Source organism: Macaca fascicularis, chromosome 20, assembly GCF_037993035.2.
Source record: "Macaca fascicularis isolate 582-1 chromosome 20, T2T-MFA8v1.1".
NCBI lineage: Eukaryota > Metazoa > Chordata > Mammalia > Primates > Cercopithecidae > Macaca > Macaca fascicularis.
Window position 1 is genome coordinate 84,965,234 of NC_088394.1, and position 532,380 is coordinate 85,497,613.

Here is a 532,380-nt window from a genome sequence, read left to right on the forward strand (position 1 = left end):
GGAGCGTGACCCTTGTGTATAGAAGAAAAGTGGCCGTTCTGGGAGAGGAGCAGTGAGATCCCAGGCTTCGTGGAAGGTTAGACCCCAGAGCACATTTTGGGGGCCTGGTGGGGTGATGGCAGCTGAGATGGGACAAGGCCGCTGGACTCCACAGGCGGTGGCCTCGGTTCTGGAGGAGGCCGTCCTGGTGGCCACCACACCTGGCCGGGCAGGGCCGTCAGCTGGGACCTAGGGGTGGTCACTGACGACTCTGGGCAGGCACCTCCAGGAGGGGAGAGGAGCCCCAGCACCTGCTCGCTTCGCTTCCTGGAACCACGTCCTGCCCGAGGGCTGGCGCTGCTGGGGGCCGGGGCTGGCATGCTTTGTCCCTCCGCGGGGATGTACGGCCTCGCTGATTCTCCGCGCGCAGCGGCTCGTTCTGGCGCAGCTGCTACGCCGCCCTCCAGGCGCTGGGTAACTCAGGGCTGCAGTGCTGCTGCAAATTAACACCATTTGTTCTATGGAACGTGCTTTATTTCTACACCACACGCAGAGCTTATTACCCTGCCAGCAGCTCAAGGAGCAAGTCGGCTGGGACCCGGGGAGGCGGAGGGAGGATGTGGCCCAAGCCCCCTCCCCCTGTGCATCCCAGCCCACTGTCTGCGTGGGGGAGGGGCCCTGGCCGGATCCCTGGTCAGTGAGCTCAGGAGGGCTGGGGCGACCCGGTCAGGGAGCTGGTTCCCAGGAGGGTCCTGGCTGCTTGTGCTGGCCCTGGTGACGACGCCGGGGCTCCAGGACAGGCGCTGGCCCTGGTGACGACGCCGGGGCTCCAGGACAAGCGCTGGCCCTGGTGACGACGCCAGGGCTCCAGGACGGGCGCGCCCAGGCAGCTTCTTTTTTGGCTCTGTGGCCTCAGGGAAGCAACATGGCCTCTCTGCGCTTCTGTCTCCCGAAATGTGGGTGCTGAGACTGTCTCTGTAGTATAACCATTTCCCTGTCGCTGTAGGTCACGGTTAAGGTCGAGATGAACACTAAAGACAAAGGCTTGACCCAGAGGCCAGGAGCAAGGGGACGCGGGATTCACAGAGTCCGGGGCAGCCCGGGGCAGCCCCTGCACAGCCAGAGCAGAGCCCAGGGCGAGCCGCGCAGGTGTGTGGAGAGGGCACTACATGTGGGGCAGAATGCGGCCCAGAGGGGCCTCGCTGTGGCCACCACCTACGGACCAGAGCCCAGGGCCAGGGTCTCATGGACCCCCTGACTGAGGAGAGCCAGACAGGGCCTGTGGACCAAGCAGAGGCTGGTGTGGACTCGGCCAGGGCCTGCTCCCTTTTCCTTTGACCTGGGGCACAAAGGTCCCGCCTGTGTGGGACTCACCAACTGGCTGATTTCTATTCCTCCCACAGCTCCCAGGCCCTGAAACTTTCCGTCCACCTCGTCCTTCTCGGCCTCACCAGCCCTGCCCCAAAGTCCTCCGCCCACATGGCCTGGTGGGGGCTGGTGTGAACACCTGGAGCGCAAGGCTGGGCTGGTTTTACTCAACATCATGAAGTCTGATCTCCGCACAGAACCTGGCATGGTGCCGACACCATGTGTGTGAGCACACGGTCAGAGGCGTGGACGGATGACAGCAGGTGACCGAAAGGCCAGGCTGGCCACCACACAGCTAGGGGCAAGGTGGGCTCCAGGAGCCCGGTCTTATTGGCATGGGGTAAGGAGCTCTCGGGCACCAAGGTACCAAAGGAAGAGGCAGGGACCCCTCTTCCCTGGGCCTGTGAGGGTTGGTCCTGGACACACAGGCGCTGGCTCCCTCCTGGGCGGGGTGGTGGCTGCCGTCCCTCCAGAGCCCAGTCACGGGGCCGATGTGCCTGCATAGCTGACACTGGGCTCTCGGGAGGCAGAGGCGGCAGGGAGGCCTCTGGGGTGGGCGAGGGTGCAGGCAGCTGGACTCCTGACCCTTAGCAGAGCGAAGGGGAGGCGGAGGCCCCGTCACTGTCGCAGGAGGCACAGTGGGCAGCCAGGGTTGGCACGGGGGAGGGGCTGGCCGGGCGCCCACTCCTTCCTGGGGCTCGGTGGGAGGCTGGCTCCCTTTCCATGGTGTGCGGAGCTGCGGAAGGCTTTATGTCAAGAGGCAGAAAGGCCCATGAATATTTCATTAGGGAAGCGATGTGGGGCCGCCGGGAACATCTGGCAGGAGTCTCTAGGGAGCTCCGAGCCGGCGCGGGAAGCAGGGACTGTGAAATTCGGAGGTGGAGGGAGGAGGGTTGCCGCAGGCAGGAGGGTCCCTGTTGCTGCTGTGGCCTGGCAAGCCTGCTCCCCTGGCAAAGGCCAGCCCTGTGTGGGGGCAGCTGTGGGTGAAACAGTGGGGGTGACGGCAGGGCCAACTTCCTCAATTCCCAGACACAGACAGTGCCCTGCCCACCCTTCCTACTCAGGCCCATGGCCAGGTCAGAGCAGTGGAGGGTGAGAAGGGGCCTGAGAGAGGGTCTCGATCTGGGGTCAGGCAGGGCTGGAACGGGGTGCCACAGGGGCGGCACACACCCGGGACGTGGGATGGGGCTGTGGCTGGGGCCAGGGCACCTGTTGCTGGAAGCCCAGTGGGCAGCCAGGACCCCCAAAGACCGTCAGTGGGTGAGCTGCCTGCTGGGTTTTCGGGCCTGCGGGTGAGGGGGTGGGGGGTGGGAGGTGAAGGGCTGGACCTTGCCCAGCAGAGTGGTAGAAGCCTGGTCCCCAATCCAGGCACTCTCTGTCGTGGGGGCCGCAGCTTCCAGCTTGTCCCACCATGGGGACCATTTTCCAGGTCCCCTGGAGCCCTCGAGGGAGGGGCACCCACTCACACCACTCTCCTCACAACGGAGGTCTGGGACCTACAGGTCCTGATATCCCACCCAGCACAGACCCAGGCCACGGGGTTCCACCCAGCACCTCGCCCACCCAAGTCCCCTCTGGGAATCCTAGAATGTGTTGCACCCCGCCCCCCACCCCGGGCCTGAGGGACCAGGGCCTCTGCTGTGCCCCGAGTCCCCGGAACCTCCCTGCCTGGGTGTTTATCCCACTGACACCCACGCTGCGGCCCGCCCCGCCCGCCCCCCACGCCCGCCCCCCACACCCGTGCCGTCTGAGGGCAGTGACCTCAGGGTCAGGTCCAGGCGCCTGCTGGGGAAGGCCACCTGCACCAAGGCACACCTGGGATCACCCCCAACACCAGCACTTCGAAGGGGAAGAAAGGGAAGCCCCCAAAATGAAGTGTTGGCCAGAGTTGGGCTGAAGCAGCGCCTCCTGGGGCTGCAGGCTTAAGGGGAAAAGGAGGCTGAGGACGGCCAGTCCCTGGGAGCCCCGCCCCATCCCCGCCTCTGGGACATCTCAGGCTGGGCCTCTGCAGGGCTCTGAGCCTTGCCCTGAAGGTCAAGGTGGTCTGGACCAGAAGGCCACTGCCCTCCCCCGCCCCCCAGCCCTCCCTGCCCCTCAGCCCAGTCCGGGCTCCTGACCTTGGCCTCAGAGGCTCCTCTTGGCCCCTTCAAGGTGGAGGCTCCCGTGGGCCAGCCTGGCTCTAGGCTCAGAATTTTAAGGTCCATAGGCCCAACTTCCTTCTGGGCTTCGAGGAGCTGGGGGCCCAGCCATCTTTACCCCAGCCCCTGCCCATGTGCTCTAATCGCCCCTCCAGTGGAACCTTCTTTCTGGGACTGGACTGGCTGCTCAGAGCATTGACTGGGACAGCGGCCAGCCCGGAGCCCCTGGCATAGCCAGGGCCTCTCTGTGCCGCACCCCTGCCAGGGCGTGGGTCTGGTGCCAGCCTCTGCCAGCTGATGCTGTGTCTGGCCACCTCTGCCATCCTGCTCGCCATGGATCACATCGAGGGGCCACAGCCAGACACCGGGACTAACACCCCCAGCCCTGCCGGCTCCACGCTGGCCCACCTGGGTGTCACCCACCTTTCTGCAGGTGAAAATCCCCTCTCCCATGCCCCCATCTCTTTCTGCCCAGCCTGTAATTGCTGGGAAGGGCAGCAGGACTTTGCCTTGGAGCTGCTGGGGAGTCCCTCATCTCGGGCTCCTTCCCACCCTCAGCAGCTGGGCTCGCTGGCACCGTCACCCGCACTCCTGCTACCACACATTTGGCGTCTGTCCCACTGTTCTGCACAGGCTCCGAGGCACCAAGCCAGGCTGGGAGCAAGAGGTGGGGCAGGGACTCTGGGAAGACAGGAGGGAGGGCAGACGCACTTCCCTCGGAGCCCTGGACCCCAAGGTGCAGCCCTGCAGCCTACGCCTGGGGAGAGCGAGCAACATCGGGGGACCGTCTGGGGGACTACACGGAACCAGGCAGAGGGGACCTGGCCCTGGGGGCCCACAGGGCATCAGGCGGAGGTGATACGGCCGTGAGACCCCAGAGGGAGGCCAGAGTGCTGCAGCCCCCGTAGGCACCCCATGCTGGCCCCACCCAGCCCACCCAGCCAAGCTGCCTGGAGGACCAAGGGTCAAGTCTACCTGGAAACAGGCCCCAGGATGACACTGGGGGAGCCGGGAGGAGCCGTCCTCTACCAGGCTGGCCCAGACCCCTGGGGGATTCAGCCCTCCCTGACCCTGCCACGCCCTGTAACCCAGAGCCAGGCCGAGATCCAGCCCCGGCCTCTGGCACCCGACGCAGATGCCAGGTGCCCACGCCCCACGAGCCCGCACGCTTTACCTGCACTGCCGCTGCCGGGATCCACCTGCCCCAGCCGGCCCTCCCCAGCACCTCTGCCAACTGCTGCCGCCTCCCGCCACGGCTGCCAGAGATCGCGGTGGGTTTTGTGGGTGGGCGTTTGGCCCCATGCAGCCGCTGGCATGCGTCGGTGGCACGTGTCCATCCTCACCGCACGCTGCCCGCACCTTCCTCCTCCCCGCGCCTCCGGAGTCCCCAGCGCCAGCTCGGAGGGGAGTTGGCACGGATGGAGCCTGGCCAGCGTCTCGCGGCTGAGTATAGGCACGCTTCTTTTTTTTTGTATTTTAAACGCACAGACATACTCTCACACGCACACACGCCAAGCCCCCACCCCTGGCAACACGCATCCCTTCTGTCAGGAGGAGACACAGCCAAGAAAGCCCGGAGCAGGCGGGGGCAGAGAGAAGGAGCTTCAACGAGTGGAGGAACCTCAGCCCGCAGCTCCGTCCCTGCCTGTCCCCATTGCTCTCCCTCTTACGTAAACCCCCAGGAAGAAGAAGAGGAAACACGGATCCACGTCACGTCACGGAGCCTCCTGATTGGGCGAACCTTCCCCGGCGGTCCCCTGGGGCACGCGCCAGCCCCGGGCCACCCTGTCCCCTGTCCAGCCCCCCGCCTCCCCCACCAACCTGCCACGGTGACCACACTCAGCTCCCTGCGTCCAGCCCCCAGCCTCCCCCACCGACCTGCCACGGTGACCACACTCAGCTCCCTGCGTCCAGCCCCCGGCCTCCCCCACCAGCCTGCCACGGTGACCACACTCAGCTCCCTGCGTCCAGGCCCCCGCCTCCCCCACCGGCCTGCCACGGTGACCACACTCAGCTCCCTGCATTCCTTCTCTTGAAAGGCATTTCTTCATCGAGTGCCAACCCTGGCTCCTGTGCGGACACGGCGGCCGGCGAGACTGGCCGAGAGTCTGGCGGGACGACCCTGGGGGTTGTTGCCTGCCGTGGGCACAGCTCCAGAGTCCTGACCTACGTCTGAGGGGCAGACGACATCCCAATTGGACGTGAAAGTTCAGCCTCAGGCGGAGGACAGGGGTGGAGCTAACACCCTCCAGGGCTGACCCCGAGACTCAGCCCTGAGATGCTCTCAACACCCTGGATACCCCAGAGCCACAGATTGCATGGCTGGGGCTCCTGGGGCCACCCTGCTCCCCAGAAGAACCTGGTCGTCTTCCCCGTGCCCTGCAGCAGGAACACACGGCCAGTGCCAACCCCCAGGGCATGGCTGGGAGCTGCAGGAGTGAACAGGGGAGCTCCTGCCTGTGGCATCTGCCCTGTGGCTGTCACTCCCCTCGCCTGATCCCAGCCCGTGTCTGACAGGTCCCCACCCTGTGCCCTGCACCATCCCACCCTCGAGGCCACACCCCCTCTGTGCCACCCAGGCTGCTCCTGGTCACAGCTTGCATTTAGGCTGCAACCTCTGACCTCAGGCCTCCGGGTCTTCCTCTACGTTGGGCGTTCCCAGGCCCCAGGCCGGAGGAGGTTCTGGAAGGTATGGCCTAGCCCCAGGAGTGGGGAGGTAAGGGGCCTGGGCTGCTCAGCTGACCTTGCGGCCTCGCCCACCTGGAACCCGGCCGCTGCTGCCTCCCTGGGTTCACTCTGTTCCACCACACGGGCCTTCTTGCTGCCCCTGGAATGTTCCGGGAGCTCCTCCACTGAGGCCCCAGCTGTTCCCTCAGCCTGGAGGCTCCTCCTGCAGGTCCTGGAGGTGGCTCTGTGGCCCGCTGTGGCTACCCAGCAGGACCTAAGGTCTGAGGCCCACTGTGACCGCTGCAGGTGACATGTGATGTGAGGTGCAGGAGCCGGGAGAAGGGCAAGCAAAGCCCGCCTCCCTCTGAACCCTCCTCCCTGTTCTCAGCTCGTCTAGAAGAGGAGGGAAGGCTCAGCGCGCAGCCGCCCGGCGGGAATCAGCACAGACCTGCCAAGCACCCGCAAAGCACTGACCTTTCCTTTAACCTCCCGCGTGCCTGGGCGCGTCCTGCTGAAACGAAACGATGTGCAGCAGACCAGTGGGGAAGGGCAGATGTGAACCCGGGACAGTGAACCACCAGCGTGTCCAGCTGTGGGGCCGGGACCACTTCAGGACGTGATCAGATCAAGGGCAGGCAGGAGGGCCGGCCCCGCAGCCACAGTCTGACCACAGAGCGACACCGTGAGCTGGAGTGACCACTGGGGAGGGACGGAACCTGGAACCATCAGGGCGCGCCTGGCTTCCCCCAACCCTGTGTGGGCAGCTGCTGGTGTTCTGCCAGCCCCCACCCGGGCTCCCCCGGGCTCTACCCATCACCCCGACAGACGGACTGAGTCAGGGGACTCCCAGCGAGTCAGCACCCTGCTGCCGGCAGGTCGCACACCTCATCCATCACAGGGGACCGCTGGCAGGGTCTCAGGAACCCCGACACCTTCTGAGGCCTCTCGCGGTCAGCACCTCCCCAGCCAGGGCCTCCAGTTCCCCGAGCAGGTGTCACCAGGCTGCTCCCCCTGGAAGAGAGGCATCTCCTGATGGCTGCAGAAGGGGCCCCTCTCCTGGGCTCACGGCTCTGTGAGCCTCCCTACCCAGGCTCCTGCAGGGCACCTGGCCTCCTGGAGCTGGGGGCAGAGGCTGAGCCTGTCCTGCAGCTCTTGCTGGCCCTGCACATGCAGAGATGTGCAGACAACAGGCTCAGCTTCGCACGTCCATACCTAAGCTTCCTGAGCAGGATGTGAGGGCTCAGTGAACCCCCAGATTAAAACATCAGAGCCGGCCGGGCGCGGTGGCTCAAGCCTGTAATCCCAGCACTTTGGGAGGCCGAGACGGGTGGATCACGAGGTCAGGAGATCGAGACCATCCTGGCTAACACGGTGAAACCCCGTCTCTACTAAGATATACAAAAAAAACTAGCCGGGCGAGGTGGCGGGCGCCTGTAGTCCCAGCTACTTGGGAGGCTGAGGCCGGAGAATGGCGTGAACCCGGGAGGCGGAGCTTGCAGTGAGCTGAGATCCGGCCACTGCACTCCAGCCTGGGCTACAGAGTGAGACTCCGTCTCAAAAAAAAAAAAAAAAATCAGAGCCAGTGCCAGAGCCAAAGCCCCATCCCCAGAGCAGGTTAAATGTCATGGTACAGCCATGTGCGGTGGCCAGGTCTGGGTGCCGGGCTGTGACGTTGTGTGCCTGCCTGGGTGTGTGCATGAGCACAGGTGGACTTCCAGTGTGTGCGGAGTCACATGCGGTGTGCATCTGCCTGTGAGTACGTGGGAGAGCATGCCACCCGTGTGTGTGGGCCATCCACCAGGTGCATACACACCACGAGCCAGTGTGAGCGTGCAGGGCTGCGTGTGTTCCCAGGAGCCTCTGTGAATGTGCAGGAATGCAAGTGTGTCTAGGCGTGTGTGTCCGCATGCACCTGTTTATGTGACTGTGCTGCACTAGGTGCTGGTGGGCGGGAACCCAAAACCTGCAACAGCCCTGCCTGGCAATGTTCGCCCATTTCTGTGGTGTAAACTCTCCCATCAACTTCAAGCTACGACGTGATGTCACTTAATTATGGTGTGATGTCACTGAATGATGATGTAATGTCACTCAATCATGGTGTGATGTCACTGAATTACGATGTGATGTCACTCAATCATGGTGTGATGTCACTGAATTACGATGTGATGTCACTCAATCATGGTGTGATGTCACTGAATTATGATGTAATGTCACTCAATCATGGCGTGATGTCACTCAATCATGGTGTGGTGTCACTGAATTATGATGTAATGTCACTTAATCATGGTGTGATGTCACTCAATCATGGTGTGATGTCACTGAATTGCGATGTGATGTCACTCAATCATGGTGTGATGTCACTGAATTATGATGCAATGTCACTCAATCATGGTGTGATGGCACTCAATCATGGTGTGATGTCACTGAATTATGATGCAATGTCACTCAATCATGGTGTGATGTCACTGAATTACGATGTGATGTCACTTAAGATGTGATGTCACCCAATTATGATATAATGTCACTCACTTTGGAGTGGGGAAGAGGGGAGCCCTGTTGGCTACACATCTGGTTTAGGCGGATCCAGCACCACTGGCCATGTGCACCTGCCTGCACGTGTGTGTGACAGCATGAGTGTGATTATCTTTTTTTTTTTTTTTTGAGACAGAGTCTCGCTCTGTCGCCCAGGCTGGAGTGCAGTGGCCGGATCTCAGCTCACTGCAAGCTCCGCCTCCCGGGTTTACACCATTCTCCTGCCTCAGCCTCCCAAGTAGCTGGGACTACAGGCGCCCACCACCTCGCCTGGCTAGTTTTTTTGTTTGTTTGTTTGTTGTTTTTTGGTTTTTTTTTTTTTAGACGCAGTCTCACTCTGTCGCCCAGGCTGGAGTGCAGTGGCCGGATCTCGGCACACTGCAAGCTCTGCCTCCCAGGTTCATGCCATTCTCCTGCCTTAGCCTCCCAAGTAGCTGGGACTACAGGCGCCTGCCACCTCCCCCGGCTAGTTTTTTTGTATTTTTAGTAGAGACAGGGTTTCACCATGTTAGCCAGGATGGTCTCAATCTCCTGACCTCGTGATCCGCCCGTCTCGGCCTCCCAAAGTGCTGGGATTACAGGCGTGAGCCACCGTGCCTGGCCAAGTGTGATTGTCTTGCCTTGACTCCCTGCATGGCTCTGCGTGTCACTGTGGGCCTGGTGTGTGCGTCTCTGTGTGTGCCACACTCAGAGCTGGTCCCCCTCAGCTCCGTTGAGCCTCAGTGTCAGCCCCCAGGTGAGCCCTGGGGACCAGCAAATGGGTTCCTCCTGCTGGGAACTACCTGGTCGCCCCGCCCTGCTTCTCTGCACAGCCATGGAGCCAGCATCACTGCAGAGCCAGGGTCCCACGGCCCGCCCTGCAGACCCTCCCGGTGGCTGACAGTTAAGATCAGAGGGAGGCAGGGAGGGCAGGCAGGTGGGTGAGGCAGGGCACCCAGGTCAGCCCCGATAGCCGGCCTCATTGGCAGGCACCTTCCTATCTTCCGCCGGAAGCGGGCCAGGCTCAGCAAGAGAATTCTCGGGCAATCGTGGGGGCCTGGCTGCCTCAGCCCTTGGCTACACTGACAGCACTTTCCCAGCCATGCCCAATGATGCTGGGGGCAGCCCTCTAGAGCCTCGGGTTTGCAGTGGCACCCCCGAACACCTTGGATTCTACCCCATGAGGACAGCCTGTGCCTCAGAGCGGCCACCATTCCTGCCTTAATTTGCTCAGGACCTGGGACCAACAGCAAGGTCAGGACGTCCTCACGGGCCTGTGGGGCCAGCCCGCCCTGGGTTGTCTGCTCTCGCTACCTCCCTGCAGGACTGGGATTGGCTGTCCCACCTCATGCAGGCCCAGGGGGCAGAAGTCCCTTGTCCAAGGTTGTGCACCAAGGCCTGGATTCTCATCTCGGGTTCCCTCCACCAACCCCGGCTGTCCTCGAGGTCACCAGCCCCAGCGCCCAAAGAGCACTCAGCAGTGCCAGCCCGAGAGAGAGTGGGCAAAGCCAGGTGGACGCTGGAGTCCCTGTCCTCCTTCCTGTCCTCCTCCTCCTCCCAAGTGAACGCGGGAGCCCCTGCCCTCCTCCCTGTCCTCCTTCTCCTAGGTGGACACGGGATCCCCTGTCCTCCTTCCTGTCGTCCTCCTCCCAGGTGGACATGGGAGCCCCTGTCCTCCTTCCTACCCTCCTCCCAGGTGGACATGTGAGCCCCTGTCCTCCTTCCTACCCTCCTCCCAGGTGGACATGTGAGCCCCTGCCCTCCTCCCTGTCCTCCTCCTCCCAAGTGGACATGGGAGCCCCTGTCCTCCTTCCTACCCTCCTCCCAGGTGGACATGTGAGCCCCTGCCCTCCTCCCTGTCCTCCTCCTCCCAAGTGGACACGGGAGCCCCTGTCCTTCCTGTCCTGCTCTCCTCTCCTTGAGACATCTGCAGGACAGGTGCAGGGTGGAGGGAGGGTGCCCGCCAGGCCACTTGCTCAGCCTTGAGCTGGGGTATGAGGAGGGCATTAATGACAGGCAGAGAGGCGTGTGCCCAGCAGGGCCCTGCTGAGTCAGGATGGGAGAAGAGGGGAGGGGCCGAGCTCCTTCCATCCTGGGACACCTCCCACCACCTCCTCCTGGACAGCTGCAGGACCTGGGCCTCTGGGAGCTTCCTTAGCGGGAGCCCAGGCCAGTCTGAGATGGTGCAGTCTGCGCTGGGCTCTCCTGCCCCACCAGCCCTTCCTGTCTGTCTCCTTCACCAGGGCCTGGAGCCTCAAGCTTGGGCTCAGTGGCCATTGGCAACCCAAGCTGCCACCAAGCCCGAGCTGCTTCCAGTTCCACACACAGCAGAGGTGGCTCACGCCACAATTTCCCTGAACAGTGCAGACGCTGCTGTAAGGAAACACTGAGGGATCGAGAGGCGCTGGTTTCCTCCGCAGTTAACCAGCGAACCACTCGGTACAGGCAGCAGGAGGGTCCCCACTGCCAGGCGGGGGTGCCAGGAGAGCCCAGTTAGCTTTAACCCTGGCTAACCACTGCCAGAGAGGTGCCAGGGCTGGGCTGGCCTGACTTGGGGGGTAGGGAGACTGTTGTGTCCAGCGTCACCCCAGAGATGACCTGGACTGTCAAGGCTGTACACCGATGGGGGTAGCCCCTCCCTGCCCCTGGGACCCAGGCCTTTGGCAAAGGTGGCCAAACCTTGCCTCCAGCCTCAGCCTCCCTGGGCAGCTCGGCCTCCACAGCAGGAAGACCATGGGAGAGTGGCTGAGGGGGTGCTGTTAGGGTGGTGGCAGGATGGTGGATACAGGTCCCACCCTTGACCTTCTGCCCTTCGGTGGATGGATGAAGAAAGCTTGGCACACCCACGATGGAGTACTATGCAGCCCTCAAAAAGGAGCAACACCATGGGCGAGCCTGGAGGACGTCACGCAAGTAAAATCAGCTGGGTGTGGAGACACACACTACCCATCTTACAAATGTGTGGAATCTAAAAATGCCAATCCCCCGTAGAAGCTAAGAGTAAAGTGGTTGTTGCCTGGGGCTTGGGGTTAACCATTAGGATTGAGGAGATAAAAGAAAATAAATAAAATAAAATTTGTAAGGAAAGGCAAACGACCTAGAATACTTAAAACAATCACTGGGTGTGGTGGCTCACGCCTGTAATCCCAGCACTTTGGGAGGCTGAGGCAGGTAGATCACGAGGTCAGGAGATTGAGACCAGCCTGGCCAACATAGTGAAACCCCATCTCTACTAAAAATACAAAAATTAGCCAAGCGTGGTGGTTGTGCCTGTAATCCCAGCTACTCGGGAGACTGAGGCAGGAGAATCACTTGAACCTGGGAGGCAGAGATTGTAGCGAGCCAAGATCGTGCCACCGCACTCCAGCCTGGGTGACAGAGCGGGACTCCACCTCAAACGAACGAACGAAACCAAATCCTGAAACGAGGGAGAAAAAAGTGGAGGCGTCACTCTAGCTGGCGTGGGTATTAAAGCCTCATCCATCGTGACAGTGTTGAGAAAGTGACGTGTGTGCAGCAGGGTAGACTCCCGAACCAACAGAACAGAACAGAAAACCCAGAAAGTCACCACCACAAACATGCCCACCTGATTTTTGACAAAGGCATACAAACAATTCAGTGGAGGAAGAGCAGCTTTTCAACAAATGGTGCTGGAAGAATCAGACATCTATCGGCCAAAAAAAAAAAAAAAGGAACTTTGACCTAAGTCTCATAACTTAAACAAAAATTAACTCAGAACGTACCCAGAGTAGGCAAACCCATAGGGACAGAAAGCAGATCTGAGGCTGCCGGGGGGAAATCCGTGTACGTTTTTTGCTCTTGCCGGTGACACGTGTGCTCCCGTCATCTTAGGGCGACGATTGTTTGGTGTTGCTCTGTGTGTGCTGTTTTCTAACCCTTGGTAGGTGTGGCACATGTCACGCCATTTTTCACTAGTAGCTAGAGAGAGATTCATCCTGTTTTAATTTTCTAGTACTTGCCTTATTTTTCTCTGACCACATGTGTGAGGAACCATGTCCCTGTGTGTGAGGACTTACGAGGAGCCTCTGCCTCCCCGTCACTGCCCTCCCAGGGATACTTATTTTTGTTGGCATGTGGAGAAAATGAAGACTCGTCACTGGGTGCAGTGGTGCACGGCTGTGGGACGGCAAGGCAGGAGGATTGCTTGAGCCCAGGAGTTTGAGACCAGCCTGGGCAATATGGTGAGACCCCATCTCTACTAAAAATACAAAAAAAATAGCCAGGCATGGTGGTGCACGTCAGTAGTCCCAGCAATGCGGGAGACTGAGGCGTGAGAATCACTGGAGCCCAGGAGGTAGAGGCTGCAGTGAGCCGAGATTGCACCACCGCATTCCAGCCTGGGCGACAGAGCGAGACCCTGTCTCAAAAAAAGAAAATGAAGACTCAGCTGATGGATTGATTTTGGTTTGCATATGAAGTTTTCTTTTGGAATTCTTGGTGGGATTTGCACCCTGTTCCTTAGCCATGTCACAGTGATTACTGGGATTTGGGATCTTAGCCCGGCCGTCACGCGGATTCTTTCCTGCTCCCTCCTGTGATTTAAGGAAAGGCTCAGGCGCCTTCCCATGGCCTTTTAGAACTCTGTATGCGTGCATTCAAGCAACCCCAGCCGAGCCTCAGGCAGACACAGGCCTGGTCCGTGCAGGTTAAATCTACAGGATGAAATCCAAGCTCCACATCCATCCGCACACGTCCCCCTGTCCTGCACCTCAGCCCAGCAGGGCGGCCCCGCCACGGGCCTTGGGGTCTTTCCTTCTTCCTGGGGCTCTCCCCTCCTCCTGCAAATCCCCCTCCTCCTTCAGAAGCAGCCCCCAGGTGTGGACACAGCACGATGCCGAGGATGCCTCTGAGCGCCCACCTTCTTCCGAGACGGACGGGGCACGCAGTGGACACTGGAAGCATCTGAACTGGTGTGCAGCCCTGATTTCCCGTGGGCTCCCAGCTTTCCCGTGGGCTCCACGCTTTCCCGTGGGCTCCGCCCTTTCCCGTGGGCTCCGCCCTTTCCCGTAGGCTCGGAGCTTTCCCGCTGGGCTCCTTGCTTTCCTGTAGGCTCCACGCTTTCCCATGGGCTCCTCTCTTTCCCGGTGGGGTCCACGCTTTCCTGGTGGGCTCTGCCCTTTCCCGTAGGCTCCGAGCTTTCCCGCTGACTCCGTGCTTGCTCCCAGGACCAGTAGTCACCGTCCCTCCATGTGCTCACCTCCACCGGGCACTGGCTCCTGCCTGATTTATGATCTTCCCCGCCCTGGTCTCAGCTGCCCCAGGGGCGCTGGCCCCATCTTCACTTCACACCCCCAAACGAAGTACAGGAGCCACCTGTGGAGAAGTTTTAAGAGGAGAAAAAATACCTTGACGTAAAATTATGAAGAAGTAAAATAGCAGCTGGGAGCAGCTCCCCTAACCAATCCCCGGCTTCCTCGGACCAGTGGCCAAGACCTGGCCACACGGGCCAGCAGCCTCTTGCCAGGGCCCTGGGCTAACAGCAGAGGCCACCTGCACCCAGGAAGTTTCACAGAGATTTTCAAGGTCTGGCTACCGAAAGGGCGAAGGGATGCTGGGCTCTGGGGGAAACGCTGACCTCCAGCCTCTGTGAAGCTCCAGGGTGGGTGGGGAGATTCCTTGCAAAGGTGGCCCCGTCCCTGCACCCCTCACCCGTGCCCACACAGGGGCCCTGCTGCTCCCCCACAAGGAGTGGGAACCTTGCAGTTTTGTGGGAGAGATTGCGCACCAACTCCAGCTTAGGCCTTTAGGGGCTCGCCGGGGCTCTCCAAAGCTTCGATCGCCACGGAGATAGCCAGATCGGCAGAGCAGGGGGAGCCCGTGAGGGCACGGCTGGAGCGAGGCAGGGCAGGAGGTGGGGGGTGAAGCCCGGGGCCCAGGCTCGGCGGGGTGATGGGAATGAGGCAACCCGGCCCAAGGACCCCAAGCTGGTGGAGACCCACGGACAAGGGGAGGTTGAGGAGCTGCGGGGTCTCCTAGTGGGGGTGGAGGTCTGGGACCACCCAGCCTCAAAGAGGCCGTGAGAATCATAGGAGTGTGTGAGACACCCCACAGTTAAGGGGCATGAAGGGGACCAGGCACGGTCTCAGAGCCCAGAGCACAGAGGGTGGGAAGGACGGGGTGTGGACAAGGATGGGGTCTGACAAGAGGAGGGTGACAAAGCAGGGCAGCCATGGTGGCAGGAAGGCTGCAGTGGGAGGGGAGGGAGTGAGGTCGGTGGGAGCTGGGGAGAGGGAGGGGCGGGAGGGCTTGGGGGGGCTCCTGAAGGTACTCATGGAGGCCTACAGAGAAGCCAAACAATGCTGGGTTTTGGGTGCCCCCACAGAAACACAGGCTCAAAAGGAAACGGGGAGCCCTGCTCTACCTGGGCCCCACCCTCAAGGGTGGCTGGATGAGTGTGTCTGGAGCTTAGGGTGGCGGTCACGCTCCAGGCCCATCCTGGGCGGGGGATGCTGGGCCCGGGAAAGCTGCTAGAGCCTGTGGTCACCTTTGACCCCTGCGGCCTGGCCGCTCCTGACAGCATGAGTTGATCTAAGGACAAAACCAGGACCCCTGGCTTGGAGGGACAGTCCCACATACCCTTGGCCCCAGGCTGGTGCACATGCCACCGGGGCCACCCCCACCTGCCCCCCACCACCGGCACCCTGCTCTCTACCCTCCCAGGCCAGTGCACGTGCCTCCTAGGCCAGCGCCCCCTTCCTCCCCTGGCACTTTACTTTCTACCCTCGCTCTTCTTCCCATGTCTCCTGCTCTGGTCCTGGAGCCGGAAGTCAGGGCTCTGTGCAGATGAGCTCGGGGCAACCCAGGCCCTGCAAACCCTGCCAGGCTTCTGAGCAGCTGCTGACCTGCCCTGCTCCCCTGGCGCCTCACGCCTGCCTGGGGGGCAAGAAGCCTAAGTCCAGCCCCCTTCCACAGGGTCCCTTTAGCCTCTGGGGACACATGGGGGTGGGGTCCAGGTCCCCCGGCCCAAGGGCTGGAGATGCCAGGGGCTCTTCGATTGCAGGAAGGGAGCCCCAGCCAAGTAAGGGAAGGCCAAAGGGGCATGAGGAGGCTCAAGGGTGTCTGCCTGGTGTGGGGTCCCCACCCTGCTCCTCAGGCCGGGCTGTGCGCCCCCCTCTTCTGGACTCTGCCCACTGGGCTGCCCAAGGGCCTGGTGCACTCCACCTTATCCAGCCTGCCAAGGACCAAGACCCAACCCTGGTTGTGGGGCTGGAGCGTCCTTTGTACGGTGGCTCCGCCTCCCCTCTGCACCGTGAGTCAGGGCTGACGTCTCCGAGGGCTTCCGCACTGGGGCCCTCTTTGCAGGGGAGTCTACTGGCCCTGACTTGTCTTGGGGTGCTGGAGTGTCCCGGGAGGCCCAAGCAAGAACAGGCTGAGAAAAGGGGGCACAGGTGGCCACGGTCCCAGGTGTGGTTCAGCCACGCCAGGCCAGAGAAGGAGAAAGGGAGACTGGGCGGGGAGGGCCCGGCCCCTGGGAGTTTCCCAGCCACTGGGGGCCCCGGAAACGTGGGCTGGCCTTCTGCTGAGCGTGTGACCATCCCCACCCTGGCCATCCGCTGGGCTGGCTGGGCCACATAACCCAGGAGCACTCATGGCTTCCAGGAAAAGAGGTTGTCCAAGAACCCCGACTCTGACCCAGGGGCATGGTTGGCTCAGGGAGTGACCTGTGGGGAGGGGCACAGAGGAGCCTCGCCGGGCCTCAGCCTGGGTCTTGCCTCTGGGCTGCCGGAGGTGGGGAGCCTCGGCCGTGTTCTTGGCTCCACACAGTCCCTGCCCCACCAGATCAGCCCTGGCTTGGTTCTCCATGCCGCGTCCTGCAGGGGAGGGGTGGGGAATGGCCAACGGCTGGTGTTCAGGGTGCCCCGTGGGATGGCACGTCCCCTCGGCTATCAGGGAGTCCCGTTAGACTAGGCTTTTAACCAGGACCTGGGCAGGGGAGCATCACAGTGCTGAGGCCCAAGACTGCTGCCCACCGGCTGCCTGGGTTCCTCTCTGAATCTCGGTCTGCTCGTCAGCCAGGCGTGAACAGCTGCTGGCTCCTGTTCCTTCCCTGTCAGGTGTGTGAGACGTGTCTCCTTTCTCTCCGCCAAGAGTGAACGCCCTTTGACCAGGCCTTGCGGTGGTTCGGGGAGAGACGTCCATGAGGCAAGTGCATCCTGCGAGCCTGGCCCATCACCCGACCTCTAGGCTTCACAAACTTCAGATCTGAGCAACACGCAGTTTTGACCCTGTGGCTCCCTCTCCAAGTGACTTCTCCGGGTCCCGCAGAGCAGGCCCAGCAGATCCCAGGCCAACCTGCGAGGACCCCGGCCTCCCACCCACAGGAGGGTTTTCCTGTGGTCCTAAGCGGCCTCCTTCCAGCACGGCAGGGAGACCTGGGCCTGCAGGGACTTGCCGGGAGAGCCCGGGGCCACCAGGGCCGTCCTGCGATGGACATAGCCTCAGGCCTGGCTCCAGCTTCTAGCAGAGTTCTGCCTCTCACCACCCACCATGGCCTGGAAGGCACATTCTGAGGCGTCGCTTGCTCTGCACATCATAACCCTGCTCTGTCTGGTGGCCCGAGGAGGGTGTCACAGACCAGGGACTGGTTTAGAGCTCCCGGGGGCCCAGTCCACCACCCACGGCGTGTGGCGAGGAGGCTCAGAGGGCTGCGCAGTGTCCTCCATTCTGGGGGTCTGTCCTTGGGGCTCAGCGGCACCCCAGGCCGTGAGAGCAGAGGCGCTGTCCCCAGCCATCCCCCGATGCCGGAAGCTGGGCCCTCGCCAGGCTCCTTGGACTCTGAGGGGCTCAGGCTCCCAGAGGCCGCCCTGCCCAGCTGCCCCGAACGGAAGTGTGCAGTGTGTGGGCGTTGGAACATTCCACCCACCATGCCTGCTGCCACCCACCCCGGGGACTGGGAAGTGAAATTGCTTGGTCTGTGCCGGGCGTGGCAGGTGAGGGCCGTGTGGGCACACCAGGCAAATTTCTCAAGGGTGGCATGGGAACCCGTCTTCTTCCAGGCGGTGGTGTCCAAGGTGGTGGTGGTGTCCAGGCACCTGGGGTGGGTGCTGACTGTCCACAGCAGAGGAGAGATGGGCTAGACCCCAGGCGGTGAGGGAGACCACCACCCTGTCCACAGGCTGCCTGCCCACAGGGAGGAAGCGACTCTGCGCCAATCAGAGGGAACGTTGATTCTGCGGCCAATCAGAGGGAGCGTTGGGCCGGCCCAAGGGATGGGTTTCCACGTGGGCTTCTGCGTCTTTCCTCCCCCGAGGCCTCTCGGGGACGTGGCTGCTCTAGGTGGGGTCTGGTGACCAGGGCCCCTGTTCTCAGCCCTCAGCGAGTCTTCCCTCAGCACCCTGTGAGGCAGCTGTCCTTTTTACTAACCCCTCCCCTTTTCAGGAGAGGAAACTGAGGCCCAGAGGCAGGGCCAGCTGTGTCATCTGTAGGGCCCATAGAAAATGAAAATGTGGCCGGGCGCGGTGGCTCAAGCCTGTAATCCCAGCACTTTGGGAGGCCGAGACGGGCGGATCACGAGGTCGGGAGATCGAGACAATCCTGGCTAACACGGTGAAACCCCGTCTCTACTAAAAAAATACAAAAATCTAGCCGGGCGAGGTGGCGGCGCCTGTAGTCCCAGCTACTCGGGAGGCTGAGGCAGGAGAATGGCGTAAGCCCGGGAGGCGGAGCTTGCAGTGAGCTGAGATCCGGCCACTGCACTCCAGCCTGGGCGACAGAGCGAGACTCCGTCTCAAAAAAAAAAAAAAAAAAAAAAAAAAGAAAGAAAATGAAAATGTGCGGGCACGTGGTGGAGCGTCTGTCATCCCAGCACCTCAGGAGGCCGAGGCGGGAGGATCACGAGGTCAGAAGTTCAAGACCAGTCTGGGCAACATAGTGAAACCCCATCTCTAATAAAAATACAAAAAAAATAAAAATAAAAATAGCCAGGCGTGGTGGAGCCTCTGTAATCCCAGCTACTCGGGAGGCGGAGGTGGGAGAATCGCTTGAGCCTGGGGGTCGGAGGTTGCAGTGAGCCAAGATCATGCCATTGCACTCCAGCCTGAGTGACACAGTGAGATCCTATCTCAAACAAACAAAAAAAAGAAGACAATGAGAATGTGTGCCCTTCTTTAAGAAGTATTAAGCATTTCAGGATGGTGGCAGCAGAGCATTGGCTCAGCAGGGGCCCCGCACGCAGTTTCAGGAGGGTAGTGAGCACGCGTGGCTTGCAGGGAGAGGGAGAGCTGGGTCCAGAGGGGCCACAGTGGAGGCAAGAAGGGGATGGAGTGAGGGGGGCCCTGGATCCAAGAGCTTGGTGGCCTCCACTGCCTCGGTCTGTGGTCTGCACAAAGGGCTCAAGTCAGACGCGCCCAGGAATCTGGGTCAAACACAGTGACGGGTTTCCGTCCACTGGACTCGTCCAAACACATGACAGACCCCCAAGGGGATGGGAGGGGAGGTTACAGCGTTCGGTGTTCCCCAAACCGCCCGACATGGAACGCTGTTTTTCTTGGGACTTCTCCCAGGGCTGGCGGTCTGTGAAACGCACGTTGGGAAGGAGAGTTAAGGCCTCGGCCCCAGTGCAGCTGAGGGACTAAGCGCCATGGTGTCCTGACTGAGCAGCCGGGCAGGCCCTCCGGACACCGGTGCAAAGCAGCAGCCTCCGCCCTGTTCTCTCCGAGTGCTCCGGTCAGCCGCATTCAGCGTTGGGTGGTCCCTCCTGGTCCCTCTGATCCTGGCTGGACGGGCTGTGAGCCGTGTCCCTCCTGGTCCCTCTGATCCTGGCTGGAGGCTGTGAGCCACATCCCTCCTGGTCCCTCTGATCCTGGCTGGACGGGCCATGAGCCGTGTCCCTCCTGGTCCCCCGACCCTGGCTGGACGGGCCGAGAGCCAGTTTCCCCATCAGCTGGAAGTTCCTCCGGAATTGCCTCTCCAGGCCTGCCTTTCGGGGAGCCACTTGCATCTGGCTTCTGCCTCTGCAGGCGACTGTGGATTGCTGTCCCCGCCCACCTAAGCCCCTGTGTCGTTTTCTCTCGAGGTACTTGTCACTCAGGTGAGCAGGAAATGTTTGTGGAACTCACCATGAATCCAGGAGGGGAGGTGGTGGGGAGGCCAGGAGCGGGTGCAGCCTGGCCTGGCCCCAAGACCTGTGGCCCTTCTCCCACTACATGCAGTGTGGACACAGACCTGCTGCCTCATCACCACCTTCCAGAAACATTTGCAGAGCCATGTTATGTAGCTGCCCGAGTTCTGGACGGACACACCAGGAGCAGAAGCTGGCCCTTTCCCGATGAGTGCTTGCTGTGTGGCCCTGGGCAAGCTGCTAGACCTCTCTGAGCCTCAGTGTCCCCTTCTGTAGAGTGGAGGTAACACAGCCAGTGAGGACACGGAGAAATAGTGGCCCAGGGAGGCTCATTTACTGAGAATTGTTTCTAGTTTTTTGCAGTGGGGTCACCTGGTGAGTGTTGTGGCTAAAACAAGATGTCGGGAAGGGAAGAGCCACTTTTCCCAGGGGCTGGCTGGGCCAGACCTGTGACACCACAGCAGTGCCACACCCTGCAACCTCGCTGCCCAGTGGTACCCATCCCCGTGTGCGTCACGTCTGTGCACCAACTCACATGTCCTGTTCCCAGACTCTTGCTTGCAAAATGTATTGCCCAGAGCAGTCGGGCCCGGTGCCAGCAGCCCTGCCCCTAATCTACCTGCCTGGGGGGCCTGAGGGAGCCACCTCCTCCCCAGGGCTGGAGGCTGGACTTCAGCAGGGTGCACTGCAGCCCTTACCCCCTTTTCCCTGCTGTGCTGTCAGGACCCCTTCCCACAGGAGCCACTGGCCCAGGCTTTGGCTAGTCATGACAGTTCCCCAGTGCCAGGCACCACAGGAGGCCCTGAGAAGGGTCAGTGGCCCCTGTCTCAACTCAGCTCACTCAGGGGCCCTGGGAAGCTGGGGGAGGTTCTGGAGCCAAGCTCCAGCCAGACCCATCCCAACAGCACGCATGCGGCTCCCCAGGGGCTCTGCCTCATGCGTGGAAGTGAAAATTGCTGATGGGGGGGCGCAAGTGGGTCCCACAAGAAGAGAGTCAGGAAGAGACACGGAGTCTGGCCACAGGTGGTTCTGGGCATTCTCCAAGCTCCTCCACTGACTGCTGTGAGGCCTTGGCAGAATCCTGCATTACCCAAGCCTGTTTCCCCGTCTGTAAAATAGGGATAAGAATACTTCCACCCACCAGGTCCTTGAGGAGACAAAATGAGGTGACACTCTGTGCATGTTCCTGGCACAAAGAAGTGACTACCCACGTGCACTGTCATATCAGGGGCACAGGTTAGCCACGTTCATCCTCAAAGGTATCTGGGAGTGGAAGCATTGTTACCTCCACTCACAGAGGAGGCGAGGTACTGAAAGGTTCACTAGCCCACCTGAAGCCATGCAGCTAGTAGAGAAGGAGCTGGAAGTTCAACCGCAATGGTGATGGTGATGATGGTGGTGGTGAAGATGATGGTGATGGCGATGATGGTGATGGTGATGGTGACAGTGATTATGATGATGGCAATGATTATGGTGGTGATGGTGATAATGGTGATGATGATGGTGATAATGGTGATGATGATGGTGATGATGGTGATGAGGTGATGATGGTGATAATGATGGTGATGGTGATGGTGATGATGATGGTGATGATGATGATGGTGGTGGTGATGATGGTGGTAATGGTGATGATGATGATGGTGCTGATGATGATGGGGATGGTGATAGTGATTATGATGATGGCAATGATTATGGTGGTGATGGTGATGATGGTGATGATGATGGTGATGGTGATGATGATGGTGATGATGATGATGATGGTGATAATGGTGATGATGATGGTGATGATGATGATGATGGTGATAATGGTGATGATGATGGTGGGGATGGTGATAGTGATTATGATGATGGCAATAATTATGGTGGTGATGGTGATGATGGTGGTGATGATGGTGATGATGATGATGGTGGTGGTGATGGTGATGATGGTGGTGATGATGATGATGATGGTGGTGGTGATGATGATGATGGTGGTGATGGTGGTGATGGTGGTGATGGTGATGATGGTGGTGATGGGGATGATGGGGATGATGGGGATGATGGTGGAGATGGTGATGATGGTGGTGATGGTGATGATGGTGGTGATGATGATGATGGTGGTGGTGATGATGGTGATGATGGTGATGATGGTGGTGATGATGATGATGATGGTGGTGGTGATGATGGTGATGATGGTGATGATGGTGGTGATGGTGGTGATGGTGATGATGGTGGTGATGATGGTGATGATGATGGTGGTGGTGATAGTGATGATGGTGGTGATGATGATGATGATGGTGGTGGTGATGATGCTGATGATGGTGGTGATGGTGGTGATGGTGGTGATGGTGATGATGGTGGTGATGGGGATGATGGGGATGATGGGGATGATGGGGATGATGGTGGGGATGGTGATGATGGTGGTGATGGTGATGATGGTGGTGATGATGATGATGGTGGTGATGATGGTGGTGATGATGATGATGATGGTGGTGGTGATGATGGTGATGATGGTGGTGATGGTGGTGATGGTGATGATGGTGGTGATGGGGATGATGGGGATGATGGGGATGATGGGGATGATGGTGATGATGGTGGTGATGGTGATGATGGTGGTAATGGTGATGATGATGATGGTGATGATGATGATGATGGTGATAATGGTGGTGATGATGGTGAGGATGGTGATAGTGATTATGATGATGGCAATAATTATGGTGGTGATGGTGATGGTGGTGGTGGTGATAATGATGGCAATGATATGGTGATGATGGTGGTGATAGTGATGGTGATGATTGTGGTGGCATTGTTCTTGGCAGTTTATACATATGAACTCATTTAATTCTCACAATAAGCCAATGACCATGTCTATTTTGCGTGTGAGGACAGTGAAGCAGAGAGAGTAACTCGCTTAAGACCCCACAGCCAGTAAGTGGCAGAGCAGGGACTTGGGGCTACACATTCTGGTTGGAGCCCGTGTCCAGAGCCCATGTCCAGAGCCCATGTCCACAGCCCATGTCCAGAGCCCATGTCCACAGCCCATGTCCAGAGCTGCTTCACTGTCCTGTCCCATGAAGCCATGCTGCTTCACAAAGTATCTCATGAAATTGGGGGAAGAGGCTGAGTTCAGAGCACAGGGTGTGACCCCACTGGGAGGAGCTGGAATTGTGCAGGAGGTGCAGTGGACTGAATGTTTCTGTCCTCCCCAAATTCATATATTGAAATCTTTATCCTGGCTGGGTGCAGTGGCTCATGCCTGTAATCCCAGCACTTTGGGAGGCCGAGACGGGCGGATCACGAGGTCAAGAGATAGAGACCATCCTGGCTAACACGGTGAAACCCCGTCTCTAGTAAAAATACAAAAAATTAGCCAGGCATGGTGGTGGGTGCCTGTAGTCCCAGCTACTCGGGAGACTGAGGCAGGAGAATGGCGTGAACCCAGAAGGCGGAGCTTCCAGTGAGCCGAGATCGCACCACTGTACTCCAGCCTGGGTGACAGAGCAAGACTGTGCCTCAAAAAAAAAAAAAAAAAGAAAGAAAGAAAGAGCCGGGCGTGGTGGCTCAAGCCTGTAATCCCAGCACTTTGGGAGGCCGAGACGGGCGGATCACGAGGTCAGGAGATCGAGACCATCCTGGCTGACACGGTGAAACCCCGTCTCTACTTTAAAAATACAAAAAAATAGCCGGGCGAGGTGGCGGGCGCCTGTAGTCCCAGCTACTCGGGAGGCTGAGGCAGGAGAATGGCGTGAACCCGGGAGGCGGAGCTTGCAGTGAGCTGAGATCCGGCCACTGCACTCCAGCCTGGGCAGCAGAGCGAGACTCCGTCTCAAAAAAAAAAAAAAAAAAAAAAAAAGAAAGAAAGAAAAAAAGAAATCGTTATTCCTAGAGTGATGGTATTAGGTGGGGCCTTTGGTGATTAAGTCATGAGGGTGGACCCTCATGAATCAGACTGCTCCCCTCATGAATGGGAACCCAGAGAGCTACCAGCCCTCTTTTTGTCATGTGAGGACACAGTGAGAAGCCGGCCATCTGCAGCTTGGAAATGGGTCCTCACCAGAATCCAACCACGCCAGCACCTTGATCTTGGACTCCAGCCTCCAGAACTGTGAGAGAGAAAGGTCTGTTGTGTATAAGCCCTCAAGCCCGTGGTCCTTTCTTATAGCAGCCCGAGCTGTCTGATGCAGGAGGTGAGATTTAAGCTGTACCTTGAAGGACATCTATAAGTGGGCCAGGGTGGGAGGGTCTGCCCGGGAATGGAGCAAGGTCTCAGGGGGTGACTCTCACCAACTGGAATCTGGCTCTGGGGAGTGTGAACTCCAGCTGCAGTGGGTCCTGCCTGTAGCCTATGTCTGCCAGCCACACATCCCACCCACCAGCCACACATCCCACCCACCAGCCACACATCCCACCCACCAGATAGGCTGTCTCCCCATGAGGGCAGTTTGGGGGTGTCTTTGCCCGGACCCCTCCCTGTCTATCATGAGTTTGTCCCCCAGGCCGAGCAGAGCCACATGTGGCCCCGATGGGCCAAAGTCTACAGGATTCAAGCAGGGACAGCCGGGCACCCTAGGGGTTCTGCTGGCTGGTGAGAGGGAAGCCCTCCAAGGTATGCCAGGGCCCCTTGGTGCAGCAAGGGGCACGGCCCTCACCCCCACCCCTGACCGCCCCCCCAACTGCCACCCTTACCCCCCGCTGCCACCCTCACCCCTGCTGCCCTCACCCCCTGCCACTGCCCTCACTCCTCATTGCTCTCACTCACCGCCGCCCTCACCCCCTACTGCCATCACTCCCCACTGCCACCCTCACCCCCCACCGCCACCCTCACTCCCCGCTGCCACCCTTACCCCTCAACGCCACCCTCACCCCCCCCACTGCCCTCACCCCCTGCTGCCCTCGCCCCCCACCAGCACCCTTGCCTCGCCTGCTCCCTCTGCCTCAAAGCAGAAAAATTCTGGCCTTGGGGTAAAAGCCTGGATTGGAGCTGTGTTGCCCACCGCTCTGCCTCAGTTTGCTTTTCTGGATAACGTGCTGCCTGCCTGCTGTGGCACCAGTGGCTGCCCACCTAACATCACATCTCTTCTCCTCCACCACCGGAGTCCAGTCTGCCCTGCTGGGGTACCAGCCCAGCTCAGAGGCAAACCTACCTGGTCTCGGGGGCTGTGACTGAGGGGTATGGCCGAGGCTTCGGGTGTCCACTGGGAGCTTCCGCAGGGGAACTGGCCTGGTAGGAATGGCTGCTCTGGGGAAGGCAGAACCATCGGGAACCAGCCTCGGGGCTGCAGGCTTCCAGGCCAGCGCTCACTCTGGGCAGAGCCACCACCACATTGCTTAGTTGTCCCCACAAATGGGCAAATGGGACAGGAATCAGGTCACCTGTTGTCCTCTAGGAAATGCTCCTGGAAGTCAGGTGAGCCGGGCGAGCACTGGGTCTCCGGGAAATGCTCCTGGAGGTCAGGTGAGCCGGGCGAGCACTGGGTCCTCCGGGAAATGCTCCTGGAGGTCAGGTGAGCCGGGCGAGCACTGGGTCCTCCGGGAAATGCTCCTGGAGGTCAGGTGAGCCGGGCGAGCACTGGGTCCTCCGGGAAATGCTCCTGGAGGTCAGGTGAGCCGGGCGAGCACTGGGTCCTCCGGGAAATGCTCCTGGAGGTCAGGTGAGCCGGGCGAGCACTGGGTCCTCCGGGAAATGCTCCTGGAGGTCAGGTGAGCCGGGTGAGCACTGGGTCCAGCTGCTCTCCCCAGCTTCTCTTCTCCTGTTGGCGAACGCAGCATCCGAGAGAAACAGAGGAAAGACAGACACGGCGTTGGCCACGTAGGGCTTGCATCTCCCGACCTTCTCATTTGATCCTCCCACCCTATTCGGTTGGTGCCAGCATTCATCCCATCTTACAGATGAGTAAACTCAGCTTCAGGGAGGCCAGGGGCCTTCCTGGAGATCACAGAGCAGGTGGTGGAACCCAGGCCTCAATACCTGTCTCCCCTCCACACCTCTGCCACTCCCTCCCGGTTCCTTTCCCAACTCTGGACCCCACCGGTGTCCTGGGCTCTGCTGCATGGTTCCTGGCTCCGCTCCCTTCCCGCCTCCGAGGCCAGCGGGGGAAAGTGCTCCCAGCTGGGGTCCCCAAACCCTGACCTGCCCATTCCACTTTCCTCAGCTGTAAAGCAGGGAAGTCAGGGTCCCTCTTTATGGGCTTGTGGAGTTGAATGGGATTATGTTGTGTAAATCCCTAAGCCCAGCGCTGGCTCAGAATAAGACCTCAGTTCCGGGTTTTTTTTTTTTTTTTTTTGAAACGGAGTCTCGCTCTGTTGCCCAGGCTGGAGTGCAATGGCGTAATCTCAGCTCACTGCAAACTCCGCCTCCCGGGTTCACGCCATTCTCCTGCCTCAGCCTCCCGAGTAGCTGGGACTATAGGCACCGCCACCACGCCCGGCTAATTTTTTTTTTTGTATGTTTAGTAGAGACAGGGTTTCACCATGTTAGCCAGGATGGTCTCGATCTCCTGACCTCGTGATCCACCTGCCTTGGCCTCCCAAAGTGCTGGGATTACAGGCGTGAGCCCCCGCGCCCGGCCTGAAATAGTTTTTAAAGGAGGAAGAGGAAAGGAAACACTGCAGGTGACCACGTGAGCTTGGCTCCTCTCAGCTGGACTCTTGTCCCTGTTCCCTAAACAAACCAAGAGGAAGTCGCCTTCCAGCAGATGCTTGTCATGGAGAAGAACAAGATGACTCTCCATGGGCCAAGCCTAATCATCGTGCCACCAGCTGCTACTGTCTAATACCAGGCACAGGGCACCCCCACGGCCTCTCCTGGCCTCCTGCCTTTCAGGAGACTCGCTGGCAGGAGTGTCTGTGCAGGTGGGAATGTGCCTTCAGGCATGTTCCCAGCACCAGGGTACAGGTGGGAGGAGAAACATGTGCCATGTGGTGATAAGCACGAGAGTGCTGCAGAGCGCACGGCCAGGACTTCAGACACGAGCGCTTCTTCCCTCGTACTCTGTGGTCTGCAAAGGCGGGAGGTGCTGGGGGCTGGCTGGCTCCTCGGGGACATTGGGGAGCCGTGTAGGAAGGGACACCGAGGCACCGAGGGCCCAGCAGTACCTGGGGAGGGGACACAAGGACGGCCGTGCTGCACACAGACTGGCGGGCTCCACGCCCACTCTGGAATGGCCGGGGCGAGACGCCCAGCTGTCGTTTTGATTGAATCCAGATGCCCCTCGTACTCGAGACAAATATGCTCTAGGGAGCATTTAAATAAAAACACAAGGATCAGAGGTGTTCCCAGGGCCTGGTTTCATGGGGAGCCAGGGAGACGGAGGAGCGGCCCCTGTCCCCGCACCAATGGCAGGTGGCCCAGTCCTGGGCCAGGCCCAGCTCCCCTCCACCCACCAGCCACCTGGCCATCTGCTGGGGCCCCCCACGAGGCCATGAATCTCCCTGAATCTGTTTCCCCACCATGTCACTGGGCACCCAGGAGAGCTGCACCTGCAAGTGACCAGGTGCTTGGCCCAGGGGTGGGTGCTGGTGGGTAAGAGTGGTCCCCGTCACTATCATAGATGATAATTGACGTCTGTCACGCCGGGAGCCTGGGCCGGGCGACCTGGCACCAGATCTTCATTTCCTCTCCTGGAAGTGGAGGCCCTGAGGCTTCTGAGCTCACAGGACTGCTGGGAGGACGAGTAAGAAAAGCAGGTGAAGCACAGAGCCCAAGGCTCTGTGTGGCGCCCCCAGTCAGCTGAAGTTGTGGCCCTCACCGCAGCCTCCACCCCACACCAGGTCTGCCCATGGTGGCTTTCGACAGGTGTCCTTCCGGCCTCAGGGGTTCCTGCAGCAGGAGGTGAGGTGCAGGACAATGCTGGCACAGGCTGGCTCAGAGGCACAGCAGAGCCGGGTCCTGCAGGGCCAGGGGCATCGGGAGTGGCCTCCCCTGGCTGTCAAGATGTCAGGCAGCTGCCTTTGTGCAGGACACTTTTTTTTTTTTTTTTTTTTTTTTTGAGACGGAGTCTCGCTCTGTTGCCCGGGCTGGAGTGCAGTGGCGGGATCTCGGCTCACTGCAAGCTCCGCCTCCCAGGTTCACGCCATTCTCCTGCCTCAGCCTCCCGAGTAGCTGGGACTACAGGCGCCCGCCACCACGCCCGGCTAGTTTTTTTGTATTTTTAGTAGAGACGGGGTTTCACCGTGTTAGCCAGGATGGTCTCGATCTCCTGACCTTGTGATCCGCCCGCCTCAGCCTCCCAAAGTGCTGGGAATACAGGCGTGAGCCACCGCGCCCGGCCTGTGCAGGACACTTATCTGAAGTGCTGTGGCCCGGAGGAATCTCTTGCATAGTTCCATTTTCTTTTTTGAGACAGTCTCACTCTGTTGCCCTGGCTTCGGTGCAGTGGCACAATCTCAGCTCACTACAGCCTCTGTCTCCTGGGCTTAAGCAATCCTCCCACCTCAGCCTTCTGAGTAGCTGGTACTACAGGTGGGCACCACCACGCCCAGCTAATTTTTAAATTTTTTTATAGGGACGGGGTCTTGACCGGGACCAACCCAGGCTGGTCTCGAACTCCTGGGCTCAAGCAATCCTCTTGCCTCAGCCTCCCGAAGTGCCGGGATAACAGGCGTGAGCCGCTGTACCCAGCCTCTCGCGTGGTTCTTCTCACGGGCACACCCCGCGCGTGCGGGCCCCTCCTTCATGGCCTCCAGCTCCTGTTTAGTGAGGGTGTGACACACTGAGAACTTTCACATGGGTGGTGACGGGACTGAATCGAGTTGCAGGATGCCAGCGGGTGTGAGAGTTGCTGCTGTGGAGAAGAACGGCGGCACCATTTCCACGCCCACGTGTGGCGCTTGGTCATGGCGCATGCGGGAAACAACTACACCCGCCAATTTCCCTCCCAGAAAACCTACATTTTTCTTCCCAAGACAGACCCTGTATGCTCACAGCACCCTGTTGCTGCCTTTCCTGAGTGGTGTGTGTGCAGGAATCCGCACTGCAGCCACGTCGCAGGGAGCAGGGGCCACAGCCTTGGAAGTCAGCACAGTCAGCGAAATTCTGCCGGGAGCTGGAACTGACACGGCCCAGTCATGTCATGGATGTGCCATGTAATGAACAACTCAAGCATGCACCAGTCATGTGTGGACCTGTCACGTGAACCTGTCACATGTGAACCTGTCACATGTGGACCTGTCACTTGTGGGCCTGTCATGTGTGGACCTGTCATGCATGCCCCAGTCAAGTGTGGACCTGTCACATGTGAACCTGTCATGTGTGGACCTGTCATGTGTGGACCAGGCTGAAGGCAGGATGCCTCAGCCAATCCCATGCCCGGGCAGGGCGGGGGATGCCTCTGCATTTTCTGAGCCCCAGGTACCTGCAGTGCTGCTGAGTGGCCCTCACAGACCCAGGCCAGCCCCTCCTCCCAGGCTGGCAGCTGGAGCTGCAGAGGAGGGTGTCACGGCCAGCGCAAGAGGCCTCATCCCTGCTACTGGGCACCTGCCCTCGCTGTGTCCAGCCCAGGTCACTGAGTGCGTAAACGCACCTCACGTCTGCGTCGAGAAGGCGTGACCTGCTGAACAAAGAAGGTCTGGCCCAGTGTGGCTGCAGCCGGGAGACCAAGGAGACCAGTGAGAGCACTGCCCTTGCACTGACGCTCTTGCTAGGCTCATTGTTGTGCTGGGCCCAGATGAGCAAAAGACAGGCCTCCAACCTGGGCACCTTGCAACAACTCTGCACCCTTGATCGAAATGCAATGTCTGCGGCTGACGGCCACGTGACTGCAGCTGTCCTCCCGGCTGCCGATTAATTTTACCTTTTGTGCTGCCAGCTGCACGGGCTCACAGTGAGAGCTGAGTTCATGCACGCGAGTGCGAGGGTGTGTGTTCATGTGTGCACATGTGTGACTGTGTGAGGGTGTATATGTGTGTGTGCATACCTTGTGTATGTGCATGCATGTGAGTGTGTGCACTGTGAGCACATCTGTGAATGTATGTTGGTGTGTCTACATGAGCGTGTGTATACATGTGTGTACATGTGGCATGTGTGACTGTCAGCAGATGCGTGAGTGCATGTGAGTGTCTGCATGTGTTAGTGTGTGGCTTTGCCCATTGTGAGCATGTGTACTCATGTGTACACAGGTGTGTGAACACAGGCATACAAGTGTATATGGTGTGTGTTCACTGTGCCTGCGAATGTGTGTGTGTGTATACGTGTGTGTGGGCATGTGGCTGTGCGCACACGTGTCTGTCCACTGTGTCTGTGTGTGCTCATGCATGTCTGTGTGTGGGCATGTGGTGTCATATGTGGATGTGTGAGTGTGTGCACGTGTGGAATATGGGTGTCTGGCTATATCCGTGTGTGAGTGTTTGCATGCGTCTGTGTGTGAGCCTTTGATTGTGTGGACATGTGCACACTCACACAAGCACAGGTGTGGACCGTGGCCCCGGGGCCTCTGCTTGTGCTACCTGTGAGCAGGGGAGACATCCTGAGGAGCCTGCACTCCCAGCCCAGCCCCTGGAGGGACACCCACAGCCCAGGTCTCCAAGGTCCCGACAAGCTGTCGGCCAACTCAGTCCCCAAAGCAAAGCTCCAGTTGGCAATTGAGGAGCCCAGAGTGACTTGTCTGGGGTCTGGCGGCCGGGAGAGGAAGGCCCAGGAAACCCGGGAGACCCCACGGGGAGCCCAGCCTCCTGTCGGCCAAGGAACAGCAGAAACAGGATGGAGCCCACAGGGGCTCCCACCTACTATCCCCAAGTCACTTGTCACCAATAATAACGTCCATGCTTGCCAATAAACTACGTTTAAAAATTACAAAATTCAACATTGCCCTTGTGTGGCATCACTTGGCTTCCCTGGGGTTCTCCAGGAGGAGAGAGGCCCCAGGACTCGGTGACGTTGAGATGGGCGCCCCCAGTGTGTCTGCACATCCCGCAGGACGTCCTGGAGCCTCCATCAGCACCACTCATTCACGGAGTCAGGCCCCGGACCCCAGGCAAGGCAGCCAGAAATGACTCTGTAGGTGGCCCCCGTGCAGCCAACCCAGCTCCTGCCTTGAGGACGCATCGCAGGGCTGGGCCCAGGTGGTTGCTGGGCTGCAATCCCAGGCCCCACCTTCATCACTGTGACCACAGCACCTCTTGGATCCTCATCTGGAAATTGAAAGAGGGTGCAGCCATTGGCAAGACCACTGTGGGGGTGGGAGCTCTATAAGCTACACTCATTGTCAGGGGGCCTCTATAAGCTACACCCAGCAAACTCCATTGTCGGGGGGCCTCCATAAACTGCCCCCGGCAAACTCCAGGGCTCGCCTCAGGTCGGATCGAGCCCCCTCTGGGCCTTCACTGAAATCTCCAGCATTTTCAGAGATCCCAGGAGCCCTGGATGAAAAGAAGACTGGCACGCTTGGTAGGAAGGACCCTCCCCTGATTCTGGAACAGAAAAGGCACAACCCCTCCTGAAGGCTGGCACCTGCCTCTGGGGCTCTTCTGGCTACCCCGCAGCAGGGTGAGCCCAGAAGGTGAGCCTTCAGCAGGGTGAGCTCAGAAGGTGAGCGCTGAGGCCAAGGTTGTCAGGAAGGGAGGGGCAACTTGGTCAACACTGCCAGGAAGCTCCAACGGGATCTCCAAGGGCATGAAGGTCTGAAAAACAAACAGGAAAATGCAGACATCCCTGCTTAGCCAGGGTTTCCTTTTCTCTTTCTTTTTTTTTTTTGAGATGGAGTCTTGCTCTGTTGCCCAGGTTGGAGTGTAATGGTGCAGTCTCGGCCTCCTGGGTTCAAGTCATTCTCCTGCCTCAGCCTCCCGAGCAGCTGGGATCACAGGCGTACACCACCATGCCCAGCTAATTTTTTTTTTACTTTTAGTAGAGATGGCATTTCTCCACGTTGGCCAGGCTGGTTTTGAACTCCTGACCTCAGGTGATCCACCTGTCTTGGCCTCCCACAGTGCTGGGATGATAGGCGTGAGCCACTGTGCCCGGCCCAGGGTTTCCCTTTTCCTGCAGTTTCAGTTATCCATGGTCAACAGAGCTCCAAAATTATTAAATGGAAAATTCTAAAACTAAACAATTCGTAAGTTTTAAATTGTACACGGCTTGACGAACTCTGACGTCCCCGCCCTGTCCACCGGGGACGGGATCCTCCGTTTGTCCAGTAGATTCACACAGTGGACGCTCTGCACCCGTGAGTCCCCCAGGAGCTGCCTCTGCTGTCAGATCAAAAACACATAGGACCTGTGGGGTTTAGGCATCCCCAGGGGTCTGGGAACGTGACCCCCTTGTATAAGATATGGCTGTGTGGTTTTTCTCCTCCCTAGTGTCATTTTTATGTTATTTTTATGTTATGTTTATTTTTTATGTTATTTTGTGTTATTTTATTTATTTATTTATTTATTTTTTGAGACAGAGTCTCGCTCTGTCGCCCAGGCTGGAGTGCAGTGGCCGGATCTCAGCTCACTGCAAGCTCCGCCTCCTGGGTTTAGCCATTCTCCTGCCTCAGCCTCCCGAGTAGCTGGGACTACAGGCGCCCGCCACTTCGCCCGGCTAGTTTTTTGTATTTTTTAGTAGAGACGGGGTTTCACCGTGTTAGCCAGGATGGTCTCGATCTCCTGACCTCGTGATTCACCCGTCTCGGCCTCCCAAAGTGCTGGGATTACAGGCTTGAGCCACCGCGCCCGGCCTATTTTGTGTTATTTTTAAAAAGCCACCTGGTTTTATTTCCAGGGCTTCACGTCACTCCACCAAATGGATTCTGTCCCCCTCAGTGGCTCAGTCCTGTCGTCTGGGCTCCCAGCCCCGGGAACCTAGGACCTGTGGAAACCCAGCCTCCCCTGGGGGTGGCTCCTCCTGGACCTGTGGCCGGGGCACCCCGAGAATGTTCTGTGGTGAGATGGTTTCAAGGCCTGCCCGCTTGTGGGCCCACCCCACCCCCCATTTTCACCCTGTTTTCATCTTCATCCTCACCACCTTGCTCCCCCAAAACCCTAAATCTGTCCCATCCGGGCCCTGGACTCTGGCTCCTAAAATGCCACCACTGCAGCCAGATAGGCCAGGTGCTCCCCGGCGCCCCTCCTCCACCCTTCCACGGAGCCCGGCAATGCCCGCGTGGGAGATTCAGGCAATGACCGTGCGGGAGATCTGTGCCAGCTACAGGACGTCTGGGAGGTGGTGCAAAAACCCAACAGGGCCAAGCGCAGAGGGATGTGCGTGTGACTTCCTCAGGCCAGCGGGCCCGTCTGCTGGAATATAGCGCGACTTCGCAGGAACTCCATTAGCTGGGGGCGTCTGTGTTTTCTGCTGTTCAAGGCCAGGCGTTCCCTGGCTCACGTGGGGCCTCACCATGTCCCAGGGTTCTCTCCCGTGGGAGCTGTTGCAGCTCGGACACGGGCGTCCAGCCTCTGGGTTTCTCAGAATCTGTGGGTCCCTCCTGCTGGTGGCACCAGCTGGCTCACTCTCTGGGGTAAAAACAGAGGCTTGGAGACCCGCAAACTATGCAGCCAACAGGACCTCGGCCCACACACCCACAGACAACGCTGGGTCTGCCCTGATTTGGCACAAACTGTGGGGACAGGCCACTGCTCTGATGGTGCAGGTGGTGCCTCGGGCCTGGCGCTGAGTGATGAGAGGACCCTGCGGGGCTCAGGGCTGCTGGAGAAGGCAGAGGGAGGAGGGAGGCCTGAGGAGGAGGAGTGTGGCAGGAGGAGGGAGGATCTGGAAAGGTTTCCAGGCTCCAGGAAAAGTGTCCCCGCCACAGGTCCCAGAAGGCGGCAGCCAGGCCTCCCCTCGCAGCCGCTGTGCAGAGCTGGCAGCTGTGCCCACCGCTCCACATGTAGAAGCCAGACCCTGGGAGCCGGGCCTGTGCCAAGCCAGGGTCAGCTGCCGGCACACGTGTTTGGCACTTGGACAGCTTCGCCCGGTGAGGCCTGTGTGTCTCTTCCTTGTGGGGAAAGCGTGTCATGTCCAGGGCTGAGGTCACTACGTGCCCGTGCCTGGCGTTCCTTCCACCTGGGCCTGCCCCCATCGTGCCCATGTCCAACGCGTGGCCCCAGCAGTCAGCTTTGGTGACATCACCTTCTGGGAGGGAGGTCGGCCTCAGGGCCAATGGCCCAGGGCTTGTGTGTATGACTCTGGGTGTGTGTGCAATGGACTCAGCATCTAAGCTATGTTTAGGTCCTCTGGAGGCTCCTGCAAACTTTAAGGGCCTGCCCAGAACTCTTTCCAAGCCCAGGTGGGGCAAATGCTTCCAGGTCAAATGCCAAAATTCCCATCCCCGTGACATGGGCCTTAGGCAGTAAAGGAAGAAGCAGGGGTGGAAGGGAGTGCAAAGATGCACACGAACATCATGACCTGCACAAATACACGCCATGCTCACGGACATGCACACACGTGTCAGGGAGCATGACTGGGGCAAGGCAAGCGTTCTGGGTGGTTTGGGGGCTTGACTGTTTATGTTTATCTGGGGTTTTCCATCTGTCTTCTTTACGGTGAGTATATTACTTGTAATAATTTAAAGTTTTAAAAATGCAATTGTCCAAAATGAGGACTGTGGAGGAGCAGGTGGGAGGGCAGCCTCCTGCCCATGGAGCACTGGCTGGGATCCAGCCTCCTAGGGACGAGGGAAAATGAAGCCACAAGGAACTTCTCTGGGCTTTGGGGGATCAGCAGCTGTTTTCTGGCCCCATGGGGCACAGATGTGGTCAGAGGAGCACACGGGCGAGGCACAGATGTGGTCAGAGGGGCCACATGGTGAGGTGTGGACATGGCCAGTGGATGGGGGCCTTGGCGTGAGCTCCTGGAGTTAGGGGGCTTCAGTTGGACCCCACTTACTTTCACAGCAAGCCCCTGGGCACTGGAAGGTGTGCTCCCTACCCATGACTTTGAGTGGCCCGATGTGCAGAGCCTGGTCTCCTCCAGAGGGTGCCCTCTGCCCTCCTGCCGGCCCTTCGCTATCTCTGCCACTGACCCTTCTTTTTTTTTTTTTTTTTTGAGACGGAGTCTCGCTCTGTCACCCAGGCTGGAGTGCAGTGGCCGGATCTCAGCTCACTGCAAGCTCCGCCTCCCGGGTTCACGCCATTCTCCTGCCTCAGCCTCCCGAGTAGCTGGGACTACAGGCGCCTGCCACCTCACCCGGCTAAGTTTTTGTATTTTTTTTTAGTAGAGACGGGGTTTCACTGTGTCAGCCAGGATGGTCTCGATCTCCTGACCTCGTGATCCGCCCGTCTCGGCCTCCCAAAGTGCTGGGATTACAGGCTTGAGCCACTGCGCCCGGCCTTCTTTTCTTTTTTGAGATGGAGTCTTGCTCTGTCGCCCAGGCTGGAGTACAGTGGCGCTATCTCGGCTCACTACAAGCTCTGCCTCCCGGGTTCATGCCATTCTCCTGGCTCAGCCTCCCATATAGCTGGGACTACAGGCACCTGCCACCTCACCCGGCTAATTTTTGGTACTTTCAGTAGAGACGGGGTTTCACTGTGTTAGCCAGGATGGTCTCGATCTCCTGACCTCGTGATCCGCCCGTCTTGGCCTCCCAAAGTGCTGGGACTACAGGCTTGAGCCACCGTGCCTCCGGTGGAACGTTCTTTCTCAGGGTATCTCGCCCCCCGCCCCCCTTTATGTTACTGGAATGTTCTTTTTCGGGACATCTTGCCCCCCCGGTCCCCCCTTTATGTTACCGGAACGCTCTTTTTTGGGGCATCTCGCTCTGGACTCACGGGGGCTGTCGCTTCTCTTGTTTCTCTGAGGGTATTAACAGGGGGTGGTTTGGGGATCTCTTCACTCTGCACAGCCTGGCTGCCTGCAGTTGTTCTGCGGGTTTTCAGCCCCATCTCTCTGGCTAGAAGCTGTCCTCCAATGTCTGCTAATTCCTGACTGCTCCTGCTTCCCACCTGCCACTATGATGCTGACCAGAGCCGAGGCACGGCTGGGACCCCGCTCATAGGATGACTGGGCCATTTCTCGGAGACTGCACCCTCCCCCACTGCCACCCTCACAGAGCCACGGCCAAGGACCACGGGAGGTGTCACCCTGACCCAAGTCCTGTCCCCAGGTGGGCGACCCGGCCTGAGCTCTGCAACTTCCCAGGGACAGAAATTTGCGCACACACAGCCTGGGGCTGAATCCCGATGTTAGACGCCCTCCTAACTCTTCCTACTGCCCTCGTTGGAAACACCATTCAGCCTGCTGAGTCCTGGAAGCAGACAGAATTCTGACACCAGATCAAGTCCGTCCCAGTGGCAGAGGATTGGACTTGCTTTTTCTGTATGATACCTAGCAGGGTAGCAACCAGAGGCACTAGAAGTTTGGGTTTGTTCTCCCACACTCTGTATTACAAACTTCCCCCAGATCCAGCTCCTTCCTCCCAGGAAAACCACCCTCGGGCTTCTGAAATGCCCTTTCCTGAGCTTTCCAAGGACACAGCTGCTGCCCCAACAATCATCACCAGAGAGGAAGATGGACAGAGAAAATAATATACTTACAGAAAAACAGTGTGCAAGGTTCTGCAGATAATTTTTTATTTTTATTTTTATTTATTTTTTGAGACAGTCTCACTCTGTTGCCCAGGCTGGAGTGCAGTGGTGTAATCTCAGCTTACTGCAATCTCCACCTCCTCCCAGGCTCAAGAGATTCTCCTGCCTCGGCCTTCCAAGTAACTGGGATTCCAGGCGCCCATCACCAAGCCCAGCTAATTTCTGTAGTTTTAGGAGAGACAGGGTTTCACCATGTTGGTCAGGCTGGTCTTGAACTCCTGACCTCGTGATCTGCCCACCTCAGCCTCCCAAAGTGCTGGGATTACAGGCGTGAGCCACCACACCCGGACGGTTCTGCAGATAATTTGTACTACTGTTTGCCAGTACATGTCTTTGTGTTATTTGTATTTATTTTAGGGGAAAAAAAAACCCTCACATTTCAGCCAACTGGACTTTGTGTCTGGCTTTAAATGTTTCCCGCCACTGCCCTCCAACAGTCTAGCTTCATATCCGTGTCCTGATTCCCAAGTCCCTTCGAGGAGAGATTCTCAAATGCGGTCCGTTTAAAATCACCCAAGAAATGCAAAAATTAGGCAGGCATGATGGCGGGCGCCTGTAGTCCCAGCGACTCGGGAGGCTGAGGCAGGAGAATCACTTGAACCTGGGAGGCGGAGGTTGCGGTGAGCCGAGATCGCACCACTGCACTCCAGCCTTGGGTGACAGAGCGAGACTCCATCTCAAAATAATAATAATAATAATAATAATAATAATAATAATAATAATAATAAAAAATAAGGCAGGAGCTCGGCGCGCAGACCCCCAGCCCCAGAGCCCAGGGACCCCCTTTTGGGAGGACGGGGCGAGGCCCAGCAATCCGCGTTCGGAGCGGTCCCGCGCGGCGTTCTGATCGGGGCAGCCTGAGGCTGGCGGAGACCACGGCGCCTGCCTCGGCCACGGTTCACGAAAAGCCCGCGGCCCCGACCCGGCCACAACGGGACAGGCGGGAGGGGGAACGCGCGCGCCCGGAACCCGCCGCCACGGGGACGCGCCGGGGGGACGCGCCTGGGCGACGGACGCGCCGCGCCGGGGACGCTGTTGGGCGCCGGAAGCGGTTCCGGCCCGACTCACGACCGGGGAGGACCCGGCCCGACTCCGGCGCGCGCGCGGCGGAGGACGAGGAAGAGCTGGGGCGAGGCAGATCTTGCCCCGCGACCGCGGCCGTCTTGTAGGTGCGGGCGGCGGGGCCCACGGGACCGAGGCGGGGTCGGCCGGGCGCAGAGCTCTCGGGGGCGCGGGTTCCGGCGCCCGCACCTGGGCCGCAGCTGGGCTTGAGCCGTGGCCCGTGGCGCGGCCGCTTCCCCGCGAGCCGCCTGGGGCCGGGCGTCGGCCTTCCCGGGCCGCCGAGCCTCTAGTGTCCGGTGGGGAGCGGGGCCCCCCGCGCGGGGTCGGGGGAGAGAAGCCGTGCTGACGCCGGTCCCGGTGAGACGGTCGAGCCGGCGGGGTCCGTGTGCAGCATCCTCAGAGTACCGTGTTCGGTTGTGTCTGGAATACGTTCACTTCCATTTCTCATTGGGCCTCAGAAGTCACCCTTGAAGTACTCCCCGTTTGAGTTGTTTGCTGCGTGCACCTTGCTGGGCGCGTGGGGCACAGCTTCATAGCCGGCCTGGCTCCTGAGGGCAGGTAGATCCGTGAGCAAACGATGGCGACGTGCGGCCGTGAAGTATTTGGAAGGCCCTGCAGGGGAGCCCATTCCCTGGAGAGAGGGAAGGTTTACAGGGCTGAGGCCGGTGCGGTCAGGAGTTGATGTTGCCGTCCTAAGTCTAAATTCCAGCAGGCAGGCCAGGTGCAGTGGCTTCTGGCTGCAATCCCAGCCCTCTGGGCAGCAAAGTCAGGAGGATCACTTCTGGCCGGGGGTTCAAGACCAGCCTGGGCAACATGGTGAGAACCCTGTCTCTACAAAAAATGTAAAAATTAGCCGGGTGTGGTGGTGTACACCTGCAGTTCCAGCTACTCAGGAGGCTGAGGCAGGAGGATCACTTGAGCCCAGGAATCGGAGGCTGCAGTGACCCACGACAGTACCATTGCACTCCAGCGTGGGTGGTAGAGCAAGACACGGTCTCAATAAATAATAAAACTAAAAAAGACGAGGTGATATTTGAACTGGGCTTGGAAGAATGTTTAGGAATTTGCCAGAAAGGGAACGCGTTTAGAGATGGGAACACGAATTGTTGTTGCTTTCCCAGCCTGCGAGGACAGACATTCGTGATAGGGCCCAGGGCTGAGACCTTGTTGAGGAGGGGGTTCACATGGTGGGCCCAGGAGCACAGGTGTTCAGGTGTTACTACCGCTGGACCCTGGGAGCTTCGTGGCGTGAAGCCTGGCTCAGGCCAGTGTTCTTTCCGCAGGTGTTTGGGGACATAAGATGAGGCTTCCCTTGCTCTCACTCCTTTGGCTCTGAACCGTCCTCTCAAGGCAGACACAAATGGTGGATTAAACTGTGGGCTTGGGATTGTTGCGTCACCTTTCCAGATGGCATTTTTTAAATAATATTTTTCTTCCTAAAATCGATATGAGTTTCAAGTGTATTTTTCCCTTTTGGTTTTTTTGATTTGAATGTCCTGTTCATGAATGCAATGTGAATGTCTGCTACTTAAAAATGTAATTTTGAAAACAACCCCCCAAACCACAGGCGTGATGCTGAAATGCATCCTGCCCTGCAGGCCAAGCACAGCCCTCCCCTGCCCCACACCCTCCCCTGCCCCACACCCTCCCCTGCCCCACACCCTCCCCTGCCCCACACCGTCATCGGGGCAGCCACAGGAGGAAGTGCTGGCATCCACTTCAAACACAAGGTCTGGGGTGGGGGGCCAGGTGTGGTGGTGAACAGGTCAGGTGCCACTTTATTCATGTTGAAACCAGCCCCTTCATTTGAATGCCAGTGTCGTTCTGATCTAGTAATTTTTGTTGTGAGGCTCCATGGGGAGCACCCTGCTGAGCATGGCGCTGCCACTTGTCTTCTGCCTGGCCTGTGCCGGACCATTCGTACATTCTCACGTGGAGCCTGTGAGGCAGATCTTGTTACTGTCCCATCTTAGTGGTGGGAAGTGAAGGGCTAGGCCAGTGAGGAAATGAGGACAAAGAGAACGGCCATTCAAGTCGAAGCGTGTGGCAACTCTAAACTCTGCTGTTAACCAGCACTCTGGTGAAGACGGAAACGATGCCTCCCGCTGGCGCTGCATGTGTGTTCCCGAAAAGCCCCAGTGCCTGAGTGGTCTGATCTTAGAACCTGATGGCTAGAATACCGAGAGGGCCTGCCTCCCTCCGCGAGGGCTGGAGAGCAGCTGTGTTCAGTGGCTCAGTGGTTCCAGCACGCCTTCACCAAGGAGGCTGTCCTGGCTCATGCACCTTTCTCAGCTTCTGACTAGAGTCCTCTCCCAGCCACGTGGTGACGCCGCTGACCTTGGGTTATCAGGGTGCCACGTAGCAGGGGTGTGAAGCTGGCTGATGAGGGTGGAGACCCCTGGCTGAGCTCCCTTCGTTTGGTGGGCAGTGTCCCTCCAACACTTCGGTCCTGGTGGTGATGGGGAGCCCCACGGTAGAAGGGGTCCCGGTGGTTGAAAGGTGGGGTTCTCTCTGAGGGAGCTGCGGTGCCTCTGGACCGGGAGGTGTGCAGGAACACCGCTCATGGCCATCTGCCCTGAGTAGACTCTGTCTGCTTGTTCAAGGCAGGACTCTGATCCGATGACTGAGGATTTGACCTCTGTGCTGAAAAGAATTGATGATTGAGTGCTTGTTGGTGTCAAGCCTGAGGGACTTAAACGCTGGTTTGATGGGGCTGGTTCCGTTTTCCACATGCTTGGTGGGAGAAGAAATCAGCACCTCGTTGGAGGGGACTTTGTCAGTATTTCTCAAAATTAAAGATGACCCAGCAATGTCACTTCCTGGCATCTGTGCCCTAGACACCCCGAGTGAACGCGGCCGTAGGTGCCAGGACTCTCCCCTTCCCCCGGCAGACGCTGGCTGGGCCGGGCCCTTCTCAGCCTCCGTAAGAAGCTTCCCCACCAGGCCCTCCTCTGTCCCTCCTGCCCGTGGCCTCTCCTCATAGCACATGGGCTCTGTGGGAGCTGGGACCATCTCACATGGGGCCAGTCACGTCTGTCACCTCACAGGGGTTGGTGGCAGGAGTGCCCAGCCACAGGCAGGGCTCTGGATTCCGCCCAGGAGAACAGCAGTTTCTTCTCAGCCAGCACTTTGAGTTTGCCCAGCCCAGCTGTGCACATCTGCATCGCCAGCTCTGCTGACCTCTGGGTTTTGTGGGGAATCCACTCTGACTCTTGCATGGCTTCACGCTGCAGGGTGACCCAGGAATTTGTAAAAATGCCAAAGTGGGGGCTGTGCTCTGGTGGTGTGTGCTCAGCATGTGGTTAGCGTGCTCTGGTGGTGTGTGCTGTGTGTGCCCAGCGTGTGGTTAGCGTGCTCTGGTGGTGTGTGCTGTGTGTGCCCAGCGTGTGGTTAGCGTGCTCTGGTGGTGTGTGCTGTGTGTGCCCAGCGTGTGGTTAGCGTGCTCTGGTGGTGTGTGCTGTGTGTGCCCAGCGTGTGGTTAGCGTGCTCTGGTGGTGTGTGCTGTGTGTGCCCAGCGTGTGGTTAGCGTGCTCTGGTGGTGTGTGCTGTGTGTGCCCAGCGTGTGGTTAGCGTGCTCTGGTGGTGTGTGCTGTGTGTGCCCAGCGTGTGGTTAGCGTGCTCTGGTGGTGTGTGCTGTGTGTGCCCAGCGTGTGGTTAGCGTGCTCTGGTGGTGTGTGCTGTGTGTGCCCAGCGTGTGGTTAGCGTGCTCTGGTGGTGTGTGCTGTGTGTGCCCAGCGTGTGGTTAGCGTGCTCTGGTGGTGTGTGCTGTGTGTGCCCAGCGTGTGGTTAGCGTGCTCTGGTGGTGTGTGCTGTGTGTGCTCAGCGTGTGGTTAGCGTGCTCTGGTGGTGTGTGCTGTGTGTGCTCAGCGTGTGGTTAGCGTGCTCTGGTGGTGTGTGCTGTGTGTGCTCAGCGTGTGGTTAGCGTGTGCACAGCACAAGCATGAACTCTCTTTGTCGGAACTCGGTTCTTTGTGGTCTGCAGAAACCTTTTCTGAGCAGCAGCTTTAGTTAGAGGAAAGCTGTCATCCCCCTTTCACGTGCTTCTGTCATATTGAGAAACAGCTACAGACAATGACAGGCACCTTCTATATCCACTCGTGAGTATCGCCGGCCGCCCTAGTGCTCCACTCCTTGGCACCCCAGAAAGCACCGTCCCCTGCACCACGCACCCCAGACACTCCCTGTGGCTCTCGGCAGCGGAATTCTGGCCTCGGGGCTGTGACCCAGAACACCCAGTGCCTGGTTGGTTTTCTGTGTGTGGATTCTCCTTGTTTCCGTGCCCTCACACCTGTAAAGCAGTGCAGGATTGGTTGGAAGTGAGGAAGGAAGCATGGTGAGGCCGCCCTGGTTTGCTGCTTTCTGAAGCTGGCACAGCCCACGTGCTGATCTTGTGTCTTGTGTCTGGTCAAGCCCAGTTGTTTCCTTGACATTCTCTGGGTTTCTCTATGGTAGCAGAGTGTGGGTGTGTGGGCGGACCAGCCATGGCCCTGCCTCTGAACAGATGTGGAGGGCAGAACATGGGTGCCTCACGTCAGGAGATGATGTGGCCTACAGGGCTGACCGTTTGGTAGAATTCAGAGAAGACTCACACAGGACGTCCAGGCAGCCCAAGGAGCCGTGCTGCCCTGCATGGCTCGTTTTCCTCTGGCCTGGGCCAGAGGCAGGAGATCCCTCTGCTGGCTGGGACAGGGGCTTCATTAAGAGCCCCAGGCTAGCAGAGGAGGCAGACACCCAAATCAAACAAGCAGAAACCAAGGGCAGTAGTTGAGGGTCTCAAGCACAAAACATACTTTGGTTCTGACAGTTTTCACTGTCATGAGATTTGTTTTGTTAGGTGACGATGAAGTGTTGTATACGGTTTCAGACTAAGAGCAGAGAATAAAACTGTTTAGTACAAACCGCAGGCAGTGACACGGTAGCTTTCCCCTCGCTAGTTAACGAAAGAGCTGTGCTGGAGAGAGCGAGCCTGCGGAACGTGGGCGCAGATCCCGCAGAGGGGATGTGGTGTGCGGGAGGAGACGCGACAGGGTCGTGGGGTCACTGCTGCCCCTTGGTTTTATTTTATAATGTTGTCTTTAGCTTGGAAATGAACATGCTTCCCTTCCCCCATTGAGTGTTGAGTGTTGTGCCTGTGAGAAGCGTTAGACACACAGCCTGGGTCCTCAGCACAGATGCCCGTTGGCAGGTGTCCTCGCCGGCCTTCCGGGTTACAGCGCCAGTCCTGGTGCCCGCCCCAGGAGGATGAGCATGGGCAGGCCTCGTGCCCCTCCACCTGCTGAAGCAGCTGTGCCCGCTGCTCTTGTGAACTGCGAGCTTTCCCTTACCTCTGTCTGGCTCGGGAGCTGGGTGACTTTGAACTTGGCCTCCTTTGCTTTTCTGTGTGTGAACAAGTGGTTGCCTTGTTTGTTTACTGAACAGAGTGTGGTTGAGGCAAAATGCTGAGATGAAACCTAATCTAATATGTGTGTGTTAGATGGTAGCATCGTTGTCAAAATAATACTCATTCAGAGTCCCTGAGAACCACATGGACAACTTGACTACGCGTGGGCCACAGGCCTGGGACGCTGTCAGAGGCCCCTGAGTGCCCAGTGGGTGCTTCCCCCAGGAAGGGAGGCAGACCAGCCTATTCTTACTTCAGAGGCTGAGGTAGGGACAGCGCAGTACCTGAAGGAGCTGTGAAGCTGGGGGCTTGAAACCAGAGTGAGTGACTGTTGTTCACCCCAGCAGGCCGCATCAGCGCAGGGAAGGAAACATAGTCAGTTCTGCTGGTCATAAAGAGTCTGAGAAAGCAGATTGTCCCATGCCCTCGTGAGTTGAGCAAAGCTTCGATTATAAAAGGCCAGGGATGCAGGAGCCTTGTGGAAAGTGCCACCCCTTCTCCTCGCTCTGGAATGCGGGGGCTCTGCCCTGGCCTGTGTCCGCGTCCTGGGGCGGTGTCCCATGGGCAGTGTCCTCTGGCTGCACAATGCATGTTGCAGAGTTGGACCAGCCCTCACGCGTCAGGAGCGTTGTGCCCTGGCTTGTTCTCGGTCTCCTTTCTCTGAATGAAGAATTCCAGCGGACAGCGGGCCCGCACAGCTCCTCCCAGCGAGCCCTTGCTTCCTGCTGATTTATTAGTCATTTAGTAAAGTTTTTTGGGGGAAAGGGGAGAATTATAGTTCAACCTAAAACACATTCTCTAGCCCTGTGAATTGCCTGGTTTAAAGCTTGGCTGGGCTGGGCGCAGTGGCTCATGCCTGTAATTTCAACACTTTGGGAGGCCGAGGTGAGTGGATCACCGGAGGTTGGGAGTTGGAGACCAGTCTGGTCAACACGGTGAACCCCTCATTTCTACTAACAATACAAAAATTAACCAGGCATGGTGGCACGCACCTATAATCCCAGCTATTCAGGAGGCTGAGGCAGGAGAATCACTTGAACCCAGGAGACAGAGGTTGCAGTGAGCCCAGATCATGCCATTGCACTCCAGCCTGGGTGACAGACCAAGACTGCATCATAGATAGATAGGTAGGTAGGTAGGTAGGTAGGTGAGCCCAGATCATGCCATTGCACTCCAGCCTGGGTGACAGACCAAGACTGCATCATAGATAGATAGGTAGGTAGGTAGGTAGGTAGGTAGGTAGGTAGGTAGGTAGAGTGAGACTCCATCTCAGATAGATAGGAAAGAGAGAAAGAAAACATAGTGAGAGAGAGAAAGAAAAGAAAATAAGGAAAAAAGCATGGTTTACACCTACCATAACCCCAGGACTTTGGACCAGGCTGGGCAACACAGTGAGACCTTGTCTCTACCAAAAAAAAAAAAAAAAAAAAAAAAAGCTGGGTGTGGTATCACATGCCTGTGGGCCCAGCTACTCGAGAGGCTGAGGGTGGAGGATGGCTTGAGCCCAGGAAGTCGAGACTACAGTGAGCCATGATTGCATCACTACACCAGCCTGGGCAACACAGCAAGACCCTGTCTCAAAAAAAAAATAAATAAATAACCTTGGCACCTCACCACATTTCCACTGTGCACCTGTGTGGGAAGGGTCTGAGAGAGGCAGCACTGTGTCTGCCCCGGGGGCGGGGTCTCCAGGCCATGCCTGTTGTGAGCGGGGGGCCGTGTCTGCCTCAAGGGCGGGGTCTCCAGGCCATGCCTGTTGTGAGCGGGAACAGTGTCTGCCCCAGGGGCAAGGTCTCCAGGCCATGCCTGTTGTGAGCGGGAACAGTGTTTGCCCCGGGGGCGAGGTCTCCAGGCCATGCCTGTTGTGAGTAGGAACAGTGTCTGCCCCGGGGGCGAGGTCTCCAGGCCATGCCTGTTGTGAGTGGGAACAGTGTCTGCCCCGGGGGCGAGGTCTCCAGGCCATGCCTGTTGTGAGCAGAGGCTGTGTCTGCCCCAGGGGCGAGGTCTCCAGGCCATGCCTGTTGTGAGCGGGGGGCCGTGTCTGCCTCAAGGGCGGGGTCTCCAGGCCATGCCTGTTGTGAGCAGAGGCCATGTCTGCCCCAGGGGCGAGGTCTCCAGGCCATGCCTGTTGTGAGCAGGGACAGTGTCTGCCCCGGGGGCGAGGTCTCCAGGCCATGCCTGTTGTGAGCAGGGACAGTGTCTGTCCCGGGGGCGAGGTCTCCAGGCCATGCCTGTTGTGAGCGGGGGCCGTGTCTGCCCCGGGGGTGGGGTCTCCAGGCCATGCCTGTTGTGAGCAGAGGCTGTGTCTGCCCCAGGGGCGAGGTCTCCAGGCCATGCCTGTTGTGAGCGGGGGCCGTGTCTGCCCCAGGGGTGGGGTCTCCAGGCCATGCCTGTTGTGAGCAGGGACAGTGTCTGCCCCGGAGGCGAGGTCTCCAGGCCATGCCTGTTGTGAGCAGGGGCCGTACTGAGCTCTTCTCCACACTTCCTCCTCTCATGGGTGGTTTTCCAGGCTCAAGATTCTAAAACCCATTATTCAGATGTACCTTAAGTGTATTGAATTTTATATGCTTCTCCTTGAAATAAACTTACCTAGTTTATTTCATTGTTCAGAATCTTGTGTGATTTGGGAATCCTTAAACTAGTGAAGTGAAATAGAAAGCTGAGATGCTGGGCGCGTACGGAATGTTCCAGTGGCGTGGGCGAGGAAGGCTGGATGCGACCTGTCTGATGTGCTGCCTCCTGACTGAAGGTGCAGCAGGCGTACCTGGCTGGGTACTGGGAGGTGTTTTAGATCCTGTCGTGGCTACGTTCGGATGGGACGGTTGGGCACTCACGTGCTGTGCCTTGCCTTTCTCCAGGTTGGCCCCAGGAGGCTCCCGGGAATGCCTGTCCGTGCGATGCTGCCCCATGTGATGCTCACCTTCTGGCGCCTGGGCTGTGCCTCGGCCTCCTGCCGGCTGGCTCCAGTGAGACACAGAGGAAGTGGCCTTCTCCACACAGCCCCAGTGGCCCGCTCGGACCGGAGCGCCCCTGTGTTCACCCGCGCCCTGGCCTTTGGGGACAGAACCGCCCTGGTTGACCAGCATGGCCACCACACGTACAGGGAGCTTTATTCCCGCAGCCTTCGCCTGTCCCAGGAGATCTGCAGACTCCGCGGGTGTGTCGGCGGGGACCTCCGGGGGGAGAGGGTCTCCTTCCTGTGCGCTAACGACGCCTCCTACGTGGTGGCCCAGTGGGCCTCGTGGATGAGCGGCGGTGTGGCAGTCCCCCTCTACAGGAAGCACCCCGCCGCCCAGCTGGAGTATGTCATCTGCGACTCCCAGAGCTCTGTGGTCCTTGCCGGCCAGGAGTACCTGGAGCTCCTGAGCCCGGTGGTCAGGAAGCTGGGGGTCCCGCTGCTGCCGCTCATGCCAGCCGTCTACACTGGAGCAGTAGAGGAACCAGCAGAGGTCCCCGTCCCAGAGCAGGGGTGGAGGGACCAGGGCGCCATGATCATCTACACCAGTGGGACCACAGGGAGGCCCAAGGGCGTGCTGAGCACGCACCGAAACATCAGGGCTGTGGTGAGTGCCGCCCCTCGCCGCGATGGCACCGGTCACGGCACGGCACTCCGGGTGGGCTCCGGGCCCCTCGCCGCGATGGCACCGGTCACGGCGCGGCACTCCGGGTGGACTCCGGGCCCCTCGCTGTGATGGGATCGGTCATGGCGCGGCACTCTGGGTGGGCTCCGGGCCAGAAGCACATCTGTTCATTTGCTTCTCTGTGGAGTCGTTCACGGTTGTCACCGTCCTGCAAACCCGTGTGAGATACACGGACGCAGGCCTGCAGGGTGTAGCCACTAGCCACGCAGGACGGCTCAGGCAGGGGCGAAGCCTTCAGGTGTAGAGGGATTGAGGGGCCGCCGAGTGACCCCGCCAGGACCACGTGGCATGAGGTCAGAAGGGGCCACTCACTGCCTGTGATGCTGAGGGGCTTTTCCGAGGCCAGCCACATGTTAAGATGCCTGGTCGGGACCCCACGTACACCTGCGTCTTACTCGTTATTTTTGTGTCCTGTGACCTCAGTCATATCTTCACAGAACTCTCCACTTACTTGTCATTTGTATAGTGTCATAAAGTCTCCTATGCGGTTGAAGCAATAAAGTAAAAATGAAAGCCGAAAGCCACGAAGGGGAAGGCAGGAAGTGGACCCCACGGAGTCGTGGGTTGATGGAGGCACCATGAACACGCTGCAGGCTAGGCCCTGCGTGGCCTGCGCCATCACTCCTGGAAGCAGCGCGCCTGTCGGGAGGGACGGGCTCCTCTGTCCTTGCTGAGGGGAGTGGCACTCACACGTGCTTGTCCCTGGAGCCTGTGCAGGCAGCAGGCAGTGTCCTCCGTGAGACTGGACGGTGGATTCAGTGGGCCGTGCCTCACGCTGCTTCTCAGTAAGAGCTGAGGATGCGCTCAGGAGCCTGGCCCTGGGTTCTGTCCTGGCTGAGCAGGTAACAATAATTCACAAATCGGCAGAGCTCTGCAAGGGCAGTGCTGTCAGCTGAGCCAGTGGTTGGGCTAGGAGTCAATTCCAGCCTGAATGGCGCTGGATCCCTGAGTCCAGGCTTGGGCAGGGGCGGAGCTGGGGATGGCGATGCTGAGTCACAGCTCTGTCTGCCTGGTGTCTGCAGAGCCACTCCCCCACTGTCTAAATTCCGTAAAGCCCCTGGCTGTGTGTGGTGCTGTCCTCTGTCCCCAGGGTAAGTGAGTGACCCAGCAGATCTGCTGTGGTTTCGTCATCATCTTGAGAGGCTGCTAGAGGGGAGCAACAAAGAGCCAGCCTTCTTCCCCTGCCTCAGCTGAGAGGCCCACAGCTCCTGTCCCTGAGCCCCAGGTCTGTGTATGCTGCTGCGGACCACAGTCTCGCTCCTGCTCTCAGCTGCGCTCTTGTCCCCTGCAGGTGACCGGGCTGGTCCGCAAGTGGGCATGGACCAAAGACGACGTGATCCTCCACGTGCTTCCACTGCACCACGTCCACGGTGTGGTCAATGCGCTGCTCTGTCCTCTCTGGGTGGGAGCCACCTGTGTGATGATGCCTGAATTCAGCGCCCAGCAGGTGAGTCAGGGTCAGGGCTCCTGGCCGCACCCTCAGACCAGCTGCCTTTCCCTGGTTGGGGTCAGGGCTTCTGGCCACACCCTCAGACCAGGTGCCTTTCCCTGGTGTGCAGTCGCCCCATCTACAGGGGACACGCCAATGCCGAGACCCTGGGTAGCATGGAACCCTGTACTTACAATGCTTTTTGCTATACATACGCACCTATGATAATGCTGAATCAGTAAGTCAGGCACAGTAAGAGATTAACAGCAACAGAACAGTTATAACCACATACTGTGATAAAGTTATGGGAAAGTGCTCTCCTCTCTCCAGAATACGTTCCGGCACCGTGCTCGTCTGTTGCGGGACTGCAGTGGGCCGCACGTCACTGAAACCGTGAATAGTGAGACTGTGGATGGGCTCCTGGGGCTGCAGCAGACGCTCACACACTTGGTTTAAAATACTGCGAGTTTGTTCTGACATGCTTGGAGGCCAGGATTCTGAGACGAGTCTTGCGGAGCTGACGCTGGGTATGGTGGGGCTGCTCCGACAGGAGGCTCCAGGACAAAGTCCGTTCCTGCGTCTTCCAGCTTCTAGAGGCCGCTTGTGCCCTTGGCTCCAGCTGCTTCATGTCCGGCTCTGCTTCTATAGGCACACGGCCTCCTTCTCTCCATAGTCAGGGCTCCTTCGGCTTCTCTATGTACAGCCTATGCGGATATTCCAAGATAATCTCCCATCCTGAGGTCCTTCGCTTCACCCACCTGCAGTTCCCACCACTGCGTGAGGTGACACATTCGGGGTACAGGGTGCAGGGCGTGGCCCCTTGAGCTACGATGTGGCCACTGTGGCAGCTCTTGGTTACTCCAGAGTACTGGCCCGGCTGGAGAGCTGCTGGCTGGGAGGGTTACTTTGGAGTATTGGCCCAGCTGGAGGGCTGCTGCAGAGTCTCTGTTTCCCCACTCTGCGTCGCTTCCTCTGTATTGTCTCCCTTGGAGCAGGCAGGGAGGGGAGGACGTGGCACTGGCCACACACAGCCCTGGGGTGGAAGTAGTCGTCGCCAAGCTGCCACGCGCAGCCTTGCCTGTGCAGAGCTGTCTCCAGGGCAGATGAGGATGCTGCTTTAGAGGGAAAGGACCTGGGCTCGAGGTGGGACCCTGTGTGCAGCATCAGGCCTCTCCTGTCAGTTGGGGATGGTGGTGGCTTTTAGGAGTTGCTGTGGCCCTGTGTGCATTCCAGCTGACTGCAGGTGAGAGCCACTCACCAGGCTGCAGAGGGCATGAGGGGCAGGCCTTGAGCCCACAGGAAGGACGAGGTGTGCGTATGTCACAGGTGTAGTGAAGCGGAGCCCTCCGGTGAGGCCACGGATGTTTTCCAACCTCTGCCCATGTAATGAATACGCCTTTTATTCACAGGAAAAAAAGTTTAAAAAGTGAATGTAGGGAAAAGCCCTTAGGATTTGGGTCGTATCATGATCGTTCTCAGCACAGAAGAGCCCATCTCTGAGGCCAGATGCCTGGGGTTGGGCTCCTGGTCTGTGCAGGGCTGTCCTGCAGGGCAGACGTCCCGGCCAGCAGAGGCACAGTCCTAAAGCCCAGAGCACAGCAGCCACTAGTGGCTGGTCCCACACTCACTGCTCTTGCTAGGACTCTTCCTGTCTGAAGTCTTTCCGGCCCCCTTGAAAGCTGTGTGGAACTCTGAGGCCTCTGACCCGGAGCTCAGGACTCAAACCCTAGTCCGGTGTAAATTTCTCCAGGAAGGGGGCCCTGTGAGCGGTCGGCCCCGCCCACCTCGCTTCTGCTTCTGCTGCAGCTGAGAGGCCCCGCCCACCTCCCCTCTGCTGCAGCTGAGAGGCCCCGCCCACCTCCCCTCTGCAGCTGAGGCCCCGCCCACCTCCCCTCTGCTGCAGCTGAGAGGCCCCGCCCACCCCCCCGCTGCAGCTGAGAGGCCCCGCCCACCTCCCCTCTGCTGCAACTGAGAGGCCCCGCCCACCTCCCCCCTGCTGCTTCTGCTGCAGCTGAGAGGCCCCGCCCACCTCCCCATTGCTTCTGAGGCAGCTGGGAGGCCCCGCCCACCTCCTTGCTGCTGCCGCTGAGGCCCGTCCTTTTCACTGTGGGGCCCCCGACCCCACACAGTGGCTGGAGGTGGAGAGAAGGCCTCTCATCTGGCCCTCCACCTCTCTGACCTTTAGTCTCATCCCCGGAAAATAAGGGGTCCTGGCCACATAAGCCCGAGGGGCGTGTAGGAGGGTCTGGCCTGGTCTGTAGCCTGGCTCACAGTGGGCACAAACTTCAAAAAGAGAAGGGGGCTCTTCTCCAGCCTCCACTGGAGGGAAGGTCTCGAAAGAGAAGCCAGTATGTAGAACAGCTTTCTAAGAGCAAGTGAGCCAGTTTCTTCACAGATGATAACACTGGGCTTTAGAGAACGACCTCTTTAAAATCTAGCAGTTACTGCCGTGCCAACGAGAGGTGGCTGCCAACACACTTGCGTCATTAGCCGTGAGCTCCCTCCACTGCTTGCCAGGGCGCCTGTAGCCACAGAGCCTCCCGAGGGCCCCGTCACCAGGGTCACCTCCTGAAGAGCCTCCCCAGGACCCCGTCTCCCTGACACACTCCACATTCTTGTTGGCTTCAGCCCTTATTTTTCATGGACATCTCAGCACTGACCACAGCTGCGACACAGCACTCTGGTTAAGATGGCAGACACTGAGGTTGCCTCATCTGTGTGGTCCATCCTGGAGACATCTGCCTGGCGCTCTGCTCCAGACCTGTCCTGGCTCCCCCGGTAGGGATCTGGCTTAGTGGCCCGACCCTCCCTATGGCTGTCTCTGGGGTGCGCCCTAAATGGACACAGCTGTCCTTGGTGAACACAAAGGTGGTTTTGTTGCAGTGAGTTCCCTGTGTGTGTGCTGTGTGGGTGGTGCAGCGCCTGGTGTGTAGGGACCTTCGGTGCCTTTGCTGTGTCTCTGGGGGCTCCTCTGGGGCTGTTCCCTCCTCTCCACCTTGAGCCCCCTCCTTTCCTTTGGCTGTCAGCTCTGTCGAGGGTGTCGGTTTCTGTGCCTGTGACTGGGCCTCCTCAACCTGCCCCACCTCAGCCCCTGCTCCTTGGCAGCCTGGCCCTGAACCTCTGTTGGGGGCTGCCCGGGCACTGACGGTGGCTGGTCTGCCATGGTCACTTGGGCAGAGGCAGCAACGGCCTTTGTCGTGGACCGTGCCAGGGTGAGATGCAGCTGCAGGGGCAGAGGCAGAGCATCTCCCAGGGAGCCAAGGGCAGGTTGGTTCCGTCCTCCCCAGTAAAGAGTGTGTTACTCTCAGGGTGAGAGGCAGGTGGGTGCAGGTGCTGGCACAGACCAGCTGTCAAGGATCTGGACTTTCTCAGCTTGCTTCTTCTCCAGCACTGTGTGAATGACACCACCTGGCTCTTTCTGGTGCCCACACACAGCTTGGGAGCTGCTGCTGTGGCGTCTCTGCCCGGGGCATCAGCCATGGGGGTCCCTGCCCTGGGGTCTGTGTCACAAGGGCGTCTGCCCAGGGGTCTCTGCTCTGAGAGTGTCTGCCCTGGGGTCTCTGCCTGGGCATCTGCTGTCATATTCCGGACACTGCAGACTGGCTCGTTAATGGACACGGGAAAGCCTCAGACCTTCAGTGGACACAGGAAAACCTCAGACCTTTAATGGACACGGGAAAGCCTCAGACCTGCACTGTTTTTGACGCTTACTTCAGATTTTTCTCTAAACTATGCTGTGAAAACTTAATTTTTTTTTTTTTTTTTTTTTTTGAGATGGAGTCTCGCACTGTCAGCCAGGCTGGAGTGCAGTGGCGCGATCTTGGCTCACTGCAACCTCTGCCTCCTGGGTTCAAGCGATTCTCCTGCCTCAGCCTCTTGAGTAGCTGGGACTACAGGTGCCCGCCACCACAGCCAGCTAATTTTTTGTATTTTTAGTAGAGACAGGTTTTCACTATGTTGGCCAGGCTGGTCTAGAACTCCTGACCTCGTGATCCGCCTGTCTCAGCCTCCCAAAGTGCTGGGATTACAGGCGTGAGCCACTATGCCCAGCCAAAAATTTAATATTTAAACAAATTCGATGCTGTGGCTACAAAAGATTGCAGCTCTTTTCCATCAATTCCCAAGTTTCAGGGTTTCTGACTTTAGAAATTTCTATGTGTAAAATCCAGCTGTCAGCGTTATTGAATATTGGGGTTCTGTCTAAGATTGTATTGAAGAATGTGTAGGATACAAGTGTGGGGTGACCAGACACCTGCGGTGGTATCGGACAATCTTAGACGCGGTGTCTTCAAGTCATCCTGCATAGAGGGCTGTGGGTGTCAGTGCCTGCAGGTGACGGATGGGGTTGGGGGACAGGAGGAGGATGCCGGAAGATGGATGTGCAGCCACAGCCTCTAGAGATCAAAGTCGCCAGAGGCTCAGATCAGTCACTTGCCTCCGACAGCGCTGCCCTGGCCGACATCCTCAGGATCGCAGCATGGACTCAGGAGGGCAGGGCAGCAAATCAGGGCGGCTGGGGGTGACTCCTCGGAGCAGCCTGCGTGGGAACTGCCATCTGGCGGGGTCTGTGCTGTGGCAGCTTGGGTTAGAGCAACAGGCCTGCTCCTGCCGCCTCAGAAGCACTTGCTAGTTAGTCAAACGTTAAGGCGCCCTTCAGGGGCCTCCAGGTCCTACAGGTCTTGGAAGTGTGGCAACACATTGGGATGTGCTGGAGGAAGGAGGTCGCGCTCAGCTCTCAGTGCCCTTCTTTAGGGTGGCAGCTGCCGTCTGAAGATTTGGATGACTTCCAAGAAATGCCATCCTTTGTGTCTTTCACCTCTGTGCCTGCTCCCCGCCCCTCAGCCTTGTCCCGCTGTGTGTGTGCTCTCCCCTCCTCAGCACCATCCTATTACACGCGTGCTCTCCCCGCCTCAGCGCTGTCCCTCTACACGTGTGCTCCGTTTTCCGTGCCTCAGTGTCACGTTTGTGTTCTGGTTCACTGTACTGTTTGACAGTTGATCTGTGTGTTGCATCAAATGCAGTTTGTTCTTTTTGCATTGCCGTGTTGTATTTCATAGTGTGCAGAAGCCACAGTATGCTTATCCATTCTGCTCTTGAAAGATTTGGGATTGTTTTCAGTTTGTGGCTATTAGAAGTCACGGTTGCTATGAACATTCTCACACAGATGTCCCTGTGGACATTTCTCTTGGATCTGCACCTCCTGGTGCCGGCTCACAGGCTAGACATATGTTTCATTTGAGTGGAAACTGCGGAAGAGTTCTCAAACGTGGCTGCATGTTTCATCCACCCCCAGCCCCATTCTTCTGGTACCAATTTACTATATTAGTCCATGTGCACGCTGCTGCTAAAGACATACCCAAGACTGGGAAGAAAAAGAGGTTTAATTGGACTCACAGTTCCACATGGCTGGGGAGGCCTCAGAATCATGGCGGAAGGCAAAAGGCACTTCTTACATGGCGGCAGCAAGACAAAATGAGGAAGAAACAAAAGCAGAAACCTTGATAAACCCATCAGATCTTGTGAGACTTATTCACTATCATGAGAATAGCACAGGAAAGACCAGCCCCCATAATTCAATTACCTCCCGCTGGGTGCCTCCCACGACATGTGGGAATTCTGGGAGAAACAGTTCAAGCTGAGATTTGGGTGGGGACACAGTCAAACCATATCAGGAGTCCTTAAATTTGTTAAATTACCCACACGTCTCCTCTTCTGGTACCTTCATTTGTCCCTGCAGAGGTTCTCCAGGAAGGACCATGCTTCCCCGTAACTCATTTCCCTTCAGCCTGGAGAACTTCTTTTCAGTAGTTCTTGTAGTGCAGCTTTGCTGACATATCCCTCAATTTTGTTTCACTGAAAATGTTTTTATTTTCAAAAACAGTTCTATCGAGATACAATTCACACACCGTAAAATTCACTATTGTGAATTATGAATTATGTAGCCATTCCCTCAAACCAGTGTCCATTTCCCCCCAATTCCCAGCCCCTGGCAACCGCGAATCTGCTTTCTGCCTCTAGACTTTCCTTGTTTTAGATGGCAGTGCGTGCAAATGGGTTGTGTCACACTCAGTCTTTTATTCCAGCTTCTTTCACTTGCAGGATGGTTCTGAGTTTCGTCCATATTCTATTGTGTGCATTAGTAGCTTGTTCCTGAGTAGTACTTCATCGTGTGGACTCATCCATTCACCATCTGATGGGCATTTGGAATGTTTCAGTTTGGGGCTATGATGAATAATGCTGCTGTGAACATTTACATATAAATCTCTGTAGACACGCTTTCACTGATCTTACATAGACACAGAGGGATAGAATTGATGGGTTGTATGGTGACTTTCTGTTTAATGTTTTTTTGTTTTTTTGTTTTTTTTTTTTTTTGAGACGAAGTCTCGCTCTGTCACCCAGGCTGGAGTGCAGTGGCCGGATCTCAGCTCACTGCAAGCTCCGCCTCCCGGGTTCCCGCCATTCTCCTGCCTCAGCCTCCCGAGTAGCTGGGACTACAGGCGCCCACCACCTCGCCCAGCTAGTTTTTTTATTTTTTAGTAGAGACGGGGTTTCACCATGTTAGCCAGGGTGGTCTCAGTCTCCTGACCTCGTGATCCTCCTGTCTCAGCCTCCCAAAGTGCTGGGATTACAGGCTTGAGCCACCGTGCCCGGCCTCTGTTTAATGTTTTAAGAAACTGGCAAACTGGCTGGGCATGGTGGCTCACACCTGAAATCCCAGCCCTTTGGGAGGCTGAGGCAGGTGGATCCCTTGAGGTCAGGAGTTCGAGACCAGCCTGACCAACACGGTGAAACTGTCTGTACTAAAAATACAAAATTAGCCGGGCACAGTGGTTCACACCTGTAATCCCAGCTAGTCAGGAGGCTGAGGTAGGAGAATCGCTCGAACCCAGGGGGCGGCAATTGCAGTGAGCCAAGATTGCACCACTGCACTCCAGCCTGGGTAACAGCAAGACTCTGTCTCAAAAAAAAAAAAAAGAAAGACAGACAAGAAACTGGCGAACTGTTTTCCAAACGGCTGTGTTGCTGTATGTTCTCACCAGCAGCGTATGAGAGTTTTCATTTCTTTACGTCCTGCCAGCACTTGTCACTGGCTTCAGTTTGTGTTTCCCTAATGACTACTGATGTTGAGCTTTTTTTTTTTCTTTTTTTTTTGAGACTGAGTCTCGCTCTGTCTCTCAGGCTGGAGTGCAGTGACTCAGTCTCGGCTCACTGCAATCTCCACCTCCTGGGTTCAAGCACTTCTCCTGCCTCAGCCATCTCAGCAACTGGGATTACAGGTTCACAGCTCCAGGCCCAGCTAATTTTTTGTATTTTTGTAGAGATGGGGTGTCACCATGTTGGCCAGGCTGGTCTTGAACTCCTGACCTCAACTAATCTGCCTGCCTCAGCCTCCCAAAGTGCTGTGATTATAGGTGTGAGCCACCACACCCTGCCAGATGTTGAACATTTTTTATGTTTATTTTTACTTTTTTCCTTTTGAATTATTTTTGTAGAGACAGAGCCTCCCTATGTTGCCCAGGCTGGTCTCACACTCCTGAGCTCAAGGGATCCTCCCACCTCAGCCTCCCAAAGTGCCGGGATTACAGGCGTGAGCGCCGCGCCCAGTGCTGTTTTTTATGTTCTTGTTTGCATCCATATGTAATCTTTGGTGAACTGTCTAATGAAATCTTTTGACCATTTTTAAATTGGGCTATTTGTCTTCTTATTGAGTTGTAAGAGTTCTCTGTGTATTCTGGATACAAGTCTCTTTTCAGATGTATGGTTTGCAAATATTCCCTTTAACTGCAGCTTGTCTTTTTATTTTCTTAATGTGTCTTTTGAAGCACACATTAATTTTGATGAAATTCATTTTATAAAAAATTTTTAAAAATAAATTCATTTTATCAATATTTAAACTTTATAGATTGTGCTGTATCTCATCAGAGAAGTCTTTGCCTGTGGTTACAGGTCATGTCATGAAGATATTCCCTTTCGTTTTTTCTTAGAAGTTTTCTAATTTTAGCTCATACATGGAGGTTTCTGACCCACTTTGGGTTAAGTTTGCATATGGTGTGAGGTAGGGTCTAGGATTCACCTTCTTCGTGGAGATATTCAGTGTGTCGTTGCCATTTGTGAGAAAGATTTGTCCTTTTGTCCTTTCCCCCGTTGGGGACTTGGCTTCTTTGCCAAGAATCACGTGACCAGATATCTGTGCGTTGATTTGTTTCTGGACTCTCAAGTGTGTTCTGTGGGTCTCTTGTCTGATCTTACACAGCATCACACTGTGTTCATTACTTCTGGTTTATGTCAGTTTTGGAGTTGGGAACCGTGTGTTCTCACCTTTAATCTGCCTTTTGAAATTTATTTTGGATCTTCTGGGTCCTTTGCCTTTTCATGTAAAACGTAGGATAAGTGTATCAATTTCTGCAAAATGAAGCTTACTGGAATTTTGGGAAGATTGCTTTGAAGCTGGAGCTCAGTTTGGGAAGAACTGCCGTCTTCACAATGTGGAGTGTTCCCGTCCACGAGCGTGTCCTCTCTCTGCCTGCTTGTCTGTTCCCCCACCCTCCCTCGATGGCAGTGTTGTGGGCGCTGCTCCGCGGGTGCTGCCGTCTCCCGCACTCTGGTCGCCTGTCTCTTTGCTTTGCCGTCTGCACATCAGCGTAGATCACGCCCGTTGACTGTGTCTGACTTTTTTCCTCTTTTCTGCTGTGTCTTGTTTGTTATTTGGTCTATTGAATGAATTCATTTCACATCTCATGTTTTTCAGTTTTACAATTTTTTGCAGTTCCACTTCTCTTTGCAATTCTCCATTTTCCCCACGTTGTTCATCTTTTCTTCTAAATTCCTTAATCTGCTTGTTGCAGTTATTTGAAGGGCTTTGTCTGGTGGTCCTGATATTTGGATTTCCTGAGACTTCTTCAATTTGGGGTCACATCTTTGTTTCCTTACATGCTTTGTAACTTTGAAGAGTCCAATCTTTGTCTTTGAAAGAATTATACTATTTCTTCTCTGGAGATTCCTGCCTTTCTCTGCCAGGCAGCTGTGGTGAGGTACTCATCACTGCCAGAGTCCAGTGAGGAGATGAGATGGACTAGGGCTGGACTGTGGCATCAGCATCCGTCGACCCCAGTTTCAATGCCCTGTGGGCAAGATCTGTCCTGTATGTCATGAGCCTCCCTTAGGTGCTGACCCCACAGCACGAAGAGTGCCCTCCGCCACACCGTTCGGGGCTCCGTGTGGAACACTGGGGGTAGAGAGGGCCGTGGAACGAGCGTGGCTCACCAGGTCTTCCTGAAGCTTTATGGGCAACGCGAGAAACCACTAACAATTGAGGAACTTAAAACGTACTTATATGTAAGCAAGAAATGTTTATTATGGAGTAAAATATAAAATTCACATGACTCTTTTAAATAAAAGACTTCACCGTTTACTAGTCACTGCATGCCTTTGCATACTGGGAAGTGTGCTGACTTCGGGTCTGCGGGCGGGCGGCCGCCGGGGCCTCCTGTCAGCTTCCCCAAGGTGCACATCCGCCCTCCTCTGTGTACCTGGAAGAGCCTGGCCACTCACGTCTGTCCAGGCTGCAGATCCCGAAGGCCTTTCCCAGCTCTACTCGTGATTGCTCTTCCCCCCACAGGCCAAATGCAGTTGTCCCGCGCAACATGGCTTCTGTGGAAAGGGGTCAGAGTCTGAGGCACCCCTTTTAGACGGGAGGCACTGCAGACTCTTGAATGTAAACCATGAGAACGTGAGAACTCTGTGCCCGGAGCCAGGAGCCTCTGCCACAGCCTCAGTGCCTGCTCATCTTCCTACCGAGCGCTTCCTTTCCTCCGCCGCAGGTCTCCGCCTGCTCATCTTCCTACCGAGCGCTTCCTTTCCTCCGCCGCAGGTCTCCGCCTGCTCATCTTCCTACCGAGCGCTTCCTTTCCTCCGCCGCAGGTCTCCGCCTGCTCATCTTCCTACCGAGCGCTTCCTTTCCTCCGCCGCAGGTCTCCGCCTGCTCATCTTCCTACCGAGCGCTTCCTTTCCTCCGCCGCAGGTCTCCGCCTGCTCATCTTCCTACCGAGCGTTTCCTTTCCTCCGTAGGTTTGGGAAAAGTTCTTAAGTTCTGAAACGCCGCGGATCAGTGTCTTCATGGCAGTGCCTACAATATACACCAAGCTGCTGGAGTACTATGACAGGCATTTTACCCAGCCGCACGCCCAGGATTTCTTGCGTGCAGTTTGTGAAGAAAAAATTAGGTAAGTGAAGAGTCCACTTTCCCGCTCAGAAAGTCTTAAAGATCAACAGATGCCACTTATTTCTAATAAATCACTTCTACTGAGTCCTGGGAAGCACGGCTTTCCGTTTCCTTTCGATGTGCCCTCGCTCTCTCCCCATCCCTCTCTCCCTGTCTCTTTCTCTCCCCATCTCTCTCTCTCTGCCCGTCTGTGTGTATATCTATAATCTCATCCACGTCGATAGCTGCTTGGATTCTGTATCGCTCTCTCTGTCATTCTCTGTCTCTCTATCTCTCTCTGTCTCTCCTTGTCTGTCTCTATCTCTCCATCTATCTCTCTGTCTTCTGTCTCTCCGTCTGTCTCTCTGTCTTCTCTCTATATATCTCCTGTGTCTCCATCTCTCTCTGTCCATCTCTCTTTGTCTCCCTCTATCTGTCTTCTCTCTTTCCGGTCCGTCTCTCTCTGTCATGGAGTCTGAAGGACAAGGGTGAGGACGCTAAGCTGACTCGCTCACGCATGCCTCGTCTGCCCACATGTCCCACGGCTCCTGCCTCTACTATGCAATGCCTTCGTGGGCAGCCCTGTGACGCCTCCTGCCTGGGGCATGTTCTGCTGCTCTTCCTCTCAGCCCTGCTCCTCCCCTCCCAGCTCCCTGGATAAACCCCTCCCTCCCAGGGCGAGCTGGTCTTTTGGGCCACTCGGGCGTGTTTGCTTTGCACTCCTGCATGAACCTGCAGGCGTGGGAACGTTTCTTTTCCCTCGTGGCTGTTGGAGTGCGGTTCACTAACTGGAAATGCACACGCGTGGCTCAGTGAGTCTTCACACGCATCCCAGGCCCTCCTCCAGCAGAGTCGTGGGTGGGGTACTTTTTCTTTTTGTGAGAGGGAGGGGTGGTGTGGCGGGCGCACTGCAGGAACTGAAGGCTTGACTGTCATCCAGTTTCCAGTGGGTTGTGTGCGTGTCTGTGGCTGCCGCGCACTCCTCCCAGTCCCCAGGAAGTGCACAGGGAAGCGGCACCTTCGTTCCTGGAGAGAATTCCGGGTTGTGCAAGGCACATGTCTGATCCCACTTTGCTCTCTTTGCCGTTCCTTTGCCCCTTTTTTGTGAGGCCACCGGAGCCCATGGTTTTGCTGCTGCTACTGCTGAGATGCCTTGGGGCTGGGAAGACCCCGAGCTGAGCAAGATGAGCAGCATGTTTTACCAAATCTAAGGAACGGAGGGCAAGAACGAGGTCAGTGAAGGAGAGGATCAGGTGATTTCCGGGATGACGGAGACAATGAGACCTCAGCCATCTGGATCTCCCAGCGAGGGTCCTGTCAGTGGTGCCTCCTCATAAAGCAGGGGCAGCAGCAGGGACCACTCTGCTCAAACCGCAAACAAAAGCACCTTCCCTACTGCCCGTGAGGCTGCAGGAAATGCTGTGTGAGCAGCGCGGGCACTCAGGGTTCTCAGGACCCGTGTTCTCCTGCCAAGCCTGAGCCAAGCGTGTGAGCCAAGACGGCTCCAACTCTGTGGGCGGTTCTGAGCCCCTTGGGTGTGCCCGGCCCCGCCCCTTGGGTGCTGCAGCCATTCATCCATGTCCACGTTCTCCTGTGGAGCCCTCCAAGCTGAGCTGGCTCTAGTCCCCAGATGTGCCTGGCTGCGGCCCACAGCACCGTGGCTGTTCATCTGTGATCAGCTGTGTGGTGAGCAGCTGCACGGTCACTGTTGTTCTTGAGCGTGGTTGTGAACAGCGCAGGAACTTTGCAGGGGACACCACGGACCCTAAGCACATTGTTTACCCTCATTAGCTGTTGGACCTGCTTCCTTCTAAAATAAAACCAACAAATCATTTTCAAAAAACAAAGTAACGCCCTAGTGCAGACTGCAGCATCGGTCCCAGGTGTCGCACGGTGGTGCCAGACCCACGCCTGGGGCTCCTGCTCTCGTGAAGGAGCTGCCGCCTTTGCACGCGACAGCCGCGTCCCGAGGGGCTAAACCTGCCACCTTTGCATGCAAGGGCCACGTCCCCAGGGGCTAAACCTGCCACCTTTGCACACGAGGGCCGCGTCCCGAGGGGCTAAACCTGCCTTTGATTGTGCCGCGTAGGCTCATGGTCTCAGGCTCAGCTGCCCTGCCCATCCCGGTGCTGGAGAAGTGGAAGAACATCACGGGCCACACCCTGTTGGAGCGGTATGGCATGACTGAGATCGGCATGGCTCTGTCCGGGCCCCTGACCGCCACAGGACGCCTGCCAGGTACGAGCATTTCCCACAGCTGTGTTCCTCTCCCACTTTGCCCTGAGCCCCCCAAGGTGGGCCAGTCTCGAACCACCCACATTTGGAATGAAAGGCGGCGTGAAGGATGCTGCCCTGTGGGACAGGCCACCAGGCCAGGAGAGCACTCAGGCTGCACGGTGACCTGTCCCCTCTGGGCCAATCAGCCTTCTCCCAAGTCTCAGTCAGGGGTGGGTGGGGGGTGTCTGTGCTGGCCCCTGGCTGGATGACTGGGGAGACAATGGGAAGAGCAGCAACACCTGGAACACAGGCATCGGTGCACGTCTCAGAGGAAGGCCGGGGGCCATGCTGCTGGCTCCAGACCACATCTGTGGTGGGAGCCTCCATCTGTCTGGAGTCCGGGTGCCACACAGTGCCAGCAGCAGTGCCAGGGCAGGTGGGTGTGGTGGGCAGGGTGGGATGAGTCAGGCACCTGTCTTCCTTCTCTAGACGTGGGCTCCTGGTACTGGGCCCCTCTTGTCCAGCCCTCCCTAACACATCCCATTCTGACTTTCATCTGACCCAAGCCTTCGAGCCCCAGGTCCTCCACAGGGACTTCTGGGAGCGGAGCCCACTGCTGGGGGGCCGCCCTGCTTGTTTCTGTGTGGCCCGTTCAGTCTGTCCAGAGCGGAAGAGAGAGCTCAGTGCAGACGTAAAAGTGAGACCATCCCGCACGTCTGTCTGTGCAGCTGCTTACCTGCAACACAGTAAAATTCACCCCTCTGGTGTGCAGCTCTGAGAGTCTTAAAAAACATCATCACAGTCAAGATAGAGGTAGAGAAGGGTTCCTCACCTCAGAAACTTCCTTCCTAGTGCTTAGCACCCCCTCCACCCCCGAGTCCCAGCCCCTCATTCCTGTTTCTCTTCCTGTGGTGTTGCTTCTTCTGGGAGGTCACGTGGCTGAATCCTGCAGGACGTGGCCTCTGAGCCTGTCTGCTTCCGCCCACAGTCGCCTGTGCTGTGTGCATCAGAGTCTGCGCCTTTCACTGCTAAGTGGCATCCGTGGTGCTTCCGCCCGCAGTCGCCTGTGCTGTGTGCATCAGGGTTTGCGCCTTTCACTGCTGAGTGGCATCGTCGCGTGGATGTGCCACCACTTGTGACCCTGTTTTAAGCAATGACACGTAAGATGTTATAAACATTTGTGTGCAGATTTCTGTGTGAACGTGGGTTTTTATTTCACTTGGGCAGATACCTAGGAGAGAGATTGCTGTGTTGTCTGAAGCTGCCGAGCTGTTCCCCAGGGCGGCTGCGCCCTCCCCTTCCCCCTGCGATGGGCGGGAGGTCAGGAGCACCCGTGCTCCAGTGGGCGGTGGGGGTGTCTTGTTGCGTTCATGATTCTCTCATGACGGTGGCGTTGAGCACCTCTTCCTGTTCTTGTCATTCCATTTTCAATTGGGGCATTTGTTTTCTTGAGTTTTGAGAGCTTTTTAAAATTCTGGACGCAAGTGTCAGCCGTGTGATTTTAAATATCGTCTTCCAGCTTGTGGTTGGTCTTCCCATTCACCTAACAGCATCTTTAAAATCAGGAGTTTTAGATTTTGGCCCAGTTTATCAATTTGTTTTACGAATTGTCTATATGAGGTCCTATCTAATAAATCCTTGCCTAGCCCAAAGTCACAGAGAATAGTTTCAGCTCTTACATTTAGGACGGTAATCCACTTTGAGTTCATTTTTATACTCAGTGCAAGATACGGGCCACAGATACTCAGTGCAAGATACGGGCCACAGTTCCTCTTTGGTGTGGACGTCTAGCTTTTGAGCACTGTTTGTTGAAAAGACTCCTTTCTCCATGGAACGGGTGATCTTTGTTGAAAGTCCGTTGACTCCTCAGGGGCCGGCTCCTGGACTCTGCTCTGTCCCGTTGCTCTTCCCGCGTGCCCTTTGGCTCATTCCATGCCTGCCTGATTCCTGGGCTCTAGGGGAAGCCTGGACATGGGGGTCCAGGCCCAGGCGGGGACCAGCTGGTGCCAGGCAGCGATATGGTGCTGGGGCCTGCAGGGTGAGTGTGAGGGCTGCTGGCTGCTGGCTGGGAGGAGGAGAGGCTGTAGGCTTAGGGCCCTTTGCTGGGCCTGGGGAGCCGTGGGGGCTGCTGGGAGCCGTGGGGGCTGCTGGGAGCTGTGGGGGCTGCTGGGTGTGTTCTGAGTGTAAAGGGAGGTTTCTGTTTGCCTGGGTCATTGTGAGCAGAATGACAGGGCCATGACAGTGAGATCCTCGGCTGCTGTGCAGAGCTGCCAGCGGGGTGGCCACATGGAGTGCAGAGCCTGCTGCGACAGGGCCCAGGTAGTGGGCAGGTGGGGGCGTGTTGTGAAAAGAAGTCAATGCGAGTGGTGAGAAATAGATCCTAGTCTCAGACCCCAGGAAACCACCATCAGTGCCGGTGGCCCCTGCCATGGGCCAGCTCGTGCTTTAGTCTCAGACCCCAGGAAACCACCATCAGTGGCGGTGGCCCCTGCCGTGGGCCGGCTCGTGCTTTAGTCTCAGACCCCAGGAAACCATCAGTTTGGTGCTGGTGGCCCCTGCCCTGGGCTGACTCACACATCCCCACAGTGGCTATGGCACCAACTCTTTCTTTGGTGGCTAGAGCTCCCTGGTGGAAATAAGATGGGGACCTTGAAATCAAATGTGAGCAGTCCCTCGAGTCTCTGTCCTCATCGTCGTCCTTAGTAGGATGTGCTGGTTTTGTCCAGTGCCACCGGCCACAGTCACCACATAATATGGACAGAATGAACAGAGCTCAGCTCGCTGAGGGCTGCAGGCTGCAGGCAAGTGAGAACTGAAAGGGTAACGGGCTCCAGGCTTTGTCCTCTCTTTGTTCCAGACGTGTGAGCAGGACAGGTTCTGTGTATTCAGAATCTGTCTACACAGAGAGTTTGCAGTTGACGATGGCTGTTTACATAGAATTGCTTTGTGGGCGTCCTCATTTGATCTTCTCAAAACAGCCCCTGCTGTGGGGTCATTTTTTCCATTCACACACAAGAACCCATGGAGCCTGCCAGGGGTCATGCGGCTAGTGAGTGACGCAGACGCACACACACACACACTTCCCAGGCAGTCACGCTGCCAGGAGCACGGTGGCCTCTTCAATGGTTTCAGGAGCAGCCCAGGGACCGCTGTCCACACCGAGGGTGCCAGGAGCAGCCCAGGGACCGCTGTCCACACTGAGGGTGCCAGGAGCAGCCCAGGGACCGCTGTCCACACCGAGGGTGTCAATAGCAGCCCAGGGACCGCTGTCCACACCGAGGGTGCCAGGAGCAGCCCAGGGACCGCTGTCCACACCGAGGGTGTCAATAGCAGCCCAGGGACCGCTGTCCACACCGAGGGTGCCAGGAGCAGCCCAGGGACCGCTGTCCACACCGAGGGTGTCAATAGCAGCCCAGGGACCGCTGTCCACACCGAGGGTGCCAGGAGCAGCCCAGGGACCGCTGTCCACACCGAGGGTGTCAATAGCAGCCCAGGGACCGCTGTCCACACCGAGGGCGTCAGGAGCAGCCCAGGGACCACTGTCCATCACCGAGGGCATCAGGAGCAGACAGGAACCCAGAGGCCTGGGGGAGGCTCACCCTCCCCGCACTGGAATCAGAACTCCCAGGCGAACAGGAAGGAGCCCCAGACAGATGGTACAGGGAGAGGGGTCCCCGGTTGAGAAAGGGGATCCAGAGACCCTGAAGCTTCAGGGTCATTGGGCAAGAAATGCGAGAGCACCAGTCCCCGAGTCTTCAGCTACCGACTGCAGGTTTCCTCAGGTGCCAAAGACAAAGCCTGGGCGCTGGGGACATTCCCTCTTCTCTAAAACAGAATGAAGTATCTGATTTTGTCCTTGCCTCTAAATCACCAGCAGTGTCAGTTCTTTGGTTTGGAAAAAAAGTAAAGTCGCCTCAGCATTAAATCCAACAGGCCCCACAGAAACTCCAAAATGCAGCCTCCTGAGCCGTGTTTCCGGAGGACACAGTGGAGAAGAGTATTCCTCACTCTCAGGCTCTAACCCCCACCCCGGTGGCCGTGGCTTTGGCACTCGGGTCGGCTCCAGCGGCAGGCTCTGGGCTCGCTTGGCCTCACTGCGCAGTGCCCCTCCGTGCTTGGGGGAGAGAGAGAAGCCGGGTGGAGGGTGAGCTCTGTCGCAGTTACGGTTACGGCGGGCATGCCCTGTGCGGTTCCTGTGGAGGGAGATGAATAATTCATGGCCGACGACTGCTGGGCCTAATCACACTCTAATTGGAGGTTGAGTTCAGAGGCGCTCACAGCTCCTGGGCCGCTCTGTGGTGTTGACAGGGGCCTCCAGGACCTCACTGGTGGTTTCCCTTCCCTGGGTCCCAGGCACGCAGAGCACCAGGGCGTCCCAGACACCAGGACAGGGGCCGCAGGCCAGTCAGAGTTATCAGGGAGGGGCTGGCTGACAGAGATTTTAGAGGTGGGCCGTGGCAGGAAGGCAGTGCCCCCCACCTGCCTGCGGCCGCGCCCATCCACATTGGCCCTTGCAGGGCCGGCCTTTGTTCACTCCCTTGAGCTCTCACATCTACACCGTCACATGCCCGGGGCACAGCGAACGGCACCTGGAGGGCGGGGGCCCCTCCCTCAATATCTCATGAATGGCACCTGGAGTGTGGGGGCCCCCCTCAGTCTCTCATGGGCAGTGCCACTGCTCATCTTCTGCAGAATCCCGACACCATCCCGGAGCCTCTTCAGCCTCTGCAGACGGTGTGGGCACGGCCTCCCCACCTGCGGCCCCGCCCCAACCCCAACTGTGCCATGTCCTGGCGCTGCATCCCCACCCCAGTGGAGGCGTCCCCACCCCAGTAGAGGCATCACCAGGAAGAGGCGAGAGGCCGCCTGTGTTATTCCTGTTCCTGTGAAACGCCCAGAACAGAAAACCCACGGACGCGGACAGCTGACGTGGGGCCAGGTCTGGGGAGGGAGGGTGTGGCGGTCGTGGGCCATGCGGGAGTTCTGACTGGTGCGAGCAGGGGGCTGTGCAGTGTGCGCGGAACACCGCCATGCCGCGCACTGTGAAATGGCAAGTCGTGTTACGCGGGTTTCACCTCCATTTTAAAATCTTCAGAAGCAAAACATAAAGGAGGAGAAAGAATGGGAGAAAGGGGGCTGAAGCCAGCCCTGCCACACCCCCCCATGGTGGTGACACGGTTTTCTGACCAGAGTGGAGATTCGGGACGTCTGCACACCTGGAACCACAGACAACTCCCTAGGTGACGCTCTGTGCACCACGCTAGCCCGGCTTTGCCTGCGGGACCAGCAAGAGCGAGCCAGGCACCAACAGCCCTTCACCAAGCGTCTGGAGGCCGGGACGGCCCGTGGATTACAGAGTTCGCTGCACTGACCCTCGATGTTGACCTTGAAGTGTCTCAGATCTCAGCGTGGACTCTCACACGTGATAAGCGTTCAGGCACTTCCCTGACGCAGGCCAGCGCAAAGGCTTCACACCCCGGGGTAGACGGGAAGTCCCACCTCTGCTCTGCCCCCAGGTCGTGCCCATGCTGATGCCACATCGCCAGGGCCGCGCTCCATGAGCAGCCTCTGCTGTCCCACCAGCACCCTAAACCACAGGCAGAGCGAGGCTGTGGCAGCCTGTGTGGGCCAGTGGGACACGTCTCGCCACCTGGGCTCTGCCCCCACCTTGGCCAGTGTAAGGTCTGATTTTAGCCACGTTGGAACTGTGCAGGGGGGGTGGATACACTGAGCAAATCATGGGTGTCTAATAAATGAGCTACTACAAAGTGTGGTCCCCCTGCCATGCAGAGTTCAGGACAGCCCTTCCTGGAGACATAGGGCAGGTCCTGCCTTAGCCTGCCCGTGTCCCAGGCACGCACAGGTCCCCTCATCATGGACAGCCCCAGGGCCGTCAGGGCGAGGCGCCAGTGCTCCCTGGCCAGCAAGTATATAAAAGTGGAAATGACACCAGAGTCCGTGGGCAGCTGTGAGGCTTCGGGAGATAACTGGGAAAGTGATATCTGAAGGGCCTGGGGCAGGGCAGGCGCAGTGTGCCACGTGAGCGTCTGCTGTGCTGCGTGGCCATCGCTGTGGCATCGACTGGGCCTGAGCACACCGTGCTCGCCAGCCACATATTGTGTGGTTCTTCACCCGCTGGTTCCTAGGCCATGTTCTCTCGGGGCCACAGGGCACTTCTTTCCCTCCACACAGACTCCTGCACGTGGCACACAGGAGCCCAGTGGAATCCGAGCGCAGGGCGCACTTCTCTCCTCCAGGCTCCTCACTCCAGCCTCCCTTTCAGTGTTTCTCCTCTCTTGTAGGTTCTGTGGGGACCCCGCTGCCCGGAGTACAGGTGCGCATTATCTCAGAAAAGCCACAAAAGGAAGGCTGCTCCTACACCGTGCACGCAGAGGGAGACGAGAGGGGGACCAAGGTAAGCCACTCTGCTCTCGGCAGGCTGGTGGCCGTGTGTCCAGACTGGGCTCCCCCCAGGGTGGTTACACTGGTGTGTCTTTCCGCTGGAGGCAGCCTCCCCTCCATGCAGGGGACTGGCCTCCTGGACATTGCAGGTGCCGGCTGGTGTCCTGGGCCCTGCCTGCTGCGGGTTCGTCTGTGCGCTCACAGAGCAGTGGGCAGAGGGAGCCCAGGGCAGAACACCAAAGGGACTCATACCCAGACACACAGCTCCTCCCAGGGGCCCCGTCCATGGGGACAGGCTGATGTGGACCACGATGGCCTTGGCTGAGGGGAAGAGAGAAAGCAGCAGAGGCCATTGTCGTTGATGGGAGTCTGGTTAGAAATATGAACTGGCCTGACCCTGGCACCCATCCTGAGGGGACGCTGACCCCAGGCCCCCAGAGTAGGTGTGGGGAGATTCACAGAGCCCTGCACGCTGAGGTGGGCGCCCATGCAGTACTCTGTGGTGGCCTCCTCATCTAGTACATTATTCTAAAACTGACAAGGGTGAACGAGAAGAAAGGACATTGTCTCATTTCTGTGAGGATTTTAACGTGAGAATCTGCTCGTCACAAGTGAATTCACGTCACAGAGAAAGTTCTAGGGATTATGGGGAAGTGGAATCTTGATTTAAAAGGAAATTTTTTTCTCTAAAGCCAGTATCCACACCTGATACCACACATGATTGACTGTTGCCCTGAGGTTTTCAAAGATTGAGGGATCCTGAGTCTCATCTCAGCACATTTCCTTCTCTGTGGCGCCGTCTCAGCCCTCACGGGGCATGACTGAGCTCCCCACACAGAGGCTGAGGGGCTGTGCGTCCTGTTCTCATGAGGGAACAGCCACACGCCCTCCCTGGACCTTGCTTTCCACACCTGACCACATGAGGGTTGGAGCGATGGTCGTGGTTGGACGTTTTAGCTCCAGCAAACAAGTAGGACGTGGGTGGCTTTCAGTGTCATTAAATGACACTGAAAGGTGCAGTGGCCGCACCTTGTGTGGAGGGCCGCACGGTGTGTCCTGCCTGGTCTGGGCCACCAGCAGTGGGCTGTTATCCCCTGTGGCCCCCACTGTGGCCCCCACAGAGCCGTGGGGCACCTTCCTGAAACCCACCTGGGTGGCTGCCCCTTGCTGGATACCCGCCTCCCCTGCCCTCTGTAGGGCAGCCTCAGGCCCCAGCCCGTGCTGTTGTCCTGACACCCCTCTCCTAGGATTCATGCCTCTGCCCTGCTAGTACTAGGCTGCTGGCCACACCCCGCATATCGGGTTCCTGAATACACCTGCCCTTCCTGGCTCTCAACTCTGTGCCCTGTGGTACCGCTGCCCCCACCTCAAAGACCCCCCAGCTCAGCCAGTCCAGCCCTGTCTGCAGGGACGGGGCTCAGTCTGTGCCTGGGTTGGGGACACCATCTAGTCAGGAATGTCCCAGCAGAGAGCAGAGCATGAGTGGCGTGTGGAGGAGTGCGACGCCCCGTGGCTGTGCAGCCCTCTCCAGGTGTCAGTCAGCTGACGCTTCTGCCTCTCAGCACCTGCTCTGCCAGAAATGGCAGAGATGTTGCCACGGAAAGGGGCGGAGCGGGGGTGGGGAGCGTTTCTGTCTTAAATTAAAACAAAACTTAACAGCTTCACACCTGCATTGGCTGCGGCGTCACCTGACTGCTCCTGCCCGAGTTTCTTTAATTGTTTCTGTCTGCAGCTTTCTTCCCTGAAACAGGCTTGAAATAGAAGCAGCAGACTCAGCTACCTGGGCACCCTGACAGAGATGCCGCGCAGTGGCCTCTGCGACAGGCGTGCAGGGAGACCCTGCAAGGTGAAGCCGCACAGATGCTCTGGGGCTGCTTAAATCTTAGCGTACGGGGGGTTTGCATCTGCTGGCAGCAGGCCCTGGAACATTTCCTGTTCAGCCAAGGAGTCCGTGCAGCAGGCGGGGTACAGCTGCCCTGCAGGGCCTGGCTCCACCAGGGGCCGAGACCCTTACTGGGGAGGAGCACAGCCTGAGGGCCTCAGGGTTTGTGCCCTCTGATACCTGAGATTCAGGGTTCCCGGAGGGATGGGTGGGCGCCCCAGGACGACCAGGTGACAGCATGGGCGCTGTGAACTCTGAAAAGCCCCAGCATCAGGATCCTGCTGCTCTCTCCTGGGGGCTCATGCCAAGCAACTCCCCACCCCATGCTCACACTTACTATTTTCATCTGAGCCCCACACAGTGGCCCTTCTCTCCACAGCATCCCAAAGCCCAAGGGTGCCCCCAGTGCTGCGGTCCCAGATCCACATGGCTCAGGTGAGGCTGTGGCGGTCAGCTGGGCTGTCCAATCCACTCTTATCTGGGCCAAGGTGTGGGTCCCAGCTGGCATCGCTCCCCAGAAGGGCTCCCTCAGGACCAGTTTGTCTCTAGTCATGAGAACAGCTGTCCTTAGGCCTCTGGGATGACTCATGACTCTGGGCAGATGATCAACCAGGCCTTCGGACCTGAATTATGAGGCTTGGTGTCATATTTGTTAGGAAACAAAGTACCCGCAGGAAGGAATGTGCCGTGTGGGGATGGGAGAACACCTTTCCAGGATCATCCCCGGGTCCAGAGTATCTGGACCCTCCCCAGCTGGCAGCTGGCCTGCCAGACCCAGGGCTCAGCCCCCTCCATCACCTTGTCGAGTGGCTGGCTCGTAGCACTCCCTCATGTCCTGTGATGTATCACAGGTATCACACATGCAGTGAACACATGGGTATCACACATACACGCAGTATGCACACAGGTACCACACACATGCAGTGTACACACAGGTATCACACACATGCAGTGCATACACGGGTATCACACGCAGTATGCACATGGGTATCACACATGCAGCACGCACACGGGTATCACTGCGCGCACAGGTATCACACATACACAGTGTGTGCACAGCTATTCCACACGTAGATACACACAGAAAAAACCTGAAGGAAACACCAAAAGTCAAAATGGCTAAGCTCCAGGCTGAACTGTCTGACAGTGTCATAGGACGTGAGGCGCGTGTGCACACTGTGTGTATTGGTGTATGATACCCGTGTGCACACTGCATGTGTGTGTGATACCCGTGTGCACACTGCGTATGCGTGTGATACCTGTGCGTGCACTGTGTGATATCCATGCGCACACTGCATGTATGTGTGATACCTGTGTGTGCACCGCATGTGTGTGATACCCATGTGCACACTGCGCATATGTGTGTGATGCCTGTGCATGCAGTGTGTGTGTGTGATACCTGTGTACGCACTGAGCATATGTGTTATCTGTGCACACTGCATGTATGTGTTACTTGTGTGCGCACTGTGTCTATATATGTGAGATACTCATGCGCACACTGCATGTGTGAGATACCCATGCATGCACTGCGTGTTACCCATGCGCGCACTGTGTGTATGTGTGTGATACCCGTGCATGCACTGCGTGTTACCCATGCACGCACTGTGTGTGTGTGATACCCGTGCATGCACTGCGTGTGTATGTGATACCCATGCGCGCACTGCATGTGTGTGTGACATTTGTTGAAAGCCTACTCTTTCTGCATTACATTGCCATTGCCCCTTTGCTAAAAAATAATTGGACATATTTGAGACGGTGTACATATAGGTTATCTGTTCTGTTCCCTTGACCTATGTCTATGTTTCCATTCTTTTGCCAACACCACATTGTCTTGACTATTGTGGTTTTATAGTAGGTCTTAACAATTGTTATGTGATTTCACCAGCTTAATTCTTCTTTTTCAGAGTTGTTTCAGTGCACATATTAATTTTAGAATTAGCTTGTCTAGCCAGGTGTGGTGGTTTACTCCTGTAATCCCAACACTTTGATAGGCCAAGGTGGGCAGATCACCTGAGGTCAGGAGTTCGAGACCAGCCTGACTAATATGAAACCCCATCTCTACTAAAAATACAAGAATTAGCCAGGCATGGTTGTGGGTGCTTGTAATCCCAGCTACTCGGGAGGCTGAGGCAAGAGAATCACTTGAAACTGGAAAGTGGAGTTTGCAGTTAGCCAAGATCACACCACTGCACTCCAGCCTGGACAATAAGATCAAAACTCCATCTCAAAAAAAAAATAAATAAAGGATTAGCTCATCTATATCTACAAAAAGTCCTTTTGAGATCTTGATTGGAAAGCCAGGTGTGGTAGCTCATGCCTGTAATCCCAGCATTTTGGGAGGCCAAGGCAGGCAAATCAACGTGAGACCAGGAGCTAAGACCAGCCCAGCCAATGTGGTGAAACCCTGTCTCTTCTGAAAATACGAAAAATTAGCCAGGTGTGGTGGCACATGCCTGTAATCCCAGCTACTCAGGAGGCTGAGGCACAAGAATTGTTTGAGCCTGGGAGGTTTAAGTGAGCCAGGATTCTGCCACTGCACTCCAGCCTGGACAACAGAGCGAGACTGTCTAAAAAAAAAAGAGAGAGAGATGTTGATTGGAATTTAGCCATTCTGATAGGGGAGATCACTTTGGGGAGAATTAACAATTACTATGCTGTCTTCCAATCCATGAACATGGTATGTCTCTCCACTTAGATACATGAACATGGTATGTCTCTCCACTTAGATCCGTGAACATGGTATGTCTCTCCACTTACTTAGATCCATGAACATGGTATGTCTCTCCACTTACTTAGATCCGTGAACATGGTATGTCTCTCCACTTACTTAGATCCGTGAACATGGTATGTCTCTCCACTTACTTAGATCCGTGAACATGGTATGTCTCTCCATTTACTTAGATCTACTTTGGTTTCTTTTTTTTTTTTTTTTTTTTTTGAGACGGAGTCTAGCTCTGTCGCCCAGGCTGGAGTGCAGTGGCCGGATCTCAGCTCACTGCAAGCTCCACCTCCCGGGTTTACGCCATTCTCCTGCCTCAGCCTTCAGCGCATCTGGGACTACAGGCGCCCGCCACCTCACCCGGCTAGTTTTTTGTATTTTTTAGTAGAGACGGGGTTTCACTGTGTTAGCCAGGATGGTCTCGATCTCCTGCCCTCGTGATCCGCCTGTCTCGGCCTCCCAAAGTGCTGGGATTACAGGCTTGAGCCACCGCGCCCGGCCTACTTTGGTTTCTTTTGTGTTGTATTCAGCATATAGATGCTGTACTTGTGTTAGATTTATACGTAAACGTTTCTTCTTTTCTTTACTCCTCTTTCTATTCCTTCTCCTCCTTTTCCTCTCCTTTTTAAACTATTGTAAGTATGGCAGGTGGGTGGCCGGGAGAGGGTTGTTTGTTTTTTGAGACAGAGTCTTGCCCTGTCGCCCAGGCCGGAGTGTAGTGGTGGAATCTCAACTCACTGCAACCTCTACTTCCTGGGTCCAAGTGATTCTCATGCCTCAGCCTCCCAGGTAGCTGGGTTTACAGATGTGTACCACATCTGGCTAATTTTTGTATTTTTAATAGAGGCAGGGTTTCACCATGTTGGCCAGGCTGATCTCAAACTCCTGGCCTCAAGTGATCTACCTGCCTCGACCTCCCAAGGTGCTGAGATTACAGGTGTGAGCCACTGTGCACGGTCAGGTTTTTGTTGCTGTTGTTAGTTTGCAATTGTTCATTGCTAGTAGGTAGAAATAGAATTGATTTTTTTGTGTTAGCCTCAAATACTTTAGTTGTTACCTTGCTGAATTAACTTACTAGTTTTAGGAGATTTTTGTAGACCTCTTGGGAATTTCTACAAATACGATCATGTTCTCTGCAAATACGAACAGTTTTATTTCTTTCTTTCCAATCTGTATGACCAAAGCCCTGACTAGGACTTCCATGTGATATTGAACAGCAGCAGGCAGAGTGGACCTTCTTATTTCTGATCTTAGGGAAAGGATCCAGTCTTTCAGCAAGTGTGTTAGTTACTGGCTTTTGCAGATTCCATTCTATCTACAATATGCTGAGAGTTTTTATCACTATATGTATGTTGAATGTTTTCAAAAACTTTTTCTGTATTGATTGATTTTTCTTTATTAGGCTGTTAATATGGTAGATTACGTCGAACCAAGCTTTCCTTCCCAGGACAAACCCCACTTGGTCCTGGTGGGTCATTTTTTTTATGTGTAGTACTGGATTTGATTTGCTAGCGTATTGCTGAGTATTTTTGCGTCTCTATTCGTGATAAATTTTGGTCTGTAGTTTCCCATTTTTATACTTGGGTTGTGTTTGAGGGTGATGCTGGCCTCATTAAATGAGTTGAGAAGTGTTCCCTCCTTCTCTATTTTTTTCTGGAAGAGATTGCGTAGAATTGGTATTATTTCTTCTTTCAATGTTGGTGGAATTCACCAATGAAATCATCTGGGCCTAGAGGTTTTCTTTTCTATTATTACTTTGTGTGTGGGGGACAAGGTCTCGTTCTGTCATGCAGGCTGGAGTGCAGTGGTACAATCATAGCTCACTGGAGCCTTGAACTCCTGGGCTCAAGTGATCCTCCTGCCTCAGCCTCCCAAGTAGCTGGGACCACAGGCATGTGCCACCATGCCCAGCTAATTTTTTTTTTTTAATTTTTGTAGAGTTGGGGTCTCGCTGTATTGCCCAGGCTGATCTTGAACTCCTGGCCTCAAGTGACTCTCCCTCCTCGCCTCCCAAAGTGCAGGGATTACAGGTGTGAGCCACTGTGCCCTACCAATATTTCTTTTTTGAAAGAAAAAGAACTATGAATTCAATTTCTTTAGTGCTTATAGGACTGTTCAGGTTATCTGTTGCATCTTGGGTGACTTTTGGTACATAGAATGTTTGAGGAATTGGTTCATTTAATCTGTTAAATTTCTTTGTGTAGAGTTTCCCTTCAGGCCATGAAACCATTAAAAGGTTAATAAGGGAATTCCCATCTTAACCTTTTCGTGGTTTCAGGGCCTGGGTTATAAATGGCCCCGTTCCTCATGTTGGTCATTGGTGTCTTCTGTTTCTTTTTTCTTTGTTATCCTTGTTGGAGGTTTATCTGTTTTATGGCTCTTTTTTCAAAGAAGTCACTTTTGGATACATTGATTTTTCTTTATTTTTCTGTTTTTAATTTCACCAATTTTGTTCTTGTTTTCTTCTACTTGCCTCTGGCTTTTCTCTTTTTCTAGTTGCTTAAGGTAAGGCTTTAGATTATTGATTTGAGACCTTTCCTCTTTATAAGGTGTACATTTAATGATATACGTTGCCCTTAAGCATTGCTTTAGCTGCATCCCCAAGTTTTTATATGTGTGTATATATATATATATATGTAGTTGTTGTTTTGAGACAGAGTTTCACTCTTGTTGCCCAGGCTGGAGTGCAATGGCACGATCTTGGCTCACTGCAACCTCCACCTCCCAGGTTCAACCAATTCTCCTGCCTCAGCCTCCCGAGTAGCTGGGAGTACAGGTATGCACCACCATGCCCAGCTAATTTTTTGTTTTTAGTAGAGACGGGGTTTCACCATGTTGGTCAGGTTGATCTCGAACTCCTGACCTCAAGTGTTCTGCCCGCCTCGGCTTCCCAAAGTGCTGGGATTACAGGCGTGAGCCACCACACCCAGCCTAAATTTTGATATATTTTTATTTTCATTTAGTTCAGGATATTTTTAATGTTCCTTAAGACTTCCTCTTTGGCTTGCAGATTATTTAGAAGTACAGCACATATTTTTGAAATATTTGGATATTTTTCCATTATCTTTCTATTATTGACTTCTAGTTTAAGTCCATTGCAGTCAAAAGACATGCTTGGTATATTTCAATTCTTTTAAATTTGTTAAGTTGTGTTTTATGGCCCACAATGTGGTTTCTTTTCAAGAATGTTCTGGTGTACTTGAAAAGAGTATATATTCTGCCCAGGCGCCATGGCTCATACCTGTAACCCCAACACTTTGGGAGGCCAAGGCAGGAGAATCACTGCCCAGGAGTTTGAGCCCAGCCTGAGCAACATAGTGAGACCCCATCTCTACAAAAAGTTTAAAAAAAAAAATTAGCTGGGCATGGTGTTACATGCCTTTTGTCCCAGCTACTCAGGAGGCCGAGGTGGGAGGATCACCTGAACCTGGGAGTTTGAGGCTGCAGTGAGCTCTGGATTGTGCCACTGCACTCCAGCCTGGGTGACCGAGCGAGAGTGTGTGTCCTGCTTGTTTTAGTAAATGTCTGTTCTGTAAATTAGGTGAAGATGTTTGATCTTGGTGTTCAGTTCTTCTATATCCTTGCTGGTTTTCTCACCACTTCTTCTGTTACTAAAGAAGGGGTTGAATTTTCCATCTATAACTGCCTGTTTCCACTTTCAGTTTTTGCTTCATATATTTTGAAAGTCTGTTGTTTAGTACATTCACATTTATAATGATTGTGTCTTATTGGTGAATTGACTCTTATTAACATTTAATGCTCTGGTGATACTCTTTGCTCTTAAGTTTAGTTTGATATTAATATAGCTATTTTAATTTCTTTTGATTGGCGTTTGCATGTATAATTGTATTTGAGGGAAGTTTCTTATGGACAGCATGCAGTTGGATTATGTGTGTTTACTCCAGCCTGACAAGCTTTGTAATTGGTATGTTTAGACCATTTACATTTAATGTAATTATTGATATGCTTGAATTTAAGTCTACCATTTTACTATTTGTTTACTCTTGTTCCCTGAGGGTTTTATTGCTTAACTTTACTGCCTTCTTTGAGGTTATTTTTTCGTATTCCATTTTAATTTGTCTCAAGTTTTTTAGTGTAAATGTCTTTGCATAGTTTTTTCAGTAATAGTTCCAGAGACTACAATGTACATACTTCGTTTTTACAGTCTCCTTAGAGTCAACATTTCAACACTTCCAGAAGAATGTAGAGCCACATCCCTGCCTCCTTGTCGGTTCCTTACCCTCTGCCGTTAGGGCGTGGTTAGCGTAATACCTGTATTTGTTGTCAACTCCATTAGACAAAATGGTAATTTTTGCTTTCAACAGTCAAAATTGTTCCTTTCAACAGAAAGGAACTCAACTTCATTCATCCAACTGTTGGCCGCTTCTGTTCCTTTTCCTGTATTCCCAGTGTACCAAGTCTCCTTCTGATACCAGTTTCTTTCTGTCTGAAGGACATTCTACAGGAATTATTTTAGATCAGATCTGATTGCAACAAATTATCTTATTTTTCTTCATCTAAGAATGTCTTTATTTTATTTTCCTTCCTGAAGGATATTTTCATTGGATTAGGAATTCTGGGTTGACAATTATTTTCTTTTAGCACTTTAAAAATATGATTCTTGCCTGGATGTGGTGGCTCATGCCTGGAATCCCAGCACTTTGGGAGGCCAAGAGGGTTGGATCATCTGAGGTCAAGAATTTGAGCTGGGCACGGTGGCTCATGCCTGTAATCTCCGCACTTTGGGAGGCCAAGGCGGGCGGATCATGAGGTCAGGAGATCGAGACCATGGTGAAACCCCGTCTCTACTGAAAAAAAAATACAAAAAATTAGCCGGACCTGGTGGTGGGCACCTGTAGTCCCAGCTACTGGGGAGGCTGAGGCAGGAGAATGGCATGAACCTGGGAGGCGGAGCTTGCAGTGAGCCAAGATTGCACTGCTGCACTCCAGCCTGGGCGACAGAGCAAGACTCTGTCTCAAAAAAAAAAAACAAATAGAATTTGAGACCAGCCTGTCCCATATAGGGAAATCCCATCTCTACTAATACAAAAATTAGCCAGGCGTGGTGGTGCACAACTGTGATCCCAGCTACTTGGGAGGCTGAGGCAGGAGAATTGTTTTAACCTGGGAGGTGGAGCTTGCAGTGAGCCGAGGTCATGCCATTGCACTCCAGCCTGGATGACAGAGTGTGACTCTGTCTTAAAAATAATAATAATAATAATAATAATAATAATACAACTCCACTTCTTTCTGGCCTCCATTGTTTCCGTGGAGAAATCAGTGGTCGTAGGAACCCTTGTTCCTCTCTGTGTGTCAGTGATTGGATTATGATATGTCTGGGCTTGGACATCTTTTGGTTTGTCTTGTCTGTGATTCTCTCAGCTTCTTTAATTTATAGGCTTATGTTTTCACCAAATTTTGAGTTTTTAGCCAAATTTTATCAAACGTCTTTCTGCACCTAAGTCTTGTCTTCTGTCACTGCAGTAACATGAACGTTGTTAGCCCTTTGTGTGTTTTGTGTTTACTTTTCCTGGCTATTTTTCTTTCTGTTCAGATTTTGGGTCATTTCTGTTGCTCTTTCTTCAAGTTGTCAGATTCATTTCTTCATCGTCCTTCTGCTCTTGAGCCAATCCGTGACATTTTTTATTTCTGTATTTTTCACTTTTAAAATTTTCGTTTGATTCTGCTTTATATCTGTTATTTCTTTGTTGAGACTTTCTATTTTTCCATTTATTTCCAAGTGTTTGCCCTTTCTTTTTTATTTGTTCTTTTTTTAATTTTTTATTATTTATTCATTTATTTTTGAGACAGGGTCTCACTCTGTCAGCCAGGCTGGAGTGCAGTGCTGCAGTCTCAGCTCACTGCAACCTCCACTTCAAGTGATCCTCCCACCTCCGCCTCCCAAGTAGCTGGGACTACAGGCACGCACCACCACACCTTGCTAATTTTTGTCTTTTTTGTAGAGACAGGGTTTTGCCATGTTGCCCAGGCTGTTCTCAAACACCTGAGCTCAAGCAGTCTGCCCGCCTCAGCCTTCCAAGCTCGAGCAGTCTGCCCGCCTCAGCCTTCCAAAGTGTGCCCTTACGTTTTGGAGCATTTTTATAATAGTGCTTTAAAGTCTTTTTCAGATAATTCCAATAACTATGTCGTCTCAGTGCTGTCGTATTCTTTTTCTATATGAGTTGCTATTTTTCTCGTTTTTTCCTGTGTTGAGTAACTTTGTATTGTACCCTGGACATTTTTTTTTTTTTTTTTTGAGATGGAGTCTCGCGCTGTGTCACCCAGGCTGGAGTGCAGTGGCGCGATCTCGGCTCACTGCAAGCTCCGCCTCCCAGGTTCACGCCATTCTCCTGCCTCAGCCTCCGAGTAGCTGGGACTACAGGCGCCCGCCACCACGCCCGGCTAGTTTTTTATATTTTTAGTAGAGACGGGGTTTCACCATGTTAGCCAGGATGGTCTCGATCTCCTGACCTCGTGATCCACCTGCCTCGGCCTCCCAAAGTGCTGGGATTACAGGCTTGAGCCACCGCGCCCAGCCTAACCCTGGACATTTTTAATGTTAGGGATGAGATTCTTGGTCTTGTTGACATTCTATAAAGATGTTGAAGTGTTTGTTTTACTGTAACCTAGTTGGCTTAACTCTGCAAAGTCTGACCTTCTTTCCCTGGGATTGGTCTCAATGTCATTTTATTTTTAGGGCCTTTGCCTTGCTGTCTGTACATGTCCCACAAGCATACTGACCAGTGGCCAGTCTGACCATGGCAGTGGAGCAGATAAAGGACAGCAGTGAAAACATTCACCGAATCAGACAAAGTCCGTGGTTTCATTTGAAAAAACAAACGCAAGGCTCTGAGCAGCAGCAGTTAGGCCGGGCACTGTGCGGACAGCCCTGTCACCATGGGGGGCAGATGTTCCACCCCTGTGGGTGGCGTCAGCCCCTCCTGGAGGAGCCCAGGCTGGCAGGTTGGCAGCAGGACGACGCACTGGGCGGAGTCTGCCGTGGGGCAGTGTTGGCCCCAGGACGTGTCAGCGTCCTTTCTCCACGTCAGATAAATAGGTTCTCCTCTTTCGCTGTCTACTTCCCTGGCCCCTGGTTTTTTGAAGTCCATTCCAGATGGCAGGTGATGAGCCTCGGTGAGACTCTGTACACATCCCTTGACCTCCTGGGTCACAGCCAGACGCTTTCACAGCCCTGCAGAGGGCACTGCCCACTTTCACAGTTGAGAAGGGTGAGGGTCGTGGAGCTGGCAGCTGCTCACCTGAAGCCCCTGCTCCTTCTCTGCCCTCCCCAGACCCTCCTGACCTATGAGCCGAGGGCTCGGCCGGTGTCTTCACAGACCCGCCATGTCCGGGGCCTCCCACGTGCTCACGCCATCTGCTCCTGGTGCTGCTGGGACCCCCAGCCCAGGCTCACATAACCCAGCCTCCCTCCCGCCCTCTCCACGGTCACAGTAGAAGAACGGTGAGGCTGTGCTTCCTGGGGCCACGGCAGTGCCCGCGTGCGTAACGGGCCTCCAGGAACCCCCCACCCTCGGGCCCCACCTTCCCTTCCCACGGAGTCTTCCCTCTTGTGATTGGTCACTCAGCCCTGCGGAGGGCACGGCCGGCTCCGAGCTGCCACAGCCCCTGCAGGCGAGGTGTGGACAGATGCCCGCTGCTGTGTTCCCTGGTTTGAGAAACACCCCGAAGGTGGGATTTGGGCACAGGTTTTAGACGTGGACAGGCTGCCTGGATCCAGCTCAGGCCCTGAGTGCTGAGGCCTGGGCCGGTTATGCTTGAGTCTAGAGGATGGGGTAGGAGCACCTGCTTCTGTGGCTGTTCTGAGAGGAATGAAAGGACACCCAGCTCCTGGCCAGGGCACCAGGGCCCACAAAGGACAGCGAGGACACCCAGCTCCCGGCCAGGGCACCAGGGCCCACAGAGGACAGCGGGGACACCCAGCTCCCGGCCGGGGCACCAGGGCCCGCAGAGGACAGTGGGAACGCTTAGCTCAGCATGGTTGGCTTCCACCTGCCGAAACCTGCCTTTTCCAAACATTCCAACAAAGTGCTCAGTTTCAGAAAGCACGCGGCCCTGGGTGGGCTGGAAGCGGCCCACAAAGTGAAAGGGCCAATCCCAAGAGGGTGTGCCCGGCTCTGACCTCCATCTTCTTCATCCTCCACAGGTGACCCCAGGGCTTGAAGAGAAGGAGGGGGAGCTGCTGGTGAGGGGACCGTCTGTGTTTCGAGAGTACTGGAATAAACCAGAAGAAACTAAAAGTGCATTCACCCTGGATGGCTGGTTTAAGACAGGTAGGACCCAGCCCCGTGGGAGTGGAGAAGACCCCGAGGGGAACAGGCAAGAACTCAACTCGCTGCCCAGGTTGAGTGACACCGAGGCTGGGAATTCCCAGAATTTTCAGCCAAAGGCGGAAGATGGGGTGGGGCTGGGGGCTGCTGTTACGGTGCTGCCTCCTGAGCACCCAGCCTCCCCACCGGCCTCTAGAGCAGGCTCCTTGGCCCTGTCCCTGAGTGCCAGGGGCCCCGGTGCCCCGTGACAAGGCTTCCACGCTGTCCTCAGCACGACAGCCGCTCTGGCACGCACGTACCCTGACCACAGACACTGGGCCCCACGCAGCCTGTCCTGGTGGCCCCTGCTGCCCCTCGTGGGCTGGGGCACCCTCCACCTCTGAGGTGCACCCCTGCACCCTGCACCCTGCACCCAGAGACCTCACCACGCCCATGCTCAGCCACACTTGTGCCCTCCACATCCTTCTCCCCCCCGGGGTCAGAAGTCAGTGGCCACAGTGTGGTTGGTTTGCAGTGTGGCTGTTCGTTTACTGTTCCACAAATCAGCACATTCTCTCTGCCTGCCAGAACAGGCCTGTGGGTGAGCGGGAACCTGCCTGCCTGACTGAGGTGGCCCAGGAAGCCTGTGGCGGTCAGGAGAGACGGCAGCACCCCTGGAGCCTACTGGCAGCTACCACTGCCACCCTCCTGCTCTCCCTGAGCCTGCCCTGAGCCTGCTGCCAGGCCCCTCCTTTGTGAGAAGCTGGCTTGGTCCCAGGATCCCGCATCCCGCCCCATGGGGCATATTTGGACGGTGGATATTTGGACATTTGGATAGTGGGCATATGTTGATGGACATCTGGATAGTGGACATATGTGGATGGACATTTGGATAGTGGACGTATGTGGATGTGTTACTAAGGGGTCCTTGCTCCCAGAGCTCCCAAGATGGTGGCGGGCCGCTTCCAAGATGGTGGCAAGCCTCGTGTTCTCTGACCTGGGGTTCTTGGCCTCACGGATTCCAAGGAATGGAATCTTGGGCCATGCGGTGAGTGTCATAGCTCTATTAGAAGCTGTGGGTCATGGAAGAGAACCGTGGAACCCAGTGACTAGTGTTCAGCTCGATTAGGACGAACCTGGGCACTTAGCCGTGCAGGAACAGTGGCGAGCCTTTAGCCCGATCAGGAGCGGCAATGGGCGCCTCGCTGGATCAGGAGCACAGCGGACACCCTGCCGGATCCGGAGGGATAGAAGTCAGCGGCGGGTCTGTGACGGCGGCCGGCAGCCGTGGTGGATGGCGAGCGAAAGCTCAGCTCGAGCCATAATAAACACGGACCAGAAGAGAGCGCAGTTGCAAGATTTAATGGAGTGAAAACAGAGCTCCCATACCAAGGGAGGGGACCCAAAGAGGGTAGCCGTTCCGGGCTCCAATGCCTGGGTTTATATCCCGACCATTGTCCCTCCCACTGCGCTCTCAGGCGATAGATGATTGGCTATTTCTTTACCTCCTGTTTTAGCCTAATTAGCATTTTAGTGAGCTCTCTTTACTACCTGACTGGTCGGTGTGAGCAAGCCCCATGCTTAAAGGCGGACGCGGTCACCTTCCCAGCTTGGCTTAGGCATTCTTAGTTGGCCCAGGAAATCCAGCTGGTCCTCTCAGATGGACATTTGGATGGTGGACGTATGTGGATGGATATTTGGATAGTGGACGCGCGTGGGTGGACGTTCGGAGAGCGGACCGCGTGGGTGGGCGTTTGGAGAGTGGGACCCCGGTGGGTGTGGCTGCAGGTACTCACTGTGGTGTGTTTATCCTGAAGATGTGCGCGCTGCTCCTTACCCCTAGGCAGTGAGATTGTGGTGGTTTTTCTTTTCTTTTCTTTTTTTTTTTTTTTGGCCTGTCTATATTTTATGCTGAACATCATTATTTTATAATAACCTTTAAGTAATATTTTCCAAAAAGAAAGGCCCATTATCACGCATCAGAATCTGTTGACCCGAAATCAGAAACACGTCTGCCCCGTGCCTTTCCACAGGGAGCAGAGCTGGGGGATGCAGCGTGCAGGCGGGACGGGCTCCTTGAGGGGTGCTGGAAGGGGCCATGTTGGCCCGCAGCCTCGCCGCCTCATGGCCTGATCCTGTGGGTCCCAGAGGCCCTGGAGCATGTGCTGCTGTGAGGCGGGTGTGCTAGGTGTGTGGTCATTCCGCACGTTTGCAAAGCGAAGGTTCCATGAGCTCCTAGAGCAGAGGCCAGTGCCCCACGCAGCGTCTCACAGGCTTCCCAAGGCATCCTGGGAGGCACCTCCATGGGCCGGACATCAGCAGAGGACCCAGGGCTGGGGCCCTAGAAGCCTCTCTGCGACAGGACATGGTCAGCACATCAAACACTCCCAGTTTATCTTTTCTATACATCCCCATTAGTGCACACTGAGCTGGGGGAACAAGCCTGTCCATGACTTCCCTTCAAGTGCAGAATTACAGGAACCTGACTAGAGCGGGTCCTGCTTGGAGCCTCCCTCCAGCGCCCTCTGAATGCCCCGACCCCAGCCTGACTCATGCTGCGGTTCTTTTAGTTCCTTATTTGTGTACGTATTTATTTATTTATTTTTAGATGGAGTCTTGCTCTGTCGCCCAGGCTGGAGCGCAGTGGTGCGATCTCGGCTCACTGCAACCTCCGCCTCCCGGGTTTAAGTGATTCTCCTGCCTCAGCCTCCCAAGTAGCTGGGATTACAGGCACCCGCCACCAAGCCAGCTAATTTTTGTATTTTTAGTACAGACGGGGTTTCACCATGTTGGCCAGGCTGGTCTCAAACTCCTGACCTCAGGTGATCCACCCGCCTCAGCCTCCCAAAGTGCTGGGATTACAGGTGTGAGCTACCGCTCCTGGTCAGTTCTTTTATTTTTAAATTCAGATAAAAAGCTGAAGGTGTTTTTTTCTTTGAAAGCACAGGAACCACAGCCCTGTGGATTTTGCGAGTCGCGGGGCTCCCTGAGCCGTGGGAGGGCAGCCGTGTGAGATGTGGGGCTGTGAGTGCGGAAACACTCGTAGTCACCAGTGCCGATGCGTATTTCAGCCGGGGCGGAATTGCATGCATTAATTATTGTAAAGAGATGTCTTTAGGAGAAAATGATTTTGAAATTCAGTTTAATTTCATTGTAACGTGCTGCAAACAGGAAGGGAGTATGTGTGTTTAATTGGCTCTCGGGGGTAAGGCCTGGAAGCCGCATGCCTTTGTCACAGGCCATTAGCGATGCCGCCTGCATAATGAGAGCCTGCAATCAGCTCACAGCTGCCGCCCCTGCCGGGAGAGCATGATATTAAATAGAAATCAGGAGAAATTAAACTTAACCCTTTCCCTGGCCAGCCCCTCCTGCCACACAGATTCTGGCATAAGCTGGCGGGCACAGGGGATGGCCGGGGATGGCTGGACACAGCTGAGGATGGCCAGGATGGCCGAGGCCGGCCTACAGCTCCTCAGCAGTCTCCTCCAGGTCAGGATGAGAGGAGAGGTTGCCAGCTTTGATGCCGGCCGCTCCTGCCCCCTGACCTGCCTCCGTGCCTACAGCCTGCTTGTGCCTCAAGATCACACAGGGGGTTTGCGAGGCCAGGGGTCTCTGCCGCTGCTCCAGGAGATGTCAAAGGTCTGTCTCAAGTAACCGCTCTGACAACCAAAATGATCTCTCCAGATGCTCTGACTCCACGTGCCCTCGCTCAAAGACACATAGGCACATTTGCCGCCTGGGCGAGTAGAAGGTGACACGGAGGTGGGCAGCTCTGCTGGGCAGGTGCGGGAGCAGCAGCAGCCCCTCCTGGGGGTATCTGGGGATCAGGAGAGGGGCGGTGGGGCAGGCCGGAGTCCCTGCAGGGGTGAATGCGGTCTTAGGCTCCAGCCGGGAGAGGAAACCTGTTGAAGGAGCTCCTTAGAGAAGAGCCAGGGATCTCGGGGAGGACCACCAGGGGCTTGCGGGGAAGAATTGAGGGGAAGAGCCCCAGGTCCCGGGAGGACCACCAGGAGCTCACAGGGAAGGATGGGGAGAGGCAAGTGGCTGGAGAACCCCCAGACTGAGAAGTCCTGCTTAGGGAGGGAGAAGAGAGCTGGGCCCGAGTGGCCCCATCCCCCAAGGTTGAGCATCAGCCCAGTCACCTGGGCCCTCCACGTGGTCACAGGCACCACCGCTGGGCACTAGCCTAGTTGTCACCCTGTCTGAAGCATGTTAGGGGCAGCAGCAAGGGCCCACTGCTTCCAGGGCCCGGCTGGGGCTCCATGCGTCCCTGGGCATCCCCAGAACCTTCTGTGTCTCAGCCGTTGGGTGCTTACATCTGGGCCAGTGGCAAAGGGTTAAAGAGACCTTGTGATTTAGTTGGGACTCATTGGCCTCAAGAAGCAGAAAATCAGAGGGACAGCAGCCCCAGCCACCACGGTTTCCCCTGTGGAGCCAGAGCTCCCCAGCAGGCACTGTGGAGGCCAGGTGGGGACTGGCAGTGCCATGGTCCTGGCCCACGGCCTAGCAGCCTCCCACAGCCTCCCACTGTGGGCACGAGGTGGACGCTGAGCCCCCAGGCCTGATGGCACATTTGAAGTCAGATGGGGACACCTGGGCTGTTCCTGCAGCTGTCCCCTCGTCCAGAGGAGGGACCTTCTCAGAAGCCCTAGGGCCTTTGTCTCATGGACTAAAACTCTCTCCTGGCCATCCTGCCTTCACAGGACACTGGGCACCTCTGTGGGGCAAGGGAAGGAACACAGGCATCCTGGTGGGGCCCCAAGACCCAACCAAGGCTCGTCTGGCTGGTGCCAGCCCCTGCACCAAGGGTGCCGACCAAGGTCAGAGCCGATTGTGGGGATGACAGGTGCCGAAATGGCCATGCCTGCCCCAGCCCCTTCCATCCAGCAGAGGGACCTCGCTGGGCCTCCCGCACTCGGCCGGCTGTGCTGTGAAGCCCCCTCTTCCCTTCTCAGAGCCATCCGTCCACGCGACAGCTCCTGAGAGGGACCCTGTTTTGCTGCCTGCAGGTGCCAAGCTGACTGACGGGCCATGCTGAGGAGGGGTGGCCCCAGCCCTCCTGCAAGATGCCCTTCAGTGCAGCCTACAGGGCCACCAGGCCCACGAGACGGGCATGGCCTTCAGATGTATCTTAGCCTGGGTTCCCTAGAAACACACGCGGACTCTGGGCAGAGGGTGAGTGTTTTGACGTTTTTTTTTAAAGCCAAAGTTACACACCCGTGGCTTAAAGACCCAAATGGTTTTAGCAGTTTGAGAAGAACCACAGCCGTGCCCCTTCCCCAGACTCACCAGCTGCTGCTTCTGTGCAGTCTCTGCATCCTGAGGGCTGCCAGCACCGCCACCTCTGGACTCCTTTTTACTGCTGTGACTTGACTCCCGCAGAGGAGGCCCCTCCTCGGGCGTGGCCCGGCTCAGGCCCTACAGCATCTGCACTGTTGAGACCACGGAGTCGCCGATGAGAACTGAGCCCAGGAGACACTGAGATTTTTCCTCTTTGTTTGTTTTCCAGAGTCAGGAAAGTCTTGGTTTTCTTGGTCTTCTGGTGCCAATTCCTGGTGGGCTGGGCTGGTCTCCCCACGGCGCCTCCTTCCCTCCCGGCGAGTGAGGACTTCCGCTCCCAGCCCACAGCATCCTCCTCTTCTCACTTCCGCCCCCAGCTTTGGGGACTGCTTTCCCCGGGGCTTCGTGAGGCAGGGTGTGTAGGGTCAATACTTGGAGACTCGCGTGTCTCTCCGTGTCTTCGTTCTGCCCTCAGCCGTGCTTGCTGGTTTGGCTGGGTATAGGTTCTGGGTTAGAAGTCAGTTCTGTGTCATTTTCTGGCCTTCAGATTTGCTGGTGCCCCAGCCGTGCTGAATCCTGGCACTTGGTGACTCCCTCTTTTCTTTTTTTTGAGACAGAGTCTCGCTCTGTTGCCAGGCTGGAGTGCGGTGGCGCCATCTCGGCTCACTGCAACCTCTGCCTCCCAGGTTCAAGCAATTCTCCTGCTTCAGCCTCCCAAGAGTAGTTTGGATTACAGGCACCCGCCACCATGCCTGGCTAATTTTTGTCCTCCCTGCAGCCACCTCCCCTAGCCAGGTGCCCAGGGGCAACCAACTGGTGGTACCTTTCATGTAACTTGGTTTCCAGCTGCCTCTGCACACACACGAGCACCTGTTCCAGCTGCCTCTCTCTACACACACGAGCACCTGTTCCAGCTGCCTCTCTCTCTACACACACGAGCACCTGTTCCAGCTGCCTCTGCACACACACGGAGCACCTGTTCCAGCTGCCTCTCTCTCTGCACACACGAGCACCTGTTCCAGCTGCCTCTCTCTGTACACACACGAGCACCTGTTCCAGCTGCCTCTCTCTGTACACACACGAGCACCTGTTCCAGCTGCCTCTCTCTCTACACACACGAGCACCTGTTCCAGCTGCCTCTCTCTGTACACACACACGAGCACCTGTTCCAGCTGCCTCTCTCTCTACACACACGGGGGCACCTGTTCCAGCTGCCTCTCTCTGTACACACACGGGGGCACCTGTTCCAGCTGCCTCTCTCTCTACACACACGAGCACCTGTTCCAGCTGCCTCTCTCTCTACACACACGAGCACCTGTTCCAGCTGCCTCTCTCTCTACACACACGAGCACCTGTTCCAGCTGCCTCTCTCTGTACACACACGAGCACCTGTTCCAGCTGCCTCTCTCTACACACACGAGCACCTGTTCCAGCTGCCTCTCTCTCTACACACACGAGCACCTGTTCCAGCTGCCTCTCTCTACACACACGAGCACCTGTTCCAGCTGCCTCTCTCTCTACACACACGAGCACCTGTTCCAGCTGCCTCTCTCTCTACACACACGAGCACCTGTTCCAGCTGCCTCTCTCTCTACACACACGAGCACCTGTTCCAGCTGCCTCTCTCTCTACACACACGAGCACCTGTTCCAGCTGCCTCTCTCTCTACACACACGAGCACCTGTTCCAGCTGCCTCTCTCTGTACACACACGAGCACCTGTTCCAGCTGCCTCTCTCTCTACACACACGAGCACCTGTTCCAGCTGCCTCTCTCTCTACACACACGAGCACCTGTTCCAGCTGCCTCTCTCTACACACACGAGCACCTGTTCCAGCTGCCTCTCTCTCTACACACACAAGCACCTGTTCCAGCTGCCTCTCTCTGTACACACACGAGCACCTGTTCCAGCTGCCTCTCTCTCTACACACACGGGGGCACCTGTTCCAGCTGCCTCTCTCTCTACACACACGAGCACCTGTTCCAGCTGCCTCTCTCTCTACACACACGGGGGCACCTGTTCCAGCTGCCTCTCTCTGTACACACACGGGGGCACCTGTTCCAGCTGCCTCTCTCTCTACACACACGAGCACCTGTTCCAGCTGCCTCTCTCTCTACACACACGGGGGCACCTGTTCCAGCTGCCTCTCTCTCTGTACACACACGAGCACCTGTTCCAGCTGCCTCTCTCTGTACACACACGAGCACCTGTTCCAGCTGCCTCTCTCTGTACACACACGAGCACCTGTTCCAGCTGCCTCTCTCTCTACACACACGAGCACCTGTTCCAGCTGCCTCTCTCTACACACACGGGGCACCTGTTCCAGCTGCCTCTCTCTGTACACACACGAGCACCTGTTCCAGCTGCCTCTCTCTCTACACACACGGGGGCACCTGTTCCAGCTGCCTCTCTCTCTACACACACGGGGCACCTGTTCCAGCTGCCTCTCTCTACACACACGGGGGCACCTGTTCCAGCTGCCTCTCTCTCTGCACACACAAGCACCTGTTCCAGCTGCCTCTCTCTACACACACGGGGGCACCTGTTCCAGCTGCCTCTCTCTACACACACGGGGCACCTGTTCCAGCTGCCTCTCTCTCTGCACACACAAGCACCTGTTCCAGCTGCCTCTCTCTCTACACACACGAGCACCTGTTCCAGCTGCCTCTCTCTCTACACACACGAGCACCTGTTCCAGCTGCCTCTCTCTCTACACACACGAGCACCTGTTCCAGCTGCCTCTCTCTACACACACGGGGCACCTGTTCCAGCTGCCTCTCTCTGTACACACGGGGGCACCTGTTCCAGGCTTGGAGGCCAGGGACTCGGGGGCAGAGGTCTCAGGGCAGGGGCTTGGGCTTCCCTCGGCGCTTTCCTCAATGACCAGGGGCCAAGCTTCACATTCTGTTGCTGGCATCAGTGCCATTTGGGAGCAAAAGTCCGACAGACTAGTTCTGGGCCTCTCTTCACCCTGTTTCCTGGGATCGGGCTTTGGGGGCTGGTGTCACTCCAGATCCAGGCTCAGGAACCGGATCTGCACAGCAGAACAGGCGTTGTTCTTATCTTGCGTGCTGGTCAGGCCACCCCCCCGGCCGGGAGTGCTTCCTCCAAGGCCCACAGACAAGGTCTCGCTGGGGGACTGGGGACTGCAGCACCTCTCTCCACCCACACTTCCAGAGAATTCAAATCTGAGTATTGGGAGATTTATTTTCAATTACAGTGGAAGGCAGAGACATGAAATAGCACCGAATTCAAAGCAGCTCATAAATCCAGGTAATAGGAGTTTATTGATTGCTACATTGTATCTGTCAGAACAAAACTCCTTTAATGCACACATCAGGCCGAGGAGATACACAGCCCATTGGCAGCCAACTCCAATTCCAGAATCAATGCATTTTGATAAATAGGTTGTTATAAAAAGTAAAGGTTATTTAACTTGTTTGACGTGCATTTCACAATGATTGCGAGTTGCCCTGGAGCCTCTGAACCTTCTGAGTCGCCCTTGCTGCCGCAGGACCTCCTCCCGCGGTGTCCGACCCACTCTTGCTTGGCTGAGACTTTGTTTAAACCCTGGCTCCGATGCCCCTGAGCCCTTGATAGCAGCGTCCCAGACTGGAAGAACAAAACCAGCCACTCTTCCCCTTGGCAAAGGCACAGCAAGGCGGGTGAGGCGGGCGCTGGACAGTCTGGGAATGGGCAGGGAGGTGTGACCCTCGGAGCTGAGGTTGCTCCGCACTGGGAGAAACTCGAACAAAGCCTGACACGTTCCAAAGGGCAAGCTCAGGGCTAAGAGGGAAGCAGCGGGGCAGCCCCTTTGGGTGGCGGTGCCCAGGCCTTGCGGACAAGACACTGGCCAGGGGAGGTGGACCAGGGGCACCAGGGCAGAGGGGCCCTGTGTGTGCAGCAGGAGGGACCCTGAAGGGCCCCGGCCTAGAGGGGGCCTTTGCAAGGAGGATTGCCAGGAACGTCCAGGCCAAGGCATCCGGGCAAAGGCGGCCGGGCCCAGGAGACGCACGTGTGACTTGGGCTTTCTTCTGTGGGCGGTGGGAAGTCTCCCTACACCCAGAAGGAGCTCCAGGCAGCAGTGAGGATGGGGATTCCGGGCTGGAGGGTGGAGCTGGGGGTGCTGGCTGGGCTGACAGCAGCACCACCCTCTGATGCCCGGGGTGGGACGGACACACGATTGCCACCATCCACTGAGGGTCCCCGCACACCAAGCACGCGCTCTGAGCACTGAGGGTCCCCGTATGCCACACATGCATTCTGAGCACAAAAGCACCTTTCGGAATCCTCCCCGAGACAGGTATCTGTCACAGAGAGACAGGTCTCAGTCCTGCACTGATTGGCTCCGCCCAGTGCTGCTGGGGGAGTCTCAGACACAGCCTTTTTCCGACAGGTGTAGCTGCCACTTTCTCCAGCACAGAAGCCTGGGGCCCTGAGAATGGCACCGTGCTGCATGCTGACCCTTGGGGTTCTTCCCTCCGCATGGCTCAGTGGAAACCCTGCATGTAGCACAGCGGGCAGGCTGGGGCCTGTGACGACCCTGGGATTGGAGGCCAGGCAGGGCTTCACTGAGAAGCGGGGATCTGGGGCCTGGCGCCCAGGGAATGGACGACTCCACAAGCTGCCCCCACCAGTCCTTCCTGAGCACTGGCTTCAGGAGAAGCATCTCAGGGCAGAGGCAGCCAGGCCCAGGCAGGGAGTGACCCCTGAACAAGGCCTGCAGCAGGGTCTCGGGGCCTGACTGTGCCAGAAACAGCCCCGAGCCAGAAAGGATGGGCAGATGCTGACTGCCACCACTCCTGGGATATCTCAGCACCAGGGCTTCGACCCCTGGGGATACACACCCACGCCTGCAAACACACCCACACCTGCAGACACGCCCACGCCTGCAGAGACACCCACGTCTGCAGACACGCCCACGCCTGCAGACACACCCACGCCTGCAGACACCCCCGCGCCTGCAGAGACACCCCCGCGCCTGCACACACACCCACGCCTGCACACACACCCACGCCTGCACACACACCCGCCCCTGCAGAGACACACCCACGCCTGCAGACACCCCCGCGCCTGCAGAGACACACCCACGCCTGCACACACACCCACGCCTGCACACACACCCACGCCTGCACACACACCCACGCCTGCAGAGACACCCCCGCGCCTGCAGAGACACCCACGCCTGCACACACACCGACACCTGCGCACACACCCACGCCTGCAGACACACCCACGCCTGCACACACACCGACACCTGCGCACACACCCACGCCTGCAGACACACCCACACCTGCAGACACCCACGCCTGCACACACACCCGCGCCTGCAGACACACCCACGCCTGCAGACACACCCACGCCTGCACACACCCACGCCTGCACACACACCCACGCCTGCGCACACACCCACGCCTGCAGACACACCCACGCCTGCAGAGACACCCCCACGCCTGCAGAGACACCCACGCCTGCACACACACCGACACCTGCGCACACACCCACGCCTGCAGACACACCCACGCCTGCACACACACCCACGCCTGCAGACACCCCCGCGCCTGCAGAGACACACCCACGCCTGCACACACACCCGCGCCTACACACACACCCACGCCTGCAGAGACACCCACGTCTGCACACACACCCACGCCTGCACACACACCCGCGCCTGCACACATGCCCACGCCTGCAGAGACACCCACGCCTGCAAACACACCCACACCTGCAGAGACACCCACGCCTGCACACACACCCACGCCTGCACACACACCCACGCCTGCACACACACCCGCGCCTGCAGACACACCCGCGCCTGCACACACACCCACGCCTGCACACACACCCACGCCTGCACACACACCCACGCCTGCAGACACGCCCACGCCTGCAGAGACACCCACGCCTGCAGACACGCCCGTGCCTGCAGACACACCCGCGCCTGCACACACACCCGCGCCTGCACACACACCCGCGCCTGCACACACACCCACGCCTGCAGACACCCCCGCGCCTGCAGAGACACCCACGCCTGCAGAGACACCCACGCCTGCAGAGACACCCACGCCTGCACACACACCCGCGCCTGCAGACACACCCACGCCTGCACACACACCCACGCCTGCGCACACACCCACGCCTGCAGACACCCCCGCGCCTGCAGAGACACCCACGCCTGCACACACACCCACGCCTGCACACACACCCACGCCTGCACACACACCCACGTCTGCACACACACCCGCGCCTGCAGAGACACCCACGCCTGCAGACACGCCCGCGCCTGCACACACACCCACGCCTGCACACACACCCACGCCTGCACACACACCCACGCCTGCAGAGACACCCACGCCTGCAGACACGCCCGCGCCTGCACACACACCCACGCCTGCAGAGACACCCACGTCTGCACACACACCCACGCCTGCACACACACCCACGCCTGCAGAGACACCCACGCCTGCAGACACGCCCGCGCCTGCAGACACACCCGCGCCTGCACACACACCCGCGCCTGCAGAGACACCCACGCCTGCAGACACGCCCGCGCCTGCAGACACACCCGCGCCTGCACACACACCCGCGCCTGCAGAGACACCCACGCCTGCAGACACGCCCGCGCCTGCAGACACACCCGCGCCTGCACACACACCCGCGCCTGCAGACACACCCACGCCTGCAGAGACACCCACGCCTGCAGAGACACCCACGCCTGCACACACACCCGCGCCTGCAGACACACCCACGCCTGCACACACACCCACGCCTGCACACACACCCACGCCTGCGCACACACCCACGCCTGCAGACACCCCCGCGCCTGCAGAGACACCCACGCCTGCACACACACCCACGCCTGCAGACACCCCCGCGCCTGCAGAGACACCCACGTCTGCACACACACCCACGTCTGCACACACACCCGCGCCTGCACACACACCCGCGCCTGCACACACACCCACGCCTGCACACACACCCACGCCTGCACACACACCCACGCCTGCAGAGACACCCGCGCCTGCAGAGACACCCCCACGCCTGCACACACACCCACGCCTGCAGACACCCCCACGCCTGCAGAGACACCCGCGCCTGCAGAGACACCCCCATGCCTGCACACACACCCACGCCTGCACACACACCCACGCCTGCACACACACCCACGCCTGCGCACACACCCACGCCTGCAGACACCCCCGCGCCTGCAGAGACACCCCCACGCCTGCACACACACCCACGCCTGCACACACCCACGCCTGCACACACACCCACGCCTGCACACACACCCACACCTGCAGAGACACCCCCACGCCTGCACACACACCCACGCCTGCACACACACCCGCCCCTGCAGAGACACCCCCGCGCCTGCACACACCCACGCCTGCACACACACCCGCCCCTGCAGAGACACCCACGCCTGCAGAGACACCCACGTCTGCACACACACCCACGCCTGCACACACACCCACGCCTGCACACACACCCACACCTGCAGAGACACCCACGCCTGCACACACACCCACGCCTGCACACACACCCACGCCTGCACACACACCCACGCCTGCACACACACTCGCGGGCATGCGCACCATGGGCCCATTGGTCATGAGACATCTTCGGGCTGGGAGTGCAGGTTCTGAGGCTGCAGCCTGCTCTCCTGGACTTCTCACCCTCAGTGGCTGGTGGTGTCTGTGTTGAGCTACTCGAGAAAGAAAGAAATGGGGGAAGCTCAGTGCCCACAGGAGGGCTCCAGGAAGGAAAGTGTGGGGCAGCCCCGGCCATTGTTCTAGGACCAGCATGGTCAGGTGCGGAGGGCAAAAGACGGGCACCAGCAGGAGGTTCCAGGCACCCAGGAAAGGCCCTGTCCTCAGCCACCAGTGGCACCTCTCCCATCCAGAGGGGCTAGACAGTCACTGCTGGACCCCACCGTGGTGGATGTTGTAAGGTGTCTGGTTCACTTGTTTTATGAATATTTGGTCTGGATTCTCTTGTGGGCCTGAGAGACGGCAGGACAGGGCCTGGTGGGTCTTGGCGCCTCCCCGAGAGCCTACCTGCGTGAGGGGCGCTGCAGTCCCAGGGGTGCCGTCTGGGGGCCTTTGCAGCGGCAGCAGCACAGCCAGGAGGCCCAGCACACCCTGGCATCCATCCTGAGGGAGGGTCAAAGCATCAGACCCTGTGCTTGTTGCTTAGAAAAGGCCATGTGTCCCACCATGACCAGTGGTTATCAATCACTGTGACAGAAACAGGTCCTGAGCCGGCTTACTAATGCAGGGTGTCTGCAGACCATGGGCCCAGCAGGGCTCCTGGCACCTCTGGGTCCTTGCAGGCTCTGGGCCCACTGCTGACCTGACCTGGAAGAACTGCATACAGCTGAGCGTGGGGATGGGACCCCACCTCATGGGCACAGTCCCACCTTGGGATGCGCGTCACGACCACCAGGGATGTGGGCTTACCTGGCATAGCTGCTTCCGCATTGGAGTTGCCACAGGGTAGTAACCAGAGCCCCCTTTCCTCAGAAGACACCGTGGTGTTTAAGGACGTCCAGTTAACCAGAGCCCCCTTTCCTCAGGGGACACCGTGGTGTTTAAGGACGGCCAGTACTGGATACGAGGCCGGACCTCAGTGGACATCATCAAGACTGGAGGCTACAAGGTCAGCGCCCTGGAGGTGGAGTGGCACCTGCTGGCCCACCCCAGCATCACAGGTGTGTGGCTGGACTTGCGCCAGGGAAGCCAGGCGAGACGGGTGCTGCCTTCCATGTTTGAGTTTTAGACGATCACGGATGAGGCGACGCTGTCCCAGCTGCCTGCAGGAGTCCCTGTGACACTCACCTCTGCTCCCTGCCCTGGCCAGGGCACATGGGGCTAGTGGGGGTGCAGCCTGCTCAGTGTTGGAGCCACTGACCCCATGCCCACTGGAGCTCCCAGGCCTGACTGGGCGCAGCTCCCATCTGCATGATGCCTGTGCAGGGAGAGTGCAGAGAGCCAAGGGGTGGGAAGGCAGAGCCCCTGTGGGTGCCCAGCCACCAGATCCACCATGGGGAGCCCATCCTTACTCCCTCCCCACAGGACCAGCCAGCACCAGGATGGGTGATCGGAGTGGGGCCTCCCCAAGGACAGGCTCCAGGGCTGGGCCAGACTGCGCGCTTCTTGTGCGTCCAGGCACTCTCCGGCCTGTGAGAGTCACTGAGGCATTCCCATGTCCTCAAACTGTTCTTCTGTCCACAGATGTGGCGGTGATTGGAGTTCCGGATATGACATGGGGCCAGCGGGTCACTGCTGTGGTGACCCTCCGAGAAGGACATTCACTGTCCCACAGGGAGCTCAAAGAGTGGGCCAGGTAGGGCTGGGCGGGGTGGGCAGGGGGCACTCATGGGGTCTTGGGGCCCGGGGGTGAGGGCCACCCTAGGTCTTGGCATCGTCCATCGTAGAGGTGGAGGTGAGGGATCAAGAAAGACCAGCAGTGAGGGTCCTTAGAGACCTGAAGGCCACACACAGGGGGCAGAGATGAGGGCAGGGGGCAGGAGCCGTGCTCAGATTTGACTTGGTGGCAACATTCCGAGGGGGCAGAAACTCACATTCCTGGGACAGGGCCCTGTGAGGCCTGTGGTGGGTTCCGTCCTAGTCCCAGGAGAGATCCCGAATGAGCCAGGCCAGGCCCATGCAGGAGGTGCATGGAGCTGAGATCCAGGGTTGACACCACCTGACCGCACACACTGGGCCCTTCCCCACCAGGCCACGGGCAGCCTGTCCACTCGCTGCCCCAAAGCCAGTGCTGGGCCCCAGCAGAACCGCAAGGCCCACCCATTCTCCGCTGGCACCTGCACAGCCTCTCCCTCTCCTGCCCTGGGGGTTGGTCTTCAAGGTGCCTCACACACCTCCAGTCAGTTCCATGGAGACCCCAGCACCATCCCCTCACTCATTTCACTTTCCCCTCACACCCAGGGCAGGGCCTGTTCCTCAACAGCGGCCACCACCCAGTCTGTAAACTCACCTGCGTTTTTTGTTCTGCCTTTACCTTACCCAGAACCTTTCCCCAAGGGCTTTCTCTCACCTGTCTCACACCTGGTGGTTTCTGATGCATGGGACCCACAGACCCTTCCCCTTTGCCAGCAGCGCTGGTGGTCACACCCGGGGCTGAACCTAAGCTGTGGCCTCGTCAAAGGCCGTCAGGACAGAACCAGGCTGAGCTCAGAAAGGAAGGTTTTAGTTTCACCTACAGCAAATTCTTTTTTTTTTTTTTTAATTTATAAAGAAAGGTGGTATAATTGGCTCATGGTTCCACAGGCTGTACGGGAAGCATGGCTGGGGAGCCTCAGGAAACTTACAGTCATGGCGGAAGGCAAAGGGGAAGCAGGCACATCCTACATGGCTGGAGCAGGAGAGAACAAGCGAGGGAGAAGGGAGGGTCCACAGAGTGAGCAAAGGAGGAGGGAGGGGCCACAGGGCAAGCGAGTAGGGAGTGAGGAGCCACAGAACGAGGGGGGAAGGAGGGGCCACAGAGCGAGGGGGGAGGGAGGGGCCGCAGAGTGAGGGGGGGAGGGAGGGGCCACAGACCGGGGGGAGGGGCCACAGGGCAAGCGAGTGGGGAGGGAGGGGCCACAGAGCGAGGGGGGGAGGGAGGGGCCACAGAGTGAGGGGGGAGGGAGGGGCCACGGGGGGGGAGGGAGGGGCCACAGAACGAGGGGGGGGGAGGGAGGGGCCACAGAGCGAGGGGGGGAGGGAGGGGCCACAGACCGAGCGAGGGGGGAGTGAGGGCCCCCAGAGCAGGGTGGGGAGGTAGGGGTCACAGAGCGAGGGGGGGAGGGAGGGGCCACAGAGCGAGGGGGGAGGGAGGGGCCACAGAGCGAGGGGGGAGGGGGGAGGGAGGGGCCACAGAGCGAGGGGGGGAGGGAGGGGCCACAGAGCGAGGGGGGGAGGGAGGGGCCACAGAGCGAGGGGGGAGGGGGGAGGGAGGGGCCACAGAGCGAGGGGGGGAGGGAGGGGCCACAGAGCGAGGGGGGGAGGGAGGGGCCACAGAGCGAGGGGGGAGGGGGGAGGGAGGGGCCACAGACCGAGCGAGGGGGGAGTGAGGGCCCCCAGAGCAGGGTGGGGAGGTAGGGGCCACAGAGCGAGGGGAGAGGGAGGGGTCACAGAGTGAGGGAGAGGGGAGGGGCCACGCACTCCCAAATACCCAGTTCTTGTGAGAACTCACTCACTATCACGAGAACAGCAAGGGGAAAATCCACCCCTGTGATCTAGTCACCTCCCACCAGGTCCCTCTTCCAACAGTGGGGATCACAATTCAACAGGAGATTTGGGTGGGGACGCAAATCCAAATCCTCCCTGGCCCCTCCCAAATCTTATGTCCTTTTTACATTGCAAAATACAATCCTACCTTCCCAACAGTCCCCCAAGTCTTAACTCATTGCAGCATTAATTTAGAAGTCCACAGTCCAAAGTCTCGTCTGAGACAAGGCAAGTTCTTTTCACCTATGAGCCTGTAAAACCAAAGACAAGTTGCTTCCCAGATACAGTGGGAGTGCAGGCATTGGGTAAATACACCAGTGCCAAAAGAGAGACGTCAGCCAAAACAAAGGAACTGTGAGCCCCAGGCAGGTCCAAAACCTAGCAAGGCAGTCACCGAATCGTTTTTTGTTTTTTTCTTTTTTGGTTTTTTTTTTTTTTTTTTTTTTTGAGACGGGGTCTTGCTCTGATGCCCAGGCTGGAGTCCAGTGGCGTGATATCAGCTTACTATAGCCTCTGCCTGCAAGCAATTCTCCTACCTCAGCCTCCCCAAGTAGCTGGAACTATAGGCATGCACCACCACACCCAGATAATTTTTGTATTTTTTAGTAGAGAGAGGATTTTGCCATGTTGTCAAGGGTGCTCTCGAACTCCTGACCTTAAGTGATCCACCTGCCTCAGATTCCCAAAATGCTGGAATTACAGGCGTGAGCAACCCCATCCGGCCCAGTAAATCTTAAAGCCCCAAAATCTCCTTAGACCCATGTCTCACATGCAGGCTACACCGATGCAAGGAGGCGGCTCCCAAGGCCATGGGTATCCACCCCTGTGCCTGTGCAGGGCACAGCCACCATGCTGCTTTCATGGGCTGCTGTTGTGTGCCTGCAACTTTTCTAGGTGCCCCACATGGTGCAAGCTGTCGGTGGGTCATTCTGGGGTCTGGAGGACAGTGGCCCTCTTCTCACAGCTGCAGTAGCCAGGGCCCCGGTGGGGACTCTGTGTGGGGGCTCCAGCCCCATCTTTCTCTTCTTCACTGCCCTGGAGCAGTGGCCTGAGCTGTATCTGGAGCCCTTTTAGCCCCAGAGCAACAGGGATGCAGGGGCCAGTGTCCCTCAGAGCAGTGGCCCACAGAACCATTCTTCCCTCCAAGGCCTCTAGGCCTGTGATGGGAGGGGCTTCCATGAAGGTCTCTGACATGCCTGGAGATATTTTCTTCATTGTCTTGGCAGTTAACATTCGGCTCCTCTTTACTTACTCACATTTCTGCAGCCGCCTTGAATTCCTCCCCAGAAAATTGGGGGTTTTTTTTTCTACCACATGGTCAGGCTGCAAATTTTTTGAACTTTTATGCTCTGCTTCCCTTTTAAATCTAAGTTCCAGTTTTAGGTCATCTCTTTGCTCATGCTTAACAAAAGCGATCTTTGCTCCAGTTCCCAATAAGTTCCTCATCTCCATCTGAGTCTACCTCAGCCTGGACTTCATTGTCCGTATCACTATTAGCATTTTGGTCACAACAATTTAACAAGTTTCTAGGAAGTTCCAAACTTTCCCTCATCTTCCTGTCTTCTTCTGAGCTCTCCAAATCATTCCAACCTCTGCCTGTTACCCAGTTCCAAAGCTGCTTCCACATTTTCAGCTGTCTTAACAGCAATTCCTCACTTCCCAGTACCAATTTTCTGTATTAGTCCAGTTTCACATTGCTATAAATGATGCTGGATATTTCTCAGCCACTTTGCCAGCAGGGGACCTCCATGGCCAGTAATGCCCCCAACCCGGGCCTGCCACAGAGGCACCCACCCACTCAACCAACTGGGCGATGCTTGGCTTATGCACTGGCTCAGCCCACCTGTGTTATAGCTTATACCTGCATTCATTGGTTCCCAAGTTCGTGTCCCATGTCCAAGAAGAATGAGGTTACACTGACAATTCAAAGCATGAGGAGAGTGGAGAAGAATTTTATTGAGCAATGAAATAGCTCTCAGTGGAGAGGGGATGCAAGGGTGCTCAACCACCTAGAGTTGGGTGTGGCTGGGTCCAGGGCTTTTTTGGGCACAGAATGGGGAGGGGCAAGCTGTAGGTAGCGCTGGAAAAGGTAACCTTTGGTTGGCTAAAAAGCATTATTCAGAAAGAACCAGTCAGAAAGAGTGGGCAAACAGGAATAGAAATTCTCACTCCGGGCCGCCGGTTTCAGGCTGTGTTTTGGCTTGAAGGTGGGGTTTCACCGGGGACCCACCCCTGTCTATCTGGGCATTTGACTGCTTCCTGTTGCTATCATAAGGAACTACCTGAGAAGGTAATTTATAAAGAAAAGAGGTTTAGGCCGGGCGCGGTGGCTCAAGCCTGTAATCCCAGCACTTTGGGAGGCCGAGACGGGCGGATCACGAGGTCAGGAGATCGAGTCGAGACCATCCTGGCTAACACGGTGAAACCCCGTCTCTACTAAAATACAAAAAAAAAAATTAGCCGGGCGAGGTGGCGGGCGCCTGTACTCCCAGCTACTCGGGAGGCTGAGGCAGGAGAATGGCATGAACCCGGGGGGCGGGGCTTGCAGTGAGCTGAGATCCGGCCACTGCACTCCAGCCTGGGCGACAGAGCCAGACTCCGTCTCAAAAAAAAAAAAAAAAAAAAGAAAAGAGGTTTAATTGGCTCGCAGTTCCACAGGCTGTAAGGAAGCATGGCTGGGGAGGCCTCAGGAAACTTACAGTCATGGCAGAAGGGGAAGGGGAGGCAGCATGTCCCACGTGGTGGAGGAGGAGGAAGAGCTCACCTACCGCAAATTATTTAAGACCAAGCATTTGTCTCTGTTCTGTTCCTTCTCTGGACGCACCCTCCCTGCCTCCACCCTGACTTGCCTTCTCCTGAGCACTGAAGGTATTTTTGGCTCGTCCGTTGTGATTCCACAGACAACAGGAACGCTTGCTTCATCAGGGCAGCATCAGGGCACCACACATGCCTGGGTTTGCACAACACAGCTGGAGCACTGCCGCTCAGCAGCGGCTGCTGCTTTCATTAAACAGTTATCTTGAGAAGAAAAGATAGGTGTCGGGTGCTGAGAGAGTGCTAGAGAGTTTCAGGGTCCGAGTTTGCAGGAACCGAAGTCCCGACGCTCCTCAGCCCTTGGCTTTCCTCAGACGGGGCTGCCCTCTGCTCAGGGACACCAGGCCGCTCGCTCCTGCTCTGTGCATCTCTCTGAAGGCAGGCTCCTCATCCAGCATCGTTTGGGCTATGACAGTGGCTGTGAGAAGACCCTGAGACAGGAAGCTGTGTGCAGGGCACTTGAGGGCCCGCTGGTGAGAAGCCGCCTGTGAGGGGCAGGACCGGGCAGGGAAGGCCACCAGCCGTGCAGTCACAGCCCAGGACTCCGTCAGTCCTGCGGGAGCCCTGGAGCCAGGCCCTTGCTCTCCAGGCCACTTGCTGTACTTGGCCCACAGCTACCTCCCCTGCAGCCCTGAGTCGTCCTTGCTGTGCCTGGCTTAGGCTGACACTGCAGTGCTTGTCCATTCACCATGAAAGAAAAAAGAACAGGAAGGGAGGCAGGAGGAAGTAAATTAGAGGATTAATTCAGACATTCCAACTGTCTTTTTTTTTTTTTTTTTTTTTGAGACGGAGTCTCGCTCTGTCACCCAGGCTGGAGTGCAGTGGCCGGATCTCAGCTCACTGCAAGCTCCGCCTCCCGGGTTCCCGCCATTCTCCTGCCTCAGCCTCCCGGGTAGCTGGGACTACAGGCGCACGCCACCTCGCCTGGCTAGTTTTTTTTTTTTTTTTTTTTGTCTTTTTTGGTAGAGACGGGGTTTCACCGTGTTAGCCAGGCTGGTCTTGATCTCCTGACCTCGTGATCCGCCCGTCTTGGCCTCCCAAAGTGCTGGGATTACAGGCTTGAGCCACCGCACCCGGCCCAAACATTCCAACTGTCTAATGGGAGTTCCAAAAAGAAGATATTCAGGGAAGAAATTAACAGTCAAATTTCCCCAAACCAAAGGTCATGAGTTTTCAGATTGAAAGAAGACCCCAGGAAAGAAGAGAGAAAACAGCATTGTAAATATCAGGAAGGAAGCGAAACCTCAGCTCAGGCCTGCGGTCTCTGCTGGGCAGTGTGGCGGCATGGAAGGCTGCAGGCTGCTTAATCCAGTGAAGCCAGCAGGTCAGACGAAACGGATAACTTCCTTAAAAGACACAAATTTCCAAGACTGACGCAAACACCAAAGCAGACTGAACAGTTCTGAGTTCTCAATTTAAAACTGCAAAGCAAATACCAGGCCCAAAAAGTTTCACTGGTAAATTATCTCAAACGTTGAAGGCAAAAAATAAAACCAGACGCAACAAAATAAGTCTCTGATGAAACAGCAGAGAGGAACAATTCCTAACTCCCTTTATGGGACCAGCACTACCCTGAAATCCAAACCGTGCAAGAAAACGAGAGAACAGTGTTCCCGATGGGCAGACACACAAAATCCTTAACAAACCATTAGCCAGTTAAATCCAATTAATGCACAAAAAGACAACACGTCATGATCAAGCAGCATTTAAGCCAGGAATAGAGGGTTACTTTCATTTTCAAAAATCAGTCCATGTAATTCACCTTTATTTTAAGACGGACTCTCGCTCTGTCACCCAGGCTGGAGTGCAGTGGCGCAATCTCCACTCACTGCAGACTTTGCCTCCGGGGTTCAAGCGATTCTCCCGCCTCAGCCTCCTGAGCAGCTGGGATTACAGGTGTGCGCCACCATGCACAGCCAATTTTTGTATTTTTAGTAGAGATGGGGTTTCGCCATGTTGGCCAGGCTGGTCTCAAACTCCCGACCTCAAGTGATTCACCCGCCTCAGCCTCCCAAAGTCCTGGGATTACAAGTGTGAGCCACTGGTAATTCACCATATTTACAGAATGAAGAAAAATCATATTATTTCAATAGATACAGAAAAAGCATTTGCAAATGCCAAAGCCCTTTTATAACAAAAACTCTTCACAAACTAGGAGAAGAAGGAAAATACCTGAACCTGATGAGGGAGCCTCTGAAAAGCCACCAGGTGACATCCTGCTCAATGGCGAGCTGCTGGGCGTTTTCCTCCTGTGACCAGGAAGGGGCGTCCGCCCTCGCCACTGCCAGCCAGTCTCATTCAACACAGAGTTTGTCCGCTCTTAGAAGTCAAGACATTGGTTACACGTGGAGGCTGGGAGTGGCTCAGACAGGCAGAGGGGCTTCTGGGAACCCGGCCATGTTCCCTTTCAGTCTGGGCGCTACTTAGATGGGGGCAGTTGCTTCAGTAAAACTTTAGAAATTCCTACACAGGCCAGGCGCGGTGCTCACACCTGTAATCCCAGCACTTTGGGATGCCGAGGCGGGCAGATCACCTGAGGTCAGGAGTTGGAGACCATCCTGCCCAACATGTTGAAACCCTGTCTCTATTAAAAATATTAAAAAGACAAAAATTAGCCAGGCGTGGTGGCGGGCGCCTGTAATCCCAGCTACTCGGGAGGCTGAGGCAGGAGAATCACTTGAACCCAGGAAGCGGAGGTGCAGTGAGCCGAGATTGCATCACTGCAGTCCAGCCTGGGGGACAAGAGCAAGACTCTGTCTCAAAACAAAAAAAATTCTACACATCCCTCACCACACTGTACACAGGACAGCTGGGTGTAAATTACATCTCCATTTAAATACCTATAATAGTTTTATATAACTATAAAATATGTACGTGCCAAAATAAATTTGATAGGAAAATTGGAGCCGGGCGTGGTGACACATGTCTGTAGCACTTTGGGAGGATCCTCTGAGCCCAGGAAGTCCAGGCTTTGGTGAGCTGTGACTGCACCACTGCACTCCGGCCCAGGCAACAGTGAGATCCTGTCCCAGAGAGAAAAGAGAAAAAAAGAAAAAAGCAATTTGGAAATGTGGAGGTCGAAGTTGACAGCGACACCAACGTCAAACCACTTGCCCCTGGGGAGGGAGGGACTGGGCTGGGCCGACTCGCACCTCCGCCCCGAGAGGCCTACGGGCAGGGGCAGGTGGGCAGGGGTCTGTGCTGGGTCTCTGGCCACGTCTGGATGGCAGGCGACGCTTTCTCCACAAAAAGCGTCAAGAAACCACGACACTTGGTTTCTGGACTTTTCCGCTGGACAGTAACCTGAACAATCGCCGTCAAGTTCGTTTCTGACACGTCTCAGTGTCAGCCTGGACACCCTGAACCAACCCTTCCTGCAACTGGAGTGTGGCCGCTGCCTTCAGGGTATTGCTGGGTGGGCGGAGGCCACACAGCTGTCCCCCCTTTTGGGGGTTAATCTCATTCCTTCCTTCCTTTCCTTCTTTCTTTAATGGTGAATGGAGGAGCACCGAGCACCACCGCAGTCTCAGCTTCCGATCCCAGCGCCTTGTCCCTGCCCACTGCCCTCGGCCGCTCATCTGCATTGGCACCGCCCTGGCCCCACCCACCTGCATCAGCCCCGCCCACTGCCCTGGCACCACCCACCGAGTTCTGGCCATGGGCACAGGGGACCCTGAGTGGAGGTGTCAAGCCTTAGGGGCTGTCCCTGCTGTGTGGGGGTCTGTGAGGCCTCTTGCCACGCGGGCTTGTGTCTGCAGGACTGTGGGGCATTTGTTCCCATCTCAAATACCCCATGCAGGGCAGGCTGCCCCTGCCCCACCTGCCCACCCACTCCCCAGCCCCTTCCACATGCCTCCTCTGGAAGGGGAACCGGCCACAGAATGACATGGGGCGTTCCAGCTCCAGTGCGGGGTCTTGGAATGCCTGGCCCAGTGTGGGGGTCCCTCTGCCCTACAGGCCACTCTGTGCAGGCCTGTCCTCGGGTGCCCTCGCCCAAGGCCTGCATGCACCATGACTTCTGTGGTACCAGTGATAATTGCATGCTGGGCACCTCCTGCAGTCACCACCCTGGGCTGCTAGGGCAGAGACCGCTGCGGTTGCCCAGGACGCATGCCAGGCCTCAGGATGGCCAAGGCGCCTGGCCAGGCTGCAGCGTCCAAGGGGCACCTGTCCACACTGCTGGGCACCTGAGCTACCGCTGGGCAGTGTTGGGACAACGCATCTCAGGCTGTGCTTGTCTCTGCAGAGATGTCCTGGCCCCGTACGCCGTGCCCTCGGAGCTCGTGGTGGTGGAGGAGATCCCGCGGAACCAGATGGGCAAGATTGACAAGAAGGCACTCATCAGACGCTTCCACCCCTCGTGACCCGCGCACCAGGGGCTGGGCACTTGGACTGCGGGTCTGGCTGGGAGCAGCAGACGTCTCCCTCACACCGAGCACCGCGGGGGCCTGTCTGAGACCTGGCCTCCCTTAAGCCTGAATGCCCCAAATCAGGTCATGTAGAACAAAAACTGTTTGGGATGAAATCACCACGTGAGGTCCCCAGCCTTGGGCCAGTTGTTGCAGCTCAAGGAGACCGTCCCTGATGTCACCTCTGCCTGGTCACCGCCGACCTCGCAGCCCGCCCCACGTGCCCATGGCTGCCTGGTCACCACCGACCTCACGGCCGGCCCCACGTGCCCACGTCTGCCTGGTCACCACCGACCTCGCGGCCGGCCCCACGTGCCCACGTCTGCCTGGTCACCACCGACGTCGCGGCCGGCCCCACGTGCCCACGTCTGCCTGGTCACCACCGACCTCGCGGCCGGCCCCACAGTGCCCTGCAGTTACCAGGCTCTCCAGGGTGGGTCCCGGAGGTGTCCCCCAAAAAAGAAATAAAGACTCCACTGGAGGAACGAGGGCCGTCCCACACTGTGCCCAGGCCTGTGACTGCGGCAGACTCATCCGCCCATGCCTGTGCCTCACCCGTGAGCCAGTGTCTCCCAGTCCACATAGGTCTCGGCAGCCGCCCGGAGGGCCTCCTGGGAGGAGCTGAGGGTTCACAAACCTCCCAGAACCGGCCGGGCGCGGTGGCTCACGCCTGTAATCCCAGCACTTTGGGAGGCCGAGGCGGGCGGATCACAAGGTCAGGAGATCGAGACCACGGTGAAACCCCGTCTCTACTAAAAATACAAAAAACTAGCCGGGTGCGGTGGCGGCGCCTGTAGTCCCAGCTACTCGGGAGGCTGAGGCAGGAGAATGGCGTGAACCCGGGAGGCGGAGCTTGCAGTGAGCTGAGATCCGGCCACTGCACTCCAGCCTGGGCGACAGAGCGAGACTCCGTCTCAAAAAAAAAAAAAACCTCCCAGAACCAGCCCTGTCCCATGGGTCCTGGGCATCTCCTGGTGCCACTCTCGGAGGAGGGCAGCTCCCGCTGTGGGGACACTTGCCACCCTGCTCACTACTGTGTGTCCGTCAGCGTGTGTCACAGAAAGTGTATGGACGGACGGCCGTGGAGTGGCTCTGCTGTGACCCTGCCTCACCCCCCATCGCACAGACCTTCCAGGTCATCTCCACACCGGCCCCTCAGCCAGTGAACCCTCCCTCCCATCACCGTCTCTACCCAGACCCCCACCTGCCCCATGGCCCCCGTCTCATGTCTGTGGCTCGCCAGCTTTTCCCCAGACCCAGGTCCAGAGCCCACAGGCGTGGCCGATGCAGAAACCTCAGGAACGTGTGCTGTCAGTGTTGGGCGCACCCACGTTGCATTTACTTAGCGGGGTCAATTCAGATGCACGGGGGCCACATGCAGAATCCAGAAGTTTCTGGACAATTTTCAGAAGAACAGGCTGCCTCTTCCCCACAGCCTCTGGGAAGTAACAGCCCAGCAATGTCTGGCCTCAACTTACCCAGAACATTCTGCCCCTGGAATGCATGTCTGAAAGGGTGGCCAGAAGCGAGTGTGCCAGGCAGGAGACCAGCCCCATCTCAGGCTCACGTGCCCAGGCAGGAGGCCAGCCCCATCTCAGGCTCACGTGCCCGGGCAGGAGGCCAGCGCCATCTCGGGCTCACGTGCCTCCGGGACAGGTGGACGTGGCCTGGGGCCCTTGCCCACTTAAGCATGTTGCCCACCAAGCTTGTCTGAGGCATCCCAGACAGCGGCATTCCAGCCCTGTTTTCCAGGACGGGTGGGCACCCCAGTCCACAGCCCTGTCCCACCCGAACTCCTGCCTCACCGTGTGGCCTTGTGCATCCCCTTGGCCTGACCCTGGGAACAGTCAAAGCAAGGGGCCCTGCCCTCCCGCCGGAGGCCTGGACTCAAGGGAACAGCACTCAGAGACCACAGGTCAGACGTTTGTGTCTAGGCCTTGCTAGTAGCTAAGGAAATGCCTTCTGTTGGGGAAAGGGTCAAATTTAACATAGCAAGATTTTTACTTAATTCCACTAATTTTACATTTGCATCTCTCTCCTTTAATCCTGAAACTTGATTCCATAATCATTTGCTTTATCCAATAGTATAGATCATATGCTTTCAAAATAATGAGGATGACTTTCTCCTGACAATACCACAAGCTACAGAAAGCCTGGAGCTCGCTGACCAGCTTGTTGACCAGAATATGGTGCTCCAAGGATGTGCGGTTGAATGCCGTGTTCTAAAGTCACGAGTGACTCTCCAGCCGGTTCCTGTGCCAGGTCGGTCGGCCTTCGTGCACACAGTCTGCCAGCACCCATCCAGGCCGTTTCCCCTCCGCTCCACCAGCCGAGAACAAGCTCATCCTTCGTGCACACAGTCCGCCAGCATCCAGCCAGCCCCCGTTTCCCCTCCGCTCCACCAGCCGAGAACAAGCTCATCCTGGAGGGAACTCATCCGCTCCTCCCTCCCCATTAAAGCCCAGTTTATTCCCCGTCTTGGTCTCTGGTGCTGACCTGGCCTCTGGAGACACAGGCAGGAGGCCCTGTTTGCCAAGTCACCGTGACTGAGCCCCACAAGGATACCTAAGTTGCACATGGCTGGCAGCACCTGCCCCGCACACCCTGCCCCTTGCTGGGCGGCCCACGCCACACAAGTTAGACCCAGGAGCAGGTGCCCTGGGAGCAGGGCTGCCACCCGCCAGGTCCAAAGCCGCCTCTGCGTGCCTGCTGCCTTTGACCTCCTGGGGAGGCTGGCTTGAATCTGAAAAGTCAGCCAGCTCTGACCCCAGCCAAACACGGAGGTGCTGCCAGGAGCTGCTCCCAGGCGAGTGGCCCAGCTTCTCTCAGGCACCAGGGGATGGCGGGACTCCTGGTGACCAGCTGGTCCCCAAAGCTGTGGCACCGTGCCTGCTGCTGCCAGCAAAGTCCCACATGCAGCCTGTGGTAGCTGCCACCCTGTCCTTCCTGCCCCTCCCTCATCAGGGGCCAGGGTGAAACCCCTGCCACCCTCTGCCTTCCCTCCACCTGCGGTTTCCCGGGCAGGGAGACCATGGGCCCAGCTCCTGCTTCCTCCATTCATTCCACAGATAGGGCCCGGGCCAGCAGCCCAGGCATTAGGCTGGTGGGTCCACTGAGGCGTAGACGCCCCCCGGGACAGGACAGGCCTGAGGCAGCTGAGCAGTGCCAAGCCGGGCCCATATTCCCGCCCAGCAGCGGCCCTTGAGGCTGCCTTCCTCCCAGGTGTCCAGGCCCAACACAGAAGGCCTGAGCCTGCTCTGCCTCAGTTTCCCTACTCTGTAAACTGAGGCTGCTGCTCTCTCTGGGCCCTTCTGGCCCTGACCAAGGAGTGGGGCTTTGTTCCCTCAGGAGTCCTGTCCATGGGGACTGGCTACACACATGCCCCACACCGCCCTTCCACCTGGACTCTGGCCCGGTGGCACCAGGGTTGGGAGCAGGAGCCTTAGGACACATGCAGCGCCAGGCACAGCATGGAGCGAGACAGTGGGCGGCGTGGTAAGTGCTGTGGGCACCACTGACCTGGAGGAGCCATGACTCCCAGACCCTCGTGTCAAAGCTTCTGGCCTCGTTTGCTGGGAGGCTGGGAGGAGGCCCTCGTGCAGAACAGCAGCTTGTTGCCGGCCTTGGTGAGAAGGTGGTGAGTGCGCCGGCCACTGAGTTAACCGTCAGTAACGGGATGTGTGCACACGGGCGTGGACCACAGGTATGTATGTCTCACACACACGCCTGCATGTATCATATGTACGTGTGTCTCACACATGCACCTGCATACCCCACAGGTATGTCTGTCTCACACACACGCCTGCACATATCACATGTATGTATCTCACACGTCTGCATACACCACATGTATGTCTCACATGCCTGCATATATCACATGTATGTGTCTCACACACGCCTGCATGTCACATGTATGTGTCTCTCACACACACGCCTGCATACATACATGCACATGGACACCTATGTGCACACCAGTCCCTCCCTCCCTCCCCCGTCCTCATCTTCAGGCTCAGCCGGGCCTGTGATCACTGTCGCCCGAGGCAGCTGCACTGGGGCCCCGGCTCCCCTCACACTGTGTCTGATCAGGTTGGGACTCACTCGGCTGCTCTCACCGCGAGGTCCTTGGTGCGGCTGCTCTTGGTGGCCCTTCTAGAGCCTTCCTGAGTGAGAGGACGCCCACTCCCCCCAGGCCCACAGAGCCTGCCTCCACGGGCCCTGGGGGCGGATTCTGTCCCCTCCTCCCTGGCCACAGAGCAGTCAGTGCAGCCGCTCTCCTGCCTGGAAGCGTAAAGTGGACCCTGTGTGAAAACATGGACGACGTGGAGAATGAGCAGCTCACCAAATGGATCAGTACGAACGATCACACCCCACGTGCATCTCCTCCGCAGCCACAGGAGAGACCAGGTCACTGGAAGATAAACATCTGTGACTGCACCTCCTGATCCATCACCCACGACGGCCACGGCATCCCCTGCCAGCCGCCGGCGCAGCCACGAGCACAGCCATGGGCACGGCTTGGGAGCATGTGGTTGTCACAGGATGGACGACCATGGATCTGCCTCTCTCTGAGCAGAAAGCAGGTCCCCACAGGCGGGTGCGGGGAAGGGGCGGGTCCCGGGTCCGACAGGCACCCCCTGAGCACCAGCCCCTCTGAGGGTGGCCGGAGGGCGCTGCCGCAGGTCCCCACACACCCAGCGCACACTGTCCCACACACTGGAGGCACCTGCCAGGTTCTGACACCCTTCAAGTGCCTTCCCAGGGTTCTCGCACCCGCTGAAGTCAGCGCGCTCAGCCTGCTTTGCACATGAGCAGCTGAGGCAGGTGAGTTGAGGGCAGGGGTGTGACTCACAGGCTTGGGGCCAAAGCCCAAGGTCGTCTCCTCTGGCCTGCAAGCTCAGGCTCACACGGGGAGCAGCCAGGCTGGACTGGGTGCAGCTTACAGACATAGCACGTGCTGTGGGCGTCGGCCACGGCTCCTCCATGCAACGCTGACACTGCTGTCTGCAGATCGCACCCGGTCAGGAGGGAATGGCCCAGGCAGGTGGGCAAGGCCATGGCTCGGCCAGGTAAGGCTGGGAGGGCCCAGGATGGACGTGCATTGAGCCAGGCAGGAGATCTGGAGAGGCGGAGGGATGGGGAGGGAGCGCCATGCAGAGGCCGCTCGGTCCTCAGGAGCTAAGCCTCACCCTGGGAGTCTCAAGGAGGGTGTCCCCTGGCCTTAGCCAGCAGCCAGGGCCAGCATGTGATCTGTGGCAGCCGGTCTCGGGGTGGCCTCATTCGCAGTCTTGCTGGATGGAGACCCCCAGCTCCTAGGGCAAGCGCAGGCGGGGCAGAGCCGTCCCGGTCAGCTGACAGGAACTGAGCTGAGAAGGCTGCAAGCCGCCGAGTCGCCCTAACAGCAGGGTGGTCCTGCGGGCAGTACTGAGCCCGCCCTGCTGGGCACCCCACAGCCCCTGCAGCTCCCCAGCTGCCACTGAGGCCCGATGCCCTGTGAGGAGGCTCCCACCTGTGAGCGGCAGAATGACAGCCCCGAAGACCCCCGCCTCCTCACCCTGGGACCTGTGAGTTCACACAGCAGTGGGGACCTGCAGCTGTGGACGGTCCATCAGCTCCCTCAACAGGGAGGCTGCCCTGGGTGACCCGCGAGGGCACAGGGTACCCCCATCCTGCTAAGTGGAAGAGGGAAGCTGTGGCAGAGGTGAGCGTGAGGGGACTGGCCGGCCACTGCTGGCTTTGTGAGGGGCCCCCAGCCAAGGAAACGCCTCCGGAAGCCCAAAGAGGCGGAAAATGGATTTTCCCAGGAGCCTGCGAAGGAACCTTGGTGTTGGTGGAATCGGATGTGAGAGGACACGCGGGCGACCTGTCTTGGGTCACGCTGGTTCCCAGTCCCCACACCAGCCTGCCTGGGCGGGAACCCTAAGAGTAAGGGAGGGGCCAGCGCCGGGCTCTCCTGGAAACCGGCCCGGGTGCCTCGGTCCCTGCGTCAGTGTGGGGTGTTGGTGGCCGCCCTGCTGGCTCTAGGCACTCCCTCCGCCTTCCTGCCGCGTGGCTGGTCCTCCCTGGGCTGGGCTGAGGCACCCTCCATGCCCACCCGTCACACCGGGCAAGAGCTGGGGACGTGAAGCCAGGCCCACGAGGACTTGGAGGCGGAGGGGTCTCCAGGGCAGGACAGGGCAGGGCCAGTTCCCTGGGGCCATCTGCTGTGTCCAGGAGCCCGGTGCTGCCACTGGCCTTGCCCCAAGGTCCAGCTCTGCCTTTCATCCCCTCATCCCCTCAGCACCTCCCCCTACCTTCCCTCCATGTGTCCCAAGCTATGGCAAGTCCTCAAGCTGGGACGGCTGGCACCAGCTCTGCCCCCAACAGGTCACTCGGCGGCTCAGAGCCCATGTCCTCATTGGTGACACAGGAACAAGGTGCAGTCATGCAAGGGCATGAGAGGGTCCCGTGGAAGGCATGTTCCAGAAGGTTCCTAGCCCAGTTCCAGGGATGGGGAGGGAGCGCCACGCAGAGGCCGCTCAGCATGAGAGGCCCCCTCAGTCCCTGACCAGTGGGCTCCCCAGGGCCCTGTCCAGGCTGGGACGGGTGGAGCTTGGTGCCTGCAGGCCAGTGAGCGCATCCTCAGAACCCAGGGTGCTCCCAGGCTGGCCCAGGGCCTTAGGAGCACAGGGTGGGCACAGGACCCCAAGCTGTGCCAGCCAGGCCCTGACCATCCTGGGCCGGCCGCTGCCTCCGTTCTGTGTCCACCCCTGTGCGATTCGGCCTCTCTGGTGGCGCCCATCCCAGCTTCGTTCCCCTGTGGGCCCTGCCCCCGTCTCCCTGGGACACAGGGGTGCGTGTGAGTCCACATCAGCAAGCGTGTGTGCAGCCGTCACATACACATAGATACACATGGGTGCACCTGCACACCCTGGCATCGCAGAGGAGGGAGACGCCACACCCTCAGTCCTCTCTGTGCCCACCCAGGCAGCCCATAGTCATTGGCTCGCAGGGCATGCCCCCCATTGACAGTCTGACCAGACACAACCATTCAGTTACTGTAACCACGGAGTCATCAGTCTCCTTCATTACCACCTGCCAGCCCTGCCCTGCCGCGCAGCGAAGCCCATTAAGACAGCGGCAACGCCAGCAGCACGTGGTGCCTTTAATGCATCAGCCGCGTGCCCATATTCCCATCCCGATGGGGAAGAGCCGCGTCTTAGCTAGAAAAAAGACGACACCCCACACCAGCTGAATGGGCTGCCCGCTGGGCACACACACACACGCTGACGGGTGTGCACATATGCTCACAGCACACACAAACAACACAGATCTGGCCTCAGAGCCACACTCCAGGTGCGGCCGCCCTGGGCCCAGCATCCGTGACAGCCACAGCAGGATCAGAGCAGCCTCAAGGGCCGGTCGGGAGCCGGCAGAGCTGGTCCCAGGCTGAGCTTGGGGAGGTGGGCCCAGGCCCGGGACCCACGCTTTCTAATCGGCAGGCGGAGTCCACGCAGCTCCTCCCCGTCTTCACGGAAACCCACGGGTCCCCCTCCCTCTTCTGCTGTCCCCAGGATAGTGAAATCTACTAATGTGGATTAAGAACTTTTTTTTTTTTTTTTTTTTTTTTTTTTCTGAGACGGAGTCTCGCTCTGTCGCCCAGGCTGGAGTGCAGTGGCCAGATCTCAGCTCACTGCAAGCTCCGCCTCCCGGGTTCCCGCCATTCTCCTGCCTCAGCCTCCCGAGTAGCTGGGACCACAGGCGCCGCCACCTCGCCCGGCTAATTTTTTGTGTTTTTAGTAGAGACGGGGTTTCGCCGTGTTAGCCAGAATGGTCTCGATCTCCTGACCTTGTGATCCGCCCGTCTCGGCCTCCCAAAGTGCTGGGATTACAGGCTTGAGCCACCGCGCCCGGCCAAGAACATTTTTTAAATAAAAAAACATTTTAAATATTGAGGACAGAAGACAGAAGATTACGGCCAACCAACTCCATGCACTTCCTGGCCCAGGTTCATGGAGTCTGAGCCCTCTGGCCTCCTAAGCCTCTGGGCTCTGTTACCAGGTGGACGACTTCCCCAGCCCCGATGCCTGAGTGATGTCGTGGGTTTAGGTTTCAGTACTGGCATGTGTGGCCCACAGAGCGCAGGGTCCTCCGTGAGGACGTTTTTGGCTCATGTAGGGCTTTGCTGTCCCCTGTGTTGACTGCCTTGCTCTGGTTGTCCTCAGGTCACTCTGTGGGGTGTGCACTGACCCCAGCCATTGGACCCTCCCCTCCAAGAGCAAAGCTGCAAGTGCAGCCTCTTTTGCAGGGTGGAAGAATTTCTCCAGGAGATATTCCTGCGAGCAGAATCACTGGATCGTAGGCCCAGATGTCTCCCACTTCCTCGATTTTGCCTGATGCCTTCCAAGGAGGCTGTGCACCGCGGGTGTGAGACACCCCATCTCACCAACGGGCCAACATCCCAATGGGAGACATTGAGTTTTCACCACGGTGCTGAGTGTGATGTGGAATCTTCTTATTGTAATTTGCATTTCCCTGATTACGAGTTAGGTGGAACATCTCGAATATGTTTCTGGGCCATTTGATTTTCCTGCAAGTCGCCTGTTTCAGTTCTTTGCCCATTTCCTGTTGGGCTGCTGGGTATTTTTCGTGATTATACATTGGTTACGTGAGTGGCCTTTGGCTTCATTTGTTAAAGCATGTGCAGAATTGTTAAATTTTAATGTATTCAAATGCATTAATCTCTTCTTTCTTATAGTTTGAGTTTTTTGGGGTCTTGTCCTTAAAAACCCTTTCTTACTCAAAGCTCTTCAATATGTTTTCACATATGCTCTTCTAAAAGTTACAAAGCTTTGCTTTTCTCACTGAAGCCATTAATTCATTGGAAATGCATTTGTGTGTGGTGGGAAGTACAGCCCTGATTTTTCCCATGTGGAATTACTGATTTTCCCAGCACCGCTCACGGAGCCACCCACCTCTCCCCACCACAGGTGGGACTACAGGTATGAGTGCCACTGCCCCTGTGGCCCCGGCGCTCCCTGCTCCAGACTCTGCCTGGCCCAAGACCCTGTCTCCAGGCTGCACTGGGCTCCATCCCACCTCCCGTAGCTTCCCCCGAGGCCTGGATGTTCGGCAGGAGGGGGCACCCACTCCTGCCTCCTCCACAGCACGGTCTGAGCTGTTCCCGGCCATTTACTCTCTCTTTTTTTGTTTTTGTTTGTTTGTTTGTTTGTTTTGAGACTGAGTCTTGCTGTCGCCCAGGCCAGAGTGCGGTGACACCATCTCGGCTCACTGCAACCTCCACCTCCCCAGTTCAGGCAATCCTCCTGCCTCAGCTTCCTGAGTAGCCACCATGCCTGGCTAATTTTCTTTTCTTTTTCTTTTTTTTTTCTTTTTCTTTTTCTTTTCTTTTTTTTTTTTTTTTGAGACGGAGTCTCGCTCTGCGGCCCAGGCTGGAGTGCAGTGGCACCATCTCAACTCACTGCAACCTCCATCTCCCAAGTTCACGCCATTCTCCTGCCTCAGCCTCCCGAGTAGCTGGGACTACAGGCGCCCGCCACCACGCCCGGCTAGCTTTTTTTTGTATTTTTAGTAGAGACGGGGTTTCACCGTGTTAGCCAGGATGGTCTCGATCTCCCGACCTCGTGATCCGCCCGCCTCAGCCTCCCAAAGTGCTGGGATTACAGGCGTGAGCCACTGCACCCGGCCCCCAACTAATTTTCTTTTCTTTTTTTTTTTTTTTTTTTTTTGAGACGGAGTCTCTCTCTGTCCCCCTTGCTGGAGTGCAGTGGCCGGATCTCAGCTCACTGCAAGCTCCGCCTCCCGGGTTCAGGCCATTCTCCTGCCTCAGCCTCCCGAGTAGCTGGGACTACAGGCGCCCGCCACCTCGCCCGGCTAGTTTTTTTGTATTTTTTAGTAGAGACGGGGTTTCACTGTGTTAGCCAGGATGGTCTCGATCTCCTGACCTCGTGATCCACCCGTCTCGGCCTCCCAAAGTGCTGGGATTACAGGCTTGAGCCACCGCGCCCGGCCTAATTTTCTTTAAAAAATGTTGTAGCAATGTAGCCCGGGCTCAAGCCATCCTCCCACCTCAGCCTGCCACACAGCTGGGACCACAGACACGTGCCACCGCCGCACCCAGCTGGCCTTTAATGTTTTTAAATGCTATAAGATCTGCAGGGGTTTTTTCCAACCAAGTTTATAGCTTTTCACCCCATGGATCCCCCAAGGCCATGACAGGCAGTGACCTCCTCCGGGCACCCGCAGAGTCCTCCCCGCCATCTTGGGAGGGGAGGCTTTCCGATTTCAGTTTTGTTTGTTTACTAGGCTTTGTTTTATAGTCATTAGTTAAATTTACTAACATTTTTCAACTTCTTGTCTCAAGGGACTTCATTTTAATAAACAGTGCCTCAGTATCTTTTTTCTTTTCTTTCTTTCTTTCTTTTGGTTTTTTTTTTTTTTTTTTTTTTTTTTTTTTTTTTTTTTTTGACGGAGTTTCACTCTTGTTGCCCAGGCTGGAGTGCAATGGTGTGATCTCGGCTCACCACAGTCTCTGCCTCCTGGGTTCAAGCGATTCTCCTGCCTCAGCCCGCCGAGTAGCTGGGACTACAGGCGCCCGCCACCACACCCGGCTAATTTTTTGTATTTTTTTAGTAGAGATGGGGTTTCTCCATGTTGGTCAAGATGGTCTTGAACTCCCGACGTCAGGTGATCCGCCTGCCTCGGCCTCCCACAGTGTTAGGAATACAGGCGTGAGCCACCACGCCCGGCCAACAGTATCTTTTAGTTGTTGCCTTAGTCAGTGCCTGTGTGTGTGATGAGCTCTCACAGCGTTTGTGTTATGAAAAGTCTGTACTTGGCCGAGGCGGGCAGATCACCTGAGGTCAGGAGTTCGAGACCATCCTGGCCAACATGGCAAAACCGCCGTCTCTACTAAAAATTCGAAAAAAAAATTAGCTGGGCGTGGTGGTGGGCACCTGTAATCCCAGCTACTCGGGAGGCTGCAGCAGGAGAATCCGGGAGGCAGAGGTTGTGGTGAGCTGAGATCACACACTGCACTCCAGCCTGGGCAACGAAGAGTGACTTCGTCTCAAACAAAAGAAAAAAAAAGAGAGAGAGAGAGAGGCGCCGGCCCCAGGACAGGTGTGCATCTGGCCCAACATTCAGAGAGATCCAGGTTGAGGCTGGAAGAGTGAGGGCCTCTGCAGGGAGTGAGAAGGCCAGAAGCTGCTGTCAGGGAGCCTGGCTCTATGTTCAGGCCCAGCCTCTCGGACAGCCCTGTGTCCAGCCAGGTCTCCTGCCTGATGCCAACGCCCTGGACGTTATCCAGCTGCTCCTGGACTTGTGGCCGCTACCCAGACTTGAGTCCCGCCTGGGGCATGGCTGCTCAGCCTGGAATCCTGGCCCTGGGGGAGGCTTCGGATCTGTCCGATGGTTTTTGAGCCGTCCTGGGTGCAGGCCTCTTTCTGGGCCTCCCCTGGTCCACGTCCACTCTGGGGAAAAAGGATAACAGGAATGGCTGGGTCCTGGAGCCCTGATCCCCGTAGCTTCCCCAAGATGGCCCAGCCTTTCTTCCCAGCGTGATGGCCGCAGAGCCCTGTGGGCCAGGCCTGGAGGGTCACCGGAGGGCTTGCTGGACAGCCCCTTTCCCATCAGCAGCTGGAGACGGAGATTAAACGTGGGGAGACCCGCGGCATCAGCTAAATTGATTCTATTACAGCGACTGATTTAATCTGAATGGTCATGACTGTGATTTATGTGGCTGCTTGGGATTCTTTGCTCCCAAATTTATCTCCCGTCCACTTGATATTGATTGAAAGACGATGGAGGAGGTGGGGAGGGGTGGGGCTGCCTGGGCTGACTCAGTGACCCCTAACCCCTCCCTCTCTGCCCTGATTGCAGGGGTGCCAAGCACAGCTGTGCTGGGAAGAGCAGGGAGGCAGTGGAGAGGACTCGGTGCCCTCAGTGTCCAGCACACGCCCCCTGACCTCTGCCCTCCCTCCCACCCAGCTCTGGCCCAGAAGCGCCTGCTGCCAGGCGGCCCATCCTTCCAGAAGCTTCTGGATGTTGGGACCATCCTCTCCTGGCTGGTGCCCCCAAAGGGCAGGGTGTGGAATGACCCAGGGCAATGCTGGGCTCTTCCGATGATGAGACTGGAAGCTCAAAGGGCCTCTCTGAGAACTGGGGGCCTTATCCCAAGTTTCTTCATGTCCGGGAATCAGAACTGAGAGTTGCTAACTCCTGAGGCAGCCCTGCCCTCCACGCAGGAGATGGGATGGTAGGAACAGTAAGATGGTGGTCAGGAGCCACCCACCCGGCCTCCTCCAGTCTGGGCACCACCCAGCTCCAAAAGCCAGGCTAGGTGGCCAGGGGCTGCCACTGCCCCATGGCACAGGCCACCTTCGGGGACATTGGGGATGAGACAGAGACCTGGAGTGCAGGCCAGGCAGCAGCCCCCTGGGCTACAGATGCAGCCAGAGTCCCTCTAACTCCCATCCCTACCCCGTACCCTTCTCCCTACCCAGGAGCTCCTGTCCTTGCAAAGGGCAGCACCCCTGCCCACCCTCCCTGGGCAGCCCACAGCTCTTACTGCCCTGTCCTGGGTGGTCAGTGCCTGTGGCTGAGTGGGGAGGACAGGTTTTGGGGGGCCTGCTCCATGTTGCCCATGCCCACCCCTACCACGGGCCCAGTGTGCTCAAGAGGACCCCATCACACGACCTTCCTTCCAGGGCCCCAGAGCACACAGGGCCCCTCCTCCCCTCTGCGGCCCCTTCCTGCTCCCTCTTCCCCCCTCCTCCACCCTCCCTCCTGTCACAGTGTTGGGTTATGGGGATGAAGGACAGAGACAGAGGCCTGGGGCACTGAGGAAGGGACAGAGGCACCCACGCAGCGGGGGAGAGGTCAGACGTCCGGAACTGGGTAGAGATGAGTCTGCCTTGGGTGGATTTGCTGGGGCGGGGGCTTTTGCATGGTGTGGGGGGCTGGACAGCCACTCTCTCCGGGACCACAGCTTTCTGGGCTGGGGCAGGACAAGGCCACTCATGCCCCACTTGCCCTTCTGGGGTTCAGCCAAATGAGGCCCCCACCCCCATGACTCGCAAGGCGGCTGGGAGCTCTGGCACTGCCCATGGGGATAGTCAGGCTTCACCACACCCAGCTGCTGTGGACTCTAGGGGCCTTGGGGGGTGTGGGTTGCTCCGCCATCAGCTCCAGCCCCAGCCCCGGCCGCAGCCTGTCTTTGGAGGGTGCTGACTGGGGGCCGTTACAGCTTATGGATCCCTGTGAAAGCCTGAGCATCGGGAGGAGCCTGGTGACGTCCGCTGTCTGGCGGTGCTGTCCCAGGTCCCCATCTCTGTGGCCAGCCCTGCCCACTCAGCCTCAGCCTTGCTGGGGCCTGGGCTGACCTCAGGAGCCCCTGCTGGCCCTGCCGCCCTTGAACCTTTGCCTCAGTCATCGGGGAGGCTGGGGTGGCCTCGGGGCCGATGCCAGGTGAGACCTCAGGTGAGCTGCACCCCCCTTCCCAGTGCTCGGAGCCAGGGGAAGGGAGGTGGGCGTGGACCATGCTCTGCAGCCCTCCCCTGGGGCATGCCTGGCCGCTGGCCTTCCTGATCCCTGCCCGGGTTGGGGCTCCAGCGTGGAAGTCAAGGCGTCCACGCTGGGTGACGGTGCTGGGCTGGCCTGGAGCGGGCAGGCCTGTCCAGCTTGGACACAGAAGCAGGGAAGGTCCCATCGTTCCCTCCCTGCTCTGCCCTGAAGACCCTCCGGCAATCGGAGGAGCCAGCTGCCCCTCCCCCACCCGCCTCCGCTGGCGTCCCTGGAGCCACACTGCCCCCTGCTGGGGCTGGCGGGTGTGACGGGCCACCGAGTCACCCGCCCACCCTGAGCCCGCCAGCCCTGAGTCCGGCCGAGCTGCACCTTGAGCCACTGTCTGGTCGGCTCCTCTGTCACTGCGGGGGATGGGACGCAAGATCAGTGTCAGGGTGGCAGGGCAGGACAGGACCCCACCTCCTCAGCTCAGGGACGGGCCTGAGGGATGCCTGGCCAGGCCTGCCACCCCCTGACCCCTTCGTGCCCAACTCCCTGTAGGGCCAGGACTGACCATCAGGCTCCAGGGACCTGCCGTCCCCAGGTCCTCAGGAGGGCCAGCACCACCCCGCCGACCAGCAGCCCCTCCTGTCCAGCATGTCCGTCTGTCTATCCGTGTGTGATTTTTTGGTTTTTTTTGTTTTTTCAGATGCAGTCTCGCTCTGTCACCCAGGCTGGAGTGCAGTGGCACTATCTTGCCTCACTGCAAGCTCCGCCTCCCGGGTTCACGCCATTCTCCTGCCTCACCCTCCTAAGTAGCTGGGACTACAGGCGCCGCCACCACGCCCGGCTAATTTTTTTTTTGTATTTTTAGTAGAGACAGGGTTTCACCATGTTAGCCAGGATGGTCTCGATCTCCTGACCTCATGATCCGCCTGTCTTGGCCTCCCAAAGTGCTGGGATTACAGGCGTGAGCCACCGCGCCCAGCCGGTTATCTGTGTGTTTTGAATGCCCAAGATGTTTTAAACACACTTGTCGAATATTCTTTTCATGTGTGTTGCAGGGGGGGTCAGGGGCTTCTGAACAAAAACAGCACGCCCATACCTGATGGGGGCTCCTCTGAGCCCACCTGGACTGACCGTCTGTGGCCGCCAGGGACAGGTGGTGGCCTGAACGTGCGGGCAGCGTCACCCGTGAGCCCAGACAGCCCTAGCACAGCGGAGTCCAGGATCGCCCCAGCTACAGACACTGCCTGGCTTCCTCCACTCCCCAAGATCCAGCCACGTCTCCCCTGTCCCAGGGGAAGCTTACAGGAAACTTATGGGCAGAAGCCCCTCTGTAGGGCCCACTACCCAGAGCCAGCCACAGGTACTCAGGCCAGGGCTCAGGGCCCGTGGGGGCTCAGGGGCCGTGGGGTTCAGGGCCCGTGGGGTTCAGGGGCCGTGGGGTTCAGGGCCCGTGGGGTTCAGGGGCCGTGGGGGCTCAGGGGCCGTGGGGGCTCAGGTTCCATGGGGGCTGGTGGCCCTAGCCCTTCCAGATCCACTCCCCACCCCTCACTCACTCTGTGGGGACCTTCATCTGCCTAGATGGGTTGGTCTGTGCTCTTGACAGTCCCAGGACTGGGTGTCGGCCTCACCCCAGCACCCTGGCAGCCTCCAGGCCAGAGTAGAATGTTGGAAGGGCATGGCCCATGGCCAATACCAGGCTCCCGGCCAGGCGCCACCTGTGTCTGCCTCCTCACCCCAGCCTCCTCCAGCCTCAGGCCCTGCCTGTCAGACGGGGGCACCTGTCCAGGGGGTCCTCAGGGAGCACTTGCTGCCTGCAGAGCGAGCCCCCAGAGCCCCTCCCCGTCACTCCAGAATGGACACAGCTGCCAGACCAAGACCAGGGCCTCCTCACACCCGGGTCCCCTCCCTTGGTGTCCGGTGCCACCCAGATTCCCTGGACGTCTCCCCTCTGCCCTCCACACCCCGCACCATGGGTAGGACCCACCTTCACACCAGCTAACCCCTGCCCTCCAGCCCCCACTGCCTCTCTGGTAACGGAGCTGCACCTGGCCTAAGCCTGGGGCCTCCATAGGGCCCCTGTCAGGCACACCTTGCTCAACCCCAGCGTCCTGCATCACGCCTGCCCCTTAGTGGCTGGGGTGTGCGTGTATATTTATATTTATACACTGTAATTACATAAATACAATTTAATAATCGAGGGCCAAGCACCGTTATTGCACTGTGCGATTACAGAATCACTCCAGAGCAGACACCAAGGCGTCTCAGCTGAAAACTGGCAGCTGCCTGCATCTGTCGTGAGAAAGTTGGAAATTCCTCAGCCCACTCTGGATCACTGCCTGTGGTGTCGGGAGGGGTGGCCCAGGGCTGGGGGGTGGGGGCACCTCTGGGACATCCAAGGCAGCAGGGCTCCTGGGGAGTCCGGGGCCCTGTTTGTTGTCCCCCAGTTCCTCATACTGGGGAAAGGAAATAGGGAACTGAGGCTGTGGACCAGGGAGCCCCCTCTACACCTCGGCTGGCCCTGCCCCCACCCCATGCCCATGAGGCATGTCCCCCGAGCTGGAGAGTTGAGGTGGGCAAGGCAGAGGGCAGGAGTGATGGGGGTGAGTCCTGAAGGCCCAGGACTGCAGACTCTGGAAAAAGGAGGGGAATGCCCAGAGTCGGGTCCCCGCTGGAGGCTTGGGGTGCAGAGGGAGGGTTGGGCATCTCCGGGTCCACTAGGAAAGAGGAGGGCTCTTCTAGGGCTGATGGTCCTGCAGCCGAAAATGGAGCCCTGCCCCTCACTGTACAGGACTTCCAGACTCAGGGTACCCAGCCCTTCCCTGCCACCTTCCTCTGACACAAGGGGAAACTGAGGCCCGGGGGGAGAACCTCCAGCCCAAGGCTTCGAGGTGGGACTGGACCCAGGCTCCTGTTTCCTGGCCTTCCTGCTGCCCTGGGAGCACGTGGAGCGGGGTCCCTCGCTGGGGCACCTGCCCCTGGAGGATGACCAGCCAACCAGGGAGCACACCCTCCCACAGTGGCCAAGCCTGCTGCCTCCCTGGCCCTGCCCTGCATTTGGGGCTCACCCAGGACTTGGCCCAGCTTAGCCTTTCGCTTAGAAACCCCCACATCCCATGGAAGAGGTGTTTGGCCTCCATTTCTTCCCGAGGTGGGTGGGAGGCAGGTGGTTGAAGCAGGGTGGGTGCAGGGTGGAAGAGAGCAGCTGGGGGTGGCAGACGGCAGCCTCCCCAGGCCTCTTTCTGGGGGGAGGGCGAACACTTCTACCTCACCCCTGCACTAGTCCCGTGAGGCTGAACACCAAAAGCATTCAGAGGGCTTCTCCACCCCTAGTTTGAAGTCCCTGACCACCGAGGTGGGACAGTGGTCCCTAACAGGCTACACCCTAGCCCCGGAGGCCTCCCAGTCTGGAGATGGACTCCCTGCCCTCTCTCATCTTGGAACAGTGAGCGCCAGGGACAGTCCTGGCCTGAGCGTCCTGGGCAGCCTGGCCTCCTTCCAAGCAGGCCAAGTGCACAGATGGTGCCTGCACCTGCACAGCCACCCACAGTCGAGAGGAGAGCAGAGGCACCGGGCCTGCTCCAACCACAGAGAGGAACGGGCTTCCCAGCCTGGCTCTGGGCTGGTCAGCAACCCCCACTCCTCACCCTGCCTACTCAAAAGAAAGGGTCCTTCTCCTTCCAGCCCCCTCCACCCTCCCTCCAGGACCTCCCTGACCATGCACGAGGCCTGTGCAGGTGTTGAGCCACACCCACGCCCTCCCAGGGGGCGGGGCCTCGAAGGGGAGAGCAGGTGCCACAGTCAACAGGAGGGCGGGCTTCTGGCCAGGTGGCAAGGAGGCGCCAGGAGGGGGCGGCGTTGATCTTGGGCGTTGAGGGATGAGAAGGAGTTCGGTAGGAAGGAAGGTGCTCCAGGCAGGGGGCCTCGGGGAACAAGGGGCTGCTGTAGGAGGCGCGTGGACGGGAGGAATTGGGGGTGTCCTACGAGCTGCGCTGGTATCAGAGGCGTGTGAACCAGAGCCGCTCCATATTGAATAGAAGCTGGGTAAAATGAGGCTGCGAAGAGGTGCGTGGAGGGTGGGCCTAGTGTTCACTGGAATGCGGGGAGGCGCAGGAGACGCAGCCAGAGCGGCGAGGGGCCCAAGGAAGTGCTCAGGAGGCGTCCCCCGCAGAGACTGCAGTGCAGACGCCCCGGAGCAGGGGCGAGCCGGGGCCCAAGGAGCAGGAAATGAAGAAGCAAGGAATCCCAGCTGGTGCCTGACCCGGCCCCACCCACCCTGCCTTCCCCACCCACCCTGCCTTCCCCACAGCCCGACGCAGCAAGCCGGGGCATCTCCGACCCAGCCCCGGCCCTGGTCCTGCCCGCCAGAGCCCGGCACGCGGGGTCACTCAGCCCTCGGCCCCGCCCCGGCTCCGCCCCGCACGCTCACAAGGTGTCACTCAGCCCTCGGCCCCGCCCCACACGCCCCATCCTCCTCTGGCTCCGCCCCACCAGCCGCGTGCGGTCACCGCCCCGCAGGCGCACCTGCGCTGTCACTCAGCCCTCGGCCCCGGCCCCGCCCCTTCTGCCCCACTCGCACACGCGCTGTCATTCAGCCTTCGGCCCCGCCCTGGCCCACCAGAGGCTCCGCCCCACCCGCCTGCCCACATGCTGTCACTCAGCCTTAGCCTTGCCCAGGCCGGCCCTCGGCCCGTCAGAGGCCTCCTTCGTGCTGTCACTCAGCCCTCGCCCCGCCCCTCCCCGCCCCGCTCACACGTGCTGTCTCTGGCCCTGGCCCACCCCGAGCACTTGCGCTGTCACTCAGCCGGGACTCGCTCCTTCGGGTCGCGGGTGCACTCCGGCCCCGCTCCCGCCTCGGCCCGGATGGACGCCGCTCTCCTCCTCGTCCTCGGGCTGCTGGCCCAGGTAAGGCATCCGCACCTGCGCGGGTCCCCGCTGCCTCCCCAGGCCCTGCGGGACAGTGTCTTCAACTGCAGCCGCACAGGTCTCCCCCAGAACCACTGGCCCTGGCCGCCTTTGGGGACCTGTGAGCTGAGTGGCCCCGGGTGGGTCCCTGGGCTGGGGGCGCACTCCCGGGGTTGTGGGGAGTGAGTGCAACCAAACCCTCCACCTGGTGGATTCACCCCCAGGACTGCAGAGTCCTGCTGGGGTCAGGCAGGGACCATCCAGCAGGCCGTGCCTTGTCTTTGGAGGGACCCCTGCCGGGGTGGGGGGATTGCCAGTCTTGAGTGGAGCAGAGAGAGGCGGGAGGAGCACAGGAGCGCCCCTGTCTGGGGGCCCTGGCGGCCAGGTTTCCATAGGGACTCCCTGCGGCGGGCACATGATCCCTGGCTAGTCTTGGGTGGTGTCCAAACCCCCCACCCCAAGTTCCCGTCTAGCAGGGGTGGCTGCAGGCCCTGCCCCCAGGAACTCACACTCAGGGCTATTTCTCGATTGGAAGGGCCCAGCCTGAGCCAGGTCCCCACACACAGGACCTTGCCGAGTGGTGTGTGGCAGCCCTGGGTTCCTGGGCTTCACCTGGGCCCCTGCAGCAGCTGCCTGGGGTGATCAGGCCTGGGGGCCCGGCCCCCAGAGGTTGCTGGACTCTGCCTCTAAAAATCTTCTCTGGACTACTGGCACTGTGTTCTCTCCAACATGGGAGAAAGCCAGCGTGGAAGGAAGCCCAGGCCTCGGCCCCCCACACCCGCCATGGGTCCTGCCTAGCTGGAGCCACGTCTCCTCACCCCCTAGGGGGGCCTGGACATGGAGGATGTGGCCTCAGTGGCTTCAGCCCCCAGGGACTGGGCTGGGGCACAGCTGGCTGTGGTTGGGACGTCACTGGGTATAAGAGGGCAGCCTCTTGCCAGTTTAAGAGAATGCACATAAAGGGCTTAGCGGCACTCACAGCACACGTTGCTCTTGTGGTCCCAGGGTGGTGAGGGAGTGCTGGACACAGTGAGTGAGGGAAGCCACTCGTTTCCCAGCCCCCACTGAAGGGGCTTCCTGAGTCCCCTCATTCCCACAGGCCTCCTGGCTCCAGCTGGCTCCAATTTCAGCCCCTGGCAGCTGACCAGGCGCCTGGCCAGCCAGACCCTCCAGCAGCTGTCCCTGAGGGGCACCACGGCTCCTGCCACCCCCCCACTCCCCCAACTGGAGACAGTGGCGGGGGGAGAGAGTGGTTCAGCATGCGTGCTCACCGCCAGGCTCACCACCCCTCAGCCCTCTGCCGGGGAGCACAGCCTGGGGGGCTCCATGCCTCCAGGGCCCTTCTCCACCTGCCCTGGGGACAGCGTTTCTTCCCTGGCACCCCAACCCGGGGCATGGTGGTGGGGAGGCTGGCGCCTGTGAAAACATTCCTTGAGACCTCTTCCTTTGGATTTGGGAGTGTTTGCCTTTCAACAGGCCCTGGGGGGCTCTGTGGCAGGTGGGGAGGCAGGCAGGACCTCTCCCTCCCCAGAAGCCTCCCCTCTCACTATCCCTTCTTCTCTCCCCCAGGGCTGGGGGACGATAGCCCCCTCCGCCGACAGCTGGAGGCTGGAGGAGTTGGTGGAGGTGGGGGCCAGCTGGCAAGGGGTCTATAGCCAAAGCTCAAATTCACTCCACTATGAGGCAAAATATGTCCGTGTCAGGACCCTGCCTGCGCCTCCCCCACCAGCTCAGCTTTCAGGACTGTGTGCTCTCCTGGGCAGCCTAGGGGTCCCAGGCCGCCTCCTGGTGAGCCCCCAGGCAGGCAGCGTGGTCCCATCAGGGCCTTCTCCAAGTGAGGAGTTGCTCCCCTGCTCGGGCCACCTCTGATTTTTGAGCTCACTCAGCCCTACCTGGAGGGAGGTAGGGGGCAGACTGTGTCCAGACCTGGCCCGTCAAGCCTGCTGCACCCACACCATCCCTAGTTGCTGGTTCTACACCTGGGACCTCACGCCAGCTGGGAGGCAGCTGAGGTCTGGGGCAGCACTGCGGACTCACAGAGAGCCCCAGCCTGCTGGGAAGGGCCCCACTTCTGCATCTGGGTTTTGGGAGCCCCTTGGTCTCTGGGAGAGAGTCAGCAGCACCCTGCGGGCCAGGCGGAGGCTGTTAGCTCAGGTGACTGTGACCAAGGCCAAGAAGGGGAGTGGCTCCCAGGCCACTGTTCTTCCCACAGCGGCAGGACAGCCCCAGACACTGTGCTTTGGAGGGGACAGCTGCCTCCACGCCTCTTCTTCCACATCCCTTCTCTGAAGCCTGCAGCAGCTAGAGAGGGTGGGGCCCAGAGAAGATGCTCCAGCTGCTCTGGGCCAGGCCGACAGCTGGGGCCATTCCTGGCATGCCTGGCCATCCAGGAACGGGGTGGCCCCAGATTCCAGCCTGGGGGAGGGGTTGAAGCCTGAGAAACTTGAGGGGCCTTCACACTCCCTTCCCAGGCAAACCCACCCACGTGCCCACCAAGGGTGTTCCTAGAATCTCACAGCGCCCTTCCTTGGAAAATCGGGTGAGCAGGAGTGTGAGGTCGGCCCCAGAACTTCTCCCCAGTCCCACCTCGCAGTGGTGTCCGTAAACCCCGTTCCCACCCGGCAGTGGTGTCCGTAAACCCCGTTCCCACCCGGCAGTGGTGTCCGTAAACCCCGTTCCCACCCGGCAGTGGTGTCCGTAAACCCCGTTCCCGCCCGGCAGTGGTGTCCGTAAACCCCGTTCCCGCCCGGCAGTGGTGTTTGTAAACCCCGTTCCCGCCCGGCAGTGGTGTCCGTAAACCCCGTTCCCACCTCACAGTGGTGTCCGTAAACCCCGTTCCCACCTCGCAGTGGTGTCCGTAAACCCCGTTCCCGCCCGGCAGTGGTGTCCGTAAACCCCGTTCCCGCCCGGCAGTGGTGTTTGTAAACCCCGTTCCCGCCCGGCAGTGGTGTTTGTAAACCCCGTTCCCGCCTCGCAGTGGTGTTTGTAAACCCCGTTCCCACCTCGCAGTGGTGTTTGTAAACCCCGTTCCCGCCCGGCAGTGGTGTCCGTAAACCCCGTTCCCGCCTCGCAGTGGTGTCCGTAAACCCCGTTCCCGCCCGGCAGTGGTGTCCGTAAACCCCGTTCCCGCCCGGCAGTGGTGTCCGTAAACCCCGTTCCCGCCCGGCAGTGGTGTCCGTAAACCCCGTTCCCGCCTCGCAGTGGTGTTTGTAAACCCCGTTCCCGCCTCGCAGTGGTGTTTGTAAACCCCGTTCCCGCCTCGCAGTGGTGTTTGTAAACCCCGTTCCCGCCTCGCAGTGGTGTTTGTAAACCCCGTTCCCGCCCAGCAGTGGTGTCCGTAAACCCCGTTCCCACCTCGCAGTGGTGTTTGTAAACCCCGTTCCCACCTCGCAGTGGTGTTTGTAAACCCCGTTCCCACCTCGCAGTGGTGTTTGTAAACCCCGTTCCCGCCCGGCAGTGGTGTTTGTAAACCCCGTTCCCACCTCACAGTGGTGTCCGTAAACCCCGTTCCCACCTCGCAGTGGTGTCCGTAAACCCCGTTCCCACCTCGCAGTGGTGTTTGTAAACCCCGTTCCCGCCCGGCAGTGGTGTTTGTAAACCCCGTTCCCACCTCGCAGTGGTGTTTGTAAACCCCGTTCCCACCTCGCAGTGGTGTTTGTAACTCTAGCGAGCGCTCAGTGCATGCGGAGGCCTTTCTCACGCAGCAGCCCCTTGGGGTTGAGTGTCGGGCGAGCAGCAGACCCCGAGAGAGGCGTGAAGTCCCAGGCGCTCGGCTCCAGCGCGGTGGCCCCAGACGTCTCAAGGGCTTCAAGATGTTTCCCTCCAGGTTCTTGGCTAAGGGCCCAGTCAAGGATGAGCTTGGGGGTGTCACTGGGGAACCACTGTGGGGAAGCAAGTCACTAATGTCCATTGGTCTTGCTTGGCTTGGGTGGGAGACAGAGAGAAGTGGACAGGTGTCCACAATTCCACCTCCCAGGGTGCTCGCGTCCCCTAGCCCAGGTGCAGGGTTGTGGGCTGGCCGTGTTGATGTGGCTTTGTCCTGGGCACCGGATGTCCCGATCTCCCCAAGACAGCTCCCAGGCCCTCCCTCCCCTGGCCACGTCTTCTGGGACAGGGGTGGGGTGGGAAGACAAAGAGCCAGCTTTGAGAACTGGAGAGCCGGAAGTGGGCCGCGGCCTGCCTGCCCACCCACACCCACACCGGCTGTGATCTGGGCAAGTGGGCCCTGCCAAGGCACTGCGGCCGCTGTGACCTGGTGAACTCAGGCTGTGGACAGGCCTGGGCCCAGGAGTCCCGGCCTCTGCCTTGACCGCACCCGGCCCAGTGTGACTGGAAGGTCTCCAATGGAGGCAGCTGGAGGGTGGGGGAACAGGGCCCGCCCAGGTTTGGTGGCAGCTGGGCAGGGAGCAGATGGAAACTTCTGCCCTGGTGGGGGTGGCCCCTTCCCCTCAGCCATGTGGGGTTCTTATAGCCTGGGGTCTCCCTGCCTCATGCCCAGGCCTAGCCCAAGGCAGGCGTGGCTCTGTGGCTGGGTTTCCTTCAGAGCATGTGGTTCAGAGCCTGGCTTGGGTCTCAGACCCCATGTGGCTCCTGGCTCTGTGTGGCTTCGGGCAAACGCCTCAGGCTCTGCCCAGAGCTGGGAGATGAGGGGACCACCACAGGCTCCCGGGGGTTGGGAGGACCAAGGGAAAGGGGGAAAGGCAAGGCCCAGCGCAAAGCTGCACAGCCAGGGCCGGAAACAGACCCTGTGCCCACCGAGGCTGATGAAGGCCCCATGCTGGGCAGGCAGGTTTCCACTTGGCAGGACCTGCCCTGCCCTGGAAGTGGCTTGTGCTCTGTGGGCGCTGGCAGGCTCTGAGGCCAGGGCCGCCATCTGTCAGCTGGCAGAGAGCTTCCCCGGCAGGGTCCCCCGCCTGGGAGCCTGAGGAGCCCCCACCCGTCCTCTCCCTGCTTCCTGCCCAAGTGTGTGCTACTCTCTGGACTCCCAGGAGACCATGGAGGGGCCCAGGTCCTGCTGGCCGAGGGCCAGGAACCCCGTGGACGTTGGCCTTGGTTTGGACGCTGCTGCCACTGCCTGTGGGGACCTCTGTGTACTGGGCCAGCCTTGGGGACAGGACACAGTCAGAGTGAGAGGCCCCAATGCCTCATCTCAGGGTGGGCAGATGGGCAGCCTGGGCCTTGCTCGTCCACACGGGGTAAGCTGCCAGTGGTGGAGGACAGAGGCCAAGCCTAATGGAGGTTCAGCCTAACAGGCTTCTTGGCCATGCCAACATCTCCTTCCCGGCCCCTGCCCACTCAGACGTACCAGCCCCTAGCCGCTGCCTCCTCTCAAGGCCACCTGCCCCCACGTCCCAGCCCCTGCCTAGACTGAAGTCTCGGCAAAGCCAGCAGGAGCGGGCAGCACTGGAGGGTGAGGCATCGGCGCGGGGCTGAGGAGAGCGGGCAGCCTCAGAGCCAGCAGTGGCATGGTGGCCAGAGTAGCCGTGGAGGTCTGTGGTTCTGCGGGGGAGGGGTGGCCTGGCTTGCCCAGCTCTGACACCCCCAGTTCTCAGTGCTCCATTTCCAGGGGGGAGCTGGGTGAGGCCTCCCGTGCAGGGTCCCACTTACCAGAGCTGACTCAGCGCTCCCTCCACTTGCACAATGTGGGGAGCTGTTCTAGGTGTTGGCGTGGCGTGACCAGCACACCCCTGTGGTAGGCACAGGACCTGGTGCCAGCTGGGGAGTCCCATGAGCCTCCCTAGACCCCAGCCCACCTGCTGTCCAGAGGAAGGAGCTCAGGAGCAGGCCGTGAAGATGGTGGTGTTGAGATGGGGGCCCTGTCTGAAAGGGGAGCTGAGGAGTTTGTGTGTGGTGGGTGGTGTTTGGGGCCTGCTCTGCCCCCAGACTCCCCATCGCCTGCCCAGGACCCCCCGCACCTCCCAGCCATCCCCCTGCCCCCATGGCAACCCAGCAGCCTGAGGGCTTGTCCTGGATAGGGGTGCCCCAGAGAGCACAGCATGGGGCAGGGGGTCTCTGTCCCCCTCCCCAGCCGGGTGGTGCAGGAGGCTGCCCTGTCTCTGCATTAGGGTCTGTGCCTTGGGGAGCTGCTGCCACCCCCACCACAACCCTGGCCACAGGGTCCTGGAAGCTTCCCACCCTGCCCACCCCAACTCAGCACCTTCCTCTGTAGCCTCCATTTCTGGGACGATGCAGATGCCACGCCCTCGTTACACGCGGTGAGCGGGGGTCTCAGGTCTCTCACCCACACAGCCCTGCAGTGGGGGGCTGGGAAGGTCGGGAGACCCTCGCCAAGGCTGATTGAGGCTGTGAGCACTGGGCGTGTGGGGCTGGGTGCTGGCCACACATGGGCCTTAGCCGCAGCGAGACAAAAGGGGACGCAGCTCCTCGCTTTTGCACATTTCAAGGGCTCAGCAGTCCCCTGTGGCCTGTGGGTCTTGGATGATGCAGATCTAGAACATTCTGGCAGCTAGGAGAGCACTGTTGGGTGGGAGGGGGCCTCCGGGGAGGAGGGTCACCCAAGAGAAGGGCCGGGAGCCTGGAGACCCCCAGGACTGGGGGGTGCACAGACAGCTCCTAGCCAGGCCCAGGGCACAGGGGATGGGGAGGGGGCAGCCCTGTTTCCTCCTCCCTCACGTCCCTCTCCCCTGCCTCTCCCCCAGCCCCGGCCCCTCCTGCCCTCACCGAGTCCAGGCGGACTCTGTGCCCCCACGAGCTGCACCAGGCATCAGCCTGACCCGGGAGCTCAGGGGTGACCCCCATGTCTGTGCCGAGCCAAGTGGGGTCAGCCCAGAGCCACGTCCTGTCAGTTGTGGCAGCTTCTGCCAGGCTGTGCTTTAGGGTTGGGGTCTTTCAGGAAGAAGCCATGCAGCCCATCCAGCAACACTAACTCCCCAGGCTCAGGGGGTCCCAAGCACAGGTGTCCTGGGGGTCCCAGCACAGGCAGAACCCACCGTCTCTAAGCTTCCCTTTGACCAAGGTGGGGCCAGGCACCCTGGGAGGCCAGGGCTCAGGCCCAAGGCCCAAGGCCCAGGCTAGGAGCTGGGTATGGTGACCGCATTTTTAAAACAGGAAAATTCAGGATGTGCTTTTGGGGTCACTACGAGTGCCCCTCCCCACCCGGCTCTTTGACTTGGGTCCCTTCTTAGGCCTCAGTTTCCCCATCTGAGGGGTGGGTGTGGGGCCATCTGTGGTCACAAAAGTTGCTGACCGTCAGGACCTCGGGAGAATTTGGGGGCAGCTGCCTCCACTTTGGGGTCTTGACTGGCCCAAGGGTCGTCCCAGCCCTGGAGTAGGGTGGGGTGCACGGCGTCTCCCTCTGCAGCCCCACGCTCTGCCCAGGCCTCATCCCCGAGCACTGGGGCTTCCTGTGTGCATTACAAACAGTGCACCCCAGCCCCTGATGTGGGAGAGGAGGAGATGGGCACACCAGGGTCCCAGCAGCTGAAGTATTGGGGTGAAGAGGTGAAGACTGCACCGAGGTACCCCATTCTGGGAGAAAGCAGCAAGGCTGGGGGTGGGGCTGCCCCCTGTCCCCAGCCATGTCCCTCTTAGCTGTGCAGCCACAACAAGCCCCACCGAGGCAGCCCTGGCCCCGGCCCAGCCGGTCTCAGGAACCCACACCACCAGCGTTGACTGCCCAGCCCTGACCTGGTGGGTCCTGACAGACCAGCGCGGTCCAGATGGGGGCCACTGTACAAACTGGGGATACATTTCTAGCTGCTCTGGATGGACTGGAGCTGAACTCTCGCATCCTGGGAGTCCGTTCCTACAAAGTGCCTGAAGAGGTGGAGGGCGATGGGCACTTTCCCGCAGGCACCTCCCCTGCCACTCCCCGGGACCCTCCACAGCCAGCCCACCGTGCCCACGGGCACCGCCACTGGTTTCTTAGGGTCATTCGGAGTCAGGACCCCCACGCTCTCCCCAGCCCTGGCTGGCCCAGGGGCTTGCTGTGTGCACGGCTACCCTGGCACCTGGGGTGAGGCTGTGCTCCCGCTGGGTGAATCTCAGGTGTCCCTCTCAGCCAGACGCCTGGAACCCTAGCACTGCCTCCCAGCGGCCACATGCACTCGCCAGGGGCTGCAGAGAGCCTGGCTGCTGCGTGGGCCCCGTGGGAAACTCGGGGGCAGCTGGATCGGGGCTTTGAGGGCCAGTACTTGGGGTGTGGCCACCAAGGCCCCAGCTCAGCCTGATGGGGGTGGGGCCCACGTGCCTTTGCCGTCGTGTGACGCAGCCCTGTGTGTGGAAGCCGCAGTGCGCCAATGTGCACTGACTCGCCGGCCGAGGGAAGCTGTGCCCTGTGGCCTCCTCACCAGCCACAGCTCCCAGCTGCACACTGCTGCCCAGGGCTCCGGGAGACAGTGCTGTGGGACGCATCTGTCTTTGTTGCAGAGCCTCTGCCTGTCTTTGGGGGTTCCTGGACAGAGGAGGCCCACCACCCTGTACCCCTGGCGCCGGGCGCCTGCCCCGAGCCGCGTGCGGAGGGCCTGGGTCATCCCACCAATCAGTGTATCCGAGAACCACAAGCGTCTCCCCTACCCCCTGGTTCAGGTGAGTGGGTGGAGGGGGCGGGAGGGGAGGAAGGGGTGGGCTGGTCCCCAGTGGGCCTCCCTCATTCCCTAAAGGTCTCCTGGGAGCCAGCGGGGCCCCATTTCAGGGCAGAGCTGGGGCAGGACTCACCCACCTTGCCAGGGCTCTGGGCTTCCAACCTGGGTCTACAGCAGGGCTCAAACCTTTCCCTTTGCCCCAGGTCTCAGGGGAGTCCAGAGCTGCTCCCACCCCACGTGCACCTCTGGTGGACACATTCCACGTTAGGCTGCACGCTCGGGCGTGATTTTTGTCTGCGTGTTTGCCGACACTGAGCAGATGGAGGTGAAGGTGAACTGCCTTGCGGGGTGTCAGCTTCACACACCCAAAATCGCCCCAGAGACCAGGGCCCTGAGGACACCAGGGGCTGAGCCTGAAATGAGGCTGCAGGACGGGGCACCCTTGGGGCCACAAGCTGAGCTGTCCCCAGCCCAGCACAGCTCCTCACTGGGTACCAGGCTCCGTCCTCCAGTCCTAGGAGGGTTCGACCTGCCCTGCTGTCAGCCAGGGAGGGGCCTGAGGGGCTGCAGAGAGGGCAGAGGCCCCCGCCCGCAGCAGCTCTCCCCAGCCCCATTTCCTGCCCCACAGATCAAGTCAGACAAGCAGCAACTGGGCAGCGTCATCTACAGCATCCAGGGGCCCGGCGTGGATGAGGAGCCCCGGGGCGTCTTCTCTATCGACAAGTTCACGGGGAAGGTGTTCCTCAACGCCATGCTGGACCGTGAGAAGACCGACCGCTTCAGGGTACGGATCTGTGCGGTCCGGCCTGTGCCCGTCAAGCAGGCCTGGTGGGAATCCAGTACTCCTCCTCCCCATCAGACTTCTCCTCCAGCTCGGTGGGCTTCAGGCCAGATCCAGGCACCCTTAAGTGAGGGGCCAGGTACAGGGGTCTGGGACCAAGGCCCTGCAGCCTGAGGAGGCAGCTGTTTAGGGTGATGTTCCCGTTTAACTGGAGGGCAGACAGAGGTCCCGTGGAGGAGCGGCGTGGTTCTGCCCGGGAGGAGCGCGCTGCAGCCGCTGTAGCTTTGTGGCTCCACCACAGCCAGCTCCGCACTGGTCCTGGGAGCTCAGGAACGTCGTGAAGAATCTCTAAATAGTGTTTTTTGGGGTTTTTTTGTGAGTTGGAGCTTCACTCTGTTGCCCAGGCTGGAGTGCAGTGGCACAATCTCAACAGACTGCAATCTCTACCTCCCGGGTTTAAGCGATTGTCCTGCCTCAGCCTCCTGAGTATCTGGGATTACAGGCGCCCACCACCATGCCTAGTTAATTTTTGTATTTTTAGTAGAGACGGGGTTTCACCATGTTGGCCTCCCAAAGTGCTGGGATTACAGGCATGAGTCACCGTGCCCGGCCTCCCAGAGTGCTGGGATCACAGGCGGGAGCCACCACGCCTGGCCCCAAAATAATGTTGATCCCAGTGGCCGCCACTGTTCTCGGGAGTGGGATTAGTCAGGGAAGAAACCACTGATGCCCCTGGGATTATGAGGTCTGAGAGAAGGGGCAGTGAGTGCTGGGCGCAGTGGTTCATACGTGGAATCCCAGCACTTCGGGAGGCCGAGGCAGGAGGATTGCTTGAAGCCAATAGTTTGAGACCAGGCTGGGCATCAAAGTGAGGCCTTATCTCTACAAAAATTTTAAAAAACGGTAAAATTGCCAGCAGTGTTGCTGCATGCCTGTGGTCCCAGCTACTTGGAAGGCTGAGGTGCCAGGATCCCCCCGGAGATTGATGCTGCGTAAGTTGTGATTGCGCCGCTGTGCTCAGCCTAGGTGACAGAGGAAGACCCTCTCTCAAAAAACAAAAGAGGAAGAAGAAGAAGAAGAGGCCGGGCACGGTGGCTCACGCCTGTAATCCCAGCACTTTGGGAGGCTGAGGCGGGTGGATCATGAGGTCAGGAGATCAAGACCCTCCTGGCTAACACGGTGAAACCCCATCTGTACTAAAAATACAAAAAATTAGCCGGGCGTGGTGGCGGCGCCTGTAGTCCCAGCTACTCGGGAGGCTGAGGCAGGAGAATGGCGTGAGCCCGGTTGGCAGAGTTTGCAGTGAGCCGAGATCGCGCCACTGCACTCCAGCCTGGGTGACAGAGCGAGACTCCGTTTCAAAAAAAAAAGAAAGAAAAAGAAAAGAGGATCGGGCGCGGTGGCTCATGCCCATAATCCCAGCAGTTTGGGAGGCTGAGGCAGGCAGATCTCAAGGTCAATAGATCAAGACCATCTTGGCTAACATGGTGAAACCCTGTCTCTACTAAAAAGTACAAAAGTTAGCTGGGCATTCTGGCACGCACCTGTAGTCCCAGCTACTCAGGAGGCTGAGACAGGAGAGTCACTTGAACGCAGGAGGCAGAGGTTGAAGTTAGCAGAGATTTTGCCACTGCACTCCAGCCTGGTGGCAGAGAGAGACTCTGTCTCAAAAAAAAAAAAAAAAGAAGAAGAAGAAGACAGGGCAGTGGGAGCAAGAGGAGGGAGCCCTGGAGCCCAGAACCCCATCTATACTCCCTGCAGGCACCTGCCCAGCCCCAGCCTGCCCTCCCCCAGCCTGCCCTCCCCCAGCCTGCCCTCCCCCAGCCTGCCCAGCCCCAGCCTGCCCACCCCCAGCCTGCCCTCCCCCAGCCTGCCCAGCCCCAGCCTGCCCAGCCCCAGCCTGCCCAGCCCCAGCCTGCCCTCCCCCAGCCTGCCCACCCCCAGCCTGCCCACCCCCAGCCTGCCCTCCCCCAGCCTGCCCAGCCCCAGCCTGCCCTCCCCCAGCCTGCCCTCCCCCAGCCTGCCCTCCCCCAGCCTGCCCTCTCCCAGCCTGCCCACACCCAGCCTGCCCTCCCCCAGCCTGCCCTCCCCCAGCCTGCCCTCTCCCAGCCTGCCCACACCCAGCCTGCCCTCCCCCAGCCTGCCCTCCCCCAGTCTGCCCACCCCCAGTCTGCCCTCTCCAAAATGTCATTTTGGGCTGGGCGCAGTGTCTCATGCTTGTAATCCTGGCATTTTGGGAGGCTGAGGCGGGGGGATCACCTGAGGTCCGGAGTTCAAGACCAGCCTGGCCAACATGGCAAAACTCTGTCTTTACTAAAAATACAAAAAATTAGTCAGGTGTGGCACGCACCTGTAATCCCAACTACTGGGGAGGCTGAGGCAGGAGAATCACTTGAACCCAGGAAGTGGAGGTTGCAGTGAGCCGAGATCACACCACTGCACTCCAGCCTGGGCAACAGAGCGAGACGCCATCTCAAAAAGAAAAAAAAAAAGTCCAGGCATGGTGGTGGCTCACACCTGTAATCCCAGCACTCTGGGAGGCTGAGGCGGGCAGATCACGAGATCAGGAGATCGAGACCATCCTGGCTAACACGGTGAAACCCCGTCTCTACTAAAAAATACAAAAAATTAACCGGGCGTGGTGGCAGCGCCTGTAGTCCCAGCTACTCGGGAGGCTGAGGCAGGAGAATGACATGAACCCAGGAGGTGGAGCTTGCAGTGAGCCGAGATTGCGCCACCGCACTCCAGCCTGGGTGACAGAGCGAGACTCTGTCTTAAAAAAAAAAAAAAGAAAAAGTAATTTCGTACCTGATGTGGGGAAAGGATGCTTCCTGCCTTTGCCTTTGCAGGAAGCAAAATTTCCTTTTATTTGCCCCGAATCTTCCTTTAGACTTCGAGAACCAGTCCTTTGATCCCTTACATCAAATGTTATTAGAGAGTATTTTTCACTTGGAAACTGTAATTGTGCCCATTCTCCAAAAGGATGGGAGGCCTTTAAAATGTCATGTGCACAGGGGAATTAAACTTTAGGAGGAGGCTGGGCGTGGTGGCTCACGCCTGTAATCCCAGCACTTTGGGAGACCGAGGTGTATCACCTGAGGTCAGGAGTTCGAGACCAGCCTGGCTAACATGATGAAACCTCATTTCTACTAAAAATACAAACAATTAGCTGGGCATAGTGGAGTGTGCCTGTAATCCCAGCTACTCGGGAGGCTGAGGCAGGAGAATCGCTTGAACCCGGCAGGCGGAGGTTGCAGTGAGCTGAGATCACGCCATTGCACTCCAGCCTGGGCAATAAGAGCGAAACTCCATCTAAAAATAAAACAACAACAACAACAACAACAACAACAACAACAAAAAACTTCAGGAGGAACCAAGACCATAGAGAGAAAGGGAGAGAGATTAGGAACCCTGCCGGGCGCGGTGGCTCAAGCCTGTAATCCCAGCACTTTGGGAGGCTGAGACAGGCGGATCACAAGGTCAGGAGATCGAGACCATCCTGGCTAACACGGTGAAACCCTGTCTCTACTAAAAAATACAAAAAACTAGCCGGGCGAGGTGGCAGGCGCCTGTAGTCCCAGCTACTTGGGAGGCTGAGGTAGGAGAATGGCGTAAACCCAGGAGGCGGAGCTTGCAGTGAGCTGAGATCCAGCCACTGCACTCCAGCCTGGGCGACAGAGCAAGACTCCATCTCAAAAAAAAAAAAAAAAAAAAAAAGGAACCCTTTGAGAGCCTTACTTTAGTCACACATGAAGCATCTGTGAGCTTCCTGGCAGCCAAGGCAAGCAGGGAAAATGGCACCTGCTCTGTCTGCTAAGGGAAGGTGGCTCCCGTTCAGGGACATTGTCAGCCACTGTGACAGATACCCCACCCTGTGCTGTTTCTCTCCTGTTTAAGCTGGTGTTTCCAGCTGGAGACAAAGTCTGAACATGCTGTCTCTTTCACATGGCCCTAATGGGAGCCACAGAAATTTGGGGCCCACAGAGCCAGCCCTTGCTCTGTGTTTGAACAGCTAAGAGCGTTTGCCCTGGACCTGGGAGGATCCACCCTGGAGGACCCCACGGACCTGGAGATTGTAGTTGTGGATCAGAACGACAACCGGCCAGCGTTCCTGCAGGAGGCGTTCACCGGCCACGTGCTGGAGGGCGCAGCCCCAGGTGAGACAGGACGGCGGCCCCGGGCCAGGAGGGGCTGCAGGGAAGGGCTCTGCGAAGCCAGAAATCCAGGATGTCCCTCGAGCAAGAATTTCAGAGGCCCCTCGGAGAGTCTAAAAATAAGTAAGCAGGTCTCTGAGGAAGGTCCGTTTCCACAGGTCGACTCAAGCCACTTCCCATTTCAATATAAATTTCAGACCCAAAAATCTGCGCCTGGGAGTGGAGGGTTTTCAGGGGTCCTGTTCTCCCCAAAAGCAAATGACTTCTCCCTCCTGCTGAGGGGGCATCTGGAGCCAAGCACACCCCATGCTCACCCTGCACTCAGGCAGGGTCCGAAGCACCCACAGGCATCCCTTGGTTGTGATTCACCCCAAACCCGGGTTGGCCTGCAAGCCCCAGTCACGGGCTCGTTCCCACCTCCCTGGGGGCCCGTGGTAAAGACCTGGCGGAAGGACACAGGCCCCCTCGTGTCTGGGGCTACCAGGGACTGTGGCCAGGCCTGGCCCAGGCTCCGGCTTGGAGGCTCATAGCCTGCCTCAGTTTCCTTCCTGTGTCTGTGGCACGGCCTCCGCGCCTCGTTCTGTCCCAGGTGACAGACAGCACGTCCTGGTTCCAGCTGTCCCGGGGGGGGGTCACAGCCGGCCAGGAGCTGCTCCCCAGTGTGGTCCGAAGTCTGTGCTTCCCACCCACCTCGGTGGCTCAGTCCCCCTGAGCTGCCAGAGGAGTCAGATCTAAATCTCAGGAGAGGGAAATGGGGGGGAGGTGAAGCATAGCCCTACCACATGTGGCCTCCTCTAGCAGCACCTTCCCGGGTGCTGCTTCCCACAGCAGGTGGGGCTGGGGCTCTGGCCTACACAGACGCGGCGTGCGTCCTCCGCTCAACTGCCGTGTGTCCTCTTGTTTTATCCTGCCCGTGCATCCTCTGTTCAGCCTGCCCATGAGTCCTCTGTCACCCTGGATGCCAGCAGCTCCTGGAGGCCCCCTGCTAGCTAGCCCAGTCTGACCCAGTGCCCTCAGCCCCTGCACCGGCCAGGCACAGGAGCCAGCACCTGTCCCAGGAGCATCCTATGTTCCTGTGCTGCGACCCCATAAACAGTACAAGCCGGGCAAAAGGCTTCCACCACATCGGTGGCCTGGACACGGCGTGGTGAACTTCAGGGGCAGCGGGAAGCATCTGGACTTGGGGGTTGCCGCGTGTAGGCCGCCTTGGTGATGCGAACAGCAGCATGGACTGACTGCCCCATCTGGGGTCAAGCCGTGCTGGAACCAGGGAGCCTGTGCACACGAGGTGCCCCCGTGCCCCTCACGATGCCCCCAGCCCATCGGCCCTGTGGACGTTGACCCTCATGCCTCCCTGTGCTTCCCAGGCACCTATGTGACCAGGGCAGAGGCCACAGATGCCGACGACCCCGAGACAGACAACGCAGCACTGCGGTTCTCCATCCTACAGCAGGGCGGCCCCGAGCTCTTCAGCATCGACGAGCTCACAGGCGAGATCCGCACCGTGCAAGTGGGGCTGGACCGTGAGGTGAGGTGGCACCCCGGCAGCTCCACCCCGCACAGCCAGAGCAGCCCATCTCCTGTGGGTCCCTCTGCCCCCAGCCTGCCCACCCCAGACACTCCTGTCCCTACCGTCACTGCAGAGCTGGCAGTGGCCCTGGCTCCCGAGGAGATGGCGTGGGGTGAACCCACTGATGCACAGACAGGAGCCGCACTGGCCCAGGTGGGAGGGATCTGGTCGACGTAGAGCGTGAGGGGCCCGGCACAGGGCAGGGCTCCCCAAGCAGCCCCTTCCCTCTCAGCCTCATGGCAACGGCTCCCCACTAGTAAGTAACTAGCTCCTTCTGTCAGGGCCCCCGCTGCCCCTTGCTTTCGGACTTCTGTGCTCCCCAAAGACCCCCCTTGAGTCAGCCCCGCTGGGAAGCCCTCCTGGTTACACTGTATTATGTGGTCTTTGTCCATTTCTGTCCCTGCCACTAACCACGGCTCCCCAGGGCAGGGTCCCAAGCTCACTGGTATGCTAGGCACTGAACACACAGTAGGTGCTCTGTAAACGCTTACCCAGCGCACAGTAGGTGCTCTGTAAACGCTTACCCAGCGCACAGTAGGTGCTCTGTAAATGCTTATCCAGCGCCATAGGCTGGGGCAGCACCACAGCTGCATGCACTTAGGATCAGGGCAGGATTCTCAGGGCCATTTGGGGTCTTCAACACCCACTGGGCGCTCCCGTAGGAACTGAGCTGGCCAGGTGGCCTGGCTCCCGCCCCTGACCAGTCCCCATGTGGCCCACCTGGGCCCTCATCTTCTGACCCTGTACCCCACATCCCCAGGTGGTCGCGGTGTACAATCTGACCCTGCAGGTGGCAGACATGTCCGGAGATGGCCTCACAGCCACTGCCTCAGCCATCATCACCCTTGATGACATCAATGACAATGCCCCCGAGTTCACCAGGGATGAGGTGCTGCTGCTGTCCCTCCCTCAAAAGTAGCCCCTGCTTAGAGCTGCCTTCCCTTCTTGGGCTCCTGCAGAAGGCAGGGGGCTTCATGATGGGCCCGGGGGTGGTGCGTGGCAGCATGTGAATGGAGTCAGAGCTGGGAGAGAGGCCCTTGGGGAGAAGCAGCCCGTAGGGCCCTCTGGGACCATCTAGCATCGGGGAGCAAGTCTCCCTCCGGCCCTTGCTGTATGGGAAGGGAGCATGAAGCTGAGCCCACAGAGGAGGACCATGGAGGCCCCTGGGGGGCAGTGACTCACACAGACAGACCTGAGCACACCCAGTGGGTGGGGAGCAGCTTTGGCAGGAGCAAGGGAGGGCGTTCCTGCTGGGAGGCAGCAGGGAGGGTGGGAGGGGTGGGTGAGCTGAGGGCCCTGAGGGCCCCACCCATGCTTTCCCCCCAGCCCTGCTGGTAACTGGGGCTGGGATCCCCCCCACCACCAGTTCTTCTTGGAGGCCACAGAGGCCATCAGCAGAGTGGACGTGGGACGCCTGGAGGTGGAGGACAGGGACCTGCCAGGCTCCGCCAACTGGGTGGCCAGGTTTACCATCCTGGAAGGCGACCCCGACGGGCAGTTCACCATCCGCACGGACCCCAAGACCAATGAGGGTGTTCTGTCCATTGTGAAGGTGAGCGGCCCCCAGCTGGCACACACAGATGCTCCCACTGGGGTCCGAGCCCCTTCCCGGCAGGGTCACATTCCCTGGGCAGCTGGGGCCTTGTGTTCGTCCTTGGGTGAGAGAGAGTGGGGGAGGGCAGCCGGGTGCGGTGGCTTAGGCCTGTAATCCCAGCACTTTGGGAGGCCAAGGCGGGTGGATCACGAGGTCAGGAGATCAAGACCATCCTGGCTAACATGGTGAAACCCCGTCTGTACTAAAAATACAAAAATTAGCCGGGCGTGGTGGCGGGCACCTGTAGTTCCAGCTACTCAGGAGGCTGAGGCAGGAGAATGGTGTGAACCCAGGAGGTGGAGCTTGCAGAGAGCTGAGATAGCACCATTGCACTCCAGCCTGGGTGACAGAGCGGGACTCTGTCTCAAAAAAAAAAAAAAAAAAAAAAAAGAGTGTGGAAGGGCATGGGGCCCCCCAGCCTGAGGACTGGGTCCCATGCCATGCTACCCATGGGGCTTGAGGGCCAGAGGCAGGGGACGCCCTACATCGGTCTGTTCTGTCCGGCCTTCCTCCCTTTCCTATGAAATCCATGTACAAAAACATAGCTGCACACCTGTGTCAGTCTTGGTTCTACCAGAGAAACAGAGGCCATAGGAGACACATGCACAGATATGTATGCACGTGTAGATGTGGATGTATTTAGATACTGACACAGCAAGAGATGGACTGCAAGAAACGGGCTCATGAGATGCTGAGGTCTGGCTGGGCAGGTCTAAGGTGCAGACCACAGGCCGGAGCTGACGCAGCAGTTTCCAGGCAGAGAAAATGCAGTTTTGCTCTCAAAGCCTTCACCTGAGTGGATAAAGCCAAACCATGTCACCCAGGATGATCTCCTTTATTTATGTAGTTTTTTTTTTTTTTTTTTTGAAACGGAGTCTCACTCTGTCGCCCAGGCTGGAGTGCAGTGGCCGGATCTCGGCTCGCTGCAAGCTCCGCCTCCCAGGTTCACGCCATTCTCCTGCCTCAGCCTCCCGAGTAGCTGGGACTACAGGCGCCCGCCACCTCGCCCGGCTAGTTTTTTGTATTTTTAGTAGAGACAGGGTTTCACCGTGGTCTCGATCTCCTGACCTTGTGATCCGCCCGCCTCGGCCTCCCAAAGTGCTGGGATTACAGGTGTGAGCCACCGCGCCCAGCCTAATCTCCTTTATTTAAAATCAAGTGACTGCAGGGGCTGGCGACATCCCCCCCACGACCCTCGCTGAAACCCCTGCAGAGCGTGTGCTTGGACCTTGGGCTTCTCCCCAACCACCACCACACACAACCAGCATTTTAATAATATTATTTGTGCTTTCTCGTCCTGCATAATTTGTTTTTTCAAGGTTAAAAAGGGGCAGAAGGAAAGTACAGGCGCTCTGGACAGACCCAAGGAGTGGCTCCCCCATGGCACCCACCCTCGGGTGCCCACACTTGCATTGGGTGAGTGACGGGCTGTGCTTCCTTCCCTCAGGCCTTGGACTATGAGAGCTGTGAACACTACGAGCTCAAAGTGTTGGTGCAGAATGAGGCCCCGCTGCAGGCAGCTGCCCCCAGGGCCGAGCGGAGCCAGGCCAAGGTCCGCGTGCATGTGCAGGACACCAACGAGCCCCCCGTGTTCCAGGAGAACCCACTTCGGACCAGTCTAGCAGAGGGGGCACCCCCAGGCACTCTGGTGGCCATCTTCTCTGCCTGGGACCCTGACACAGAGCAGCTGCAGAGGCTCAGGTGGGGATCCTGAGGCACCGGTGGAGGCAGAGGAGGCTAACGGCCCCATTCCTGCTTCGGGTGCCCCTGACCCCTGGGCTCTGAGGGTCAGAGGGTGTAGCGGCCATTTGCTGGTGTGGGTTCCTGAAGGTCTGGAGGGTCTCGAGTCCCAAGCATCCCCCTGTGTGCATGTTGGGGTAACCTCACCCCCTAGGGCAGGCCCGGCTCCAGCCTGTGCATGCCACAGTCTGTCCCTGCCAGCCGTGTCCATCCCCGGAGGCCCCTGCTCCCAAGAGACTGGCCGTTCACATCTCATTTCACCCCAAGCCTGGCCCTGTGAATCCCTGTCTGTGTCCGTGGTGCCCAGGAAGGGCGAGCACCGACTGGGGCTTAACTAGGTTGCCACACTCTGTCTCAGGGCCCTGGACAGCTTGCCTGCCCTCCCTGAGCCTCAGTTTCCTCACCTCACAGGTGCCAGTGACTGCAGCTCCCATCATATGCACATGGGTTGTGTGTACATGTGTGTGTGCATACGTGTGTGCACATGTGTGGTACATACGTGTGGTGTATAGGTGTGGGGGGAGGGTTGTGCAAGGTGTGAGAGTGTCTATGGGTATATATGTGCATGTGTGTGCTGTGCATACGCATGTATGTGTATGTGGTATATACATGTGTGTGCATGTGTGTGCATGGAAGGGTGTGTGTGTACACGTGTAGTGTGTGCATATGCGCATGCATGTGGTAGGTGTGTGTGTGCCTGTGTGTGTGTGCAGTGCATGTCATGCACCCATACCTGACCACACCTGTGGGGCCCTGGGATAAACTCAGATCCCACTCTTCCCCTCCCCTGTGTCAGCTACTCCAAGGACTACGACCCGGAAGACTGGTTGCAAGTGGATGCAGCCACTGGCCGGATCCAGACCCAGCGGGTGCTAAGCCCGGCGTCCCCCTTCCTCAAGGGCGGCTGGTACAGAGCCATTGTCCTGGCCCAGGATGACGGTGAGCGGTGCGGCTGGCTTGGGGCTCCCTGACCCGGCCTTGTCCCGGCTGAGCACCCCTGCCGGTGTCCAAGGGCTCTGCCCATTGCTGCCCTGGGGTTCAGAGCTGCGCACCCCTCTGAGCCGACTGGTGGGGCGGGCTGGGGTGTTGGGGTGGGGTCACCGAGCCACAGCCCTCTCGCCTGCAGCCCCCCAGCCCCGCACCGCCACCGGCACCCTGTCCATTGAGATCCTGGAGGTGAACGACCACGCACCCGTACTGGCCCTGCCGCCACCAGGCAGCCTGTGCAGCGAACCGCACCAGGGTCCCGGCCTCCTCCTGGGCGCCACGGATGAGGACCTGCCCCCCCACGGGGCCCCCTTCCACTTCCAGCTGAGCCCCAGGCTCCCAGAGCTCGGCCGGAACTGGAGCCTCAGCCAGGTCAACGGTGCGCTCTCCCCCACCGCCGCGCTCCCCCCACCGTCGCGCTCCCCGGATCCCACACTCCGGCCTGGTACCAGGGGCAGGAGGCCGAGGGGCGTGCAACCCCGTGGTCCTGCAATAGGGTCCCCCCCCCCGCCACCCGCTGCATCCTCGTGCGGGGCGGGGTTACTTATCGCGCCCAGAGGACAGAGGAGGGTGGGGGGAACCCAGGCCCAGGATCTCGGGATTCCCCACCCTGTCTCGGCGCGAGGAGGACAGGCGAGGTAGGGGCGGCCTCGGGGGGCCCTCGCTCACCACGGGCGCCCTCCGCAGTGAGCCATGCGCGCCTGCGGCCGCGAAACCAGGTCCCCGAAGGCCTGCACCGCCTCAGCCTGCTGCTCCGGGACTCGGGGCAGCCGCCCCAGCAGCGCGAGCAGCCGCTGAACGTGACCGTGTGCCGCTGCGGCCAGGACGGCGTCTGCCTGCCGGGGGCCTCCGCGCTGCTGGCGGGTGGCACAGGCCTCAGCCTGGGCGCACTGGTCATCGTGCTGGCCAGCGCCCTCCTGCTGCTGGGTGAGTGAGCGCCCACCTCCACCTGGACCCTCAGACCCTCGGACCCTCCTCCCCAGGCCGCCCGCTGCTAACCAGCCACGCCCCTTCCTCCCCAGTTCGGGCTCCTTCTCCCTAACCCCGCCCTCCTCACTACAAGACACGCCCCTTCCTCCCCGGCCCCGCCTCCTCCCCGACCCCACCCTCATTACCAGCCACGCCCCTTCCACTCAACCCCGCCCAGTCTTTGCCAGCCACGCCCCCTCCTCCTCAACCCGGCTCCTCCATGCCAGACACGCCCTTTCCCAAGCTCCGCCCCCTCAACACCTTCCCTGGTCACCAGCCGTGCCCCCTTTTGCCCCGCCCCGCCCCCTCTTCCCACCTCCCTCGCAGCCCGGCCCCTGAAGTCGCGTCCTGTTCCTGGCCCCAGCCTGCGTCCCCTCATTCCCCAGTGCTAGTCCTGCTCGTGGCACTCCGGGCACGGTTCCGGCAGCAGTCGCGGGGCAAGGGGCTGCTGCACGGCCCCCAGGACGACCTTCGAGACAATGTCCTCAACTACGATGAGCAGGGAGGCGGGGAGGAGGACCAGGTGAGGGGGCAGGCGTGGGTGGGGAGGGGTCCCCAAGGAAACCAGGTCGCGGGCCTTCATACAACAAGCTGGCCAGGAGCCTCTACCTGAGACCTCCACCAGGGCCACCCGAGGGATGCCTGGCTCTGTTCCACGTCCTCGCCCACAGGACGCCTACGACATCAGCCAGCTGCGTCACCCGACAGCGCTGAGCCTGCCTCTGGGGCCGCCGCCACTTCGCAGAGATGCCCCACAGAGCCGCCTGCACCCCCAGCCACCCCGAGCGCTGCCCACCAGCCCCCTGGACATCGCCGACTTCATCAGTGATGTAGGTGCTCCTGGGGACACCCCAGTCACACTGGCACGCACAGGTGCACACACATATGCACATTTACACACCTGCACATGCACACACTTATGCGACACCCAAGGACACCGCAGGGCAAGATGATGTGCGGGCGGGAGTGTGGAAGCCCCACTACCACCATCCGAACTGGGCCTCAGCTTCCACCCACCATGCAGGTCTTTGCATGGATGGAGTGGCGGTGGCCACAGACCCATCCACTGCCCTGTGTCCACCGTGGAGCGGGTGGGGGAGCCCCGGGAGCACCCCTTGGGCTTTAGTGGCTCTCAGCGGAATCAAGGCCTCCCTAGGAGCCCCTCTGGACGCAGTGTTAATGATTCCCTGAGGTCCACAGGGTGAACATGAACATGGGAAATCTGGGGTGGGGGGTGTGCACAGGGAACCCTCCTCTGCACCTGTAGCACCTGACTCGGAGAAAGCCCTCAGCGAAGGTGTACACCCCCAGTTAGGAGTGTGCGTGTCCCCATGAGCTGAGAGGACAGACGTGCAGACAGAGCCTCCAAAAGGCAGGCGGGCCGTCCTGCGGATGGAGGTGTCCGGGAGGTTCAGGTTCTGCCTTGAGTGGACAGGGGCCGCTGGGATGAGGAGACCAGGGTGATGGGGAGCAACCCCTTCCCACCTTGCTGGGGCAGGGCAGAGCCCTGGGGGACGGGCTGGCTGCTGGCCTAATCCTGAGGAAGGGGCAGTCCACGGCCCCCTCTTCACGATCCTGCGGCTGTGCCCTCAGGACGCTTTGCCCTCAGGTCTGCTGTGCCCCTCAGACCTCGCCCCGGACATAGGCAGCTTCCCCTTCCTGAGCCTCTGCCTTGAGCTGACTTTGCCCTGGGCTGTGGCCATGGCGGTGGGGCACCTGCTGGCCCCTCCGTGCATCCTGACCTCTCCGGGCCTCTTTGCAGGGTTTGGAGGCTGCAGATAGTGACCCCAGTGTGCCGCCTTACGACACAGCCCTCATCTATGACTACGAGGGTGATGGCTCAGTGGCGGGGACCCTGAGCTCCATCTTGTCCAGCCAGGGCGATGAGGACCAAGACTACGACTACCTCAGGGACTGGGGGCCCCGCTTCGCCCGGCTGGCAGACATGTACGGGCACCCATGAGGGTCGGAGCGAGGGGCCAGATGGGACCACTGGGCCAGGGAGGGTCTTTCTCCCAGGGCACCTCTACCCAGACACAGAGGCCGGACAGCCCGACCCTGGGGCGCAACTGGACATGCCACTCCCCAGCCGCGTGGCAGCATTGGCCCCTGCAGAGGCAGCCTGAGGTCACCGGGCCTGACCCCCACGGGCCTGGGGCAGCCTCCTTCCTGCAGGCGAAGGCCCAAGTCTGGGGGCAGAACCTGAGTGTGGATGGGGCAGCCAGGAAGAGGACCCTTCCTACCGGGGTGGGAAGAGTTTCTCTCCTTCGGCCCCATGGGGGTCACCCCCCTAGTCCCACCTTTGCCTCCTACCAGTGGATCTCATCTTTGTACGAAAGACAGAAACCTCCTGGGTAAATCTGAATGAAAACCATGCTAGTCTCTCTCATGTGGGGCGGGCGCCCAGTGCCACACTGACCATGAAGGGGATGGGGCCAGTGAGGCCTGGCCTGGCAGGGACCTGAGAGCTGGGCCCCCATCCCACCCTGCTTGGCTGGGGCAGGGGGCGACCGGGGGCTGCCACTACCTGGACAGGGGCTATGGAGCAGCTGCTGACACCCTGGCTCCTCACTAGTGAGCCCAGAGGTGGGGAGCAGGCACAGGTGAGGCCCCTCCAGGCCCCAGGTGTGGCCGGAGGGAAAAACCAGGGAACCAGTTCCATGGAAGCCTTTATCCTCCACACCTGCTGGGTGTGGCCAGGGAGGAGACCTAGGGCCTCCCAGTGCCTGGGGCCTGGCTGAGGACACCTTCATGCTGTCCCCATGGCTCCACCTGCACTGAGACACGGGCTTCTGAGGCGAATGTGTCTCCCCTGGACCAGATGTCTGGGGTACTCAGTCATGCTCCAGGCCTTAACCTCGGTCCCATTCTGGCTCTCAGGGCCACCAGGCAGGACTAGCGCTGCTGGGGGGTGTGGCCGGCCCAGCAGGAGTCGGAGGGCGACAGCAGGGGCAGGTGGTCCTGGCGGGGGCAGCCCCGCAGGAGTGGGGAGCGACGCAGGCGGTCGGCGTCCTGCAGGGACTGCGGCAGCCCTCGGCCTCGGCTCTCAGGCAGCAGCAGGACACACAGCAGGGCGAGGACAGCAAGGGAGGCGAAGACGACGTGTTGCAGAAAGAAGCCGCGTCGGCCGTGCAGGGCATCCAGGGGGTCAGCTGCCTGGCCCAGGAACCCGGCCCCCAGCACCAGGCCCAGCCCAGCCCCCCTGTGGGAGAGAGTGCGTTGGGGGCAGCTGGTGGGGCAACAGATCTGGGGACATGCACATGACTCCAGAGTGAGCGGCAGGAAGGCCTGGCCTCCGCAGAGCCTAAGGTTTGCTGGCTGAGGATAATTTGAAAAATTGTTTTGGGAAAGCCTCTTTCCCGTCCTGGAGCACTTTTTCCTCTGTTCATTATAAGAATGGAAAGTGGCCGGGCGCGGTGGCTCACGCCTGTAATCCTAGCACTTTGGGAGGCCGAGGTGGGTGGATCACGAGATCAGGAGATCAAGACCATCCTGGCTATCATGGTGAAACCCTGTCTCTACTAAAAATACAAAAATTAGCTGCACATGGTGGCGCGTGCCTGTAATCCCAGCTACTCGGGAGGCTGAGGCAGGAGAATCGCTTGGACCAGAGTTGGAGGTTGCAGCGAGCTGACATCGTACAACTGCACTCCAGCCTGGCGACAGAGCAAGACTCCATCTCAAAAAAAAAAAAAAAAAAAGATTGGAAAGTGATGGTTTCCCCTGGAATTCTGCCATTGCTGGAGGCTTCCTCATCTCACGCCCAGGCTGCACACCCCGCTTCAGGCCTGCATGGCCTTCCCTCCCCTTCCCAGTTCCTGAGTCATCTGCCCAGAGCCTTCTGCGGGCAGTGGCCCCCGCCATCCAGGAGCAGGGGGCTCCAGCGCTTCACCCCGAGTCCTTACTGGATGGAGGAATCACAGACAGGAACCTGAGTGGGGTGTGGGGACAGGGCCTCCTGTCCACCTGGGCCCTCCTCCCCAGGGGGAGCCCTGGACCCTGCTGTGTGGCCGGGCAGCCCTGAAGCTCACCTGATCACCGTGGGGAAGACCTCAGCTGCAAAGAGGCTGCTGAGTGCAGACACAGCCCTGGAAGCCAGGAGCCCCAGGACAGAGAGGGACAGCATGGTCCAGCCTGGCAGATCTGAGGACAAAGGATAGGGGTTCCCAGCCTTTCCCCCAAGGCCTTCCACCCTGGCCACTCAAGGCCCCTCCCCAGAAAACCACACTGCTTGCCTGGCGACCCACTTCCCAGGCCTCCTTCTCCAGCCCCTCTGAGAAACCTGGCAGGGGAAACTGTCCTCTGCAGCCTGATTCCAGCCTGGCTTGGATTCTAAGGATATTAGAATCCTGACCTCAAGTCACAGCCACACCGACCACCTCCACCCAAGCCTGCGCCCAGCTACTGCTGTGCTGTCCACTGTCTTCGCAATTTCGAGAACCATCCTAAAATCTTGAATACTTTGGAAGCAAGGCCTGCATTTCATTTTGCACCCAGCTCCACACACCATGTGGCCGGCCCTGAGTATATGGGCCCTCCCACGCCAGCCCATGGCCGGCCTCGGCCACCTGGAACTCTGGGAAGAGCTTTACCCAGCCTGGTCTCCCGACCTCTCATGCCTGTGCTGCATTCTGTAGCTGGGGCAGGTGTTTTAGGCTCAGACAGGCTCCTTCCTTTAGGCCAGTCACAAAAGATCCTTTTGGACCTTCCAAAAGGATCAGAGGAAAACAAACAGCAGCTGGCCTTGGGCCGCCGTGCCCCCCGGTGGGGCAGACCCTCAGCCCAAACACAATGGCCCCTGTATGGCCTGCGGGGCCCCAAGCTCACACTGGGCCCCGGCGAGGAGCAGCAGGGATGCCAGGCCTGTGGCCATGGTGCCCAGCAGCAGGACGGGGCGGCGTCCACAGCGATCTGCGGTCAGGAGCAGGAAGACCAAGGCTGCCGCCTCCAGGCCGGCCTCCAGGAAGTAGGGCAGGTAGAAGGTCGGCACCTGAGGTGCCAGGCTGCGGCGGAAGCTGGCTCTGATGCCTTCACCAACCAGCCTGGGAGAGAGGGCAAAGCTATGGGCCCAGCCAGAGCTGGGGACTCTGGGGACCACACACCCACCCCCAGGGGAATGTGCAGGACCCCAGCCCTTCCTCAACTCACGAGCTGAAGCCCAAGATAAGTCCATTTCTCCAGGTGACTTGGGTGCGCAGGAACCCCAGTGGGGATTGGTACTGGGGCTGGGGGCTCCCCGCAGACAGCATGGCCAGCTCTGTAGTCACAGAGACGTGAGGGGAGGGGGGTGAGGAGCAGTGCCTCTCCAAAGCCCTCCTCCAGTACCCGAATCTCCCTCCTCCCTGGTAGGCGCCTGACCTGTAACCAGGGAGCTCTCCTCCAAGGACCTGTCCTCGGGGTCCACGCCGCTGGCTTCTGCAAAGTGCCATAGGATCTTTCTGGCTCGAGCTACCTGATCTGTGGCCAGCAGCCAGCAGGGAGACTCAGGGAACAGGGCCGGGAACCTGCAGGGTTGGTGAGGATGCCCACGGCTCCCTCCACCTCCTCCTGGAAGGAGAGGCAGAGGCCAGGGCCCCCACCCTACCCCTAGGCTTGGGGCAGGACATCACTGTGGTTCTCTGTGACCCTGTGACCCAGCCACTTACCTGGTGTGGGAGGGAAATTACACACTCAGCCCCCATGGGGGCTGCTGTCCCAGCTCCCACCACACTTACCCCCAAAAGAGCAGCAAGAGTCCACTCATCAGGGCGCCCAGCCCCTGCAGAAGACGCCAGTCCTGCACAAGCGCAGCCAGGCCGGGCAGCAGCAGGGTGCCTGCCACCGAGAAAAGGCCAGCCCCCATGGAGAAGGCCAGGCGGTGCGGAGGGTCACACAACTCCAGGCCTGGGCAGACACAGACAGGCCGAGGTGGAGGCCTTGGGGAGGAATGGAACAGTTCCATGGGGAACTGCGGTGACCCTATCGGTGACCTGCCCAGGAGCGGGATGCCCAAAGGGGACTCACTGCTCACTGTCCCTGCAGCTCAGGGCGCTCGGCAAGGGAGCCTCAGAGGCCTGCGGGCCACCCACTGCCCCTCCCCCAGTAACAGCAGCCCCCATGGTACTCACGAGCCAGGTACAGGGCGAGGAGGGCCCCTGCCAATGTGCCCCCGTGGAGTAGGCGCAGGACCAGCAGGGTAGGGAAGCTGGCAGCCAGGGCCTCACTGGCCCCCAGGCCTGTGGCCAGCATCAGGGAGGCCACAAAAACTGTCCGGCGGCCAAACCTGGTGGGCAGTGGGGGACATGCTTGGACAGTGTCAGGATAATCCAGGGTCCAACCTTCATCCTGGCAGCACCAGGTCTAGCTGAACACTGAGAGCAGGTGGAGGGGAGGGCTACTGGGCAGCAGGAAAAGAGAAGGGGCCTCACCGGTCACAGCCTGCTCCCAGGACGACACAGCCCAGCAGCCAGCCCAGGAGGTGGCTCACCTGCTCCAGCGGGACCTTCCAGCCCTCTCCACACACGAGGTTCCACTGTGGGGAACAGCAGCCACGTGGAGGCCAGCTCAGGACCCTCCCCTGTCTCCTCGCCAGGAACAGGTGCAAGGAGTCCCAGAATGGCTATGGGAAGGGGCCCTCCATGTCCTGCTCAATCCGTCCGTGGAGAGAAGGGGAAACTGAGGCATGAGAGGACAAGGGGCTGGGTCCAAGTCACACAGCAGCCTCTCTGGACTCTGGCACTCCCTGCAAAGGGGTCTGGGGGATCTGCCCACCCTAAGTTTTCTGCCTGTCCCTAGATAGGGCCTCCCCACTTCTCCACACCACTGCTCTCCCCCCAACGTGGGGCTGAATCTTGTCCGACCTGTTTCCACCTCCTATTCCGAGGGACCCAAGGGACGGCCACGGTGGCGTCAGAGACACAGCCCCCATTCCACTCGGCTAAGGGTCATAGCCATGACGCAGGCCTAAGAAATGAGCCCCAGCACCTGCGCTGGTGCCCACACCCTCCCTGCCCTGCCCATTTCAAGAGGGACTCGGGCAGCCGCTGGAGAGCTGTGCTCAGCTGCATTTCCCGGTGAGGCCCTTGACCCTTGACCTCAGCTCTGCGCCTCCCCCCACCCCTTCCAGTTCCTGGGTCTTCTTGCCAAGCTTAATCTACTGCTGGGGGCAGTGCTATGCCCGAGATTTTACTTTCAAACCTGACGTTTTGTGAAAGCTGATGGGGCATTCCTGGATCCAGGAGCCAAACAGGAGGGCAGGTGGGAGGTGGGAGAGAGCGGGTTGGAGAGAAGCCCGGCGGGTTCCAGGGCCCCAGGCAGCCCTTGCGGAGATGTGGCAACCCCGTCCCAGTTTCCACAATGGGGCCAGTCCTCCCAGGTGGGGGGTGGGGGCCGCGGGGTAAAGGCTGCCGCAGCGGTGGGCAGGTCTCAGCCCCAGCGTGGAAAGGGATGAAAGGGGCCTGGGGGTCCCTGCCCCCCGCCTCCCCATCTCTTCTCACGCAGACCGTCAACGTTTCCCTTCAGGCAATGCTGCCTCCAGCCGAGCCTCCGCGCTCCTCGCCGATGGGAAGCCCACCTTTCCTAGTCTGTGCTGACCACCTCAGTCCCTCCGAGCAGACTCTGCCTTGGCAAGCCAGCCCAAAGCCACGGTCTGCTCCAGACGCTGGTGGTCGTGAGGCAGATTCCAGGCCCTGCTCCCCCACCGGTGCGGGCCGCCCTCGCCGTCAGCTCCAGTCCTCCTGAGCCCCAGGCCGCCCCGCGCCTGGCAGCCCCCAGGCCCAGATTCAGCCCCCTCCCGGCCCCTGGGAGCAGCCTCTCCGCGGGCCTGGCCCGTGCGCGCGCGTCTGCGGCACCGTCGGGCCGCCCCGGAGCGGGGAGCCCAGGAGGACGGCCGGGGGACCGGGGTCAGAGGCGCCAGGGAGGATGGAGAAAGGACACCCAGGGCCTCGGCGGTCTGGGGGCTGGGAGGGCCGCGGGGCAGCAGGGACGGGGGCGCACCTGGGTGACCGGGCTTTGTAGGAGGCCGGCGGCGGGCAGCGCGTAGAGCCAGCCGCGTGTGCAGGGCCGGGTGCCATTGGGCGCGGGCACGGGGCGCGGGCCAGGGCAGGTGCGGGGCGCGGGATCGGGGTAGCGCAGGAGCAGGCAGGGGCTCGGGGTGCGCGTGGGCCCCAGGCGCGGGATGGCGGCGTCCAGCAGCGCGGGTCCGCGCAGAGCGCGCAGCGCGGGGGGCAACAGCGCAGGGTCCGGCCGGCAGTGGTGCCCGGGCTGAGCGGTGAGCAGCGCCTCGGAGCTCAGCGCCAGCCCCAGCACTATGCAGGGTACCCACGAGGCGGCGGCCAGCAGGCGCCGGGCCCGGCCGAAGCCGCCCGCAGCTCTCAGCACCCGCGCCTCCTGCTCCATCGGCCGCGGGCTGCGCTCGGGGCGGGACGGGGCCTGGACCCGGGCGGGCTGCTGGGGCGGGGCTTTGAGGCGAGGCCTTAAGGGGCGGGGCTCGAGTCCTGCGGAGGCGGGGCGTGGGCGGGGTCTGTGAGGGCGGGGCCTAAGGCGTGAATGGGCGGGGGCTGGTAGGGGCGGGGCCCGATCTGGGGCGTAGGCGGGGAGGTTGAGGGGGCGGGGAGGTTGAGGGGCGGGGTTTGCGGCCGAACAGTGAGGGGGCGGGGCCCAGTGAGGGAGGCACGTGGGAACCGGGGGGCGTGGCCGGGGCGTGGCCGGGAGCGCTCAGGTGCGCGCGGGGCGCAGGTGCACGCAGGTTGCTCGCGGGCGCGCGGGGTCCGGCGGGCGTCCCGGGGTGGTCCCCGCGTGGGGCCGGGGGCGTCCGCGCGGGCGGGGCGAGGTCCGGGAGGGAAGCCGCCCGCCCTCCTCGGCGCTGGGAGCTTTTGGCTGGTTCTGCGGGAGGAGCTCCCAGGTGACCCGCGGGTCTGAAACCGCCGCTCGGGAGCTCGGGGCCTGCGCGGCGTCTACGGGGCGAGCGAGGGAGAACTGACGCCTTTCGCCCGGATCCTTCGCCCCTTCCGAGAGCCAGGTGGGTCGCGTTTGTTTTCAAGTCCGATGGTTTTCGCGGAAATTGGCCAGAAGCATCACGGTGGATCCTGTGGGTCGCTCCTGAGCTTTCTGACTCCGGTTTTGCTGTCAGTGGGCTCTGCGCGCGCGTGAACAGTTCGAACGGGCACGTTCCTGCGGTTCAGGGCGCCGTTCGCGTCCTCACACTCTGATCCAGGTGGAACCCACGCCACAGACACCGCGTCGCAGGGCTCAGCTCGGCGCCGCCCCCGCAGCGCTGCGGGACCTGCACCTTCCCGGGCTCCGGAACAGCCTCTGCCCCTCTCCGCGCCCTCCCGGCCCCGCAGCCCCCGCTCCGCGGCCCCGCCCGTGCTGACCTCCGCTCGGTGCGGCCCTGCGTGCTGTGGCTGTTGTGTTCCGGCGTCTTTCGCTTAGAATCGCGTCTTCAAGGTCCGTCCGCGGCGGAGCGGGGGTCAGGCCCGCGGTGCTTTTCAGGAGGGAGTAATATTCCGTGGACGGAGCCCGCACGTTTCTGTCTTCCTCTGTTGATGGACGGTGGGTTGTGTCTACTTTTTGCCTTTTGTGTCCAGTGACACGATGAACATCTTCGTGCAAGTATTTGGGTGCCCGTTTCCATTTATCTTTGGTGTATGTCCAGGCGTGGAATAGCCGGGCCATAGGCGGTGAACTGTTGGTGAAACCGCAGAACGGTTTTCCGCAGCGGTGGTTCGATTTCACCACCAGCAATACAGGCGGGTCCCCGTTCCCCGCCATCCTTGCCAATAACCATCTTTCCTTTTGTTGCAGTTATTTTATTGTGGTAAAACACAACAAAACGTATCATCTTAACCATTTTAAGTGTGCAATTCAGTGGTATCAAATACATTCACAGTATGCTGCAGCCATCACCCCCATCCAGCTCCTTAACTCTGTTCACCTGTAAAACAGAAACTCGATGCCCCTTAAATAGTAACTCCCCATAGCTCCTCCCCCCGGCCCCGGGGAACCAGCATTCTATGTTCTGTCTGGGATTTTGACTACGCTAAGTCTCTCTTATAATACGGTATTTTTCTTTTGTGAATGGTTTATTTCACTAGGCATAATGTCCTCAAGATTCATTCATATCCTTCCATATGTCAGAATTTCCTTCCTTTTAAAGGCAGAATAATACTCCATTGTATGGGTATGTCACATTCGGCTTACCCATTCATCGTTTCTGTAAACCAGGTTGCTTCCACCTTTGACAGTTGTGAATAATGCTGTTATGAACATGAAATATAAATATCTCCTTGAGACGCTGCTTTGAATTATTTTCAATGTATATACCTAGAAATGGAATTGCTGAATCATAGGGTAGTTCTGTTTTTAACTGTTTCGGGAATCACCATACTGCCTTTTTTTTTTCTTTTTTTTTTCTTTTTTTTTTTTTTTGAGACGGAGTCTCGCTCTGTCGCCCAGGCTGGAGTGCAGTGGCCGGATCTCGGCTCACTGCAAGCTCCGCCTCCCGGGTTCATGCCATTCTCCTGCCTCAGCCTCCGGAGCAGCTGGGACTACAGGCGCCGCCACCTCGCCCGGCTAGTTTTTTGTATTTTTTAGTAGAGACGGGGTTTCACCGTGCTAACCAGGATGGTCTCGATCTCCTGACCTCGTGATCCGCCCGTCTCGGCCTCCCAAAGTGCTGGGATGACAGGCGTGAGCCACCGCGCCCGGCCTACCATACTTCTTCTACAGTGGCTGCACTATTGTGCATTTCTAGCAGCAGGATACCGATTTCTCCCCATCCTCACCCACACTGTTATTTTCTGGTTTTTTGATAGTAGTCATCCCAATAATAGATGTGGGATGGCATTTCATTGTAGTTTTCGTTTGCTTTTTCCTAATGATTAGCGATGTTGAACATCTTCTCATGTTCTTATTGGTCATTTGCATATCTTCTTTGGAGAAATATCTGTCCAAGTCCTTTGCCCATTTTTGAATTGGGCTGTTCCTTGTTGTTGTCATTATTGAGCATTAGCAGTTCTCTCTTTGTTCTATATATTACTCCGTTATTATATATATGATTTCCAAACATTTTCTCCCATTCTGTGAGTAGCCCTTTTACTGTGTTGCTATTGTCTTTTGATGCACAATTTGTTTTCAGTTTCATGAAGGTCAATCTGTTTTTCCTTTTCTTTTTTTTTTTTTTTTTTTTTTTGAGACGAAGTCTCACTCTGTAGCCCGGGCTGGAGTACAGTGGCCGGATCTCGGCTCAGTGCAAGCTCCGCCTCCGGGGTTTATGCCATTCTCCTGCCTCAGCCTCCCGAGTAGCTGGGACTACAGGCGCCCGCCACCACGCCCGGCTATGTTTTTCCTTTTCTTACATGTGCCTTGGGTGTCATATCCAGGAAATCATTGCCAGGTCTCATGTCATGAAGCTTTTGCCCTATGCTTGCTTCTAAGAGTGTAATAAGTTAAGGTCTTACATTAAGGTATTTGATCCATTTTTAGGTAATTTTTGTATCTGGTGTTAGGTAAGAGTACAGCTGCATTCTTTTGCATGAAGATATTTAGCTTCCCCAGCACCATTTGTTGAAAAACCATTTTCCTTTCTTCATTGACTGGTCTTGGCACCCTTGTCAAAAATCATCCAACCATATTTAGGAGTGTTCATTTCTAGGCTCTCCATTCTATTCCATTGGTCTAGACAGCTGTCTTCATGCCAGTACTACACTGTTTTGATTACTGAAGATTTTCGTTTTGGTTTTTCCTCGTTGTTGTTTCCTTGTTTGTTTTCGAGCCGGAGTTTCGCTCTTGTTGCCCAGGCTGGAGTGCAATGGCGCGATCTCGGCTCGCTGCAACATCTGCCTCCCAGGTTCAAGCAATTCTCCTGCCTCAGCCTCCCAAGTAGCTGGGATTACAGGCATGAACCACCACGCCTGGCTAAATTTTGTATTTTTTTTTTTTTTTTTGAGACGGAGTCTTGCTGTGTCGTCCAGGCTGGAGTGCAGTGGCCGGATCTCAGCTCACTGCAAGCTCCGCCTCCCGGGTTTATGCCATTCTCCTGCCTCAGCCTCCCGAGTAGCTGGGACTACAGGCGCCCGCCACCTCGCCCGGCTAGTTTTTTGTATTTTTTAGTAGAGACGGGGTTTCACCGTGTTAGCCAGGATGGTCTCGATCTCCTGACCTCGTGATCCACCCGTCTCGGTCTCCCAAAGTGCTGGGATTACAGGCTTGAGCCACCGCGCCCGGCCTAAATTTTGTATTTTTAATAGAGACCGGGTTTCTCCATGTTGGTCAGGCTGGTCTCGAACTCCCCACCTCAGGTAATCCACCTGCCTCGGCCTTCCAAAGTGCTGGGATTACAGGTGTGAGCCACCGCACCCAAACCAATTACTGAAGATTTTAAGTGAGATTTTTCTTTTCTTTTTTCTTTTTTTTTCTTGGAGACAGAGTCTCACTCTGTCCTTCAGGCTGGAGTATAGCAGTGCGATCCTGGCTCACTGCAACCTCCGCCTGCCGGGTTCAAGCGATTCTCCTGCCTCAGCCTCCCGAGTATCCGGGACTACAAGCACGTGCCGCCAAGCCCGGCTAATTTTTTGTATTTTAGTAGAGACGAGGTTTCACTGTGTTGCCCAAGCTGGTCTCAAACTCCTGAGCTCAGACAATCCACCCGCCTCAGCCTCCCAAAGTGCTAGGATTACAGGTGTGAACCACTTTGCCCAGCCTGAAGTAAGTTTTGAAATCAGAAATTGTGAGTCCTCCAGCTTTGTTCTTTTTAAAAAATATTTTGACTATTTGGGGTTCCTCGAGGTTCCATATGAATTTTTAAATGACTTTTTCTGTAAAAACAATGTCACTGGGACTTTGATACGAATTCCCTATCAAAATCTTTTGATAGAAGAATTAATACTGTTTTGAATTAATCAAAACTGATTGCATCGAATCTGTAGATTTATATGGGCAGTGTTGACATTTTTAACAATATTAATTCTTCTAATCCATGAACATGGGATGTGTTTTCATTTGTTTATGCTTTCTTTAATTTTTTTCACCAGCATTTTGTAGATTTTTATTGCACAATTCTTTTTTTTTTTTTTTTTTTTGAGACGGAGTCTCGCTCTGTAGCCCAGGCTAGAGTGCAGTGGCCAGATCTCAGCTCACTGCAAGCTCCGCCTCCCAGGTTCACGCCATTCTCCTGCCTCAGCCTCCCGAGTAGATGGGACTACAGGTGCCCGCCACCTCGCCCGGCTAGTTTTTTGTATTTCTTAGTAGAGACGGGGTTTCACCGTGTTAGCCAGGATGGTCTCGATCTCCTGACCTCGTGATCCGCCCGTCTCGGCCTCCCAAAGTGCTGGGATTACAGGCTTGAGCCACCGCGCCCGGCCTATTGCACAATTCTTTTACCTCCCTGGTTAAGTTAGTTACTAAGTATTTTTTCTTTTTTTCTTTTTTTTTTTGAGACGGAGTCTCGCTCTGTCACCCAGGCTGGAGTGCAGTGGCGTGATCTTGGCTCGCGGCAACCTCTGCCTTCCGGGTTCAAGCAATTCTCCTGCCTTAGCCTCCCGAGTAGCTGGGAGTATAGGTACGTGCCACCACACCCAGCTAATTTTTTGTATTTTTACTAGAGATAAGATTTCACTGTGTCAGCCGGAATGGTCTCGATCTCCTGACCTCATGATCCATCCACCAAGGCAGTATTTTATTCTTTTATTTTTTGAGATCGAGTCTTGCTCTGTCACCCAAGCTGGAGTGCAGTGGCATGATCTTGGCTCACTGCCTCCGCCCCCCGGGTTCAAGCAATTCTCCTGCCTCAGCTTCCCAAGTAGCTGAGATTACAGGTGCCTGCCACCATGCCTGGCTACTTTTTCTGTATTCTTAGTAGACATGGGGTTTCACTATGTTGGCCAGGTTTTGAAATCCTGACCTCAGGTGACCCGCCCACCTCGGCCTTCCAAAGTGCTGGGATTACAGGCGTGAGCCATCACACCCAGCCAAGATGCTGTTGTAAGTAGAATTATTTTTGTAAATGCTTTTTTAGATTGTTCATTGATAGTATACAGAAATGCACCGGTTTTGCATTTTCACATTGTATCCTGCTACTTTGCTGAATTCATTTATTGGTTCCAACACATTTTGTCTGTGTGTGTAATCTTCAAGGATTTCCTGTATATAAGATCATATCCTCTGCAAACAGATAATTTTACTTCTTGCTTTCCAATTTGGGTGACTTTTATTTTATTTTATTTATTTTTTTGAGATGGAGTCTTGCTCTGTTGCCCAGGCTGGAGTGCAGTGGCACGATCTCAGCTCACTGCAAGCTCCACCTCCCGGGTTCACGCCATTCTCCTGCCTCAGCCTCCCAAGTAGCTGGGACCACAGGCGCCCGCCACCACGCCCGGCTAATTATTTTTTTTGTATTTTTAGTAGAGACGGGGTTTCACTGTGTTAGCCAAGGTGGTCTCTATCTCCTGACCTCATGATCCTTCCTCCTTGGCCTCCCAAAGTGCTGGGATTACAGGCTTGAGCCACCACACACAGCCCAATTTGGGTTATTTTTATTGTATTTTCTTCCCCAATTGCTCTGGCCAGAACTTCCAGTACTATGTTGAATACAAGTGGTGAAAGCCAGCAACCTTGCCTCCTTCCCGATCTTAAAGGAGAAGTTCATTCTTTCACCATTCTGTAAGACGGTTGCTTTGGGTTTTTCATATATGACTTTTATTATATTGTGGTAGTTTCCTTCAAATTCCAAGTTTGTTGGGTGTATTTATTTTAAAAAAGATGTTGAATTTTGCCAAAGTCTTTTTGTGCATCGATCGAGATGATCATTTTTCCCTTCATTTATTGATGCAGTCTGTTACATTCATCAGTTTTTATGTGCAGAACCACCCTTGCATTCAAGGAATAAATCCCATTTGGATTCATGGTATATAATCAGTTCGGTATAATGCTAAATTCAATTTGTGAGTATTTTGTTGGTTTTTTGGTTTTTTTGGGGGGGGATTGGGGGGGTTGAGACAGAGTCTCGCTCATTCTCCCAGGCTGGAGTGCAGTGGCACGATCTCGGCTCACTGCAATCTCAGCCTGCTGGGTTCAAGCGATTCTCCTGCCTCAGCCTCCCAAGTAGTTGGGACTACAGGCATCCACCACCACACCTGGCTAATCTTTTGTATTTTTGGTAGAGACGGGTTTTCATCGTGTTTGTCAGGATGGTCTCGATCTCCTGACCTCATGATCCACCCACCTCGGCCTCCTAAAGTGCTGGGATTACAGGCGTGAGCCACCGCACCCGGCCTATTTTGTTGGTTTTTATGTTAATGTTCATTAGGGATATTAGTCTCTAGTTTTTTTATCATATCTCTGACACGCTTTGGTGTCAGAGTAATGCAAGCTTCATAGAAAGAGTTAAGAAGTATTTCCTCCTCTTAAGTGTTTTGGAAGTGTTTGAGATTTTTTTTTTTTTTGAGACGGAGTCTTGCTCTGTCACCCAGGCTGGAGTGCAGTGGCGCGATCTCGGCTCACTGCAAGCTCTACCTCCCGGGTTCTCGCCATTCTCCTGCCTCAGCCTCCCGAGTAGCTGGGAGTAGCGGTGCCCACCACCACGCCTGGCTAATTTTTTGTATTTTTAGTAGAGACGGGATTTCACCGTGTTAGCCAGGATGGTCTCGATCTCCTGACCTCATGATCCACCTGCTTTGGCCTCCCAAAGTGCTGGGATTACAGGCATGAGCCACCATGCCCAGCTGAGAATTTTTTTTAACATTAAATCATCTTTAATCATGTGGTAGAATTCACTAGTGAAGACATCAGGTCTAGAGCTTTTCTTTTCTTTTTTCTTTTTTTTTTTTTTTTTTTTTGAGATGGAGTCTCACTCTGTCACCCAGGCTGGAGTGCAGTGGCACGATCTTGGCTCACTGTAACTTCTGCCTCCCAGGTTCAAGCAGTTCTCCTGCCTCAGCCTCCTGAGTAGCTGGGACTATAAATGTGTGCCACCATGCCCAGCTAGTTTTTTTTTGTATTTTTCGTACAGATGGGATCACAGGTGTGAGCCACCACACCAGCCAGGGCTTTTCTTTATCAGAATTTTGACTAATGATTCTATTTCCATACTAGTTATAGGCCCACTCAGATTTTTTTTTTTTTTTTTTTTTTTTTTGAGACGGAGTCTTGCTCTGTCGCCCAGGCTGGAGTACAGTGGCCGGATCTCAGCTCACCGCAAGCCCCACCTCCCGGGTTTACGCTATTCTCCTGCCTCAGCCTCCCGAGTAGCTGGGACTACAGGCGCCCGCCACCTCGCCCGGCTAGTTTTTTGTATTTTTTAGTAGAGACGGGGTTTCACCGTGTTAGCCAGGATGGTCTCGATCTCCTGACCTCGTGATCCGCCCGTCTCGGCCTCCCAAAGAGCTGGGATTACAGGCGTGAGCCACCGCGCCCGGCCGGCCCACTCAGATTTCTAACTTCTGCATGGTTTAGTCTTGGTATGTTTAGTGTGTCTGGGAATGTGTTCATTTCATCTGAGTTATACAATTGGTGGCCGATGTTTTCATAATATTCTCTTACAGTTTTTTTATTTCTGTAGACTCAGTAGTAATGTCCCCACTTTGATTTCCGCTATTAGTAACCTGAGTGTTCTCTTTTTTTCGTAGTCTGTCTGGCAAAAACTGTGTCAATTTTGTTGATCTTTTCAAAAAATCAACTTTTGGTTTCGTCCTCTACTTTTCATTTCTGTTATTTTTGTTCTAATCTTTATTATTTTCTTATTTCTACCAGCTTTGGGTTTAGGTTGTTACTTTCTGGTTCTTTCAGTTGATTTCAGATATTTCTGTTTTTGTTTTGTTTTGTTTTGTTTTGTTTTTAGATGGAGTCTCACTCTGTCACCCAGGCTGGAGTGCAGTGCCGCAATCTCAGCTCACTGTAACCTCCGTCTCCTGGGTTCAAGTGATTCTCTTGCCTCAGGCTCCTGAGTAGCTGGGATTACAGGCATGCTCCATCACGCCCAGGTAATTTTTGTTTTTGTTTTTTTTTTTTTTTTTGAGACGGAGTCTCGTTCTGTGGCCCAGCCCAGGCTGGAGTGCAGTGGCGCGATCTCGGCTCACTGCAAGCTCCGCCTCCCGGGTTCACGCCATTCTCCTGCCTCAGCCTCCCGAGTAGCTGGGACTACAGGCGCCCACAACCGCGCCCGGCTAATTTTTTGTATTTTTAGTAGAGACGGGGTTTCACCATGGTCTCGATCTCCTGACCTTGTGATCCGCCCGCCTCGGCCTCCCAAAGTGTTGGGATTACAGGTGTGAGCCACCGCGCCCGGCCAATTTTTGTATTTTTAGTAGAGACAGGGTTTCACCATCTTGGCCAGGCTGGTCTCTAACTCCTGACCTCATGATCTCCCCGCCTTGGCCTCCCAAAGTGCTGGGATTACAGGCGTGAGCCACTGCACCCAGGCAGGCAAATCTCCTGAACCTGGGAGGCGGAGGCTGCAGTGAGCCAAGATCCCACCAGTGCATTCCAGACTGAGCAACAGAGCGAGCTTTGGTCTCAAAAAATAAAAAATAAATAACCTCTTTAATTTGAGTGTAATTAAAAGTGGGTAAATACAGCTGCCAGCAGCCTCCATGTGGCCACTCTGGGTGCACTGCCTGTTGCTTGGACTTGGCTCTGCAGGGAGCCTCACCTGTCCTGCAACATCCATTAGAGCAAACGAAGTTTAGCCAGGGAGAGAGGTCCCAATTTTGTAAATAACTTGGATCCAGCTCTCTCGTTTAGGTTTCTTTGCTTTTTTTTTTTTTTTTTTTTGAGACAGAGTCTCGCTCTGTTGCCCAGGCTGGAGTGCAGTGGCCGGATCTCAGCTCACTGCAAGCTCCGCCTCCTGGGTTCACGCCATTCTCCTGCCTCAGCCTCCCGAGTAGCTGGGACTACAGGCGCCCACCACCTCACCCGGCTAGTTTTTTGTATTTTTTTAGTAGAGAGGGGGTTTCACCGTGTTAGCCAGGATGGTCTCGATCTCCCGACCTCGTGATCCGCCCGCCTCGGCCTCCCAAAGTGCTGGGATTACAGGCTTGAGCCACCGCGCCCAGCCAAGGTTTCTTTGCTTATGTGATGTGTGTTCTGCCTAGCATGCTATCAAATTGGCTGATAAATAAAAGGGTACCCATAAACTAAACAAATGAACGAAATAAACCCAGGCCTGGTGCAGCAGCTCACGCCTGTAATCCCAGCACTTCGGGAGGCTGAGATGGGCAGATCATGAGGTCAGGAGATCGATACCATCCTGGCTAACACGGTGAAACCCCGTCTCTACTAAAAGTACAGAAAATTAGCCGGGCGAGGTGGCAGGCGCCTGTAGTCCCAGCTACTCGGGAGGCTGAGGCAGGAGAATGGCATGAACCCAAGAGGCGGAGCTTGCAGTGAGCCCAGATCACGCCACTGCACTCCAGCCTGGGTGACAGAGTGAGACTCCATCTCAGAAAGAAAAAAAAAATTAGGCGTGGTGGCCCATGCCTTTCATCCCAGATACTCAGGAGGCTGAGGCAGGAGAATCACCTGAACATGGGAGGTGGAGGTTTCAGTGAGCCGAGATGGTGCCACTGCACTCCAGCCTGGGTGACAGAGCGAGACTCCGTCTCAAAAAAAAAAAAAAAAAGAAATAAGACCAAACACCCAAAGAAGACCAATTACCACGGCCACATGCTCATGGACATGACCGAAAGTTACCTTACGTAGTTCTGGAAACTCCAGAAACTCTAGAAAGTTCTAAAAAGTCCCTTAATTTGCATATAGTTAAAAGTGGGTATAAATACAGCTGCCAGCCGGGCGTGGTGGCTCACACCTATAATCCAGGCACTTTGGGAGGCTGAGGCATGTGGGTCACTTGAGGTCAGGAGTTTGAGACCAGCTCGACCAACACAGCAAAACCTCATCTCTACTATAAATGCAAAAATTAGCCAGGCGTGGTGGCAGGCACCTGTAATCCCAGCTACTCAGGAGGCTGACGTAGGAGAATCATTTGAACCAGGAGGTGGAGGTTGCAGTGAGCCAAGATCGTACCAGTGCACTCCAGCCTGGGCGACAGAGCAAGACTGTCTCAAAAAAATAAATAAATACAGCTGCAGGCCGGGCGCGGTGGCTCAAGCCTGTAACCCCAGCACTTTGGGAGGCTGAGACGGGTGGATCACGAGGTCAGGAAATCGAGACCATCCTGGCTAACACGGTGAAACCCCGTCTCTACTAAGAAATACAAAAAACTAGCCGGGCGAGGTGGCGGGCGCCTGTAGTCCCGGCTACTCGGGAGGCTGAGGCAGGAGAATGGCGGGAACCCGGGAGGCGGAGCTTGCAGTAAGCTGAGATCCGGCCACTGCACTCCAGCCTGGGCTACAGAGCGAGACTCTGTCTCAAAAAAAATAAAAATAAAAATAAAAAATAAATAAAATAAATAAATACAGCTGCCAATAGCCCATCTACAGCTACTCTGCATGCACTGCCTGTGGGGTAGCCCTGCTTTGCAAGGAGCAGCCACTCTCCATACATGGCTGCCTCCGTAACCCTGCCTTCTCCTGCCCCAGGCTTACCCGTACGTTCTTTCCTGGGTGAAACCAAGAACCCTCCTGGGCCAAGCCCAAATTTGGGGCACACCTGCCCTGCATCATCTTGGCAGAACTTCAAAATTTGGTATTTTCCCAGTTCTCCTGGCTGCTGTTTACTTCTCAGTCTTCAGTGTCCTTTTCCATGCGTTCTGTCCAGGTTTGGTGGTGTATTCAGCAGCAGAGATGAGCGGAGTACACTCGCTTGCTGTCACCTGGAACACATACTGAGGCCCTTCACTGTGGTCGTGACTCACACACAAGCTGCAGTTTGGGGCCAGGCTGCCACCTGTCACTCTGTTGTACTGAGTGTCAGCAGAGCCTCTGAGGACTCCCTCCACCCTGTCTTGAGAGCCCTTGGCTAAACTAGGTTCCAGTGCCAGGCAGCTGGCAGCCCGGCGCTCATGGGAACCAAAGGGGCTGGACATGACGTTTGCCATGCACCTTTGATGGGACACAGCTTTTACATGGTGGAAGGCCCGAGGCCTGGGCTGGACATGGCGTTTGCCATGCATCTGTGATGGGACACAGCTTTTACATGGTGGAAGGCCCAGTGCCTCATTGTCCAACCTGCGATCTGGGGTCCATCCCATGGGGAATTTGCTCACGCTGACAGACGCCCCGTGGCTCTTGTCTGACCTGTGTCCAGCTTGTGCCTGCCTGACCATGGCTCTGGTGCTGGTAGCCTGCCCTTGTATCCCCCCTGCCGCCCTGGGTCTCCAGAAAAATGCAGCCTGGGCACCCCCTGGTCCTTCTGGTGGAAGGCATAAATTCAACTGCTGCAATAGGAAACACGTTCAAAGATGTATTACCTACAGACCCTGGGCAGGGTGGGGTCCGGGAGTGAAAAGGTTAGTGCTCTGTCCCTAGGTCCCAGGAGGAAAGACTGGTGCAGAGAGAGCGGGACAGGGAGGGGAGCAGGGTGAGGGAGTGGGAGCCAGAGCATGGTAACGACCAAAACACAGTCGAGTCCCCACTTAATGCCGTCCAGGGGGTCTTGGAATTTGGACTTTAAGCAAAACAATATCGAACAGGTCCTTGAATAGTATTATTTTGTTCAGTGTTGCTTTCTTTTTTTTTTTTTTTTTTTTTTTTTGAGACAGAGTCTTGCTCTGTCGCCCAGGCTGGAGTGCAGTGGCCGGATCTCAGCTCACTGCAAGCTTCGCCTCCCGGGTTCACGCCATGCTCCTGCCTCAGCCTCCCGAGTAGCTGGGACTACAGGCGCCTGCCACCTCGCCCCACTAGTTTTTTGTATTTTTTAGTAGAGACGGGGTTTCACTGTGTTAGCCAGGATGGTCTTGATCTCCTGACCTCATGATCCGCCTGTCTCAGCCTCCCAAAGTGCTGGGATTACAGGCTTGAGCCACCGCGCCCGGCCAAGCTGAGTCTTTGCTGTGTTTCTTGTTATACGGTTTTGTTACTCATTCTATACCAAGTTCAGTTTGATTATTTCTGTGCATATTATATTTTGTGTTGTCCCTCTATCCACGTTGGGTTTTGTTGCTTTTTTTTTTTATTTTTATTTTTATTTTTGAGACAGGGTCTCATTCTGTCACCTAGGCTGGAGTGCAGTGGTGCAATCTCAGTTCACTGCAACCTCTGCCTCCCACGTTCAGGGAATTCTCCTATCTCAGCCTCCTGAGTAGCTGGGATCACAGGTGCCCACCACCATGCCCAGCTAATTTTTTTTGTATTGTTAGTAGAGATGGGGTTACGCCATGTTGGCCAGGCTGGTCTTGAACTCCTGGCCCCAAGTGATCCTCATGCCTTGGCCTCCCAAAGTGCTGGGATTACAGGCGTGAGCCCCTGTGCTTGGCCCTATGTTGATTTTTTAAAATTAAGAATATAAAGAAATAACTTGGTTTGGACATCAGAACTGAACAGAATGTTATCTTCAGGGGACATCTTCCCTGTCCTCATCCTTTCCACCTTATTCTCATCCTACTATCCTTTTCAACCTTTGGGTTATTATTTTCTGAATAATCTTATCTGTATTTCCTTGTATTCAACATGAAGAGATAAATATACCTGTATATTTTATTGTCTATTTTCCTTTTATTGTTTTTTTCGAGATGTAGTCTCGTTCTGTCACCCAGTCTGGAGTGCAGTGGTGCGATCTTGGCTCACTGCAACCCCCACCTCCCAGGTTCACACCATTCTCCTGCCTCAGCCTTCCGAGTAGCTGGGACTACAGGCACGCACCACCATGGCTAGCTAATTTTTGCATTTTTTGGTAGAGACGGCGTTTCACCATGTTGGCCAGGCTGGTGTCGAACTCCTGACCTCAAGTGATCTGCCTACCTCAACCTCCCAAAGTGCTGAGATTACAGGTGTGAGCCAGCATGCCCAGTCTATTTTTCTAAAGAAAAGGTTTGCTATTGTAGCTACTGTTTTGCAGTTTACATTTTCACTTAATGGTGTATCTTGGAAATCACTCCATAGGAGCTCATGGAGATCATCTCCGTAGCTGCATAGCACTGCACTGCTGGAGGCACCGTACAACACTCAGCTACCCGACTACTTGACTGCAATTGGTAATCTAAGTCATTTTGGAATTGTTAAGAGATTTGCCTTCAGGGAAAATGTTGACAAGTAGCATTGCTGGATTGCGCCTGTAGTTTTGTTGGATGTTGCCAAATTCTTCTCTGTTCCAGGTGGATGATGTGCCCCAATAATTCCTGCTTCCTGAGATTTATACCTTTGTGTGGTCCTCTCACATCAGAGTAGGGTTGGTCTGTATGACCAGCAGAGTATGACAGAAGTGATGGTGAAGTACTTCCAAAATTAGCTTTAAAATACCACGCACAGGCAGGGCACAGCGGCTCATGCCTATAACCCCAGCTCTTTGGAAGGCCAAGGCAGGCGGATCACTTGAGGTCAGGAGTACAGCCTGGCCAACATGGTGGATCACTTGGGGTCAGGAGATCAGCCTGGCCAACATGGCGAAACCGTCTCTACTAATAATACAAAAATTAGCCAGGCATGGTGTCACACGCCTGTAATCTGAGTTACTTATGTGGATGAGGCAGGAGAATCGCTTGAACCCAGGAGGTGGAGGTTGTAGTGAGCCAAGGTAGCGCCACTGCACTCCAGCCTGGGTAACAGAGTGAAACTCCATCTCAAAAAACATAAATAGGCTGGGCGCAGTGGCTCAAGCCTGTAATCCCAGCACTTTGGGAGGCCGAGATGGGTGGATCACGAGGTCAAGAGATCGAGACCATCCTGGCTAACACGGTGAAACCCCGTCTCTACTAAAAAATACAAAAAAAAAAAACTAGCCGGGCGAGGTGGCGGCGCCTGTAGTCCCAGCTACTCGGGAGGCTGAGGCCGGAGAATGGCGTAAACCTGGGAGGTGGAGCTTGCAGTGAGCTGAGATCCGGCCACTGCACTCCATCCTGGCCAACAGAGCGAGACTCCATCTCAAAAAAAAAAAAAAAAAAAAACATAAATAAAAAAATAAAATAAAATACGCATATGGAATCTCAGTGGAGTTCAATTAGCGAAACCAATCTTGAAAAAGAAGGCCAGGTGTGGAGGTGCATGCCTGTAGTCCCAGCTACTGAGGATCCTGACGCAGGAGGATGATTGAGCCCAGGAGTTCAAGGCTGCAGTGAGCCATGACTGTGCCACTGCACTCTCTCCAGCCTAAGCAACAGAGTGAGACCTTATCTCTAAACAAAACAAAACTGTCTCTCACACACACACACACACACACATTATTTAGCCTTTTTTTTTTTTAAAGAAAGGAAATCCTATGTCACCTCACATGGAATCCAAACAAGCTGAACTCCTAGAAGCAGAGAGTACAATGTTAGGTGCCAGAGGATGGGGTTGGTGGAAGGAATGGGGAGATGTTGGTCAAATGGTACAAACTTTAAGTTAAAGGATGAGTAAGATCTGGGATGTAATGTACAGCATGGAGATTTTAGTTAATAATACTATATTGTATAATGATTGGAATTTGGTAAGATAGTAAATCTTAACTATTTTCACCACACACTCAAAAGAAGGTGCCTAGGTGAGGGGATGGATGTGTAAATCTGTTTGATCATGGTCATTTCACAACACGCGCATATATCAAATCATCATGTTGCACAGCTTAAGTATGATTTTTAAAAGTCTGTCAGTTATACCTCAATAGAGTCTGGGGGAGAAATGGTGCTGGAGAAAACTACATATCTATATGCAGAACAATGGAGCTGGACCCTGACTTTATACCATATGTAAAAATTAATTCAAAATGAATCAAAAACCTAAATGTAAGTGCTAATGTATAAAACTCTTAGAAGAAAACATAGAGGAAAAACTTCATGACATTGGAATTGGAAATGATTTCTTGGTTATGAAATCACCCACAGGCAACTGAAGAAAACTAGATGAATTGGACTACATCAATATTACAAATTTTGGCCGGGCGTGGTGGCTCAAGCCTGTAATCCCAGCACTTTGGGAGGCCGAGACGGGCGGATCATGAGGTCAGGAGATCGAGACCATCCTGGTTAACACGGTGAAACCCCGTCTCTACTAAAATACAAAAAAAATTAGCCGGGCATGGTGGCGGGCGCCTGTAGTCCCAGCTACTTGGGAGGCTGAGGCAGGAGAATGGCGTGAACCTGGGAGGCAGAGTTGCAATGAGCTGAGATCCGGCCACTGCACTCCAGCCTGGGTGACACAGCAAGACTCTGTCTCAAAAAAAAATTTTTACAAATTTTGTACATCAAAGGACAATCATGAGAGTGAAAAGAAAATCCACAGAATGGGAGGAAATATTTGCAAACCGTGTTGGATTAAGGATTAATATTCAGTTTACTAAGAACTCCTATAACTCAAGAATAACAACAAAACCAATTTAATTCATAAAAGGACTTGTAATAAAGACGATAACAGATGGCCAATAAGAACATGAAAAGATGGTCTACATAACTCAATATTAGGAAAATGAAAACAAAAGCCGCAGTGAGATCACGTTACCCCGGCGGTGATGGCTCTTGGCCATCAAATAGGAGGTAAGTGTTGGTTGGATGTGGTAAAGCTGGAACCTTGTGCACCTGCTCATGGGAATGCAAAATGGTGCAGCAGCTCTGGAAAACAGACCGGTGGTTGCTTAAAACATCAGACAGAATTATCATGTGACCCAGCCGTTCCACTTTTGCATATATATCCAAAAGTGCTGAGAATAAGGATCCAGAATATTTTTGCACACGATTGTCATAGCAACATTATTCACAATAGCCTGCTGGTGCTAAACTTAATACATTCAGTTACTTAAAACATACCCGCGCGGTGGCTCACGCCTGTAATCCCAGCAGTTTGGGAGGTCAAGGCAGGAGGATCACGAGGTCAAGAGATCAAGACCATCCTGGCTAACATGGAGAAACCCGACCTGTACTAAAAATACAAAAATTAGCTGGGCTTGGTGGCATGTGCCTGTAATCCCAGCTACTCTGGGGGCTGCGGAAGGAGAATCGCTTGAACCCGGGAGGCAGAGGTTGCAGTGAGCCAAGACTGTGCCCCTGCACTACAGCCTGGACGACAAAGCAAGACTCACATCTCAAAAAAACCAAAACCAAAACCAAACCAAAACAAAAATATATCCCAAGGTCAGGCGCAGTTGCCACGGTGGCTCACGTCTGTAATCCCAGCACTCTGGGAGGCCAAGGCGGGTGGATCACCTGAGGTCAGAAGTTTGAGACAAGCCTGGCCAACATGGTGAAACCCCGTCTCTACTAAAAATTACAAGGTGGGCACCTGTAATCCCAGCTACTTGGGAGACTGAGGCAGGAGAATAGTTGGAACCTGGGAGGCAGAGGTTGCAGTGAGCCAAGAACGCGCCACTGCACTCCAGCCTGGATGACAGAGACTCTGTCTCAACATTAATAAATCAATAATACATAAAACACATCCCAAACACGCATAGTGTTGAACCATGTAGCATGTGCTTGCTTTGTATACTTCGTGAATCTGCTAGCCATAGGTAAGATAAATCCTGGGGTTACAAAGACTGCAAGTCCTTGCTGCCCTTCAGAGCTTTGTGACTCAGACACCTGTCAGGCTGCTGAGAAACGTGATCTAGTCATGTGAGCCCTCCCCCTGTCTGATCCCCTTCTTCTCTGGGAGTTCTCTGTGCCCTCCCACCCCGCCCATTTTCTTCTCTTTTCTGAATAGTGAACCCCAATTCGAAGCCTGTGGATAATCTCACGGTGCGTGACTCCCCACCCCCAACCTGTCAAAGCTTGTGCGCCACTGCCACCTCCTGGGCACATCTTCTTTTTTTTTTGAGACGGAGTCTCGCTCTGCCGCCCAGGCTGGAGTGCAGTGACTGGATCTCGGCTCACTGCAAGCTCCGCCTCCCGGGTTCACGCCATTCTCCTGCCTCAGCCTCCTGAGTAGCTGGGACTACAGGCACCCGCCACCTCGCCCGGCTAGTTTTTTTCGTATTTTTCAGTAGAGACGAGGTTTCACCGTGTTAGCCAGGATGGTCTCGATCTCCTGACCTCGCGATCCGCCCGTCTCGGCCTCCCAAAGTGCTGGGATTACAGGTTTGAGCCACCGCGCCCGGCCCACATCTTGTTTCTTAATCAGCCAGGAAATCACATGAACTCCTCACATGTGGTTTTGTTTTTCACATTTAGATTCCTGATCCGTTTGGAGTTTATCCCTGTGAGGTCCAGAATGAATTTCATCATTTCTCAGACGGCTAACCATTTGTCTTAGCACCTTTCATTATAAACCGCATATTTGTTCCACTGCTCTGAAATTATGTTTATGCACCGAATTTCCATGTTACTGGGTTGATGTCTGGATATTCCATTTGTGTTTCCTGTTCATGTGTCAGTAGCACACAGTTTTAATGACAGAGGCTGTTTTCATATCTGTCGGGCATTGTGCTTTGTCCACGTCATCTTCGTTATGAGACATTTGTTCCTCCATGTCAACTCCAGGATCAATATACCTGGCTCCAAAAAAAAAAACCTTTTCGTATTGTTACTGGAATCATGTGACATTTCTGAATGAACCTTGGAAGAACTCCTGGTATCAGTCTATTTTGCAACGTAGTATAGGTGCTCCTGGCCCCTACGGTACATGAGAAAAACAACAGAAACGCATATTTGAAGGGAAAAATATGAACATATACAGAAAAAAAAATACTGCATTGAAAATGCAATGGAATCAACTGTTAAGAGTTCGGCGTGATGTTCAGACGGATAGAAAGGAACGGGGCCGGTGACTCCCTGCAGAGATCGAGAGGAGACCGCGCACTCTCGGCACCCGAGGGCTTCTCGCTGTGGCCGAATCCCGGCCGCGCTCGCGACGAGCACTTCCTGGCTGTACCCGCCCAACCTCGCCCTCCTGGTCTGTTCCGGCCCCGCAGTCGCGTCCAGAGACCTGATCCTTACGTCCGCCTGGTCCTCCGGGACTATCTCTGCCTCCAGCCCGGTTCCCGAGGGCGCCACGGGGCCCTCCCACACGCTCGCGGAAGGCACTACAACCTCTCCGCGCCATAGACCAACGGTTCGGCCCGGGCGCTGAAGGCGGAAGTGACGCCAGAGACGCGCCGACACCTCTTCCGGCGCCGGCCCCGCCCCCTCCTGTGCGACGGTTCCGCCGCCTCCTGTGCGACGGCTGCGCAAGTTCTTGGGGCAGACCGTCCCGGCGCCGCAGAGTTCCGCACGTGTCCCGGGGCCGTCCGCGGGGGACCTGGCCCGGGAGTGGTCGCCCGCCCGCCCCGCGCCCCCGGCACCGCTTCTAGAAGGGAAAGTCGCCGCCGCTCGCGGTGGACCCGGGCCGCGCCTCCTGTCCGCGGAGCTGGTGAGAGAGGGGCCTTCTGCTTCCTTCACTTTGATGAGGGCGTGTGTCTGTGAAAATCTGGCTTCGACTTTGACGTTTTTTTGTGTTTCTGACACTTTGTGTTGGGACCGAAGCGTAAGGTAGACCCCTGAGCGCCCGGGGCGTGCCGCTCCCGGTGAAGGTTACCCTGTGGGGACCAGCGGGACTTCCAGGCCCGGCCCCCGGGGAGGAGGGATGCGGCCGTCATCCCGCCCGGCCTGGAGTAATCGAATCCGCGGTGAACAGCGTGTTTCGACTATTTTTTCTCACGTTTTGCTTTAAAAAAATCTGAATCTAATAAAAATGTGAACATCTACTACAAGGAATATCCACTGCAGTCGTTTTCCTCCTTTTTAGTACTAAGCCATGTTTTCTCTCTCCCCCAATAAATAAACTATTATTTGAGTATAACTAAGTTGAAAATAAACTGCACACGTGATACTTAACTTTTAAATACTTGGTAAAGCGTCTCAAAGATAAGGACATTGTCCTACTGAAACCACAATACTAGTATTTCACCTAAGAAAGTTAAAAATAGGCCGGGCGCAATGGCTCAAGCCTGTAATCCCAGCACTTTGGGAGGCCGAGGGGGGGCAGATCACGAGGTCAGGAGATCGAGACCATCCTGGCTAACACGGTGAAACCCCGTCTCTACTAAAAATACAAAAAACTAGCCGGACGTGGTGGCGGGCGCCTGTGGTGCCAGCTACACGGGAGGCTGAGGCAGGAGAATGGCGGGAACCCGGGAGGCGGAGCTTGCAGTGAGCCGAGATCATGCCACTCACTCCAGCCTGGGCGGCAAGAGCGAGACTCCGTCTCAAAAAAAAAATAATTAAAAATAATAAGGTCCGCTGGGCGCAATGGCTCAGGCTTGTAATCCCAGCACTCTGGGAGGCGGAGGCGGGTGGATCATCTGTGGTCGGGAGTTCAAGACCAGGCTAACATGGAGAAACCCCGTCTCTACTAAAAGTACAAAATTAGCCCGGCGTGGTGGTGCATGCCTTAATCCCAGCTAGTCTGGAGGCTGAGACAGGAGAATCGCTTGAACCGGGGTGGCAGAGGTTGCGATGAGCTGAGATCGTGCCATTGCACTCCAGCCTGGGCAACAAGAGCGAAACTCCGTCTCAAGAAATAAAATAATAATAGTAACAATAAGGCCATCCACTGTCTACTTTGTGTGACATCTAGAATTGTCAGCCTTGTTCCAGCACTGCACTGTTGGGTATTTTGGGGACTAAGAGCCATTCAAGGTTTTTTTTTTTTTTTTTTTTTTTTTTGAGATGGAATCTCGCTCTGTCGCCCAGGCTGGAGTGCAGTGACCGGATCTCTGCTCACTGCAAGCTCCGCCTCCCGGGTTTACGCCATTCTCCTGCCTCAACTTCCCTGGTAGCTGGGGCTACAGGCGTCCGCCACCTCACCCAGATAGTTTTTTGTATTTTTTAGTAGTGACAGGATTTCACCGTGTTAGCCAGGATGGCCTCGATCTCCTGACCTCGTGATCCGCCCGTCTCAGCCTCCCAAAGTGCTGGGATTACAGGCTTGAGCCACCGCACCCGGCCGCCATTCAAGGTTTATACGTTCCCATCGTTTATGTCTTTTCACCTAGAACAACCCCTATCGTTTCTCTAGTACTTTATGCCTTTGGGTCCACGAGGTCTCAGATGGCCGAGTTCAGCCTTAGTCACCTCATGTCCCATGTTAGCTGTTCCTTCTCTGTGCTGATTCCAAGCCCCAGCCTGTTTCTCAAAAGGTCAAGGGTCAGCTGCATAGATGACTGTTGAGAGGGTGTAGATTTACTCTAAAATCCCAGAGGGCTCTGAGTCTTATCAGTGCTTGCCGGAGGCATCCAGCGGCATCCTGTGTACCGTGGACACCGTGTCATTGGGTCTGCTGGGTCATTTCTGCCAAGTGCCTCAGAAGCTTGTGCTGCACCCTGAATGTGCAAGGATCCACGCTTGGCACTGGCAGCCTTATAGACCAGGTCTACTTTAATGCTCTACTTTAATGTGTAGAGCATTAAAGCTGTTACATATGTTGTTCCTAAAATTAAAAGATCTGCAGAGTGTTGGGCCTCTTTTTTGGTTATAGGTGTTATGAGGTGCGGTGACTTGGAGGTGCATATTGGAGGGGATGTCTTTATGTAATCCAGGCTACTGAACTGACAGAAACTATGGCCCCTGAATCACAAGCCCTCTATAGTGTATATTTTGTATGAAGGTATCTAAAACATGTTTATTTCCTGTTCACTGTGTCCAACCACCCTAATGTCAGCATGGTGTATGAGTGCAGTCTGAGGGTCGGGTCCTCTGGGGATGATGTTAAGGCAGAGAACTGAATATTACATCCCTTTTTGAAGCAGGGAAAAGAACCTGTGCAGGTGACACCGAACTCAACACATTTGTGGGTCTTTTAGCCCAAAGACCCTGCACACCCCCTCTACCCCCCAGTTTCAGACACCTAGTGGTAAGTACAGTTTATACAAGGAGAATGGACATGTTTTCTGACATGTGAAACTTTACTGTTTTGGTCACCTCATCAGTAGAGTAAGAAAGTACAGCTCTAGATCTACCTTTGTCCTGCTGGCAGTGACCACAGACTCAGGAGTACACACTGATGAGACCAGGGTGGGGCGCGGTGGCTCACACCTGTAATCCAAGCACTTTGGGAGGCCGAGGTGGGCGGATCACGAGGTCAGGAGATCAAGAGCATCCTGGCTGACATAGTGAAACCCCACCTCTACTAAAAATACAAAAACTTACCCAGGCGTGGTGGCACATGCCTGTAGTCCTAGCTACTTGGGAGGCTGAGGCAGGAGAACTGCTTGAACCCGGGAGGTGGAGGTTGCAGTGAGCCGAGATCGCACCATTGCACTCCATCTTGAGTGACAGCGAGACTCTGTCTCAAAAAAAAAAAACAAAAAAACTGACAAGGTGGTTGAACCCGTACCTGCTAACTGTCGTGGTTCACCACTTCCTGAGTGGATGATGTGGGACCAGTTCGTTATCTGAATCCAGGCTGTTTTAGGTATAAACACAGGTGAAATCTGTGAATGGCTGTTCTGATAATTAAATAAGGCTTCTGCTGTCTTCTGACCCATATACTGCTCTTCAGTAGGTGACGTGGATATTACTAATCCTCGACAGAGTATACTGGGTATAGTGGCTTTCACATGTGTCATCTGCAGAAACAAGCTAATGCATGAGGTTTGATAACTGGGAAGTAATGCTTCTTCGTTGTGGTTGCTAGGAAATAGGGATCCAGCCATCCCTGGGTCAGGAGGGATAGAGACTGCACCATCCACACAGATTCACAGGCCGTCCTGTAGTGGCCTTGGCTTCAGGAAAGGAGCATTCAGACGCTTCCATCAGCCTCCCAGGATGGCAGCCCCTGACCTAGCCCACGGTAAGTCCTGGTGGGGCTCCTCCTCACAGCCTCTGCTGTAGGTGCTGATACACAGTGTGAGTCCCATGGACGGGGCCTGAGTAGTCCCGCTCCGGGTTCCTATTGGAGCTGCTGGAGTGAGCCAGAGAACGCTGGCCTGTAAGTCAGCCCCAGTGTGTGTGCTTTGGGGAGGGATGATTCGTAAACCCCATGAGTTTTCTCACCAAGGGCAAATGAAGAGTCACGTTTCTCAGGGCTTACAGTTCTGTATCTGCAATAGGAGCCTGTTACCATTTCCTGGTGGGCAGCATAGCTCACAAACCTTTTGTGTCGCCAGGTGAGACAGACTACCCTGGCACTGTATGGCTGTGTGTGTGTGTGTTTTCCTGAGGCATTGTATGGCTCTGTGTGTGTGTGTGTATGTGTGTGTGTGTGTGTTTTCCTGAGGCATTGTATGGCTCTGTGTGTGTGTGTGTATGTGTATGTGTGTGTTTTCCTGAGGCACTGTATATCTGTGTGTGTGTGTGTTTTCCTGAGGCACTGTATATCTGTGTGTGTGTGTGTTTTCCTGAGGCATTGTATGGCTCTGTGTGTGTGTGTGTGTGTGTGTGTTTTCCTGAGGCATTGTATGGCTCTCTGTGTGTGTGTGTGTGTGTGTTTTCCTGAGGCACTGTATATCTGTGTGTGTGTGTGTTTTCCTGAGTGTACAGGAGTATGTGGGAATTCTCTGGCACTGTATGGCTGTGTGTGTGTGTGTGTGTGTGTGTGTGTGTGTGTTTTCCCGAATGTGCAGCAGTACACGGGAATTTCCCGCTAGGATGGAATGACTTCCAGGTCCGTGAGCGTGGCATTAGGGTCAGCTCTGGGTTCTCATGCTTTCTTGCCTTCTTTGTTTTTTAGGAGGTCATGTTTCTAGGGACTCAATCTGCCTTCGTGGAGAACAGACACAGGCAGCAGGGATGGTGGCTGGCTGGCTGATAAATTGTTATCAGGTATGCCAAAACTGTATTTTTCTAAAATTGACATATTGGTATTCAGCAGACAGATAGGTTTCTGTCTGAGCAGATTTATCTCCACAGCCTCACCCTAGGACCGAGTCCCTAGTTGAGCCCCGGGGAGGAGAGCCTGGCCGGTCAGGTGTGACTGAAAATCCTCCCGTAATTCAGTGTTACTTTTTTCTTTTTCTTTTTTTTTTTTTTTTTTGAGATGGAGTCTCGTTTGTTGCCCAGGTATCTCGGCTCACTGCAATCTCCGCCTCCCAGGTTCAAGCAATTCTCCTACCTCAGCCTCCCAAGTAGCTGGGATTACAAGTGCCTGCCACCACGCCCGGCTAATTTTTGTATTTTTAGTAGAGATGGAGTTTTGCCATGTTGGCCAGGCTGGTCTTGAACTCCTGATCTCAGGTGGTCCACCTGCCTTGGCCTCCCAAAGTGCTGGGATTACAGGCTTGTGCCACTGTGCCTAGCCTCAGCATTACTCATTATTTTGACCCTTGTGCCAAATGCATGCTTCTTTTTTTGCTGAGTGCTCTGACACATGGTAAGGAAGGGGAAAGTGTCCTTTCTGGGAACTTATTTCCACATCACGAGTTATCACTTGTTTGTAATGTGCTCAGGAGAGGGACATAAGGCGAGAGGAGCGTGAGTGGGTGAGAGAAGTTCACATATGGGAGGTGCCGTTCCGGCCGTATGACTAGAGGAGATCAACAGTGTGTGTGTGTGGTCAGAGAAGGGTTCCCAGGACCGCTGGGCCATGGGGTAGACAGTAGGAGACCTCACAGTCCCATGTAGGCATAGGGCCCGTTTCCTCATTCTCCAGTGAACACTGATGGACACGTTGAATGGCTTCAACCACCATGTGTGATGATTTAGGACTCAGTGACCTTTGACGACGTGGCTGTGGACTTCACCCAGGAGGAATGGACTTTACTGGACCCGTCTCAGAGGGACCTCTACAGAGATGTGATGCTGGAAAACTACGAGAACCTGGCCTCAGTAGGTGAGGCTGCCACCGTTCTTTGCAACTTCTGTGGAGCTGATACATGATACGTCCTTACTGTGTTCCAGGATTGTTGACGGCAAAGCCGAGTACCGTGGGAAGTAACAGATATAATGGGCTTGATGCTAGCGTGGTCGTTTCCAGAATGTGGTCCTGGGGTCAGTAGCATCACCATCACTCATCTAGAAACGTGCATTCTCAGGCCGCACCTGTGACACGTTGGATCAGAATGTCTGCTGGGGGGGGCCTGTCATCTCTGCTTTAACAAGCCCTCCCTGTGAAGCCGACTCACTCTTAACGCTGAGAACCACTGAGTAGTAGTTTCCCAAGCGAATGAAGATCTCTTTTTGCACTTCTGATATTTCCTGTTTGAATAGAAGTCTTAGTGGTTTTTACATGTATATTTAAGCCTGAATGTGGGCTTCAGGGATCAGAGATAAACCAGTTTCTTTGGGGCACAGAAAGATGGAGTGTACTTGCACTTTGAGCTCCTTCGAAACCATTTCACTGCACTCTTTAGAAATGTAGTTCCTGGCACGCCACTGCACTCCAGCCTGGGTGACAGAGCGAGACTCCATCTCAAAAACATAAAATAAAATAATGTAGTTCCTGGCCGGGCGCGGTGGCTCAAGCCTGTAATCCCAGCACTTTGGGAGGCCGAGACCGGCGGATCACGAGGTCAGGAGATCGAGACCATCCTGGCTAACCCAGTGAGACCCCGTCTCTACTAAAAAATACAAAAAAAAAACTAGCCGGGTGAGGCGGCGGGCGCCTGTAGTCCCAGCTACTCGGGAGGCTGAGGCAGGAGAATGGCGTGAACCCGGGAGGCGGAGCTTGCAGTGAGCTGAGATCCGGCCACTGCACTCCAGCCTGGGCGACAGACCGAGACTCCGTCTCAAAAAAAAAAAAAAAAAAGAAATGTAGTTCCTGGCACGCCACTGCACTCCTGCCTGGGTGACAGAGCGAGACTCCATCTCAAAAACATAAAATAAAATAATGTAGTTCCTGGCCGGGTTCAATGGCTCATGCCTGTAATCCCAGCACTTTGGGGGCCAGGTGTGGTGGCTCACGCGTGTAATCCCAGTACTTTGGGAGGCTGGACACGGTGACTCAAACGCCTGTAATCCCAGTACTTTGGGAGGCTGGACACGGTGACTCAAACGCCTGTAATCCCAGCACTTTGGGAGGCTGGACACGGTGACTCAAACACCTGTAATCCCAGCACTTTGGGAGGCTGGACACGGTGACTCAAACACCTGTAATCCCAGCACTTTGGGAGGCCGGACGCGGTGGCTCAGGGCTGTGATCCCAGCACTCTGGGAGGCTGGGTATGGTGGCTCACACCTAATCCCAGCACTCTGGGAGGCCGGGCATAGTGGCTCAGGGCTGTGATTCCAGCACTCTGGGAGGCCGGGTGCAGTGGCTCATGCCTGTAATCCCAGCACTCTGGGAGGCTGGGCGTGGTGCCTCAGGGCTATCATTCCAGCACTCTGGGAGACTGGTCACGGTGGCTCAGGGCTGTGATCCCAGCACTCTGGCAGGCCGGGGCGGGAGGATCACGAGGTCAGGAGATTGAGACCATCCTGACTAACACGGTGAATCCCCATCTTCTTTACTAAAAATACAAAAAATTAGCCGGGCGTGGTGGTGGCCGCCTGTAGTCCCAGCTACTCGGGAGACTGAGGCAGGAGAATCGCTTGAACCCAGGAGGCGGAGCTTTCTGTGAGCTGAGATTGTGCCACTGCACTCCAGCCTGGGGGACAGAGCGAGACTCCATCTCAAAAAAAAAAAAACCGAAAACCAAAAAACAGGGAAATGTAGTTCCTGTTTCATGGGTAGGTTTGTCATCCCCTGCCCGAGCCTCTTCCATTGATGTCTCCTTCCCTGTGTACAGGACGTGACCTGTTCAAACCCAGCGTGATCTGTTGGCTGGAAGAGGAAGAGGAGTTGAGGGCAGAGCAGAGAGGAGTTCTCCAAGGTGAGCGAGTGTGAAGAGCACCCCTGGTCGATGTCAAGTTTAGCAGCTGCGGGAGGATCCTGAGTGTCGAGTTTGGTGGCTGTGGGAGGATCGTGAGTGTACATTTTAAGATGCATTCTGGCACAGAACATGAGGCCAGTGGACTCAAAGTTCTGGGGAGAGAGAGCAAGACTCTCTCTCTGTCTCGCAAAAAAAAAAAAAAAAGAAAAAGAAAACCCTGCTCTTTTGTTCTTTGAGGTTGTGGTTTTTTTGGTTTGTTTTGTTTTGTTTGAGATGGAGTCTTGCTCTGTTGCCCAGGCTGGAGTGTAGTGGCACAATTTCGGCTCACTGCAAACTCCGCCTCCTGGGTTCATGCAATTCTTCTGCCTCACCTTCCGAGTAGCTGGGATTACAGGCGTGTGCCACCACACCCGGCTAATTTTTTTGCTTGTTTGTTTTGTATTTTTTTTTTTTTTTTTTTTTTTTTGAGACGGAGTCCAGGCTGGAGTGCAGTGGCCAGATCTCAGCTCACTGCAAGCTCTGCCTCCCAGGTTCATGCCATTCTCCTGCCTCAGCCTCCTGAGTAGCTGGGACTACAGGCACCCGCCACCTCGCCTGGCTAGTGTTTTTTTTTTTTTTTTTTTTTTTGAGACGGAGTCTAGCTCTGTCGCCCAGGCTGGAGTGCAGTGGCCGGATCTCAGCTCACTGCAAGCTCCGCCTCCCGGGTTCACGCCATTCTCCTGCCTCAGCCTCCCGAGTAGCTGGGACTACAGGCACGCGCCATCTCGCCCGGCTAGTTTTTTGTATTTTTTTATTTTTTATTTTTTTTAATTTTTATTTATTTATTTTTTTTTTTGAGACTGAGTCTGGCTCTGTCGCCCAGGTTGGAGTGCAGTGGCCGGATCTCAGCTCACTGCAAGCTCCGCCTCCCGGGTTTATGCCATTCTCCTGCCTCAGCCTCCGGAGTAGCTGGGACCACAGGCGCCCGCCACCTCGCCCGGCTAGTTTTTTGTATTTTTTAGTAGAGACGGGGTTTCACCGTGTTAGCCAGGATGGTCTCGATCTCCTGACCTTGTGATCCGCCCGTCTCAGCCTCCCAAAGTGCTGGGATTACAGGCTTGAGCCACTGTGCCCGGCTTTTTTTTTGTATTTTTTTAGTAGAGACGGGGTTTCACTGTGTTAGCCAGGATGGTCTCCATCTCCTGGCCTCGTGATCCGCCCGTCTCGGCCTCCCAAAGTGCTGGGATTACAGGCTTGAGCCACCGCGCCCGGCCGTGTTTTGTATTTTTTAGTAGAGACGGGCTTTCACCATGTTAGCCAGGATGGTCTCAATCTCCTGACCTCATGATCTGCCTGTCTCGGCCTCCCAAAGTGCTGGGATTACAGGCTTGAGCCACTGCGCCCAGCCTGATTTTTGTATTTTTGGTAGTGACAAGGTTTCGCCATGTTGGTCAGGCTGGTCTCGAACTCCTGACCTCGTGATCCACCCACCTTGGCCTCCCAAAGTGTTGGGATTACAGGCGTGAGCCACCACGCCCAGCCGAGTTTGTTTTTTTAATGTATGCTCTTTGTCCAGATCTTTCCTGCTTTCTTTCATTGATAATACTGTTTCTGTTCACCATCACATTTGTTTTTTACGGACCAAATTTACTTTTAAATCTTCTAAATTATGACTCCCAGTTCTTGTGATTCCAAATTTTACACATAGCCAAACTCCTCCAATCTATCTTTGCTTTATTTTTTTTGCCATGTCTTTTTTTTTTTTTTTTTTTTTTTTTTTTTTTTTGAGACGGAGTCTCATGCTGTTGCCCAGGCGGGAGTGCAGTGGCGCGATCTCGGCTCACTGCAAGCTCCGCCTCCTGGGTTCCCGCCATTCTCCTGCCTCAGCCTCCTGAGTAGCTGGGACTACAGGCGCCCGCCACCGCGCCCGGCTAATTTTTTGTATTTTTAGTAGAGACGGGGTTTCACTGTGGTCTCGATCTCCTGACCTTGTGATCCGCCCGCCTCGGCCTCCCAAAGTGCTGGGATTACAGGCTTGAGCCACCGCGCCCGGCCTACCATGTCTTATATGAAAACGAATAACAATGAGTTTGATCATTTTCAGGTCTTTGTTTTTTTTCTTTTCAGAATGGCGACTTAAAACCAAAGGGCCAGCACTTCGGCAGGATAGATCTTGGTTCAGAACATCAAATGAGACACAAACGGTAAAATTAACAAGAGAGATTTTTTTTATTTATCACACTCATAAAACATTGGGAATTCCACTATAGAAAATGAGCAAAATTGAGAGAATGTAGAGAAGCAGGATTCACTCAGGTGGGGACTGTCTGTAGAGAACACTCTGAATGTGTGGAATTTGGGAGGGCCTCATCCTGTCTTGAAACTTGGTGCTTCAGACACACGTCAGCACACGTGACAAGGCATTGAGATTGCAGAGCTGTTTCGTGAGCACACACTTTTCAAAGTTAGAGCAGATGGCACAGGATTCCTTTTTTTTTTTGAGATGAAGTCTCACTCTGTCGCCAGGCTGGAGTGCAACGGCATGATCTCGGCTCACTGCAAGCTCCACCTCCCCGGTTCAAGCGATTCTTCTGACTCAGCCTCCCGAGTAGCTGGAACGGAACTAGAGGCGTGTGCCACCACGCCCAGCTAATTTTTGTATTTTTAGTAGAGATGGGGTTTGACCATTTTGGCCAGGATGGTCTCGATCTCTTGACCTCGTGATCCTCCCACCTCAACCTCCCAAAGTGCTGGGATTACAGGCATGAGCCACTGCTCCCGGCCGATTCTTATTTTTCATTTTTTATTTTTTGAGACGGAGTCTTGCTCTGTCACCCAGGCTGGAGTGCAGTGGCCGGATCTCAGCTCACTGCAAGCTCCGCCTCCCGGGTTTACGCCGTTCTCCTGCCTCAGCCTCCCGAGTAGCTGGGACTACAGGCGCCCGCCACCTCGCCCGGCTAGTTTTTTTGTATTTTTTAGTAGAGACGGGGTTTCACCATGTTAGCCGGGATCGTCTCTCGATTTCCTGGCCTCGTGATCCGCCCGTCTCGGCCTCCCAAAGTGCTGGGATTACAGGCTTGAGCCACCGCGCCCGGCCGATTCTTTCTATTTTGAGATGGAGTTTTGCTCTTGTTGCCCAGGCTGGAGTGCTGTGGCGCGATCTCAGCTTGCTGCAACCTCTGCCTCCCTGGTTCAAGCCTTTCTCCTGCCTAAGCCTCCTGAGTAGCTGGGATTACAGGCATGTGCCACCACGCCCGGTTAATTTTGTATTTTTAATAGAGACAGGGTTTCTCCACGTTGGTCAGGCTGGTCTTGAACTCCTGACCTCAGGTGATCCACCCGCCTCAGCCTCCCAAAGTGCTGGGATTACAGACGTGAGCTACCGCGCCCGTCCTGATGGCACAGGATTCTTGCAGGTGCGCTCCTCATTTGACTTGAAAGACATCTACAGGGCAGGAGCTGCATGCGTGTTATGAAAATGGCAAAAATCGTAATTGTCATCGTCATACTCTGTCTTCAGCTGGGTGAGATCTATGAATAAGCCTCAGCAATCCCCTGACTGCCACTCATTCTCCACCAGCAGGCAAGAAGCCACAATGGAGGGCAGCTCTGTGACCGCACGCAGTGTGGAGAAGCTTTCAGTGAACACTCAGGCCTCAGCACACACGTGAGAACTCAAAATACAGGAGACAGTTGTGTATCTAATCATTATGAAAAAGACTTTTTTATTCCATGCCAGAAAACTTGGTTCAAAATTGGAGAGCAGTGTTCTGTGTTGGATCAGTGTGGAAAAGCCTTTAGCCCTACTCCAAATGTTGTTTACCAACAAACATGCACGCGGGACAAACCTCTTGACTGCAGTGACTGTGGGGAAGCAGTCCTTAATCAGTCATACCTTCAGGCACGTGTGGGAACTCACAGTGGAGAAGGAACATGGAACTGGAAGCAGTGTGGGAAGGCTCTCACTCACTCCACAGGCTGTGCCACGCCTGTTGAAATGCATGCTGTCAGGAACCCCCACGTATGTAGGGAATGTGGGAAGGCCTTTAGACACACTGCTTACCTTACTAGTCACATGCGAGTCCACACTGGGGAGAAGCCCTGTGAGTTGGAAGAATGTGGAAAAGCCTCCCCTGTTGCTTCCGGCCTAACTGCACTTGTAAGAACTGATGCTGCAGAGAAGCCCTGTGAATGTAACGAATGTGGAAAAACCTTCACTGGATGCTCAGGTCTTTCTAAACACGTCCAAACATGCCCTGGAAAGCAGCTCTCTGAATGGAGGGACTGTGGGAAAGCCTGCAGTGGGTTTTATCTACTGAATGAACATGTGAAAACTCGCATGAGGGAGAAGCCCTTTGCATGTATGGTTTGCGGAAAATATTTTAGAAATTCCTCCTGCCTTAATAATCATGTTCGAATTCACACTGGAATAAAACCCTATACATGTAGCTACTGTGGGAAGGCCTTCACCGTGCGCTGTGGCCTTACTAGACATGTACGAACACACACGGGCGAGAAGCCATACACGTGTAAGGACTGTGGGAAAGCCTTCTGTACGTCCTCAGGCCTTACCGAGCACGTAAGGACTCACACTGGAGAGAAACCCTATGAATGTAAAGATTGTGGGAAATCCTTCACTGTTTCTTCAAGCCTGACTGAACATGCGAGAATCCATACTGGAGAGAAACCCTACGAATGTAAGCAATGTGGCAAAGCCTTCACGGGGCGCTCAGGGCTCACTAAACACACGCGGACACACACCGGGGAGAAGCCCTATGAATGTAAGGACTGCGGGAAAGCCTACAATAGGGTTTATCTACTAAATGAACATGTGAAAACTCACACAGAGGAGAAGCCTTTTATATGTATGATATGCGGGAAATCCTTCAGAAATTCCTCATGCCTGAATAAGCACATTCAGATTCACACTGGAATAAAACCTTATGAATGTAAGGACTGTGGGAAAACGTTCACTGTTTCTTCGAGCCTAACTGAGCACATACGAACTCACACTGGAGAGAAGCCTTATGAATGTAGAGTATGCGGAAAGGCCTTCACCACGTCCTCACACCTTGTTGTGCACATAAGAACCCACACTGGAGAGAAACCCTACATATGTAAGGAGTGTGGGAAAGCCTTTGCTTCCTCCTCACACCTTATCGAACACAGACGGACTCACACAGGAGAGAAGCCTTATGTATGTAACGAGTGTGGAAAAGCCTTCCGTGCCTCCTCTCACCTGCGTAAACATGGAAGAATCCACACTGGGCAGAAACCCTATAAATGCAAGGAATGCGGGAAAGCGTACAGTAGGTTTTATCTACTAAAAGAACATTTAAAAACTTACACTGAAGAGCAGCTTTTTGTATGTAAGGACTGTGGAAAATCTTTTAAAAATTCCTCATGCCTTAACCATCACGCTCAAATTCACACTGATGAGAAACCTTACTAATGTGAGGAATGCGGGGAAGCCGTCAGCTACACTAATTCACGTGGAAGACATGAAAGACCTCTCGCTCTCCAGATGCCCATCACTTGAGGAGTGTGGCCATCAGCATCGCATCACAACCCGGCAGGCAGGAACTCAGCCTGGAGCCCTATAGCAGCAGACGCAGAGAAAGCCCTCAATGTGCTCTCGGGTCTTGCTAAATATGGAAGGTATCCAGTGGAGAGAACCTTATTGACATGTGATACGTAGCAGCGTTGTTGCTGTTCTGCTCGGTACTTTGATGATCCCTCATGATCTCACAGTGAAGAAAAACCTTAGGAGGGTGAGAATTGTTGGGAAGTCATTCTTTACATGACATCATTCCTCAATCTTTAGTAAACGAGGGATTGACACTTGAAGTGTTATGAATGTACAGAAGATAGGAATCACTTCCCCGTGTCCTAAAACCTTGTGGGCTAACAGAGACACGTCTTTCTGGGGGTTCTGTAGACGTATTTTGAACCTGTATGATGCTGCACTGATCATTCTTGGAGTGAGGACTGTTCCCTGTAGAAATCCTCCAGTCTGATTGCTATATTGTCCGAGTCGCAGCCTGGCTAAGAGTGGGCCTGGAGGACTCAGATGTGATCCTGTGTGAGCAGCATAGGCTGTGGTTGGTTAGTCTTGAGGACTCAGATGTGATCCTGTGTGAGCAGCGTAGGCTGTGGTTGGTTAGTCTTGAGGACTCAGATGTGATCCTGAGTGAGCAGCATAGGCTCTGGTTGGTTAGTCTTGACTCAGATGTGATCCTGTGTGAGCAGCGTAGGCTGTGGTTGGTTAGTCTTGAGGACTCAGATGTGATCCTGTGTGAGCAGTGTAGGCTCTGGTTGGTTAGTCTTAAGATCCAGATGTGATCCTGTGTGAGCAGCGTAGGCTGTGGTTGGTTAGTCTTGCTCTTAGGCATGACCCACCTGTAGGATCCCACACTGGCCAAGGTGGGGCATAACACAGGTCTGCATTTTATGAAAATGCCCTTGTTCCTCTCCCATACCTGATCCCTTCAGATAAAACCAAAGGGGGCAAGGAGGGGCAGAGTGGAGAGGGGCGAGGTCAGTGCTGTGAGATGCCCCCGTTTCATGGCCGTGGAGGGAGAGCCACCCCCGCACACGTGGGGAGGAGGGAATTCCTGTACCTCAGACAGTGCCGGATGGGTGAGAGCCCTGAGTGTCCCTGTTGACCTCCAGATCCTCTTCATAGCAGAGCAGTCCTGGCGGCTGCTGCAATCCGGCAGTTCTGGGTCAGGAGCCGCTTGTGTGTGCTGCCCCTTTGTGTACCATAAAAACAGACCAGGGACGTGGCTGGTCCTGATGTTCCACGGCGCTTGGCACTGTCACTGGCGCTTCCTGGATGAGGCCCTTAAACACACCCAGCAGCAGAGCAAGGCCTGCGTGTCCGTGGCACGCATGTGTGTCCTCTGGCTGCAGCAATCTTGGGTTAGGTTTTTTGTGGCCATCGGGGCAGCAGCTGCTTGGTGACTGTTTCTGTGGTGTTGAACCTCCACGGTATAAAGGTAATCTGCAGCGAGGTGAACAATAAGTCCTGGACGGACAGACCCGTGCACCTTCATGTTATTACATGTTTGAAATCCTGGACGGACAGACCCGTGCACCTTCATGTTACGTGTTTGAAATCCTGGATGGACAGACCCGTGTACCTTCATGTTACGTGTTTGAAATCCTGGATGGACAGACCCGTGCACCTTCATGTTATTACATGTTTGAAATCCTGAATGGACAGACCCGTGTACCTTCATGTTATTACATGTTTGAAATCCTGGATGGACAGACCCGTGCACCATCATGTTATTACATGTTTGAAATCCTGAATGGACAGACCCGTGTACCTTCATGTTACGTGTTTGAAATCCTGGACGGACAGACCCGTGCACCTTCATGTTATTACGTGTTTGAAATCCTGGATGGACAGACCCGTGCACCTTCATGTTACGTGTTTGAAATCCTGGATGGACAGACCCGTGCACCTTCATGTTATTACGTGTTTGAAATCCTGAATGGACAGACCCGTGCACCTTCACGGTACGTGTTTGAAATCCTGAATGGACAGACCCGTGCACCTTCACGGTACATGTTTGAAATCCTGGATGGACAGACCCGTGCACCATCATGTTATTACGTGTTTGAAATCCTGAATGGACAGACCCGTGCACCTTCATGTTATTATATGTTTGAAATCCTGGATGGACAGACCCGTGCACCTTCACGTTATTACGTGTTTGAAATCCTGGATGGACAGACCCGTGTACCTTCATGTTACGTATTTGAAATCCTGGATGGACAGACCCGTGCACCTTCATGTTATTACATGTTTGAAATCCTGAATGGACAGACCCGTGTACCTTCATGTTATTACATGTTTGAAATCCTGGATGGACAGACCCGTGCACCATCATGTTATTACGTGTTTGAAATCCTGAATGGACAGACCCGTGCACCTTCATGTTATTATATGTTTGAAATCCTGGATGGACAGACCCGTGCACCTTCACGTTATTACGTGTTTGAAATCCTGGATGGACAGACCCGTGTACCTTCATGTTACGTATTTGAAATCCTGGATGGACAGACCCGTGCACCTTCATGTTACGTGTTTGAAATCCTGGATGGATAGACCCGTGCACCTTCATGTTACATGTTTGAAATCCTGGATGGACAGACCCGTGCACCTTCACGGTACATGTTTGAAATCCTGAATGGACAGACTCGTGCACCTTCATGTTACGTGTTTGAAATCCTGGATGGACAGACTCGTGTACCTTCATGTTACGTGTTTGAAATCCTGGATGGACAGACCCGTGCACCTTCATGTTATTACGTGTTTGAAATCCTGGACGGACAGACCCGTGCACCTTCATGTTATTACGTGTTTGAAATCCTGGACGGACAGACCCGTGCACCTTCATGTTATTACGTGTTTGAAATCCTGGATGGACAGACACGTGCACCTTCATGTTATTACGTGTTTGAAATCCTGGACGGACAGACCCGTGCACCTTCATGTTATTACGTGTTTGAAATCCTGGATGGACAGACTTGCGCACCTTCATGTTATTACGTGTTTGAAATCCTGGATGGACAGACCCGTGCACCTTCATGTTATTACGTGTTTGAAATCCTGGATGGACAGACTGGCACACCTTCATGTTATTACATGTTTGAAATCCTGGATGGACAGACCCGTGCACCTTCATGTTGCGTGTTTGAAATCCTGGACGGACAGACCCGTGCACCTTCATGTTATTACGTGTTTGAAATCCTGGACGGATAGACCCGTGCACCTTCATGTTATTACGTGTTTGAAATCCTGGATGGACAGACACGTGCACCTTCATGTTATTACGTGTTTGAAATCCTGGACGGACAGACCCGTGCACCTTCATGTTATTACGTGTTTGAAATCCTGGATGGACAGACTTGCGCACCTTCATGTTATTACGTGTTTGAAATCCTGGATGGACAGACCCGTGCACCTTCATGTTATTACGTGTTTGAAATCCTGGATGGACAGACTGGCACACCTTCATGTTATTACGTGTTTGAAATCCTGGATGGACAGACCCGTGCACCTTCATGTTGCGTGTTTGAAATCCTGGACGGACAGACCTGTGCACCTTCATGTTATTACGTGTTTGAAATCCTGGATGGACAGACCCGTGCACCTTCATGTTATTATGTGTTTGAAATCCTGGATGGACAGACCCGTGCACCTTCATGTTGCGTGTTTGAAATCCTGGATGGACAGACCCGTGCACCTTCATGTTATTACGTGTTTGTTGTGGAGAGGAGTGGGTCATGCAGTGTTTCTCTTGTGGGACTGAGTGTGACTATTTAGCTCATCTCTTGCCACCTTTACTTATTGGCAGTGACACTAAAGGTCGTCAGATTAGTGTGAACCACCCTGTGGGGTTGTAGCGGCTCCTGGACTGGTCTCAGATGCCATCCCGGTTGGCGGAAATAAGTCCTGCAGGTGTCCGCTGGAACTGACTCCCAGTGTCTGAGTCCAGAACGTGCGGGTCACAGGTGATGCCACACCTGCATCACCCTGGTGCTCGGACTCCGAGTGACAGCATCCTGAGCAGGCGGTAGCCCAGACACCACCCTGCCTGATACGCCCCCGGTGGTGGAGACATCACCCCAGCCTAGACCTCGTTAAGATGACTCCCCTGCCTTCACTGGAGGTGACTTTACACACTTCTCCAGAACCGCCTCAGCAGCGATGCCCATGGACCGGTGTTCCTAAGGCGCAAATTCGATATTTGAGATTCTGAGATGAGCTGAGCTTGCTGTCCGCTAACCCGCGATCCTGGTGTAATCTCAGTCAGAACCTACAGCCCTGCACCTCTTGCCTGTAAGAAAATCTGTTAGGAGTTAGTAGTGTCTGTGAAGTCTTGATAATTGATAACAAATTTTTTTGTTTCACCAGGAGGCACCTGCCTCCTATCAGCCTCTGGGGAGGCCACCGTCTGCCCAGTGCCTTCTCCTCCCCTGTAGCTTTCCGTCTCATCGCCTTACTCCCTTGACTTGGCTTCACACAGAGCCTCTTCTTTACACATTCTAACTGTTCACTTCGTACCCTCCTGCAGCAGAACTACAGAGCTGCCACCCTGATCATTGTCAAACTCATCCCTTCATCAGCTTTATAACTCCTCAAGGATTTTATCACTGGACCCCCAACATTTCGAAGTGATTTTCTTGAGTAATACCATATGCTGTGATGTGGATGGGATTGGTTTGTCCTCACCAAGTCTCATGTTGAGCTTTGACTCTCAGTGTGGCAGTGCTGGGAGGGGGCCTGGTGGGGGTTTGGGTCATGGAGGCACCCTCCTGAATGGTTGGATACCATTCGTTCTTGCTCTCTCAAGCCTGGATTGGTTCGTAGGGGAATGCATTAGTTACCAGGAGCATGGTGGTGATAAAGCCACACTGTCCCTCAGGTTTGGCTCACTGCCCCTGACCTTCTCTGCCCTGTTTGACACAGCAGATAGTCCTCACCAGAAGTAGGTTGGATGCTAGTGCCATGCTTGTACAGCCTGCAGAACCATGAGCCAAATAAGCCTCTTTCTAAGTTACCCAGTGTCAGATACACAGCAATGCAGACTAAGACACCACGCATGATGGAAAACTGGGTTATGGGCAGGACTGCAAGTACTGCTTGTGCAGATACCTGTATTTCTCCTCCTGACTCCCAGAACGTGTTCTATGCCACTTAGGGCAACTTACGCTCTCCTGTGTGACAATCTCCACTCCTGATGTCTGAGGATTCCTCAGTGTAAGGTAAAACATTAAAGGACCAATTGTATTAATAGTGTTCTATTTTTTTTTTATTAGGATACATTTTCATCCTGGGGTCTTGCTGTGGGGGCTAGACCGACCCTCCCAGGGCTAGATCATTTCTAAAGATGGTAAACAACTTGCTGGGAACACCAGTGCATATGCAACTCAACTCACTGCATATGCAAATCGACACTGCATATGCAAATTGACACTGCATATACAACTCAAGTCGCACTGCATATGCAACGTAACTGGCACTGCATATGCAAATCAGCTCGCACTGCATATGCAAATCAACTGTTGCAAGTACTTATTTCCAGCCACTTCCTTTTTCTAACTACCACACCAAGCCAATATTTCTCCTCCCTGAAGTCAGCCCAGGATGAGGCACTAGACAGTGGGATGTGCTCTGTGCCCTTGGGCCTGCTGGAAGTGTGCAGACTACCCAGCCTCAGACTTCATCCTGCCCTGTCCTGCCTTTCCTGTGAAAACCCTGTAGCCTCTGCCTCCCCTGGACCTGACTTCTGCCCCCACGCAGCTCTGCAGCTTCCCTGGGGCCCTGTCTGCAGTGTTTTGTCCCTTCTCTTGACACTGTGAGTGATAAACTTCTTTCCATGTCAGTAACTATATGTGTTCACTCACTCACCTTGACGAGTCCACATCCAGGCCCCACCAGTGGTGTGGTTTTCCTCATAGTCTTTCTACCTAAGCACATGTCCATGACAAGGTCTTACCCAGCCCAGGCATTCTTGAACTATCTGTAAGAGCTGCCGTGTTGACTCCTGAGCAGTTTTATTCTTTCTCTCTACTGGTTCAACCTCATTAGGGAGTGACATTTTTTCCAAAGTGGTTGTGAAACAGCATCTCTTTGGGGTGCTGGTTTGCACTTCTCTTGATTATTGATAGTATGAACATGGTTTTACTTACGCTGGCTATTTTCCTTTTTGGATGAAATACCTGGACTTGTTTTTTCCTGATTTGTTTGGTATTTGTTCTTTTTTAGAAATGGGGAGGCTGTTGTGAGGTGAGATGGGGAGGCTGTTGTGAGGTGAGATGGGGAGGCTGTTGTGAGGTGTGATGGGGAGGCTGTTGTGAAGTGAAATGGGGAGGCTGTTGTGAGGTGAGTCACCGCTTGTGACTTAGAAGATTGTAGTGGTTTCCACTTGACCTGTTTTCACTTTTGTGATGGTGCCTTAAGGAAAAAGGAGAAAGATTTCGCTGGGCGCGGTGGCTCATGCCTGTAATCCCATCACTTGGGGAGGCCGAGGCAGGTGAATCACGAGGTCAGGAGATGAAGCCCACCCTGGCCAACATGGTGAAACCCCATCTCTACTGAAAATAGAAAAATTAGCTAGATGTGGTGGTGTGTGCCTGTAATCCCAGCTCTTTGGGAGGTTGAGGCAGGAAAATCACTTGAACCCAGGAGGCACAGATTGCAGTGAGCCGAGATCACACACTGCACTCCAGCCTGGCAACAGAGTGAGACTGTCTCAAAAAAAAAAAAGGAAAAAGATTTCTTAATTTTGGCATACTCAAATGTATACAACCTTTCCTTTATCTTCATCAGAAATTTCTTTTCCTCTAAGGCCTTGAATGCACTGTACTGTTTTGGTTTCCACAGTTTCTGTGTTTTATGCCAGGTTGCTTAATCCATTTGGAGTTGATTTTTGTTGACGGTATGTGTACAGTTTTAATTTCATTTTCGCCGCTATGGACATAAAATTTTTACAAGGTCTCTGTTTTTTTATTTTATTTTATTTTATTTTTAAGATGGAGTCTTGCTCTGTTGCCCAGGCTGGAGTACAGTGGCACGATCTCGGCTCACTGCAAGCTCCGCCTGCTGGGTTCACGCCATTCTCCTGCCTCAGCCTCCCAAGTAGCTGAGACTACAGGTGCCTGCCAACACGCCTGGCTAATTTTTTTGTATTGTTAGTAGAGACGGGGTTTCACCATGTTAGCCAGGATGGTCTCCATCTCCTGACCTCGTGATCAGCCCGCCTCGGCCTTCCAAAGTGCTGGGATTACAGGCGTGAGCCACCGCGCCCGGCCGCCTCTGTTTTTTTAATGAAGAAAAGAGATTTATTTGGTTCACAATTCTGAAGGCCGGAAGGTCCCAAAAGCATGGCACCAGCATCCGCTAGGCTCCAGATGGGGGCCTCATGCCGACTTCTGTTTTCACACAACCAGTGGGAAACAGGTGTCCTAACACTAGTAAGAGAGAAAAATCCCAAAGTTTAGTTTTTCCCGTTCACTTGCCCTGGTCTCCAGGCAGTCCTGCAGCAGCAAACACATCATTGGCCTTAGGAGCTGGCCTGTGAGGTTGACCACTCTGTGGGTGGACAAGCCCCGCCCCTAGAAGAGACACGAGCACCTCTGCATAGGCTTTGAGAATGGAATTGACATTGAAAGCACAACCCACACAATGTTCAATAAAACTTGCCTCCTGAACCTAAGTAGGTCACTCACCTGATTAACCAACATCTCCATCACCCATGGGATTTACAGACCCAGAGTGTCATAATGTGAAATTCCAAAGTGTCTAGACTATAATCTGAAATTATTCAGCATAGGTGCAACAGCCTTGGGGAGCAGTGTTACGATACAAAATGGCTAACATTCATGGCCTCAGAATCCTGGAAGGAAAGGAGGAAGTGTGATGTGGTAAAACCACTTGAAAAAATCATGATGAAAAACTTCTCATATTTGGTGTAAGATAAAAACTCTGAAGAGGTTCCATGAGCGCCAGACAGGATAAACGTACAGAAGACCAAGCCCAGACCTACCACATGGAACTGCTGGAAGCTGCAGAGTGAAAGTCTTGGGAGGAGGCTGAGAAAATGGACACAGTGCTTCCCGAAGAACAATTCAATTGACCGGGTTTCTCAGAAGCCATAGAGGCCAACAGGAAATGTAGGACCATTTTTCAAGTTCTGACATAAAAAGAAATGCCCACCCAGATTGCTGTATCCAGCAAAATATCCTTTAGGAATGAAACAGAAATAACGATGATGCAATACAAAGAGTAATTGCCTGAAGAGCTGGTTTAAATAAATGGTTACAGAAAACTTCAGGAAACCTGGAACAAAGGAAAAGCAGTAGAAATGGTAAATATCTGAGTAAATAGATCAGATTATTCTACTCTTGAGTTCTTTATATATGATTGTGAAAAACAAAAGCTATCACATGGGGTTTCAACTGATGTATATTGAATACATAAGACAACTGCAACATTAAGGTGAGGGGCAATGTGGCTGGACGGCGTTGAAGTTCCGTGCTCCATTTCAGTGGCAAAATACCGTTCCAGAAAGACTGGAAAAGCTAAGTATGTATATTTTAATTACTAAAGAAGTATATAGCTGGGCATGGTGGCTCACACCTGTAATCCCACCACTTTGGGAGGGTGAGGTGGGTGGATCACTTGAGGTCAGGAGTTCGAGACCCGCTTGGTCAACATGGCGAAACCCCATCTCTACTAAGAAATACAAAAATTAGCTGGGTGTGGTTGGGGGCACCTGTAATCCCAGCTACTCAGGAGGCTGAGGCAGGAGAATCACTTGAACCCGAGAGGTGGAAGTTGCAATCAGTCGAGATCGTGCCACTGCACTCCAGCCTGGGGGACAGAGCAACACTCTGTCTTTAAAAAAAAAAAAAAAAAGGCCGGGCGCGGTGGCTCACGCCTGTAATCCCAGCACTTTGGGAGGCCGAGGCGGGCGGATCACAAGGTCAGGAAATCGAGACCACGGTGAAACCCCGTCTCTACTAAAAATACAAAAAATTAGCCGGGCGCGGTTGTGGGCGCCTGTAGTCCCAGCTACTCGGGAGGCTGAGGCAGGAGAATGGCGTGAACCCGGGAGGCGGAGCTTGCAGTGAGCCGAGATCGCGCCACTGCACTCCAGCCTGGGCTGGGCGACAGAGCGAGACTCCATCTCAAAAAAAAAAAAAAAAAAGGATACAATGAGATATACTAAAATAGTCCAACATGTTAATTGAAACATACTACGAAAAGTGTTAAATAGCCTGAAAGAATTGTGATAAAGGGGAAGCTGAATACTGGGAACAAAAGAGAAGAAGCAGGTAATGAAGTGGTGGCCGGGCGCAGTGGCTCAGGCCTGTAATCCCAGCACTGTGGGAGGCCAATCACTTGAGGTCAGGAGTCTGAGACCAGCCTGGCCAACACACTGAAACCCCATCTCTATAAAAATACAAAATTAGCCGGGGGTGATGGTGGGAGCCTGTAATTCGAGCTACGTGGGAGGCTGAGGTAGGAGAATCACTTGAACCGGGGAGATGGAGGTGGCAGTGAGCTGAGATCGCACCACTACACTCCAGTCTGGGTGATAGCAAGACTCTCTCTAAAAAAAAATTAAAAAATAGGCCGGGCGCGGTGGCTCAAGCCTGTAATCCCAGCACTTTGGGAGGCCGAGACGGGCGGATCACGAGGTCAGGAGATCGAGACCATCCTGGCGAACACGGTGAAACCCCGTCTCTACTAAAAAAATACAAAAAACTAGCCGGGCGAGGTGGCGGGCGCCTGTAGTCCCAGCTACAGAGGAGGCTGAGGCAGGAGAATGGCGTAAACCCGGGAGGCGGAGCTTGCAGTGAGCTGAGATCCGGCCACTGCGCTCCAGCCCCGGCGACAGAGCGAGACTCCGTCTCAAAAAAAAAAAAAAAAATTAAAAAATAACTGGTAGAGTCGAATCCTATGTAATCAAACACGTTAAATGCACGTGATCAGCCGGGCGTGGTGGCTCACGCCTGTAATCCCAGCACTTTGGAAGGCTGAGGCAGGTGGATCTCTTGAGGTCAGGAGTTCCAGACCAGCCTGGTCAACACAGTGAAACCCTGTCTCTACTAAAAATACAAAAATTAGCCGGGTTTGGTGGCGCACACCTGTAGTCCCAGCTACTCAGGAACCTGAGGCAGGAGAATCACTTGAACCCAGGAGGCAGAGGTTGCAGTGAGCCGAGGTCACATCACTGTACTCCAGCCTTCGTCTCAAAAAAAAAAAAAAAAAAAAAAAGAAGTGGAGAGGCTGTATTTAACATCAGACAAAATGACTTCAGCACAAAGAAAATTACCACAGGGTGTCAAGTGCAGTGACTGATGCCTGTAATCCCAACACTTTGGGAGGTTGAGGTGGCTGGCTCCCTTAAGGCCAGGAGTTCAAGACCAGCCTGGGCAACATGGTGAAACCCTGTCTGTACTAAAAATACAGAATTAACCGGGCATGGTGGCAGGTGCCCGTAATCCCAGCTACTTGGGAGGCTGAGGCAGGAGAATCGCCTGAACCCAGGAGGCAGAGGTTGCAGTGAGCTGAGATAGTGCCACTGCAGTCCAGCCTGGGCAACAAGAGCAAAACACCGTCTCATAAATAAATAAACAAAAATTAATAAAAGCAAAATGTGATAAAGACTACAAAAATGAAAAGTTAATTATATTGATTCAAATTAGTTATGTTAAATATTAGCAAACAATACAAAACCACATAAAGTAATAAACCATGGCCAAGTGGAATTTACCCTCAGACTGCACCTGGTTCAGTTATTAGAAAGCCTATGAAGTACTACACCATGTGAATCCACCTAAGAAGATAAGGCATGTGATTTTATCCATAGGTGTGGATGAAGCCTCTGGAAAAATTTAGTACCTATTATTGATAGAAGCACTGAAAATGGGAATTGGCGAATACTTTCTTAGGACGCCTGTGTCCATAGCTATCTCTGTGTGTGTGTGTGTGTGTGTGTGTGTGTGTGTGTGTACTGGAAGTGTTACCTAATGCAATTGGGCAAGACAGAATTGCAAAAAAGTGAACTATCTCTTGCATGCATTATATGATACACATGGAAAGCCCCATAGAATCAATCAGTAAAAACATTTAGTAAGTTAGAGGAGGTGAAATTGCTGTCAAAAAATAGGTGGTCTCTTCATCTGCATAACCAACAACCAAACCAGTGAGGTGATAAAATAGTAGAGAAAACGTATTTATAATAGCAATAAAACAATGCTTAGAAATAAACTTACCAAGACATGTATAAAACCTAAATGAGGAGACTTTTTGTTTGTTTGTTTGAGATGTAGTCTCACTCTGTCACCCAGGCTGGAGTGCAGTGGCATGATCTCGGCTCACTGCAACCTCCACTTCCTGGGTTCAAGTGATTCTCCTGCTTCAGCTTCCCAAGTAGCTGGGATTACAGGAACCTGCCACCACACCCGGCTAATTTTTGTATTTTCAGTAGAGACAGGGTTTCACCATGTTGATCAGGCTGGTCTCAAACTCCTGACCTCATGATCTGTCTGCCTCAGCCACCCAAAATGCTGGGCTTACAGGCGTGAGCCACCGTGCCCGGCCATGAGGAAACTTTAAAACACTTTTTTTTTTTTTTTTTGAGACAGGGGCTTGCTCTGTTCCACAGGCTGCAGTGCAGTGGTGTGATCACAGCTCACTGCAGCCTCCACCTCCAGGGCTCAAGCGATCCTTCCTCCTCAGCCTCTCAAGTAGCTGAGACTACAGGTGCACACCACCACACCAGGCTAATTAAAAATAAAAAAATTCTAGAGACAGGGTCTCATTTTGTTGTCCAGGCTGGTCTGGAACTGCTGGGCTCAAGCCATCCTCCCGCCTCGGCCTCCCGAAGTGCTGGGATTACAGACTTGATTGAGCCACTGTACCCAGCCTAAGAATACTCTTCAAAGACACACACGGCCGGGCGCAGTGGCTCACGCCTGTAATCCCAGCACTTTGGGAGCCCGAGGCGGAGGTGGATCACGAGGTCAGGAGATCGAGACCATCCTGGCTAATACGGTGAAACCCTGTCTCTACTAAAAATGCAAAAACTTAACTGGGCATGGTGGTAGGCACCTGTAGTCCCAGTCCTCAGGAGGCTGAGGGAGGAGAACGGCATGAACTCAGGAGGCGGAGCTTGCAGTGAGCCAAAATCGTGCCACTGCACTCCAGCCTGGGCGACAGAGCGAGACTCCATCTCAAAAAAAAAAGACACACATAGACTTGAACAAATGGGCAGATTCCTTGTTCTTTGATGAGATGACTTAACATCATAAAGATCCCATTCTTAATTCAGAAATGAAACATAATCCCAGTTACAACAGCACCAAAAGCTGTTTGTGGAGTTAATGCAGATTGACCCTGAAGTTCATATGGAAGCACAGACGTCTGATGGTGCCCAAGAAAACCTAGGAGACAAAACTGGTGCTTCCCTGTGGACACTGCAGCACCCTCTGAAGCCACTGTAATTAAAGCGTGTGACACATGGCCAGGAAGCAGACAGATGGACAAAAATGGAATATCTGGAAATAGACCTAGCAACATGGAAATTTAGTTCATAAAGGGGGTATTTCAGATCAGTGGGGTAAAAAATGCACTTTGTAATGAAAGATGCTAAGACAATTGGTGAGCTGTCTGAGCAGGATGGTTTCACATGTGTAAGTTAAATCCTTCAGGCCGGGTGCAGTGGCTCACGCCTGTAATCCCAGCACTTTGGGTGGCCAAGGGGTGCAAATCAGTTGAGATCAGGATTTCGAGACCAGCCTGGCCAACATGGTGAAACCCTATCTCAGCCGGGCACAGTGGCTCATGCCTGTAATCCCAGCACTTTGGGAGGCCGAGGCAGGCAGATCACGAGGTCAGGAGATCGAGACCATCCTGGTTAACACAGTGAAACCCCGTCTCTACTAAAAATACAAAAGAATTAGCCAGGCGTGGTGGGAGGCGCCTGTAGTCCCAGCTCGGGAGGCTGAGGCAGGAGAATGGCATGAACCTGGGAGGTGGAGCTTACAGTGAGCCAAGATCGTGCCACTGCACTCCAGCCTGGGCGACAGAGTGAGACTCCGTCTCAAAAAAGAAAAAGAGAAAAGAAAAAAGAAACCCCATCTCTACTAAAAATACGAAAATCAGCCAGGCGTGGTGGTGCACACCTGTAATCCCAGCTACTCAGGGGGCTGAAGCAGGAGAATTGGTTGAGCCCGGGAGGCAGAGGTTGCAGTGAGCCGAGATCGCGCCCCTGCACTCCAGCCTGGGCGACAGAGCGAGACTCCGCCCCCGCCCCCCCGCCCCCGCCAAAAAAATTACTCTGTTCACAAGAATAAGCTCCAAATGGATCAGGGATCTCATGTGGACAGATGAAACGGGGGTTATGCGAATGGTTTCGGGGCGATTGGGAAGAGGGCTGGCCAGCAGGGGCGGTCGCACAGGCAGGCCGGGTTTCGGGGTGGGGGTCGCCACTCAGGAACTCAGGGCCGGGGAGGGGCTTGTGAGCCGGTGACACACTCAGCAGCCGCGCGGGAGCACGGTCCGTACCCTCTGAAGGGCAGCCAGGGCTGGGTCCTGACAGCCCTCAGGTTTCGCTTTTCTGTGGCTAGCAGGTGTTTGGCACCATTTCACAGAGTACACAGAGCAGACGGGACCTAGATGACGACACATCTGCGTGTCTGGGCTCTGTTTAAAACAGACCTCGGCTAGAGTCTTGAAGAGCAGAATCCCGAAGTTGAAGTCACAAAAGATCAAAATCCCTACGGTGTGAAATCCTGAAAGTGGCAAATCCCAAAGGCTAAAGGCCCGAAAATCCTGAAAATGGCAATCCCAAAAGACTAAAAGTCCGAAAATAATGTAATCCTTTAAGTAGTTTTCTTGTTTTTATTTTATTTATTTATTTTTGAGACAGAGTCTCCCTCTGTCACCCAGGCTGAAGTGCAGTGCCGCTATCATAGCTCACTGCAGCCTCAACCTTCTGGGCTCAAATGGTCCTCCCACCAGAGCCTCCCACACCGCTGGGATTACAGGCACAAACCACCTTGCCCAGCTACAGAGTAATTTTTAAACTTCTTTAGAAGACATTTAGACTGATCCCAGCACTTTGGGAGGCCGAGGCGGGCAGATCACAAGGTCAGGAGATCGAGACCATCCTGGCTAACACGGTGAAACCCCGTCTCTACCAAAAATACAAAAATTAGCCAGGCGCGGTGGCGGCGCCTGTAGTCCAGCTACTCAGGAGGCTGAGGGAGGAGAATGGTGCGAACCCGGGAGGCAGAGCTTTCAGTGAGCTGAGATTGCGCCACTGCGCTCCAGCCTGGGCGACAGAGCGAGACTCTGTCTCAAAAAAAAAAAAAAAAAAAAAAAAAAAAGACATTTAGACTGGACATGGTGGCTCATGACAGGAATCCCAGCAATGTGGGAGCTCAAGGTGGGAGGATCGCTAGAGCCCAGGAGTTTGAGGCCAGCCTGGGAAACGGAGACCCTGTCTCTACGAAAAAAAGTTTAAAAAATTAGCCAGGTGTGGTGGCTCACGCCTGTGCTTCCAGGTGCTCTGGAGGCTTAGCCAGGAGGATCACTTGAACTCAGGAGTTTGAGGCTGCAGTGAGCTGTGATAGCGTCACTGCACGCCAGCCTGAGACCCTGTCTCTAAAAAAAAAAAAAAAATATATATATATATATATATATATATATAAAACTATAGGCTGGGTACAGTGGCTCACACCTGTAATCCCAACACTTTGGGAGGCTGAGGCGGGCAGATCACCTGAGGTCTGGTGTTTGAGACCAGCCTGACCAACATGGAGAAACCCCATCTCCACTAAAAATACAAAATTAGCCGGGCGTGGTGGCGCATGCCTGTAATCCCAACTACTCGGGAGGCTGAGGCAGGAGAATGGCGTGAACCCAGGAGGCGGAGCTTGCAGTGAGCCGAGATCGTGCCACTGCACTCCAGCCTGGGCGACAGAGTGAGACCCCGTCTCAAAAAAAAAAAAAAAAATTAGACATTTGAATCTAACAATGTAACTCTGGACGTCAGACTCTCCCCACTCCCCAGGATTTGCTGGGTTTTGGTTTTTGTTGTGGGCTGTCTGTGCTGAGGTGTAAACTGAAGACATTCTCACGTCTTTCCTGATCATCTATCTATAGATCTACATTTATATATATATAACATATATAAACATATAGTATAGTAAATGTGTATGTTATACATATATATTAACCACGCCCGGCTAATTTTTTGTATTTTTAGTAGAGACGGGGTTTCACTGTGTTAGCCAGGATGGTCTCGATCTCCTGACCTCGTGATCTGCGTGCCTCAGCCTCCCACAGTGCTGGGATTACAGGCGTGAGCCACCGCGCCCGGCCTCAGACTTCTAATCTTTAGCAAAAGTTCCAAGCAGGCCAAGGACACAGATGGTGCCTGCACCTGCACAGCCACCCACAGTCGAGAGGAGAGCAGAGGCACCGGGCCTGCTCCCACCACAGAGAGGAACGGGCTTCCCAGCCTGGCTCTGGGCTGGTCAGCAACCCCCACTTCCCACCCTGCCTACTCAAAAGAAAGGGTCCTCCTTCTCCTTCCAGCCCCCTCCACCCTCCCTCCAGGACCTCCCTGACGTGCACGGGGTCTGTGCAGGTGTTAAGCCACACCCACGCCCTCCCAGGGGGCGGGGCCTCGAAAAGGACTGCAGGCGCCACAGTCAACAGGAGGGAGGGCTTCTGGCCGACGTGGCAAGGAGGCTCCAGGAGGGGGCGGGGTTGACCTTGGGCTTTGAGGGATGAGAAGGAGTTCGGTAGGAAGGTGCTACAGGCAGGGGGCCTCGGGGCACAAGGGGATGCTGGAGTGTCACTGGTGATGAATCCGTCCGGGTCTGCAGCAACCTCAGTTCTTGCCTCCTTAGAAGAAAGAATTCAACCGCGGGGCATAAGGCAGAGGGAGAGACTGAGGCACACGTCAGAGCAGAAGTGAAGTTTATTAAAAAGCTTTAAAGCAGGAAGGAAAGTACGCCTGGAAGAAGGCCAGGAGTGCGACTTGAAAGGCAAGTGTGTGGTTTGACCTTCTGACTTGGGGTTTGATACAGTGACACAATGCAGGGTCTTGCGTTACTTCTCCCCACTCACCCAGCTCCCGAGATCTTCTTGGGAAGCTGCTGATTACCAGCTTCAGCTGTTTTCTGTCTAATAGGAGAGTGTCTTGCCCTGGCGCTGGCTGTGACCAATTATTACTTTACAGAGACAGTTAACCACCACCTGACCATCACCTGATGGGGGTCAGCATCCTGTTGCGTGTGTGTGGTGGTGCGGAGCCCTCTTCTGCCCTGCTTATACCCCCTAGCTACCCACACTAACATTTCCTCCCACAGGAGTCTAAGACCCCAATTCTTGAGGGAAAATGGACAAAGGTCAGTCTTCTGTAGCTGCTGCCTGCCAACAGAGGGGCAGAGGTGGTGGTTCTGTGAGTCTCGGCCTCTTGTTGTCAGGGCAGGGTTGGCTCCATGGGTTACTGAAAGCGATGCCCAGCCAGGGAGCGGTATCCAGGGAGATGGGCAGGATTTTGCCTCTGTCCTGTCCCCCTGATGGGCAGTCCAGGGGTCCCCTGTAGAAGGGTGGCTCTTGAATATTGAGAGGACCTATCCCTTGCTGAGGACCACCTGGAGTTTGATGGCCTGAAGGCGAGAGGAGACAAATCGGGTTATTAGATTTAGAAGAATGTTGTCTGGGCATGGTGGCTCACGCCTGTAATTTCAGTGCTTTGAGAGGTTGAGGTGAGCAGATCACCTGAGGACAGGAGTTCAAGACCAGCCTGGGTAACATGGTGAAACTCCGTCTCTACTGAAAATACAGGGAAAAAAAAAAAAAAACTAGCCAGGCGTGATGGCACGTGCCTATAATCCCAGCTACTCTGGAGGCTGAGGCATGAGAATCACTTGAACCTGGGAGGAGGTTGCAGTGAGCCGAGATCAGGCCATTGCACTTCAGCCCGGGCGACAGAGCAAGGCTCCTTTAAACAAACAAACAAGGCCGGGCACGGCAGCTCACTCCTGTAATCCCAGCACTTTGGGAGGCCGAGGCAGGCGAATCACGAGGTCAGGAGTTTGAGACCAGCCTGGCCAACATGGTGAAACCCCGTCTTTACTGAAAATACAAAAATTGGGAGTGGTGGTGCACGCCTGTAATCCAGCTACGTGGGAGGCTGAGGCGGGAGAATTACTTGAACCTGGGAGACAGAGGTTGCAGTGAGCCCCACCATTGCACTCCAGCCTGGGCGAGATTCAGTCTCAAAAAAAAAAAAAAAAAAAGATGGCTTCAGCCGGCTGGCAGACATGCACGGGCACCTGTGAGGGTCGGAGCAAAGAGCCAGATGGGACCACCGCTTGCTTCAGCAAAGTGCCACAGGATCCACCTATTCTGAGGGGCCCCAGGGACACGCACGGCCTCGGTGGCGTCATAGACACAGACCACACACCACCCAGCTAATGGCCATAGCCATGACGCAGGCCTAAGAAATGAACCGCAGCACCAGCGACTGTGCCCTCTCTGTCCTGCCCATTTCAAGAGGGACTTGGGCAGCGGCTGGAGAACTGTGCTCAGCGGCATTTCCCGGCGAGGTACTTGACATTTGACCTCAGCTCTGTGCCTTCCCATCCCCTTTCCAGTTCCTGCGTCTTTTCACCCACTTAATCTGCTGGGGCCGTGCTGTCCCTGAGTTTTTACTTTAAAATCCAACGTTTTGAACATATGTGTGCATGTATCTTTAAAATAAAATGATTTACATTCCTTTGGGTATATACCCAGTAATGGGATTGCTAGTCAAATGGAATTTCTGATTCTAAATCTTTTTTTTTTTTTTTTTTTGAGACGGAGTCTCGCTCTGTAGCCCAGGCTGGAGTGCAGTGGCGGGATCTCAGCTCACTGCAAGCTCCGCCTCCCGGGTTCACGCCATTCTCCGGCCTTAGCCTCCCGAGTAGCTGGGACTACAGGCGCCCGCCACCTCGCCCGGCTAGTTTTTTGTATTTCTTAGTAGAGACGGGGTTTCACCGTGTTATCCAGGATGGTCTCGATCTCCTGACCTCGTGATCCACCCGTCTCGGCCTCCCAAAGTGCTGGGATTACAGGCTTGAGCCACCGCGCCCGGCCTGATTCTAAATCTTTAAGGAATCGCCACACTGTCTGCCACAATGGTTGAACTAAGTTACACTCCCACCAACAGTGTAAAAGTGTTCCTTTTTCTCCACAACCTTGCCAGCATATGTTGTTACTTTTCTTTCTTTCTTTTTTCTGTTGATACAGTCTCGGAGTCTCATTCTGTCGCCCAGGCTGGAGTGCAGTGGATCTCGGAGCACTGCAACTTCCTCCTCTGGGGTTCAAGCAATTCTCCTATCTCAGCCTCCCAAGGAGCTGGGATTATTGGCATGCGCCACCATGCCTGGCTAAATTTTTGTTTTGTTTTGTTTTTGAGATGGAGTCTCACTCTGTCACCCAGACTGGAGTACAGTAGCGCGATCTCAGCTCACTGCAACCTCCGCCTCCCGGGTTCACGCCATTCTCCTGCCTCAGCCTTCTGAGTAGCTGGGACTACAGGCGCCTGCCACTGCGCCTGGCTAGTTTTTTTGTATTTTTAGTAGAGACAGGGTTTCACCATGTTATTAGCAGGATGGTCTGAATCTCCTGACCACGTGATCCACCTGCCTCGGCCTCCCAAAGTGCTGGGATTACAGGCATGAGCCACCGCGCCCGGCCATTTTTTTGTATTTTTAATAGAGACAGGGTTTCACCATGTTGGCGTGGCTGGTCTTGAGCCCCTGACTCAAGTGATCTGCTCTCCTCAGCCTCCCAAAGTGCTGGGATTACAGGCGTGAGCCACCGCACCCGGCCCATCTGTTGTTTCTTGACTTTTTTTTTTTTTTTTTGAGACAGAGTCTTGCTCTGTTGCCCAGGCTGGAGTGCATGATGCCATCTTGGATCACTGCAGCCTCCGCCTCCTGGGTTCAAGCGATTCTCCTGCTTCAGTGGGGTCCCGAGTAGCTGGGATTACAGGTGTGCGCCACCACCCGGCTAATTTTTGTGTTTTCAGTAGAGACGGGGTTTCACCATGTTGGCCAGGCTGGTCTCAAACTCCTGACCTCAGGTGATGCACCCGACTCGGCCTCTCAAAGTGCTGGGGTGACAGGCATGAGCCACTGTGCCCAGCTGACAGTGCTGGGGTGACAGGCGTGAGCCACCATGCCTGGCCTGTTTCTTGGCTTTTTAATAATCGCCATTCTGACTGGCATGAGATGGTATCCCACGGTGGTTTTGATTTGTATTTCTTTAATGATCAGTGATGTTGAACCTTTTTTCATGTTTGTTGGCTGCATGTATATCTTCTTTTGAGAAGTGTCTGTTCATGTCCTTTGCCCACTTTTTAATTTTTTTTTTGTAAATTCGCTCAAGTTCCTTGTAGATTCTGGATATTAGACCTTTGTCAGATGTATAGACTGCAAAAATTTTCTCCCATTCTGTAGGTCTCTGTTAGCTCTGATGATTATTTTGCTTTGCAAAAGTTTAATTAGATCTTTAGTTTAATTAGATCCCATTGGCCATTTTTTGCTTTTGTTGCAATTGCTTTTTGTGATTTGATCATTGCAGCACTATTCACAATAGCAAAGACACGGAATCGACCCCAGTGTCCATCAGTGATAGAGTGGATAAAGAAAATGTGGTGCATACACACCATGGAATACTGTGCAGCCATAAAAAAGAAGCGAGATCATGTCCTTTGCAGGGACATGGGTGGAGTTGGAAGCCTTTATCCTCAACAAACTAACGCGTGAACAGGAAACTAAACAGGGCATGTTCTCACTTATAAGTGGGAGCTGAGCCATGTGAACACATGGTCACAGGGAAGGGAACAAGGCACACTGGGGCGGTTGGGGGAGGGCATTAGGAAAAATAGCTAATGCATGTCCCGCTTCATCCCCACCTGATGGGTTGATAGGTGCAGCAAACCACCATGGCACACGTAACAAGCCTGAGCGTCCTGCACGTGTACCCCAGATATTTAAAAAAAAAAAAAAAAAAAAAAAAAAAATCCGACATTTCCTGAAAGTTGATGGGGCATTAGTGGATCCTAGCACCAAACACGACAGCAGGTGGGGACGGGGGACAGAGGCGGGTGGAGAGAGAAGCCAGCGGGTTCCAGGGCCCCAGGGCAGTCCCTGGAAGAGATGTGGCAGCCCCTCTGCAGTTTCCACGTTGGTGGTCGTGAAGCAAATTCCAGGCCCTGCTCCCCAGCCGGCGCGTGCCGCCCTCGCCTTCAGCTCCAATCCTGCTGCGCCCCAGGCCGCCCGCGCCTGGCAGCCGCCGGGCTCTGACTAAGCCCCCGCTGGGCCCCTGGGACCAGCCTCTCCGCGGGCCTGGTCCGTGCGCGCGCGTCAGCGACACCGTCGGACCAGGGGCCGCCCCGGAGCGGGGAGCCCAGGAGGACGGCCGGGTGCCCGGGGGCAGAGGCGCCAGGGAGGATGGAGAAGGGACACCCGGGGCCTCGGCGGGCTGGGGCGGGGAGGGCTGCGGGGCAGCAAGGAAGGGGGCGCACCTGGGTGACCCGGCTGAGCAGGAGCGGGCAGGAGCTCCGGACGCGCCGGCTCCAGGCGCTGGACTGCGGCGTGGAGCTGCGCTGGGGGCACCGCGCGGGGTTCAGCGAGGATTGCTGGGCGGGGCGCGCGCGGAGCGAAGCTGACCGGGGGCGGGGCCTAGGCCGGGGATGGCCGTGGTGGGCGGGGCCTGAGCCGTGAAGGGGCGGGTCTGGCAGGGACGGGGCCTGATCTGCGCCGTAGGGCGGAGCCTCGAGGGGCGGAGCTGGCGGTTGATCCGCGAAGGGGCGGGGCTTAGAGCCACTAAGAGGCGGGGCCCAGTGAGGGAGGCACGTGGGAGCCGGGGGGCGTGGCCGGGGCGTGGCCGGGAGCGCTCAGGTGCGCGCGGGGCGCAGGTGCACGCAGATTGCTCGCGGGCGCGCGGGGTCCGGCGGGCGTCCCGGGGTGGTCCCCGCGTGGGGCCGGGGGCGTCCGCGCGGGCGGGGCGAGGTCGGAGACGGCAGCCGCCCGCCCTCCTCGGCGCTGGGAGCTTTTGGCTGGTTCTGCGGGAGGAGCTCCCAGGTGACCCGCGGGTCTGAAACCGCCGCTCGGGAGCTCGGGGCCTGCGCGGCGTCTACGGGGCGAGCGAGGGAGAACTGACGCCTTTCGCCCGGATCCTTCGCCCCTTCCGAGAGCCAGGTGGGTCGCGTTTGTTTTCAAGTCCGATGGTTTTCGCGGAAATTGGCGAGAAGCATCACGGTGGATCCTGTGGGTCGCTCCTGAGCTTTCTGACTCCGGTTTTGCTGTCAGTGGGCTCTGCGCGCGCGTGAACAGTTCGAACGGGCACGTTCCTGCGGTTCAGGGCGCCGTTCGCGTCCTCACACTCTGATCCAGGTGGAACCCACGCCACAGACACCGCGTCGCAGGGCTCAGCTCGGCGCCGCCCCCGCAGCGCTGCGGGACCTGCACCTTCCCGGGCTCCGGAACAGCCTCTGCCCCTCTCCGCGCCCTCCCGGCCCCGCAGCCCCCGCTCCGCGGCCCCGCCCGTGCTGACCTCCGCTCGGTACGGCCCTGCGTGCTGTGGCTGTTGTGTTCCGGCGTCTTTCGCTTAGAATCGCGTCTTCAAGGTCCGTCCGCGGCGGAGCGGGGGTCAGGCCCGCGGTGCTTTTCAGGAGGGAGTAATATTCCGTGGACGGAGCCCGCGCTGGGGTAGGGCCTGGGCCACCCCATCTGATTATTCCCCGCTCACTGGCGCCGGCCCCGCGGAGACCTCGCAGGTGCCGAGAGAAACGAGATGAGCAGAGTCTGGACACGTGCGCGGGGCCGGGAGGAGCCTGCGCCGCCTCCTAACGCGGAAATCGGCCCCCAAGGCGGAGCCTGCCGGTGTCTCCGCGCGCGCCGCGCACCTGTCGGCGTCGTTTCTGCTCCGCCCGCGCAGCGACCACCCGCCGCACCTGCGCTGACGCAGGACCCTCCTGGAAACCGAGCAGCACCCGCCTGCGGGAGCCCGGGAGCCTCCTTCCCCGGCGCCAGTCTTAATAAACGGTGTGTGTGTGAGATGGAGCCTCGCTCTTTTGCCCAGGCTGGAGTGCAGAGGTGCGACCTCGGCTCACTGCAACCTCCGCCTCTCGGGTTCAGGCCTCAGCCTCCCTAGTGGCCGGGGCTACAGGTGCCCGCCACCACACCCGGCGAATTATTTTTTATTTTTTACTTTTTATTTTTGGTAGAGACAGGGTTTCGCCATGTTGCCCAGGCTGGTCTCCAACTCCTGACCTCAGGTGATCCGCCCACCTCGGCCTCCCAAAGTGCTGGGATTACAGGCGTGAGCACCGCACCGGCCTTAATAGACCTTATCTGGGAGAAGTGTGTCTGGCCTCGTGTCAGTTTCTGTTGCGTGGCAAGGTGAGAACCCGCGGCGGTGACAGCATGGAGACTGAGTTCGCTTGTCCGTTCCTCTCTGGATGGACGCGTGGGTGGTGTCCACTCTGCCCTCTGTAACGGTGCCACGAGGACATTGGGCTCATGTTTTCAGTTGTTTAGGGTATAAATCTAGGAGTCGAATGGGGAGGTCCTATGGTAATTCTGTGTTTAAACCTTTGTACCCTTTACTTTTTCTTTTAAAGTAGTTTTAAATTTTAATATTTTAAATGATGGCAAAATATGCATAACATAAAACCTACCATTTAACCCATGTTTACTGAACAATTCAGTGGCATGAAACTTATGTAACCATCATGATGGTCTATTTTCAAATTTTTCTTCCCAAAAAGCAAGCATGAGGCCAGGCGTAGTGGCTCATGCCTGTAATCCCAGCACTTTGGGAGGCCCACATGGGCAGATCACGAGGTCAGGAGATTGAGACCATCCTGGCTAATATGGTGAAACCCCGCCTCTACTAAAATACAAAAAACTAGCCGGGCGAGGTGGCGGCGCCTGTAACCCCGGCTATTCGGGAGGCTGAGGCAGGAGAATGGCGTGAACCCGGGAGGCAGAGCTTGCAGTGAGCCGAGATGGAGCCACCGCACTCCAGCCTGGGCAACGGAGCCAGACTCCATCTGAAAAAAAAAAAAAAAAGCATTAAGCAGTAACTCCCCACTCCCCCCACGCACCCACTGCTGGTTAACCTCTCATCTCTCTGTCTCTGAACTTGCCTCCTGTAAGGACTTTGTGTAAGTGGAATATTGCAATATTTGTCCTTTGTCTAGCCTCATGTTCTCAAGGTTCAGTCATCTATGTTGCAGCATCTTTCCATAATCCGTTCCATTTTAGGAATATTGACACTGGCCCAATTGTCCCATAGAACAGATGTTTATGGTTTCTTTTAAAGAAACATAGAAATTGGCCCTCCCTAGGCCGGGCGTGGTGGCTCAAGCCTGTAATCCCAGCACTTTGGGAGGCCGAGAGGGGCAGATCACAAGGTCAGGAGATCGAGACCATCCCGGCTAACACGGTGAAACCCCATCTCTGCTTAAAAAATACAAAAAACTAGCCGGGCGTGGTGGCGGGCGCCTGTAGTCCCAGCTACTTGGGAGGCTGAGGCGGGAGAATGGCATGAACCCGGGAGGCGGAGCTTGTAGTGAGCCGAGATCACGCCACTGCACTCCAGCCTGGGAGACACAGTGAGACTCCGTCTCAAAAAAAAAAAAAAAAAGAAATTGGCCTTCCCAGTCTTAAAACTTGAGAAAGTTACATTTGTCTTATCTGAGTTGCTTTCTCAGGAAACCAGCCATTGGGCCTCCAGATCGCACCAAGAAACTGAAACCCACCAGACCATCTGGACAGTGAGAGGCCAGACCCCTCACCCCCTCATGCTGGCCTAGCTGGCCGCCTGCTCCCATTGACCAGCTCTTCCTTACCCTCCCTAATTCCTGTTTTCCCGCACACAGATGCATTTCTTCCCTGCTATAACCCCCTAATTTTAGGCAGTGGAGGAGACAGATCTGAGGCTGAGTTCCCATCTCCCTGCAGTGGCACTGGAGTTGAGCCTTCTTTCCTGGCAGGACTCGGTCTGTTTGTAGAACAAGCAGCAGGACCCAGCCTGAACCCCGGCGTTTCAGTCACAGATCTGTGTACAAGTATCTGCTCAAGCTCTTGTTTTAATTTCTCTTTGGTGTATACCTGGAAGTGGAGTCGCTGGGTCATGGGGTGACTCTGTAACTGTCAGAGGAACCCCAAATGGGTTTCTGAGGTGGCTGCTCTTCACACTCTGGTGAGCAGTATGGGGACGCAGATTCCCCGTAGCCTTGCCGTCACTTACCTCCCATTTTCAGTGATTATGTGAGAAACACATTCACCCGTCCAAACCTGAAGAACAGACTTGGAGACTCGAGGAACAGGCAGAGCCTGCAGTGAGCCGAGATCGCACCTCTGCACTCCAGCCTGGGTGACAGAGCGAGACTCCGTCTCAAAAAAAAAAAAAAAAAAAAAAAAGAGAAAAGGACCATTTAAAATGTTTTCTCACATTTTATTGTAGCAAAATACATGTAACATAAAACGTACTGTCTAAGCGATTTTAAGTGTGCAGTTCGGTGGTACTAAATACTTATGTCATCTTGTGCAACTATCAGCCCCATCTCCTTTCTTCTTTTTTTGTTTTTTGAGATGGAGTCTCGCTCTGTCGCCCAGGCTGGAGTGCAGCGGTGCGATCTCGGCTCACTGCAACCTCCGCCTCCCGGGTTCAAGCCAGTCTCCTGCCTCAGCCTCCCGAGTAACTGGGATTACAGGTGCACCACCATGCCCAGCTAATGTTTGTATTTTTAGTAGAGATGGGGTTTCACCATGTTGGCCAGGCTGGTCTCGAACTCTTGACCTCAAGTGATCCTATTATGAACATGAGTATAGAAATAGCTTTGAGACCCTGCTTTGAGTTCTTTTAAGTTTGTATATGAAATTGCTGGATCATGTGGTAGTTCCATTTTTAACTCAGAATCACCATGGGGTTTTGGACAGCGGCTGCAACATTTTACATCCCATCTGCGGTGTCCGTTCATCCTCACAAAGGCTGGTGCTCTCTGCGCTCTCCATGCTATTCCGTGGGTCCATGTGTCTCTATATGTCTGTCTCTTTTGTTTTTGAGATGGAGTCTCGCTCTGTCTCCCACGTTGGAGTGCAGTGGCACAATCTCAGCTCACTGCAACCTCCCCCTCCCGGGTTCAAGTGATTCTTCTGCCTCAGCCTCCCGAGTAGCTGGGCTTACAGGTGTGCACCACCACACCCAGCTAATTTTTGTATTTTTAGTAGAGACGGGGTTTCACCATGTTGGCCAAGATGGTCTCGGTCCCTTGACCTTGTGATCTGCCCGCCTTGGCCTCCCAAAGTGCTGGGATTACAGGTGTGAGACACTGTGCCCGGCCACCACCCGATTTTTTTTCTATTGATTTCCTGTTTTCAATTTCATGGATTTCTCTTCTAATTTTTATTTAGTGATTTATCTTTTCTTCTTCCTGCTTTCATTGGGTTAATTTGCTCTTCTTCTTGCTTCCTAAGGTGAAACTTTGGATGACTGATTTTAGATCTCGCCTCTAATATATACATTCAGTGCTATCACTTGGCCACGATACACTGCTTTTGCTGTGTCCCACAAGTTTTGATAAGTTGTGTTTTATTTTCATTTAATATATATATATTTACACACACACACACACACACACACACACTTTTTTTTTTTTTGAGATGGAGTTTTGCTCTTGTTGCCCAGGCTGGAGTGCAGTGGCGCTATCTTGGCTCACCACAACCTCCACTTCCCAGGTTCAAGTGATTCTCCTGCTTCAGCCTCCCAAGTAGCTGGGACTACAGGCGTGCACCACCAAGCCCAGCTAGTTTTTTGTACTTTTAGTAGAGACGGGGTTTCACCATGTTGGTCAGGCTTGTTGCGAACTCCTGACCTTAGGTGATCCACCCGCCTCGGCTGGGATTACAGGCTTGAGCCACCGCCCCTGGCCCATTTAAAATATTTTTAAAGTCCTCTTGAGATTTATTCTTTGACCAATGTGTAATTTAGAGGTGTGTTGTTTAATCTCTAAGTATTTTGGCATTCTCCGGCTTCTTTCTTTTCTTGATTTCTAGTGTAATTCCATTGTGGCCTGAGAATGGACATTGCGCGATTTCTATTCTTTTAAATTTGTTAAGGTTTTTACAGCCCAGAATGTGGCCTGTTTTGGTGACTGTTCCAGGTGGGCTTAAGAACACCACATATTCTGTCGTTGGATGGGGTGGTCTGCAGGTGCCATTATATCCAGCTGATGGATGGTCCTGTTGAGTTCAACATGTTCTTACTGAATTTCTGCCTGTTGGATCCACCCGTTTTTGATAGAGGAGTACAGACGCCAACTGTAATAGTGAATTCATCTGTTTCTCCCTGCAGCTCTCTCTTTCTAAACAAGTTCTTCTAACACGTCATGCAAGACAGGCCTACTGGTAACAAACTTCTTCAGTTTTTGTCTGAGAAAGTCTTTGTTTGTCCTTTAGTTTTGACAGATAATTTTGCAGGGTGTAGATCCCCGGGTCAGTGGTTATCTTTGTCTAAGCACTTTAAGTATTTCCCTCATTTCGGCCAGGCACGGTCTCTGCTTGCAGAGCCCGTGTGTTCCTGCCGACCTCTGTCTACAGTAGAACCGCAGCACATCTATCATCTCCACGGTTTTAAATTCTTGGCCGGGCCAGGCGCGGGGGCTCACGCCTGTAATCCAAGCACTTTGGGAGGATGAGGCAGGCGGATCACGAGGTCAGGAGATCGAGACCATCCTGGCTGACACGGTGAAACCCTGTCTCTACTAAAAATACAAAAAATTAGCCGGGCGTGGTGGCGGCGCCTGTAGTCCCAGCTACTCGGGAGGCTGAGGCAGGAGAATGGCGTGAACCCGGGAGGCAGAGCTTGCAGTGAGCCGAGATCACGCCACTGCACTCCAACCTGGGCGACAGAGCAAGACTCCGTCTCAAAACAAACAAACAAACAAACAAACAAAATATATATATATTTCCTTCATTTCTTTTCTCACTCGTTTCTGAGAACTTGGGTGTAATTCTTACACTTGTTCCTCTATAGGTCTGACGTCTTTTTCTGTAGCTTCTTTTGGGATTTTTCCTTCATTTTTGAATTTCTGTGGCTTGAGAGTGATTTGCTTCCGTGTGGCTTTTCTGGATTTATTCTGCCTGGTGTTCTCTGAGCTTCCCAGATCTGTGACTGCGTATCTGTGACTTGGGGAAATTCTGTCATTATCGCCTCAGCTCTTTCTTCTCCCTCTCACTCTTCCATTCTGGTTTCCGATGAAAGAATCGCCTTCTGAATTTGTCCCACAGTTCTAGGGTGTTCTGTTCTCTTTTCCTCAGTCTTTGCTTTTCAGTTTTGGAGGTTTCTACTGAGGTATCCTCAGGCTCGGGGATTCCTTCCTCAGCCGTGTCCAGAGGTTCCTTCCTCAGCCGCGTCTGGTCTAAAGTCCTCTGAGGCATGTTTTATGTCTTTTTTTTTCTTTCCTTTTTTTTTTTTTTTTTTTTTTTTTTGAGACGGAGTCTCGCTCTGTCACCCAGGCTGGAGTGCAGTGGTGTGATCTCGGCTCACTGCAAGCTCCACCTCCTGGGTTCACGCCATTCTCCTGCCTCAGCCTCCCAAGTAGCTGGGATTGCAGGCGCCCGCCACCAAGCCAGGCTAATTTTTGTATTTTTAGTAGAGACAGGGTTTCTCTAGGTTGGCCAAGCTGGTGTCAAACTCCTGACCTCAGGTGATCCACCTGCCTCTGCCTCCTACAGTGCTGGGATGGCAGGCGTGAGCACTGCCTGGCCGTTTCTGTTACAGTATTTCTGGTCTTTAGAGGTTTTTGTTCTTAGGGTTTCCATCTCTGCTTGCAGAGCCCGTGTGTTCCTGCCGACCTCTGTCTACAGTAGAACCGCAGCACATCTATCATCTCCACGGTTTTAAATTCTTGGCCGGGCCAGGCGCGGGGGCTCACGCCTGTAATCCCAGCACTTTGGGAGGCTGAGACGGGCGGATCACGAGGTCAGGAGTTCGAGACCAGCCTGACCAACATGGTGAAACCCTGTCTTTACTAAAAAATATAAAAATATGGCTGGGCGTGGTGGCTCAAGCCTGTAATCCCAGCACTTTGGGAGGCCGAGACGGCTGGATCACGAGGTCAGGAGATCGAGACCATCCTGGCTAACATGGTGAAACCCCGTCTCTACTAAAAAATACAAAAAAACTAGCCGGGCGAGGTGGCCGGCGCCTGTAGTCCTCGCTACTCGGGAGGCTGAGGCAGGAAAATGGCGTGAACCCAGGAGGCGGAGCTTGCAGTGAGCCGAGATCACGCCACTGCACTCCAGCCTGGGCGACAGAGTGAGACTCCGTCTCAAAAAAAAAAAAAAAAAAAAAAAAAGCTGTTGTAAACAGGCCTTTAATAAGGAGATGGCGAGGCTGGGTGCGGTGGCTCACGCTTGTAATCTCAGCACTTTGGGAGGCCGAGGTGGGAGGATCATTAGAGCCCAGGAGTTTGAGTTTGAGACCAGACTAGGCAACACAGCAAGACCCTGTATCTAGAAAAAATTTAAAAATTGGCTGGACTGGGTGTGATGGCTCACACCTGTAAAATACTAGCAGTTTGGCAGGCTGATTGCTTGAGCCCAGGAGTTCATGACTGGCCCGTCTTGAATGGTGAGACCCTGTCTCTACAAAAAAATAACAAAATTAGCCAGGCGTGGTGGTGTGCACCTCTAGTCCCAGCTGCTCAGGAGGCTGAGGCAGGAGGACTGCTTACGCCTAGGAGTTGGAGGTACAATGAGCCATGATTGCAGCACTGTACTCCAGCCTGGGCAACAGAGCGAGTCCCTGTCTCACATAATGATAAAGTGAGGAGGTCCGGGCAGGAGGAGCTGTTCTGTAGCCCTGTGATCAGGCCTCAGTCTTTGATGAGCCTTTGCCCTGAGATGTGACCATCACACGCTCTCAGCTGTCCCCTGCCACCACCCTTAGAGGCACAGGATGGCTACAATGGACTTGGCTGTATTTCCCTCCTCGAGGTTAGTTAGGCCCTTAAGACCTCAATAGCTTAGACTCTGGTTAAACTGTTTCTCCTGAGGGCAGATGTCTGTTTTCTTTTTTCTTTTTAAGTTCTGGGATACGTGTGCAGAACGTGCAGGTTTGTTACATGTGTATACATGTGCCATGGTGGTTTGCTGCACCCATCAGTCTGTCGTCTAGGTTTTAAGCCGCACATGCATTAGGTATTTGTTCTCATGCTCGCCCTCCCCTTTCCGCACCCGCTGACAGGCCCTGGTGTGTGATGTTCCCCTCCCTGTGTCCACGTGTTCTCATCGTTCGACTCCCACTGATGAGTGAGAAAATGCAGTGCTTGGTTTTCTGCTCCTGTGTTAGTTTGCTGAGAATGACGGTTTCCAGCTTCATCCATGTCCCTACAAAGGACATGAACCCATTCTTTTTCTAAAGAGAGCAGAGGCTCTGGCGTATTTATTCAGTGGCCATGGACCGAGAAGCAGGAGCTTGGCCCACAATTCAGTTCTCAACAGGTGAGCGGTCCGGGGTTAAATGTAGGGTTTCTGTACTGAAGGGGTGGACGTGAACCGCGAGGGGAAGAATGTTCATGTCTTCTGGAAATGGGCGGTGAAATTCCCGCCGTCTTCCTTTCCTTGGCTGCTTTTGTCAGTTGTCGTGGTGCTGGCTGGAGTGTCACTGAGCGTGGGATTGAGATGATCGTGAAGCCGAAGGTCGTTGGTGATCTTTTGGCCAGCTGTCCTGGCTCTAACCAGTCTCAACTGTTCTGGGTAAAAGAGGAACTTGTTATCTCAGGCATCCTGTTTCTTTTTTTTTTTTTTTTTTTTTTTGAGACGAAGTCTCGCTCTGTCACCCAGGCTGGAGCGCAGTGGCCGGATCTCAGCTCACTGCAAGCTCCGCCTCCCGGGTTTACGCCATTCTCCTGCCTCAGCCTCCCGAGTAGCTGGGACTACAGGCGCCCGCCACCTCGCCCGGCTAGTTTTTTGTATTTTTTTAGTAGAGATGGGGTTTCACCATGTTAGCCAGGATGGTCTCGATCTCCTGACCTCGTGATCCGCCCGCCTCGGCCTCCCAAAGTGCTGGGATTACAGGCTTGAGCCACCACGCCCGGCCAAGCATCCTGTTTCTTAAACCGAGTTGGCACAGGGTTGAAGTTCGGCAATGCAGGCATCACACCAGGTCACACACCAGCCCCCAGCACTTCCTCATCTGGTTCAGGTTTTCCAGCCCTGGGTCCTATGGAGGCGCCAGCCCCACTCTGGTGTGTCTGTCTCCTGATTGGGGCAGCGGTTTGCTCTGTGGCCTCTCCTCTGACACAGACCTGAGGACGGTCGATAGTTTCCAGCCTGTTTAGCCTTTTACTTGTTGGGATAGAATGGCAAGTTCCAAACTTCCTACGTGCCGGAGACCTGGGGTCCACATATTTCCTTAACACTATTGTCTTTCTCCTTTCCTGAAATTCCAAAAATAGGAATGTCAGGCCTTTTGTTGCCTTTTGTTGTTCCCCAGCTACCTGAGGGTCTAGTCTTGTCTTTTTTTTTTTTTCATGACACATCATAACACTTTATTTGAAAATATAAAACTGGCAGGACAAGAGAAATAAAATTTAAAAAACAAAACAAGGCCAGGCGCGGTGGCTCATGCCTGTAATCCCAGCACTTTGGGAGGCTGAGGCAGGCGGATCACCTGAGGTCAAGAGTTCAAGACCAGCCTGGCAACATGGTGAAACCCCGTCTCTACCAAAACTACAAAAATTAGCCGGGCGTGGTGGCGGCGCCTGTAATTCCAGACACTCAGGAGGCTGAGGCAGGGGAATCACGTGAACCCAGGAGGCGGAGGTTGCAGTGAGCCGAGACTGCACCACTGCACTCCAGCCTGGGCGACAGAGCGAGTCTCCATCTCAAAAAACTAACTAAACAGAACAACAAAACAAAACCTGGCATCAGTCCTGGTCCCTGCACTCACACCAGCCTCTCCATCCTGGATCCTCTTCCAACTCTGCTTCCTGCTTCAGTGACTAAGATGTCGCCCTTCGCCCCATGCCCAGGAAACTGCAGGTGGCAGTGGGGGAAGGGAGGGAGGCTTGGAGAAGATACTCTGTCACCATCTCCATCCCCCTCTCCAGGACCACGCAGGTCACCTGGGCCCTGACCAAATGGTTCGTTGTCCACCAAGCGAAGCAGAAGGGACAGGTGCGCTCTGTGCAAAACCAAGTCGTGTGCGGGCCCAGGGTGGTGCTTAGGGCCCTTCTTCCGTACGTCACCTCATCCGTGTTGTCACCACTGTCACCTCCAAAAGCCCATTGCATCGTCAAAATACACCACGAGGTCTCGGGTCCCCCCTCGGGTCCCCCCTCACACCCCTCCCCTTCCTCGCCTTCTTTTTGTTGTTGTTGAGATGGGGTCTCGTCGCCCAGGCTGGAGTGAAGTGGTGCAGTCATGACTCACTGCAGCCTCAAACTTCCTCCTCGCTCAGGCTCACGAGTCGCTGGGACAACAGGCATGCAGCGCTGAGACGGGAAAATTCCCTCGTCCCCCTCGCAGGGGGTGTGATGGGGTGTGGCCGCCGCGCAGCCTCCTGGGGGATACGGACGGGCAGGCTGGGGGGCTCCGACCCCACGGCGGTGTCTCGGGGCGAATGCTCACAGCTCCCGAAGCCCCAGTGGGTGTGTGTTCCAGGCTGCGTTTTCAGTTTGCCGTCTGTAGGTGGTTTGTGCTCAGACCCCGCCTCGTCGCGAAGACCCACGCTTTCTGCATCCCGGGTTCTTGCCTTGGTGTACTGGGAGAATCTGATCACACGTGGGCCTGGAGAATGAGCGCAAGGTTTTATTCCGTGGAAGGAGCTCTCAGCAGATGGGGGAGCCAGAAGGGAGGTGGTTCTCCCCTGGAGTTGGGCTGCTTGGCAGCCCAGCTCTCCTCCAACTGCCTGGCCAAACTCCACCAGGTCCCGCGACTGGTGGCCGCTGCTCCCTCGCCGTCCTCCTGCCAACCAGCCGCTGGTGCTTCTTCCACTGACGTGCTCCTCTCCACCTCTGGCTGCCTGTGTCGGCCTGCTAGGGTTCTGGGTTTTTATAGGCCCAGGATGGGGCATGGCGGGCCAGGGTGGTCTTGGAAAATGCAACATTTGGGCAGAAGAGCAGGAGTGCCTGTCCTCGCCTCCGCCAGGGACCTCCTTTCTCTACCCAGCACTTCCCTGCCGCGCTCTCGTGTCACCACCACGCCCTGGCTACTTACTGTATTTTCTGTAGAGACAGGGTTTTGCTGTGCTGCCCAGGCTGGTCCTGAACTCCTGGACTAGAGTGATCCTCCTACCTCGGCCCCGCGGACTGCTGGGATCACAGGGTGCGCCACCGCGCCCGGCCTCGTGATCTCTTTCTTGAGTGATTGGTTATTTAGGAGTGTGGTACTTAATTTTCATGTTTTTGAATTTTCCAAATTCTCTCCTGTTACTGATTTCCAATTTCATTCCACTGTGGTTGGAGAACACGCTTTATATTATTGCCGTCCGTTTCAAGTCCCCAAGGTGTGATCCGTGGCCTAACGAAGGGTCTTTTTGGAGAAGAATCCTGTGCACTTGGGAGGAAAGTCTGTTTTTCCGTCACCAGGTGGAGTGGTCTGCAGGCGTCTCTCAGGCGCAGTTAGTGCTATTCAGGTTTTCTGTTTCCCGGTGCGTTTTCTTCCTGTTGTTCGATCCACTGTGGGAAGTAAAGGTCCTGAGTCTGAAGCCTCCAGCCATTATTGTTGAACTGTTCAGTTATCCCCTTTTATTTATAAAAGGATAAATAGTTATCCTTTTATAATCCATTCTGCCAATCTCTGCCTTTTGATTGGAAGGTGTAATCCGTTTGTGGTTAATTGCTGTTAAGGACTGCTGCCATTTTGCTGTTTTTTTTTGTTGTTGTTGTTTTTATGTTGTATGAGTTTTCTTTCTTGCTTCTTACTGCCTTCTTGTGTTAAATATTTTCTAGTATATTCCATTAAATTCCCTTGTTTCTTTTACTACATTTCTGAGTTTTTTTTTAAAAAAATGGATTGCTGTTGGGATTATAATGAACTAAAATCTAGTTTCAATTGACAGTAGGTGAATTTCTTTCCTTTTTTTTTTTTTTGAGATGGAGTCTTGCTGTGTTGCCCGGGCTGGAGTGCAGTGGTGCAGTCTCGGCTCCCTGCAACCTCCGTCTCCCAGGTTCAAGCAATTCTCCTGCTTCAGCCTCCCAAGTCGCTGGGACTACAGGCGCTGCCACCACAACCAGCTAACTTTTGTATTTTCAGTAGAGACGGGGTTTTACCATGTTGGCCAGGCTGGTCTTGAACTCCTGACCTTGTGATCTGCCCACCTCAGCCTCCCAAAGTGCTGGAATTACAGGTGTGAGCCACCGCGCCGGCCCGATAGTAGGTGAATTTCAACAGGATACAAACCATGAACTCCAACACTGTCTTCTCCTCCTCTGTGCTGCAAAGTGCATGTAAATTACATCCTCATGCATTAAAAACCCATCAACGGTTTTTTTTTTTTTTAATTGAGACAGGGTGGTCTCACTCTGTCGCCCACACTGGAGTGCAGTGGTGCAGTCACAGCTCACTGCAGCCTCGAACTCCTGGTCTCAAATGAACCTCCCGCCTTCCAAATGGCTGGGACTGTAGGTGTGCGCCACCACACCTGGCCGACTGTTTTCGTAGGTGTGCGCCACCACACCTGGCCGACTGTTTTCGTAGGTGTGCGCCACCACACCTGGCCGACTGTTTTCGTAGGTGTGCGCCACCACACCTGGCCGACTGTTTTCGTAGGTGTGCGCCACCACACCTGGCCGACTGTTTTCGTAGGTGTGCGCCACCACACCTGGCCGACTGTTTTCGTAGGTGTGCGCCACCACACCTGGCCGACTGTTTTCGTAGGTGTGCGCCACCACACCTGGCCGACTGTTTTCGTAGGTGTGCGCCACCACACCTGGCCGACTGTTTTCGTAGGTGTGCGCCACCACACCTGGCCGATTGTTTTCGTAGAGGTGGGGTTTGGCCTTGTTGCCCAGGCTGGTCTCAAACCCCTGGGCTCAAGCGATCTGCCCGCCTCAGCCTCGCACAGTTTTGGGATTACAGGCATGAGCTAAGGCGTCTGGTCAAATTTCATTATCTCAATTGACCTATCTTCAAGTTTGCTGATTCTTGCTTCTACCAACTCAGAGTCAATTACTTTACTTTTCAACTAAATTTCCATTTAATTCTTTTTGAATAATTTATCTCTGTATTGTATTCTCTATTTGGTGACACAATGACAGTTTTCATACTACCATTTTAGTTCTTTTTTTTTTTTTGAGATGGAGTCTCGCTCTGTCACCCAGGCTGGAGTGCGGTGGCACGATCTCAGCTCACTGCAAGCTCTGCCTCCCGTGTTTACGCCATTCTCCTGCCTCAGCCTCCTGAGTAGCTGGGACTATAGGCGCCGCCACCTCGCCCGGCTAGTTTTTTGTATTTTTTAGTAGAGACGGGGTTTCACCGTGTTAGCCAGGATGGTCTCGATCTCCTGACCTCGTGATCCGCCCGTCTTGGCCTCCCAAAGTGCTGAGATTACAGGCTTGAGCCACCGCGCCTGGCCCATTTTAGTTCTTTAAACATAATTTCCTTTAGTGTTTTGAACATAAATTAGTAAAAGCCAACTTTAAGTCTTTATTTAAGCTGAGTGTGGTGGATCATTCCTGTAATCCCAGACTTTGGGAGGCCAAGGCGGGCGGATCACGAGGTCAGGAGTTCGAGACTATCCTGGCCGATATGGTGAAACCCCACCTTGACTAAAAATGCAAAAAATAGCCGGGTGTGGTGGCGGGCACCTGAAGTCCCAGCTACTCGGGAGGCTGAGGCAGGAGAATCGTTTGAACCCGGGGGGCAGAGGTTGCAGTGAGCCAAGACTGTGCCATTGCACTCCAGCCTGGGTGACAGAGTGAGACTCCATCTCAAAAAAATAAAAAAAACAAGAAAAAAAGTCTTTAGTAAGTTCAGCCTCTGGGCTTCCCCAAGGATGGTATCTGTTGACTGCTTTGCCCCCCATGTACGGGTGATACTCTGTTTCTCTACATATTTTGTTGAAAAGTAGACGTTTAAAGCAACATAATGAGACAACTTGCTCTTATCCTCCAGGTTTTGTCACTTTGTGGTTTGGTTGCTGCTTTGTGTGTTTAGTGACTTTTCTTAACTAATTCTCTGTTCCCTTTGCTGTGTGACCAGTGAAGGCTGCACTGTACAGGTTTCTTACATGCCTCGATTCAGTACGTCTTTTATCCCTGGCTGGGAGGCTTTTCCGTACTCCCGCAGGTTACAGTTCTGCTGTAACTTTCACTTTCTGTTTGCACAAAGCCTCCGTCAGCCAAGAGAGAGCAGAGAATGTTCTGTCCCTTCCTGGGCACGTGTACAGACCACAAGTGCACAGGGCTTTCCGTGTCCCCAGGAAAGCGTCAGTGCTGCCCGGGTCCTCACAGGGTTCTCGCTCCTCACAGCTTCCTTTCTGGGCAGGTGCCGGTTGCCCCGGTGGGTAGTGCCTCGGACAGCTGTGTGGTTAAACGTGCCACTGATTGTTCCTGACAAGTGCTGTGGGAAGGGGCTTTTCTCACTGAGTGAAATGCAGGGCAGGTCGGGTTTCACAGGCCTGTGAATGCAGCTTTTCCAGGGGGCTGCCAGAGGTCAGATTGAAGCTGTTTCACCAGACTCGTGACAGGGGTGCCTGGTTTACTCAGCCTGCTGCTCTCCACCCCTCACAGGAGGGAGTGCACAGGTGAGTGGGTGCAGGAGCGGAAGCACGTGCTTTTGGGCGCTGGCAGGAGTGAACTCTGTGCAGGCCCCACAGCAGGGTCCAGGGCCGGGGTGCCTGTCACCCCCAAAGCCCCAGAGGGCACGTTACGGGGCTCCTTTAGCTCTGCCGTCCACAGCTGAAGCGTTAACGGCTCAGCGGGCCCTCTGCCTTTCGCGCGAGGCTGCCAGTGAGAGGCAAAGGGCCAGGGTGACCCCCTTTTGTATCCACCTGTGGCTCCCGAGCTCTTGTTTGGCATCCAGGAAAAATGGGGTTGTGCAAACGAACTGAAGGATGGCAAACGTGGGGATTTTACGGCTGACGAAAGTGGCTGTCGACAGTAAGGGGAGCTGAAAAGGGGATGGGACGGGAAGATGATCTCCCCTGGAGTCCGGCCACATCTGTGTCTGTGGCTGGATTCTTCTCTGAAGTTACACCATCAAGTTGTCCCTCAACGTCCAGCTGCTTCTCCTCTCTGCCGGCGGACGCTGGGGTCTTTATAGACACAGGATGGCGGGGACAGGGTTGGATCACAGCTGGTTTAGGAACAGGCAGCATTAGGGCAGGAGAGCAGGGATGGAAGTTCTCACGGTGGGCTGTGGTCTCAGGCTTTTCGGCTTGAGGGTGGGGCTTACCAGGGACCTGCCCGTCTGCCTAGAATTTCTCTGCCTCCTGTCCCCATCAAGATGGCAACGGCTGTCTCTGGGGTTGGACTTCTGTGGGGCTCACACTGAGCCTGCCTCTCCACTAGCTGCTGGGCTGCTAGTTTTCAAAGCACCAGGGAGTCGGAGTAAGGAGAATGAAACATGGCAAGTTAAAATGACACAAAGCTCTCTGTACCAAGATTCAATAAAAAGCTGTTTTTCTTTTTAGTTTTTCTTTCTGGAGACAGAGTCTTGCTCTGTTGCCCAGGCTGGAGTGCAGTGGTGTAATCTTGGCTCACTGCAACCTCCGCCTCCCGGGTTCAAGCAATTCTCCTGCCTCAGCCTCCCAAGTAGTTGGGATTACAGGCACGCGCCACCACGCCCGGATAATTTTTGTATTTGTAGTAGAGACGAGGTTTTACCATGTTGGCCAGGCTGGTCTTGAACTCCTGACCTCGTGATCCACCCACCTCGGCCTCCCAAAGTGCTGGGATTACAGGCGTGAGTCACCATGCCAAGCCTCAGCTGTTTTTCTTTAATAAACATTCATTAAATTATTGCAAGCCTTAGTTAATAATTTCCAGAGTTCTGAAAAAGTTAATGTTGACCATTTTTTTCCCTAGTGTTTTCATTGCTTTTCTGGAGGAGGGATTTTCAGAGGGACTTGCTCTGCTACCCTGGAAGTCCTGTGTCCTTTCTATCACATCAGCTCACCCTCTGCACCCTCTGCTCAGAGGTTCTGACCTGGGACATAGTCTCTACATAGCTAGCTGCTTGACATTTATCATTTATTTCCCCTTTTCTTACTTTTGGGGGTCTTGACTGCAGGGTAAATGGCTCTGGCTGCTGCTGTTTTAACTTGGTATCTTTTCTTTTTTTTGAGATGGAGTTTTGCTCTTCTGGCCCAGCCTGGAGTCCAATGGCATGATCTCGGTTTACCGCAACCTCCCTCCACCTCCCAGGTTCAAGCCATTCTCCCGCCTCTGCCTCCTGAGTAGCTGGGATCACAGGCATGTGCCACCACGCCTGGCTAGTTTTGTATTTTTAGTAGAGATGGGGTTTCTCCATGTTGGCCAGGCTGGTCTCGAACTCCTGACTTCAGGTGATCCACCCGCCTCGGCCTCCCGAAGTGCTGGGATTACAGGCCTGAGCCACTACCCCCGGCCGGTATCTTTTTTTTTTTTTGAAGACAGAGTCTTGCTCTGTCCCCCAGGCTGGAGTGCAGGGCACCATCACAGCTCACTGCAGCCTCAACCTCCCGGGCTCAGGCGATCCTCCTGCCTCAGCCTCCCGAGTAGCTGGGACCACAGACGCCACCACCTGTATTTTGTTGTTGAGACGGGGTCTTATGTTGTCCAGGCTGGACGTGAACTCCTGGGCTCAAGCATCCTCTGGCCTTGGCTTCCCGTTGTGATTGTAGGTGTGAAATACCACACCCAGCCTGATTTTTGGTTTTATTTTTATTTATTTATTTTTTTTGAGACGGAGTCTGGCTCTGTCACCCAGGCTGGAGTGCAGTGGCGTGATCTCGGCTCACTGCAAGCTCCGCCTCCCGGGTTCCCACCATTCTCCTGCCTCAGCCTCCCGAGTAGCTGGGACCACAGGCGCCCGCCACCTCGCCCGGCTAGTTTTTTGTATTTTTTAGTAGAGACGGGGTTTCACCGTGTTAGCCAGGATGGTCTCGATCTCCTGACCTCGGGATCCGCCCGTCTCGGCCTCCCAAAGTGCTGGGATTACAGGCTTGAGCCACCGCGCCCGGCCCGATTTTTGGTTTTAAAGACAGGGTCTTGCTGAGCTGCCCAGGCATGAGGCTCACTCATGGCGCGCTATGGCCTTGAGCTCCTGGACTCACGTGACCCTCCTGGGGCAGCCTCCCGAGCAGCTGGGAGTTTCCAGTTTATCTATCACGGGTAATTTCAGATGTGAGTGACGTTCTGTGCCCAGTAATGGGGCCGTCGGGTTTATACCACCTCACTCCCCCAGCTCTGGCCTGCAGCTCGCACCCCGTCCCTGAGCTCTCGCCGGTACCACGGCTGCCTTCTCACTGCTGTGGGTCCTTCTCTCTCACTTCAGTATTTCATTCTGCTTCCCAGCAGAGGCAAGCTGGGCCCAGTTCTTTCCACTCTCCTGTGGAACTGTCTTTGCTGTCCCCCAACGGGAAGGAGCAAAGCAGCTCCCTGGTGTGGGGGGAGGTGGAGGCTGCGTGCGGCTCGTCTCCTTCTCCTCCTGCCAGGCTCAGGCCCAGCTGCCACTTGGAAATGGAGACCCCCGGAGGGAGACGCTGCACGGTCGCCTGGGCAGAGCAGGCGCACTCTATGCAGGGGGCTGACGGCTCATGGGCTTTCCATGGAAACCTCTCCCCTCCTTCCAGGTTTTACAAAAGCCGCCAACTTCTCTTTTGCAGCGGAAGAAAAAACTGTATTTCTTTCCTTTCTCTGTTGAAGCCTGAGGTCCTACCCCTTGGCAAGGTGTCAGCTTCCCTGAGGGGGCCCCTGTGCCGGGGAGGGCGTCGGCTTCCCTGAGGGGGCCCCTGTGCCGGGGAGGGCGTCGGCTTCCCTGAGGGGGACCCTGTGCCAGGGAGGGCGCCAGCTTCCCTGGAGTGCCCGGGGTCGGACACTCACTTGCTCTGTGCTTTGGTTTTGGTGCTAACGGCGGTCCCGAGGCCTCTGGAAGAGAAGGGATCGGGAAGGCTTGAGTTTCAGGGCATGGACCCTCTCACCAGCAAGGCAGGCAGAGCCAGCCTGCTCCAGAGCCGGGTTCCAGGCAGGAGCTGGGTAGTGCTGGGGTCCACGGATGCAGGTGAGTGGGTGGGGTTAGGCCATCTTCCTCCAGCTCCAGCCAGAGCCTCCCGAGGGTGGTCTGGTGCCCACATGGGTGGCCCCGGGCAGCAGGGTCTCCAGGCTGGCACGCAGGCTCTGGGTACTCTGACGTTTCTGTGTTGATTCACAAATCTTCTCTCTGAGGGACGGCAGGCTGTCTCTGGCCCCTGTGGCAGGAGGCTGTATGGGCACCGCGCGTGGCATCTCCGGCAGGTACGAGTCGATACTCCAGCAGACCAGGTGGGAGCCGGCAGGGAGCTGCTCGTGCCTGACGCCCCTCGTGGGCACCCGAGACGGAGGCACAGCACGGTGGCCGGGACGTCGTCACCACGGTGGGCTGGAACTGCAGCGTGCTCTGTGTGGCACAGACTGACTCAGGTTTTTCTTTTAAAGCTTAAAGGAAGTTTGTGACCAAAGTTCTGTGATGGGGGTGGGTCGGGGGTGGGGGTGGGCGAAGAAAACAAAAAACCTGGCCATGATGGTGAAACCGTCTCTACTAAAAATACAAAAACTAGCCAGGCGTGGTGGCGAGCGCCTGTAATCCCAGCTACGCGGGAGGCTGAGGCAGCAGAACTGCATGAACCCCGGAGGTGGAGGCTGTAGTGAGCCGAGATCGCGCTATGGTACCCCATCCAGCCTGGGGGACAGAGCAAGACTCCATCTCAAAAACAAAACCCCCCCAAAATCCCCACAACAAACCACAGCTAATCCAAACCCAGAAAAATATACTGGAACCTTCTGGCTTCACACCCTCACCCCAAGCCCACACACGAGGTGGACCACCTGCCTTTACCCAGGCTGAGCCCTGCAGGGAACAGGAGGGAACCCACAAGAGCTTTGTGCAGATGGAAGAGAGAGGCACGACCCACGCCCACCCCCAACCCCATGCAGGGGCCCAGCCGGCGAGCGAGCTCACAGGGACCTTGGGGGGAATGAAGGCACAGCCCCCGCCAGCGGCTCTGCCTGGCAGGGTTCAGGGACCCTCCCAGGTCAGGTTCCTCTGCAGGGGACCCAGTGACCAGGACCCCTATTGATTCTGATGCACGGGTGGTCTCTGCTCTCTGTGGGGGTTGCCTCTGCAGCTGCCACTCCTTTCCCAGCCCCCAGGTACAGGGGAGACAGAGCTCAGAAGAAAAAGGGTGAGGCGTCTCCCTCAACTCACCCTCCCGTCACGCCGGGGACCAACAGTCTCCTGGAGCCACACTAGCTGGAGGGCCCTGGCAGGCATCCTCTGTGCCAAGACCCAGCAGAGAGCAGCACCCTCTGAGGGGAGGCCTCGCATCTCCATGCTTGCCCGGGCTGCCTTCCAGCCAGGACGGGGCTCTTGAAGCGGGGACCCTCACCAGCTGCAGCTGCCAGGGAACTGGGGGCAGTGGCACAAGCCAGCCCGCCACAAGCTGAAGCTCAGGGGAATCCGCAGCTGGCACAGGGTCTGTCCACAGCTGCACTGCTCAGATCCGTGAGGAGTGACGCTCCCGTTTCTCTCCAACTTCTCACAGGCCCTGTGGGACAGATGGCCCAGGGCCGGCCCCTTCTACTTTCCTGCACCGCCCTGCAGCAAGATAAAGCTCCCCTGAGCCTGTCCACTCGAGTGCAGGAGAAGCACCTGTACTCAGCGGTGAGGAACGGGGTCCTGTCCCCGAGGAGCTGCCTTCACCTAATTTCCCAGCATTCCCAGGCTGTGTAATGGCAGAGGAGGAGGGGAACATGTAATTTGTTTCAAAATTAAAAGCTAACAATTTGGTAGGAATTTTTTTTTTTTTCCCCCCAGACAGAGCCTGCCTATGGAGTACAGTGGCACGATCTCGGCTCACTGCAGCCTCCACCTCCTGGGTTCAAATGATTCTCCTGCCTCAGCCTCTGGAGTAGCCGGGACTATAGGCGCCTGCCACCACACCCAGCTAATTTTTGTATTTTTTAGTAGAGATGGGATTTTGCCATGTTGGCCAGGCTGGTCTCAGACCCCCGCCTCGGCCTCCCACAATGCTGGGATTACAGGCATGACCCACATCTGTCCTGGGAGTAAGAAGGTCATTGAGAGGGAGGCACTATACAAACAGCATTTTAATTAATTTATTTATTTCTTTACACATAACTGAAAGTGATGTTACAGTACATAAGTTATTTACAACTGTGCAGTAATGTGTTGCAAAATAAATTATCTAGAAGGCAGCAAAAGTACATTGTGAATGTATATAAAACTGTACAGCGTTTACGGATACACTTTTTATATGATTATTGGCTCTGTAGTGTTTCAAGTTATGTTCTCAGAAAGAGAAACAAAATGCCCAAGATTAAAGGAAAGAAGATACAAACCACGTGGATTTGACTCCATTAAAAATACGCCTGGGAGTCCTGGCTCTGTGTCCCTCCGCCTGGCTCCGCACCAGGTCTTATGCCCAGTCTGAGGCCGTCGCAGCTCTGTGGCAACAGGACCATGGCTGGGATGGGGCTCCTGCCCCTCTGACCTGGAGGTCACTGTTTGTGAGAGGTGGACACCTTAATTTTCTTTAGTTGATCAGAATGGAACAAAAAATTTAAAAAATGCACTCCGCTCTCCAACTCCTGAAATGCCTCTGCAGTTGCTGGAGAAAAGGGCCCGAAGGTCACCGTTTTCAGACAGAAGCTGCCGTGTGTGCGCCCGGCATGATCTCCTCGTCCCGCCGGGGCCAGTGAGGCTCTGGGGGCTTTGCCCCCGCCGCGGCAGCTGGTAGAGAAGAGCCGTGTTTCACCTCCCCGACGTCTGGACGGGATGGAGATGCTGTGGCCAAGTGCAGTCTCTCTCGGGGTCTCTCCCCGCCCGGGTGGACGTGGCGCTCCCTCCTCTGCCCCTGGGGCTTAGCAGCAGCCCTGGGCAGCCGTGCGGCCCTCGCCTGCGTCCTGCGGCCGTCCCGCGGTGTCACGCCGGCAACAACACAAAGTCGTCGTTGACGTCGACCATGGGCACGTAGAAGGAGGGCACCTCGTTCACGCACAGGGACTTGTGCCCGGCGGGGTCCAGCTCCTGCACCTTCAGCTGCCACTCCATCCTCTGCACAGCGTTCAGGGCCGCGGCCTCGTGCTGCTGCCGCATGAGGAGGCACGTCTGTGGGACACACAGCGGGGGGGGGAGGAGGAGGAGGAAGAGGAGGAGTGAAGGGAGAGCCCCAGACTCTGCCGACCTCAGCTGCCAGCAGGGCCGAGGGCGTGACAGGGCTGTGAACCTATCCTGGTATGGGCCAGGCCCCCTGGAACCCTCTGCTTGCTGTGGTGCTGCTGGCAGGGGGCACATACTCAGGACCAGCTGTACCCGCCCCTGGTGTCTAGTTATCACACGGGGCGGCAGCGCCAGCTGTGCTGGATGTCTGTTCCCAAGAGTGCTGTCTGTGGCACCCCCATCTCGGCCCGAGGGCCCTGCCCTGCTCTGGGTCGGCCTGGGGCTCACCTCCAGCAGCCACTGCAGCTTATTAGAATCTAACAGCTTTGCTTTCATCATTTTACAATTATTTATGGCCAGTGATAGTCTTACTTGTATTCTAGTAGAAACTATGCCATTTAAAAGTGCACATAATGGGACTGGACTGGGATAGGACATATTTTGGGAACTAATGTAGAAATTTAAACATGGCCCAGGGAGTACTGGTATGTCACAGCAACTGTGTAGAAAATCTTTTTTTAGATAGGGTCTCAAGGCTGGGGAGCAGTGGTGCTCCCCGTCATGACTCACAGCAGCCTTGACCTCCGGATCCTCCCTCCTCAACCTCACGAGTAGTTGGGACTACAAGTGCTACCGTGCCCGGCTAATTTTTGTAGACATGGGGTTTTGCAATGTTGGCCAGCCCCAGCGTGGTAATGTCTGTCTCTAAATTTTTCTCAACATATTTATATATATATGCTAAATTGCTTTTGAAGCTCAGGATGGATTCACAATCCTCAGTGGGCCGTAGAGCTTTTATTCGGCAGCTCAGACATCATTGCCAGTGTAAATCATTACATGGAATCACGTAACCCTTTGGAACATCCAAACTCCAGTGAGTCACTGAATTATTGATGGGCCTCCGAGTTTCCGGTGTATTGGACTGTTCCAGTGAATATTTTTATACATATCCCTAAGGTTTTTTTTTTTTTGAGACGGAGTCTCGCTCTGTCGCCCAGACTGGAGTGCAGTGGCCGGATCTCGGCTCACTGCGAGCTCCGCCTCCCGGGTTCCCGCCCTTCTCCTGCCTCAGCCTCCCGAGTAGCTGGGACTACAGGCGCCCGCCACCTCGCCCGGCTAGTTTTTTGTATTTTTTAGTAGAGACGGGGTTTCACCGTGTTAGCCAGGATGGTCTCGATCTCCTGACCTCATGATCCGCCCGTCTCGGCCTCCCAAACTGCTGGGATTACAGGCTTGAGCCACTGTGCCCGGCCATCCCTAAGGTTTTTAAATAATTTTGTCACCCAGGCTGGAGTGCGGTGGTACAATCTTGGCTCACTGCAACCTCCGTCTCCAGGGTTCAAATGATTCTCATGCCTCAGTCTCCCAGAATTACAGGCACGCACCACCACGCCTGGCTAACTTTTGTATTTTTAGTATTTAGTAGAGACAAAGTTTCACCATGTTGGCCAGGCTGGTCTCAAACTCCTGACCTCAGGTAATCTGCCCACCTCGGCCTCCCACAGTGCTGGGATTACAGGTGTGAGCCACTGTGCCTGGCCGTATCCCTAAGTTTTTTTTTTTTTTTTTTTTTTTTGAGACGGAGTCTCGCTGTGTCGCCCAGGCTGGAGTGCAGTGGCCGGATCTCAGCTCAATGCAAGCTCTGCCTCCCGGGTTTTTACGCCATTCTCCTGCCTCAGCCTCCCGAGTAGCTGGGACTACAGGCGCCCGCCACCTCGCCCGGCTAGTTTTTTGTATTTTTTAGTAGAGACGGGGTTTCACCGTGTTAGCCAGGATGGTCTCGAACTCCTGACCTCGTGATCTGCCCGTCTCGGCCTCCCAAAGTGCTGGGATTACAGGCTTGAGCCACCGCGCCCGGCCCCTAAGTTTTAAATGACTAAAGTGAAATAGCTAGGTGAGGTGGTAAATGCATTTTGAAATTTGATAGATATGGTCAGTTTACTTAATAAAAATCTACTAATTGACGCTTCTCCCAATACTGCAGTGATACCGCCTCCCAACCCTGCAGATGACCTTTAAATGAGATCTTGCTTCATCTGTGGTCCTGATGTTAATGATTATAGTGAGTATCTTTTCATGAAGGTTGGTCATTTTATCTCCTTTGTGGAATGTATCTTTATATAAATTATTTTTCTGTGTACCATTTTCATATTAATTTGTAAGGGTTCTATCTGCACGGATGGTGCTAACCCTATGTGGCATTTTTAATGTATGTACAAAGTCCCAAATTTTTTTTTTTTAAAAGACAGAGTTTCACTCTTGTTGCCCAGGCTGGAGTGCAATGATGTGATCTTGGCTCACAGCAACCTCCACCTCCCTGGTTCAAGCGATTCTCCTGCCTCAGCCTCCCAAGTAGCTGGGACTACAGGCATGTGCCACCACGCCCGGCTAATTTTGTATTTTTAGTGGAGATGGGGTTTCACCATGCTGGCCAGGCTGACCTCAGGTGATCCGTCCGCCTTGGCCTCCCAAAGTGCTGGGATTACAGGTGTGAGCCACCCGCACCCGGCCCAAAGTCCCATTTTAATGCAGTCAAACATTTATCTTCTTACAGGAAAGTCCTCCCTGTGTCTTTATGAAGCCTTCAGTTTTCTTCTCACGGCTTTGGTTAGGAAGGGCCTAGTGGCCTGGGGAGGGTGTGGCGTGAGTGACTTCCTGCACCACCACCTTGGGGCTGGCCAGAAATGCACACTCAGTTACAGCTCAGACCTGAGTTTCTGCCTCAGCACAAGCCCCCAGGGGCCACGTCCCGCAAATACCCGTGGCTCCCACCAGGTAGGGCTGGTGGTTCTCATCTGCGCCCACAAGCTACAGCATGACACATGGGTGCTTGGTTCAGGGACCTGGGTGGTGCTGAGCCTGATACTGCAGGTAGTCAGAGCCGCCTGCTCCCGGGCATGGCTGGCAACTGCACAGGGTGACGCTGACTTTAAAGTTCTGTCACTTGGCAAGTTTCCGCTTTCCGTTGCTTCCTGGTGGATCCTCCAGGGTGTCCGGGTGATCAGCCCTAGCCCTAGCGACTGGGACTGAGGGTGTGCTGCCCTTCCTGGCACCTACCCTGCCTCTGCCCACTGCCCCGGCCAGCACTTCCAGAGCAGTGGAGGGTGAATGCTGGGACCTTAGAGGGGGCTCACGGGGCGGTCCCAGGAGTTCTGACCATCAAGCCTAGGGTCCTGTTCAGCTGGCGACAGGAGCTGCTGCCTGCACCCCGGGACAGAAGGGAGGACTGAGGAGGCCACACACAGCGACAGGACCTCACCGCCCTGAAAGCATCAGCCAGGTTAAGAGAATCTGAAATTGTCAACACCCATCACAGAACTAGGCAGCAGCCTCCCGTGGCCCCAGAGGCAGCTGGAGCGCCCAGGCAGAGCTGGGCGGGAAGCGCAACACCAACCTTCATGCGGTCGTACTTGTCATCCACGTCCTGGAGCCAGGAGATGAACTGGCGGGCGTTGAAACGGTCACGCACTGACTTGTTCTCGTCACCCTGTGGAAACCAAACACGGGGTTTCATCAGGAAACCCAGAGACCGCTATGGGAAGGCGTGTCAGCCTGAGCGATGCTACAGTGAGCTTTCTCAAGGAAAAACCAAAGGGGCAGCCTCACTCCACTGACCACACACTGACTCACGTTCAAGGCATGGCAGGTGCCACCCTGCCCATCTCTCTAAACAGCTTCTCTAAAATGCACGTGGAGGTGGCTGGGCCTTTGTCTCCTGGGCACTGGGTGGCCGCAGGCCCCGCCCGAGCTGGTCCCCAGCCCTGCCCCCATGGGACAGTCAGAGCTCAGCCCGGTGCCAACTCCTGGGAGATACTTTAAGAGACGGAGTTTCGCTCGTTGCCCAGGCTGGAGTGCAGTGGCACGATCTCGGCTCACCGCAACCTCCACCTCCCGGGTTCAAGCGATTCTCCTGCTTCAGCCTCCTCAGTAGCTGGGATTACAGGTGCCCACCACCACGCCCGGCTAATTTTATATTTTTAGTAGAGATGGGGTTTATCCTGGGAGGGACTTTCTAGGCATGTCATCGTCCCTGTGTCCTGGAGGATGGGACACGGATAAAATGTCCAGGCTCCTCCCCTTTTTCATGGGCTCAGGGTGAAGCTGACAATGCCCACAGAAACCCACACACCTGCAGGGAACTCACTTTCCACAAAGGTGCCAAGAACAGAATAACAATCACAGGGAAAGGACAGTCTCCTCCATAAACGGTGCTGGGAAAACTGGCTACGCGTCGCAGAGCAGTGAAACGAGACCCCTAGCTCTCACCACATGCAAACATCAAACCCAAATGGATTAAAGTCTGGAATCCAAGACCTCAAACAATGAAACTACTACAAGAAAACACTGGGGAAAATCTCCAGGACATTGGCCTGGGCAAACATTTCTCAAGTAATACCCCCACGCACAGGCAACCAAAGTAAAAATGGACAAATGGGATCACATCAAGTTAAAAATCTTCTGCACAGCAAAGGACACAGTCACCAAGGTGAAAAGACACCCAACAGAATGGGAGGAAATGCTTGCAAACCGCTCACCCTGACATGGATTCAGAACCAGAACATATAACGCAATTAATATGAAAAAAATCTAATAATCCCATCAAAAAATGGGTAAAAGATCTGAATAGACATTTCTCAAAAGACGACACACAAATGGCAAACAGGCGTCTGAAAAGGCGACATCAATGCTCATAAGAGAAATGCAAATGAAAACTACAATGAGGTATCACCCCAGTTAAAATGGCTTTTATCCAAAAGACAGGCAATCACAGACGCTGGCGAGGACGTGGGGAAAAGGGGACCCTCGTACCCCGTTGGTGGGAATGTAAATTAATACGGCCACTATGGAGAACAGTTTGGCGGTTCCTCAAAAAACTAAAAATAGAGCTACCATAGGATCCAGCAATCCCACTGCTGGGTACAGACCCAAAAGAAAGGAATCGGGGGCCAGGCATGGTGGCTCACGCCTGTAATCCCAGCTACTCAGGAAGCCGAGGCAGGAGAATCAAACCCAGGAGGCGGTGGCTGCAGTGAGCTGAGACTGTGCCACTGCACTCTAGCCTGGGTGACAGAGGAAGACTCAGAATCAAAAAAAGGAAAGGAATCAGTATATTGAAACGGTATCTGCACTTCCGTATTTAATGCAACTCCGTTTACTATAGCTAAGGCTTGTGTCCATCAACAGATGAATGGGTCAAGAAAATGTGGCGCACACACAATGGAGTACTATTCAGCCACAAAGAAGAATGAGATCCTGTCATTTGCAACATGGATGGAATGGGAGGTCATTATGTTAAGTGAAATAAGCATAAAAAGACAAACATCACATGTTCTCACTTACTTGTGGGATCTAAAAATCAGAACAATTAAACTCATGGACACAGAGAATAGAAAGACGGTCACCAGAGGCTGGGAAGGGTTGTGGGGGGCTGGCAGGGAGGTAGAAATGGTTAATGGGTACCAAAAAAAATAAGACCTACTATTTGACAGCACAACAGGGTGACTATGGTCAACAGTTAATTGCACTGTCTATTTTAAAATAAAGAGTGTTAACTGGATTGTTTGTAACTCAAGGGCTAAATGCTTGAGGGGACGGACACCCCATTCGAGAAACAAAGGGGGAAGAAATGTTTCCTGGGAAGTGAGAGGCACAAGCTGGTCCTCCTCGTGTTTGCTCTGTACGGAGCTGTCCCAACTGCCTGTCCTTCACAGACTCTCAAGTGGGGTTCGAGAACGCAAACTTATCAGCATCCAGCCCCCGAAGCATCATTTGGTCCAACTCATGTTTTCTTTAAAGAAAATTCGTCAGCCGGGCGAGATGCCTCACAACTGTAACTCCCGCACTTTGGGAGGCTGAGGCAGGCGGATCATGAGGTCAAGAGATCAAGACCATCCTGGACATGGTGACACCCTGTCTCTACTAAAAACACAAAAACCAGCCGGGCGTGGTAGCGCATGCCTGTAATCCCAGCCACTCGGGAGGCGGAGGCAGGAAAATCGCTCAAACCCGAGACCCAGAGGTTGCCGTGACTGAGATCGTGCCACTGCACTCCAGCCTGGCGACAGAGCGAGACTGCATCTCACGCACACAAAAAGAAAATAAAATTTGTCACTGTGTGCATGAGGGACATTGATAAAACACATCCCCAAAGAAAGGAAGATCTTGAATGCACTAAGACATGTTTTCAACTAAACACCTTGGAGCCTCTGGCCGTCAGTACACAGCAAAGCCGAGTGCACAGCTCAGAGTGCCCGGGCCCGGGTGGCGTCACGGGGGCCACATAGGAGGGGTCTTGGTGCACGGCCTGGACATCGAGGCGGGAATGTGTTCCAGGCACGTCCCACTGCGCAGGATATGGGGCCTGGGGCCCAGGGGGCCCATGACCTGAGCACAGTGGGCTCTGAGGAAGAGGGAGGGGCCGATGCAGGGCAGGCAATGGGAGAACCAGGGGTCCACGTGGCCCACATGGAAGGTCAGTGGTGGCTGGAGGATGATTTCTGAGACAGGAGTCCCCGGCATGTGGGCCGCTTGAAGGCAGACAGGAAGAGCTACCCTGGGGAGAGCTACAAGGCCCTGGCTGCCCACATCCTATGTCCCAGTGGACAGAACAGGTCAAAGGCAGGGGAGCTGCAGGGGCGGGCGGGAGCCCCACAGCAGATGGGCAGGATAGTGACTGCAGTTCTGGGACCCTGAGTCCGGCCCACCCTGGCCCAGATGAGCGGCACACCTGGGTGCGTGTGTCCCCTTAGCCACCCAGTGTCCCTGCTGTCCCTATACAAGAGCCCCTGGGGCCTGTGCTGTGAAAGCCCTCGATGTGGCAGCCCCGGGGTGCCTGAGAGCTGCAGGTCGAGCCCAGCAGTTTAAACAGAAAATAATGTCAGCCCTGACACCCGTGAGAGGTAGGTAGGGGCAGCTGAGGAACTGCATGGACAAGTGTTGCGGAGGGACTGAGCTGCTGAGGCCCAGCCCAGTGGCCCGAGGGCCTTGCCCATGAGGGGAGCTGTCTGCTCCAGCCTTCTCAGCTCCTTTCTCAGGCTCGCCCAAGGCTAGAGGCATACAAAGGACTCTGCAGCCCCTGCAAGACGCTGAGCACCAGGGAAGTTCCTGGTCAAAGTGCAGAAGAATCTATAAAGGGGAGGGGAAAGGGGTGGGAGTGGGGTGGGGGCGCTTGAACTCGTGGGCCTGGCATGCCGAGGGGGCCTACCTGGCTCTCCAGGGGCATGTTGTAGACCTCGGAGTCCAGCAGCATTGTGCAGGCACTGAATGGCACTGCCTGGTTGGCGATGGTCCTGGCCGCCCGGCAGTGAACCCGCAGAATCTCCTGCTCACAGGACACGATCAGCTTCTCCTGGAGGAGGAGAGGAGTGGAGTGAGCTGGGACACAGTCACGCCCCAGGCCCCACTGTCTCAACACAACAGCCCCCGGGGCCTGCATCGTGAGCGCCCTGGCCATGGCGCCCCTGCCTGTGCCAGCCCACTTACCCGCTCGATGCTGTGCTGCAGACGCAGCTTTCCCCGGACTGCCTCCTGCTGCCTGAACAATTCCTTCAGGGGCTCCGCCAGGGAGGGAGGGGGTGCGATCTGCAGGCAAAAGGTGAGTGGGGGGTCGGCTGGGGCCGTGGAACTGCACGAAGAACAGTCTGGAGTTCATCGGGGTCCGGACTCAGCCTCCCCACTCCTAGGAGCCTGCCCTGGAGACCTCCTCCAGTCCCAGCAACACAGATACACCAGGAAGCTTTCTAGAAACCACCTATGTGCTGGACACGGGGGAGCGGACACCTCCACAGCGCCCAGCACAGCACCATGTGGTGAGGAAATAAGAGTGCAGGGAGAGGCGCAGGACAGCATCTGTGGGCCATCGTGTGCCAAGGAAGGCCTAAAACACAGGCATGAGCACCCAACTGTGCAAAGGAGATCGAGAGAGACAGCAGGAGTGGGCTGGGGGTGGGCTGAGCTTCCTGTGTTCACAGGGAGGGCCCATGCATCCCAGATCAGCTTTTCCACCAGGGTGTGACGTGCACGGTGGAATATGAAGGCTGACAACCGAGCCTGTGGTCTTGCAGTGGCTCGGGGGAGGGAAGCGCACTGGCCCAGGTCGCCATGGGGGGCTGCAGGGCTGTGGGCCGGAAGCGCAGGCACTGCACTCCCACCAGTGGAAGGGTTCTCACGGGGTGGCCAGCCGTTCTGAAACGACACGCACACCGGAAGTGAACACGGAAGCAGACAGCAGAGACCCTCAGGACGAGGCCTCCCACTCCTGGAGATACAAGGGCCACACACAAGTGGGGAGCCAGGCTGAGCCCCACGGTGCAGGGGAGACCTCGGGCCCACAGGGAGTCAGGTTTCCAAAGCAGACCCAGAAAGCACGGCCGTGTGCTCGGGTGGCCACAGCAGTTGTGCCAGGGCCACCGCTCCCCACAGGTGGACCCACACGGGAATGGTGGGGCAGAGAGGGGTGGCCAAGACCAGCTGGAACATTGAGGGGCCGGTCAGAAACAGGAGCGCATGGGGCAGATGGGCACGTAGACGCACAAGAGGGAGACAAGGAGGAGCTTCTGACAGCCAAGGCTGGGGCAACACATGGCACGAGACGAATGCTGGCGACGCTGGGCACCTGCAGGCGGAAGGGGCGGCTCCTCCTGACAGCAGAGCTCCAGTTAGCAAACACAGGAAAGGGAGACAGGCCCAGTGCCACAGGAGTGACTGCTGCAGACAAGAGCTGTGGACAGCAATGCGCACAATGTGCTGAGAGAAACGGGTTTACACGGTCTCTACGTCTCTTCCAAGACACACACACACCACAGAGGGAGACACCTCGACTCACGGCGGACGGGCCTCATCAGACCTCCAGGTCACGTCACCTAGGACACCAGGAGCAAAAGGCCCCGCCTCACGCCTGTGGGCTCCTGCCTAAGAACCATCATCACAGGCCAGGCCTGGGGCCGCTGACCACACTGCTGACCGACACCGCCCAGAAGCTCTCAGCCAGGAGACAGGGCACAGGAGGGCCGCCACAGCCCGGACGCACGGCAGCGTCTCGTCACCGCCACGGCTGCTAAGGCACATTCGGAGGAGGCTGCACGTGCGGCAGGTGCGTCAACCTGTCTCTGCTGCTTTTGAACTTTTCTGCCCACAATCTACAATCAGTTCAAAATTAATGATTCAGGCCGAGCGCGGGGCTCACACCTGTACTCCCAGCACTTTGGGAGGCTGAGGCGGGCGGATCACAAGGTCAGGACTTCGAGATCAGCCTGACCAACATGGTGAAACCCCGTCTCTACACAAAAGATAAAAATTAGCCGGAAATGGTGACGGGCACCTGTAATCCCAGCTACTCAGGAGGCTGAGGCAGGAGAATTGCTTGAACCCAGGAGGCGGAGCTTTCAGTGAGCCGAGATCGCGCCACTGCACTCCAGCCTGGGCGACAGAGCAGACTTGTCTTTAAAAAAACAAATTTTGATTAAAACATTGAGCTGAGTCTCTCTAGTCCACAGACCTCACTGTTCAGCACCACATCCACCCTCTGCCTCAACAAGCCCAGCCCCCAGTTCGGGTTCTGCATGTGGGGTTTCTGCTGAGATGGGGCCTGTCGGTGGCAGGGATTCTGTGGGCCACCCGCAAGGTGGGACTGATGCGAGCTCAAACTAACGCACAGCCGGGACCGGGCACCGCCCCTTCCTCTGGCTCAGCCCCAGGGCCGGCAGCTATGGCAGGAGCTGTGCCTTGGGCCTCAGGCTGTACCTGGAGCACCTGGCACCTCTGCCTGCCTGGGTCTAAGTCTAGGGGGTACTCAAAAGACCAGGCGGGAGGTGCACAGAACATTCCCAGGATTACTCTGATTGTCAGGATTCTAGTGGCTTTTTTCCTTGTATTTTCCAAATTTTCTACAGCAGTCAGACTACTGTTATCATCAATTAAAACAAGAGGAAACAACAGCCAAAACAACAAAAAGTACAGAAGGTCAGAAGGTCTTACTGAGGAGAGATCCCGGGGCAGGTTTTTCTGAATGTCATGACCCAGCTGCCGTCTGTCTCCTGTGGACGGGCCTCCCCGGGGATGGCTGGGGCCAGGCTCCAGGAGAAGGGAACGACCGCCGGGGTGACCCAGGGTGCAGAGCCCCTTGTGCTCCCTGGGAACAGAGCTCAGAGCTCGGCAGGGTGGGGCCCGCGGGCGCTCGCTCCTGGGTTCTGCACAGTGTCCCCTGACATGTCGGGCAGTAGCACAGACCCAGCCTCACCCTCAGGGCCAGCTCAGCACACCCCGTCATCCTCATCAGAGGGGTGCCGGGTAGCTGAGTCAGGTCAGGGCCAGCATGGCAAGGGGCTCTCAGGTGGCCTGGGCCCACAGAGCCAACGCGTGCTGAGGGCCCCTGGCTGTACCTCGCGCCACCTGTGAGTTTCAGTGCCCAGGAAGCCCCAGAAGGAAATGGCTGTTGGTGACGGAGAGCCCGTTCTGGACATAACACAACGCACTCAAGTGACACGGCTGCATCAACCACACAGTCCACCAGGCAGCGTGAGCGGAGTCGCGGGGTCTGGGGGGAGACTCCAGGGAAGAGCCAGAATGCCGCACGCGGGGGCTGGACGGACCCCGGGGGGGCCTGAGAACAGGAGGGCAGGGGAGGCCGTGCACGGCTTAGGCCATCACCAAGGGCAGATGGGTGGACTCTGGCTCTACCACGAGGAACCCCTGTGCCTGCTGGGAAAGACCTCGGTGGTAGGAGGAGGTGGGAAGCCAGTCAGGCCCTGCGACCAGGGCAGAGGGTACACAGCGGGGGAAGCCCTCATGGGAATGTGCTCAGAGCGGGGCCCCATTTGGAGGGATCTATTTTGGGCCCAGACGCAGCGCAAGGGACGGGGGGGTGGGGGTGACTCCGAGATGTTGCAGCTGAGCCTGCAGAGGTCGGGATGATGCTTGGGGAACTGGGGTGACAGCGTCGGGTTGAACAAGGTGAGCCTGGGGGCCGAGGACCAACGTGCGCCAAGGGAGCTGCAGCTCTGCTGTCCTAGAAGCTCAAGGGAGGTGGGGGAAGGGATCCATCATGTGGGTATGGGGGCTCAGGGAACCCACATGGGTCCAAGGGAGAAGGGGGCAGGGGCTGGAGACAGAGAGGGTGGCTCTGCTGAGGCCGTCCTGGTGGATGGGGAGTGGAGAAGAGTGAGCGAGCGGCATGAAGGGGGACCCCACACCAGTGGGACTGGGGTGCACCCGGGGTGAGGGGGAGGCCAGGAGACCAAGGCCTGGCACGGACCAGCTGGAGGAAGGACCTTGGGTCTGCAGAACAGCTGGGCAGCTTCTGGCTTTTGCCTTCACAGCAGAAACGGGGCTGTGTCTACTCAGGTGGGAGAAGGTCGAGAGAGGTCAAGGGCCGGGAGCGGGACAAGATGGGCTGCAGGAAGCCGTGACTAGGGGGCCCCGGACGCATCCCAGAGAGAGAACGCAGTGGCTCTCCCGGGCCCCACACTCACCACAGGGATGTGGAGCTTGCTGAGCGGCTTGCCGTCCAGGAGGTAGGAGCCCGTGTAGGTGACGTACTCTGCGTAGCACTGGGGCGCCTGCGGCGTGATGCAGCACAGGATCTTGCGTTTCTCCTCGATCTTCTTCCTGATCTGCAGGTATTCGAAGTAGGGGTTGGCCCTGTCGCTGTGGTAGGGCTCGATGGCATCCAGCTTGATGGCGTCCACAATGGCGGCCAGCGTCTGCTGGATCACCTCCCGCGTCTGCTGCGTGGACGTGTTCAGCTGCTGCTGCAGCTGCTGGGTGGAGCGCTGAAAGCGGCGTTTGCGCGGATGCTGGGCCTGGGCGTCGTCCTCCTCGGAGCCACGGGCCTTGGCCCTGGTGGCTGGGGCAGGGGTGGAGGTGCACTCCTTCTCGGAGGGGGGCGTGCCCTGCTTGCTCTGGTTGGCGAGCATCTGCGCCCGGTTCCTGGTCATGCGCTGAGGGATCTCCTCCACTCTGGGGGCCTTCGGGGCTTCGGCGGTGGGTTTTGGTTCTGGTTCTGTGGCTTCTGGCTGGATGCCGCCGGGAGGGCCTTCGGCTGGGGTGGCAGCACGGGAGGCCTCCGTGTTGTCCTGGGGGCCGGCGCTGTCCACAGCCTGGGCTTGTGCCACAGTGTCCATGGGGGGGCCGTCAGGGGCACAGAGGGACGTGGCGGGGGAGCCATCAGCCTCAGCCCCCTGGTCTCCGCTCCCCAGTGGGCGCTGTTCCGGGGGGACGGGCGTCAGCTCCACGCCAGAGTCCAGATCCCCAGGGGCCCTCTCTTCCGGCACCGCCTCTGCCTCCACTGTAGCTTCCAGAGCCACGTCCAGCTTTGGCTCCTCTGAGGGCTCAGGCTCGAGCTCTGCAGGGAGCTGGGTGGAGGCCTGGTCGGGAGGCAGCGCCGGCGGCTCCTCAGCCACTAAGGCGGAAACATCCCCACCGTTTACGACCACGGGGGCCCCCGGAGGGATCTTTCCTGAAGGAGCAAGACTTTCTTCTACGGGTTCTGTTTCAACGTCTGGGACATCTTTAGTCTGCAAGGGAAGCTCCGGCAGGGAGAAGGGCCCCAGGTCCAGGTCGTCCTCGGGGCCGGCGAAGGCATCTGCCCAGGGCACCGGCTCCACCTGGCTGAGGTTAGACAGGCTGTGGCCGCTGTCCAGGAAGCTATTTTCCAGGGGCCCCAGAGCCTCCACCTGAGCCACAGTGGCTACACAGGCGGGCTCAGGGGCCACGTCCAGCGGAGCTTCCGGAAGTGACTTGCAGTTGCTGAAGAAGGACTCCAGCCCGGAGGGAGGGGCGAAAGGAGCCGCCTCGGAGGTGGCGATGGTGGCGGGGACGGCTTCCACCCCGTCTTTGACGTCCTCCAGTCCTGGCTCAGCGACGGGCAGAGTATATGGGGCAGGAGAGGCGGGAGGGGCAGGGTACGGCGCCTCTGAGGCGCTGAAGGGCCCTGGGGCGGCAGAGTGGAGGGCGTCCGCGGGGCAGAAATGTTTTGGGGACTCGGAGAACCTCTGTGGAGACTTCAGCAGCAGGTCCGAGCCCACAGGCCAGCTGACAGGGTTTTCGGAGGCGCTCCCGATCAGGCTAGAGGCAAGAGCCTGCTCAGTGGGGTGAGCCCACTCGACAGGCTCCTCGGTGATGACGGCGCTGAACGGACCCTCGTCCAGCGTCTCCAGGTAGCTGGGCTCCGGAGGGATGATGGCGGCTGTGGCCTGCTGGTCCTCGGTGGCGTCCAGGTCCGGGGGAAGGGCCCCTTCCAGGGAAGGAACCAGCAGCTCAGCTCTGGGGGAAGGGGAAGGCTTTGCTTGTAAACTTGAGAAGACGCCCTCTGGAGAGGGGGTGACGGTGACAACGGCGGCCGGCGGGCAGTGCAGAGCATCGACTTTGGGCGAGGGGAGGCCATAGTCTGGGGAGTAGTACCCTGGGGACAAGCAGGCAAACTTCTCCGCGGGAACTGGGGGCAGGGGCGCCCTGTCTTCCATCGAGTGTGGCACGGGAGAGTCGTAGCTGGAGGCAGCAGGAACGCTCTGCTGCCTGAAAAGCTTGTCTCCGACGCTGAATTCCTCCTCAGGGGTCCTCCTCATGTCGACAGAGACCGAGCGGTAAAGGTTTGTGGAGAGGGGCCTTGCAGGAGCCTGGCTGGCGTTTTCCGAAAGCCCAGTGGAAGCCACGGAGAACCTGTCGAAAAAGGACGGGGAGCAGGCGCTGGTGGGAGCGGTGGGCACGGGTGTGGAGTGCTGGGAGTCGGTGCAGTCAAACACGAGGTCCGCGTAGTCATCGGCACTGCAGGACGGGGTCCTGGGCGTGTGCATCACCTCCTCGTAGCTGGGGCAGGACAGCACCGACGTAGGGGTGGGCACGCCAGTTGGCCGGCTCTGGTCAGGCCTGGGAGACGCAGGCAGGACCTCCTTTATGTGAGGGCCTGCGAGCCAGTCTTTGGAGTCTGCACCTGATCCTGGGTGTAGCTTATTTTCGGCAGCAGGTGGAATAGGAGTCGACTCTTTGAGCTTTTTGTCTTTAAACGGAGGGTCCAGGCCCGGCGGTTTCTTAGCAGGAATGTCTAGACCCTTCTTCCGCCCGTCGTCTGCCAGCTTCGCCTTCTCCTTGAGCTTGGGGTCTCCGGACCGGTGCCTAAGCTTCTCCATCTGCTTCATCCTCTCCTTGTGCCGCTTGTGGCGCTCCTCGATCTCCAGGTCCTTCTGGGAGAGCATCCTCTCAAAGCTGGTCATCATCAGGTCGCCGTCCCCCAGGAGCTTCTCCCTGGGCCTGGCGTCTTTCTTGCCTGCGTCTCTGGATGGCGTTACCTTATCGTTCCCGTTGCTCATCTTCGCTGGCTCGCCCTTTTCCTTCTCTGCACTGTCCCTGAATTTCTCCTTCAGTTTGGCGTCGCCGAGCCTCGGGCCCTCGTCCCTGGACTTCTCTTTGAGTGCGCGGGGCGGGCTGTCCTTGTCCCTGGTGGCGGGCTTCTGCTCATCCCTGTGGTGCCGCAGGAGGCCGTCCACATGCCTGTCTCGGTGCCTCTCCTTCTCGTCTCTCCATTTCTCCCTGTGTTTCTCTCTCTTCTTCTTCTCTTTGAGGATGTTGATGGCACTAGATCCATAAGGCTTTAGTTCCTTTTCTATTTTCTTGGAAGGTTCTCTCTCGGAATCATTTTTATCTTTTTTTTCGGTAGAAAACAGTTCAATGGTTTTATCTAGCTCATCTTCTATGTCAGCTTTCATGTTGTAGGAAACTCCATAAGCCTCCACCTCCAAGTCCTTTTCGTACTGGCTGGAGTCCTTCCTGCTACCGCTCTCCTTGTAATCTTCGCCCTTCTCTTTCTTCTCGGCCTTCTCTTTCTTGGCTCTCTCTCGGTCGTGGCTCTTCTTGGACGAGGATGAGGAGTGTCTGTGCCTCTCCTTCTCTTTCAGCTTCTCAGGGAGGCAGGCGCTCTCCCTCGGCTTGTCCTCTCCGGGTGGCTCTGTGAAGGAGACCTCCAGGAAGGCAGTCAGCCCCGGCTCCTGCCCTCGGTCCGTGAAGCTGTCAGAGGAGACCTCACTGATTTTATCATTGGAGTCTTCTCTGTACTCATGGAGAGCCTCTTCTTCCAACTTTTCAAGCAGGCTTTTTTCCGTGTCGGCACTTCTCGAGGACTTCCTCTCCTTGGAATGTTCTTTGTCTGACTTCTCTTTGTGTTTGCTTTTGGCCTTGTCTTCAGCAGTGTGCTTCTTTTCAGCCTTCTCAGGGAGCTTCTGTTTACTTTTCTTGTCTTGTGTGGAGTCCACTGAGGCTCTGTCCTTCCTGTCCTTATACTTTTCTGTGGACTCTTTATCCTTCTTCTCCTTGTGCTTGTCGAAGACTTTCTCTTTTTTGTCTCTCCCCCCGTCGGCAGCTCCTCTGTCCTTTCTCTTGTCTTTGGGTTCCTTGTCCTTCTGCCTCTCGGGGTGCTGCTTGTCAGAAGCCTTCCTGTGTCTGTCGGAGGCACAGGCCTCCCGCCCCTCCTCCTTCTCCTGGAGGCCGTCCATCCTCAGTGAGTCGCTGGCCTCTCCCGTCTTGCACCCGCTCCCTATGTAGCTGTCCCTGTCGTCTTCACTCTCGTCTGTGAAGATGTCTGCGATGTACCAGCTTTTCTCTTTGCCTTTCTTGTCATCTTTTTTTTCTGAGAAGTCTTCGGAGATGATCCCAGGGAAAGCCTTCTCCTTCTTCTCTTTCCCTTGGTCCAGAGACGCTTTCCTTTCTTTGTCTTTGCCATGTGTGTCTTTATGTTTTTCCTTGGTATCTTTTTTCTCTTTAAAACATTTATCAAATTCTTTGTCCTTCTGACACTTGTCAAGGATCGATTTCTCACTTTTGTCCTTGTCACTGGACTTCTCTTTGTATTTTTCTGGTTTTGTTTTCTCCTTCCTTTCCTTATCGGGGCCATCCTTCTTCTCCTTCTCTCGTGCTGGGTGGTGCCGTTCCCATGGCTCCAGGCCCTTCCCAAAGTCACAGTCGGGCTTGTCCTTGAAGCCACTCTCACAGCCACACTCCTTCAGCTCCTCCCGGTAAGCCTCCTCCGGCTTGGCCCTGCCATCCCTGCGCTCCTTGCAGCTCTCCAGCGCGTCCTTTCTGTCCCGACCCGCCTCTGCGGACTCTCTCCTCTTCTTGTCCTTTTCCGAAAGGTAGCTGGGGACACTTTTATGCTTTTCAGTCTGGTCTTTCCTCTTCTCAGAGTTTTTATCCAAATAGTCCCTGTCCTTCTTTCGGAAGAAGGGCTCTCTGTAGTCTCGCTTCTCCCGGGCCCGGGTGTCCCGCTTCCTTTCCTTGCTGTCCTCCTTCACCGTCTCCAAGATGAGCTTGGCCACAGAGTCGCTCTTCATGTCCCTGTAGTCTGTCACTGGCGAGTCCCAGCTGTCCTCCCCTTTGAAATCAAAGGATGAATCGGACAAGTCAGAAAACCACCGATCCCGTTGATCGTCAGAAAGGCTAAATTTGGTGTCTTCGTTCTCCAGAAACTGATTTTTGTTACAATATTCGTCAAAAGCAGAATCTTCCCTATAAACCTTTTCTTTTTTGAGTTTTTCTTTATCTTCTTTGAAAGTCTTCTCCTTCTCTTTGGAAATTTTGTCCTCTTTTAAATCATTCTTCTTCTCTAATTTTGAGGGCCGGTCTTTTGACTTCTTCTTCCTCTCCTCTTTGTACAGCCTCGGTTTTTCTTCTTTCGGAGACTTTTCCTTTAGCGATTTCTCCTTTTCTGCCTTACCCGAACGGTCTTTCTCTTCTCGGAAAGCCCTGCTGATGTCTTTGTTCATGTCTTTGATTCTCTTCAGTGATTTTTCATCTTTAAAGAGCCATTCTTTTTCTTCTAATTTCATTTTGCTGAGTTTCTCTTCTTTTTTAAAGTGGTCACGATCATGCTTTAACACTTTCAGCTTGTTTTCAGCGGAAAGATCATTCTCTAGAAGTATAGCCTTATCCGACTTCTGCCTGGAGTCCTCGTACTCGTAAGTGAAACTTTTCAGCTTCAGCTCCTGGCTGAGGGGGCACTGTCCCTTCTCCTTGTTTTTGTGTTTGTGTTTTGTTTTATGTTTTTTGACGACCTTTCCCTCCTTGTCCAGTTTGGGGACGGCGCCCTCCGTGCTGGAGAGGAAGGGGCTCTTCTTCTCCGACAGCGAGGCTCGCTTCCTGTGCTCCTGCCTCTTCCTCACTGGCTTCAGCGATTCCACACTGGAGCCCTCAGAGGAGCAGTCAGACTCGCTTGTCAGTCTCGTCCTTGTGGAGTCTGATAAAGAACTGACCTCTGACCAAGCTGGGGAAGAAATGGTTTTCCAGTTGTCTGTCCGCCAGTGCTTGGTGTGCTGGTCTGTGTGGTTGGGGTTCTGCTTCTGGGCGGCAGAGCTCCCGTGGGACGAGGTGGAGGAGGCGGACAGGGAGCTGAACAGGGAGGGGTCCTTCAGCACCAGCGGGGACCCCTTGAGGCAGCTGGAGCTCCCCAGGGAGTCCCTGTCGTCCTCCCCACTCTCTGAGGACTCACTCTCCGACTCCGAGGAACAGAACTTGTCATTCCGCTTTCCAAAGCGAACCTCTCTGCCTTTTGTTTCTTTCTTTCGCTTCTTTTTAAGTTTATTTTTTTCCTTCTGCTGCTTGGCATTAGAAGGCTCTCGTGTCTTACTACCAGGCAATATCGTATGTGCCGAGAGTCTCAGCTTCTCTCCTGCCCCCACGGTGACACTTGCGTCCTCCTCGTCCGACGTGTCTGACAGGATACGATGGGACGCTTTCTTTGGTGCAATCGTGTTATTTTTAGTGTAACTTTTAACCTCCATTTTGGGTATAGAGATAAAACTATTGGATTTCGTTTCTTTTCTGTAGTCCTTTTTCAACAGGTGCTTGTCGTCCACCGGAGGAACCCTGTCCTGCTCATCGTCCTCGTCAAACTCATACTCATCCTTGACGGGGGCTGTGGCCTTCTGCGGCTCTGGGTTCTTGGCCTTGTGCTTGAGGCCTTTTTCGAACTCGGAGTCCGTGTTGTTGCCATCGACGGAACTGGAAGGTGCGAAGGACGGGGCGTCTTCCTCTTCTGAGCTTTCTGCTGGAGGCAGGAAGGAGAGGTCACAGGCAGGCTCAAAACAGCTCTCCCCAGAATGGCAGAGCGGGCAGGCTCTGCGGAGGTGCCCCGTGGCAAGCTCCCACCCTGCCTCTGCAGAGACTTTGCTTGACTCATGGAAACCAGCCGCAGGCAGGAGGAAACCAGACAGGGCTGGCATCTTAGAAGCAAGACTGCAGGCTTCTCGGCAGTGACACACCCGGGCAGGGTCTCCCGCAGTCCAGAAGCTCCTGTAAAGCCCCCAGCATCCGAGGAGGAGCTCATCAGAGGGGCAACACTGCGCAAACACCACAAGGCACTCCTACCATCCCTGCACAGAGAACAAGCAGCTCGGGTGGCCGTGACTTACCCGTCGAGCTCTCCTCGCTGGAAGTGTAAGTGCCTTTGCCTAACAGGAGGTTCACCATCGTGGGGGAGTTGGCCACTTTCAGCGGCGTCTCGCCTTTCCTGTTGCTCTGCTGCGGGTTCCCTCCGTACCGCAGCAGCAGTTTCACCACCTACAAGACAGGAACACCCGCGTCAAGGGCTGCTGGAGAAGCACAACTCCTCTGCCGTTCCGCGTAACACGGCAGCCCCTTCCAAGAACCCTGGGATTCGACCCGAGAGCGGCCCCTCACAGTCTGAGGGTGTGGGAGCCGAGCGCACAGGGACTGCCTGGCGAGGCTCCAGGTGCGATGGGCGAGGCCGTGGCTCCTCTGTGGGAAGGGCTGCAGCCGCAGGGGCTCCCGCACCCTCCTGTGCTTTCCTTCAGAAGGGCTCTGCCTCCTTTGGATTTTTTTCCACCACTTCTCTGTTGCTGCGAGGAGACGACTTCCCGGGGATGTCCTCACGGAGGCGCTCCCCTCCCGCCAACAGCGAGCTCCTCAGCAGAGTGGTGCGGAGCGGCCGTGGAGGGCTCAGGCAGGAGGTCAGGGAGAAGAGTGTTATGGAGGGACAGGGGGGACAGAATAGAGGAAACAAAGACCAAGTTTCTGCAAGCTGCTTTATTTTTTATTTTCATTTACATTAGAAAATAAAATAATCTCTCCCTTGCTTGATTTTACAAGGGTAAGGGCGGTCACACGGATGACAGAAACAGCCATGGTGACACTTCCACAGCTCCGTCCACAGCTCTGTCCAGCTGCTCATCACCCGCAACCTGAATTTCCTATGCCCAGAACAGCAACGCACTGAACTCACGCACAAATTAAATATAATCCCAACTTTAGTCCAGTCTGAGAGTAGAGCATTCAAAGAATCTGTAATAACGTTTACTATAGACTCTTGTCGCCCACAGAATCAATTTCCAGTTCGTGTATGACATGTTCTATTGTTTAATCAGCACAGAGTTCTTATGTGAGTTTTCTATGGTGACCACACAAAACCTCAGGCTTACAATTCTGGAGGTCAGAGGTCAAGCTGCTGGCAGGGCGGGGTCCTTCCTTTCCTCCATCATGGGGGCTGCTGGCAGAATTCAGTTTCTTGCAGGGCTGGGACGGAGGTCCCCAGTCCCAGCTGCTAGGGGCCGCCACACTCCTCGGCCCTCCTCTAAGGCCAGCAGCACAGGTGCGGCCCTCCTCGGGTTCTAACCTCTCCTGCTTCTGGGATCTCTCAGACTCAGCAGGAAAGGCTCACAGGCTTTAGGGCCCACGGGACTGCCCAGGACCTGCAAGACGGCCTAGGACGATTTCCCCATGTGAGGCACTCACAAGGTCTGGGGTCACAACACGGGCATCTTGGGGGCCATTATCCTGCCTACCTCACCGTAAATCCTTGACATTTTTCATAACAAAAAAATTTAAAAGTGGTAATTACAGAAGTATGAAGCTGCATCGGATGCCCCAGCCCCAACACCGCCCCCAGCGCCATTCCCCTCACACCGGCCCTCCCCCGCAGTACTGAGCGAATCCCAGACACTGCAGAGCCTTTTCCAGTTCATGTCTCTGGAAGGGCCCATAAAAAAGAAACAGGGTAAACCATAACGCCATTCATCATCTTACCCAAGAGTTTAACGGTCACGTTTTAACATCAAATATGGACTCAGTGTTCTAAGTTCCCTGCTCGTCTCAGAGTCTTCACTCTACCCCCCACCCCACCTGAATGAGCTGTTTCTCAAGTCTGCTCTTTAAGGCCAAGGTGCTGTGGGCTCCGGGACCTCCCGCAATGGCCAGGCGGGGCCTGCTGCAGAGGAGCACGACGGGCACGGGCAGATGTGGCCCCGTGTGACCCCCCAGCCTTGCTGTCCTGCCTGCAACCAGGGGCTCTCCACAGAGCTCTGGTGATGACGTCGGTGAGACCCGCCCCATCTCCAGGCAGCACCCCTGCTTTCCTGCAGGACGAGGCTGTCAGGCACAACCACCTCTCTCGGTTCCCACAGAGGCTGAGACCTCTCAGCGCCCACTGCTCCTGGGCCGGCCGCAGTGGCCACTTTCTAAATCTTGAGTCTATGGTTCTGTGCACTGGCCACACCTCTTGGTGTTACCTCATTCCAGACGAGGGTGGGTCTGCCTTGCAGGTCTAAGAGCCCCACAGTGGTGACGGGGACCGGCAGCAACTCCTGCAGGCCTCCTTCCACTTGGTGTAATCCTTCACCTGCTCCAATCCAACCAGACCTACACGGCTGGCGGATACGAGCCTTTTCATAGATGGCAGGTGCTGCGAAACCTGTGAGAGGCCGTCCAGGTGCTGACCCAGGAGGGGAAAGCTGGGGGCAGACAGAGGGCACAGCTCGGCCTTCAGGGTGGGCAAGGCAAAAACTCGCTTTCCGGTGCCCCACACCATGAAACCGGCTAGCTACGGGGACAAAGAGCTACAGAACCACCCAGATGCCAGGACAGGCCGGATGTGTGAAGGACGGGGGATGCCAACCTTGTAGTGCCCGTTGTTGGCAGCGTCGTGCAAAGGCGTGTCGTCATCCAGGCCCTTGGTGTTCACCTCCGCACCTGCGGCCAGCAGCTGCTTCGCAACGTCATAGTAGCCCCGGTTACAGGCCTCGTGCAGCGCCGTCCAGCCTGGAAACAGACACTCAGGACATACGTGATTTAATCCTGGGAACTCCCCTCCTGTCTCTGGAGGCAGCACCCTGAGGATGGGCTAAGGGGCAGGGACAAGCCAGGTGGGGAGCTGCCCTGTTGTGAGGGCTGCAGTTTAGGAAGCAGGTGCCAGCCCAGAGAACCCCTCGCTTCTCTTTACTGTGGCACCCCTAGCACAATCCGTGTCTAGCTTGTTAACCTCACAGACTAACAACCCGCAGGGCTGACCTGCAGCAATCGCCCTAAAGGGGTAGGAGACCAGTGAACACAAGTGCCATAAACAGCAGCCTCGTCCTCACCGATCTGGAGGCGTATGTGCCTTTGCAAAACAAGGAAGGGAAGCCTCCAGTGTCGGAAACAGGGAAACTGAGGCTGAGAGCGCCTCCTGAAGGCTGAAGAGCTGCTGCAGCAGGAGCTCCAGAGGCGCCCAGGCTCGGGCTGCATGACGAAGGCCGCCCCGGCTGGCAGCTTCTGCCTGGGGAGCCTGGAGCCCACCATCGGACGGTGTGGCCGCATGCGGCGGTGGAAACGGAGCTCAGCCCCGTGGGAAGCACACGGCAGTGCTCTGGAGAAGTTTCTTTTAGAAAAATGCTTTAAAAAGAAAGGTGCTAAATTAGGTTTGGGTCAGACAGCTATAAACCAGGGCAGTGGGAGAAATCTAGAAGACTTCTACCCAGACGATTTCGTTCATCTGTTCTCCTTACACTGGGAACAGACAGTTCTGGGACATGTGGACCACCCATGGTTTGATGGGGCATTTATGGAAAGAAGGGACATTAAACTAATCATGGGCCTTTAAGCCCCCAAGCTGTGTCAGGTCTGGGGAGACTCAGTTCTGTCCGGGTCCAAGGCAAGCCCCAGGCCGCAGCCCCTTGAAAGGAGGGAGTCTAGTCCAGGGTGTGGACCCAGCCGCGCTCCCGGCTCGGGGGCACCCTCTGCTGCAGAATGCAGCCACTCGCTAGACACACCAGGGACCGGCCCCTCCAGGGGCCTGGACGTGAGGTTTATGGAACACAGCAGAGCACGATTTAAAATTCCTCAGTTCTCTAAAAATAGGCCAGGCATGGGGGCTCACAGCTGTAATCCCAGCACTTTGGGAAGCCAAGGCGTGAGGATTTCTTGAGGCCATGAGTTCAAAACAGCCTGGGCAACTTAGCAAGACCCTGTCTCTACAAAAAATAAAAAAGTTAGCCAGGCGTGGTGGCGTGCGCCTGCACTTGGAAGGCTGAGTTGGGAACATCGCTTGAGCCCAGGAGTTCAACGTTTCAGTGAGCCGTGATCACGCCACTGCACTCCAACCTGAGCAACAGAGCGAGACCTTGTCTAAAAATAAAAATAACAGTAAAACCCAGCAAACAAGTTTACTTTGAAATACTTTCCAAGAAACACTGATTTCTTCTCAGCAACAGCGAACCCCACTGGAGTGAGTGTGGCTGTGAACACCCCGGGCCCTGCAGAGCAGATGCACAGCCCACGAGGGCACAGCCCATCCGACCCAATGGGAGGCTCAGGGCTCCAGTGGGGCCCTCTGGCCCCTGCCAGGCACAGGGCGCCCACCTGCGAAGTCCTTGACGTTGACGTCCGCCCCCTCGCTGATGAGCTCTTTGATGCGCCGGGCGTCCCCGCGGATGGCCGCTCGGTGCAGGCGGGTCTCTCCACGCTCGTTTCTCTTGTTCACTTTATCTTTGGTTTTTGAGGCAGAGTTGGGCGTTCCCTTCTGACACACTGTAGACTGGGAGGGGTGCTTTGGTGTTGTGTCCACTGCAGGCCAAGGAGGGGACAGGTGGGCGTTACTGTGGGTGGCCCTGCTTTCTCAAATCCTCAAGAGCCCAGGCCACCGTCACGAGGTCCCTTTGCACAGGGCTTATCCTCAGCACAGCCACCAGGCTGCAACCAGGCAGAGCCCCTTCCCTGCACCAGGGACCACCCCCAGGCTGGGCTCACCTGGGCTGTTGGCAGACTCCTCGGCTGTCATCTGCATGAGAAGGGCCACCTGCTGGCGCTCGGAGAGGGGGTAGCCAGCTCGGATTCCAGACAGCCCCATGCCAAAGAGCAGCCCGGCCTTCCGGGTGACAGGCTCCTTCTTAATCCTCTTCCGCTCAGGGCCCTGCTTCTCTGTGAGGCGGGCGAGGGAGAGAGGGAGGAGAGATTTCATGCCACGGCGTCCTCCAAACCCAGGTCCTTACCTAATGTTACGGAGCCCCCTGCGTCCACCTGACAGCTGACACAGCAGAAAGGAAGGTCTGTGAGTGGGGAAAGCACAGCGGTGCTGGGAGCATTGGTGCCACCCACCTCACCTCTCAGCAGTGAGACCATTTAAACACCTCGTTACCAGCCCCTCAAGTCCGCTAAGCCTGGACCTCCACCGAGCATTCACTCACTCCAGGCACCTCTCCTGGGCCTCCCCAGACCTCGTACCACACATGAATGCGGTGGGACAGCTTAGCACCGGTGACCTGGCTCACACAGGACAGGTCTCTGTTAAAACACGTGCCTGTAATTAAACTCCACCTTCCCCGTCCCTCCTCCAAACAGTGCAGATATAAAATGGCAGACACAGTTTAAAACACATCAGTAAATCAAGGCCAACTGGTCAGTACTGTACCTTTCTTCTTGCTTCTAGGAACCTCCATCTCATGCCATGGTGCTTCGAGGAGCGTACCAGCCTTGCAGCACCACAACAGGGACTGGGCTGGAGGCATCTAAAGGCATCAACACAGAGCACTAACAAGACACGGTGTGAGAGCTGGGCTGTTCCACCTCAGCCTCCTCGTAACAAGCACACCCTGCACTCGTCTGACCTGTTAGAGAACTCGGCCAGCGTCTAACACAACTCACGCGCTGTGTCTTCTAAAAGAGGCAGGAGGCAGGGGCGGGGAAGAGAAGACCCCAAGCACTAAGAGTCAGGGGCACAGAAGCTGCCTCCTCCTCTGCCTGACCAGCGCCCTCCTGTGGATGGAAATCAGGGGCCAGACACCTCTGAATCCTCCTCCAGCTGCCCTGTGGGTTCTGGGGTTTTCTAGCTCATGGGGTGCAAACTGCAGAGGTGCAGCACAGAGGCAAGGCTCTGCCAAGGCCTGACTTGGGGAAGAAGTGCCACCAGGGAGATACGGGCCTCTGAAGCTCTCCTCTGAGGCACCTCCTTTCCCTTCCGTTCAGCATATCCAAGCAGCCTCTCTCTTCAGGACTTAACTTCTCCCTCAGCTGGTGTTTGACCCTAGAGAGGTGGGTGACGTCTGTGACAACGGGCTAACTGGGCCCCACACCTGCCCGGTCACTGGAACGCAGAAGGGTTTTAACTGGTCTCTTGGCTCAGCTCCCAGGGCGCAACTCCCTTGCTGTTCACCACCACAGTCCCCATGAATGTGCCCGTCGCTTTCCTCAGAAGACACTGCCCACCCACCCTAGCTCTTTCCAAGGTATCTGAGGCTGACTTCCTAGGAACTAGGTCTGGGGCATGCTGAGAATGCGGATTCGTATGTCCTATGGGACAAGCCTGCAGGAGGGCACACACCTGGCCACATCGACCTGCGTCACATTCACGGGCAAAACCCCAAGTACTGCAGGCTGCCATTGCCACCACCAGCGAGTCTGTAAACAGTCCTCAGTGCACAGATCTGAGACAGCCCTTGAGCTCCGGCACCAGCCCCTCATATAACGCGGCAAACCCAGTGGTGGGGGAGGTGGCCTCGCCACCAGCCAGCGAGCCCCAGCCCACAGCCATCACTGGCGTACCCACACCTCAGCAGCGAGCTTGGCCGTGGGTCTCTATGCGCGCACCCCATGCTTTCCCTGCACCCTGCATGCTGCCCGGGGGTCGGCCCTCCCCAGGCCTGCTTCTCAGAGCCACCTGTACACAACAGAAGCAGACCCACGGCTGCCTCCCTCTAGGAAAGAGGTGGCGAAGCTGCCGGAGAAACCCCAGCTCCCCAACAGATAGCCCTCAAGTCCTCCTCTCTCCGGGAGGGGGCCCACGCTCAGCGAGCGGCTGCTCTGCCCACAGTTGCCTGGAAAAGCAGCTGAGAACCTCTGCAGGGCCTTGAACCCCAAGACCTAGCCATGCACATTCAGAGGCCTGTTCTCTCCGTCACCCAGAGCAGGGGAGTTAATGTTTTGGAGACATGAAGCCCCCTGAGAACACGAGGAAAGCAGAACCCCTGAGATACAGACTTTGCAAAGCAGCACACAGCACAGGAGACTCCTGGGAGCATAAGGCATCTCCTTATTCCACTGGCCATCAGAAGTCAAAAGCGAGTGGGCCCCACTCTGCTGCATGTGGCGGCTAGGGGTGGACACAGGGAGCTGGGGCGGTGTTGGGGCTGCGGAGGGAGGAGCTGGGGCGGTGTTGGGGCTGCGGAGGGAGGAGCTGGGGCGGAGTTGGGGCTGCGGAGGGAGGAGCTGGGGCGGAGTTGGGGCTGCGGAGGGAGGAGCTGGGGCGGAGTTGGGGCTGCGGAGGGAGGAGCTGGGGCGGAGTTGGGGCTGCGGAGGGAGGAGCTGGGGCGGAGTTGGGGCTGCGGAGGGAGGAGCTGGGGCGGAGTTGGGGCTGCGGAGGGAGGAGCTGGGGCGGAGTTGGGGCTGCGGAGGGAGGAGCTGGGGCGGAGTTGGGGCTGCGGAGGGAGGAGCTGGGGCGGAGTTGGGGCTGCGGAGGGAGGAGCTGGGGCGGAGTTGGGGCTGCGGAGGGAGGAGCTGGGGCGGAGTTGGGGCTGCGGAGGGAGGAGCTGGGGCGGAGTTGGGGCTGCGGAGGGAGGAGCTGGGGCGGTGTTGGGGCTGCGGAGGGAGGAGCTGGGGCGGAGTTGGGGCTGCGGAGGGAGGAGCTGGGGCGGAGTTGGGGCTGCGGAGGGAGGAGCTGGGGCGGAGTTGGGGCTGCGGAGGGAGGAGCTGGGGCGGAGTTGGGGCTGCGGAGGGAGGAGCTGGGGCGGAGTTGGGGCTGCGGAGGGAGGAGCTGGGGCGGTGTTGGGGCTGCGGAGGGAGGAGCTGGGGCGGTGTTGGGGCTGCGGAGGGAGGAGCTGGGGCGGAGTTGGGGCTGCGGAGGGAGGAGCTGGGGCGGAGTTGGGGCTGCGGAGGGAGGAGCTGGGGCGGAGTTGGGGCTGCGGAGGGAGGAGCTGGGGCGGAGTTGGGGCTGCGGAGGGAGGAGCTGGGGCGGAGTTGGGGCTGCGGAGGGAGGAGCTGGGGCGGAGTTGGGGCTGCGGAGGGAGGAGCTGGGGCGGAGTTGGGGCTGCGGAGGGAGGAGCTGGGGCGGAGTTGGGGCTGCGGAGGGAGGAGCTGGGGTGGAGTTGGGGCTGTGGAGGGAGGAGCTGGGGTGGAGTTGGGGCTGCGGAGGGAGGAGCTGGGGCGGTGTTGGGGCTGCGGGGAGAGGAGCTGGGGCGGAGTTGGGGGTGTGGAGGGAGGAGCTGGGGCGGTGTTGGGGCTGCGGGGAGAGGAGCTGGGGCGGAGTTGGGGCTGTGGAGGGAGGAGCTGGGGCGGAGTTGAGGGTGGGGAGGGAGGAGCTGGGGCGGTGTTGGGGCTGTGGAGGGAGGAGCTGGGGCGGAGTTGGGGCTGCGGAGCTGGGGCGGAGTTGGGGGTGTGGAGGGAGGAGCTGGGGCGGTGTTGGGGCTGCGGGGAGAGGAGCTGGGGCGGTGTTGGGACTCCGGAGGGAGGAGCTGGGGCGGAGTTGGGGCTGTGGTATGTTCAGATCCCAAAATGCAGATGTTACCATGCTCTTAAGTTATCAAAGGATCCTAGGAGGTGTGTGTCAGGGGAACAGGCAGAGGCAAAGGTGTTCCTTAGAAGTCAGGCTTTAGAGTGGCAGGCCAGGAGACCACGCTGCACCCCCTCTGAGGGGCAGTGAAGAGCTGCTTTCTATGGCAAACAGAACGTGTCCCGCTCCTGCAGGGCAGCCATCTCAGGTGCAGCCCACACCCTGTGTGTGCAGACTGGGCAGGACTCAGTGCCCCAGTGACTTCCTGGGGGGGCTCCAGGGCCTGAGCCTAAGGGTCAGGGCCACATCCCTCCCGCTCCTCACCAGGCCCTCCTGCTTCTGCTCTGAGCTTTGGTGAAGAAAGACTGAGTTGGCTTCCCTCACGTGGCCAGGTCAGCTTTACAGGGCTCCCAAAAATTCGCATGGAAGGTGCTGCCAACCTCCTGGTGAATTCTGGTGCCTGGAGCCACCACAGGGACCTCGCTCTGCCCTGACTCAGGAACAGCTTGCTCCCAGGAAGCAGCAGCTTTTCTCCCAGTCCCGAAACAAGACGCTGTACTTGTCCTGACACAACAAAAGTCCAGTATGAAACCAGATCTCCCAGGATGCCAATTTCTCCACTGTGAAACAAGCACCTGCAGCTACGAGCATCCACGAGGCCCACAACACGTACCAGACACCACCCGAGCTCCAGAGCCCAGCAAACCTGCATGTCTGTCAGGTCCAAGACACTGCCCACTCCAGGGGCTTCTGGGATAGAAGGAAAGCCCCACCCACGGAGAGAGACCCCCGTGTGCCACAGCCTGCGGCTCAACAATGCCTGCTCTCCATTCCAGCCCAGCGACACCACGGTCTGAGAGCAGTTGAGCGGGTCCCTGATGTGCACACACGCCGCGGGCACCTGCACTGTCAGGCGCCACAGAAGTGGGTCCTGCAGGGGGTCACGCACTGCCTGCCTGCCCCTCCTACCCCAGGCCTGGGCTGACCTGGAGCTGTGCGCCCCTGAGAAAGGCCCCTCTGAGAGGAGAGGCTGCAAAACCTGCTCCCTGCCCCTCCACACAGTGCAGAGCACGGCGGGTGTGGGGTGTTGTCTGCAGGGAACAAAAGGCTGAGAGCATCTGGAGAACCCCGAGCAAAAACCAGCAAGTTCCTGCAGCATTCTGCAAATTTCCTGTCTCCACTGTCCGAATAGAAGTCAAATACAATTTCTATGAATTCCAAATGGTATTCACCAAGTTGCAAAGTGGAAAACATGCAGGTCTAGGGACTGAGTCCCAGCTACAGGCAGATGTGGCCCCGGGTGGGGGGTGGGAGCAACTCCACAGGACTCAGAAGCCCCCTTCCACTCCTGCTCCGCAGTCGGAAAATGGCCTGCAGGCTCTGAGGGCTTTATGGGCTCAGGCAGCCTGGGGCTGAGGGCAGAGGTCCAGGGAGAGCCATGGAGGGCGCCAGGAAAGGCTGAATCTTCCCAAGTCAAGCGTGTCGGCGGTGGCACCTCTGTCCACTGACCTGAGCCTGGGCGGCCACCCACCTCATCTTTAAGAAACAAGGCCTGTAGGACCTTTCTTCAAACCACATCCACCTTGCCAGCCCTCTGAGGTTGGCAGCACCTCAGTACCCAGCTGGCCAATGGGAGATTCCACAGAACCCTCCCCTCCTCAGCACAGAGCTGAGACCTCCCCCGCCATGAGCCCTTTCCTGCTGCTGGAGCATGGCCTTGGCCTGGGGCAGCAGGGGCTACAGTGGATGACGCTTTTGGGAGCTGGAGCCCACTTCCTGCCCCTGCATCCAGCCAAGGCCTTTCTGAGGCAGCAAAGAGACTGGAGGTGAGCTTCCTGGGCAAATAGCAGCAGCACCTGGCTCTGTGCAGGTGGGATGGGGGGGCTGTGACCTTCCTGGGGGTGCTCTGTGCAGGTGTGATGGGGCGGTTGTGACCTTCCTGGGGGTGCTCCGTGCAGGTGCGATGCGGGGGCTGTGACCTTCCTGGGGGTGCTCTGTGCAGGTGCGATGGGGGAGTTGTGACCTTCCTGGGGGTGCTCTGTGCAGGTGCGATGGGGGGGCTGTGACCTTCCTGGGGGTGCTCTGTGCAGGTGGGATGGGGGGCTGTGACCTTCCTGGGGGTGCTCTGTGCAGGTGCGATGGGGGGCTGTGACTCGCCTGGGAGTGCTCTGTGCAGGTGCGATGTGGGGGCTGTGACCTTTCTGGGGGTGCTCTGTGCAGGTGGGATGGGGGAGCTGTGACCTTCCTGGGGGTGCTCTGTGCAGGTGGGATGGGGGGGCTGTGACCTTTCTGGGGGTGCTCTGTGCAGGTGGGATGTGGGAGCTGTGACTCGCCTGGGGGTGCTCTGCAGGGAGTGTCTTCTCTATCTGGCTGCCTTTTTTTTTTTTTTTTAAACAAGGTCTCACTCTGTAGCCAAGGATGGAGGCAGTGGCGCAATCTCAGCTCACCACAGCCTCCACCTCCCAGGCTCAAGCGGCCCTCCCACTTCAGCCTCCAGAGTAGCTGGGACCATGGCTGCTTTTAACATCCTCCCTTTGCTGTTGTGAAAACTTCATGTCAGAGTCATATTGAAATGTCATATTTAAATGTGTAATTACTGTTCTTTCTCCTGCTTATAATTCATTACACTTCTTGAATTTGAGGCTTGTGTTTTTATGAACCTTGAAAAGCCACCGTCTCCCTGCCCTGCTCTCTCCTCTGCCGAGGTGCCTGTTGAGCTGCATTCTCTCCTCCACAGCTCCCCGCTTCCTGCGGGCTTCCTGTCTCATTTTCATTCTGTGCTCCAGTTTAGGCAATTTCTTTTGTTAGAACTTCCAATTCACCAATACTTTCTTTTTTTTTTTTTTTTTTTTTTGAGACAGAGTCTCGCTGTGTCTCCCAGGCTGGAGTGCAGTGGCGTGATCTTGGCTCACTGCAAGCTCCGCCTCCTGGGTTCACGCCATTCTCCCACCTCAGCCTCCCAAGTGGCTGAGACTACAGGCGCCCGCCACCACGCCCGGCTAGTTTTTTGTATTTTTAGTAGAGACGGGGTTTCACCATGTTAGCCAGGATAGTCTCGATCTCCTGACCTCGTGATTCACCCGCCTCGGCCTCCCAAAGTGCTGGGATTACAGGCTTGAGCCACCGCGCCCGGCCTCACCAATACTTTCTTAGGTTGTGTCTAATAAGCTACATCATCTGCCCACTGGGTTTTTTATTTCAGTGATTCTAGTTTTCATTTCCAGATATTCCATATGCTTTAGAAACATCTGCATGATACTCGATGGTTTTAAATCCTCCGATGGATACTGTGCACTTAACCATCCCAGCATGTGAGGTCCCTGGGGCTGACCCCTGCTGACTCTCTCAGGACAGCTTTCTTCCTCAACGTCTGTAATTCCAACCGGGCTCTTCGTCTGTCTGCACTCGGAGCCGCGAGGCCTGGATGAGGACGGTGTGTCTCTCCAGGGAGGGTTTGCTTTTGTGGTGGTGGGGGCCTCAGGGAGAGCGGGTCATTTCCAGCAACGGCACAAATACAGATGCCAGCCCCACCGGAGGGCAGGACTGGGTCAGAAGTCTTTGTGGTGACCTCTCAAAGCCCCTCATCAGTACCTGTCCCTCTTAGCTGGGGGAACAGTGTCTGCTCAGATAGCCCAAAGTGTCCAGGAAGTGTGGCCTCCTTGAGAGGACAAGCTTTTCGCGGGGTCTGGGCTCAGAGCCCCTTCCTCTATCTCCCTGGGAGGTCTGAGGTTGGGCTCCAATGCAGAGACCCTGAGGTAGGGCCACAGGGATGTGGAGCTGTGTGGCCTCTGCTACTCATCTGAACAAATGCCTTTTGTATCAATCATTTAGCACCTCTAATTTCTAGGCTTTTCTAGCAAGTCTTTTAGGGGACACAGGCCACGATACTGTCAACATAGGAAAATGTGCGACTCCCGCATCCCACCGTAAAACTCAAAGATGTCAAAATACATTCTTGATTCTGCTACACAAGGGGATGTTTCCATGGTGATATTTTCAAACAAGAGAAAGTTCATGGCCAATGGCGGTTACAGCTCATGGAACGGATGGGCACGGCCGGGTGCAGCTTTGTGGCATGGCTGCTGCTCACAGATTCTGTCCACTTCACTAAAACCAAACATCTGGCCTCATCTGGATGTTCATAGCCATGAAATACAGCACTTCTGGCCAAGAAGTCTAATCACAGCCCATCTACACCAGGCGGATGGTCCAGATCACCAAGTTCCCACCCAAGCACTGAGCTCAACTCACACAAACGAGGGCGCAGCAGTCCTGCCACCGACACCCCCTCGGGGCAGCAAGACAGGAGCTCCCCACAGCCTGTCCTGGGCCAACGAGAGAAGCTGGCAGGGCCCCCGCTGAGTCCTGTGAGCCACCGTGTGTGGTGAGAATGGCTTCTCCTTCCAATCTCCAGGTTTCTCTGTTTCTGCCTTCTTTCTGTCAGTTACCATTATTGATCACTTAAAGAAAGACAGGGCCTACCCCGTCTGCTGCGTGACCTCAGCCCTCCTGCCTGCCGATGGAAGCTGGGGTCATCTCTTAGGCCTTTCAGCTTCAGCTTCTTCTGTAGTATATCTGAAGGGGTCATACAGAGATGAGGCTGTGCGTCCAGCCCTTGCCTGCACGACCTCCATGCCTTCCCCATCTCCAGGCCGGGGTGGGGTGGAAGGACCGGTTCCACAGGAAGCTTGCGGAGGCAAACAGGGTAACGTGGCAAGGGTGGGAAGGAGCAGGGTCTAAGCCCCATGGTGGTTTCACCAGCATTCAGCTGTCACCATGGTGAACAGGAAGCCAAGAAGGAAGGAAGCAATGTCGGCAAAAGGGCTCAGATGACAACCGAACAGCTTCCCACCCTGGGCCTCCTTTCCACACACACAGCGTCGTGGGTATTTTAAAATAAACAAGATCAACGTCCAAACCTGCACTGAGGCCTGAGTTGTGTCCGTCACTCCTGCAGGGCACAGGCCTGCCTGGTCGAGTGCGTAGGCGGTGAGAGCACAGGGCTGGGGGGGGGGGCTCCTCTGTCAAGGGGCCACAGCTCCTCACACAGCAGAGCTTTACGGATGAAAGGGCTGAGAGGCACAGAAAGGTTGAGAAATGGGCCCAAAGTCCCACCGCAGGGAGCCACGAGGCAGCAGATGCCCCCGCGCGCCCCCGCCTCAGCTGACGGCTCCCACGGCAGCCACCACCTTTATCCTGAGTCCTGGGGTCCTGTCAAATCGCTGAGCCTGCGGTGGTCTGGTGGACCCCAGCTTGTCTGTGTTGTGTTGACAACATGGGCCTGGCTATCGGCCCAAGTGCACTTCTGAGGGGAGTCAGGGAGGCCTCTGCTGCAGCTTGGGGAGTATGGAATTTTAAACAGGAAGAACCTTCCCTACGTGTGAGAAACTGCTTACATCCAGAGAGGAAAAATGGTTGGGAAGTAGTAGGACCAGAGACCAATCACGCGGAGTTCTTCATCATGTGAAAATATTTTATTTTGATGTGCTTTTTCATGAGTGCCTGAATGTGGTGGCTCTTAGGGTGACCCCAGAATCCTCACCATGGCAACAAGACCTGGCCACCACCCTCACCACGACCACCACGGCCTTTGCTGCAGCCCCACTCTGCCTCCCCGCAGGCTGCTTGCATGCCAGCACCCATGGCCACACACCCTCTGGCAGGACCGAAGTCCTCTGTATTCAGAGGCCGACCTTGCTTTCCTGAGGCTCAGGAGGTAGCAGAGGGTCAGGCTGCGGCAGGGGCCCCCGTGTAGCCAGGAAAGGAGGAAGAGTCTGCTGAGGTTTCTCGGGAAGGAGATGGTGTGGAAGTGACTGTGGCTCTGGTCCTGCCTGGTAGGAGTTCTACAGGGGAGGGGCCTGGCCTTGGGCTGGCCCTGCCCTGCGTGGGATCCGTGACCTGCATGGGGTTCTTGGGGTCTGTGCCCTGCGTGGGGTCTTTGCCCTGCGAGGAGTGTGTGGGATCCGTGCCCTGCGTGGGGTGCTTAGGGTCTGTGCCCTGTGTGGGGTGCGTGGGGTCTGTGCCCTGTGTGGGTGCCTGCCCTGTGTGGGGTGTGTGGGGTCTGTGCCCTGCGTGGGTGCCTGCCCTGTGTAGGGTGCGTGGGGTCTGTGCCCTGTGTGGGGTGCATGGGGTCTGCTACGTGCTCGGTGAGAAACTGCATCAGGGCTGCCCGCCGTGTGTTGCTAACATCCCCACACACGTGAGTGCCTTGGGACCCTCGTCAGGACACTGAGCTGAGGCCACCGGTCCACAGCACACTGCAGTGCACACGCCCTTCTTGGCAAGAGGCTCCCGGGGTGCCATGCTCTCCAGGCACCTGCCCTGCCTGCGAGCACAGCCTGGCCCCTGCTGCACTCTGCTCTCTCTGCCTGCTCGGGTCCACTGCGGCTGAGTGGATGGGAGAAGCCTCTTCCGCTTCACACACGCGTCGCCTCTAGCACTGGGCAAGGTCTGGCATTCAGAGTTCCAAGATCCCACAGACCCCCGTGGCTAAGTCTGTCTTCCCTCCAGGAACGGGGAAGCAGGAGCCGTCAGGGCAGCCATCTCCTATCTGAGGCACCAGGAACAAACATGACGTCAGGAAAAGACTGCAGGTGCCAAGCACCTAACGCTGAAGGAGCCAGCTTGTGCCCGCCAGCACTGCAGAGCACACACGCCAGGCACCAGAGACCAGGGTGTTAGTCACAGGTCAAAACAAAATAAGAAAATCATAATTTTTCCCCTTGTTCCAAAGAAACATCCACGTGCAGAGGGCAGGCAGCATCGGCCCACGGCGCTCCTGACGAGGGCTCCCTCGCAGCTGCCCCAGGACAAGCAGGACCCCGGCGGTCCTAGGCAGGGAGAAGCGAGACTCAGGGTCACAGACGAAGGCGCAGGAGAAACAGCAGGGCAGGAGGCTCCCCAGAACCCCAGGGAGGCCAGGCAATGAGGCACAGCAACCTCAAAAACATGCGCTGATTGACTGATTATTTATTTATCTATTTTATTTTTTACGGACAGGGTCTCACTCTGTCGCCCAGGCTGGAGTGCAGTGGCGCAATCACGGCTCACTGTGGCCTTGACCTCCTGGCCTCGAGGGACCCTCCCGCCAAAGTGCTAGAAGGGTGTGAGCGCCTGCGCCTGGCTACTTTTAGATTTTTTAAGTGTTGGGAAAACTTACACATATGAAAAAGTAGACAAAGTAGTATAATTTGAAGCAAATCCCAGATATCATATAATTCAATATGAATGCTTTCAGTGACAAGGGTTTTTAAACTGAGACCACCATTGAGGTGGTAGAGGACAGACTTCAAAAGCAGATACAAGAGGCCCCAGGCAACCAGGGCAGGCAGAGCAGGGCAGGCAAGATGGGATCAAAGTCCCAGGGCAAGCTGGTCTGAGAGGGCTCGGTGGGCAGAGCTGTCTTGGGGCCAGGACATGGCAGGTGCCTTCCCACTCCTTGCTGCACCCACAGCCCTTACAGAGGTCTGGTCCTGGGACAGGCTCCTGCCTGGCACTCTGAAACGTGCAAAGGTGATTGTGTCACATGCTCACGTCTGCCTGGACAGCCTCCAGGCCGCTGTGTAGGGACCACGCAGATGCACAGCCTTGGGGACTGCTTTAAACTGCGCTGATTCACGACAGACAACCACGTTGTTCTTGGCAGGCCGCCCCTAGCCCTGACTAAGCACTGCAGAGGCTGCATCTCCATGGGACTGGACCACGGGCAGGGCTGACTCCACCCCGCGTGTGGGAGGCGGGAAGCCATCCCCAAGGCAACACGGAAGTCTCTGAGGGAGGTGTGCCAGCCTCTCCCACTTGGACACAGCCAAGGTACCTGGGACGGTGGTGACCCTGCATCCCTCCCACCATGGCAAGGGGCACTGGCTGCGCCTGCTCAGCAGAGGGCGCTGCAGGGGCACTGCAGGAGGAGAGCCTGGCAGGGATGCCTCGGTGCACCCACACCTCTCCAGAGGGGCCTGACTCCTGGGGACCAGAGAAGAGTCTCTCGTCTGTCACATGTCGGTTAACCCTGCACCAATGTTTCTCTTCTCATCCCTGCTGTGGCCACCAGATGGGTACAGCCAAGGTGTGCACCTCTCCCTCCACCCCACTCATTTCTGAGCAAGAACTGCTCCTCTGGGGGCAGGAGGGGGGTGCAGCGTGTGTGAGAGTCACAGCACCCAGCAGCCTGCCTCCTGGCCCAGGGTGGGGCTGAACGCACTGGAGTTGGACTTGCTACTATTTATTTATTTAGAGAGGGAGTCTTGCTCTGTCGCCAGGCTGGAGTGCAATGGTGCAATCGTGGCTCACTGCAACCTCCACCTACTGGGTTCAAGCAATTCTCCTGCCTCATCCTCCTGAGTAGCTGGGATTACAGGCGCGTGCCATCACGCCTGGCTAATTTTTGTATTTTTAGTAGAGACGGGGGTATAGTTTCTTCATGTTGGCCAGGCTGGTCTCGAACTCCTGACCTTGTGATCCACCCACCTCAGCCTCCCAAAGTACTGGGATTACAGGCGTGAGCCACTGCACCTGGCCGTGGACTCGCTACTTTAAGAGGGTCCTGGTTAAAATGCAAGCTTCTAGGATAAGCAATGCTCCACATTCATACATCAGAACAATCTTCCTAGGAAATCTAGTTTTGCGACATTAAACAAGAAGTTATTAAAATTGGCCCCAAAAGGGTGATAAACACAGGAGGACAAATACTATATTTCTTAGGTCTTTCTGTCACAGTCCTTGCCTGGAAAATTCTATTTTCAAAATGTTCTTTACTGTTTTCCCACCTCACAGGGATTCTCACCTACCCTGTCCTCACCTGGGCCTGCCCCTCACAGAGAAAGGACGTGGTGTTCAACACACAGTTCCAGGAGCGCTCAGGGCTGTGGCAGAAAATATCCCAGGGACCCACAGATAGTGAGAACGGCCTCAGTGGGCCAGCAGGGCTGGCACCAGGCAGGCGCTAACCATCAACAGACAGACCCCGGAAGATTCTGACAACACAGCAGGGCCCTGGGGGAGAGCTTCTCTCCACGATGACGAAACGGCCACCACAAAGAGACCTGACCAGCCAGACGGGGTGGGCACCAGGTAGCCCTGGGAACACCATCTTACCAAGCGGGATCGTTCCCCTAGGAAGCAGAAGCAGATGCTTGTCTCATTAACCCTTTCAGCAACACTTCCAGAGACATCACAGAAACACCTCAAAGGTCTGAGGCCAACTCCACATGGCCACTGTACAAAGAGCGAACAACTACGCATCAATGTGACGGCCTTCTACAACCAAAACCAGCGTGGGACCAAAAAGAGCAAGCACAGGGTTTTCAGGACTGGACTGATTTTCTCCAGGCCTAAAGCCCGAGAGGACACGGCACCGCTGGGAGCTCCCGGGAGTCGCCCAGGCCCTCCCTTCTGGGGGCTGAGGTCCCTCGCAGGACCTGTCCACACATTCTGTCCACTCACTTCCCTGTGCCTCCCAATGTTCTTCCTTGGAGCTGTCCACTGCGGGGAAGAGGAGTCCTCCCGGGCCTGTGCTGGTGTCCCTGCAGCCTTCCTGTCCCCAGATGTGCTGGCCCAGAGACAGGAGCCATGTGCCTGGCACTGCACCTGCCCCTCACTTCCCACCTGGGAAAACCAGCCCTCTCCGCTGGCCTTTCACTCGGCAGAGTCTCCACCTGGCTACTGCGAGCACATCCCTGGAGCACCCCACATAGGACAGGAGGGGCCACGGGCCTGCGGCAGCCACACAATCATCAAGGCTGAAGCTTCCTGAGCTGTGCTGACAAAAGCCAGGGCCTGGATCCTCTTTACCGGCTGTGCCTGCTGCTGTTCCTCTTCAACAATCTCCTTAGTATCATGAGCCCCTATCACCTGGACCACTTCCCCGTCTGCTCTCAAACCCGCATCCTGGCACAGCCTCTACACCTTGTGCTATGGCTGCACTCAAGGAGTCTTAGGAGGCCAGGGACAGAGCCCAGGGCCTGACACAGCACATCAGGCCGGTTCACTCCAGGCTTTGTGGCCAGCTTAGTGCTCTACTGCCTCCAACTTTCCCCAGCAGGGCTGTAGAGAAGCTGGATGACCAGGAGGACAAGGAGGCCTCTGGACACAAGAATCACCAAAGAACAAGCACGGCCAGCACAGAGGCCTGGGCTCCCCGCTGAGCAGCTCAAGACAGAATCCACTGGAAGGGGCACTGCAGGAGGCGCTGAACCCGCCAGGAGTGTGTGCACATGAACACACACGGGCTTGCACATGGGCACACACGGGCACACTGGTATGAACACGCACACATGGGCACATACAGGCACACGGACATATGCACATGGGCGCACATATACACAGGCACACACAAGCACACATACATGGGCACACACAGGAACACACACGGGCGCACATATACACAGGCACACACATGGGCACACACAAGCACACATACATAGGCACACACATGGGCATACACAGGCGCACATACAGGCACATACACAGGCACACACGGGTACACACACACATGCACACACACCGGTACACATACAAGCACATGGGCACACACAGGCACATGTACACAGATACATGGGCATGTGCCCATGGGTGCACACACACGGGTACACACACAAGCACATACACGGGTACACACACAAGCACATACATGGGCACATACGGGCACATGTACAGATACACAGGCATGTGCCCATGGGCACACACACAGGCGTGCACACACACAGGCACACACGGGCACACATACACACAGGCACACACTCTGGCATAGGCACATGCACACAGCACACGCATTCCTGCTCTGCAGCCTTAGATCCCACCTGCGCTTGGGAAGACTTCCCTGCCTCCTGCTCACTTTTAGGGCTCCCTTTGGTTTTTACTACAAGCAATGGAGCTTCTTCCTGTGCCTTTGTGGCCCTGAGGGGAACCACTGTCTCCCTCCCGTGTCCAGCTGTCAGAAGACCCACAGGTCAGAAGCCCTATACCTCGCCCAGGGCTGGACACGCACCGGGTGCATCTCCACACGTGTGGGACCCGAGAGTGAAGCTCTCCAATCAGCCCTGGGGGCCTGAGCCTCGGGTGAAGAGGAGGTGGCACGTGGGGGCCTGTGCCCCGCCCCTGCTGCCCCTTGCCTAGACGGCGTGCAGGGTGCTACCGTGGGTCCCAGTGCAAAGCTGGAGGTGCGGGGACTGGGGACACCCTGCCTGGGCTGCTCCGGGCAGCCTGTGGAGGGCTGAGTGCAGGAGGGGCCGCGGGCTGGTACCTGTGTCCGAGTCCTTCTGCTCCCCATTGGCGCCCGCAGTGAAGGGCAGCTTCCGCTTGCTGGCTCGCTCCCTCACCTCCTTCCCGCCATCGCCACGCTCCAGTTTTGGGGTCTTGGTTAGAGAAACTTTATCTTTATCCTAGAAAAGAAAGGGATACATTCAATCGTGATTCCCAAATTACATTCTTAAGCTCTCAAGATTTGGTTTCATGTGCCAGGAGAAGCAGATCTCTTATCTGGGCAGCGAGCCCCCTCCCTGCGCCCCAGGGTGTGGCTGTGTGAGGCGTGGCTGTGTGAGGCGTGGCTGTGTGAGGTGTGGCTGTGTGAGGCGGGTCACTGACCGCAGGACCTTCACCAGAAGCCTGGGGCCGGGCTGTGGCTCAGCCCTGATTCTGGCCCATTTCTCATCCTGCACACCGGAGGGACGCTCAGGAAATCACTGGTGTGTGTGTGGAGAAAGCAGAGGAGACAGACACGTGCTACCTCCCACTCCACTCCTGCCTTTCTGGGAGGTACTGAACAATGAGGAAAAACAAGGGCTTTGCCTTCCCAAAAGAGTGGCGCTGCCACACACAGTCAAGTTCCCATCAGGAGCCTCCTGTGGAGTGAAGGCCAGCAGGGTCTCGGGGGGGGCATGTCTTCAGGTGAGTGGCCGGGTGTGGCTCCCTGTAGCCTGAGTTCTGAGTTCTGTCAGAGCACGTCTTCCTCTGCCTGTTTCACACTGGCTGTGCTGTAGTTTTGCCTTTTCCATTCCCGAACATGGACTTTTCCACTGTTCCAGAGGCCACTGAGCAGCCCCTAGCCCCATCTCTGCCCTCCCTGGAGCTCCAGGAAGGAGTCCCTGTGGGGTAGCAGAGCCCCTCGCAGGCCTAAATGCAGGGCCCACCCACCAGGCAAGAAGCAGGGCAGGGACTGTGAAGCCCCAACTCCATCCAGCCCTGGCCCCAAGGTTGGCCTTGAGCAAGCACTGCCTCAATGGCATAATCCACTGGCTGGAAGACGTGCCCTGGGGATGGGGAAGGGAGCCTGTGTGACGCACACAGCACTCGGGACGTGGGGAGGCAGACGGTGCGACACACACAGCCCCTCTCCCCATCAGTAAGCCTTCTTTCTGGAACTTTCCCTAGGGAAGCTGCCGGCAAATACCGTGTGCAGTGGTCAGCGGTGCCTTCAGCACACTGGAGGCCTCAGCTGCTCCAGGGCTGAGATGCCCAACTGCCCCTGGGAGAAGCCCAAGCATCCCCAGCCACGGTCCTGCCTCCCGGGACCCAGATGCATCTTCTAGCTTGACTGATCAACACTGCATCCACCAAACCTGGCAGTTAACCAGACACATCCCTGAGTGACCATGAGAGCGCTTTCGAGAACATGCTGCAAGCTCACAGGGCAAATGGAGTTAAAGAGAAGCTGCCAAGCAGACCAGAGCCATGGCAATGTGCCCACCTCTCCAGTGAGACACGGGGACAGGAGGAGGGTCCCAGATGGATCTCTGGGGAGACGGGGCCTCAGGAACGCAACACCCACCCCAGCAGTGCAGGTCCTTCCGGCCCTCGGCCTGGGTGCCCAGATGCAGCTCATCTGCTGCCTGGCGGCAGCTCCACTGAGCTTTTCTATGGCCCCCTTGGAGTGCAGTCCCCACCTGGAATGTGAGAGGCATCCTCCTCGGGGCCGGGGAATGACAGGAAAGAATGGCACACACCAGGAAGAAGCCCCAATCTTAAACTCCTTCCTCCGAGAACACCCCTGGCCCAGTGTGTGGGTTCCATCAGACATCTGAAGAGAGGCCACCATAACGCTAATTTCAGAACCTGATGAGGGGTGGGTTCTACTACACATGTGAAGAGGCCACCATAACCTGCATTTCAGAACCTGATGAGGGCATTCTACACTAAGAAAATTATAAACCAACATACTTTATGAACACAGACAGGATATATATAAAAAGATAACACAAATGATAGGAACAAGAACAGATTTGAGAATGCAAGAAATTTAAAAAGCAATGTATTTCACCACACTAAGAAAATAAAGGAAGGAAAACCATGTGCTCATTTCAACAGCTCCAGAAAAGGCCTGTGATGAAATTCCAGTTTTGTGATGTGGGAGGAAAGCCCCAAACTGATCAAGGCCTCCGGGAGCCTGGACAGAAGGAACACTGTCCTCAGGGCCACGGTCAAGGCAAGACTGCCTACAGGCACCTCCGCCAGGCACTTCACTAAAGAAAATACCCAAATAGACAATGGACACCCGAAACGGTGTTTCTCATCAGGAAAATGCAAATGACAGCCACGAGGAGATGCACACCAGCACCTCCACCAGGACAGCTGGGAGAAGACAGGCTCAGCAGACCCCAGCAAACGCGGCGAGGCTTCAAGGGAGAGCTGCGGGTGCGTTTCCCATGACGCGTTCACAAACAAGCACAAGGCTGTTCAAAGGCTGTTTTGTTCGTAATACAAAAAATGACACAACTAAACTGCCCGTCCAAAGGCAAATGAACAATTCTAGAATACAAATGGAATACCGCCGGGGATGTGAGCCGCGAACACGGGGGGTGTGTACCACAAACATGGGGTGTGCACCATGAACACGGTGTACGCACCATGGAAAGGGGGGTGCATAGCATAAACTCCAAGGGTGAGCGCCATGAAAACGTGATGTGCACAGTAAACAACAGGGGTGCGCGCAATAAACACAGGAGGTGTGTGCAGCCTCGCGGAGCAGCCCTATGCATACAGTGGCAGATGCATCTGGCAACCAAGCTGGGAATATCTGTACCCCAAAGAGAAGCCCTCCTCTGGAATCAGACTGGGCTCAATCCCTTTCTTCACACATGGAAGCTTCTAGAAGACAGCACAGGAGAACATGTTCACCACCAGAAGAAAACACACACCACACCACCATGTGACGTCACCACATGCCCGTCCACGTGCCCGTCCACACACCTGTCAGCGTTGCTGACGTCAGGCCCACACACTGAGCGCTGGCAGGGATGCGGGTTCCCTGGTGGTTCTTGGGGCACACTGGCTCATTGACAGAAGGGCCCACAAATGCTGGGCATGACCACAGTCACAAAGGGAGAGAATGCCAAATGCCAACAGTAGCAAAATCCTGCAAGTCAGACACTGTGGAGCAACCAGTGTCTCCCACGGAAATCTCAACAGCCAAAACCTACCAGTGGAGACAGAAGTCAGGGCAGAGGTGACTTTTGGAATGGGGAACGTTACTGAAGGCCCCGAGGACTCTGGAATATTGTGTATTCTCACCTGGGTGGTGATTATCCCAGGTTTTACAGATGAAATTACCAGTTATAATAATGCATATCTATAGTTCACTTTAAAAGCTCACAAGTTTCTTTTTCACCTCCCAGCTCCTTACACCTCAACGAGCTGTGGAGGGAAAAGCACGCACGGGCAAGGCACCTGTGTGACACAAGGCTCGCCTCCAGCTGCCCAGAATGGGGAGCGTGGCACAGCCACCAGGAAGGCGGCTGCCATCAACCTGGGCTCAGAGCCTGCCAGGCAGCTGGGGTGGGACAGGCCCTGTTTCGGCCCCTCTGAGCTTTCCTCACCAGCACAAGAGGACTGTTGGCAGGAACCACCTGCACGTGCTACAGAATGTTCTCATTTTCTAAATGCAAATACCTCAAACATTAAATCCAATCCTTATCAGGCACCTCTTATAAAGCCCCACTATGCCCCAAGCACCACCAGATAGTGACAGCCGTGGCACAAGGCCCTGCCGGGCCCACCAGCCCGCTGGTCACCTGGCGAGGTAGGCTCTGCACACGTCACATGCAGATTCTCCATCACACCATGACTTCCACTCATGGGAAGCACACACACAGCAAAGAGAAAGTTGTAGTGACTGAAAAATGGCCATGTCCAGTTGATACCCTTCCCCAGAGCACAATCTTTCTTATAAGAACGAGAATCGTGTTGTCCACTGACTGCAGCACAGAGATGCCATCCAGCCCCTCCGGTTCCATTCCCGGCTCAGCTGCCTTGGTATCTGAACTGCCTGTGTGGGGGATCTGCCTGTGTGTGGGGTCTGCCTGTGTGGGGGGTCTGCCTGTGTGTGGGGTGTGGGGTGCGGGGTCGGCCTGTGTGCAGGGTGCAGGTTCAGCCTGTGTGTGGGGTCGGCCTGTGTGGGGAATCTGCCTGTGTGGGGTCAGCCTGTATGGGGGGGGGTCTGCCTGTGTGGGGGGTCTGCCTGTGTGTGGGGTGTGGGGTGCGGGGTCGGCCTGTGTGCAGGGTGCAGGTTCAGCCTGTGTGTGGGGCCGGCCTGTGTGGGGGATCTGCCTGTGTGTGGGGGGTCTGCCTGTGTGTGGGGTGTGGGGTGCGGGGTCGGCCTGTGTGCAGGGTGCAGGTTCAGCCTGTGTGTGGGGTCGGCCTGTGTGGGGAATCTGCCTGTGTGGGGTCAGCCTGTATGGGGGGGGGATCTGCCTGTGTGGGGGGTCTGCCTGTGTGTGGGGTGTGGGGTGCGGGGTCGGCCTGTGTGCAGGGTGCAGGTTCAGCCTGTGTGTGGGGCCGGCCTGTGTGGGGGATCTGCCTGTGTGTGGGGGGTCTGCCTGTGTGTGGGGTGTGGGGTGCGGGGTCGGCCTGTGTGCAGGGTGCAGGTTCAGCCTGTGTGTGGGGTCGGCCTGTGTGGGGGATCTGCCTGTGTGTGGGGGGTCTGCCTGTGTGTGGGGTGTGGGGTGCGGGGTCGGCCTGTGTGCAGGGTGCAGGTTCAGCCTGTGTGTGGGGTCGGCCTGTGTGGGGAATCTGCCTGTGTGGGGTCAGCCTGTATGGGGGGGGGTCTGCCTGTGTGGGGGGTCTGCCTGTGTGTGGGGGGTCTGCCTGTGTGGGGGGGGTCTGCCTGTGTGGGGGGTCTGCCTGTGTGTGAGGTCTGCCTGTGTGGGGGGTCGGCCTGTGTGGGGGGTCGGCCTGTGTGGGGGATCTGCCTGTGTGGGGGGTCTGCCTGTGTGGGGGATCTGCCTGTGGGGGGTCAGCCTGTATGGGGGGGTCAGCCTGTGTGGGGGGTCTGCCTGTGTGGGGGGTCTGCCTGTGTGGGGGGTCTGCCTGTGTGGGGGGGGTCGGCCTGTGTGTGGGGGGTTGGCCTGTGTGGGGGATCTGCCTGTGTGTGGGGGGTCTGCCTGTGTGTGGGGTGTGGGGTGCGGGGTCGGCCTGTGTGCAGGGTGCAGGGTCAGCCTGTGTGTGGGGTCGGCCTGTGTGGGGGATCTGCCTGTGGGGGATCTGCCTGTATGGGGGGGGTCTGCCTGTGTGTGGGGGGTCTGCCTGTGTGTGAGGTCTGCCTGTGTGGGGGGTCTGCCTGTGTGGGGGGTCGGCCTGTGTGGGGGATCTGCCTGTGTGGGGGATCTGCCTGTGGGGGGTCAGCCTGTCCCATCTGCCTGTGTGGGGGGTCGGCCTGTGTGTGGGGTCGGCCTGTGTGTGGGGGGTCGGCCTGTGTGGGGGGTCTGCCTGTGTGGGGGGTCTGCCTGTGTGGGGGATCTGCCTGTGTGGGGGGTCAGCCTGTGTGTGGGGGGTCGGCCTGTGTGTGAGGTCGGCCTGTGTGTGGGGGGTCGGCCTGTGTGTGGGGGGTCGGCCTGTGTGTGGGGTCAGCCTGTGTGGGGGGTCTGCCTGTGTGTGGGGTCGGCCTGTGTGGGGGGTCTGCCTGTGTGGGGGATCTGCCTGTGTGGGGGGTCGGCCTGTGTGTGGGGGGTCGGCCTGTGTGTGAGGTCGGCCTGTGTGTGGGGGGTCGGCCTGTGTGTGGGGTCGGCCTGTGTGGGGGGTCGGCCTGTGTGTGGGATCTGCCTCTATGCGGGGTCAGCCTGTGTGGGGGGTCTGCCTGTGTAGGGGGATCTGCCTGTGTGGGGGATCGGCCTGTGTGGGATCGGCCTGTGTGGGGTCTGCCTGTGTGTGGGGTCTGCCTGTGTGGGGTCTGCCTGTGTGTGGGGTCGGCCTGTGTGTGGGGTCGGCCTGTATGGGGGGTCAGCCTGTGTGGGGGGTCAGCCTGTGTGGGGGGTCGGCCTGTGTGGGGGGTCGGCCTGTGTGGGGGGTCTGCCTGTGTGGGGGGTCGGCCTGTGTGGGGGGTCGGCCTGTGTGGGGGGGTCGGCCTGTGTGGGGGGTCTGCCTGTGTGTGTGGGATCGGCCTGTGTGGGGGATCTGCCTGTGTGGGGGGTCGGCCTGTGTGGGGGGTCGGCCTGTATGGGGGGGTCTGCCTGTGTGTGGGGTCGGCCTGTGTGGGGGGTCTGCCTGTGTGGGGGATCTGCCTGTGTGGGGGGTCAGCCTGTGTGTGGGGGGTCGGCCTGTGTGTGAGGTCGGCCTGTATGGGGGGTCTGCCTGTGTGGGGGGTCTGCCTGTGTGGGGGGTCTGCCTGTGTGCGGGGGTCAGCCTATGTGCGGGGTCGGCCTGTGTGGGGGGTCGGCCTGTGTGGGGGGTCGGCCTGTGTGGGGGGGTCGGCCTGTGAGGTCGGCCTGTGTGTGTGGGGTCGGCCTGTGTGTGGGGTCGGCCTGTGTGGGGGGTCTGCCTGTGTGTGGGGTCGGCCTGTGTGGGGGGTCTGCCTGTGTGGGGGATCTGCCTGTGTGGGGGATCTGCCTGTGTGGGGGGGGTCGGCCTGTGTGTGGGGGGTCGGCCTGTGTGTGAGGTCGGCCTGTGTGTGGGGGGTCGGCCTGTGTGTGGGGTCGGCCTGTGTGGGGGGTCGGCCTGTGTGTGGGATCTGCCTCTGTGTGGGGTCAGCCTGTATGGGGGGTCTGCCTGTGTGGGGGGTCTGCCTGTGTAGGGGGATCTGCCTGTGTGGGGGGTCGCCTGTGTGGGGGGTCGGCCTGTGTGGGGTCTGCCTGCGTGTGGGATCTGCCTGTGTGTGGGGGGTCGGCCTGTGTGGGGTCTGCCTGTGTGTGGGGTCTGCCTGTGTGGGGGGTCTGCCTGTGTGCGGGGGGTCGGCCTCTGTGGGGGATCGGCCTGTGTGGGGGGTCGGCCTGTGTGTGGGGTCTGCCTGTATGGGGGGTCTGCCTGTGTGTGGGGTCGGCCTGTGTGTGGGGTCTGCCTGTGTGTGGGGGGTCGGCCTGTGTGTGAGGTCGGCCTGTGTGTGGGGGGTCGGCCTGTGTGTGGGGTCGGCCTGTGTGGGGGGTCGGCCTGTGTGTGGGATCTGCCTCTGTGTGGGGTCAGCCTGTATGAGGGGTCTGCCTGTGTGGGGGATCTGCCTGTGTAGGGGGATCTGCCTGTGTAGGGGGATCTGCCTGTGTAGGGGGATCTGCCTGTGTGGGGGGTCTGCCTGTGTGGGGGGTCGGCCTGTGTGGGGTCGGCCTGTGTCGGGGGTCGGCCTGTGTGGGGTCGGCCTGTGTGGGGGATCTGCCTGTGTGGGGGGTCGGCCTGTGTGGGGGGTCGGCCTGTATGGGGGGGTCTGCCTGTGTGTGGGGTCGGCCTGTGTGGGGGGTCTGCCTGTGTGGGGGGTCGGCCTGTGTGTGGGGGGGTTGGCCTGTGATGTCGGCCTGTGTGTGGGGGGTCGGCCTGTGTGTGGGGTCGGCCTGTGTGGGGGGTCTGCCTGTGTGGGGGGTCTGCCTGTGTGGGGGGTCGGCCTGTGTGTGGGGGGTCGGCCTGTGTGTGAGGTCGGCCTGTGTGTGGGGGGTCGGCCTGTGTGGGGGGTCGGCCTGTGTGGGGGGTCGGCCTGTGTGTGGGATCTGCCTCTGTGTGGGGTCAGCCTGTATGGGGGGTCTGCCTGTGTGGGGGGTCTGCCTGTGTAGGGGGATCTGCCTGTGTGGGGGGTCTGCCTGTGTGGGGGGTCGGCCTGTGTGGGGTCGGCCTGTGTCGGGGGTCGGCCTGTGTGGTGTCGGCCTGTGTGGGGTCTGCCTGTGTGTGGGATCTGCCTGTGTGTGGGGGGTCGGCCTGTGTGGGTTCTGTGTGGGGGGTCTGCCTGTGTGTGGGGGGTCGGCCTGTGTGGAGGATCGGCCTGTGTGTGTGGGGTCTGCCTGTGTGGGGGGTCGGCCTGTGTGTGGGGTCTGCCTGTATGGGGGGTCTGCTGTGTGTGGGGTCGGCCTGTGTGGGGGGTCTGCCTGTGTGTGAGGTCAGCCTGTATGGGGGCTCTGTGTGGGGGGTCTGCCTGTGTGTGGGGTCTGCCTGTGTGGGGGGTCTGCCTGTGTGCGGGGGTCGGCCTATGTGGGGGGTCTGCCTGTGTGGGGGGTCGGCCTGTGTGTGGGGGGTCTGCCTGTGTGGGGGGTCTGCCTGTGGGGGGGGTCGGCCTGTGTCGGGGGTCGGCCTGTGTGTGGGGTCGGCCTGTGTGGGGGGTCTGCCTGTGTGTGGGGTCTGCCTGTGTGTGGGGTCGGCCTGTATGGGGGGGTCTGCCTGTGTGTGGGGTCTGCCTGTGTGTGGGGGGTCGGCCTGTGTGTGAGGTCGGCCTGTATGGGGGGTCTGCCTGTGTGTGGGGTCTGCCTGTGTGTGGGGTCTGCCTGTGTGGGGGGTCTGCCTGTGTGGGGGGTCTGCCTGTGTGCGGGGGTCGGCCTATGTGGGGGGTCTGCCTGTGTGGGGGGTCTGCCTGTGTGTGGGGGGTCTGCCTGTGTGGGGGGTCTGCCTGTGTGGGGGATCTGCCTGTGTGGGGGATCTGCCTGTGTGGGGGGTCGGCCTGTGTGGGGGATCTGCCTGTGTGGGGGGTCTGCCTGTGTGGGGGGTCTGCCTGTGTGGGGGGTCTGCCTGTGTGGGGGGTCGGCCTGTGTGGGAGGGTCGGCCTGTGTGGGGGGTCTGCCTGTGTGTGTGGGATCTGCCTGTGTGGGGGGTCGGCCTGTGTGGGGCGTCGGCCTGTATGGGGGGGTCTGCCTGTGTGTGGGGTCGGCCTGTGTGGGGGGTCTGCCTGTGTGTGGGGTCGGCCTGTGTGTGGGGGGTCTGCCTGTGTGTGAGGTCGGCCTGTGTGTGGGGGGTCGGCCTGTGTGGGGGGTCGGCCTGTGTGTGGGATCTGCCTCTGTGTGGGGTCAGCCTGTATGGGGGGTCTGCCTGTGTGGGGGGTCTGCCTGTGTAGGGGGATCTGCCTGTGTGGGGGTCTGCCTGTGTGGGGGGTCGGCCTGTGTGGGGTCTGCCTGTGTGTGGGATCTGCCTGTGTGTGGGGGGTCGGCCTGTGTGGGGTCTGCCTGTGTGGGGGGTCTGCCTGTGTGGGGGGTCTGCCTGTGTGCGGGGGGTCGGCCTGTGTGGGGGATCGGCCTGTGTGTGTGGGGTCTGCCTGTGTGGGGGGTCGGCCTGTGTGTGGGGTCTGCCTGTATGGGGGGTCTGCCTGTGTGTGGGGTCGGCCTGTGTGGGGGGTCTGCCTGTGTGCGGGGGGTCGGCCTGTGTGCGGGGGGTCGGCCTGTGTGTGAGGTCAGCCTGTATGGGGGGTCTGCCTGTGTGTGGGGTCTGCTTGTGTGGGGGGGTCTGCCTGTGTGGGGGGTCTGCCTGTGTGTGAGGTCAGCCTGTATGGGGGGTCTGCCTGTGTGGGGGGTCTGCCTGTGTGTGAGGTCAGCCTGTGTGTGGGGTCTGCCTGTGTGGGGGGTCTGCCTGTGTGTGGGGTCTGCCTCTGTGGGGGGTCTGCCTGTGTGGGGGGTCTGCCTGTGTGCGGGGGTCGGCCTATGTGGGGGGTCTGCCTGTGTGGGGGGTCGGCCTGTGTGTGGGGGGTCTGCCTGTGTGGGGGGTCGGCCTGTGTGGGGGGTTGGCCTGTGTGTGGGGGTCAGCCTGTGTGGGGGGTCGGCCTGTGTGGGGGGTCTGCCTGTGTGGGGGATCGGCCTGTGTGGGGGGTCGGCCTGTGGGCTCTCTTCTGTTCCACTCGCCCATGGGCCTGTCCCGCTGCCAAGAGGAAGCGATGACACCACATTGCGTCCTCCAATTCTGTTCTTTCTCAAGGCGGCTTTGGTTATTCCACGTCTTTTGAATTTCCCTATTAACTCTGGAATCATCTTATGAATTTCTACCCAAAAAAGCCCATGGGGATTTTGGTTGGCATCACACTGACACTATACATCAATGTGGAGAGAGATCTGAGGGTCTCCTGATAATGAATATTGTATCACTCTCCATTCAGGTGTTGCTTAATTTCTCTCAGGAATACTTTGCAGCTTTCGGGGTACAGGTTTTGCAGCACACCTTTGGTCAAATTTACCCCAAAAGTATCTGTATTTTTGATACTGCTGCAAACATATTTTTACAACTTCAGCCCTCTATTATTTATGAGTATTTAGAAATACACTTCCGCACACTGGAACACCACGCTACGCTCACTGATTCTTGCAGCTTTCGGACAGACGTCTTGGGCTTTCCTCACTAGATGTCTCCGAGTAAAGACAGTGTTCCTCTTTCCTCTTCAGTCTGACTTTCGTGTAGTGGACCGTGCTGCCTGGAGCCTGCAGGACGATGCTGATTGTGGTGGAGAAGGCCAGTGTTTGTTCTCAATTTTAGGTGGAAAGAATTCAGTCTTTGACGTTAAATATGAAGTCAGTTGCAGGTTTTCACAGATGCTCTGTATCAGGCTGAGGAAATTCCCCTCTATTCCTAGTTTGCGGAATTCTTTTTAAAATAATGAGTGTGTTGACTTTTGTCAAATGTTTTTGCTGCATTAGTTGGTATGATCACAGGGTTTTCTTTTTTCCGTCTAATAATAGAACAACTCAAACTGATTGATACTGGAGGTTCAACCTTGAATGCTTGGAATCAACCCTACTTGGTTGGTCATGGTACATGATTCATTTTAGTTTATAAACTGATGAATTCAATTTGCTGAAATTCTTTCTGAAATGTTTATGTCTGTGTTCGTGAGGCCGCTGGTCTGTGGTCTTCTTATCCTGCCGTGTCTTTGTCTGGCCTTGGCATCAGGGTAGTCCTGACACAGCAACTACCCATCCAGATACAAAACAGGAACCTCCATGCTCACCTCACACCACACACACAATATAACTAGAAATGGACCATAGACCTACGTCTAAGAACTAAAACTCTAAAACGTACGGAACACAGGAAAAACTTCTGTGACCTTCATTTGCCAAAGATAGGATTTTAAGAGACAGCATGAGTTCTAGAGGAAAAAATTAAATAGAGTGGACTTCTATCTTGGGAGCTGGGCAAGAGTGAAGACATGGGGGCTGCTCAGAGCACCCTATGCACCACTGTCTAAGGACCCAGAGCCAAGGGGATTTCCTCGGCTTTTTCTTCTAAAGTGGGAAGTGTTTGCTTTATTCTAATAATGAGAATCAGGAACACAGGGAAGGACTTCCACTTCTTTCTTCTTCCCCGAAGCAGACTCTCACTCTGTCAGAGTGAGGCAGCGAGACAGGCTGGAGTGCAGAGACGTGATCTTGGCTCACTGCAGCCGCTGCCTCCCGGGTTCAAGCAGTTCTCCTGCCTCAGCCTCCTGAGTCGCTGGGATTACAGGTGTGCACCACCAAGCCCATATAATTTTGGAATTTTTAGTAGAGATGGGGTTTTGCCATGTTGGCCAGGCTAGTCTCGAACTCCCGACCTTGGGTGATCCTCGTGCCTTGGCCTCCCAAAGTGCTGGGATGACAGGTGTGAGCCACCACACCCGGCCAAGAACTCCCACTTCTTAAAGGTGATGTGAGAACCTGAGGAGCTCGGCGTTCACAGTACCAGGTGAGCCTCAGTGCAGACAGCATGTGGCAGAGCTCAGAACACAGAGAATGCAAATTTGCTGCTTCAGAGCTAAACCTCCGGTGGGAGGAGACGAGGACGGCGTGTTCCACAGAGAGGAGTAACGCAGGGGAGGGTGGGGCGGAGGCAGCGTGCAGGCGTGTGAACCGGGTGGTGGGGGAAGCCCAACTGTCAGGTGAGCAGAAATGGCAGGAGCTGGCCAGCCACAGGCCCTGTGCTCTGAGTCCTAGGACTGGGAAGAGAAGTGGACCCCAGTCCAGCAAGCCTGGCCAGTCCGGCTTTCTCTGTGATGCTGCTCTATGTCCTTTTCTGCCTTAGTGAAACGACGGACAGAAACCACCCTCTCCAGGCGCCCATGCGGGCCCACAGCGGCCTCAGGGCTGTCTGAGCCCAGCTTTACCCTCTTGTGTTCTCGCCGTCAGACACGGCCTCCTGCTGCTCCCAAAGCACGAGGGTGAGTTCTGGGCTCTGCTCTGAGTACAGACCCCAACCCAGACCTGCTCGTGAGGCCACAGCCTGAGGTGGGACGTGCCGAGGCCCGGCCATGCGCTTCCCAGCTTCTCAGCTAAGGTCACTCTGGAATTCTTATCTCGGGGGACAGAGCTCACAGCTCCCCACTTGCAGTGCTGACAAAGCTACCTTTGGAAGGGGCCTCAGACCAGATGTGAGTCTGTAACTGGCATAGACTGGGGGTGTTTCTGCTGAGACTCGCTGGAGGGCCCACATGCTCAGTTCTCAACTGCAGCCTCCATGCCCGTGGGCGCCACCTCCAGCTTCTCGGCCTCAACACAGCTTGCCGGGTCTGAGCGGGGCTGCGAATGTGGGTTCCTAACAAGCTCCAGCCGCTCAGGAGACTGTGAGGCTGTCTGTACTCCGAGTGGCGTGCACAGAGCTCAGTGAGACAGGGTGACTGTGCCACGGGGCTGGGGGTGACACTGTTCTCCGTGGCCCTGGACACCTTTGGATCAGAACACACTCAACGATGCAGACACCTGATGGTTCTTCCTGAGGCAGCTTGGTGGTTCTGAGAGTCCATGGTAGGCAGTGGTGAGAAACCGCCTCCAGGAGGGGCCCTTTCTCTGACACACCTGCCACTGCGCTCACTGGTGCAGCCCAAGGGACACGCACAAGCTGTCAGGTCAGCACGGCATCAGGATGTACTGCAGAGTCATGGGCTCCGTTTCCATCTTCCATGTGTATGTCACTGAGATCACGATTCTTTTGGAAAAATCTAAAAATACATTGTTTTTGATAACATAAAACTGTATCTGGAGAAAAGGGAAGTTCTGGGAGAAAACTGAGCAGAAACCGTTCCAGCCTGTACCAGGAGAAGGCAGGTCAGACGTGTGCACCTGAGTTCTGGCCCTCTGAGGTCACTTCCTCCCTAAGGAATACAGCCTCTTCTAATAGCAGCTGCAACCAGGAGTGCGTCTTCCCAGGCGCTCTATTTCAAGCTACTGTTCAAGCTAAGAAAGCTCCACTAGGCCTGAGAGCTCCCTACTGCCTGTAATGCATTTAAAATTTGTCTGCCTGCAGGAGGAAAATGCCTGGCTTTACTGTGAGTAGCTGGAAACAAACCAACAAACGCAACAGGACAGGCTGGTAGCTCCTGCCTGTGATGCCGAAGCTGAAGGATCACTTGAGCTCAGAAGTTTGAGACCAGCCTAGGCAACATGGTGAGACCTCATCTCTACAAAAAATACAAAAATTAGCAGGGTGTGCTGGTATGCTCCTGTGGTCCCAGCTACAAGGGAGGCTGAAGTAGGAGGATTGCTTGAGCCTGGGGCGGTGGGGCAGGGTGGAGGGGTGTGGAGGGATGCAGAAGTTGCAGTGAGCTGAGACTGTACCACTGACCCTGTCAACCACCCCTCCCAACACACACACACACACACACACACACACACACACACACTGTACCACTGACCCTGTCAACCACCCCTCCCAACACACACACACACACACACACACACACTGTACCACTGACCCTGTCAACCACCCCTCCCAACACACACACACACACACACACACACACACACACACACATTGTACCACTGACCCTGTCAACCACCCCTCCCAACACACACACACACACACACACACACACACACACACACACACACACACACACACACACCCGAACCCAGAACACAGCTACCTTACTGGAAAAGCCCAGAGTGAAATCCACGCATCCCTCACAGCACATGTGTGAACAGAGCTCCCAGCGACAACATGAGGACCAGTTTATCAAGTCTCTCTTCTCCTTAAGCAAGAGAACAACTCGAAGCAGCTGAGAGCAGGCGTCAGGGCTGAGGCTGTCTGCAAATCACGATACCCTGCCTCGTGCGCCAACACGACCTGCTCTCTGTGGCTCTCCGGGCCTTTCTCGTCTCACGCTACCCTGCCTGGACGGCCTTCCCTGCAAGTCCACTGACGGAGGGCTCCACCACGCCCAGCCTGCTGGTGTGTCAAGCGGCTCAGAGAACCACCTCCTCAATCAGCATTTCTGAGACCTGAGCCAGGAGAGTTCCCTCCTCCCTCCACTGCTTGTTCATCTTCATCAGCCCAGGTACAGAGAAGAACAGGAGTGACAGTCGCCACCTCACCATCAACACCAGTGCCAGGCTCTCCTTTGCTCACACGCCTTCTGCATCCTACCCAGGCCACCACCACCGCCCTGACCCTAAAGCCTGCGGGCACGGAGCTGGGGTCCTCTAGGAAGCGCGGGCCCGGTTCACTCAGCGGTCCGTTCGCACAGCCACTCCAAACTCCAGCATCAGACTCTCGAGGGCACAACCCAAACATCTCTGTTCGCAGAGCACAACCCAGGTGCAGAGGCCAAGAAATCCTTTCACAGACATTCTGAGGTCCCGGGAACCCCACCCGCATCACCCATGTGCCCGCATCACCCATGTGCCCGCATCACCCATGTGAACATGACGGGGTTCTGATCCAAATACACAGTTCACGCCTCCACACTCTCGGGGTGAAACCACACCATCCACCACCTCTTTGGGAGACAGTGCTCACTGGAGGCATGGAGCACGCCGAAACCGAAGCTTGGTGGTAGTGGCAGGAGCTCGAGAGGACGGCAGCGAGGCCTGGGCCGTGTGCACAGTATTCTGCACCCTTGCAGAGCTGGGCTGCTCCCTGTGAATGCTGAGTCCCAGGACCCAACCCCACAAGATGAGGAAGATGAGGCCAGGGCGGCAACATAAAGCTGTCCCAGCGCTCTGAGCACTTAGCCACAGAAGAGCAGGAACCACCAGGAAGCGTGACCTGCCCTTGCGCCTTTCTGTCTCACCGCTGAAGGTGCACATCGGCACCCTGACACCCACCTCCTCAGGAGCTCAGCAGGACACGCCCACCTCAACTGCCAAACCCAGACTCTCCACAGGCTTCACAGACAGGTGCGTCCCCGCGTGTGAGCTCGGCAGTGTGGTGCTGGCCAAGCACTGGCTTCAGCTCATCCTTCACTGGTGGCCGCAAGCCATGGTACCCACCCGGCCCTGCACACGGCACCAGAGCTCGGGACTGAGCAAGTGGGAGCAGACGCCTGGACACTGCCCGGACATCAAGCGTCTCGGAGCTGCTGTCGTTCAGCACCCGCACATGTCCGGGTTCACAACATGCTTCACAATTCACCAAAAAGAAGTGACCTGAATCGCCACCATGTAGTTGCTGAGAGGAAGGCAGTTTTGCTGGTTATGTTCCCATGTGGAATCCCTGCCGAGCTCACACCAAACCCACAACGTGAGCAGAGAGGCCGCAGCGCAGCAGCACAGGCAGCAGCGAGAGGCCTCACAGGTAGTGACCTGGGGACCAGAAGGTGGCCCAGAGCAACTGGCAACCAGGAACACGGTGAGGGGACCCTGCCCACCAGGGACCACTGAGGGTCAGACAGGTTACAGATGAACAGCCTGCCACACAGGCCAGTCAGGAGGAGCAAGGAGGCACGAGGATCAAAGGACGACGGCGGCAGGATGGCAGGAGTTGACACGCATCCTGCACAGCACGGCCCTGCCTCACCATTCACTCCACCAGACACTCCTGTGCCTGCTGCAGAGACAGGAAGCTGACTCAGGAGACTCCTGACTTGTTGACGGTCACAAAGATAACACATGGCAAAGCCTGAACTTGACCCCGGATCTGTCCAAGTTCACATTCGCTGGGCACACCCTAGAACTCGGCGTCTTCCCCCACACTGCAGGACAGGAAGTACTTCCTAACACCTCAGAACCCAGCAGCACCTGCCAACACTGCAGGACAGGAAGCTTGTACCCCAGGAAACTGCATCACCCCCCACACTGGAAGGCAGGAAGTCTGCACCCCAGGAATCAGCATTAACCGCACACAAATAAAACGCAGGGGTTTAGATTTACATCCCACTTTCCTGTTCACATTTGGAATAAACCACAGTTGGAAGTAACATGCCCCAGCAGTGCTTGCAGTCAGGATACCCGAATACCTGACAGGCCTTACGGACGCCAGGACAGAAATCCTGGATTTCTGGGGGTAGAACGTGCAGCCACACTGAGGTGCTGCCTGCAGACAGAGGCGCAAAGAAAGGGCCGGAGGGCGGAGAACAGGCCACGTGCGGGCAGCACCCCGTTCCCACCTCATCCCCATGTGGGTGGGTGAGCACACAGGGGTGGGGGGCACAGGGGTGGGGGGGGGCACAGGGGTGACGGGCAGCATTACCTTTTTCCCAGTCTGCTTCTCCACCATGTCGCTGCTGAGGGGAAGCTCTTCCTGCTGTGGTGCTTTAGGGCACCCGCCCTTGGGCATCGTCCTGCTCCTCACCCGATCTTCATTTACACGGCCGGCCCTTCATCATCAACCGTCTGCTTCAAAAGAGAAAACGCACAAGTCACTGAACGCAGAGGCAGCACCAACTCATCCACTCTCACACAGACTCAGCGACTGGTCAAGGCAGGCAGCTGTTCTGATCAGGGCTGGGGCCAGGCCCAGGCCCAGGAAGGGACTCCTCAGGATGCGCATCCCATGAAGGGGTCGCCAGCAACAGGAATGGCAGCTTTGAGCAGGAAGGAGACAGAGAAGGGTCAAGCACTTCGTGGTGGCAGAAAGGGACACATGGTCTAGGGTGTGGCTGTGCTCTGGGTGGCAGCCAGCAGCACCTGGATCCTGGGTCCCGCCTGGTACAGAATGCACCCAGAACGGTCAGGCGCCACAAGGCAGTCCCTTCCCCGCAGCACAGGCAAGGTCACGACACGCAGTGCAGTACCCAGCCCTCAGGTCTGGCAGGTCACGTCCACAGCCTCAGCCTCACAGTCCACTCACCACCTGGGAAGGAGCTCCTGTCCCCACCAGGCCTATGCTTTCTGCACACCCAGTTCCTAACTTGGTGGGCCAGGGGTGTCTCTGAGGGAGTCCCGGCAGCTCCGAGGTCCCAACTCCTCGCCCATGGAAGCAGACGCCCCCCTGGGCCTCAGGCTCCAGCTCCTGGGTTTCCCAGGAAATCTGAGGACACATACTGTATAAATCATGTTTTATTTGTATTTATTAATCATGTTTTATTTTAGGAAATTTTGGCATCTTAAGAAGTTTCTGGCCAGGGAGAGACTGCCCCTCTCAGGGCTGGCAAATTCGTAGACAGTCAAGGGCTCCCATGCAACCCAATCACATTCTTACCCAACTCCACACCCAGGCCAGGCCCAGCCTGAAACCCTGAAACCAGTGCAAAGCCAGGTAAAGGAAACTAGAAAGCACGCCTACAGCACAAAGCCTGCAAGAACTTTCCAAAGTAGCCACTCCCAAACTACTCGCTCTGCCCCGTCACACTCTTCCTGCAGAAAACCCAACAGGCAGTTGGGGGAGGCCTTCCCCGAGCCCCTGCTTCCGACTCCCGGCCCCCGTGGTTGAGGCGGCCCCTCTAGGACACGCAGTGCCAGCGCACTTCCTCCTTCCCAGCCTCATCCTGGTCTCTTCTGTGGCGGCACCAACTTCACCACGCCACACCTGGCACGGACACTTTTAGAGCACGGGCCTCCTCCCTGCCTGCAGGCCTTCCAGGTTTGTTCACCATCACAGTCAGGCCTCCCAGGTGCACTCACAAGAGGAATGGGGGACACACCTACGCCCCCATGCCCAAAGCCACTGTCCTCCCGTCACGTCCTCACCACATCGTCAGTTAGAAAACATCTCATACAAGGCCGGGCGCGGTGGCTCAAGCCTGTAATCCCAGCACTTTGGGAGGCCGAGGCGGGCGGATCACAAGGTCAGGAGATCGAGACCACGGTGAAACCCCGTCTCTACTAAAAATACAAAAAATTAGCCGGGCGCGGTGGCGGGCGCCTGTAGTTCCAGCTACTCAGGAGGCTGAGGCAGGAGAATGGCGTGAACCCGGGAGGCGGAGCTTGCAGTGAGCCGAGATCGCGCCACTGCACTCCAGCCTGGGCAACAGCGTGAGACTCCGTCTCAAAAAAAAAAAAAAAAAAAAAAGAAAAAAGAAAACATCTCATACAAACTGAACTGCGTACGCGTCTCCGCTCTTTTCGCCACATCAGCACCTCCGTGCATGACCGTGCTGGGAGAAGCGGCTTCTGCAACTTGCTCCCCCTGTATTTACCCATCTCACTCATGCAAAGTGTGGCTTTTGAAACACGATGTGCAGACCCATCTGTGAGCCGCAGCTCCACTCCGAGCCTCTGCCACCTCCACCCTGTCAGCTAAAGGTTAGGCCGTGTGCCACCTGCCCCTGGATGCAGGCTTGGGCGAGACCACAAGATGCTTCTCCTCCAACACCATCTCACGGCCTGCTTTGTCTTTCCAAAATAAATGATAAAATCCCACAAAGTGCTGTCTTGGTATTTAACTGGCACAAGAACACATCTAAAGTTATTCTGGAGAGAGGGACAGGTCGGGTCAACGTATTCACTGCCTGTCGCCTCCACCCGCAGTGCAGGTGAGCAGGTGTTTCCATCTATCATCCCTGATGGCTGAGGCCAGAGATTTTTTTCTCCCTCTACCTGAACCTATGAATTTTACATTCTCTTCCAGTTTCCCACCACAAAGCTGGAACGTCTCAGCCTGGAGAACTGGCATCTCAGCACCTGACTCAGGGAAGGCTGTTCAAACGTATGGCTGTCTAGAAGCTCCGTGGTAATGTTTAGAAGTTTAAGGGTTATCACGAAGTAACGTTTTAAAAAATCCAGACTGCCTGTGCTCAGGATGGATAAATGGGGTCTTCACCCTGGTACAGTCCACTGTCCTGATCCCAAATGTGAGTCTGTGGCCCATGGACATGCTCAACAGCTCTGGTGTGGTCAGGAAGGGACGGCGTCTGGGCCCCACACTGTGGGGGCTTATCACTTCACTCCTGAAACACCCGATTCTCTCCATGTCCCCAGCTTGGTGCTATGCCCAGGCACCTTCCCCGACGGACCAGGGATCTGCGAGTCCACTCAGGAGGTAGAGGAAGTGGGCGGCGCCCACCAGGCAGAATACTTTTCACGGCCTGCAACACCGTGAGCACTCCAGGGGCTCGGAGTGTGGTCCCAGGTGGACGCTGTGTTTTCTGGAGGTTTCTCCAGCCACCTGCATGACGACAGCTAAGACCATCCAGGTTGCTGCCCTTCCAGGACCCTCATGCCCGCGTGGCCTTGGCTACATGTTACCGATGGCAACGATGTGCTTGAGGCCCTGAAACCCCAGCCCCCACCCTCCATGAACCACCACCCTCATCACAGTCATCGGCATGGTGACAGCTGAGATGTGCTGCTGAAGCATCTGGGTGGATGTGGATGAAGCTGGTTTGGATGTAGCTGCCATCTAGACCATCCTACACCTCCCAGGACCCGTCTGCAGGCACCAGGCGTGCAGCTCGCGGCCCACTCTAGAGTCTTTTCCAATGAGAGACCAGATGAAGACAGAGGCTCCAGTTGCTTTTGTTCTCTTCCAAAACTGGCCATCCCAGTCCTCCCAGAAGTTACCCTGGTGATGCCTCTGGCACCTCTGGCCCCCACACTGCCCTGTGTTCCCTCCACCGGGCTCAGGGCTGGTCAGCCTCGCCCCTTGCCAAGAAATGGCAGAGCCAGTCGAGGGCCGAGGCACCGTACTCAGCCGTGCCAGTGACTTCTCCCAGGGGCTGCACGGCACTCAGGAGTCAGGACAACAGGCTCTGCTGACTCGTGGGCGTTGTCTGAGGGTGGGGGCTGTGGCGACGCCCCCGGGCCTCCCTGGCAGAGCTGTCACATAAAGCAGTCCGAGAAGCTGAGAGTCCCCTCTTTAGACAGTTCTGCTGCTGCCCGGGCCTGGCCCCTGTGCCTTCTCATCACGATGCCGCACAGCTGACCACACAGCAGGTCTCCCTCCCGGGAGAGATTCTTCCCTGGAAGGTGACTTGGCTGTCCCTGCCTAGACTCATTCTAAGTGCAGCCTAAATCTCCCTCATTTCCAAGTTATCAGGCAAAGTCTATTTTAAACTCATGACCCTTGAGTCAGCAGGAGACTGAAACACGCCTCGGGGCACTAGGGCTGACTCACGCCCTGTGGCCAGCAGCATGGGGGGCCGGGCCCACTCCCTCACAGGAAGGGAAACGCAGAGCCAGCACTCGGCCCTGACCAGCCCCAGTCCACGCATTCCTTGTTACTTCACCTCTTGACAGCAACAGTCCCGGCTTCGTGGACTGCCAGGGTCACCGACAGTCCAGGGTGGCAGGAGTCCCCCACACGAGCCACCGGCACACTCCCTGAGGCAGAAGCCACAGCACCAACGCTGTGGGCTCAGGGAACTTGCCGATTACCTGGCAGCCCCGCGTCTGTGCCAAAATAAAGACACAACTCAGCCCAGCGGAGTGGACGGTGTCTGCGGCCAGCTCTGGGACCCAGCATGCTGGGCACAGCCGTCCTTGCCCTGTCCTCTCCAAGCTGCGGGAGGCCCTGCGGCCCAGAGGGGCTCCACCTCCCCTGCAGTGGGGCTCGAAAGACAATCCTTCCACAGACATGACAGGAACAACGATGCCCTGCTCCTCCCTGAAGGTGGCTTCGAGAGCACTCAGGGGTGAGAGATGCTGTCAAGACCGGCCCAGGGAAAGCACAGGGCAGGTTTCCCAGCACCCACCACGCGCCAGCAAGCACAGAGTCTTCGCCTAAACCATCCAGGCACCGCGCCCTCCCCCTCCGCACCCATAGGAACCCGACTGCCATTCCCTCCACTCCACAGGAGACGCAGCGAGCACCAAAGGGCCTTCCTCCGGGACCAAGCCTGACACAGAAGGGGCTGCACCAGGACCAAGCCTGACACAGAAGGGGTTACACTGACTACTGCAAGGTCAGTTTAGCAAAACCCCAGGAATTTCAGCCTATCTGGTCTCTTCAGCTGACAAGTGAAGAGCAGCCACTTGTGGGGAACGCGGAGCTGCCTCTCCCAGGCTTCTAAGATTGGAGCTGGGCCAGGACGACCCTGAGACACCTGTGCGGCGAGCAGGACTCCTGCAGGGCCGGGGGAGGAGGCTGTGGGGCGGGGTGGGGAGCGGGGAGCTATGGAGCTCCTACCCAGGAGCACTCCTTGCCAGAGGCCTTGGCATCACCAGGGAGTCCGTGGACCATGGAGATTCACAGGTCCTCGCAGGCCTTCTGAACCCAAACCTGCACTTTAATCATGTTCTGTTCTGCACACTAACATCTGAGAAGGACTGCACCAGAAAAAACTTGTAATGACACAATTCATTCTGAAAACTCACAGAAAAAAAAAGACTTCTTTGGGTTTGCACTTCCCCTTCAATAAAGGGATGGAATGTGAGTAGAGCTGCCCTTGCACAACCGGGCTCTGGGTCTGCGCTGCGTGGGTTCACTTACACCAGATTTTCTTCCACCCCTGCCTCTCCTAAGACCGCAAGACCCATCTCTACTTTTCCTCTTCAGCCTCCTCAATGTGAAAACGAGGATGACGAAAGCCATTCACGCGCTGCTGCTGCGCGAGGCTTAAGTCTCTTTTCTCCTCGTGATCTTAGTCTTTTTGCGTCTCTAGCTTGCTTTACCCTAACGGTAAGAGTAGAACACACGTAACATACAAAATGTGCGTGACTGGCTTTATGTGGTCAGGAAGGCTCTGGTCAACAGAAGGCTGTGAGTTGAGTTTGGGGAAAGTTAAAAGTTATACACAAGTTTTCAACTGCACGGGAGGCTGGCGCCCTCAACCCCTGTGTTGTTCAAGGGTTCGCTGTAATTTGTATTAAAACACCAAGCCCCCTTCCACCTGGGTAAGTCTCTCTCCCTGAACAGATGTGACATTACCCTCCAAAGACTCCCAGAGAGAAAGAGAACACTTCAAATTCAGATTTGTCTTCCACAGTATATTGATAGAACAGGGCTTACGTACGTCCTGGGCAAATGCTCCTCTCCTTATGTAAGTGAACAACTCCACCAACCACTAGCTTGTGTAATGAATGACCAAACGTTTACATATCAAATGGTGCCCAAAGCCCCTGAGAAGGGATGTGATTCAGCTCCTCCCCTCACGCAGGCACGTGGCCTCAGAGGCCCAGGAGGAAGAAGACAGGGAAGTCAGCAGCCAGGTGAAAAAGGCGAGGGAAGCCCTTCAAAGGAAGCTCTCCAAGAACCTTCAATCCCAGCTCCAATTCCAAAGACAGGAACACACTCGTGATTGAGAGGATCAAACACCAAAGGCCTGTTTGCCTTGAGGGGGATACTGGGGAGGGTGGGAAAAGGGGAGTGAGGAATAGCTGGAAGCAGCAGTCCTATGTGGCACCAGGGGCTTGCTCCCACCTTGGCCCTGGGCACAACCCCGCATGGTGATCAGGCCTGGCCCGCCTGCAGCACACGGCCATGCTCCAGATACCTTATCTTTATCTGAAGAGTTCTTTTGTATGTTTGTTTGAGACAAGGTCTGGCTGTGTTGCCCAGGCTGGAGTACAACGGTGTGATCACAGCTCACTGCAGCCTCCTCCTCGTGGGCACAAGCTATCCTCCCACTTGAGTCTCCCAAGTAGCTGGGAGTACAGGCCCGTAGCACCATGCCTGGCTAATTTTTGTATTTTCTGTGCAGCTGGCTTTCGCCATGATTCCCAGGCTGGTGTCTGAAGGATGCTTTACAGCAACCCCTGCCTTTTCCAGCCGAGCCCTGCGGGCTGTCATGCACTCTAGGGAAAGGGAGGAGCGCGTTCTCCAGGGGCTGCATCAGGAGCGGTGCCCTGTGCACACCTCAGAGGGAGAGAAGACGCCAACCGACTGAGCAGAGAAAAGAAAATGAGAAAAGGAAAAAGAGCTGCATACCTTGCAGGCCTACTGTGTGCAAAGCCCTTGAGTGACGTACCCCATGACCCACAGCACTGTGGCCACCCCGGGTGTGGAAGAGAAGCACCACTGGCCTCTCACCTCTCACCATCTCAGTGGGCAAGGGGAGAGCAGCCGAGGGCAGGGGCTGAGCCGAGGGCAGGGGTCACAGCCAAGGACAGGGGGGCAGAGCCGAGGGCAGGGGTCACAGCCAAGGACAGGGGGGCAGAGCCGAGGGCAGGGGGCAGAGCCGAGGGCAGGGGGCAGAGCCGAGGGAAGGGGGGCAGAGCCGAGGGCAGAGGGGCAGAGCCCAGGGCAGGGGCAGAACTGTGGGCAGGGGCTGAGCCAAGGGACAGAGGCCCTCCCAGGCACCGCCTGACAGTCTACATGAGCGTCTCTGTGTCTGTCCAGCCTCCACACACCCCTGCACGTTCTGAAGAGCCCTCCCCAAGAGTCCAACTCTCCTTCCTCCTCAGGGCCACACCAACTCCCCTCCTCCTGCTTCTCCTCCTCAGGGCCACACCAACTCCCCTCCTCCTGCTTCTCCTCCTCAGGGCCACACCAACTCTCCTCCTCCTGCTTCTCCTCCTCAGGGCCACACCAACTCCCCTCCTCCTCCTGCTTCTCCTCCTCACACCAACTCCCCTCCTCCTGCTTCTCCTCCTCAGGGCCACACCAACTCCCCTCCTCCTCCTGCTTCTCCTCCTCAGGGCCACATCAACTCCCCTCCTCCTCCTGCTTCTCCTCCTCAGGGCCACACCAACTCCCCTCCTCCTCCTGCTTCTCCTCCTCAGGGCCACATCAACTGTGGGGTTCCAGCTATCACTTTGGGGAAAGGGCTCCTAACATGGGTGTCCTCCCTCTCACCCCATAAGCCACACTGGCCAAGGCCAGGCGGGTACCACAAACCAAGGGGTAGAATCTCTTTGCTATGGTCTGAATGTTTGTGTCAGCCCCCCCCAAACCCCAAAACTCACAGGTTCAAACCAAATCCCCAGTGTGCCCGGCTAATTTTTATATTTTTGGTAGAGATGGGTTTCACCATGTTGGCCAGGATGGTCTCCGTCTCTTGACCTCATGATCTGCCCACCTCGGCCTCCCGAAGTGCTCCCCACCCTCTGTGCTCCAAGGCACACAGGCTTTCTACTGCAGCCCCGTTTTCCACTTACATTTTCTGTTATCACAGGGTGGGCAGAAGCACCAAGAGGGCGTTCAGCATCTCTGGCCTCTGCTTTGGCCCCTCACACACATGCTTGGTCACTAGGCTGTGGAACATAACAGAGGCCCCTTGCTCCAGAAACACGGACCACCCGACAGGAGCGTGGACACAGGAGGTGGGGCGACGTGGTGCCTCACAGAAGAGAGAAAAAGCCAGGAGGGCGGCAAGTGGGCGCAAAGTTCTCAGCTTTGTTAAGTCATCAAGAAAACGCAAACTAAAACCAACGTAAGTGTAAGGGTTACTACTGAGTGTCAACTTGACTGGACTAAAGGATGTGAAGTACTGTTCCTGGGAGCGTCTTGAGGGAGCTGCCAAAGGAGATTCACATTTGAGTCAGTGGACAGGGAGAGGCAGACCCTCCCCTCCATCTGGGTGGGCACCATCTCATCAGCTGCCAGCACGGCTAGAGTAAAGCAGGCAGAGGAACATGGAAGGACCGGATTGGCTGAGTCTTCCAGCCTCCATCTTTCTCCCATGCTGGATACTTCCTGCCCTCAAACATCAGACTCCAGGTGCTTCAGCTTTTGGGCTCTGGGGCCTACACCAGTGGTTTCCCAGGGGCTCTCAGGTCTTCAGCCACAGACTGAAGGCTGTGGCTGTTGCTTCCCTACTTTTGAGGTTTTGGGACTCAGACTAGCTTCCAGGCTCCTCAGCTTGCAGATGGCCTATTGTGGGACTTCACCTCGTGATCGGTGATTCAATACTCCCAATAAACTCCCCTCCATGTATACATCTATCCTATTAGTGCTGTCCCTCTAGAGAACCCTGACTCATACATTCAAGTACTGGTGAAGAGGTGGAGCAAAGCAAACTGGTCCATTCTCATCAGGGCCAACTCACGCATCTGGAAATCTCTACTCACAATGAACACAAGTGTGCCCTATAGCCCAGCAATGCCATTCTGGACACACACGTCCAAAAGAAAGGCAGGCGCACACACACGAGAGACACGTGCAAAATGCTTCACAGCAGTGGGGTTTGCAGCGTGTCACTACGATGCGAGGATGGAACACTACACAGCAGAGGAAGCGAAAACATCACAACGTAAGTCAATCTCACAAATAATGTTGAAGAACCCTGTCTCTACGAAAAATTTAAAAATTAGCTGGGTGCTGTGGTGCACGCTGGCAGTCTCAGCTACCAGGAAGGCTGAGGCAGGAGGATCACTTGAGCCCAGGAGGTCGAGGCTGCTGTGAGCCAAGATCATGCCACTGTACTCTAGCCTGGGCATCGGAGCCAGACCCTCTCCCCTCTCCCCTATCCCTCTCCCCTCTCCCCATCCCTCTCCTCTCTCTCTCTCTCTCTCTCTCTCTCTCTCTCTCTCTCTCTCTCTCACACACACACACACACACACACACACACAAATAATGTTGGGGACAAAATACATGATACATTTACATAAATTTCTGAACATAGCAACTACAGTACTTAGGGATTCATACTTAGTAGACAAGACATCACCGAAGCATGGAAAATGGCTGCTTGGTGGATGGAATTGGAAGTGAGGGTGAAACAGGGGTTCTAAGTGAAGGCTGCAGAGGCATTTGCTTTGTCGTCTGCTGAGCTGTACATTTTTACTGTGCGGACGTTTGGGTGTTGTGCTGCATTTCAGCTGAAGCAGTGTTTCAGAAGGTGACAGACATAAAGGCCACACTATGTCCTTGCAAGGCCTCAGAGTTGTCACTGACCTTTTGCTGCAGGACCTGTTCTCAGGGGTCCTGGCCTCCTAGAGGAAGGAGGGCCCCATCGCCCTGCTAGGCCCTACTGGGACCCTCAGGGGCACGAGCATGATGAGGGGGCAGCTTGAGGCTTCCTGCCACGTCGGGCAGGCCTAGTCATGCCTGACACATGCTGCAGGGCACCCACTGCAGAATGCAACAGGGAGCCTGGAGCCTACCGAGGAGACACACACAGCTCTGTGAAGACGGAGGGGAAGAGGAGCAAGGAAAATGCTCCTTTTACACAGAAGGCACCAAGATACAAACTAAACGTGATGAAAACAAAGAAATGTAGGCGTGTGTGTTAAAGGTACAATTGCACAGCTAAAAAGAATCATGGCCATAAGGCAGGGACGGCAGATGGAGGGTGACTCAGCAGATATCCTCTCAGGCTTGCGAGTGTGGAAATAAACACACGGAAGTGACCAGCAGAGAGAAACACGCAGGGAAGAGGAAGGTTAGAAAGGTCAGGGGTGTCACGCCCCGCTGCTGGGAACACAGAGGAGGACGGCCAGCAGAAGGGGACGCAGCCACCCCACCGCCGACCCTGCAGCACGAGGTGCACCCCACCCAGCAACCAGCTCCCAAATTACACCAAAAGGGCCAGGCACGGTGGCTCATCCCTGCGGTTCCAGCTACTTAGGAGGCCAAGGCAGGGGGTTCATTTGGGCCCACGAGTTTGAGACTCGGGCAATGTAGGGAAACCTCATCTTTACAAAAATATTAAAAAATTAGCCAGTCGAGGTGGCACACACCTGTAATCCCAGCTCCTTGGGAGCCTGAGGCGGGAAGACCCCTTGTGCCCAGGAGGTCGAGGCTGCAGTGAGCTGAGATCGCACCACTGCACTCTAACCTGGGTGACAGAGCGAAACCCTGTGTGAAAAAAACCCAAACCCCAAACCAAAAAAACACAACCAGGGCATGAAAAGGTGCTTGGCCCAGAGCAGTGCCCTGCAGCATCTCCTAAGAAAGGGGCTGAACACAATGCCACTCGCCAGGGGCTGCTGGTGGCATCCGGGCACATCTGCCCGTGGGGTTCACAGGACGAACGAGGTTCCGCAGACACATGGCCAGGTGGAGACGCAGAGAAAAGCGGGTGCAGCAAGAAGTCTACTTGGAAATGCAGAGGAATACCTACGCTTCTGTTAACAGTAAAATACGTAAGGCTAGCTCGACCAGCAATCAGTGTCACCCACCATGCCAGCAAGCTAAAGAAGAAACATCATCACAACTGGTGCAGAAAATCACTTGATAAAATTCAGAACTCATGATAAAAATTCCTAGCAAACAGGAGTGTGGAGAAACATCCAACACGGGCCGGGCGCGGTGGCTCACGCCTGTAATCCCAGCACTTTGGGAGGCCGAGACGGGCGGATCACAAGGTCAGGAGATCGAGACCATCCTGGCTAACACGGTGAAACCCCGTCTCTACTAAAAAATACAAAAAAATTAGCCGGGCGAGGTGGCGGGCGCCTGTAGTCCCAGCTACTCGGGAGGCTGAGGCAGGAGAATGGCGTAAACCCGGGAGGCGGAGCTTGCAGTGAGCTGAGATCCGGCCACTGCACTCCAGCCTGGGCCGCAAAGCGAGACTCCTTCTCAAAAAAAAAAAAAAGAAAAAAAAAAAGAAGAAACATCCAACACGATAAAGGCCATCTACCAAGAGCTCAAGGCGGACATGATCAAGAGTGACGTGCTGAGGGCTGCAGACGGAATAACATACAGGGTGGAAAGGAAGAAATGGAATAGTTTTAAAACTGTCTCTCTCTGAAGACGGCGTAAGTGTCCATGTCGAAAATCACAAGGAATCTATCAAAAATTCCAAGAAACTTTATTTAATAGAGTTCAGCAAGGACACAGAATCAAGATCAACACACAAACACCCATCCTATTTCTGCAATAATCATGAAAACAAGAAATAAAGACACGGTACCATCCTATTTCTGCATGCTAGCAATGATCATATGAAAACAAGAAATAAAGACAGTACCATTCTATTTCTGCATGCTAGCAATAATCATATGAAAACAAGAAATAAAGACACAGCACCATTTACGGGTGCTCCAAATAAAAATAAAATGCTTAGGTTCAAATGGAACAAAACTAGAAAAACCTATACAGATTTTAGGAAAAAACAGGAGAAAATCTTTAGGACCTAGGGCCAAGAGTTGTTAGACATGGCACCAAAAGCACAATCCATAAAAGAAAAGAACTGATAAACTACCTCGACAAAATTAAAAACTTTTGCTCTTCGAAAGATCGAGTTTAAAAAGTGAAAAGACCAACTGCAGACAGGGGAAAATATCTGCAAATCACAAGTCAGATACTAGGCTTGTATGTAGAAGAAATAAATATCAAACAACAAACACGAATTAGAAAATAAGAGAAAAGACACAGACATTCAGAGGAGGACAAGCCACGAAGACGCTCGACATCCTAAGCTGTTAGGGAAATGCACCTTAGAACCGCAGTGAGATATTACTGCACACCTGTCCGAATGGCTAAAATACAAACTACTCAAGGATGCCGGAGAGGATGCAGAAACGCTGGAACCCTCTCGCTTGCTGTGGGAAGGGGAAGTGGCGCTGCTGCTCTGGAGAACAGCAAGTCCGCCTTCCGAACCTAAGTGTGCGCTTGCTACCCCCTCAACAACTGCACCCCAGGACATTTACCTGAGAAAACGGAACCTCATGTGCACACGAAGACCTGTGGACAATGTTCATAGAACTTTTATTGACAACAGCCAACAGGGAAAACCCTTCAACAGTGTCCTCCAAACTGGGTTTCGTTCACACCACGGCGTCCCCTCAGCAGCAGAAGCGAGGGCCATGGATACACCCAGGAGCACAGGCCCCTGCTGACTGAGTACACAAAGCCCATCGCGCAGGTCACTCCCTGTGGACTCCACTCCCACAGCTTCCTCCAGGAACCAGGGGACAACAGGTGATGACTCCATGAGGAGGGCTCATGTCTGCCGTGGCTGTCAAGGAGACTCTAGGACCCGGCATCCAGGACAAGACAGGAGGATCTGGATCAAGTGTGCAGGGCAGTCACCCTGTCTTCCAGGGTCATGTTCCCAGCCGCTGGGGGAAGGTGGGGAAGGGCACAAGGGATGCTGCTATTTTTGCAACTTCCTGTGAGTCTATAACGATTTCACAGAAAAAAGGAAAAAAGGCGGGAAAAAACACAAACAAGGGGTATAAGGAAACTCCCATGGGTGATGGAAATACTCTATACTTTTATGTGGTGGTGTTTCCCCACCAGTATACATTTCCCAAAACCCGCTGAACTGTACATTTAAAATGGGTGAAGTTTACAATTGTAATTCAATAAAGCTGTTAAAAAATTAACTAGTAACAGAAAAGAAATTTAATTCCCATAGAAAGACAGAAGGAATAAAGTAAAAAACAGCGTGAAGCAGGAGGTGAAAGCTCCCTTCAGAAGGAATAAAGTAGAAAACAGCATGAGGCAGGAGGTAAAATCTCCCTTTCATTTCCTTCATGAACCTTGTTTTGTGTATTTGGCTTTGGAATCATGCATTTTACATCATTTTAAACCCTAAAAATAAAATGAGGCTGGGTGCAGTGAATCCCAGCAGTCTGGGAGGCTGAGGCAGGCAGATCACTTGAGGTCAGGAGTTCGAAACCAGCCTGGCCAACACGGTGAAATCCCATCTCTACTAAAAATACAAAAAATTAGCCGGGCTTGGTGCTGCGTGCCTGTAATCCCAGCTACTCAGGAGGCTGAGGCACTGGGAGGCAGAGGCTGCAGTAAACCGAGATCACACCACTGCACTCCAGTCTGGGTGACAGACAAGAGTGAGACCTTGTCTCAAAAATAAAATAATAAAATAAAATAAAATGTAAAAACATAAAAGCTTAAGTATTCACATTAAATATAAACATTTTAATAATGTTTAAAATGATTTAAATATATTTCACTGACATTAAACATTTTAAGGATTTAAAGCATTCAATATAAAAATACAAAAAGCCATCTCTAAAACTTCAAAAACGAAGAGGAAGCAATACACTGAGCCGTGTGTCCGGTCAGGGGCAGGACACAGAAAGCATTTGTCAACAATGACATGTAGCCAACACCACAGCAGACGCATTCCTGACACCACAGCTTCTGGGTGGGCGGAAGGCTGGGGGACCCGGCTCCGGATGGGAGTCAGGTGCTAGTGGAGACGGAGGGGCTGCTTCCCAGGCCGCCGCGCGCACACCACACACCGGGAGGGCTGCTGCTGGCTCTGGCAGAAGGTCCAAAGGCCTTGGTGCACAGACACGGCTGCAGATGCGTGGACATGTCCGTGGGGCTGCGTGAGGGTCCTCGTGACACGGCAGCGGGCTTCCGCAGTGCAGTGACTGATGGGGTGGCACGGAGGAAGCCGCGGCACCTCTCGTATCAGAAGTTCCACGGCTTCACTTCCACCTCATCCTGTTCGTCCTGGGTGAGTTACAATGTCCAGCCCACACTCGAGAGCAGAGAATGGCGCTCCACTTCTGAAGGGAGGAAGACCAAAGATTCTGTGGACATTCTTTAAACTGTTCCACCAGTGGCTTCTGATTAAAACCTGGTAATTTGACTGTACAGTTCTAGTTAGTGCCATATGCCCTAAGGACAAAAATTAAAATTTTGAAAAATATTATAAGCAAAAAAACCTTCCTTTTTTTTTTGAGACGGAGTCTCACTCTGTCGCCCAGATTGGAGTGCAGTGGTGCCACTCACTGCAATGTCTGCCTGCCGGGTTCAAGCGATTCTCCTGTCTCAGCCTCCAGAGTAGCTGGGATTATAGGCGCGTGTCACCACGTCCGGCTAATTTTTGTATTTTTAGTAGAGATGGGGTTTCGCCATGTTGGCCAGGCTGGTCTCGAACTCCTGACCTCAGGTGATCTGCCTGCCTTGGCTTCCCAAAGTGCTAGGATTACAGGCGTGAGCCACTGTGCCCAGCCTGATGAAATACATTCTTAATATTGACTTCATTTGTTTCTTTTTACTCTATAATGAGGCTAATAGAAAATGTAAAATTAGATGCACAATTCACATCACATACCTCATGGACAGAACAACTCTATGGGACAAAGACCCCGATCTCTGACAAACAGCGAAAAATCCCAGAAAAAAGGACAAAGGGAGAATTTACAGATTAAAGACTTAAAAGACATCAAAGAATCTTAGTGTGTAGACCCTGTTTGGAAACCAGTTCTGCAAATGGCACATTTAGGACACAGCCTTTTGGTACCGCTGGGTGTGTGGTGCCGCTGAGGAAGTTCAAGGCACCCACAGATTCAGCGAGACAGAGATTTTATAGGTATATATTTAGATACAGGGTCGCCTCCGTCTCCCAGGCTGCAGCGTAATAAAACAATCAAACTCTGGGTTCAAGGGATCCTCCTGCCTCAGCCTCCCAAAATATTGGGGCTATAGGCGTAAGCCACCACGCCTAGCCTTACTGTAAGATATGGCGATGGTTTTGAATGTTTTCGACGGACGTGATGGTGTGGTCTCGGGTTTGGTTCTGGTAACGGGCTGGGATGGCTCCTGCATGTGGGCCCCACATGCTGGGAACCGTCATCACCACTGTGTTCACCACACTCTCTCTCAAGACGGGCATACAAAACATCCCATAAAAATTTAAAAACTCAGTAGGGTGCGGTGACTCATGCCTGTAATCCCAGAACTCTGGGAGGTTGAGGTGGAAGGGATCATTTGAGCCCAGGAGTTCGAGACCAGACTGGGTAACACGGCAAGATCCCATCTCTAGATACATATAAAAAAAGATAATAATCTTAAAAGACAAAATGCCAGAAGCTGCAGAATGTGTCAAAGAAATGACTTCCTTATGTCTTAAAGAATCCTCATAATAAAGGACCATTTTAGAAGCAGACTATAAACACTGCAACAGACAAAAAACTCAAAACCCAACTCATGAGAAACACCTGGTGAGTGCTCTTCAGTTCCGTGAAGTCCTGGGATGGCCCAAACATCTCCGGCGGGCTGCACCTATTCAGAAGGAAACACCGAGCCCCCCACGTCCCGGAGGGCAGAGATGCCTTTCAGCTCCACACATCCTTCCACACTGGCACCACCTGCACCTGCAGCTGGGGAGGAACGAGCAGCCTGGGGGAGAAATGACACCCGCAGGCCAAGACAAATGCAAGAAAACTGAGCCTCATTCGCTGACTGATTCTCACCAACTTCCTCTACCAAATGAGGAGAACACATTCTCTTAAAGGATTTTGTGGGGATTAAATGAAAAAGTACTTGGTAAACAGTAAAGCACTATCTAAATCCAGGTTATCATCACTGTAATGGCTTCAGAAAAAAGCAGAGGACAAACACAAGGAGAGAGGCGCTGATAGACCAGGCAGGGCTCTCCCTGGAGCCTGGTCTGCACTGCCCTCTTTGAGCAAAGTGCCTCGCTGCCCTGATCTCCCTAGTTTCACCCTCCACACCTCTAAGGAGGTTATCCTGGTACAACTGAGAAAGAAAGCAATTCACTTAGAAACATCCTCTTCTTTCCTTTATGCTCATATTTTTTTATTACTCCTCAGGGCTGCTTTGTTTTTTAATGCAAGGGTCCACAGTTGAGAGCGTAATCACAAACTCAAGAAACAAGAGCTGCAACAGAACAGAGGGGCTGCCCCAGGCTTCTCAGCCACTTACCCATCCCGCGCACACAGGGGATTTGACATGTGGTCCCCCAGAGCGACAGGGAACCCCCAGGGAACAAGGGTCCCCTGTGGGGCATGCAGAGGCACCTGCCCCTGGTCTGAGGTCACTGGATTCAGTGCCCAAGCTCAACAATGCTCTGGGAACTCTAGCACAAGGATGCAACACTGCATCCCAACTTTTGGGTCATGCCTAAGGTCAATTCCAGAATCATTTTAGCATGTTATACAGCCATTGAAAATAAAAAGTATTTTATTTTTTAAAGCAGCTTTAGGTTCACAGTAAAATTGAGCAGAAAGTACAGAGGGTTCCCCTGCACCCCGGGGCTCAGCATCCCCACGAGAGCGGCCGTTTGTTACAGCCGCGACCCCCTGGACACAGCGTCATCACCCACAGGCCACACGACCTCAGGGTCCACCTGGTGCTGTGCAGTCTATGGTTGGATGAACGTATCCTGACGTGGACCCACCGTTGTGGTATCATACAGAGCAGTTTCACTGCCCCAGGTCCCTCGTGCTGCTGCTCCACATCCCTCCGTCCCTCCCTCTCCCCAGCCCCTGGCATTGCTGATCTTTGTGCTGTCTGCACAGTTCTGCCCTTTCCTGGATGTCAGAGTCGGACCTCTACAGCGTGTAGTCCTTAGAGACAGGCTGCTTTCACTCAGGCCTGTCTTCTCAGGCCTGGCAACTCATTTGTTTCTATGGCCTTGTAATATTCCGTTGTCTGGATGGACCTTGGTTGACTGATCCATTCACCCGCTACAGGACATCTTGGCTGCTTCCAAGTTTTGGCAATTATGAATAAAGCCATTTTGTGGAAGGGAAACAACACAGAACAGAAGATATCAGGGGCACTGCACACACCATCGTGGAAAGAGCCAGTAGTATTCTGTGAGCACGTTCTCGTATGTGAGCGTGTGCTGTGAACAGAGAGCTATGTTCCCGTATGTGAGCGTGTGCTGTGAACAGAGAGCTATGTTCCCGTATGTGAGCGTGTGCTGTGAACAGAGAGCTATGTTCCCGTATGTAAGCGTGTGCTGTGAACAGAGAGCTATGTTCCCGTATGTGAGCGTGTGCTGTGAACAGAGAGCTATGTTCCCGTATGTGAGCGTGTGCTGTGAACAGAGAGCTATGTTCCCGTATGTGAGCGTGTGTTGTGAACAGAGAGCTATGTTCCCGTATGTGAGCGTGTGTTGTGAACAGAGAGCTAAACCACTTTTCTCGCCACTAGCAGCAGTCAGGACAATTCAAGTGCTGGCCTAACTCGTTAAGAGCCCTCAACTGGTGGTCAGATATATCTAAGTTTCTCGATCTATAAAATACAGAAATAAGGCCAGGTGCAGTGGCTCACGCCTGTAAAACAAGCACTTTGGGAGGCTGAGGTGGGTGGATCACTTGAGCCCAGGAATTCAAGACCAGCCTGGATGAAACCCTGTCTCTTTAAAAAAAAAAAAAAAAAAAAAAAAAAAGCCAGGCTTGCAGCCTGGGCAACAGAGTGAGACATTGTCTTTAAAAAACAAAAAAACAAAACAAAAAAACAAAAAAAGAAAGAAAAGAAAAGAAGAAAAAGAAAAGAGAAAAGAGAAAAGAAAAAACACCGTTTCCAGGCTGCGGGCGCTGGACAATGTCTGACGCCCGGCCCAGCCTCATCAACGGCCTGCACGATCCCTGCTGACGGGGAGTGTACTCCGCACGCTGCCAACACGGCCAAGTTTCTGAAGCTGGTGACACGTGAGGGAACCCAAGACTGAATGGAAACAACCTCCTCTCAGGTTCTCAGTGGGGCCGCCTCTTTTTTTTTTTTTTTTTTTTTTTGAGACGGAGTCTGGCTCTGTTGCCCAGGCTGGAGTGAGCGGCGCCATCTCGGCTCACTGCAAGCTCTGCCCCCCTGGGTTCATGCCATTCTCCTGCCTCAGCCTCCCAAGTAGCTGGGACTACAGGTGCCGCCACCACGCCCGGCTAATTTTTTTTGTATTTTTAGTAGAGACAGGGTTTCACCATGTTAGCCAGGATGGTCTCGATCTCTTGACCTCGTGATCTGCCCGCCTCAGCCTCCCAAAGTGCTGGGGTGACAGGCGTGAGCCACCGCGCCCCGCCCAGGTCCACCTCTTCTTGCCCCTCCGAGCCTGCCATTCTCTGAGGAGTCCTCTCTTCCTCCACTGCTTTGCTTCCTCTCACAAAGGGGGAATGTCCCACCACTTCCAACCCCAGGCTGGCAAAGTGACGAGAAAACACCCCACCCATGTGGGCAGCCGGCATGCGGCATGCCGTGGGGCCGTGAGAAGCAGCCAGGCGGGTAGGCCAGACCCTGACCCAGAAAAAGCAGAGCCCAGCACAGGCTCAGCCACGCTCCATGAGGGGCCACAGCCCAGGAGCAACATCCCAGGCACGCCCCAGGGACGAGCAGCACAGGCCGCCAACTACGTCATCCCATACTCACTTGTGCAAAACACCCTCGAACTGCACAAAGCCCAAATGTCCAGAGCAGAAGAGCAAATGAGTCCAGGCGGCCCCCGACACACGGGGCCCAGGTGTCCAGACAGCACACTGGATTCAAAGCGCAGACACGAGTGTGTTTGCCGCGGGCTTCTGCATGCATGAGGGCCCCGTGGTGCTAGGGGCCAGGCAGACACTCAAGAAGTGGGGTGGAGGGAGGTCCAGGAGTCCTGTCCTTTCACTGGGAGATCCCACAGGCACACGTGACATGAGCTCTATCATATGTGCACCTAAGATGTGTGCCATTTCCTGCACGGACGTTGTAGCTCAAAGAACAATAAAAAATGACTAAAATTGATTGCTGACCACTTCCCCAGATAACTAACCAGGACACACCCTGATGCCCCGTGTCCGGCCTGTGGGGGCACTGTGGAAAGCACAGGAAGTGAGCTCAGTGCGTGCCTTCCCCGTCGTCCTGGCTCAGAGATGCGGGGCTGGACCTGGGTGACAGCCTTACACCACCCGGAAGAGGCCAGTGCACCCCGAGGCAGGGGATGCCGCACAGAGGGCTCCGGTTCCTTCCAGCACAGGAACAAATCCACACCAGGGCATCCGTGCGTCCCACAGTCCCGGAAGCATGGGAGCAGCTCGAGGCCTCTGCATTCAGGGGTCTCTGCCGTCCTGGGCTCCAGGTGAGCGGGCTCCCCCCAGCACGCAGTGCGCAGTGGGTGAGGACAGGTGCTCTCGCTATGAACGCTGCACCACTCCGATAAAAGCCTGTGCGTGCCGCCTCAGGACCCTGTAGCAGAACAGCAAGTGGTGTCGTGTTGGCAGGGAACCTTTGGTTTGCAAAGCCCCGTCACACACACAAGCTGATGTAAGATGACAAGTCTGTCTCTGCACCTCAGCTGAGCCCCCAGGACATAGCACACGGGCGCCCAGGGCCTGCAAACAGCAAGGACCAACAAGGACCAAGGCATCACTGACCGTGAGAGGCCCCAGTGTGTGACCATGAGAGGCCCCAGTGTGGGTTCTCACAAGCTTGTTTTATGGTTTGACCCAGAGAGTACCTGTGAGTTTCCCCTACAGCCGGTGCTTCTAAAGGGCTAGGAGAAACGCAGGGCAGGATCCCCATAGGCCGGTAGCTGGCTGGCCAGACCCTGCCTGTGCTGAGGCATCTGCCGCAAACACGACCATGCAACATGCTTCAATATGCCCTGTGACTCTCTGAGATAGGTCTTTTATTAGAGTTTCTAAATTAAGAAGTGATGGCCAACATCACAGGAAACCTTAGATACTATTCCTGCCAGTTGGTTTGAAAAAGCTTTAACTGTTAATTTGCTGATCCAGTTTTCAGCCACACAGTTTTCTGCCATGTAATCCACAGAACCCAGGCCTCCGGCCACTTGTCCGGGATACCTCTGGAGCTCAGAGCCACTGTCTTTGTGGGCTACTCAAGACTTGAGGGGTTGATGCAAGAGCCACATCAACAGAGCCAGACCGAGTGCCTGGCTGGGAGCAGGTACTGGGGAGCAGCCACAAAATGCACACACAAACACGACTGCCCACACCTCCAAGATCATCATCAGACCTAGAGGGGGGTGTGCGTCCACAGACAGCACACTGGATTCCAAGACCCAGAAGGAAGGAGTGTGTTTGCTGTGTGCTTCTGTGGTGCTAGGGGCCAGGTAAACTCTGAAGGAGGGGCCAGAGGGGGTCCAGGAGGAGTCCTGTAGCAGGACATTGCCCAGATTTCCCACAATTTCCTCTCAAGTTAAGATCACAACCACCGTTTCTTCTGCACTGGTGGGAACCCAGCACTTTAATGAGACACGAGGTTACAGCGACACTTGGTTAGGAAGGAAAGCCACATGCGGGTGCCACTCCTCCGGGCTGGGTTACAACAGGGAGCACAGGCACTAGGAGATCCGGCCCGTCCTAAAAGCATGGCCTACAAGGAGTCCCCACTCTCTACCTATCTGCTTCTAATGTTCTGACTACATGAAAGATGATAAAAGGATTTCAATACAAGTGTAACATTTTCAATATAAAGGAATGTCTTTCCATTAGAAAACAACTACAGGCCTGCCGCGGTGGCCCACGCCTGTAATCCCAGCACTCTGGGAGGACGGGCACGGTGGCCCAGGGCTGTGATCCCAGCACTCTGGGAGGCTCAGACAGTTGAGCTCAGACAGTTGAGGCTCAGACAGCTTGAGCTCAGGAGTTGGAGGCTAGCCTGGGCAAGATGGTGAAACCCTGTCTCTACAAACAAACAAACAACAACAACAACAAAAATTAGCCAGGTGTGGTGGTGCACACCTGTAGTCCCAGCTATTTGGGAGGCTGAGGTGGGAGGATTGCTTGAATCTGGCAGGCAGAGGCTGCAGAAAGTTGAGATCGCACCATTCTACTCCAGCCTGGGCAACAGAGTGAGACCCTGTCTCAAAAACAAACAAACATAAAAACAAAAAAATAAAAACCAAGTGCAAATTAAATGCTAAACACACAGATTAATGGATGAAGCCCAAATGCTCCCAAGGAAACGTCAGAAAGGAGAGGACTTCAGGAGGCTCAGAGTCCTCAGTGCCACGTGACCAAGCACAGCTGAGCACTGGGTCTTACTGGATTTGTCATCAGACACTCACAGTTTTCATCACTGTTAACCCTACTGCACAATATACAAACATGGTCTAAGCAATTTTATTTTACTTTATTTTATTTTTTGAGACGGAGTCTTGCCCTGTCGCCCCAGGCTGGAGTACAGTGGTGCGATCTCGGCTCACTGCAAACTCTGCCTCCCAGGTTCACGCCATTCTCCTGCCTCAGCCTCCCGAGTAGCTGGGACTACAGGCGCCCGCCAACACACCCGGCTAATTTTTTACCTTTTTAGTAGAGACGGGGCTTCATCGTGTTAGCCAGGATGGTCTCCATCTCCTGACCTCATGATCCGTCTGCCTCGCCTCCCAAAGTGCTGGGATTACAGGCGTGAGCCACCGCGCCCGGCCTGGTCTAGGCAATTCTAACCATGCAGACCATGTGCACATCTTTCCTTGGTGGAAAGCAAGCTTGCCCAAGTCACACGAGCGGGGCTAGTGTCAGCAATGCCTGTTCCTCTCCCTCTGTTCTCTAATGGTGTGGCCTTCACTCTACTATGTGTGGAATCCCCCTCTATTGGGACCACAGCTCCTGGGCTGCAAGCACCTGCTGAGCATGAGGGTCCAGCTTCCAAGCTCACTATCCCATGGGTGACAAGCAACACTGTGACCCGCCTCCCACGTCAGCGGGTGCCAGTATCACGGTGGCTCCCTGTACCCCAGGACCACTGCGTTGCTCTGCCACTTAGGAGCCCCAGGAGCCCCCACTGTGGCCATCCAAGGACACTGCCCGTCAGGCTCCCAGGACGCTGGCCCAAGCACCCAGCTTCGGTGAGTGTGCCGCCCCCAGACCCACCCTCACTGTGCCAGGGGTGGGACCTCTGCAGCCCGTCTGCTGAGTGTCCATGTGCTGCTGTGAGCCACACTGTGTCCTCCAGGATATGGGTCTCTGTTAGTCCCACCCCTACCAAGCCAGGACAGCCACCTATTTACAGGGGTGTTGACAAATACTGACTCCCTGCAAAATTAAAACATGGGTTTGAAAAGGGCCTGAGTGGAAATCCTATACTTAACACATATTGTTTTTTTTTGTTTAAAAAAAAAAAAAAAAAAAAAAGGCTGGGCACAGTGGCTCACGCCTGTAATCCCAGCACATTGGGAGGCCAAGGTGGGAGATCACCTGAGGTCAGGAGTTCAAGACCAGCCTAGCCAACATGGTGAAACTCTGTCTCTACTAAAAATACAAAAATTAGCCGGGCGTGGCGGCGGGCACCTGTAATCCCAGCTACTTGGGAGGCTGAGACAGGAGAATCGCTTGAACCTGGGAGGCGGAGGTTGCAGTGAACCAAGATTGTGCCACTGCACTCTAGCCTGGGCAGCAAAGAGTGAAACTCCGTCTCAAAAAAAAAAAAAAAAAAAAAAAAAAGAGCGAGCTTTTGCAGAAACAGGTTTAAAAGAAAAAATCATCTCTGCTCTTTTCAGCATTTAGAAAATCAGCCAGGCAAAACAATAATTTCCCTTTCTTAACTGAAAGGTTTGCCAAGTGAATACTTGGAGCAAAATAAGCCTAATTAGTAACAACTAAATCACCCAGATATAAACCCATAACGAAAGCACATAATGAAAGCACATGGGGACCTCCTTTTCCTCAAAGTCACCACCCAGGGCCTCAGTGGACTGAGAACCCCGGAAAGAACAATGTGTCCATCGCTCCTGACCTGAGTCTCTGAACCAGGCGCACAGACCTCCTGGGTAACCGCTGATGGGTGAGCGCTGCACCCCCAGGATCCCTGTAATTGCAGGTTCTCAAGAACACCAAGACCAGGACCATATCCCATCTAGAAACTTCTTCCTGTGTGATGCCCGTCAAAAGGTCCACTTTTCAGGCCATTATCACAATGAAGGTGAATTTTTGCTATTTAGGTCAAAATCACGCATTAGGCAATAAAAGGACCTAGAGATTTGTGAATTCCCCGAGTACAACCGAAGGAGTAAGAGGTGAGTAAGAGGGGCCCAGGTTTGCTTGAAGGCCTACACTAGCAAAAAAACAAAAAAAAAAACAAAAAACAAAACCGAGAACTGGGAGACCCGGTCTGCAGCGCCACACCGGTCAGATCTGAAAGCCCCATGGTCCGAGGAGCCCATCCTGCCCTGAGCGCACGCAGCGTCTGTGAAGAGTCAAAGTGGCTCTTTTTCAAACCATTTCAGAAATTTAAATGAACCCTGAATTTATTTAGAATGGGTTATTATATTTTATGATTTCTACATAGAAAATATTTTCTAACCATATCATTTTATAACAAATTAGCAATAGCTAATGTTTCCTTTAAAATTTTTCAAGCACACAGAAAAGCATGAAGGAGAATACACACACATCCACCATCTGTTCATTTTGCCATATTTGCTTTAGAATTTTAACATTTAAAAATTACATAATGGTTGAAGCCCCTTATATAAGCCCCACCCTGCTCTGGTTCCTCCTCAGCTTCGATCTGATTTTGGGGCTCTTCATTCCTCTCGGTGCTTTGACGCTCACATTACACATAAGCCTACACCGAGGCCGGCTGCTGCTTTTGCAGGGAACGCACTGGACGGTTCCTGCCGCACCTTTTCCCTCCAAGTTGTGCTCTGGGGTTTATCTGTGTGGATACAGGCAGTTCTACTGTTCTTATGATAACTGCAGTGTGCTCCTCCTTGTCTGAAAAATCCATCCTCCTGCTGACATTTGTTTTTTCCAACTTTTTGCGAATACAAACAACACTAAAATGAGTATTTGTCTGTTTCTTTACATATCTAAGGTTTATAACTAGAAATGGAATTTCTAGCAAGAAACTGTAAAATGCTTTGTAAAATGTCTGATGAAGTGTCACATTGTACAGTCATTCACAAACATGTCGTCTTTCACTTCTGATTAGGGCAGATGTCTTCTGTTGTAATTTTTGTTGTTGTTGTTTTTGAGACGGAGTCTGGCTCTGTCACCCAGGCTGGAGTGCGGTGGCGCCATCTCAGCTCACTGCAAGCTCCGCCTCCCAGGTTCACGCCATTCTCCTGACTCAGCTTCCCGAGTTGCTGAGATTACAGGCGTGCGGCACCTCGCCCGGCTAGTTTTTGTATTTTTAGTAGAGATGGGGTTTCACAATGTTGTCCAGGCTGGTCCTGAATTCCTGACCTCAGGCAATCCACCCGCCTCCGCCTCACTTTGGGAGGTGACGGGATTACAGGCGTGAGCCACAGCACCCGGCTCTGTTGTAAATTTTTTATCAAGCGATCTTGGTAGGAAAAGGGGAAAGTACTTTGCATGTCATCTTTTTTTCTAACAAGATTACATTCTACAAAAAGAGACGACATAATTAACAAATTTCATTTGAATAAAAACTATAAACTCAAGTGCTAACAGGAGGCTGTTCATTGGCAAAAAAAGAGCTCGGAAGAGGTGCAAGGACCCAGAGAGCTCTGAAACCCCAGAAATCACACAGAAAATGCACAGGTATGTGGACAGTCCTGGGGAGAGGAGCCACAGCTTTTGTCCAACTCTCAGAGTCCAGACCCAAAAAAACACTTAGGAAGGCACCTTTTCAACATCCAAACGTGGGCAGTGATGTGGGAGTGAACATCAGTCAACAGAATCCTGGACTCTACCTTCCAAAGCAGACCAAAGACTCACCAATACACCCAGAAAGAACATTTTAAAAATATAAATGACTTCAGAATCCTTTAACATATGCCCAGAAAAAAATTAGTAAGTCATAACCCAAGTCAAGTGGACTATTTATATGCAATATTAGAAAAGAAATGTCCTAAAGTCCACTGCGAAAAGCCTGAAGCCCGCAGCTCTGTTTCTGAGGTGAATGAGAAGTGAGACCGGTGGAGAAGACTGGAGTTCTGCTGCCATCATGGTAAGGAGAGCCGGTTTGGAAACAATGCTGTGGCTCCATTTCTCTCTGTATTAAATACACCACAGGGTTTTTCGTTTTAAATTATTAGTCAATCAGGCAATCAAACCAAAAGGAAGCAGACAATTTAAGTTGGAACACCGCAATCTGCAGATCCCCACAGGTTGGAGGGACGAGGCCCCAACGTGAACAGACCCCACCAGGCAGCTTCCCTGCCTTCCAGAAGGCCTGTGTGGGCTGCTGGGCTCGTCACCTTAGCAACAGCTCTAAACATATGTGCAGTGACACCAGCTGATTTCTGAAAGCTGTAAATAGAGGATAATGGCATAAAAAAAATTCCAGATTAAAGTAAGGGCCACCCACTGCCTCCTCTCCCACCGCATCCAGCCCTTACATCCCACTGTTAACACTGGGAGCAAGGCCACGTATGCAAACGTGGCTTTAGTTCCCTCACACACCTATTCATCTGCATAATCACATACCTACAAAAGCCAAGTAAGGTCCCTGGGTTAATAACTCTCTGCACAAAAATGTGCACAAACAAAAAGTGGCCAAGAGATGGCAGAGTCTGGCAAAGACGGACCAGCCCACAGCAGCCACGGCCCACTGCGGGAGCGCTGCATCTCCACCGCCCACAGCTCTGCTTCCCACCCTCTGCCTCACACCACCATAAGCACTTGGTCCCTTCTCTCAGGGCCCTTCCAGATCTTCGCATCTGGGCCTCAAAGCGCAATACAGGTAATGACAGGTAGGTCTCCAACAGGAGAGAGAAAAAGATGAGGTCAACTGCCTGGGCGAGGGTTCCAGGTGGAACATCGAGAGTTGCTGGTGAAGGAGAGCGATGACCCAAGTTCAGACCTCAGAATCAGTTTCTATCTTTGAAGAACGCAGTCCATTTCACCTGAGAGTCGGAAAACATGGAATTCCCCAGAGATGTTGAGGCCTTGGGAAGACGGCATTTAGTCCAGGATAAACCAGCAATACTCTGGACCAGGTTTGCACAGAGCTGGCCCAACAGGAACAACGCAAAGGGTGAAGAGGAACAGGCAGGGAGAGGCCAGTGTGAACTCCCTGCAGCCTGCGTGGCTCTCCCAGCATGCCACGTGCCTGCGCAGGATATGCCTTTTCCTTAATTCCCCTCTCTTATCTTTCTGAAGCATTATATGGAAAACTGGGTGAATAAATCCCCAAGTATGAGCTGACATTCTTAATAGAAAAAACAAACTTGATATTTCATGGTGTAAAAATCTATTTATGGGCCCTACAGAATTACTTCTCATTGTAGTCCTCATTAAAATTAAATACTAAATACTTTAAGGAAACACACAATTGCATGTTAAAACATGAAAAACGTTATTACAGAATAACCAAACTTTTGTTCCCTCGGAATGCCTTTCTGTGATAATTTATGCCCAACTGGTAAAAGAGTGGGTAAGGGACGGAGGTGAATGAAAAGGCGGCTCAGATCCCAGAGCTCAAAACAGGCGTCATTTACATGCTTCCTAATTCCGAATTCGGGATGTACAAACCAATAAAAACTAGGCACTCATGTCTGTTTGCAAATATAAGGGCTTTTTAAATTTTTATTTGAGACAGTCTTGCTCTTGTCACCCAGGCTAGAGTGCAGTGCTGCGATCTCAGCTCACTGCAGTCTCAGTCTCCTGAGTAGCTGGGATTACAGGTGTGTGCCACTACGCCTGGCTCATTTTTTTTTTTTTTTTGTATTTTTAGTAGAGATGGGGTTTCACCATGTTGGCCAGGCTGGTCTTGAACTCCTGACCTCAAGAGTGATCCGCCCACCTCGGCCTCCCAAAGTGCTGGATTACAGGTGTAAGCCACCGCGCTGGGTCTGAGTGCATTTTTAAAAAGCAATACCTGTTTCCAAAAAGAGAAAAATTAACATTTAGTTATAAGCTCCAACACTTTAATTGCTTAAACTGAATTTGTGGTAAATTATTCCAAAGTAAAAATCAGCTCAGATTTGTGTTTTTTGTGTAATCTCTTAAAAGCCAGGGTACACAGGTATTCCTAACACATAATGTACGTGTGAGCGAGTGAGCAAATCAGACAGAGCCTGAGGCGGGCTGGAGGGGTGGTGAGGGTGCGCGCAAAACACAGCGCCTCCTGTTGGATTTGCCGGAGAATTAACCTCGTTCAGAATCTCACCCCAGTCGGAAAACACAAGGCAGCAATGGGCCGGAACTTGGTCAGTCACATCCACAAACCACCAATTACCTTCACAGATCACGACTAACAGGTTTATTACAGATGAGTCACAGCTCATGTTTTCTTTTCTTTTTTTTTTTTTTTTTGAGACGGAGTCTCGCTATGTCGCCCAGGGTGGAGTGCAGTGGCCGGATCTCAGCTCACTGCAAGCTCCGCCTCCCGGGTTTTTACGCCATTCTCCTGCCTCAGCCTCCCGAGTAGCCGGGACTACAGGCGCCCACCACCTCGCCCGGCTAGTTTTTTGTATTTTTTAGTAGAGACGGGGTTTCACCGTGTTAGCCAAGATGGTCTCGAACTCCTGACCTCGTGATCCGCCCGTCTCGGCCTCCCAAAGTGCTGGGATTACAGGCTTGAGCCACCGCGCCCGGCCCACAGCTCATGTTTTCAAGGAAGGGCCTCCAACTGAGCAGTCGCCAGTGCAGCCTGCGTCAGGGCGCGCCTCCCTCCACCTGTCCCCCGTCGCCCACGTCTGACAGTTTACGCTTCGCAGGCTCTGAGGTTCCACCCCTCACTCCCATAGACCAACAGAGTAAGGAAAACGAAGGCACCTTGGAAACTACGGATCACGGGCTGCTTTGGGTGTAGGACATCCACCCCCTCACACTCACGGCCAGCTCTGACCATCTGACCCCAGGTGCACACGACAGACACAAACGCCACTCCTCAAGTCCGGCGCCGCACCTCCAGCTCCCAAAGGAGGCTTTCGGTGCAGGACTTCCTGGGCCTCAGTCTCCTCAGCAACAGGCTGGGCACAATCCCTGGAGTCTGTGCTCTGGGAGGAGCACATGCGGGCAACCCTGGCTCAGGACAGCTTCCCAGCCTGTAAGTCATGACTAGGGCTTAACGATCCATTTCAAATTACATCTGCACGGTGCTGTACTTTCATATGTTATTTTATTTGGCGCCTCTAACGAGTCTAAGCTAACAGATGGTATTATTTCCACATTGCAAACAAAGAGGCGGGAGCTGCAACCATCCAAAGACACCCCCTTGCTGTGAATGCCTGGCCAGGCCTCCAGGCAGGACCACCAACTCCAGACCCCGTCAGGGCCAACCCAGGTCACTGCTGTCCGCACACTCCTGGAAAATATCCGTCTGTCTGAACTGAGTGACACAGATTTTACCCTCTTGAAGATACAATAATCCCATCTGCCAAGATGACCCACAAATAAAGGCTCCTCCTTGTCTGAACGCTGCCTCAGCGTCTGGGGGATAAGCCCACAATGCAAGCGTCCGGGAGGACACTCCAGGCCGAGGGGCCCAGGAATAAAGAGGGACAGAAATGAGGGCGCCCTCACGCATGCTGGGAGCTGCCCACACCTTCAGACTGGGAAGAACAAAGAGCTCCCAAGCACAAGGGCCCGGGAGCACAGTGGAGGGCCAGACGTGAGGCCAGAGGCGGCTAGAGCAGCAGCTCCCACCAACGGCAGACGAGGTGTGAGACTCTCAACCACCTTCAAAGTTTTCTCTTCATCTTCAAGAGAATCTCAAACTAAATTTTCCTTAGTTTTATCACCAGGCTCCTTGTAGAAAACACCAGTGAAAAAGAATGGTTGCCAGAACTGAAAACCACAGGAAAAAGCACAAACACACCACACAACAGAAGCACATGAGGCAGGAGGAAAGGCAAGGCCAAGACGTGCTCCAGGGAAGCCCAGCCCAGATGATTTCTCAACCACTTCATGCTTAAAAACTGCTTCACAGCCTAAAAGGGTACTAAAATCTGGGAGCATCCACCAGGAAATGGAAAAGGCAAACTCCCAACATAACCACAAAAGACACTATACAATCTCCAAACTGTAAAGATGAAAAAAAAAAATGGAGCAGAAAAAAACATATATATCAGCTCCCTCCACCCCACCCCTCAGCAAAAGGAGAGAGAGAGAGAAGACAGGACAAATGGAAAGCACTCGACACCACAAAACTCAGTGCCTCCACCCACCCCACCTACCCGCCCCGGCACCGGGTGCCCCGTTCGGGAAGGCTCTGCCCTCGTGGGCGGACGAACGCTGGCTGCTATGAAGGGCCGGGACTGGGAAGCAGTCCTGTCCACTCCTCTGTCCCTGAAGCCACAGAAGGACAGCACCAAGCACGGAGGCAGAGACCAGTGGCCCCAGGCTCTCCGACTTTCAGCTTCCAGAACTGTGAGAAATAAATTTCTGTTCTTTATAAATGAACCAGTCTCAGGCATTCTGTTACAGCAGCATAAACAGGCTAAGGGAAAAAAGTAAATGGACTAAGAAATCCAGTTAAAAGACCAAGTTTGTCAGAATGGAATGGAAAAAGTAATCCAGCTGGCTCAGCACGAGCTGAGTGACGTCTAATCCTTGAACAAACATTTCAGAAAAGACACACCAGGTACCTACTGCACACGCCAGGTACATAACTGCGCACACCAGGTACATACTGCGCACACTAGGTACATAACCGCGCACGCCAGGTACATACTGCGCACACCAGGTACATACTGCGCACACTAGGTACATAACCGCGCACACTAGGTACATACTGCTCACACTAGGTACATAACCGCGCACACCAGGTACATAACCGCGCACACTAGGTACATACTGCGCACACTAGGTACATACTGCGCACACTAGGTACATAACCGCGCACACCAGGTACATACTGCGCACACCAGGTACATACTGCGCACACTAGGTACATACTGCGCACACCAGGTACATACTGCGCACACCAGGTACATACTGTGCGCACCAGGTACATAACCACGCACACTAGGTACATACTGCGCACACCAGGTACATAACCGCGCACACTAGGTACATACTGCTCACACTAGGTACATAACCGTGCACACTAGGTACATACTGCGCACACCAGGTACATAACCGCGCACACTAGGTACATACTGCGCACACCAGGCACATAACCGCGCACGCCAGGTACATACTGCGCACACCAGGCACATAACCGCGCACGCCAGGTACATACTGCGCACGCCAGGTACATAACCGCGCACACCAGGTACATAACCGCGCACACTAGGTACATAACCGCGCACACCAGGTACATAACTGCGCACACTAGGTACATACTGCGCACGCCAGGTACATAACTGCGCACGCACGCTAGGTACATAACCGCGCACACCAGGTACATACTGTGCACACCAGGTACATACTGCGCACGCCAGGTACATAACCGCGCATGCCAGGTACATAACCGCGCACACTAGGTACATACTGCGCACACCAGGTACATAACCGCGCACGCCAGGTACATAACCGCGCACGCCAGGTACATAACCACGCACGCCAGGTACATACTGTGCACACCAGGTACATAACCGCGCGCACCAGGTACATACAGCGCACGCCAGGTACACACAGCGCACGCCAGGTACATAACTGCGCACACCAGGCTGGGCTTCCTCTATCAATGCTGGGTACAGACTTGAGACCAGAATGCATGCCAGGAGATAAGGTGAGCCACTATAATATGGCAAAATGTTTCTTTCACAAGAGAGCTAAGATGGTCCAACATTTATACAAATAAAAGTCTCCGAGTAAAGAACAAGAATCAATAGAACAGGCCAGACACAGGCTCACTCCTATAATCCCAGCACTTTGGGAGGCCAAGGCACGCGGATCACTTGAGGTCAGGAGCTCGAGACCAGCCTGGCCAACATGGTGTGACCCCATCTCTACTAACAATACAAAAAAAAAAAAAAAAAAAAATCAGCCAGGCGTGGTGGTGGGTGCTTGTAATCCCAGCTACTCGGGAGACTGAGGCAGGGAAAGTCCCTTGAACCCAGGAGGCGAGGCTGTAGTGAGCCTAGATCACACCGCGGCCTCCAGCCTGGGCGACAGAGGGAGACCCCGTCTCGGAACACAGAAAATGAGCCTCGACCATGCAGCAGACATTAAAGGGCCTTTCAGTAGAGAACAGACGAGGAGGTAACCCCAACCCGAACTACAAGACAGAAGATCTGAAAGCAAGACCAAGCTGGAGCTAACAAGCACATATAAAATAATCCAATAATTACATATATAACAATCCAATAATCACGCAATCCCCATTTTTCAAGCTCCCAGAGAACAACAGTCATCCAAGCCTAATCACATATACAACTACACTGTAAGCCTAAAAACTGCGACAATGCAATTCAGATGGGAGGACGGTGACTAGAAAACAAGACCTTGAATCCGGGAGTTAAGAAATGCATTTCTAACTACCAGGGAGGAGGAGGACCAGAGTAGGAGTTTAAAATACTCAAAATTGGAAATGACAGAGATGCTATATAGCAAATTGGGAGATCCAGGTAAAGTAGATGTTAGAGGGAATTGTATTTATATTTATGGCTAGAAGGCATCCCAATAAAGAGACTCTAAAAGCTAGAATACAACTAAAAGAGAAGAAAACCATGAGAAATGTAGGAACATAAATGAAACAAAAAGCAAACATGTAACAGAGGTTAAAGTCAAAGGTGAGTTTTATTTTAAATGAACAATAAAACAGAGAACAAGCTAAATGACACAACAGGAAGGCAACAAGACCAAATAGGAAGGTGCGAACTTTCTGCAAAGCAAATGGCCCAATCCCCACAGCTGGTCAGTAGCAGGAAGGGAAGGCTCTGCTGGGCAAAAGGCCAGCTACAAGGGGTGACTGAGCACGTGGGCTGGGCTCAGGCTGGAGTGAGGCACTAGGCCCATGGGGGTGCCTCTCCTTCGTCTGGGCTTCGGAGGAAACAGCAAGCAGCTTGCTGAAATGGAAATGTGAATGAAAAACACTGCCACAGCAGCACCTGGGCAGGGCTTCTTTACATCTCTGGCAGTGTAGCCTCGACAAGCTGACACATAAGCCTGACTGTCGCACACGTGTGTACGTGTGTGTGTGAACATGCACACATAAAAAAAGTGCTCTTCTCCAGGTCATGAAAATGTGATTATTTTACATTCCATTTCTTTATCAGTTTTTCCTAATTTTCTAAAATGTTGAATATTGCTTCAGTAATAAAGGTTACTTTTTTAAAAAGAGAACTCAAAGAGGTGACCGCAAACATCTCCAACATTAGGAAAAACGAATTCAGTTTTTCATCAGTGAGAACGGTGTCAGTCAGCTGTAGGTGTTTCTCAGAATGTCCTCCATCAGGCTGAGGAAACTCCCTTCTGTTCTTACTTTGCAGAGCACTTTCCTTATGAATGGGTATGGAATTTTATCAGTTTTCTTTCTCTCTTTCTTTTCTTTCCTTTTTTTTTTTTTTTTTTTTTTTTGAGACAGCATCTCACTCCGTCACCCAGGCTGCAGTGAAATGGCGTGGTCTCGGCTCACTGCAGCCTCTACCTCCTGGGCTCGATGGATCCTCCCACCTCAGCCTCCTGAGTAGCTGGGACCACCAGCACACCACCATGCCCAGCTCATTTTTGTGTTTTTTTGTAGAGACAGGGTTTCACCATGTTGCCCAAGCTGCCCTGCAACCCCTGGACTCGAGCTGTCCTCCCATCTCAGCCTCCTAAAATGTTGGGGTTACAGGCATGAGCCACCATATCTGGCCTCAAATACCATTTTTAAAAAAATCTTCTCAGATGATCTTATGGCATTTCGTTTTTCTTATGTCAATATGGTACACAACATTGATTTTTAAATGCTAAACGAAATATGAACTTCTGAGAGAAATCCCACTTGTTCTTGAGGTATCATCAGCATTCTTTCTTCTCCTATAACTTAATTTACGTCTGTATTATCATTATTCTTTCCATCTCCCATAACTTAATTTACGTCTGTATTAATGTGGGTGTTTCTCTAATTTTGGCATCAAGGTGTCCCTGACTCATAGAAAGACTGGGAGGTGCACCCTCCTCTGTTGTGGAAGGGCTTCTACGTAACTGACTTTAGTTAGTCTTTTAGCGTATGGTACAAACGACCAAGTAAGTCATCTGGGACTGAAGGTTTCTTTGTGGGAAGGGTGTTAACTAAAATTTCAATTTCTTTAATAGACATAGGGCTATTTAAGCTATCTATTTCTTCTTTAGTAAGCTGAAGTAGTTTGAGTATTTTAAAGAATTTCTCTATTTCATCTAAGTTGTATAATTTATTGGCATAAAGTTAACAAAATTTCCTTATTGTCCTTTGAATGGCTATAGAATCACAGCAATGTCCCTTTTCTCATGTCCACACTAAAAATTTGTTGCTTCTTTTTCTCCTGATCCATTTGGCTAAGGGGCTACCAGTTTTATTGTCTTAAAACAAAACAAAACAAAAAACCCAGCCGGGCGTATCACCTGAAATCAGGAGTTCAAGACTAGCCTGGTCAACATGGTGAAACCCCGTCTCTACTAAAAATACAAAACTAGCCAGGCGTGGTGGCAGGCACCTGTAATCCCAGCTACTCAGGGGGCCGAGGCAGAAGAATCACTTGAACCTGGGAAGCGGAGTTTACAGTGAGTCTAGATGCACTCCAGCCTGGGGGACAGAGTAAAACACCATCTCAAAAAGTAAAAAAAACAAACAAAAAAAAGAATAATAATTATAGTAATCAAGACACTGTGGTATTATTAGCAAAAGAATCGATAAATAGAATGATGGAACAGAAAAGACCAAAAATAGACCCACACAAATATAGTCAACTAATTTCTTAACAAATGTAAAGCAACTGAATGGGAAAATAATCTTTTCAACAAATGATGCTGGAAATAATTGAAGATCCTCATGCAAAAAACAAAAACCTCTAATCTTACCTTATGCCATACACAAAAATGAAGTAAACGAGTGAAAACTATGTATCTCCTTGAAGAACACATGCTCTACGATGCTGGGTTAGGAGATTTCTTAAAGATACAAGCACAAAGTACCCAAGACAAAACTATGAAGTTGGGCTTCATCGAACGAAAAACTTCAGCTGCTCAAAAGACACTATTAAGAAAATAAAAATACATGCCAAATACTCGTTAAAAAAAAAAAATTTCAAACAACAAATAGCTGGTAAAGGACCTGTGTCTAGAATCTATAAAAAACTCTCAAAAGTTAGCAGACAACCCGAGTTTTAGAAATGAGCAACTGGCAGATATGAAGATGAAGACAGATGCTTCACCAAAGCAAATACGTGGATAGTCCCTCCCCCCACCAAACAGCCACATGACAAGACAAGCAACATCATTTGCCATTGGGGCACTGGAAAATAAAACCACAATCCACTAAAATGGCTAAAACGGAAAAGACGGACTGTACCACATAACGGCAAGGACAGCAAACAGAATTCCCATTCACTGCTGGTGGGAACACAAAACTGCATGGTCCCTTTGGAAAAAAGTCTGTCAGGTTCTTAAAAAGTTAAACAATCACAGAACTTATGACCTGGAAACTTATGACCTGGATGTGAAGAAGTACCACATCCAGCCATCTGATGCTTTGCATGCAACTACTCATATTAGCTGGATTCCCAACAGCTAAAACTAGGAAACAATGGACATGTGTGTAACTGCTTATTGGATGAACATGTGACATACTTAACCCCCAAAAAAGCAACTTAGCAACCTACTGACATACACCACAGAACCCAGATCACTCTCAAAAGGAGGATGAAACATACCAGACACAAGACTCCACACTCAAGGTTTCCATTCATATTAAATTCTAGAAAAGCAAAACCTACAGTGACAGAAAGCACATCAGCACCCTGGGTCCAGGAAACAGGAGGATGTGCTGCCGCAAAGGGGAAAAGGGGACCTTTCCTGGGGTCATGGAAATGCTCTGTATCATGACTGTCATGGTGGGAACAAGACGGTTCCAACTGATTTGTTAAAACTCTCACATCTGTAGTCATGAGGGACGTGATGCTTCGGTCAACAGGCCACACTCACGATGGTGGTATGAGGTACCATAAGATGCTATCGGAGCAGAACGGGTCCCATGGCATAAACACCTACCACTGTGTAACGATTTCTTTACACGATTCAGCACGGTGACTCAGCAACAGGCTCTACCATGCAGCTCAGGGGTGTGGGAGGCTCTGCCTTCTAGATCTGTGTACACGCACTCCACGACGCTCACAGGACAAGATCACCTAACGATGCATTTCTCTGGATGCATCCCCCAACCCCTATTAAAATCGGTGCATTCCACAGTATTTAAACTGTACCTCAAAGAAGCTCTAAGAGAGAATGCAGGGCAGTAGACGATGGCAGGCACCGGAGCTCGTCAAGAGCACTGCTGCGAAGGAGAGCAGAGAGGTGGCGGCAGCTGGAGGTGGGCGTGGGTGAGGGGTTCCCCGGCAAAGAATGAAATCAAATACTGATCACCCCACACCCACAGGCCACCAAACACATCTGGAAAAGCAGAACACGTTCCTGGCGGGGATGGCATCCAGGGCCCTAGGGAAGGACGACCAGATCCCGACAGGAGCAGGAAGAGGCTGTCCTTGATCCTGAGCAGGCAGCACTTCCAAGACGGTCTCCAGGGCCTGGGGGATGGAGGTGCGCAGGTGGCTGACTTTACCACACACCCTCCACTACCTCTTCAAATCACTCCAGGCATTCATTACCCACTACACAAAATAACTGATTCTCATTTCATAAATATATGTATTCAAAGAGGATCCTAGCAAACTTTTTCAAGAAAACACTGGATACAGACTCTCCGGCATGTCTGTAAGTTAAGGCACGGAGATGAGGCTTCTCTCTGTGTTTGGCATTGAGGCAATGCTGCTGTGTGCACTGCAGACACAGGTCCCGTGACCTGGGCACAGGTTTCCGTCATGCCACACAGCATGCAATTCCATGGACGCAAAATGACCAGAAAGGCAGACCCAGAGAGAAAGCGGAGGCTGGAAAGGGGGGGGACAGAGAGTGACGATTAAAGGTCCAAGTTTTTCTGAGGTGACAGGAATGTTCTAGAACTGACAGTCCTGGTGGTTGAACAGACCTGTGAATACACTAACAACCTTTGAACTGTATGCTTTAACTGGGTAGGCCGACGGTCTGTCAATCCTCTCACTCAAGCTAATATTATCTCTTTTTTGGAGACAGAGTCTCACTCTGTCACCAGGATGGAGTGCAGTGGTGCCATCGCGGCTCACTGCAATCTCTGCCTCCTGGATTCAAGCGATTCTCATGCCTCAGCCTCCTGAGTAGCTGAAATGACAGGCACAAGCCACCACGTCCAGCTAATTGTTGCAGAGGCAGGGGTTTCAACATGTTGGTCAGACTGGTCTCGAACTCCTGACCTCAAGTGATCCGCCTGCCTCAGCCTCCCAAATGCTGGGATCACAGGTGTGAGCCACTGCACCTGGCCAATTGTCTTCTTTGAAAAACACGAGATACATTTCCCTAGGGATGGAATGCTGGACACGAGACAAGACTTGTCCTAAGGACTGGATCTCACGGTGGCCAGGTATGCATCATGCCACGCGGGAGGTGCGGAGCCCTGGGGAAGGCAAGTCAAGAAGCCAGGGGTCTAGGGCCCGCAATGTCTCAGGGCAGCGCCCCCAAGAAAGCCAAGCAGAAAGCCACAGTGACGCCCTCCTGCTCTCAGGTCAGCGGCAGGAGGGCACTCGATGCTGGGCACAGAGGAATGTCCGGGCAGATCTTCAGGGCTCACACCCACGACTTCACACCAGAACTTCTGGCAAATTCAGCACAGTAAGGGAGCCCTGCCCCCAAGAGTGAGGCCCTGGTCAGGGCCACCTCCTCTCGCTCCGGCCCATCCAGACCTCACACACACTGTGGCTGATCTTTGAAAGGTAAAAGCTCTGTCCGCGCCACTCATCAGCACCAGAGTGTTCTGTGCCTGGCCTTTGTCCAACCAATTCACCAGTTTATTGAAGCCTCGGCTGGGTGGGTCCCACTTGCTTCTGAAAATGTGTGTGCTCGGCCAGGCAGATTCCTGAGTGGGTCTCCTATATGCTGCTGTCCTCCTTCAAGGTGACCACATGGGCCCCCAAGCCGGGCCCACACCTGCTTTATCAGCAACCTGTCCTTTCCCTCTTTTCTCTCACTGCTGCTTCTACTACTTCACGGCATGTTTAAGCAAAGGCAGTCACTACAACAAAATTATTTTAAAACAAACATATTTCAGAAAAGTTTATGGAGAACATTAAACATTGAATATTTATATATTAACTTTATAGGATCCATTTACTTCACCCTAACACTGAGTTAAAATTTTAACAAGAGAAAGTAGGCTGGGCACGGTGACTCACGCCTGTAATCTCAGCACTTTGGGAGGCTGAGGCGGGCGGATCATGAGGTCAGGAGTTCAAGACCAGCCTGGTCAATATGGTGAAACCCCGTCTCTACTAAAAATACAAAAATTAGCCGTGCGTGGTGGCAGACACCTGTAATCCCAGCTACTCAGGAGGTTGAGGCAGGAGAATTGCTTGAACCCAGGAGGCGGAGGTTGCAGTGAGCCAAGATGGTGCCACAGGACTCCAGCCTGGGTGACAGAGCAAGACTCCGACTCCAAAAAAAAAAGAGAGAAAGAGAGAGAGAGAGAGAGAGAGAGAGAGAGAGAAAGTAAACAAAGTTTCTATTTATTTCTCCAGAAGATCTCAAAGGTAGAGCTGGAAATGCCAGCAGTAAGATGAACACCAGGTCCAAGGCAACTAGAAGGAACTGGTCACTTTTTTATTTTTGCGAGACAGAGTGTCGCTGTGTCACCCAGGCTGGAGTGCAATGGTGTGATCTCGGCTCACTGCAACCTCCGCCTCCCGGGTTCAAGCAATTCTCCTGCCTCGGCCTCCCTAGTTCTTGGGATTACAGGCATGTGCCACCAAGCTTGCCTACATTTTTTGTATTTTTAGTAGAGACAGGGTTTCACCATGTTGGCCAGGCTGGTTTTTCAAACTCCTGACCTCAGGTGATCTGCCCACCTAGGCCTCCCAAAGTGCTGGGATTACAGGCATGAACCACTATGCCCAACCTGGTCACATATTTTATGTGACATAATGTTTTTCATGATCAACAGCCACCACGGGAACACAACACACATCAGCCCTGAGACACCTGAAACAAGACACAGCAGGCTCTGCAGCCAGCCTCTCATGCAGGGAGAGTGGGCTATGTCTGCCACAGGGTGACAGGCGGCGGGCACAGCTGGAGACATAAAGGTGGAGCTGGCTTCCAGCCCTGTGAACCAGCCCAGCCGAGTGCCCCAAGTCTGTAAATAATTGATGGGAGCCAGAGTCGCACCCAGCCCTGCAGGGTTCTCGGGAGCTGCCTGCCCAACAGCCCCATGCCTGGCACCCCCTGAGGTGCCGCCCACAAGGTCACTCCACTGCTTCTGAATAATGCACTGCACAGATGGCGGAAAGTATGCCTTTACCCATTCAAATCTTCCAAGGCATTTTCACAAATCTCACATAGAACAAACTAAATTTTGTATTCAACAAAACAAAAAAAAATTCATGTTGAAACACAGTATCTCACCCTAGAATCAGAAAAGCCTCCTTTTCCTTCTCACTGTAAATCTTTTTTGAAGTCTCAAAAATGATTTTACCAATATTAGACAAATCTCCAAATATAAAAAGTGCTTGACACAGTCAACACCGCAGCAGTGAGGTCCACACTACGGCAGGGCAGTGTGCCCAGCACCTGCTCTTGATAGGGAGGCCACTTCTAGGCTGGAACACTCAAGAGATCTGTTTGTGTGTCATCAAAGAATGCTTTAAATACAAAAGCTGGCCGGGCACAGTGGCTCACTCTTGTAATCCCAGCACTTTGGGAGGCTGAGGCAGGTGGATCACCTGAGGTCAGGAGTTCGAGACCAGCCTGGCCAACATGGTGAAACCCCGTATCTACTAAAAATACAGAAATTAGCTGGGCATGGTGGCAGGCACCTGTAATCCCAGCTACTCAGGAGGGAGGCTGAGGCCTCTGCACTCCAGCCCGGGAGACAGAGTGAGACACCGTCTCAAACAAATAAACAAACAAAGGCTGTGAGTGAGTCTGTCAGCTCGTTCTTCTAGTTCCTTCGGCAAAGAAAACGCCCCCAAAGGAGCGGGGGCAACAGACTTCCAAACTCCCAGGAAATGCAGATCGACGCGCTGAAGACTTACCAGATGTAAGAAGGAAACACCAAAACAACACGTTTGCTTTTACCTAAAACCATGAGAAAAAGTCTAAATGTTGCTGACATTTCCTGGGCAGATGCTCTGTGGTCTTCAGTTGCTCCCAACATATTCCCAGTCCAGGCGAACCTATGCTGGTGAGGCTCAGAAGAGGGGCGGAGGGCTCACGCCGTGAGGTGAGGCTCGGGAGGTGGGCGGAGGGCTCACACAGACCCACAAGGACCGAAGAGGAACGTGCACGACTACAACACAAGCGGAAGACGATAGCAAAATACAAGAGCTGACGAAGTTTTTGCTGCTTGTACCATAAACTTTTCACAGGCCAGACTGTTTACCTGAAAGACCTAATCAAGGCTGACAAGAACTCAAAAGTCACTGCAATGTCCTCCTCAGGGGTGAACGTGGCATTGTGTGGGCCACATGCTCCGCTCTGAACGCTCTCTCTTCCAGCAGGGACTGCCCCCGACACCGAGTATCACAACCAACTCAAAAGCAGACTGAAATGTCACAGTATCGCTAGTATCAAAAGAAGGTCTCTTACAAATAAAGCGTTGCTTCCATTAATAAGTAAAACAAGAAAAACCCAAAGACGTCACTTGAACTTCATCTTGTCATGAGCATCCGTCTGACGAGGGCAGGTCTCTTGTTACTGAGAATCGCATCTGCACAAAGGCCCGGCCGTGGCAGTTCACAGCAAGCGTCTGTCTGTGTGCTCTCTTGGGCGCAGAGTGACTGACGAGATAAACACCACAGGAGCACGGTGCTCCTCCCTGCACAGGTGGGGAGACCACGGCTCAGGAACACTAAGCGACTCACCCAAGACCACAAGAAATGTGTTGAGAGGCCAAGGGGGGAGGATCACTTGAGCCTAGGAGTTCAAGACCAGCCTGGACAACAAAGTGAGACCCTGTCTCCAAAAAATAAAAAAACTAGCCAGGTGTGGTTGTGCACACCTGGGGTTCCAGCTTCTTGGGAGGCTGAGGCAGGAGGCTCACATGAGCCCCGCCCTGGAGGCTGAGGCTGCAGTGAGTCGAGATAGCGCCACTGCACTCCAGCCTGGGCATTGGAGTGAGACCTGTCTCAAAACAAGAACAAGAATGAATCTGGAAAACCTTAGTTACTATGAACCAGTGCTTTTCACTAACAAAACACAAGTATTTTTAATTCTCACATTTCTGATCCCTATCTTTAAGTATAACATTTATAGGTTACAAACAATGAACTCTTGTGGGTTTTTAAAACTTGATTACAGAGTCTCAACAAGTCCAAAGGAGACATCCTTGTCAAGGGAGTAAAGTGGAGAGTTCCAGAGACAAGCGCGGTTCTCGGGGGCAAGCCATCCACTGAGGTGAGAAGGACGTGATCCTCAGCCAGCCCTGCTTAGACGACACAGGCCCTGGGAGCCAGACGGAGCAACCGGACACATTCACAACAGTGCTTTCAACCAGACACAGCTGGTTCCAGCGTGAGCTCTAGAAAGAATGTAATGGGGCCGGGCGTGGTGGCTCACGCCTGTAATCCCAGCTCTTTGGGAGGCCGAGGAAGGTGGATCACGAGGTCAGGAAATTGAGATCATCCTGGCTAACGCAGTGAAACCCCTTCTCTACTAAAAATACAAAAAAAAAAAAAAAAGAAAGAAAGAAATTAGCCAGGTGTGGTGCAGGCGCCTGTAGTCCCAGCTACTTGTGAGGCTGAGGCAGGAGAACGGCGTGAACCTGGGAGACCGAGCTTGCAGTGAGCTGAGATCGCGCCACTGCACTCCAGCTTGGGTGACAGAGCAAGACTCCGTCTCAAAAAAAAAAAAAAAAGAATGTAATGGTACAATTTTGGGGACCCCAAAAAGATAATGCACATAATAAACACCAAAAGCCTGAGGCTTCTCCCAGGCCCTGTGGCTGTCGTCTCCTGGAGTCCCAGGCGTCCTGCTGCTGGCAAGGGCCAGCTCCCAGGTGACCTGTGACCATCTTGGAGGGGTTGATGGCTGCCTTGTCTGCAGGGCAGGTCCCTTTGCTAAGCGTTCAACAGCCAGGCTTGATATCTTTTATTCTAAAAATCTGCCACAGAAGAACGAAAGGGCAGTGCTTGGGATGAGGATGAGTCTCCAGGAGAGATGGTGGAAGGAAAGTGGAGCCATCTAGGGGCACTGCTCCGAGGTGGGCGCGGCCAGAGCTACAACAACACCTCCAAAGACCAGTGGGGCCGGGGCGGGGTGAGTCCGCTTCCTTTCAACACACCCAGGGTTTCACCTCTCATCTGTCAAATCTGCTGGTCACACCATGAAGGAAGGGCAGTCAGGGACTGTGCTCACCACGTGTCCCGGGGACAGGACACTTGCTGCCAGTCTCCAGCACCTCACAGGGAACCAGGGGGCAGGTGAGGTTGTGGGGAAACAGGAATCCTTGTGCACTGCTCGTGGGAACGTCTAATGGTGCAACTGCCAGAGAAACAGCGTGATGATTCCTCAACGAACTACAAATGGACTAAGCCCAGGATCCAGCAGTTCCACTTCTGGGCAGACACACAAAAGAACTAAAAGCAGGGCCCCCAAAAGACAGCTGTACATGGACATTCACAGTTCACACAGCAAGGTTCCCAACAGCGAACCCGTGTCCACTGGCGGATGACAGAGCAAGCAGAATGCGTCTACACACAGCATGATGCAACTCAGCCGTAAGCAGCAAGGCCACGTGCTGCAACCTGGCGCAGCCAGCGCTGTGGACTCCACTCACGTGGTCCAGGGACAAACAGCAGCTGCCCAAGAGGAAGGGCCCTGAGGGAGGAACCACCGCTCCTCGGCAAGCCCAACCCAGGGCCACAGGACAATGCTGCTGAAGGTACCGGAAGCCAGGGTGCTGGCTGCCCCTTTCTGGGGACATCTTTCTTTTCCTATTTTTATTGAACACTGGGATGAAAGTAATTAGAAGTATAAATCCTTTCAAAACAATCAGATTTCATTACGATGCTCAATTTCTGAAATCAGTCTTTTCAAATGGCCGGTAAATGTTTCCTTTCCAAAGACTGAACCCTCTCACTGCTTTGAAAAGGCACCAGATGCAACTTTTGACCCAAGGACACAGGTCAAGCTGTGATAGTTAATAATGACCAGGGCTGCTGGAGACGCCGCACCCACCCACGTGGCTTTGCTAGAACGCCACCACGTGCGGGCAGACACAGGCCACAGCCCCCACACCTCACTCTGACATCAGCACTGGTCCTGCACGGAGCTGCGCCGGCTTGCAGGAGACTCAGAGCACACAGGCGTGCTCCTTCCCTACTGTCGGCCACATCATAACCGCACGTTCACAGGAGTGAACATCTACACAACAGGTTCCACGTCTGTAAACACGCACAGCTTAGCGACCACGTTTCAAAGAGCCACGTGGATAAATGCCTCTATCACTGGTACCCAATTTTCAGTTGGGTTAGTAACTGGATTGTTTCTGACACAAAGGGTAACTAGTTGAGAAGACGGACACCCATTTTCCATGGTGTCATCGCTGTGCATTGCACGCCTGTATCAAAACGTCTCACGGACCCATGAACATTCACCCACGTACTCACAAACACTCTAAAATAACAAAATACATAAAATGACTCGGATTTCACCTGTTGACCCAGGGTGCTGCCTGCAGCTAATGTCAGTGTCAACCCAAAAGCTGCCCTGGCTAGCCCTGCGTGCGGAGGACGGCACAGCTGCACCCAGCCCGAGATAACCTTGCATGCAAACCACTTCCCCTGTGCCACTGAAACCCACGTCTCACTTACATTTTAGTTATAGTTTGGTTTTTGCCTGATTAAAAAAAATTTTTTTTTTTTTTTTGAGAATAGGGTCTCCCCCTGCTGCTCAGGCTGGAGTCCAGTGGTGCGATCATGGCTCACTGCAGCCTTGACCTCCTGGGCTCAAGTGATCCTCCCACTGCAGCCTCCAGAGTAGCTGGGACCACAGGCATGTACCACCACACCTGGCTAATTTTCTATTTTTTGTAAAGACAAGGCTATAAATGTCTTACGTGTGTCTAAATCATCAGTATTAAACATTGACAGAGCAAATTATTTCTCTACTTCAAATTTTAATATTCCAAAATACGTAAAACATCATTTTCACTGTCCTCATCTAAAAGACTGATTCTGAAAAAAACAAAAAACAATCTGAAACAAGATCACGGAAGTGCGATCTGTCCCACACACACCATCTTCACCATGAATGGTGCCTCCACAGAACAAATGCTAGATGCAAACTGCTTGAGTATGCTTCTTTATTTTTAGTAAAGACTCCAGAAAATCCCAGAGCAGCCATTTCCCATACAACTCAACCGCACGTACAGCCCTTTAAAAGCAGACTCGCGGGGAACTGCGGGCCAGCTCCCCGGAGCCAGCCTGAGCGGAGGAGCAGGAAGACCTTCCAGCCCGCGCCAAGGAGCAGCACAGGCGTCTGCTGAGGTCCCTCGGCCCCCACTGCTCCGGGACACAGGTGGCAGCACTGTGACCTCACCGTGCCCACCTCCTGGTTCTGGCCCTGCAGTCTTGATTGTTCAGGCTAATCCCACTCTGAGCCTTGGCTGCTGGCCAAAACTGTTATTAATGGCACAGAGCTTCTCATTTCAGCCTCTTTTACCATGAAGGTAGCCGGCTGTCCAGCTCTCTGCCTCTCCACACCAAAGCAGGAACTGGGCAATTGTACAAAAGGCACTTTTAAAGGACTTCATATCCCAGTCTCAACAGCCAGCAGTAGAACATGTTTGCATTTTAGTCTACACTACATTCTATGCGATGCAGAAAGATAATTTTTATTCAATTCTTGTGTAAAAGCTACAAAACCCTAAGAACAAAGAGTGCCATGGATACCAAATGAGCATCACATATTTCACATATTTTTTAACTTTTAGGTTTGGGGGCACACGTAACGGTTTGCTACATAAACAAATACATGTCACGGGAGCGGAGGGGGGTTGTACGTGTTATTTTATCACCCAGGTACTAAGCTCAGTACCCAATAGTTATCTTTTCTGCTCCTCTCCCTCCTCTGCCCTCTCCCCTCAAGTGGACCCCCGCGTCTGCTGTTTCCTTCCCTGTGTTTTCAAGTTCTTATCATTTAGATCCCTCTTGTAAGTCGGAACACATAGTATCTGGTTTTCTGTTCCTGAGTTAGTTTGCTGAGGCTAATAGCCTCCAGCTCCATCCATGTTCCCGCAAAAGACATGATCTCATTCATTTTTATGGCTACATTCTCTTACCTTTTTTTTTTTAGACATGGGGCTTCACTATGATGCCCAGGCTGGCCTCAAACTCCCAGGTTCAGGCCATCCTCTCGAATTGGTCTCCCAAGCAGCTGGGACTACAGGTGAACATCACCATGCCCAACTTACCCATCTTAATCACTCAATAAACATTTATGACGAATGACATTAAATTACACACAGCAAAATTCTGAGAAACTATATACCATAAATCCTACAAAATTTAAAAGACTGAAAAACCATGGATCTATTATTGTTCTGTGCATTAGCCAATGTCAGTGGTTTCAATATTTAATTTCCCCACTAAAAGGGCACCAAAGCATGAAGTCAGGAATGACAGCATTCTAGAAGCAGGTGCACCTAAGATGAAATTAATGGTATGGAACCTAGAACATCTATGGCCAACAGTAAGCAGCTTCACCTGTCATAAGGGGACTCCCTATCAGAACTCCAGGTGTGTGTGTGTCTGTCAAGGGGCTACAGAGAGGAGGAGGAGGAGAAGAAAAGATTTCAATTCACTAAAAACTCCTGTTAAGCCTCCAAGAAAGATCCGAGCAGTAAAATACCTGGTCAGTCACAGCCACTCTGCCTGGGGTTAAGACCTGCAAACCTCAACAGAATCCATGGTCTCCTGCCCTGCACCAGGCCTGTGTCGGGACTTGGCTGCTGCTCACATCGGGTGAGAGGCTCCTCGTGTCTCACATCCAGATGGATCCAATTAACTCCTGCAGTGGATGACTCCAAACCTGGGCAGCCTGGGCTCGAGGATCAGCCCACCCCAGCCCCTGCTGCCATGGCACCTCCTGCTCTCATTGTGGAAACCTGTTAACCCAATCACAGACGAGGCTCCGGCACCCTGGCTAGGCCCCCACTTCTTCCTGTAAGTCTGAAACCCTGCTCAGTTACCCTAAACCACCACCTCTGCGCTCCCCCTAGGAAACCCCAGCAACACCTCCCCTTCTTCCTCCTGCAGAGGGCCTGCCCCAAGCAGCAGGAAACAGGGTGACGCAGGCCTTGGCCTCGGCACACACAGAACCATCCCAGTGCCAGGCGGGGGTGCTGCAGCGAGACACCCCAGCTGCACTTCTCTGGGGGCCAGCACAGACCACTGAGGGTGAGCTGCCTCATTCAGGCCAGGTGACTGTCTTCATCATCATTCCACTTGGAAACTTAGGGTTTGCACCAGCTCACCTGTTTATGTTCCATACTTACATATCTCAAGCCATTAACAAGTGTTTTCTCCTTCTGTTGTGATGCTACAGAATCAGCTGAGAAACATCCGCATCACCAGAAGGCTCTGCCCAGGCAGCACCGAGGCCCACCCTGCTGGGAGAATGCTGCTCTGAGGGCAGCGAGACTGCGGGCAGCGGGACTGAGGGCAGCGGGACAGCCGGCAAAGGACACAGGCCCAGGCAGACCTTCCACTCCTACTGAAGCACCAATCAGTAGAAGATCCCCACCCAGAAATATCACTTTCAAGCTCAAGGATCACAAGTTACGAAGATAAGTGTCTCTAAGGACTCAGGGAGAAGTACAAAGTAAAAAGATTTAAGCTTGGGAAAATTAACTCTAAACATTAAAAACAAAAAACAAAAACAAAAAACCTCACTCTAGATAAGACCTTCAAAACTGCACGCCTCTCAGAGGGACAGTAAAGGTCAGACGGGGCAGCAATGGGGTGTGAGCTGGCGCAGCCTCGCAACACCCTGGATGGGCGGCCAGGGGCTTGTGAGAGTGGCTCCAGGCAGGAGGACCCTGAATTTATGGGAAGGGGCAAGCCAGACTAACCCTCAAGTGCTCCTCAGGTATGTTCCATTAAACGCACTAAAAGTTTTGTAAAAGATGCGAGTTTCAACACGAGATACGATTATTTGGCCAATCTGACATGTGGGTTAACAAATGTGAGCGGATTAGGGAATTTCTGTTTTACTCTTTGGAAATACCAACTCCCTTACTCTTCCCCTTCTGAAACAACCACTGGACAAACGGAACGGCACATACGCTTTTCAGGAGCCCAGTGTAAGCAGCTCCCACTGCTGGGGGTGAAGAGCCTCTTCTGTCTGCCGGAGTGAAACCTAACCACACCCTGCACGGCCAGCAGTCCTTGCTGACTGGAAGCAGAACCAAAATCTGAGCTGGAGAGACTGTTTGAAAGCTCCATTTCGACTCAAACCTACATTGCACAGCTACAGAATGAAGAGAACAGCAATGAAGCCGGAAGGGACGGTACTCAATCCCACGTGACTGGACCCATGTGTCCAGCAACAGAGACACTGGACGGAGCACACATCTCAGCTGTGTAAAAACTACAGGTTCCTCTTCAAAGACTTTCCTCTGCATCTAACTAAAAATAAATAGTAACTTCTCTTAAAAGCAAAATGTATTCAAAGACCTATACTAACATTCTTAAATATCTGCTAGCCATAATAAAGAAATCACTGTACTTTATATTCTTAACTCCCACAATTTAGCCTAAATATTTGCCCTGGCGTGCTTATACTGGTCCAAGGAAACATTAGGCCATAGCCTGTTACTCTTCCTTATTTGAAGGTGTTTTTACCCTTCTCAGCATTCCACAAGTTACTTCCTCCTTCCTTTGTTCTCCTCTGCCTTTGCCTCTTTTAAAAGGTTGTAAGTTGCAGTCAATCCGGACAAATACAGAACATGAGGGCCCGTTCCAGCCAATGGAAACCGGACACAACAGTAGGGTGGACGCCTCAGGTTGTAAATAACCCTCCTTTGTTTGGTGTACTCTCGTGGCAAAGCTGCTGACGAGCGTACCCTTTCTGCAGAAAGTATAAAACTGGCTTTGCTGAGGAAATTAAATTTATGTTCAAGTGCTGTTTCTTTATGGCACTGGGGAACAAGCATTTCACACAGCTGGGAACATGCCTCTCCCTGTTTATAAAAAATACATCATGTTTCCAGATAAAAGAACTCTGGGCCGGCGCGGTGGCTCAAGCCTGTAATCCCAGCACTTTGGGAGGCCGAGATGGGCGGATCACAAGGTCAGGAGATCAAGACCATCCTGGCTAACATGGTGAAACCCCGTCTCTACTAAAAAATACAAAAAAACTAGCCGGGCGAGGTGGCGGGCGCCTGTAGTCCCAGCTACTCGGGAGGCTGAGGCAGGAGAATGGCGTGAACCCGGGAGGCGGAGCTTGCAGTGAGCCGAGATCCGGCCACTGCACTCCAGCCTGGGTGACAGAGCGAGACTCCGTCTCAAAACAAAAAAAAAAAAAGAATTCTGATCAGAAATAGGTTTTCATTTAAAGTTTTTTCTTTCACTCTACCTTCCGAAGTAGTCCCTGAACTCACCTTGTATTTGACAATGCATGCGAATGTGTTATTTATGCTTAAATGCCAGCCAAAGATTAAGATTCAGTCTTGCAAAGTTTTGAAATCTCTGCAGGAAAAAAAAAAAATTAGTTCACAATTCTGAGTCCAGAATCTAGGAAAAACCACCAAAACTTTCTTCGCATTCTGTCAAATTCAAAGGCACTCTGTGTGCCAAGCCTCGCTCACTTTATGTCCACAAGCACCACACACTGCTTTCTGTGTATGTGGCCCAGGCCCCTGTGAAACACACACACTCTCTGTGTGCACTGGAACACCGGCTTGCGGGTCCCAGCCAGGAAGTGGAGTGCCAGCCCTACGCGGTGGCTCATGCCTGTGAGCCCAGCACTTTAGGAGGCTGCGGCAAGGAGGATTGACTGAGGCAAAAAGTTCAAGACCAGCCTGGCCATCATGGCAAAATCCTGTCTCTCCAAAAAAAAAATCAAAACATTACCCAGGTACGATGGCACACGTGCCTGTAGTCCCAGCAACTCAGGAGCCTGAGGCAGGAGGACAGCTTGAGCCCAGGAGCTGGAGGGTGTGGTGAGCTATCATTGTGCCACTGCATTCCCGCCCAGCTGACCAAGTGACACAATGATTTAAAACACACACACACACTCACTCACTCACTCACTGGAAGGCCGCGCAAAAGAAAAGGAAGGAAACAAAGGCCCCTGCCACTTCCACCTGTGCCCTCAGGCAGCGCGGGAGGACCCACACAGACTGAAGTACGACATGGATTCAGCCCCCGCGAGCCTCCTGCAGCCTCATGAGTGATCCAGGCATGACCAGCAGAAAACCATCAAGCAACACAAGAATTACAAGGACGTGCAAATCATGATTTTCTTAAGACACCACGGATCGGGACAGTTGTGTCACGCCGCAGTCGGTAACTGAAACATCCTACTCACAGAAAGAACAACGTGGAATGCGGTAAGTTGTATGAGATGCTGCTTAAACACACGTTTAACTCCAAACAGAGTGGAGCCTTTCCATGTATTTTTCTTAACCTAATCACCCTCAAAACAGCACTGCGCAGTCAGACCCAAACGCAGGGTGTCCAACCTTTTCACCTCCCTGGACCACACTGGAAGAAGAACTGGCTTGGGCCACACACAAAATACACCAATGCTAACAACAGCTGATACGCTTAGAAAAAATCTCGTAACGTTTACAAATTCATGTTGGGCCACATTCAAAGCCGCCGTGGGCCGCGGGCTGGACAAGCTTGCCCTATCGCACACTGTTCCCTGTCAGACCGAAAACACTACTCAGAATCACACAACCTCATCTTGGCTCCAAGTGGAAGCTCGGTCAGCACCACGGCCAACCTGGTCCCACTGCAGCCGTTCCGACAGCCTGGCAAGTAGAAGGCCCAGGGAAAAGCCTCATCGAATGCTGAATACCTGTGAGATCATTTCTTATGAAGCCAAACGAACAACACTACGTTAATTTTCAAATGTTGGCATGGAAATCGCATTCTAAGATGCTTCCCAAGCTTTCTGGAGGGTGCTATGAAATCTGTTTTATAGGTAACAAGTCTGGAAGCCAAAATAATCAAGATTTAATAAAATGGCCTCAAAAGTGACAAGACTCTCCTTCCCTTATGGCAGACCCTGTTTGCTCTCCTTTTTACTAGATGGTTAACTCAGTTCTTTCAACAACCCTGTCCAGCGATGACTATTTTGTTGGCTGGTCAGAGAACTGAATTCTTAAAGTAGCTGAAAAGCCTGGAGAAAGGGGAAGTTCCAGAGCTGGTTTTTGTAGAAAAGATACATATGGAATTTCAGAAACCTCAGACTGTTTGACAAGACACATGCTTTCAATCCCAGGCCATCTTATCATGCAGTCTAAACCCTTGTGTAATCACCTCCTAACGTTTCCATCAGCAGAGGCAGAGCTCTCACGTTAAACAGCACGAGGCCGAATCACCGGCTGCAGAGCACAGAACACAGACATCCTTGCACACAAGAGTGAGAGCTACAGAGCCCAACCAGGGTGCAGGGGAGCTGCCCAGATGAGAGGCCTGCACGTGGTCCCACAGGGCGTAGCCTTACCACGCTACTAAGACACTCTGCACGAGAAATGGCTCCAGATTTTCTGAAACTCACTTTCAAAATATTTCCAAGCTCGTACGTCTTGTGTACGCCCTAGTAATTGAAAAGCAGGTATGTTCACTCAAGAGAGGGAAGAGCAGTAAGCCAAGTAGGGGGCTTTCACCACAATTCTTCCTGGGCAGTGTCCATGGAAATAAGACACAGGTGCAGGCGGTCTCTCCACAGAAACCCACCTTTGTTTTTTTAACTTTGTTTCAGGTTCGGGGTCCAGGTTTATTATATGGTAAACTATGTCACGGGCATTCGTTGAACAGATTATTTCATCATCCAGGGTTAAGCCCAGTGCCCGACAGTTAATTTTTCTGCTCCTCTCCCTCCTCCCACCCCCGCCCTCAAGCAGACCCCAGCGTCTGCTGCTCCCTTTCTGTGTCCGTGTTCTCGGCATTTAGCTCCCACTCAGAAGCGACAACCTGCAGCATGTGGTTTTCTGTCCCTGTGTTAGTCTGTTAAGGATGACGGCCTCCAGGATCTATCCATGTTTCACAAAATACATGATCTCACCCCTTTTTATGGCCGCATAGTATTCCATGGCGTACGTGTACCACATTTTCTTTATCCAATCTGTCACTGACGGACACTCAGGTGGATTCCATGTCTCTCTCTGTGAATGGTGCTGCAATGGACATTCGCCCGCATGTGTCTTTGTGGTAGAATGATTTCTATTCCTCTGGGTATATACCCAGCAACGGGATTGCTGGGGTCAAACGGAAGTTCTGGTTTTAGCTTTTTGAGGAATCACCATACTGCTTTCCACAGGGTTGAACTAATTTACACTCCAGCCCACAGTGTATAAGTGCTCCCTTTAGTCCACAGACTCGCCAGCATCTGTTATTTTTTGACTTTCTAATAACAGCCATGCTGACTGGTGTGAGGTGGAATCTCGCTGCGAGAAACCCGGTTTCCATGAGCGGCTGGTTTCCACTTGCTACCATCAGCAGACTCTTGTTGAAAAGGCTGACCCGTTGCCTTGGCTAACCCGGGCCGCTTCCTGGACCTGTCATGAGGGTCCTGAGACACGTCTAGACAGCGCTGTGGCGCAGTCAACTGGACCGGTCCTAACATCCATGACTCGGCCCCAACAAAGCAGCTCTCTTGAATGTGGGCTATGGGTACACCAAGTCCCACTTGCAGGGGCACCCAGGGCAGAGGTCAGTGAAGGCTTTCTGGAAGGGTCCAGATGACAGACTTTGGGCTTTGCAAGCCACTTACAGCCTCTGTCACATCATCCTGTTGCTGCTGTGAACAACCCTTTAAGAAAGTGAAGACCCTCCTTCGCAATCTGGTTGTACAAATACAGACCACAGGCTGGATTAGGTCCACTGACTGTGGTTTGCCAGCCCCTGGCCTGCAGCTTTGCCAGTGTGCAGGCTGGATGCCCAGCCATGGCTCCTTCTGCTAGGACGCCCTCTCCTCTATGACAGACTCCAAGATGCCGCCCCGAGACCCACCAGATACTCATTGCCTCAACTCTGCACCCCACACCCATCGGTGAGGAGGAGCAGGCACCTCAGTGAAGGGGGACACTCTACATCCCCCTTGGTGTCTCACATCGAAACCCAAGTGTCCGTTCCACATGGGAGTTCAGCTTTCTCTCAGGGGTGGGTGGAGCGCTGCTCCGATTCCTGCCGCAGGGGCCCAGCAGTACCGGGAACCCCTCCTCCTGGGCACAGGGGTGGTGCCCAGAGCAGCAGACCTCACACCACTGCTTCCACTGGTGTGCAACGCAGCCTTAGCCAGCAGCTCAGGGGAGCGACGCTTTCAAACAACCTGGAGTGTGCAGCTGCCATGGTCACCCACACTCCCTCTCAGGCCACAGCACACATCAGTCCCTGCTGCCTGCTCCCCCCTACCCTGTTCCTGACTCATCCCTCCTCACCTGACAAGTCCATATTGCCTGGGGGCCTCTACAAATCCTCCATGGCACAAAACCTCCCTGGACCGACCGACCTGGAAAGCTTCCAAAGGCTCCAAGGAGCAACAGCTGCAGGTTCTTTGCAAATTGGTGAGTACAGCTCCACGCATCCCATCCTGACTACACCCAGTGGATGCATGTCCACCTGCTGCTGCCTCTTGCAAACTACAACTTGTTCAAAGGCAAGTGGGGAGCTTGGGCAACACGGCGAAACCCTCTCTCTACAAAAAACAAAAATCAGCCGGGCGCGGTGGTGTGCCTGTGGTACCGGCTACTCCAGAGGCTGAGGTGGGAGGATCACTTGAGCCCCGGAGGTCAGGTCTGCAGTGAGCCATGATCGCACCACTGCACTCTAGTGTGGGCGACAGAACAAGACTCTCTCTCTCAAAACAAACAAAAAAAAGAAATTGTCCTTACAACCAACTGCTGTGCTCTCCTTATCTGAAAACGCTGTGTTTATCTGGTTTCCAGTTTTGTTCACAGTGCTCACTACACTACTCATTGGTTTAAAAAAATAAGTCCTACATCAGACCAGATACCAACAATTCCAACATACTCTGTCCACACTTAACATGTTTTCGAGCTTTTTTTTGTTTTTCTGGATACGGATTATCGCTCTGTCACCCAGGCTAGAGTGCAGTGGCACGATCTCAGCTCACTGCAACCTCCGCCTCTCAGGTTACAAGCGATTCTCCTGCCTCAGCCTCCTGAGTAGCTAGGATTACAGGTGCCTGCTGCGGTGCCTGGCTAATTTTTGTATTTTTTTTTTTTTTTTTTTAGTAGAGACGGAGTTTCACCATCTTGGCCAAGCTGGTCTTGAACTCTTGACCTCGTGATCCACCTGCCTCGGTCTCGAAAGTGCTGGGATTATAGGCGTGAGCCACCATGCCCGGCCCAGAGCTTCTTTTGTGCAGCATTTTCTCTTGCTCTCAATTTAATTTTTTGCTCTAAGGGAAAAGACGGCAATAAAAACACACAGCTGAAAACAACAACAATAACAAAAGCTGGGTGCCATGGCTCACATCTGTAATCCCAACATTTTGGAAGGCTGAAGGGGTACAATTGCTTCGGCCCAGGAGCTCAAGACCAGCCTAGGTAACACAGTGAGACCCCATTTCTATAAAAAATACACAAATTAGTCAGGTGTGGTAGTACACGCCTGTGGTTTCAGCTACTCTGGAGACAGGCAGGATCGCCTGAGCCCAGGAGGTTGAGGCCGCAGTGAGTCCTGACCAAGCCACTGCACTCGAGCCTGAGGCACAGCAAGACCCTGTTCCCAAAAATTAAAAAAAAGGGCGCACAGAACAAAGAGGCGATGGGACTGTAAGAGCAGGTCTTCACGCTCACCTGGAGGGAACAAGGGTTGCATAGGGACTTGGCAGTCAATCAAGATGTGAGCAGCAGATTGGGGGAACCTCCACTGGCAGCCCTTCCTCCCCAGCAAGCCCACGGCCACTCCCAGAATTACCACATCGCTACCTAGCTCTGGCCTGACAATCTACCCTAGAAAGGACAAACCACACCATAAGCGCCCAACCCCAAGAAGTTTTCCCAAAAGAGAATATGAAACAAGATCTTCAAAGGACTTGTCTCCAAACAAAAGGCAGCACGGCGATCTCCACCTAGGTACGCCCGAGAAATGCCCACAAGTCTCCACAACACTCACATGCCCGTGTTCACAGCAGCACTACCAAGGGCCAAACAGAGGAGACCATTCAGGTGTCCATTAGATGATGGGTGCATGATCCACATGACCCTGCCACAGGGAGGGCTGTGCTCTGACACCTGCCGCAGCTTGGGTACGCCTCGACAGCACCAAGCTCAGCCATATCAGACACAAAGGCCCACGGACTGTCCTTCACATGAATGTCTGGAATAGGCAGATAAATCCACAGACAGAAAACAAGACTAGTGGTTGCCAGGGTGGAAAGAGGATCCTGGGAGGGGAGGGGGTGTGGTCACAGAAGGACAACCAGGGGATCCTTGTGGTGATGCAGGGTTTTAAGGTCCTGACAGTCGGACACAGGAATCTGCATCTGTGATCAACTGCACAGAACTCAATACCCCTTCCAAGTAAGGGTGAAACAGGTGTCTGAATAAGACCAGAGGGTTTCATCAATGCCGACACACACCCTGAGGGTGATACCGTTCAGTGTGCAAAATGCCACCATTGGGGAAGCTCGGCAAAGTGTACAAGGGACTGCTCCCTGTTATTTCTTTCATCTCGTGTGATCTACGATTATCTCAGAAGAAAACAAACAAAAACCGAACACGGGGAGCCCAGCCCACCTGAAACCCCAGCTGCAGGATGGAAGCTCAGAGAGGCTGGGGCCTGGCCTCTTCAGGAAGGGCTGTTAAGGAGGATGCAAACCGTCCAGCTTCGGAGCTCTCACTGTGGAAGAATACCAGGGATGGCAGGAAGAAGACACTGCTGTTTAACTGGAAAAAGACTGGACTCAGTAAAACGCTCTTTTCATTCTTCCCCACACCCCTCCATCCCCTGGAGCTGGGGTGGAGCTTTTTCTTCTCAGGACTCAGGCAGGGGAAGCCCGTGTCCAGGGGTGGCCAGCGTGTACTTTAGTGTGGGCCTGTGTCCAACTATATGGCGACTCTGAGGATGAGGAGATGTTTCTGGAAGGAGATGTGAGCCATAGTGCAGCCCAGAGGGGAGAGAGGTACGCCTGGTACCTGCCCCAGCGTCATGAAGCCCCAGCCACACCCTGGGCCCAGTTAGGATCCTACAGGATCCTGAGCCCTCCTGCCATTATCCAGGACAAAGATAGCAAAAGGCTCCTGCAAGATGACACCCGGGGCCTTGAGGCAAATTCCCCCAACCCAGCAAAGAGAAGGCCAGAGGCCTGGCGCACACTCCACACTCCTGCAAGATGACACCCGGGGCCTGAGGCAAATCCCCCAACCCAGCAAAGAGAAGGCCAGAGGCCTGGCGCACACTCCACACTCCTGCTGGTGGAAACAGCCCAGCAGCGACCACAGGGCCTTCCAGGCAGCTCAGATCTCTGCACACATTTGACAAATGCCGGACTGAAGCCGAGGACCCCCAGGTGAGCGCAGCATCCTCCCCTGACCTGCACCCACCTGGCCTTGCTCCTCCACGGCAGGACCTGAGAGCAGAAGGGAGCTTTCATCACGGTGACTGCTGTGCTGGGAAAGGTTTCCATGATGTTGGTCAGAGGCAGCCAAAGGTGGCAGCAACCTCCCTGCCAACGTCAGCCCCAGACGACCCCCAGGCCGGTACCTGAGTGCTCAGTACAGAAGCCTCTCAAAAGGCCAAGCCTCCCCTCCATTCACTCCACAGCACTCAACACACGCAAGAAAAGAACCCTGCAGGCGCCATGAGACACCCAAGAACCGAGCCCTGCAGACACCACGAGACAACCGCAGGGCTCCGTCCCTTGTTTGAGATCTCCTGGTGGAGAAAAATGTGTTTAGCAATGATGTTATCAGCTGCTCCATCTCACGACCAATGAGACTCATTCAGGTGAGCAATGTCCGACTACGTGCTCGCTTACTGAAAACCGCCGAGGCGGAAGACAGGACGAGAGCCTTGACTTTCAGGGTGCACGTAAGTGGCTGGTCCCACCAAGGAAATGCCACAAAAATATGCAGTGACTCTCACTACCTCCCAACACTCTTTCACAAATACTCACTGAAGAAAAGCCATCTGTACACAGAGGGGCAGGTTCAGCATGACACCACTGGGCGCTTCTCATGGAACAGAGACAAATAAAGAATAAGAAACAGATGACAGACGAGCACTGCCAGTGTCCGTTCTACCATTTGGTGTAGTTTTATGTTGTTTAAATCAAGTCGTTCCCTGCAGAGACAGGTGTCCAGGTGCTCGGCGCATGGAGGCCGGAGCCACAGAAGGGGCCACTGACACCAGCAACTTCTCCCTGGTGTCCAGGCTCTGTGGTCCATAGTCTGTATGCCACCCACAGACGAGTTCTCTCAAGGACCAGGCCAACTCAGATTCCACCACGCTGCAGGAAGGTCCAGGCAGGCGCTGCTCCCCACTTTCAAGGATGCTGTGTACTCCCTGCTCATGTGATGGCACCCGAGGAGGGGTGTGGAGGGTGATGCGGACCCCCTGCACCCCTCAGGATGACTAGACGGAGAGGAGAGGTGGTCTCGGGTGTGGAGGGCGATGGAGAGGTGGTCTGGGGTGTGGAGGGCGATGGAGAGGTGGTCTCGGGTGTGGAGGGCGACGGAGAGGTGGTCTCGGGTGTGGAGGGCGACGGAGAGGTGGTCTGGGGTGTGGAGGGCGATGGAGAGGTGGTCTGGGGTGTGGAGGGCGATGGAGAGGTGGTCTGGGGTGTGGAGGGCGATGGAGAGGTGGTCTCGGGTGTGGAGGGCGATGGAGAGGTGGTCTCGGGTGTGGAGGGCGATGGAGAGGTGGTCTCGGGTGTGGAGGGCGATGGAGAGGTGGTCTCGGGTGTGGAGGGCGATGGAGAGGTGGTCTCGGGTGTGGAGGGCGATGGAGAGGTGGTCTCGGGTGTGGAGGGCGATGGAGAGGTGGTCTCGGGTGTGGAGGGCGATGGAGAGGTGGTCTCGGGTGTGGAGGGCGATGGAGAGGTGGTCTCGGGTGTGGAGGGCGATGGAGAGGTGGTCTCGGGTGTGGAGGGCGATGGAGAGGTGGTCTGGGGTCTGGAGACTGCCCTGTTACAGAACAGGAGGATGCTCCACAGAAATCCGCTGGAAGAAAGAACCCACAGAGGTGCTGAAGATGGGACCAGTTTGTCGCAGGCCAAGAACATGGTGAAGTCAGGACTGAGCACTCACACTGAAACCAGGGGTCCCCAGGTGGACTGAGGAACCACAAGGATCACCATGGCGGACACCCAGCCCTCACATGCACACATGGGCAACTTTACAAACTGGCCTGGGAAGGAGGACCAGAGCCCACCCCCAGGAGGAAAAGCAGTGGCAGCGCACGGCGAGACTGACCGTGATACTCAGAGCTGGGGAAAGAGCCACGCGTCCTCCTGCAGCCTGAGCCTCTCACTGAGATTAAGAGGGGCTTTGGGGCAGGCGTGGGCGGCAGCAGCACCCAGTGGTGGATGCGGCCACCACTGCAGGGCCTGCCACCGGTGTGGAGAGCCCGAGCCACAGAGCTGCCCCTCACGGCACGGACGGGGTCAGAAAGGCTGTGGCAGGCAGAGTCTGAGACAGCGTGGGGCACCAGCTGCCCACTGAGTCACTGTGGAGAGAGCGAAGGCCACGGCTTGTGAGCTGCCCACTGAGTCACTGTGGAGAGAGCGAAGGCCACGGCTTGTGAGCTGCCCACTGAGTCACTGTGGAGAGAGCGAAGGCCACGGCTTGTGAGGGTTTCCAGCTGACAGAGACGCCACTGAAACGTGCTGGTAAAACAAGACGATGTCTGAGATTTACTAAAATACTAACATTAAAATATTAATACTAAAAATTAAAATACTAAAATTAAAAAATGTTTAAAGAAAGAAAAAATATTTTCGAAAACATGAACAAGTGCAAGGAGGAGATGGATCAGCCTAAGCTGGCCAAACGCCAGTCAACGCTGAGCCTGGGGCCCGGGACTCTGTTCTCTCCGATTCTGTGACTCAAAATATTCCCCCACAGAAAGTTAAACACATGGTTAGAGTGAGAAGGTCACCCTGCGGCAGGACTCACTGAAAGCCACTCCTACAGCTCCTGCACCACCCTTCATCAGCGTCCCCGTTCATGGACCCCGGAAGCTCCCAGGTGACCCAGTCCACCTCGGAGAGTCACACACAGAACGCAAGCTGACTGGCGTGCGCTGTGCCTTCCTCGGGGTGTGTACGTAGGTGTGCGCGCTGTGCCTTCCTCGGGGTGTGTGTACCGAGGTGTGTGTGCCTTCTTCGGGGGGTGTGTACGTAGGCAGGCACACACACCTCAGTACACACACCCCGAGGAAGGCACAGCGCGCACACCTACGTACACACACCCCAAGGAAAGCAAGGCACACACACCTACGTACACACACCCCGAAGAAGGCACGACACGCACACCTACGTACACACACCCCGAAGAAGGCACAGTGCACACACCTATGTGCACACACCCCAAGGAAGGCACAGCACACACAGTACATGTGAGAGCGTCATGCCCAGAACACAAGCTGACTGGTGTGTGCCTGCCTAGGTACACACAGCCCGAGGAAGGCACGGCACACACAGTACATGTGTTCACTGCAAGGAAAGAATCTTCAAGTCATTGTTCCTCTGTCCCCATTATCCCTGTCACAAAGAACTCTCCTACCATGCAGATCACCAGGGCTCAAATAAAGCCCTTCTGAGGGGAGGCCCTGTGGGAAAGACAGAAGCAATAGAAAAGGCCTTCACAGATTGTCCAATTCAACTGGAAAGTGAAGACATTTATCCAAGACTGTGAAGCAATTTAATCGTTGAACTAAACAAAAACAGCTATTTCCACAATTATCCCCAAATAAGCGGTAAGGCTGTGGTAAGAGGCAGCGTCCATCACAGCAACAATGGACCCCGTGCAGTGTCACGGATGCGCAGGAAGCTCAGTTCCAAACACACACCTTCAACCGGGGAGCGACCCCGACAGGGAGCCAGGCCACCCTCTCCAGCTACACCAGCACCGCAGTCCACTCCCAGCTGCTCCTTCCAGCCGTGCACTGCCTGAGTCCCAGGAAAAGCCCAGTTCTGCAGAGTGGACGCCTGCAAGGGGAGACTAAATATGGCTCATAGCAGTACCAGACACCAACAATTTGAGAGAAAACACGAGCATGTGACTGAGGCCGACGTCAGAAGTTCACGTTCCCACGAGCTGCTTTACTTTACAAAATCAAAACGTTATGTAACTCTCGCTGATGCAGAGGGACGGCCTGCAGGAACACTGTGCAAACACAACCCCACAACACCCCTCCCATACCGACCCGGGGCCCCCCAGGAACCCAGCCCCTAGGGACACCTGAGAAACGCCCATGTATGGTTATGAAACTGGTAGAACCTTATCCTCACTTTTGATTAAAGCTGCTATTAATTACACTTGACACAGAAGTGGGGCCTGGGTCTTGGCGGGTGGTCCACACGGGACAGGGTCATCAAGAGTGAGGGCCAAGCGGGCTGGGGCCCTGGCCCACTCGACATCTCCAGAAGGGCCTGACGACCACAACACCTGCAGGACAGGAGCTCACACTCCTGCAAAGCCAGAGTGGAGAAAACACTCAAATGTGAGGGCCCGCAGAGAGCGGGTGTTACCAGAGACAAAAATGGCAAATAATTTTACTGGTGATTTTCTTCACCTTCTCCTCTACCTATGACGTCCCTTAAAGAGATCCTTCATTCATGGCAATTCTTTTTAAGAACACTAATATCAGACTTTAAAGATTTATAGTATTTAAAATAAATCAATGAGATTTTATGCTTATTGATCCTAGCAATTCTCTTCACTTAAAAAACAGTTCCTAGAGAGCCAAGGTCAGCGAGTTATGGCTCACCATGTGTTTTTGTAAAAAAAAAAAAAAAAAAGAAACATAAGTACACTCACTTGTTTACATATATGTAACTATATATAGTTATAGGTATATACTATGTACATACATAAAACATATATATACACATATATAAAACATAGTTTACATCTATGACTATTCTCATTCTACATGGACAGAGCTGAATAATACAACAGGAACCGTACATCCAGGAAAGCTAAAATATGACTAATCGGCCCGGTACAGAAGCAGCCTGTCAAGCCCTGCCCTGTGAGAGAACTCAGAACCCTTGGCCTCTGCGGGCCGCTGTGTGTGAGCTACACTCTGTCACTCTGTCCTGTGCTTCCGGGCTGCAGAGAACTCAGAGCCGATGGCCTCTGCGGGCCGCTGTGTGTGAGCTACACTCTGTCACTCTGTCCTCTGCTTCCGGGCTGCAGAGAACTCAGAGCCCTTGGCCTCTGCGGGCCGCTGTGTGTGAGCTACACTCTGTCACTCTGTCCTCTGCTTCCGGGCTGCACCACTGACAAAGCAACCTCCAGACCGCTGTGGGAACAGCTGCTTGGGCCGTCTCCCCTGTGCTACGATCAGAGGAGAAAAGCTCCTCCAGAGAGCATTAGGAAAAGCACTTCAACTCTGTTCAGGTAAGGACCAGAAAAAAACAGGAACTAAAACATGCCAGCTGAAGAACTCCATGATGAACATGGACACACACGTGTGCACAGAGCTGACCCCGAACACCACGGGCTTGGCTGCACACAGCCAATCACCCATCCATTTGTTTTCAACAAATACACTGAAAAACATTAGAGATGTGTGACAATTTGAAAAAAAATTACAGGCAAACCATCCAGCCCAGGAATACCGAAAAAAGTCAGAAAAAGTTAAGTATGTCATGAATGTACAAAATATATGTAGATAATAGTCTATCGTTTACTACCATAAATTATACACAAATTATAAAAAATTAAAAATTTATAAAAACTTACAGAGACTGTACATGGCATCGTTCATTAGAGGGAAATGTAAACAAACATAAAGACGCAAGCTCGAGCGGAACTGTATAAAACGAAGTGCGGTACATACCACACTGCACGCTGTAATGATCTCATAGCCACGGCCTGTGCTGCCGCGGTGAGCTCAAGTGTTCCGGGATCCGCTTAAAACACCGTGTGACACTAATCATCTCCGCGTGAGCAGCTGGTCTCTCCAGAACTTGTGTATCGCAGGAAACAAATTATCTCAAGTCCTAAGCTAGTTGCAGTAGCATCGGCCTGGAGTCCCAGCTACTCAGAAGGTTGAAAAAAATGGATCATCTGAGCTCGGGAGTCCCAGACTGCAGTGCACTATGGTCACGCCTGTGAAGAGCCGCTGCACTCCCGCCCAGGCAACACAGCAAGACTCCATCTCCTTTTTTTTTTGGACACGGAGTTTCGCTCTTGTCGCCCAGGCTGGAGTACAGAGGCACGATCCTGGCTCACTGCAACCTCTGCCTCCCAGGCCCAAGCAATTCTCTTGTCTCAGCCTCCTGCCAGAATAGCTGGGATTACAGATGCCTGCCACCAAGCCCAGTTAATTTTTGAATTTTTAGTAGAGATGGGTTTCACCATGCTGGCTAGGCTGGTCTCAAACTCCCGACCTCAGGTGATCCACCCAGCCTCAGCTTCCCAAAGTGCTGGGATTAGAGGCGTGAGCCACCGCACCCAGCCGACTCCGTCTGTATTAAAAAAACAAAAACAACAAAAAACAAAACAACAACAAAAAAAACCTCTTGCAGTTCTCAAAAATTTTTCATTGTGTTTACTCAATACCATAAACCCTAAATGACACCACAGACCCACACGAAGTGCCACTAGTGATGCTGGCAGTGCTCCCAAGAAGCAGAGCTCCCAAGAGCTGTGACTAGGAAAAAGCTATACTTGTGCGACATGCGCTGGCAGCCTGTGCTCTGCAGCTGTGGATGCTGTCTTCTCGAAATGGATGAATCCAGCAGAAGGGCCATCACAAAAAAGAACAGGAATCTGTGAAGCCACCACCGCAGCCACAGCAACAGGCATGAAAGCTTTTTGTGAAACACCTTTTTATTTCACTGAAAATGCAGCTTTAAAATTAATTCACAAACAGCACGGATATATGAAAATGCAACTTTTATGTGGGTGCAGGATTGCTAGAAGAAAGGCACATACCAATAGACTCTAGTCTGATTCCAGAAAAGTGAAGCCATTATACAACAACTGAAAGTAAAAGGAAGAGGAAGGAACTGGAGAAGTGGATGCCAGCAAAGGATGGTTTGATAGTTTTAGAAAAGGTTTGCCTTTAACAATGTCAAGATTAACAGGAGAAGTGGCTTCTGCCAATCAAGAGGTAGCAGATGAGGTCCCAGACACCATGAGGAATATCATCGAGGAAAAAGACATGAACAGGGTTTTGGTTTTGTTTTTTTGAGTCAGACTCTCACTCTGTCACCCAGGCTGGAGTGCAGTGGCATGATCTCAGCTCACTGCAACTTTCACCTCCCAGGTTCAAACAATTCTCCTGCCTCAGCCTCCCAAGTAGCTGGGACCACAGGCGCCCACCACCATGCCCAGCTAATTTTTGTATTTTTAGCAGACGGGGGTTTCACCATGTTGGCTAGGCTGGTCTCAAACTTCTGGCCTCAAGTGATCCACCCACCTTGGCCTCCCTAAGTGCTGGGATTACAGGCGCGCGCCACCATGCCTGGCCCTGAACAGGTTTTGAATGCAGGTGAAATTGCCCTATTCTGGTGAAAAAAATGCTATAAGAACATTTGTTAGTAAGAAAGAGAAGCAAGCACTGGAATACAAGGCAAGAAGGGTTGCCTTATTTTTTGTGCAAATGCAATAGGGTTTATGATCAGGACTGCCCTTATCTATAAAGCTATAAAGCTGCCTACCCCAGAGCCTTGAAGGGAAAAGATAAACCCCAGCCGCCAGGTATTTGGTTACGCAACAAGAAGGCTGGAAAGAACCCTTTTCCCTGACTGCTTCCACTGATGCCTTGTCCGCGCAGTCAGGAAGTACCTTGCCTTGCCAGTAAGGAATGGCCTTTAACGTTCTTCTGACAATGAACAATGCCCTTGGTCCCCAGAACCCCATCAGTTCAACAGCAGAGGCGTCAACGTGGTCTTCCTGTCCCCAAACACAACGTCCCTAATTCAGCCTCTAGATCTGGGGTCATAAGGACCTGTAAGGCTCATTACACAACAGCACACTATGAAAGGATTGTCAACATGGGACAGACAGCATCAGGAGTGTCTGGAAGATGACACCATGGAAGACGCCATCATTGTTATAGAAAAAGCCATGAACACTCTCAAACCCAAAACAATGAACTCCTGCTGGAGAAAACCGTGTCAGGAGGCTGTGTCTGACTCCACAGGGTTTACAGCAGCCAATCAAGGAGACAGATCATGAAGAGACTGCAGACGTTGGGGGGTGGGGAGAGGGAGGTAGGGATGAAGGGTTTCATTTCAAAACTCAAGAGCTAAGAGATACCACACCAGAGAAATTAGAAGACAACCTGGTGGTGATGAGTGCTTCTGACCCACACCAGGTGACGAGGAGGAGGTAGCAGCAGTGCCAGAAAACAAAGTGACACCAGACACTCCTGCAGAGGGGAGGGGTTCCCATCACTCCCACCTGCTTTTGGCTTCTTGTACAACACGGACCTGTCTGTGACATGGGCGCTGAAACTAAAGCCAACAGTGAGGGAGGACTGTCACCAGACAGGAACATTTCTAGAGAAACGACGAAGCACTTCTGTAAGGGACACCAAATGCACCTGCCCCTCCTGCCTCCCCTTCTACCTCCTCTACCCCCTCCTCTACCCCCCTCCTCTACACCCCTCCTCTATCACCCTCCTCTACACCCTCCTCTACCCCCCTACCCCCCTCCTCTACCCCCCTCCTCTAACCCCTCCTCTACCCCCCTACCCCCCTCCTCTACCCCCTTCTCTACCCCCTCCTCTACCCCCCCTACCCCCCTCCTCTACCCCCCTCCTCTGCCCCCGCACCCGAGACAGCACGACCACCCCTCCTCCTTCTACTCAATGAAATGATGAGGATGAAGACCTTCATGACGACCCACTTCCACTTATGAACAGTAAACATATTTTCTCTTCCTTATGATTTTCTGAATAACATCTTTTCTCTAGCTTACTTTACTGTAAGAATACAGTATACAATACATGTGACATATAAAATATGAGAGGCATGGTGGCTCACACTTATAATCCCAGTGCACTGGGAGGACGAGGCGGAAGGATCACTTGAGCCCAGGAGTTTGAGACCAGCCTGGGCAACATGACAAGCGAGACTCTCTCTCTTTAAGGGGGGCGGGGGAAGTGCTTTGTATATGTCAGTGTTGTGTTAAAATGTGTGTTGACTGTTTATGTGATCAGGAAGGCTCTGGCCAACAGAATCAAATACTCGGGGTATCAAAGGTTGTATGTGGACGTGACTGTAACAGGGGTCAGTGCCACTGATCCCCAAGTTGTTCAAGGGTCAAACGTATATAATGATTTCATCAACATGTATGTCTATCATATTGATTAGGTCAATATTGATTTGTAAATTCTTGATACTAATTTCAAATCATGGCATTGAAGCCCAACCACAAAAACCTCCCTGGAAAATAGCAAAAATGTACAGCTTTAAAGATATTAAGCTAAATGTATGTGCTGTGAGGCTGCAGACACAGCAGGTGGAAACAGTCTGGCTGAGAACACACAACTGGCCAGCATGACTCGCAAGTGCTCAGGTAGCTTCTCTTGTTTGAAGACACTGGTGTACACAAAGATCTCCGCCTCCTGGGTGCAAGCAATTCTCTGTCAGCCTCCCGAGCGGCTGGGATTACAGGTGTGTGCCACCACGCCTGGCTAGTTTTGTGTGCGTGTATTTTTAGTAGAGACGGGTTTTCAGCATGTTGGCCAGGCTGGTCCCAAACTTCAGGCACTGTTGTTTAAAACTCTCGTATGCATGTTTTAAGGGGTTGGTGGGTGGGGGTGAGGTGGGGAAGGGCTTTCCAAGCCTGAAGACTTTTTAGGGTCAAGGTTCTAACGGCACACTGGGGAGCATCAAGATGTCTCCTGCAGTCGCAGACAAGCCCAGCTGAGGCATTCACTGTCACTTAGAACCGAAAACTTAGGGTCATCCATCCCAAAACGTCACCAGTGTGGACGAGCCCCAGGGAGGCCTTTCTCATTGGCTTCTAGAAGGTGGGGCTGGCCCCCCTGCCTGCCCCAGCACACGGCCGTTCTGGGAGCTGCGGGCAGCCGGCGGGCTGTAGAAGGGGTGCGCACCGTCTGTATGTGTGCGCCAGGAAACAACACAGGCTCACGCTTTTTCATTGTGTCTTGAAAACCTAGAGCTTTCTGACAAAGACCTTGTGCCGTTCCTAAGTGGAATAAAAATTTTATAAAATAATTTTAAATGGCTCAAATCAAGTGTTACCAGTGATCGGGGCTTTCACTATACATGGAAAGCTGACCATGGGGAACAGGGGCCTCCTGCTCCACACCCTGTCAGGGCATCCAAAACCAGCTCATGTAACTCTGGTTTCCAGAGTCCAACTTGAGCATTTTTTTAAGAGACAGAGTCTTGTTCTGTCACCCAGATAGAGCTCAATCATGGCTCCCTGCAGCTTCAACCTCCTGGGCTCGGGCGACACTCCCGCCTCGGCCTCCTGGCCTCGGGCGACACTCCCGCCTCGGCCTCCTGGGCCCGGGCGACACTCCCGCCTCGGGCGACACTCCCGCCTCAGCCTCCTGGGCTCGGGCGACACTCCCGCCTCGGCCTCCTGGCCTCGGGCGACACTCCCGCCTCGGCCTCCTGGGCTCGGGCGACACTCCCGCCTCGGCCTCCTGGGCCCGGGCGACACTCCTGCCTCGGCCTCCTGGGCTCGGGAGTGTTCCTGGGCTCGGGCGACACTCCCGCCTCGGCCTCCTGGCCTCGGGCGACACTCCCGCCTCGGCCTCCTGGGCTCGGGCGACACTCCCGCCTCCTGGGCTCGGGCGACACTCCCGCCTCGGCCTCCTGGCCTCGGGCGACACTCCCGCCTCGGCCTCCTGGGCTCGGGCGACACTCCCGCCTCCTGGGCTCGGGCGACACTCCCGCCTCGGCCTCCTGGGCTCGGGCGACACTCCCGCCTCGGGCGACACTCCCGCCTCGGGCGACACTCCCGCCTCGGCCTCCTGGGCTCGGGCGACACTCCCGCCTCGGCCTCCTGGGCTCGGGAGTGTTCCTGGGCTCGGGCGACACTCCCGCCTCGGCCTCCTGGGCTCGGGCGACACTCCCGCCTCGGCCTCCTGGGCTCGGGAGTGTTCCTGGGCTCGGGCGACACTCCCGCCTCGGCCTCCTGGGCTCGGGCGACACCCCTGCCTCAGCCTCCTGGCTCCCGCTGGAGCGTACAGTTTTCTGCTCCACCACTGCTCTCTCCCTCCCGCCCCCAGGTGACTGGATGCGAGCGCCCCAAGCAGCACGGAAGAGCTCAGTGCAGTGCGTGGATTTGCGAAGAACGTGTCGGTTCTTGCGATTCACAAAGAACCTGGATTGAGCACAATGGGCAAAGATGTCAGCTGTCTTTTTAACATTCTGTTCAGCAAGAAGAATGTATATAGTAATTTCCCAAAAAATGTAATACAAAATTTTTGAAAATGCGGAAAAATAAACAATTTAGAAAGAAACACTCTGCTGCAGACACTGGCCTCTTCCGTTTCCCAACCATCGTTTCTCAAAACTCACACTTTCACCTCTATTGACCCAGACACTGTTCTCTGCATCTCCAGACCCCTCAAGCTTCAGTCCAGGTCAGTGTCAATGGTGTATATGAAGCTCCTCTGCCACCAGAAATTCACTATGGAAAAATGTTCTTTCCGGTGCCCCAGTTGCAAAACAATAATGCCTTTTTCTTTTCTTTTTTCTTTTTTTGAGACGAAGTCTCGCTCTGTTGCCCAGGCTGGAGCGCAGTGGCGTGATCTTGGCTCACTGCAAGCTCCGCCTCCCGGGTTCAAGCAATTCTCCTGTCTCTGCCTCCTGAATAGTTGGGATCACAGGCATGTGCCACGACGCCCGGCTAATTTTGTACTTTTAGTAGAGACGCAGTTTCTCCATGTTGGCCAGGCTGGTCTCAAACTCCTGACCTCAGGTGATCCACCCGCCTCAGCCTCCCAAAGTGCTGGGATTAGAGGCGTGAGCCACTGCACCAGCCCAATGATGCCATTTTAACTCCTTTTCTCCTAAGTGCAGTAGAGCTCCCTGAGCCTTCAGACAGCTTCCTTGGGGCTACTCCAGAGAACACCCAGCAGTCTCTACCTGCATAAGAAACAGGACACAGGGCAGGAAGAGCAGCCCCAGGAGCCTGACCACTGCCTTGAGACTTGTGAAAGTACTTTTTGTCTAACGCCAAACATGTCTTTGTTGAAAGACAATAACCAATAAGAGACAGGTTTCTAGATTTGCAGAAACTCTAGAAATAAAGGAAGGAAAGCCTGACGCGTGCCTGCCTGCTTCCAAGAGAAGAGAAGTGAGCAAAGGCAGAGGAGAAGGTGGAGGCCTCGCGGAGTGTCTCCTGCACAGGCAGCAGGCCTGCATAACCACCACTAGCACTGGGGCTTACAGGAGGAAGGAGTGCATGCAGTTCTGGCCCCAAAGGTGACCAGGCCTACACAAGGCACTGCATCTCAGAGGCCGTGGGCACAGGGCAGCCGAGGCAGGTAGATGGAGCATGCTTCCCAGTGTGGGCCCGCTCTGCTGGGCAAGGTTTCTAAGGGGCTCCAAGTGAAGCCCCTGAGCACATGGTAAACAATAGATCCAAAGTGGGGGAGAAGCGCAGCTGGATGCGGTGGCTCACGCCTGTAATCCCAGCACTTTGGGAGGCAGAGGCGGGTGGATCATGAGGTCAGGAGATCGAGACCATCCTGGCTAACATGGTGAAACCCCATCTCTACTAACAATACAAAAAAATTAGCCAGGCGTGTTGGCGGGCGCCTGTAGTCTCAGCTACTTGGGAGGCTGAGGCAGGAGAATGGTGTGAACCCAGGAGGCGGAGCTTGCAGTGAGCCGAGATCACGCCACTGCACTCCAGCCTGGGCAACACAGCGAGACTCTGCCTCAAAAAAAAAAAAAAAAAAAAAGGGTGAGCAAGAGTTCAGACTGTGAGAAGCAAGACACCAAGAAACTCCCCGACATCAGCACCTACCAGTCTAGAGTGACTGTATAAGGAGCAAGAACCTTTCACATTGAAACAGTCCCCACATTAAATCACCAATAAAAAGCCAAATTAGCGTGAGCATTCCAGTTTACAAAACACACGGTATGATTTTCTAATTATCCAAACAAGTAACTTACATGGGATGATACACTTTCCAACAAGAGGAGAGCGATGAAAGGTGTCAACATCCCCCAACACGCCTGTCAGTCAGACAACGCGTGTCACAGAAAACCGCCTTCAGAGCTCTCCTCAGGAAACAGACGCCCTCCGCTACTCACATTCAGACGGGAGAACGCCTGTCGGCAGGTACACCCCTCCTTACTGAATTTACACACTTTGTGAACAAGTGTTCACTGAGCACATTCAGCCCCATACGAATGGGGGGTAGAGGTAGCGGTCAGATGAGACCCATGAGGGCATAACTTACAGCCTCTGCCACAGGCCAGTCACTTGGTGACCACAGTCCAGCAGACTGCACTCTCAGGCTGTGACCTCTTCACGGGGCTCAGACCCTATCTAGTTCTATCTTCAATGTAGTGTGTCTAAAATTGTTTAAGTAAAAGTGCTTTACAAACCGTGCAACCAGCCAGCACGACTGTCCAGGCCCAGGGAAGGTGATGGGAAGGAGCCGGTGAGCGGGGCCCAGGGAGGTGCCACCAGGATAGGTGAGAAGGACGCGGCCTCCCAGCAGCAGGGCGCACCCAGGTGATGGGCGGTCTGCTCCCACCCATCTCCTCTTTCCCCTGGAGCCCTTGAACCCATAAAATGTATTTAAGGATACTGACCAGGGCAGGGGGTGGCCCGAGCAAAGTTAAAAGATATCTAGAAATTCCTTGAGCCTCTAACTGCATCTTAAACTAGACAGCCGGGCACCCAAAGTCTAGAAATAATTTTTTTTTTTTTTAATTTGAGACAGAGTCTCGTTTTGTTGCCCAGGCTGGAGTGCAATGGTGCAATCTCGGCTCACTGCAACCTCCGCCTCCCAGGTTCAAGCAATTCTCCTCCCTCAGCCTTCTGAATAGCTGGGTTCACAGGTGCATGTCACCAGGCCTGGCTAATTTTTTGTATTTTTAATAGAGACAGGGTTTTGCCATGTTGGTCAGGCTGGTCTCGAACTCCTGACCTCGTGATCTGCCCACCTCGGCCGCCCAAAGTGCTGGGATTACAGGTGTGAGCCACTGCGCCCACCCTGAAAAGTATAATTTTTAATAAAGGTAGCTATTCAATTATGCTATGTCATACACCTCTTTCTTGTCCGGATTCAACTTTCACACCACTGTAATGTATGTTTTAAAACAGTGACCTTCAGCTGGGCGTGGCGGCTCCCGCGGACCCACAGCCTGAGGCCAAACGACGCCTGCGCTGCTGAGTAAAGGTGAGGTGTGGACAAGGGTCATCCCAGGAGGAAGAGGGAGGAGCCACAAGAGGAAAGTGTTCAGCTGGGTGACAGCTCAAGGTAACAGAGCTCCCCCAGAAGCACTGCTAGTTAGGATTTCCAGGGAACCCCCTCCTAGCCGTGCCTGCCTGGCCGCTCTGGAGGGACAGCAGCAGCCCCACACCAACACTGACCTCCGCGGAGAACAAGACGAGGAGATCTCGGCCATGGCTGTCCCCACACTCTGGGAGAATGTGAGTTCAGAAAGGCGCTATGTCTACCCTCACTGATGGGCTGATTTCTGTTTGATTCAAAACCTCGGGGCCATGTCCAGTGGACGCTGCCGCTTCCTGTGTCAGCAAGAAGAGCCATGAAGTCCCCATGGAACAAAGCACGGCCAGGAATGGCCAAAGCCCAAGAGCCTCCCATGGCGTCACGTCGAGCCCCTCCCCTCAGACCAGCAATGCAGCAGGTCGAAAGCCAGCAAGGCCCAACGCCAAGAGCCCAATCATGATGGCACCCAGAGGGCAAAGGTGCAGACTCCTCCCTCACCCCCACTTTCCCGAACACCACCTCCAAGCTCAGGTCAGACCTCTGTCTCACGAACACCCGCTAGGGCCCTGTCAAACTCAGCTCCCACTGACATAGGCACTTCACAAAAGCATCCAGCAAGATAAAGAATCTGAAACTGGGAGGCCGAGGCAGGCAGATCACCTGAGCTCAGGAGTTTGAGACCCGCCTGGCCAACATGGCAAAACCCCATCTCTATTAAAAATACAAAAATTAGCCGGGCGTGGTGGCGGGCGCCTGTAATCCCAGCTACTCGGGAGGCTGAGGCAGGGAGAATTGCTTGAACCCAGGAGGTGGAGGTTGCAGTGAACTGAGATGTGCTCCTGCATGCCAGCCTGGGCGACAGGGCAAGACCCCATCTCAAAAACAAACAAACAAACATTTCTCAAGGCCAGGCGCGGTGGCTCACGCCTGTAATCCCAGCACTTTGGGAGGCCAAGGTGGTTGGATCACCTGAGGTCAGGAGTTCGAGACCAGCCTGGCCAACATGGCAAAACCCCATCTCTATTAAAAATATAAAAATTAGCTGGGCGTGGTGGTGCATGCCTGTAATCCCAGCTACTTGGGGCTGAGGTGGGGCAGAACGGGATGGGACGAGATGGGACAGGACGGGATGGGATGGGATGGGATGGGAATGGGACGGGATGGGATGGAATGGGATGGGACGAGATGCGACAGGACGGGATTGGAATGGAATGGCATGGGATGGGATGGGATGGGATGGGATGGGATGGGATGGGATGGGATGGGATGGGATGGGAATGAGACGGGATGGGATGGAATGGGATGGGACGAGATGCGACAGCGACGGGATGGGAATGGAATGGCATGGGATGGGATGGGATGGGATGGGATGGGATGGGATGGGATGGGATGGGAATGAGATGGGATGGGATGGGATGGGATGGGACGAGATGCGACAGGACGGGATGGGAATGGAATGGCATGGGATGGGATGGGATGGGATGGGGCAGGATGGGGCAGGGCAGCTTCTGCAGGAAGGAGCCTCTGCACTGGCAGTGGCACTGACAGCTTCAAAAGAGCTGCGAAGACACAAACTACAGAAAGAATATAACTCAATTCTTCTCTCTTTTTACCTCAATCGGGTGGCCTTCTGGTCTTACTGCATTTTTGGCAACCTATATTTAACACCTACAGAAAAAGCAGGTCCACTAGACAGCCCAACGATAGAACCGCTGGAGACGAGAACACGCATGTGTAAGAACATGTGTGTGTGTGCACACCATGAGAGACAGTTTTTTTTCTTTTTTTCTTTTTTTTGAAACTGTGTTTCTGTCACCCAGGCTGGAGTGTAGTGGAACAATCTCAGCTCACTGTAACCTCTGACTCCTGGGTTCAAGTGATTCTCCTGCCTCAGCCTCCAGAGTAGCTGCAACTACAGGCACACGCCACCAGGCCAGGCTAACTTTTGTATTTTTAGTAGAGACGATGTTTCACCATGTTGGCCAGGCTGGTCTCGAACTCCTGACCTCAGGTGATCCGTCCGCCTTGGCCTCCCAAAGTGCTGGGATTACAGGCGTGAGCCGCCGCGCCCGGCGGAGAGAAATGGTTTTCTATGGCAGAGTATGTAAGAGACAAGGGAGAACTCAAAGGGAGCCTGAAGTGCCACCAGAACCTCGTGCCAGGGCCACCTGCTAATGGAGCACACCTCCGCCCACCCCACCCTGCAGAGCAGACTGAGCCCATCCACAAGCCAGCACCCGACAGAGAGAAGGGCACCAGAGACACTGAGACCCTGTGGGTGTCCCTGCGTCCGAGCCTCAAGCTGCTCCCTGCCAATTCCCCAACTCTACTGAGTGAGCAAGAAGACAGTCACCATATTCCCAACATGACACACTCACAATGCTGCATGTTCACATTTCACTCAAATGCTTTCGAAGACTTCAAAACCACGAATTCGCTTTAGGTAGAATCCATCACGTACAGTCTGTAAAGAAAACCCCATTCAGCACCGCTTTCGTGTTTGACGACAGAAAGCCAATGTGAGCAGTCGTGAGACCGTGCGAGAGCAGGCCTGCCTCACCCCTGCCGTCGCGCAGCCAGAGGTGGGGAGGCCGGGGATCAGGCCAGACACAAGCAGCTCGCCAAGAGCTCCATTTCTGACCATTCCCTCCTTAGGCAACCCGGTGGTCCCCACTCCCAGGAGGTCACATGGATGCCAAACTTAGTGCACAGGGGACAGCAGTCCAGAACTCCCCGGCTCAAGCCAGCCTCCCAGGTAGCTGGGACCACAGTGTGTGCTGCCATGCCCGCAAACTGGGTCAAACTTGTCTGTGAGAGAAGCAAAGGGGATGCCAGGGTTTCTCCTATTCCTCAGATTTTTGTTTTTAAGTCAAGTCATTACAGATTAAGAAAATATAATACTGGCTTCCAATGAACAATTTATCTTTTAATGTAGGTTTACAACAAAATGGAAATCCACACTGCAAGTTTTCCATTAACATAATGACTGAATAAAAAACGACTCCATGTTAAAAATCAGTCACTTTTTTTTTTAAAAAAAGCTTGATTATTAAGACAGACAATGCACTAATCCTACCTTCTGAGGGCAGCACGACCAATTCTCAATGTTATTCGTATCCAGGGATCGTCCACACTGCCCAGCTGCCCCACCCTTTACTCAAGGAGACGCTGGAAACCCAGCCACTCGCTCCCCAGCAAGGGGCCCTCTTTTCTCACCAGGGGCAGAGGAGGAGAGTGAGCCCGGCACACAGCGTGAGGGTGTGGCGGGGGACAAGGGGCTTTTCCTTGGAAGGATGGCAGCGGCCCGCAGTGACCTGGCATCCTGAAAGATGCCCTCGGGGAGAAGTGTTTCCAAAAGCAGCCTACAGGGCACGAGTCAAGACAGAATCACAAATCTGGTCTCATCCAGGAAACTGACTCCCTTACCTTCTGCTAAGTGGAAAAGCAGACAGGTTATAAGCTACTGAAGCTTTTTATTAAAGAAACCCACTGACTGTTAGATTCCATCAATCCCAAAGAGCACTGTAGAATCCCTGGAGACGACACAATGACCGCTAAACAGCACCTCCAGAAAGCAGAAGCCTGAAGACTCAGTCCCATCGGCCAGAACTGCGTGCGAACGGACAGTCCCCGTCAAGTGTGCCAGCAACACACCCTGCCCCAGCTCCCCAACACCTTGACCACTGGGTCAAGGGCATGAAGGGCTTGGCAGTGAGGGCAGGAGGGTGGCCCCACCCTGGGCGCCCTGTGTCCACTGGGTGCCCTGGAGGCCGCCCGTGGTGACAGGCCAGGGCTGCTTTCAGACATCCTGGAAGGTGCCCGAGCCATAGAAGGCCCCAGTAACATGGAGGAGGTGTCTGCCCTGCCAAGGGCAGGGAGGATGGGAAAGGTAGGTCATGCGGCCACCACCAAACAATGGTGAAGACGGCCCACTAAGGACACTGCTCGGCAAGGAAGCACACAGGAAGATCTGGAGTGCCAAGTTTAAAAAATAAATAAATAAAATAAAAATAAAAAGCCTCTCTCAAGTGTGAGGCTCGGATGGTGGGAGTGCCCCTCGAACAGAAAGAAGGGGCTGCGTCTGCGGCGAGGGGAGAGCAGAGGGACAGTCAGGCCTCCCGGTCTGCACCACGGGTCTGTGAAGTTTCTAGTAAGGCTGTGCTTGGCCGGGCGCGGTGGCTCGCGCCTGTAATCCCAGCACTTTGGGAGGCCGAGGCAGGTGAATCATTTGAGGTCAGGGGTTCAAGATCAGCCTGGCCAACACGGTGAAACCCCATCTCTACTAAAAATTCAAAAAAATTAGCCGGACGTGGTGGCGGCGCCTGTGGTCCCAGCTACTCAGGAGGCTGAGGCAGGAGAATGGCGGGAACCCGGGAGGCGGAGCTGGAGGTGAGCTGAGATGGCGCCGCTCACTCCAGCCTGGGCAACTGAGGAAGACTCCGTCTCAAAAAAAAAAAAAAGACTGTGCTCATCTGTTAGGTTCCTTTTTTAAACTTCAGACTTACAAAAAAGTTGCAAAAATAGTTTAGAGTCCCTGCATGGCCTTACCCAGCTTCCCTAATGCTAACATCATACATAACCATGGTAAATTTATCTAATTCCAAAATCAGCACTAACACCAGACTATTCACCACCACAAAGACCTGCCTCCAACGCAGTCACCTGCTCCAGGCCCGCGCGGACGGTGCGGGCTGCTATCTTCTCTCGTTCTCTCCATGAGGTCGATTTTTTTTTTTTTTTTTTTTTTGAGATGGAGTCTTGCTCTGTTGGTCAGGCTGGTCTTGAACTTCTGACCTCGTGATCCGCCCGCCTTGGCCTCCCAAAGTGCTGGGATTACAGGCGTGAGACACGGCGCCCGGCCTCCATAAGGTTGATTTTCAATGTCTTGAAAATCATCGTGGAACAGAATGGAAGCCAGATCTGTGTTTCCCTGTGGTGCTGTTGAACACACACAGGTCACAGAATAGCCCCCGAGATGATGAAAAAGCCTGAATGCTGCATGTGTGTCTCTGACTAGAAAATATCTGCTCCTGAGAAGATGGGGCTGAAGGAGGCTGTACAGAGCAGGGACGCTGCAGTGAGCAGGGGACCCCCTTGGAGGTTTAGCGGACGGGACGTCATCCACACAAAGAAGAGCCGGCGGGTCCCGGGCTCGCACAGGACTGGAATGGTGCCACTCCCCAGCCAGATCCCCGTCCACAGCCCTGGGAAGCAGGTTCTGGAAGGCCCTGCCACAGCCAGGGGAACGATGAAGACAAAACTGAGCCAAGCTTCAGCCTGTCTCATAAATCCTAAAAGCAACAGCTGAAAGGGGCAAAAAGGTTCCAAGGAACTATCTGGATCCCAGAGCAAAGCCCAAGAAGATTTATAGGAATACACAATTATCCAGCACATAATGAGGTGAAATTCAATGTCCAGCATCCAATCAAATATCCTCAGGCTTGGAAGGTAGGACAATTTGAGCAAAAAATAAATAGGACAGCAGCGGATTACAGTGCTGGAGTGCAGTGGTACGACGGCCTCCAGGGCTCCGGTGATCCTCACACCTCAGCCTTCTGAGTGCCTGGGATGACAGACATGCGTCTCTACATCTGGCTAATTTTTTTTTACTTTTAGTAGAGATGAGGTCTCGTTACGTTGCCCAGTCTGGTCTCAAACTCCTGGGCTCAAGCAGTCTTCCCACCTTGCCTTCCCACACTGCTGGGATTACAGGCGTGAGCCACCACACCCGACCTACAACTTTGCTGTAAACCTAAAATTTTTCAAAAATAAAAAGTATATTAAAAAAATTCCTGGGCAAGTAAATAAGAAAATACAATCACATAGGAGAAAAAAAAATCAATCAAAAGCAACCCAGAACTGACATAGAAGGCAAAATTAATAGATGCAGACATGAAATCGTGTAACTCAGTTCCTCCCCACAGTCAAAAATTAAAAACATGGAAGCTAGGAAAACACACCGGAATGAACCTCTAGAGATGAAGACAATGCTGTGTGAGATGAAACCCACACTGGGTGGGATTCACAGAAGAACAGGCACTCAGAAGATCTGTGAACTCAGAGATACGGCATATCAACAACTCAAATATGAGCAACCACCACCGAGTGTGGCGTGGGAGAGGTGCAGGAGCCTAACCTACAGTAAGGGGAGCTCCCAAAGGAGGTGGAGGGCAGAAAATAATACGTGAAGGAATCAAGCCTGAACGTTTCCAAATTTTGATGAAAACTGTAAACTCTAGTGATCCAAGAAGCTCAACAAATCCCAAACACAAAGCATGGAGAACCAGACCAAGGTACATCACAGAGGTGAAAAGAAGATCTTAAAGGCAGTCAAAGGTGAGAAACCAGGTAAAGAATAACAGACAATGGGGGCCACAGGTTCTCGGGGGAACAGTGAGCACACGGCCAGGGGCCAGCACCCGTAAGTCCTGCAGAAAAACACCTGTGAAAATCTTTCAAAAACAATGCTGCTGGTAATGGTTGTCTAACTCCGGGGAGGAGGTTCCTGGAGCTCTGCCCTGCTCCCCACGCGCCCTGCCCTCCGCATCTGACTGTGCATATTCTTTGCAAAATCCTTTCCATGACATCAGTGAACGTGTAAGTGTCACCCTGACTTGTGTGAGCCACTCTCGGAAAATTACTGAACCCAAGGAGGGGTCACAGAAACCCAGATCCATGGCAGGTCGGCGGGAAGCACAGCCACAGTAACCCAGGGCTTGCGGAGGGCACTGGAAGTGCTGGCAGTCTTGTGGCACTCAGCCCTCGCCCTGGGGGATCCTGTGCTGTCTTCAGGTGGACAGTGTCTGGGCTGCACCGGACGGGGGGACACCCAGCTGGTGTCCGCTCCAGAACGGCCGCCTCCCTGCTGCTGGGGAGAAGCCACACAACGGGTCAGGCGTCTTCTGTGTGTTCTGTGGGGACGGCTGCTGTGGCACGAGAGCAGAGGAAAAATTTCCGTTTTCCCCTCAGAACCCCTAACTGAGCTTAGAAATACATGAAGTAAAGCTGCACAGACAGGTACACAAGACCACAAACTTGGCAATGATTTTAACACCCTGTTCTCAGTCACCGAGAGGACAAGTTGACAGGAAATCAGTAAGGACACCTGTAAAAATTAAAGTAGAGGTTCCTCTTCAAAGACTTTTCTCCTCATCTAATTAGGAATAAATAGTAATTTCTTTCAAAAGCAAAATTTATTCAAAGACGTGTGCTTACATTCTTAAATAACTGCCATAATAAGAAATCAATGTACTTTATGTTCTCAGCTCCCACAACTTAGCCTAGATATTTGCCCTGGCACGCTTATACTGGTCCACGCAAACGTTAGGTCACAGCCTGTTCCTCTTCCTTACGTGAAGGTGTTTTTACCCTTCTCAGCATTCCACAAGTGATTTCCTCCTTCCTTTGTTCTCCTCTGCCTTTGCCTCTTTTAAGAAGGTCTAAGTTGCAGCCAATCCGGACAAATACAGAACGTGAGGGCCCGTTCCAGCCGCTGGAAACCGGACACAACAGTAGGGTGGACGCCTCAGGTTATAAAAGACCCTGTCTCCTTTGTTTGTTGTGCTCTTGAGGCAAAACTGCTGGCGAGTGTACCCTTTCTGCAGAAAGTATAAAAATGGCCTTGCTGAGAAAATTAAATTTACGTTCAAGTGCTATTTCTTTACAGCACCAGGGAACAAACATTTCAAACACACTGATGGCCCGTTCCTGAAGCATCAAAAGAAGCTAAAATTCATTACCTGGATAAGGGAGTTTGAGGTAGATTCTCACCCTTTTCATGTTTTCTTACATTGTCTACAATGGGTAAACAATGGAAAAAAGAAAAACAAGGTTTATGTTTTGAAAATGTCTCCATGGGTCTGCCAGTCCATGTTCTCCATGAGCAGCACCATGATGCCACGCTGAGATGCGGCCACGCTGAGATGCGGCCACGCTGAGACGCACTAGGGTCCAGCCAGTTCGAGAACACGGTCCTGATGTGCTGAAGCAGACTTTGTCCCTCAGCCCAGCTACAGAAGTTAATGCTCAGCTCAGCATCTGCAATGCACTTTGGATGTCAGCCTGCAAGAGCACACCCAATCAACGTGGTTGAGCTCACAGAAAACCATGTCGAGGGCGTCTGGCACAGCCGGAACCTGTACGTAATCAAGTTCCTGGACAGGAAGTCCCCCAAGGCTGCTTTTCTCTAAACACTAGGCTAGGAAAAAAGAAAACTGGGAATACATTTAACCAACTCCATCAACTACATAGGAAAACACCTTTGAGAGTGAACTTGTATCTAATCACCACCTTGGGACCTGCCTGCATTTGAAATAAGTGAGTGATCACGGTCACTTTCTGTTTGTTTCCCCAAAAACTCCTTTTCTAAACTCCAGGCCATTTCTTCCCATTCTACTTATTATTCAAAGTCTACGCAAATGCTAACCTTAGTGGAGCCTCTGGCAAGCCCAGCTCCCAGGGAAACACGGTCGGTCTCCCTCCCTCTTCTTCACCCGCACACCTTCTCTCACAGGAGCCTCTGGAAGTCTCCCTCAGGACCTGGCACCTTCTTGCTACATCATAAGTACCTTGAGGGCACGATGCCAGCCTCATTCACCTGTTCTCACAGGTGACATGGCTCACACCCTGGGACCAAAAGAGTCCACCATACACATTAAACTTTAGTTTACTTCTTTTTTTTTTTTAAGACCGAGTCTCACTCTGTCACTAAGGCTAGTGGAGTAGAGTGGCGCGATCCTGGCTCACTGCAACCTCCGCCTCCTGGGTTCAAGCAATTCTCCCACCTCAGTCTCCTGAGTAACTGGGATTACCGGCAAGCGCCACCATACCCAGCTGATTTTTTTTTTTTAATAGAGACGGGGTTTCGCCATGTTGCCCAGGCTGGTCTCGAACTCCCGACCTCAGAGTGATCTGCCCACCTTGGCCTCTCAAAGTGCTGGGATTACAGGAGGGAGCCACCGTGCCCGGCCTAGTTTCCTCTTAGGTGGAGTAATAATGTCCACCTCAGAAGACCTTTAAGGATTAAAGGGGGAAGCAGCCGGCCTGATGCAAACACGCAGGAACTATTCCAGCTGGGCCTACTGCCCTTCACTCTGGAACCTGGCAGAGCTCTGCACGGCATCTCGCATGAGACAGGCTCTCAGTATTTAATGGACAGGAGGAGACACGTCACACAATGGGGATAATCATGCTGATCTGCGTGAGGAAAACGTATCAAAAACGAAAGCCAAACAGTCACAAAGAAAGTACTTGTAATAGAAACTAACTTAATTGTGAGGGCTACGAGTAAGTGAAGCTCAAACGACTATGTGTCAAAAATGAAGTGGGTTCCTAGACCTCAGTGTTTGCTGACTGGAACACACAGCAGCGTCTGCAGCTCACAGGTGCTCCTCCCCACCTCCCTAACCCTCCTGGAGACTCCACCCATCACAGTCCCAGGTTCCAGGCAGGCTTCCCAGGCCGCTCGGCTGCTGTGAGCACAATGTCCTCCTGAGGTCAACGGGCAGGCAGCAGGAGCCTCTGACCTGTTTCTCTCCACGACACCGTCACGTTCTGGGACTGCAGTTCCACAGTGGTCTCCACGTCCCTGGAAAGCAGACGTCCTCCTCTCCTCCACGCCTGCCACACTGTTCTCAGTCATCAGGAAACTTCCCATTCGAAAAACAGCTTGTGGGCCAGGCACAGTGGCTCCCACCCGTAATCCCAGCACTTTAGGAGGCCAATATGGGCAGATCACCTGAGGTCGGGAGCTCAAGACCAGCCTGGCCAACACGGTGAAACCTCGTCTCTATTAAAATACAAAAATTAGCTGTGCATGGTGGCGGATACCTGTAATCCCAGCTACTAGGGAGGCTGAGGCAGGAGAATCACTTGAACCCGAGAGGCGGAGGTTGCAGTGAGCCAGTATCCCACCACTGCACTCCAGCCTGGGCGACAAGAGCGAAACTCCGTCTCAAAAACAAACAAACAAACAAAAAAACAAACAAAAAAACTCTTGTGGAAAAATGAGTGTATTTTCTACTCCTCATCTCAATAAAACCTGAAAAAACTACTTTCATATACAGGAGTCATGTTTTATGATAAAGTGCTTCATTAAGGATGCTGTAAAATTATACATAGTCATTTCCATAATAAATGGCCTGAAGAGTTAAACACAAGAGGTTACTGAGTTATTTTTCAAACGTCCAGAGTCCTCATTTCCAATTACGGCAGGCTGGCTGTAGCACTGTTGGAAAGCCTCAAGGTTTGTTTGCAGCCAATTCAGAGGTGACAATTTATCCAAGGCTACTTACAGCTGAAGAGAGAACTCCCCAGCTGTTAAAAAGATCTCCAAACCAGCAAATACATAACGCTATGTTTTTAAGTCACTGCAATCCAGATCATCTTAAAAGTTCTGCATGACTTGGAAAAACAAAGACAAATTATTAAACCAAGTGACCAGGCTGAACCACAGGACAAGATTAAAGAGGGCCAAGAATAGGCAACATCACCACTCAAATGATCCAAGAGACTCCTGGTCTAAAAAGTGAGATGCTTGGTCAATTTTAAGGCAGCGTCTTAACAGGAAGAATTATGCAAGCAAAGTAAACTGGCTGAGTCCCAGGCAAGGGCTGCGTACTGCCAGAGGAATGGGCTGGACTCTTTCCAGCTCCGTAATCCTGGGAGCAGCGTTGGTGTGGAAAGAACCCTGACAGCAAGCTGTTACATAAGAACCCGGTCCTGCACTGCGGGGATGCGGTCCACCTGCTACTGGCATGCAAAGATCAAAGGAAGGAGACAGCACTGTGATGCCAGCCCACAGCTGGGACACGTGCTGCATCTGTGAGCATGCACCCAGGAACAGACACACAGACCCACCCGAATGGGGGACCAAATCTTCCATGTCCATGAGAATCCCAGGAGGGGCCCCAGGGTCACCACACTGGAACCCTCTGAAACTGCACACACATTTGCAAGCACAGGTATTGGGGGAGGTAACCGATACAGACTCTCCTAAGGGTGTGAAATGTTTGAAAAGTTGTCAATAAGCACACAGGCTGACCTCATTGATTCAACGACATTTTCTCACCCAGCACACAGACTGAACAGCTTGGTGCAGCTGCTTCCCAGGTATAAAACCACCTGCTTAGTAACAACGCCTTCTCGGCTGGGTGACACTGCACCGATGAGCCAGTTCACTGGAGAACTGCTGGGGTGGCAGGGAAGTCTGTCTCAACGCACTACGTCCCGAGCCCACAGCGTTCGTCTTGTGCATATCCTTCACGACAAAACACTGCTGCCGCACACCAGACACAGTGGCCTCTGGACAGGAAGCACCATCTTCAGTCAAGCAATGACCAACCAACATGCAAACTCTGGTTGTTCGGACATGAGTACTGGCAGATCATTTCTGAAAAATGAACGAAAGACGGCTGCAAGTTCAGCTAGAACACCTCAACAACTTGTTGTCATTGTGAAAATTCAAGCTTCCAAAGATAATTTTGGAAAACTCCAAGAGCAGACAGCTTCTGAAGAACTAAAAGTCTCCCTTGATGAGACAGGTGGTACTTCTGATGTAGTAAAATCAAGTGGATCCACACTGGGAGATGCACACAAGTCCAGGGCCCCCAATCGGCCCTCGGGTGCACACTGTGTGCTGACTTTGGTCACCTCCAGATGTGGACACACAGAGGTACACTCCCACACACAGGCGAGGGAGCCGCACCTGCCGCAAGAGGGGCCGAAGGGAAGCCCTGAGACTACCCCGCTGTTGCGAACGCTCACAACACAAACACCTGCTGGGTTTTGGTGTCATATCAATGAAAATCTCCAAAATTACATCAAAAAGCTATTTATTAAAAATACACTTCCATTTTCCCACTAGATTCTTTTTTTGTTTTTGAATACTTCAACCAAAATAACATATTTACAACAGACTGATGCAGAATCAGCTAGGAGAACCCTGCTGTCTTCTATTAAGCCACTCACTAAGGGGGTTTGTAAAATTTTAAGAAAATGCTCCTGTAATTGCTATTTGTTGTTGCTGTTTTTGAGACGGAGTCTCGCCCTGTTGCCCAGGCTGGAGTGCGGTGGCGCAATCTCAGCTCACTACAAGCTCCACGGCATTCTCCTGCCTCAGCCTCCCGAGTAGCTGGGACTACAGGCGCCCGCCACCATGCCCAGCTAATTTTTGTATTTTTAGTAAAGACGGGGTTTCACCACGTTGGTCAGGCTGGTCTCGAACTCCTGACCTCAGGTGATCCAGCTGCCTCGGTCTCCCAGAGTGCTGGTGGGATTATAGGCATGAGCCAGTGGACTTAACCAGATCACTAATTTTTTATCCTGGAAAATACAGGACTTTTTTTTTTTTTTTTAAAGAATGTACTACTTATATGCAATGGGTTTATTATTCCTATTTTTAATTGGAATTGGTATACAGACATTTTACAATCCTTCAGGTTTAACTTGGCAAATGTCAGACAGATACACCCACAGAGCCAGAGCTCTTTAGGCTCCTCCACATCCAAGGGCATTTCACAGTCCTGAGGATGAGGACCTGCGCAAGGGGAGCGCTGGAGACACAGCCATCAAGGCATCCACCTCCAGGACAGACACCAGCCAAGAACCCCCTCACGGCAACGCCTCTCACGAGTCCAACTCCACAGATTCCACCGTAAGTGCCGTCAACTGGATGTCCGCTTACAACATCTGAGTTTTCTCAAAGAAGCTGAAGCTTTCTGTGTCCTCAGAATGATTCTGGACCGCCAGCCGGTACCGCTCCCCGCCAGCCACACAGGGGATCCACGAGAAGCAGGCCTTCCCCGTGGCAGGCCTTGCTGCTCCTTTCTGTGCGGTCGCCCCCCATGGGGAAGGATGGAGCCCAGCAGAGTGGATCCCTGGCTGCAGGACAAAGGTGTGGACGGCAAGCAGCCCACCTGCCTCAGGCTGAGGCATAAACGTTCCCTTTTCACTCAGGAAGAATAAGACACAGTTCCCAGTTTCACAGAGAGTTTTTGTGGATGCTGACCCAGTACTGCTCTTGCAATGTCACAATGAAGAGGATCCAGAAGCCTCTCCTGTAAGCATCTTCTGATCAACAGGCAAGGGACTGGAGTGGAGCCCTCAGCAGCAGGCGGTGGCCAGGGACAAGCGGCCCGTGCCACGTCTCCCAGCTAGCTCAGCACCAGCACACGAGTCTTCGTCCTGGGCATGGGACTCCGCGTCCCTGGTCAGAGCAGCTGCCCCAGTAGCAACACAGGACCCGGAGGCACTGACTGCCTGTTGCTGAATCGGTGCGACTTTCACCCACCAAAAACAACCACAAAGCGTCACCAAGCACTATGTTAATAAAATTAAATTGTGTTTGGTAAGTTGTGTTTGGAGAATCTGGTAACACCGTGAAACAGCTGAAGATTACCTGTAATCTCAGCACTCTGGGAGCTGACATGAGGACTGCTTGAGCCCAGGAGTGAGACAGCAGCCTGGGCAACATAGGGAGACCCCATCTCTAAAACAAAAACAAACAAAAATTTTAACAAAACAAACAATAAAAAAACAAAATTAGCCAGGTATGTTGGCATGTGCCTGTAGTTTCAGATACTCAAGGGGCTGAGGCAGGAGGATGGCTTGAGTCCGGGAGATTGAGGCTACAGTGAGCTATATGACTGTGCCACTGCACTCTGGCCTGAGTGACAGAGACTGTGTGTCCAAAAAAAAAAAAAATCCCAATACACTGTTAGTGTCTCAAGCCCAGGTTAGAAATTACTAGTCTAGTCTCTAACAGAAAAATCAGGTGGGCTAAGCAAAGGTACTTTCTAGCCCAAGAGTGCCAATGCAGTGGCAAACACATGGTTCAGCTGGCTGTGCACCGCCACCCAGGACCCTGGGGCAGTCTCTGGACAAGGCCCCAAAGACCCCAAAGAGACTCCCAACATCCCTCTCTCCCCTCAGCATCATCAGTGCTTAAAAATTGTTAACAAACTCCTTGCTTTGTGAGATGCAGTTTCCAAGGCGTTTTCAGTGTTGACTCAACAGAAGCTGCATCATCCCTGAACACTGTTCTCCTGTCACAGCCCCGGTGGCTCTGAACACGGAGCAGGAGCATGATGACACAGCAAGAATCCAGGCAGGGACACCTCCTCATCACGGCAGGTCAGAGGCAGAACTGAGCTCAGGGGCCAGTGGCTGGCTTTGTTTACTGTTCATTTCTCCGTAAGAGAAGCCCAGAGAGACAACTACAAGTGACCTAAGACACCCTCATAGGTGAGTGGATCAACCACCCAGCGTCCATCCAGACAACAGAATATTACCAGGCCCTGAAAAGACACGAAAGGACCATAAATACATGCTGCTGAGAGAAAGCAGCCTGTCTCCAAGGACTACAGGTTGTAGGGCTCTGACCCTGTGACCTCCAGCAAAGGGCAGAACTGTGCAGACAGCACAAAGATCAGCGATGCCAGGGGCTTGGGGGAGGGACGTGTAGCAGGAACACGGGGGACCTGGGGCAGTGAAACTACTCTGTATGATACCACAACGGTGAGCCCACATCAGGATACATCCGTCCAACCATAGACTGCACAGCATCGGGTGGACCCCGAGGTCGTGTGGCCTGTGGGTGATGACGCTGTGTCCAGGGGGGTCGCGGCCGTAACAAACGGCCGCTCTCGTGGGGATGCTGAGCCAGGGGTGCAGGGGGACCCTCTGTAATTTATGCTCTATGTTGCTGTGAACCTAAAGCTAATACAAAAAATAAAGTCTACTTTTTAAAAGTGACCATCCTGTCAGAAAGACAAAATGTCCCAGAGCACAGGGAAGTCCAGTGCACCAGGACCAAGAAGCAGAGTAAGCCGAGTGACACAAGAGGGGGCAGCCTCTGCTTCCTAGGCTTCCCTGTGCTGGAGGCTGGTCATCTGACAGGAACCTCTGCCAAGCCACCTGGACCAGCTGCACATACCTTTGACGCCTGACGCCCTCCAACCTCTACAGACGCCCTCTCACAGGCTCCGCCCTCCTCAGGTTCACAAACACATCCCCCGTCCACCCCGGTGCTGCCTGGCATGGCACCTAAGACCAAGATGAAAAGGGAGGCACCGTATGCGGGTGGACAAATCCACAACACGCTGGCCCTCAAGTTTTCTCAGTAACATTATTATTATTATTTTTTGAGACAGAATCTGGCTCTGTCACCCAGGCTGGAGTGCGGTGGCGCAATCTCAGCTCACTGCAACCTCTGTCTCCCAGGTTCAGGTCATTCTCCTGCCTCAGCCTCCCGAGTAGCTGGGACTACAGGCGCCCGTCACCACGCCCGTCTAATTTTTTGTATTTTTTAGTAGAAACGGGGTTTCACCACGTTAGCCAGGATGGTCTCGATCTCCTGACCTCGTGATCCACCCGCCTCGGCCTCCCAAAGTGCCGAGATTACAGGCGTTAGCCACCGCGCCCGGCCTCTCAGTAACATTATACATTTCTCTCTTTCCCCCACGCCCTCCCCCTCCCCAGACCAAATCTTGCTCTGTCGCTCAGGCTGGAGTGCAATGGCTCGATCTTGACTCACTGCACCCTCCGCCTCCCGAGTTCAATCAATTCTCCTGCCTCAGCCTCCCAAGACGGCCGCCAGCACACCTGGCTAACATTTGTATTTTCAGTAGAGACGGGGGTTCAGCATGTTAGCCAGGCTGGTCTCGAACTCCTGACCTCATGATTTGCCCTCCTTGGCCTCCCAAAGTGCTGGGATTACAGCACGAGCCGCTGCGTCTGACATTAAACTTGTCTCTTGATTATGCAGCGACTAAATATGATGTTGGGATAATGGGAAATTAATGCCAAGCTTTAAAATGCAGAATATGAAATTTTATATACAGAGTAATCCTTTTTTTGTAAAAAGTATGTAATATATTCAACATTGTAGATTTAGATGTTTTATCTTGGGTGGTAGGATTACACGTGATTTTTACTTTCTTCTCTATACTTTATTTACTGGTGTTATGAGTTGAAACATGTCCCTCAAAAATGATATGTTGAAGTTCTAGCCCCCCAACAACACAGACGATAGCCTTCCTGGGAAACAGGGTCTTTGCCGATGATCAAGGTGAGATCACCAGGGTGGACCCTCACCCCACAGGACTAGTTTCCTTCTAGAAAGGGCGGGTGCGGACACCGGGATGTGCACGCAGGGAGAACGCTGTGTGAAGATGGAGGCAGAGATCGTGGCGATGCGCCCACAAGCCCAGGCACACCAGAGACTGCCCCCATTCCCCAGAACCTGGAGAGGGGCCTGGAGCAGATGCTCCCCACCCCCACCAACAGCACCCCAGAAGGAACCGGCCCTGCAGGCAGCTGGTCTCAGAGAACAAATCCTTGCTGCTGGAGCTGCTGGTCTGTGGGGATCTCTCGCGGCGGCCCCAGGAGACTCCACCGAGTTGTGCCCTCTGTCCACGGACCTCTTGAATGGAAACCTGATTTTCCCATAAGGCAACGAATCCGTGTGACTTTCAGAGAAAAGATGAGGACCTACAGTTCACTGCATCAAAGGACAGCCCTTCCAACAAAGGCAGGCGAAATGTGGAGCCAATTATATCTGGGTGCCTACACTTTACTTACACTAGTTCTTTCTAGAAAGAATGAGACTTGTCTCAGTGATATTAATGTACAGTTAACAGGAACTCCTAACCTTAGCAAGCCACAATAAGGTATCTGGGACTGAGCGCTTATTTAAATTAGCAGGTACATCAATTTAAATTTAGGCAGTGGCTCAGCCTGTACTGAACACATGAGGAAACCAGGGCGGGAAGATCGCTTGACTCCAAGAGTTCAAGAGCATCCTGGGAATGATAGGGAGACCCAGCCTCTAGAAAAACATTTAAAAATTGGCTGGGTATGGTGGTGCACGCCAGTGGAGTCCCAGCTACTCGGGAGGCTGAGGTGGGAGGATTGGTTAAGTCTGGGAGTTCAAGCCTTGAGTGAACTGTGAGGGGGAGCACTGCGGGGTCAGGTAAAGGGGGTGGCTGCGCGGGAGGAGGTGAGGAGATGGCTCTGTGAGGTTAGGAGAGGGGACGGGGAATCTGCCGGGTGAGACAGGGGGTCTCTGTGGGGTGAGGTGAGGTGGGAGCTCTGCGGAATGAGGTGGGGGGGGGGCAGCACCGCGGGATGAGATGGGCGAGGTGGGGCCTGCAGACCCTCCAGGCTCTCCCCGGGGAAGGAGCCCAATTAGGGCCAGCACTGCGCTGCTCCCGACAAAGCAGGGCACCCTAGCCCTTCAGTGGAGACCTCCTTTCCGCCTGGGCTCCAGCTCTAGAGGACGGCCAGTCCCCTCAGCCCCACCATCGAACACCAGGCTCCATGTAGGCACTGCCCCAGGAGGTGCCCAACACCACCAACGTCGCTCAGCTGCGTGGTGGCAGGTGACCTGGAATGCTGCTGCCATCACTGCGCACGGACACGTCATCAACCACTCAGCGTGGCGTGCCCTCGTGCTTTCAGGTAAAACACCACGGAGAGACTTCCTGTCGGCAGGTGGACCCCGCACTCTCTAGGGCCTCATCCCCTCCCTCTCTTCTGCTTGACAGGCACAGACAGGAAGCATCTGATGAGCACTAACTGACACCAGCCACGCCGATGCTGTGAGCAATCCTGTGCGGCCTGCTCCCCTCCTGACCGGCCCCTCCTGACCGGCCCCTCCTGACCGGCACCAGCACCACGTGGAAGATCATGGAGAAGCTCATCCGTCCGGATCTCGTCTGAGGACAGGGAGCAGCAGAGCACACGCAGGTGAGGACAGAGCAGGGAACCCAAGTCCCGAGGAAGCTGATGGTAAGCGAGGCCCCATCCTCTGGGAGTGCACCCCTGGGAAGCCCACAGATAAAGCAACTGGACACATGCTCAACTACGACAGGGCAACAGCAGCGGCTTAAAAAAAAAAAAAGGACACCCCCAAACAGACAGAGACTGGAGCCCTGCTGGCTCCCGGAGAAGGGGTTTCAAAACGCTTCTTGAGGTGAGCACGACAGCACGTGCCTTTAATCACAGCTACTCAAGAGGCTGAGGCAGGAAGACGACTTGAGCCCAAAAGTTGGAGGCCAATCTGGGCAACGGAGCAAGCTCACCTCTAAAAAAATAAAAATAAAAAAATTAGGCAGGTGTGGGGACATGCGTCCGGAGTCCCAGCTACGTGGAAGGCTGAGGAAGGGGCATCGTTTCAGCCCAAGAGTTGAGGCTGCAGTGAGCCATGACTGCACTCCAGCCTGGTCAACAGAGCAAGACTTGTCTCAAAAAAGCAAAACAAAAACACATCTTTATGTTATAGGGCACAAAAAGTAGCAAGATTATAAAACTAAAATAGGGTGAAAGAATGCAAGAGACTCAGAACATGGCAAACTTCCATGTTCCACAACTCCAAACCACAAGCAGCTCTCCGAGCCAACGCCGCACCGCGTGAGCTGCCAACGCCGCACCGCGTGAGCTGCTAGCCAGGCACATGTTGGTGAAGAACCAGGAGTCCTCTCAGCACCAACAGACAGTCATGGGCACAGCCCACAGGTGGCTCGACCCGCCAGCCTCAGGCAGCATGGGGCTGAGAGGGGAAGCCCAGTTTGGGCTACTGTGGAGCCCCATTCTAGTCTCTTACCCACCCTCACCAAGGCACTACATCACCAGCAAAGACTCTGAGAACACCAACATCTGTGTAACTAAGGAAAATGGAAGTGCAGGAAGGAACACATTTTTGGAATCAGAAGGCATGAAAAAAATGGCCTTCACTGAAAACACTGAAAAGGCACAACCCTATTATGCCTCCTGCTAGTAAAAAATGTCCTCTGCTTTTAAAGGATTAATACCACAAAACACTATCTTGTTATTCTAGTGTCCTCCAGAAAATGAGCCATCAGTTGGAAGGGTATGGGGTAAAGGGAAGAGAAGGAAAAGCTGCCTCTGAAAACACTGCTGACTGGCAAAGTTACCAGCACTCTATCAGGCTAACGCCTGGGTCACGAGAAGACAGACGCGGTCACAACTATGGATCCTGAGGGCGAGAAACTCTGGACGTTCAACCTTCCTACGAGTGCACAGAGGTGAAGCCTGGAGAACAGGGAGGGACAGGCACAGGTGACCATGTGCTCTGGCGACCACGTGCTCAGCCATGCCGACCTCGAGAAGACATTCTGGCGACCACGTGCTCAGCCACGCCTGCCTCGAGAAGACATTCTGGCGACCACGTGCTCAGCCACGCCGACCTCGAGAAGACATTCTGGCGACCACGTGCTCAGCCACGCCGACCTCCAGAAGACATTCTGGCGACGACGTGCTCAGCCACGCCGACCTCGAGAAGACATTCTGGCGACCACGTGCTCAGCCACGCCTGCCTCGAGAAGACATTCTGGCGACCACGTGCTCAGCCACGCCTGCCTCGAGAAGACATTCTGGCGACCACGTGCTCAGCCACGCCTGCCTCGAGAAGACATTCTGGCGACCACGTGCTCAGCCACGCCTGCCTCGAGAAGACATTCTGGCGACCACGTGCTCAGCCACGCCTGCCTCGAGAAGACACCTGAGGACGAAGGCATCATGGATCCAAACGCCACTTGGAGGCTGAATGTACCACACAATAAAAGAATCACCGTAAATCACACTGTTGACTTGCGGTTGGCGATCCTTCCTTTACAGTACAGTGAACCCGTGGACAAACATCATGTCCACGGACCACCATAAATGTAGTGTGTAGTTTTAAACAAAACTGAAATCAGACTTCCAAAAAGAAACATCTCACAACTTCTCCTCTCCCATTCCGCCAGGGCCATGGCCCACACCACAGCCCGACACCCTGTCACGCTCTCTCACAGGACAATGGCCCGCACCAGTGAAGCTGGTGTCACGGTGGGGTCAAGGCTGCAGTGAGTGGAGATCACGCCACTGCACTCCAGCCTGGGCGACAGAGCAAGACTGTGTCTCAAAATAAACAAATAAATAAATAATCTTATGGAAGGAGGTACCACGTATGCGGTCTGTTGTGGAACAAAACGCCGTTACGTGGGGCACGACTGTATTCTGTAGGGCATATTTGCAAAACAGCTCCTCCAGTCATACAGGCTTGTTTTCGAGACAAGTTCTGGCTCTGTCACACAGGCAGGAGTGCAGTGGTACGATCTTCGCTCACTGTAGCCTCGACCTCCTGGGCTCAGGCGATCCTCCCACCTCAGCTTCCCCAATTAGCTGTGACTACAGGCACGTGCCACCACACCTGGTTCATTTATTTTTTTTGGTAGAGACAGGGTTCTCACTATGTTGTCCAGGCTGGTCTCGAACTCCTGGGTTGCAGCAATCCTCTCGCCTCAGACTCACAAAGTGCTGGGATTATAGGCCTGAGCCACCGTGCCACCTTCACAGGTAACTTTCCTATCGGCCTTCCTGACTGCTGCAGGTAAGGCATGTTCTCACAGGGACAATTCACAAAATGCACCAAAGTGTCCTCAAGGCCTGTCCATGAAGCTCTTCCTTCCAGCCAGACCCTGGTGCTCGGGGCTCAAATCCCTCACATCTTCCCCCAGCACTCCTCACAAAGGACGCACTGCAGTCAATCCCAACTCACCTCCAGCAAAGCTCCAGCATGAACAATCCCAGCACTTTGGGAGGCCAACGGGGGCAGATCACCTGAGGTCAGGAGTTCGAGAACAGTCTGGCCAACATGGTATTTCCAGCAAAGCTCCAGCAAGAACAATCCCAGCACTTTGGGAGGTCAAAGCGGGCAATCACCTGACGTCAGGAGTTCAAGAACAGTCTGGCCAACACAGTAAAGCCCCGTCCCTACTAAAAATATAAAAACTTACTGGGCATGGTGGCACGTGCCTGCAATCTTGGCTACTCGGGAGGCTGAGGCAGGAGAATTGCTTGAACCCCGAAGGCAGAGGTTGCAGTGAGCCAAGATCACGTAACTGCACTCCAGCCTGGGCGACAGAGTGAGACTCCGTCTCAAAAAAAACAAACAAACAAAAAAAAAAACACACAACTTCAGCCAGAAAAATCACCAAAGTCCTAAGTCTGGTTATGCCCTTTGTTTTCTACTTCTTAATAATAAAAATACAGCAAGGGGTTTGGTACTGTGAGCAAGGGATTCTCAGAGAGCTGGCGCCCACACATGCTGGTCTCCAGGACAGACATGTCTCAGGCCAACAACACTGACAGAAACACAGACCCTCACTGCCAGGTCACAAAGGGCATGGGAAACCCACAGCACGGCCTCGGCCACGCTCCTGAGGGCGACAAAACACCAGCCAGCGCGCTCTGAGAGCTGCAGTCAGTCCTAGAGGAGAAGCAGCAGCTGCTGAGGAGGACACATGGGCAAAGGAGCCACCATGCACCGTGACAAGACATGTTCGCTGGCCATGCCTGGTGTCAGCATGCAGACAGGCTGCAGCGAGGAAGACAGATGTGCTCTCCCAGTGCTTATGGTCTGGGTGGGGACAGAAAAGAGACAAGGAAAGCACAGGGCAGCAGATCAGACACAGGGTTTTAGTTAACGAGGACTCCGATGCCAGTGTCTGCCTGGAGGAAGGAAGGAGGACAGACTTCTGAAGAAGATGGACTTCAGTGCCTCCCTCGCGCTGGTAAGTGATCCCACCACGCATGACCCACAGCACAGGACAAAGCCTTGTGTCCAGGACAGGGTCCCCTCCCGGAGGCAGCAGAAAGGACAGCTGTGGAATACGGAAGAGGAAAAGGAAAAGGGAACAGGAGACAAATCAGCAACATTAAGAACATCAGGCCGGGCCCGGTGGCTCACGCCCATAACCCCAGCACTCTGGGAGGCCAAGGGAGGGGGGCGCAGATCACCTGAGGTCAGGAGTTCGAGACCAGCCTGGCCAACATGGTGAAACCCTGTCTCTACTAAAAACACAAAAAATTAGCCGGGCATGGTGGCAGACGCCTATAATCCCACGGACTCGGAAGGCTGAGGCTGGAGAATCCCTTGAACCCAGGAGGTGGACGATGCAGTGAACTGAAATGTACCACTGCACTCCAGCCTGGGCAACAAGAGTGAAACTCCATCTCAAAAAGAAAAAGAAAAGAACACGCAGACAGAAAAGAACGACCTAAGAAGGCACACAAGGAACATCAGCATCTTAAGGAAACGACTGAAGAGGACTGACAGAAAAAGACTCGTATTTTCATATAAGGAACATGGGGGAAAAAAGAAAAAAAATTAAAAGGCAAAGACTAATAGATGATATGGCCAGAGCTTTAAAGAAAGAGACAATGAGATAAAACCTGGAAGGCTCAGTGACACCGAGCTGCCTTCCCAGGCCCTTCCCAGCGTTTCCTGCCAGCAGGGCCCCTGCCCCGAGCCAAAAAGGAACCACGTCCACCTCATCAGGACTGTTGCACGACAGCCGCACACACCTAAGAAACTAACTCCTTCTGGGCCGGGCAAAGTGGCTCACACCTGCAATCCAAGCACTTTGGGAGGCCAAGGCAGGCGGATTGCTTGAGTCCAAGAGTTCAAGACCAGCCTGAGTCTTGTCTTGAACTCAAGACTGGCGATACGCTGTCTCTATCAAACAGATACACACACACACACACACACCCACACACACAGAATTAACCAGGCGTGGTGGTGTGCTCCTGTAATCCCAGCTACTTGAAAGGCTGAGAGGCTGAAGCAGGAGGATGGCTTGAGCCCAGGAGGTAGAGGCTGCAATGAGCTGTGATCGTGCCACTGCACTCCCACCTGGGTGAAGAGTCAGATCCTGTCTCCCAAAAAAAAAAAAGAAGAAGAAGAAAAATTAACTCCTTTGTCCACATAGTAAAATTCAGTCTTCCATTAACTTCAAAAAGCCAAACTGATTAATTTTTAAGTAAAGAACAAACACACCTATAGCGAAGTGTGGAAAATCACTACGGTCACTCCCCAGCCACAGCTACCATGCAGTGGCACTGCCCCTGCCCTCAAGTTGGTCCCAGACTCAAACAGGAAGCCACTGCACATGTGTGACCACTGGCCAGGGAAAGAGAGGCCAAGACAGCCCGAAGGACTTGCGCATGGCCCCAGAAGGCTACACTGTTTGGCAAGCACTGGATGCACGTAGATACTTGGCCAACAAACTCCAAGAGGGCTCACACCAGCGCTGTTCCCTCCGACGCCTAGTTCTCCACTCTAGAGAAGTGGTAGCCTTGAGCTACCACAGACATGGTGACCAGGACAAAGAGGCATGAAGCTGGCAAAACCACCAGGTTTGATGCACAGAAAGGCCAGCAGCAGCACCCAGTTGCCTGGGCAGAGGAGGAAGAGGATGACAGGTACACAGGCCGTTAGAAATGGCCTCACCTTGACCCCAAGCACGGTGGCAAATGGGGCCCAGATTCCCTCACCCTGCTCGGGCACGCCGCAGGCCCGCTACATCTGGAAGGAGCGTAACAGCCGGTGCCCAGGCTGATGAGCGTGCGCACTGCCCCACATACAGTCAGACCCTCGGTATGAGCATTAAAGACGCCCCAGCCGTGCCCACGGCTACAGTAGCCCCTCCTCGCACCCCCCGCCACCCTCCCTAGAGTCCAGCACCAATACATTCGCCTCTGGCCTCAGCATGGTGGAGCAGGACCCCTGCACTCACTCACTCACTTCACTGATCAGCCGTGGAATCCTGAATTCAAACCCTACTTCCTAAACATCTTTTGAGACCTAGATGCCGCTTGTAATAAAAATAAGGAAAATGCAATTTTCTGGGATTCTGTAGGAAAAGAAGAGGACATAAGTGAAGGTATCTAGCACAGCACGTGCCTCCCACAGACCTTAGGAGTTACCGGGAAATACAAGTGAACAGGCCGCTGTGGAGTGCAATTTCTAAAAGCAGGACGAATACAGGGAAGGCGGCCCCAACCCTGCCTCTGGGAGCAAAACCGAAAGAGCACAGCCACAGCACAGCATTCAGAACAGCCACCTGCACAAAGGCCAGAGCAGCCAAGGGAAGCTGGGGGCCCAGGCCAGCAAGCCCCTTCAAGAGCAGAAAACAGATTTTTTAGGTGAAGCCGACCACTTGAGGAAATGAGACGAGCTCACACCCTGAAGACAGCTTCCCGCAGCAATTCCGCCCGTCTCCACAGGACTCAGTCCAAGTCCTGGTGTTAGAATAAATCACGAGGGCTACAACAAAGCTCAAACACCCCAGGCTCCAGCACCCCCAGCCACCAACACAACTCTATTCAAGATCCACCTATCAACAGGGGTGGGGTGAGAAGGCGTTCCCCTTCTTTAGTCCACTCTTTCTCCGTGGGTTGCAGCCAGGGTTCCCCGTGGGTCGTCTTGTGCACGTCACGGCCCTGCCCACAGCATAAAAACATACAGGGGTGAGGGAGATAAGACAGCCAGCTTCTCAGAAGAGCAGGAAAGGCTGGGCGCCATGGCTCATGCCTGCAATCACACAGCTTTGGGAGGCACTGGAGGGAGGACTGCTTAAGGCCAGGAGTTCTAGGCCAGTGTGAGCAACACAGCAAGATCCCGTCTGTACCAGAAGACACACACACACACACACACACACACACACACACACACACACACACGAATACTGGTGGTTGTGTTACTAAAAGTTTCCATTATAACACTGAAGTTTAGAATACAGTACTACTAGGCCAAAATATCCTGGCATTTTATAGAATTTCTTTAACAAAATCTGATCACATCTAAACTGGCATCTTTCAGCTCACTTCTTAATTTCAATCTAAATTTAAAACACGGTTTGCTGTAGCTACAGGGCAGAATTTAACACGGAACAGATACCTCACAGATGCCAACCCAGTGGGTACAGCCCTTTGAGCGTCACCTAAAGCCTCATAAAATCATCGCCAAGCCCATCCCCAAAAGCTGTAGTTAGTAAGCCACCAGGATTCGATATTTAGAAACTTTGTTCCCACTAACAAAAAACAAGCAATAATAAATTTTAAACAAAGGCTGACTGTACCCAGGAAATGCAGAGAATAAACAGAAAAAGACTCCGACACCGGTGGTGGGAGTGACAGACCAGACTAAGACACCCTTCAGAGCTGAAGCCGTCAGGAACCCCGCAGAGCCACAGAGGGAAACACCTGCCCCGGGCTACAAAGGCTACCCTCTGCCCTCTGCTTACTGCTCTGGTTCTGCCCTCCAGACACATGCAGGTCCCTAAAGCAGCTGCCATCCTGCTGATGTGCTGACACCATCAGATATGAACGAGAATCCCAGTTTTATTTTTCCTAATAAACAAATCATCCATTTAGCAGCAAAATGTCAACAAACACCAAAAGCTATAAAAGTATCCTTGGATTTACAAAGAACCCTCGCTTCTCATTTCCCTCTTTCCCATGCCCAGGCAGAGAGCCCTCTGAGAACACGGGAAGCTTCACGGAAGGGGGTGGGGAGTGGCCAACCATGGCCAGGGCGAGACGGAAACCACATGTGTGTGAGCACGTGTTCTACACAGAGCCTTATGTACTGGGCCACAGAGTAAGCAGAATCGGGCAGCTCCTGCTGCCAAAGTCAACACGTTCAGGCTGCCCGGCCTCCACCCGCACTTGCATGAAAGCTGCCTGCAGACAGAGGGGCGGCCAGGGCAGGAGGCAGGACCCTGAAGCCACCTGCAGAGAGCGGGGCGGCCAGGGCAGGAGGCAGGACCTTCCGCAGCAGCACAGGGGCTTGGGTCCCACGCTGGCTGTCCATACCCAGGGCCACGCCTCCACAACAGTGCCCTCCACCACGTCCCTTCTCGTGCGTGCTGGTGCCACCACGGAGGCCCAGGGACCTTTTGCTCTACTTCTTTTTCCAACTTGCAGCCCCGTGCCAGCAGTCAGCTCTGCCTTCAAAATCCCTGCACACAAGCGGCGGGAAATCTCACTGCACCTGAAGAGGAGCAGGCTGCCCTGGCTGGGCCAGGCACTACACATCTTGCTGTTGAGAGGGTCTACATTTCTTCCTTTTTTCTTTTTCTTCTAATCCTCCTGTTACCTAGAGCTGGAGTGCAGTGGTGTGATCATAGCTCACTACAACCTCTGCCTCCCGAGCTCAAGCGATCCTCCCACCTCAGCCTCCTGAGTAGCTAGGACGACAGGCGTGCACACCATGCCTGGCTAATTTTTGTATTTTTTGGAGAGACAGGGTCTTGCCATGTTGCCCAGGCTGGTCTTGAACTCCCGATCTCAGGTGCTCCTCCCACCTCAGCCTCCCAGAGTGCTGGGATTACAGACACAGTCTCATGGTGCCCAGCCAGTTTACACTTGGAACCCACCACTATCCCCTTGTTGACAGTAAGCATATCCCAAATCATTTTTCCCAATGGACAACACAAATAAATAATTAAGATCCTTATTCTGGAGTGGGGAAAAAGAGACTAGAATTCTCAGCAGAACTTGAGGAATCCAATGGCCAGTAACGAAGATGCCTCCCAGAGTCTCCTTGTCGGGTCCCATGCCTCCCCCTCAGCCAGGCACTGGGGGGCTCAGGCCACACTGGACCCTCCATCTCCTTCCTCCTACCTTCATCTTCTTCCCACCAAAATCTAAGCAGTTGTAAATGGGCCTTCTGGTGACAATGACATGTGTGAAGACACGCAGAGTCCGTACTCCATTTGCTACAGGAACCCAGTTACATTCGGGAAGAAACAAGCGGGACAGGAAAAAGGTACGTTGGTGGTTTTGCATCCATAAAGTTCACTTCAATTTAAACAGAACTTACTGAGTACTCTTATGCTAGATACAAGCAAAATGTTTTTCACCCTCAGATATAAAAACATAGAGGAAAAAACTCCCTTAAGCCAGCTGTAAAAATTGATGGTATTAAAAAATAAAACACTGGCCCCATGAGAATCACCATAGTTAACAAAGAAATAAAATAACCGCAATATTATAACCAACAAACGAAAAGCCATTCTCAATTCCCCAGCAGGACCTCTCCACGCCTCCCAGGTCAGCAGAGGTCAGAGGACAGCAGAGGTCACAGGTCAGCAGAGGTCCCAGCACCCAGAGACACATTCCAGCTAAAAGCACACACGTGGGAAAACAGCGTGCTGACAGCCAGAGCTCCCAACACCCTCTGCATGATGACAGGGGTGGGGGAAGCTCCAACGTTCCAAACCCTCCCCCGGGCCCTGGGACTCTCCGTCCATTAACCAGAGCCTGGCGGGGAGGGAGCGGGGGGGGGGAAGGGGGAGGGAGTGGGGGGAGCACTCAGCCACAAGTGCCCATTTTCACATGAACAAGTCTAACTTAAATGACACTGCATCTTCTGTAAGTTATTGCAGTTTAAAGAAGCCTAGCCACAGATAATTCCTCAGAACTCTAAAATAAAGACTCATTCTACTAAACAATGCAGTTATTTATCTTGGCATAATTATCACGCATATGTCTTTGATAATAATGGAAGTATGGTGTTATCTGTTTCTAAATCCTAGCAAAACCTGAATTGAAAATGGAAATGAACTCACATCCGCACCTACACATCTCTCACAGGTCTGCAAGTCAAGTCCTCTGGCCGTCCGCAGCCCCAAGAACGCCTGGAGCATTCCGCGGCAGGAACAACCCCGAGAGCGCACCAGGAATGGCATCTCACAGCCAACGAGCACCCCAGGGGGTGAGGGTGCCAGGGAGACTCTGCACCCCCACCATGCCCTAGGGTGCAGAGGGGCCTGCTCAGGAAGAGCCTCTCTCTGCTTTCAAGGCCAGATCGGGGGAAGGCAGGAGGGCGACACCAAAGACAGCAGCCCTGCCCCTCCCCACCTCCAACCCGGCCACCCAGACAGGGACCCCAGCACACCAAGAGCAAGCAGAGGGGGCTCGGCTCTGGCTGAGCAGACTTCCAGCCCAGCCACCACCATGGACCTGCACACCCTCAAGGACACGGGCCGTAGACACAGCTGCTCAGACTGCGCACTTGGGGACACTGAGGCACACGATCGTACCTGCCTTACAAGTTCAACATTTCAGCAAGACAGAACTTGATTACTTTTCTATCTTAAATAGATATGTCAATTAAAAATGTAAAACATTAAGTTCAAGCCTCCTTTCATATGAACAACACTGCCTCTGCTATCATTAACAAACCACTTTCAAACCCCCAACGTTTTGGAAACGTAATTCGAAAGTCCCATTTCACCGCAACCATAAATGGAGCATCCACATGTTGTTAGGGTCAGCAGCCTGCTGTCGCTCGAGGCCACACTCACTGGACACCGCATGCTGGGGTCATCGGGGGCCACGCAGCCTCACCGCCTGAGAGGACTAACCATTCTGTTTTGCCAAGAAAGATGTCAGCTTCAATGACTTTTATACTGGAGAAACAATTTACAAACTCAAATGTTTTAAAGCCTCTATTTTCAGGTAGTTTTATTTCTGTAAAGTGTTATTTAATCTCTAAGGAAGTCTTTACAGTAGGTATGACCGTGACCACTGTCCTGGGTAGGAGACTGAGGCTTGGAGAGTGGAAGGGAGGGGCCAGGGCCACAGAGCCAGCACCAGTCAGACCAGCACACACAGGCTGTCCGGGACCCTGTGTCACTGCGGCCACATCTGGCCCCATCTCAGGGCAGGACCAGCCCAGAATCCATCCAAGCTGGGCCCCTAAGTCATGCCCAGACAGGAGAAAAGAGCACAGCACCATATACTGAAGAAGCGACTGTGGATCTCATCTAAACTGCTCACATTCCACCTCAAGTAATCAACGTGAAATACAAGAATGACACAAACACCAATGAAAAATGTTAGAGAACCTGGAAAATTCTTCTTCTTTCTTTATTTGAGACACAGTCTCACCCTGTGGCCCAGGCTGGAGTGCAGTGGTGCGATCATAGCTCACTGCAGCCTCAACCTCCTGGGCTCTAGTGATCCTTCCTCCCCGCTCAGCCTCTCCAAGTAGCTGGGACCACAGGCACATGCCACCATGCCTGGCTAATTTTTGTATTTTTTGTAGAGACGGGGGGTCTCGTCATGTTACTCAGGCTGGTCTTGCACTCCTGAGCTCAAGTGATCTACCCACCCCATCCTCCCAAAGTGCTGGGATTACAGGCGGGAGCCACTGCACCTGGCCAGCTATTCTCTTTTTTAAACCCTGCATTTTAATGCCAGATAAAACAATGGCAAACAGGCATTCAAGACCAGTCTGGCCAACAGTGAAACCCTATCTCTACTAAAAATACAGAAATTAGCTGGTCATGGTGGCAAGCACCTGTAATCCCAGCTACTCAGGAGGCTGAGGCAAGAGAATCTCTTGAATCTGGAAGGTGGAGTTGCAGTGAGCCGAGATGGCACCACTACACTCCAGGCCCTGGGCAACAGACCTAGACTCCGTCTCAAGAAAAAAAACAAAAAAACAAAAAAAACCAAAAAAAAAAACAATGGAGAACAAGTCTCAGCGTGGTCCTCAGGAGGTCCTCCCATGCCCATGTGGGTCACGGCGCCAATGGTCACACTGCGCCCAACCTCTGCTCAGGAGGGCCTCTCTGTAGCAACACTGCAATCTCCCTGGTGGCCAAAACAGACCTCATGCTAAGGGCCTTCATCTTATTCAATCTAATTACCACAGACAAAAAAAGACAAAATTCAATACTGAGTATTTATAGTTCACAAAAGTGACAAATGGCATGAAACACCTTAGATTATTACTGTGGCATGGTCAAAAATGCCAACATTTCCTACGTCACCAAACCTAAGCAGCAGTACATCTATTCTTCTCAATCCACTACAGTGCCACACATTTAGGCCAATTCCAGGTCCTGTCAGCAGAGTTGCTGACAGCTTGTTCCTCTTTAATCAGAGAAGCATGTATTCTGAATCCATCGATAATTTTTTTTTCCCCCCAGAGACAGAGTCTTGCTCTGTCGCCCAGGCTGGAGTGCAGTGCTGTGATCTTGGCTCAATGAAACCTCCACCTCCCAGTTCAAGCAATGCTCCTGCCTCAGCTACCCAACTAGCTGGGATTACAGGCATTCACCACCACATCCGGCTAATATCTACATTTTTAACAGAAATGGGGTTTCACCATATTGGCCAGGCTGGTCTTGAACTCTTGGCCTCAAGTGATTCACCCACCTTCACATCTCAAAGAGCTGGGATTACAGGCGTGAGCCACTGTGCCTGGCCACTAATTGTTTATTAATAATTTTATTTTTCACACTAGTAAGCAGCATTTTGGCCAGGTGTGGTGGCTCATACCTGTAATCCCAGCACTTTGGGAGACTAAGGCAGGAAGACTGCTTGAGGGCAGGGGTTCAAGACAGGCCTGGACAACATAACGAGACTCTGTCTCTACAAAAAAAAAAAAAAAATTAAAAAAAGAAAGAAAATGCAGCATTTTGCTTTTCCTTGTCATCCATTAAGGTCAGCAGTATCCTTTTCATGAGGAAGCACAGCTCAGACCCTGGGGTGTGGGGTGCTCCCTCATCGCTGCCCCCCTTTTCCTGTGTACTTGGCCCCTCCATGGCACCCCTTTGATCACAGCCGGGCTCAGTCCACCTCCAGATCTTCAAAAACATCTCACTGGACCCACAAACACGCCCACTACCCAGGCTGGCTTCCTTCTAACTGCGAACCATCCCGCAGATTAAGAGAAGACAATTCTAGATCTATTTTCAGGGATATCTCAGATGATTCCCTTTCCTTCAAACCTCACCTCCATTTCCAAGGAGAGAATTCAGTCACATGAAAGAAAGCAGTCAGGTGTATCTTCAAGTGGCCTGACTCTAGGTGACGGAGATAAAGGACGGATACACCGAACTGCGAAGCTCTCGAAACAAGCTGCAGGAAAGGTTCTTTCATGTCTGCTAGGAGTGACAACACAGAACAGATCATGTATTTTTGGACTGTTCACTTTAAAACCCTGACTCACACCTGGTCAAAATATGAAAATTTAAATTAGCCAAGTTTTCTCTTCAACTGCTGACAATCCACGTATCAGAGGAAATAGCCTGCCAGGCACCACGCGTCTCCGGAAGGAGGGAGGACTCTGCTCTACAGCACCACGTGCTTGGTCAGAGCCAAGGCCAAAGTCTTTATGGAGACTGCTGCCCCTCCTCTCAAAAAACATGCCTGTCACACCCAGGAGGAGGCAAGGAGTCAGGGCAGGCGAGCCAGGCTCCCACTCCGTACCTCCCACCACACACACTGGTCTCCAGCTCCGAGGAAAAGTCAGAATCGCATCTAGAGGGCTCCGCAGCAACACCATGCCCAGAAGCACAGGACAACCTGGGAGACCACCAGGATCCAACAAGAGCAGAACAGCTCCCAGGACACAGAATCCTCATCCAAGGACAACCCGGGAGACCACCAGGATCCCAGCAAGAGCAGAACAGCTCCCAGGACACAGAATCCTCATCCAAGGACAACCCGGGAGACCACCAGGATCCCAGCAAGAGCAGAACAGCTCCCAGGACACAGAATCCTCATCCAAGGACAACGCAAGAGACCACCAGGATCCCAGCAAGAGCAGAACAGCTCCCAGGACACAGAATCCTCATGCAAACTGTTAGTTAACACGACACGCGCAGAGCACACAACACACAGCACGGGGCGGGGGTGGTCTCAGTCATCTCCAGCCCATCTGAGGATGAAGAAAATTAAAGGAAGACGAGAGGAAATAAACTTTTACAGGCTATTAACAACCTATTTAATTTTTCAGCAGATTTACTCTCACTGTGACACCAAGGATCCCATTCATTAATCCAAAAAAGCTCACCGGTTACCACTCTGAAAACACTCTAAGTGAAATCCAGAACAAAATTCAAAACATTTCGACAAAACTCGATCAAGTCCAAGAAAACCAGCCTGGATACTCATGCATTATTTTGATACTTATTTTTCCAAACCAATGACAATAATATAAACTGATAGAGAGTGCAGTGAATATTTACCGATTCCATAGCTGAAAGTCAGTGCTGATGAGGACTGTCTTTTAAATCCAATGGAGGTGTGCCCCAGAGCAGGGTTGAGTATATTCTGAAACAAGAGAGTGAAATTAGCTCATGTCAATAATTTCAGCCTCAGTTCTTTCATAGCTCTCGTCTCCCTCCATTTGGTTCACACGGTTTATTCCATCTCCCTTCCTCTCCCATAACCCACTGCTCAGCTCCTAGTCAGTGTGCCAAGGCCAAAACTTACCGTCATTCATCAAATACTTGCACATCAAAATGCAGCAATTGCAACAACTTAAAGGTAAATCCAAAGTCCAATACAAAAAAAGAGCAAATGACACTGATACAATCTTGTGAAATCACCATAAAACCAGATTTTAGAGACTCTGGAGCTTTCTATACATAAGAAACCAAATAAACCAAGTGGGTAGTCTTGCCATATAAACAAAACATTACCAATAAGGTAAGTTTTTTAAAAGGCTTTTTCTTTTTTGAGACAGTTTCACTCTTGTCCTCCAGGCTGAAGTGCAGTGGTGCAATCTCAGCTCACTGCAGCCTCCACCTCCCCTCCAGGGTTCAAGCGATTCTCTTGCTTCAGCCTCCCGAGTAGCTGGGATTATAGGCACCCACCGCCACGCCCGGCTGGTCTTGAACTCCTGACCTCAGGTGATCCGCCCACCTCGGCCTCCCAAAGTGTTGGGATTACAGGCGTGAGCCACCGTGCCCTACCTTAAAAGGCTAGTTTTAAGTTTAAGAAGCATATTAAGTTGTAAACTATACAAAAGGTGCAAAAAAAGATAAGGTGGTTTTCATTTCCACTGAGTATTTTAAGAGGAAAGATTATACTGCAGTACCATTTTTTAAAAAGCTGAATAAGGCTGTGGACGGTGGCTCACGCCTGTAATCCCAGCACTTTGGGAGGCTGAGGTGGGTGGATCACTTGAGGTCATGAGTTCAAGACCAGCCTGGCCAACAGGGCAAAACCCCTCTCTACTGAAAATACAAAAATTAGCCAGATGTGGTGGTGTGTGCCTGTAACCCCAACTACTTGGGAAGCTAGGGCAGGTGAATCACTTGAAACCGGGAGGCGAAGGTTGCAGTGAGCCAAGATCGCACCACTGCACTCCAGCCTGGGCGACAGAGCAAGACTCGTCTTTTAAAAAAAAAAAAAAAAAAAAAGGCCGGGCACGGTGGGTCAAGCCCGTAATCCCAGCACTTTGGGAGGCCGAGACGGGTGGATCACGAGGTCAGGAGATCGAGACCATCCTGGCTAACACGGTGAAACCCCGTCTCTACTAAAAAATACAAAAAACTAGCCGGGCGCGGTGGCGGGTGCCTGTAGTCCCAGCTACTCGGGAGGCTGAGGCAGGAGAATGGCGCAAACCCGGGAGGCGGAGCTTCCAGTGAGCTGAGATCCGGCCACTGCACTCCAGCCTGGGTGACAGAGCGAGACTCCATCTCAAAGAAAAAAAAAAAAGGAGCTGAATAAAACTATATAATCTCCCTGAAGAGCTCTGGGGGCTCCAAGAATAAAACAAACCAGTCTAAATGGGGGAACAAAAAAAAAAATCCACACCCATGTTACTTCAGTAACATCCAAGCATCAGGCTCTCCTCCAACTCCACACACTTCCGTGTGCAGAACCAGGGAGGGAAGCACAGACAGGATTGAAGGCAGCTCCCAAGACAGGGCTTGCTGGTGCAGGTTCCCCAGCTCTGCACTTAGCATCCAAGAGAATCGCGTGTTTCCTGAGCAACACTCATGACATGTGTGTTTTGCAAAGATGGAGTGAGGTTTTTCCCTCCTTACTCTCCTGGACAGGATTGTTCAAAGCTACCATTAACCTCAAGGACCATTAAAAATAAATGTGTGCTGGGTGTGCGGACTTACGCCTGTAATCCCAGCACTTCAGGAGGCTGAGGCAGGTGGACTGCTCGAGCCCAGAAGTTGGAGACCAGTCCAGGCAATACAGTGAGTCCCCATCTCTACAAAAAATCCAAAAAATTAGCTGGGCATGGTGGCGTGTTCCTGTGACCAGAGCTACTCACACCACTGCACTCCAGCCTCAATCAATCCATCAATAAAAATAAATGTGAATAAGCAGCCTGGTTTCAGTGAAAGCAGCAAGTGTGCCACAAAGCTGTCCGTAAAACGGCTCAGAGAGGGGAAGAGTATCGGCAGCAGGAAGCCAGCAAGGAACCCCAGCATCGACCCCCCGAGTCCTGAGGGTACTCAAAGCGCCGTGAGTCAAACAATTCGCACGCTCAGTGCCACTGGCATATGGGTTCAGTGCGCAACGGGGTTGAGCAGCGTCGGTCTCCTAGGTGCCAGAAGGGCCACCCAGCAAATCCTGGCAACCAAAAATGTCTCCAGATGATGTCGGCAAAAGGGGAAAACACGCCAGTGAGAACTACTGCTTTAATCCAACTGCTGTTATTCACATATATGAAAAAACTGGGCCCAAATCAGGTAAAGTAAAACAAAACTAAGTTTTTTGTTGTCTTAGGGTCCTGCAGGGTATTAAAAGCAAGTTGGGAAGAGAAAATTCTGGTCTAAAGGTCTTTTCTTTCTGACTAAGAGAAAATCTCAGTAACTGATCCCATTATTTCTGGAAGAAAATACCAATCCAGAGCCTCTAAAATATTTGGAATAAACATCACAGTTTGTTTTTTTTTAAGAGACAGGACTCCCTGTGTTGCCAGGCTGGGATGGAGTGGTACAAACACAGCTCACTGCAGCCTTGACCTCCTGGGCCCAAGGGGTCCTCTCACCTCAGCCTCCCAAGTAAAGAAATGTTCTAAGGTATGAAAAAAACCTTCATTTAGAATACATGTTCACATCAAAACACCACCACAACTATAAACAAGCTATGTTGTCAAACAGAAAAGCACCAGGCGACACTTCTTACTGTCAGCTCATGTCTACAGCAACTCAGAACTCAACAGGTCTGTGGAGGCCGAGTGCAGACAGAGACCATGGAGACAGGAAGAGTCAGTGTGTGGTGATGGGACCACGGAGTCAGGGATGGGGCCATCACCCGTCCATGTCTGGAGGTGGGGGTGAGGGTCGGCACACAGGCACAACCAAAACCATAATCCAGGTGAAACAACGGGAGATGCTTCTACCTAGAGAAATGGCAACAGGACAAGATGACAATCCCAGGTGCTGAGGACGTCTGCTATGCGCATTCTGTGTTAGAAAAACCAGGAGATATTTTTAATACTAATGGCAGTTCTCTCTAAATGGTGGAGCAATGCAAGGCTTTAAATTTCTCTTACTACTCTAGATCCTTACTCTCACCAACTCCTTTAATGGGCTAGCTGCCACATTAGGGATAGGGAAAGAAAATTATTTAATACAATCAATGGGTAAAAAGTTACACTTACATAAGAGGAAAGAGTTCCAGGGCAAACCTATAATCCTAGAACTTTAAGAGGCCGAGGTGGGAGGATCACATCCGCGCAGAAGCCCAAGGCTGCAGTGAGTTAGGGTGGCACCACTGCACTCCACCTGGGCAAGGCACTGAGACCCTAAGAATAAATATCCAAACCACTGTCAAGTAACACCACGACATTCGCGCGGACCCAATCGCACCCCACTTCTTCCAACGTATCAGCTCTCCCCTCGCTTTGCTGCATGACAACTGCTTTATGCAGGCTCTCAACAAACAGTCACGGCCACAAGCACTGTCCGAAACAGAATGACAGCCTCCCTGGGAAGGAAGCTGGGCAGACCTGACGCTTATTTTTGGAAAGGAACGGAAGTTCAAGATTGCTAACTTTTTTTACAGAGTCTCCCTTTTCTCTCCTAAGAAAACCACAAGTTTCAGGAGACTGTGACCTACACAACTCTATGAATGTTTAATTCACTCGCACTTTAATCACTTTTTCTTTTTTTCTTTCTTTATATCAAGGCACATCAATTATCACTTTTTTCAATCAGGAGATCTACAATTGCTAACCATAGTCTTCAGTCCACTAAGATGAGCAATTCTTTTTATCCACACTGACTAATTCCAACTGATAGCAAAGAAAAACCATGAGGCCTGTGGCTGCCCCACACCGCCTGCTCCTTCAGACAACCAAGGGCCACTCTGGTTTCACAGCTGTGAGCTCAGGCCCCTCAGCTCCCTCCCGTGAGCCACTTTCCCAACACCCGCAGAGCCCAGGAGTCCATGTTAGCAAACACTGGTCCCTACACTGGCCTTGGTCTCAAAACGCTGTTAGCCAGAGCACTTTTTCAATCATGACCGTATGCAAACGATGATTTTCACTCGTGTGAGGCTGAGTGGGAGGGTCCACAGGGGAGCCACTGACGATGGGCGTCTGCCCCCGACACTGGCTGACTAACCAGCACCATTAGCCTGGGCTCCAAACGGCAGTCACACCAGCCTGTCTCAGGGTCAGGTCTGTCTTTTCCCTACTTCCCACACAACGGCGGCTGTACATTCCTTTCACGAAACCCAGTGAGTACAGGAGCACACGGATGGGTTTTAAGAGACTAGTGCAGAGCTGCGGCTTTCCTGATACATACCTTTTCAGTAACTTCAAATACATGCACAGAGAAGGTATGAGATGTGTGGTCAGAGTGAACCTGAAAGGACAAGATGGTGCCTGCTGCTTTCAGGCAGAAACACCTAACGTGCAGCAGCAGGCACTCAGCACCTGACCTAACTCGACTCAGCCATGTGAGCCCACCATTACCACAGGTCAAAAATGGTCCCATAACCCCCACTCAGTTGTTCATAGCTGTTTTATTCATAAGCACCAGAAACTGGAATCAGCCCAGATGTGCTTCGATGGTGTAAGAAAACATTTTAAATGGTCCATTTTCCAGGCGTGATCTATCTGCGCACTGGCGGCCAGCCTGCGGAGGGAACAAACCACACGGCTCACGCACCGGGAAGGCCACAATAATGAACAAAATGCAGAGGAGGGTCAACCCACAAATGGCAAGAAAGTTTCGGTACTGGGAAATAAAAACGTACGCAGGTAAGGGGACGGGGTACAACCTTATAAGGGGGATAATGAAACTCAGGCGACCTCCGGGAAGATTGCAACTCCACAGTACTCAACCAAAGAGGAACTGGGGGAGTGACTTGCGTGCTGGGAGATAAGCTACTTGCTGTGACTGCTGTGGGTGTGCCTGCCTACCAGGCACCCGATCTTGCAAGACTGCCATTAAAAATCTTGTTTCCTGGCCGGGCACAGTGGCTCACGCCTGTAATCCCAGCACTCCGGGAGGCTGAGGCAGGCGGATCACGAGGTTGGGAGTTCGAGACCAGCCTGACCAACATGGAGAAACCCCGTCTCTACTAAAAATACAAAATTAGCCAGGCATGGTGGTGCATGCCTGTAATCCCAGCTACTAGGGAGGCTGAGGCAGGAGAATCGTTTGAACCCAGGAGGTGGAGGTTGCGGTGAGCCGAGATTACGCCATTGCACTCCAGTCTACGTGACAAGAGCAAAACTCTGTCTTTAAAAAAAAAAAAAAAAGAAAAGAAAAAGAAGAAAGTCTTGCTTCCGCTGTTCTGTGTGTCTCCAAGTCCATTCTTTGGGTTTGGACGGGTGAATGTGTGTTTCTCACAATGGGTAGACAGATACTAAGCTGCCGTCCACCCACACCATGCAGACCACTCAGCAGCAAACAGAGCAAACATTACACTGAGCAAAAGGCCAGTCGAAAAGGTCACAATTCTACGATTCCATGTATATGACATTCTTATGACAAATTCTTTAAATGGAGGACAAATTAGAGGTTCCCAGGGGTTAGGGACCAGGGTGGGGAGATGGGCTGGAAGGGCAAATGTGGCTAGAAAAGGGCAAAGGGCAGATCCTCGCGGTTGTGGAACTGTTCAGTACAGCAACACGGCAGGGACGGGAGCCCTCGGGGCAAACCTGCACAGAACTCCGATCAATCAATCCGTCTCTCTCACACACACGTACAGGTAAACCTCAGGCAACCTGAGTTAAGACTGGTCAGCGATACCGTGTCCACATCCTGGCTGTGACGTTCTATTAAGGGCACAGTTCTCCAATGTGTTACCACTGGAAGAGAGGAGGAGACTGGCCAAAGTGTACAAGGGGCTCTCAAGGATTTCTTACAACTGTAAGTGAAGACACAAATTATTTTTTAAAAAGCTCAAATTATTTAAAAAAAAAAAAAAAGTCCAAAAAGGAAAGAGTCCAATATTGATAATTTCATATGGCTTTATCTACTATCAACTCACTTTATCCTGACAATGATCCCACGGAGTAGGTATCATTATTATCTCCCCTTTGCAGATGAGAAAATTGAGGCCCCAGGGGTGTGAGAAATTTAGTCAAGGTCACATTGACTAAATGTGGGGCCAAGACTTGAAACCAGGCTGGCTCCAGAGCCCACACTCTTCACCACGATCAGTCTTGAAACTGGAAATGTAAAAACCATGAATATGCACCTGCTATTATTATGGCTTAAAAATCTCCATACAATGTAACTCTAGAGGACTTAAAACGGAACACTAAAGACCTACGATCCAGCCGCATCTCATTTTAGTTCTCAGTCAAAAAAACGACACAACCAATTGGATTCCACTCCCACAATGGTGCCAGGAGCCCCCAATGCCAAGGCCGGCTGGTGCGGACAGGCCACCTATCACTCTGATCAGGCGAGTCTCCTAACCTTGGCCTTCTTCCAGTGAACACACCCGCCCCGTTCGTGTTTTTGGGCTGAGGGCGGAGAAGGTGCAGTTATTTGTTTCCTGTTTTTGGTGTTTCTTAAGGGTGGGGTGCTACTTGTTTGTTTTCTCTGATCTAAAGTGAAAGAGAAGGCTCGAGGGAGTAAAGGCAACTAAGCAAACTTCAGAACTGAGGTGAGCATGGGGAGGAGCTGGAAGGAAAACCAGGCTTCCTTCTTCAATGCAAATGTTTCTTTTTACTACAGGAAAAAATGAAACAGGAAACAAAATCAATGTTCCTAAACAGTTCTCTTTATACCATTTAGCAGAAGAAGGTGCAAAGTGGATGAATGCAGAATGAGAACGAGAAGAAATGATTTCACACAACCGTTCTTCCCTTTCCACAACGCCTGCCCTGATAGGAATCAAACTCCTTTGCTGAAGAACAAAAGCCAACTATGGAAGGCAGGAGAACCTTGAGTCCTCAGAGAAGGCATCCAACTCCTGCCAGAACCTTCCCTTCCTCACCAGATCCAGCGGAATGGCAAAAACAATTTGTGTTTGAAAGTAAACAGACACACAGCTATAATGAAAACAAAAAAGGAAGCTGTAGATCAGAAACTGGGAAATACCTTAAAATTAGGAGGACAAAGGCATGAAATCAAACCAGAGAAAGTGACGCAAAAGCCAACAGGGAGAAGAGTCCCAATAACACAGCAGGAGAAGCTGCAGGAAGGACAGACAACACAGGACTGTGCAATACCTGCCTCCCTCCCACAGGAGGCTCCACAGGCCCCCAGCCAGCGCCGGCCGAGTTCACAAGCTCCCTGAGCAACAAACGCCAACTCCCTGCTTGGCTTCACTAAAACAAGCCTTGAAAGGGAACGAGAAGCTCTGATGGTCACTTAAACATCACACACACACACAAATCTGAAATCCTGACCAACAAAGACATAAGACCAACCTTTCAGAAAGCGTAAATCAGGCACACAGATGACCAATTTACTTCTAGCTCTTAGTAAACCCACAGAATTCCAATCAGCACCACACTCTCATGGCAAAACTCAAAAGAAACCATGAATATATTGTGATCTACTTGTCTCTGGAGCTCACTGCTGGCCTCACCATTTTATGATCAGTGTCATGGACACTGCGAAACAGAGAAGATGGAGAAATCTGGGAAGCAGCCGTTTCATTCAGTGTGAAGCTCCTACTCAACAATCACTTAGTTATGTGGGACCTCTCCCAACACTCACTGTCTGTTTCATAAAATGAATAACCCAAGTGGCAGCGGACGTCAGGACACCTGTCACCAGCCTGTCTTTTGCTAAGCAGGAACCTCAGAATCAGATACAACTCCATGAAGAACCATCTCTTGGTACGCAACCAGGTCTTCAATCAGTCAATCAACTCAGCAGAGGTGCATGATACAAGATCAATATACAAAAGTCAGCCGTATCATCATCATACACAAGCAATGAACAATCTGAAAAAATGAAGGAAACATTTCCATTTAAAACAGCATCAAAAAGAATATTTAGCAACAAATTTAACCAAAGATGTGTAAAACTTGCACCCTGTAACCACAAAACACTGTTGAAAGAAACTGAAGACCTACATAAGTGGGGGGAAAATCCCACATTCATGGATCAAAAGACATAGTATCTTTACAACGGCAACACTCCCAAGGTGGCCTAAGGATTCGGTGCAGGGACTATCAGATTTCCAACTCCGTTTTCAAAATTGATCCAAAAATCTATATGGAACTGTAAACCTCTTACATACTACAACTTACAGAACCATACAAGTTTTTCTTAAAACTTTTTTGAGAGTAGAAAAGACATAATTGAAATGTCTAGGGGCTGGGGTGGTGGCTCACGCCTGTAGGCACAGCACTTTAGGAGGCCAAGGCGGGAGGATCACTTGAGGTCAGGAGTTTGAGACCAGCCTGGCCAACGTGGCGAAACCCCATCTCTACAATAAATACAAAAAAATTAGCTCGTTGTGGTGGCGCACACCTGTAATCCCAGCTACTCGGGAGGCTGAGGCAGAAGAACTGCTTGAACCCAGGAGGCAGAGGTTACCGTGAGCTGAGATCATGCCACTGCACTCCAGCCTGGGAGACAGAGTGTGCCTCCAAAAAAAAAAAAGTCTAGTAATCATATGATACCAGATTTTTCTAAAATGATTATTTTTACTTTGAAGTATTAAGGGGGGGGAATAAAACAAGGGCACTGATTTGACTTTTTTTTTAAAACCTCTTTAGTTTGAAAGGTCTAAAATTCTTCAATATCGGCCACGTGCAGTGGCTCATGCCTCTAATCCCAGCACTTTGGGAGGCCAAAGCAGATGTATCACCTGAGGTCAGGAGTCTGAGACCAGCCTGGCCAACATGGTGAAATCCCATTTCTAATAAAAATACAAAAATTAGCCGAGTGTGGTGGTGGGCGCCTGTAATCCCAGCTACTCGGGAGGCTGATGGGAGAATCACTTGAACCCAGGAGGCAGAGGTTGCAGTGAGCCAAGATCGTGCCACTGCACTACAGCCTGGGCAGCAGAGCAAGACTCCATCTCAAAAAAATAGATTAATTAATTAAAATAAAATTCTTTGGCCAGGCACAGTGGCTCACGACTGTAATCCTAGCACTTCGGGAAGCCGAAGCGGGCGGATCACAAGGTCAGGAGAGCAAGACCATCCTGGCTAACACAGTGAAACCCCGTCTCTACTAAAAATACAAAAAATTTAGCCAGGCGTGGCGGTGTGCGCCTGTAATCCCAGTTGCTGGGGAAGCTGAGGCAGGAGAATGGTGTGAACCCGGGAGGCGGAGCTTGCAGTGAGCAGAGACTGTACCACTGCACTCCAGCCTGGGTGACAGAGCAAGACCCCATCTCTAAATAAATAAATAAATAAACTTCTTCAATAACAAACACAACATTCTTCCCTTTAAAAATACACCACTGTCATAGGCCGGTCATGGTGGCTCACACCTGTAATCCCAGCACTTTGGGAGGCCGAGGTGGGTGGATCACAAAGTCAGGAGTTCGAGACCAGCCTGGCCAACATAGTGAAACCCCGTCTCTACTAAAAATACAAAAATTAGCCAGGTGTGGCGGCGGGCACCTGTAATCCCAGCTACTCTGGAGGCTGAGGCAGGAGAATCACTTGAACCCAGGAGGCAGAGGTTGCAGTGAGCCAAGATCGTGCCACTGCACTACAGCCTGGGCGACAGAGCAAGACTCCACCTCAAAAAAATAAAATAAAATAAAAATACACCACTGTCCCTGAATGTGTAGTGTTCTTTTGATTTAGAATATGAGCCCACAATGATTTGTACAGCTCAACGTCTGAGATGCAACGAACAGAATGTAAATGGGGGTTGGGGGAGGGAAGGGACTACACAGCTCCCGAGAGAACAGCGACATCCCTGAAGCGTGGGATTCTCACTCTCATGCTCAGACATTCTAGTACACAGCAGGTGCGCTGTCCTTTAATAAGGACAAAAGTCAACAAATGCCCCTTGGATGAATGGCGGACTGGCACGCATTCCACACTGCAGGCTCTGTCCCCGCCCAGCTAGACTTGTCCACCATCTTGAAACACTACTTTTCCATTTTATTAACGCAACCTGATGGCCGGCCACTGTAACAAAAGAAACATCACCAAAATGATTCTATTTCTTCCTTAAGACAGAAAGGAGTCTGCTCCTTACATATGACCTTACACAGTTTCTTTCTGAGAGTCATCATGTTCATCAGCCCTGCCTGTGCTCTCCTCTTGCCACTGTGCTTCCTCCTATGTCACAAAGGAAGCCCCTGTAAGCCTTGGAAGTGGGTGTGCAGGTGGAGAAACAGAAATGGCCACTCCGGGCTCAACCTATCCATCCCAGCCTCCTCCTAAGACCAAGGCGCCGCTGACTCAACCCTGCTTCCGGACGCCAGGGTTTACATCTGCTCCTTCCTCCTGTTTGCATTCAGTGAAATCCTCTCCTCTCCCAGAAGTTTCCACATAAAACCTGCCTCTTTGTTTATTAAGAATTGTTTACAGAACTCTCAAGCAGCAAAGGCAAAGTACAGAAGATAAATACGAGCCAGCTGGCCGGTGCGTGCGACTGGACGAACATCTTTACCCACGTCTGCACCAGCTCCGCGCTGTTCGGCGACACGGCCCGTGTCTGGAAGAGTCCTGGCAGGCCGCACGGGCTGAAGAGAGAGCCAGCTGCTGAGGGGCTGCCCCTACCATCACCACCGCTGGCCACACCACGGTGATCACACACCCACGCACGCCCACTCTGTGCTCTCCACACATCGCCTCATTCAACCCCCACGACAGCCCTGGAGAGATGCCACCTCCATGTTTCTTGCGAGAAACACAGAACATAACTGGCACTCATCTAACATGGTCTGGCATTGGCGCTGAACCTACAAATCACTCTCTCTTCCCAGGCTTCCACTCCACCATTCCCAGTTTCTCTTGTAAACTTTGTTTCCATTTTGTTTCACTTGCTAGATCTCCTTCCTCCACCTCCTCCCTCAATGTCTTCAGCCACTGCCTGGGCACTCTCACCTGCCTCTGGCTTTAACAACCTGCTGCTGAATCCCAGCTCTGCCAATGAGAGCTGAACCCACTGAATCCACTGCACCAATGTCCAACCAGAGACGCTGTCAATCAGAGACAATGTTCCCACAGAGCTCAGCTCTCCTCACACAGGCTGTGCACATACAGAGCCCTCACCCCACTCCTTCCTGTATCCCCCGCCCTGCTGCCGGGCACCGCTCTCTAACTAGCCTCCAAGCCAGAAACCAGCTGCCGCCTCCTCCCCATGAAAAGCCCACTTACAAATCCTGTCCATTCCAGCTCCTGCCCATCACTGTCACCCCTCCCTACGGCCACCGCCCTGATTTCCAGTTCAAGAGTGTCTCAGTATTTCTTTACCTACATCATCATAACAACTCACTTATCTCCACCTCCAGCCACACACACCATCAACTTATTCCCCACAGTGCTAAGGCGAGAATCTGCCACATCTGATTCACTTCTTACTGACACCTCAGGCTGGTGTGCACAAGTCACTGGGCTACCAGGCAATATATTCATGTTGTACATCGTGATGCAGTACACACACACACGCGCACACACACACGCACGCACACGCACACACACGCACAGACACACACGCGAACACGCATCACGCACACGCGCGCACACACACACACACACACAGAGACACACACACACACACGCGTGCACACACACACACACACCCCCCTGGAAAATAAAAGCTTCACAGGACAAAAGCTCCCAGCCCTACATGGGACACACTCCAGTGTTTCTCCAGGCTGGCAGCCGCTATTTGCAACCTCAGGACCCATCGCCGTGGCAGCCGCCTCCCAGAGTCCGTGGCATGAACTGTGTTGAGTGCCACCATCTGGCTGCCTCCCCAGCCTCTGAGCAACAGCAAACGCCTTCCAGTTTAGGAGGGTCCCTCTCCGTCTTCCTAGAAAGCCCTTTTCCACTGTGTCCACCTGGCAAACGCCTATTCATTCTTCAAAGCCAAGCTCAGGTCTTGACTTTCTTCCTGATACTTCTCAATATTCTTCAAATTCTCTAGAGTGACACGTATGGTTTCTATATTTTTATACTATGTCACCACCATACCCGAAACCTCACCAATCACACACTCACCCCCATTCACACTCTATCACAGTATGGTCTGAGCCCAGGAGTTCAAGACCAGCCTGGGCAACACGATGGGACCCATCCCTACAAAAAACAAAAAAATCAGGCATGGTGGTACATGGCCATGTGTTCAGCTACTCAGGAGGGTCACTTGAGCCTGTGGGGTCCAGGCAAGGAGCTTGATCACGGCCCCACACTCCAGCCGTGGGTGATGGAGTGAGACCCTATGTCACACACACACAAAATATATGGACACACATTATAATGTGACACAAAACATGACACACACAATTCATTATGTAGAAGCATTGCCATAAGAAAACAGCTGTCCTTGGCCTCTGAGCATTCTACCCTTTTGATCCATTCAGCTTAATTCTTTGGAACAGATGGACGTTCACCATAAGATCGAGCTTATGGACAAGAGTAATTTAGAAATGAAAAAGGAAGACGGCAAGGAGACCTCCCCTTCAAGAGAGTTTCATGACAAGGCCCAGCTGAGCGGCCATGACTGGCTGGATCCTTCGGCCCTAACATATGGAATGCTCCAGGCTCTTTCAGTCTGCTAACCTACAAGTCAATTAGTCCATTTCTAGAAGAAAGTGTCCATTTTCTCCTCTGCAGACTTTCTACTTCCTGACAGCACAGGAACCCAACAGTACGCCCAGTTCAGACTCCTTTTTCTTTCCACTTCGCTGCCACCGACAGGTTTTCAAACATACCATTCAGAACAGAAACACGGCGTTGGCCACCAGTCCCAGCTCCAGCAACACTAAAAGGCCTCTCCTGAAAGGAGCCGCATGAGTGCAAGAAAGAAGGAACGGGCTTGGACGCGAGGGCTGGGCACGCCACCTTCACGAGAGTGAGAGAGAAGGAACGGGCTTGGATGCCAGGGCTGGGCACGCCACCTTCTCCAGCCCCAGAGTTCCAGTGTGGAGAGAAGAGGGCTGCTCTCTGCTTCAGAATCCAAGAACTCCTGAGAAAACAGCTACGTCAACATCTGATATTAGTAACATTTGATGGTTTGACCACAGTATGAAGGGGAGGGGCACACGGACAGGACACTGGCCTCTAAATACAGAAGTTTCCAGCTCCCAGCTGGTTACTCTGAGAAGATGCGCCCAGTGTGTCACTACGGAGAAGCGGGGATGCCCAACTACCCTGCCTGGCCCGCACCACCCACTAGAAATAAACAACAGGCCCCAAATGCAAACAGGACCAAGAGAAGGGCCACATGGCAGCTGCACCCCAGTGCCTCCAAGACGCCACTCACCCACGGTGTGCCCTACACATACTCACCTCAAGACACTATGGATTCTATGTGTCTGGGGGTGAAGGCTGCAATTTTTTAAATGTTTTCCAAGTAAATCTAATTTTAAAAATCACTGATCTAGCCCTTCCTCACCCAAACTCCCAATCATACAGTTGTAGAAATAATGACCATAAAGCAATTCTTCTCTAACTTGAGAATTCTTATACCCTTCTTCTCCACCTAAGTCGGAAAGACCCAGTCTGATAAAGAAAGCCATAAAAATAGTCCAGAAAAGCTGCTGCAGCCAGGAGGAGCAACACCACGCAGTCCTGTGTCTCACCGCTGCCCAGGCCACCTGAGCCCCACCAGTCCCGGTGAGGCTGCAGAAGCACACGACTGGCTTCTCATCAGCAGAAGGAAAGCGGGCCTGACAGTCCGTGCCTATAAATTCCACAACAGATGTCTTCTGGGATCCAAAATCTGCTCTTATTAAACAGTGGCATGTGGGGTGGGCACAGACTCACACAGGCACACCACACACAGGAGGTCTCAGGACTCTAGCCAAGGTCTTCTAGATTCTAGTGGCCTCATGTTTGATGAGCATCTAATAACTAAGACAGGAAAGCACTGGATGGAGACGCAGGGAGCACCCTGGGCGTCTGGGGCAGCCTTGCCCTGAGGAAGTTATGCTCTAACTGGTGAGACTGCACCAAGGCACAAGAATACCTGCGACAACCTAAAGTGCCCATGCGGACGGCTGGGAGAAGCAGGGTGCAGGCCCATGTGCAAACACTCACCTGCCAGAAACCCAAGACCAACCAATATACCCACAGCCACCAGCTCTTCACACACACATGTGCTTTTGGTCTGTCCTCCCGGGAGCCCAAGACCAACTGACACCCCCACAGCCACCAGCTCTTCATGAGGTGAAGGCAGCTGGGCTTCTGGGTCGGGGGGGACTTGGAGAACTTTTCTGTCTAGCTAAAGGTTTGTAAACACACCAACCAGCACTCTCTATCTAGCTAAAAGTTTATAAACATACCAATCAGCGCTCTGTAAAACGGACCAATCAGCAGGACGTGGGCGGGGCCAAATAAGGGAATAAAAGCTGGCCACTTGAGCCATCGGTGGCAACCAGCTCGGGTCCCCTTCCACGCTGTGGAAGCTTTGTTCCTTCGCTCTTCACAATAAATCTTGCTGCTGCTCACTCTTCGGGTCCACACTACCTTTATGAGCTGTAACACTCACTGTGAAGGTCTGCGGCTTCACTCCTGAAGTTAGCGAGACCACGAACCCACGAGAAGGAAGAAACTCCAGACACATCTGAACATCTGAAGGAACAAACTCCAGACACACCATCTTTAAGAACTTTAACACTCACTGCGAGGGTCCGCGGCTTCATTCTTGAAGTCAACGAGACCAAGAACCCAGCGGAAGGAACCAATTCCGGACACATTCACACACAGATGTGCTTTCATTCTGTCCTGCCGGGAGCCCAAGACCAACTGACTGTCCACTCAAGGAACAGACCAACTGACACACCCACAGTCACCAGCTCTTCACACACATGTGCTTTCGGTCTGTCCACTCAAGGAATAGGAAGCCTTTTTCACTTCAACTTCCGCATTCAGTTCAACGTGCTGGTGCCGCCCATCACCTCTGAATCACTGCACGTTTCCAGGACAGCCAGTTGTGTCCCAGAGCTGTGCTGAGCGCGCCCACCAGCCCGGCAGGTGCTGCTGAGAGCAGAGGGTTCTGAGCTGTGCGGGACACGCGTGGTGCCGCTGAGGGCAGAGGGTTCTGAGCTGTGCGGGACACGCGTGGTGCCGCTGAGGGCAGAGGGTTCTGAGCTGTGCGGGACACGCGTGGTGCCGCTGAGGGCAGAGGGTTCTGAGCTGTGCGGGACACGCGTGGTGCCGCTGAGGGCAGAGGGTTCTGAGCTGTGCGGGACACGCGTGGTGCCGCTGAGGGCAGAGGGTTCTGAGCTGTGCGGGACACGCGTGGTGCCGCTGAGGGCAGAGGGTTCTGAGCTGTGCGGGACACGCGTGGTGCCGCTGAGGGCAGAGGGTTCTGAGCTGTGCGGGACACGCGTGGTGCCGCTGAGGGCAGAGGGTTCTGAGCTGTGCGGGACACGCGTGGTGCCGCTGAGGGCAGAGGGTTCTGAGCTGTGCGGGACACGCGTGGTGCCGCTGAGGGCAGAGGGTTCTGAGCTGTGCGGGACACGCGTGGTGCCGCTGAGGGCAGAGGGTTCTGAGCTGTGCGGGACACGCGTGGTGCCGCTGAGGGCAGAGGGTTCTGAGCTGTGCGGGACACGCGTGGTGCCGCTGAGGGCAGCGGGTTCTGAGCTGTGCGGGACACGCGTGGTGCCGCTGAGGGCAGAGGGTTCTGAGCTGTGCGGGACACGCGTGGTGCCGCTGAGGGCAGCGGGTTCTGAGCTGTGCGGGACACGCGTGGTGCCGCTGAGGGCAGAGGGTTCTGCAGGGTCACACATTCTTCCAACAATCTGACTGCAGGCCCCCCAGCAAAAGGAAAGATTCCCCATTTGGGAAAGTGGACTAAAATTTTCTTCTATTAAAACATGATAATTCAGCCGGGCACAGTGGCTCATGCCTGTAATCCCAGCACTTTAGGGGGCCAAGGCAGGTGGATCACCTGAGGTCAGGAGTTTGAGACTGGCCTGGCCAACTCGGTGAAACCTCTCTGTACTAACAATACAAACATGAGCTGGGGATGATGGTTCACTCCTGTAGTCCCAGCTACTCGGGAGGCTGAGGCACGAGAATTGCTTGAACCCAGAAGGTGGAGGTTACAGTGAGCCGAGATCGTGTCACTGCACTCCAGCCTGAGCAACAGAGTGAGACTCAGTCTCAAAAAAAAAAAAAAAAGATAATCCAAGTTTCTCCTGACAGATGACACTCATCAACAAGAAATTCAAGCAGAAAAGACCACTGTCTCTAACAGCAAGAATTATACAAGCGCCTCAAGCGACGTCTGCCTTGGGTGTTGGGACAGAGCAAACAGGACGGCTGTTCGCAGGAGCAGGACTGAAGCAGGCAGAAAGGGAAGATGCAGGGGCATCGGCCGTCAGAGCTCTTCTTCCCAGAAGAACTATTCCTCTGAGCTGCTCCTTCAGATACAAAATAAAAAGTAACTCTTAACACTGACAAGTCAATGGAGGATACTTGCAAAAACCAAAAAAGTTTTACTATATTTCCGTTTTAATAAAATTATTATAATCACCTGAGGTAAATGTGAGGGAATTAATAACTAGACAATTGTCAGAGGTCATTTAAGGTTAAATGTTTTGTGTTTTGCTCTTAAATAAACTTACCTACTTTCTTAAGCTAATTGAATAAAATTTAATATACATTTATCAACCATATCTTTTAAAAACAGAGAACACTAGGAAACTCGAAGCAGTTTCCTTTAAACAAAAGATGGTCACAGTTGATGAATTTAGAGCACTTGTCCCCAATCTCCTAAAAAGCGACATACGAGGAAGGAGTTGTCACAGAAGAGAACGACGACACACACCCGAACGGCCTCAGCCTGTGTGCGACCATTTTCACACCAGGGAGAGGAGTGGAGCCAGACTCCTCGAGAACAGACCCATCGCTGAAAATGCAGCACACACCTTCTAACCTAAAACAGAGAAGAAAGGAATGTCCACTTACGAAGAGGGGCAACAGTGGACTCTCAATCCAGGAACCAAGCACAATGCTATGTAGCCCGTGACAGAGAATTTTTTTTTGAGACGGAGTCTCTCTCTGTCGCCCAGGCTGGAGTGCTGTGGCCGGATCTCAGCTCACTGCAAGCTCCGCCTCCCGGGTTCCCGCCATTCTCCTGCCTCAGCCTCCCGAGTAGCTGGGACTCCAGGCGCCCGCCAACTCGCCCGGCTAGTTTTTTGTATTTTTTAGTAGAGACGGGGTTTCACCGTGTTAGCCAGGATGGTCTCGATCTCCTGACCTCGTGATCCGCCCGTCTCGGCCTCCCAAAGTGCTGGGATTACAGGCTTGAGCCACCGCGCCCGGCCGAGAATTTTTTTTAAAGCCACCAAAAAATACCAAGAAGTGAAAGACTGTATTGTTTGCCTCAACATCGATTTTCTTCACTCTCATGTTCCCAAACCAGTGCGGCAAACAGGCTGGTTCCTCCCGCCTCCCACTGACTCCTCCACTCCCCTGTTTCCTCTCCTCTCTCCTCATTCACCTCTTCTCCTGTCTGCTCTTCGGTGCCTCCCACTCTCTCACCGAGCAACCCCTCCCTCCCCAGCACGCCACCATCTCCCCTGAGCAAACAGTCCTCCAGAGACAGTCCTCCAGAGCTCTCTCCAACCTGACACCTCTCCCAAGAGCCCACTCCCCAGATGTCCAGGGGGTTTATGAAAGCTGTGGACTCAAGACTAGAGACGCTGTCCCTCAGACCAGCTCTCTCTGGCTCTTCCTGTACGGTAGGGAGGCTGTGCTGCCCTGGCCACTCTCATTTCTCTCTGGCCTCTGCACCTCCCATGCATCCACTCCACCGTGCCTCTCCACTGCTCCTAATGCCACTCCCAGCTCCAGCAACCCACCCTCCAGTGCGCCTCGACGCCGTGCCCAGTTCAGTCTCCTATGGGTCAGTGCAGGGGAGTGCATGATGCAAACTAGGCCCAGGGGCTGTGGAGTCAGGCAGCCATGGTTAAAATCATTCCTAGTTTCCTCATCTGTAGAAAAATTCCGGGATACAAAATACGAGATGAATATACACAAATCCATTATATTTCTAGAAACCAACACCAGGCAGAGTCCACCATGAAGGCAGGTGGCAGTGTCCCAAGGAAAGCCCACTGGCCAGCAAGGCAACACAAGCTCGGCACTGGAGATGGGTCCACGAACCGCGTGCACAGCCCAGGAGGCTGGGACAACTGGTGTCTACATGAAGACTAGGAACAGCCGGCTTCTTATCTCACACCATACACAAAAATCAATTTAGGATACATTAAAGGTGTAAATGCAAAGGGCAAAAGTACAAAATGTGCAGAAGGCATAGGAAGCTATCTTTATGGCCTTGGGATAGGAAATATTTTTTTCTTTTTTTTTTTTTTTTTTGGAGACAGAGTCTCACTCTGTCACCCAGCTGGAGTGCAGTGGTGTGATCTCAGCTCACTGTAGCCTCCGCCTCCTGGGTTCAAGCAGTTCTCCTGTCTCACCCTCCCGAGTAGCTGGGACTACTGGCATGTGCTACCATGTCCAGCTAATTTGTGTGTGTGTGTGTGTGTGTGTGTGTGTGTGTGTGTGTGTATGTATGTATTTTTAGTAGATACAGCGTTTCACTATGTTGGCCAGGCTGGTCTTGAACCCCTGACTTCAGGTGATCCACCCACCTGGGCCTCCCAAAGTGCTGGGATTACTGGCATGAGCCACCATGTCCATCCAAGAAAATTTTCTAAAATAAGACATAATGAGTCATGATCCACAGTTTGGAAGGCATTGTCCCCAAGAACCAAGCACAGTCCCTTCGAAGCTAAAGTATTCAAATCTCAAGTCATCAAATGTTACTGCATGTAGGAGGCCGAGGTGGGAAGATTGCTTGATCCCAGGAGTTCAAGGCCAATCTGGGCAACATAGTGAGACCTCATCTCTATAAAAAATTTTAAAATAAACCAGCCAGTTGCGGGGGTGCATCCCTGTGATCCCAGCTACTAGAGAGGCTGAGATGGGAGACGGCTTGAGTCAAGGAGTTCATGATCACACCACTGCATTCCAGCCTGAACGACAGAGCAAGACCCTGAATCAAACAAACAAACAAATTTAACCTTTCTCTTAAGAAAAACAAAACCAGGCTGGGCGCGGTGACTCAAGCCTGTAATCCCAGCACTTTGGGAGGCCGAGACGGGCGGATCACGAGGTCGGGAGATCGAGACCATCCTGGCTAACATGGTGAAACCCCGTCTCTACTAAAAAATACAAAAAACTAGCCGGGCGAGGTGGCGGGCGCCTGTAGTCCCAGCTACTGGGGAGGCTGAGGCAGGAGAACGGCGTAAACCCGGGAGGCGGGGCTTGCAGTGAGCTGAGATCCGGCCACTGCACTCCAGCCTGGGCGGCAGAGCGAGACTCCATCTCAAAAAAAAAAAAAAAAACCAAACCAAACAAAAAAGAACTGTATTCTTCCATTTATACTGAAGGTAGAGATCACAACGGGAAACACTCCATGCAGCACACTGTTCAAACACACGTGCATGCACAGTCCCAGTGAGCGTCTTCTTTCCTACCTGCAGCACAGGTTCAAGTAAGTCCCACTGTTTTCAGTAAACTTTTTTGGAAAATGCTGTTTTCCAGTATAGACAACTAAATCCTAAGCACAAATATATAGGACCTCTGAATATATAAAAATTTAAAAGCAGACAACACTAAATTAATGATTTTACTTCTATGGAGATAAAATCAAATGTTCCTTGACTTGCCATGGGGTTACCTCCCAATAAACCCAGGGTAAAGTGAAAAATCCTAAGTCGAACCATCGTTACATCAGGGACTATCTGTATACACATTTAGTCAAAGTTCTCCATGTCAAACAGTGATCCAGGGACAACGGTGAGAAATCCACCTAAAATGCAATGTGATGTTTAGGATGAAGCTGAAACACCACAGCGCCTCAGCAATCGATGTTGCGAACACAACCACACAATCAGCAAAGAAAAGCTTGTTCTATTCTTCATCTACACCACTCACACACAACGCCAAAGGGGTTCTCAACACAGCTCTGCACACCTCAGAACTCTGTAGAATGTTTTCATTCCCAATGATCACCAACAGAGCCAGTTGTAAGCTCAACTCTAACACTACCCACAGTGCAGCTGACCTAGACTGACAGGCAGCCTCCAGAGAAGTAAAGGACTCCAGCTCTATTGCACACACCCACAGCAGGAGGCCTGTGTCTCTCACAGGTGTGGGGGCCGAGCCACAGCCCACTACCTTAACTCCCTGAACTGTGACCTGGCTCTCATGAGGAATCTGACAAAGAATCAGAGACTCAGAGGAAATCACAGCCTTTCAGGACTGAGGTCTAAAACACAGAACCTCCAACCCAGTGCTCACCATCTCAGGCAACCATCTCCCTGCCTCCTCCTACTTCTCTAGTCTTCAAGGGGACAATGGCAGTTCACATCAGGAGGCTTCCTCTTAAAGAATTCAGTGTGCTGTGATTAAAAATGAACATTTTATCAATATATTCATGTAAAATGTACATAATCCCTGGGGAGGAGGGATAAATAACAGTGGAACTAGGAAAAGCAGACCAGCAGAAAATGTCTAGGGCCAGTGTGGTGGCTCACACCTGTAATCCCTGTAATCCCAGAACTCTGGAAGGCTGAGGTGGGAGGATCACTTGAGGCCAGAAGTTCCAGACCAGCCTGAGCAACATAGTGAAACCTCATCTTTGTAACAATAAAAACAGAATAAAAATATAGCTGCGCATGGTGGTATGCACTTATAGTCCCAGCTACTCAGGAGGCTGAGGTGGGAGAACTGCTTGAGACCAGGAGGTCAACACTGCAGTGAGCTGTGAGCACCAGGCTGTGAGTACCACTGCACTCCAGCCTGGATGACATGGCAAAACCCTGTCTCAAAAGCAGGGGGAGGAGAAGGGAAGAGGGAAAGGAAGAAAGCAAAAGAAAACATCAAGCACAAACTAAGGGCCCCAAAAAATCCAGCTCACAGCAACGTGGGCAGAGCCCTGGAGAAGCCAGAGGACACCCAGGCACCACCCAGCAAGGGGCTACAGAAAGGGGGCCACCTGCCTCCAAGCCTGCCAGGACACAAAATAAATCCATGTGGCATCAACAGGCACATCTGTGGCTCTGTGGCAATGCTTGAGTGTGCACGAATCCTGGTGTGGCTGTGTGTGTCACAGTCAAAACAGAAAGAGAGTGGGCATTGTGGTTTACAAAAAATAAGCTTCCTTGCGGCCAGGCACAGTGGCTCACACCTATAATCCCAGCACTTTGGGAGGCCGACGTGGGTGGATCACGAGGTCAGGAATCAAGACCATCCTGGCTAATACAGTGAAACCCTGTCTCTACTAAAAATACAAAAATTAGCCAGGCATGGTGGCGGGCGCCTGTTGTCCCGGCTACTCGGGAGGCTGAGGCAGGAGAATGGCATGAACCCGGGAGGCGGAGCTTGCAGTGAGCCGAGATCGTGCCACTGCACTCCAGCCCAGGGAACAGAGTGAGACTCCGTCTCAAAAAAAAAAAAAAAAAAAAAGTTTCCTTGCTATGCATGTGCTAAAAGCCTCTGGAGTAAAGTTCTAAAATATTTACATGAATTTTCATTCTGAAGAGGCTACAGAACTTCTCAACACAGGCTCTCTTACACAGACTCTATTACATAGATGTTTTTAAGATTTTGCACATCCAGTGTCAGAATATATTCCATCACCCAGCAACAAATGCAGTCAGGAAAAAACCTTCAGAAAAAGAATTATTAAAAAATATGCAAACCTGGCCAGGCGCAGTGGCTCACGCCTGTAATCCCAGCACTTTGGGAGGTCGAGGCAGGCGGATCATGAGGTTAGGAGATCGAGACCATCCTGACTAAGATGGTGAAATCCTGCCTCTACTAAAAATACAAAAAATTACCCGGTCATGGTGGTGGCGCCTGTAGTCCCAGCTACTCGGGAAGCTAAGGCAGGAGAATGGCGTGAACCTGGAAGGCGGAGTTTGCAGTGAGCCGAGATCGCACCATTGCACTCCAGTCTGGGCAACAGAGCGAGACTCTGCCTAAAAAAAAAAAAAAATCCGCAAACCTGATTCTTAAAAAATTAAACATACCCTGCATAACTGAACCATGGCCACAAGCAGGTATCTCTCTGTGATGACAAGGTGACAGTCAACTACGGCACTCACCAAAAAGGCGACTTCCCCCATCATCCATGCAAAGACCTTTCCCAAAGTCACCAGACCTCAGTTCAAACTCAAATCTGATCTAGAAATTAAAACTCCTTGCACTAAAAAGCAAAATCAAGGTTAGCTGTGACTAAGATCCAAGAAATAAACTTTTTAAAAAGTAATGCACATGAATTCATCAGCACAAAGAAGGTCTGTGCACAGTGAGCATATGGCACACAGATGCAGTGCACTGAGGGCCAAGGCAAAGGCCGCAGGGCTCAGAAGGAGGCTCAGCAGAGGGAGGACACCCCGGCTGCCGATGCAGCGTGTACCGGTGCCAGTGCTTTGGCGAACATGCCGGGTCATGTCAACGCTTTCCTCACCAAGGATTTCATTTCCATATTCTACACTCTAACTCTACACTCTCAAAACATAATCGGAAATAATGTTTTGAATATGATGGAGGGACGCAGTAGAGCTTCCCTAGAAAATGCTTTGGAATCTGTCTCAGAAATTACCTGTTTGTAGAGATCAAGACTCTTCCTCCATTTCAGCTTGAACTGGACCCTGAGTAAAGGCAATCCCACAAACACTCCTTTATGCACAGCTTCCCCCACACGCTGTTTGCCTCTGTTTCTCTCTCAATACCTCTAGATTTTAGGTCAAAACAAATCTATGTTTCCACCAGCTGGAAGGTATCATTCAGGAATGGTTTTATGCATCGAAGACTCATTTTCAGATGAAGCTGAAACTCCAGGGAGGAGGCCTGCATCCCACAAAGGCCAGGTGCTGACGCGGTTAGTCCTTTCCTCCCCATCACCCACCAGGAATGTTGCTGGACCCCAGACACTCACAGCAAGGTTCTGCTGTTTCTCCTGCTCCCCAGTGGCAGGAAGGTGTGTGCCCCATTCTCACTCCAACCCCATCATGGCCTGGCGAGCTTCCAGTGCTCCTGCCCCTTACAGCACAAGCCAGCCACCACTTCCCACAGGCCCTGACACTATCACTGAACAACTCACCACAGCACCCAGGCTCTGCCTCTTTCATTACAGACATAAGCAAGGATTTTTCCTCTAGCCAGGAAATTTTCCAAATGAAGTCTTTCATTTTTTTTCTTCTTATTTTTTTGAGATAGAATCTCGCTCTGTCATCCAGACTGGGCTGCAGTGGTGCAATCCTGGCTCAGTGCGACCTCTGCCTCCCAAGCCCAAGCAATTCTCCTGCCTCAGCCCCCCGAGTAGCTTGGATTACAGGCATGTGTCACCACGCCCAGCTGATTTTTATATTTTCAGTAGAGACAGGGTTTCACCCTTACCTCAAGTGATCTGCACGCCTTAGCCTCCAAAGTGCTGGGATTACAGGTGCAAGCCACCGCACCCGGCCTCGAACGTGAAGCATTTCAAATCGAACTTGTTCACAGTCAAGGCAAGCACAGCATGCTCGCTTTGGCCAGCACACGTACTAAACATTCCAACAACACAGAGAAGATTAGCATAGCCCCTGTGCAATGATGACATGCAAATCTGTGAAGCATTCCGTACTTTAAAAACACACACACAAATTGGGACCTGCACTGCAAGGCATCAGACGCCTTCCAGTCAGTAAGAGACAAGAGATACAAAGGGTGCTCCCATTCCCACAGCAAGCACCACCCTGCACCCCAAGTGTCAGCACCACCCATGGGGAAGGATGCCAGACACACACCCACCAGCTGCCTGCCACACATGGAAAATTCTTTAGACAATACCCTCCGCACCCAGAAGGCCACCAGACCTGTTAAGCCTTTTCGACCAGTTTTGGCAAGCAAGACAAACGCAATTCTTAGGAGCAAGAACACCCCTTTTTCACATGTAAAGATACACAAGCTGGATGAATCGAATAGGGGTGAAAAGTGATGACCTATGACCAAGACGCATTAAGAAACAGATCTGTGGCCGGGTGCTCACGCCTGTAATCCCAGCACTTTGGGAGGCCGAGGCGGGCGGATCATGAGGTCAGGAGATCGAGACCATCCTGGCTAACACGGTGAAACCCGTCTCTACTAAAAATACAAAAAATTAGTCGGGCGTGGTGGTGGGCGCCTGTAGTCCCAGCTACTCGGGAGGCTGAGGCAGGAGAATGGCGTGAACCTGGGAAGTGGAGTTTGTAGTGAGCCGAGGTCACGCTACTGCACTCCAGTCTGGGCGACAGAGCGAGACTCCATCTCAGAAAAAAAAGAAAGAAAGAAAAAAAAAGAAACAGATCTGCACAGGAAGGTGGAGCACGGCCCGCGAGTGCAGAGCAGGCCTGCCGGGAGGGCAGAGGCTTGTCTTGGAGGACAGTGCCAACAAAGCCTGTGCCAACCACAGCTGCCGGGCTGGGCCGGCGTCAACACCGAAGGGGAGGTGTGCGGAGACAAAGCGGCCTGTCAGGCTGGACAGGGAGGCAGAGACTCTGCAGACCAAGAACACAGTTTCCGTAGTATGTTGAAACTCACCAAGGCTGGGACAAAGTTAATGAAAAGTTCAAATCTGAAATAAGTAACAACTCACTTCGGTATTTTACAAAAAAGGTAGTTAAAATTTGTCTGTTCCTGCATAAAATACTAGTAAGACTCAAAACAGGTAGATAATGATATGCAAGTTTTAAAATTACAAGCAGAAGAAACAACACTCTGTATGCCCTTCCAGCTGGAAATGCAGCGAGCAGAAGACTGTCTCCGCGAGATCAAAGCTCCTGCCCAAAGCCCGCGGTAGCAGCGCGTCCTCCCTGAACTATAGCTCTGAACAGGCTGCCACTCACTGCAACTCCTTGCGCATGACAGACTTGCTGGGAAGAGCAAGTGAGTGTTAAACATTTTCTCTGGGCTCCAGAAAGAGCCAATGGTCTACTTTTGCGGGGGACGGGGGGTATTGGGGAGGGGCGGTTGTGCGGGGTAGGGTTCACCATCGGCGTTACCCTGGAGCTAGTCCAGCCCTGGACTTTGATTTCACCTGAAATCTAATCATCAAACTTTCCCCACTGTTTCTTCTCCAAAAGCAAGAAAAGAAAAGCTATCATGAGCGCCTTCAGGGTCTATCAGCATGCAAGACAATTTTTAGAAATCCTACTCCAGGCGTGGTGGCCGATGCCTGTAATCCCAGCACTTTGGGAAACAGGAAGGAGGATGGCTTGGGCCCATGAGTTCAAGGCCAGGCTGGGTAACATAGCCAGATCCCGTCTCTGTTATAAATAAATAAAATGTAAAACACAGAGGAATTCTACCAAATAAAGATCAACTATGATGCCACAACCAAGTAACCCTGCAGTGTGAGAAATGCATGAGGGGCTGAAGCTCAGGGAACCACCACCTAAAGAAAGAAGCAGAGACCTCAGAGGACATCACCACAGCAGCAGGCACGCTCCCACCCGGACAGTGGCACACTGCCACCCCCGCAGACTTACCACGCAGACCCATTCAGCATCTGCCCTGCACCACCCACCTGGAGGCTCACCACCAGGTCTGCTGGCCCCTTAGGTGAGGGTGCCCAGGCACTCACCAGCTGAACTCCCCATCTCTCCACAGCAGGCCCAGCTCAGAGGAGGCAAATGTTAACGGCCGATTTCTTCCCAGAAAGCTAAGCCCTTATCCATGTGGCTGGTTTACAAAAGTAAAACACGCTGTTTGGATATGGCATTAACCAATGTATTAGTAAGTGAAGGGAAGTGAGCTGTTTTCTTTAACTAATATATATAGGTCCAACCCTAGTTCAACCACTGCTCAGCCGGTTCAAACCACTGGCTGAGCAAATTCAGCCTCTCTGAGGTTCACGTAAACTAAGAGGTCATCTCCTTGGGGCATAAGATGCTGCCCCTGAAGCAACATCACACCTCTCATGGACGTCACTATCATCCTCCACCCCAATCTGCAAACATACCTGGGACCAATGCCCCAGCCCCAATGACCCACAGAGGCTGGGGATGACCTGTCCTCCTCCAAATGCTCAGGCTACTCCAAAGCTGGAAACAAAGACAGCAATCATCACAAGCACAGGGACAATGCCCTACCTGACATCTGAATTCTTACTCTGATACCTCAACATTCCCTTCAAAAATCAGGAAATAACTATTAAAAAAAAAAAAAAAAAAGTTTTGAGGCTGGGCACTGTGGCTCACGTCTATAGTACCAGCACTTTGGGAGGCCCCTAAGGCGGGCGGATCACCTGAGGTCAGGAATTCGAGACCAGCCTGACCCACATAGAGAAACCCCATCTCTACTAAAAATACAAAATTAGCCAGGTATGGTGGTGCATGCCTGTAATCCCAGCTACTCGAGAGGCTGAGCCAGGAGAATCACTTGAACCCAAGAGGCAGACATTGTGGTGAGTGGAGATCGTGCCACTGCACTCCGGCCTGGGCAACAAGAGCGAAACTCCGTCTCAAAAAAAAAAGTTAAAAAAAAAAAAAGGACAGATTTGGTTTAAAAAAAAAAAAAAAAAAAAAAAAGCTTAGTATATGTTCCTGCCTAACAGAATATGATGCTTTGTTTTGTTCTTCAGATGGATCCACACTTAGAACCACTGTCTTTTCAAAAGAAAACCTGTTTAAAAAGGACTTCTAATTGCATTTCATGAAGGCAGTGGGTACAAAATCCTTCATCAGTCCCTAACTGGGTGTGTTTTCAATGAATGAGCTACTGAGATGCAGAGTGTCGAGAACAAGAAAAAAAGCTTCTAATATGAAAACAGGTGAGGTTCTTCTAAAGCTTCTGTGGTATCTGCATCTAAACGGAGTTTCACACTAAGATGGCCAGGTGCAGTGGCTCACACCCATAATCCCAGCACTTTGGGAGGCCCAGACAGGCAGATTGCTTGAGCCCTGGAGTTCGAGACCAGCCTGGGCAACATGGCAAAAACTCATCTCTACAAAAAATACAACAATCATCCGGGTGAGGTGGCACGCATCTGTACTCCCAGCTAACAGGGAGGCTAAGGAGGAAAGATCATTTGAGCTCAGCAGGCAGAGCTGTGATCATGCGACTGCACTCCACGCCTGGGTGACAGAGCGAGACCTTGTCTCAAAAAAACACAAAAACAAAAATACAAACCCCACAGACTCAATTTTGGCTGCCAGGCCATCGAGGGCTGTGAGGTAAAGCCCTGAGATCCTTGTGGCAGGACCCTGGGCACACAATGACAGTGGCACTGGCCACAGCCACGACCAGCAAGCAGCTCCCTGGCCAGTGAGCACCCAGCGGCCCTTCTCACACACAGCCTCCCACTCACCTCGAGCATCCGCTTCTCTCCTCCTCCACTCTGCACCACGTACCTCACGGGCCAGGGCCTGCTTAAAGCCTGAATGAAGCAAAGCTTGGAAAGGACCCAACACAACCTGCCACCCACTGAATGCCTGCCACCCTCCCCACCCTACAAAGACACTACATGAGAGCCACCGAGCACGTGCCTGCGTGACCCCCACACAAAGGGCACACTCATCGTTCCAACCACAAAGCTCATCGTCCAACACCAGTGGCCTCCTCATCTCCAGTGCATATTTGCAATCCGTAACTGCCAAAAGTTTAATCACTATTGCTGCCCTGTCTCCTACTACCCACTTCCTTGCCCTCATTAAACTCCTAAAGACAGTGGTCCCTAGATGCCTCCCTGTCTTCCCTATCCAGCGCCTTATCACAAACACCCCAACACCCTTGTCTCTGCATCAGATATTGCTGAACCTCAACAAGGGGGCCTGAGGTGCCAAGGAAACATCACATAGCATGATCTAGACTGTGGTAACCACAAAGCTGACACCCAAGTCAGAGGGTCCTCATGATCCCCATCCATGCAGCCACATCCCTGCTGTGGTCCACAATCCTACGAGTAAGAGAGTCCTCGTGATCCCCGTCCGTGCACCCACATCCCTGCTGTGGTCCACAATCCTACGACAATGCTCCACACTTGGCCTAGTGCTTTAAGTGTCCACACTCTACCTGTTCTCACTCCTCCTAAACAGCCACCTTTGGCCCTAAGAACACTGCATCCAGGCATGCAGGCCCTCAGCTTCCACAATTGCCAACTCAATACCTGCACCTTTTCTCTGGAGGAACCAGGATTCTTTCCGCCCGTGGCCAATCCTTCCAAAACTCCCATCCTTTCCTGTCTACCACGGGAGCCTTGCCACTCACCTCTACTGAGCTTTACTTCCTACAACATTTGCTACAAAATAACTTTTCTATTTTTTAAACACAGAATATCCTAATAGAGGCTGGATGCTGTGACTCATGCCTCTAATTCCAACACTTAGGGAGACCCAGGCAGGCGGATCACCTGAGGTCAGGAGTTCAAGACCAGCCTAGACAACATGGCAAAACCCCGTCTCTACTAAAAATACAAAAATTAGCCAGGCATGGTGGCAAGCAACTGTAGTCTCAGCTACTGGGGAGGCTGAGGCAGGAGAATTGCTTGAACCTGGGAGTTGGAGGTTGCAGTGAGCCGAGATCATGCCATTGCACGCCAGCCTAGACGACAGAGCAAGACTCCATCTCAAAAAAAAAAAAAAAAAAAAAATCCTAATACATACCAACTAACACATACTACAAAAATTCCTCTGGAATTCACCTTCAGTTCCTTTCTATAATCCTCAGGGCCCCACAGATCTTTGTGCACCCCACCCTCCCTCCAACGGGTCCCAGCCACACTGCCTCCATCCTGGCCACACCAACCAGCATTTGATTCTTTCCAGAACCAACCACTCTTCTGTGCATCTGGTCAACTCCTACCTCATCCTGCAGAACCCAAGTCAAGAGCCCTTTCCTCGGAAGGCAGGAGGAAGGCCACCGGGCTAAGGTGTCACATGTTCCTAGGGCCGCCACTATGCACTTACATGGCATTTCCCCCCAATGTATCAAGTCATCTATCCGATGATTCCATCCGTTTTGCTGCTTTAAAAAAAAAAAAAGGTGCCTGTGGTCCCAGCTACTTGGGAGGCTGAGGCAGGAGAATGACTTGAACCCAGGAGACGGAGCTTGCAGTGAGCCGAAATGGCACCACTGCACTCCAGCCTGGGCAACAGAGCGAGACTCCGTCTCAAAAAAAAAAAAAAAAACTACCAAACGTTGCCTCGCCCTCCAGACAGCTGCCTCCTGCGTGAGCCTCTGCTTTGCTTGTCTGAGGGCAGGTGTGGAGTGCGTGGAGCAGGACAGGCACTCCTCAGCTCGCAGGTGAGCAGAGCCACATCTGTTCATCACCCCTCCTTGGTCCATGGAGTGCTTAGTTACTGCTCGGTAAGAAATGATGAACTGGAGTCATCTGACCAGTGGTGACCTCACACCTCACTGACATACTGACATGAGCCAGCCTTCTGCTCTGCGGCTACTGCTTGCTTTCTGCACACAAAAGAACTTTCCATTTCTAAGGCTGAATCTAAAGACATTCTAACATCAACTACACTTAACATTTTTAGTATCATATATAGTAACAACATATATAACTCAAGTGAGTTGATGACAGTCTGAACAGCAATGACTAGGTCCACCCACTTGCAAGAAATTACGACATTACAAATACCGTCTATCTTGAGCTCAGTAGTTCGAGACCAGCCTAGGCAACGTGGCCAGACCCCATCGTTACAAAAAATTTAAAAATTAGCCAGGTGTGGTGGTGCCTACCTGAAGCCCCAGCTACTCAGAAGGCTGAGGCACAAGGATCGCTTGAGCCCAGGAGCTGGAGACTGCAGTGAGCAGTGACTGTACCATTGCACTCCAGCCTGGGCAACAGAGTGAGATTCTGTCTCAAAAAAAAAAAAAAAAAAGTTGCCTGTCCACAGACATCCTCACTTCAGAACTGTAAAAAAAAACTGTGCACCTTGGAATCAATGAAAAAGATCATAATAACTGTTTTATAGAAATGGTTTTCTCATATCAGGCAAAGAGTTCCTCGAGTTCCTCAAGGCTTGAGTACCTCATTTGTTTCTCTACCCCAGTATCCTAGGCTAGGGCCTTGGCATGCAGTAACTGTTCAACAGATATTTGTTACAAAAATAAAACAAACCATACTCTCAAGGGGTAAACAGTGCCTTCAAGCTGATTCAGACCAGAAGCTCTCCCACATTTCTGAGTATAATCCATGATTAAAAACAAAACCTGGGCCAGACACGGTGGCTCACGTCTGTAATCCTACAACTTTGGGAGGCCAAGGCGGGCGGATCACGAGGTCAGGAGATCAAGACCATCCTGGCTAACAAGGTTAAACCCTATCTCTACTAAAAAAAAATATAAAAAATTAGCCGGGCGTGGTGGTGGGCGCCTGTAGTCCCAGCTACTCAGGAGGCTGAGGCAGGAGAATGGCATGAACTGGGAGGCAGACCTTGCAGTGAGCCGAGATCGCACCACTGCACCTCCAGCCTGAGCGGCAGAGCGAGACTCCGTCTCAAAAAAAAAAAAACCCATGCCTTGGCCAAGGCCATGCCACACCCAAGCAAAATGAAACTTTACAGAAATAATATTACCTTATACTACATGGACACACTGGTTTTTCTTTTCTTACAGACAGGGTCTTGCTCTGTCATCCAGGCTGGAGTGTAGTGGCATGATCATAGCTCACTGCAGCCTCAACTTCCTGGGCTCAGTGATCCTCCTGCCTCAGCCTCCCGAGTAACTGGGACTACAGGCCCGCACCACCATGGTCAGCTAGTTTTTCTAAATTTTTCGGAGAGATGGGCATTTCACTATGTTGCCCGGCCTGGCCTAGACAGAACTCCTGGGCTCAAGCCTCCTGCCTCGGCCTCTCAAAGTGCTGGAATTACATGCATGAGCTACCTCACCCTGCCTGATGTTCTCTATTCTATTCCCTTAGGTTTCAAAAAAAACAAAAACAAAAAAAAACACAAAAAAACCTGGCAAGATCCATTCTGCTGTTGTCCCTCTGCCCCACCCAGAAGTTCCTCCAGCCAATGTTTGCTAGACTCACTCGTTTAAGTACCATATTCCCCAGTTTTTGCCATCCTCATGTGTTCATTACGTGTACCAGCATTTATCTAATATTTTCCTAAAATACAGTAACTTTCTTTCTTTCTTTCTTTTTTTTTTAATGGAGACAAAGTCTTGCTCTGTCACCCAGGCTGGAGTGCACTGGCACAATCTCAGCTCACTGCAACCACCACCTCCCAGGTTCAAGCAGTTCTCCTGTCTCAGCCTCCCAAGCAGCTGGGACTACAGGCGCCCGCCACCACGCCTGGCTCATGTTTGTATTTTTAGTAGAGATGGGGTTTCACCATATTGGTCAGGCTGGTCTCCAACTCCTGACCTCAGATGATCCCGCCCACCTTGGCCTCCCAAAGTGCTGGGATTACAGGCGTGAGCCACGGCGCCTGGCTAAGGAGCTCTCTTCTAGCCTGCACTTGCCTTGCTCTAGTCCTTCCCAAGCTCTTCTAACAGGGACCTGTCCAATCCATCTCCACAGGAACGCAGCCAGTTCCTCCCTAAGGCCCCAACACGGGGCAGGGTGCATACCTGCTGAGGAAGTCCTTGGAGAGTTGGGCCATCTATTCTCTGACTGAGCCTGGGGCTCACTGAAGCAGGGATGACTTTGTCACATGCACCCTTGCTGACAGTGGGTACCCTGCCGACAGTGGGTACCCTGCCGACAGTGGGTACCCTGCCGACAGTGGGTACCTTGCAGACAGTGGGTACCTTGCCGACAGTGGGCACAGGAATTCAATAAGCCAAACAGGTGATAATTTTAGTTAGGGAGAATATATGTGCAAATTATTCCCATATCATACACAAAGAAAAAGTCTCAACTGTAAAACGAGCAAAAACAGTCCAATGATGAAACCTTTTCTTGAAAATCTGAATTGAAAGGACAAGTTATATTACTGCTCAAGAAAAACTTCTCCCTGATCTGTTAGAATTCACACCATGAGTTCCAAATCACACCAAAGTACTCAAAGCCTTGGCCAAAGCAAACCTACTACAGCATCTCAACACAAATCTCCATTTTCTTTTTTCTTAAATTAGCCTTACTACTGTATTATTAAAACTCTCAAACCAAAAGTTGAAACTAAAAATTGAAGTATTTTATAAATAACATAAGCACAATAATACCTTCCAAATAATCTTCAAATATGCCGAATTAAAAGTAGGCATTTAATTGCACAAATTTAATGAATTTAACATTTAAAAGTAAAGTTAAACTACTTCTGAGTCCTTACAGTACCCTAAAATCATTCTCAAAGTCCAAGACGAGACTGTGCTGGACTCCAGTCCTAGAAAAAACGTTCACCAGCACCGCCCCACCCACCAGAGCACACGTGAGTCCCAGCGTGCGGCAGGGCCGGAGCGCTCTTTCCATCCCCACCCACCTCTGGCTCACTCTGAGTACAAGCAAAACTCCACACCCCAGACCTAACACGCCATCTGTCCATGTTTGACTTGCCCATATCACCATCTTATTTAGTTCTTGGTAGCAGCTATCAACCATCACAAAGCAGCTTCTTTTATTCTTTGCTACTTCAAATCACAAATGAAAAAGAAAATGCAAGAATAGAAACACAGAGACGGGCCAGGTGTGGTGGCTCACACCTGTAATCCCAGCATGTTGGGAGGCTGATACTGGAGGACTGCTTGAGCCCAGGAATTTAAGACCTGCCAAACCAACACGGTGAAACCCAGTCTCTACAAAAACAAAAACAAAAAAATTTGCAGGCGTGAGGAACGGTGGTGCACGCCTGTAGTCCCAGCTACTTGGAGGCTGAGGTGGGAGGATCACTCGAGCTGGGGAGGTCGAGGCTACAGTGAGCCGTGATCCCACCACTGCATTCCATCCTGAGTGACAGAATGAGACCCTGTCTCAGAAAAAAAGAAACACAGACATGGAGAGAGAAGACAGCTATAATGGGGCAAATTTAAACAAGGATCTTTGAAAATGTGTGTGTGTGTTTTTTTTAAATTATACCCACACACACACCTTCCACATTCTTCTAAAAATTATACCCACACACACACCTTCCACATTCTTCTAAAAATTATACCCACACACACACCTTCCACATTCTTCTATACTTAGAAAGGGAGTGTGCAAGCCAGGCTTGGTGGCTCACGCCTATAATCCGAGTACTTTGGGAGACCAAGGCAGGCAGATCACCTGAGGTCGAGAGTTCGAGACCAGCCTGACCAACATGAAGAAACCCCATCTCTAATAAAAATACAAATTTACCCAGGTGTGGTGACGCATGCCTGTAATCCCAGCTACTCAGGAGGCTGAGGCAGGAGAATCACTTGAACCTGGAAGGTGGAGGTTGTAGTGAGCCGAGATCGCGTCATTGCACTCCAGTCTGGGCAACAAGATCCAAACTCCATCTCAAAAAAAAGAAAAGAAGTGTGCATACCAACCTGGTGAGCTAGGTAAGGTGCTCACATCTTGGCAACAGAAAGCAGGCGACATGATCAAAGTCACAGACAGGCAGAGCCACACTAAAGAATGAAGTACTGGCTACAAGTCCCAGCTCCTCCCGCTTCACTGAGCAGCCCGAGGGAGACTTGCCTCAGCACTGGGGAGCCCTGCCTGAGCATTGGGGAGCCCTGCCTAAGCAAGGGGAGCCCCGCCTGAGCATTGGGGAGCCCTGCCTGAGCATTGGGGAGCCCTGCCTAAGCAAGGGGAGCCCCGCCTGAGCATTGGGGAGCCCCGCCTGAGAACCGGGGAGCCCCGCCTGAGCATTGGGGAGCCCTGCCTGAGCACTGGGGAGCCCTGCCTGAGAACCGGGGAGCCCTGCCTGAGCACCGGGGAGCCCTGCCTGAGCACCGGGGAGCCCTGCCTGAGCACCGGGGAGCCCTGCCTGAGCACCGGGGAGCCCTGCCTGAGCACTGGGGAGCCCTGCCTGAGAACCGGGAAGCCCTGCCTGAGAACCGGGGACCCCTGCCTGAGCATTGGGGAGCCCTGCCTGAGAACCGGGGACCCCTGCCTGAGCATTGGGGAGCCCTGCCTGAGCACTGGGGAGCCCTGCCTGAGAACCGGGAAGCCCTGCCTGAGAACCGGGGACCCCTGCCTGAGCATTGGGGAGCCCTGCCTGAGCATTGGGGAGCCCTGCCTGAGAACGGGGAGCCCTGCCTGAGCATTGGGGAGCCCTGCCTGAGAACCAGGGAGCCCTGCCTGAGCATTGGGGAGCCCTGCCTGAGAACCGGGGAGCCCTGCCTGAGAACCGGGGAGCCCTGCCTGAGCACCGGGGAGCCCTGCCTGAGAACCGGGAAGCCCTGCCTGAGAACCGGGGACCCCTGCCTGAGCATTGGGGAGCCCTGCCTGAGAACCGGGGAGCCCTGCCTGAGCATTGGGGAGCCCTGCCTGAGAATGGGGAGCCTTGCCTGAGAACCGGGGAGCCCTGCCTGAGCATTGGGGAGCCCTGCCTGAGAACGGGGAGCCCTGCCTGAGCATTGGGGAGCCCTGCCTGAGAACCGGGGAGCCCTGCCTGAGCATTGGGGAGCCCTGCCTAAGCACCGGGGAGTGCTTTATCTCACAACAGGAAAAGGCATTCTTTCCCCTCAGTTTCTCAAGACACCCAGTGACTTCAGGATCTGCAAACAATTGTGTTACCGAATGTGTCACACTCCCCTCCATGCTGCAGGAAAGAACCTGAGTGATGAGAGTGCGTGATTCTGACTCTGACCCGGACTTCCTCTTAACCTCCACACCCAAATCAAGACCTGAGCGTGGAGCTGGCTCAGACCGGGGAGCCGACTGCTACCTGAAGATATGTCATCAATTCTTTCTACTCCCTTAAAATTCAAGTACCTGAGACATTCACTCCCATTTTGTAAAAAAGCAAACAAAAACATAAGACTCAGGGACAGAATGCAAGAATACAACTAAGTATACCTGGCTGGAAGAACAGCTTTTACCGTGACACCACCACCCTAATGGGCCCTAAGGACAAAACTTGTGCCTCACCTCCGATGGTGTACAAGTAGTTAGGACTTTCCTGTGACCCTGAACAAATAGCTGCAAGTGTAAAGTTCGTTTTAACTCCTAGACCCGCTCTGTTTTAGTACTGATTGCAGACAAGCGCTGACAATCCCACTAAGCTCTAAGCCTTTCTTGTGATTATCATTCCCAAACTCTCTTTCGCTATGCATACATTCCTAAACTCCTATTTTCTCCAAATTCTCAAAACATTCCATTTTACAGAGACTCACTATGGTCTCACTATGGTGCCCAGACTGGTCTCTAACTCCTGGCCTCAAGCAATCCTCCTACCCCAGCCTCCAAAAGTGGCGGGATTACAGGCATGAGGAACCACGCCCAGCGTGTCAAGATATTCTAAATTCTCTTTTGCTCAATTTAATGTCACACAGAAACTAAATGTGCCGTCCATCAGCCACAAAAATGACTAATGAAAATGTAAATGACCATGTGGCCCCATCCTGCTTTCCATTGGGGAATGGGAAGACCAGCTGGCTCATCACCCAGATAAGAGTTATGGCCTGGATGGAGGTGTCGGGGTGAGCCAAGCACTTCTTCTGTAACGTCTTAGTTTTACTGGAACACAGCCATACACAGGCGTACTCATGCTTCAGTGGCCAAGTTAAGTAGATTCAACAGAGAGACCTACGGCTGGCAAAGTTCTTGACCACTTGGTCCTCTGTAGAAAAAGTTTGCCAACGCCTGGCCTACGTCAGAACCCAAACTACACCTCTGCAGACCAGCCTAACGAGCAGGTCAAGTGCTGATAGTCTGAAGGGCATTTCAGGTTTTTGTTTTAAAAGTTAATTATCTGTAAAGACAATCAATAGAGACAGATAGCAGATTAGTGGTTGCCTGGGGTGTGAACAGATTAACTGTAAATTGACAGGAGGGATCTTACTGAAGTGACAACATTTTTCTAAAATTGTATTACGGTGATGGTTTCACAAATAACTTTTTTTTTGAGACGAAGTCTCACTCTGTCGCCCAGGGAGAAGTGCAGTTGTGTGATAGCTCACTGCAGACTCCGCCTCCTGAGTTTTCAAGCAATCCTCACACGCCAGTCTCCCAAGTAGCTAAGATTACTAAAGGCACACGCCATCAAGCCTGGTTAACTTTTGTATTTTTAGTAAAGACAGAGTTTCGCAACGTTGGCCAGGCTGGTCTCAAACTCCTGACCTCAGGTGATCTGCACACCTCAGCCTCCCAAAGCGCTGGGAGGGCCACTGCACCCGGCCCATCTCACAAATCACTTTTAGTAAGCAAACTTAACTAAACTTAACTAAAAGTCACTGAACTGCATACTTAAAATGCATCAATTTGTGATGGAAAAAGTATTTCAGTGAATCTTAAAAACTGGAAAGAAAAGTCAACTATCTGTATAATTGTACTTTTGTAATCTAAGACCTAAAGTTTAGTGCGCAATCCGCAATAAAATCCTAAAAAATCTTTAAAACATGTCCAGACGTTCAAAATTTAACCTCTGGTATCAAATAGCTCATTTGCGCTGGGTGTGGTGGCTCACACCTATAATCCCAGCACTTTGGGAGGCCGAGGCAGGTGGATCACCTGACGTTAGGAGTTCAAGACCAGCCTGGCCAACATGGTGAAACCCTATCTCTACTAAAATAAAAAATTAGCCAGGCGTGGCGGCGTGTACCTATAATCCCAGCTACTCGGGAGGCTGAGGCAGAAGAATCGCTTGAACCTGGGATGCAGAGGTTGCAGTGAGCCAAAATCACACCACTGCACTCCAGCCTGGGCAACAGAGCGAGACTCTGTATCAGAAAAAAAAAAAAAAAAACCTCATTTGCAAGTTAGAGACAGGAATTACAGCAGAGTACACCCATTGCCCCGCATCCCAGGAGCCACAAGCTGAGACGGCAAGGTAGGGAGGACCAACCACACCTGGTGTCCTGCCACCAATGGCTCCAGGAACCCAAAATTCTCTCCCACACCCTGGGTATGATTAAAACCAGTAACACAAAGCTTTCTGTTAGAAACCACAGAGGGTGAGGACACAGCCGTTTACTTTTTTTTAATCAAGAAAGCTAATCTCAGCACTTTGGGAGGCTGAGGCGGGTGGATCACCTGAGGTCAGGAGTTTGAGACCAGCCTGGCCAACATGGTGAAACCTCATCTCTACTAAAAATACAAAAATTAGCCAGGTGTGGTGGCAGGAGCCTGTAATCTCAGCTCAGGAGGCTGAGGCAGGAGGCAGGAAAATCTCCAGAACCCGGGAGGTGGAGGTTGCAGTGAGCCGAGATCGCGCCACTGCACTCCAGCCTAGGCAACAGAAAGAGAGGCTGTCTCAAAAAATAAATAAATAAATAAATAAAATTTAAAAAAGAATACTTTGATGGTATCTTTGAAAATTAAGAGGTCCTATTCCCCTCACTACTTTTAGGTTCTTGTTTTCACATGGTCTTCTAGAAAGAAACTGCACACACCCGCTTTTCCACACAACCACACATGCGCGGAGAAACACGTATCACCTTTCATTTTATTTTCTAAATAGAGACAGGGTCTCCTTATGTTGAGACCCAGGCTGGTCTCAAACTCCTGGGCTCAAACAATCCTCCCGCCTCGGCCTCCCAAAGTGCTGGGATTACAGATGTGAGCCACCACGCCCGGCTGGCTACACATAACATCTTAAGCACATTTCTTTTCCGTTTTTTGTTTGTTTTAATAATAGCATTTAACAAGACAAATATCTTGGCTCCTTTTTGTTTTTATTGCCCTGCCCTTCAGGGATTAAGTGCATTTCTTAGATACTCTCAAAAACTATTTCTCTGCCATTAAATTTTGTTTCAGCTTGCTTACATCAACGTTTCAAAACCCAGAAATAAGAAAACTATTGCTCGAGGTAAATAACCACGTTTATACCAACTTCCAACTCAAAATGGAAGAGGAATCCCTTAGATAACACCTATTTCCTTATGAACGTTTCCTCAAAAATTCTAATAGGAATTTCAACTAAGTTAAAGTACTAATGTAAGCGGCACAAGACAGAATTCTCTCCCTTCCCAGACACTATTACAAGCCAAACCACCTTTCACAGGAACATGTCCTGCCTGCCAAGGTGTCCCCCAGGACAAAGCTGCTTGCCAGCTGACCATCACTTGTATTGCGTACTTCAAAAAGTGTGGCTAACAGAAAGGAGGCAAGAGAGATGTTATTTAAATAAAAGCACAAAACATCTTCCCAAGAATGAGAACATACACGGGAAAATACAAGCACAGCACACTCAGGACAACGTGATGTGCTAAGACACAGTGACAAACAAAGAGATCGTATGCCATTGACCTGTCCAAGAACAGGAAGTATTACAAAACATGACTGGAGATAGAACTTGTGATTCTGAGGCAGGACTCTGGAGCCAGCCCGCCCAGCGTCCACCGCTGGCGTCCACTTCCAACTTGTGTGGCCCTGGGCAAGCGGCCCAACTTCTCTGCGCCTCAACTGACTTATCTCTGCCGCAAGGGGCAGAGGAGCACCCGTATCTCAGGAGTCCCCAGGACTGTCCGAGTGGATCTCCACGGAGCACAAAGAAGAGCACCCAGCAGGTAGTGCGTGTTTCACAACCACCTTCCACAATGCAGACGGCACGCACGCTCAACTCATCACAGGGCAGTGCTTCACAACACCCCCTGGCACACCACAGCCAACGCAACCACAGCCATGCCACAAGCAAGAGAGCCTGAAGAGCTGCTCTCAGTCACTGCCCAGCAAGTGTGGGCGGCTGTAGCTTACAGACCAAGGGCCACAGACCACAACTTCTGCAGGCTTGCCTGGGACACAAGGGCAGATAAGGAGAGCACCTGAGGCCTGCGCTGAGTCCCACAGCAAGGATCTGACCCACATGGGCACAGAAGGCTTCTATTGCAGGTTGCAGATCTTACATCTTTAACCTAGTGGGTAAAAACACCCTAAGAAAAGGCAAGTTTCTAAAACAATCATACTACACTCAGATAAGCAATTAATTTTTAATAAGCACTGCTCATAAAATAATGCCAATTTTCTCCTTCACAAATTATAAATCTGTCTTAAATCAAGCCATGATGAAAGCGGCTCTAGGTGAGACTCTCAGCAGCTACCACTGCTCTGGTTCCTCAAGCTGCTTCCCCAGGTGCTGTTAGGGTTCCTCATGCTATCTCCCCTTAAGTGCTGTAGCAGCAGTGCAGAGCCAACAAAGATGTATAACCTACTCAGTAAGAAAAACCACAAAGGAGTTACACGCGCCACATCATGGACAAACCTCAAAACACACCAGGTGGGGATGTAACTGAAAATAGCACAAACAAGAACTCCAAAACTCATTCCTTCCAACAGTGCAATGAGTAACCTGGCAAAAACTGTCAGAATCAACATCTTCAGAACTGTGGAATCTAATCAAAAACTTCTAACAAGCAGAGAACGCCTAATGAAAAAGCTGCTCAATTCGGGCAGGAGAGAGCTGTGGTGATGAACTTACCTGCTCACACACCCCATCCTTGGAGACAGCAGCCCCATTGCTGGTACAAAAGAGAGTGCTGCAGATTCGATTCTCACAGAATTGGGGCTGTGCGTTTTGACCTATCTGGTAGGCAGGTAAAATGGTGTAGCTGTTGCTGAAATACTCTGGCAATTCCTCAAAAAGCAGCCACAGAACTAAGATATGACACGGCAATTCCACTCCGAGGTGTACACCCAAAAAGTATTCAAATGAAAACCTGTGCACACATGCTCACAGCATTATTCAAAACAGTCAAAAAGGTAGAAACAGGTCGGGCGTGGTGGCTCACACCTCTAATCCCAGCACTTTGAGAGGCTGATGCTAGCCAATCACCTGAGGTCAGGAGTTCAAGACCACCCTGGCTAACATGCTGAAATCCCGTCTCAACTAAAAAATAGAAAAATAGAAAAATTAGCCTGGTGTGGTGGTAGGCACCTATAATCCCAGCCACCCAGGAGGCTGAGGCAGGAGAATCACTTGAACCCAGGAGGCAGATGTTGCAGTGAACCAAGATTGCACCACTACACTCCAGACTGGGCAACAGAGCAAGACTCGGTCTCAAAAAAAAAAAAAAAAAAAAAAAAAAGAAGAAGGTAGAAACGGGGCCCAGGTAAGGTGGCTCACACCTGTAATCCCAGTACTTTGGGAGGGCAAGGCAGGTGGATCACCTGAGGTCGGGAGTTCGAGACCAGCCTGATCAACAAGGAGAAACCCTGTCTCTACCAAAAATACAAAATTAGCTGAGCGTGGTGGTGCACTCCTGTAATGCCAGCTACTCAGGAGGCTGAGGCAAGAGAATCACTTAAACCTGGGAGGCAGAGGTTGCAGCGAGCCGAGATTGCGCCACTCCAACCTGGATGACAGACCAAGACTCCACCTCAAAAAAAATAAGGTGGAAACAAGCCAAGCGTCAATCAAGACATGAATGGGTAAACATAATGCCTCCACCCAGACAACGCAGCATTATTCACAAGTAAACAGGAATAAAATTCCAAGACATACAACATAGATGGACTCCAAAGACATGTTACGTTAAAGAAGCCGACACTAAAGGCCGCATATTACATGAAATCACTCCTAGGAAGTCTCCAGGATAGACAGATCCACGGTGACAGAGTCAACAAGTGGCTGTAAGAGCTGGGGAGAAGTGGAGCGCTTCCTTCTGGGGAAACGGAAATATCCTGGAATAGAGATAATGGTGCTAGTTGCACAAAGTTGTAAATGTGCTAAAGGCCAGGGAATTGTACACATTCAAGTGGTCAGAGTGGTAGGATGTTCGTGATGTGAATCCTACCTCTAGAAAATTAGAGTAGTATGTCAGACTCAAAAGATTACAAATTCCAGGCCAGGCACAGTGGCTCACGCCTGTAATCCCAGCACTTTGGGAGGATGGGGTGGGCGGATCACAAGGTCAGGAGTTCAAGACCAGCCCGGTCAATATGGTAAAACCCTGTCTCTACTAAAAATACAAAAATTAACCAGGCGTGGTGGCAGGCACCTGTAGTCCCAGCTACTTGGGAGGCTAGGACAGAAGAATCACTTGAACTCAGGAGGCGGAGGCTGCAGTGAGCTGAGATCACGCCACTGCACTCCAGCCTGGGTGACAGAGCAAGGCTCCATCTCAAAAAAAAAAAAAAAAAAGACTACAAACTCCATTAATATGAAATTCTAAAATGAGCAAAACTAATCCATAATAACAGAAAGTGGGCTAGCAGTGCTTGGGGCCGTAGAAGGTTCTGGTTACAAACGGGCATTCTGCAGTAATGGAAACGTCTATGTCAATCTGGTGCTTAAGACGTGGGGTAAGAAAACTACCAAACTCATCCTACAGTACCTTCTCGAATGGGTGCTTTTATTACACAAAGTATACCGGTATAAACATCACTGAAGAAATCCAGGGACATGTGAAACGCACAAGTGTGGAGCTGAATGGACCCACGCAAACCAATACACAATCGTCAGATTCAGACCAAGCACCTGGCTGAGACTGCACCTCGCAACGAGTTGCTCCCAAAGAAAGATATCCTGGCCAGAGCCCTGGAGACCCTGCTCCTGGGAACTGGAGACTGCAGCCATCCGCCTGCAGCTCTGTTCTCAGACGCCACTGCTGTGGGGTGGCGCTAGAAAAGCAGTGACACAAAAAGAAAAAAAAAAGTTTCTGAAATGGTTTTTTAGCGGTTTAATCAAAATAAAACTCAACCAATTTTCTTCAAAACATAAACTCCTATTCTTGTTGTACGTGAGCACTTGCTTTACGTAACTGAGATACCTGGATTTCATTTCTTAGGAATAACATTGTACATTAAAGAAAATTCTTTGCCAGGCTTTCACTCATGATTGTGCAGTTCCACTGGAAGGCTGAGCATCACTCTGACACGTTCAGACATGTTCCATTCATCATCTCCAAGGCTGCTTGCTACAAAGAAGCTGTTTCATTCCACAACATCTCCTTAAACAAAATCCAAGCTTGCTTTGCCTTAGGTAACCAAAACTTGATTTAAACTCCCAAATAGGGAGCCAGCCTGCTGCTGGCCACTGCGTGCCCTGGGCCTCAGTTTCCTGCTGCTGACTGGCTGCCTGCACCTCCTCTGCGGTCCCGGCCTCATGAAGCTGCCCACTGGTCCTGTGGTTCCTCAGGGGTCCTGGCACTGGCAAGGGGATACAGCAAACCCACACCGTCGTGACACTGATCACAGACACCTGTCTTCAGGAAAACTTCTCTGTGATGAAAGACCCCGATTCACAGTGGTGAACTCTTTGAAAACTATATTAAAGAAGGGAAGACTGTGCTAGAGGAAATAACCACACATGCATTTATTCACATGGGAAATGGATCAGACAATGGCTGCCAATGCTACGAATAAATTCTTGATTGATGAATTTCTAAGAAATCAAGACAACCTTCAAGGTTGGGCCAAGAGCATGGATGAGAAAGGCAGATGTGCATCTGGTTCTGTTTTCTGACCATAATATTGAGATCTGCATCAAAGCATGTCTTGAGAGGAGGGAACAGTGGTAAGAGTGAAGACAGCAGAGAGAGCTTGGGAAAGAGAATTCAGATCCATCTTCAAGTTAACAAAAACAATTACTGACTCATACGAAGAAATCGGGAAAGTCAATAAAACAGATGCTTCTAAACCTGTCCATGAAGTTTTTCTGAAGTTGTGAAAATTTTCAAAAAAAAAGACTAACTCTAAGCCTGAAAGCATCCTTTTTTTTCTTTTTCTTTTTTTTTAGCTACCACACCCGGCCTCTTACAAGTTTTAAATTTCCAACCTTAAGTAAATTTGTGGACCAAATTTCAAAAGAACTTTTTGTGAATTTAGTTCCTGCATAATATGTTTGGTAAACAACTAAAAAAACTGATTCCTAGTACTGTTTCAGTATTTATCAAACAACTGATCATGTTCTATTAAAAGGCTTAAAAAAGGCCGGGCGCGGTGGCTCAAGCCTGTAATCCCAGCACTTTGGGAGGCCGAGACGGGCGGATCACGAGGTCAGGAGATCGAGACCATCCTGGCTAACACGGTGAAACCCCGTCTCTACTAAAAAATACAAAAAACTAGCCGGGCGAAGTGGCGGGCGCCTGTGGTCCCAGCTACTCGGGAGGCTGAGGCAGGAGAATGGCGTAAACCCGGGAGGTGGAGCTTGCAGTGAGCTGAGATCCGGCCACTGCACTCCAGCCCGGGCGACGGAGCCAGACTCAGTCTCAAAAAAAAAAAAAAAAAAGGCTTAAAAAAATAAAAGCCAGGAACAGTGGCTCATGCTTGTAATCCCAGCACACTGGGAAGCCTAGGCAAGGGGATTTCTTGAGGCATCTGAGACCAGCTTGGGCAACACAGCAAGGCCCCATATCTACAAACAAAAAAAAGTAGCTGAGCATGGTAGTGCCTGCAGTCCCAGCTACTCAGGAGGCTGAGCCTGGAGGATCGCTTGAGCCCAGGAAGTCAAGATTGCAGTGAGCCAAGATTGTATCACTGCACTCCACCCTGGGCGACCTAGCAAGACCCTGTATCCAAAAAAAAAAAAAAAAGGCCGGGTGCGGTGGCTCACACCTGTAATCCCAGCATTTTGGGAGGCCGAGGTGGGCAGAGCACGAGGTCAGGAAATCTAGACCATCCTGGCTAACACAGTGAAACCCCATCTCTCCTAAAAATACCAACAATTAGCTGGGCGTGGTGGCGCGCGCCTGTAGTCCAGCTACTCAGGAGGCTGAAGGAGGAGAATGGCGTGAACCCGGGAAGCGGAGGCTGCAGTAAGCCGAGATCACGCCACTGCACTCCAGCCCAGGCGACAGAGCGAGACTCCGTCTCAAAATAAAAAAAGCAGGTCTTGTCTTACTACACCTTGTACAACATGGTATGAAAGGGAGTGTTCTTTGCCTCCAAGGTGTTGGGTGGCTGAGGGCAGCGTGGGTTCAGGGCCAGGCAGACTATCAGCTCTGCCCTGATGTAATCTGAGGGTATGGCAAGGGTCACATCTAGAGGCCTGTGTTCCTTAGACTCCATTATTAATCATGATTCAGCTGGTCTCAGCACAGCTCCTTGCAGTGGAGCCCTGAAATGCATGTGCTAGACACATTATGATGTTCAGTTAGCTTTGTAGTAACCCCTCAAAGATTTGTTTTCTAGATTAAATGTAGAGTTAGGATAAACTAAAAGAAACAAGCCCACCAGGCGCGGTGGCTCACATCTGTAATCCCAGGACTCTGAGAGATCCTGGTGTGGATCATTTAAGGTCAGGAGTTTGAGACCAGCCTACTCAACATGGTGAAACTCTGTCTCTACTAAAAATACAAAAGAATTAGCTGGGCGTGGTGGTGTGAGCCTGTAATTCCAGCTACTCGGGAGGCTGAGCCAGGAGAATTGTTTGAACCTGGGAGGCCGAGATTTCAGTGAGCTGAGATTGCGCACCACTGCAGTCCAGCCTGGGAAACAGAGTAAGACAGTCTCAAAAACAAAAAAAAGATAAAAATTAAAAAATAAAATTTAAATTTAAAAAAATCACATGCTTTGGTCATAAAAATAATAAATGTATTCTATAAATGTCCTGAGGTCAGGAGTTCAAGACCAGCCTGGCCAATATGGAAAACTGGTTGAACTTGGGAGGTGGAGGATGCAGTGAGCCAAGATAGCACCACTGCACTCCAGCCCGGGTGACAGAACGAGACTCTTGTCTCAAAAAAAAAAAAAAAATTAAATTTGACACTGGGCACAGCAGCTCACGCATGTCATCCTATCACTATGGGAGCCGAAGCAGGCGGGTTGTTTGAACCCAGGAGGTCGAGGCCACAGTGAGCCACGATCACACCACTGCACTCCAGCCCAGGCAAGACAGCAAGACTCTGCCTCAAAATAAGTCAGTAAACAAAAATTGAATTTGACCTGCAGAGGGTGGTCACAACTGAGGACTCTGAGCTGTGGGGGCAAATTGTTCAAATGAAGACTCTGACCCACAGTAACAAACTGATCCAAAAGGGAAATGTGCCAGTCACTAAAGGACAAACATCGTATGATCCCCTTATAGGAGAGGTGCCTTGAGCACTGACATTCACAAGAGAAGAAAGGACAAATATCCTATGACCTCCCCCTTATAGGAGAGGTGCCTTGAGTAGTGACATTCATAAGAGAAGCATATTGGTGGTTGGGGTTACGGGGAGAGGGACGCAGAAACAGTGTAAAGGGTAGCCGGTGTCGTCTGGGAAGACCAAGAAGTTCTGGAGAGGGATGGTGGTGATGGCTTAACACAATGTGAATCGAATACCAGAGAACTGCACACTCAGAAATGGTACAGATGGTCAATTTTACACCACTGGGCTCAGGCAATCCTTCCCCTCAGCCTCCTGAGGAGCTAGGACCACAGGCACGTGCCACCACGCCTGGCTAATATTTGTATTTTTTGTAGAAACGGGGTATCACCATGTTGCCCAGGCTGGTCTCAAACTCCTGTGCTCAAGTTATCTGCCTCCCTTGTCCTCCCAAAGTGCTGAGATTACAGGCATGAGCCACCCCACCCCACGTAATAATTCCATTTTAATACTAAATTTACTAAACAAGGAAAAGTTCATAGAATTATTAACTATGCCATCTTATTTAGGCTACCTAAATTCTCTGAACTTCATCTTCTAATCTAAATAAATAAAATGTATCTTTTGTTTTTTTTTTTTTTGAGACAGAGTCTTGCTCTGTCGCCCAGGCTGGGGTGCAGTGGCCGGATCTCAGCTCACTGCAAGCTCGGTCTCCCAGGTTCACGCCATTCTCCTGCCTCAGCCTCCCGAGTAGCTGAGACTACAGGCGCCACCAGCACGCCTCGTTAATTTTTTGCATTTTTAGTAGAGACGGGGTTTCACCATTCACAGGATGGTCTCGATCTCCTGACCTTGTGATCCACCTGCCTCGGCTTCCCAAAGTGCTGGGATAACAGGCGTGAGCCACCGCGCCCGGCCAAAATTTATCTTTCTACACTAATAATTATGGTCATTTCCATTAAAACATTAAGTTTTAAAAACTAGGGTTCTCATTTAAGCCTGTCTCCTAACAGCTCAGCTCTCAGAACGTTCCGAAGACTCTGTCACTGCCCTCTCCCCACATCTGGTGCTCATTTTGGAGACCTGCAGAGCATCTATTGCAAAAGCCCATCCCAGCATCTTCTTAATCACTGGTATACTTCCCTCTGTCACAAGCTTCATTTAAGAAAAGCCTCACACTCAGTGTTTTTCAATAATTTCAACGTAGTATTCCATGGCAAATTGTCTAGTTCACATTTAATTCAAAATTAATTCCCTAAGTTACAAGCAATAGACTGTTACTAGGTTTCATGTTCCCATAGCTTTCTACTTATGGAAAAAATTAACTTCTTCAAAACACCTATGGTGGAAGTTCTTCCTGTCACACTGCAATTCTATTTATAAGAAATAATAGTACTGTAGTACTATTAGATCACAATGGTAATGCCAGGTGCAGTGGCTCACACCTGTAATCCCAACATTTTGGGAGGGTGAGGTGGGAGGATCACTTAAGGTCAGGAGTTAAAAACCAGCCTGGCCAACATGGTAAAACCCCGTGTCTACTAAAAATACATAAATTAACCAGGCGTGGTGGTGGGCACCTGTAGTCCCAGCTACTCGGGAGGCTGAGGCAGGAGAATGGCATAAACCCGGGAGGCGGAGCTTGCAGTGAGCTGAGATCCGGCCACTGCACTCCAGCCTGGGCGGCAGAGCGAGACTCCGTCTCAAAAAAAAAAAAAAAAAAAAAAAAAAAACATAAATTAGCCAGGCATGGTGGTGGGCGCCTATAGTCCCAGCTACTAGGGAGGCTGAGGCACAAGAATCACTTGCACCTGGGAGGTGGAGGCTGCAGTGAGCCAAGATCCCACTACCGCACTCCAGCCTGGGTGACAGAACAAGACCCCGCCTCAAAAGAAAAAAAAGATCACAATGGTGGAATCTATCCCTCTCAACTAAAATTTCTTAAAGTAACAAACATTTTGAAAAGAATAAATCTGGTCAGGCGCAGTGGCTCACGCCTGTAATCCCAGCACTTTGGGAGGCTGAGGTGGGCAGATCACGAGGTCACGAGTTCAAGACCAGCCTGGCCAACATGGTGAAACTCCGTCTCTACTAAAAATAGGCCGGGCGTGGTGGCTCAAGCCTGTAATCCCAGCACTTTGGGAGGCTGAGACGGGCGGATCACGAGGTCAGGAGATCGAGACCATTCTGGCTAACACGGTGAAACCCCGTCTCTACTAAAAATATAAGAAAATTAGCCGGGCGAGGTGGCGGGCACCTGTAGTCCCATCTACTCGGGAGGCTGAGGCAGGAGAATGGCGTGAACCCGGGGGGGGCGGAGCTTGCAGTGAGCCGAGATCGCGCCACTGCACTCCAGCCTGGGGCACAGAGCAAGACTCCGTCTCAAAAAAAAATAATAATAAAATATAAAAAATTAGCTGGGCATGGTGGCAGGCACCTGTAATCCCAGCTACTCGGGAGGCTAAGGCACGAGAATCGCTTGAACCTGGGAGGTGGAGGCTGTAGTGAGCCAAGATCGCACCACTGCACTCCAGCCTGGGTGACAGAGTGAGATTCCATCTAAAAAAAAGGAAAGAAAAGAAAAGAATAAATCCGTAACGGCACTGGAAAACAGAAGAATGATATGCCAACAGATGACCAGAATTAAGCACCTAAATTAACAGAAAGTAAATGAGATCAGACAAATAACTTCAGTCTAGAGAAACCAGAGATCAAACTCTAGAGAAGGAAGAAGCTGCAGAGATCAAACTCTACAGAAGGAAGAAGCTGCAGAGATCAAACTCTACAGAAAGTCAGGACCGCTGCACAGGAAAAGCTTCAAGGACAAAAATCAATAAAGCCACATAGTTCCAAGTTCACCTACTACGATGGGGAAACCCCCTGAGGTTCAGGGACCGAATCTGGCCCAATGTCTTTTTTAGACAGTCCACAGGCTAAGAATGAGGTTTATATTTATACCTGGTTGAGAAAGAAAACAACATTTTGTGGTAGGTGAAAATTATATGAAATTCTAATTTCAGTGTTAATACTAGTTTTAACTGGAAAACAGTCAGGCTCGTTTTAAGTGTGGCCCCGGTTCCTTCCATGATACCACAGCAGAGCTGAAGAGCTGTCAGAGAACACACGGCCACAAGGTCTAACGTATCTACTACCTGGCCCTTGACAGAAAAACTGAGATGGAATGAAAAAGACAAGTCTGCATATTAAAAGAGCTTCAAGATGCTAACCAATATAAAAAAGTAACAATCTAAACCCTAAAATAGCAAAATGTCAGACTCCCACATATAAACAGAAAATCCTACAAGTTTCCATAAAATCCTAAAAAGCTTACCTAAAAAAGAATCATGAATTAGACTGGCGTTGGACTTCTCTCATCTTTACAGCAGAGGCCACGACAGAGAACAGGGGCAGCACGCTCTTGCCGTGAAGAGCAGACAGTCCGTCGAGGCCTTTCTGTGCCACACCGCCCGCCCGCCCGCACACATCCGCGGAAAGCCTGCTCTCAGCTGCTCAGCAGGTGGGAACACTTGCTTCTCCAGCATTCCACCATGAGACAAAGGAAAAGTCTCTTCTGTGTGTCCACGGGCTCACGACTCCCATGTACTCCTGGCACGTCACATGTACGAGCAAAGAGATGACTCCTCTGCTCCACAGCCACCGTCACACTTTCTTTTTTTGTTTTTGCTTTTTTGTTGTTGTTTTTTTTTTTGAGCCGGAGTCTCGCTCTGTGGCCCAGGCTGGAGTGCAGTGGCGCGATCTCGGCTCACTGCAAGCTCCGCCTCCCGGGTTCACGCCATTCTCCTGCCTCAGCCTCCCGAGTAGCTGGGACTACAGGCGCCACCACCACGCCCGGCTAATTTTTTGTATTTTTAGTAGAGACGGGGTTTCACCGTGTTAGCCAGGATGGTCTTGATCTCCTGACCTCATGATCTGCCCACCTCAGCCTCCCAAAGTGCTGGGATTACAGGCGTGAGCCACCGCACCCGGCCACCATCACACTTTCTAAAAGCTTAGGGTGCTGATCACAACAGGGACCAGTAAAAGGAGGTTGCGTCATAAACTCAACAAGTTGCCCAGAAAAAGACGCTGGCAGAACCTGCTGCACTGAAAGTGGGCTCAGGCACACCCGGTGAACACCAGAGTGCATGCAGCCCCCTCAGTAACGAGCCCCATCTGCTGACAGTTCCATTCTCTGAAGAGGAAATTATTATCTTACTTATCTAAAACCCAAAAGACTTAATTCCCATTTATGTGAAACGTTCACAACAGGCAAATCCAGATAGAAAGTAGAGTATCGGTTGTCAGGGAAAGGGGGAAGGGTAACAGGGACTGACGAGACAGGGGACCTCGTGAGGACGGAAACGTGCTGGAATGTGACAGTGGGGGTGATGGGTGCACAATATAATGAATATACTAAAAATCACTGAACTGTGAGCTTTAAATGGTAAATTTTGTATTCTGTGAACTACATCTTATTTTATAATTTCAGAAAGAAAGTCATCACCCAACAGGGTAAAATTCCTAATGCATGGCATCCAACAAAAATCACTAGGCATGCAAAGAAGCAAAAAAATACAAGCCTCAGAGAATTATGATTAGTGCTCAAAAAACACAAATACAAACCATAATGAGGGAAAAGAAATAAACCAACTTAGAACTGAAACAGGTGTTAAAATTAGTAGACAAAGGTATTAAAAGCTGTCGAACTGTATTCCACGTGTTCGACATGGAAAACATAAAAAAGACAACTCGGTAGCAGCAAACACAAAAGATGCAAAAAGCAAGGTGTGGGCGGCAGGGGCCCTCCCACGACTCGGGCGTGTCCAAGAGTTTTTAGAGCTTCATCTTCAGCTCCTGCTCCCCTCCTTGGAGGTCAGTGGCTGCAGATGAAAGCTCTAGCCTTCTAATAATCACCTGGTCTTCCTGGTGACCAGCCCTACCCTGTCAGTTCATTAGCCTAAACTCTGGTGTGATCTGAAAGGAGCTAGTTATGAATAACAAATGACATCCTATCACACAAGAAATTCCAAAGGTTGCAGGAACTCTGTGCCAGGAGTGAGAAGGTGGGGGTAGAAAAAGACCACATAAACTTTTATTGACCAAAGTTGCCAAACCAACAAGCTGAAATCGGGCCAGGAGCCTTGGCTCACGTCTATAATCCCACAACTTGGGGAGGCCACAGCAGGTGGATCGCTTGAGCCCAGGAGTACAACATGAGCCACAGCAATATGGCTAAACCCCATCTCCACCAAAAAACATAGAAAGATTAGCTAGCTGGGTATGGTGGCACGCACCTGTAGTCTCAGCTACTTGGAAGGCTGAGGTGGGAGAACTGCCTGAGCCCAGGAAGTTGAGGCTGCAGTGAGCTGTGACGGCAACACTGCATTCCAGCCTGGACCACAGAGTAAGACCTTGTCTCTAAAAAGAAACCCTGGGCTCAAGTGGCCATCCAGCCTCAGTCTCCAAAGTAGCTGGGACTACAGGCACACGCTATCACACCCAGCTAAGTTTTATTTTTATTTTTGTAGAGACAGGGTCTTGCTATGCTGCCCAGGCTGGTCTTGAGCTCTTGGTCTCAAGTGATCCCCCTGCCTTAGCCTCTCAAAGTGCTGAGACTACAGGCACTGTATCTGGCCTCGTATCACTCTTCAACATGCAGGATGCACTGCACAGCTGATCCCAAATGCTGCTGTGAATCCAATCAAGACACCATAAGACGTACTGCATATGTTTTTAAAAATCAGATAAGACAACTGGGTGACTTGCTACCCACAGCGTTTTGTTTTGTTTTTTGAGACAATGTCTCGCTCTGTTGCCCGGCTGAAGTGCAGGGGCATGATCTCGGCTCACCGCAACCTCTGCCTCCTGGGTTGAACTGTTTCTCTTGCCTCAGCCTCCCAAGTAGCTGGGACTACAGCTGTGCGCCACCATACCCAGCTAAGTTTCTTTTGTATTTTCAGTAGAGACGGGGTTTCGTTATGTTGGCCAGGCTGGTCTTGAACTCCTGGCCTCAAATGATCTGCCCACCTCGGCCTCCCAAAGTGCTGGGATCACAGGTGTGAGCCATGGCGCACAGACTGCAGTCTTTATCACTTGGTGACACTGTAATCATGAACTTGGAAAGAAGGGTCTATTAACTTAGTGTTAATTTGATAAGGAAACCAAAGCAGAAATCTCAGCAATTATGAGGATGACTACAGCAAAACTAAGAGGATTTGGGTTGAAGTTGTTGTGGTAGCTATGCCACATGGCACAGACTCTCGCAGCTTCTCACCCACACCTGCAATGTGAGTGTCCCTCCTCCCATCATGAGGTTGGGGGGAAAGTTTATTTTGCACCCCTAGAATCTGGTCTCCCTCACTGATTTGCTATTACCAACAGAATGAAGCAAAAGTTGGCCAGGCACGGTGGCTCACACCTGTAATCCCAGGACTTTGGGAGCCCGAGGCCCGTGAATCACTTGAGGCCAGAAGTTCAAGACCAGCCTGGCCAACATGTCGAAATCCTGTCTCTACTAAAAATACAAAAATTAGCCGGGCATGGTGGCACAGGCCTGTAACGTCAGCTACACAGGAGGCTGAGGCTGGAGAACTGCTTGGGAACTCGGGAGGCGGAGGCTGCAGTGAGCCGAGATGGCGCCACTGTACTCCAGCCTGGGCAACAGAGTGAGACTCCGGCTCAAAAAGAAGAAGGATGCAGCAGAAGTGAAGCTGTGTGGCCCCTGCTTCTGCTTCTGCTGCCCTGCTGTTCCTGGCAGCCCCAGCGGCCGCCTGCTGGATGGTGAAACGTGCAGGGCTCAGCTGATGCCTACCTGCCAATGTATCATACAGGAAGAATGACACACTGTCACCATGTGGGTTTAACCCAGGAATACATGATTGGTTAAACATTCAAAAAACAAAACCTAAACATTTGAAAAACAAAACCAAATGATAAATCAATGTAAAAGAAAATTATAAAATTCAATGTCCATTCCTGATAAATACTTAGCAAACCTATAAAAGAAGGGAACTTCCTTAACCTCACAAAGTGCCTTTAGGAACCCTTAGCAAACTTAATGGTGAAAAAGTGGACACTTTTCAATTACCATCAGAAATAAGCCTGTGTCAGAGCTTGCAGTGAGCCACCACTGCACTTCAGCCTGGGCCACAGAGTAAGGCTCTGTTCCCAAAAAACAAAAAAAAACAAAAAAACAAGAGAAAAAAAGAAATAAGCCTGTGATATCCTCTCTCTTTTTTCTTTTGAGATTGAGTCTCACTCTGTCACCCAGGCTGGAATGCAGTAGCGCAATCTAGGCTCACTGCAACCTCTGCCTCCCAGGTTCAAGCAATTCTCCAGCCTCTGCCTCCTGAGCAGCTGGGAATAGAGGCACACACTGCCACATCCGGCTAATATTTTTGCATTTTAGTAAAAACAGGGTTTCACTGTGTTGCCCAGGATGGTCTCAAACTCCTAACCTCAGGTGATCCACCCACCTTGGCCTCCCACAGTGCTAGGATTACAGGCGTGAGCCACCGCATCTGGCTCATCTCCACTCATCACTTCTTTGGAACACTGCACTAGAGGTTCTAGCCCAAGAGAAAGGAGATAAAAGGTATAAAAGGTATGCAAATGAGAAAGGAAAAAGTAGGCCGGGCGCAGTGGCTCACACCTGTAATCCCAGCACTTTGGGAGGCCACACAGGGCAGGCAGATCACGAGGTCAGGACACGGAGACCATCCTGGCTAACACGGTGAAACCCCGTCTCTACTAAAAATACAAAAAAAAAATTTTTTTTTTGATGGAGTCTCATTCTTTTTTTTTTTTTTGAGACGGAGTCTGGCTCTATCGCCCAGGCTGGAGTGCTGTGGCCGGATCTCAGCTCACTGCAAGCTCCGCCTCTAGGGTTTACGCCATTCTCCTGCCTCAGCCTCCCGAGTAGCTGGGACTACAGGCGCCCGCCACCTTGCCCAGCTAATTTTTTTGTATTTTTAGTAGAGACAGGTTTCAGTGTGTTAGCCAGTATGGTCTTCATGTCTTCAACCCATGATCCGCCTGCACCGGCCTCCCAAAGTGCTGGGATTACAGGCCTGAGTCAGCATGCCTGGCCTATAATCCCAATTCTTACAAGAAAACCAAAAGCAAGGAAAAATGAAGTAACTTACTCATGGTCATAGCTTATCATTAAGATTCAAACCCTTTCTACAAATCCTGCCCTGTAGAAGAAGCGTTGAAATGTGATGCACTATTATGACAGGCACACAAGGAGAAACACACCCCAGATGACAGTGAGGCTTATCCAAGTCCAGGTGAACACGGGTCAGTCTGAGGAGAGGCAGCCATGGGTGTTTTGCGTACAGACTAAACGTAGGTAAGGAATACTGGTTAACGTGATAGACTCAGAAAGGAGGGGAAAAAAAGTATTAGCGGCTGGGCGCGGTGGCTCACACCTGTAATCCCAGCACTTTGGGAGGCCAAGGCGGGCGGATCACAAGGTCAGGAGATCGAGACAATCCTGGCTAATGTGGTAAAACCCCGTCTCTACTAAAAATACAAAAAATTAGCTGGGCATGGTGGTGGGCACCTGTAGTCCCAGCTACTCGGGAGGCTGAGGCAGGAGAATGGCGTGAACCTGAGAGGCGAAGGGTGCAGTGAGCCGAGATCGATCGCACCACTGCACTCCAGCCTGGGGGACAGAGTGAGGTTCCGTCTCAAAGAAAAAAAAAAAAGAAATCTCATGAAAGCATAGCAGCCAAAGCCTTCCTTCCTATATCCTCAATTTAAAAGCATGACTGCGGCTGGGCGCAGTGGCTCACTCCTGTAACCCCAGCACTCTGGGAGGCCACGGCAGGAGGATCATTTGAGCTCAGAAGCTGGAGACCAGCCTGACAGCAGAGTGAGACCCCACCTCTATTTTAAAAGTAAAAATAAATAAATAAATAAAGCACTATTGACCCTCCAAACTAGATACTATCTAGAAATTCTAACAATTTCCAAATCACAGCTTTCAAGGAACTGTGTGCAAAACCTAAAAGCCTGCTGCCCTGAAGTCCTGTGTGGAGTGGTGCTCTCACCACTCAGGAATTCACAAGATGCAAGCATTCACCAAGTTACCCTGCAGTCCTGAAGGAGTCCACAGGAAGTGATTTTCCTTGCTAGAGGCTGCTCTGAGAAAAAGCTTCAGGTAACAAATTAGGCCACCATGGAGACACTTAAGATATGATTTCATGGCCGGGTGCGGTGCCTCATGCCTGTAATCCCCACTTTGAGAGGCAGAGGTGGGCAGATCACCCGAGGTCAGGACCAGCTTGGCCCACATGGTGAAACCCAGTCTCTATTAAAAATACAAAAATTAGCCGGGTGTGGTGGCGGCCACCTGTAATCCCAGCTACTTGGGAAGATGAGGCAGGAGAGTTGCTTGAACTCAGGAGGCGGAGCTTGCAGTGAGCTGAGATCATGCCACTATACTCCAGCCTGGGCGACAGAGTGAGACTGTCTCAAAAAATAAAGATACGATTTCATTTACCACCCGAATCAACTCACATGCAACAACACCTCACAGCAAAGAGGAAACAGTAAAACATGTACCTTAAGTCCTTACTCCCCCAGTTACCAGCTCCTGAACATCAGGTGCATGGCTATGACCCCCGACGCATGCAGCCCTGCCATTTTATCTCCAGACACATCTCCTTGAACAAAATGGGAAGCTGTTGTGCCCAGCCCTAACCCTCACTTGCAAAGGTGCAAAGGTGCTCTCCACCGGGCAGAGAGAGGTGCCAGGATCAGGGCAGAAACCTGATGCGGACCACGTTTAGGGCTCTGAGTCTGAGAGCCATTTCCCATCCTTTTTCTGAGGCTGAACCTGCTGTCGACACTGCCCAAAACACACTCACAGGACACAGCTAAGAAAGACAGAAAAGTGAGAGGCAAATGGGGATGCTGAGTTTGCATCGTCATGTTCCAACCTGAGTATCACCTGTGCTTTTGTGTTTGTGTGGATCTGTGGGTACGGTACCAAGATCTCTAAGTCAGGTGCATTATTAGGAGATCTGCATATTTACTAAGAAGGGGAAGAGAGAAGAAAAACCGTCTCAGACTCAACAATAAACCTAGGAATGAAAAGATCCAAAGCAAAGGAGCAGTAAGGCTGGAGAAGCTTCGACGGCAGAGCAGGGACTCGAGTCACGAGCACATCACCTCTTCTGATCCACTGATTGATTTGTTTGTTTGTTTGCTTGAGATGAAGTCTTGCTCTGTCCCCCAGGCTGGAGGGCAGTGGCATATTCACGGGTCACTGCAACATCAACCTCCCATTCCGCTGTGCCCAGCTTATTCCATTCTGATGGCTGTGCACACCATTTAAATACTGGCCACAGAGTGTTACTGTTTTATTCGGTATCTGCCGTAAGTGTGCCAAGCCTTGTGTCTGAGGATCCAACAAGTATCACTCAGCAGAAAGGAAGTAAAAGGTAACTAAAACACAACATAAATTATTACCAGAGAGGGGAGCAGAGGACACCGCAAGACCAAGGGTGAAATCTAACCAATGGCAAAGTCACAAGTGAAGTCGAACAGCTCAGCCATGAGACCAGGAGGCTCACTGGGGGCCAGGCATGGTGGCTTATGTCTGTGATCCCTGCACCGTGGGAGGCTGAGGCAGGAGGATCGCTTGAGCCCAGAAGTCGGGAGACCAGCCTGGGCAACACAGTGAGACCCCGTCTCTACAAAAAATACAAACATTAGCCAGGTGGGGTGGCACACACCTGTGGTCCCAGCTACCCAGGAAGCTGAGGCAGGAGGATGGCTTGGCTTGAGCCCAAGAGGTCAAGGCTGCAGTAAGTCAAGATCACACCACTGCACTCCAGCCGAGGCAAGAAAGCAAGACCCTGTCTCAAAAAAAAAAAAAAGATCACTGGGAAGGTGGAGGCCTGAAGGATGAGTAGGCATCAGTCAGGGAAAGGACAGAAGGGAATTTCAGACAGAAAGCAAAGACCTCAAGAACTCTGATGATCCCACACTTACTCGTGAAAATAACCAATCTCTGCCTAGAGGACAGAGGTGGAGAAAGAGGCAGACGGGACTAGAGTGGAATTCCAACAGGCCCTGACCAGCTGCTTCACTGACCACATCCATCGTCTCATCTCATCCTCACCATAAGCCTGAGAGGCAGGCAGGACAGCAGGAAATACAAGATATAGGGCAAAAAGCCTGACAGTACCAGGGCAAGCCCAAGTGTCCTGTCCACCCAATCTGTGGCCACGAGTCTTGATTCTACTTCCATTCTACAAGTGGATCTGGGAGTGCATGCAAATGCAGGAGACAGAAGACATGCACCCCTCTCCCAAAGACTGACACGTCATGGAGGAGAGAGAGATGCAAACAATTCCCAGAGACTGACATATCAGTATCCAGGGAATGAAGATCACCCCAGGCCAGCAGACAGACCCTAGGTAAGCCTGGCAATCTCCCCACCCAATCTCCCCACAGTGCCTCCTTGTAGTCACTTTGCCTGGAGTGCAGGGCGGGCGGGACCTGTGACGTGCTTCTAACCCACAGAATATGGTGAACACAATGGAACAGCTTTCCACTGACTGCGCTGCATTAGGTGGCAAAGTTGATGCGATGTCACTCCTATGACCACGTGATGTTACGTAAGACTTAGTCTACTGAGGCAGAAGACTCTTTGCTGTTTTGAAGGGAGCTGCCACGCTGCAAGGGACTACCTGCCAAGCAAGTACAGGGGGCCTGGGCCTCTAAGGGTCAAGAGGAGACCTCAGGGGACAGTCAACAAGAAAACAAAGACTTCCGTCCCACAATCAGAAAGAGACAACTTCTGTCACAACCTGAAAGAGCCCAAAAGCACACCATTCCCCATTTGACCCTCTGATGAGATCGAAGTCCCACCCAACACCAAGGCTGCAACCTGATGAAACGCTGAGCAGAGGATCCCACTAAGCTGTGCACAGACTTCCAACCCACAGAAACCGTGAGATCATGAATGCGTCATGTGTCAATCTGTTACACAGCAGTAGCAAAGAAACACACTGGCCTGGCATGGCGACTCATGCCTACAATCTCATGCCTACGGGAGGCCAGGGTGGAAGGAACGACTGAGCCCAGGAGCTTGAGACCAGCCTGGGCAACATGGTGAGTCCCTGTCTCTACCTTATTTAAAAAAAAAAAAAAATTTTAAGACCAGAAATACAGCCCCACCCATCATCCCATTTGAAAGAAAAACTTTCGTCCATGCTACTTCCTTCCACGCACAAATAATGACTGGTTGCCAGAAAGGGAGCACAGGTCACTCTTCAGAATGCCAAACGCTCTTTCCAACCTCCCACCAACACACACGATGCCAGCCTCACTGAGACCAAGGCAGCCTCCCAAGCCAGAGTAGGCTCGGAGAGACTCCCAAGACCAAGTTCCTTATAACGGACCTCACAGCTTCAATTACTTCATACTCAATTACTATATTCCAAGTTTTTTATAATGAACAAAATGCTGCTTTCAAGGTTAACGTATGCCACCAACGTCAATCCTCAGAATACTGCATAACAACCCAAAACTTACGGATATATAATCCAAATAAAAAAGAAAATGTAAGTTAAACCTTCAAACGCAAATTTGTGCTGATGATCTAGCAAGGAAGGCCGTGCCCTGCCTGGCCAGGAGCTGCCTCCTTTCTTCCCCAGCAGTGTGCAGGGCCACCCCTGCCCTCTCCTCACCCCTGCCCTCTCCTCACCCCTGTTGGTGCAGTGAGATGAGGACCTCAAGTAAGGGGGTGGCAGCCGGGACTTCCACAATTCAGGGCAATTTCTGGCATTGTTGTTCAGTCAGTAATTTTCCAACAGACCCTCTTGACCATGACAGGCAGAGAAAGGCTGGAGACCTCTTGGATCGCCAGTGGGTTGGAGAGATGGACTAGCTCACAGGTAGGAAAAAAGGCGATGGCCACTCCACTGGAGAACAAAGCCAACAGCATTTAAGCTGGAGGGACAAGAAAATCCCATCACTCTGGCGAGGCAGCTCCTGAGGCTCCACGGCCAAGCTGGGATGTGAAAGACGACAATTCCGTGCCCCTCCCTCATCACCAGGCGGCTGCTGCCTCCCAGAGAGCTCCCTCATGAAAGCCCCGTAACCCACCACACTGCACTGTTTCTATAGCAACCAGAAAGAAAATATAAAGCAACCAGTTTTACATGAAAATTATTCTCTATTAAAATGAAATATTGCAGCCAGGAAAAGAATTCTGATAAAGAACTAGGTAGAAGACATCAGTAACATTAATGCTAATTATTTATTCACTACCCACACGAAAGATAGTTTTTCCTAAAATTTTAAAACAATCTTTTATCGTTCACACTGGAAGTCTGAAAACAGTAACTAGAGCAAGTCAACAACAAACAAAACAATTACAATCAAAATTCTGATCTTTGCTGTAATATCTCCATGAAACACGCAATGCCCTCCCAAGTTTAAAGAGGGATAAGGAACGTGAAAACAACTGATCCAGGCCAGGCGCGGTGGTTCACACCTGTAATTCCAGCACTTTGGGAAGCCGAGGCGGGTGGATCAATTGAGGTCAGGAGTCCAAGATGAGCCTGGCCAACATGGTGAAACCCTGTCTGTACTAAAAAAATTTAAAAATTAGCCAGGCGTGGTGGAGGGCACCTGGAGTCCCAGCTACTCAGGAGGCTGAGGCAGAAGAACTGCTTGAAACTGGGAGGCGGAGGTTGCAGGGAGCAGAGATCACGCCACTGCACTCCAGCCTGAGCAACAGACAGGGTGAAACCCTGTTTCAAAAAAAAAAACAAAGAAAAACAACTGAGCCAAACAATGGGAAAAACACAGAAAATATGCAAATTATGAGAACAAAAATTTTAGCCAATGCCTTCTCACATCAAAATACCAAAACTACAAACCCAATTTCAAGTACAGCAGCCCATTCTCAAAAGACGAAATCAGGCCGGGCGCAGTGGCTCACGCCTGTAATCCCAGAACTTTGGGAGGCTGAGGTGGGAGGATCACGAGGTCAGGAGATCAAGACCATCCTGGCTAACACAGTAAAACCCCGTCTCTACTAAAAATACAAAAATAAAATTAGCCGGGCTCGGGAAGCTGAGGCAGGAGAATGGCATGAACCCAGGAGGCAGAGGTTGCAGTGAGCCGAGATTGCACCACTGCACTCCAGCCTGGGCTACAGAGCGAGACTCTGTCTCAAAAAAAAAAAAAAAAAAAAAAAAAGATGAAATCAAATTCAATGAACCTATCTTTGACATTCCTAAAGCTACCTGCGACTTGTCACAGCCTTAATAACCCGCCACAGTCAGGATGGTCATATGTCCTCTGAAGTCACAGAATCAGAACTCTTAACTAGAAGAATGTTAATGTGTCCTATTACCCTCAGGTTCTTGGGTTGTTCGTAGAACAGCAAAGCAAACTACCTGTTTTGTAACAGTATTATTTACATGTCAACATGAGGAATAAATACAAACCAAAACCTGGCCAAACCAGGAGAGGTGCCTGGACCAGGACAGGCAGACCCAATGCCTACGCTTGCTTCTAACCAGCCTGGGCAGGTGGGCAGGTTACAACACACTCCTGACTCAGCCAGGTGGGGCTCTGCAGCCTGGCGGTTACAGACACCGAGACCTCAAGCCGAGGGACTAGCCTGCCGAAACAGACTTCTCCTCCGTGGTCTTACAACCAACTATTTGGAACATACCCTAGAGGTATACTACACTTCCAGCAGAGATGGGGACCCACCGCCCACCCGAAACCACCTCATCCTCCCCTCACCACACTCTGAATCTGGTTCTCTCTGAGCCACGATGAGGGCTGGGGTGGAGAGGTGTGGAAAAGACACAGTCCTGACTTCAGAGTCCCTCTGGGCAGACTCATCTCACAGTATCACGTTAAGACACAACACACGTTTTATACGCGAGCACAGACTGGAACACGTGACGTGGTAACAACGAACCTCAGAGGTGAAAGGGAAAGTGAGTGGAAGACTGTACCATGAGCATCTACTGATAAAAGCAGACAGAGCAAGAAACACGGAGAAAAGGTTCTCCTTCGGTCTTGTCTGTCCAGTATTTATCATGTGAGAGAATTAGCTAGTTCAATTTGCATCTCAGAAAACAGACACAATAGAAGTGTAGTATAAAAGCGGCACCTTCAAGTCATTTCTCCTTCTTTTTTTTTTTTTTTCTTTTAGAGACCAAGTCTCGGTCTGTCGCCCAGGCTGGAGTGCAGTGGCGCCGTCGTGGCTCACTGAAACCTCCACCTCACATGTTCAATCGTTTCTCCTGCCTCAGCCTCCTGAGTAGCTGGGATGAAAGGCATGGGCCATCACGCCTAATTTTTTTTTTCTTTCCGAGATGGAGTCTCACTCTATCATCCAGGCTGGAACGCAGTGGCGCGATCTCGGCTCACTGCAACCTCCGCCTCCTGGGTTCAACCAATTCTCCTGCCTCAGCCTCCTCAGTAGTTGAGATTACAGTACCTGTCACCACACCCAGCTAATTTTTTGTATTTTTAGAAAAGCCAGAGTTTCACCATGTGGCCCAGGTTGGTCTCGAACTCCTGACCTCAGGTGATCCGCCCGCCTCAGCCTCCCCAAGTGCTGGGATTACAGGCATGAGCCACTGCACCCAGCAGTATTTAACATTTTAATAACAAAAATACTGGAGAGGCCAGGTGCAGTGGCTCACGCCTATAATCCCAGCACTTGGGGAGGCTGAGGCAGTTGGATTACCTGAGGTCAGGAGTTCGAGACCAGCCTGGCCAACATGGTTAAACCCCGCCTCTACCAAAAATACAAAAATCAGCTGGGTATGGTGCTGGGCACCTGTAATCCCAGCTACTCAGGAGGCTAAGGCAGAAGAACTGCTTGAATGCAGGAGGCGGAGGCTGCAGTGAGCCAAGATCACGCCACTGCACTCCAGCCTGGGAACAGAGCAAGACTCCATCTGAAAAAAATAATAAAAAATAAAAAAATAAAACCTAATATTTGTTTCTGGGTATGTATTCTTTCTATCCCAATTTATTGTGGCTTCAAAAGAAGCTCAAAAAATCAAAAAAGAAAAAGAAAACAATGGCGTAATGAGAGGAGCACTTAATAAACTGAAATCTTATTTCACACTTTCAGGAACAGTTCCCACCACTGTTGTCAGGGCACAGCGACAGTGGCCCAGCTGCCTCGCCAGCAGCACACACAGGCCTCTGGGGCCAGCATGGCAACACTCCCAGTGCCTCCAATGACCCACTTTTCACATCCAGGGGCCAGGAAACAGAAATGCACATAGGACTATCACCCTAACAAAAAAGAAGGAAAGCCAAATTGGGGTTGGTTTTTTTGTTTTTGTTTTTTCAATGTCCTTCAAATCTATGTAAGACATCTTCTTCTACACAACTCATAGGAAAAAAAGATCCTTCTGAGGTTAAGCAACCCAACGCCTCCATACCACAACTGAACATTCTCCCGCAGCCCACCTGGTAACTCATTACGTTCCAAAGAGAATGGGTCTCAGGTCTCAAGGACCCACTGCCCCCCCAAAAACGCAACCTGGACATCCTGCTGACATAAGCAACTGAGCAGCATACGAACGTGTCCCTTTCATCCCTGCTGCCCCCAACAGTCACCCCCTAGTGTGAGGCTGCCTGTGGAGGCCACGTCCTCTCCTCCAGCAGCTGGCTATGCACAGTTCTCCGGCACAATCATCACCTGCACCACTGAAGCGAGCAGCAGCTTCTGCCCGTGATATTTCTCATTAGGACTTTCCACAACTCTTGAGGCTAAATGCAAATTCCTTATTCCCATGACTAACATCAAAGAACCACACCACAAAAGACTGAAACTGGGATTATTCCTAAATTTCTCAAGGACGAGGTAATCTGGAGGTTAAACATGCCCGAACTGAGCTGTCCTCACTTGGGCCCTCCAGACCTTTCACTTGTTGGGTGCGTAAATAATGACCTAACGTTTTTTCTTTCCCGAGATGGTCTCACTCTGTCACCGGGGCTAGAGTGCAGTGGCATGATTTCAGCTCACTGCAACCTCAACCTTCAGGCCTCAAGAGCCACAACTGTGGTACCTGTGTGAGTAGTGGGTCCTCCTGTCCCATCAGCAGCAAGTCATGCCACCACCCACCCCACAACCCAACCCAGTCCCTGAAGATTCAGGTGACAGTTAACTGACTTCAAGAGAGTGCAGCATCACTAGAAAAACATTAATCACGGCCGGATGCAGTAGGGAGACTCCAACTCAAACAAAAACAAAAAAAAGAAAAAAGAAACACTAATTACAAGGAAAGTTTGCCTCCTAGATAAAACACGTGACCTGATATAAAAAATATCTAGGCCTGGCATGGTGGCTCACGCCTGCAATCCCAGCACTTTGGGAGGCCAAGGCAGGCAGATCATCTGAGGTCAGGAGTTCGAGACCAGCCTGGCCAACACAGAGAAACCCCATCTCTGCTAAAAATACAAAAAAATTAGCTGGGTGTGGTGGCGTATGCCTATAATCCCAGCTACTCGGGAGGCTAAGGCAGAAGAATCACTTGAACCCAGGAGGTGGAGGTTGCAGTGAGCTGAGATCATGCCACTGCACTCCAGCCTGGGCAACGAGAATGAAACTCCGTCTCAAAAAAAATAATAATAAATTAAATTAAATTTTAAAAAGGCCAGGCGCGGTGGCTCACACCTGTAATCCCAGCACTTTGGGAGGACGAGGGGGCAGATCACGAGGTCAGGAGATTGAGATCATCTTGGCTAACCCAGTGAAACCCCATCTCTACTAAAAATACAAAAAATTAGCAGGCCGTGGTGGCGGGCACCTGTAGTCCCAGCTCCTCGGGAGGCTGAGGCAGGAGAATGGCATGAATCCAGGAGGCAGAGCTTGCAATGAGCCAAGATCATGCCACTGCACTCCAACGTGGGTGACAGAGCAAGACTCCGTCTCAAAAAAAAAAAAAAACATTAATCCGGGCATGGTGCCAGGCACCTGTAGTCCCAGTTACTCACGAGGCTGAGGCAGGAGAATGACTTTAACCCAGGAGGCAGAGGTTGCAGTGACCCGAGATCGCACCACTGCACTCCAGCCTGGGTGACAGAGCGAGACTCCGTCTCAAAAAAAAAAAAAAAAAAGTAAGGTGGCAGGCCAGGCTCACGCCTGTAATCCCAGCACTTTGGGAGGCTGAGGTGGGCAGATCACCAGCCTATCCAACATAGCAAAACCCTGTCTCTATTAAAAAATACAAAAATTTAGCCGGGCGTGGTGGCGCACTCCTCTGATTCCAGCTACTCCGGAGGCTGAGGCAAGAGAATTCTTGAACCCAGGAGGCAGAGGTTGCAGGGAGCCGAGATCGTGTCATTGCACTCCAGCCTGGGCAATAGAGCAAGACTCCATCTCAAATTAAAAAAAGGAGAAGGAAAAAAAAAGGAAGGAAGGGCCAAGCTGTGCTGTCTGATCTCAGGCCCTGAGAGCTGTTTTGTGCCCACTGGCACAGTAGTCAGTGCACTAGTGAAACCCCAGAGTGAAGGTCACCCAGGCCCTTATGGATCTCAATGGCAAATCCAGTGCAGTCTAACAATCAAGAAGGAAACTGATTGTCTACAATCTTGACACTGCATTGTGGCAGTGTCAAATTGTAAAACAATCTCCCTCAAGGTAACCCCGGAAAAAAGTAAAATGTTGGCTGGGCACGGTGGCTCATGTATGTAATCCCAGCACTTTGGGAGGCCGAGAGGAGTGGATCACGAGGTCAGGAGTTCAAGACCAGCCTGGCCAACATGGTGAAACCCCATCTATACTAAAAATAAAAAATTAGCCGGGCGTGGTGGCGGGTGCCCGTAATCTCAACGACTCGAGAGGCTGAGGCAAAAGAATCACTTGAACCCCAGGGGGCGGAGGTTGCAGTGAACTGAGATCGTGACACTGCACTCCAGCCTGGGCGACAGAAACAGACTCCATCTTAAAAAAAAAAAAAAAAGACAGTAAAATGTTCTCATGTGAGGGAAGGGCTGGTTAAGAAAAGGACTCAGCCAGACTCTGGAGGGCTTATGTAAAAATAAGCACAAAGAAAGAAAGTGTGCCACACAGGGCCTCCCCTACCCGGAAGCAACTTCCTTTAAGAGCCCTGGACCTGAGTACATGCAGGGCAATGAGGCGTGTCCAGAACACCGACTTCTGCTCCCCATTCATCTCTGCATCTGCAATTACGCTGAAATGTAATTTAGGGCGCTGACAAACACTGTGGCCGGAGACAGCCACCCAACAAACCAAAGGCCCGGTGCTGCTGCCCCACACACAGACAGACCACAGAGGCTCATACCCAGAGGGAGGCTGCACACCACTCACTTGAGGCAACTCTCCAACATTCACATGAGCTCATAAGCCTGGCACAGGTTTAACACATTAAATGTTTCTTGCATAAAATATTAAGCATCAGCCGGGCGCGGTGGTTCACGCCTGTAATCCCAGCACTTTGAGAGGCTGAGGCAGGTGGATCACAAGGTCAGGAGATCGAGACCATCCTGGCTAACACGGTGAAACCTCGCCCCTACTAAAAATACAAAAAATTAGCCGGGCGTGGTGGTGGGCGCCTGTAGTCCCAGCTACTTGAGAGGCTGAGGCAGGAGAATCACCTGAACCCAGGAGGCGGAGGTTGCAATGAGCCGAGATCAAGTCACAGCATTCCAGCCTGGGTGACAGAGGCAAGACTCCGTCTCAAAAAAAGAGAAAAAAATTCTAACTTTTAAGATTTCCAACCAAATATTAATTAGGTATCTATTAATATGTGCGTAGAAGTAGAAGATATAAAACAAGTCCAAGATGAGCCTAACCGTGTACCTGGGCAATAGAATCCCTCTTCTTCTATGCTGCTTCTAGCAGCAGGCTTCAACCTCCAAAATCTCTACCCCCTTCTATGTGGACCCAAAACTACTATCTTGGTCCACACTTTACACTGTCCTGACAAAATATCTGAGGGCAAATACCAGAGCTGCTGAGCTGAGCAGAGCCAGCAGGTACCCATCTAACACAAGGCTCTGCCCCTCAAGACTTCCCCAAATAGCCATTTCCTTTCCTCAACTGAGATGCCCACATCTCCCTCCAGAATGTGGGCAAATGACACCAGCAACATCCACATCTGTCAAATGTCTCCAGGGCAGAGAATGGAGTATGACATACAGTAGGCACAAAGTAAACAGCACCCAGCTTCTGTTCCACCGCCCCATTCCCCATTCCTGCTTTCTTTTCTGTCTCCTTTGCTCTATGCTTTCACGACGCCACTCTCCTAACTAATGTTTGCCCCATTCCCCTCACTAGGAATCAATTCGTCTTCTCTTTTTCCAAGTCTTTTTAATGAATACCTGCTAACAAACACCATTAAGTCTTCACAATTTGCCTACACAGTCTGCTTTCTAAGTCCCCTCCCTGTTTCAAGATTCTCCAGGTTCTCTTGTAAGGATCTTCTTAAGACTGCACATGATGTCTTGTACCTGTAATCCCAGCACTTTGGGAGGCTGAGACAGGAGGACAACTTGAGGCCAGGAGTTCGAGATCAGCCTAAGTAACATAGTGAAACTCCGTTTCTACAAAGAATTTTTAAAAATTAGCCTGGTGTAGTGGCGCATGCCTGTAGTTCTAGCCACTCATGAAGCTGAGGTAGGAGGATCACTTGAGCCCAGGAGCTCAAGGCTGCAGTGAGCTATGGTCACGCCACTGTATCCACCCTGAGTGACACAGCAAGACCTTATCTCAAAAAAAGAACAGTTTAGGCACCACAGTGCTGCCAAGTCAGTGCTTTCATCTAGCCCATCCACCACCTGCAAACTCTGACACATCATCTTCCGCCTCAAAAAAAGTCAGCAGACGAAATTCAGGTCTATCATTGCAAACTCTATACAATCCAACTCTAATCATGCTTCCAGTTTCATCTGCTACCATCTTCTTTGACGGGCTTCATGTTCAGACAGGTTTGGCTGACATTCTCACGTTACATGCGGCCTTCCCAGCCTTTGTCCACAGCCTTCCCGCAGTCTAAGATGCCCTTACTCTGATTCTGCAGTTACATTCCACTGATTCTTTTTTTAAAACAGAAACATAACTTACAGTTAAAAAAAAAAAAAAATAGCACTTCTTCCGTTAAATCTCCCAGGTCACAGAGCCTTTCTCTCCTCCGATCTGTTATCTCTCTTTTCATAAAAACCAATACTTAATGCAAGCTTTAGTCAACTGAATGCATCTTTCTCCCAGATCTTAGAGCAGGAGGCCACAGCGCTGCACACAGTGAACAACCAATGAACATCTGTGGAGGAAATCAGTGAAACGTCAGAAAAAGCAGAGTTTGTCTGGTTTTAGAAGTCCCTTCCATAAAACATGGCGCTCCTTCCGGCTAAATGAAGACACAGAGCTCTTCTCCCACCATACAGCGCACCGCACCCCATCTGGAAAAGCAGTCAGGTGAGCCACAAGTCAGCCACACAGTGCTTTGCAAACATGCCAAATGTGCGAATGGTCACAAAGACATAAAAAAAAAAACACACACACTGCCCTCATGAAAACTGCCAAGGTCATGAAAAACGGGAAACACTGAGAAACGGTTACAGACGAGATTAAGGAGACATGATAACTAAACACAGTGTGGGATCCTGGATGGCATCGGGGGACAGCAGGGAACATTATTGGAAAAACCTCCAGCTTGCTCATCCCTGGAACCTGTGAATGCCTTAGGTTACATGGAAAAGGGAATTAAGGTTACTAATCAGCAGAGAGGGAGATGACCCTGCAGTGTTCGGGCGGGCCCAATGTAAACACGAGGATCCAAAAGGGGGAGAGGGGCCAGGCACAGCAGCTCCAGCACTGTGGGGGGCTGAGGCGGGAGGACTGATTGAGCCCAGGAGGTTGAGGCTGCAGTGAGCCTTGATTGTGCTACTGCACTCCAGCCTGGGCAACAGAGCTGAGACTCTCTCTCCAAAAAAGGGGGGTGGGCAGCAGAGGAACCAAAGAGATGCCACGAAGCTGGCTTTGAAGACTGAGGAAAGCACTGCAGGCCGAATGCCAAATGCAGGCAGCCTCTGGAACACGGAAAAGCCAAGAACACAGATTCCCCCCTGGAGCCTCCAGAAGGAACCAGCCCGACCTACCTAGATTTTAGCCCAGGCAGATCACGTTAGGTTTCTAATCAACAGAACTATAAAACAATAAATCTAAGGGTACGGTGGTTAGTTATAGCAGCACTAGAAAAGCAACACAGGCAACACTGACACAAGTCCCAGCACTTCTCCAACGTCTGAGAGCTGTTGTCCTTCTCTCTTCCTCACCCTCCATCTGCCTTCGCTCACCCCCTGAACCCATGTATTTACGGGCTTAGAAGAAAGCTATTAAGGAAAAGGTATAGGTTAAGTTCTAAGACAGATTTTCTCCTCAACTCTCTAAAACTTCACTGTACCATTAGCTTCTACTAAATGTCCTTTTTAACAAGAGTCAGTTTCAATATCATCTTCTTTTAAAGGCCAGTCATCCAATGAGAACCCAAGTTTAGCAGAATCAGATCTAATCACTTTGCCAAAGAAAAATAAAGTATGAATGTAAATCTCATTAAGGCTACATATGCTTAACATTACCTAAACTGTAAGTGCAAGCGCATACCACTTTTCTGAGTTTCATACTAAAAGATGCAGGATACAATTCAAAGATACCTCTTGTGTCAGGGGAAAAATTCCTATGAGAAAATGTTTTGGCCAGGTGCAGTGGCTCACGCCTGTAATCCCAGCACTTTGGGAGGCTGAGGCAGGTGGATCACCTGAGGTTGGGAGTTCGAGACCAGCCTGACCAACATGGAGAAACCCCGTCTCTACTAAAGATACAAAATTAGCCGGGAGTGATGACTTATGCCTGTAATCCCAGCTACTCGGGAGGCTGAAGCAGGAGAATCGCCTGAACCCAGGAGGTGGAGGTTGCGGTGAGTCGAGATCACGCCTGGGTAACAAGAGGGAAACTCCGTCTCAATAAAAAAAAAAGAAAAGAAAAGAAAAAGAAAATGTTTTGAGTGTTAGCATATTTAATATATTAAGCTCTAAAGAACTTCAAATTTCAGATAGACTATTCTCAAAGTAACAAAAATATCTATGTATGTAATTTAAATAAATTAGGAGCCAAACATACAATTCTAGAGAAGAAAAAATTCGCAAAGTCTAAAAATTCCTTGAAATCCGAATCAACTGTGGGGTTGTGGAATACTAACACGGCAAGTTCTCAAAAATCCAAATCAACTGTGGGGTGGTGGAATACTAACACTGCAAGTTCTCAAGGCGCTCTTTGGCCTCCTGAAAGCTGGATTTCTTCTTTGTCACCATCGGAAAAGGCAAAGGTTATTTATGCTCTGCACACCCTTTAATCAGCCAGACATCTTAGTCAAAATCATTTTTAAAAACTTAATTCTTTCAAGAGTGGTGCTCTGGGGTTTTTTTGGTTTTCTACTTTTATTTCCTGTTTTGCAAGATGTAAAACCACATCTAGAAACATGGTGGATACTAACAAAGCTTGATTTCTTAAGAGAAAAATAAGGTCCTTCACTGCTTCTTACCTTCTCTATTTTAGATACGTTTAAACAGTATAGCCATAATGATTTCAAGTTTACATCATCATCCAGAATTAAATCAAAGTCTTCTTTGATTGTGCCAGATATAAATGCAGTGGTAAGCTAATCCTAACTCTAGTAAAACCTCAGGAACCAAGCAGCCTACGCAATCTTCCCTTTACTTGGAAATACTGCATTCTTTATCCTAAGACGTTAACATCCTAAGTCTAAAAAGTGCCATAGGGAGGAGAAGAAGGGCAACTATCAATGTACCACAAAAAGAGGTTTATTTGCTAATTTTACATGAAAAATAACCTCTGATATCAGAAAGTTATTAAGCATTTACAAATAACATTTCAATTTCAGCCATTCTTAAAAATCACACTTCTTAGAGTTAAGTAACGAGGGGGAAAGTTTTATGAATTTTAACATGACAGAAGAAATTTTCATATAAGTTACAAAAATGTTTTGTTGAGAAAAAGCCAACATTTGCCGGGCGCGGTGGCTCACGCCTGTAATCCCAGCACTTTGGGAGGCCGAGGCGGGGGGATCACAAGGTCAGGAGATCGAGACCACGGTGAAACCCCGTCTCTACTAAAAATACAAAAAATTAGCCGGGCGCGGTTGTGGGCGCCTGTAGTCCCAGCTACTCGGGAGGCTGAGGCAGGAGAATGGCGTGAACCCGGGAGGCGGAGCTTGCAGCGAGCCGAGATCGCGCCACTGCACTCCAGCCTGGGCGACAGAGCGAGGCTCCGTCTCAAAAAAAAAAAAAAAAAAAGGCCGGGCACGGTGGCTCAAGCCTGTAATCCCAGCACTTTGGGAGGCCGGGCGGATCACGAGGTCAGGAGATCGAGACCATCCTGGCTAACACAGTGAAACCCCGTCTCTACTAAAAATACAAAAAAAAAATAAGCCGGGCGAGGTGGCGGGTGCCTGTAGTCCCAGCTGCTCGGGAGGCTGAGGCAGGAGAATTGCGCGAACCCGGGAGGCGGAGCTTGCAGTGAGCGGAGATCTGGCCACTGCACTCCAGCCTGGGCGACAGAGCCAGACTCCGTCTCAAAAAAAAAAAAAAAAAAAGAAAAAGCCAACATTTTCAAATAATGAGCAGGTACACACTGGTTGTTTTACAAACGGAAAAAAGAGCCCCTACAGATTTCCAGTATAATAAATAATTCACTGCACAGATGCGAAGGACAGGCCTGGAAACAGTTCTCACCCTCCACCAGCCACGAGGACGCTGTAACTGAGACAGCAGCACCCAGACACCTGCCTCAACCTTGAACTCCAAGAGAAAGAGAGAAAGCAGGTGTGGGGAAGCCCAGAAGACTGGGTTTTTGGTCAACAGGATTCAGTCCTTTAGGACCCTGAAAAATCTTAGCCATACAAACAGGATAGGTTCCTTTTATTTCCACACCGAAAACTCTCTTAACCCTTTCTTCACAGAGCCAGCTTTAGAACTGTGGGGTTTCTGGCCGGGCGCAGTGCTCACGCCTGTAATCCCAGTACTTTGGAAGGTCGACACAGGTGGATCACCTGAGATCAGGAGTTCGAGACCAGCCTGACCAATATGGTGAAACCCCGTCCCTACTAAACAAACAAACAAAAAAATACAAAAATTAACTGGGCTTGGTGATATGTGCCTGTAGTCTCAGCTACTCGAGAGGCTGAGGCAGGAAAATCGCCTGAATCCAGGAGGCAGAGGTTGCAGTGAGCCAAGATCGCACCACTGCACTCCAGCCTGGGTGACAGAGACTCTGTCTCAAAACAAAACAAAACAAAACTATACCGTGGGGTTTCTTAGACCTAGAATAGTGTCTGAATGTTTTCAACCACAACCAACCAGTTCCCCTCCACCAAATACCCTTGCCCCTTACTGTAAACCCAAAAAGCTAAAACAAGTCTCAAGCTCCCAAATATACCCATAGTCTTTAAAAAGCAAAGTTTTGCCAATTACCTAACAGTTTCATTTAAAACGAAACTTTGAAAACCTAAACATATGGGAAAGTCAATAAGGCACACTTCCATTTCGTTGTATTTCCCTCCAAAGGGATTACTTTTTCTTCATTAAAATGCTAAAACTTTCACATGACTGCACCTGTTCAGTTACATGTGACCAGAGGGTACTCAAAGCCACAAATGAAACACCTAATTCTCATAAGCAGCAGCAGCAAATGACACTCAGTCCAGACTGATTTCAACTCATCCTTTATAACAACTGAAACCGGCCGGGCGCGGTGGCTCACGCCTGTAATCCCAGCACTTTGGGAGGCCAAGATGGGCGGATCACGAGGTCAGGAGATCGAGACCATCCTGGCTAACATGGTGAAACCCCGTCTCTACTAAAAAATACAAAAAACTAGCCGGGCGAGGTGGCGGGCGCCTATAGTCCCAGCTACTTGGGAGGCTGAGGCAGGAGAATGGCGTGAACCCGGGAGGCGGAGCTTGCAGTGAGCTGAGATCCGGCCACTGCACTCCAGCCTGGGTGACAGAGCGAGACTCCGTCTCAAAAAAAAAAAAAAAAAAACAACTGAAACCTTGATGGAAACGATGAGGAAATCCGAATAAAAACTGCCTCTGTCCTTCTACTTTGGCCTAAAAACAGCAGTCTTACTAAAAGTGCTTTCACAGAAATGCACTTTCACAGAAAGCACTTTCTTCCCACAAAGACAACCCTCCGTTTAATTATGTTTCTTTATCTCTTGTTCTGTCTCCATTTTGAAAACTGTGTTCCCACCTTTATCTAAGTTACAAAAGCAAACTTATAATGAAAACAAATGGGGACCGAGCACAGTGGCTCATGCCTATAATCCCAACACTTTAGGAGACTGAGGTAAGCCCAGAAGGCTGCGGCCTACGCAACATAGGAAGACCCCATTTCCACAAAAAGTAAAAATAAACTAGCTGGGCATGGTGGCACATCCTGTGGTCCCAGCTACTCAGGAGTCTGAGGTGGGAGGATTGCTTCAGCCCAGGGAGTCAAGACTGCAGGGAGTCAAGGCTGAAGGGAGCTGTGTTCACGCAACTGGCCACTGCACTCCAGCCTGAGCAACACAGTGAGATCCTGCCTCAAAAAAAAAAAGAGGACTTACTAAAGGAAGTGATATTAAACTAAGACACAAAGGCTGAGTGGGAGCTATCTTGGAGTTTGCAGGGGATCTGCATGGGAGGCAACGAGAGGTATGTCAAGGTCATGCCACAAACCATGGCACGTGGCCCAGCTGAGGAAGAGAAAGGCCAATGTAGCCAGAAGGACTGGAAGCTTGGGTCAGGGGTCAAGAATGGGGCATGGAATCAGAGTTAGGCCACAATCACTACTGTTATCATAAAAATAACATTTGAGGCCAGGCATGGTGGCTCACGCCTATAATCCAAGCACTCTGGGAGGCCGAGGCAGGTGGATCACTTGAGGTCAGGAGTTTGAAACCACCATGACCAACATGGTGAAACTCCAGTCTCTACTAAAAATACAAAACAATTAGCCATGCGTGGTGGGAGGCACCTGTAATCCCAGCTACTTGGGAGGCTGAGGCAAGAGAATTGCTTAAACCCAGGAGGTGGAGGCTGCAGTGAGCCAAGATGACGCCACTGCACTCCAGCCCGAGCAATGGGCGACAAAGCAAGACTCCATCTCAAAAAAAAAAAAAAAGAAAAAAAAATTCCAAATTAAGAGAACACATAGTGAAAACATTTCAATATTTCAAGACAATAACTTTTAATTCTTTGAATTCATTCCATTTTGCTATAAAGTTTATCCAACGAGCCACACTGAATTCCCACAGAGCACTGACTACACAGCAGTCATAAACTGACACAGCATGCCGTCAGACAAGGAATGCACCATCATTTTCACCTCTTAACTACAACTACCTTGCTATTAAGAGACACTCATCCATTACACTTACCATTTGAGGATGAAGGGACTTACACAGGGTAATGGACACATCAAAACACTTATTTTGGCAACAAAATGCAGATTATTTTCTGAACCAGCATTTACTGATACTCTCTAATTATGTTATTTAATTGATGATGGGCTCACTGCCCATATGCAAAATAACTCTCCTCTTATATTTGATGAAGCATAACCTTTCTATGTCAAATCTACCTTAAAAGGCACAAAGAGGCTAGGCACGGTGGCTCATGGCTGTAATCACAGCACTTTGGAAGGCCAAGGTGGATGGATCACAAGGTCAGGAGTTCAGGACCAGCCTGGCCAACATGGTGAAACCCCGTCTCTACTAAAAATACAAAAATTAGCCAGGTGTGGCGGTGGGCGCCTGTAATCTCAGCTACTCAGGAGGCTGAGGCAGACAATTGCTTGAACCCGGGAGGTGGAGGTTGCAATGAGCCAAGATAGCGCCACCACACTCCAGCCTGGGCAACAGAGCAAAACTCTAAAAAAATAAAAATAAAATAAAATAAAAAGGGGCACAAAAACTTCTTGGAAAAATATTCTCCAATACAAACAGCATAGTTTCGTTAACTCTATTTATAGGGACTTCTACTTGTCACGGTATCAACACTGTAATTACAGCTAACATGGCGGCCACTTAGCAGCAGCAGCCCATCTGGGTGGGTGTGATGAAAGGCATTGCTGGTATGGGGTGACCAGCATGGCCGGTCGAGAGAAAAGCATCTGACGGTGGCAATGCAAGTTAGAAGGCTGACACAAATTAGAGCTGCAAAAGAGGAACTCAGGTTTTAAAGGTGACACCTTTAAAAACGAACTTCTGGTAAATTGTGTTATGTATATTTTACCACAGTAAAAATAAAACAGAAGAAAAAGCTGCTGAAAGTTTCAAGTTTGGGTCAAATTTAGCAATATCTTGTAGGGAGGGAACTTTTCAACAAACTCAAGAGGCATCACAAAGAACAGAGAAAACGTCATAGCAACTTGGTCTTTGTTCCCTCCCATCCCATTCCATTCAGATGGCCAGCCTATCAAATGAGATCCTGCTCTTCGGGGAGAAACTACAGAAAGAGGAGAACAACAGCTGAATGGAGGGTGGGGGAGGCCACGCCAACTATACGAGGTCACAATGAAGGCTGAGCAAGACATCCGCCCCCCACCTTTTTTTTTCTAGTTTAACTACTGTTGCAGAGTAAAATCAGAGGACTTCTGTAATCATTCCCTAACAGAACTCGAAGTCTTCCAGGGCAGCCAATACTCACCAAGAGAAATCAAGGTCTCAGAAAAACCAAAAAAACAGTCTCAGGGTCTCTGATTTTGAACTATCCACGTTATGACATAGACTAGGTCTGCACACAACAAAAACAGTAACTGTTTCGATGGCACTTTTTCCACAAGTAATATCATCTTGTATGTTTGGCTGAGTAAGTGTCAACATCCCAAAAACGATCAAAAGATTCTCTAAGTTTGGCAGTTCAACCACTGTGCACACTTTTATTTCTCATTTCAAGCGTTAAGGATATTGCTCAAATGACTGCATAAAACTCTCTCCTCGTATAAGAAAGCCTGAAATCTAATTTCTCTACCAAAAACCCTGTTCTTGCAAATGGATACAAAACTACTTATAACCTACAAAAACCATGAATCCCAAGCATGTTACATCTTAACTGTGTAGAAGGAAAACACTTTTAAAGCATAGGGAACCGTGAGACCAGCTTCATCTTCCCAAGCCTCTTCCAAAACTTCTTGGAAGCTGGTATACAAGACTAACCTTCCAAAAACACAACAGAACAGAAAATCTTAACGGGGCACTGCGAAAAGAGCAGGCATCGAGAAACATCAAGACTACCCCCTCCAACCTTCCCAAACGACACAAATACAACAGTTAACAGTACAATCCCTCTTTGAGAGGGGACTGAATCAATGTGGCAGGGCCAACCCTACACACACACACACACACACACACGCACGCGCGCGCGCACACACATACACCACACACACAGCTACCGCCCTGCCAGGGGATGATGAAATGAGGAACGGAAATTAACATTTCAGGCAACGTCTCACATTGTTCCTTGAGGCCAAGGGCTGCTGTTGCAGCCGCCACCGCCACCGCTTTCCTCCCAGCCACCCCCCTCCACCGGCCCGCCTACCCTCCCCCTAACACCCCCCACACGGCTGCCCGCATTCCTGCCCCTCCTCGGCCTACGCGCGCCTCCTGCAACCCCGACGCCCCCAGGTCCCCAGTTCGCCCGCCCCCTCCGGCTCGGAGCCCGAGAGCCGCCTGCTCTCATTTCAAAACAGCGATAATAATAGGGACGCTGAGAATAACAACTACGACCAGCACCGGGAAGGCGCCCCTCTCGCGGGTCAGAGGTCGGCGCCTCCGCTCCGCAGCACCCGGCGCCCCCTGGCAGCCCCCTCCCGGCAGCCTCAGGTCCCCAAGACCTCCAGGCCCGCCCCGGAGCCCCCCGTCCGCCTCTCACCGCCGCCTCGGGCCCCCGAGGCCCGCCCCGGAGTCCCCCGGCCGCCTCTCACGGCCGTCCCGGGCCCCCGGGCCCCCCAGGCCCGCTCCGGAGCCCCCAGTCGCCCCCTCACCGCCGCCGCGGGCCCCCGGCCACCCAGGCCCGCCCGGAGCCCCCGTCCGCCCCTTACGGCCGCCTCGGGCCGCCGGACCCCTCTCACGGCCGCCCCGACCTCCCAGGCCCGCCCCGGAGCCCCCTATTGGCCCCTCACGGCCACCCCGGGCCCCCAAAGACCCCCGGCCGTCCCGAACCCGGACACGCAGGTCCGCCCCGGGTCCCATTATTGGCCCCTCAGGACGGCCCCGGGCCCCGAAAGACCCCCGCCCACCCGGCTCCGGCCCCCAGGCCTGCCCCGAGGCCCGCGGCGCAGCTCCGCCACCGGGGAAGGCCTGCAGGCCGCAAGGCCGCGCAAGTACCCCGTGCCCGCCCCGACCACCGCCCCCAGGCCAGCGGCGCCTCTCACCGGGCTCCGAGGGCTGCGCGGCTCCGCGGCGGCTCAGCGGCGGGGCGCGGGCGCTGCCCATGCAGCCCGCGGCCGCGTTTCCCGGGCCGCGCGGCCCGAGCGGGAAGGCGGCGGCGGCGGCGGCGCGGGCTCGGGCCCGGCAGACCTGCGAGGGCCGGCGGGAAGCGAGCCCGCCCCTCGGGCGCGCCCACGGTTAGGGCGAGCGCCGCGGCTCCCGGTGCGGACGCTACTGAAGGGGCGTCTGGCCGCGGGCTCGGCGGCGGCGCCTCCCCGGCTGAGGCCCTCGGTCCATCGCGCACCGTCTCAGGGCGGCCTCTGGCTCCAGGACCCAGCGGCGGCTGCGGCGGGCGCCGGCCGCATGAGACGCTCCCGCCCATTGGCCCGCCGTATCCGCCACCGCCATTGGCCCGCCCCGGCCGGCCGCAGGGGCTGCGCACGTCACAGCATCGGGAGTTAGTGCGCTAATGGAGTGAAGGGGAGAGGCGGGATTGACAGCCTCTGTGGCGGCCCGGAGGCGGGACTAGGAGGACGTCACGGTAACGATTGGGCAGGGTCCTGCGTGAGGGCGCACGCGACACTGGAAGTAGCGAGCAACTGGATTGGCTTCCTCCGTCGCAAAGGAGGGTGGGTCTTGCATTCTCGGGCCTGACGATTGGTCTTTCCAAGTGCCGGAAGCAACGGGGATGTGCTCTGGGAACAAAATCTGGTATTGAACTGCTGCGAGACAAAACGTCCGCCTCCAGGGGCCGGAGCCGCGGTTGCCTGTCGAGTACCCGTGGTCTTTTGCCGGCACCCGGGCATCTCGGGCCACGTCCGGCTCGGCCCCCGGAAGGCCCGGCCTTCGGCCGCGTTGTCCTGGAGGGCGTCACGGGGCATGAAGAGCCCTGGGCGGCGGCCAGGGGAGGGGACCGGGACATCGGGGCGGTCGCTCGGGGCTCCCGCGCGGTGACTCTTGCTCTGCCATCGAAGAGAACGGCCCTCGGGCGCGCCGCAGCCCCTGCCTTGGTAGTTAATCCTCCAACACGCGAAAAAGGTAGATGAGAACTGGTTTCCTTTGCAGCTAAAATTAGGCTTCTGGTAAGTGTGGATCCTGTTCTAAGTGCACCTGTGTTTTCCTCCAGAACTAAACCAAAAAAGTAAGGTGAACAAAATCGGTGCCCCTTTCAGTTTCTTTTTCAATTCTGCATGTTACTGGGGGCTAAGACAACTGGTTAGCACGCTATTTACAAGCCTCAATTTACGAAATAACGGAATTGCAAAGTCCAGGGTAAATAGGACGTGAGGACGGCCTTTTCAGTTGGGCAACACGCAGTGTGGTTGAAAGATCAGTTGTTAAACCGCCCCTATTCAAATCCCAGCCCTACCAGTGACTAGCGGTCACCCTGCAGGCTTTGTCTCTCAGATCTTCAGTTTCTTGATGGGTAAAATGGGAACTACAAGTAGCACCTTTTTCTTTTTTTTTTTTTTTTTTTTTTTTTGAGTCAAGGTCTCACTCTGTCGCCCATGCTGGAGTGCAGTGCTAACTGCAGCCTCCGCTTCCCGGGCTCAGAGGATCCTCCCACCTCAGCCTACTAAGTAGCTAGGACCACAGCCAGGCATCACCATGCCCGCCTAATTATTAAAGTTTTCGTAGAGACAGGATCTCTCTGTGTTGCCCAGGCTGGTCTTGAAATCCTGGACTCAAGCGACCCTCCCTCCTCGGCTTCTCAAAGTGCTGGGATTAGAGGCATGAGCCACGGTGCCGGCCAGGAGCACCTATTTCATAGGCCCATAGGGAAGATTAAATGAAGGGGCTGTGTGTTCCACGGTGCTTGGCACGTATGGGAGCTCTGTGGAAACATTAGTTATGCTGTAACTGGACCTTCAGCCTTCTCTAGGCAGCCAGATTTCCGGCTCCACCCACAGCTAGACACGTCATTGGACGAGGGGTGAGCGCCTGATAAAAACAGCCAATGTATGGGCTGATCTGCGTTCGTGAAAAGGTGATCCAAGGGTTTCCATATTTGCCTCACTGGAAGAAGTATCTGCTAAAATGGACGAAATTCAGAGTCCTGGACCCCATCATCACCTATTGAACTATTCTAGATGAGAGGGAACTAGGCATTGGTATTTTTTTATTTTGGGCCCTGACAATACTCATCATTGGGAAAATTTGAAAAACGTCAACCTAAGCAGTCAAGCTCGCACTCGGCAATGTTTCCCCTAGGCTGAGGGGCAGTGGCGCTCACAGGTGCGGTCAGCGCAGTCCAGCTTCAAACTCCTGGGCTCAAGTGGTTCTCCCGCCTGAGGAGCTGAGATTACAGGCATGCACCACCATGCTCAGCTATCAAGCGAATTTAAAGTACAAAATATTAATATGAATAAGCAGGCAGTTGGCCTCGGAAACAGAATCTGAAAATACACTAAGGTAAAAGCAAACTGCATTTCGACAGAAGTAGAACCTATATGATAGAGAAAAGAAATGCAGAGTAAAGGGAAAGAAGCCAGGAAATGCATTAATTAGAAAATCTTGGCCGGACGTGGTGGCTCATGCCTGTAATCCCAGCACTTTGGGAGGACAAGGCGGGCGAATCATGAGATCAAGAGTTCAAGACCTGTCTGGCCAATATGGTGAAGCCCCATCTCTACTAAAAAAATGCAAAATTAGCCGGGCGTGGTGGCGCACGCCTGTAGTCCCAGCTGCTCAGGAGGCTGAGACAGGAGAATCTCTTGAACTCAGGAGGCGGAGGTTGGAGTGAGCCAAGATCACGCCACTGCACTCCAGCCTGGGCAACAGAATGAGACCTCATCTGAAAAAAAAAAAAAAGAAAATCTTTGAGGCAGGGAGCGGTGGCTCACGCCTGTAATCCCAGGACTTTGGGAGACCGAGGTGGGTTGTGGGAAGGTAGGGGATGGTCAGACTTGCATGAAAGGATGGCTCTGAGATGAGGAACGCACAGGAACAGGGGTGTGGATGGAGTAGAGCCACGGTTGGACCGAAGACAGTCGGTAAGGTATTGTGGGCTGTAAAAGAAGGGTTCAGGGTGAGGTTAGCATTGCCTGGAAGACAGCTTTAAGGAAGGGGCGGTTTGGGTGAAAAAAGAGTTGAGTTTTGTGCACTTAAAGTCTGAGATGTTCTTTGGGCCTCCTGCGTGGGTAATGGGTACAGGGCACGAGGGGAGCAGCACCAGAAACCAGAGCCACAGCCAGACGGAAGCAGGAGCAGGGAGGCCATTGGGGTGCAGCTGTGCCCCTGGCCTAATAGCAGCAGGGCACCAGTGAAGGTTTCAACGCAAGGCCTAAAGATCAGATTCCTATTTTACAACGTCACCCTGGAAACAGCGTGAAGGGAGAAAGGCCAGGTGAGAAGCTGTCATAGTAGTTTGAGTAGAAACAGAGCAACGGGAGGATGCAGAGAGGCCGGGGAGGGCCAGGCGGCCAGCACAACCCCAGGGGCCGTGGGGACAGCTGCTGGAGAGCCAGCAATGCCACAGCCTCCAAACTGGAAATTAAATTTTGATGGGACATTTCATTAAGGGCAATTAATTTTTAAAACATTCTGTGGGCCAGAGAAAACCCCAGATCTACAAAACCCTCATCTGGAGCCCCGATGGGGCATCCTCAAATAGTTGGCCTGGGATGCTTGTGTTCTTTAAGGCGGTCCCCTGGGCCCACCCTGGAGACTCTGATTCAGTAGATCTGCAGTGAGATTCAGAAGTGTGCACCCAACCGGGCACAATGGCTCACGCCTGTAATCCCAGCACTTTGGGAGGCCGAGGCGAGTGGATGACCTTAGGTCAGCAGTTCGAGGCCAGCCTGGCTGACATGGTGAAACTCTGTCTCTACTAAAAATATAAAAATTAGCTGGGCATGGTGGCGGGTGCCTGTAATCCCAGCTATTCGGGAGGCTGAGGCAGGAGAATCGCTTGAACCCGGGAGGCTGAGGCCTGGGCAACAAGAGCAAAACTCGGTCTCAACAAAAAAGGGTGCACCTGGCCAGGCGTGGTGGCTCAAGCCTGTAATCCCAGCACTTTGGGAGGCCGAGTCGGGCAGATCACGAAGTCAGGAGATCGAGACCATCCTGGTTAACATGGTGAAACCCTGTCTCTACTAAAAATACAAAAAAATTAGCCGGGCGTGGTGGTGGCGCCTGTAGTCCCAGCTGCTCGGGAGGCTGAGGCAGGAGAATGGCGTGAACCTGGGAGGCGGAGCTTGCAGTGAGCCAAGATCGTGCCACCGCACTCCAGCCTGGGCGACAGAGTGAGACTCCGTCTCAAAAAAAAAAAAAAAAAAAGGCCGGGCGCGGTGGCTCACGCCTGTAATCCCAGCACTTTGGGAGGCCGAGATGGGTGGATCACGAGGTCAGGAGATCGAGACCATCCTGGCTAACACGGTGAAACCCCGTCTCTACCAAAAAAATACAAAAAAACACAAAAAACTAGCCGGGTGTGGTGGCGGCCGCCTGTGGTCCCAGCTACTCGGGAAGCTGAGGCAGGAGAATGGCGGGAACCCGGGAGGCGGAGCTTGCAGTGAACCAAGATGGCGCCACTCACTCCAGCCTGGACGACAGAGCCAGACTCCGTCTCAAAAAAAAAAAGTGTGCACCAAGGTGGTCCAGGTGCTGTCTAGGAAAAACACTCCTGGCGTCACCTTCCGTCTCCAGAGCATCCCAGCCTCCCCGGTAAGGCCTGGTCCTTACAGTACCCACCCCGGGATGCCTCCATTTCTGCTCTGCAACTGTGTTTACTATAGCCCAGACCGCCCCACCCTGAGCTCTTGAATTCATTCAGCAGACACTGATTCGGAGCCTGCCACTTACCACTTACTGACCTAAGCGCTGTGGATTGAGCTGTGAACCCAACTAAGTCCCTGACAAAGGTTCTTACATTCTCGGGTGTCTCTCTTCCCTGAAACAAAGAAGCTAATTGTTCATTGAACCTCAGCCACATGTGGCTCCAGGAAAGACCCAGTTTGGGTAGCCAAACACTCAGGCACTGCCTCTGACGATGCTCTCCCAGATGTGGTGGCCCATGGGGAAGAGCCCAGTGCCAGGCTCTCCCAGATGTGGGACAGCCGCCCTTCTGGGAAGGGATGTGCAGACTTCATTTTGCGCCTAAGGAAAGGCTTGCAAGGCTCCTCCACAGTCCTGCTCCTGCATGACACCCCACTCTCTGCTGTGGACCCACCAGCAACTGCATGCACAGTGGGACCCTCTGCCTCTTCCTTACAGATGGGCCAGAGGTCACTGTGAAGGGAGGCCGCCCAGCCACCTGCATTCTTTCTGCTTCCTCTTCTCCATAAGTGGCAGAAATAGGCGGAGCAAGCCCACCTCTGGCCTTTCCCCTCTGCCTCCTCCCCCAGGACCTGTGGTGAGAACTGACAGCTCCATTTGAGTCCGGCAGGCCTGGCCTCAGCCCTGTGGTCAGCCCCAGCTTCCAGCATTCCTAGCATTAGGATTTGGAACCCAGGCTCATTTCAAAGTACATTTTGATGTGTCTTGCTTTCCAGTTACCATAACTGTGGGGTATCACCTTCCAGAACTCAAAAGCAGGGGGAGCTGAGGGATGAAACAATATCAGATATTCTGGGAGCCCCTGACCTCAGCGTCACTAAAGCTACACCCCAGTTTTTTGTTTTGTTTTGTTCTGAGACAGAGTCTCGCTCTGTGGCCTGGGCTGGAGTGAAGTGGCATGATCTCGGCTCACTGCAACCTCCACCTCCTGGGTTCAAACAATCCTACCTCAGCTGCCCAAGTAGCTGGGATTACAGGCGTGCGCCAGCACACCCAGCTCATTTTTGTATTTTGAGTAGTGATGGGGTTTCACCATATTGGCCAGGCTGGTCTCCAACTCCTGACCTCAGGTGATCCACCCACCGCTGCCTCCCAAAGTGCTGGGATTATAGGCATTAACCACCGCACCTGGCCAATTTTTAAAACTCTAAATCCCATATTTCGTCAGCAGCCCTATCAATTGCAGTGTCTATTGCCAAATACTATTTTCTGTTCTATTTTATCCCCAATTTTTATTGTGGTAAAATACACATAATATGAAATATACCATCTTTTTTTGTTTGTTTTTCCTTTTTTTTTCTTTTTTTCTTTTAGAGATGGGGTCTCGCTCTGTCCCCCCACTCTGGAGTGCAATAGTGTGACCAAGACTCACTATAACCTTAAATTCCTGAGCTCAAGTGATCCTCCCAGCTCAGCCTCCTGAGTAGCTGGGACCACAGGTGTGAGTCACCACACCCAGCTAATTAAAATTTTTTTTTTTTTAGAGACTGGGGTCTCACTATGTTTTAAGGCTTCTCTCGAACTCCTGGTCTCAAGCAGTCCCCCATCCTCAGCCTCCCAAAGTGCTGGGCTCATAGGTGTGAGTCACTGTGCCCAGCATCATAACATCATGTTATAAACCTCAAATGTATATAAAAGTATTGAAAAAAGGTAAAAAGCTAGACTTTTTTTTTTTGAGATGGAGTCTCGCTCTGTCGCCAGGCTGCAGTGCAGTGGTTCAAGCAATTCTCTTGCCTCAGCCTCCCAAATAGCTGGCACTACAGGCATGCACCACCACACCCAGCTAATTTTTTGTGTTTTAGTAGAGACAGGGTTTCACCATGTTGGCCAGGATGGTCTTGATCTCCTGACCTCGTGATCCGCCCGCCTCAGCCTCCCAAAGTGCTGGGATTACAAGGCATGAGCCACCACGCCTGGCCTTTTTTTTTTTTTTTTTTTTTTTTTGGTTTGTTTTGTTTTGTTTAATTTGAGACAAAGTCTCGCTCTGTCACCCAGGCTGGAGTGCAGTGGCTTGATCTCGGCTTGCCGCAACCTCTGCCTCCCGGGGTCAAGTGATTCTCCCGCCTCAGCTGCCTCAGTAGCTGGGATTACAGGTGCCCATCACCATGCCCGGCTAATTTTTGTATTTTGAGTAGAGACTGGGTTTCTCCATGTTAATCAGGTTAGCCTCGAACTCCCAACCTCAGGTGAGCTACTGGCCTCGGCCTCCCAAAGTGCTGGGATTACAAGCATGAGCCACCGCAGCCGACCTACTTTTAAAAAGTCATATTTAGACCGGGTGCAGTGACGTATGCCCGTAATCCCAGCACTTTGGGAGGGCGAGGTGGGCAGATGACCTGAGGTCGGGAGTTCGAGGCCAGCCTGGCCAACATGGTGAAACCGTTTCTCTACTCAAAATACAAAAATTAGCTGGACATGGTGGCACATGCCTGTAATCCCAGCTACTCAGGAGGCTGAGGTGGGAGAATTGTTTGAACCCGGGAGGTGAAGGTTGCAGTGAGCTGAGATCGCGCCACTGCACTCATCTGGGTGACAATAGCAAAACTCCATCTCAAAAAAATAAAGGCCGGGCACGGCGGCTCACACCTGTAATCCCAGCATTTTGGTACGCTGAGGCGGGTGGATCACCTGAGGTCAGGAGTTCTAGACCAGCCTGGCCAACATGGTAAAACCATCTCTACTAAAAATACAAAAATTAGCCGGGCGTGGTGGCAGGCGCCTGTAATCCCATCTGCTTGGGGGGCTGAGGCAGGAGAATTGCTTGAACCTGGGAGGCGGAGGTTTCAGTGAGCCAAAATCTCACCACTGCACTCCAGCCTGGGTGACAGAGCAAGACTCTGTCTCAAAAAGAAAAAAAAAAAGTAAACAGCTAGACTTTTAAAAAGTCATATTATCGGCCAGGCGCGGTGGCTCAAGCCTGTAATCCCAGCACTTTGGGAGGCCGAGACGGGCGGATCACGAGGTCAGGAGATCGAGACCATCCTGGCTAATACGGTGAAACCCCGTCTCTACCAAAAAAATACAAAAAACTAGCCGGGCGAGGTGGCGGGCGCCTGTGGTCCCAGCTACTCGGGAGGCTGAGGCAGGAGAATGGCGGGAACCCGGGAGGCGGAGCTTGCAGTGAGCTGAGGTCCGGCCACTGCACTCCAGCCCGGGCGACAGAGCGAGACTCCGTCTTAAAAAAAAAAAAAAAAAAAAAGTCATATTATCTGGAGAGAGAATTTTCATTCTTCCTTTCCAATTTACATGTCTTTTGTTGCTTTTCTTCTCTTTTTGTTTTCCAGAGATTAGTTCTCACTATGTTGCCCAGGCTGGTCTTAAACTCCTAGGCTCGAAGGAGCCTCCTACCTTAGCCTCCCGAGTAGCCGAGACCACAGGCGAGCACCCCACAGCCTGCACGTTTTATTTCCCTTAGTTTTCATTTTTACTTTTTTAGAGACAGGGTCTTGCTCTGTCACCCAGGCTGGAGCTCACTGCAGCCTCAAACTCCTGGGCTCACTCAACCCTCCCGCCTCAGCCTCTGAAAGTATTAAGATCACAGGCATAAGCTGCCACGTGCAGCCTGTACCTTTCACTTCTTGTTATTGCCTAATTATGGCCCTATCCGTTTTGGTGTCATTTTAAAGTCTAAGTATATGATATGTTTTTTTCTCATTATATCACAAATTACATACTTATAATCCAACCGGGAAGGTTGGGAGTACAAAAAAAAAAAAAGAAAAAGTCGCTGGGTGCGGTGGCTCACGCCTGTAATCTTAGCACTTTGGGAGGCCGAGGTGGGGGGATCACCTCAGGTCAGGAGTTCAAAAGCAGCCTGGTCAACATGGAGAAACCCAGGAGACGGTGGTTGCAGTGAGCCTAGCTCGCGCCACTGCTGAGCGAGACTCCATCTCAAAAAAAAAAGAAAACTTCTCAGGACTTTTCCTAGTAAGGCTGTCATAACACTGCCTGATGTGTTTTATGTAATGAATTGCAGACAGCAGAAAGCAGGGACTTAGTTGGGAGAACTAGTCGTGCACTCATTCAGCAAAGGTTCCAGTGCCTGCTGGGTGGAGACACGGTGCCAAGCACTGCCGCAATAGCAGGGAGGAAACCGAACGCATCTCAAGCGCCATCCCAGCAAGGACTCCAGTCTCTTCTCCTGTGTGTGATGTATCCAGTGCATGACACAATACTCTTTCCAGCTGCTCCTTGGATTTGGGAAGCAGCCGAAGATTTATGGGCCATGGAGGCTCCGTCCATCCCTGGAAATCAGCCCTTGGGAATTCAGCTGAGTTATGTGGTTAAAGCCGTCATGACAGCCATCCCCTGGCTGGGCCAGTTCTGGGAATAATAGAATGCTTATACTACAGGATAGCCAGTTCAAAACTTCTTACTAGTGCTGAATTCAGTAAAGGTTTAATAACACATTCCTCAAATCCTCAACAGTACTTTAGGATTTCTCAGCTAGGCCGGGCGCGGTGGCTCAAGCCTGTAATCCCAGCACTTTGGGAGGCCGAGGCGGGCGGATCACGAGGTCAGGAGATCGAGACCATCCTGGCTAACACAATGAAACCCCGTCTCCACTAAAAATACAAAAAAATTAGCCGGGCGTGGTGGCGGTGCCTGTAGTCCCAGCTACTCGGGAGGCTGAGGCAGGAGAATGGCGGGAACCCGGGAGGCGGAGCTTGCAGTGAGCCGAGATCGCGCCACCGCACTCCAGCCTGGGCGACAGAGCGAGACTCCGCCTCAAAAAAAAAAAAAGGATTTCTCAGCTAGAGAGGGCTTGCAAGGGATGATTATCATTATTATTATTATTATTATTATTGAGACAGAGTCTCGCTCTGTCGCCCAAGGCTGGAGTGCAGTGGCACGATATCAGCTCTCTACAACCTCCACTTCCCGTGTTCAACTGATTCTCCTGCCTCAGCCTCCTGAGTAGCTGTGATTACAGGCATGTGCCACCACGCTGGGCTAATTTTCCTATTTTTAGTAGAGATGAGGTTTCACCATGTTGGCCAGGTTGGTCTTGAACTCCTGACCTTGGGTGATCCACCTGCCTCAGCCTCCTAAAGTGCTGGGATTACAGGCGTGAGCCATGAGTCTCATATGACAAGTTCCCTTTTAAAATGTGTAAAACTCACAGATACCTTTGTCTGGAAAAATTGTTTCTTTGGTTTTTTGTTTTTTGAAACAGGGTTTCTATCACCTAGGCTGGGGTACAGTGGCAAAATCAAGGCTCACTACAGCCTTGACCTCCCAGGCTCAAGCAATCCTCCCACCTCAGCCTCCGGAGTAGCTGGGACTAGATCTACATGCCACCACCCCCAGCGATTTTTTTTTCTTTTTTTTTGTAGAGATGGGGTCTCACCATGTTGCCCAGGCTGGTCTCGAACTCCTGGGCTCAAGCAATCCTGCCTTTGCCTCCCACATTGCTGGGTTAACAGGCATGAGCCACTGCACCCAGCCAGAAGATGTTATTAATAACATTTCCAGGAAATTTAACAGGTAATGTTTCATATGTTAAGAAGCAGGAATCACTTTGGGAGGCTGAGGTGGGAGGATTGTTTGAGGTGAGGAGGGCAACACTGCAAGTGCCTAGGCAACATAGCAAGACCTCAACGCTACCAAAAGTAAAAACCCAGCTGGATGTGAGGCTTATTTGAGCCCAGGAGGGTAACACTGCAGTGAACCATGATCATGCCACGGTCCTCCAACCTGGGAACAGAGCAAGACTCCATCTTAGAAAAACAAAACAAAACAACACAGAGGCTGGGCACGGTGGCTCACGCCTGTAATCCTAGCACTTTGGGAGGCCAAGGCGGGCAGATCACGAGGTCAGGAGATCGAGACCATCCTGGCTAACACGGTGAAACCCCCTCTCTACTAAAAATACAAAAAATTAGCCAGGCGTGGTGGTGGGCACCTGTAGTCCCAGCTACTCGGGAGGCTGAGGCAGGAGAATGGCGTGAACCTGGGAGGCGGAGCTTGCAGTGAGCCGAGATCGCGCCACTGCACTCCAGCCTAGACGACAGAGCGAGACTCCGTCTCAAAAAAAAAAAACACACAGAGAGGGCATAGGTGCTCAGTGTCATATAAATTAATACATTTTATTACTGAAACCCGGTTTTACTCTGCCAAGTTTAAATTTTTTTCAGAAACATTAAAGAATATCTTTTGTATGAGTTAAATATAGAAATGCTACTGGCTGTTCCAGTTTTAGTTTTAAACTACTGTCAGCCATTCCTCAGTGGTCCTGTGCACCGTCTCCACGCTGCAGGGAGGCCGGCTCCTCTGGGCCCCGTGGAGTAATGGTGTTGTCTTAGCCCAGATCCTCCTGGACAAGTGCTTCGGTTCTTCCATTTACTGGTAAAGTGTCGCAAACATAGTCTATGGAGTTTGTTCTATTTTGTCTGTTCTGTTTACGAAACTGTAACTTCATATAGGACTGCCTTAAGGCCAGAGTAAACTGTCAAGCTAAATAAAACATAAAACAGCAGGGACAGGCCGGGCATGGTGGCTTCCAGCACTCTGGGAGGCTGAGGTGGGCGGATCATGAGGTCAGGAGATCGAGACCATTCTCACTAACACGGTGAAAACCCATCTCTACTAAAAATACAGAAAATTAGCCGGGCGTGGTGGCAGGCGCCTATAGTCCCAGCTACTTGGGAGGCTGAGGTTGGAGAATCACTTGAACCTGCAAGGCAGAGGTTGCCGTGAGCCAAGATCGTGCCACTGCACTCCAGCCTGGGCGACAGAGCGAGACTCTGTCTCAAAATAAAAAAATAAAAAAACACACATAAGGGACAGGGATGGTAAAACCCAAACTGCATGCTTTGGTTCAAGGTGTATGTAAAGCCAAAGTACCCTTCCATCTCCGGATAATCTCAAACTTCACCTGATCAGCCCTTGTACTCCCCAGCCAGAGCTCGCGGAGCGTTCCAGAAACCAGAAACGCATGCTGGTCTCCGAAGGGCTGCTGAGAGCACCCCAGGAAAATCCCAGCAGCAGCCTGAGTTCACTCGTGGTTCTGTTTGTCCACAGGTCCGCCAGGTGAGGAGGTCTGAAGTGGGCCAGCCAGGGTGGATATTCTATATGGAAATGACCACCTGTTCCTTGTCAGACCAGCCCTTTAAGTTACAGCGAAAAGAAAGCCCTCCTCCTGCTCCACGTCCACACTGAGCCTGGCATCTGTGGCCCTGTCCTGGCATTTCAGAGGCTGGTCTGGGGACTCACCCTCATCCCCCTCAGCAGCTGGGCCACCAGCAGCCACATGCTGGCCTCCGCTGGCTTCTCTCTTCCTGGGGCTGCAGATCAGAGAAAGCAGCCCAGAGTGGGCACCAAGACACCCCAGGCTTTACTGGAGCCTCTTGGAGAGCCAGCCCCGTGCCTCAGTCCTGCCAGGATTCCTCCCTTCTGGCACTGCTGCAGAAGCCGCCGCCCTCCTCCCTGGCCTCACACTCCCACCTCTGGCCTCTCTAGAGTCCATTCTCCCCCCGGCAGCCAGTAATGCTTTTACCACAGACTTTATTCGTCCTCAGCAACACTCGCCCTCAGACTCTGCAGCACTCCCTGCCCCCTCCCAACTGCCCACACCGATGGGGCTGGCCAGGCCTCTGTCTGGGCAGCCTCTTCTGCCCTGGGATGTGCTTCCCTTTGCTCCTGCACCGCATCTCAGTGAAGGCTTTAAAGTCCCTTTCTAAACTAGTCATTTGGCCGGGTGCAGTGCCTCACGCCTGTGATCCCAGCACTTTGGGAAGCGGAGGTGGGAGGATCGCTTGAGCCCAGGAGTTGGAAACCAGCCTTGGCAACATGGCTCCAAAAAATTTTTAAATGTTTGGGTCAAATCCTCTTTTCTATGAAGTTTGCCCTGCCTATGGCACCTCAGACTCTGTCTCCAAGGCCTCTCGTTGTCTTGCTCACCATGTGCCTTGTTTGCTGGGCTTGTTTTCGTTCTCTCCCTCAATAGAATGGAAGCTCACTGAGGACAGGCATTGTTGTTTTCTAGGACACTGCCTAGCGCAGTATGGTCCCTCGGCAAGTATCTGTTACAGGCCACTCCCTGTTATCCTACAGAAAATATCCTTCGTCTCCAGTCCCTTCATCCTCTGCAACCACACTGGCTTCTCATCAATCCCCTCAAAACTTCTCATCCAGAAACCCCGACAGATCCTGGCTCTGTTGCCCGGGCTGGGTGCAGTGGTGCAGTCTTGGTTCACCGCAACCTCTGTCTCCCACGTTCAAGCGATTCTCCTGCCTCAGCCTCCGGAGTAGCTGGAATTTCAGGTGCGTGCCACCATTCCCGGCTTTTTTTTTTTTTTTTTTTGCATTTTTTTAGTAGCAATGGGGTTTCACCATGTTGGCAAGGCTGGTGTCGAACTCCTGACCTCAAGTGATCGACCTCCCTCAGCCTCTCAAAGTGCTGGGATTACAGGCGTGAGCCACCGCACCCAGCCAAGTAGAGTTTCTTTTAGGTGTTGGCAGAAAAGGCCGGGATGTGTCACTGGTCACCGAGCCTCTTCCCTGTTAGCTGTGGCTGTCAAAATTCCAATGTGGTTCATGGGAAACTCCCGAGCAGCAGATCCACTGCTGATGTGCTGAGAACCTCCAACGGCCACAAGCCAGTGATAACCTGTCACCTAATGATAAGGCCTGATGGCATGAGACCGCCATCCTCAAGGGAGACTCCAGGTTCTGTCCAGCAGGCATCAGGGAGCAGTTCAGCTGACAGTGGCTGGCTGGGAATGAAACGGTGAAGACACAACCATCTGATGACTGGCTGTATCCCAGAGACAAGCAAACATAGCATCCTGTTGGCTACATGGCACATTCAAAACTGGGAGACCAGGCCAGGTGCAGTGGCTCACATCTACAATCCCAGCACTTTGGGAGGCCGAGGCAGGCAGATCACCTGAGGTCAGGGGTTCGAGACCAGCCTGGCCAACATGGTGAAACCCCATCTCTACTAAAAACTATAAAAATTACCCAGTCTTGGTGGCAGGCGCCAGTAATCCCAGCTACTTGGGAGACTAGGCAGGAGAATCACTTGAACCCCAGAGATGGAGGTTGCAGTGGTGAGCCAAGAATGCACCATTGCACTCCAGCCTGGGCAACGAGTGAAACTCTGTCTCAAAAAATAAATAAATAAAAATGAAACTGGGAGACCAGCCACAGACTAGCAAACCTTTTCTCGCTTCAAATAGCGTATCATTCCCCTAAGGAATTCTCCCTGGGACCAGAGACACCTCAAACTAGTTACTTTTAGGAATGGGCTATAAATTGATGCCCAGAGATGATTCTTCTTTCCTAGTAGCTGGACCCATATGAGGCCTCTGAAGCCTTGCCAGGGATGTTCAGGAAGGTCCCCAGGCCTCTGGCCAGTGTGAGCAGCCCAGTAGCTAATGGACTTAGACAGGCAACATAGTAAAAAGGGGATTGGCTCATGACGAGGAAATGAAAGGGAGCCCCTTCGAGGGACTGGATCTAGGGACACAGGCCTGGCTCTGGGACGCTCATCTCCTGCCTTCTTTTCCACTCTGTGGGCCTGGTCCTCTTCAGCCGTGGCTGGCTTCCTCGCCAGGTGGAAAGATGCTAACAGCTCTTCACAGTTCACCCTTCTAGCTCTGGGACCCGAAAGGCAAAGTCTCTTCTCCAAATACAAATCGAGAGGACGGACTTAACAGGTTTGACTTTCTGTTCCTGAGTTGATCAGTGTGGCTGTGAAGGCTGGGCCTGGGCCTGGTCCACATGGTCAGGAGCCATGAGGAGCTGCCTGGATACGTCTTGCTGAGCAGATCTCAATACAATCATCAATATGCTCAGCAGCCCAGCTGGCCCTCCATGACCCCGTCACCGGATACTCACACCCCAGCCAGTCCCTCCCACATTGTCCAAGGGTGGGTTTTGGCGACCAATTTGGCAGAGGTGACGGTCAATTCTGAGTTGAGGATAGAAAAGGCTGTGGCTCCTGCCCTCTGGTCACTGGCTCTGGGGAAGGGCCCACGTGACGAGGAGCTGAGGCCTCCTGGCAGCAGCTGCATGAGTTCTCCACCCTGGACGCGATGCAGGTCCTCCAGCACCAGTCAAGCTTCAGACGACCACAGCCCTGGCCATCAATCAGCTGGACTGCAAGCTCGTCCAGTCCAACAGACTAAACGGTCCAGTCGAGCCGCTCCCAGATTCCTGACCCTCAGAAACAGAGTGAGATAAGTATTTGTTGTTTTAAGTTGCCACGTTGGCGAACTTGGAATGCACTGCCCAGGGCCGTGGGGATTCCCGTCACGTGGAGAGGACATAGGCTGTCCCTTCCAGGTCCTTGAACACCTGTCCAAAGTCCAACACCCAACAGTCTAAAGAAACACCGAGGAATACATGATTATTTAGTCACGCTCAAATTCCTGTACAGGTTTCTTGCTAGCAGAAATGGACTTTCCGCCGGGTGTGGTGGCTCATGCCTGTAATCCCAGCACTCTGGGAGGCCGAGGCAGGCGGATCACCTGAGGTCCGGATTTCGAGACCAGCCTGACCAACATGGAGAAACCCCGTCTCTACTGAAAATACAAAATTAGCCGGGTGTGGTGGCACGCGCCTCTATAATCTCAGCTACTCGGGGCTGAGGCAGGAGAATGGCTTGAACCCAGGAGGCAGAGGTGGTGGTGAGCCGAGATTGCGCCATTGCACTCCAGCCCGGGCAACGAGCGAAACTCCATCTCAAAGAAAAAGAAAAAAAGATGGAAGTTCATTTTTTTTTCTTTTTTTTCAGAGAGTTTCGCTCGTTGCCCGGGCTGGAGTGCAATGGCGCGATCTCAGCTCACCACCTCCACCTCCCGGGTTCAAGCCATTCTCCTGCCTCAGCTCCGAGTAGCTGAGATTATAGAGGCGCGTGCCACCACACCCGGCTAATTTTGTATTTTTAGTAGAGACGGGGCTTCTCCATGTTGGTCAGGGTGGTCTCGAACTCCTGACCTGAGGTGATCCACCTGCCCCAGCCTCCCAAAGTGCTGGGATTACAGGCGTGAGCCACCGCGCCCAGCGTTTTTTGTTTTGTTTTGTTTTGTTTTTTTGAGATGGAATCTCACTCTGTCGCCCAGGCTGGAGTGCAGTGGCGCGATCTTGGCTCACTGCAAGCTCTGCCTCCCAGGTTCAAGCAATTCTCCTGCCTCAGCTTCCCAAGTAGCTGGGATTACAGGCGCCTGCCACCACACCCAGCTAATTTTCGTATTTTTAGTAGAGACGAGGTTTCACTATGTTGGCCAGGCTGGTCTCCAACTCCTGACCTCAGGTGATCCACCCACCTTGGCCTCCCAAAATGTTGGGATTACAGGCATGAGCCACCACGCCCGGCCCCATCCTTTAAAGAAAAATAAAATCTGGTTGTACATGGGGTGAGTAAAGCCCAGTTAACAAGTGATATGAGAAGTAATTTTCCCCAAGAAAGAGCTTCAGGAAGAAAATTTACTAAAATTTACAGAGATGAACTTGTTTGTTTTCAAGCATTCCACAAGGTAACATGTTTTATGTAAGACATCCTCATACTCAACACATACCTTATTGTCCTGCGGGGCTTTGCTTCAGCAGGAAGAGTCACCATGGGTGCAGCTTTGGCGGCCATCATGGGCACAGCAGTACAGGAACTCTGGAGACCAACAGGCTAACTGCAAAAGCAAATGTGCTTCAAAAGATTTTTGTTGGCCGGGTGCGGTGGCTCATTCCTGTAATCCCAGCACTCTGGGAGGCCGAGATGGGCGGATCGTGAGGTTAGGAGATCAAGACCATCCTGGCTAACACAGTGAAACCCTGTCTCTACTAAAAAATACAAAAAATTACCGGGTGAGGTGGCCGGCGCCTGTAGTCCCAGCTACTCAGGAGGCTGTGGCAGGCGAATGGCGGGAACCCGGGAAGCAGAGCTTGCAGTGAGGTGAGATCCAGCCACTGCACTCCAGCCTGGGCGACAGAGCAAGACTCTGTCTCAAAAAAAAAAAAAGTTTAAGTTTAGTTACTGCCAAATTTGGAAAGAAACAAACGTAATTATTTCTTCAGATAGTAATAAGGAAGCCTAGATCCTTTTTTTTTTTTTTTTTTTTTTTTGAGACAAGTCGGTCTGGTGCAATGGCTCATGCCTGTCATCCCAGCTACTCGAGAGGCTGAAGCAGGAGAATCGTTTGAACCTGGGAGGCAAAGCTGCAGTGAGCTGTGAGCTGAGATCGCGCTCCAGCCTGGGCTACAGAGTGAGACCTTGTCTCAAAAAAAAAAAAAAGGACAGGGTCTCACTCATCACTTAGACTGGAGTACAGTGGCACGATCTTAACTCACTGCAGCCTCCACCTCCCAGGTTCAAGCGATTCTCATGCCTCAGCCTCCCGAGTAGCTGGTACTACAGGTAGGTTGCTACCACGCTTGGCTAATCTTTTTGTATTTTTAGTAGAGACAGTTTCACCATGTTGGCCAGCCTGGTCTTGAACTCCTGACCTCAAGTGATCCGCCTGCCGTGCCCTCCCAAAGTGCTGGGATTACAGGCATGGGCCTTAGCACCCAGCCAGAAGCCTAGATTTTTTTTTTTTTTTGAGATGGAGTCTCTGCCTCTCGGGTTCAAGTGATTCTCCTACCTCAGCCTCCCGAGTAGCTGGGACTACAGGCGCCTGCCACCACGCCCAGCTAATTTTTTCTATTTTTAGTAGAGACGGGGTTCCACCATGTTAGCCAGGATGGCCTCAATCTCTTGACCTCATGATCCGCCCGCCTCGGCCCCTGAAAGTGCTGGGATTACAGGCGTGAGCCACCGCCCCAGCCAGCCTAGATCTTAAAACCAAAAAAAAGTCCCAAAGATTAACTTCTGTCTCCAGAATGTTAAATATTACTATTTGAGGCTGGGCACGGTGGCTCACGCCTGTAATCCCAGCACTTTGGGAGGCCGAGGCGGGCACGAGGTCAGGAGATCGAGACCACGGTGAAACCCCATCTCTACTAAAAATACAAAAAATTAGCCGGGCGCGGTGGCGGGTGCCTGTAGTCCCAGCTACTCAGGAGGATGAGGCAGGAGAATGGCGTGAACCCGGGAGGCGGAGCTTGCAGTGAGCCGAGATCGCGCCACTGCACTCCAGCCTGGGCGACAGCGCAAGACTCCGTCTCAAAAAAAAAAAAAAAAAAAAAAAAAAAAAAAATACTATTTGATAGGTGAAGCAACTGAAGTTTGTAGAGCAGCTTGCCTGAAGTCCTTCAGCCGACAGCAGGAATAAGGGACAGAGCACAGGACGCTGCTGAATTAACAGGGAACAAAGGAATGGGGCCTCCTCGCTGCCCACCTGCCCTTCCCACAGCCCAGGGCTGCCCTAGGCGCTCCTGAGGCCTCCTCTCTGATGGGGCTAGAGCTGAGGGAACCTGGGGTTGGTAGCCATCCAGAGACCTAAGGCGTGCTCTGACCCAAACCAGGAGTCACCAAGAGACTGCCTCTCTAGAGAGCAGGCAGGGAAGGGAAGTCCGAGAGCAGAGTTCAGAGGGCTGAGGAGGGGTGACGCGGAGGTACAAATGAGCAAGCAGCAGTTAGAAGCACAGAAAGAACACACAGAGTGGAGAAGGGAAGGCGAACGTCCTGCTCTGCTGCAGGCTCTGAGGGCAAAAGCAGACGCGGGAGGCCGCTCTCCTACAGATCCTTCTTCTTGAATCCAAACCATGGACCCAAACAAAAACAAAACCCCCAAACCATGGGGCACCCGGATCCTTAAACAAAACCCCTATTGCTTGAGGCCACATGAGCCTCTGCTGCCTGCCACTACAGCCGGGGCTGAAAGTGAGAGTCACGGTTCACCTGTAGGGCCTGCGACGCAGCCAGCCTTCAAAGCACGGTTGTTAAACAGATGAGTTTGAATAAATGCATCAATACTCTGTTCCCATACCCTCATTTCCCATGACATCCTAGTCATAACTCTGGATGCCAAGGCTTCCTGGCTCATCAATTGCCCTCACACACATTTATTGCATTTTATCTTTATAACCACCCTGTGGGAAACCCAAGGCTGATACTAGCCTTGCTTTGCAAATAATTATCATCCCCATTTTACTGCTGAGAAGATTGAGGCTTGGGGAAGTTAACAACTTGCTTAAGGTCATAGGCCGAGAAGGACAGAACCCAGTGTTCTTTTCCCAGAGGAGGCCTCTTGCCAACACCCCACACTGCTTCTGATGAATTGCCAGGAAACAATTTTAAATTATCTCAGACAATATTAATAGGACTACATCTTAAAACTCTTCCCAAACACATCCAAATGTGTGGACTTTGAGTCACAAATCCTCGGCTGGGCGCAGTGGCTCACACCTGTCATCCCAGCACTTTGGGAGGCCGAGGCGGGCAGATCACGGGGTCAGGAGATCGAGACCATCCTGGTTAACACTGTGAAACCCCGTTTGTACTAAAAATAGAAAAAATTAGCCGGGCTTGGTGGTGGGCGCCTGTAGACCCAGCTACTCAAGAGGCTGAGGCAGGAGAATGGTGCGAACCCAGGAGGCGGAGCTTGCAGTGAGCCGACATCACACCACTGCACTCCAGCCTGGGCGATAGAGCGAGACTCCACCTCAAAAAAAAAGTCACAAATCCTCTGAACGCACAGGCATAAGGGGTTGTGGAGCTCGGTCACTTCTTGGACACAAAAACTCTTTCGGAAGTTTGGTTAGGTTGGTCATGGGACAAGGCTGGAGAGAGGCTGACAGCAGGACGATGTTATAGCCCCCTGACCAAGTCCACCTGATGTCTTTTTTTTTTTTTTTTTTTGAGACGAGTCTTTTTTTTTTTTTTGAGACGGAGTCTGGAACCGCGCCCGGCCCACCTGGTGTCTTTAAATCGGGGAAAGAAAAAAACAGTGGAAGAGGAAATGGCAAGGTTGGATTCATTGCGAAGGCAGACTGTACAATAAGAAGCAAAAGGAAAAGCGGTTCAGTTGTGAAAATCAGTGTTAGCCCTGGGTTGGGGGGAGGCCCTCCCCAGCCACGAGCACCTCTGCAGAGGCACCCGGCCCACTGGAGGGCTGAGGGCGGATAACCACGATACTGAAAACACTTTGCTGAGCGTTTCGGGGCTGCGGAAGAGGGAGGATTACACGCAGCCTACAGGCTTTGCAATCTCGTCTGTAGTGGTGGAGTGAGGGCAGGTCCAGAAACCAACCAGACCGGCCCCGAAATTCTGCCTTAACTTCAGAGCTGTGATCCTGGGCAGGTTACTTCCAATGCTTCTGAATCCGTTTCCCTCCGTGTAAAATACAGGTATTTGCTGCATAGGGTTGCATGACATGGGTGTTCGACACGGAGCTAGGCACTCGGTGATGCTGGCTGTCGTTCTCAGCATTCATTGTTATGAATTTGGGGAACACAGAAAAGCATAAAAATAAATCGGTCACCCTCACGCTACCTCTGTGACAGACCGTCTAGTCTTTGCTTTTCCTACTCAACGAGCTTTCCAGTTCTTGGCGTCAGCTCTAGACCTAAGGCGGACGGAGGAAGGGGTGGGGGTGGTGGAGGAGCCCACGAGGGACCCTGCCCGGGCCCGGAGTGCAGACCCCGAGGAGAACAGCGCCTCTTCTCGGCTTCCCACGATGGGCTCGCGCAGCGCCCGGGGCAGGACCGAGGCCCGAAGCGCCTCCACGGTGAGTCAGTCCGAGGGGACAGGACGGCGCGCTGCGAAGTCAGAGCTCTGCAGACGCCTGCCAGGCCGCGCCGCGCGCTCCCCGCCTCCCGACCTTCCTCCTCCGGGGCTGCCCTTCCTGCGGCGGCTGCAACTCCAGTCCTCGTCCTCGGGAGGCTCAAGACGCAGGAAAACCGCCCCCTTCCTGTGCTCCTCAGCCCCGCAGGGGCCCTCCCGACCCCAGGCCTCCCGCGCCGCCCTCCTCAGCGCGGGCCTCTCCTCGCAGGTGGGATTCCGGCCCGCGCCGTCCGCCCTCGCCTGTAACCGAGCCCTGCGGGTGACGGAGGCTGCCCGGGCGGGAGGCCCCTCGGCGCGGGCGGAGCGCGACCACGCAGCCACGACCCGGCCGGTTATTCACCCGCCAGGCCCCGGAAATACAAGGCCGGCGTCCAAAAAAAAAAGCCAGGGGACCCGCGGCCTCCTCGCAGACGCGCGCCCCCGTACCGGGGCCTCAGGCAGCCGCAAGGGAGGCGGGCTCGGGCCCGGGGATGCGGCGGGGCGGAACCGTGAGGACCGCGCAGGCGCCTAGTCAGGCCACGCCCACCCCCCGCCGCGCAGGCGCCTAGTCAGGCCACGCCCACCCCCCCCGCCGCGCAGGCGCCCCGTGGCGTCCCGCGGACCGCGCAGGCGTGGCTTTCAGGCCAACATGGCCGTGCTGCTGCTGCTCCGCTCCCTCCGCCGGGGTCCAGGCCCGGGTCCTGGGCGGCTGTGGGGCCCAGGCGCGGGCTGGAGTCCAGGGTTCCCCGCCGGGTCCTGGAGGGGGCGGCCGTACTTGGCCAGCAGGCCTCCGGGGGACCTCGCCGAGGCTGGAGGCCGAGCCCTGCAGGTAAATCCCCGCGGCGTCCGGGCCCCACCTCTCGCCCCGCTCTGCTCTGTACGGCCGCTCCCGGCGGGGCGGGTCGGAGGCCGCCTGGCCCCTGCGGTGTGGGAGCCTACGCCTGTGGGCCCGCGGATCCTCCAGCTGCGGACCTCGGCGCGGAGCGACTGTTGGGGCCCGGGAGCGTGGGCGCTGGGCGGGCCGGGAAGAGGCGGGTCTAGGATCCGCGCAGTCCTCGGCGTGCGGTTTCCTAACCCTTTCGTTATGTGTGGATGTTCTCTACCTGTCTCCCTGTGGCGTTTTTCTTTGTTTGTTTTTGGTTTTTTTTTCAGACGAAGTCTCGCTCTGTCGCCCAGGCTGGAGTGCAGTGGCCGGATCTCAGCTCACTGCAAGCTCCGCCTCCCGGGTTCACGCCATTCTCCTGCCTCAGCCTCCCGAGTAGCTGGGACTACAGGCGCCCGCCACCGCGCCCGGCTAGTTTTTTGTATTTTTTAGTAGACACGGGGTTTCACTGTGTTAGCCAGGATGGTCTCGATCTCCTGACCTCGGGATCCGCCCGTCTCGGCCTCCCAAAGTGCTGGGATTACAGGCTTGAGCCACCGCTCCCGGCCCCCTGTGGCGTTTTAAAGTGGAATCCTGTAACAGTTTCCGGCGGAGCGGAGCGATAATTTACAGTCCGCGTCTGTGGATCGATTCCATCACCAGGAATTCCAGCGCCTTCCAGTTAGGGTGGTCACTGCCGAGTTGGGGGCCCAGAACGTTTCTGTGTGCGCAAAATGCCCTGTGGCTGCATGTTGCTGTTGTAATGTAGCTTGGCCCGTTATTGATAGAAAGTCATTGAGCACCGCCTGTGGAGAGGTCTTGTTTCAGGTTCTGCTGAGGATAGGATAGCATCTCCTCCCGAAAACCAGACCCTGTGTCCTTGAGCTTTTGGGTCGATGTTTTCTTCTCTTAGCCCTCACCTAGGAGCTTAGCCCATACCTTTTAGGTTGTTGTTTATTAGGTTATTTTTGAGACAGAGATCTCGATCTGTCTCCAGGCTGGAGTGCAGTGGTGCGATCTTGACTCACTGCAGCCTCTGCCTGCTGCATTCAAGCAGTTCTCCTGCCTTAGCCTCCCGAGTAGCTGGGATTACAGGTGCGCGCCAGCACACCCAGCTAATTTTTGTATTTTTAGTAGAGACGGGGTTTCTTTTTTTTTTTTTTTTTTTTTTTGAGACGGAGTCTCGCTCTGTCGCCCAGGCTGGAGTGCAGTGGCGCGATCTCGGCTCACTGCAAGCTCCGCCTCCCGGGTTCACGCCATTCTCCTGCCTCAGCCTCCCGAGTAGCTGGAACTACAGGCGCCCACAACCGCGCCCGGCTAATTTTTTGTATTTTTAGTAGAGACGGGGTTTCACCATGTTAGCCACGGATGGTCTCGATCTCCTGACCTTGTGATCCGCCCGCCTCGGCCTCCCAAAGTGCTGGGATTACAGGCGTGAGCCACCGCGCCCGGCTGTGACGGGGTTTCACCATGTTGACCAGGATGGTCTCGATCTCTTGACCTTGTGATCCGCCCGCCTCGGCCTCACAAAGTGCTGAGATTACAGGGCGTGAGCCACCGTGCCCGGCCATAAAACACATCTAAATGCGAAAATGTTTATCTTGAAAGGAGAACGCTGAAAGTATATACTTGTTAACTGGTTTAGTACCTGGAAACGTCCTACAAAGAGCCACTTTATGGTGACAGCAGGAGCCCTGGGTCTGGGCAGCCACTGTGGGCCTTTGGAGAGCTGTGCCGCTCCCTTTCCCCTGCAGAAGCTTCAGGCCATGGGATAGCAGCCAGTGCACTTGTGTGTTTCGTTTTCTTTCTTCCGTGTTTTTTTTTTTTGAAGACAGAGTCTTGCTGTGTCGCCCAGGCTGGAGTGCAGTGGCCTGCTCATGGCTCACTGAAGCCTCTGCCTCCTGGGCCCAAGTGATCCTCCCACCTCAGCCTCCCAAAGTGCTGGGATTACAGACATGAGCCACCGAGCCTGGCCACTATCGTGATTTTTTGTTTGTTCATTTGTTTGTATTTTGAGACAGAGTCTCCCTTTGTCGCCCAGGCTGAAGTGCGCTATCTCGGCTCACTGCAGCCTCCACCTCCCGGGCTCAAGTGATTCTCCTGCCTCAGCTTCCCGAGTAGCTGAGATTACAGGCGTGCACCACCACGCCCGGCTAATTTTTGTGTGTTTACTAGAGATGGGGATTCACTATGTTGGCCAGGCTGGTCTCGAACTCCTGACCTCAGGTGATCCACCTACCTCGGCCTTCCACAGTGCTGGGATTACAGACGTGAGCCACCACGCCTGGCCAATTACTGTGTTTTAACCTCTTTACTTGCTTTTGACATTTTGATGTTACCTAAAGCTTTGAAATATTGCTCAGACTATTATTTCATATTTCAGGGCAATGTAGATACTACAAATATCTATTTGAACTTTTAAAACTGATGTTTAGTCTGCATTGCTTTGCTAATCTCTAATGTTAGTGTGACATCCAGTGTTGGGTTTTTTTCAGAGCTTACAGTTGAGACTGCTCACCTCTACCTTTGAAGGGATCAACGGATTGTTGTTGAAACAACATTTAGTTCAGAATCCGGTCAGACTCTGGCAACTTTTAGGTAAGTATCTGTTGAAAGAAGCAGCTGAGCATGACAGTGCACGCCTATAGCCTCAGCTGCTTGAGAGGCTGAGGCCAGAGTTTTGCTTGAGCCCAGGAGTTCAAGGCTGAGGCTGCCGCTGCACTCCAGCCTGGGTGACGGAGTGAGATGAACCGAGATCGCACTACTGCACTCCAGCCTGGGTGACGGAGTGAGACTCTGTTTCTAAACAAAAAAATACAGAAGCGACAAGCAGAGATTGTTTTCTTTTTTTTAATTATTTTATTTTAGAGACGGAATCTCACCTTGTTGCACAGGTTGGAGTGCAGTGGTGTGATCAGAGCTCACTACAGCCTAGAACTCCTGGGCGCGAATGATCTTCCCTGCTTTGCTTCTTCAGTAGCTAGCACTACAGGCGTGTACCGTCACACTCGGCTAATTATCTTTTGTAGAGATGAGGTATCACTCTGTTGTCCAGGCCCAAAGGGGCCTCTTTACTTCCTTAACCCGCAGTTGTAGAGCCTTGACCTCTAGGGTTCAAGTGATCCCCCCACCTCAGCCTTCCCTAGAGCCAGGACTCCAGGCACACACCACAGCGCCTAGCTAATTTTTGGGGGGTATTTTTTTTGTAGAGATGGGAGTTTGCCACGTTTCCCAGGCTGGTCTTGAACTCCTGGACTCAAGCGGTCAGCCTTCCTTGGCCTCCCAAAGTGTTGCGATTACAGGCGTGAGCCACCGCACCTGCCCAAGTTGTCCTTGTTTTAAAAAAATTCTGCTGTATTCCAGTAACTGGGCTGCTTGGGAAAGGTTTTTCATGTTATCTAGTCAGCTGCAAGAATGTTTACTAAGGATTTACAAAGTGGCTTCAGATGTTTTATATCCACACAATCACTAAAAATACCCTGCAAATAATTTGCTCTTCAATAAATCTTTTTTTTTTTTTTTTTTTTTTGAGACGGAGTCTCGCTCTGTCGCCCAGGCTGGAGTGCAGTGGCCAGATCTCAGCCTCCCGGGTTTACGCCATTCTCCTGCCTCAGCCTCCCGAGTAGCTGGGACTACAGGCGCCCGCCACCTCGCCCAGCTAGTTTTTTTTTGTATTTTTAGTAGAGACGGGGTTTCACCATGTTAGCCAGGATGGTCTCGATCTCCTGACCTTGTGATCCGCCCGTCTCGGCCTCCCAAAGTGCTGGGATTACAGGCTTGAGCCACTGCGCCCGGCCTTGCTCTTCAATAAATCTTTAATGAAAGCTCGTGACATTCTTTGGTCTCCCTTGACTTTAGGTTAAAGAACCTGAAGGATCAACACCTCTCACCTTTATTTCTTGCTCCCCTTAATGGGGTTGGAGCAGGGAAAAAGTAAAATATTTCTACTCCTGACATTAAACAGCCTTGTGCCAACACATGGGTAGGGAGAGTGCTGTGCCCATTGACTGGCTGTGCGTCAGCAACCTGCCCATCTGCTGTCAGTGTTTAATGTCAGCCCATGGGTGCCCGTGGCTGTAAACAGGAAGCACACGCTTCAGCCCTCTCAACACCTGAGGTTACGTGCAAGTGGCAACCAGGGTCGTTTCATTGGTGAACCCGTTCATGTCTTTGTGAAGAAAGTTACATTTCAGGTCATGGTTGTGAAACTCTCCCTGTTTTTATTATTCTTTGAGACAGGGTCTTGCCCTGTTGCCCAGGCACAGTCTCTACTCACTGCAGCCTCAGCCTCCTGGGCGAAGGTGCCCCTCCCACCTCAGCCTCCTGAGGAGCTGGGAGGTCAGGCACATGTCACTATGTACAGCTACATTTGTCCTGAGGAGCTGGGAGGTCAGGCATAGGTCACTATGTACAGCTACATTTGTTATCGTTGTTTTTTCAGAGATGAGATTTTGCCCATGTTGCCCTGGCTGGTCTTGAATTCCTGGGCTCAAGCCATCCTCCTCCATTGGCCTCCCAAAGTGCTGGGATTACAGGCGTGAGCCACTGTGCCTGGCCTCCTCCATTTGTAAACGCTGATTGTTCAGATTTTGGGCGAGGAGTGTCGTACCAACGCCTCTTGGTGGTGGCTGGGCTGTTGCTGTTGCCACCTCTCTGGAAGCCACTTGTGAGTCAGAGTCTTGCTCTGTAACCCAGGCTGGAGTGCAGTGGTGCGATCTCAGCTCACTGCAACCTCCGCCTCCCAGGTTTAAGCAGTTCTGCCTCAGCCTCCGGAATAGCTGGGATTACAGGCGCCTGCCAGCATGTCCGGCTAATTTTTGTATTTTTAGTAGAGAGAGGGTTTCACCCTCTTGGCAAGGCTGGTCTTGGCCGGGCGCGGTGGCTCAAGCCTGTAATCCCAGCACTTTGGGAGGCCGAGACGGGCGGATCACGAGGTCAGGAGATCGAGACCATCCTGGGTAACACAGTGAAACCCCGTCTCTACTAAAAATACAAAAACTTAGCCGGGCGAGGTGGCGGGCGCCTGTAGTCCCAGCTACTCGGGAGGCTGAGGCAGGAGAATGGCGTGAACCCGGGAGGTGGAGTTTGCAGTGAGCTGAGATCCGGCCACTGCACTCCAGCCTGGGTGACAGAGCGAGACTCCGTCTCAAAAAAAAAACAACAACAACAACAAAAAAAGGCTGGTCTTGAACTCCTGACCTCGTGATCCACCTGCCTCGGCCTCCCAAAGTGCTGGGAGACAGGCATGAGGTCCTGCGCCTGACCTGTTTTATTTTAAAGCAACTTCATCTATTAAAGGGATTTGTGATATTTTCCCAAATTTGTGTTCATAACTACTTTTTTTTTTTTTTTTTTTTTTTGAGACGGAGTCTCGCTGTGTCTCCCAGGCTGGAGTGCAGTGGCGTGATCTCGGCTCACTGCAAGCTCCGCCTCCCGGGTTTACGCCATTCTCCCGCCTCAGCCTCCCAAGTAGCTGAGACTACAGGCGCCCGCCACCACGCCCGGCTAGTTTTTTGTATTTTTAGTAGAGACGGGGTTTCACCATGTTAGCCAGGATAGTCTCGATCTCCTGACCTCGTGATCCACCCGCCTCGGCCTCCCAAAGTGCTGGGATTACAGGCTTGAGCCACCGCGCCCGGCCATAACTACTTTTTGTTCCCTCCCATTAGCAATTTAAAAGCAAAGATATTCAACTTCATAAGTTAAAATAGTTTATTATTCTGTAATTATTAAATACTGGACTAAGTGATATGGGAAATACGTTATTTCAGATTTATAAATCTTATGGATATAAGTAGGTTTTTCAGATGGTTTCTGGTTTGCTTTGTTTATTTAGGAGTACACTGTTCTCCTGTACGCCTCCCCTGTGCTTGCAAACCTCAATTGTTAAATCCTTTCTCTGTTTCTTATAGGTGGTACTTTCTATTTTAACACCTCAAGGATGAAGCAGAAGAATAAGGAGAAGGATAAGTCGAAGGGGAAGGCTCCTGAAGAGGACGAAGGTACATTCATCTAATATTCTTCAGTCAGTGACTCCCTCTGGCTGTCTTCACATCTCTGTTCTCCTCTGAGCAAGGTGAAACCAGTCTGGAAAGTGGGGAGATGGGCCGGGTACAGCGGCTCACACCTGTAATCGAAACGCTTTGGGAGGCCCAGGTGGAAGGATCACTTGAGTCCTATGCCACATAGCGAGACCCTATCTCACTAAAAATTAAAATAAAAGGTCGGGTGCGGTGACTCATACCTGTAATCCCAGCACTTTGGGAGGCTGAGGCGGGCGGATCACCTGCAGCGTGGCCGACATGGCGAAACCCCATTTCTACTAAAAATACAAAATTAGCCGGGCATGATAGCGCACGCCTGTAATCCCAGCTACTCGGGAAGCTGAGGCAGGAGAATTGCTTGAACCCAGGAGGTGGAGGTTGCTGTGAGCCGAGATCACACCACTGCACTCCAGCCTGAGCAACAAGAGCAAAACTCTGTTTCAAAAAAAAAAAAAAGAAAGAAAATTTGAATTTAAAAAGACCCTATCTACACAAAAAGGAAAAAAAAAATAATTGGCCAGGCATGGTGGTGTGTGCACTTGTAGTCGTAGCTGCTCAGGAGGTAGGAGGATCGCTTGAGCCCAGGAGTTGGAGGCCCAGCTTCAGATTCACAGCTCCAAGGGGCGTCAGCGTGGAAGTCAGCTTCAGGAATGCTTTGCTTTTGGATCCTTGAGGCCTCTCGCTGGAAATCAGCGTTGGCAGATGGACGCCCTGCGCAGCAGAGCTCATCTTTCTAGAAAGACACCTGACCTTTGAAGGAGAGTGAGGAACTGTCATACAGACTTTTATTTTCCCATGTTGATTTTCAGGAAAGCTTTCAGGATGTGGAAATGATGGTTCGGCTACTGGATGATGGGATGATTATTGTGAATTCGAGTTTAGCAGGAGTTTGTTTCAGGAGTGATGTCCTGGTTAGTTGATTTTGGGTGAGACGCTGCATTTGCCAAGGCCAGGGACAGCTTTACTCTGTGCTAGAGGAGCTCTGACTCTCCCTGCTGGTCTCTCGAGGGGAGGTCATAACTGCGGGAAGGGACACCAGTGTTCTCAGGTGGATTCAGTTTAGGTGTTTCTGGCTTTAGGCTCATCTTCAGCATACTGTTGGTTTTACAGTAAGTGTCAGTGCCTACAGCCACTCAGAACTATCTTTTAAAAGACTTCTAAATCTTCATACGAAATTGTTTTGAATTGATTTCAGGGCTCTTCCCCTGTATTCTTCAGCATTTCAATAAAGTGTGTCCTTTGACCTTTTTTTTTTTTTTTTTTTTTTTTTTGCCAGAGTCTCACTCTGTTGCCCAGGCTAGAGTGCAATGGTACGATCTTGGCTGAATGCAGCCTCTACCTCCCGGGTTCAAGCAATTCTCCTGCCTCAGCCTCCCAAGTAACTGGGACTACAGGCGCCCGCAACCATGCCCGGCTAATTTTTTGTATTTTTAGTAGAGACAGGGTTTCACCGTGTTAGCCAGGATGGTCTCGATCTCCCTGACCTCGTGATCTGCCTGCCTCGGCCTCCCAAAGTGCTAGGATGACAGGTGTGAGCCACCTTGCCTGGCCAAGTGATTGTCTTACGTTTATTCTATTTTGGGTTGAACTGTGGTTTGCTTTGAGAAAATAATGTCTGTTAAATTTGCATTAGAGGATAATTGTTTACTGAGCCAAATAATCTTTCTTGTGAGAACCTATTCTGGGTTTCCCCTGGGCCTTCTGCTGTGGTTGCGGGGGTAGTTGGTTTGTGTGGGTTTTCAGGACTGTTGACTACATCAGACACGCACAGCACATCAGACATGCACAGTTCCGGCCCTTGGACAGGCCTTCATCATGGTCGGATGCTGAACTGCATCGCGTCTGTTCACGCGAAGATTCTTTTGCCACCTCCTTAAATGAAAGAACCATACTGAATGTGGCTTAGAAACAGCTTTGCCAGCTGTGCAGAATGATTGTAAGTAGTGGTTACCCAAAAAGTAGAAAAGTAGTTGCTTGGAATACCACTCACTGATAACGCGGGTGAATCTGGAAGGAATTATGCTGAGTGAAAAAAGGCAGACCCGAAAGATCACATTCCATATGGTTTTCAGTTTTTTATAGAGCATTCTCTAAAGACAAAAATTAAAGAGATGGAACATAGAATCCTGGTTGCTAGGAGCTAAGGATGGGGAGGGAGACAGCCCAAGGGAGCCTGTGGTTGGACTGTTGCCTGCCTGGGCTGTGGTGAGCACATAAGCATGCACACTGCGCGTGTGTCACGGGACGACCCCAGGGAGCTTGGTGGACTGTCGTGGTGGGAGAGCCCAGCTGTGATGCTGTTCATAGTTTTGCAAGATGGAACCACTGGGAGCAGGTGGACAAGGTACTGCTCTGTGTCATTTCTTTCTTCTTTCTTTCTTTCTTTTTTTTGAGACGGGGTCTCCCTGTCACCCAGGCTGGAGTGCAGTGGCTCAATCTCTGCTCACTGCAACCTCCACCTCCTGGGTTCAAGCAATTCTTCTGCTTCAGCCTCCTGAAGAGCTGGGATTACAGGCACGCACCACCACACTCAGCTAATTTTGTTTGCTTTTAGTAGAGATGGGGTTTCACCATGTTGGCCAGGCTGTTCTCGAACTCCTGACCTTGTGATCTGCCCGCCTTGGCCCTCCCAAAGTGCTGGGATTACAGGCGTGAGCCACCGTGCCCAGCCTGCTCTGTGCCATTTCTTACAACTTCATGTGAAACTACAGTTACTTCACGGTCAGAAATTTAACTAGAAAAAAAGTGGTTGCTAACATTTTTTTGTTTTCTTTTTTTGAGACGGAGTTTCGCTCTTGTTGCCCAGCCTGGAGTGCAATGGCGTGATCTTGGCTCACCACAACGTCTGCTTCCTGGGTTCAAGCGATTCTCCTGCGTCAGCCTTCCGAGTAATTACAGGCATGCGTCACCGTACCTGGCTGATTTTTTTTGTATTTTTAGTAAAGATGGGGTTTCTCCATGTTGGTCAGGCTGGTCTCGGACTCCTGACCTCAGGTAACCCACCCGCCGTAGCCTCCCAAAGTGCTGGGATTACAGGCGTGAGCCACCATGCCGGCAGCAGTTCCTAACATTTTCACAGAGCTGCTTGTGGAAAACTTCCCCTTTCCTGTGCGGTGTGAATGCCTCAAGGTGGAGCCCCTGCCCCAGAGGGCTCTCGTCTATCAGGTCAGGTGTGGCACTTGGGGCTGCTGCCTTCAGGGGCGGTTTCGGAGTGGGATAAGCCTGGTGTGGCCCCTGTGGCTGCTTCCTTGGGACTCAGTAGTAGCAGCCTTTTTTTTTTTTTTTTTTTTTTGGACGTAGAGTCTCGCTCTGTCTCCCAGGCTGGAGTGCAGTGGCACGATCTCGGCTCACTGCAAGCTCCGCCTCTTGGGTTCATGCCATTCTCCTGCCTCAGCCTCCCGAGAGCTGGGACCACAGATGCCGCCACCACGCCTGGCTAATTTTTTTTGTATTTTTAGTAGAGACGGGGTTTCACCGTGTTAGCCAGGATGGTCTCGATCTGCTGACCTCATGCTCTGCCCGTCTCAGTCTCCCAAAGTGCTGGGATTACAGGTGTGAGCCACTGTGCCCGGCTATCAGCTGTTTGTTTTTAGATGACTGATTGAGTCATGTGATTGAGATGAGTCATGTGATCATAATATCTAATTGTCAACAATTGACTTTTTTTTCCTCGAAGAGGGATTTTGGCAACAGAACTTGCCAGTCGTCCTGAAGGCCGCCATCCAGGAGGTGTGCATGAAGCTCAGGAGGCATGTGCGTTTCTTGAGCGCCTTGGCGGCGGCACTGCCTCAGGAACACAGGCAGCAGGTGCTGAGGTCACACCCCCCGTTGTCTGTGAGCTGGCAGCTCATCTGAGCGTCCTGAATAACCGTCCGGGAGGCACGCAGGAGGAAGGTGCCTGCAGTGCTGGCTGCGCAGGCACAAATGGCCACAACACTGGAGGCGTGGCAGGAAGAGGTGCGTCAGGCAGCTCAGTGGAAGGGACGTGCTGGAGGTTTGGGCTGGACAGAAGTTGAGGACTTCATGGGAAGGAGGCAGGGGCCTTCCAGGCAGAGGAAGGGCCTTTATGCCTAGAGTGCTTTTGTTTGTTTGTTTCAAGATGGAGTTTCACTCTTTGTTGCCCAGGCTGGAGTGAAGTGGCACAATCTCAGCTCACTGCAGCCTCTGCCCGCCAGGTTTAAGCGCTTCTCCTGCCTCAGCCTCCCTAGTAGCTGGGCTTGCGGTCATGTGCCACCACGCCTGGCTAATTTTTGTAGTTTTAGTAGAGATGGGGTTTCACCATGTTGGCCAGGCTGGTGTTGAACTCCTGACCTCAGGTGATCCACCCACCTCAGCCTCCCAAAGTACTGGGGTGACAGCCCCAGCTAAGTTGTTTTCTTTTGTTTGTTTGTTTGTTTGTTTCCCTGTAGAGATGGGTTTTCGCCATGTTGCCCTGCTGGTTTCTAACTCCTGAACTCAAGTGATCCACCGGTGTCGACTCCCACAGTGCTGGGATTACAGGCTTGAGCCACCACGCCTGGCCCAAATTTCTTAAGGTTCATTTCCTTAAAGTTTCAGAAGTAGGATTTTTGAATTAAAGAAACTAAATACTATGTACGGCACTTGATACATCCTGCCAGGCAGTTACCAGACAGGGTCGTGCTGGTTTACACCACCCCAGCACGTGAGCAAGGCGTGTTGCAGACCTTCCGTGGCCTGGCTCTCGAGGCATCCGCCTGCGTGTGCTCATGGAGCGTGTGGATTTTCCCTGCGTTGCCTTCGCTTGTGGCTGGAAGAGGGTTCTCTGTGCTCCTGTGTTCTGGGTGCTCGGTTGGCCGCCTTCCTGCCACTGAGGAGGCCACGGAGGCCAGAGAGGACTTGCCGAACAGCGAAACGATTGGAACCTAAGGAGCTTCGGAAAAGGTGTCAGGATGGGGCTAGGCTCTCCTGAGGGCTGTGTGGCCTCAGAGTCTTGTTGAGCAGATCCTGCTCCCTGCTGCAGCGGGAATAAGAGCCGCCTGTGTCACACCTGTGGATTAACACGCCTGGCTGACCCTCGCTGGAGAAGGGCTACATGTTTGTGATGAAAGCAGAAGTGTTTACTGTCGACCAAATCCAAGCTGTCATTTTACTTTTATTGGAAATTCTCTGGCCGGGTGCGGTGGCTCACACCTATAATCCCAGCAGTTGGGGAGGCCGAGGTGGGAGGATCACCTGAGCTCAGTCGTTTGAGACCAGCTTGGGCAACAGTGTGAGACCTCATCTTCTACTAAAATTTTAAAAATTAGCCAGGCGCAGTGGCGGGCACCTGTAGTCCCAGCTACTCGGGAGGCTGAGGTCGGAGGATCACTTGAGCCCAGGAGGTCGAGGCTGCAGTGAGCCCAGGTATGCTCATGGAGCCCTGTGGGTTTCTCCTGCAGTGCACCACCGCTGTCCAGCCTGGGTGACAGTGAGACCCCATCTCAAAAATAAAAAAGAGAAGAAAATGGGACACTGTTGACATGATCACAGAGCTTCTGAAGGAGCAGCGCTGGTTGTGATTCCGGATCGTCCTTCCGGGGCAGCTAGAGGAGCTGCTGGGAAGTGTTTCTCACAGTTTCCCAGGGCGCCCCGTGTTTCTAGTAGAAAACACAATTGGTAATTAAGTATTGGAAGTAGATAGTTTCTAATAATTAGACACTCTGAGAACATAAATTTGCTCTCTGAGGCCGGGCGCGGGGGCTCACACCTGTAATCCCAGCACTTTGGGAGGCCGAGGCAGGTGAATCACGAGGTCAGGAGATTGGGACCATCCTGGCTAACACAGTGAAATCCCGTCTCTACTAAAAGTACAAAAAATTAGTAGTCCCAGCTACTCGGGAGGCTGAGGCAGGAGAATGGCGTGAACCCGGGAGGCGGAGCTTGCAGTGAGCTGAAATCACCACTGCACTCCAGCCTGGGCGACAGAGCAAGACTCTGTCTCAAAAATAATAATAATAATAATAGTAATAAAATACAGGCCGGGCGCAGTGGCTCACGCTTGTAATCCCAGCACTTTGGGAGGCCGAGGCGGGCGTATCACGACGTCAGGAGATCGAGACCACGGTGAAACCCCATCTCTACTAAAAATACAAAAATTAGCTGGGCAACGTGGCGGCGCCTGTAGTCCCAGCTACTCAGGAGGCTGAGGCAGGAGAATGGCGTGAACCTGGGAGGTGAAGCTTGCAGTGAGCCAAGGTCAGGATCGTGCCACTGCAGTCCAGCCTGGGCTACAGAGAGAGACTGTCTCAAAAATATATATATATATATAGTAATAAAATACAAAATTTGCTCTCTGAAATAAGCAGTGGGCTTTATGTAATTGCCTTTGTGAATGGGAGCTTGAGGTATTAGATGCACAATTAGAATCGATTGTAACAAGACACAGTGATATCTAAAATATACCTTCATATTTTCGAAGCAATTATTTTGCCAAACCTTTTCAGTAGGTTGCATTTTGTGTTTTTAAGCTGATTGAAAAATTGTTTGAATTCATCTACAATGATGGTTGAAAAGAAAGGTGGTACATGGGACGTGCCCAGGCCTGGCTTTGATGCCAGCATGGAGTCCCCAGACAGTGCGGGAGGAACAGAACTGTGAATCTCAAGCACACGTGAACCTCTTGTCCCCACTGCTGGGTCCGTGGCGTTGTGTCCACAGGTGCAGGTATTTTGGAGATGGTGTTGTCCCCGCTGCTGGGTCCGTGGCGCTGTGTCCACAGGTGCAGGTATTTTGGAGATGGTGTTGTCCCCGCTGCTGGGTCCGTGGCACTGTGTCCACAGGTGCAGGTATTTTGGAGATGGTGTTGTCCCCGCTGCTGGGTCCGTGGCGCTGTGTCCACAGGTGCAGGTATTTTGGAGATGGTGAGACCGAGTGGACTTCCCATCTGAGGGTTTGGCCCTCGGACTCACCTTTGTGTCCTTGTCCCAGCCCTGCCTGTGTCTGGGTCTCGGCGCTTGCTCTGAGCAGGTGCGTGTAATGAGGTCGAGTTCCTTGTGCACAGACAGCTAGGAGTACTGGTAACCAGTTGAAGCTTTGGTTTGAGAGATTTGGACCCGTCTTGGGGGGAGCTCCCCATGGAGAGGTTTGCTGTAGACACTGGCTGTGCACGGGTGACGGCACAGGTCTGTCGCTGGCCTCGCCAGGCGGCGCTCCTGCTCCTGGTGTAAAGCAGAGGTGCCGCAGGCTGTAGGGACCTGGGCCCGTGGGTGAGTGAGATCCTGTAGGAAAGCACCGTAGACAAAGCGCGTCACCCACACCCTCCCCAGAGCTGGAGGAGAGACTTACCTGCCTGGGGGGTTGAAGGAAGACTGGCTTGGCCTGGGATGGTCACTGCTGGGAGCCCGCCTGGCTGCGGGACTGCTTCCCACCTGGGCCCTGGGCTGCGGGAAGTGACCCCTGCAGGCATGTTGCCCAGTGGCCATCCTGGCTGTCCTTTTCCCCACCATGCCCTCCTCAGAGGCATCTCCCTGGCTTCCCTGCCTGGCGCTGTTTGCCACGCCTCCTTGCAGGCCCCCATGAAGGGTGAGTGAGCACCCGCTGCTCCAGATCTCCTCTGCGCTGGCCCCAGGCTGGACTTGAGTCGGTCTCCTGCTGCCTGCGGGGTGCACCTGTCCACCTCCCCTCGAGGTATCCCAGTGTCTCGAAAACAGGGACCGAGTGTCTTTTCTATCCTCTTGAGAGCTGAGTGTGCTGCCGCCTTGTCTTCAGTAGGGTGTTAATAACTGAGGAAGGTGATGTGGAAGAATTTACCTGATACTTCTTATAAAGAGTTGGTCTTTGGGAAAATTCTAGAGCCAAGTGGTCTGGAGTATATGCCTTTAGACTGAACAGTGTATCTGATGATATTTTTAAGTTCTGTTTTCCGTCTGGGTGTGGTGGCTCACACCTGTAGTCCCAGCTCTTTGGGAGGCCGAGGTGGGCGGATCGTCTGAGGTCAGGAGTTTGAGACCAGCCTGGCCAACATGATGAAACCCCGTCTCTACTAGAAATACAGAAATTAGCCAGGCGTGGTGGCGGGTGCCTGTCATCCCAGCTACTCGGGAGGCTGAGGCAGGAGAATGTGTGACAAGAGTGAAAGTCCGTCTCAAAACACAAACAAAAACAAAGTTCTATTTTCAGATGTTGTGATAAATAACCTACAGCTTTCTGTTAAATGTTACTCATTCTGATGAGTGAAAAGTTCAGAATGGTTGTTGGTAGGGAGTCTTCAGTGGGATTGGGAAGATACTATTTCTTGAGGCAGGTTGTGGTAAAAGATATTTGTTTTAATTGTTTTTAATAATTTACGTATATGTTTTCATATTAAGTATTTGGTCAGACTCCAAGCGACTGGATTCATGGCCATTGTGAGCGTGCAGTTTGCAGTGGGAGAGCTCGCTGTGTCTATGGCGGCTCCGATGGCCTGGCACGGTCGTTTGTTTTTTGAGACAGGGTCTTGCTCTGTCACCCAGGTTGGAGTGCGGTGGCGCAATCATGGCTCACTGCAACTTCGACCTCCCGCCTCAGCCTCCCGAGTAGCTGGGACCACAGGCGTGCACCGTTGGGCCCGGCTCTGAGTGTTTGGATTTAGAAATGGTTTCCTCTTGTCTCAGGCGGGAACCACTCCGGCTCGTCGCTGAAGTGACCTCAGCAAATGAGGTGTTGGTGATCTCGAACAGCACACCATTAGTCTTTGTCTCTGATAACTTCAGGGAAAAATTGGCGAAAGTGCAGGATCTTTCGTGCAAGATGCTGCCCCTCCCACTCCAGTTGAGCTTTCCCGAAGAAGCTCTGGATGTCGCCCCTGTCTGACGCTCACATGTGTGTTTCTCCCCTTTGCTTCTCTGCCGGGTCAGAGGATAGGAGACGTCGTGAGCGGGACGACCAGATGTACCGAGAGCGGCTGCGCACCTTGCTGGTCATTGCAGTTGTCATGAGCCTCCTGAATGCTCTCAGCACCGGTGGAGGCAGCATTTCCTGGAACGACTTTGTCCACGAGATGCTGGCCAAGGGTGAGGTGCAGCGTGTCCAGGTGGTGCCTGAGAGCGACATGGTGGAAGTCTACCTGCACCCTGGAGCCGTGGTGTTTGGGCGGCCTGTGAGTGAGGATGTGGGTGGCCTGTGAGGGTGTAGGCGCCTGTGAGTGAGGATGTGGGCACCTGTGAGTGAGGATGTGGGTGCCTGTGAGTGAGGGTGTGGGCGCCTGTGAGCGAGGGTGTAGGCGCCTGTGAGTGAGGATGTGGGTGGCCTGTGAGGATGTAGGCGCCTGTGAGTGAGGATGTGGGTGCCTGTGAGTGAGGATGTGGGTGCCTGTGAGTGAGGATGTGGGTGGCCTGTGAGGGTGTAGGCACCTGTGAGTGAGGATGTGGGTGCCTGTGAGTGAGGATGTAGGTGGCCTGTGAGGATGTAGGCGCCTGTGAGTGAGGATGTGGGTGCCTGTGAGTGAGGATGTGGGTGCCTGTGAGTGAGGATGTGGGTGGCCTGTGAGGGTGTAGGCGCCTGTGAGTGAGGGTGTGGGCGCCTGTGAGTGAGGGTGTGGGCGCCTGTGAGGGTGTGGGCGCCTGTGAGCGAGGGTGTAGGCGCCTGTGAGTGAGGATGTGGGCGCCTATGAGTGAGGGTGTAGGCGCTTGTGAGTGATGGTGTGGGTGCCTGTGAGGATGTGGGCGCCTATGAGGGTGTGGGTGCTTGTGAGCGAGGGTGTGGGCGCCTGTGAGCGAGGGTGTGGGCGCCTGTGAGCGAGGGTGTGGGCGCCTGTGAGTGAGGGTGTGGGTGCAGGCTGGCAGCCTGTGAGTGAGGGTGTGGGTGCCTTTGAGTGAGGGTGTGGGCACAGGCCGTTGCCATTCTTTTGGATACCTGCAGTTGAGGGCATGCTTCCTTCTCATGCTGGGCCCTCAGTCTACTGATTTAGATTTATTTGGTTGTCTTTGTTTTTTTTTTGTTTTAGTTTTTTTGTTTGTTTGTTTGGGACAATCTCACTCTGTTGCCCAGGCTGAAGTGCAGTGATGTGATCTCCACTCACTGCAACATCTGCCTCCCGAGTTCAAGTGATTTCCCTGCCTCAGCCTCTCGGGTAGCTGGGATTACAGGCGTGCACCACCACACCTGGCTAATTTTTGTATTTTTAGTAGAGATGGGGTTTCTCCATGTAGGGCTAGGCTGGTCTCGAACTCCTGACCTCAGGTGATCTGCCCACCTTGACCTCCCAAAGTGCTGGGATTACAGGCATGAGCCTTCATGCCCAGCCAGATCTGGTAACTTTAGATTCCAAGAGTGTATCAGAATCTGTGCTTGGAGCGTTTTAATCCTGGACAGTGTGTGGACCAGTGATTAGGAAAGTGGTCTGGGGTTGGTGTGTCCCAGCCCAGGGTCTGGAAATGACCGTGGCCTCCACCAAAGCTTCTGCCCCTTTGCTGGGTTACGCAGGATTCAGGACGCTTTTTCCTTCTCTTTTTTTTTTTTTTTTTTTTTCTTTTGAGACAGTCTCCCTCTGTTGCCCAGGCTGAGATGCAGTAGTGTGTGATGTTGGCTCACTGCAGCCTTGACCTCCTGGGCTTGGCTGATCCTCCCACCTCAGCCTACCCTGTAGCTGGGCTTGCAGGCGTGCACCACCACACCTGGCTAATTTTTAAATTTTTTGGTTTTTTTGGAGAGGAGGTCTTCCTATATTGCCCAGGCTGGTCTTGAACTCCTGGCCTCAAGCGATCCTCACACCTTGACCTTCCAAAGTGCCTGATGACAGGCGTCAGCCACCACGCCCGGCCCTGTCTTGCTGGTTTTAAGAACAGGAAACCCTGTTTTTTTTTTTGTTGTTTTGTTTTGTTTTGTTTTGTTTTTTTTGAGACGGAGTCTCGCTCTGTCGCCCAGGCTGGAGTGCAGTGGCGCGATCTCGGCTCACTGCAAGCTCCGCCTCCCGGGTTCACGCCATTCTCCTGCCTCAGCCTCCCGAGTAGCTGGGACTACAGGCGCCCACAACCGCGCCCGGCTAATTTTTTGTATTTTTAGTAGAGACGGGGTTTCACCGTGGTCTCGATCTCCTGACCTTGTGATCCGCCCGCCTCGGCCTCCCAAAGTGCTGGGATTACAGGCGTGAGCCACCGCGCCCGGCCTGAAACCCTGTTTTTAAACACACCATGGCTAAGTGCAGAGGGTGGTGCTCATTCCGGTAAATCCTTTGATGGAGGCCTGATTATTTCAGCCTGGGAGGTTATTTTAATCTACAGCACTATGCTCGGTTCTGGACGAGTCACCTGATAAAACAGCTGCCTTCCAGAGAAAATGCTCAGAATTCTGTCTTAGCAGTTTGAGGTGTGAGTGAGGGAGCAGCAGGTGCCACCTCCACCCCGATCCCTGTCCTCTGCTGGAGTCCCCAGTTAGCCTCCAGGCGAGTCCTGCACGTCCGTCCTTGTTCTCCCTTTGGGCTGTTGCCGTCCAGCCGTGCTGAAACCTGAGCTAAACGTGTGGAGTTTCCTTAGGAAAACGCTGCGTTTGGAGGATCACGTGCTGGGGAGACAGACCTGTCGGTGTCCTGGTGTGAGGGATGAACAGTCTCGGGGTTTGTGGTTAAACACGAGCCCTCTGTGGCCGCGGTTTCCTAAAACATCTGGTTTTGGCCACAGTCTTAATTGTGCCATCCTCAGTCCCGCGCTGCAGCCTCGCCGGCCTCTGGGGGAGGCTCCTGTCGTGTCTACAGGCATAGCTGAGTCCGAGGCACACATCAGACGTGGGGCCGTGAGCTAACATGCGGACACCCCTCTGTTTCTCAGTTTTCCTATGAGTGGAAAATAGAAAGTCTATCTCTTGAAATTTTATTTCTCAAATTGTGGTTGAGGAAACTAAAACTTTTCAGACTTGGAAGTACAGATGCTCCTTGAATTAGGATATTTTCAGCTTCCCAGGGGCTCACTGGGAGGTGGCCCCATCGTAGGTCAAGGAGCTTAGTCTGCCTATTGCTTTCACGTCGTTGTGAAGTGGAAAGACCGTAAGTGGAACCGTCGTACGTTAGGAATCACCTCTAGTTTCTGAATGGCGTCCTCTTCACAATGTGCTGAGGCTGTCGTTAGCGTGAGATCCAGGCAGGCTCCCTGTCGTTAGCGTGAGTTCCAGGCAGGCTCTGTCCTTAGCGTGAGTTCCAGGCAGGCTCCCTGTCCTTAGCGTGAGTTCCAGGCAGGCTCCCTGTCCTTAGCGTGAGTTCCAGGCAGCCTCCCTGTCGTTAGCGTGAGTTCCAGGCAGGCTCCCTGTCGTTAGCGTGAGTTCCAGGCAGGCGCCCTTTCGTTAGCGTGAGTTCCAGGCAGGCTCCCTGTCCTTAGCGTGAGTTCCAGGCAGGCTCCCTGTCCTTAGCGTGAGTTCCAGGCAGGCTCCCTGTCCTTAGCGTGAGTTCCAGGCAGGCTCCCTGTCCTTAGCGTGAGTTCCAGGCAGGCTCCCTGTCCTTAGCGTGAGTTCCAGGCAGGCTCCCTGTCCTTAGCGTGAGTTCCAGGCAGGCTCCCTGTCCTTAGCGTGAGTTCCAGGCAGGCTCCCTGTCCTTAGCGTGAGTTCCAGGCAGGCTCCGTGTCGTTAGCGTGAGTTCCAGGCAGGCTCCGTGTCGTTAGCGTGAGTTCCAGGCAGCCTCCCTGTCGTTAGCGTGAGTTCCAGGCAGGCTCCGTGTCGTTAGCGTGAGTTCCAGGCAGGCTCCGTGTCGTTAGCGTGAGTTCCAGGCAGGCTCCCTGTCGTTAGCGTGAGTTCCAGGCAGGCTCCCTGTCGTTAGCGTGAGTTCCAGGCAGGCTCCCTGTCCTTAGCGTGAGTTCCAGGCAGGCTCCCTGTCCTTAGCGTGAGTTCCAGGCAGGCTCCCTGTCGTTAGCGTGAGTTCCAGGCAGGCTCCCTGTCCTTAGCGTGAGTTCCAGGCAGGCGCTCTGTCGTTAGCGTGAGTTCCAGGCAGGCGCTCTGTCCTTAGCGTGAGTTCCAGGCAGGGGCTCTGTCCTTAGCGTGAGTTCCAGGCAGGCTCCCTGTCGTTAGCGTGAGTTCCAGGCAGGCTCTGTCGTTAGCGTGAGTTCCAGGCAGGCGCTCTGTGAACCGTGGGGTTGCTGCCCGTCTGTCCCTGCAGGTCTCTCATGGTCCGGTCTCTTTTCTACCCCCCAGCGACTAGCCTTGATGTACCGAATGCAGGTTGCAAATATTGACAAGTTTGAAGAAAAGCTTCGAGCAGCTGAAGATGAGCTGAATATCGAGGCCAAGGACAGGATCCCGGTTTCCTACAGGCGAACAGGATTCTTTGGAAAGTATGTGGGACGTGTTTGTTGACGCTTGAACTAAACCTCACTTGGCTTTGTAGTGTGAGAAACAGATTGCAAACAAAAATCTCAACTGTCTTTGCCTACAGTTAACTAGACTTTTTTTGTGGGAGGGTTAAATAAATATAGAAGTGAATGATGCACTGCCAGGAAATTTGGAAATGTAGTCGTCCCTGGGTATCCATGGGGGCTGGTTCTAGGACCTCCCAAGGATATCAACACCACAGGATGCCTGAGCCCCTGACGTGAAACGCCGGAGTCCTTGCGTGTAACCTGAGAACATCCTCTGATGGGCTTCAGATCGTCTGTAGGTTGCTAATAATACCCAATGCCCTGTAAATACCATTTCAATCATTGTTACACTTTATTGTTCAGGCAATGATGACAAAAATGTGTTTGTACATGTTCAGTACAGATGCACGTTTTCCCCACGTATTTTCATTCTGTGCTTGGTTGATCCTGTAGAGGTGGAACCCGTGGCTATGGAGGCCAACTGTGTGCAAGTCTGTTGGAGTTTGTTTAGTCACTTTCTTCAGTTGTCTGGCGCTTCTGAATTCACATTCTTGTTTAATGTTCACTGACTGTGCTCTTTGATGGAGGCTTCCCAAGTGGTCAGACTGAGTGTGCCGGTGCCGGAGATGCCTGGTGACAAGCCAGCCTCGTGACAATAGCAGTGCTCAGGTTTTTCTGTTTTCGGTACATTTTGTTTTCAGAAGTAAGCGATCAGTTTCAGTTAGCAAGGCAAGATAAGCCTAGCAATAAAAAAGAGAGTCAAGGAGTACCTTGATAATGTCTTGGGGTTGCTGTCTTCTCCATATAGGAAAATGGAACGGGAAAGGTGTAGACACGGGAATGTGAAACTCTCATTTCAGTGTTGAGAGGGAAACAGACCAGGTGGGAGCTAAGGGCAGTTAAGAACCATGGACCCTGACAGGTTCCGTAATAGGAGCAAATGAGGGGCCAATGGGTGCCGAAACCAGAGAGGTTTATTGTTGACTTGTAATCTCTGAAGATGTAGAATGCCAGTGACTGGCAAGTACTCCCTTGATCAAAATGCACCTCTAGCCGGGTGCGGTGGCTCTGCCTGTAATCCCAGCACTTTGGAAGGCTGAGGCAGGGAGGATCTCTTGAGCCCACGAGTTCGAGACCAGCCTGGGCAGCATGGAGAACCCCATCTCTACAGGGGAAAAAAAAAAAAGACGCACCTCTAATTCTGTAACTCAGCAGCTCCTGGAAGATCGCTGCTCTGAGGCTGTGCTTCTCACGTCTTCGTGGGCTGATGATGTACAGAAGATGGAGGGTTGGGGTAGGCCCGGGGCAGCCCCTCCTTCAGTATGAGGGCGAAAGTCCTGGGATTTGCTTTTTTTTTTTTTTCCTTTTGAGACAGGATCTCTGTCGCCGAGGCTGGAGTGCAGTGGCACAGTCTCGGCTCATTGCAGCCTTGACCTCCCACAGTCAGGTGATTCTCCCACCTCAGCCTCCTGAGTAGCTGGGACTACAGATGCACGCCACCACATCCAGCTAAGTTTTTTTGTATTTTTAGTCGAGACAGTGTTCGTTTGTTATTTTTTTCTTTTTGAGATGAAGTCTTGCTCTGTAGCCCAGGCTGGAGTGCAGTGGCACGATCTTGACTCAGTGCAACCTCCACCTCCTGGGTTCAGGCGATTCTCCTGCCTTCGCCATCCGAGTAGCTGGGATTACAGGCACACGCCACCACGCCCGGCTAATTTTTGTATTTTTTTAGTAGAGATGGGGTTTCACCATGTTGGCCAGACTGGTCTCGAATTTCTGACCTTGTGATCCACTCGCCGCAGCCTCCCAAAGTGCTGGGATTACAGGCGTGAGCCACCATGCCTGGCCTGAGATTTGCTTTTTACTGCTAGGCCGATTTTGCCTGCCTGATTGAAACTGATCACTTACTTTTGAAAACAAAATATACTGAAAATAGAAAAACCAGAATGTTGTTATTGTCACAGGGCTGGCTAGATCACTGGGTATCTCCAGCATTTGCACACTCAGTCGGACCATTTGGGAAACTTTCATGTCAGAGCACAGTCAGCGAGAACGAGACAAGAGAACCCATTTCCACAACCGTTTTAATCTGTGCATCGGTCCCACAGGTAGGGACTCCTCGTCTCGTCTTGGAAGCGTTGCCAGCGGTGGTTCTGACTTGGAAACACGTGTCTGTCACGTGACACTCTCTGAGCCTGTGCCTGCCTCTCTTTCTTCCGGCAGCGCCCTGTACTCCGTGGGGATGACAGCGGTGGGCCTGGCCATCCTGTGGTGTGTTTTCCGTCTGGCCGGAATGACTGGCAGGGAAGGTGGATTCAGTGCTTTTGTAAGTTCTGTCAGTCAGAGCCCTCTGAACTCTTTTTCTGCTTTGTGTTTGCTGTGAGCTGCACGATAAACACGCAGGGCACACCCGTGGCAGAGGCAGCCTGAAGCCACAGCGAGGCAGCAGCTCCCCTTCCCTTCCCACGGGCTGGCTGTAAGGCGTGTAGTAACCAGTGTTGCCTGAGGGCCTCTCACCCTAACTCTGGGGTGCCTGAGCCATGTGAGATGACAGGGCAATTGAATCTGCATTTTTCTTTTCTTTTTTTTTTTTTTTGAGACGGAGCTTCGCCTTTGTTGTCCAGGCTGGAGTGCATTGGCGTGATCTCAGCTCACCACAGCCTTTGCCTCGCGGGTTCAGGCAGTTCTCCTGCCTCAGCCTCCCGAGTTGCTGGGATTACAGGCATGTGCCACCACGCCCGGCTAATTTTGTATTTTTAGTAGAGACAGAGTTTCAGCGTGTTGGTCAGGCTGGTCTCGAACTCCCGACCTCAGGTGATCCACCTCGGCCTCCCAAAGTGCTGGGTTTATAGGCGTGAGCCACTGCACCCGGCCTTTCTTTTCTTTCTTTTTTTTTTTTTTTTTTTTTTGAGACAGAGTCTCGCTCTGTTGCCTAGGCTGGAGTGCAGTGGCGTGATCTCTGCTCACTGAAACCTCCGCCCCCTGGGTTCATGCAATCCTCCTAACTCAGCCTCCTGAGTAGCTGGGACTGCAGGTGTGGGCCACCATGCCTGGCTAATTTTTGTATTTTTATAGAGATAGGGTTTCACCATGTTGGCCAGGCCGGTCTTGAACTACTGAGCTTGGGTGATCTGCCTGCCTCGGCCTCCCAACGTGCTGGAGCCACCAACCCGGCCAAATCTGCATTTTTTTTTTATGATCACCAAAGACTGTTTTCCCCTTTATTTCCAACTAGCGAAGAATCTGAGGAATTTTAAAGGTTGTCTTTTTTATTTATTTATTTATTTATTTATTTTTCCTGAGACTGAGTCTCGCTTTGTCACCCAGGCTGGAGTGCAGTGGCACGATCTTGGCTCACTGCAAGCTCCGCCTCCCGGGTTCACACCATTCTCCTGCCTCAGCCTCCTGAGTAGCTGGGACTACAGGCGCCCGCCACCTCGCCCGGCTAGTTTTTTGTATTTTTTTAGTAGAGACAGGGTTTCACCGTGTTAGCCAGGATGGTCTCGATCTCCTGACCTCGTGATCCGCCCGCCTCGGCCTCCCAGAGTGCTGGGATTACAGGCGTGAGCCATCACACCTGGCCAATTTATTTATTTATTTTGAGACAGTCTTGCTCTGTCTTTCAGGCTGGAGTGTAGTGGCGCGATCTCGGCTCACTGCAAGCTCCGCCTCCCAGGTTCTCGCCATTCTTCCGCCTCAGCCTCCCGAGTAGCTGGGACTACAGGCGCCCACCATCACACCCGGCTAATTTTTTGTATTTTTAGTAGAGACGGGATTTCACCGTAGCCAGGATGGTCTCGATCTCCTGACCTCGTGATCTGCCTGCCTTGGCCTCCCAAAGTGCTGGGATTATAGGCATGAGCCACCTCACATGGCCAGGTTGTCTTTAAAAGAACAACCTTAGGCCAGGTACAGTGGGTCACACCTGAAATCTCAGCACTTTGGGAGGCAAAAGTGGGTGGATCACCTGACGTCAGGTGTTCGAGACCAGCCTGACCAACATGAAGAAACCCTGTCTCTCCTTAAAAAAAAAAAAAGAATTAGCCGGGTGTGGTGGCAGGCTCCTATAATCCCAGCTACTCGGGAGGCTGAGGCAGGAGAATCTCTTGAACCTGGGAGGTGGAGGTTGTGGTGAGCCGAGATCACGTCACTGCACTCCAGCCTGGGCAACAGAGCGAGACTCCATCTCAAAAAAAAAAAAAAAAGAATGCTGGCACGGGTGGCTCACGCCTGTAATCCCAACACTTTGGGAGGCCAAGGCGGGTGGATCACCTGAGGTCAGGAGTTCGACACCAGCCTGGCCAACATCGTGAAACCCCATCCCTACTAAAAATACAAAATACAAAAATTAGCCAGGAGTAGTGGCGGACGCCTGTAATCCCAGCTGCTGGGGAGGTTGAGGCAGGAGAATGGCGTGAACCTGGGAGGCGGAGCTTGCAGTGAGCCGAGATCACACCACTGCCCTCCAGCCTAGGAGACAGAGCAAGCCTCTGTCTCAAAAAAAAAAAAAAAAAAAAAAAAAAAACAACCTTAATACACTTGAGAAACCTTATCTTGCGGCGTTTATCATGGAGTGCACGCTCCTTGTGTGGCACCCCCTCCCTTCGGCTTTGGGCCTGGGGAGTTACCAGCAGGGAGGAAGCAGGGCCCACACTGTCCCACCTTGTTTCCACTTAGGCCTGGTGGTGGCGCCTGTGGTCCCGGGCACTCAGGAGGCTGAGGTGGGAGGATCGTTTGAACCCAGGAGGTCGAGGTTGCAGTGAGCTGAGATCCTGTCACAGTGCTCCAGTTTGGGTGACAGAGTGAGACCTTATCTCAAAAAGAAACAAAAAGGGGGTTTATGCAAAAGATGTTAAATTAGTTTGTGTGGAAGGTTGTTCTTTTTGTTTGTTTTTTGTTTTTTTGAGATAGTCTCACTGTTACCAGGCTGGAGTGCAGTGGTGTGATCTTGGCTCACTTGAGGGTCAACTTTCCAGGCTCAGGTGATTCTCCTACCTCAGCTTCCTGAGTAGCTGGGATTACAGGCGCGCACCCCTACACCCGGCTAATTTGGGGATAATTTGTTTTTCTATTTTTTGAGATGGAGTTTTGCTTTTGTCCCCCAGGCTGGAGTGCAGTGGCGTAATCTCAGCTCACTACAACCTCTGCCTTGTGGGTTCAAGCGATTCTCCTGCATCAGCCTCCCTAGTAGCTAGGATTACAGGCTCCCACCACTGCACCCAGCTAATTTTTGTATTTTTAGTAGAGACAGGATTTTACCATGTCGGCCAGGATGGTCTCCAACTCCTGACATCAGGTGATCCACCTGCCTCGGCCTCCCAAAGTGCTGGGATTACAGGTGTGAGTCACCGCACCTGACCAGGAATAATTTTTTTTTTTTTTGAGACGGAGCCTCGCTCAGTCGCCCAGGCTGGAGTGCAGTGGTGTGATTTCAGCTCACTGCAAACTCCGCGTCCCAGGTTCACACCATTGTCCTGCCTCAGCCTCCTGAGTAGCTGGGACTACAGGCGTCCGCCACCAGGCCTGGCTAATTTTTTTTTTTATTTTTAGTGGAGACGGGGTTTCACCGTCTTAGCCGGGATGGTCTCAATCTTCTGACCTCATGATCCGCCCGTCTCGGCCTTCCAAAGTGCTGGGATCACAGGCGTGAACCACCATGCCCGGCCAGGAATAATTTTTTTTTCTTTTTTTTTTTTTTTTGAGGCGGAGTCTTCACTCTGTCGCCCAGGCTGGAGTGCAGTGGCACCATCTCGGCTCACTGCAAGCTCCGCCTCCCAGGTTCGCGCCATTCTCCTGCCTCAGCCTCCCGAGTAGCTGGGACTACAGGCGCCCGCCACCGCGCCCGGCTAATTTTTTGTATTTTAGTAGAGACGGGGTTTCACCGTGTTAGCCAGGATGGTCTCGATCTCCTGACCTCGTGATCCGCCCGCCTCGGCCTCCCAAAGTGCTGGGATTACAGGCGTGAGCCACTGCGCCCGGCCCAGGAATAATTTTTTTAAGGCAACTTGCTAGACAATTTTCTTACTAATTAATGACATGAAACATTTCCCTTCTGTGCCTGAAGACCGACCCATGAGCCTTGTCAGTCTGACACAAGTGGAGCCTTGGGATCCTGGGATGGAGACGTGGGGCTGGCGTGGCTGAGGTGTGTGGGTGAGCTCTTGCGTTGTGCTACTGATTTCCTCACTTGGCACAGCTCCTTGCGCTTTGTTCTTTCTGCACAGAATCAGCTTAAAATGGCTCGTTTCACGATTGTGGATGGGAAGACGGGGAAAGGAGTCAGCTTCAAAGACGTGGCAGGAATGCACGAAGCCAAACAGGAGGTCCGCGAGTTTGTGGATTATCTGAAGGTGAGAGCAGCACAGACCAGGAGGGAGGAGTGGGCAGACACCAACCTTCCTTCTCTCCCAGAAGGACTCCTGTGGGACCTGGAATTCCATTGATTATGTGTCACGGGTTGGTGGTGACCTCTACGTGTCCCATGGAGACGCCAGGCAGGTGCTGGTGCCTGTTCAACCAGCAGCACAAGCCCCTTGCACATGGTTCAGCCAAGCGGAGACTGCCAAGGCCCATGCCTACTGTGCCATTAGCCATCCTGGGCCCTTCATCCTTTGCAGAGGTCTGTGCTTTTTCCAGAACCCCATAAACCCCGTAGCCAGTTGGTGGCAGCACATGAGCTGCCTTTCATGTGCATTACTTAAACATTCCCTCTGCAGGCCTGGTGCAGTGGGTCACACCCATAGTCCTAGCACTTTGAGGGGCTGAGGCAGGGGAAGTGCTTGAGCCTAGGAGTAGGACAGCCTGGGCAACAGGGAGACCCTGTCTCTGCAAAAAATTTTTTTATTTAATTAATTTTTTTTTTGAGACAGAGTCTCACTTTGTCACTCAGGCTGGAGTGCAGTGGCACAATCTTGGTTCGCTGCAACCTCCAACTCCCCCAGTTCAAGTGATTCTCCTGCCTCAGCCTCCCGAGTAGCTGGGATCATAGGCACCCACCACCGTGCATGGCTAATTTTTGTATTTTTAGTAGAGACGGGGTTTCTCCATTTTGGCCAGCCTGGTCTCGAACTCCTGATCTCAGGCTATCTGCCCGCCTCGGCCTCCCAAAATGCTGGGATTAGAGGTGTGAGCTGCTGCGCCCGGCCAGGCTGCTACTGGCTATGTGGCACCATAGCCAGTAGCTGGCTATGGTGCCACATGCCTGTGTAGTCCCAGCTACTTGAGAGGCTGAGGTGAGAGGATGGCTTGAACCTAGGACGTTGAGGCTGCAGGGCTGCAGTGAGCTCTCATGGCACCCACTGCATTCCAGCCTGCATGACCCAGAGAGACCTTACCTCAAAAAAAAAACAAAACAGTGAAACCCCACGTGGTTAGTGTCACATCATCTGCTGCCGTCCAGAGCCCAGAGCGCTTCCTCCAGCTTGGCGCCAAGGTCCCAAAGGGCGCACTGCTGCTCGGTCCCCCCGGCTGTGGGAAGACGCTGCTGGCCAAGGCGGTGGCCACGGAGGCTCAGGTGCCCTTCCTGGCGATGGCCGGCCCAGAGTTCGTGGAGGTCATTGGAGGTAGGTGCTGTGGTTGGGGGCTGTGGGTGGACTTGGCTGACCACTTGGCTCCTTTCACATGTCCTTCCTCTGGTGGCTGGTCTGAAAGGGAAACAGGTGGGCCGGGGAGTAGGGAAGGAAAGCAAGGTCTGGGTTAGAGGAGGCGTTTTGTCTGCGGAGCATGTGGTGTTTGCTTCAAAGCCGCTGTCACTTGTGGCCTGGGGGGGCCAGCACGGTGCGTGTGAACCCTGAGGGGTGGCCAGGGGCCCCCACGAGCAGCTGCCGTGTGTCTGTTTGCAGGGGATGGGGCTGGTAGCTTTAGTTGTCCTTTGTGTAGAACTTTGTCTGGCCCGGGTACGGGAGGAGACTTTGTTTTTTATTATCTGCCCATTTCCTGGTTCTCTCTGTGTCCCCTCAGGCCTCGGCGCTGCCCGCGTGCGAAGCCTCTTCAAGGAAGCCCGAGCCCGGGCCCCCTGCATCGTCTACATCGATGAGATTGACGCGGTGGGCAAGAAGCGCTCCACCACCATGTCCGGGTTCTCCAACACGGAGGAGGAGCAGACGCTCAACCAGCTTCTGGTAGAAATGGACGGTCAGTGCTCGTGCACCCCACACCCCCAGTGCACCATCAGAGAAGGTTTTCTGATGTCTTTCAGAACAGGTTGTGGCGAGCCAAGATCGCACCACTGCACTCCGGCCTAGGTGACAGAGTGAGACTCCGTCTCAAGAAAAAAAAAAAAGAAATACAGCTTTTAGACCCAGCACAGTGGCTCACGCCTATATAATCCCAGCACTTTGGGAGGCCAAGACAGGCAGACCACGGAGGTCCGGATTTTATGAACAGCCTGGCCAACATGCTGAAACCCCATTTCTACAAAAATACAAAAATCAGCCGGGCATGATGGCGGGTGCCTGTAATCCCCGCTGCTCTGCAGCATCGCTTGAACCCGGAAGGTGGAGGTGGCAGTGAGCCGAGATCTCACCATTGCACTCCAGCCTGGGTGAGAGAGGGAGACTCCATCTCAAAAAAAAAAAAAAAGCACAACTTTTAATTTAAAAAACGTCAAGGCAATAGTAAAAAAGATAAGTAGGAATAGAAGCGGTATGTCAGATGTAATCTTTTTATTTTTTTGAGATGGAGTCTCACTCTTGTTGCCCAGGGTGAAGTACATGTCACGATCTCGGCTCACTGCAACCTCCGCCTCCCAGGTTCAAGCGATTCTCCTGCCTCAGTCTCCCAAGTAGCTGGGATTACAGGCACGTGCCACCACACCCGGCTAATTTTTGTATTTTTAGTGGAGACGAGGTTGGCCAGGCTGGTCTTCAACTCTTGACCTGAGGCGGTCGGCCTGCCGCAGCTTCCCAAAGTGCTGAGATTACAGGCATGAGCCTCGGCACCCAGCCTTTTTTTGCATTATTACTGTTTTTTAGGGGCTTTCCAGCAAAACCCAGAAAGACCGCTAGACAGGTTCTGGAGCAGCTGGTGCCGCTTCTGTCTTTAGGTCTGTAATGGGTCGGTCTGAGTGCGCGCTCCTGTCTTTAGGTCTGTAATGGGTCGGTCAGAGTGCGCGCTCCTGTCTTTAGGTCTGTAATGGGTCGGTCAGAGTGCGCGCTCCTGTGTTTAGGTCTGTAATGGGTCGGTCAGAGTGCGCGCTCCTGTCTTTAGGTCTGTAATGGGTCGGTCTGAGTGCGCGCTCCTGTCTTTAGGTCTGTAATGGGTCGGTCAGAGTGCGCGCTCCTGTGTTTAGGTCTGTAATGGGTCGGTCAGAGTGCGCGCTCCTGTGTTTAGGTCTGTAATGGGTCGGTCTGAGTGCGCGCTCCTGTCTTTAGGTCTGTAATGGGTCGGTCTGAGTGCGCGCTCCTGTCTTTAGGTCTGTAATGGGTCGGTCTGAGTGCGCGCTCCTGTCTTTAGGTCTGTAATGGGTCGGTCTGAGTGCGCGCTCCTGTCTTTAGGTCTGTAATGGGTCGGTCTGACTGCGCGCTCCTGTCTTTAGGTCTGTAATGGGTCGGTCTGACTGCGCGCTCCTGTCTTTAGGTCTGTAATGGGTCGGTCTGAGTGCGCGCTCCTGTCTTTAGGTCTGTAATGGGTCGGTCTGACTGCGCGCTCCTGTCTTTAGGTCTGTAATGGGTCGGTCTGAGTGCGCGCTCCTGTCTTTAGGTCTGTAATGGGTCGGTCTGACTGCACGCTCCTGTCTTTAGGTCTGTAATGCGTCGGTCAGAGTGCGCGCTCCTGTGTTTAGGTCTGTAATGGGTCGGTCAGAGTGCGCGCTCCTGTCTGTAGGTCTGTAATGGGTCGGTCAGAGTGCGCGCTCCTGTCTGTAGGTCTGTAATGGGTCGGTCAGAGTGCGCGCTCCTGTCTTTAGGTCTGTAATGGGTCTGTGTGATTGTGCGCGCTCCTGTCTTTAGGTCTGTAATGCGTCGGTCAGAGTGCGCGCTCCTGTGTTTAGGTCTGTAATGGGTCGGTCAGAGTGCGCGCTCCTGTGTTTAGGTCTGTAATGGGTCGGTCTGAGTGCGCGCTCCTGTCTTTAGGTCTGTAATGGGTCTGTGTGATTGTGCCGCCACGCCTCTCCCTGTGCCCCCCGAGAAGGTGAGACTCTGGTTAGAGGGCCCAGCAGAGCATCAGCGCGCTGCACTGCGGGGAGGGAGGCGCCCCACATGTTGTGACCCCTTGAAGATGACTTCTGGTCTGGCTTTGACAATTTTTTTTTTTAAATGGAGCTGACCCAGTAAAGGTGACCTGGAACTATTTTTCTCCTGACCTACTTTTGCAAGATTATTATTATTTTTTTTTAATGTGGATATTGTTGTGGTAAAATATACAGATAGCCAAGCTTGGCGGTGGCTGTGTTCCCGGCTGTTTGGGAGGCGGAGGCAGAAGGAGTGCTGGAGCCCGAGCTCGGTGGTGTACTGTGCGATGGTCTTGCCTGTGAACAGCCTCTGCACTGCAGCCTGGATAACACAGCGAGACCCTGTCTCGACAAAACAATTAAAAAAATACATTCACATAAATTTACCATTTTAATCATTCTGAAGTTCATCGGCATTAAGTACATTCGCCTGTTGAGCAACCACCACCACCGTGTGTCTCCAGAACTTTCTCTTCAAACCAAAAACCTGGCCCCATTGAGCCCTCCCCATTGTCCATCCTCAGCCCCTTGCAGCCTGTGTCCCGCTGTCTGTCTCTGAGTGACTGTCGTAGGGACCTCATAGAACTGGAGTCCTGCGGTGTCTGTCCTTTGCTCTCCGCCTTCTTTCACGCACATAACATCTCCAGGGGCCGTCAGTGCTGGGCACGTGTCAGGATTTCCTTCCTCCTTGAGGCTGAACAATGCTGCCTGCTGTGCAGAGGCTGCCTCTTGTTTATTCGCCGTCGGTGGACACGTGGGCTGTTGTGAATTGGGCTGTGTTTACATAAGTACAAGCATCTTTTGGAAGTCTCTGCTTTGTAGGGTTTATTTTTAATCAGAATTCTAGTTACGTTTTAGGTATCGTAGATGAGGGAGACTTTTTTTCCCCGAGTGATCTGGCTCCAAGAGAACTGTTGACTTGCTGTTTTCTTTGTTGCCTGTGGCTGCTTGGAGTCGTGTGTCTTAGCGCCTGCACAGCCCAGTTCTGACCACTCAGCTAAGGGGGAACTTGCTTCACCTCTCATTGCGAAATCCCTTTAGACTTACAGAAGCGTTGCCACGGTGGTCAGAGTGCTCTTTTTTTTTTTTGAGACGGAGTCTCGCTGAGTCGCCCAGGCTGGAGTGCAGTGATGTGATCTCCACTCGCTGCAAGCTCCGCCTCCCGGGTTCACGCCGTTCGCCTGCCTCAGCCTCCCGAGTAGCTGGGCTACAGGCGCCCACCACCACGCCCGGCTAATTTTTGTATTTTCAGTAGAGCGGGGTTTCACCGTGTTAGCCAGGATGGTCTCGATCTCCCGACCTCGTGATCCGCCCACCTCGGCCTCCCAAAGTGCTGGGATTACAGGCGTGAGCCCCGCGCCCGGTCAATCGGAGTGTTCTTTGATGCCTTCCTGCGAGCTCCCCAAAGGCTGACCGTGACGTACGTGGTCTGCAGGTTTGGACCAGGCCACAGTGTCCATGACTGCCCCCGAGACCCATCCACGGGTACTTGCGAGCCCCAGGCCACGGCGTCTGTGACTGTCCCCCAGACCCATCCATGGTGCTTCCGCTCCCCGACGTGGACGTTCGGTCTCCTCGGTCTCTCCCCGTCCTGTGTCATTTCTTGGTCTTGTTTTCTGAGGCAGGGTCTTGCTGTGTTGCCCAGGTTGGTCTTGAACTCCTTGACTCAAGTGATCCTCCTGCTTCAGCCTCCCGAGTAGCTGGGATTACAGGCGGACTCCACTGTTTCTTGGTGTTTGTCTTTGGTGACTGTGACACTCTGCACAGGCCAGTGACGTTCAGGAATGTCAGTCTCTGGAGCTGTGACATGTCCTCAGGGTCAGGTCGAGCAGTGCATTTGGCCGGATCAGTGCAGCAGTGCTGTGTGCCTTGCGGTTTACAGTGTCACTGCACCTGTCGCTGGTGGTGGACTCTGCTGAGGGCTTTGGCCCTGGGCTGGCGTGCATCTCTTCTGGGTGCCCCGCGTGCCCTGTGCTGGTGCCCGTCTCTCCTGCGTGCCCTGTGTTCCCCGTGCTGGCACGTGTTTCTCCTGGGTGCCCGCGTTCCCCTTGCTGGCGCCCATTTCTTCTGGGTGCCCCGCGTGCCCTGGGCTGGTGCCCGTCTCTCCTGTGTGCCCTGTGTTCCCCGTGCTGGCACGTGTTTCTCCTGGGTGCCCGCGTTCCCCTTGCTGGCGCCCATTTCTTCTGGGTGCCCCGAGTGCCCTGGGCTGGTGCCCGTCTCTCCTGGGTGCCCTGCGTTCCCGTCTGCCTCTGGGCTGCTGTGAAGTCAGATGGACTGATGCCCACAGAAGTGCTCTGTAGGCTCTGAAAGCTCCGAGGGTAGAGGATGAAAGTGAGATTCCCAACAGTGTCCAGGACTCAGCGGCGTTGCTGCGGCATTTGCGGAGAATGCTTCACCCTCTCCTGCTGCTTGTCCCCCGTGTCTGCAGTCGTCTCTCAGCGTGCTTGTTCAGGAACTAATGCGTGAGCAACCGAGACCTGAACGGCCGCCTTCTGCACACGCAGCAAGTGGTCATGGGAGTCGAGTTTTCAGAGAACAGAGTGTCTTCAGAGACGTGGGCTGAGCAGTTCAGATTCTGTGACGTCTGAAGTGTCACGAAGGAAAGACACCTCAGAGATGGGTCCTTGGGAGGTCCAGAGACCCCACCGGCTCTGCTGGGGCAGCTGGCCCTGCCCCTCAAGTGGAGATCACCATGCGTGTCAGAGGCCTCTGGAGCCTCCGGGCTCGCCGCACTGCTTCTCTGCGGAGCATCTTTATGTGGCCTCTTTGGTGCTGTGTGGCCTTTGATGTGGCCCTGACCATTGCTTCTCGGGGCTGCTCAAGGACGGGTGGGTGGTTTGGGTTTTGAAGAAATCTGCAGGACACCTTGGGTTCTGGCCACAGAGTCTTAGGACTCTCTACAGTTTGGGTGAGGCGGGTGGCTGTGCCGTGCGGGCACGGCGTGAACACCGAGGTCTTCGTCCTGTGAGTCTGCGGCCTTCTCCGCGTTGACCAGGTGCCCTTCCAGGGGACCATGAGGAGGCTCAGAGGAGAGACCCCCGCCCGCTCCTGCCTCACCGAACCCACAGGGCCGAGGGCAGTGCCGCCCGCTCCTGCCTCACGGAGCCCGCAGGACCACCGAGGGCAGTGCCGCCCGCTCCTGCTTCACGGAGCCCACAGGCAGAGGGCAGTGCCGCCCGCTCCTGCCTCACGGAGCCCGCGGGACCACCGAGGGCAGTGCCGCCCGCTCCTGCCTCACCGAACCCGCAGGACCACCGAGGGCAGTGCCGCCCGCTCCTGCCTCACGGAGCCCACAGGCAGAGGGCAGTGCCGCCCGCTCCTGCCTCACGGAGCCCGCAGGACCACCGAGGGCAGTGCCGCCCGCTCCTGCCTCACGGAGCCCGCAGGACCACCGAGGGCAGTGCCGCCCGCTCCTGCCTCACGGAGCCCACAGGCAGAGGGCAATGTCGCCCGCTCCTGCCTCACGGAGCCCACAGGCAGAGGGCAATGCCGCCCGCTCCTGCCTCACGGAGCCCACAGGCAGAGGGCAGTGCCGCCCGCTCCTGCCTCACGGAGCCCACAGGCAGAGGGCAATGTCGCCCGCTCCTGCCTCACGGAGCCCACAGGCAGAGGGCAGTGCCGCCCGCTCCTGCCTCACGGAGCCCGCAGGACCACCGAGGGCAGTGCCGCCCGCTCCTGCCTCACGGAGCCCGCAGGACCACCGAGGGCAGTGCCGCCCGCTCCTGCCTCACGGAGCCCGCAGGACCACCGAGGGCAGTGCCGCCCGCTCCTGCCTCACGGAGCCCGCAGGACCACCGAGGGCAGTGCCGCCCGCTCCTGCCTCACGGAGCCCGCAGGACCACCGAGGGCAGTGCCGCCCGCTCCTGCCTCACGGAGCCCACAGGCAGAGGGCAGTGCCGCCCGCTCCTGCCTCACGGAGCCCGCAGGACCACCGAGGGCAGTGCCGCCCGCTCCTGCCTCACGGAGCCCGCGGGACCACCGAGGGCAGTGCCGCCCGCTCCTGCCTCACGGAGCCCGCGGGACCACCGAGGGCAGTGCCGCCCGCTCCTGCCTCACGGAGCCCGCGGGACCACCGAGGGCAGTGCCGCCCGCTCCTGCCTCACGGAGCCCGCGGGACCACCGAGGGCAGTGCCGCCCGCTCCTGCCTCACGGAGCCCGCGGGACCACCGAGGGCAGTGCCGCCCGCTCCTGCCTCACGGAGCCCGCGGGACCACCGAGGGCAGTGCCGCCCTCTCCTGCCTCACGGAGCCCGCGGGACCACCGAGGGCAGTGCCGCCCGCTCCTGCCTCACGGAGCCCGCGGGACCACCGAGGGCAGTGCCGCCCGCTCCTGCCTCACGGAGCCCGCGGGACCACCGAGGGCAGTGCCGCCCGCTCCTGCCTCACGGAGCCCGCGGGACCACCGAGGGCAGTGCCGCCCGCTCCTGCCTCACGGAGCCCGCGGGACCACCGAGGGCAGTGCCGCCCGCTCCTGCCTCACGGAGCCCGCGGGACCACCGAGGGCAGTGCCGCCCGCTCCTGCCTCACGGAGCCCGCGGGACCACCGAGGGCAGTGCCGCCCGCTCCTGCCTCACGGAGCCCGCGGGACCACCGAGGGCAGTGCCGCCCTCTCCTGCCTCACGGAGCCCGCGGGACCACCGAGGGCAGTGCCGCCCTCTCCTGCCTCACGGAGCCCGCGGGACCACCGAGGGCAGTGCCGCCCGCTCCTGCCTCACGGAGCCCGCGGGACCACCGAGGGCAGTGCCGCCCGCTCCTGCCTCACGGAGCCCGCGGGACCACCGAGGGCAGTGCCGCCCGCTCTGCTGGGTTTGCCTTTTGCCCTGAAGACAGAGACACCTTTTTGAGTGACTGGAGCCCAAAGGCAAGCGTCTGTCAAACGACCTTTTCCACAGAACCCCTCTGTGCTGTCATGAGAAGAGCTGCTTCCGCCCGGGTTTGCTGAGGCCGGGAATCCGCTGACTGAAGGCCTCTTGTTGAGTTGTGCCAGCTCTGAACGAGTCTCTTTATGCCCAGCCACAGCTGTGCGCTCAGCCCCCCCGAGGCCCCCGGCCAGGCTTTGGTGCTTCTGTTCGTGGCGGTGCGCGGGATGGGGCAGATGCGGAGCCGGTCGTGGGAAAATCTCGCTGGGGAAGAGAAAAGCCCCAGCCTTGTTGGTTATGTCAGCCGGTCCATGGCGGTGTCCTGTGGACCCCAGACCCCCCTGGGAAGGGCGTAAGTCAGAGAGCACTGGAGGCTCCACCGGCTGTGGACGTCCAGGTCCCGGCTCCTGTGCTAGAAAGCAGTGATGGGAGCGTCAGCACTGACCACACGCGGGAGCCGCGGACGCCTAGCATTTCACAGAGGCCTCCCTTCGACATAGTCATCCCCTGGTGGCGGAAGCTGAGGTGACGGCCCCTCACGTGCAGCCACACACGGGAAAGGCTACTGTAAACATTTTATGCTTCGACTTTATTTTCTGCAGAGACAGGGTCTCGCTCTGTCGCCCAGGCTGCAGTGCAGTGGTGCGATCTCAGCTCACTGCAAGCTCCGCCTCTCGGGTTCACGCCATTCTCCTGCCTCAGCCTCCCAAGTAGCTGGGACTGCAGGCGCCCGCCACCACGCCCGGCGAATTTTTTATATTTTTAGTAGAGACGGGGTTTCACCGTGTTAGCCAGGCTGGTCTCAATCTCCTGACCTCATGATCTGCCTGCCTTGGCCTCCCAAAGTGCTGGGATTACAGGCCTGAGCCACCGTACCCGGCCCTGGCTGCTGTTTTTCTTTGAGACCAGTGTTCCTATTACTTTTCCCATTTTTTTCACTGTTTATACAGTCTCAGAATTCTGTATCCACAGCCCTGGCCTCTGCAAGGAAGGCACTCCACAACACTGAGCAGTAAAGCAGGCCTTCCTAACAGCTCTGGAGGGGCCAGCTGGGGTCCCAGTCCCCGCCCTCCCCAGCCTCTTGTTCCCAGGGTCATAGTGAGACAAAGCACTTGTGCTCTCTGCTGCCTGTTTTGTTTCTGAGTTTATTTTAAAAGTAATTGTCTTGGCTGAGCGTGGTGGCTCAAGCCTGTACTCCCAACACTTTGGGAGGCTGAGGCGGGCGGATCACAAGGTCAGGGGTTCGAGACCAGCCTGGCCAACATGGTGAAACCCCGTGTCTACTAAAAATACAAAAATTAGCCAGGCTCGGTGTCAGGCGCCTGTAATTCCAGCTATTCAAGAGGCTGAGGCAGGAGAATCCCTTGAACCCGGGAGTCAGAGGTTGCAGTGAGCCGAGATCACGCCACTGCACTCCAGCCTGGGCGACAGAGTGAGACTCTGTCTCAAAAAAAAAAAAGTCATCGTCTTTTTTTTTATTATTTTTTTTCTTTTGAGACGGGAGTCTGGCTCTGTGGCCTAGGCTGGAGTGCAGTGGCCCGATCTCGGCTCACTGCAAGCTCCGCCTTCCGGGTTCACGCCATTGTTCTGCCTCAGCTTCCCGAGTAGCTGGGACTACAGGTGCCCGCCAGCACGCCCGGCTAATGTTTTGTATTTTTTAGTAGAGACGGGGTTTTGGTCCTGATCTCCTGACCTCATGATCCGCCCGCCTCGGCCTCCCAAAGTGCTGGGATTACAGGCGTGAGCCACCGCGCTCAGCCGAGTCATCGTCTTTTTAAGGCACTGCCTTTGCCTTGGCGAGATGGTTCTCTTCTGTCATCTCCCTTCTAGAAATGGAACTGGGACACAGCATCCCAGCTTATCACATTCTGACTTGGGGAACCAGGGAAAATGGTTGTGTCTTTCAGAGTTCCTTTGAAATTCGGGAGTGATTTGATTTGCTTGGGAGTGGGGTGTGGCTTGGACTGAGCCGCTGTGCTGTCCTGGCGGCTACTGCTTAGTGAAACTCAGGACAGTGGCCCTGGAGAAGCTGGTTAGGCCCCTCCCCTCGGCCCCCTCAGAGCGTTCAGGGTCCCGTCCTAAGAACACAGGGTTGCTGGAGACAGAGTCTCGCTCCATTGCCCAGACTGGAGTTCAGGGGCATGATCATAGCTCACTGCAGCCTCCACCTCCTGGCTTCACAGTCCTCCCACCTTGGCCTCCCACCTTGACCTCCCAACGTGCTGGGATATTTAGGGTTTCTTTTTTTTTTTTTTTTTTTTTTTGAGACGGAGTCTCGCTCTGTCGCCCAGACTGGAGTGCAGTGGCCGGATCTCGGCTCACTGCAAGCTCCGCCTCCCGGGTTTACGCCATTCTCCTGCCTCAGTCTCCCGAGTAGCTGGGACTACAGGCGCCCGCCACCTCACCCGGCTAGTTTTTTGTATTTTTTAGTAGAGACGGGGTTTCACCGTGTTAGCCAGGATGGTCTTGATCTCCTGACCTCGTGATCCGCCCGTCTCAGCCTCCCAAAGTGCTGGGATTACAGGCTTGAGCCACCGCGCCCAGCCTATTTAGAGTTTCTTACATTAGTCACGGGAGGTCTCGTTGAATCTTTACTCTCAACACTGTTTATTGTGGACCTTTTCCTTTTTTTTTTTTTTTTTTTTTTTTTTGAGAGTCTTGCCCTGTCGCCCAGGCTGGAGTGCAGTGACACAATCTCGGTTCACTGTAACCTCCGCCTCCTGGTTCAAGTGATTCTCCTGCCTCAAACTCCCGAGTAGCTGGGATTACAGGCGTGCACCACACCCAGCTAATTTTCGTATTTTTAGTAGAGACGAGGTTTCACCATGTTGGCCAGGATGGTCTCGAAACTCCTGACCTCAGGTGATCCACCCGTGTAAACCTCCCAAAGTGCTGGGATTACAGGCATGAGCCACTGTGCGTGCCCGGCCACCAGTGGATTCTTTTTTTTTTTAGGCGGAGTCTTGCCCTCTAGCCCAGGCTGGAGTGTAATTGCAATGGTGCCATCTCAGCTCACGGCAACCTCCGCCTTCCAGGTTTAGGCGATTCTCCTGCCTTAGCCTCCCGAGTAGCTGGGATTACAGGCGCCCACCACCACGGCCGGCTAATTTTTTGTATCTTTAGTAGAGATAGGGTTTCACCATCTTGGCCAGGCTGGTATTGGACTCCTGGCCTCGTGATCCACCCGCCTCAGCCTCCCAAAGTGCTGGGATTACAGGTATCAGCCACCGCGCCCAGGCAAGTGGATTCTTTGAAAGCAGATCCAAAGTTTTGAATCTTACATGCTCTGAGTACATTTGTTTAAATTCAGAGAAATATCACAGCATCATAACACCTGAACGTTCTTACAAGCATCCAGTCAGGTGTTCCCAGCAGCTTCATAATCATCTCGCAGTTGATTTATTCACATCAGGGGCCAGTCAAGGTTCACAGACATTGGGAATGAGTGATCCTTTCTGAACTCACTTTTAAATTCTCCGATGACAAACCTCAAGCCTGAAACCCAGGGCTTAAGGCCAGGCGTTGAAGATAAAATGTTTCAAAGACACAGCTTAAAGCCGAGTGTTAGCTAAAATGTAACAAAGTCACACTAATGATGGGGTTGGGGGGCGGCTGTGAGGACCGGCTCCCAGGTGGCACCATGAGACGGGGACGCTCCAGGATGCCGTGGGAGCTCTGGGAGGGCCCTGGACGGTTCTGCCTCAGTAGCCAGCCCCAGGATGGTGTGCTGTTATCACTTGTCAAAATAGGGAAATTCCTGTTCCTCCTGGTGATGTTGGCTGGGAGCCATGAGTGAAGGATCACAGCTCCTAGTACAGAAGAACCATGTGTTCCTTTCTCTCTGGGCCTTGGGGCGGGGAGGGTCCCTCTCCCTCCTGTATCCTGAAGGGGAACCTGCAAGGGAATCTGTTGTGTCAGGACCCCCACCCTCAGGGCCACTGTCTGTCCCCTCAGGAATGGGCACCACAGACCATGTCATCGTCCTGGCGTCCACGAACCGAGCTGACATTTTGGACGGTGCTCTGATGAGGCCAGGCCGACTGGACCGGCACGTCTTCATTGATCTGCCCACACTGCAGGTCAGAGCCAGGACCCCAGCCTCTCCCACTCCACCTGGGCCGCCCTCACTCGTCCTGGGTGGTCTGGCCTCTCCTCTAAGACACTTGTTGGTGTGAAGCCTGTCGCTGCCCCGCAGGTGCTGGCACTGTCCAGCGCGGCCCCCACGTGGGCCGCACGCCCCCAGCAGACCTGCCCACCTGCTGCACTCACTGCTCAGGGCTTTGCAGTTCTTTTCACCCGCTATTAGTTTTCCTTTTATCCTGGGTATCAGTCTGGTTTTTATAGCAAATCCTTTGAAACAAAATCCAGGAGGAAAAATGGTGGGAAACTTTATTCTTGTGCGGCATCATTTCCTTCCATCCAGAGCGTGGGTTCTGGAGACGTAGACTGTGCAGCTGCCCTGAAATTGGGCTGGGAGTAGAAGCTCTGAGACCTCTTGCCTGATTCCCTCCTCTGTCACAGGGCTCTGGTTAGACATTACACCTCCTGGCCAAAGGGCCGTGGTTGCCGCCCTGAGGGAGCAGGAGTTCAGCTCATGGAGGGGAGGGTTTGGAGAGAGGGCCTCGGGGTTTGCTGGTAGGTTCATGGTGTGTCAGTGCAGCCTGGGGAGCAGGGCTGGGCTCACAGAGGCAGCTGCCCTGATGCCTCAGCCGGTGCTCGGCCTCTGTTGAGGTGGAGAGTGAAGGGCAGAGCGGAAGCCCTTCCTGCGGCTGCTTCTCCAGGGGAGGGCGGCTCGTTTTTCTTTTTGATTTTTTCTTTTAATTTTTAGAGAAAGGGTGTCGCGCTGTCACCCGGGCTGGAGTGCAGTGCTGCGATCACCACTCAACTGCAGCTTCGACCTTCAGAGCTCAAGCTGAGGAGCTGGGACTGCGACGGGCGGGCACCACTGTGGCGGCTAATTTTTAACGGGGTCTCACTGTGTTGCCAAGTCTGGTGTCAAACCCCTGGCCTCAAGTGATCCCCACCTTGGCTTCCAAGAACGTTTTTTTTTTAGACAGAGTCTTACTCTGTCCCCCAGGCTGGGGTGCAGCGGCGCAGTCTCGGCTCACTGCCACCTCTGTCTCCTAGCTTTAAGTGATTCTCCAGCCTCAGCCTCCCGAGTAGCTGGGATTACAGGCGTGCACCACCACACCTGGCTAATTTTGTATTTTAGTAGGGACAGGATTTCACCACGTTGGCCAGGCTGCCTGCTTCAGCCTCCTAATGTGCTAGGATTACAGGTGTGAGCCACCGGACCCGGCCATCCAAGAGCGTTCTGTTCATGTTTAAAATGCTGCTCACGGCCAGGCGTGGTGGTTCACGCCTGTAATCCCAGCACATTGGGAGGCCGAGGCAGGTGGATCACTTGAAGCCAGGAGTTCCAGACCAGCCTGGGCAAGTTTGCAAAACCCTGTCTCTACTAAAAATACAAAACTCAGTCAGGCGTGATGGCGCACCTGTAATCCCAGCTCCTTGGGAAGCTGAGGCTTGTACTCAGGGCAGGCGCGTCGGGGACCCCCCCTCCCGCCACAGACAAACATGCAGCGCCTGCGGCAGTAACTGGGCGTGAACGCAACGGTCTGTCGTCCTCCCCGGTTCTGGCAGGAGAGGCGGGAGATTTTTGAGCAGCACCTGAAGGGCCTGAAGCTGACCCAGCCCAGCACCTTTTACTCCCAACGCCTGGCAGAGCTGACACCAGGATTCAGCGGTACGTTCTCAACCCGCAGCCTGAGCAGCGTCACATCCTGAGGGCCGGCGGTCTCACCTGTGCACACAACGTCGAGGCCTCCTGTGTAGGGTGGGCGCTGCCTTCTCTGGGGGCCCCTGCTCAGTACAGGCCTGGGTGGGAGCTAATGTGCAGGTGGGATGGCAGGAGGTCAAGATGGCACCCGCCCTCCTTCCTCTGCCCCAGGGTGGAAAAGCAGACTGTGCTTGACTCGAGATGGTGGCGGTACGTTTGCCTCCACACAGTGTGACCAGTCATCCCGGCATTTCCCGTCAGACCCGGGGTCAGACGACGCAGTGCTGGCAAAGCCGCCTCCCTCTGACCCTCACAGTCTCTGTCAAGCTGTAGAAATAGAAATCGTACATCAAGACGCTTTTTTCTGCGTGGCTCACATTTTAAAACAATGTAAACAAAACTCCCTTTTATTGAGATCAACTTCCCCTTTGATTGTTTGTTAAGATCTTTCACTAGAATTTTGTGGATACTGAGAGCCTTTAATTTCTTTGCCATCAATGCCCACGAGCTGTTAGGTGGAATGTCACAAGATGGGGTCTGGAACTGCCCTTGGGAGGAGAGAGACGGGTGTCAGGGCGGACGGAGCTTGGCGGTTCTGTGTCTCGTCTGTGAAATGGCCTCAGTGGAACATGGTCACGGTGCCTGCCACTCCCCACCTCTACTGCTGGTGCCAGCTCCCCTTGCCTCTCTCCCACACGCTCTCACCAGCACTCTTGGTTCTTGGTCTCTTTTCTCTCTTTGTTCTTCCTTTTAATTAATTATTTATTTATTTTGAGACAGAGTCCTGCTCTGTCGCCCAGACTGGAGTGCGGTGGCGTGATCTTGGCTCACTGCAGCCTCCGCCTCCTGGGTTCAACCATTTCTCCTGCCTCAACCTCCGGAGTAGCTGGGATCACAGGCGCCGACACCACACCTGGCTAATTTTTGTATTTTTAGTAGAGACGGGGTTTCACCGTGTTGGCCAGGCTGGTCTCCAACTCCTGACCTCAGGTGATCCGCCTGCCTCAGCCTCCCAAAGTGCTGGTACTACAGGCGTGAGCCACCGTGCCCGGCCATCTTTGTTCTTCCTTGAGGGCCCCTTCCTCCTCTTAAGCCCTGATAGAGAGCAGAGCCCCACCGCACCGTGCCCTGGCTGTCGTTTGTGTTGGCAGGGGCTGACATCGCCAACATCTGCAACGAGGCTGCCCTGCACGCGGCGCGGGAGGGACACACTTCAGTGCACACGCTCAACTTCGAGTACGCCGTGGAGCGCGTCCTTGCAGGTACAGGGGGCGCGCCCTGGTGAAGGCCGTTCTTAGCAGGGCTTGAACCCCAGAAATACCCAGGCAGGTATTTAGAGATGAGGTGGATGGAGCCAGATCCAGGCCTGGGTGTCCTGTGATTGAGTGGCCGGGAGCCATCACACGGGAAGGAACACACGTTGCCTTTCAGTTCTGTGTAACTCATGTCTTTATGATGCCAGGTACTTTTCCTTAAAGTATCACAGACTTAGACCTAAGAGTAGACACTCGTCCAACAGAAATATAAAAATGTCTTGCCAAAGAAAATGAAAAAAAAAATAAAAAATTCCCCGCCAAAAATAAAAATAATGAAATAAAAACTAAACATGCCTTACCGGCCTGGGTGTGGTGGGCTCAGCCTAGCCCTGGCCCTACAGGGGCTGAGCTCCAACCGCTGACTGTGGGCCGGAGGGCTGCTGCCGCCCGCGGGCATGGAGGGACAGCTGTGCCTTCAGCGCAGGAGGGGCTCTGCGGACAGGTGTGGATCTGCTGCGCGACCTCTGGCAAAACCCGTGGCTCTGACTCTCAGTAGGAACAGGAGATGAGTTTTGGGGACGGGTGGGCTGGCCGCCTCTGACTGCCGTCCTGTGGCTGCTCAGTGTGGGGTCTGCGACGTCTGTGAGGAGAGCAGGACTAAACCGGGAATCGGAGCTGCTGGAGGTTTCCGTAGCTATGATGGCAACAACCAGACGTGATCAGTCATCTCATGAAATGGAGTTCAGACCCACAGTGTCAGTCTGAGACACAGGGAACGTTTGAAAAGGGAAGTGGTTCTTGCCCCAGGTGTTTGAGGAGCACGAGCCTCCCTTGCGAGCTGTCCTTGTGAGAACCGAGTTCCCTCACCCTCAATCTGAGTGAATTCCTAGCAGACATGCCTCTGGCAGGTCCCCGGGGCTTCAGCGTGGAAAGGCGGTGGATCCCTGCAGAGGAGTGGGGCCAGCCACTGTGCCAGACACTGTGAAACACGCCTGGCTTCCCCCCACCCGCCCCGCGGGTCCAGGGAACTGGCGCTGCCTGTGTCTCACCAAAATGTATTTTTGGTAACCGTTTACTTTTATGTGGAAATTGATAAGCTTTTGATCATAGTAGCAAAGCAGGAAGGACTGAGTGGGAACTGCAGGCCACTTGAAAGAAAATACAGCCAGGGCAGGGTGTGGGGGCTCATGCCTGTAAGCCCAGCTCTCCGGGAGACCAAGGCGGGAGGATGGCCTAAGCCCAGGAGGTTGAGGCTACAGTGAGCTGTGATCACACCACTGCAGTTCAGCCTGGACAACAGAGCGAGACCCCTGACTCCAGGAGAAGAAAGGAAAATACTAACAGGACGCCATTTCCCGTGTGTGATGCAGAGTGGGTCCTCTGTGTTCATCTTTAGTGTGGACAGCCTGAGTCTTGAGAGCCCCCAGCTAAACGGGTCCAGTGCCTGGCGGCCGGTAGTCCTGTACTCAGGGGAGATGAAGGTTATCCTGCACCCTTCAAGGGGTGCATCTTTGACCCAGTGGACAGCTTAATGTCCATCCGAAGTCCAGGAGTCCCTCCAGGAAACTTGCTTACACTGGCAGACGTCCCATGGCTCCTGTCTGATTCACGTCCAGGTTATGCCTGCCTGACCATCGCTCTGGTGCTGGGGCCTGCCCTGTGTCCCCCACATGCCTGAGAAAACCCAGCCTGGGCAGCCCCTGGTTCTTCCTTGTGGAAGGTGCAAATTCAGTCCCCACCACAATAGGAAACACGTTCAAAGACTTACTACTCACAGATCCTGGGCAGGGAGGGCGCCGGGAGTGGGGAGGGCCATCCTCCACCCCCAGATCCCATGAGGCAGAAGTGAAGGGTCCGGCAGAAAGAAGAGAGAGCGTGTGGCAACCAGCCGTACGCACAGGGAATGGGGAGTGGTCAGTGCAGTTCACGGTCAAATGCCTGAATGGTCTGATTAGAGGAAGTGCAGGGAGCACGGGGAGCCCAGGCTCCTGGGTGGGAGAGACACCCCTAAATGCCCATCTCTGGCCACTGGCATGGGCGGTTGAGCGTGGTGTCCTGGTGCCCAGGCTGCAGGCTTGGCCATGCCATCCCTGTTGAACTGAGCTTGTCGCCCCTTCTGGTGTCGACAGCCTGCCTGCACTTGTCCGTACTAGAAACACACTCGTTTGTTTTCAGGTAAGCCTGTCTTGTACGCCTTGTGGTCTCGTGCCTTTGTACACAGTCCTGTAGCCGGCTCTGGTTGGAGTACTTCATCGGCCACAGCCAGTGTGTCTTAGGACTTAAAGCCTTGCAGTAAAGTGGTGGTGGAAGGTTCCAGTAGCACGATGTACTTGAGTGCTCAGGACCACGAGCTGATTCAAGTTGTACAAAATGGAGACTTACAGATGTGTGGAAAATGTGAGACAGGAAATGAAGCCTCACCAGTAAGCTGAACAGGGGAAAATTAATGCAAACATTTGTCCCTGGCTGGGCACTGTAGCTCATGCCTGTAATACCAGCACTTTGGGGGCTGAGGCAGGAGGATTGCTTGAGGCCAGGAGTTTGAGACCAGCCTGGGCAACACAGCAAGACCCCATCTCTTTTAAAACAAAAAAAAAGAAAGAAAAGAGTATTAGCCAGGCATGGTGGTAGAGCACACCTCTGGTCCCAGCTACTCAGGCGGTTGGGGTAGGAGGATTGCTAGAACCCGGGAGGTTGAAGCAACAGTGAGCCATGATTGCGCCACTGCCCTCCAGCCTGGGCGACAGAGTGAGACTCTGTCTCTTACCAAAAAAAGCCTTGTCCCTGAGGCAAAAGGCCTCTGAAGGGATGAGTGGAAGCCATGAGGATCCAGAAAGTGATGGGGATGGGAGCTGCCCCGCCAGGTCTGAGGGGAGTGGGAGAGTAAGCAGGAGGCCGATACTCACAGGAGGCCTCTGCCCATCCTGCCAGAAAGTCAGAAGCTGCTGTTCTGTGACCCCTGCCCCGACCCTGTGGACCTCGCCCAACCCTGGGGCAGGAGGAGAGAATCCTCAGAGGGTTGCACTTGTTCCTAAAAGCAGCAGGAGCTATTTTGATACTTGCAACATTTATAAAAGAAGAAATCACGACCTCCTTCAACAGCTCTTTGACCTGAAGAGTTTTGAGTTGGGTGTCCGGAGCCATGGCTACAGAGCTGCTAGAGGCAGATGTGCAGAGAGAGCCTTGCTTTGACTACATGGGGCAGGAGCAGGGCCCAGCCAGGGAGAGCCCGGGGCCTAGCTCACACCCCGTGGCATTCTTTTTTGTTGGTATTTTTTTTTTTTTTTTTTTTGAGATGGAGTCTCACTGTGTCGCTCAAGCTGGACTGCAGTGGCGCGATCTCAGCTCACTGCAAGCTCTGCCTCCCAGGTTCACGCCATTCTCCTGCCTCAGCCTCCCAAGTAGCTGGGACTACAGGCGCCGCCACCAAGCCTGGCTAATTTTTTATATTTTTTTAGTAGAGACGGGGTTTCACCGTGTTGGCCAAGATGGTCTCGATCTCCTGACCTTGTGATCCGCCCGTCTCGGCCTCCCAAAGTTCTGAGGTTACAGGCTTGAGCCACCGCGCCCGGCCAGTTGGTTTGTGTTTTGAGCGGAGTCTCGCTGCGTCACCCAGCTGGAGTGCAGTGGCGCGATCTCGGCTCACTGTAACCTCCGCCTCCCAGATTCAAGTGATTCTCCTGCCTCAGCCTCCCGAGTAGCTGGGATTACAAGCACCTGCCACCATGCCTGGCTAATTTTTGTATTTTTAGTAGAGATGGGGTTTCATCATATTGGTCAGGCTGGTCTCAAACTCCAGACCTCAGGTGACCCGCCCGCCTCAGCCCCCCAAAGTGCTGGGATTACAGGCGTGAGCACCGCACCCGGCTCACATCCTGGCATTCTTTCAGGGACTGCCAAAAAGAGCAAGATCCTGTCCAAGGAAGAACAGAAAGTGGTTGCATTTCACGAGTCGGGCCATGCCTTGGTGGGCTGGATGCTGGAGCACACGGAGGCTGTGATGAAGGTGGGTCCACAGGCTTTGGCCAAAGCTGACTGGGAAGTCCCGCCTGTGTCTGTAGCTGACCGGGGGGCCCCGCCTGTGTCTGTAGGTCGTGTGAGAGGAAAGCCTGCCAGTGTCATGATCCAAGGAGTAAGGTGGGAGGCGACTGTCCCAGGATGATGGGCAGAAGCTCGGGCATGGGAGGCAGGAGTGGACTGTGTCACATCGGAGCCAGGTGCTGCTACTGGGGTGACTCCTGGAAGGTCACACCATGCAGTGGGGTTTCACTGCCTGTGCGTGTTCTCAGCCTGTCCACCCCAAATGACTCCTAACATTGGAAAGAAGTGAGTTGAGCATACATTTAAAAAATGCTACTGTAGGCCGGGCGTGGTGGATCACCTGAGGTCAGGAGTTCGAGGCCAGCCTGGCCAACATGGCAAAACCGTCTCTACTTCAAACAAAAAACTACTCTTGTAGGCAGCTGTGAACTCGATGGAAGTTGATTCTTACCAAATGGTGATGTTACAGCTTCTCTCAGACATGTGGCTCCACCACTGGGAGCCCGAGTGCTGTCAAGAGGAGGTCTCTATTCAGAACGCAGGCGCCGTCTTTACAGTGGAGCCCCAGGAACCGGTGCCGGTTTGAGGCTCACCGGAGACGGCAGCGGTGCTGTGTTCCTACCTCAGGGTTCGCTGCAAAAAATGCACACAGTGCAGCAGTTGCCCGCTTGGCTTGCCAGCGTGGTCTCCACTGCTGTTTCTCAGGCGTGAGCTGTAGCAAAGTTGGGTGTTAATCAGAGGAGCATCCTGCCCATCCCAGGCTCCCAGCAGGGCTGAGGCCAGCGTCTGGGGACCAGGTACATGCTGCTCCTTGGTGACGTGCATCGCGGTCATGGGACCAGAGCCGGCCCAGTGTGGGGCGAGTGGACACTGAGCTCAGGGTCCCATTTAAGGGATATTGAGAAACTGAGCAACAAACACAACGTTTTAACTCAGTATGTCAACAAATCAAAATTAACGCAGGGGCTTTGGGAGGCCGAAGCGGGCAGATCACCTGAGGTCAGGAGTTTGAGACCAGCCTGGCCAACATGGTGAAACCCCGCCTCTTCCAAAAATACAAAAAATTAGCTGGGCATGGTGGTGCACACCTGTAATCCCAGCTACTTGAGAGGCAGAGGCAGAAGAATCTCTTGAACCCGGGAGGCAGAGTCTGCAGTGAGCCAAGACTGTGCCATTGCACTCCAGCCTGGGTGACAGAGCAAGACTATCAAAGGGAAAAAAAAGAATTTTTACTTTATTTGATAGGCAAAACTCAGATAGTCACGATGAAAAAGTAAGTCTCCTTCCCAAGGCTCAGTGTCCTGCCAGGGAAAGGTTGTGAACTGACTGTTGTGGTTTTGGTCATTAATGCAATCATCACTGCAGCCGTTATTTAGAGCCTTTTTTTGGTTTTGAGACAGGGCCTGTCTCTCTGTCGCCCAGACCGGAGTCCAGTGGTGCAGTCACAGCTAGCTCACTGCAGCCTTGACCTTCCAGGCTCACAAGATCCTCCTACCTCAGCCTCCTGTGTAGCTGAGACTACAGGCGTACACCACCGCTGGCTCGGGCAATTTTTGTATTTTTTGTAGAGAAGGGGTCTTGGCTAGTCTCGAACTCCTGGGCTCAAGGAATCTGTCCGCCTCTAACTCCGAAAGTGCTGAGATCACAGATGGGAGCCACCGCGCCTGGCCTAGTTTTAGGTTCTAAATTCAGCGTTCTCTCAGGATTCTCAGAGCACCTGGTTGTGGCCATCTTGCTGCCACAGTTCTCAGAAGCAGCAGCTGGGCCAGCAAAGGACCTGCCCCTGCCCTGTCTCCCTCCGTCTCCCACTCCGCGGTTCCATGTCGTTGGGTTAGCATGTTGCCCCATCCCCCTCCTTGCACACCTGATGTGGGGGTGTGGGGGAGCAGCAGAGGTGAGGGCAGTCCATGTTCCCTCAGCATCCTGGGGTTCCCATTGCTCTGAACCCTCCGTGGCAGTCGCTAGTGCCAGGGGTCAGCTCAGCGGCCGCTGGGGGTGTAACTTGTCCTTCGCCTCTCAGCTGTCTTCTACAGATCTTGTCTTCTTGACTCCCTAGTCATGTATGAGAAGACACTCCCCAACAGTGTATGTACAGGCACCTGTGGTGGGAACCCTGCTGTCTGGGCTGGCCGTCCGTCTGTGGTGGGAACCCTGCTGTCTGGGCTGGCCGTCTGTGGTGTTAGGGTCCTCTCTTGTAAAAGATGCTGATTTGCTTTCCTGCTTTAATGATGGAGACCTCTTAGTCCCACACCTTCCTCCTCAAAGCCCACATCCTGCCTACTGACGTGGGCCATCTTGACCCTGTGCAGGTCTCCATAGCCCCTCGGACGAACGCCGCCCTGGGCTTTGCTCAGATGCTTCCCAGAGACCAGTACCTCTTCACCAAGGAGCAGCTGTTTGAGCGGATGTGCATGGCCCTGGGGGGCCGGGCCTCGGAAGCACTGTCCTTCAACAAGGTCACTTCCGGTGAGGAGCGGCTGCGTGGGCCCCGGAGGTTTCAGAGTGCTTTTCCGTGCATTATTCCTTCTGTTCCAGTGAATGCCGTGGGGTGAATCTGGTGTAGATGTAGTTTTGAGTTTATTAAGTGTTTTTTAAAGGATAAGTTGTGGTCATAGGAGATTTGGAGCTAAGCAAGACTTTTTAGATAATTTAACTGGACAAAAAACTTAACCTATATGCCAACTCTAAACGCATTTAATTGGTTAATTCTTGGCAATGGCTACAGGAAACGGAATGAAATGGAAGCAGCTTCACTGTTCTGAAGCTGTCACTTCACTGGGAGATCCAGAGACTGAAGGAGGGTCCCAGGGCTCCAGGTCCGTGGGTGTGCCGCGCATAGGCCTGGGCTTGTGCTTGAGAACTGCCGTGCAGTGAGCTCCTGTATGCCCCCCAGGTTCTAGATTTCCAAATAAAAGAGCATTTCTGAAAGTTTAAAGACTCTCTTAAGGAACAGTGGCGAGGTGCCAACGTCCTCACTGTCCAGCTTCACGGTGGGACTCCTCGGGAGGAAGGGGATGCGGAGGCACGGTGCTGCCCCAGGACACTGACCGGGACACCTGCTGTGCACCTGCAGTGCTGAGGATCCCTCTGTCTTGACCCCACCCTCCAGGGGCACAGGATGACCTGAGGAAGGTCACCCGCATTGCCTACTCCATGGTGAAGCAGTTTGGGATGGCACCTGGCATCGGCCCCATCTCCTTCCCTGAGGCACAGGAGGGACTCGTGGGCATCGGGCGGCGCCCCTTCAGCCAAGGCCTGCAGCAGATAATGGACCATGTGAGTCGGCTTTGGCCACACCGCTGCACTCCGTGCTCCCCGGGAAGGGAGTCCCTGGGTCTGCCACACAAGGGCCCGCCACGGCCGCCACAGCTGAGCTCAGCTGCAGGCCCCACGTGGGCTTCTTCCTTCTGGGCTCTGCTGTAGTTCCTACCTGTGGAGTATTTTTTTCTCAGATGAGGACATAGATGCTCCTAATGAAATTATAGATGTGAATCTGGGAAGAATATCAAATAAATTCACTGAGCAATAGACGCAGGGCCCACATAGCCTTCAGACTGGGCCAGGAAAGGCCTGTGAGGCAGCTGTGGGTGGGCAGGCGGCATGTGGAGCTCTGCTCCCCCAGCAGTGGTCACGGGCAGGAGACCGCCCGCCGGCTGAGGAGTCCTGTTCCTCCTGGGAGGGGAAAGGCCATGTTCCCAGCCTGGCACTTCTTTTCTGTGCTTTGGTGCCGGAGCCAGGCGGCCAGCCTTGCCCTGACACAGTTCCCTCCATTCGCAGGAAGCAAGACTGCTGGTGGCCAAGGCCTACAGACACACCGAGAAGGTGCTGCAGGACAACCTGGACAAGCTGCAGGCGGTGAGGCCCTGGCCAGGCGAGGAGACTGCAGCATCACGCAGCACCCACGCAGCATCACACAGCACCCACGCAGCATCACACAGCACCCACACAGCACCCACATAGCATCCACATAGCATCTCACAGCACCCACACAGCATCACACAGCACCCACGCAGCATCACACAGCACCCACGCAGCACCCACACAGCACCCACGCAGCATCACGCAGCACCCACGCAGCATCACGCAGCACCCACGCAGCACCCACGCAGCACCCACACAGCACCACACAGCACCCACGCAGCACCACACAGCACCACACAGCACCCACGCAGCACCACACAGCACCCACGCAGCACCACACAGCACCCACGCAGCACCCACGCAGCATCACGCAGCACCCACACAGCACCCACACAGCATCACACAGCACCCACGCAGCACCCACACAGCACCACATAGCACCCACGCAGCACCCACACAGCATCACGCAGCACCCATGCATCACACAGCACCCACGCAGCATCACACAGCACCCACGCAGCATCACACAGCACCCACGCAGCACCCACACAGCACCACATACCACCCACACAGCATCACACAGCACCCACACAGCACCCACACAGCATCACACAGCACCCACCCAGCACCCACACAGCACCCACACAGCATCACACAGCACCCACGCAGCACCCACACAGCACCCACACAGCATCACATAGCACCCACGCAGCACCCACACAGCATCACGCAGCACCCACGCATCACACAGCACCCACACAGCACCCATATAGCATCACACAGCACCCACGCATCACACAGCACCCACACAGCACCCACGCAGCATCACACAGCACCCACGTAGCATCACACAGCACCCACACAGCACCCACATAGCATCACACAGCACCCACGCATCACACAGCACCCACGCATCACACAGCACCCACGCAGCATCACACAGCACCCACACAGCATCACACAGCACCCACACAGCACCCACGCAGCATCACGCAGCACCCACACAGCACCCACATAGCATCACACAGCACCCACACAGCATCACGCAGCACCCACGCAGCACCCACAGTCCCCACCCCTCTCGTGAAGTATTTCCAAGGCACACAGTACAGAGAACACTCTGGCCAATGTGAATTCCACCTCACCTGAAACTTACATGTCCCACACTTTTCGTCATGAATTCACCCAGTGTGTTCCCCGAAGGTAGAAAGAAGCTGCCACAGAGTCTCCTGTGCCTGTTCCTGCCGTTAGCAGTTACCGGTGTTTTGTCAGCTTTGTTTAATCTTTTTCCAACTCTTAAACTTTTTTCTTGAATTTTTTATTTTTTTTTTTTATTTTTATTTTTATTTTTTTTTTTTTTGAGACGGAGTCTGGCTCTGTCGCAGGGGCTGGAGTGCAGTGGCCGGATCTCAGCTCACTGCAAGCTCCGCCTCCCGGGTTTACGCCATTCTCCTGCCTCAGCCTCCCGAGTAGCTGGGACTACAGGCACCGCCACCTCGCCCGGCTAGTTTTTTTTTTGTATTTTTTAGTAGAGACGGGGTTTCACCGTGTTAGCCAGGATGGTCTCGATCTGCTGACCTTGTGATCCACCCGTCTCGGCCTCCCAAAGTGCTGGGATTACAGGCTTGAGCCACCGCGCCCGGCCGAAATTTTTATTAAAATAAAGTTTTAACTTTAGAGAGGATTTTGATTTTCTTTGTTTTTTTTTGTTTTGTTTTGTTTTTTTTGAGACGAAGTCTTACTCTGTCGCCCAGGCTGGAGTGCAATGGCGCCATTTTGGCTCACTGCAACCTCCGCTTCCCGGGTTCCAGCGATCCTCCTGCCTCAGCCTCCCAAGTAGCTGGGACTACAGGTGTCACCACCATGCCTGGCTAATTTTTGTATTTTTAGTAGAGAGTCTTTCACCATATTGGCCAAGCTGGTCTTGAACTCCTGACCTCAGGTGATCTGCCTGCCTCGGCCTCCCAAAGTGTTGGGATTACAGGCGTGAGCCACAGCCCCGGGCCTACCGTAGTGTTAGATGTAGAAAAGTTGCAGGCGCAGTGCAGAGAGCTCCCTGCCCCGCTGCCTCGCTCCCCGTGGAGGCCCCCCGGGGCAGTCCTCCCACCTGAGGAGCCCCCGCCGACCCGCAGTGATGGGTGCACACGTGATGCAGATGTGCTCCGTCTCCCAGTGTCCTTTCCGCTCTGGGAGTCCACGTGGCGTTTGATCGCCCGTCTCCTGAGGCTCCTCTGGGGTGACAGTTCCTCAGACCTCCTTTGGCAGCTTCGAGGACTGGCCTCGTGTTTTGTTCCTCGTGTTACGTTCCTCAGTAGGGATTGTCTGATGTGTTTCTCACAGTGGGCAGAGCTGGAGTTAACTTTCGTGTCCCTGGGTTCTGGTAACTGCTGCTTAGAACTCAGGAGAGGCGAAGGGCTCTGTGTCCATGTTGTGAACAGATGGGTAGGCAGTGGATGGGTAGTTGTTTCTTTGGCCTCCCCTTGTGTCTTTCAGGCGAGCACCGTGTGTCACATGGGGATAGTGTTTAGGGCCCTTAGAGTGTCATCCGCAACCAGCAGCAGCAGCAGCAGTCTCAGGGCAGGCGTGGGTAGTGCCATCCCTGGCTGAAGCAGCACCTGCCTGTGGACATGTGCTCATCACGGTTGACAAAGCAGCTCTGCAGAACTTGGGCTCACCACAGTGGGAGCCAGAGCCGGCAGGGACAAAGCTGCAGGCGAGGCTTCTCACTGGCTGTGGAGTGGCGTGTCTGCCCTGTGTGTCAGTGGGTTGCAGAACTTAATAAAATCTCAGACCAGCCCTAGAGAGGAAATGTTTGTCTCTTGCAATAAAGCCACAAGTAAATCACCCTAGCTTTAGGGGTTACCATTTTCTTTAGAAAATCTGGAGGAGTGAGGAAAGGAGCAGGCAGTTAACAAAAAAAAAAAAAAAGAGAGAGAAAGAAAATCTGGAAGAGTTCTTCCTTCACGGAAACCAGTGAAATGTGGCTGTGGCAGTGTTTTCTGTGGTCGGGCCAGGCCACCCCAGAGGCAGGGCCACCGGCACAGGACAGTCGGCATCTCGAGTGTTTTCCAAGATCCCACCTAGAGTGGCTGAAATTCCCTTCCCCAAATTGAGAGGTGCCAGCTCACACAACTTCTCCTCAGATTCCTTCTCCCGGTGTTGTGTCAATCAGGAGGGTGCAGCGTTTTACCCGTCTCCTTCCCTGTAGACACGCACATCTTGTCTGGTGAAAGAAATTGCAGTTGCCAAAAATAAGCCAAGATTTTGAAGGGAAGTAGAAAAATTAATGAGGCTGGCCACCGGAAAATCATTTATGAGGTTGAGATGGGGGTGATTCTTTGGGAGCTGCCTCCGTGCCTCCGCTTCCCTGGGAAAGTGGCCTGTCCCGGGTGTCCTGCACACAGGCCCGCACGCCTCTCGTCACCTCCCTGGGACAAAGATGCTCTGTGTCTGTCCTGGGGACTCTCACACTGCTGTGCCTGTTCTTTCCAGCTGGCAAACGCCCTTCTGGAAAAGGAAGTGATAAACTATGAGGACATCGAGGCTCTTATTGGCCCGCCGCCCCACGGGCCGAAGAAAATGATCGCACCGCAGAGGTGGGTCGACGCCCAGAGGGAGAAACAGGACTCGGGAGAGGAGGAGGCCGAAGAGACCCAACAGCCCCCACTTGGAGGCGAAGAGCCGACTTGGCCCAAGTAGCTGGGACGTGTCGGCCGCACGTGCGGGTGACCCGAGAACTGAGGGCTCACTCAGCCACCCTGCGTTGCTTTTCAACTGAGGTTTGCACTTCCTCTTGCGGCCCTCAGTAGTCCCTGTGCAGTGACTTCTGAGATCTGTTTGTTGATTACCCTTTTCATGATTGTAAGTTTCTCTGCAGAAACAACTGGCCAAGCCTTGTGTGTGTGCGTCGTCTCCCCTGTGGGGAAGGTTCTCAGTGCGTTCCCAAGTGAGCATGGAACACCTGAGTTCCCAAGGTTCTAGACAGTCGTTCCCAGCGTGGCTGAGGCCACCCAGAGGCAGCAGAGCATTCAGACTCCGAACAGACCGCTGTTCATGCCGACGCTTGCCCGGCCTCCCAGTTCCTGTGGCTCCCTCAGAATGCTAACGGGATCGGACATGAAAGGACCCTCTGAGCCAGCAGCCCCGTCCTCCAGCTCACTCGTCAATGGGGCCACACAGTCCGGCCCAGGCACTGGGCTCCAGGGGACTCAACACTGCCCCCTGCTGCCATGTGGACGGTGCATGTTGAGGACTTCTTGCTGGTCTAGTCAAACATGCAGTGTTGGGGGATGCCTTGGTTTTTTCTGCCCTGAGAACTGTTGAGACACTTTACTAATAAACTCTGTGGTTGGAAAATCTACATCTGCATTGTCTGGCCAGCTCTAATGCAGGGGAGCTGGCGGGCTTACCTTGGATCACAGGGTCTTGTGGTTTCAGTTTGTCATTTGAGTAATGCAGGGACTAAGTGGAAAACTCCTGTAGGAATCGGGGGCCTGGACCCTGTAGGGATAGAGGATGACCCAGGACGCCCTGGCCCTGTGTTCCGGGGCATGCGGCTCCCACTCTGGCCTCCTTGCGTCTGCCCTCCCTGTGGTGCAGTGACGTGAGTGGATTGTCCTGTTGTTGCTGCAACACTGAGTGCCCTGAGAAACGCCGGCAGAGCAGTAAGGAGGCAACCACAGGTGCGGTCACACACCCAAGTGGGGGCATCTCTGAGAGACGCCTTGACCTTTGCCCAAGTTCTTCAAATCCAAAGAGCAGCACGTAGTTGGGAAGGTTTTAGCTGGTGTAGCCAAGGGTCGTGTCCTCAGTAATCATTTTTTTCCTGTTGTGTTGGTTTTTGACAGTCTTGCTTTGTCGCCCAGGTTAGAGTGCAGTGGCGCCATCTCGGCTCACTGCAGCCTCAATCTCCTGGGTTCAAGCAATCCTCCTGACTCAGCCTCCCAAGTAGCTGGGACCACAGGCATGCACCACTATGCCTAATTTTTGTATTTTTTGCAGAGACAGGGCTAGACTGTAATTTCTGAGTTCAAGTGATCCTCCTGCCTTGCCCTCCCAATGTGTTGGGATTACAGGTGTGAGCCATTGTACCGAGCCTTTTGTGAAATTATTTTACTATTTTTAATTTTTTTTTTTTTTTTTGGGAGATGGAATCATGCTCTGTAGCCCAGGCTGGAGTGCAGTGGTGCTATCTTGGCTCTCTGCAACCTCCACCTCCAGGGTTCAAGCAATTCTCCTGCCTCAGCCTCCCAAGTAGCTGGGGCCACAGGTGCGTGCCACCACGCCTGGCTAATTTTTTTTATTTTTAGTAGAGATGGTCCTCATCTCCTGACCTCGTGATCTGCCTGCTTCGGCCTCCCAAAGTGCTGGGATTACAGGTGTGAGCCACCACACCCAGCCCTAAATTTTTTGATTTTGAGACGGAGGCTTAACTCTGTCACCCAGGCTGGAGTGCAGTGGCGCAGTCTTGACTCTGTAACCTCCGCCTCCTGGGTTCAAATGATTCTCCCGTCTGAGTCTCTGGAGTAGCTAGGATTACACGCGTACACTACCACACGGCTAATTTTTGTATTTTTAGTAGAGACAGGATCTTGCCATGTTGGCTAGGCTGGTCTCCAACTCCTGATATCAGGTGATCCACTCGTCTCGGCCTCCCAAAGTGCTGGAATTACAGGTGTGAGCCACCATCCCCGGCCTGTGAAATTTTTTTTTTTTTTTTTTTTGAGACGGAGTCATGCTCTGTCGCCCAGGCTGGAGCACAGTGGCGCGATTCACTGCAAGCTCTGCCTCCCCGGTTCACACCATTCTGCCTCAGCCTCCCAAGTAGCTGGGACTACAGGCGCCGCCACCACACCCGGCTCATTTTTTGTATTTTTAGTAGACGGGGTTTCACCGTGTTTGCCAGGATGGTCTCGATCTGCCGACCTCGTGATCCGCCCGCCTCGGCCTCCCAAACTGCTGGGATTACAGGTGTGAGCCATCGCGCCCGGCCGGGACTGTGAAATTCTTAAAATGTGGACTAAGTTTTACCAGGAGGAAGGCTGGTGATTGGGTGAGGGTAGGGAAGAAAGAGGGTTATTAAGATTTAAAGGTTTCCAGGTAGCAGTAAGATGGATGGTGCCTTCACAGACTTGCACTAGAGAGTAAGAGCTGGCTTTTTGTTGATGCTTTTCTTTGTGAAGGGAGGCAGTAGGCACAGCAGGTCAGAATGTGACGTTTTCAGTTGGGTACCCCTGACCTTAGAGAAGTCACCTAATCCTGG

General features: G+C 53.8%; 6 protein-coding genes, 2 long non-coding RNA genes, 1 other non-coding gene and 1 pseudogene across 105 annotated transcripts; 7 read left to right on the plus strand and 3 right to left on the minus strand.

The window, feature by feature from the left end:
- Positions 1-491: 491 nt before the first annotated feature.
- LOC141409328 (uncharacterized) lies at positions 492-5,149 on the minus strand. Its single transcript, XR_012429373.1, has 3 exons — positions 4,660-5,149; positions 1,715-2,083; positions 492-979 (listed from the first exon to the last, which is right to left on the minus strand). It is a non-coding gene; the product is annotated as an uncharacterized lncRNA (long non-coding RNA).
- A 32,120-nt stretch (positions 5,150-37,269) lies between these two features.
- ACSF3 (acyl-CoA synthetase family member 3) lies at positions 37,270-103,658 on the plus strand. 35 transcript variants are annotated; one of them, XR_012429399.1, is made up of 12 exons: positions 37,270-37,388; positions 45,520-46,224; positions 47,594-47,749; positions 57,803-57,957; positions 60,025-60,173; positions 64,845-65,834; positions 66,455-66,567; positions 79,320-79,446; positions 93,278-93,412; positions 93,936-94,047; positions 99,065-99,223; positions 102,997-103,658. XR_012429399.1 is itself a non-coding variant. In XM_045382882.2 (11 exons), the coding sequence occupies exons 2-10, from the start codon at positions 45,544-45,546 to the stop codon at positions 99,183-99,185; spliced, it is 1,749 nt and encodes a 582-aa protein (XP_045238817.2). In that variant the 5' UTR covers positions 37,270-37,388; positions 45,520-45,543; the 3' UTR covers positions 99,186-99,223; positions 102,997-103,658. The 35 variants fall into 35 exon arrangements, 16 of the variants coding, with proteins under 16 accessions (XP_045238817.2, XP_073884157.1, XP_065393187.1 ...); XR_012429396.1 differs by lacking the exon at positions 64,845-65,834 and adding an exon at positions 84,432-84,597; XR_012429398.1 differs by having other exon boundaries at positions 37,270-37,384.
- A 12,958-nt stretch (positions 103,659-116,616) lies between these two features.
- LOC102124584 (uncharacterized) lies at positions 116,617-118,765 on the plus strand (annotated as a pseudogene).
- Positions 118,766-121,451: 2,686 nt separating this feature from the next.
- Positions 121,452-144,282, plus strand: CDH15 (cadherin 15). 3 transcript variants are annotated; one of them, XR_012429388.1, is made up of 14 exons: positions 121,452-121,570; positions 129,959-130,117; positions 130,742-130,897; positions 134,907-135,051; positions 136,416-136,576; positions 137,379-137,507; positions 137,985-138,170; positions 139,660-139,913; positions 140,749-140,891; positions 141,079-141,318; positions 141,627-141,866; positions 142,236-142,431; positions 142,580-142,738; positions 143,671-144,282. XR_012429388.1 is itself a non-coding variant. In XM_005592803.4 (14 exons), exons 1-14 carry the CDS (start codon positions 121,529-121,531, stop codon positions 143,869-143,871), a joined length of 2,352 nt encoding a protein of 783 aa, XP_005592860.4. In that variant the 5' UTR covers positions 121,452-121,528; the 3' UTR covers positions 143,872-144,282. The 3 variants fall into 3 exon arrangements, 1 of the variants encoding a protein (XP_005592860.4); XR_012429387.1 differs by having other exon boundaries at positions 142,273-142,431; XM_005592803.4 differs by having other exon boundaries at positions 142,295-142,431.
- A 282-nt stretch (positions 144,283-144,564) lies between these two features.
- Positions 144,565-150,296, minus strand: SLC22A31 (solute carrier family 22 member 31). 7 transcript variants are annotated; one of them, XM_005592802.5, is made up of 9 exons: positions 149,883-150,296; positions 148,316-148,419; positions 148,016-148,170; positions 147,623-147,791; positions 147,267-147,412; positions 147,057-147,165; positions 146,736-146,950; positions 145,940-146,051; positions 144,565-145,110 (listed from the first exon to the last, which is right to left on the minus strand). In XM_005592802.5, exons 1-9 carry the CDS (start codon positions 150,282-150,284, stop codon positions 144,804-144,806), a joined length of 1,719 nt encoding a protein of 572 aa, XP_005592859.4. In that variant the 5' UTR covers positions 150,285-150,296; the 3' UTR covers positions 144,565-144,803. The 7 variants fall into 7 exon arrangements, with proteins under 7 accessions (XP_005592859.4, XP_045237727.2, XP_073884170.1 ...); XM_045381792.3 differs by having other exon boundaries at positions 147,623-147,823; XM_074028069.1 differs by having other exon boundaries at positions 149,461-150,296.
- Positions 150,297-169,051: 18,755 nt separating this feature from the next.
- Positions 169,052-182,441, plus strand: ZNF778 (zinc finger protein 778). 11 transcript variants are annotated; one of them, XR_012429390.1, is made up of 7 exons: positions 169,052-169,246; positions 172,511-172,666; positions 173,546-173,637; positions 174,517-174,639; positions 176,538-176,621; positions 178,728-178,804; positions 180,181-182,441. XR_012429390.1 is itself a non-coding variant. In XM_045382580.3 (7 exons), exons 2-7 carry the CDS (start codon positions 172,642-172,644, stop codon positions 180,139-180,141), a joined length of 426 nt encoding a protein of 141 aa, XP_045238515.2. In that variant the 5' UTR covers positions 169,052-169,246; positions 172,511-172,641; the 3' UTR covers positions 180,142-182,441. The 11 variants fall into 11 exon arrangements, 9 of the variants coding, with proteins under 9 accessions (XP_045238515.2, XP_045238510.2, XP_005595673.3 ...); XR_012429389.1 differs by having other exon boundaries at positions 180,184-182,441; XM_045382580.3 differs by having other exon boundaries at positions 174,517-174,643; positions 180,121-182,441.
- Positions 182,442-223,496: 41,055 nt separating this feature from the next.
- On the minus strand, positions 223,497-455,896 carry ANKRD11 (ankyrin repeat domain containing 11). 19 transcript variants are annotated; one of them, XM_074028032.1, is made up of 14 exons: positions 455,580-455,896; positions 379,738-379,822; positions 278,836-278,978; positions 262,547-262,685; positions 248,233-248,329; positions 247,572-247,742; positions 247,185-247,388; positions 245,464-245,606; positions 242,966-243,113; positions 236,042-242,598; positions 232,056-232,154; positions 231,778-231,921; positions 227,968-228,060; positions 223,497-224,522 (listed from the first exon to the last, which is right to left on the minus strand). In XM_074028032.1, the coding sequence occupies exons 4-14, from the start codon at positions 262,571-262,573 to the stop codon at positions 224,337-224,339; spliced, it is 7,869 nt and encodes a 2,622-aa protein (XP_073884133.1). In that variant the 5' UTR covers positions 262,574-262,685; positions 278,836-278,978; positions 379,738-379,822; positions 455,580-455,896; the 3' UTR covers positions 223,497-224,336. The 19 variants fall into 19 exon arrangements, with proteins under 19 accessions (XP_073884133.1, XP_073884128.1, XP_073884138.1 ...); XM_074028027.1 differs by having other exon boundaries at positions 236,042-242,601; XM_074028037.1 differs by having other exon boundaries at positions 248,233-248,351.
- Positions 403,626-403,732, plus strand: LOC123570777 (U6 spliceosomal RNA). Its single transcript, XR_006695020.2, has one exon. It is a non-coding gene; the product is annotated as a U6 spliceosomal RNA (small nuclear RNA).
- Positions 455,897-456,538: 642 nt separating the features above from the next.
- LOC141409329 (uncharacterized) lies at positions 456,539-467,441 on the plus strand. Its single transcript, XR_012429405.1, has 2 exons — positions 456,539-456,656; positions 467,374-467,441. It is a non-coding gene; the product is annotated as an uncharacterized lncRNA (long non-coding RNA).
- A 9,187-nt stretch (positions 467,442-476,628) lies between these two features.
- On the plus strand, positions 476,629-530,478 carry SPG7 (SPG7 matrix AAA peptidase subunit, paraplegin). Of its 27 annotated transcripts, none has more exons than XR_012429380.1 (18): positions 476,629-476,825; positions 479,354-479,456; positions 482,771-482,860; positions 491,737-491,978; positions 495,992-496,131; positions 498,379-498,481; positions 502,380-502,505; positions 503,530-503,717; positions 504,115-504,288; positions 515,136-515,260; positions 516,825-516,927; positions 518,112-518,222; positions 522,107-522,222; positions 522,308-522,433; positions 524,567-524,723; positions 525,367-525,533; positions 526,035-526,112; positions 529,611-530,478. XR_012429380.1 is itself a non-coding variant. In XM_074028046.1 (17 exons), exons 8-17 carry the CDS (start codon positions 503,684-503,686, stop codon positions 529,815-529,817), a joined length of 1,272 nt encoding a protein of 423 aa, XP_073884147.1. In that variant the 5' UTR covers positions 476,629-476,825; positions 479,354-479,456; positions 482,771-482,860; positions 491,737-491,978; positions 495,992-496,131; positions 498,379-498,481; positions 502,380-502,505; positions 503,530-503,683; the 3' UTR covers positions 529,818-530,478. The 27 variants fall into 27 exon arrangements, 14 of the variants coding, with proteins under 14 accessions (XP_073884147.1, XP_045238516.2, XP_005592866.3 ...); XR_012429375.1 differs by having other exon boundaries at positions 503,555-503,717; positions 517,741-518,222; XR_012429377.1 differs by having other exon boundaries at positions 503,555-503,717.
- The last annotated feature ends 1,902 nt before the right edge of the window (positions 530,479-532,380 follow it).

What these genes read in the sequence shown, in the direction of transcription:
- SLC22A31 (XM_005592802.5), bottom strand. Translation starts at nt 150,284, where the DNA reads ATGGAGCAGGAGGCGCGGGTGCTGAGAGCTGCGGGCGGCTTCGGCCGG. An exon ending in TACAAAGCCCGGTCACCCAG is followed by an intron (nt 148,420 to 149,882) that starts GTGCGCCCCCGT and finishes TGTTCCCCACAG; the next exon opens with TGGAACCTCGTGTGTGGAGA. An exon ending in CCTCGCCCTGTACCTGGCTC is followed by an intron (nt 147,792 to 148,015) that starts GTGAGTACCATG and finishes GTGTCTGCCCAG; the next exon opens with GCCTGGAGTTGTGTGACCCT.
- ACSF3 (XM_074028055.1), top strand. Translation starts at nt 45,544, where the DNA reads ATGCCTGTCCGTGCGATGCTGCCCCATGTGATGCTCACCTTCTGGCGC. An exon ending in GAGACGAGAGGGGGACCAAG is followed by an intron (nt 66,568 to 79,319) that starts GTAAGCCACTCT and finishes CATCCTCCACAG; the next exon opens with GTGACCCCAGGGCTTGAAGA. An exon ending in GGATGGCTGGTTTAAGACAG is followed by an intron (nt 79,447 to 93,277) that starts GTAGGACCCAGC and finishes CCCTTTCCTCAG; the next exon opens with GGGACACCGTGGTGTTTAAG.
- SPG7 (XM_074028038.1), top strand. Translation starts at nt 476,646, where the DNA reads ATGGCCGTGCTGCTGCTGCTCCGCTCCCTCCGCCGGGGTCCAGGCCCG. An exon ending in AGTTTGTGGATTATCTGAAG is followed by an intron (nt 502,506 to 503,554) that starts GTGAGAGCAGCA and finishes GCTGCCGTCCAG; the next exon opens with AGCCCAGAGCGCTTCCTCCA. An exon ending in GCTGACACCAGGATTCAGCG is followed by an intron (nt 516,928 to 517,740) that starts GTACGTTCTCAA and finishes ATTTTGAGACAG; the next exon opens with AGTCCTGCTCTGTCGCCCAG.
- ANKRD11 (XM_045382571.3), bottom strand. Translation starts at nt 278,922, where the DNA reads ATGCCCAAGGGCGGGTGCCCTAAAGCACCACAGCAGGAAGAGCTTCCC. An exon ending in GGAGTCTGCCAACAGCCCAG is followed by an intron (nt 247,389 to 247,571) that starts GTGAGCCCAGCC and finishes CTTGGCCTGCAG; the next exon opens with TGGACACAACACCAAAGCAC. An exon ending in ACATGCCCCTGGAGAGCCAG is followed by an intron (nt 228,061 to 231,777) that starts GTAGGCCCCCTC and finishes TGGTTTCCACAG; the next exon opens with GGTGACGAGAACAAGTCAGT.
- ZNF778 (XM_045382575.3), top strand. Translation starts at nt 172,642, where the DNA reads ATGGCAGCCCCTGACCTAGCCCACG. An exon ending in CGAGAACCTGGCCTCAGTAG is followed by an intron (nt 174,644 to 176,537) that starts GTGAGGCTGCCA and finishes CCCTGTGTACAG; the next exon opens with GACGTGACCTGTTCAAACCC. An exon ending in GCAGAGAGGAGTTCTCCAAG is followed by an intron (nt 176,622 to 178,727) that starts GTGAGCGAGTGT and finishes TTTTCTTTTCAG; the next exon opens with AATGGCGACTTAAAACCAAA.
- CDH15 (XM_005592803.4), top strand. Translation starts at nt 121,529, where the DNA reads ATGGACGCCGCTCTCCTCCTCGTCCTCGGGCTGCTGGCCCAG. An exon ending in CCGAGTTCACCAGGGATGAG is followed by an intron (nt 137,508 to 137,984) that starts GTGCTGCTGCTG and finishes CCCCACCACCAG; the next exon opens with TTCTTCTTGGAGGCCACAGA. An exon ending in TGTCCTGGCCCAGGATGACG is followed by an intron (nt 140,892 to 141,078) that starts GTGAGCGGTGCG and finishes TCTCGCCTGCAG; the next exon opens with CCCCCCAGCCCCGCACCGCC.